We start from the raw sequence: 504605 nt of genomic DNA, 5'->3' as shown, positions 1-504605 counted from the left end.
TGTCATTCTTTTTTTGTTATACGATGTGCGCATACATTTATCTCGAATGAACGAAGCTAGACGCAGGTGTTGCCAGATTTTGATACGCCGTTGCAGTTGCCATTGTCGGCATATTTTGAAGATTCCTTGCCGGCTTTAAATTGAGCGTGGCCGAGAGCGGCGGGCATTTTGTTCAACGTCGACAGGCGAGCACGCGTGTTGCTGTAGCCACCACCGAGTGGTGCAGTTCTTAGCAGGTGCAAGTTAGCCTAATAAAGTGTTTTTTTCAGGAACCTGTCTCTGCGTTCGTGACTTCTGTTCTACCGTGACCACAACATGACAATATGCGTGCGTATCTATACATTTACAATCTGTTGCGTTACAACCACTTCCAGCATTTGACCCTTTCGTACTGTATGAAAGCTGCACTAATCAGGGGACAATAAGGTACTTCCTTACTGAAATTAACTATGTATCATTTGTTTCTGACAAAATATGGTAAAATATAAAATGATTATTTTGGTGAAATCGCAGAAAAACAAGATAACAGAAAACAGAAAATAACACAAAGAATATGTTATAAAAACTGCCGTACTTCTTTCAGTTCTAAATGCGAAGGATTTGTTTGCGAACATTTGCCTTTGCGAGTGTGTATCTAGCCTCCTACGTCTTTTGATGATCTCATGGTCGTTTTGTGAACTTGGTATGCACCGAAATAGGTATAGTGCGACAAGTGTGTATGACGAACATAAATCATAGGTCATGACATGAATATCATGACATGCGTATCGTGCAGGTAATGAAACAGCCGCATCCGTCTTGGCATGTACCAAAAGTGGCATAGTATGACAAGGGTGTATGAAGAACATAAATCATAGGTCATGACATGAATAGCATGACATGCGTATCATGCAGGTAATGAAACAGCCGCATCCGTCTTGGCATGTACCAAAAGTGGCATAATATGACAAGTGTGTATGACGAACATAAATCATAGGTCATGACATGAATAGCATGACATGCGTATCATGCAGGTAATGAAACAGCCGCATCCGTCTTGGCATGTACCAAAAGTGGCATAGTATGACAAGTGTGTATGACGAACATAAATCATAGGTCATGACATGAATAGCATGACATGCGTATCATGGAGGTAATGAAACAGCCGCATCCGTCTTGGCATGTACCGAAAGTGGCATAGTATGACAAGTGTGTATGACGAACATAAATCATAGGTCATGACATGAATAGCATGACATGCGTATCATGCAGGTAATGAAACAGCCGCATCCGTATTGGCATGTTCCAAAATTGGCATTGTATGACAAGTGTGTATGTCGAACATAAATCATAGGTCATGACAGGAATAGCATGACATGCGTATCAAGCAGGTAATAAAACAGCCGCATCCGTCTTAGCATGTACCAAAAGTGGCATAGTATGACAAGAGTGTGTGACGAGCATAAATCATAGGTCATGACATTCATAGCATGACATGTGTATCATGTAGGTAATGAAACAGCCGCATCCGTCTTGGCATGGACCAAAAGTGGCACAGTATGACAAGAGTGTATGACGAACATAAATTGTAGTTCATGACATGAATAGCATGACGTGTGTATCATGAAGGTAATGAAACAGCCGCATCCGTCTTGGCATGTACCAAAAGTGGTATTGTATGACAAGTGTGTATGACGAACGTAAATCATAGATCATGACGTGAATATCATGACATGTGTATCATGTAGGTAATGAAACAGCCGAATTGATCTTGGCATGTATCAAAAGTGGCATTGTAGGACAAGGGTGCATGATGAAAATAAATGGTAAGTCATGATATTCATCATGACCTACATGTAGGTACTGGAAAAGCCGCATACATCTTGCTATGTACCAAAAGTTGCATAGTATGGAAAGAGTGTATGGCGAACATAAATGACCGGTCATGACATGAATATCATGATATGTGTATCATGTAGGTAATGAAGCAGCCGCCAGGAGTAACACATGTCTTCGATTTTCCTACTAAAAGCTGTACAATCAGCAGGATAGTTGTCTGTAAAAAGCGGAACTAATGCCTGAGAATTACGCAAGCAGAACGGGTCTGAAAAAACTAGCGAAGCTAAGCAGTTCGGTCGGTAACTAGGCACAGAGACCTGCCATGTCCCTTTCTCTGACACTATAGCACGGAAAGGAATCTCTTGCTTTTGGGTCATCGCAGAGAAGAACAGTTCCAAGGTGAGCGATTTTGCTTTTTTGACATTAGACCCAATCGTATCTAGATTATGTCTTGGTAGCAGGTCAACCGCACTTTGCTTAACTGCCGAAGGCTTCAGTTTTACTGGCTGAGAATTCTTTTCTATAGGTGATATCAATTTTATTGAAAACATGTCATCTGGCATAATTGCGAAATATCCTTCCTTGTCTGGTGTTACCGGCCTAAGTTCATGCTCCATAAAGTGATTAACCAATGGTGTGACAGGGTAACGCGTCTTAATATGAATAATCGATTGTTTAATACTTGCAATGCACTTTGAAATTCGACGGGAGCGTTCTCCTTTCGGGACAAACATGGTTATTCAGCGCGGTAGGCTTAAAACGTCAACGAATTTTACGTTAGGCCTACAGCAGTGTTTAGGACCTAAAGCAAGGGTTTTTCTATGGCTATCACTTACGATGGCATCTCCGAGAGCCAGTATGTTACTTGACGGTGAATTATTGGAAACGTGTTTCCTTTTACTTTGTTGAAGCTCAGGAAGTCTCATCCTCCACAGAAAGTCTGCCTACTGCACGCCTAACCTGTTCCAGTCGGCGTAAAGGCGGTTGCAATGGCGACCGCCTTTACGCGTCATTTGAACTTCGAATATGACGACACGATTAAGAGTACACCACGGCATAGTTCTAGCGCGGAACATACATATCGCAATTAAGGAAGCTGAAGAAGCAGGTTTGCGCAGATGAGTAGGAGAACAAGGGAAAGGGCTCAGAGGACTAGAAATTAAGCTTAGACAGAAAACTGAGCTAGTTTGTAAGGATTCATAATGCAAAGGGGTAAAGCGTCCAGACACGGGCACAAGAGAAGTGGACAGTACGAACGCCGACTATCAAATGTAGGAAGGGTTAACCACTTTTAACGCGATAGCGTTAAGGAGCTCGTGTCGCAGAAAAGCCGGTGTCGTCGGCGTCGGCGTCGGTGTCGGCGTCGGCGTCCGCGGCGTTGGCCGTGAGCGATAAATCACGGCAGGCACTTCATAAATAAAAAGCAACTTCCAAGATGGCCTGGGTGGGAATCGAACCAGGGTCTCCGGAGTGTGAGACGGAGACGCTACCACTCAGCCACGAGTTCGACGCTTGAAAGCGGTACAAACGCGCTTCTAGTGAACGCGGTGTTGCCTTAAAAACGTGCCGTACAAAGTTATACTGCGGTGTATATCGGTAATTATGAGCATGTAACTTACAGAAGTCGCATTTACACGAGTAGCGAAGTAAGTTTCCGCTACATTTCTTCTGCGCTTACCGCACACGCAGAGCCATCTTGCGGCAAACACAGAAGACCCCCTCCTCTCAATGTACGGCGCTGCCCCGACAGGTGGCGCGCCATGCGCGCATTGGGGCTGTGCGCGGACCGGTGCCAGGCGCGTGGCGGCTTCGACTCCCTCTCCCCTGACGACGCTTCGCCGTGCTCCCACGCGGGTTGCAGAATCAAGCGCCGTTCCTTTCTTTAGATCACTATCTATCTATCTCTCTGCCCATGCCGATCACGACGTTTGGCTGGCGTAGATCGTTTCCCCCTCCGAGACACCGAGTTCTTTGGTTCGTTCCGTTTGCTCAGGCGCACGTTTCGTTGCCGCGCCGAACGCTGCGTTGCTCGACGCTCTCCGTGTGATAGGTGGCCGCAAAGTCCGATGCGGGGCGCCTCGTAAGTGATCCCTGCGCCGTAGCGCATTGTCTTAGACCCCTTGGCGGGTCGATGGGAACGCTGTCGCGTTCCACTCTTGAAGGCGAAGCTTAAGCGTCCTCCAATTTTTTCTTACAGTTAGGATGCTTTTTGAAGTTTGCAAAAGAAACCGTCAGAAAATTTATAATCTTTGTGGTGGATTTTCTTGCGCCAATTTCTTGTGATATCTTGTTTTTCTTTCATACACATATCCAAGGAGAATATTGGATGAAAATAATTTTGCCTCGCAGAAAAAGTAATCGCGATGACATAGCCACGCTCTATGTATCTTTGCTTAGCAGAAATTTTCTAAATGAGGCTATCGGAAATTATTCACACTTGTCGCATAAAACTGACAAGGAAAATTCTGAGCGTGTACTGTGCAAATGTCCTATCATGGGCAGGTCACATAAGACAGATCACGCTAAATTACGAAAGAGCTTGTTACAGAATTAATGAAAAGAACAAGAGCCGAATTCACAAATCTTTCCGTTAGGAAGTGTTTACCAGTAGCCGGCTGCCGCCTTCGATAGTATTACATCTAACACCACAATTGGCTGAAATCTTCTCTCACGAAGAATTAGAGTGTAAGACCTTTTTGTGAAGACGAGCTCAGGATTATTGCAGGATTTCTTGTCAGTCGTAAGGAGAAACGTTTTAAAGCAAAGCTTTCTTTGCCTAGCTGATCATGGTTTCGCGTCCGTCAATACTTTCACCTGGCTGGACTTATATGCGGAAAAACAGAAGTTGATTAAATTGTTAACAGAATATATTGAAATAAGAGAGGTCGACAATTCATGACAGTAACGTCACAAAAGTTACGCAAAATAACGAGTCCTCAAAAGCTGCAAGCAGAACTGGACTTGGAGCAATAGGTCCATACTGCACGCAAACAGAATTTTGAAGGGAAATTCGCGAAGAAAGCAAAAAAAGAAGGTTATATGTGCACCAGATGCAACCTTCATCAAACCGGTTCATATGAGCACGCACGTCGAACTCCAAAGTCGTGCCAGTGAGGGCGTAATCAAACAATAAAACTGGACAAATAACACGTACATATATTCATCTCATAAGTGCCTCAAATGCATTCATACCTCTTACTGGAATACCTTGTGACACTCGACACTTCTTTTGAAACGTTTTGCCATTTGACCCGACTCCATGCTCAGGCCATGCACTGCACACGTGCCACTGTCTCCGTGCTCACTGCAGGCCGATCCCCGAGAATGGGGAAGTGCACATGTGACACAATTGGTACAAGAGCCCTGGGCATACATACATACATATGCGCGTGCACACAAGTAGTATGGCGCATCTCTCCTGCGCACTCTTGCCCCGACGAGGATCACGCGTCGCCTCAGTCCTTGCGACGCCTCTCAGTGCGCACCCACCTGAACTGATGTTTGCATCTCTGTATCAGTTATGACGAGTGTAGTGCATAAACAGTCCATGACGTTATGATCGGGAACTGTGCCCTGCGTAAACAATCAATGAGATTACAGGTTCAACGAGCTGCAAATCAAAACAATTGCACACATCGCGTTTAGTTGCCCACCGCTTATCCACCACTCTACCATGTATTCCCTTCACATATATTCCAATATTCACATTGATTCTGCAGGATTTGTAATTAAGAAATATAGAATAAACAAAAATGGTTTCCTTGGGGCCGCAGGGTTTAATTCACGAATACCCGTACTGAAAAACACCCAGTATTCCCCATAGCTCCCGTATACATCGACATCATATACATATAGGTAATACTGGCTTTTATATCGTATCATACGTTTACATCAAATTATTGCATTCTGAAGTTATGGGGCATATGGCTTCTTCGCAGCAGATGTTTCCATCCATGTGTTGAAAGAATTACGTAAAACAAACGTACAGTACCAAATTACGCTGTGTTTATAAACAATGTTAAAAAGTGACTCGCCATCCCGCCCCTGTGAAAGTTCGCGTCCAGCGAAGCTGTTGAAAACTCCCCATACAACTGCTGAGGGGGGTATGCAATGCTTTATGACTTCAGAGTAAACGTAGTAATACTATTCGAGAGTAATGGCAATGACAGTGACAAGAACTTTATTAGAGTGTCCTGAGGAACTTGATTGGGGGAACCGAAGGGTCCCCAATCAAGTTGGTGGCTCAGCCCATGACCTGACAGGTAGGTTGTGACTCTCTGCGACGTCACGAGCCCTCTGGAAGGCCTGTTATTGGTTCGTGAAATCCGAGCTCTTCAGCAAGGCATCCCACTTGGACTGGTATTGAAGGTCGGAGCCCGCTTTGTACGTGCACAGCCAAAGCATGTAGTCGAAGGAGCAGCATGCGTGACCGCATTTGGAGCAGGACTGCGGGAAGTTGGGGTCTATCCTACTAAGAGCTCTGGGGGTAAGGTAGGATCTCGTCTGTAGGAGCCTGAAAGTAACGGCCTGAGCCGTGTTCAGTTTCGGGCTGGGGGAGGGAATTCCCTCCTGCTGTGTCTGTAATGGGACGTAATTTCGTGAAAGGTGGTAAGATGATCTTTGAAAGGGCAATCCTGTGGGAGAGCCGGACCATTAGCTCGGGTGCGGTTCGTGAATTCACGCGCCAGGCAGTTGACCCGCTCGTTAGGGTTGCAACCCGCTTGGTTAGTGACATCGTTCACGTGGGCCGGGAACCCCGTTATGGTATGACCTCCAGTTTCTTCTCCCGTAGTAATACGAAATGATCTGTTCACGATGCCGCCTGCGTGTTTAGAAACTGGAGCAGACAAGAAAGCCCTGACCGCCGTGCGCGAGTCGGAGAAAATGGTTGCCGGTGCTTTTGCGGCTTGAAGAGCCAAGGCTATCGCGGTTTCCTCCGCCTCGTTCGCGTGTTTAGTGTAGATTGACATGGCCCTGATAAGTGTTCTGCGCGCGTCAACGACCGAGATTGCAAACCTGTCTTCGCTGCCATATTTAGCGGCGTCGACGAAGAATGCACCTGCCCCGTAAGGATCGATTCGTCGAAGGATGGTTCTAGCCCGCGCTCTTCTGTGACCTTCGTTATATATCGGGTGGATGTTCTACGGTACGGGCTCAACCTTTGTACCTTCTCGGGCTAATTTATGCAGGGGGTGTCTGTCGAGCAGTGCCTGTATAGGGAGTAGACCAATTTCATCAAGAATCTTAATTCCCTGCTTAATTGATGAAAGCCTGCAGATCTGTGCAATAAACTGTGCTTCAATGAATTCGTCTGTGGTATTGCGAATTTCGAGGTCAAGTAGTTTTGCCGTGCTAGCTGATTGTGGAATAACGAGTATTCTTTTGACGCCGGACATGATGAGCGTGTCGAGTTTGTTCTTTTCGATTTTGCTCCATTTAAGGTACGGGGCCGTGTATGTAATATGACTGATGAAAAAAATGTTGGAAGACCCTGAGTAGGTTGTCCTCCTTGAGCCTCCCCCTTTTGCTTGCGATTCTAGTGATAAGTCTTAGTATATTTTTCACCTGCGCGCCTAGCTTGTTTAGAGCTTCTGAATTGCAGCCTTTGGCGTTGATTAAAAATTCTAAAATTTTCATGGAGTTCACCCTCGGAAGGGGGTGCCCTTCTCGTGTTGTAATTTCGACTGGCAGCGTTTCCAGAGGCTCGAGGTTCCTAACGCCCTGCTTCGTCTGTCTGTAAACGAGGAGTTCGGATGTGGTCCGTGACAGCTTGAGACCCGTGCATGTAAGAAATTCTTCCGTTAGATCTATGGCCGCCTGGAGAGATTGCTCTAGATCGGCCAGAGATCCTCCCGGGGAGCATATTGTGATATCGCCTGCATAGACTGTGCGACCTATTTTTGGGAGTGCGGCCAGCCTTTCGGAGAGTTTATTCATGGCGATATTAAATAGTAACGGGAATAGGACCGAGCCCGTTCCGCAGTTGCCCAGTTCGTAAGAAACGCCCGAGATCGTGCCCATTCGAACGAACGCATTCTTTTCGAGAGAGTAAAATTAAAGAATTTTCGCCCTAGGTTGAGATAGGAAATTTCTTTCATGGTGTGTTCGTGAGCCACCTTATCAAAGACCTTAGCGAGGTCGAGTGCAATGATGCCTGGTAAGTCACGCGTCTTGTTGTCGAATATGGATCTTCTCACGTGGAGCATTGCGTCCTGTGTGGGGAGTCCCATTGTAAAACCTATTATATTATGCCTAAATAGTTCGTGGTTTTCTACGTGTTCAACGATTCGATTGTGTACCGCATGTTCGGCCACTTTGAAAACGCACGATGTTAGACAGACGGGACGCAGGTTGTTTATGTGCGGAGGTTTCCCTGGTTTGGGGATGAGCACCACCTTGGCGGTGCGACATTCCGAAGGGACCTGCCCCGAGCTCCACACCTTGTTTGTCTCTGCCGTTAGAATTTCGATGGCCTTGTCGTCCAGGTAACGGAGGAGCTTGTTGGTGACCCCGTCTCGCCCCGGGGCCGATCTTCCATTTAAGTTGAAGAGTGCGCGTCTGGCTTCTGAAATTGTAAAACGTTCGTCTAATTTTGGCCTGTCTAGCCCCGTGTAGCCCACTCTCGCGTTTATGCTTCGCGAACCTCTTTCCTAGACGGAAGTGAACGCTAGGTCGTTGATAATTACTTCGTTTGTGAGGCCCGAGGTGAATGAGCCTACCGACGGTGAGATTTAACGCATTCCTGGACTGTTTATCGTTGAGGAAGATTTTAAGCAGATTCCACTTACTACCTCTTCTCATGCGACCGTCTGTCTCGTTGCACGTCTCGTCCCACTGTTGCAGGACCAGTTGTCTGGAATACCACTTTATTTCCTTGTTTAGTGACGTTAGTTTTGCTCGCAATCGGCGATTTAATTTCTGCATTTTCCACCTCTCCCCAAGAGCGCATTTAGCCCCCAGGAGGTGCGCTGACCGCGAGTACAGTTTGGGGACATCAAGAATGTGTTGATTTCCTTGGTCACGTTTTTGACGGCCTGTTTAGGATTGGAAATTAGATCTTTGAAGGATTCGCTTGAGAAGAGCGTCTGGGCTCGAATTTTCCGGAAAAGATCCGAATCGACGTATTCGCATTTGACCGGAGGTTTGGGTTTGACCTGCACCGCGATTTCGAGAACGTAGTGGTCACTACCCAAGTCCTCCTGCAGATTATCCCACGTGCCCTAGATATTTCGGAAGAATGCGAGGTCTGGCCTTGTGTCTCGACTGACAGAATTACCCCTTCTAGTGGGAAACCTGGGATCCGTGACAAGCGCGAGGTTAAAATCGGCTGCACACATGGCTAAGGTTGTGCCCTTCTTGCTGTTAAAGCCTTATCCCCATTCCGTGTTGGGAGCCTTGATATCTCCCGCAATTAAGAGGGGCGCGTTTCTGGCTGCCCTGGTTGCGGAATGGAATAGTGCATTAAAGTCTCTGTTCTTATCTGCAGGCGATCTGTAGACGTTAAGAATAAAGACATTCGCGTTGCTCTATCTACTGGGCACGAGGTCGATAAGTTGTGCTTCTAGTCCGCTCTGATATTTTGGAACAGTGTGCTCCACAATGGAAACGTTAGTTTTAACTAAGGCAGCGATGCCTCTCCCCGTCTCGTCTTTGTACGCTACTGCGCGATACCCCGGCAGAGTGTTCTCCTCCGCGAGCGTCTCCTGCACTAAGACAACTGCAGCTGATAACTGATAACTGATTGTTGCCGCTTGCCACGCCCACTGAAACAGCAGAGTAGACCAGATTGCCGTGAAAAAGGGTATGACGAGTACGCATGGGTTTTTTTTTTCGGCACAAATAAACATAGATATCAGACGACGCGGGTAATGAATGAGACGGACACGAAGAACATCGCTAATGATGATGATGATAGTAATATTACCAGTAAGAAAATGTCACAGTATCACCGGAAAGGCGAAGCATCGATTGCAATAGGGAATTATTAGACAGCTATACGAAGTAAGGATAGCAGTTTTATCAGCCGTATAAACTTGTAAACATACGCTTCCGGACTAAATTAACTAACTAAGCATAAAAGGAAGAGATAAACCTCGATAAACTACTGGGCATGGCAGCTCTGCTGGCACAATGACCTCAAACCTATTGGTTTTTGCCATACAGGTGAGGAAACGTTTGGGGAAATGCCTACGATCCAATGAATTGTGCATCATAGTGCTGCCATGCCCAGGGCTATTTTGAAATTTGTTGTGTGACTTTTGCGTGCATGTTTCTAAATTGCTGCTTATAGCAGGGGATGTCGAAAGTAACCCTGGGTCCAAGCAGCCAAAACAAATTGCAAACTACCTTCATGTTATTAAGGAAGAACGCCTAACATCCATAGACATTAAGCTTGACTGCCTGAGCCATCTCGATACCAAGGTTTCTACATGCATGTAACAAATTACCAGCCTCCAGAAAGCCCTAATATCACTTGAACTTAAAGTGGATGATCTTGAAAATCGTTCCAGAAGATTACATATAATCGTTTACGGTCCTTCCCAGGAAACTAAAAAAAAGCAAGGCTCACTGAAACACAAAGTGCACAAAACATTCTTAAAAGTATCCTGAAAGTTGAAGATGAAACGATTGAAATTATTCAGAAATTGGGCAGGCCAGCAGCTAAAAAAACCAGACCGGTTATTTTGAAGCTCTTGGACAACCACGACAAATCGCAAATCCTAAGCAACCGTTATAAGCTGACGGGAGCAGTTTTTCAATCAGCGCAAATTTGTCATGGCGAGTAAGAAACGTCAGGAAAAAGCTATGGAACTACGCGAAAACCGGGAAAGAATATGGGGACAAGGTATCGCTCTTCTACGACAAACTGCGCATCAATGAGGATTTCTACCAATGGGATGACGAAACAAATGATGTGGCCCTAATCCAACCAAATTATGCTACCTCGAAAAAAAAAGAACATGAAGCGAAAAGGGAAGAAACACGCCCTCGGCGCAACGCACTCCGTCCAAGATTACTTTCTCCAATATTAGTGCGCATAGCATATTAAAGAAAAATTGACTTTTTTGAAGCATTACTTCTTGGTAACGAACCAGATGTTGTTGCTTCAACCGAGACATGGCTAAAAATCGATATCAGGGATGCCGAAATCACGCCGCCAAACTACGTAATCATACGGAAGGACCAATTAACACGTGGTGGTGGCGTAGCCTTATTTATTAAAAAGGAAATCCCTTATATCGGGTTACCTGATGTCACAGGAGTGGAAGGCATTTTTTAAGCTAACATTTTGTACATGCAATATTGTCGTCGGCTGCATTAATCGTAGTCCCTCATGTGAGGTTGAAGTGATGGAAAGACTGTGTCTATATGCGAAAAATAACTCTTTGGGTGCCAGAATAATATTTCTAGGGGATTTTAACCTGGCTGATGTGAAGTGGCAAACATTTGAACACAACTCACCAAGTGCTGATATGCTTTACAGTCTTATGCTTTCATTGAATCTCAGTCAAATCGTCATACGTGTTCAAGGAACTACTTCCAACAGATTTGATTTAGTTTTTCTGAGTCAGCATTTTCCATTAGACAAAACTTATCTCGAATTCATCAATGGCATTTCTTGTCATAAGGCTACTTTATGTGTTGTACCTGCTCAGAATACTACATTTTCTTCCCAACCAGGCATCACTTTCCTGGACTTCAGTTGAGCAGACAATACCAGTATTATTGACTACTTATCTAATGAATTTACCGCATTTGAAGCACTTTCAGTACGTCCAGCCACTAACATCGAAACATTGTGGCACAGTTACAAAAATATAATGTTTCATTTTGCTTCCAAGTACGCACCTTCTAAAGCTGAAAAATCGAGGAAGCACATACCGTGAATCTCGCATGACATCATTCATGCCAAACTCAGTTAACCTTCTGAGAAAATCAATGAAAATAGAAGCTAATACTTCATCTCGAAGTAATCTTACTCTAGCTATCGAAGACATGAAATCTAAAATAAAGGCACTGAAGTCAAAATTTTACTCAAACGCACTTGAAGGATTCCTAAGAAATTCACCGAGCAAATTCTGGAACTACCTTAAACATAAGGCATCTAGTGATCCCCAAGTGTCGCCCGAAACTAACAAACAAAGTGCTAATTCAATTCAGCAATAATTATTTTTGTTCTCTCTTCACAACTGACGATGGGAAACTACCTCGAATAGACATCACTCTTAATAGCAGACTAAGTCTTCTTATCACGGAGGCCGGGCTACTGAACCTTCTCCTCAACCTGGACACGAAAAAAGGGCCAGGCCCGAACAAAATACCCAACGCTTTCTTGAAACGATACGGAGAATGTACGACAAAGTACCTTTGTATAACGTTCAACAAATCATTATCATCATCTGTTCTTCCAAAGGACTGGAAATCCGCAAAAGTTGTCCTAATACATAAATCAGGCTGCAAAGACGACCCGTCCAACTTGCGGCCAAATTCGCTTACGAGTACCATGTGCAAACTTCTTGAACATATCATACTAAAACATATAACCATCTCTATGGAAAAGGAGAGTATCATATCACCATATCAACATAACTCAAGTACTGGAACTAACACACGACAAATCATTTAATATCGACCAACACAGACAAACAGACTTCATCCTATTAGATTTCTCGAAGTCGTTCGATCGGGTATCACACAATAAGCTCATAAGAAAACTTGAGATTACATTAGGTACAGGCCCCATAATTGACTGTATTTGCGACTATCTTACTAACCGTACCCAACTTGTGGAAATGAACGGACAGATTTCCCAGACAGCCCAGGTAACATCGGGAGTCCCCCAAGCAAGTGTTCTGGCTGCGCTTTTATTCCTAATTTTTATTAACGACCTACCAGCAAAAATCGCAGGAAACATTATGCTATATGCAGACGACTGCATTCTTTATCAAAATATTAACTCACGTGATGACCACGTAACATTAAGCTACGACTTGAAAGCTGTGTCTAACTAGTGTGCCGACTGACAGATGACCATCAATATTAAGAAATCTGCTGTTCTTTCAATTACTAGAAAATAATTAAATCGAGCTTTACGCATACCGTTAACGACGTGCCACTAATACGAGTTCATAAAGTCAAGTACATCGGATTAACATTAACACATGACTTCAGAAGGAATTCCCATATAAACAACGTCACAGCGACTGCAATGAAATGCCTTTTCTTTCTTGGAAGACACATCCGACTAGCACAACCCGATATATAACTTCTGGCTTACAAAACTTTCCACAGGTCAAGTCTTTGAGCACGCAAATGTTATCTGGTTTCCACACACTAAGCAACTAATCAGAACACCAGAATGTGTACAAAGGAAAGCTCTGCGGTATATATACAATAAACATAAACTAACAGACTCGCCCACCGAACTACTTAACAAAGCCGGAATCTTAACAGTACAAAATGGAGCAGCACTAGCCCGTTCTCAACTTGTGTACCAGCTCCTACACTACAAGCTTGATATTGATGCCTCTAGATACACTTCCAAAAATGAAACACGGCCAACGCGACATAAACACACACAAACATTCAAGGCCCGTTCACACCGTAGGCCGAGCGGACAAGCGGATCCGGCCAAGCGGCCGCGGATTTTCCGCTTTGCGGAAAATACGCGGCCGCTTGACCGGATTGCGCACGGACCGATTTTTTCCGCGCGGACAAGTTGGCCGCTTTGGCCGCAGCCAATCAGAACCCAACACGGCGGAAGCGCTGGTGAAGGAATGTAAATGAATGTCTTTCTCTGGGCTTTTCGCTTCTGTTCTTGAAAAGCGTCAAAACGGCTAGTTGGGCCACTTGGTTGGGATTTACGGTAAGGTTTGTTACAGCGCCACACAAGACAAGGACAAAAGAAGGTGTAAAACGACGACACGGCGCCGTGTCGTCGCTTTATACCTTCTTTTGTCCTTGTCTTGTGTTGCGCTGTATCAAATCTTGAAAAGCTGCTGTACAAGTGGCGAGAAAAATGCCAGCGATCTCGTCTTCTTCGTCTGAGCTCATCATTTTGCAGAAGTAGATAGCGGACGGGAGCGCGCCAACCAACGACGAAAAAAAAATCTAAAGTGCGCGTACAAACCCAAAGTGCCGCGAGATGGCGGCACGTCCTTGGAATTACTAAAGACATTGCGAGATGCCACACCTTCCCGGCGGCGCGGGCAGCCAGAAAACGCGGCTGGTCTCAACAGGCGCGGGCGCTCGCCGCCTCGCCGCTTTGAAAATCTGCTTGTCCGCTTAGACGCTCCGCTTTCGGTGTGGATGGGCCATCAATGAGTATTCTTTTCATACCTATTGCTTCAAGAATCCATTCTTACCTCTGGCGATAAGAGAGTGTAACAAAGTGAATGAATACATTAGGAACTGCTCCTCATTACATACTTTTGCTAATTCAATGGAAAAACATCACCTCGCCTTACAGCTCTGATTTACTTACTCCGGTTTGTTACCTTTCTTCATAGCCTAAGACTTTCATCTATAAGTGTTCTTTTTCGAGGGTGCATTATATGCTTGATTGCCTCCTGTTTATCATTTTCATGAGGTGTTTTATATCTCGTGGGTTTTCAGGTGTTTTTTTTCTTAATTAGTTTCTTCTTTTCGCAGATTATTCTTGGTTATAGTATATTATACCCATTTATGGAATTTGTGATGATGTACTTAATTCTTTTGTTTATCAAAGCGAAAACCTTTGCAATAACACAATCGTGATTATATAATGTATTTATATTCTTTGTTCGCAAATACTACCATTTACACTTGCCCTTCCTGTTATAAGTCAATGAGGGTTTGACAGTATGTAATATAAATAAACAGACATGGTGTATCCAGCGCGCAGGCACACATGAACACAACTCAATGAACACACATGGACATACCCCATGAACGCACCGCTGTCCTACCGCGAGGTATGACCGCGGACACGCTGTGAGAATGCTGGCGTGAGGAACCGCGGGAGCAGCAGTGAGCCAATTGACATTCGTGCTGCCTCTCGCTTCAGCGCGAAACAAGTGGCAAGAGCTCAGCACACACGAAGTTTTCGGCATGGACAAAAAAAGAAAAAATCGACAAGAGCGGGCCCTCTCATATGAGTCCAGCTGCATAATCGACTTTAGCGCACCAAACGGCCGATGTGAACGACTGAACCACACTGGAGGTTTCCGTTAAAGGCGCGCGCTGTTTGAACGCGGCCTAGAACGTGTTAAGCCTGCTGCGCTGAACAGCGCGTCATTTATTTTTGCTTCTACTTCGCAATCACACGCTTCTTTCGATCGAAATTGTGTTTATTTCTATTTCATTAAAATTTAAGATTTCGAGCTATCCTTACAAGCCTTTGTTGAAGCTGTACTCTGTTCAAAGGGCGATCTTATAAAGTAGGCGTAAGACGCCTTGTAAAATGAGAAAACCTTAACTTTCGCTATAAAAATTCTGGGTTCTGGCTTGTGGCGCGTTCTTTCATTGAAGTTTCATCACGTAAGCAGCACTAGTTCCCGTACGAAACTCCGCCGGACGGAAGCAGCTGAGAGAAAAGTAAATTCCAAACAAGTGTTATTTTGGTATTTAAACCTTCCACGAAAACTGCACGTAGAGGCGAAACGTGCGGGTAGTGAACAGGCGACATTACCAACAAAGCCGATTCGATTTTACAAACATGACGTCGAAAACGAAGGATGCATCCCAAATAATGCCATACATGAAATTTAACGAAGACGTGATTTCCCAACGTTACCCTCTTCCCGGACCTTATTTCTCGCTCTTGGAAAGCACACATACACGAGCGACAGCGCGTTTTCCAAACAGTTTGACCTCAACCTACGCGATGGTGGGCCACATATCCAGCGATGGCCACGACACAGGCTCCCAGCCAGACGCTTGTTGAATGCTTCCTAGGCGCACTCAAGATAAAAACGTGGGTGCGAAGAATATTCTAATTCGTAGAAAAGAAGAAATTTTAGAGGCGCAAGTTACTGATTTTTGTGGTCCTTGGCATTATCTTTCGGACCTTTTATTTATTTGAACCATGGGGCTTGCTGAATGAGTTTGCTGGAAACCTCAACGCAAAAGTCTAGACGATAGTTTGATCAAAACATTTGCTCCTGCAGAGTATAGGACATTGCTAATTCCTTTAAAGATGCCTTTGAGCTACTATTAGCAAAATTAAAACGGTAGTCTTCTTGAACTCTGAGTTTAAACTACACAGGTCATATGATCCCAAACTCTGCTATTCTACCATCCAATAATGTAAGTGACCTATGAGAGCTCATCAACGCAATTCCACTCAACAAGCCGGCAGGTTATGACCGCATAAGAGCGTGAGATGTAACGTACACTGTCTTTCATCTGGAAAACGTAATTTTGTTCATCTTCAGTGGTTGTTTCGAAACATGCATAATCCCGCAAGGACCAGTAGACTAGATAAAAATAATTATAGACTAATTGCGATAATGAACATGTTAACGCATATTGTCACGTGGTCGTGACGTCAAAGAACACCGTAGCAATACTGTGAAAGGCAAAACTAGCTTTTATTGGGCGAACCTGTGCCCACAAAACAGGCTACACTTATAGCACAACGACAGCGGCGAACACGGTCGGCAATCGTCGAAAATCGGATCAGCGGGTCAAGCGCGTCGGCTTTTATACAGCAGTCGTAGAATTTTCCAGACTAATCGTTGGGACCCGCGTGCCTTCCACAAAGTTCTATACCATTCGCGTCACGCGAGGAAATCAGGTAACATAAGGTTCGGCGACAACAGACAGCCGGGTAGAAGCATCGATAACTTTCCAGAAACTTCGGATATATGCAGGCGCGTCCCGCGCTGTGCGATTACATTTGTTGGGCGGCGAAACGTGGTCGCCCGATAAAGATAAGCACACGTGTCAATATAATAAATTCCTTGACACTTGCGTGATATTCGTTTGCAATAAATTTGATATTCGAAGTACTTCGCAATACGGTTTTAGACGTAGTCTAAGTACTATTGACCTGCTCGAAGAATGCAATCGTTTTATATGTAAAGGTATTGATCAAAATAATATTGTGCTTGGCCTTTTCATAGATTTGACGAGAGATTTTGAAACCGTAGAATACATAAACATCTTGTTATACAAACTAGAATGTATTGGTTTCTGAGGTCTTTATTCGAAATTTTTTTCGAATTACTTTTCAAACCCTTTGTCTGTTGTTTCTATATAAAATAGGTATAGTGATTTTACATCCATTATGTGCGGTGTACCTCAGGGGTTGTTTCTGGGACCTGTTTTATTTGACATTTACGGGAATGATATAGTCAACCTACAACTGAATGCTGCAATATTTTAATATGACACTGCACTACTTATATCACACGAATCGTATTCAAAGGCCGTAAAACTGCTTCAAAAGGACACAATACGGGTGGTTGATTGGTTCAATGCTAACCAAAAATATTTAAATAAATAAAAAATACCATGATATGTTTTAGAAATCCTCATAAGGTTATCAACCTAGACCAGTCCATTCAATTACATGGTTGTCAGTGTTCATGTTGTTCTTGCGTTTTTCTACCGTTGTCCCCTCCTGTTAAGTACCTCGAAATTTATTTTGATGACCGTATGTTGTGGCATGTTCACATTGACTACGTAATGAAACGTTTACGAACGGTAGCAGTACAGTTATACTCACTTGAATTTGTTACCGCTCTTAAGTTGCGAAAGTTGGTTTCTTACCCAGGAATTAGGGACACTTCGTTCAGTTTCCTTTTCGCCACCGCATGGCCGTATCAACCTTAGATATTTTGAAATTCGTGCCATGACGTATGCCATGACGTACAATTAAAGAAAACACAATAAAAAGAAGCAAACACACACACACACACACACACACACGCGCGCCCGCGCGCGCGCAATGAGACTGTCGCTTCCCCTCGGCACACAACGAGTGCACTTACGTATCAGCGTTATTTCTAAGACGGCCAACTGCGTGCTCTACTAGCAATGAATCGACGATTTTGCTGGACACGTGGCCATACAGAGAGATGTCTGGCCGAGATAACGGCTCCCGCGACGCTTCCGTTGAATATGTTTTTTCTTCAGCGGTCATTTTTTTTTTAATTGCTGCAACACATTGGCCACGGGCTTGCGGGTATGTCAGGCTCTTCTTTCATGGGTTTCCTATAGAACATGCGTGACCCATTGTTTAAGAAGCTTTAGCTCGGGCCTAGGAGCGTCCGACGCCGGCTTCTCAAATACATATAAACGGCCGGAATGCTTTTATGAGAAGACCGCCGAACCGATCTGTATCGAATTTGTTTCATTAAAGAGAAAAAGTTAAATTGCATTAACTGCAGCAAATATAATTTTGATTTAGACAATGGAACGTTTTACAACAATTGCAGACAATCGGTAAAACTGGAAAAAAATAATAGAAACATGAAGTTTACAAATCGGCAACTGAGCCACTCGAAATAAGTACGCATTTTTATAAACTGCAACTGCTCGAGCATCAAAAGTGAACAAATTTTACGCGAGAAGTTAGACATTATGTGAATTCGTTACAATATTTGCAAGGGTGTTGCTAGTGCAGCATTCCTAGATTAATTAGTGGTATATTTCAGGGTGGCGTATGATATATGACTGCTGTACGGTTTAGATGTATCATTAAGCGCAGTTTGCAGAGTTACGGTATCTTATTAAGTTGCTGCGATAAAGTTCTACACGTCAAGTTTTGTTTCTAGAAGTTTTGTTATTTTTTAAAGTTTATTTAAAGAAAGTAGACAGTTTGAATAATATGTCGCGTTCGGAAATCACTACGTTTCAACATTCCCTTTATATTCAACATAATTAGTTAGATTTATGGCAATGGTTGCTATGAAAACCCATCGCCGATTTCGCATGTATTTAGATAGGAGCCCTCGGGCTAAAACGGTAAAGGACATCAAAATTCCTTCGGTACGCCACATCCGCAGGTAGTGGACTTCGAGCGACAATTGTTATCAAAAATAAGACTTAAAAATGTTACTGCAGAAATCATCTCACGATGACTGTCGATAGTAATGCTTAGCATTCGAGTGCGTAGTAAAGCGCCATATTTCTGAAGTCGCGTTTCTTTAACATCTGTAGTTGTCATTCGGAGGCTTCCGTTGGTTTGGTTATGTGTGGCCTAATCCGGTATCCTCCCTTGCTGCTATATCATTCACTTGCCATAGTACGGCTTCAACATGGCGGCGTGACGAAGACAGTTTGAACACCCTAACGACTGTAGAATCAGAGAAGGAATGACGTCGATGGAATGACAAAGGCGGTATGACGACAACGGGATGATTACAATCACATGAGCATTGGTAAATGATGATATTGGTATAACCACGGCAGCGTGACGACTCGAACATGAGGACAGTTGGATGGCGATGAGTGTATGACGACGATGGCGGGACGACAAACGGATGGCGAAGATGGCATGACGAGAACGGCAAGATAGTGACTGGGCGAACCCGGCGCCACGACAACGATGGCACGACAGCACCGGCATTATCCCGATTTAATGACGACAGCATGTGATTACGATAGAATAACGAGGACGAATTGGCGCCGATCGAACGACGAAAGCAGCACGATGACGACAATATGACGACAATAGGATGACGTTGCTGAAGTGATTCCAATGGTAAAACGACAGCATGAAGACGACGGTATGACTACAATTCTATGACAACGACTGTGTGACAATGCAGCTTGACGATAGTTGGATGACGTTGTTAGAACGAAGACGATAGAACAACCGCGACGGCAGCACGACCACCGTACGAGGACGAATGCATGAAGACGACTGTATGACGACAGCAAAACGACGACGGTGGCATGAAAAGCTATGAGGAAAATTGGATGACCACGAATGTATGACAATAGAGTAATGGTCACTGTATCGCGAAGCCTGTATGACGACGATGGCCTGACGAGGGTGGCATGACGGGAGGCGGTTCACGAAGCTGGAATGGCGATGTTGCATGGACCACGACGGCATCACCACCACGAGTACATAGCATACATAGTGGCCCAAGCTTTTAGATAACTTGGCCTACTGGGTGGGCGCAAGAGGCATGTTGATGGCGGGATGATGATACTCAGATAACAAAGCTTCAATGACGATGATTGAACGACCATGAGCGCTTCACGACCATGACCTAATGACCCAAGCTGCTAGACAACTTGGGCCATTTTTTTTCGGCGAAAGAGTCTGCACAGGTAGATGAGATATAGAGATAGGCTAGATGAGATATGGCTAGATGGGCTAGATGAGATATATATATAGAGATTGATGATAGTCGCATTAAAAGATTAGTAGTGCAAAGGTACGTCCTAAGTTGATGTTTCTTACGCAAGGAAGCAAATGCGGGGCTTCGGAATTTAGAACACCGCACAGCTGCCCTGCTTACTGTCTGTTGCCTACAAAGTATTTACTAAGGTAATTGCAAATAGAATCAGGAACACCTTAGACTTCTGTCAACCAAAGGATCAGGCAGGATTCCGTAAAGGCTACTCAACAATAGACCATATTCACACTATCAATCAATTGATAGAGAAATGTGCAGAATATAAGCAACCGTTATATATAGCTTTCATTGATTATGAGAAAGCGTTTGATTCAGTCGAAACCTCAGCAGTCATGGAGGCATTACGGAATCAGGGTGTAGATGAGCCATATGTAAAAATACTGGAAGATATCTATAGCGGCTCCACAGCCACCGTAGTCCTCCATAAAGCAAGCAACAAAATCCCAATAAAGAAAGGCGTCAGGCAGGGAGATACGATATCTCCAATGCTATTCACAGCGTGTTTACAGGAGGTATTCAGAGACGTGGATTGGGAAGAATTGGGGATAAAAGTTAATGGAGAATACCTTAGTAACTTGCGATTCGCTGATGATATTGCCTTGCTTAGTAACTCAGGGGACCAATTGCAATGCATGCTCACTGACTTGGAGAGGCAAAGCAGAAGAGTGGGTCTAAAAATTAATATGCAGAAAACAAAAGTAATGCTTAACAGTCTCGGGAGAGAACAGGAATTTACAATAGGCAGCGAGGCACTGGAAGTCGTAAGGGAATACATCTACTTAGGGCAGGTAGTGACGGCGGATCCGGATCATGAGACGGAAATAATCAGAAGAATAAGAATGGGCTGGAGTGCGTTTGGCAGGCATTCCCAAATCATGAACAGCAGGTTGCCGTTATCCCTCAAGAGAAAAGTATATAATAGCTGTGTCTTACCAGTACTCACCTACGGGGCAGAAACCTGGAGGCTTACGAAAAGGGTTCTACTCAAATTGAGGACGACACAACGAGCTATGGAAAGAAGAATGATAGGTGTAACGTTAAGGGATAAGAAAAGAGCAGATTGGGTGAGGGAACAAACGCGAGTTAATGACATCTTAGTTGAAATCAAGAAAAAGAAGTGGGCATGGGCAGGACATGTAATGAGGAGGGAAGATAACCGATGGTCATTAAGGGTTACGGACTGGATCCCAAGGGAAGGGAAGCGTAGCAGGGGGCGGCAGAAAGTTAGGTGGGCGGATGAGATTAAGAAGTTTGCAGGGACGGCATGGCCACAATTAGTACGTGACCGGGGTTGTTGGAGAAATATGGGAGAGGCCTTTGCCCTGCAGTGGGCGTAACCAGGCTGATGATGATGATGATGATGATGACAGCTGCCCTACCACCATCTCATAGAGTCCGAGAAGAAGCAGGCCGACACACTTTTGAGGATGGCTTTGAAGACCGCTCTCCGCCTGCCGTTAAGTACATCGACTGAAAAATTATTGGTGCTAGGGTTTTACAACACCCTCAGTGAACTGACAGAAGCCCTTTACGTCTCGTAACAACAGAAACTTGCGCGGACTCGCACGGGCGGGCAGGTCCTACAAACCTTGGGGTTCCAAGCTATAACAACACGAACCCAAGAAACCTGCTTGGTACCTCGTCGCGTCCAGGACAGCTTCCACGTTGCCCCGATACCACGCAACATGGACCCTAACCTACACTCCGGCAGGCGGAGAGCAAAGGCCCAGTACATGGAGAACGCGTTCAGGCTCAATACCACGGCCCGTTTTACAGACGCCGCCATGTGTTGGACGAACAACGAGGGCGCAGTGGCAGTGGAATGCGACCACCGAAACCACGTTACCTCTGCTGCATCGACCCGCCCCTGCACGATTACGGAAGCCGAAAAGCTGGCCATTGCATTAGCCATCCGCGAGGGCCTACACGCAAACCAACGACTGACGATGTTCACGGATTCCCAGCAGGCCTGCCACAACTTCCCACAGGGAAGAATTGGAAGACCTGCTGCACAAGCCCTAGCCCAAATACTCAAGGAGGACCCTGAGGACTTCCGCATCCAAACCATCATCTGGATACCGGGCCACACTGGCATCACGGGCAACCTGCAGGCCGACAGAGCAGCTCGAGGATTCGTACAAAACCACGCCGGCTGCAGAAAACCCGGACCCTGTCGACCTCGAGTAGTAAGCCATCGTGAACTACCACAGATGGTGTCGCTTGCGATATCCACTACCCCATCGAAATCTAGACACAGGATGCCGCTGCCTGGCGTAGGCTCCAGACCAGTGGCGTGGGCCCCGGGTGCAAGGGGCCTGTGGAGGGGGCGGGTGTCATATACGTCTGAAGACAACCCTCTTTCCGCCGGCTACACCTGGGGGGTGACAGAAGACCTATGGGCCTCGGTTGCCAGACGACCTAGCTACGCCACTGCTCCAGACAGGCGCTTACACGAACTTACAAATATTACAACGCATACAACCCACAGCCTACAGGGACGAATCAATAAGGGAAAATCAATAATCAATAAGGAAAACCCGTTCGTAGCAATTGCTACAAAGGAAATCCATAGAACATAGAAGACCCCGACACGAACACCTCGAGGGAGCAATGGGAGGCACTGCTTTCCTGCTCGGCCTTCGACGACGAGCTCAACCTGATACAGACAGCTGAGAAGATGGCAAGAGCCAGCGGAGCCCTGGACTGGGGGCCCCGGTCATTAGTGGTGTTTCTTATTATTCTTTTAAATAAGTTTACCTCGCTATCTATCTTGGGCTGGCCTGAAAACCCGGCACATCCCGGCCCGTGGTCGGGCTAGGTCCGGGTAAACAATTGCTTACTCGTGCCCAGCCTGGGCCCGGACCTAGGAACTTAGGGCTCGGGTAGGGTTCGCGTCGGGCCCGTTACGCCCGGTATTGCTATTTGCAACTCTAAAAAACTAGACTGTAAAAACTGCACGCTTAAGACTGAAGACTATAAGAACTTTACGCTGCATAGACTAGTGCTCATTAGCGGCGCTCTTCAGCCACGGAGAAAGCGGTAGCATTGATCGATCGCGCCCACTGCCACCATTTTTTAATGCGATCGGCATTCTTTGCCAACTTCAGACAATCTATCTATCTATCTATCTATCTATCTATCTATCTATCTATCTATCTATCTATCTATCTATCTATCTATCTATCTATCTATCTATCTATCTATCTATCTATCTATCTATCTATCTATCTATCTATCTATCGTACGCCATTTGTTTTCTACTAGCTTGAGACACTACTCCTGTCGCTGGGGTCACAGCAGTTTCATCATCGTCATAAGTCATTATGATCTTGTTTAGCGCCCGTCCTGCCGTCTTTCTTGTGCGTGTCAATCCAACGGTATGACTTCAATTAGTGCAACGAAGCAACTAGCCCAAAAATCTGCACTCGGTGATGATCCCGTTTTAGTCATGTAGTTCTCATAACGTTGTCCTACCATCGTCATCATTTCAGAAAACTAATCAAACTGTCGTCATGCCCTCATCGTCATACCACTTTCGCAGTTCCATCGACATCACTACACAGTAATCATCCTGTCGTTATTCAATCGTGATTATGTCGCAGTTGTCATGAAATCGTCGTCATTGCATTGCCGCCATACAGTCATCGTCGTGAATTTGTTGTAATACTGCAGTCGCAATACCGCCGCGGTCCTTGCATCGTCGTCATTAGGGCTTCGTGATCTGATTATCATTATATTGTCACGTAGTCGTGACGTCAAAGAGCACAGCAGCAATGCTGTGAAAGGCAAAACTAGTTTTTATTGGGCGAACCTGTGCCCACAAATTAGGCTACACTTAACGAGAACAGCGAACACAGTCGGTGATCGTCGAAAATCTGATCAACGGGTCAAGCGCGTTGGCTTTTATACATCAATCCTCGAATGTTCCAGACTAATCGCTGGGACCTGCGTGTTTTCCACAAAGTTCTACATAATTCGCGTCGCGCACACATGCAATCAGTTTACACAAGGTTCGGTCACAGACAGCGGATGGAACCATCGATAACATTCCAGAAACTTCCGATACATGCAGGCGCCCCATGCACTGTGCGATATCATTTGTTAGGCGGTGAAACGTGTCGCCCGATAAAGACAAGTACACCTGTCAATGCCCCCACTTGAAAAGCATCGACACAATGCTGCAAACAAACGAAAGTAATAAAGAAAAGCACTCGTAGCAAGCAAACCAAAAATAAGGAAGTTCGTCAACGCGCGTAAAAGGGCTTCAGATGCACAACGTGGACCACTTCAGATCGTGCCCGGCGCCGCTGTGACTGCGAAATGCCGTCTGGCACGGCCTCAAAAAACGTCGCAATAGTTTCTCTCAGAGTCCTCGTCGACGTATTGGGGTCCAAACCAAAACACGGTCACCGCGCTAGTACTCGACGAAGCGTCGTCGGTGGTTGTAGTGTCGGCAGTCGGTACGCTGCTGGTTCTTGATCCGTAGGCGGGCGAGCTGTCGGGCTTCTTCGGTGCGCTGGGGATAGGTAGCGACGTCAAGATTCTCCTCCTCAGTGACGTGCGGCAGCATTGCGTCGAGCGTCGTCGTCGGGTTCCTGCCATAAACCAGCTTAAACGGGTTGTTCTGTGTTGTTTCTTGCACCGCCTTGTTGTAAGCGAAGGTTACTTATGGCAGGACGGCATCCCAGGTCTTGTGTTCGATGTCGACGTACATTGCTAGCATGTCGGCGAGGGTTTTATTCAGGCGCTCCGTAAGACCATTCGTCTGTGGGTGGGAGGCAGTTGTCCTGTGCCTTGTCTGACTGTACTGAAGAATTACTTGGGTGAGCTCTGCTGTAAAGGCCGTTACTCTATCGGTGATGAGGACTTCTGGGGCGCCATGTCGCAGCAGAAAGCTTTCGGCAAAAATTTTGCCACTTCGGCTACGCTGCCTTTCGGCAGAGCTTAGGTTTCAGCGAAGCGGGTGAGGTAGTCCGTCGCCACGATGATCGACTTATTTCCGGACTTTGACGTAGGAAACGGCCCCAACAAGTCCATCTCGATCTGCTGAAAAGATCGGCAAGGAGGCTTGATCGGCTGTAGTAACCCGGCTGGCCTTGTGGGTAGCGTCTTGCGTCGCTGACAGTCTCGGCATCCCCGCAGGGGCGTCTGCGTCAGCAGGCGTTTGGTGTGTTGCGACACCACGTACCCGATCACACGAGGGCTGGCCCCTCTCTCGTGTAGCCGTGCGCGGCTTAGCCGTGTCCGGGGAAAAGAGGATCCTGGGGGTTCAGCCAACGCCGGGTGTTTGGACCTTAACGGCCCCCCGGTGGCGGCAACACACCTCTTTGGCCTCGGCTTCACGTAGACGGCACACCCGGACTGCCCCACCCGGGGGAAATCGGTAGTTGCCTTTTCCTGTCTCTCTCTCCCTCCAGCCTTCGTCTTTCTCTGACTTTTCATCTTTCCTGTCTTCTCCTAGCTTCCGTTTACTTCCACTTTTTCCAAGCAGCAAGGGTTAACCTTGTGTGAATAACCAACCTAGGTTGTCTCATATTTGCTTATAGCGATAACGTAAAGCTGGCGTTTGCAGGACCTGTTTTTACAGTCCCTGTAACGTCCCCTTGTAGGGCTCCACGGTGGGTGGTTGGCGTTATTGCCGAAAATTACATTATTCTATGGCTAGTTCCTTCCCTCCCCTCCCAGATCGCCCTCAGAAAAGAAGGCGCACCGAAGATGTATTTCAGTTTTTTGGACGACAAAGACCCAACTTCCCACAATTTCACGTCATTCATTCGGAAAAGCCAGATAAACAAGTACGCACGATCTCTCCATTACTAGTTTCGAAGTCTTTAAATGAGGCTCTTGGTCCAGGTTACAAGGCATCAAGGATGGCAAGTGGAGATCTCCTTTTGGAGCACCGTGACCTGAAATAATACGAAAAGCTACTCAATCTGGTGTCTTTTGGAGACTTTCAAGTGACCGTGACTCCGCCCCGCACTATGAACACTACACGCGGCGTTGTCTCAGATGATGACCTGCTTCAGCTGACAGAGGCAGAGCTCCTAGAGGGCTTCAATGAGCAAAATGTTGTTAATATGAAAAGAATAAAGATGAGGCGCGATGGTAAAGAAATTGCGACTAAAGACCTAATTCTCACCTTCAATTCAAGTGTACTGCCAGAATCAATCGAGGCCGGGTACATAAAGCTCCGTGTCAGGCCTTACGTGCCCAATCCACTCCGATGTTTCATATGCCAGCGCTTCGGCCACAGCTCGCAGAGCTGCCGCGGCCGCCAAACTTGTGCTAAATGCAGTGCCAAAGAACACACCACTGAAACTTGTGAGAACGCTCTCCACTGTGTAAACTGTGACGGAGAGCACGCCGCGTACTCGCAGTCGTGCCCATCCTGGAAGAAAGAAAAAGAAATAGTAACGATCAAAGTGAAAGAAAATATCTCATTCAAGGAGGCACGCAGGCGGGTAGCATACCTGCCAAAGAAAAGCTTTGCCGAAGTGGCGCATCAGGGGGCAGCGTCACAACGGCCTCCGGCGGCTGTCCGACCTACAAGCAGTGAGTCGGCAGCTACGCCATCTGCCCCCGCGGCGGTCACAGCTAGCGCTGCTCCCCCAGCCCAGAATGAGGGATCATCGACCCCGAAGATTGGCGCAGCCGAGGCTGCCCCGGCCTCCCCGGCCCCTTCCTGCGCTGGCAACAGCCGGCGCAGCCAAATCCCTCAGGGAGCCCGATCGACCTCCGGGCTGGTGGGCGCAGGAGTCTTGCCCTCCAAGGCGGGACTCCCTCGGGTAACCTCTCGTCCGCAAGAGCACGTGTCCGGCGCCTCGCAAGAGGCAATGGACACAACACCTATCCTCAAGGCGCACCAAGCACCTATGGAGCGGCGAGGCTCCCACGAATGCTCCAGAAAGGGGAAAACTCCCGTTACAGGGCCTCGAAAGGGCTCTGTAATTTAAACTCTGTAATTACCATAATCACTGCTTCTGTTTCTGTACACACAGCACCTATTGACTTCCAATATGGATACACAAATAATTCAATGGAACGTCAGAGGTCTTCTTAGGAACCTTCATGATGTGCAAGAGCTTATCCAAAAACACAATTCAAAAGTGCTGTGTCTACAGGAAACACACCTAAAACCACAACATACAAACTTTCTCCGACTGTATATAACTTTTCGGAAAGATCGCGATGATGCTGTCGCATCATCGGGCGGTGTCGCCATTGCTATCCATAAGAGCATTGCGTGTCAACTTTCACAGCTACAAACGCCTCTCGAAGCAGTGGCGGTTCGAGCTGTTCTCCTAAACAAACTCATCACCATTAGCTCTCTTTACATACCCCCATATTACAAATTAACGAAACATGAATTCCAATCCTTTATAGATCAATTGCCAGAACCTTATGTTGTTCTTGGCGATTTCAATGCGCACAGCTCCCTGTGGGGCGACTCTCGTATAGATGCGCGAGGTCGTCTTGTTGAAGAGTTCCTTTTTTCTTCTGGTGCATGCCTTTTGAATAAGAAGGAACCCACATATTACTCTCTAGCAAACAGAACCTTTTCTTCAATCGATCTCAGCATAGTTTCTCCTATTATTCTGCCTGAACTTGAATGGGAAGTTACCAGCAATCCTTACGGGAGCGACCACTTCCCCATACTGCTAAGAACATCAAAAGAAAGCGAATACCCACCACAGGCTCCTAGGTGGAAGGTTGATACAGCCGACTGGGAGAAATTTCGAAATCTCACTAGTATCTCATGGGATGAAATGTCTTCTTTAGGAATTGATGCTGCTGTGCAGTATTTTACAGCCTCCATTATAGATGCCGCATCTAAATGCATAACTGAAGTAAGCGGCTTGGCATGCAGACGACGTGTCCCGTGGTGGAACGACGAATGTAGGATCGCCCGTAAGAAACAGAGCAAAGCGTGGGGGTTGCTACGCGCTTCTCCCACTGCACAGAATTTTATCAACTTTAAAAAAGTCAAGTCCCAAGGCAGGCGAACCCACCGACAGGCCAGAAGAGAAAGCTGGCAGAAGTTTTTATCCAGCATCAACTCGTAGACAGATGAGGCCAAAGTATGGAACAGGGTTATTAGGATAAGAGGGCGACCAGCACAATCACTCCCTCTGGTAAACACACAAGGCGATACCCTGCAAGATCAGGCAGACTCACTTGGGGAGCACTTTGAGAGCGTGTCGAGCTCAACCCATTATTGTCAGTCCTTTCTCAAATATAAACAAATAGAAGAATGCAAGCCAATAATTAGAAAATCCAGACAGTATGAACCCTATAACCGGCCTTTCAGTATTGCCGAGTTCAGAGCTGCCTTTGACACACGCAAAAGCACTGCCCCGGGACCTGACAGAGTCATGTATGATATGATCAGAAACTTACATACTGACACACAAGTTACTCTCCTCATACTTTACAACACTATTTGGGCTGCGGGATACCTCCCATCTACATGGAAAGAGGCGATTGTGGTTCCTGTCCTGAAGCAGGGAAAAGACCCCTCCTTGGCAGCAAGTTATCGTCCGATAGCTCTTACGAATTGTCTGTGTAAGCTCTTTGAAAAAATGATTAATCACAGACTCATACACTTCCTTGAACTCAACAATATACTCGATCCCTATCAGTGCGGCTTCAGACAAGGGCGGTCAACAACAGATCATCTTGTGCGCATTGAAGGATATATTCGTGATGCCTTTGTACACAAACAGTATTTCCTCTCCATATTCCTCGATAGGGAGAAGGCATATGATACAACATGGCGTTACGGGATCTTGCGAGACTTGTCGGGAATGGGCATGTGTGGAAATATGTTGAAAATAATTGAAAGCTATTTGTCCAATCGTACCTTCCGTGTAAAAGTCGGCAATGCACTGTCACGTCCCTTCACGCAGGAAACTGCTGTACCCCAGGGAGGCGTGCTCAGCTGCACTTCTTTATCGTTAAGATGAACGCACTACGTGCTTCACTACCACCTGCCACGGCGGCCGCATTTCGATGGGGGCGAAATGCGAAAACACCCGTGTGCTTAGATTTAGGTGCACGTTAAAGAACCCCAGGTGGTCAAAATTTCCGGAGTCCTCTACTACGGCGTGCCTCATAATCAGAAAGTGGTTTTGGCACGTAAAACCCCAAATATTATTATTATTATTACCACCTGCCATTTTTTTTATTCCGTATACGTAGAAGATATACAAATAAGCTTCAAATCCTGCAACCTCACAGTATGCGAAAGACAGGTACAGCAGGGCTTAAACAAAGTATCCAAATGGGCAGACCAAAACGGATTTAAGGTCAACCCCCACAAAAGTTCTTGTGTTCTCTTCACAAGAAAGAGAGGCCTGGTCCCAGATCCTTGTGTAGAACTGGGCGGACAACAAATTCCTGTCAACAAAGAACACATATTTCTAGGTGTTATTCTTGACTCCAGGCTCACTTTCATTCCTCACATAAAACATCATAACGAAAAATGTCTTAGAACAATGAACTTACTTAAAATCCTATCCCACACAACGTGGGGTAGTGACAGACAGTGTTTATTGAATATTTACAAGAGCCTAGTTCGATCACGGTTAGATCATGGCGCCGTAGTATATCGCTCTGCCGCACCGAGCGCGCTTAAGAGGTTAGACCCCGTTCACCATCTGGGTATCCGTCTGGCCACTGGCGGATTTAGGACAAGCCCTGTGGAAAGTCTATATGTAGAGTCAGATGAGTGGCCACTCCATCTTCAGAGAACAAACATCAGCTTAACGTATTTTGTCAAGGTTCGCTCTAATAAGGAACATCCGTGTTTTACAACCGCTAACGACTTGACGTGTGAAACACTTTTTCATAACAGACCCTCTATGAGACTTCCTTTCTTACTGCGTGCAAGAGAACTTAGCGCGGAAATGGATGTCCCAGTTCTCGAACAACGCCTAATGCCTCCAGCTAAGCTAGTACCGCCTTGGGAGTGGCAGCTGATAGAGTGCGACACATCCTTTGTAGAGGTAACTAAACATGCGCCAGAGACACATATCAAAATGCATTTCTTGGAGCTCCAGTACAAGTACTCGTGCAGTGCAGATAGAGTGCGACACATCCTTTGTAGAAGTAACTAAACATGCGCCAGAGACACATATCAAAGTGCATTTCTTGGAGCTCCAGTACAAGTACTAGTGCAGAGTTTTACACAGACGCTTCTAAGTCGCATGCCGGGGTGTACTACGCAGCCATTGGCCCATCCTTCTCGGAATCCAGTGTACTGCATCCTGAAACAAGTATATTTACGGCTGAGGCCCATGCACTATTGTCGGCTGTGAAGCATATCAGAAAATTAAATCTTCAAAAAACAATTTTATTTACAGACTCCTTAAGCGTCGTAAAAGCCTTGAAGTCACACTATAAACACAGAAACTCCGTAATTACTGAGCTCTATTCCGTTCTCTGTAGAGCGTATATGTCTAACCAGCATGTCATTATATGCTGGGTGCCTGGACATAGGGGCATCGAGGGTAAGGTTCTAGTAGACCAAATGGCCACATCAACTTCATTGCACACAGTTAATCCTACTGCTTCGGTCCCTGTCTCAGACCTGAAGCCTTTTATAAAGAAGGAAACTGCGAAACCACTGGCAACGTAAGTGGGACGCAGACGTAAATAACAAACTACACGTGATAAAGCCACAGTTAGGTTCTTGGCCCTTCGTAACAAAATCAAGGCGAACAGATTTCCTATTCTGTCGCCTCAGAATAGGACACACATTTGGGACCCATCATTTTCTACTTACTGGAAGTGAACCTCCAACCTGTGGCAGATGCGGTGAGAGGCTGACCGTTCTCCATGTCCTCTTGGAGTGTCGGAAAGCTGAACCTGAAAGAAAGAAACATTTTCCGCTAGCATACCGTTATTACATCCCTCTGCACCCGGCTATGTTTCTTGGTAATGAACCGTTTTTTAACACCAAGGCAGTCCTCGACTTCTTAAAGGATGTAGTTCTACACGTTACAAGCCCATTAAATTCGTAGAGTATCCTCGCTCCAGAGGATGCCGCTGCGATAATTATTTTGAATAGCACATGCCTCCAGACCCTTGTGTTTCAAGGGCTATAAGGAGGCAGTAGTGCTCTAGCATATCTTAAATAATGTGATATATTTTTGGACATCATATCATTCTTTTTAAATGCGTCTTATTGTTCATAGAACACGTCATAAGTCATCGCCATAATCTTATTATACAGATTTTACGCACTTTAGCGCGATCATTTTTAAGGCCCCTCTACAGCCATGTCACACCAACTTCATAGAACTCATGATTTCACTGCAAACTCATTAACACGGACATGGCGCTCTTTGGCCATAATTGGCCCTTGCGCCATAAAACATCACACATTCATTCATTCATACAGTCTCGGCATGTCTTGACGTAACGCGTAACGGTGGCGGTTATGCGCGGCCAGTAATACCTTTCTTGTATCCTCGTTAGCGTCCGGGAGAAGCCCAGGTGCCCGGTGGTCGGATCGTCATGTAGGGCGCGCAGTACTTCTGGACGCAGCGCAGACGAAATAACAAGAAGGGAGTTGGCGCGGACTGGTGAGAAGTACTTCTTCACGAGTACATTGTTTTGAAGCATGAAGGAAGATAAACCTCGCTTAAATGCCCTGGGGACAACGTCGGTGTGCCCTTCCAAATATTCGTCAAGGCCTTTTAGCTCCGGGTCTGCCCGTTGCTGTTCAGCGAAGTCTTCCGCGCTTATCATTCCAAAGAAGGCGTCGTCATTCTCGTCATCTTGCGGCGGCGGGTCAATAGGAGCGCTTGATAGGCAATCGGCATCGGAGTGTTTTCGTCCGGACTTCTAGGTTACAGTGATGACGTATTCTTGTAGTCTGAGGCTCCATAGCGCCAGTTGTCCAGAAGGATCCTTTATATTCGCTAGCCAAGACAACGCGTGATGGTTGCTGACGACTTTGAATCGCCTGCCGTAAAGATAAGGGCGAAATTTAGCTGTAGCCCAAACGATGGCGAGGCATTCTTTTTCGGTCGTAGAATAGTTGTCCTCCGCTTTTGACAGCGACCGGCTACCGTAAGCTATCACCTGTTCGACTCCGTTTCTCCTCTGGACTAGAACGGCACCGAGGCCTAGGCTACTGGCGTCAGTATGGATTTCTGTATCGGCGTACTCGTCGAAGCTCGGAAGTACCGGCGGCGACTGCATGCGTCGTTTGAGTTCTTGAAATGCGTCGGCCTGCGGCGTTGCCCACTTGAACTCAACATTACATTTAGTTAGACATGTCAACGGCTTAGCGATGCGTGAAAGCTCCTTGACAAAGCGCCTGTTGTAGGCACACATGCCAAGGAGTCTACGCACTGCCTTCTTGTCGATGGGTTGCGGGAACTGTGCGACCGCAGCTGTCTTTTGCGGGTCTGGACGGGCACCAGATTTGCTGATTACATGGCCTAGGAACAGAAGCTCATCGTAAGCGAAGCGGCATTTTTCCCGCTTTAGAGTAAGCCCTGGTGACTTGATGACCTCTAGTACTGTCGCAAGCCGCGTGAGGTGATCGTCAAAATTTCCGGCAAAGGCGACGACGTAATCCAAGTAAACGAGACAGGTCTGCCACTTCAATCCTGCTAAAACCGTGTCCATAACGCGCTGGAACGTTGCAGGCGCCGAGCACAGTCCAAATGGCATAACCTTGAACTCGTAGAGGCCTCTGGGGTGATGAAGGCGGTCTTTTCGAGATCTCTTTCGTCGACTTCTATTTGCCAATAGCCAGACTGTAGGTTCGTCGACGAGAAGTATTTAGCGTTGCAGAGCCGATCCAATGCGTCGTCTATTCGTGGGAGGGGGTATACGTCCTTGTTCGGTGATCTTGTTCAGACGACGATAATCGACGCAGAAACGTAGGATTCCGTCTTTTTCCTTCACCAAGACTACAGGAGAAGCCCACGGGCTTTTGGACGGCCGGATGATGTCGCGCAGCATTTCGTTGACTTGGTGCCTGATAGCCTCACGTTCTCGTGTAGAACCTCGATAAGGGCTCTGGTGGTGTGGTCGAGAAAACTCTTCGGTTATTATGCGATGCTTTGCGACTGGCGTTTGTCGAATCCTTGAGGACGTCGAAAAGCACGCTTTGTATCGTCGAAGTAAGCGCCTCAGATATTGTTGCTTGATCATGATGAGACTTGGATTTATGTCGAAGTCTGGTTCGGGAACTACAGTCGTCGGGGTACATGCGGCAGAATCCGAGAGGACAAACACATTGCTGGTTTCCAGAAGTTCCTCGATGTATGCGATCGTCGTCACCTTGTTGATGTGCTTGAACTCCTGGCTGAAGTTTGTCAGCAACACTTTCGTGTTTCCTCCATGCAGTCGAGCGATTCCTCTAGCGACGCGAATTTCACGGTCAAGCAGTAGACGTTGGTCGCCTTCGACGACGCCTTCTACGTCAGCGGGCATTTTGGGGCCGACCGAAATAACAATGCTCGAGCGAGGCGGGATGCTCACTTGATCTTCGAGCACACTCAAGGCGTGGTGACTACGAGAGCTCTCCGGTGGTATCGCTTGATCTTCCGACAGCGTTATCGATTTCGACTACAGGTCTATGATTGCGCCATGTTGGTTCAGGAAGTCCATGCCGAGAATGACGTCTCGTGAACACTGTTGGAGGATAATGAAGGTGGCATGGTAAGTCCGGTCATGAACGGTAATTCTTGCCGTGCAGATTCCAGTCGGCGTAATCAGGTGTCCTCCAGCGGTCCGAATTTGATGGCCTTCCCATGTAGATTTAAATTTCTTCAACTGGGCGGCGATGTGTCGACTCATTACGGAGTAATCTACCCCTGTGTCCACTAAGGAGGTAACTGCGTGTCCGTCGAGAAGCAGGCCGAGGTCGGTGGTTCTTTGTCTGGAGTTGCAGTTAGGTCTCGGCGTCGGATCACAGCTGCGTCGTGTTGAACTGAATCTGGAACGTCGCGTTGTCAAGTCGTCTTTGGTCGTCGTATTCTTTGCTTCCAGACATCATCGGGACGGCGGCGTGTCGTTGTGGCGTCAAGATTGTTTCATCGGTGTCTTCGTCGGCGGCGGAGGATCTTCGTCAGTTCGACGAACAGCAACCGCACCTCCATCGGTTGCTGCTTTTAGTTTTCCGGATATGGGCTCGCTGACCGGCCCCTGCTGGGCCAGTGTATGGTCGGCGCTGCGGCGACAGGTAGCGGCCTGGTGATGGCGCACGCGACGGTCGTCGAGAGCTCCACTGAGTAGCGGCGATATCGCGAGGGTGTTCACCTTTTGCGGGCGCGGAGCGTTGACGGCGAATCCTCGCAGTCCCATCTCCCGATATGGGCATCGTCGGTAGACGTGACCCGCTTCTCCGCAGTGGTAGCAGAGTGGGTGGTGGTCAGGAGCGCGCCAAACGTCCGTCTTCCTCGGGTAGCTGCGCTGGGCGACGGGTGGGCGTGGTGGCGTTGGTGGTCGACGGAATTGCGGCGTTACGGGGCCCTGGCGTGGTCATAGAGGGGGACCTTGACGGCGGGCGACGGCGGCGTAGTTCATCGCTTGCGGCTGAGGCTGCGGCAATTCAGGGGCTACTTCGAGTTGTTGGAGCTGCTCACGTACGGCATCGGCAATCGAAGCCACTTGAGGCTGTGATGATGGGAACAGCTTCTGTAGCTCCTCCCGCACGACCGCTCGGAGAGTCTCACGTAGGTCGCCTGTGGCCAGTGACTGAACTCCGGCGTAGTTTGTCGAGTTCGTGCGGAGGTCGAATTGCCGGTTTCGCATCTCGAATGTCTTCTCGATGCTGGTCGACGGTCTTCGGTGTGCTCCGTACCATTCTGGCAAAAAGTTCCTCCTTCACGCCAAGCATGAGTAGGCGGACTTTCTTCTCCTCGGGCATTTCAGGGTCGGCATGGCGGAATAGAAGGCCCATTTCCACCGTAAAGATTGCGGTTGTCTCATTAGGTAGCTGCACCCGGGTCTCTAATAGCGATTGGGCTCGTTCTCGGCGCACGATTCTTGCGAATGTCTGCAGGAAGCCGCTTCGGAACAGTTCGGACCCAGGTCGTTAAGGTGGCTTCTTGGTCATCGATCCACGTCCTGGCCGCGTCTTCCAATGAGAGGAAGACATGTCGCAGTTTGTCGTCGTTGTTCCAGTTGTTAAATGTAGCGACTGTCTCATACGTCTCAAGCCAGCTTTCCGGGTCCTCGAACAATGGACCACGGAATGTCGGAGGCTGCCTGGGCTGCTGAAGCACGACAGGGGACGCGGGGGTTGCCATTGGGGTGAACTTGGTGGCGATCTTCCTGGTCGTCTCAGGCAAAAGTCCGTGCTCCGGGGGCAGTCCTTCCAGCCTGCGGCTACGTCGCTGGTTCTTGGCGACGTTGATGTTGTCTTCCGCGTGCGAGCTTGGGTCACGGCTTTGTGGGGGCGTCCGGTACATGAATGCAAAGCACTTCCACGAGATGGCGCCTGGTCGTGACGTCAAAAAACACAGTAGCAATACTGTGAAAGGCAAAACTAGCTTTTATTGGGCGAACCTGTGCCCACAAAACAAGCTACACCTAAAGCACAACGAGAGCGGCGAACACAGTCGGCGATCGTGAAAAATCTGATCAACGGGTCAAGCGCGTTGGCTTTTATACATCAAACGTCGAACGTTCCAGACTAAAGGCACATTCACACCGAAAGCGGAGCGCCTAAGCGGACAAGCGGATTCTCAAAGCGGCGAGGTGGCGAGCGCCCGCGCCTGTTCAGACCGGCCGCATTGTCTGGCTATCCGCGCCGCGGGGAAGGCGGGGCATCTCGCAATTTCTTTAGCAATTTCAGGGACGTGCCGCCATCTCGCGGCACTTTGGGTTTGTGCGCGCACTTTCGATATTTTTTTCTTCGTGGGTCGGCGCGCTCCTGTCCTCTATCTACTTCTGCAAAATGATGAGCTCAGACGAAGAAGATGAGATCGTTCGCATTTTACTCGCCACTTGTCTAGTCGATTTTCAAGATTTGTTACAGCGCAACACAAGACAAGGACAAAAGATGGTATAAAGCGACGACACAGCGCCGTATCGTCGTTTTATACCTTCTTTTGTCCTTGTCTTGTGTTGCGCTGTAACAAACCTTACTATGAATCCCAACCAACTGGCCCAACTTGCTGTTTTGACGCTTTTGAATCACAGAAGCGAAAAGCCCAGAGAAAGACTTTCGTTTACATTCCTTCACCAGCGCTTCCGCAGTGTCGGGTTCTGATTGGCTGCGGCCAAAGCGGCCAACTTATCCGCGCGGAAAAAATCGGTCCGGGCGTGATCCGGCCAAGCGGCCGCGTATTTTCCGCAAAGCGGAAAATCCGCGGCCGCTTGGCCGGATCCGCTTGTTCGCTCCGCCTTCGGTGTGAACGTGCCTTAATCGCTGGGACCCGCGTGTTTTCCACAAAGTTCTACATTATTCGCATCACGCACACACGAAATCAGTCTACACAAGGTTTGGTCACAAACAGCGGATGGAACCATCGATAACATTCCAGAAACTTCCGATACCTGCAGGCGCGCCATGCGCTGTGCGATAAAATTTGTTAGGCGGTGAAACGTGTCGCCCGATAAAGACAAGTACACGTGTCCATATTGTCGTAGTAGTTCTGCGGAAGCCCGCAAGGTGGAGAGAAGTAATTATAAAGGGAAAATCAGACATCCACCCGTTCGTAGCAATTCCTACAAGGGAACCCATCGGTTTCCTCGAAATAAGAGCCTCAAAGTTGAAGAAAAATTCGCCCTGGTCCGGGACTCGAACCCGGGACCACCGCCTTTTCGGGGCAGCCACTCTACCATCTGAGCTAACCAGGCGGCTACCAGATGGCGGGCAAAGTCAAATTTAACGACAACACACGATGCAAAGACACTTGCCTTTGCTTCGTGTGTTGTCGACAAATTTGACTTCGCCTTGCTACGTACGGGTGGATGTCTGATTTTCCCTTTATATTTACTTCTCTCCACCTTGCGGGCTTCCGCAGAACTTCTATGTCAAACATTTGCCTTTGCTTCGTGTGTTGTTGACAAATTCCACTTCGCCCTACCATCTGCTAGCCGCCTAGTTAGCTCAGATGGTAGAGCGGCTGTCCCGGGAAGGCGGTGGTCCCGGGTTTGAGTCCCGGACCAGGACGAATTTTTCTTCAACTCTGAGGCTTTTCTTTCGCGCAAACCGTGTGGGTGTCCTTTGTAGAAATTGCTATGAACGGGTGGATGTCTGATTTTCCCTTGATAATTACTTCTCTCCACCTTACGGGCTTCCACACTACTACGTCAAACACTTGCCTTTGCTTCGTGTGTTTTCGACAAATTCTAGGGTGCCTCGATCCGCGACACTCCGTACAGGGTGGTGACACGTGCGGCAGCGCCGCCATATTGTGTCGGAGCACGCAGCGGTGCTATGGCAGGCACCGCAAATTTAGGATCTAGGTTTGCTGATTCTAATAAAGTTAGTTTCTTTTACGCGTGTGTGTATCAATATATTTACATCTTCATTCAAAACCAGAGGTGAATTGAACCTTTGTAATAAAGCAAGTGCTAGAGTAAGCTTCGAGCCTCGAAGACCGCGAATTGTTTTCAGTGAGTCTTCGCTTATTTTACGAAATGTTTCGAAATAATGTTCGCCCTTGTAGCCCAAACCGAATGTTTATGGAGCTACCATGCAAAATACAGGCGCAGAAGGACGTAATCACCGCAAGGCATTTTCAACTACGTTGTAGATCAGACAAGTCGGGAATTGCAAGATCAGCAAACAAGGCAAACAAAGACACGGCAGCATTAGCGATAACTGATTTCTTTCCTTTTTTTTTGTGTGTGTGGAGGGAGACATCGCGCGTGCGAAATGTACCAACGCAAAAGAGCATGTGCGCTATAAATGCAAGGTGTGGTGTACTTTTTTACGCACTGAAAAATGAATATCAATGCAGCCATCTAGGTTAATTCTTGGGTCTCTTGAACCGACTCAGGCGCTCGGTTTGTGATTAGTTCCTGCGCGAACGCTAAGCAGTGCAGAATGTTTTGCTCGAAAGCACACTAAATTCTGTTATGACACTCCAAAATGAACAAGAGCAACACTGACATATATTTCAAAAAAGAAAGGAAAGGTTTATTACCAATGCATAATTGCACAAAACCACAGGAAGACAGCCAGAGAATACATAAAATGACATCCTATATACAGCTCACCAAAGCTTTCATCTGCCTGAAGCCTCACCAGCCAGATGCATACAAACGTTGGGTGCATAGACTCAACAGGAGTAAGTTTATGTGCTGCATAAGAGATGAAATAACTTAAGTTCAAGTTAACACCTGTAACTGTCTTGCTGCCATACCCATCCTCCTCATTGCTATTTGGTTGGCTCAGCCAGTGCAAATAAATGCGGAGCCTCAACGTCACAAAACTCTCCAGGAACTTTTTCATGACATTTGGATGTTCAGCGCTTACAAGCGATGGTGATAAAACGTGCTCCAGCAGGCTTCTTAATGTCTTGATTGGCCGTGTTAGACGGCAAATGTTTTTTTCTTCGGAAAATTTTTTGAACACAGCGTCACATGAAGACACAAAGTTTAGTACAACATGGCTTACGTATATACAAGGTTCTTGCTATCTTTCACGCATTCTTTCATGCTAACAAGAGCATGCTCCTCGGAAATGTCATCAGTTGTGAGGATTTCCACACACGAATGGCAAGCCTTTGGTGTCTTTACATAATGACGAACCAAAAAGCCTGCCAAGTGGGCCACGATGTCGCTTTCAGCTTCACTCAAAGGTTTTATTTCACGAATTTCATGGCTCGCTACTCAGTCTGCTATTTCGCTTTGTACCACCTTGATTTCTTTAGCAAAGAAGCCTACCAAGTAGCTGCTATCGTCAATTTCATAGCTTGAATTATGTGAAACCTTCAGAAACTGGCTGACCGACACAATTTTTAGAGCATTTTTCAACTCGTATGCACTTGGCACAGGCGAAACCATTCTTACGACTTAAAATAAGTGTTCTAGGCAGTGCTGTGTCAACCTCCCGGTCAAAAAAAAAGCACTTGTAGCCACATTCAAGCAGTATGACAGAGTGTGGTTTCAGCACCACTGTTGTTGCCATTATTAAGCCTGCTTGACATGACTTCCACACATTCTTGACCCCAATTCCCAATTCTTCCATTACTCTTACTGTGAGTCGATGTGTTTCAATGGCTTCTTCATATTTACTCTTATTTGTAAAACTCAACCCGGCAACTGGGTGGCGAGATGTCATCAGAGCGTACCATTTAAATATGAGCTCGAAAAACCAAGCAGTAGTTTCTGCTTCCAATGGTAGCTTTCCAGTCTCGATAAAATATCTTATGGCTGGTGGGGCTCCTCGAAAAAACTGCACTGCGATTCCTACTTTCATTTTTGTGAAATGTCCCTTCGACAGACGCGCACTGTTCAGATTTGGAACCACTCGCAGCTGTTCCGTGTACAACTTCAAAACAGTTTCTAAATTATCTATGGTGACCTCGCTACTGGGCAAACAGAATTCTGTAATGATTTGTTCACTCACATGCATAACATCATTGCGCACAATGTGGACCCTGATGTCCTTAAGAACATGGGATGGGTCTGGCGTAAAAAACAGTGACTTGCTGCTGTTCTGCGGATGAGGCATACTGCATACTGTGACAGAATGACGAGAAGATGACAAGTTCAGACTCCTCCACATTGCACGATTAGAGCTGCCCATATCACAAGTGACACAAAGCACACGCAAGGAAATGTCCGCACAAAGCTTCAGTAAATGAAGAACAAAGTCTTTAAGCTTGTCTCCATTGACAAATGAGCCAGTATAATGGTATGCAATCGCCTGCTTCCAACGCGAATTGATGCCACCAACCATAAAAACGAGTGCATGGTTGGCAGGCTGACCATACTCAGGGAGGGTTATCTTGCCAAGGAAGGAGTCACAGCCGCGGTCAAGCTCCACACCTTTTCTAATTTCCATCTCATCCATGAAAAGAACGCAGTCCTTTTCAATGTCGCGGTCATTGCTGACAGTTTGGTCTCCATGACACTAAGGATTTCAGTGAGGACGCCAGACTTGAAAGAAAAATGCTGTAGTCGTCTGCACAGCATTCGTCATGAAGGTAATGGGTTGCCTTGTTCCAACAGCAAGTCATACCCAGTTGAACCACATGCAGACTTTTGTTGCAGTGCCTTCTTTATGGTCTCAGTGTTCCAGACACAACCTTTCCTGTTAGTTTTTTGCAAAGCAGCTTTCTGATCATCATTAAGAAATTTAAGGTTCGCATCTTCCTCGCTTTTTTTTGAACTCGCCTTCAACTTCCTACTCGCCTGTGTCAGGCTTTCTTTCAGTTCGCTGTTTTTTTTCTTTCAGCGTCTTGAAGTGCTTTACGCAGTTCACTTGCGGACATAAAGCAGATATTTTTTCCAAAGCTGCAGAGCACGTGCATATTTTCTTGGGAGGGCCACTATTCTTAGCTGCTCTCCGTAGAAAACATCTGAGCATCTGGTTCTCCTGTTGAGTGAACTGGTTACGTGGTTTCATTCCCTTGAATTTTAACACCAGCCAAGGGAAGTCGAGTTGCTGGCTTCTTTCTCTGCGTGTGTGCCGCTGTGCACGACCAAAAAACAGACTGTCAGATGCTAGACGCGACAGATTAAACCTCATACAAAAAAGATGGCCTCTGGCGCTATCGCACTTACGCCTGAAGTCGAAGAGTGTAGGCAGAGCGCTTGATTTAAGAAGCCGACGACCATCTTGCCGCCTCCCCTCGAACTGGTCGTCATCAAAGTGACGCTAAAAGAAAAAAAAGTGTTTTGAATGTTTTAATCATGAGACTGTAGGTGCGGAAGGATTGCACTGAGGATACGAGAGGCAAACTGCAACCCATTTTTATCCCGCTTAGGTTGTCAAGTTGCCTAACTTCAGGATAAAATTAAATGTAAGCGTGGAGGCCGCTTAAAGCGCGGATCCAATACATAAATAGAAAGCAAGACACTTACCTCGCAAATTCTTGAATTTTCCGTGGCTTTCCAACAGTCACGTTTCACTTGAATTTCCCACTTTTTTTCTGCGTTCCGAGTCACGGGGAAACCGAACGCACCTATTACGCTTCTCTGTTGCGCTGGTGCACAAAGGTATGCAGCAGCCTGGCATGGTAGAGTTTGCTGGCTATTATCTGTGACACTCGCTTCACTGCACCTACCGAACCTCCCAAGTCACCCCAGCAAATATGACCGCGACCTCGTGGAAACTGCAAACACTACACAACGCGACAACACAAGGTGCGCACACGTGCGTCCGTGTCAACCCCTCCGACACAATATGCGGCGGCGTGGCGCGGGCCTGGTCAAAAGGTGTCACCACCCTGTACGGCGGGAGGCGGCGCTGACATCGAGGCACCCTAACAAATTCGGCTTCGGCCTGCCATCTGCTAGCCACCTGGTTAGCTCAGATGGTAGAGCGGCTGCCCCAGAAAGGCGGTGGTCCCGGGTTCGAGTCCCAGACCAGGACGAATTTTTCTTCAACTCTGAGGCTTTTCTTTCGAGGAACCCGTATGGGTTTCCTTTGTAGCAATTCCTACGAATTGGTGGTTGTCTGATGTTCCTTTTATAGCCTGTCAATATTGTGGGCGTCCCACCATTTTCGTCATACAGTCGTCGTGAGACTGTCATCGTCGTACACTTGTCATTTCATTGTTGCCAGGCCAACGTCGTCACGCTGTTGTCGCACCATTGCCGTGATTACAGAAATGTCATACAATTATTCCCATGCCATCGTCGTCCGACCAGCTTCGTCTTTCTATTGGCGCAATTTCTCGTTCACCTCGTGATAATTCTGCAATCTTCAATCAATCAGGAATGCGGCACCATCGTCATGGCATTGTAACTGCGTCGTGGTTATTTATCGTCGTCTTTTCTAATTCGTCCCATCGTCGCCATGCCGTCGTCCTCATAATGCCGTCCTCGTTATATTGACGCCATTACTTTTTCGTAATTCCATCGTCGTTACTGCATGCGCCGTCGGCGTGCGGTCCTCGTCCTACGGTCCTGAGATAACCTTGGCGAGCGATGGCCAGAACGAAGCGGGACAATAACGGTCTATTTCGCATATAGCCGAATCCATTGAAATATTAGGGCTAGAAACCTCTATCAGAAACCAATGTATAACTACATACAGAAAATGGTGTCAATATACCGAGTCAACGTGATCAAGGTACTAGGCTTTTTCATTAATGCCGTCGGTGGAAACCATACGGAAGTCAAGAAAATCACCCTTAAAACGGATAACGCGTACAGGATGATCAGACGCCTGGCAGGAAGACACAAGGGCATGAAAGAAGATAACCTCATCAGGTTAATCAACTCTTTCGTACTCTGTCATATCTCATACGCCGCTGCCATGTACAACTGGACGCAGGTTCAACTCAAGAAGCTTGACGCAGCGATCAAAAAGGTTGTGAAAAGCGCATTGGGGCTCCCAATTCGAACCAGCACTGAAAAATTGCTCAAGTTAGGAATACACAACACGACCATGGAGATCGCGGAGGCCCAAGAAACATCACAAATAGCGAGATTATCTACTACCAGCACGGGAAGATCAATCCTGGACAAGATCATGATCAACCCCATTACGGATCCAGAAAATTACACTAAAGTTCATCAAGATTTCGCAGACAACATAATTGTCGCACCGCTACCCAGGAATATGCACCCAAAACATAACATCAGCAGGAGAGTTGCACGAGCCAGGGCGTTAATCAAGAAAATGGATAAAGGGGGCTGAGGAGCCTGTTTTGTGGATTCGGCTGCCTACAAGGATCGAACAAAGTTCACGGCGGCGGTAGTGGATCATCAGGGCAAATGCACCAACTGCGCCACGGTCTACACTAGCAAACCTGAAGTCGCTGAACAACTTGCCATTGCATTGGCACTAACAGACGATAGATTCACAGAAATATACAGTGACTCGAAAACAGCTATTATAGCTTTCAATAGGGGAAAGATTGCCCCACAGGCTGCTAGAATAATTAACCAAATGCAAACAAATGTTACACGTTACATTTATTGGTTCCCGGCACACCTTGGTTCACTTGAGGACATTCCTGTCAATCCAAATGAATCGGCCAACAGCGTCGCCCGCGATCTTACAGACGGGGCCGCTTTTACATATGGTTTTGATTCTGCTGTATTGGAGAACCTACAGAGAGATACGCTCATTACATACAATGAAATTACAAAACATTACTACATGGAAAGGAGGGAGTTTCCACCCCTCACTATAGGCTAAACAGAGGACAAGCAGTTACACTTAGGCAATTACAAACACAGTCTTATTATTCACCTGCAAAAATAAAGGAATGGTATGACATTATAGGCATGAATATTTTATGCAAAGCATGCGAAAAGGAGATATGCACGCTTGAACATCTGCTCTGGGAGTGTGGGTCGCTCGGCCCTGGCATTTCCCGGAATCGGTTTTTAGGAATGATCAGATCTTCAGATCATATCCCTCAAGTCCTGGCTGTCCAGTACGCCCGTGATAGGGCTAGGAGGCTTGACCTTCCGGTCCCGACATGGGACTAGCCAGGCAGGTGGCAACATCTTGTACAGGACCAGAATAAAGTTTTTTCCTCCTCCTCCTCCTCCATCAATGCAGATTCTAAATAAACGTATCTTAGTCAATACGGTGAGTCACTGCGGCGTCGCTACATCGCGTGAATGCTGGTGGCGTGAACTTCGACAGTAATATTAAGATGGGTTCTGCCTGAATTGTTTTGTCTTCGCGACATAAAAAAGCTCCAGTCAACATTGTTCCTAGGTTAAGACCTCAAATTCCTAGAGGCGATCACGCCCAGGGGTTAAACGGATAACTCCACGTTGGATGGATGTAGCGCTGTGAGGTTGAAAGCAGTCCTGCCTGTCAAGAAGGGGAAGCGCCACGGGGTGATTTGGATTGGCGGCGAACGGAATTCAAGAGTTGCTAGACATCACCGAGTCGAATCACCCTTGGCAGCAGTGGCAGCGTAGTGGTCGAAGCATCTGACGCATCTACATTTGCCTATTTTACAGCTCGTTTCCCGCTGCCATCTTCAGCTAGCAACATACTGCAAGGCTTCAGGAGACCGACCGGGAAATTTTGCCGCTGCTCTCGGTTCCGCTGATTCATCTCAGCGCATAAGGACGACTGCCGCTTCTGCGCATTGCGAGCGTCTGGACGCGTGTAGTTCACTGGTGTTTCTGGCGGTCCGGTGACTGGTTTAAGCGGTCCGGTGATCCCGACAGTGCCGAAGGCACTGTCGGGATCACCGGACCGCTTAAAAGGAGCTATCCAGCGAGCGTGCATTTCCTTGCCAGGAGTAGCAGCGTAGTGGTCAAAGCATCTCACGCATCTGCATTTGCCTATTTTACAGGTTGGTGTTTTCTGCACAAGTGCCATTTTTGGTCCTGGTTGTTCCTCAGTACTCAGTAGCTGTCACTGCTGCCCTTACTTAGTTTTTACTTCGCACCTTTCTTTTGAGTGTGTTTTGGTGTTTGTTGATACTGTCTTGAGTCATGCAGAATTCAATCAATGATTTAAGAGATGAACTACGGCAGGAGCTAAAGACAGTCAGTGGGGCTGTAGAGAGGGAGTTCCGCGCGCAGGTGAAAGCACTGCGAACAGAACTTCATGAAGATGTTCGCAGTATGGATCACAAGAATGGCGTCTTCAAAGACATTCGACAGAATTACGACGCCATCAAGGCAGAAAACGCTGAGCTGAAGGATGAAAACAGCAAGCTACTTGCTGAAATCGATGGAATCAAGAAACGCCTTGCAGACGCGGAGTCTCGTTTACAACACTCCGAACTATATTCGAGGAACAAAAATAAGAAATTGAAGGTATCGCGGAAAGCCCCAATGAGGACGTAATGGCTGTTGTTCGCAAACTTGGTCAGCTTTCCGGAGTGAGCGTTACACCAGATGACATTGAGGCTTGTCACCGTGTTCATGCTAGAAATAAGCCAGGCTGCATTATTGTACAGTTCTCGCGATGAAAGAAGCGGCATGCCCTGCTTGAGAAGGCAAGAAAACTGCGTCATAAGAACAGCGACTTTGGCAATGAATCAGCGTCGCCTTTCTACGTGAATAAACACTTATGTCCAACACTAAAACGTCTCCTGGGAATTGATTCGTCCAAAAAGCGCGAAAATGGGTGGAAATACGTATGGGGCCGTAATGGGAAGATCTTTTGGAAAAAGTCGGACGGATCAGAGACACTTGCCATGAGGCAGGAGTATGATCTGGAAAAGATCCAGTGAACAGCTCCGCATGCTTATCGAGTACACTTTAAAATGGAGCAATAAGAAGACAACGGATTACGGCGCCACATTAGTAACAAAACCAAGGTTATAACAGAAACTGCTGAAACCAGTCAAGGCAGTACTAATGCAAACACGAAGGCGCAGACCGAGACGTAAACCTCGTAATATTTTTATATTTACTTTTGTTGAAACATTCTCTAATAGATATGAAATCGGCACTTGCCAACAACTGTTATCCTGGATGTATTCAAACATGAGGACAGTTTCACAAGCTGTCATGTTGTTGATACCGAGTACAATCAACGAAATGAGAGGGTCAGTACACTGTGAAGTCATAGATTCGGTGTTCTTTAGCGTTTTGGTGACGAAAATGCAGATAACTTTTTTCATTAATTGGCAGACATGGCGTGGTCGCTCATGCGCGTTAATAGGGGCCGGGACGTTCTGCTCATTATGTGTTTTCATTGAGCAAATGCTAGACTGAAAGTGTTGTTATTCTCGTCCGTGATGGCTTCGTCGACAAATGAAACTGCAAAACTGATGCGGCTAAGTGACTTAACGGTGACTGAATTTCAGCAATGCTGCAACTGTGTCCATTTCAACTTGAGATCCGGTCGCAACAAGTGCGATGACACTGAATGTTTCTTTAGCGAGTTTAAATTAGCTTTGATATTGTGATGTTTACGGAAACGTGGTTTACTTGCGAAGAGGATGTGTTTGAAATGCAGGGATATAAGTCTTACTTTTTAAACCGCTTTCAGGAGCGTGGTGGAGGCGTGCCCATTTTGGCCTCAAATGAAGTGCATTGCGAATTAGTATCTAAATATTGACGCAAGATGATTTCAAATTACGCGCGCCAGCCGCTTCCTGCGTCCGTCCAGCTGTTAACTGCTACCTGGGAAAGATAGCCGCAGAGAAGCTGGCAACACGGGCTCGCAAGGCACGCGCAATCGGAGCAACGTGCCATCAGCGCAGGACACGAGGAATGAAGAAGAGGTGCGGGTCTCTTGAGAAAAGACTGGACGTTCTACCGAGGCTCTCATTTAGCTGTTTGTCGGGCACAAGTGCGCCCATGGTAAATTGATTAAAGCACCGTCACTCAAGTGTGCGTTACAAATCTGGTGGAGGTGCGGGGTATGATTTCAAGCCCTTCTCAAGTCAGAGAAAGGAGCCCGGACTCACGGCGACTTGGACCCATCGAGTTGACTCCTGTTCACCAACGCAGCAGTCGTCGCCTACCTGGCGAGCCCCCCGAGTTTTCCCCTTTGCCGGTTTCTATCGGAGCGTCAGCATCTGCTAGCGAAAACGCTATCGAGATGACGACTCAAACCACGCCAACTCACATCGTAGTCAACTCGCCAATGACGCCAGAGCCTTTCCTCGGCGACACATTTGAAGAGGCAGGACTGGCTGGAACGCTTTGAGCGCGTCGCTGAGTTAAATGGATGGAACGGAGAGCGCAAGCTATTAAACGTTTAATTCGCTTTAGAGGACAGCGCTCGAACGTGGTTTGAACACCACGAAGTGACGTTTGTGTCGTGGGATACTTTCCGACGGGAGTTCCTGGCAACTTACCCGAGTACCGACCACAGGGAGATGGCCGAAGCTGCCCTGCGAGCTAGAAACCAGCGTAACAACGAAAGCGTGGCCATGTATGTAGAAGACATGTCCCGCCTATTCCGCCGAGCGGATCCGAACATGAGCGAGCATAAGAAACTGCGCCATCTAACGCGGGGCGTAAAACAGGAACTGTTTGCAGGGTTGGTTCGGAGCCCGCCGCGCACCGTCGCTGAGTTTCGTTCAGAGGCGACAACAATGGAAAGCATTTGCAACAGCGATCAAGGATGTACAACCAGGAGATGAACATCGCCTCTGTAGACGCAGTTCCAGCCGTCTTTGGAAATAGCGTGGAGATCATACGATTGCTCGTGCGATCTGTAGTGCGAGAAGAGCTCCAGCGGCTACGGCTTGACCAGAACGCTCCAACGCCGCCTTCGCTGGCAGACCTGGTTCGTGAAGAGGTCAGACAGGTGGTCTGGGAACCACAGCTCAGTGCGCAGCCCCAAGCACCACGACTGCGCCAACCGAGCGTCTCGTATGCCGATGTGCTGCGGCAAATTCCCGCACGTGCTGACGTCGCCGCCGCTTCCTCTGTCAATAGCTCGATGCCTCAAACTACGCTGCCGCCACCCGAGCGAAGATTCAGGAAGGCTGATGTAAGGCGCCCTCCTGACCGAATGCCCCTCTGCTACAACTGTGCGGAGGCTGGCCACCTGTACAGAATGTGCTACTATCGCCAGGCAGGGCTTCGTGGATTTCCGGTGAACGCACCTTGCCCCCGAAATGGTGAGCGTCCATCGGAAATTGAAGAGTACCTGTCCACTCGTCAGAGCTCCCCATACACCTACCAGCAACGCCAACCTCGATCAGCAGCGCCGTTTAGGCATCGGTCACCGAGCCCCCGCCCGTCTTCAAGCTCCCCAAGACGTCGTTCACAGAGCCCGCATCGGGAAAACTATAGTCAGCGACCTCAGGAGGTAAAGGTTGCTGCCGACGCGAAAAGACAAGAACCTCCATCGATGACTCCGAGCGACAACGAGGGACTCAGAAACCAGCGCCGTAAGAGCGACGTTGCCTCCGATTTACGTGTGTTTGTTGACGGCTACGAAGTGAACGCGTTAGTGGATGCAGGTGCAGATTACTCACTAATAAGTAGTGAGCTTACCAGGAAACTGAAGAAAGTGCTGACTCCTTGGAAAGGGCCACAAGTTCCACCGCAGGAGGACACCCCATCGACCCCACTGGCAAGTGCACGGATAGAATAGGAATACGAGGCTTCACGTACGTCGTTAGCTTTATTGTCCTTCCCGAGTGCTCAAGAGACTTGATTATTGGCATGGACTTCTTGCAGGATAACGGCGCTGTAATCAACTTGCGGGAATCATGTGTTTCCTTTTCAACAAAGCACGCTGTCGCAGCATTCAACACTGAAGAAAAATTCGACTCCCTTTACATTGCCGATGACAACGTGATGCTTCCTCCTAGATCGAGCGTAGCTGTCGCAGTAAGAAGCGACGCGTTCTGTGACTACGAAGGAATTGCAGAGAGCAACACCAGTCTCCTACTCGAAAGAGGGACCTGCATGGCAAGAGGGCTTGTTCAGCTGCGTGGTGGATGTGCCAACGTTTTCCTCACTAATTTTGCAAGTGAGGTGCAACATGTCGCGAAGGGAACCGTTGTTGCGAGCCTTAATAACCTCGTCCAAGTTACAGACCTGAACATTCCAGAGATTTCAACATCGAAATTCCAAGATGTGGATTCTGTCCTTGCAGCCATCAACATCGAACCAGGTCTGTCGCCCAGACAGAAGGAGCAAATAGAGGCCCTCGTAAGGGAATTTGCCGAATGTTTTTCAATGTCATCCAAAGTCCGGCGGACATCTATTGCCAAACATCGGATAATTGTCGACGAATCAGTGAGGCCTATTTGCCAGCATCTACACCGAGTGTCACCAAAAGAGAGAGAAGCTATTGGAAGTCAAGTTAAAGAAATGATGGAAGATGATGTAATTCGGCCGTCGGCAAGTCCTTGGGCGTCGCCTGTGGTACTTGTAAAGAAAAAGGACCAGACCTTGCGCTTCTGCATTGATTATTCAAAGCTGAACGCCGTTACAAAGCGGGATGCGCACTCACTTCCAAGAATCGATGACACTCTAGATAGAATCATCATCATCATCATCATCATCAGCCTAGTTACGCCCACTGCAGGGCAAAGGCCTCTCCCATACTTCTCCAACTACCCCGGTCATGTACTAATTGTGGCCATGTTGTCCCTGCAAACGTCTTAATGTCATCCGCCCACCTAACTTTCTGCCGCCCCCTGCTACGCATCCCTTCCCTTGGAATCCAGTCCGTAACCCTTAGTGACCATCGGTTATCTTCCCTCCTCATTACATGTCCGGCCCATGCCCATTTCTTTTTCTTGGTTTCAACTAAGATGTCGTTTAGCCGCGTTTGTTGCCTCACCCAATCTGCTCTTTTCTTATCCCTTAACGTCACACCCATCATTCTTCTTTCCATAGCTCGTTGCGTCGTCCTCAATTTCAGCAGAACCCTTTTCGTAAGTCTCCAGGTTTCTGCCCCATATGTGAGTACTGGTAACACACAGCTGTTATACACTTTCCTTTTGAGGGATAGTGGCAACCTGCTGTTCATGGTTTGAGAATGCCTCCCAAACGCACCCCAGCCCATTCTTATTCTTCTGGTTATTTCAGTCTCATGATCCGGATCCGTGGTCACTACCTGCCCTAAGTAGATGTAGTCCCTTACTCCTTCCAGTGCTTCGCTACCTATCGTAAACTGCTGTTCTCTTCCGAGCCTGTTAAACATTACTTTAGTTTTCTGCAGATTAATTTTCAGACCCACCCTTCTGCTTTGCCTCTCCAGGTCAGTGAGCATGCATTGCAATTGGTCTCCTGAGTTACTAAGCAAGGCAATATCATCAGCGAATCGCAAGTTGCTAAGGTATTCTCCATCAACTTTTATCCCCAATTCTTCCCACTCCAGGCCTCTGAATACCTCCTGTAAACATGCTGTGAATAACATTGGAGATATCGTATCTCCCTGTCTGACGCCTTTCTTTATAGGGATTTTGTTGCTTTCTTTGTGGAGGACTACGGTGGCTGTGGAGCCGCTATAGATATCTCCCAGTATCTTTACATATGGCTCATCTACACCCTGATTCCGTAATGCCTCCATGACTGCTGAGGTTCCGACTGAATCAAACGCTTTCTCGTAATCAATGAAAGCTATATATAAGGGTTGGTTATATTCTGCACATTTCTCTATCACTTGATTGATAGTGTGAATATGGTCTATTGTTGAGTAGCCTTTACGGAATCCTGCCTGGTCCTTTGGTTGACAGAAGTCTAAGGTGTTCCTGATTCTATTTGCGATTACCTTAGTAAATACTTTGTAGGCAACGGACAGTAAGCTGATCGGTCTATAATTTTTCAAGTCTTTGGCGTCCCCTTTCTTATGGATTAGGATTATGTTAGCGTTCTTCCAAGATTCCGGTACGCTCGAGGTTATGAGGCATTGCGTATACAGGGTGGCCAGTTTCTCTAGAACAATCTGACCACCATCCTTCAACAAATCTGCTGTTACCTGATCCTCCCCGGCTGCCTTCCCCCTTTGCATAGCTCCTAAGGCTTTCTTTACTTCTTCTGGCGTTACCTGTGGGATTTCGAATTCCTCTAGGCTATTCTCTCTTCCACTATCGTCGTGGGTGCCACTGGTACTGTATAAATCTCTATAGAACTCCTCAGCCACTTGAACTATCTCATCCATATTAGTAACGATATTGCCGGCTTTGTCTCTTAACGCACACATCTGATTCTTGCCTATTCCTAGTTTCTTCTTCACTGTTTTTAGGCTTCCTCCGTTCCTGAGAGCCTGTTCAATTCTATCCATATTATAGTTCCTGATGTCCGCTGTCTTACGCTTGTTGATTAACTTAGAAAGTTCTGCCAGTTCTATTCTAGCTGTAGGGTTAGAGGCTTTCATACATTGGCGTTTCTTGATCAGATCTTTCGTCTCCTGCGATAGCTTACTGGTTTCCTGTCTAACGGAGTTACCACCGACTTCTATTGCGCACTCCTTAATGGTTCCCATGAGATAGTCGTTCATTGCTTCAACACTAAGGTCCTCTTCCTGAGTTAAAGCCGAATACCTGTTCTGTAGCTTGATCCGGAATTCCTCTAGTTTCCCTCTTACCGCTAATTCATTGATTGGCTTCTTGTGTACCAGTTTCTTCCGTTCCCTCCTCAAGTCTAGGCTAATTCGAGTTCTTACCATCCTATGGTCACTGCAGCGTACCTTGCCGAGTACGTCTACATCTTGTATGATGCCAGGGTTCGCGCAGAGTATGAAGTCGATTTCATTTCTAGTCTCACCATTCGGGCTCCTCCACGTCCACTTTCGACTAACCCGCTTGCGGAAAAAGGTGTTCATTATCCGCATATTATTCTGTTCTGCAAACTCTACTAATAATTCTCCTCTGCTATTCCTAGAGCCTATGCCATATTCCCCCACTGACTTGTCTCCAGCCTGCTTCTTGCCTACCCTGGCATTGAAGTCGCCCATCAGTATAGCGTATATTGTTTTGACTTTACCCATCGCCGATTCCACGTCTTCATAAAAGCTTTCGACTTCCTGGTCATCATGACTGCATGTAGGGGCATAGACTTGTACCACCTTCAATTTGTACCTCTTATTAAGTTTCACAACAAGACCTGCCACCCTCTCGTTAATGCTATAGAATTCCTGTATGTTACCAGCTATTTCCTTATTAATCAGGAATCCGACTCCTAGTTCTCGCCTCTCCGCTAAGCCCCGGTAACACAGTACGTGCCCGCTTTTTAGCACTGTATATGCTTCTTTTGTCCTCCTAACCTCACTGAGCCCTATTATATCCCATTTACTACCCTCTAATTCCTCCAATAATACTGCTAGACTCGCCTCACTAGATAGCGTTCTAACGTTAAACGTTGCCAGGTTCAGATTCCAATGGCGGCCTGTCCGGAGCCAGGTATTCTTAGCACCCTCTGCAGCGTTACAGATCTGACCGCCGCCGTGGTCAGTTGCTTCGCGGCTGCTGGGGACTGAGGGCCGGGGTTTGATTGTTGTATTCATATAGGAGGTTGTGGCCAAGTACTGCACCAGGGTGGCCAATCCTGCTCTGGTGAGAGAGTGCGTTACCGGTTCTGGTCACCGGGATCAGGCCGCACTTCAGGCCTGTTTGTGCAATTTCTCAACACACGGTTTCTCTTTTCTTTTTTTTTTTGTATTTCCCGGAGGAGAATTGCGCGGCACCGGGATTTGAATCACGGTCCCCTTGCACTGGAGACGGATACTCTACCGTCCCCGCTGGAGTTAAATTAAAATTTGAATTATGGTGTTTTGCGTGACAAAAACCACTTTCTGATTATGCACGCCGTAGTGGAGGTCTCCGAAAATTTCGACCACCTGGGGTTCTTTAACGTGCACTTAATTCTAAGTACACGGGTGTTTTCGCATTTCGCCCTCATCGAAATGCGGCCGCCGTGGCCGGGGTCCGATCCCGCGACCTCGTGCTCAGCAGTCTAACACCATGACCACTGAGCAACCACGGCGGGTCCCGCAGGAGTTGTACGCCTCATTTAACCTACAGTGGCGCCCTATTTGATCAGTCAAGGTGGACCAATCTGAGCTCGGTTATACCGCATGGATGGCACTCGGCTAGAGAACCTGGTATTTATGACCTGCACATGTGTGGCCACACATAATTGAGGATATAGACTTTTTTTTTTAGGAGGGTTTCCGTACTGTGATAAAAGGAAGGCAAATACCTTTAAAAAAAAAGGAACATAACATGTGATTTGAACTCGTGATCCTTCAATGTTGCCCGGAAAGGTAGCTCAGTCGGTTGGTTCGTCAAGCCAGCGGTTACTTTCAAGCGCTATAGCTCCTGCTCCGAGCCTCATACTTATGTGGAAAGGGGCTGGTGGAAGGCATAATTTCTTGGAAAAATGGCCGCCAGAGGAGCAGCGTGAACTCGAGCGGCTTTAGAGACTAGGAAAACTGCCTTAAGGTATTTAGAATTGAGGGGTAGTTTCGTTAACAAACTATAACACGGCAATCAGCACTTGAATATAATTATAACCCTAATAATAATTGTAAATATTCATCTCATCTATAGTATCTAAAGCGCGCGTTGTTTCTTGCCTCTGCGTGTAGTAGTTAAGAGAGCCAGTTTAAGGGCAGAGAAGAGGGAAGGAAAAGAAAGCAAACTTGCAGCGCCGTGGTTTTAAGGCGCAACCGTGGTAGAGAAACGGAAAGGCGATATAAGCATGAGCACTCGAATACGACGAGAGAAATAATTGAGACGTGGAAAATTCCCTTGAAATAAATCTGGTTTGCGAGACAAATGCTTGTATGTATTGAATCTCTTAAAAGATGAGGGGGAAATATGCGCTCACCGAGAGGGCATCGTCCGCATGAGACCACCGCCAGGCTCCTTACGGGGATGTGGAGAGCTTCGCGGCCGGAACGAAGCCCCCCCTCTCCGCCGGCCAGGCGTGGAAAACGCGCTTTCCGATCGCTCAAGGTTGCGTAGGAATGGTATAGTTCTAGCGTCTAGGAAAAGTTTTAACAGGTGCGAGGACGGCACGCATAGCGTGGGAAGCTAGCCGCCGGAATAGCTATCTTCGAGAGCTATTCTATATTATATTATATTATACTTCGAGAGCTATGACTGATGCTTTTCTATATATATGTATTCATCTCATCTCTGCGATCGTATGCGCGTGCTGTTTCTTTGTCTCTGCGTGTAGTAGTTAAGAGAGTCAGTTTAAGGGCGGAGAAGAGGGAAGGAAAGGAAAGCAAACTTGCAGCGCCGTGGTTTTAAAGCGCAACCGTGGTAGAGAAACGGAAAGGCGATATAAGCATGAGCACTCGAATACGACGAGAGAAATAATTGAGACGTGCAAAATTCCCTTGAAATAAATCTGGTTTGCGAGACAAATGCTTGTATGTATTGAATCTCTTAAAAGATGAGGGGGGAAATATGCGCTCACCGAGAGGGCATCGTCCGCACGAGACCACCGCCAGGCTCCTTACGGGGATGTGGAGAGCTTCGCGGCCGGAACGAAGCCCCCCCTCTCCGCCGGCCAGGCGTGGAAAACGCGCTTTCCGATCGCTCAAGGTTGCGTAGGAATGGTATAGTTCTAGCGTCTAGGAAAAGTTTTAACAGGTGCGAGGACGGCACGCATAGCGTGGGAAGCTAGCCGCCGGAATAGCTATCTTCGAGAGCTATTCTATATTATATTATATTATACTTCGAGAGCTATGACTGATGCTTTTCTATATATATGTATTCATCTCATCTATGCGATCGCATGCGCGTGCTGTTTGTTTGTCTCTGCGTGTAGTAGTTAAGAGAGTCAGTTTAAGGGCGGAGAAGAGGGAAGGAAAGGAAAGCAAACTTGCAGCGCCGTGGTTTTAAAGCGCAACCGTGGTAGAGAAACGGAAAGGCGATATAAGCATGCGTGGCCATGATACGCACACGACAAACTGCCTTAAGGTATTTAGAATTGAGGGGCAGTTTCGTTAACAAACTATAACACGGCAATCAGCACTTGAATATAATTATAACCCTAATAATAATTGTAAATATTCATCTCATCTATAGTATCTAAAGCGCGCGTTGTTTCTTGCCTCTGCGTGTAGTAGTTAAGAGAGCCAGTTTAAGGGCGGAGAAGAGGGAAGGAAAAGAAAGCAAACTTGCAGCGCCGTGGTTTTAAGGCGCAACCGTGGTAGAGAAACGGAAAGGCGATATAAGCATGCGTGGCCATGATACGCACACGACAAACTGCCTTACAATATTTAGACTTGAGGGGAAGCTTCGTTAACAAACTATAACACGGCAATGAGCACTCGAATACGACGAGAGAAATAATTGAGACGTGGAAAATTCCCTTGAAATAAATCTGGTTTGCGAGACAAATGCTTGTATGTATTGAATCTCTTAAAAGATGAGGGGGGAAATATGCGCTCACCGAGAGGGCATCGTCCGCACGAGACCACCGCCAGGCTCCTTACGGGGATGTGGAGAGCTTCGCGGCCGGAACGAAGCCCCCCCTCTCCGCCGGCCAGGCGTGGAAAACGCGCTTTCCGATCGCTCAAGGTTGCGTAGGAATGGTATAGTTCTAGCGTCTAGGAAAAGTTTTAACAGGTGCGAGGACGGCACGCATAGCGTGGGAAGCTAGCCGCCGGAATAGCTATCTTCGAGAGCTATTCTATATTATATTATATTATACTTCGAGAGCTATGACTGATGCGTTTCTATATATATGTATTCATCTCATCTATGCGATCGCATGCGCGTGCTGTTTCTTTGTCTCTGCGTGTAGTAGTTAAGAGAGTGAGTTTAAGGGCGGAGAAGAGGGAAGGAAAGGAAAGCAAACTTGCAGCGCCGTGGTTTTAAAGCGCAACCGTGGTAGAGAAACGGAAAGGCGATATAAGCATGCGTGGCCATGATACGCACACGACAAACTGCCTTAAGGTATTTAAAATTGAGGGGTAGTTTCGTTAACAAACTATAACACGGCAATCAGCACTTGAATATAATTATAACCCTAATAATAATTGTAAATATTCATCTCATCTATAGTATCTAAAGCGCGCGTTGTTTCTTGCCTCTGCGTGTAGTAGTTAAGAGAGCCAGTTTAAGGGCGGAGAAGAGGGAAGGAAAAGAAAGCAAACTTGCAGCTCCGTGGTTTTAAGGCGCAACCGTGGTAGAGAAACGGAAAGGCGATATAAGCATGCGTGGCCATGATACGCACACGACAAACTGCCTTACAATATTTAGACTTGAGGGGAAGCTTCGTTAACAAACTATAACACGGCAATGAGCACTCGAATACGACGAGAGAAATAATTGAGACGTGGAAAATTCCCTTGAAATAAATCTGGTTTGCGAGACAAATGCTTGTATGTATTGAATCTCTTAAAAGATGAGGGGGGAAATATGCGCTCACCGAGAGGGCATCGTCCGCACGAGAACACCGCCAGGCTCCTTACGGGGATGTGGAGAGCTTCGCGGCCGGAACGAAGCCCCCCCTCTCCGCCGGCCAGGCGTAAAAAACGCGCTTTCCGATCGCTCAAGGTTGCGTAGGAATGGTATAGTTCTAGCGTCTAGGAAAAGTTTTAACAGGTGCGAGGACGGCACGCATAGCGTGGGAAGCTAGCCGCCGGAATAGCTATCTTCGAGAGCTATTCTATATTATATTATATTATACTTCGAGAGCTATGACTGATGCTTTTCTATATATATGTATTCATCTCATCTATATATGCGATCGCATGCGCGTGCTGTTTCTTTGTCTCTGCGTGTAGTAGTTAAGAGAGTCAGTTTAAGGGCGGAGAAGAGCGAAGGAAAGGAAAGCAAACTTGCAGCGCCGTGGTTTTAAAGCGCAACCGTGGTAGAGAAACGGAAAGGCGATATAAGCATGCGTGGCCATGATAGGCACACGACAAACTGCCTTAAGGTATTTAGAATTGAGGGGTAGTTTCGTTAACAAACTATAACACGGCAATCAGCACTTGAATATAATTATAACCCTAATAATAATTGTAAATATTCATCTCATCTATAGTATCTAAAGCGCGCGTTGTTTCTTGCCTCTGCGTGTAGTAGTTAAGAGAGCCAGTTTAAGGGCGGAGAAGAGGGAAGGAAAAGAAAGCAAACTTGCAGCGCCGTGGTTTTAAGGCGCAACCGTGGTAGAGAAACGGAAAGGCGATATAAACATGCGTGGCCATGATACGCACACGACAAACTGCCTTACAATATTTAGACTTGAGGGGAAGCTTCGTTAACAAACTATAACACGGCAATGAGCACTCGAATACGACGAGAGAAATAATTGAGACGTGGAAAATTCCCTTGAAATAAATCTGGTTTGCGAGACAAATGCTTGTATGTATTGAATCTCTTAAAAGATGAGGGGGGAAATATGCGCTCACCGAGAGGGCATCGTCCGCACGAGACCACCGCCAGGCTCCTTACGGGGATGTGGAGAGCTTCGCGGCCGGAACGAAGCCCCCCCTCTCCGCCGGCCAGGCGTGGAAAACGCGCTTTCCGATCGCTCAAGGTTGCGTAGGAATGGTATAGTTCTAGCGTCTAGGAAAAGTTTTAACAGGTGCGAGGACGGCACGCATAGCGTGGGAAGCTAGCCGCCGGAATAGCTATCTTCGAGAGCTATTCTATATTATATTATATTATACTTCGAGAGCTATGACTGATGCTTTTCTATATATATGTATTCATCTCATCTATATATGCGATCGCATGCGCGTACTGTTTCTTTGTCTCTGCGTAGTAGTTAAGAGAGTCAGTTTAAGGGCGGAGAAGAGGGAAGCAAAGGAAAGCAAACTTGCAGCGCCGTGGTTTTAAAGCGCAACCGTGGTAGAGAAACGGAAAGGCGATATAAGCATGCGTGGCCATGATACGCACACGACAAACTGCCTTAAGGTATTTAGAATTGAGGGGTAGTTTCGTTAACATACTATAACACGGCAATCAGCACTTGAATATAATTATAACCCTAATAATAATTGTAAATATTCATCTCATCTATAGTATCTAAAGCGCGCGTTGTTTCTTGCCTCTGCGTGTAGTAGTTAAGAGAGCCAGTTTAAGGGCGGAGAAGAGGGAAGGAAAAGAAAGCAAACTTGCAGCGCCGTGGTTTTAAGGCGCAACCGTGGTAGAGAAACGGAAAGGCGATATAAGCATGCGTGGCCATGATACGCACACGACAAACTGCCTTACAATATTTAGACTTGAGGGGAAGCTTCGTTAACAAACTATAACACGGCAATGAGCACTCGAATACGACGAGAGAAATAATTGAGACGTGGAAAATTCCCTTGAAATAAATCTGGTTTGCGAGACAAATGCTTGTATGTATTGAATCTCTTAAAAGATGAGGGGGGAAATATGCGCTCACCGAGAGGGCATCGTCCGCACGAGACCACCGCCAGGCTCCTTACGGGGATGTGGAGAGCTTCGCGACCGGAACGAAGCCCCCCCTCTCCGCCGGCCAGGCGTGGAAAACGCGCTTTCCGATCGCTCAAGGTTGCGTAGGAATGGTATAGTTCTAGCGTCTAGGAAAAGTTTTATCAGGTGCGAGGACGGCACGCATAGCGTGGGAAGCTAGCCGCCGGAATAGCTATCTTCGAGAGCTATTCTATATTATATTATATTATACTTCGAGAGCTATGACTGATGCTTTTCTATATATATGTATTCATCTCATCTATATATGCGATCGCATGCGCGTGCTGTTTCTTTGTCTCTGCGTGTAGTAGTTAAGAGAGTCAGTTTAAGGGCGGAGAAGAGGGAAGGAAAGGAAAGCAAACTTGCAGCGCCGTGGTTTTAAAGCGCAACCGTGGTAGAGAAACGGAAAGGCGATATAAGCATGCGTGGCCATGATAGGCACACGACAAACTGCCTTAAGGTATTTAGAATTGAGGGGTAGTTTCGTTAACAAACTATAACACGGCAATCAGCACTTGAATATAATTATAACCCTAATAATAATTGTAAATATTCATCTCATCTATAGTATCTAAAGCGCGCGTTGTTTCTTGCCTCTGCGTGTAGTAGATAAGAGAGCCAGTTTAAGGGCGGAGAAGAGGGAAGGAAAAGAAAGCAAACTTGCAGCGCCGTGGTTTTAAGGCGCAACCGTGGTAGAGAAACGGTAAGGCGATATAAGCATGCGTGGCCATGATACGCACACGACAAACTTCCTTACAATATTTAGACTTGAGGGGAAGCTTCGTTAACAAACTATAACACGGCAATGAGCACTCGAATACGACGAGAGAAATAATTGAGACGTGGAAAATTCCCTTGAAATAAATCTGGTTTGCGAGACAAATGCTTGTATGTATTGAATCTCTTAAAAGATGAGGGGGGAAATATGCGCTCACCGAGAGGGCATCGTCCGCACGAGACCACCGCCAGGCTCCTTACGGGGATGTGGAGAGCTTCGCGGCCGGAACGAAGCCCCCCCTCTCCGCCGGCCAGGCGTGGAAAACGCGCTTTCCGATCGCTCAAGGTTGCGTAGGAATGGTATAGTTCTAGCGTCTAGGAAAAGTTTTAACAGGTGCGAGGACGGCACGCATAGCGTGGGAAGCTAGCCGCCGGAATAGCTATCTTCGAGAGCTATTCTATATTATATTATATTATACTTCGAGAGCTATGACTGATGCTTTTCTATATACATGTATTCATCTCATCTATATATGCGATCGCATGCGCGTACTGTTTCTTTGTCTCTGCGTGTAGTAGTTAAGAGAGTCAGTTTAAGGGCGGAGAAGAGGGAAGGAAAGGAAAGCAAACTTGCAGCGCCGTGGTTTTAAAGCGCAACCGTGGTAGAGAAACGGAAAGGCGATATAAGCATGCGTGGCCATGATACGCACACGACAAACTGCCTTAAGGTATTTAGAATTGAGGGGTAGTTTCGTTAACAAACTATAACACGGCAATCAGCACTTGAATATAATTATAACCCTAATAATAATTGTAAATATTCATCTCATCTATAGTATCTAAAGCGCGCGTTGTTTCTTGCCTCTGCGGGTAGTAGTTAAGAGAGCCAGTTTAAGGGCGGAGAAGAGGGAAGGAAAAGAAAGCAAACTTGCAGCGCCGTGGTTTTAAGGCGCAACCGTGGTAGAGAAACGGAAAGGCGATATAAGCATGCGTGGCCATGATACGCACACGACAAACTGCCTTACAATATTTAGACTTGAGGGGAAGCTTCGTTAACAAACTATAACACGGCAATGAGCACTCGAATACGACGAGAGAAATAATTGAGACGTGGAAAATTCCCTTGAAATAAATCTGGTTTGCGAGACAAATGCTTGTATGTATTGAATCTCTTAAAAGATGAGGGGGAAATATGCGCTCACCGAGAGGGCATCGTCCGCACGAGACCACCGCCAGGCTCCTTACGGGGATGTGGAGAGCTTCGCGGCCGGAACGAAGCCCCCCCTCTCCGCCGGCCAGGCGTGGAAAACGCGCTTTCCGATCGCTCAAGGTTGCGTAGGAATGGTATAGTTCTAGCGTCTAGGAAAAGTTTTAACAGGTGCGAGGACGGCACGCATAGCGTGGGAAGCTAGCCGCCGGAATAGCTATCTTCGAGAGCTATTCTATATTATATTATATTATACTTCGAGAGCTATGACTGATGCGTTTCTATATATATGTATTCATCTCATCTATGCGAACGCATGCGCGTGCTGTTTCTTTGTCTCTGCGTGTAGTAGTTAAGAGAGTCAGTTTAAGGGCGGAGAAGAGGGAAGGAAAGGAAAGCAAACTTGCAGCGCCGTGGTTTTAAAGCGCAACCGTGGTAGAGAAACGGAAAGGCGATATAAGCATGCGTGGCCATGATACGCACACGACAAACTGCCTTAAGGTATTTAGAATTGAGGGGTAGTTTCGTTAACAAACTATAACACGGCAATCAGCACTTGAATATAATTATAACCCTAATAATAATTGTAAATATTCATCTCATCTATAGTATCTAAAGCGCGCGTTGTTTCTTGCCTCTGCGTGTAGTAGTTAAGAGAGCCAGTTTAAGGGCGGAGAAGAGGGAAGGAAAAGAAAGCAAACTTGCAGCGCCGTGGTTTTAAGGCGCAACCGTGGTAGAGAAACGGAAAGGCGATATAAGCATGCGTGGCCATGATACGCACACGACAAACTGCCTTACAATATTTAGACTTGAGGGGAAGCTTCGTTAACAAACTATAACACGGCAATGAGCACTCGAATACGACGAGAGAAATAATTGAGACGTGGAAAATTCCCTTGAAATAAATCTGGTTTGCGAGACAAATGCTTGTATGTATTGAATCTCTTAAAAGATGAGGGGGGAAATATGCGCTCACCGAGAGGGCATCGTCCGCACGAGACCACCGCCAGGCTCCTTACGGGGATGTGGAGAGCTTCGCGGCCGGAACGAAGCCCCCCCTCTCCGCCGGCCAGGCGTGGAAAACGCGCTTTCCGATCGCTCAAGGTTGCGTAGGAATGGTATAGTTCTAGCGTCTAGGAAAAGTTTTAACAGGTGCGAGGACGGCACGCATAGCGTGGGAAGCTAGCCGCCGGAATAGCTATCTTCGAGAGCTATTCTATATTATATTATATTATACTTCGAAAGCTATGACTGATGCGTTTCTATATATATGTATTCATCTCATCTATGCGATCGCATGCGCGTGCTGTTTCTTTGTCTCTGCGTGTAGTAGTTAAGAGAGTCAGTTTAAGGGCGGAGAAGAGGGAAGGAAAGGAAAGCAAACTTGCAGCGCCGTGGTTTTAAAGCGCAACCGTGGTAGAGAAACGGAAAGGCGATATAAGCATGCGTGGCCATGATACGCACACGACAAACTGCCTTAAGGTATTTAGAATTGAGGGGTAGTTTCGTTAACAAACTATAACACGGCAATCAGCACTTGAATATAATTATAACCCTAATAATAATTGTAAATATTCATCTCATCTATAGTATCTAAAGCGCGCGTTGTTTCTTGCCTCTGCGGGTAGTAGTTAAGAGAGCCAGTTTAAGGGCGGAGAAGAGGGAAGGAAAAGAAAGCAAACTTGCAGCGCCGTGGTTTTAAGGCGCAACCGTGGTAGAGAAACGGAAAGGCGATATAAGCATGCGTGGCCATGATACGCACACGACAAACTGCCTTACAATATTTAGACTTGAGGGGAAGCTTCGTTAACAAACTATAACACGGCAATGAGCACTCGAATACGACGAGAGAAATAATTGAGACGTGGAAAATTCCCTTGAAATAAATCTGGTTTGCGAGACAAATGCTTGTATGTATTGAATCTCTTAAAAGATGAGGGGGAAATATGCGCTCACCGAGAGGGCATCGTCCGCACGAGACCACCGCCAGGCTCCTTACGGGGATGTGGAGAGCTTCGCGGCCGGAACGAAGCCCCCCCTCTCCGCCGGCCAGGCGTGGAAAACGCGCTTTCCGATCGCTCAAGGTTGCGTAGGAATGGTATAGTTCTAGCGTCTAGGAAAAGTTTTAACAGGTGCGAGGACGGCACGCATAGCGTGGGAAGCTAGCCGCCGGAATAGCTATCTTCGAGAGCTATTCTATATTATATTATATTATACTTCGAGAGCTATGACTGATGCGTTTCTATATATATGTATTCATCTCATCTATGCGAACGCATGCGCGTGCTGTTTCTTTGTCTCTGCGTGTAGTAGTTAAGAGAGTCAGTTTAAGGGCGGAGAAGAGGGAAGGAAAGGAAAGCAAACTTGCAGCGCCGTGGTTTTAAAGCGCAACCGTGGTAGAGAAACGGAAAGGCGATATAAGCATGCGTGGCCATGATACGCACACGACAAACTGCCTTAAGGTATTTAGAATTGAGGGGTAGTTTCGTTAACAAACTATAACACGGCAATCAGCACTTGAATATAATTATAACCCTAATAATAATTGTAAATATTCATCTCATCTATAGTATCTAAAGCGCGCGTTGTTTCTTGCCTCTGCGTGTAGTAGTTAAGAGAGCCAGTTTAAGGGCGGAGAAGAGGGAAGGAAAAGAAAGCAAACTTGCAGCGCCGTGGTTTTAAGGCGCAACCGTGGTAGAGAAACGGAAAGGCGATATAAGCATGCGTGGCCATGATACGCACACGACAAACTGCCTTACAATATTTAGACTTGAGGGGAAGCTTCGTTAACAAACTATAACACGGCAATGAGCACTCGAATACGACGAGAGAAATAATTGAGACGTGGAAAATTCCCTTGAAATAAATCTGGTTTGCGAGACAAATGCTTGTATGTATTGAATCTCTTAAAAGATGAGGGGGGAAATATGCGCTCACCGAGAGGGCATCGTCCGCACGAGACCACCGCCAGGCTCCTTACGGGGATGTGGAGAGCTTCGCGGCCGGAACGAAGCCCCCCCTCTCCGCCGGCCAGGCGTGGAAAACGCGCTTTCCGATCGCTCAAGGTTGCGTAGGAATGGTATAGTTCTAGCGTCTAGGAAAAGTTTTAACAGGTGCGAGGACGGCACGCATAGCGTGGGAAGCTAGCCGCCGGAATAGCTATCTTCGAGAGCTATTCTATATTATATTATATTATACTTCGAAAGCTATGACTGATGCGTTTCTATATATATGTATTCATCTCATCTATGCGATCGCATGCGCGTGCTGTTTCTTTGTCTCTGCGTGTAGTAGTTAAGAGAGTCAGTTTAAGGGCGGAGAAGAGGGAAGGAAAGGAAAGCAAACTTGCAGCGCCGTGGTTTTAAAGCGCAACCGTGGTAGAGAAACGGAAAGGCGATATAAGCATGCGTGGCCATGATACGCACACGACAAACTGCCTTAAGGTATTTAGAATTGAGGGGTAGTTTCGTTAACAAACTATAACACGGCAATCAGCACTTGAATATAATTATAACCCTAATAATAATTGTAAATATTCATCTCATCTATAGTATCTAAAGCGCGCGTTGTTTCTTGCCTCTGCGTGTAGTAGTTAAGAGAGCCAGTTTAAGGGCGGAGAAGAGGGAAGGAAAAGAAAGCAAACTTGCAGCGCCGTGGTTTTAAGGCGCAACCGTGGTAGAGAAACGGAAAGGCGATATAAGCATGCGTGGCCATGATACGCACACGACAAACTGCCTTACAATATTTAGACTTGAGGGGAAGCTTCGTTAACAAACTATAACACGGCAATGAGCACTCGAATACGACGAGAGAAATAATTGAGACGTGGAAAATTCCCTTGAAATAAATCTGGTTTGCGAGACAAATGCTTGTATGTATTGAATCTCTTAAAAGATGAGGGGGGAAATATGCGCTCACCGAGAGGGCATCGTCCGCACGAGACCACCGCCAGGCTCCTTACGGGGATGTGGAGAGCTTCGCGGCCGGAACGAAGCCCCCCCTCTCCGCCGGCCAGGCGTGGAAAACGCGCTTTCCGATCGCTCAAGGTTGCGTAGGAATGGTATAGTTCTAGCGTCTAGGAAAAGTTTTAACAGGTGCGAGGACGGCACGCATAGCGTGGGAAGCTAGCCGCCGGAATAGCTATCTTCGAGAGCTATTCTATATTATATTATATTATACTTCGAGAGCTATGACTGATGCTTTTCTATATATATGTATTCATCTCATCTATGCGATCGCATGCGCGTGCTGTTTCTTTGTCTCTGCGTGTAGTAGTTAAGAGAGTCAGTTTAAGGGCGGAGAAGAGGGAAGGAAAGGAAAGCAAACTTGCAGCGCCGTGGTTTTAAAGCGCAACCGTGGTAGAGAAACGGAAAGGCGATATAAGCATGCGTGGCCATGATACGCACACGACAAACTGCCTTAAGGTATTTAGAATTGAGGGGTAGTTTCGTTAACAAACTATAACACGGCAATCAGCACTTGAATATAATTATAACCCTAATAATAATTGTAAATATTCATCTCATCTATAGTATCTAAAGCGCGCGTTGTTTCTTGCCTCTGCGTGTAGTAGTTAAGAGAGCCAGTTTAAGGGCGGAGAAGAGGGAAGGAAAAGAAAGCAAACTTGCAGCGCCGTGGTTTTAAGGCGCAACCGTGGTAGAGAAACGGAAAGGCGATATAAGCATGCGTGGCCATGATACGCACACGACAAACTGCCTTACAATATTTAGACTTGAGGGGAAGCTTCGTTAACAAACTATAACACGGCAATGAGCACTCGAATACGACGAGAGAAATAATTGAGATGTGGAAAATTCCCTTGAAATAAATCTGGTTTGCGAGACAAATGCTTGTATGTATTGAATCTCTTAAAAGATGAGGGGGGAAATATGCGCTCACCGAGAGGGCATCGTCCGGACGAGACCACCGCCAGGCTCCTTACGGGGATGTGGAGAGCTTCGCGGCCGGAACGAAGCCCCCCCTCTCCGCCGGCCAGGCGTGGAAAACGCGCTTTCCGATCGCTCAAGGTTGCGTAGGAATGGTATAGTTCTAGCGTCTAGGAAAAGTTTTAACAGGTGCGAGGACGGCACGCATAGCGTGGGAAGCTAGCCGCCGGAATAGCTATCTTCGAGAGCTATTCTATATTATATTATATTATACTTCGAGAGCTATGACTGATGCTTTTCTATATATATGTATTCATGTCATCTATGCGATCGCATGCGCGTGCTGTTTCTTTGTCTCTGCGTGTAGTAGTTAAGAGAGTCAGTTTAAGGGCGGAGAAGAGGGAAGGAAAGGAAAGCAAACTTGCAGCGCCGTGGTTTTAAAGCGCAACCGTGGTAGAGAAACGGAAAGGCGATATAAGCATGCGTGGCCATGATAGGCACACGACAAACTGCCTTAAGGTATTTAGAATTGAGGGGTAGTTTCGTTAACAAACAATAACACGGCAATCAGCACTTGAATATAATTATAACCCTAATAATAATTGTAAATATTCATCTCATCTATAGTATCTAAAGCGCGCGTTGTTTCTTGCCTCTGCGTGTAGTAGTTAAGAGAGCCAGTTTAAGGGCGGAGAAGAGGGAAGGAAAAGAAAGCAAACTTGCAGCGCCGTGGTTTTAAGGCGCAACCGTGGTAGAGAAACGGAAAGGCGATATAAGCATGCGTGGCCATGATACGCACACGACAAACTGCCTTACAATATTTAGACTTGAGGGGAAGCTTCGTTAACAAACTATAACACGGCAATGAGCACTCGAATACGACGAGAGAAATAATTGAGACGTGGAAAATTCCCTTGAAATAAATCTGGTTTGCGAGACAAATGCTTGTATGTATTGAATCTCTTAAAAGATGAGGGGGGAAATATGCGCTCACCGAGAGGGCATCGTCCGCACGAGACCACTGCCAGGCTCCTTACGGGGATGTGGAGAGCTTCGCGGCCGGAACGAAGCCCCCCCTCTCCGCCGGCCAGGCGTGGAAAACGCGCTTTCCGATCGCTCAAGGTTGCGTAGGAATGGTATAGTTCTAGCGTCTAGGAAAAGTTTTAACAGGTGCGAGGACGGCACGCATAGCGTGGGAAGCTAGCCGCCGGAATAGCTATCTTCGAGAGCTATTCTATATTATATTATATTATACTTCGAGAGCTATGACTGATGCTTTTCTATATATATGTATTCATCTCATCTATGCGATCGCATGCGCGTGCTGTTTCTTTGTCTCTGCGTGTAGTAGTTAAGAGAGTCAGTTTAAGGGCGGAGAAGAGGGAAGGAAAGGAAAGCAAACTTGCAGCGCCGTGGTTTTAAAGCGCAACCGTGGTAGAGAAACGGAAAGGCGATATAAGCATGCGTGGCCATGATACGCACACGACAAACTGCCTTAAGGTATTTAGAATTGAGGGGTAGTTTCGTTAACAAACTATAACACGGCAATCAGCACTTGAATATAATTATAACCCTAATAATAATTGTAAATATTCATCTCATCTACAGTATCTAAAGCGCGCGTTGTTTCTTGCCTCTGCGTGTAGTAGTTAAGAGAGCCAGTTTAAGGGCGGAGAAGAGGGAAGGAAAAGAAAGCAAACTTGCAGCGCCGTGGTTTTAAGGCGCAACCGTGGTAGAGGAATGGAAAGGCGATATAAGCATGCGTGGCCATGATACGCACACGACAAACTGCCTTACAATATTTAGACTTGAGGGGAAGCTTCGTTAACAAACTATAACACGGCAATGAGCACTCGAATACGACGAGAGAAATAATTGATACGTGGAAAATTCCCTTGAAATAAATCTGGTTTGCGAGACAAATGCTTGTATCTATTGAATCTCTTAAAAGAGGAGGGGGGAAATATGCGCTCACCGAGAGGGCATCGTCCGCACGAGACCACCGCCAGGCTGCTTTCGGGGATGTGGAGAGCTTCGCGGCCGGAACGAAGCCCCCCCTCTCCGCCGGCCAGGCGTGGAAAACGCGCTTTCCGATCGCTCAAGGTTGCGTAGGAATGGTATAGTTCTAGCGTCTAGGAAAAGTTTTAACAGGTGCGAGGACGGCACGCATAGCGTGGGAAGCTAGCCGCCGGAATAGCTATCTTCGAGAGCTATTCTATATTATATTATATTATACTTCGAGAGCTATGACTGATGCTTTTCTATATATATGTATTCATCTCATCTATGCGATCGCATGCGCGTGCTGTTTCTTTGTCTCTGCGTGTAGTAGTTAAGAGAGTCAGTTTAAGGGCGGAGAAGAGGGAAGGAAAGGAAAGCAAACTTGCAGCGCCGTGGTTTTAAAGCGCAACCGTGGTAGTGAAACGGAAAGGCTATATAAGCATGCGTGGCCATGATACGCACACGACAAACTGCCTTAAGGTATTTAGAATTGAGGGGTAGTTTCGTTAACAAACTATACCCTTATGAAAATGGGTTTAGAGTTCCTTTAGAACTCCTAATGAGTTCCTATGGAGTCAAAAGGGACTCTATAGGAACTCGCGATCTATAGAGTCGTCTGTATAGAATCTCTATAAGAAGTCTATAGAAACCTGTCTATAGAAACAAGTCATTTCACACACAATACATGTGCAATAGAGGGTGTATTGACGTCCTATGTACTGAATTCTATAAAGTAATTTTTATAGAATGTCTTTAAAACTTCTAACGCGACCTGTCTACAGAATGGCTCTCCATTCGCTCTCTATAAATGTTCTATAGAGAGTGTATTGATATCATATGCACTAAATTCTATAAAATTGTGTTTATAGAAAATGTTTAACACTTCTAATGCGGCTTGTCTATAGACTGACTCTCCATTCACCCTCTATAAGTGGTCTATAGAGGGTTTATTGTCATCATATGTACAATATTCTATAAAATGATGTCTGTAGAAAGTTTTTAACACTTCTAATGCGGCTTGTCTATAGATTGACTCTCCATTCACCCTCCATGAATGTTCTATAGAGGTCGTATTGACATCTTATGTACCAAATTCTATAGAAAAATGTTTATAGAACGTTTTCAGAACTTCTAATGCGGCCTGTCTATGGAATGGCTCTACATCCACCCTCCATAAAAGTTCTATAGAGGTCGTATTGACATCTTATGTACCAAATTCTATAGAAAAATGTTTATAGAACGTTTTCAGAACTTCTAATGCGGCCTGTCTATGGAATGGCTCTACATCCACCCTCCATAAAAGTTCTATAGAGGTCGTATTGACATCTTATGTACCAAATTCTATAGAAAAATGTTTATAGAACGTTTTCAGAACTTCTAATGCGGCCTGTCTATGGAATGGCTCTACATCCACCCTCCATAAAAGTTCTATAGAGGTCGTATTGACATCTTATGTACCAAATTCTATAGAAAAATGTTTATAGAACGTTTTCAGAACTTCTAATGCGGCCTGTCTCTAGACTGGCTTTCCATTCCCGTTCTAAAAATGTGCCATCATATGACATATGTACTGAGTTCTATAAAGGAACTTTTATAGGACATTAAACAAGCTAAAGTGCGGCCTGTTTAAGAACGGCTCTATATTTTCACTCTATAAACAGTACCCAGTGCATCGCCGGATTATGGGCACAGTGCCGCGCGCTGGATGAATGGGGCGCTGGGCAGGCGCGTCGTACTGGGAGGCACTGGCTACTGGTGCAAAAAACAGCTCTAGCGCGTTAAATACGCGGTGCCTGGACACCGTATATATTTTTTTTGAATACAGAAAGCAACAGAGAGCGTTTCAGTACAATAAAAAAAAACGTAAATATAAACACGCTCTGACCAGGATTCGATCGTTGCAACTACAGATCCCAAGCCCGGCTCATTACCGCTACGCCACGCCCGCGGTTTAATTCGAACGAATTATTTAACATGCCAAAATCGAGAAGTAATTTTAGTTTCACAGAGAAGTCTCGCACAGACATGATAGATGCGCTATCGCCCAGAAACCACAACTCACGCCTGTACCACAAACAAAAATCTCCTGTCCGTATTCAATAGTGTGCTCGGAAGTGCCTTAACATCGATTTTCACTTGCGATTGGTATTTTAACTTCGAAAAAAGTCCTAAATGAACCGCCGACCCCGGACGCTGTATGGGCTGTTACTGCCGATTTCGATAGCAGTTTCTTGTTCTTCACGTGAGGGATATGCTAGGTTTTCTTAGTTCGTGATGCCTTTCAGTCTACACTTCTGTCTAGTCATATATATCTTCGTCAGAGAAGCGCAGGATAGTGCTGGGAGCCTTCGGCGACAGCACATACACCTGCGTTTATGACGCGTCACATCGGCGCTCCTTCTTGTGCTGGCACTGTAGACATGAAAAAATGGTTTATTTAAAAACACCGATGCTATATCTGAAATATAGAGTGATTTATCCTTGTTAGACTTCTTGATTCCTGGACCTAGACGCGCCGATAGCGTGCAGACGGACTCGGTGGATATGCTATGCCTAAGCTTCGGTGGGGATCGATCTCGGCGCGGGTAGCTGGCGAAAGCTAAAATGTGTGTATTTGAGCCTCAGAACTCTATTTAGTACAATAGGGAAAGCGGAAGCGCACGAATTGCCTCAGCTTTGCTATCGGTGAGATAATATCAATCCGCGGTAGGCTTCGAATTCGGGGTCCGTTCGAGCGCGTCTGAACGACTTCTGGATTTCATGCCCTCTCCACAACACTGCGACAACGGCGACAACTCCCAGTCATATGTTACGTGCGAACTACTAAAAAACGCGGCGTCCTCTGCGTTTGCGTGGTTTCGTCCAAGAATATAGTTATCCGCCCAGTCAAAAGGAAAAAAAAACGAAAGTGATCTTCAGTGTCAAATGTCCATGAATAAACAGGGCAGCTCGCGCACCTTTATTCCATGCTGCGACACGAAATAGTTTTATGACCCCAAGATATAGCGTTATTTAGGACAAGAGACTGGTATCAAGCGATGAAATTGTATGAAGCATTTAATACTCAGCAGCGCTCGTCCTTGCGTACTGGAACCAGCGCGGCACCCACACAACCAGCGCAGTTTCCAGTGCGAACCAGTGCCTGCACAGCACAAACCAGTGCGCCCCAGCGTCATGGAAATGAAACCAGCGTCTCTTCCAGTGTGACCCAGCTCTTATCCTGCGTTCTCACTGCTGTCCCAGTGAGTCCCAGCGAGCGCCAGCGTACCCAGTGCGATCCAGTGCCAAAAAACGCGCTGGTTTCACACTGGAAGGCACTGGAAGACGCTGGTTTTTGCAATAGAGTACTTTAGGCAGAATTAGACTTATTAAAAATAAATTTTATTGCATGCACATTTCTGCAATTTGCACCGTCCCCATCGTTCAACACCTATAAACATTTTCTCAATATGACAATTTATTTACAGCAATAATTGGTGCACAATGCGTAAAGTAGTAGAAGCCCAAGTTTGGAAATGCTAAAAAGCTCGCGAGTTAATTGGCAGATATATGAAGCTGCTTAAAGGCTACATCTGTACACCTCACATCTGCGTTCAGTCATTTTCATGCGTCTTCTGTCCCCCCCCCCCCCCCCATATACTCGCATCCAGCTTCCTTTTAACTTACTCCACCTCGAAGTAGTGCACGCACTCTGCCTCTGGGAAAAGCAAGTGCGTTGGTATTTATCGATGAACGATTAATTGAACAAAAATATCCCACGAAACGATTAATCTTCATCAATGTCCACCTTTCATTTAATGGACTTCAATCAACTGAACGTGTTCGATTAATCGTTTTCTAGAGTTTGACAGGAGTGCCATCAAAATGTTGAAATCGTAGAATGGCGGAGCACGAGCATTGACTGTGCGGCTGTGATAGAATGACTGTCGATTGTTTTTGCGAGTCCCAAATGATGTCGAGCAGACTGCTTCCCTCTTCCCTCACACACCACCACAGCGCCCGAAGCCGGAAAGCTTGAAATGTCCTCACAATTCAAGGCATACTATAGCAAGCCATGTTGTTGATCGTGGTGCCACATACTCTCAGTCCACTACAGACATGGCACAGCATTCGCATCGGCTTGGAGTGTGTATTTAACATAGCGATGGAGTTCATGTCGATTCCAGCAAATCTATAGCTTCGGATTGAGCGTCTATTCTCGCATGCTGATTGCGTGGCCATTTAAAGAAGCCGTCGGTTTCACCTGAACAACCCAGCCAATTGACGATTCTTCATTCTGTAGAAAAGAGCATGTGGCTTAAAATCCTAAACCAATAATTTTCTTTTCCCCTGTGTATATTGCAGTTTCTTGCATATTTTAGTTGGACTTCACCTTTCACTTTTGCCATTTTTCCTATTTCTTGTTTAACTGTAACATACAAGGATTCACTTGTGCCATGTATATCATTTAATTCTGTTCCAAGTTCCATTTTATAACACATATTGTTTATCTTTTCAAAAGCCACTAGTGCAAATTCTATTTAGCCTTTATTGAATTAAAGATTATTCTTTATCAAATTTTATGCACTAGTATATATAACTAGGTTCCATCTCTCAAACTAACTGTTTTTCAGCCTTCTTAAGTGCCCAGAAAAAATTTATATTAATAAATTAATTGATGAAAACCCTGCATCAAAAGCGATTCACCGGTTAAAAGCTAAAATGATGAATGATTAAGCATTAATCAACCATTCCTAGAGTGGAGGTACCCCTCCTGAAAGATGCAGGGCAGTCTGAATGTGACAGTTCAATCCCAAAGACAATTAAATGCTTTGGTCTACGCAACACTTTTCGTGCTTTTAATAGTCAGGAGAACCAGTTATCGATAAAAGTAGTGCATTGTTCATAGAAATCTACTTCAATTCTAATTAATGAAGCATTAAATTTTATTACCATAAGCAATTCGTGCAGAAATTTCAGTAAGACCTCTGTATGGTGCACAATTGTTTGCAAGTTTATAGCACAAATGTATAGCGTTCAAAATATTGTACTAAAGACTGATTCTTGCATACAAACAGTATACAGTTAAACAACACTCGGTAGCTTTAGTGATAGCACAGTCAAACAAAAGATTTCACTGAAGCCAACATTTCAAAAAAGGGACTTGTCTCTGTCAGGGACAAGTCTCCTTGTCGAAACAATGGCTTCAGCAACATTCCTTGTTTAACTACTGCTCTTCACTTCCAAGTTTACATCTTCCTTTGAAATTGTCGTTTTTAGTGGCTTTAGAGTGCATATTAGTTTTACTTGCCAGAACTAATGCTTTTTAGGTACAGTTCAATACATCTGTAAAAATTTTTGCACCTAAAGAACAACACTTTAGTCTTGAGCTTATTAGTGTCATTTAAATTCAATAATTGCAATGCCACATATTTTAGCAAACATGATATCTAAAGGCATGGGGTAGAGATCAGGACAGTCATGTTTTCTACAGTACCTTATGTGCAGCACTTCAGCCTATCAGCAAATGCCAGATGTTTCTCTACAACCTTATTTAAGCATGAATGTGTGCAGTAGTGCACTATTAGGAAGCACTACTATCCGGGAAAACATTTCTTATGCACAATTTGCATTCACATTGCATTATGATTGCAATGTGAATAGATGCCAGAAATGAACGAGAAACACATAAAAGCAGATGCCCACAGGGCTTTATTCATTGTTGCTGTGAATTGCCATCGCAGTGACAGGAGGAGTACTGATGTTTTACAGCGAAGCTGCATATGGCTAGCATCCCAGCCATATGATTCTTTCGGGTTCACCGACAAAAACTATCATCATCAATGGCTCAAGCAAACAAAAAATGCAATGGCTCATAGCCCCATAAGGCAAAGGTACAAGCACTCAGCAAAGTGAAGCAAACAGTGGTTACATTCTTTGGAATTACACATACAACATATAAAATAGCGTGCTGAAAACTCATTATCAATGGCTCATACCCCCATAAGGCAGCAGAGCTACAAGCACTCGGCAAAGTGCAGCGAACAGTGCATACATTATTTGGAATCACACATACAGAACAGGATACGTTTCAATACACAACAAGCTCAAAAAAAAAGGCATCTGAACCACATAATTGATGATAACACTCGTGATAGCAGTGCAAAGCAAGTAGCGATCCCTGCATACATTTCCCTGTAAAGATTACTGTTGCGCAAGCTGCCGTGGCGACGCCAGCTTGCGACTCAAGGTGTAACGTCCGTAGCTTTTCATATATAAAATAACCAGCCTAGCAACTGATTTTAATGTTGTTGCAGCACTGCTACGGGCAGCAGTGTGCTGCCAAAATTATGATTACTCACATTCCTACCATTACTCTAAAATAGCACTGCTACCATTACTCTAAAGCCCTGAAGCAATGCATACCTTCCTATGCACTTGTAGCGGTAGCTTTCAACAGCTTCGCTGCTGGATGTCCTCTTTCGGAGCGCCAGGATGACGAGTTTCTTTGTTAGTCGGCTAGAGCAGTAGCATCATATTTCATGACACCCACCAAAGTTAATTGGGAGGCAGCACTTTACGAATGCTTGCAATGCAATCAAATATGGCAAAGCCTTTAACAAATTGCCCAGTGAAACCTCTGCACGACTTCAAAGTCTGTTCATTTGACACGTCTGCATGACACCACCAATTAGTGTAACAAATGGAGAATGAAACAAGGCAACTAAGTGCAAACGGATGAAAATTTCTCGTAAACGTTCTACTAACACTTGTAAGTATAGCATAAATGATTTCCATCTCGAAGAAGTGACTACTAGCAAATACTTAAGGGTCCACATTAATTCTAACTTGTCTTGGCAACCACACATTAATTGTACTGTCAATAATGCTGACTGTATGCTTGGGTACCTGCGCTGTAGTTCTTCAATGGCCCCTTCTTTATAAGCCTTTAGTTCGTTCCAAACTAGAATATACATCCGCTGTGTGGGATCCATTTACTGAAAGTCTTATAAGTCACCTTGCAGCAGTAAAAAACTGTAGCGCACGCTTTATTTTTTCTAATTGCTCCCATCTATCCAGTGTTTTATCTATGAAAACAGCGTTATGGCTTTCGTCCCTTTCCTTATGCAGGAAAATAGCATTTCTCTCCTTATCTCAGAAGATTTACTACCATAACCTTTGTCTTAAGCAAGAATTACTTTCCCATCCTTCATTCATATCCTCTCGTATCGACCATAGTCATAAAGTGTTTGTTCCTCGTTGTCACACTAACCAACACTTCCATTCCTCAAACTTGTAATGATTGGAACCACTTGCCCACCTCCACTGTATCTATTATGGACCCAGGTGACATTAGAAATGTGCTTGAATATGTTACTTGATATTTGCCGTTTTTTTAATTGTTTATTTTTACCACTCCCTTTTACAATGCCTTATGGGCCCTGAAGGTATTGAAATAAATGAACCACCTGGCTCAAGGTTGCCATTAAGAAAGAGGAAAAGGGGGTTTTATATTCAGACTTCAGACATCATTAACTAGCGCGAAAAGGACAACGGATGAGAGCAAGGAGCACACAGGCCAGAATGCTAACAAAAAATCTGCTTAGCGAAAATCCTGTGAGCACCAGGTGGCCTGTAGCGTGCAACGCCAGGCTAGTCGACTGCGTAGTGCCAGGTTCACTGGAGACACAACAATGCCAGTGGTTCAGAACCTCATTATTAGGTCCAGCAACACCGACAGTCCCCTAGGCTATGTGAACAACCTGGTGCCGGTGCCATACATGGACACCGCACCGCCTCAAGAAAGTAGCAGGGAAGTGCAGTGTTCCAGTCGTTTCCTTAGCACCACAAAAGGTATCGAGATTGTGCCACATGGTGAATGAAGGTCAATGTACTAATGCCTGCTTGAAAAAGCATGCCACATGCTTTGTTGACTGCCATGTGGCCATTGTTTACATAATTGCCCTATCCTGCGGCAAATGCTATGTTGGCCAAACGGGTTGGTGTTTAAACGACCGCTCGAGGGAACATAGGGTAGCTGTCAGTGCCTTAGCGGCTGGTGGCCATCTGGCTGATCATTGCTGTAGGCGCTCGTGCACCGCAAAGTTTCAAAGCACTCATGTGCTCAGGTGGCTTCAGAGGCAAGTCGACAGGGAACTATTAGTACTAGCATTTTGTCCTATGTGCTAGTCACTGTCATTCATTGTCCTTTTCACATTAGTTAATGATGTCTGAAGTCTGTAATAAGCACCAACTAGCCCAACTGTCTTCTCTGACTGTGCTTTATATTTGTGTCGAGAGCCCAAATATAACACGAGGCACATTCTTATACCAAACATGTTTGGGGAAAACATTACATTCGAGCAAATATGGTGGTCTGAGAAACTTGGAATGGAACCACATATCTAGCTGTAAAAACATTGTAGAGGTTTCTAAAAACTAAGTTCACTAAAAAATTATTTAAACTGTCACCTTCAAAAGAATAATAGCAATATAGAGGTAAACAGGAAAAAGAACCTCCTACATACACATAACAGCAAGTATACGCCTTGTCAAAGCTAAAAGATAACCTTTTTTTAGCACTATGGAACAAAGGCACGCGTAACATTTTAAAACAAAGGAGCACACATGCATAACACACAGCGCAATATCATTACAAAGAAACGCATCAGCAGATAATATAACTATACAAGAATTTTCATTAGGAACATGAAAATTCAATACAGCATTGAAGAAGACACTGTGAAGGGTTACACAATAATTTCACTTGGCAATTAATGAATCACTCCCTCAACATGTGCTTCTTGTGAAAATGGCACAGAAAAGTCACCTGATGCATGCAACCATTTAAAATCACGGTTACAACTACAGGTACACGCAGGTTGTGTACCAGCTAGTGTAACTGCTGGTTGACACACACATTAAAACATGCAGAGTTCAATTTTGAATAACAGATGTACAAAGTGCAGCAAAATGAACAATGCAATAACAGTAAATGAAAGGGTGCACACAACATAACACACATTAATGCCCATTTGATAGGTATGCCACTAAAAAGTTATCTGCAGAGACCATCACCTGATCATATTCATAACAGCTTAATTACAGCTTTATTTACCAACTACAAAAAAACTTCAAATTCATGGTAATTAACCAATAATAAATGTGGTTTGTTTCCCCTCAAAATAAATATAACACCAATTGACAATGTAGTGGACAGTACTCACAAAGCCACGTGGTGGAAAAAGAGACTGGACTAGCGTCATCAGGCATACAGGCTCAACAATGGTAACCACGACATCAACGCAGTCCAGCGTACTGCAGTGCAGTCCGCCTTACAGCTTCCTGGGAAATGGTCGGGCCAGTCACTGATGACGGCTAGTGCTACTGGCTCTACATCAAGCCGTCTCTTCTACATCACCGACCCTGTCATGAAAGTTCGCTATCTTGTAGACACTGGTGGAGAAATTTGTGTAATTCCCCCTACTTTTCGAGACAATAGGAGACATCACCATGACAAGTCTTTTCTCACTGCCATCAAGGGTTCCAATATTAAAATGTACGGCCAGAAATCTGTCACTCTTGACCTTGGTCTACGACGCCCTTTTCGATGGCTATTTACCGTTGCTGACGTCTGCAGGCTGATCAGTGCTGATTTTCTGTGGAAGTTTAACCTTATCGTCGACCTTCGCAATTGCCGCCTTCTTGACTCCTCAACAAACCCATCCGTACAAGGTATCACCATGTCTGCACAACCTTTGAGTTGTGTACAAGCACGCACCCAGGTACCAAAACCGTGGTCCACCATCCTGCTGGAATTTCCAGAGCTGTTCAAACCACCCTCGCCAGATCATCCAATAGTGCACAAAGTCACACATCCCATCGTGACTAAAGGACTACCAATATACGCCTGACCTCGCTGCTTAGCACCATACCGTCTGAAAATTTCAAAGCAAGAATTCGAACACATGCTCGAGTTGAGCTTCGTTCATCCTTCCACTAAACTTTGGTCATCTGCTTTACACATGGTGCCCAAGAAGACGGGTGATTGGCGACTGTGTGCGATTCCATGCCTTAAAGAAGTGACAATTTCCTATAGGTACCCTATACCTCACATCCACGATTTCACTGCATCGCTTCATGGGTGCTGCATATTTAGCAGGGGGGATCTAGTAAAAGCCTTCCGACATTCCTAAAAACTGCAATCATTACCCCTTTTGGCAGGTTTGACTATGTGCGCATGCCATTCGGCCTTCGTAATGCCACTTAAACATTTCAGCGGTTCGTCAATCAAGCACTTTGCAGCCTGACTTGTTGCTTTTTCTATTTATACGACATTCTTGTATTCAGTCGCTCTGCTGTGGAACACGAATCTGACCTACGTAATGTGTTTGAACGCCTCCGTCAATATGGCATGGTTGTAAACATTCCGAAGAGTGAGTTTGGCATTGCCTCTCTCGATTTCCTGAGCCACAGAGTAGACGAGCATGGCCTCCATCCATGGTCCCACCGATGTCCAAGCCATTAAGAATTTCCCACGTCCATCTTCCACCAAGTAATTACGGGCTTTTCTGGGCCTCATCAATTACTATCGCCATTTCATTCCTTGTGCTTCAATTTTGCAGCCTCTGCACACCATGAGCTAGCACGCCGCACGCCTATAATGTAGACTAATGCTGCTGAATCTGCTTTTATCTCCGCCAAGAATGCCCTTGCTACCATTACTCTACTGGCACATCTGCAACCATATGCTCCAATGTCTGATCTGCTATGGTAGACGCCTCTGACATAGCTGTTGGCGCCGTGTTTCAACTACTGGTTGGCAAGACATGGCAGCCTATATCTTTCTTTTCAAGGAAGCTGACATTGCAAGAAACCCGCTACAGCACCTTCAATCGCAAATTGCTAGGACTCTACCTCGCAGTCTGCCACTTCAGTCACAATCTCGAAGGGCGTCGGTTCTTTATTCTCACCAACCAGAAACCGCTCCTTTCTGCTATTACCTCCAACAGTTCCTCGCACATTCCCCGTGAAATTCGCCAGCTTGCATATATCTCCGACTCCACTACTGATATTCAGCATATCAGTGGTGCCGATAATCCCGTCGCTGACACTGTCATGGATTCATATAAATGCAGGCCAAGCAAGTCGTTCCGGCACTGACTTTGTCCGCCTTGCTACCCCTCAACGCACAGACCGTGAATTTCAAACACTCCAGAATGCGAAAGATTCTCTGCGCTTCGAAGATATCTAACTGCCTGGCTTCAATGTCACAGTGATATGCGACATGTCTGTGGGTCATCCTGGACCGTACATTCCCCAACAATTTCGGCAGCAAGTTTTTGACGCACTACACTCCTTATCGCACCCTGGAGTATGTGTCTGGTCACTTCCCGCTACCTGTGGCTGCGTATGAACATTGACATCCGATGCTGGGCTCAAGCATGCATACAGTGCCAACACGCCAAGGTCAATCGACACATTATGAGCGCGCCTAGTCATTTTACACCACCAGACGTTCGTTTCGGCCATGTACACATCGATATCGTTGGTCTCCGGTGGAAGAAGAGACTGCACTAATGCCATCAGGCATATACGCTCGACAATGGTAGCTGTGACATCAACGCAGCCACCTGTTGGCAAGGTAATTCTTTGTGCGCCTTCTGTTCCTACAACATGACAAATGAAAGCTGCTTTACTAGGTGTTTACGATGAAATATGCTATGCAAATAATACTTATGCTAGACAGTGGATCTTTGTGTTGATAGTATCTACAGGCAGGGCAAAAAACTATTAAAAAGCATTTAATTTGAAGCAGTAAGCCTGAGAAACAACGGCAGTGCAATAACCACAACCCATGAATTCACTTTGCAAGCCGAAAAAAAAATTCGTTCCCACAGCCAGAACTACACTGAACCATGGAATCTCATTATGCATGCAATGAGCAGCCACTGTCATAACTTTCTGCAATGTTTATGCCAAGTCCACAAAACCCATCAGTGGCCATGTACGTCACCTTGTATTTCGTCCCTTATCATCTTGTGTTGCAAGACATTCATTGTGCTCCGAAAGTGCATGTTGTAATGCCCAAACTGCAGCCTTTAACAGTCATATAGTCTTGCTGTTATTCCTATAAGTGGATGTACTTTCGTTGACGTATTCTTTAGAAAAAAAGAAAAGTTACTCAGCTCACTGCCCATATGTGAGGTCTGCCCCAAAAGCTCATGCAGTGAGTCAACACAAAAGTGGAAGAGGGTGCAGTACCGCCTGCCTCAACTTGCCCTCTCCAATTGAAAACACTGGTTGACCTCTACTACGAATTGGACTGCTGTATGACAAGGCAGACCTTCAAAAAGACGGATGAAACAAAAGATCAAAATAATATTTCTTGTAAAACTGGGCAAGAATGAAACAGAATTAAATCAAATGTTGCAAAAGGCCTATGGATAAGATACCTCAAAGAAAATAGCTGCGTTGTAATGGTCCCAGCATTTTCGGGAAGGCTGCCAAGGTCTCAAGGAAAATACAAGACTGGAATGTCACTCCATCTCATGCAAAGATAAGAACATTGATCGCATGAATTCCGTTGGGCTCAGCCACCAATGAAAGACAGTTACAATAGTAGCATTAATTAAACAGTTTTGTGCCAAGATGGTGCCAAAGCTCCCGACTCCTGAGCAAAGGTTGCAACAAAAAGAATTTTGCGAGTAATGGACAACTTCAGGCGCCAGCAATAAGATCTTGCAAAGGATCATCACTAGTGACCAACTCTGACTTACAAATATGACATCTAGCTGAAGCAGCAGAGGAACGAGTAGAAGAAGAATGAGCCAAGTTAAAAAAAATATCTGTGCATGGTGTGCTATGGATCATAACAGGCGCTGCATTAGAGGATGAGGCTGATGCACGCATCACATAGAAGTTCTTGAGAATGTGGTAGTGCACAATCTTTCATCCCGGTAATACAAATGGCATTGATTACAATAATGAGCTGCTACACAGCACATAACCATAACGGATGATGTGCCAAGAATCAAGTGGTTGGAGGAAGACAAAAACGTGGATGGCGTGTGTGGCTATGACAAGATACTGCCGCCGCCACAAAATTTTTTACATAGTATGTAGCTTACCCCATTTACAGTGGCGAGGTGCCCAATACATTGGTAAGGCAAGTCTACAGAAAAAAATTGTGTGGACATATTGTGCATGTCAAACATGCTTTTAATTCTGTGCACCCACAACCACCATATAACCACTAGATTCTTGACCATTCCTTCTGGTTATTTTGGGTGGGAGAGAATTTCACTGTCACAGTAAAGTCAAGAGTTGAAATAAATAAGGGGACTAAAGGCGCTCAATCCCCTTAAATTTTAATACTTCCTTGAAACCTCATTGTTTGAGCAACTGTGCCTAAATTTCACAATTGCACATACACAAAATAAAGAAAAGCACACATCTAAATGAATGAGGTAGCACTCCAATAATTTGAGCAACCAAAGAAATATTCCTGCAACTTAACAGAAATGGATATGTGACTTATGCAAGTAGGGCCATGATCAAATTGAGGTACTGTATTTGCACAAAAATAATGCGAGCAGAACTATAAGGCAAACAGCAATTTTTAAGCTCTACGAATACATATAACAATTGCAATGCAAAGTGATGCTGCATTTAAACAAAAAAATAGTTTAAGCACTACAGAAAACAGAATTTAAAAAAAAGATACTTCATTACATTCATGTAACTTAACTATAAATGAGTCTGGAAAATTTTTTTAAGGCTTTCTTATATATTTGTGCAAATACGGTAATTTTGCTTGCTGACAATGTGGCTGAATGAACACCAGAGATGCACGTCTATGTGCTAAAATGGGGCATTGAACATACATAGTACCTTAGTATAGCGAAAAATAGTAATGTGAAAAGGCTAGTTCGAGGGTTTAACAGGCGAACTCTAGTATGCGGAGCTCTGGGTGCAAGTTGAAGAGCCTGATGTGGTCCATATTAACCTGCCGGCCACGGCGGCCGCATTTCGATGGGGGCGAAATGCGAAAACACCCGTGTGCTTAGATTTAGGTGCACGTTAAAGAACCCCAGGTGGTCAAAATTTCTGGAGTCCTCCACTACGGCGTGCCTCACAATCATGAAGTGGTTTTGGCATGTAAAACCCCAAATATTATTATTATTATCCATATTAACCTGCAGGCATCCCCTAAAACCCTCATTAAGCACTACAGAAAACAGAAACATTGTTGAGATGTTAAATCCTATCAATAAAGAAGCCTTGCCAATCTGAGTAACTCTTAGATCAATAACAGCGAAGGTTTATAAAAAAGTTCTTGCACCATTCAGGAGTTCTAGGGCTCTGTTTTGGAGCGCGAGGTCGCGGGATCGGATCCCGGCCACGGCGGCCGCATTTCGATGGGGGCGAAATGCGAAAACACCCGTGTACTTAGATTTAGGTGCACGTTAAAGAACCCCAGGTGGTCGAAATTTCCAGAGTCCTCCACTACGGCGTGCCTCATAATCAGAAAGTGGTTTTGGCACGTAAAACCCCATAATTAAATTAGGGCTCTGTTTTGCACTTATATGAACTCTACCCAAGACTTCGAAAATGCTTCACTACATCCAGTGCAATTCAATCACTATTTTTGAGCTGGGGTGCATGTGGCAGGAATTCTCAGATCATGAACAGCAGGTTGCCATTATCCCTCAAGAGAAAAGTGTATAACAGCTTTGTCTTACCAGTACTCACGTACGGGGCAAAAACCTGGAGGCTTACGAAAAGGGTTCTACTTAAATTGAGGACGACGCAACGAGCTATGGCAAGAAGAATGATGGGTGTAACGTTAAGGGGGGGGGGAATAAAAAGAGAGCAGATTGGGCGAGGGAACAAACACGAGTTAAAGGGACACTAAAGCGAAACAATAAATCAGTTTAGAATGATGAAACATTGAGAACCCTGCAGGCAGTCATTTCACAAAAAAAAAATAGTTTGGTTATTAGATGAGAAAATGAAGGTCCAAGTATCAGTATTTGAATTTCGCGCCGAAACCCCAGCGTGACGTCAGGGATACCAAAGTATGTTTCCGCATTTGGGCCGCGTTGGCTGAATAAAGGTTCCCGAAACTTGCCATGTTTAATACTTGGTTCCTTTAGAACACAATGTAGTCAATCTGTACCGCTATATATAATTAGTAGGCCCTAGAAGATGCCATCAAAATACAAGATGTCACAGCCCCCAGGCGCGGGAACTTAGGTAGGCGTCGCCACCCGTATTTCGTTCTTGCGCTTTTTCTGGCTTACCAAACGTCTCATCGTTGTAAGAGTGGTGTTTTTGGTGTTGCAGAACGGTAATTTACTGATGCAGAAGAAATCATTTTTCACTTTCCTTTAATGGCATCTTAGTTGAAACCAAGAAAAAGAAATGGGCATGGGCAGGACATGTAATGAGGAGGGAAGATAACCGATGGTCATTAAGGGTGATTAAGGACTGGATTCTAAGGGAAGGGAAGCGTAGCAGGGGGCGGCAGGAAGTTAGGTGGGCGGATGAGATTAGGAAGTTTGCAGGGAACAATATGGCCACAATTAGCGCATGACCGGGGTAGTTGGAGAAGTATGGGAGAGGCCTTTGCCCTGCAGTGGGTGTAACCAGGCTGATGATGATGATGATGCGCAAGGAAACATATTTTAAAACGATTTATAATTGCATTTCAAAACAAATTCAGACCTCAAATGCAGGCTTCGTTGCTGGCTGTTCTTTGGCATTTGATACTGACCATGTTAGACCGCACACCTGTTTTTCCCAATGTCGGCTTTCACCTTCACTGCATGAAAACCACTATAAACCTCCACTTAACAGCTTCGCCATAATAACCTTACTGCTGACCATGCGAAATTACGCAAGAGCAAGTACACAGTTGAAACACAGCTTACTCTGCCTATAAGCATTCAATGCTTGAAATCACTTGCTGGTACTTCATTATTACAAGGTACTACATGCACATCATTATTAAGTACTCCATTGCTTTGGAATGCCTTAACATTTAAATCATGAAGCTTCCAGTACAATTGTGTCACACAAACTGCACAGGTAAGTAGTTGCATTACATGTAAGAGCCATGCACTTTGTTACTCCAGATGCTTCTACAGTTGCAAGTTTACCAGATGGTTTAACTTGTTCAAATGTTAAGCTGTTGAAGCTGTATCGACCTGCCAAAACAGTTTCTGTAGATTCAAACATTTCAATGTGAAGGCTAACATCTGCTCTGTGGGGTGCGCACACACAACTTTGCTGACCACATTCACAAGGAACAGAGATGTCCAATATTCGACCAAAGAGAGAGCCCGACTTGATAAAAGAATTGCATCTCCTTGACTTGTCTAAATCTGCTGTGCAAAACAAAAAATGACCTGAGCCCATTTTCTTGAAATGGACCCTACCATTGCGTTTTCGTCCCCTGCCATACAAAAATATTCCATCCACATGCACACAGCTCTGCCTTAACCTGTAGCCCTTCAACAAGTCTAGGAAGTGCTTATCAATGGAACTTCCTCTTTTTTCTGCAGATACCTGCTGCCAAAGCATAGGCAGGGAAGAAAGAATGGAGAATTTATGTATTATTTGCAGTTCTGCATATCGTGTGCCAGAAACAAATTTTCCTAATCTTCCATTCATTGCTTCAAAAGGATACAGCGAGTAACCCCAGAGTGGGCCCCATTCTTTAACGCTGTCGACTAAATGAATGAGCAAATGAGCATTGTACGACATGTTCTCTTTGCCATAGAGCAATTCATATTCCTTCAAAAATTTTCGCATCTCATTTTTCAATACGCTGATCATTTCCAAGAAAATTTTGGGAGCAAGCATGCAGTGCATCATCTGTACAAATTTAATCCAATTTTTGAAATTTCTAGAAGGAATGTAACTCGGCAAAATGATGGGGGAATAAAATAAGAGCCAATTTCTCCATTCTGAGGATTTCCATCGCTTTGACTCTGAAAGAGGCCGTGAGAGTCGCGACAGTTCCCATGTTGGCGACATTGCCATCAGTTTAGTGCTGACCTCCTCCAGGCAACGGCGAATTCTGAAGCCTCTGCATTTTTCAGATTCTAGCCAAAGCAGTGTTGTTGCCTTCACAAAACCTGAGCACACGGCATGCATATAATCAACAACAAAGCCAGAACTAAAACTAAAGTAAGCAAGCATGGTCAAGACACTCAATCCCTTGACACCACAACTCACTTGCTTTGGTCTAGTTTTGGCTTTTTGTGCATGCTTTAGGAAAGAGTTATGTGTCCTGAGGCTTTTGGAGGAGGACTTTGAAGGGTATACACGACAGTGTCCTCTACCTTTTTCTACGACCTGTCCAGGATCTTCACACCAAGCACATCCATGCTTCCCATTAAATTGAGTCATAGACATGACCTCGCATCTAGCAACGCTATCAACAGCACATGGCCCAGGAAACACTTTTGATGTTCTTTCAGAACCATGCCCATCTATCCAGGTCATGCCTTCCCTTGACAATTTGTTCATTGTCTGCACAAAAGGGAGCAAGAAGGTGTTCATAGCAGGCTTTTTTTGCCCAAACCACAAGCCAGCAAGCAAAATCTTTGACACACGGTCTTTGTACTTAAGCTCATTTACCTGCAGCAACAAAGGCCACATTCCGTAGCCTGAGCTTTCGTACAAAGGTACCCCATCAGTGTTGAAAGTGACAGTGAGGTCTCCTGGACCGAGTGGGAGCTTCCGATAGCCTGGGCTCTCACTTATGTCACTAATTTCAAAGGATGGCATTGGCTTATCAGGTGTGCTACCTCTTTCTTCCAGTATGTGTTTCAGTTGAGTTTCAAAGTCTAAAGTGTAAAAATAAAAAAAATTCGCCAACAACACACTGACACGGAGCTTGGCTTTGCAATTAGTGCACTCAACTTCCACAGCATTTTCTTCAATCATCCCAACATATGCCATGCACTCATTGCAATAGAAATGTTGGCTCTTTGTTTCCCCATAACTAAAGTTCTTAAAGAAAGCATACTTTGTTGATGGGAATCCTGTACCATTAGGCAAGTGTGCCTCAACAAGCTTTAGCACACTCTCCGTGGCCTCCTTCGATGCCGAATGCCTCAGGCTGTGTGCCATGATTAGCAGAACGCTTTCTGCTTTGCTTAGTCTTGCACCAGGGTACAGCGGATCATCCTGCAAAAATAAATGTAGGCAAAAATTACTACTGCAATATTTGTCAGTTTTGAAAGTGTTTGGGAATTGCAGTAGCAGCTTAAAAACAAGGCATTATTTGATAAGCCTAAAAGAAATTGCCCGTTATAGCAACCAGAAACGGTACCTTGCAGAAAGAAAACGGATTAAGCACAGTAAACGAGTGACCAAAGTGCTGCATATGTGTAAGCAGATTCTTACCATTTTTGTCTGTTCCTGCTGATCTGTCCTTTCATCGTTTCCGCCCGATGAGGTTTCCCCGCTGGACGATTCCGACGAAAACTCGTCATCCGACTCGCCGCTGTTGTCGGTCTCGTCACACGAAAGGCTCAACGCAGAAAGCACACCATCTTGACCAGATGCTGCCGCGTTAGGCGGCTCATGCAACGCGGACTCGTTGCTTTGAGCCTCGAGCACTTCTGCCTCTGCCGACACGCCGCTCTCCGATTGCCGCGGATGGCGATAAAGAGCATTGGCAGCGGAAACTCCATCTTCCTGGTCGTCTTCCCTTTCTGCAGCTTTTTTGAAACGATACTTCGACCGCAGTGGTACTTCGCAACTTGGGTCTTGTAGATACCGACCGTACTTTCTCTTGTATGGCATTTTGGATAGCTAGCACATGGGTCGCGCGACTCGATCGGAACGGATTGGGTGGACTGCCAAACCAGATACAACCAGACAGAACTAACGACTCAACCTTACAGGCACAGAGATTACAACGTTACAACGCAAGAGATAAATGTATGAAGTGTGCTCCTTCTGCTCTTTGAAGCTAGATAACAACCAGCGCCACTAAACAAGCAGCTTTTTATCTTAATTTTTTAGAACTTTAATTATTATTATTATGTTGTACAATGTACGTGGTGGCCACGGTGTATTGTTTGACCGGTTTCATTCGAACAGCAGGCTTAGTCCTATTTGTGTTCAGATCGATCTAGTTGGTATTAAGCCTGTCACTTTGTTTCCTATTGGCATATACATACACTGAAGGGATCACATGTAATATTTTGCTGGGTAATTATTCAGGCCTGCCAGAATGTATTTTAACAATTAGCCTAAATGCCAGATGATTTTAATGTGACATCGGTGTTTCACACAGACGCAGTGCTGTTAAACATCACGAAATGAAAAATAATTGCGCATCTAAGGTCCAACCCTGAAGGAAAACTTATTTGTAGTTTAAATTTGTATGATGAATTTAGCGGCCGTTACACTTAATAAAGTATGCCAGAAGACTACACATTCATTGCTACGCAAATGAGATTGCATTAGTGGGATACAATGTGTTTCAGTTAACGAACGACACAGAATTTAGTCCACTGCACCATGCGGACCCCATTTAGCGAAAATTAAAGGAGTGCAGACACCGAAATCTTGTGTGATAATTCTTTTTTTTTTCTTAATTAATGCGCAGTCTTTTAAGAAGCCTAAAACGGCCGTCATTTTCCCTATCTCGTCTGTAGTATCGAAATACCTACATGCAATGTGGACCGCACACCTCATTCATTCATTCATTCATTCATTCATTCATTCATTCATTAGCGCCAATAAGGCATTAAAGCGGGGGTGATTCGCAATGCAAGGGTGGTGATTGAAAAAGTACATAAGGCAGTACATGTCAAAAGAGTGAAAAAAAGTACTAAAACATTCTCACACACTGATCACGGCAGCAAAAAAAGAAAAAGGCGTCATTAGAAACTGTCATTGTAACATACGGCAGTAACTATTCGAACCTGAAATTGTTCATATTTGATTTTCGTAGCTTTATTGATAATATGATCAACTCGAGAAGAAATGTAGTGTGGGCGGAATATATATATATATATATATATATATATATATATATATATATATATATATATATATATATATATATATATATATGCCCCGTTCTATATGCCTGTTCTGCAATGTAATATTTTATAAAATGTTTCTAATCTCAGTTTTTGTTCCTACGCTTTTCAAGTGCGCCCCATCCGAGGTACGAGGTACCTTGTCACCAAATTTTGAACTCTAACATTTTTTGTCGTTTTGAAGCCATGGGTCCCATCTTGTACGAGCGTACTTAGCATGGACCGTACATATCTGTTTGATATAGAAGCTGTTTGGCTTTCTGTGGGAAATGCTTGGAATTTCGGCACAGGAAAACCAACACTCTGGAGGCTTTTGCTGTGACGTAATGATTATGTATGTACTGTATATAATCCTGATGTTAACAAGATACCTGATATACGTCTGAAGACACCCCGCTTTCCGCCGGCTACACCCGGGGGGTGACAGAAGACCTAGCTACGCCTCTGGTCGTAAGTATTGAATGGAAAGAAAACATTTTTTTTTTCGCTCGCGTAAGAATGACCTTCGTTTTTGCCGTTACTATTATCACGTTATGTTTGTGTGCGGAAGAGGGTGTGCGTTATCAGCAGCACAAGCACGTTGTCTGCGCATGGCGGATTTGTTGGCTTCCTTAGTGCACCACGGCTTGCTTTCACTGCGCCGTGTACACGACATCGCGTATTGTTCACACAGTTCAAATAATTTCGATTTAAATATGTTCCACAACTCTTGCACGTCCTTTGATTCAGTTAGTGTTTCAACACGTCATAGTTTTCATCGAGTGCGAGATATATGTCGCGTGTTTTGGCTTTGTAGTAGTGACACATAAGCCTGGGAACGTTGTTTGGTACTTTTACGTAGTCTATTGGAACTTCGCCTTTACCCTGATCGCTTATCCCGGGCATGACCTGGGTGGACTGCACTACAGCAGGTAGTATATTGTTCCTGCGGGTGGGCTGTGCTACGCATTGATGCAGTGAAAAGGGCGCGAATATGGCAAGCATTTCCTGTTTTGACACATATCCTACCGATTGCTTCGCCATTACGGGACCAATCGAGTCCGGGAAGTTTAAAGTCGCCTCCTAGAAACAAACAATCTGCGTCGACTGTTTCAATGGCGTTCGACAGATGCTAATATTTCGACAGATGCGTTCGACAATTTCAATATTTCTGCCGGCAGGTAAACATTGACGAACATGACGTGCCACCGACGTCACGTATGCCACGTGAAGCACGAAAACGGTGGTGACAGCAAAACGTGCGTTGAATGCCAATCTCTAAGACCACGTATAATGTCAAACCAAAACCGATTTTGAGAACTCAATATACGTCATGACCGCCATGTTTACAACTTAAATCCATAGCCAGCGGTCAATCCAAGTCTGTAATGTTTGGACTTCGCCAGCCGCCAGGCGGGCCATTCGCATGTTCGCATTCCGAACTTTCTAACCCGACACTTTCCAGCACGAGCGAAATGAGCGAAATGAGCCACGTGTTAATTAAGTGGACTGAAGAACAGAAGTGGGACGTATATCCTATAAGCTGCATAACAGACGTGGCCATAGGATATCGTTTATACACAGACGAAAGCGCCATCGAAGAGTTACGCGGCACTGTGCTGATGTGCACATGGGAGAAAGGCCAAGAGGCTGCCCCTGCTGAGCTTTTGGACGTAGGTGAGATGCCAATGTTTCATTTTTTCATAAATGTTTAACGCAACTGCTTCTGCACCACTTAAGCCGTATTATATATTTTGTGCAGGCAAGCCGCGCGCTCTCGAAAAGAAGCGCGCGCGACTCGTCGCAGCCGCCGTAGGCGACATCGCCACCGCCGATGACTGCTGCCTTTTGTCGGACGCATCGGGCACTTTCAGTGTTGATGAGGGAGAATCGGTAATTTTTTTGTTTTGGCTAGCGCGTTGTGGCGTGGTAGAGTGCTAATACCGTATTGCGTCACCTCGGAATTGCGCTTGCACTTTGTTATTGGCAACTGGGTCAATCTAAGAACCGTAAATGCAAGGCTTTGTGCAGTTTTATTCATTGTAGCGATGACGGTACATGTTGTTCCGAATATGCAATTCATGGCAGCGTGACAGTGACATTAGCCTAACCAGAGACTGAGCATGTGATCATTTAACCTGTTGTTTTATCTTTGTTATTCGCTGATTTAACCCGCGGTTTTATGTGAATTTGCTGAATTAAATTTGCAGACCGCTTCACTGTTGACGAATATAGGACGTTTCAGGGTGAACCACGAGTGTGGCTGTGCTGGTAAACACGTGGTCGGGGATTCGATTGCTGAATGTAGCCGCCACACTCCCAGGAGCGGGGAATGGTGAAATAGTCGTGTGCCGAGCTTTGGGTGCACGTTAGGGTACTACAAGGGGTCCAGATATGATGTTCTCCAATGCAGTTACCCTTAATCCACTGTTGCAGGTCAGGGACACCAAACACCACAATTTAACTTCGTTTGAGGATGTTCTGCAGTGTGCCCATTTTTTATAACTTGTGCTTGTGCGAGTTGGTACTACATGCTGGGAAATTAAAATGGCAAAAGATGGAAGACCAGGAAAAGGAGGCAGACACAGCACTGACTCACAAAAAGGTTTATTTGTCCCAATCATGCAATATATACTTGCACAATCTATAGCAAAAAAAGAAAGAAAAAACTATGAAAAACATTGTAAAATGAGTAGTCCATCATACACCATCACTGTAAGCCATATAAATTACTTTAGAAGTACTGACTGTTGGGCATGTTGGTAATCCATACTTGAGGAAGAATGGTGCAGATAAACGGGGACAAAATAAAAAAAACGTGGAAGTTTTTCTATCTTGTTCATGTTTGTTTGTGCCATTTTTCCTTGAATACAGATTGCACGTGCAAACATGCAATGCCAAGAAATTACAAAATAAATTTCTTTGTTAGATAAAGCGATTGAAAGCCTGCTAACACATGTTGCCTCGAGAATTTCGTCTGTCAGCTGGTCCTGGGGATGCTTTAAAACATCACAACGCTGAAAGTCAGGCTTGCAGCTACAGTCTTGGCAGTGACTACCATGGTGGCCAGATGTTGTCAAGAGTATGCTGTAGACTTACTCCCCTAGCCACTCATTGAGACAACAGCCTGTTAGGCCATTTTATCACTTGCTGCATGACAGGGGTAGGATATATACCACAACTTCAGAGCAAGGGACGAAATGATTACAGTGTTTCATCTTACAAGCTCAGTTTTCTTGCGCACTTGTGTTTACGGCCCTGCACAACCTAACGAGCCTTTCAGGTGTAGAAAAAAAAACCATTACATATGGCGGCAATATTTCAGAAGTTGTAGGCCATGCCGTGAAGGCACAAAACAATGACAAGATTTCTTCTGTCTCACACCTTTGTCTAGCTTGAGTGAGCATCCCAGGACTCATTCTGACAGTTTTGAAACTGTTTTTCGCTGCTTGCTTTAATTCATGAAGTTCCTGAGGGTAGGTCCATTAGATTCTTGGATTTAATATTAACATTGCGTCCTATCCACACTCTTTGGGCATATCAGCCTTGTCCTGACAAGCCATTGCTCCCTTTTGGATCTATGCACACAAAGGTTGTAAAGTGGGCCATTGTGAAGACTTGCTACACTAATGCCCTGCAAAAGTCTTGCCATCTCAAAATCTTGTTCAACTTTAAGAAGCAAACTGGAACGCCTCATAAAGGCTGGGTTCTTTTGTTATGTTTTGACATTTGCCAAGTGCCTGCTGAAAGAAACAGAAATGAGTCCTGGGATGCTCACTTGAGCTCGTCAAAGGGGCGAGACAAAAGAAGTTTTGTCATCATTCTGCACATCTACGGCATCGCACACAACCTCAAATGTGTCGCTGGTGGATGTAATGTTTTTTCTGCAGATTAAAGGCTACTTAGGTTGTGTAGGGCCGTAAATCCAAGTGCTAAATAAAACCAAGCTTGCAAGATGAAACACTGCAATTATGTCGTCTCTTGCTTTGAAGCGGTGGTGTAATCCCTGCCCCTGTTTTGCGGCAAGCGGTATATCAGCCAAACAGGCCGTTGTCTCAATAAGCGGTTAAGGGAGCATGCCTGCAGCATATTCTCAGTGACATCTGGTAACCTTTGTATTCACTGCCGAGACTGTGGCTGTGTGCCTGACTTGCGGCATTGACATTGTGATACGTCACTGGGACCAGCTGACCAGAGAAATTCTAAAGGATTTGGAGATGGCTAGGCTAGGCAACGTGGCCTTCCTTCATGTGTGTCAGCAGGCTTTTGATTGCTTTCTCTAACAAAGAAATTGATTTTCTTGTTTCTGGACTTTGCAAGTCTGTGCACAGAATTTGTACGTCTTACAGTGATAGTGTTTGAATGAACTATTCCTTTTATTATCTTTATCATTGTTATTACTTTCATGGTTTTTTCCTTCCTCTGTTATTTACTGTGCAAGTATATATTGCGCGGTTGTGGCAAATAAATCTTCTTAGTCAGGGCCGCATCTGTATCCTTCTTTTACTGGTGTTCCGTACTGATGTTCGTGCTGATTTGAATTCCAATTATTTGTCACTTTAGGTTATTTTGACAGCGCTCAAAAACAGCACATCTGTGCAATCTCTTCGTTGGCATGCATGGAGGTTAGGTAAGTTGAGAACAAATGCCTGCTATGGTTTCCATGTGTGACCTTAGCGGATGGTGGAATCTTCAATCACTCAGTACGTGGATGGTTATACCACAGTCAGGCATGCAAATTTAGTGTCATTTGCAGGCTGTTGCACAGAAAGGTTTAGTGACACACAGTGTAGAATGCTCTTGCCAGTGTGTGCATCTGTCACACTCACTTCGCCCATCAAAGCTGTGTAACCTTGATAGCAGTGCTTCAAAAATACATTACTCTAGTTGCAGGGTCGGCACTTGTTCTGAAAATATTTTTGTATGATTTCAATGTTACATGTATTACCACATTACATTCCATGAGTAGTCATCTGCAATCAAAATTGTCCTTCCTTAGCTTGGCTTCAATAAAGTGTTGTGTTGTATTAGGTTGTAATGATGGATTGTGTTAAGGTATGAGACCATGTTTAGAAAAAAAAAAGCTTTGAATAAGAGTATGAAGGCTGATTATTAGGCTCTCTTACAGAGCACATTCTTCTGGGAAAACTAGTGTTGTATAACCTGTAAAAAATATTTTTTTCTGGTTTGTAAACAAAGTGGCTCACACCAGCACTTGTAACATAAATTTAGCCTGCCATAGTAAAAAATATTTTTGGCAATCGCTTGGGAGAGATATTGACCTGTGCAATGAACCAAAACTAAGAAGTTCTGAAGTCCTGGGAGTGTGATCTTCAAAAAAAAAGGGGGGGGGGGCTCTCTTGATAGATGCGCATTGCTATTAAGATGGACCCATACTGAAGGTTATTGTGCAAATTTTTTTGGGATGTTCATTGCACTTTAATACTTTGCAAAGTGCAACGTATAATTAAAAAATATTAAGTAGAAAACAGTTATGTCTGTTAATGTACGAAAGATCTGCATAAAAAATTTCTTTTGAGAAAAAAAGAAGTTTGAAATAACTGCACTGCTCACAATAAACACTCAGGTAAGCTAAAATTTACCGAAATCTTAGCTTTTCTGCTCATGGTTTTTGTTTTTGTCTACTTTTGCTCTTAGGACACCTTATAATTCTAGTTCATTTCACAGCATCAGTACTGTAATGGAATGCCTTCACATTAAGTGGCTGGGGAATTGTGAGACAAGCTTTTATTGTGTTAATGCCAGGTTCTATTGTAACTGGTTTCCGCATATGAAGTACTTCTCGTGAAATTGCTGAAATGACAGAAAGCGTCAGATTCAGCAAAGTTGAGTCGGAACGCTCAGATAGGTGTCTTTTCTAACTCTTTGCATATTCATACTCCATATTTTAAGGAGTCATTTAAGTCTAGACAGTGTTTCATAAAGTACCAAGGTCTGTTCTATTTTGCTTCCAGTGCAGAACTTGATTTTACAATATCTTGCACCCTCCAAATGTAAAATTCACGCACAAACTCTTCTGGTAGTTGCCTAAGTATGCGTAAGCATTGTGCCACTTGGTCATCTCAACACAGCCTGGTGTCACTGTCAATGTCATGAAACTTGATCTGACCATTATAAACCCTTATCTAACATGATCCGAGCCCTGCAAACTCTTTATCAGTCCTTATTAACATGGATGTCCTGTGAGTAGAAGTAATGTCCCCTGTATTGTCGTTGGTGTCATTGTTTTTTGGCTTCTTATGCTATGATTAACAGAATTAGCCAAGTTACTTTCCATAACTGTATTCCAAAATAATGCCTTCTCATGGTTAACACGAAACTAAAGTGCAGTTTTCGTTTAGTGATGATGCATGAAGCATAGCCAAATATTTCATATTGTTTTTCACGCTTTACATGTTAGTCTATAAAACAGTATGTTTGAATTGTTTGTCAATAAACCACTGTAGGTGTGCACCACATGTGAGCAGCTGAGGGAAGAGTTGGCAGCCCTCAAGCGAAGAAATCAAGAATTGGAGGAACTGCATGGTAGGCTTTCTTACTGTTTTTCACATTATTTGCCATATGGTGAGGCTGCCACCAGAAGCTTTTAGAAAATTTACGCCTTAGTTCTACCTTATTTGAATGAGGCCAAATTATTTTTTTTTTAGAATGCCACAAGATGGTGAAAAAGCTAAAAAAAATGATTGAGGACGATGTCATCGGGGGTAGTGTGAAGCCATGCCCAAAGGTAAGACCTATGTTTAATGTGTGTATAATGTATAATTTTTGTAAATGTGTCTGCCATCTATATAGGGCCCGACATCTGGTCTAACGTCGCAATCAAAAATCCAGTTCCTATGTGTTGTCTGTCCATATAATGATATATGTGAAATTTTACAGATGAACATTATTGCAACAAACTCCCTTAAATTCACGAAATAGTTTGTTGTCAACATTCGCTACATAAAGTTACACTGAAAAACCTAACAGTAGTGCATATGAGTTGGCAGCCAGCATAGAATTCATCAGACATGTGAACGAAAGCAACTGTTCTTTGTGGCAAAAAGGACATAGGCAGCACTGCTTGTTTTTCCACATTAATGGTGCATCATGTTATGCCTTGCTTCACACTTGCAAGGCATTTCATATACTCTAGCCCAGTGCTTTCCATTATGGTAAAATAATGCCACACCGGAGTTAAGGTAGCTGCAGCCTCACAAGAAGTTGGGAGCGTAGGAGTCTTCAAAGTCCACAGTTTCAGCCTTGGAGGGTGCTGATGTGTAACCTTGGCAGCAATTTTCAAATCGGTCAGTCTATCAGCCACGTGTGACGTGCGTAGCATTTTCTTTGCGCACAACAGGGCTCCAGTGTGTGCCCGTGCCCATCCTCTCCAGTTTGGCTGCGCTGCATAGTGCGGACCGACCAGTTTTGCCCTTCACCTGCTTGACCAATGGATAATAGCCACATCAAATTTGCACATTCTGAAGTGTTGTCAATAGCTTGTCTCCCATGGCATCTAGCCAGGAGCAGCCTGGAGGGGGTGTGCGCTGGTAAGGATACATGTGGTCTGACCTTAAATTTTGCCTGCTTCAAAGCTAGTTTTGTTCAAAGCTAATTGAAATTAGCGAGGCTCAGCAGCTACGACACTCATAAGCAGGTGGTCAAAGTTTAATTCTTGCGTGGGCGGTGGCAGCCAAGCATGAGCAGAAGATAGCCAGTTTTCTCTAGAAATGTATGTAATTTTTATCAAAATTCAAAACCAGCTTTTTGCTTACTTGAGCCTGTTTAATAAAGTGCTTCAATAAATACACACTGTAACTGTAGGAAGAAATGGACGGATACACTCTTCTTGATTGGTATCAGCCAATAGCAGACGGCATATTTAAGCTGGTGACAGTTTCAAAGTGGGTGAAAAGGCCTCGTTTGAAAAGAGTTTTTGAAAAGTACTTGACTTCACACTCTACTTGTGAGCTACATGCTCTGCGCACGACTGAAAAATTTGGCTGAGATGTTCACAGTAGCATATGCCATCCATGGACTGCATTCCTTCAATAACCTCGATGGGCAGTTCAGGACCCATTAGGTGGGAGGTGGGTTAAAAAAAAAGATATCTTTGAGATGTGGGGCTGAAAACTTGTAGATATATGTAATGTGACGAGCTTACTTTGAACATGCAGCCTATCTTTGTTTATGTCCTCTGGTTCTAGTTTTATCCGAGCTTCCTTTACATAATTTTTTCAAAGATTTGCAGAATACCAGTTCCTGAAATTTTGCTGAACAGGGTACCAATACCTTCTGTATGATTCAAGAGTGAAATTAGACCAACCTTATTGGTTTGGCTTGCCTAGAACAATAGCTGCAAGACTTCAAAGTTACTCGCCAAAAGAGCACCTTTTCGAGTTTCAGATTAAATTCCATACCTCGCAGTAGCCCCTAATCTTCGCAGGAGATAATTAAGGGAAGCTTGCATAGAACTTGAACAAAGAAGATAGATGAAAATGACCTTATATATTCAAAATAAGCACATAATATTACATATATGTACAAGTTTTCAGCACTATAACTCGCAGAATAACCATTAAAAAATTTTTGTTATGCACTCACATTCCCTTTTAAGAAAGGGATTGTACAGAAAATCCATGTTATGCTTACAGTTGACACCTTCTATGACTACATAGTTGTCTTGGGAGTCTTGTGCAAAATTGCAACACATGGCTTCAACAACTCAGCTTGAACCTGCCGTGGTTGCTCAGTGGCTATGGTGTTAGGCTGCTGAGCACGAGGTCGCGGGATCGAATCCCGGCCACGGTGGCCACATTTCGATGGGGGCGAAATGCCAAAACACCCGTGTACTTAGATTTAGGTGCACGTTAAAGAACCCCGGGTGGTCGAAATTTCCGGAGTCCTCCACTACGGCGTGCCTCATAATCAGAAAGTGGTTTTGGCACGTAAAACCCCATAATTTAATTCAGCTTGATTTCCGATTAAGGCTCTTGGATTTCAGCTTCCATACGGTATATTGGCTCAGTTTAGAAATGTGAGAGGAGAAATGTGAAAACAATTTTTGCTAGAGTTCGGCAATAAAGTTGGATGACAAAGAAAGACCTACACTGACTAAATAAAACTTGAAAGCAAGATGTTGTGGCTTCCAAGCCCCATATTAAGGCTTACACAGATGTTTAATAGAAAGCAGCATTTATATGCCACATTACGTTCCTTATTTCACAAAGACTTGTGAACAAGTTCAGAAGTCCAACAACTTTGTAGTCACGAGTTCGATGAAAGCCTGTCTGGTCAGGATGAAACATGATAAAGAAAGATGTACACTGACCAAAGAAAACTTTAAATGCAAGGCGTTTTGGCTTTCATATGAAAACCTTGGGAAAGCCTTCCTATGAGGCTTGGAAGCCGAAACGTCTTGCTTTAAAGTTTTATTTGGTCAGTGTAAGTCTTTCTTTGTCATGTTTCATCCTGACCAGATGGGCTTCTGTAAAACTTTCGATTACAAAGTTGTTGGACTTCTAAACTTGTTCAGAAGGCTTCGCAAAATAAGGAATGTAATGTGGCATATAACTGCTGTTTTCTATTAACCACCTTGTTAAAAAATGTAAGCTGAATAATTCTTTAAATAGGAATTTGGCAGTTCTTTATGTGCATTGGTGCTGTATTGCCAAAGTTTAATTTTGTGTGCGCTTTGTCACTGTTCGGCATTTTTCGCAGATGGACATCGGAGGCGGAGTTGTCGTAGACAACGCAGTAATTGAAGGACTGCGCCGCAATTGCCCTGGGGCCCCTGCTAAGTTTGCAAGGGGCCTCATGCGGCATCTGTTCACAGCAGAGGAGCTGCGTGGCAAATCACTGTTTGGACGGCGGTCCAATGCGCATCCTTGTGCACCTCAACGGGAATGCCTGGACCCTGTCAAAGTGAATGCCATTATCGGTAAGCCATTTTCCCATTTTACTGTGAGCACGTATGTCAGCAGTATGTATGTAAGTTCATGATTTGGCACAAATTATGTGCTTTTATTTGCAGACCTAATTTTGATCCTTTATGATTCGCGTGAGCAAACAAGCATTGACCGCACTTTATATTAGCGCCTTATAACAGCAGCAAGTGCTGAGATAGGCAGTCATATGTGCACATATGCAATGCATCCTTCGGTGCAACTCTCTGCTATGCTCCCCCCCTTAGGAGGGCACATGCTCTGTATTCATGAGGCTCCATCATCAACACAACTTCCTGACCATACTTTGTGCATGCTGATAAATTCCCATTATTAATTTTATTCATTCCCTAGTGCGTGCATATCTGCAATGCACTTCCAATTTTCCTTTTGCATTACTGCACCAATAAGTACAACATTTATTATCTGGCACAGTTCTCTCACACTCGCCTTTTCAGGTGACCTTAAAGGGGGCATGACATGATCACCTAACATTTTGCAGTTTTCCGCGAGAAATTGTAATGAAGGGTCTGTTATGGCTATACACATTTAAAAACTGGGCGGTAAAAGCACATTTCTGTCCAAAATATGAGCAAGAACTCGCTGGCTCTAAGCGCCGCCCTCTGGCGCCCACCGCCATATTGCCAATCCATGCGTGATGTCATTTGCTGCATAAAACCGAGCGATCGTCTGGTACAAGATCAGCCACTGCACCACGTGAGGGCGGAGCATAGCTGCCGTCTGAACACCAACTTCGCGTGATCAAGCAAGCAATGAATCTGAGCAGCAGAAGCAGTGAAAGCGCTATGCATTTCGACTTCGACCTCATTGCCACCAGCTCAGTGAGGAAACATGGCCTCCGAGGTATGTGCACACCAGCCATGGGCTAAGCTGGCATATGCACATCTTCGAGGTCACGGCCAAAGACAGCCTAGTAAACATAGTCAATGTAAGATGATGACATTGGTACTGAGCGAAATCACTGAGTGAAAGTGCGCTCAGCCAGTGAACTTCTCACAGTGGCCACAGTGTCTATGCTACGTAGCACACTGCAGCTGTAGTGGGTATGTGCAGCATTTGCTTCGTGCACGACAGGGCTTCAGTGTGGGCTTGTGCACATGTGGTCCAGTCCGGCCATGCTACAGACCGGCTTTGCCCGCAGATTGATCAACGGATAGTGGTCAAATCCAACTGGTGCATATTGAAGTGCAAAGTCTGCCAAGGCATCTAACCAGGAGCTGCGACAAGTGACAGTGCGCTGGCAAGCGTGCGTATGTTCTGACCAAGTATTGTGTGGTTCTAGGCTAGTTGAAGGCTCCAAACTAATCGAAATTGGTGAGACCCGACCAAGCTGATGGCCATGACACCAATAAGCAGGGTAGCCAAAGTTTAATTCCCATGCGGGCGGCCGGAGCCATTCATACGTGAGCAGATAATAGTCGGCTTCTTGCAGAAGTGCGTAATTATTATCAAAATTTAAAAGCAGATCTTTGCTTACTCCAGCCCGTTTAAACTTCACCAATAAATTCTCTCAGTAACAAAAGGGAAAAGGGCACTGATCCAAACACGCTTCTTGATTGATGTCAGCTATTAGCCAATAGCAGCCACATTTTCTGGGCACTTTATTACGAAATAAATTGTCCGGAAAAGAGTGACGGGCAGGCTTCTGTTGAAAAGAGAGCATTTGAGAGGACAAAGACTTTGCACTCCGCTTGCGAGCTCCACATGCCGTACCTGAATGCAAAACCTGGCTGAAATGTTCACAGCAGCAAATGCTATCTGAAGACTTTATTTCACCATGCCTGAGTGGTGGTTCAGGACCCCTTTAAAAGAAAACTAAGATGTGTGCAAGCCACTGCGCTGCACTTCTGGTAAATGCTTGTGCATATTCCTTGTACGAGAGCAGCCATAGTTGTGCAACATTTTTGCCTCAAATCATTTGTAGTGTGTCATTCAACCAATGCTCACTGTGCATGGATACTGTAATTAACGTGGAAAGTTGGGCTAGTTGGTGTTGATGCATTTGCTGTGACATAGGTACTAGCGCGAACAAGACTACAGAAAAATGGTGGGACAGGCCGGAGCGCTAGTTTTTGAACTGTTGAAAAAGTAGTGCTCTGTCCTGTCCCACCCTTTTTCCATAGTCTTGTCCACGCTAGCAACTATGTCACAGCACATGGATGCTGTAAACACTGCCAGTCATACAGGTGTCGCTACTGCAGTTGGTAAGCATCTCTTAGCTGATAAAGTCTAAAGAGGAAGAAGGTTTGCCACTTGAGGTAAGGACAGGCAGTAAAGAGAGAAATTATTGCTGACAGCTGCTACATTTCACTACTTAAGGATGCTGAAACTTCACAGTTACGTTGTCTGTTCAAAAAATAACTAACAATCTGTTTACTAATTTCTCTGCAACTTCTAGCAATAATAAATTTGTTGCAACTACCGTAAAAACCCGCCTACAGTATGAACTTGCATATAGTGCGAGGTGAAATTTTTGAGACGCGAAATGGGAAAAGAAATTTTTGTCCACGTATAATACGAGTTAGGAAAATCTGAGGAAAAAATTTATTTAAATTGCACTCCGCACTTCAGTCACTGTCTTCCTCAGCTGCGCTCTCTTCGGATAGTTCCTTGTCGGACATATCTTCCCAGAGGTACTCATCCTCTGTGCCATCGAGCGTGTTCAAGATGCCGCACTTCTTGAATGTGCAACGCACAAGGTCCTCTGGTATGCTGGCCCATGCATCCATAATCCACTTGCGTAGCGTGGCTGGCGAAGCCCGCTTCAGCAGACCCGCTCGGCGTCACTGCAGGCTCACCTGCGCGCATCCAATCTACGTAAAACCGTTTGACTGCTTCCTTGAACGGCTTGTCCCCCAGTCATCTAAAGGCTGCAGCTGCGACATCCCACCTGGGATAATGATGAGTTCAGTGCCGGATTGGCGCAACAGCCTCTTCATTGAGTTGGCCAAATAATGAAATGCGTCCAGCACAAGGATAGACAGGAACAACAACAGTGCGCCGGGCCGCCTACACCAGACGGACTTTATCCAGTCGAACACAAGATTCTCGTTTATCCAGCCTTTCTCATGGCATCTCAAGACCACATTTCTTTGGCAGGACCTCACCTTTAGGCACTGTCTTGCGCTTGAAGACGACATAGGGCAGGAGCTTGTGTCTGACTGCCGTGCACGACAGGACGGTAACTTCGTGTTTTTTCACGGCCAGAGGACCAGACATAAACTTGTTTAGAGCCCTTGTTATGCACGTTGAGGGGTGATGGCATGTCCAGATAAACCGGCGTTTGGTCAGCATTGCTGATTTGTCCTAGCTGGAAGTTCTTGGACATGCGCAGTGAAATAACGTGGTGCTGGAAAGCCACAGCTCTTCGAACGATTCGGGCAGCTTTTGCGAAATCGAAGTTTGGCAACGTAAGGAAAATCCAGCAAGGCACGTGTAGTGATAAATCCAGTGCTTGCTTGCTTTGATGGTGGAGCGCGGTAGCTTTTTTTTCTCTAGCAAGCTCCTTAGCTTCTGCGTGTGTAAGCTCCACACTCACAGCTAAATGCGCGGCTCACTGTTTGCGTATGAACTCCGTCAGGCCTAGTTCGATTTCAGGGAATGTCCCACTTTTCGGGTCGCGAAAGCTTCTTCGCGTTCCCCTGCACGTGAAAAGGGCTTCCTTCTGTCGACGCCATCCGTGAATGCTTCCCTCGACGCCAAACTGCCTTCCGGCCGCACTGTTGTCAATGTCCTGTGCGGCTAAAATAACCTGTCTCTAGAAGGTAGTCGAGTACTGTTTTCTTGGTCTTTTAATGCAGAATTAAAAAGATGCACTTCGCGAAGTGTGGTTTGCACGTGTGCTGCCCAGGTGCACACTCAACAATAAAGAAACGATGCTGTAGTCAGGCAGCAATAACGAAACGAAGCTGTAGCTATGCAGCAATAAGGAAACGAAACCGTAGCCACTCAGCAATAAGGCAGTCAAGCCATAGCCACGCAGCATTAACGGAACCAAAACTTCTAGCCCAAATTTCTGACTGAAATTTTCATTCGGATCCACATATAGTACAAGGCGAAAATTTGGGACGCTAATAGGAAAAAATTATATGCGGGTTTTTACGGTATGTGGTTTCAAGCACCTTATTTCTTCTGCCTGGCCTATAGAACTTCTATGCAATAAACTTTAAAATTTGTGTAATTCCTGAGCGTAATTATTTTTCCATTTTTCACATGCCAAGTAGCAATACGGACCAATTTTAATGATTACCGAATTTAAAATTTTCTGCACTTAAAACTCAGTTCAGGGTACTCCTTAATGTACATGCACTAATCCTAGATTAGAAATTGGTAATTATTTCAAAAACTCAAAAAGCACAAATATACTGTCCCTGTTTATGTGACAGTGACATTGTGACTATGTTCCAAATATGACAAACTGGAAGTTGTCCAACTTATTTTGCAAAAACAATCATAAAGGTCTTATTGGCCCCATGCAATGAATACTTACATGTATGGTTATCATGATTGCTCAAAGTGTGAAGCTCCACAGGAGAAATTAAATACTAGCGTAGTTAAGCACAGTGCATACCAACTATTGCCATCAGTGCAGGGAACAATAATTTTTTTTACCCACTGAACAATAGAAGCCAGTAGGTCATTCCCTTTGTCTTCCAAAAATGCATTTGCTATGCACAGTGTGATATCTGTGTAGCAGTCATAGTTCATGGTTGTTCCTACTTGCTTATGTTATAAGCGGGAAGTGACTGCGTTGCTGTCTTGGGGCCATGTTCAACAATCGCTCTTAGAGATACTTTTAGGTCACTAGCAACGACATGTTAGCACCATGGGCATTGGTTCATTGCTAGTGTCACAAAATCTCTGGAAAGCAAAAGTATATTCAAAAGTGATTGTCTAAGAACTGCCCTTCTTCGCTACAGAGTGGGCAGGGAGGTCTGCTGCTTTATTGTTACAATTTGTACATAATATTTCCTGAAATACTGAAAGGAAACTTAGCATAGTGCCACAACTATATACATATAAATATTTATGGCATGTTTGTGCTGAATGTTCATTGCATCTTCTTAAAAATAATTTCAATTGTATTTTGCAGGCTTCACCGTTGCAGAGTTCCAGGCGGACCCTATGAGGCTGAAAAGTAGCCTGTCGTCGCTGCTTTCGCGGGAAGTAAAGTAGCTCGCATCAGAGCAGCAGCTGAAGCGCTCCGTACAGGTCAGGCTGGTGGTGTAAACTGAAATGCTAAGGCAAAATTTGTTTTTTGTTTGTGTATTTACTTATTTATTTATTTATTTATCATGCATACCTTACAAGCCTCCTGGGAGGAATATTGTTACTTCAAACTAGACATGTCATTCAAAAAGGGAAGAAAAAACATCCAGACAGCTCAGTAACATAATCATATTTTATTAGGCAATACACTTATACAAATAAAAGAAATGGCAAAATTTCAAGAAACGAAGTTGTATTGTTTTTGACCTTTAACTCTTCAATAAAAAACTCGATAACTATTCTATTAGTTGCATCTGATGCCATACTAAGGTTGGCAAAGTTTTTGCAATAAAGGGAGAATTCACCCCTTCATAGCAATTGCTACAAAGGGAACCCATACGGGTTCCACGAAAGAAAAGTCTCGTAGTTGAAGAAAAATTCCAACAGTGGTCCCAGGACTCGAACCCGGGACCACCGCCTTTCCGGGGCAGCCGCTCTACCATCTGAGCTAACCAGGCGGCTAGCGGAGGGCAGGGCGAAGTTGAATTTGTCAATAACTCGAAGCAAAGGCAAGAGTTTGACGTAATAGTTCTGCAGAAACCCGCAAGGTGGAGAGAAGTAATAAAGGGAAAATTAGACATCCACCCATTCGTAGCAATTGCTACAAAGGAAACCCATACAGGTTCAACGAAAGAAAAGCCTCGCAGTTGAAGAAAAATTCGTCCTGGTCCGGGACTCGAGCCCGGGACCACCGCCTTTCCGTGGTCCCGGGTTCAAGTCCCGGATCAGGACAAATTTTTCTTCAACTGCGAGGCTTTTCTTTCGTTGGACCCGTATGGGTTTCCCTTGTAGCAATTGCTACGAACAGGCGGATGTCTGATTTTCCCTTTATTACTTCCTTCTCTCCACCTTCTAGGTTTCCACAAGACTATTACTTCAAAGTTTTTGCTTAGGTATTGCGTGCGTTAGTCTGGTTTGTATTCCCACCCTAATTTTGGAATGTTGTCTGATCTCAATTTATCTTCTTTTAACAAAATACAAGCTTTTAAAACTTTTTTGTCTTCGTCAAGCTTCTTTTTGTCAGGTGTCAACTCTAGTCGAGTCTTGCAATGTTATTTCTTTCTTGTTCCATACTCTAGTACCACCAGCTTGACCTGAGGTGCGCATTGGCAGCTACAGTTTATGTGTGCATGTTTGTGCATCCTAATTTGCTGCAGAAGACATGTCTTGTGCAGTATGGTCTAGTCTTTCAGTGCAATAAATGTTTAAAACAAGTCACTTCGTTGTAGTGCCAATTTTTTTGCGCTCATATACTGTGGTCTCTAAACGCTACAGTGAATTTCTCTAGAACTTTGGTAAAGAGTGAGCAATATACTTATAGACATGGGTTCTACAGACATTTGCCTTATAGGGTCTCAAAAGCAACCGCATAGAATTTTCCATTAAAATTTGCTTTTAGCAAATTTAAAGGAATGCTATAGAGATTTGTCTTTACTGTGCTTAAAGGAACTCTATAGAAATTTGTCTTTAGGATCTCTAAGGGAACTACGTAGGAATGTCCTATAGAAATTTGTCTTTAGGATCTCAAAAGGAACTACGTAGGAATGTTCTATAGAAATTTGCCTTTAGGATCTCTAAAGAAACTATGTAGGAATGTTCTATAGAAATTTGTCTTTAGGATCTCTAAAGGAACTACGTAGGAATGTTCTATAGAAATTTGTCTATAGGATCTTTAAAGCAACTCGATAGAAATGTTCTATAGAAATTTGTCTTTAGGATCTCAAAAGAAACTACGTAGGAATGTTATATAGAAATTTGTCTTTAGGATCTCTAAAGGAACTACGTAGGAATGTTCTATAGAAATTTGTCTTTAGGATCTTTAAAGCAACTCGATAGAAATGTTATATAGAAATTTGTCTTTAGGATCTCTAAAGGAACTTCGTAGGAATGTTCTATAGAAATTTGTCTTTAGGATCTCTAAAGGAACTACGTAGGAATGTTCTATAGAAATTTGTCTTTAGGATCTCTAAAGGAACTACGTAGGAATGTTCTATAGAAATTTGTCTTTAGGATCTCTAAAGGAACTACGTAGGAATGTTCTATAGAAATTTGTCTTTAGCATCTCTAAAGCAACTCGATAGGAATGTTCTATAGAATTGTGTCTTTAGAGTTCTTATAAGAATGCGGTGGCCAAATAACTTTTGGAACTCTATAGGAAAATTCTATAAGAAGTAAAAATAAACACAATACAATTCTATTGAACAAGTTCAAAAGACTTTCTATAAAAACACATTAAAAATTTTTGTAAGGGTAACACGGCAATCAGCCGTAAGGAGCCTGGCGGTGGTCTCGTGCGGACGATGCCCTCTCGGTGAGCGCATATTTCCCCCCTCATCTTTTAAGAGATTCAATACATACAAGCATTTGTCTCGCAAACCAGATTTTTTTCAAGGGAATTTTCCACGTCTCAATTATTTCTCTCGTCGTATTCGAGTGCTCATTGCCGTGTTATAGTTTGTTAACGAAGCTTCCCCTCAAGTCTAAATATTGTAAGGCAGTTTGTCGTGTGCGTATCATGGCCACGCATGCTTATATCGCCTTTCCGTTTCTCTACCACGGTTGCGCCTTAAAACCACGGCGCTGCAAGTTTGCTTTCTTTTCCTTCCCTCTTCTCCGCCCTTAAACTGGCTCTCTTAACTACTACACGCAGAGGCAAGAAACAACGCGCGCTTTAGATACTATAGATGAGATGAATATTTACAATTATTATTAGGGTTATAATTATATTCAAGTGCTGATTGCCGTGTTATAGTTTGTTAACGAAACTACCCCTCAATTCTAAATACCTTAAGGCAGTTTGTCGTGTGCGTATCATGGCCACGCATGCTTATATCGCCTTTCCGTTTCTCTACCACGGTTGCGCTTTAAAACCACGGCGCTGCAAGTTTGCTTTCCTTTCCTTCCCTCTTCTCCGCCCTTAAACTGACTCTCTTAACTACTACACGCAGAGACAAAGAAACAGCACGCGCATGCGATCGCATAGATGAGATGAATACATATATATAGAAAAGCATCAGTCATAGCTCTCGAAGTATAATATAATATAATATAGAATAGCTCTCGAAGATAGCTATTCCGGCGGCTAGCTTCCCACGCTATGCGTGCCGTCCTCGCACCTGTTAAAACTTTTCCTAGACGCTAGAACTATACCATTCCTACGCAACCTTGAGCGATCGGAAAGCGCGTTTTCCACGCCTGGCCGGCGGAGAGGGGGGGCTTCGTTCCGGCCGCGAAGCTCTCCACATCCCCGTAAGGAGCCTGGCGGTGGTCTCGTGCGGACGATGCCCTCTCGGTGAGCGCATATTTCCCCCCTCATCTTTTAAGAGATTCAATACATACAAGCATTTGTCTCGCAAACCAGATTTATTTCAAGGGAATTTTCCACGTCTCAATTATTTCTCTCGTCGTATTCGAGTGCTCATTGCCGTGTTATAGTTTGTTAACGAAGCTTCCCCTCAAGTCTAAATATTGTAAGGCAGTTTGTCGTGTGCGTATCATGGCCACGCATGCTTATATCGCCTTTCCGTTTCTCTACCACGGTTGCGCCTTAAAACCACGGCGCTGCAAGTTTGCTTTCTTTTCCTTCCCTCTTCTCCGCCCTTAAACTGGCTCTCTTAACTACTACACGCAGAGGCAAGAAACAACGCGCGCTTTAGATACTATAGATGAGATGAATATTTACAATTATTATTAGGGTTATAATTATATTCAAGTGCTGATTGCCGTGTTATAGTTTGTTAACGAAACTACCCCTCAATTCTAAATACCTTAAGGCAGTTTGTCGTGTGCGTATCATGGCCACGCATGCTTATATCGCCTTTCCGTTTCTCTACCACGGTTGCCCTTTAAAACCACGGCGCTGCAAGTTTGCTTTCCTTTCCTTCCCTCTTCTCCGCCCTTAAACTGACTCTCTTAACTACTACACGCAGAGACAAAGAAACAGCACGCGCATGCGATCGCATAAGAGAGAATACGAGATGCGAAATACTTTTCCTCCCTGGACCTCAAAAGCGGCTTCTGGCAGATAGAAGTGGACGAACCAGATCGTGAAAAGGCGGCATTTGCGACGCCAGACGGACTATATGAGTTCAAAGTGCTTCCATTCGGCCTTTGTCCCGCACCTGCCACATTTCAGCGGATGACGGACACTGTGCTCACCGGTCTGAAATGGCAAACCTGTCTCGTTTATCTAGACGATGTCGTGGTTTTTTCTACCACCTTCGAGCAGCATGTAGAACGACTGCGGGCTGTGATGGAAGCTATTAGATCAGCAGGTCTGACGATAAAACCGCAGAAATGTCATTTCGGCTTTCGCGAGCTTCTTTTCCTTGGTCATGTCGTCAGTTCAGAAGGCATTCGCCCGGACCCTGAGAAGACTGCGGCAGTGGAGAAATTTCCAAAACCAACCGACAAAAAGGCGGTTAGGCGATTCTTAGGACTTTTCGCTTACTACAGACGCTTCGTCAAAAATTTTTTGAGGGTCGCCGAACCAATAACGCTGCTAACAAAGGAAGACGCGCCTTCTGTCTGGTTGAATGAGCAGTACAATGCTTTCAACGAGCTCCGAAAGCGTATTCAGAACCACCCAGTTCTTGCTCATTTCGACGAGGAAGCCGAAACTGATATTCACACAAACGAAAGCAATTTAGACCTTGGTGCCGTCCTCGTTCAGTGGCAAAACGGAGAGGAACGAGTCATTGCGTATGCTAGTCGAACACTTTCGAAGGCTGAGTTGAACTACTCAGCGACAGAAAAAGAATGCCTCGCGGTGATATGGGCCATCAGCAAGTTTAGACCGTACTTATATGGCCAACCATTCCGAGCTATCAGCGACCATCATTCGTTGTGCTTGCTGGCAAATCTCAAAGATCCATCTGGACGGCTGGCAAGATGGAGTCTACGGTTGCAGGAATACGATATAATGGTCGTATACAAGTCCGGTCACAAGCACAGTGATGCTGATTGCTTGTCACGTGCACCGATTGAATACACGGAATCTACGCTTAGGGAAAATGAGCAGGATTGTCCGTTCCTAGGAGCTGTGACATCAGAAATGGCTCAGCATCAGCGATCCGACGCGGAGTTAAGCCTGCTCGTTGATTAGCTAGAAGGACATCTTGTCGACATTCCACGAACTTTTGTCCGCAGCTTGCCGTCGTTCGACCTGAGAAATAATGTCCTGTGCAAAAGAAATTTTGAACAAAGTGCGGAGACATTTCTGCTTGTCGTACCTTCAAGGTTACGACTCGAGATATTGGAAGCATGCCACGACGACCCATCAGCAGGACTTTAGGAGTGAGCAGAACATTCGCTCGCATCCGCATGAAGTATTATTGGCCAAAGTTATTGAATTCTGTGCAACACCACGTAAGAACCGGCCGGGACTGCCAAAGACGTAAAATACCACCACTCAAGCCAGCAGGTCTCCTACAACCGATACAGCCACCGGAAACTCCATTCACGCAAGTGTGAATGGACTTACTTGGCGCCTTTCCCACATCGTCATCAGGAAAGCGTTGGATCGTAGTTGCAACTGACTACCTAACTCGATATGCCGAGACAGGGTGTCTTGCCAAGGGAACGGCCAGTGAAGTAGCTGATTTTTTTCGTCACTAACATAGTACTACGGCATGGCGCTCCTAAAGTTCTCATCATGGACAGAGGAACCATATTTACTGTCCATTTGACACAGGCCATTATGAAATTAACGCACACCAGTCACCGAAAAAACATCGCATATCATCCGCAGAGAAATGCGCTGACTGAACGACTGAACAGAACGCTGTCTGATATGTTGTCAATATACGTGGACATGGAGCACCGAACGTGGGACAGGATACTACCGTACGCAACGTTCGCGTACAATACCGCCGTGCAAGAGACGACTCAAATGACACCTTTCCAACTCGTTTTTATGCGAAGCATATTAACGCCCAGGTAGCACAAAAGAGATACGTAACGTTTTCGTAGCGTTTATCCAAGACGATAAAAACGGGTTAAAGAAGACACGAATGAGAGAACTTCGGCGGGAAAACGTCGGATATTTCTGCTAATGTCCGGCTTAATTACTTTCTTGAGACGATCTAGAACAGGTCTGCAAGACGTATTCGAAAAGCTGGTCTAGAAGTAGGATTGGGAAAGACACAAGTAATCCCTTTGCCAAAACTATTCGTAACCAATTTCTAAACGTTTTTAGGACGTTATCAAAAAGCTGGTCTAGAAGCGGTCTTGAAAGGTTTACGATCATCTGAAGCTAATTTTCGCGGGTGACGGGAGCGATCAGACATCGTTGTTCAAAACACGCGTTTAGTTTCGCCTCACGCGACTGGCCTATGCCGCGCAGACGTCGTCAGCCGCATCCGTTGGCACGGCCTAGGCCGATCGCGTGAGGTGAAACTGATCGGGCGTTTCGAACAACGATCTCCAATCGCGCCCCAGATGAGTAGAAGCGTCGGTGTTGACTGTAAGAGCCATGGCGCAGTGCCAAGCACTGTTCCCCGCATGGCCGGCGCATCGTCTACCAAGTCGCACGAAAATGAGCCTGTTAGGAATAATAAATCCTCAATACCGCCTTTAGTAAGCTACGATGCTTACAACCACAATGGGAATGACATCCTGCAAAGAACAAATGCCCACGTTTTGGCAGGTGGCCAGACCAAGCCCTTCATGCCAAGAGCGCATGAAATGAGAACATTGTGACAAAGCAAGAACACTTTATTAAAATGTAATGCTTATGCAAGTTCGAACAAACTGTGTGAGAAATGCAAATAGAAATAAAAGTACATCAACAATGACAAAAGTCGCAGAAAGGATTCGTAATGAACTCGAAAGTGAACATTCACTAGCACATAAACAAAATTCCAAGTACACATACAAAAATGAACAGAAAAACCTGGAGTGTACTAAAGTGTCTAATTTATCATAGTAAAGTGCGCGTGCTATTAGATGGACTAGAGTTATGCAGAAGTGACATCGGAGCGAATGGAAGAAGTAGACTGAAAAATGCAAGAGTATGAATTGGATGGTAACTGCCTCCAAGCAATGTTACCAATCATCTGGAAGCTTGAAAAGAGCACAAAAAGAAATACCACCGCATACCATCATAAAACAATCCTGTGACAGAAATAAAAAAAATGAGAACAATGCAAAATTGGAAATATTGCCTTTAGGATATATCAAAGAAGGTAATGGCGAGAAAAATGACCATACAACAAAAAAACAATAAAGTGAAATTAGTACAGAATACTTAAACGGGGGATTCAGTGTAACAAGTGAACACTACTGTAGTACAGCGAACGATGAGACAGTAATGCTGCATCTTGCCACTCCAGAACGTGAGAAATGAATATGCAAGCCTCATATTAGAAACTTACATAAACATGGAAATAAAATGGAATGCACTGGAAGCTGCATTTGTGTAACAAAGGAAGCAATGGTCATGATAAATAGTAAGTGTTTTATCTAAAAAGCCCTTTACAAGAGGCAAAGTTGTACCTCCCTGGCAAAAATAAAGTTGCAACGAATAATTTGTGCAAACCAGCAAATACATTAATTAGCACACTGACATGTCACACTTTGCGCACATCTCCAGTCTCCTAAAGTAAAAAAAAGCACTCTGAATGAGAAAAACGTTTAACACATGTAGCCCAGAGCAAATTTTTTGCCAGTTCACTCACACTTTTACATCCAAAAACATTTGCCACAAAGTCCAGGCACAGTTCCACTGATGTTTACCAATTCACACCCACTTTCACGTCCAAAAATATTTGGCACACAGTCCAGGCAGAGCTTCATAGATAAACAGCTTGAGAGCACCCTACTGATTATTGTGCAGTCCCGCTGCTGGAAATAGAACTGCCGCACATGCTGGTAGTGGTTTCAATCTAGACACACTTGCTGCCCTGGACAGGTATGTTCAGATATCTGCACTGGTGCTCTATTTTGTCGAAGTAGACACATTGATGCACTACGCTGGTAATTGAAATGTTTTGAATGCACAAGTATTGGCTTCACCAGAGAGACTTGCCTACATACCACCACTGGCATATATATGCACTTGCTCTTCACTCAGTAGCATTGAACTTAAAGTGTTCCCTATGTGGGAGCCATGTGTGAAACCGGTGTCACACGACCACTCTCGATCGCGATCAAGCCCGATCCGGATCGAAATTATCGATGCGACTGGCTCACTCTCGTAGCTTGCGCAGAGGAGCCATCACGACCGAGAAATTCGATTTGTAACGGACTGGATAGCGGCTAAAAGAGCCCCGTTTGAAACCGGTATCAAATAATGCACAGACGTACGCTAGGAAAATGTGTTGCACAAGGACAAAGAACTGCGACATGCCCTGTTGTGCGAAGCGCGCGAACAGAACACATGTATATATATATTAAAAAAAAACTGCGAGAGCGCTTCGCGAACTCCATGCGCACACATGGCACCCGCACGAACTCGGCAGGCCGCCGTAAAGCGCGAAGGGCGCACAGCGTACATTCCGACACATGTCCCAAACTGCAAACAATCGTACTACCTAAAGCATACAAGTCATTTTATACCAAGGGCATACTCGACTCACGTATGCAGTATGCACAAGCTAGTTATGCAGCGTACATGCTGTATCCATTCGCCAAATAGTAAAATTGATAACAAGCACAAAGCTACAAGGGACTCAATACATTACTACCATTTGAGGCGTCAAATAAAATCGAATTTGGCCGTTTCATATATTGGACAGAATATATGGACACATGTGGTACCCGGTAAGACCATGAAATACCCATCACGTGGGTAAAGGGGGCGAAAACACAATCGAGAACCTGAAGCGCAAACGATAAAAGCACGGTATGGTGCACGCAAAATTCTGTCAGTGCGCTGTAGCGCGAGGGAAGAAAATAGGGCGAGCACTTGACCTCACCTTTTGGGATACCGCACTAGTAGTGAATCATTTAAAAAAAGCCTGTTTGAACCAGTTCCCTTGTCTGCAACACTCTTGCTAAACGGGAGACTAAAATACCACGATGATGGCTCTATTGCGGAGATTGGCAAGGTGCGCACAGACAGAAATTTTGCCGCCTTTCTTCGCATTCTGCAAAATGCTTTCTTGTTAGGATCACGCATAGCGGCCGACCCCGACGCTAGGGACACACAGGCACGATTTCGTCCCTCTAACTTTCGTCCTTATACTGCCCTTAACGCCTTAATTACAGCGTCAGTGAAAAGGCGCCTCACATAACATGACAATGAACTTGAAGAGCTGATCAGTGCCCTCCACTCCGCGCCCTCCAATTGAAAACACTACTGATTTCCAAATTAAACTACACAAACAGATCGCACAACCCAAACTAATCACAGAACGTCGTTTTCTTGACAGCAAAGCACTGCAACACTTACATGACAAAGGGCAGCGGCAGCACATTCAGAACAGTCGCAAACAGTCCATAGTGCCATGCGAGTGCGATAACGTAACTATGCCCGGCTTCACGAATAACGTGGCCGCCTTGATCACATAACAATTGAAAACACTACTGATTTCCAAATTAAAACCACACAAACATATCGCACAACCCAAACTGATCACAGAATATCGTTTTCTTGACAGCAAAACACTGCAACACTTACATAGCAAAGGGCAGCGGCAGCACGTTCAGAACAGCCGCAAACACACCACAGCGCAATGCGAGTGCGGTGACGCGACGACGCCATGACGACGCGACTATGCCCCGGCTCGCCCGGCTGCCCGGCATCACGAATCACGTGGCCACCTTGGTCACATGATGTGACGACGGTATCGCCGCCTTGCGCAAGGATGGATCGCGTTGATGGGTTGTTGAATATTGTAGAAGCCGCTAAAGAGGCTGACGTGCCGTGGCGTGGCGGTGGCGTTTTGAGTCGTTTGCAAAACGTATTCACCCCTCGTTTTTAAGCTGTCTGGCTTCCAACGTTATCAAAACGTATTCACCCCTCGTTTTTAAGCTATCTTGTTTGGAACGTCTTTGATGCGTCGATTTTGGTCAAAAATCCGTTTCAGGCGTTGAATCCCTTAATACGACGTTTTCAAGACTTTGTGTGCTACCTGGGCGTAGGTTTCGGGCCTTCGCGCGACGCCCGGCGGTGGCCACCATTGACCCTGAAGTGGGGTCACGTGACATGACGTCACGTGATGACGTCACACAGGCTGAAGATGGGGCCTCATATCGCGCCGTCGGTCGCCTCCCGGCGGTGGCCACCATTGACCTTCAAGCGACCTTCAAGTAGGTCACGTGACATGACGTCACGTGATGACGTCACACCGGCTGCAGATGGGGCCTCATATCGCGCCGTCGGTCGCCTCCCGGCGGCGGCCACCATTGACCCTGAAGTGAGATCACATGATGTGACGTCACGTGATGACGTCACACCGGCTGCAGATGGGGCCTCATATCGCGCCGTCGGACGTCGCCCGGCGGAGGCCTCCACGCTTCGGTTCGCGCCGTCGCGCGCGACGCGGCGGCGGCGCCACCATCGCTGCATCACGTGATATGTGACGTCACGCCAGGGATGAAGCGGCGCGCGCCCGCCGTCGCGTCAGTCTCTGTGCCCGCAACCGCGCCAGCATCTTTGCGCCGGGCGTGTATGCGGTCAAGATGCCTCCAAACGCTAAGGATACGCTAAGGTTAAGCCTCCAATTTTTGGCTGGACCGTCACCACAACCTTACATGCAATGCTACCAGTAGATGAGACCTTCGAAAATGACAATGACGTCAGCGACTTCACACAAAAGGCCGAAGAAGCACGGCAGCTGGCGCGACACCGCATTCAGCAGCAGCAGCAAACCGATGCGGACCGATACAACTTACGACGAAGAGATGTCCAGTATGCACCTGGAGACAAAGTATGGGCGTGGACTCCCGTACGGATGCGCGGCCTATCCGAGAAGCTTCTTCTTCGTTATTTGGGCCCGTATAGGATAATTTGCCGAATTAGTCCATTGAACTACGAAGTTGCTCCAGAAGGTCAAGTAACCTCATCACGACGGCGGCATCGAACAGAAATCATCCATGTCGTCCGAATGAAACCATACTAGGACAGGCAATAACTGCTTCCGCCTGCAAACATTGCCAGTTCATGCGAGTCTAGAAACCACCGCCTTCTGTATGAGCACCGGGACAATGCACTCTTGAATGGGGGACAATGACGCAAGATGATTTCAAATTACGCGCGCCAGCCGCTTCCTGCGTCCGTCCAGCTGTTTACTGCTACGTGCGAAAGATAGCGGCACTGAAGTGGGCAACACGGGCTCGCAAGGCACGCGCAATCGGAGCAACGTGCCATCAGCGCGGGACACGAGGAAACGAGAAGAGGTGTGGGTCTCTTGAGAAAAGACTGTGGACGTTCTAGCGAGGCTCTCGTTTAGCTGTTTGTCGGGCACAAGTTCGCCCAAGGTAAATTGATTAAAGCACCGTCACTCAACTGTGCGTTACAATATTGTTGTTATACTCCTCATTATGAAACACTTGTTCTCAAATCACGGAAATTTTTATTTGTGTCTGCTATCGACCGTCTCGCGATGACGTTTCCTCCTTTTTTAGCTTTTCAGATTCACTCCTGGAATTTGTTAACAATTATAAATATCAAATAATTTTAGGCGGTGATTTTAGTATTAATTTACTTGCAGGTAACCATAATAAAGCTGCGTTTGAGTCTCTCAGATATACACAATTGCCAAAATCTAATAACTTCACCAACGAGGCTGACAACAACAAGAGAAACTCTTCTTGATCTCTTCATTACAAATGTAATTTGCACTGTATGCACTCTGGTATTTTAAACTACTGCCTCAGCGACCATCTTCCAATATTTATTTCTGTAAATGAATCTTCTAAAATTATTCACCACTCTACGCCAGTAGCACACTTTTCTTACAGATCAATGAACCCTCTCACATTAACGTGCATCTATCGTGAACATTTCGTGAATCTATAGCCCATGTAAGCTGGGATGATGGGTAGGCTGGGTAAATGCATTCCAGAAATCGCCTACGACAGGTTCTTAGAAAAGTTTACATCTATGTACAATTCATGCTTTCCACAAAAGAAAACATTCACCCGACCAAAGAAAGCACGTAACCCAAGCATAACTAATCACATTTTGCACCTAATAAGAAAACGAGAGCAGCTATATATAAGATTCATTCAAACTAGATGTCCTCATATGCTCAATGCTTTCAAGAAACACAGAAATTATGTCATTAAAGAATTTCATGCTGCTAAAAGCAGGTACCATTATAACCGCTTAATTTCTCCGAGCCAACGCTCTGGGGAGATGTGGCGCAAACTGAATGCGATATTGGGAAAAAGTACTGAACTTATTACGAAGATACTGAACGACAACGTGCACATTTGTGGAGCAAAACCACCAAACGCATTTAATGATTCCTTTCTGTCTAATCTCCCATCATCATCTGGAGGTGCAGCCTGTCTTACGTGCACTCACGCTGCTAGCACACAATCTTTCTGCGGCCAGTATCTGAATCGGAACTTATTGCAACATGCACGAGTTTAAAAAACAGCACACTTAAGAAGAAGAGGTCTGGACACCGACCAAAAATGGTTTAACAGAGTTATTTACGTTTCGGCTCCCCCACGGGAGCCTTGTTCACAATGAAAGTAGCGGTAGAGCTGGCGCCCCTTTTTATGTGCGTCTCAAAACATGATTAAGGCACCTGGCATACATAGGCGGCAGATTGCCTTCGTTGCAATTAAGAGTGTGCGCCGTGGTTTGGATGATTAGGGACTCAAGAAAAAGACGCGAAGAATGATTTCGCTCCTTGGCAATCACACGAGATTTCTCCCACTTAATCTTATGTGATGTGGCTGCGCAGTGTTCGGCCAAGGCATTCGATGCAACGTGTCGTTTCTGGACGTCATTCATGTGTTGCTTAAGTCTTGTTTTGAAGTTGCCGGTTTCACCGACGTAGACATACCGACAGTCCGCACACGGAATGACATACACCACGCCTGGGAACTTGTCCTTTTCCAAAGTGTCTTTCACGTGCAAGAGCTCGTGTCTAAGTTTCCGGGAGGGCACGTGCGCAGCCTGCACGTCATATGACCGCAGGACGCGTGCAAGAGTCTCGCTTATGCCCGGGACGTACGGAATCGAAACCCGTCTTTTGGGGGGTCCAGGCTGGGTGGGTGCTGTGTGAGCCAGCTGGCGCCCTACTGAGTCAATGACGTACTCAGGCTATCCACAAGCCATTACACCCTTGGACACTCTGGACACCCTTGTGCAGCGAGATGGGCCAAACCTGTTATTCAAGGTGTTTAGGAATCACACTCACACGGGCCGCTACCTAAACTACAAATCGGTGCACCTTGCTTCGCAAAAGAGGTCTGTTGTCGGGTCTCTTCTTCGTCGGGCAAAAAACGTGTGCACAACAGCGGAAGACCACATGGCGGACAATGCACTTGTGCGGAGAGAATTAATGGCTTGTGGATACCCTGAGTACGTCATTGACTCAGTAGGACGCCAGCTGGCTCGCACAGCACCCACCCAGCCTGGACCCCCCAAAAGACGGGCTTCGATTCCGTACGTCCCCGGCATAAGCGAGACTCTTGCACGCGTCCTGTGGTCATATGACGTGCAGCCTGCGCACGTGCCCTCCTGGAAACTTAGACACGAGCTCTTGCACGTGAAAGACACTTTGGAAAAGGACAAGTTCCCAGGCGTGGTGTATGTCATTCCGTGTGCGGACTGTCGGTATGTCTACGTCGGTGAAACCGACAACTTCAAAACAAGACTTAAGCAATACATGAATGACGTCCAGAAACGACACGTCGCATCAGATGCCTTGGCCGAACACTGCGCAGCCACATCACATAAGGTTAACTGGGAGAAATCTCGTGTGATTGCCAAGGAGCGAAATCATTCTTCGCGTCTTTATCTTGAGTCCCTAATCATCCAAACCACGGCGCACACTCTTAATCGCAACGAAGGCAATGTGCCGCCTATGTATGCCAGGTGCCTTAATCATGTTTTGAGACGCACATAAAAAGGGGCGCGAGCTCTGCAGCTACTTTCACTGTGAACAAGGCTCCCGTGGGGGAGCCGAAACGTAAATAACTCTTTTAAACCATTTTTGGTCGGTGTCCAGACCTCTTCTTTTTAAGTATGCATCATCCCGACCAGACGGGCTTCCGTCATACTCTCAACTTCAAAAAACAGCACAGTCACAGATATGATGTATCTGCAGATAAAACCGGTAACATTCGTTACTGACCTGATCGCACATTGCTTAACGCGTATAATCAACCATTTTCTTTCATGTGCGGTATTTCCTCGTAAAATTCAATACGCAAAAATTACAGGAATCTACAAAATAGGTGATAGGAGTAATCTTGCAAACTGCCGTCCAATCTCTATTTTACCGCTTTTTTCAAAAGGCCTTGAAAAATTATTTTAACGCGTTTAATTTCATTTACTGATCGGTACAACATGCTAAATGGCTCACAGTACGGCTTCGGGAAAGATAACTCTACAGAGCTGGCGTTGCTCATGCCAAAAGAAATAATACTTGAAATGTTTGAAAGTCAGAACTTGGTCCTTGGTATCTTTCTAGATTTCACAAAAGCATTCGATCATATTGATCACTACATACTTGGCATTCGAGGAAGACCTCTGTCACTCATTTCATCATACCTACAGAATCGGTCACAGTTTGTCATGATTAGTGGTCACTCTTCTTTAGTCAAACCAGTTAATTTAGGTGTTCCACCAGGAAGCATTCTGGGTCCTTTTCTCTTTGTTCTTCACATTAACGATATTGTTAACATTGATCATATCGCCAAGTTTATATTATAAGCCGATGATACTACCCTATTTATTACCGGCTCGGATGTGGCATGTCTATCTTTTCGTGCAAATGAAACAATTCATCGCATTCACTTGTGGGCTACAAATAATGAATTCAAGCTAAAGATTAGGAAAACCAAAGCTGTTTTGTTTCATTCACGAAACAAATTTTGCGAAATCCCACGACTACTGCTAAACGATTTCGAAATAGAAGTTGTAGAAAGTTTCAAGACCCTTGGCGTGATTTTCTCCAATAATTTGTCCTGGCATGCTCACATCAATTACCGAACGAAAAAACTGCCCAAAGTAATCGGCCTCATGCCTCGACATTGCTTTACGTTCCCTCTTTCTATTAACAATATTTTATACAGTGCTGTATTTTCTTCTACGCTAAACAATGGTGCGTTAGTTTGGGGCACAACAACTAAAGAAAATATAAAGAAACTTCTTTCACTTCAGAAGCGTGAAATACGCCTTGTTTTTAAAGCTCCTTACCTAAGTCACGCACAGGACATGTTTAACAAGCTTAAGCTTGTAAACATACAATCTCCATACAATTTCGGACCACTCTGACAACATAAACTGGAAACAAAAGAAAAACAACCTTCTGAAATCACTGGCGAAGTTGCAAAAATATTCCCCTGCATACAACACACGCTATACCGTAACATGGAAAGTTGATAGATGCCACGCGAGCTACGGTAAGCAACTGTTAAAGTACACATTACCGACCTTGTTAAATGAGTTGGCCGAAAATGGCACGGATATAGAATTGATCTCTTTCAATCAACTACGCAACATATATGTATAACTCTCCATTGTTCCATTTTTTTTTTGTTGAAACGCTACTTGTATTTTCTGTACTTTTTTTACCTCGTTCCTGATTCAGTGAATTTCCCACGATGTTTCTGTATATTCGTGGATTTTGTTTATGCACATATTTACCTGTTGTTTGCATTGTTTTTGTATTTTCTGTAGTTTGTGCATTTCCTGCAAGTTGATTTTCTCCTGTGCTTTTTGCATAGAATTGATGCCACTGTATGCCATGCTATGGTGCACGGACCCTGTCAAGCCTTTTCAGGCTTTTTATCCGTGCTCCAAACATCTGACAGATGTTGAATAAAGCTGAATTGAATAAAAATGGCGAATTGTTAGAAATATATTTAAATATCAATCACGCTAAAGAGAGTGGGAAATATTTGATTGGTGCAAGACTCACTGCGACAAAATTCAGACAGTCTTCAGGTATCCAAACTATCCTTCATATAGTTTCGGAACAGGTGGTTGCAGACCTGCCTAGAGGTAGAGGGGTTTGGTTGTCTCGCGCGCGCGCACGCACGCACGCACGCACGCACCCACGCACGCGCAAACACACACACACACACACACACACACACACACACACACACACACACACACACACACACACACACACACACACACACATACACACACAAAACGCAACACATTACTCTCCTGTAACAAGTAAACGCGAAAGCCTGCATCACGCTTAGTAATGTGCCGACTCGCATCGTCGCGTTGCTACTTTCGAAGTCTGTGGCTTCGTGCGCTCGTATAGCGGCGTCAGACTCGCGCTAACGACGTTTCTATTCGACTTTGCATTGCATGTTCTCAGCAGGTGACAGAAACGCATGCTGTTCTGTGTATTATATGGGTGATTGCAATGAATGTATGCACTGTTCCCTTCACATTGCTGAACGCTTCCAGCCTCAGCCTTAGCGGACTATGAACCATAGCATTTGCTGTTTGCTTACGGGCATATGAGCTATGGAGAAGGTCACGAGTTTTTTTTAGAGCGCAGCTCTTTGGCGTCCGTTCCTGGGTTTCGCGTCGTCGTCGGCGTTGTCGTCGGCCTCGTAACCAGCTCCGCCCCCCTTTCATCCCCCCAGCGCTAGCAGCGACCGACTGATACCGCTGGATGCCGCTGACGCCGCTAGAGAGTCAAGATAACGTGACTGCATAGAACACCGTCGCCGCCATGCAGAAAGAGGAGGAAAGGGTCCCCCCCCCCCTGTTCTTGTGTGGCGGATAGGGTGCTCTTCAGTTGCCGACGCGCCGGTTATTTCACGTAGGCCCCGGCACGTCGACGAATACGTGACCACCTTCCCACGGCTAGACCTGGTTCTTAGCGCTGCGGAAGCGAGGGTATCATATTGTTTGTGTCGGCATCGGCGGCGTTGTCCCTGAAACCAACTCCGCAGCTGGGGTTGACTCACTATCGGCGTCAGCGGCATCAGTCAGTCGCTGCTATCTCTTCCCTCCTCCCTTTATCGTGTTGTCCGCTTGCTGCGCGCGCTTCTGCCCCCATCGTTTGCCGCTGGGTGTACACGCCGCCCCCCTCCCCCCTCTTCCTGCGAGTCTCCGGTTGTCAAAGCGCCGGCTCGAACTTAATTCCTTTCTTCGCTCCTCCTCCAATGCAACCCCTGTGCGGTGGCAATCAGAGAGCCAGATCGGTGGCGGCGGATCTGTATATGTGCACCGCCCGAGCCGACATTGCCGCTGCCGTTCGCCCTGTGCGGTGGCAATCAGAGAGCCAGATCGGTGGCGGCTTGACATAAAGACAAACAGCAATTTCCTAACACTTATGCGGGAGAACATCCCGTTCCTCTCGCTCGTAACGCGTCCCACGGCTGTGACAACCTCGCGAGGCACTTGTATAGATCTCGTCTTTGAGAATCAAGCATTGGTGTACCAAGTCGAACATATATCAGTCTATTTCTCCGACCACAAAGCTTCCTTCATGACTGTCAAGAACTGTTAGTGCAGTCTTTGTTAAAGAATACGTGTGAAAAATAAAAAAAAATTCTGTGATAGCGCATACATGTGTTGCTCGATTTCTTTGCCTCAATCTATCGAAAAGGTGAAACAGCTTATTTGCTGCGCTCAAATTTCGCATTAGGAAGTAACGTAATCGTCGGTAATTTTTTCTTGTACCACTCGACTACATGCCGCGTTTCTGTACGTTGTATGCGTAATTACTTAAATGCATGCACTTTACGCTTAAGTTTGGTGAGTGCCTGTCGCCTCTACATTACGAGAAGGTTGAACCATTATTTTTTTTTGCTTGCTTGGGGGGGGGGGAAGTATTCCCATTGCTGCTGCTGATAATTTTTGTACCATTGGATCAGACGACGCCTGTTTTTCTCACTGCCACGTGATGTGCAGCGGTCACAGATGTGATGGTCTGCACTGCCTGCGCGTGATCACTTTAATGGAAAAAAAATAAAATAAATTTTCAACAAGTTCTTTGAGTACTTAAGTGAAGCTGTAGCAAATAAATTCTGGAAAGTTCATTTACGACATCTTTCGTGTCTTAGGCATAGGGCAACGCCCTACACGTTTCCATTATTCTTCTTGATTATGTTTCAAGCGAGTTGAGTATTCTGCCATAGTTTATCGCCCAATTATTTCAAGAAATTCAATTTAGACTTTAAAATGTCCCTTGTTTTTAAATAAATACATCAAGTCTAACCGGATGCGGCAAACTTCCTCAACATTCGTGAGAGGATGTGAAAAAGAATATAGAACGAAGGAAATTAACTGCCTCAGTGACATTTTTAATGCTATTTTCACGCGTTAAGTGGCTCAACCTTCGAGTTCGCCGCCTTTATATGCTTTTTTACTACTGGCTTGGTTCCTAGCGAATTTACATGAACGAACAAGCAGATCATATTCTAGCCGGACGGGGAAAAACATACGTTGCCTACGTTGTAAATGAACGTTACTAAAACACAAGTAGACACAGACCAAATTTGCAAATATTTCGAAATAAGGATGCCTTAATTGTCAACTCAAAACAGACATCTTTATAATGAAGCGGAATACAGTAATAAAAATGGCATGTTCGGTGTGGAAATATGATCGCACATGAGCGTTAGCCTTACACATCCCCAATTTCTCTTTAATGAAAGCAGCTTTTACTGACAGTGTATTATGGTATTCCTGAAAGCCAATAAAGCAGCGTATTTAAATTACATTCGCACCAAATTTATTGCCTGGAGTTGAATCACTGTACAACCCAATAATTACGTGAGATTCAATAAAGTGAGGTGGGCTGGCTGGCGGCATGTACAGGAGTGTTCACCTTTGCCTTCGCTATAGTATATTGCCGCAAAATTAAAAAAAAATTGTACTAAGGCCGTTTTTATCACACTTTAAAGCATGAGCAAGGCGATCAACGGATGTTCGTTTTTATATCTTTCTCCCTAAATGTAATAAGGCGTTGTGTCACTCCAGGTGGGTGTTGCCAGCCTGATCCCTCCTATTTTACTGTCTGTTGTATATGTGTGTTTTCATACCACGCATTACCATAACAATTTGTCCGTGTCCGACTAGTAATGAAACGTTGTTCTTTTTACACGCATAGCTAAAATTGCCAGAAAGGGTGGACGCAGGTGAAAATGCTGCTTTGATGTAGCTTGAATACATGCCTGCACCCGTTATCACTTGAGAGTATCTTCACAGTAACCGAGAAGCCGACCTAGCTTCGTATAGGCTCAAAGGCTAATGGCGAACAAAACCGGGCCGGGCCGGGTGGAGCCGGGCAGCAATCTTTTGGGCCCAGGTCTAGCCCGGGCCAAGTTTAAAGGCAGCGGCCCGGATTCGGGCGCGCCAACGCATTGTACTTTTGGGATCGGGCAGGGCCCGGGCCTGAAAAACCGGCTCGTGCAGTGCTCCACTTTGGATGGTCTGATGAGCAGAGTCTCAAATGATCATGAAAGATGAAGTAAAACAGCTTAAGGCATAGCGTGCATCATTGTTTGTTCAAGCAAAAGAATCCCGTCAAGTTCTGTTTACAGCGAAGTTGTATATGGCTAGCCGATTCATCGTTCCGTCCGTCCGTCCATGGGCCGCCTGTACGCCGAAATGTCTGTAGCGGCAGCAGCATCCGAATCTCATGAGAATTCCATAGGCGCGCGCGTCTACACATGGCACGAGCGGTTGGCACGCTCCGGCACGGACTAGCGCTCCGAAAGAAGATTATTAAAGAAATAATGCTACGCTAAGAGAGGGAGTGTCGGTTTTTAATCCCCTGCGAGAGCCCGAGATTTTACCGGTCTACGTGGTCGCTCGTCGCCACAGTTTGGTGACCGTAGACGTGATACTGTCATACGCTCCTGTGGTAGAGACGACCATGGACCGGACCAACGCTATGAGAGCTCAAGGCCCGAACCCTTCCGAGGAGCACGGTGAGCCCTCCTGTTCGGCCGTCGCTGTCCGCCTCCCACAGTGCTGGGACCAGTATCCTTCAGCGTGGTTTCGTCAGGCTGAATCGAAATTTCAAGCCGCTGGTACCCGCTCTCGAGCGTCAAAGTTTCATTACTCCGTCGCAGCGCTCTCACCCGCCGTCATTGACGAGGTAGCAGATTTGTGGAACTCCCCATTGTCTACCACCGCTTATGACCATCTCAACGCCGCCCTTCAGCTTCACAGCATTCTCGCAACCAGCAGCTTCTGTCCGCTGAAGAACTCGGCGACCGACACCCTAGTCAACTTCTTCGCCGACTGAGGCAGCGGCTCGGAAACAACGCGAGATCCATCGACGACGCGCTGTTGCGCGAATTGTTTTTGCGACGACTCGCGGCTAACGCGCAGATGGTCCTGGTGACAACCTCTGCCATGGACCTCACCGGACTTGCCGCTTTGGCCGACAAGGTCATGGAAGTAGCCGCCCCAACCAACGCAGCCACGGCATCGTCTCCGGGTGACAATACAACCGCCCTGCAAGCCCTTCCCTGCTCTTTCGCAGCGCAGTCTTCGCTCGACTCCTTGTGTGAGCGCCTAGAACGCATCATCTGTGGAGCGGAACATTGCCGCACATCATCTCGTCGCCCATGCAGCCGTATTTCCCGCAAATCAAGACGCACGGGTGCCCGCAGTGACACAACTGCAACGTCTGGCGTTTGCTACTACCACCGCCGTTTTGGAAACGACGCTCGTCACTGTCGGCGTCCCTGCGCTTGGAAGGGAAACAGGCCGGCCGACCTCTAACGGCGACGAATGGTCCGGCCCAACACACAAGTCGCCTTTCTTACGTGGCGGACAGAGTTACGGAACAACGGTTCTTAGCCGACACAGGAGCTGATGTCAGCATTCTCCTCACCCACCACTCCGATCGAAAGGCGACACCTGTGTCGTTTTTGCAAGCCGTCAGCGGCACCAGGATTCCAGTTTTGTCGTCATGCTCCGTCATGCTAAACCTTGGCCTTCGACGAGCGTTCCACTGGATTTTTTCTGGTTGTCGACGTCCGTCGTGCAGTCATTGGCGGATACTTTTTTGCACAACTACGGACTCCTTGTCGACGTCCAACGACGCCGTCTCATCGACTTCGTGACCCAGCTATCGGTCCCCGGCGTCCCATCATCATGCACATCGCCCATAGCGCCCATTTCTGCCATGTTGGACGAACCTTTCGCCGCGCTCCTACGCGAGTTTCCCACTTTGACGCGCCTGCCGGACTGGACGCAACCGGTGCAACATGACGTGTGGCATCACATCGTCACCTCCGGCCTACCGGTCTATTTCCGACCCCGGCGATTGTCCCCGGAGAAACTCAAGATCGCTCGCGCGGAGTTCGAACACATGCTGCAACTTGGCATCATCCGCGCTTCCTCCAGTAATTGGGCATCACCACTTCACATGGTGCCTAAGAAGACTGGAGACTGGCGCCCATGCGGCAAATACCGGGCACTAAACAACGTTAGAGTTCCTGATCGCTACTCTCTACCGAACGTTCAGGACTGTACGGTAGCGTTGCACGGTGCGACGGTCTTTTCTAAGATCGATCTTGTTCGCGTCTATCATCAACAACCGGTCGCTGAAGAAGACATTCCCAAGACCGCCGTCGCCACACCCTTCGGTCTTATTGAGTTTCTCCGCAGGCCTGTCAACTTACGGAATGCGGGGCAATCCTCTCAGCGTTTCATCGATTGTCTCCCGAGGCTTGCCTTTCGTTTTTTCATACATTGATGACATTCTCGTTGCAAGCTCTTCCGCAGAAGAACATATTCACCACTTGCGGTTGTTGTTTTCGCTCCTTGCCAGTAGAGGAATTGTCATCAACGCCGCCAAGAGCAAATTCGGTCAACCTGAACTCAATTTCCTCGGTCATATCGTCGACGCTAACGGCATTAGACCACTGCCGTCCAAGGTTCGTGTCATAGAAAACCTTCCCCGACCGACCCCACTCAAGAAGCTTCGGCAATTTCTCGGAAGTCTATTTCTACCGCCAATTCATTCCCGATTGCGCACGACTTATAGCTCCGCTAGACGCCCTCATGGTAAACAAACGCAAGCAAGTGCTTCAGTGGACTGAAGAGGACACCGACGCTTTCACAAGAGTCAAGTCTGCCCTCGCCGACGCAACGCTGCTTAGACACCCAAAGCCAGACGCGCCCACTGCCATCATGAACGATGCTTCAAGAACCGCCGTTGGTGCCGTTCTGCAGCAATTCATCGACAATGCGTGGCATCCACTCGCCTTTTTCTCGAAGAATCTGAAGCCTGCGTAGTCCTGTTACAGCGTGTTCGCCGTTTACCTGGCTATGAGCCATTTTCGCTATTTCCTAAAAGGCCGTGTATTCACTGTCTTGACGACCGCAAGGCCCCTGTGCACGCAACGAATCGTTCGGCCTCATCTTACTCGCCCCGCGAGATTCGACACCTTTCCTACATCTCAGAGTTCACAGCGTTCCGCCACATCAAGGGCACCGACAACGTTCCAGCCGACGTTCTGAGTCGCGTCAACGCCGTTTCCACATTGACGTCAGAACCTTTCATCATCGAGATGGACTTAATCATCAGTCAACAGCGTTACGACGCCGAACTTCGTACACTCCGGAATTCGTCAACGTCCCTAAAATTGGAGGACGTCTTTTTGACCCCACGTAGTACGTTCGTCGTCTGCGGCACTTCTTCGGACACACCTAGACCAAACATTCCGGCATCTCTTCACAGACGTCTTATCGAAACCGTGCACAACCTGTCACACCCTGGCATACGCGCGACAGAGAAGCTTCTTTCCAGTCGTTTCGTTTGCCCTCGCCTAAACGCGCAAGTTCGCGGTTGGGTTCGCTGCTGTTTGTCGCGTCACTGCTCTAAGATCCAGCGTCACCGTATTCCGCCTGCCAAGTCCCTTATTTGTCTGTGCATGACGGTTTTGCGTTGTCATTATTGGAATGACAATGAGTTCTTGAAACTTTTATGGCAGTTACGCGTTATCTCCAAAAACAAACTGCTTATGTATTTCTGGACTCACGTGCAAAAGTATAATAAAGAAAAACGTGCGATGTTTTATAAATGGAGTGCATGAAATGTACTGCGAAAAGAGAAATTCGTGCAATATATTTGAGATTTTCGTTTCGTGCGTATAATCAAGAAGTATATGCCAACAAATGATTCGGTATAATGACATTCTGAAGCGCCTATGGCAATTTCCCTTCATGTCGAGAAGCGCGTTTAGCTTTGAATTGATTCACAATTCGACTTAGGTTTCCACCATATATATGATGGAGAAATATGTGCATGACCAATAGCAGCACATGTTGAACAAAATTCTTAAGGATTTTTGCAAAATTTAGATGTGTTTAACACCTGAACAGCAGATTTATACCCTCGAACGGATAAGAAATTGGAATAAACCACATGAATCGAAGTTTGCCTTGCGAGTGTTATGATGCACACTTTCACTTTTCTTTCTTGTAATTAATGGTATATAACAGCTAATGTGACTATGACTTCAATTTCCTGTTTTACGTATAGGCTACTGACACTGTACAAACAATTTATTTTGTTCATAATACTCAAAACAGGCAGCAGAGTTCGTCGCATCAACTCATCGGGACAATTAGGAGCAATTTGTCCATCAGTTTCTCGCCATAGGAAAGTAGCCCATTTCGCGTAAATATGTATTTGGTTCAGAACATGTGTGTTAAAAGTGGACTGGTTCTCCGCGCTTTTTGCACAGCCACCGAAGTGACTGTGAAAAACTTTACCTGTTTAAAGACTTAAGTTTTCGATGACATGCGCGCGAAATATACGCAAAGAATGCGCTCATCAGGCACTCGAGTGGTCGCAAGCCTCATGTCAAAGTTCGAAATACCTTCTACGGCTTAGTCGCGTCATTGAGAAAAAAAAACCGGGGAACGACAAGTCTCTGTTGAACAATGTGCTGCTGCTCTTATCGTTATCACAGATGACGAGTCGTGCCAACGTAACGGGCTTTTTCGTGAACCGATGATGCTTCATTTTTTTAGAAACGGTATTCATGTTTATCCGCGACACGAGTTACGCCATCGGAGCAGATTTAAAAATATAAAGCTCATGAGTCAGGCGGTGGTAATCAGGCGAAATGAAGTATGCCCGAGAAAGATAACTTATACAGTCGTGTTCTTTTGGAAGCGACTATAACATTGCCATTTAACACAGAACACAACTTCGTAAACAGTGCTTTTCCAAATAGCCTAACAGAAGGCTAGTATGTCCTAATATTATGAAACATAATCTTTTGTCGAAGACACTCTCAGATGACCTTAATATTTACATTAAGGAGCTGCATAATTTCGACCGTGACTTAACACAGGTACCTTGACGTAGTTCATGTTATAATCTCAGTCAGCCTACTCACACGTAGAGCATTAAAAATTACATCTACCATAGCATTGGCTACATTCTAAGAAGCAGCGGCCTACGTTGGTAGGCCTAGTACAAATAGGCGTAAGACAGGCGAAAATTCGAATAGGAATGCACAGTACCGAATTAGTATGGAACTTTCAGCGATATAGAACCTATGCAGTACACACGAGTCTTCCAGAACAGGACGGTAAGATTCCTTTACCCTGACCATTGATTCATCATCAGTGTTACTAAACAAAAAGCATGCTGAGCTTCTATCGCTAGATTTGCGTCGTGAAGTCGCCTGACCTTGCAGAACTTCTACGATTCTACCCTCGAATATTTCATCACCAAGAGCTCGGCACTTGTGATCATCATCATCATCATTATCAGCCTGGTTATGCCCACTGCAGGGCAAAGGCCTCTCCCATACTTCTCCAACTACCCCGGTCATGTACTAATTGTGGCCATGTTGTCCCTGCAAACTTCCTAATCTCATCCGCCCTCCTTACTTTCTGCCGCCCTCTGTTACGCTTCCCTTCCCTTGGGATCCATTCCGTAACTCTTAATGACCATCAGTTATCTTCCCTCCTCATTACGTGTCCTGCCCATGCCCATTTATTTTTCTTGATTTCGACTAAGATATCATTAACTCGCGTTTGTTCCCTCACCCAATCTGCTCTTTTCTTATCCCTTAACGTTACACCTATCATTCTTCTTTCCATAGCTCGTTGCGTCGTCCTCAATTTAAGTAGAACCCTTTTCGTCAGCCTCCAGGTTTCTGCCCCGTAGGTGAGTACTGGTAAGACACAGCTATTATATACTTTTCTCTTGAGGGATAATGGCAACCTGCTGTTCATGATAAAAAAGCAGCCCGCCTTGCGAATGTATAGCCGTCGTCAAAAGCTTACGGAGAGCGCAATCTGAAAAAAAAAAAAGAAACGGTCTATATTTCTGCTGTCTAGGCACGCAGCTTGGAATTTTCCGCATGCACTGGTCTAGGCTGACGGACCGTTCTGCAGAATTTTACTGGCAGCGGGCCTAGGTGCGTTGAAAATGAACTTATTAGCAGAATCCTCGGCCGCGTAAACGTTTGATGGCGACTGTGCCTTTGAGCACCAGTATTTTGTTTGTTATGCACACAGTTTTTTAAGTGAACGGCCTTTTAGCCAACTTGTTACAATGCTTAGACATGGCTAATTTTCATGAGAGCCAGTGCAAACATGATCTATTAAATATAGAAACTCAACTCACACGTATTACATAATTGTTAGCAGAAATTAGGCGAAATATATATGTAAACAAATGAGGAATAATAATATTGTCCATGAAATTTAACTAAAATATCAGGACTACTTCAAAACTTTACCTATCGTCTCATGTACCCCCCCAAGCTTTCTAGCAAACAAGGGCGAAATTCAGGGGCGTCATGGACCTGTCTTGCCGGGCCTTGGCAGAAGAGGGAAGGTGCCGGCATATTGGGACCATATGTAAGGCTCAGCTGCCATTGTGCAACTGAAGCACAACGATCGACACTTTTAGATTTCATTTACAGACAGTAGAGCAAATGATTAATGGTGCTCAGTGGGCGCTAGCATGATCATTAGAAAATCACCTTTCCGATGTGGGTCGTAAATGATTCTACTAAGGGAAGATTTCTAGCAAATCCTCAATGCTCTCTTATGTTATTTCAATTGTTCAACGAGAAGAAAGGGGGTTAACCGAGGGGCCCGATTTTTATTAGTCATATCATAAGCCAACAAACACTGACACCAAGGACAACATAGGTGAAATTACTTGTGCTAATAAAAGAAGTGATAAATTAATGGAAATTAACGTGGATGAAAAAACAACTTGCCGCAGGTGGGAACCGAACCCACAACTTCGCATTTCGCGTGCGACGCTCTACCAATACAGCTACCGTGGCCCTGTTTTTCCATCCACGTTCTGGGGTATTTATGCGTCCTAGTAAAACCCTCGGAGTGTTAGCCAGCGTCGCCACTCACAGAGCTTGGCGGCGGACGATAAATTATTTTCCATTAATTTATCGTTTCATTAATTCATTTATTAGCACGAGTAATTTACCCCTATGTTGTCCTTGGTGTCTGTGTTTGTTGGCTTCTTATGATATGACTAATAAAAATCGGGCCCCTCGGTTAACCCCATTTCTTCTCGTTGATTACATAACGAGGGTCCCGAATCCGGCAAGATTGATGCCTTTAGGTAGCATATGTGTGTTTATTGACCAGTTGCCCTCACCCAAAAAAGACCACGTTCTCGTGACGCCTGCGGCATGAAGGACGTTCCTCGTCCGCCGCCAAGGTCTGTGAGTGGCGGCGCTGGCAAACACTCCCAGGGTTCTACTAGGACACATAAATACCCAAGAAAGTGGATGGAAAAACAGCGCCGCGGTAGCTCGATTGGTAGAGCATCGCACGCGAAACGCGAAGGTTCTGGGTTCGGTTCCCACCTGCGGCAAGTTGTTTTTTTCATCCACTTTAATTTCCCCTATATTGTCCTTGGTGTCAGTGTTTGTTAGCTCATTATGATTCAATTGTTCAAGTATGTTAAATTTATGGTAGAAGAATATGTTCACAGAATAAGGGAAGAATTCCACTAGTAACTATATCACGGTGCTATGACCTGACTCAGGAATAGATTGAGTTCAGAACTTAACAGCAGAATGCTACAGCATCTGTGATGATTGTAATCAAGGACAAGGTCTTCTTGCACAACTTTGTGGGCATAACGCAAAAATGGTCTACAACTGGAATCGTTCTCTCTCTTTACACGGCAGGCTACACTAGCACGTCCCTATGTGTGCTCGCATAAAATTTCAGAAGCTCCTCTCTCTGCATCGTGGTACAAAGATATTGTCACGTGGTGGTGACGTTAAGAACACAGTAGCAATACTGTGAAAGACAAAACTAACTTTTATTGGGCGAACCTGTGCCCACAAAAACAGGCTACACTTATAGCACAACGATAGCGGTGAACACGGACGGCGATCGTCGAAAATCTGATCAGCGGGTCAAGCGCGTCGGCTTTTTAGACCAGTCGTCGAATGTTCAAGATTAACCGCTCGGACCCGCGTGTCTTCCACAAAGTTCTACACTATTCGCGTCGCGCATACATGCAATCAGATTACACAAGTTGCGGTGAAAGACAGTGGACGGAACCATCGATAACATTCCAGAAACTTCTTTTACGTGCAGACGCGTCCTGCGCTGTGCGATAACATTTGTTAGGCGGCGAAACCTGGTAGCCCGATAAAGATAAATACACGCGTCAATATGAAGAATTTTAGTATTTCTGAAATTTCGTGAAGCTATATGGGAGTGGTTCAAATGACAAGACACGTGTGCTGCTCGTTGAGGATGTAATTTTTAGGTTTCTTGGTACCGGTTTGCACTCGGCGAACAAACATGTGCAATAATTCAGACAGGCCTCATACGCGCATAAGATAAGGTGCGCGAAAATCCTGCTTTGGTATAATGCGAATGCCCTCCGTCATATCGCTTCAACTACCTTCCTTTGTGCGAATACTACGTCTGCGGCTCCTGGCGATTTTGCAACTTTTGTGTCTTTGATTTGCGCACACTGGACGCTAATTCCTTTTTCTGGTACGTTTCAGCAGCACAAGAGTCGCACAAACACGCCTTTCTCATGGCACAGTTGCAGAAGCAAAAATACTTAGTAATATCTTCATAAATGCTCGCCTTGAGAGAGATATGAACTTTCAAAACACGTTATCGAGATTTGTTGTCAAAAATACGTTATGTTTAATATACAAAGGAGGTTTGGAAGCACGTTCACTTGTTCATGAAAGCAGCCAGCTATTTTTTGTAGAAAAATGTGTAGATAGAAAAAGCAGAGCAAGAACCATAACTAAACGGCCGGCATTTTGTAATACTTCACCCCGCGGAAAACTGCCAGGCTAATTAGCCACGAAGTGATAAAAAAGAGTATGAAGCAGCTGGCTTTGAAAATGCTAACTCGTGCTCGGGGTATCAGTGATTTTGATCTGCTGTTGTTTAGATTGTTCGGCTATCACGTCGACCGGCTGCCGAAGGCTAAAACCAGGTTCATATATCTACTACAATAAATTCCGTCACCTTCTGAAAATGGCGATGTTGGAGCGACTTTTTTGCCATTTCGAGAGCTGCTGCAGACACCAGCTGAAAGCTGAGTCATCGAAGTTGATAAATCACCAGGATTATACCAATCGATGCAGTGGCTTCATCGCAAATCTCTTTTACTAGCCAGAAAACGCCTCCAAAATTTGAACGTTTCCATACACTCCCACACATCAAACTTCGCCCGCAATTTGGAACCACTTTTTGGCCCTAAGTAACGGTACCGCTTGCAGGAGATGTCGGGCTAGGCGCGTAGAGCCTATTTCTATTGGAATATTTCGAAAGAGGGCTTCTTTGATTGGCTATTCGCGAAAAACTACGATCTCCCATAGAAAATGCGCATGTTTCTAGGCAGGGCTGCGAGATGCGCTGTTCGGCGATTTTTTAACTTAGGTTGAATATTAGGTAGTATAATAGCAAGAGCTTGGTCGCGTAATCCCCCCCCCCCCGTTCCAACAAGGACACTCATAAGATCCATCCATCCATCCATTCATCCACCAATCCATCAATCCTAATTCCTGGTTTGTTAGTGCTCTCAGCCAGTCTGTGCTCAGATATGGTATCTGAGTTTATGGTTACTCTGCACAAGCGGAAGACCATCGAGTGGATAAGCTATTAGATGGTATATCTGCGAGCATATTTTATGATACTGCTTATAATTTCGGATTTGCTTTTGCATGAGCTGCTCTTGTGCAATATTTCCTAGAATGATCATAATATAATAATGAGTAAACCTAAAAAGCGAAGAATAACATGCCCTTATAAGTTACCGCGCATATATACGAACTATAGTAATAGGTGTCCAGAATATTACGTTCCTTTTTATTTTAACCATTTGCCCAAAGAAATAATTGGACAACATTCCCAAAACGAAGCAAAACAACACATAAAAGCATGGTTGCTTTCTCGCTAAAATATTTGTTGGTATTGTTGTTCTAATAAAGTGTTGCTATCATCGTTTTAACTCTTGTCTTCCAAACAGTGAAAAGATTGTGTTCATTTTAACTATCTTCCTTTCTTTCAATTTCTTTACCAGTTTCCCGAAGTAATAACGGGACAGCATTCAAGCGAAAAGCTGACCCAATTGTTTTCTTTACTCGCTATTAACTCTGTATAACATATATGTATCGTAATCTTTTGAAGCTGATTGCTATATGTACAATATATGTCGCAATGACGATTTAAAAATCGATCTCGCCGAAAGAACTTGCTGCTGCGTGGCTCCACTGCAACACCTGATGAAACCCATGGTCTTCTGGTGTACAAAATTTCCGCGTGGTTCAAAGAAAAACTTCAAATTGATTGCACGAGGGTTTAAAGGTGCGACAGGATTGGTTGAAAGCATGCCGATCGTCCACGCCCCACTACCATGAAACTGCTCGACTATCTCGAAAAGACAAACGTCCTTAAAAACTGTCACAAACTTAAAGTTTCTGAATTCCGTATTTTCGAGGTTTTTTAGTGCGTATACAATCAATCAAAAAAAGAAAAAAAAGATATGTGAAGTCGTTTCGGATATATGCGAAGTCGTTTCCATCATTCACTTAACCTTTGACCACGCATTTATTGCTAAAGTTAGGTACAATTGGGACGATCACACTAGCACTCTCACTAACGTTCTCTCGCGTATCAATAGCTATTTCAAACGTCTCCACTATTACCCCCTGACGCCTGAGTAACCAACCACACGAACCCCTACGTATCTTAAATGTTCATGCCAGAAGATTAAGTAAGAAGTTTTCAAAATTTATTTCACTGATATCCGCCCATTCGCCGCATATTGCTGGTGTAGCAGAAACATGGCTGAATAACATATACGACTGCGAAATAACACCTCCAGGTTTTACAGATGTTAGAACTGATCGATGTCACGGAAGAGGAGGTGGCGTTGCGTTATTTTTTGCGGTCTGACCTTAAATTTTCATTAGTCCCTAGCCCACCTGATACTGGATTAGTTTGGTGTAACGTCTTTTTCGGAAACATTCTTATAGTGTTTGGCGGTATCTACCACCCGCCGTCATCGAGCATAGCTCAGCTGCACGCTTTGACTACATTCATGCACGAGCTTATTTTATCTTCTAGACTGATCTGTCTTGGTGATTTTAACGCCCCCGGTATTTTATGGCCATCTTTATCGCTCACGGGCTACAATGTGGAAATTAGCAAAGCGCTGTTAGATTTTTCATTGCATTTTGGTTTAAAGGAAATTGTTCAATCGAACACAAGAGACGCTCCAGCTTTATACTTAGCTTTTTTTTGTTAGTCACCGCCATTTAGATAATGGTTTCGAAAGTGAAGTTACAAGATGGTATTTGAGACACATAGGCAAAGTCTGCCCGACTCTTGGCCAATCCCCGCGAGTGGGTAAGCGCCAAACTCATCAAGTACATCATCATCATCATCATCATCATCATCATCATCATCATCATCATCATCATCATCATCATCAGACTGCAAGGCCGCTTTCGTATCCACTTCGCTTCCGGTTTGTAACACTGCTTTTGTTTATTCTACTTTCCGTGATTTTTCACATGCCGACAATGCATCTATTATTGATCGTTTACGTAATGCGTTTGATTATTTCGAACGTCTCAGCCAATCCAATGATGTCAACATCTTGGTGGCTTATTTTGTAAAGAATGTGACAAGCTGCATTGACGCTACTTCCCTATGAAAACAAAAAAGAAAAATCCTAATCATCCCTGCACTTCGCGTGAGGTACTTCGCCTGTCGCGCCGCGTTGCTATGTTAAGGCGATTAAAGCAAAACGATGATCACCTTAAAATAGCCGAATTTACCGTAGCCAAGGCGGAACTTCGCCTCAAAATTAATTCATCAAAGGACTTCTATTTCAGGGTTATATTACAAGGTCTAATGAAATGCAACCAAAACCAATTTTGGGCTTCAATCTTTCCCAGCTTAGCCTCCACAAATATAGTTGTTATAAATAATGTCCCTTCCAACGATACAATAACTACCGCTAGCTCATTCAATGCATATTTTCAATCGGTATTCACTACTGATAACTTCGACTTACCTACATTCAGTCGTGCCTCACATTATTCAATTGGCGACATTACCGTGTCTATCTAAGATGTTTTCAATTTAATGTTGCGCTTCGAATAGAGATAGAGAAAAAAACATTTATTCGGACCATCGATGTAGTCGCTCTTGAGGTCGAGTTGGTGGTGCCCTCATTCCAGGACTCAACTGGCCATGGCTGCTCGACGTACTTGCTGGACGAGAGCTTCTTGTCCCGCCCGGGTTTCGCCGGTCAGCTGTACCTCCCACCGCTCCAATGACGTGCTAGACGTCTTTGAGTGTAGGGCGTGTATCGCCGCACCAGGGGCAGATGCCGCGATATGTATGTGGGAAAATTTTACTGTATCTGCGTAGGTTTGGAAATGTGTTGGTCTGAATAAGTCGGAGAGCTACGGCATCTTCAGGTCTGAGCTTTCTGTGAGGCGGAGGGTAAATTCTGCGGTTGAGTCGCTGGATGTCGAGTCGGTCGCAGTAGTTCGACGGCATGAAGGTGGGGATTGATGAGACGATTGGTCTTGCCCCGCTCGGTTGATTAGCGCTCGAGCTAGGGCGTTCGCCCTTTCGTTCCTCTCCAGACCCGCGTGGCCCGGCGTCCACGTGATTTGATGGTATTCTTGCAGCCTGGGGCCTAGAATTTGAGCCGCTAGCAGCGGTGTTCGTCCGTTGGTAAAGTTACGGCAGGCCTCTTGCGAGTCGGTAACGACATGGACTTCCCTGCCTACCCTGTCTTCTTGCTTTATTACCAGCGCCGCGGCTATGGTCTCAGCCGCAGCCGGGGTCTCTGCCCTTACGGAGGCCGTGAGGGTCAAGGAGTTGTCTCTCCCTTTCACGGCGGCTACCGCGAACAGGCCCTCTACTGGGTACGCCGCCATGTCCACGTACGTTACGTATGGGTCACCCTTGCATTGGCGGCGCCGTCTGCCGGTCGACGCGAGCCTTGCGTCGTCCTTCATGGAGCTCATGACTCATGTGCTTCGGTATCCGGTTCGCCTTGATCTTGCCTCTGACCTCAGGCGGGAGTGATCGTCGCCCATCGAGGGCATGGAGCTCCGTTGCCGTTCCGGTCCAGTGGAGGATGGCTCTGCCCGCCGCCGTGTTCTGTAGTCTGGCCTAGTCTAGCTTAGAAACTAAAAAATCCTGTGGCCCTGATGGCAATAACAACGCATTTCTTGTTAGATATTGTGATTGGAGTAGTCGATATTTAGCTGTAATTTTTCAAAAGTCTTTGTCTACTTGGACAGTCCCTTTGGTTTGGAAATTGGCAAAAATTCTTCCCTTGTATAAATCCGGCAACAAACAGTCACCATTAAACTATCGTCCGATTTCATTAACATCTCAATCATGTAAACTTCTTGAACATATAATATTTAGGCATATTATGCTACTTCTTGAAAATAATAACCTTGTGAGTGATTCCCAGCATGGTTTTCGTCTCGGGTTTAGTACAATAACTCAGCTCGTAAAATTCGAGCATGACATTTCACGCGCACTCCACACTGGAAATCAAATAGATGCAATTTTCATAGATTTTTCCAAGGCATTCGACACTTTTACACACTCAAAGCTACTTCACGAGCTTAGCGCTATACTTAATAACTCTTCCTTAGTTGACTGGATTTTTACAGAACCGTTCCCAGTATGTTTCGTTTAATTCCTCGAACTCGTCTGTAGTAAATGTGATGTTCGGAGTTCGCCAGGGTTCAGTGCTGGGACAACTTTTCTTCTTATTGTATATCAATGATTTGCCGAATCATATGTCCGCAAATATCCGCCTTTATGCTGACGACTGTGTGCTGTATAACGTAATTAACACGAACGTTGACCACCTTTCACTTAACGGTTATTCTACAGAATTTTGCAGGCGGCGCGACAAATGGCAGATGAATATAAACTTTGTAAAAACAGGCGCTTTATCATTTGGTAAGCGCACTTTCGTTTCTTTGTTTAACTATCTGTTTAATGGCTCTTCACTTGAACGGGTGCGTGAATACATTAGCCTCATCTTCACACCTAATATTTCATGGTCTAGGCATATTTAATACAAATGCAATAAAGTACTAATGAAAATAGGCTATCTAGTTCGTATAGCGAAAAGCTCCGCGTGAAACAAAATTCCATTCTCGAGTATGGTTGCTGCATCTGGAACCCTTATAAAGTATCTGACATTAACACCCTCGAATCAGTTCAAAACAAAGCAATCTGTTTCATATACCGCCGTTATGACTGGGACTTCTCATCCTCATTTCACCTTGTTAGGTCTACAACCTCTGTCTGAGCGGCGCGATCGGGAATACCTTAAATTGTTGCATAAGCTCATTAACACCCCACGCTACTCGTTAAAGAGCAACTATCGGCCTCCTGATAAATTGAAACTTACTAGGAATAGCCGCAAACTTAACCCTGCACTATTTCAACCGCTTACTAACCTATTTAGGTTTAGCATCTTTCCTCGTACAATAGAAAAATGGAACTTACTGCCAGGTGAAATTAGGTCATCGCCTTTAGAGGAATATTCGTATAAGTTAACTTGATTCATGCAGTGTTTACTATTACTTGTTGTATTGTTTGCTTTAAGGTTATGATTCCTACGGTGTCGAAGTTGATTGGTGCAGAAGAATGTTTTGTTTCATGCATGTACAAACCCACTCCTGCGATAGCCCAATCGGGCTGCAGTATGTGTAAATAAATAAATAAATAAATAAATAAATCGCAGTTCTGTTTTGTAAGCAACAACGAGCTAACACCTCCTGTCTGCCGTCACCAGCCTACAAGCGACTTGCGTTACGCGGGCACGAAATGTGTAACATGTTGCGAGCTGTTTAAATAAAGATGTATGTATGTATGTATGTATGTATGTATGTATGTATGTATGTATGTATGTATGTATGTATGTATGTATGTATGTATGTATGTATGTATGTATGTATGTATGTATGTATGTATGTATGTATGTATGTATGTATGTATGTATGTATGTATGTATGTATGTATGTATGTATGTAGGTATGTATGTATGTATGTCAATATACAGGAGGCCAGCACCTTGGCCCTAGCAGGAGTGGCATACAGAAATAGAGCGTACAAGCAAGCGAATGAAAGTACAAGCAACCCGCAATACAAACCGAGGCAACGTAAATGCAAAAAAGATGCCTCTATACATCTAGATCACGAAAAGCAAAAAAAGCTAAAACCAAGGTATGCCGCCATCAACAATAAATAGATACTGATGCGGTGCCTGGTCGAAGTTTGATGATGTAACAAATTTCTGGAAGGCAATTCCAGTCAGAAATTTTCCTGCGATAAAAACTGTGAATAAAATATTTCGTTCCTTCAAGGACGGGCTGAACAGAATGGTTGCGGGTCTACCGTGTTCGTCTAGTGCAGGATCGTTTTACACACAGCGGAGGGCTGAGGTGTAGTTGGTAGCATAAAATTTTATATTGGAATAGTATGCGAGTCATCTTCCTTTGAGTTTCCAAAGGTGGAATGTTGTTGGCAGTAATAAGGTTAGTAGGAGAGTCTGTTCTTATCAGAAACTATATCAGTGACGCCTTTCAAACGCCATGCAAGGACACTCCGCAGGGCTCAGTAATCTCGCCAGTACTCTTCAACATAGCAATGGTCAACCTTACCAAGAAACTTAGCAAGATCCAAGGAATCAGTCACGCAATGTACGCGGACGACATAACGATCTGGACTACTCAAGGCTCACTAGGGGATAAACAAGAGGCACTACAAGAAGCTGCCGCCTGCATCGAAGAATACACAAAGCAAAGAGGCCTCAAATGCTCCACGGAGAAATCTGAACTCCTCAGGGTGGGCAGACACCCCACTGATGCCCCGCTCGAAGTAAGGCTAGAAGGACAGAACATCCCGGAACAAAAGATGATTAGAGTCCTCGACATGTGGCTGCAAGGAAGCCGGAAATGCAGCCACACAATCTGCCTACTAAACAAAGCAGCAGGACAGCTGGGCCGAATGATTAGCAGAGTGGCACACAAGAGATATGGCATGAAAGAGAAGGACACACTCAGGTTGGTCAACAGCCTAATAGTCAGCCGGGTCACATACTCACTGCCGTACCATGCAATCACAAAAACCGAAAAAGAGCAAGTGGAGACCATCATCCGGAAAGCGTATAAAACAGCTATCGACCTCCCAAGGAACACATCCAACGACAAACTCATGCAACTTGGAATCAGCAACACTTTTGAAGAACTAAGGGAATGCCAGCTCAAGGCACAAGTACGAAGACTCAGCAATACAACAACGTGAAGGGCGCTCCTGACAAAGCTAGGTCGGGAAGTAGAAAAACCACAAAGTAGCAGGGCCACAATACCAGACCCACTAAGAAACTACGCATACAACCTATCCCTCGCAACATGGACCCAAACCTCCATGCGAGTAGGAGACAGGCTAGGGCAGAGTATTGCGAAAAGATGGGACATCGGGACAATACAGTCTATACCGATGCGTCCCTATACTCACAAGCACACAAAAACAACGCGGCAGTGGTAGTAGTAAATAATGAAGGAGAGTTAATCGCAGGATTCACGGCCGAGGTGGCTAACATAACCGAGGCAGAGGAAATTGCTGTCGCACTGGCAGCGGAAGAACGTTATAGAACAGGAATATCCCTCAATATTCTTACAGATAAACAAGAGGCGTGTCGGAGCTATATAAGAGGCAGAATTAGTAACACGGCGCTCAAGATCCTCAGCAGAGTTCCAATCGCTGAGGGATAACCCACACATAACATTATCTGGATACCAAGCCACGCAGGGATCAGAGGCAACGAAGGGGCAGACAGCATAGCTCGAGGGATGACCAGCCGAGCAGGAACGTCAACTGCCCCAGAGGGGCCACAGATCAACTGCGGGAACAGCTATTCAGAGCTATTAAACCTCTATAAGGGGCTAAGATATGAATATCCCCCACCACATAAAGCATTAACAAAGGAGGAGGCCGCAGGATGGCGGAGACTGCAAACGGGCTCCTTCCCAAACTTACACATACTAAGTAGGATGTTCCCCACGCAGTATAGCGCAACCTGTCCGTGGTGTGGAGCTAAAGCAACATTATACCACATTACATGGGAGTGTACAAGAAACCAGGCATTCCATAAACACAAAACACCAAGTGCGGAGCAATGGGAGAGCTGGCTCACCAGCCGCGAGCTAGAGGCTCAATGAGCTCTAATAGCGCACGCGTGCGAGGCGGCCCTGCTCAGTGGAGCCCTGGACTAGGGGCCCATCCATAGCTGAAGAGGACCCAAGCTTCAAGAATGAGGACTGCGGCCTCGACCCGCTAAAACCTTTAAAAAGTCAATAAAGTTTTCCATTCCATTCCATTCCAATTCATATTTAAACAACGATGTGGGGCTTCCGCACCGCGGCATGGCGCGCGCAAAGGTCGATGCCATGAAAGACGATGAAGCGCGTTGGCTTCACGCTCTCTTCTGGCCCGCCATTAAAGACAGAGCGTCTATTTTTTACAACCTCAGTCTTGAACCTACGTTACATTTAAACGCGATAGCATTAAGGAGCCCGTGTCGCCGAAAATCCTGCGTCGACTCCGGCGTCACGCCTCGGCGTCAGGCGTTGGACGTTGTTCTGACAAAAGATATTTTCCAACGACCCATACTCAGGCCATCTCTGTGTCGTAAGAAATTTACTGAACTAAATGAATTTGTCAAGCTAAAATGCGTGGAAAAATCGTAAACTACGACATGCACATCTTACAAACATGGTAGCTCTCGGACTGTAATTTGACTATACGAGAAAACATCATTGTGTTACACTAAACCTCAAAGACACCCTTCTCCGGCGCTTCCACAATTCGCAGACCCACCGCGGCGTCCGCCATTTGCGCACGCCGGCACGTCGGTGTGGCGCACTCGTTTCCCTGGAATACCTCCAGCTGGCGCTCGCCTTCACCGCATCGCGGCTCACGCAAGAGGCCGTGTTTCCACCGAAAAGCCCGCCTGCGTGCATAGTGTTCGCAGCAAGCGTTTCTCGGTAAACATTATGGTCACATATGCTCTAGTTGCCGGGAAGCGTGAGAAGCAGTCAGGGATCTTTTAATGCTATCGCATTCCATTCTTAAAGGCGAAGCTTAAGCATCCCCCAATTTCTTTTCTGGTGGAGCTGCTGGGTGCCTACTACCGCTCCCAGATTTACCCTCGTCTACAAGCCCATTACGAAGTCCGGTCGAGCTGACTCCTGTTCACGTATCGACAAGCCGTCGACCGCAAGGGCTACCACCTGAGCGTGAACATTTAGATAACCGTTTCAAAAGGATTAGTATACCAGTTCCCTCTTCCTCAACCGCACCAACTGAAGTTGTCCTAAACAAGCCCCAAATCGCCAAATCATTCCATGCGAGGAGAGGAGGAGAAGGAGAGGCCAGGCGAACAAGAGTACCGCTTCGTGTAGTTTCATTCGGCAAATTTAGGGACATGTTCAACTGGGTAGTGCATCGGGCTAGGAAACCAGGTACAAAACCAAGTGTCGCACCAACTTGAGTCACTGAGTCTCTAACACTTAATATGAGCCCCCCTTCAATGAACATTTTTCAAACCAACTTGGGTCACTGGGCATGCAACAATGTCTGTGTGCGGTTCTTCAATAACTATATTTTATGCCAAATTGGGTCTCAGGATATGTGCCTACGAGTATATGCCGTGCTTCGATCAGCATGTTTCATACTAGAAGGACGTTCCGAAACTAAGTTTCCTAATTTTCACTCGTCGGTTCAACCACGCCGGCCCCAACATGCGCCAGAAGAGAAAAAAGTTCGCTTCTTGATGAGGGGTGTCAAGCAAGAGCTCTTCACCGGATTGATACGCAACCCGCCCAAGAGAGTTTCTTAATTTGCTTCTGAGGTCACAACCATCGACAAAACGCTCTAAATCAGGAACAGGCAGTTCAACCGACGCACGCTCCCAACGAACTACGCCGAAGTCCAACCATTGGGCATCGACGACCTACGCGAGACTATGAGGCCGGTCGTGCAAGAGGAGCTTCAGAGAATGTTCCCAAGATCGCAGCCTCAGGTTTCCTCGATTGCTGATGTGCGAGGAGAAATCCATTGGTCATGATGATTTCCCGAAGGCAGCCGGCATCGCCAAAGGCCCAGCCTGAAACGATGACCTACACCACCGTAGCACGCCGTCAACGTGTTCCTCCGGGTCCGCGCCACGGCGCCGTAACGACGCAGTTCCGTCATCCGCCGCCACCTCCAGCTCGCCCAACCGTCGTCCACTGCAACTACCCAAAGAGAACAGACATCTGGCACACTGTTGACCATCACCCATTCTGCTACCACTGCGGAAAAGGGGGTCACGTCTACCGCCGGCACCCATACCACGAAATGGGGATTACGTGCATTCGCCGTCAACGCACCGTGCCCGCAACTTGGTAAACTGCCACGTGACATCACAGACTACATTGCCGCCGCTCAGTGGAGCCCTCGACGACCGTCCCGTGGAAAAGAAACCTGACATGAGTAACTACTTAAGAGGAAAAAAAAAACGAAATCAGAAAGAAACCATTTATGATAACTCAAAGGGAAGCTCTACTTTTCGAAGCGAGAACGGGATGCCTTAGAACACGCACCTATAAAGCGAGATATAAGAAGGAAGAAGCATGTGCTTGCTGCGGTAAAGCAAGGGAAACTACGGAGCATGTTTTATTAGAATGTGAAGACGTCTACCGAGCGGTCGATTTAGGCACCACTGGCCTCCTTGAAGCCCTTGGGTTCAGGGGGAGCAGTGGTAAAGCAAACATGTCCGCAATAGACATTAGTAAGAGGCGACTGGAGGATTGGTGAAAGAAAAGTAGGGAAACGACAAAAGGCGGAGACGTACAAAAGCACAGTTCGCAATAGGGGATCAGAAAATTTGGGCGTGGTAGCTCATAGTGTTTTTTTTTCTTTTTTCGTTGTTTAACCTAGGTAGGATATCAGGCAGTATAGTAGCAAGAGCTTGGCGGCGCAACCCACCGCCCCGTTCCAAAGGGGACGCTCATAATATCCATCCATCCATCCATCCATCCGTTTGCTTTCACACAGCCGCGACCTGTCGCTCCTGTGCCTACCATACACTAGCCCATCCCGGTGCCGGTCTGTCAGCCAATATCCGGAAAACTAAAAGCAGCCACTGATGGAGGAGCGGTTGCAGTTCGTCGAACTGACGAATATCCTCCTTCGCCGCCGACGAAGACGTCGAAAAGGCTACCTCGACGACATATCAAAGAGACGCCGCCACCTCGATGAGGCCTAGACGCAAAGAATACGCCGACAAAAGATCTGGCGACGCGACGTTCTAGCCACAGGTCAACGCGGCGCAGCCGTGATCCGATGTCAAGACCAAACTGCAACGCACGACGAAGAACCACCGACATCGGTGCGCTTCTCGAAGGCCACGCAGTCACAGGAGCCGACTACTCCGTCATGACTGCACCCATCGCCGCCCAGTAGAAGAAAGTTAAGACTTCATGGGAAGGCCATGAAGTTCGGACAGCTGCATGGCACTTAAGAAAGCCGAATGGAATCTACACAGCAAGAATTACCGTCCATGACCGTACTTACCATGCCACCTTCGTTATCCTCCAACAGTGTTCACGAGACGTCATTCTCGGCATGTACTTCCTGAACCAACACGGCGCAATTATCAACATAAAGTCGAAGTCGATAACGGTATATGAAGATCATGCGATAACGCCGGAAAACCTACCTAGTCACTACGCCTTTAGTCTGCTAGGTCAATTGAGCATCTCCCTCGCTCCAGCATTGCCATTTCCGTCGGCGCCGAAACACCCGCAGACGTAGAAGGCCTCATCCAAGCCGATCAATGTCTATTACCCGACCGTGAAATTTGCATCGCAAGAGGAATCGCTCGGCTGCAAGGAGGAAAAACCAGTGTTGCTGATAAACTTCAACCAGGAGTTCAAGCACGTCAACAACGGCACGACGATCGCGTACATCGAGAAAATTGAAGAGACAAGTAATGCATTTGTCCTCTCAGCTTCTGCGGCATTTACCCCGACGACCACCGTTTCCGAACCAGACTTTGACATAAATTCATGTCCCCCCCTGAGTAAGCAGGAACAGCTCAGAAGTCTTCGACGATACAACGACTGCTTTTCGACGTCATCGAGGATTCGACAAACGCCAGTAGCAAAGCATCACATAATAACCGAAGAGTGTGCTCGACCACTCCGCCAGAGCCCTTACCGAGTTTCGACGCGAGAACGTTAAGCTATGAGGCAACTAGTCGACGAAATGCTGCGCGACACCATCCAGCCGTCGAAAAACCTCTCGACATCACCTGTAGAGGGTGAAGACAAAAGAACGGAACCCTACGTTTCTGCGTCGATTATAGTCGACTGAAGAACATTACGAAAAAGGAAGTATACCCCCTCCCGCGGATAGACGATGCATTGTATCGGCTCTGCAACGCAAAACACTTGTGGTCAATGAATCTCAATCAGCAAGTCTGGGGCCTGCCCCGACTTTCAAACGACAGCTACCATCGCGAAATTCCCGCAGACTATCGACAAGAAGGCAGTGCATAGATTCCTTGGCATGTGTGCCTACTCAAGACGCTTTGTCAAGGACTTTTCACGCAACGCTGAGCCGCAGACGCGTATAACCAAATATGAGGTCGAGTTCGAGTGGGAAACGCTGCAGGCCGACGCATTTCAAGAACTCAAACGAACGACGCATGCAGTCGTGCACTTCAACGAGGACGGCGATACAGAAATCCACACAGACGCCGGCAGCCTAGGCCTCGGTGCCGTCCTAGTCCAGAGGAAAGACAGACTTGAACGGTTTATACACAGTAAAAAAAATTTGCCTTACTTTACAGAAAATTTGCTGGTAATTTGAGACCGAACACTCTTCCGTAAATTAAGAATGGTCATTTCCATAGAACGGACAACTGTAAAAGAGAGACCGTAATACAAGATACGAGTGCTTCTTTATCTAGAAAATGGAAGACTCTGTATTCTGAATCTGTGCTATAACCGTTAAAGTACGGTGCTTCTCATATTCAGAAAACGGAACACACTGTATGCTGAATTTGTACTATAACCGTTAAAATACAGGTGCTTGCCGTATTCAGAAAACGAAAGACTCCGCATGCTAAATCTGTACTATATCCGTTAAAGTACAGGTGCTTCCCGTATTTCCTCTTGCAGAGCATAGGCTATTGTTCGGAGAATGTGCCATCGGGGACAAAATTGCCCAGGACGTGCGAGAGTCGACCGAATTTTATGGTGCACTATTTGCTGGGATCAGCCGTGCTACCATCTGCGTTCGGAATGTGCATACGTGACCCACTGTTTTCAGCGGTCTTGAACAGAAATGCAAATTGGTCAACTCTCGCACTTCCAGGGTACTTTTGTCCACGATAGTACATCTCCTTTAATGCAAATGTCATGATGGCAGCTCATTCCCAAAGCAGCAGGTCACCATTGAGAAAATTGTCTTGCCAACACACTGACATGGCTGCAGAGATAAAACACTTTGCACTTTGTGATATGAATGCACTGCATAGCATATATACAAAAAGGTGCAACATTTCAGTCCTCAATTTCTTGGATCACAGAAGCAACTTTATTTTCTTCAATCACTCGTATTGCACTTCTTCCTGGTGAAAGTTGTTCTTCACCCCAAACACTTGCAAGGACAAACTTGCTGCTGTTAGGAGAAACGAATAGTATTCGTGAATATCCATCCTAAAGAAAGCGGCAAAAAGTATAATCACAGAACACGACAAAGCAGTAACTTCCGTGTTGGAAAAACATGTAAGTAGACCAACATTGTTGGAACAAGGAATGTTGCTGTAGCCAACATTTCGACATAGGTGCTTGTCATTAGGGTAGCGAATGTTTTCCTTGGCTGTGTTGTTTTGGATTGTGCATAGCTCACTGGCCTTTAGCCTCATTGGGGGAGAAGAAACTGGTGCATATAATAGGTCAAGAGAAGCCAAAGTGTTAAAATAAAGGAAGGAAGGGTGTGCTTAACATGGTGATTGTGATGGAGCGGGTATGAGCACTGCTGTCAGTACTTGCTAAGAGTAGGGGTGACCAAAACAGAAAACGATGTACACATGTGAGCAGTCATTAATCCAGTCAACCTAGTCTTCCCAGAAGACAAAATAGGTATCAAGGTAAACAGTTTGCACTTTTGGAAAAGGAAAACGAAGAATTAAGGAAAATAAATTTTGTATCAAGATGCGTCTGATTAAGATCACTGTAAATGGTAAATGAAGGCACATTACGAATATATATTTTGTTGAAAGCAAATGAAGAAAAGATATATTAACCAAATATCAAAAAATAGGGACATTAAAATTAAACTGGGTATGACCATAAAACAGTAAAGAACAGCCTGTGGAAAAAAATGGGATGGACAATATGATAACCAGGTGCAAGATTGCAAAACGTCGAGCGCTGTTTATATTCATGCTGCTGTTGACGGCTTCAAGTTTCTCTCTTCCTGTGGAACCTTTGTCTTACTTGAACACAGAAATGGGTCATTTTTTTTAAACAAGTCAGTTCAAATGCAGTTCAAAGCTTCAGCATTATTATAATGAAAGAAAATATTATGGTCAGTTCTCCTGGGTGTGCTTTAATTCAACAGTTATTTCCACCGGTGTAAGCTCAAAATTTAATGGGCTAAATGGAGCTTAGCTCCTGGCAAACCATTAGCTGGTCTTTTTTTTTTCAAGTGTTTGGGATCGGACCGCTGGTACGATCTGATGGGAACTCGGCGCTGACGCCCGTGGTTGTACCTGGGTCGCAAGCCCCAAGGGTAGCGTTGGCCTGGCGGCCTGGGGTACAACTCGAAGCATCCGAAGGTCCCGGCAAAGCATGAGTCGACTGGTAACAACGAAACAACTTGTTTATTTTAACATCGCAAAGAGTTGGCGGTCAGGTTTGACCGAAGTAGAGAGACGGGAGAGCACTTCACTCAACAGAAGAAATCGGAGCCCTCCCTTTTGGCGTCCGGGGGCAGCTGTTTTTATACTCTCGCAGTTGAGGGCAAGAAGGAACCCCTCAAAAGACGAGCACGTGAATGTACAATGGGCTAATGGTGACGCACACTGTCGTGGCGCTGCGCACGATCACGTAGCACCCCGTCGTGGCGCTGCGCACGATCTCGTAGCACCCTGTCGTGGCGCTGCCGGTCGGACACAATGACTGTAACGAGAAGATGGTCCCTGCTTTGGCATCGCCTGTTTCGGGCACAATGACTGGAACGAGATCCCTGCTTTGGCATCGCCTGTTTCGGGCCCAATAACTGGAATGAGATCCCTGCTTTGGCATCGCCTGTTTCGGGCACAATGACTGGAACGAGATCCCTAGGCGGTCGCATCGCCGCAGACGCGCCTGGAAACACCTGGCGATGAGTGTTGCGGCGACGACGATCGGGCCAAAATGTCTGCCGCCCCGCCGCAGTCGCGCCGGCAAAACCACGTGTCGCAGGCGAAACGCAACAGACCGCCCCGCCGGGGGAAGGAGATCCCGATGGACAGGGGACTGCATCCGCTGTCCGGAGGGATGTCGCTCGATGATGCTCATAACCGAAGTCGGGCGTCCCTCGACGTTTCTTGAGCGCAGCGCACAGAGAAAGCCTCGTTCTCTTGTTCAGGTTCGCACGGGGCACTGCAAAGTGACTTCGGGAGAGTTCACATTTTTGTTCTCGTTCCCGGCAAGCGTTAGAACTACGCTGAAAACTCAACCGCTCAGTCAGCAAGCACGGCACAACCCTCACTAAGCCCTGCCAGGCTCTTTCCCCTTTTTATACCACTGCCTAGTTCCTTACAGTAGTCTAGCATCACTCAGAACGCGTCCACAAATTGAAAAATTGCACTAGAAAGCATATCATCACTTTGAAACACTAAACAAAAGCAATATGTTAAAAAAAAAATCCTGCCTCAGGAAGAAAAACATCAGTAACAAACAATTTTGAGGCTGATTCCTACGTTAGGGGCTTCGACTTAAGCCATCGGCGTTACCGTTGAGACTCCCCTTTTTGTAACGCACCTCAAAGGAATATTGTTGTAAAGCGAGGCTCCAGCGCAGGAGGCGGCCATTTTTGGGAGAGATGGTCTGCAGCCATTGGAGAGGGCAGTGATCCGTCTCAATGATAAACCTCGAGCCGGCTAGATAGCATGACAATTTCTGAACGGCCCACACGAGACATGCACACTCTTTCTCGGTGGCGCTATACGCCTGCTCACGACTGGTCAGCTTACGACTAGCATACAGGACGGGGTGTTCTACTTCTCCATTTTCCCGTTGGCACAGTACAACGCCCATGCCTCGCTCACTAGCATCGCACTGAACAATGAACCCTTTTGTATAGTCTGGCGATCGTAGCACAGGCTGGCTTGTTAGGGCACTCTTTAGGGCGCTAAAAGCTCTTTCCTTGGTCTCGTCCCAGACGACTGTTTGAGGCTCTGTCTTTCTTAGAGCATCCGTCAGGGGAGCCGCGATATCAGAGTACCTAGGGATGTACCTCTGATAGTAGCCGGCGACACCCAAGAACGACCGAATATCGGTCTTGGTGCGCGGTTGCGGAAAGTCTCGCACAGCGGCCACTTTTATTTCAGAGGGGCGGCGACGACCCTGACCAATCACGTGACCGAGGTAGACAACCTCGGCCTGTGCTATCTGGCACTTAGGAGCCTTGACTGTCAAGCCCGCTTCGCGCAGGCGGGTTAGCACTGCCCGCAAGTGTGCCATATGCTCAGACCAGGATGCGGAGAATATCGCTACGTCGTCTAGATACGGTAAAGCGAATTCTTGCTGTCCCCGCAACACTTTATCCATGAGGCTTGAAAAACAGTATGGCGCGTTCTTCAAACCAAAACTCAACACTTTAGGACGGAATGTTCCCATTGGTGAAATGAACGCCGCATACCTACTAGCCTCTTCTGTAAGTGGAACCTGCCAATAACCCCTGACAAGATCTAGGGTGGAAATAAACTGAGCGCTACTAACTTTCTCAAGGCGCTCCTCGATGTTAGGGATCGGATAAATTTGATCCTTAGTGATGGAATTAAGCCTGCGGTAGTCGACGCAAGGACGAGGTTCCTTGCCCGGTACCTCAACTAAAATCAAAGGGGAGGTATAATCACTCTCACCTGCCTCAATAACACCGAGCTGTAGCATTTTCTTTACCTCAGCCTCCATAATATCGCTCTGGCGGGGTGACACCCGATACGCCTTGGATCGTACTGGCTCTGGGGAGGTAAGTTCTATATCATGAGTAAGTACCGAAGTCCTACCAGGCCTCTCAGAGAACAGACCTTGAAACTCTTGTAATAGCTGGTGTAGTTCGGTTTTCTGCTCAGGCGACAGCGGCGCTTTACTGATAAGGTCACTAATGACTTGACCGGTGTCTTCCCTGTTCGTCACTGAGCCCAGTCCCGGAAGCTCGACCGGAAGCTCTTCAGGAACGTTTACCATCATGCACACCACTGCTTCCCTTTGTCTATAAGGTTTGAGCAGATTACAGTGGTAAACTTGCTGTGCTTTCCGCTTTCCTGGCAGACTTACCACGTAGTTAACGTCCGACAGTTTCTGAACAATTCGTGCTGGGCCCTCCCACTGCACGTCTAGTTTGTTGTTTAGCGATGTGCGCAATATCATGACCTCATCGCCAACCTCAAAACGACGGGCCCTGGCTGTCCGATCATAATAAACCTTGGCCCTCTGCTGGGCCTTTGTCATTGCTTCACCTGACAACTCCTGTGCCCTTCTTAAGCGTTCGAGGAGCTTAAGCACGTACTCCACCACGACTGGGTCGTCGCCCCTACCTTCCCATGATTCTCGAAGCATGCGAAGCGGAGACCGAAGCGACCGACCGTACACCAGTTCAGCTGGCGAAAACCCCGTAGCCGCATGCGGCGCGGTCCTTAAAGCAAACATCACCCCAGGCAGACACAGCTCCCAGTCAGTTTGATGTTCAAAACACAAGGCTCTCAACACGCGCTTCATGACGGAGTGGAGCTTCTCAACGGAATTCGACTGTGGGTGGTACACTGAGCTGTGTAACAGCTTTACCCCACACCTTTCGAGAAAAGTTGTCGTCAAAGCGCTAGTAAACACTGTGCCCTGATCTGATTGGATTTCCGCAGGAAAACCAACTCGCGCAAATATGGACAGTAGTGCATTAACTATCTCAACTGAGCTGAGTTCTTTAAGCGGCACTGCTTCAGGGAACTTTGTCGCTGGGCAGATCACAGTCAAAATGTGTCTGTACCCCGTGGCTGTTACCGGCAGAGGTCCCACTGTATCAATAACGAGCCGTCTAAAAGGCTCCGTAATGATAGGTACCAATTTCAACGGCGCTCTCGATTTGTCCCCTGGTTTGCCCACCCGCTGACAAGTGTCACATGTCCTCACGAAATGGTCTGCGTCCCGAAAACACCCTGGCCAATAGTACTCTTGCAAGAGACGGTCCTTAGTTTTCTTAACTCCTAGGTGTCCGGACCACGAACCCCCATGTGACAAGCGCAACAGATCCTGACGATAGCATTGAGGCACGACCAGCTGATCGAACTCCACTCCTCTTCGGTCTAGATACTTCCGGTACAGGACTCCACCTCTTTCCACAAAACGCGCAGTTTTCCTGGCGATACCTTCTTTGACATTGCAGCGCACGTTTTCCAGACTGCCATCCTTTTTTTGCTCGGCTATCAAAGCCGACCGGCTGACTTTTAGCAACCTATCAAGTCCGTCTGACGTAGGCGCGATGAGCAAATCGGTAGATAGCTCTTCTAACTTTCCCGAATCGGGATTTTCCTCTCCAGTATCTGGCGCCTTCAACGCTACAGACTCAATTTTATTCAGTTCGGGCGTGCTCTGAATATCAGCTTGCTGCGCCTCTGACCCTTTTTCGTTGTTTGATAACGTCGGCCCCGCAACTACCGCCTTTGCAGCGAGCTCCCGAACCTTCGATCTGGTTAAGGCCTGAACACTAGCTTCACCAAACAAAAGCCCCTTCTCGCGCAGGAGGTGATCCGACCTGTTTGAAAATAGGTACGGGTACTGGGGTGGCAGCATAGATGACACTGCCGCCTCTGTCTCAAGCGCTCCGAAAGGTCCTTCAATAAGCACCTTTGCTACTGGCAGACACACGCTATGAGCTTCCACGGCTTGCTTGATCCACGCGCACTCGCCCGTGAACATATGGGGTTCTACGTAAGATGGGTGAACTACATCCATCGTAGCTGCGGAATCGCGAAGCACTCGGCACTCTTTCCCGTTCACGAGGAGGTCTCGCATGTAAGGCTCGAGAAGCTTCATGTTCTCGTCCGTGCTGCCTATTGAAAAAAACACAACTTTTGGTGTTGTTTCCGGACACTGCGCCGAAAAGTGACCCGGCTTCTGGCACGTATAACAAACGCCCGCTCGCCTCATCTCGAACCGCTTTCTGCGTTCGGCTTCGGCTGCCGCCGTCTCCTTAGGTTCGGTCGCACTGCTTCCACTCGCATCCGCACTACGCGTGTTCCCCTTTGCTCTCATGGGTGTGAACTTCGGCCTCTCAAACTTCGAGCCAAATTCACCGTTTTGACCGTCCTTAGCTCCGCGAGCTCGACGCGTCACAAACTCCTCGGCTAGCTCAGCGGCTCTAGCCACCGTACTCCCGTCTGGCCTATCCAAGACCCAGTATCGCACGTTCTCCGGTAACCGACTATAAAACTGTTCTAGCCCGAAGCACTGCAGAACTTTATCGTGGTCACCGAACGCTTTCTCTTCTTTGAGCCACTCCTGCATGTTTGACATAAGTTTGTAGGCAAATTCTGTATATGACTCACTCTTGCCTTTCTCACTCTCCCGAAACTTCCGACGGAACGCCTCCGCAGACAGCCGGTACTTTTTTAGCAGACTCGATTTTACTTTGTCGAAATCCTCTGCCTCCTCTCTATCCAAGCGAGCGACTACGTCGGCCGCCTCGCCGGGTAACAAAGTGAGCAAGCGCTGTGGCCACGTTTCCCGAGAGAACCCCTGCTTCTCGCACGTTCGCTCAAAGTTAACCAGGAACAAACCAATGTCCTCTCCAAGCTTAAACGGCCGCATCAGGTCAGTCATTTTGAACAATACGCGTTCTCCTGCACCGTGTGCCTGACTTCCATTACGAGCGCGTTCCATTTCTACCTCAAGACGCTTCATTTCCAAAGCGTGTTGACGGTCACGCTCTTGTTGCTCTCGCTCTTTCTGTTCTTTAAGTTCGCGCTCCTGTTTCTCTTTTTGCTCTTTAAGTTCGCGCTCATATTTCTCTTTTTGCTCTTTAAGTTCGCGCTCCTGTCTTTTTGACCTCTCCTCAATAGTCTCAAGGCATTCCGACAGCTCGTCATCCTCAGCCTCTAACTCAAGAATAGCCGTTAGCAGTTCTGGTTTTCTGAGTTTGTCTGAGACATCCAGACCCAACTCTCTTGCAAGCTCCAACAATTTCGGTTTGCGCAACGACTTCAAATCCATGGCTGCTCTGAATGCTGCTTTCTCTACTGCTTACTATTGTCTTGCCGCAAACTAACCCGGCAGCAACGACAACCACAATTACCAGCTCTGTTTCTGACACTAACAAAAGCCTGGCAAAGCTCAGAAGAAGAAAGTCCCGCACTCACCAAACCTCGCAGGCAGGAATTCCGCGCAGTCGTTCCGCTGCAGGCAACCAGTCGTCACACAGGGCTCGTTGCACTGCTCCCGGATCGTCGTTGAGCTGCTCAGCATACAGTCAACTGCATCTCTTCGCTGCTGGCCTCCGTTGTCGCGATCTCACCGCTGGCAGACAGTTGTTTGAAGTCGTAGGCGATCTCACCGCTGCCAACCAGATGTTTGGATCTGACTGCTGGTACGATCTGATGGGAACTCGGCGCTGACGCCCGTGGTTGTACCTGGGTCGCAAGCCCCAAGGGTAGCGTTGGCCTGGCGGCCTGGGGTACAACTCGAAGCATCCGAAGGTCCCGGCAAAGCATGAGTCGACTGGTAACAACGAAACAACTTGTTTATTTTAACATCGCAAAGAGTTGGCGGTCAGGTTTGACCGAAGTAGAGAGACGGGAGAGCACTTCACTCAACAGAAGAAATCGGAGCCCTCCCTTTTGGCGTCCGGGGGCAGCTGTTTTTATACTCTCGCAGTTGAGGGCAAGAAGGAACCCCTCAAAAGACGAGCACGTGAATGTACAATGGGCTAATGGTGACGCACACTGTCGTGGCGCTGCGCACGATCACGTAGCACCCCGTCGTGGCGCTGCGCACGATCTCGTAGCACCCTGTCGTGGCGCTGCCGGTCGGACACAATGACTGTAACGAGAAGATGGTCCCTGCTTTGGCATCGCCTGTTTCGGGCACAATGACTGGAACGAGATCCCTGCTTTGGCATCGCCTGTTTCGGGCCCAATAACTGGAATGAGATCCCTGCTTTGGCATCGCCTGTTTCGGGCACAATGACTGGAACGAGATCCCTAGGCGGTCGCATCGCCGCAGACGCGCCTGGAAACACCTGGCGATGAGTGTTGCGGCGACGACGATCGGGCCAAAATGTCTGCCGCCCCGCCGCAGTCGCGCCGGCAAAACCACGTGTCGCAGGCGAAACGCAACACAAGACACATGCCTGGACATTATATGTGTAGGCAGGAGTGCTAGCAAACTACATTATACTGCTTGCCAAAACCAAAGTGAAACTTGGTAACAGTGATTGAAAAAAAAACAGCATTCCACAATATTTATTCAAGTCGTCTGGAAAAGTTGCTTAAGTTAATGTACACCCCCCACCCCACCAGATACAATTATACACCACACTGACTCTCATGGTGTCAACCATGCTATTATAACACTAGGCATCAAGTAGGAGAATTAGGGGATAAGAGGGCACAATGCTTTTTGTTAGAACATCAAATGTGTTTTACATAAATGCTACATTCCAACTAACAAAGGAGCAGCCGATAGTGACCAATGCATACGAAAGCTACTGACATTCTGTGCAGCAGAATGTTGACGATGAGGTGTTATGCGCACAAGTGCACTCTTTCAGACAAAGTGACATCCTGCAGTCAAACCTTGTGCCAACATTAGTTTGAAAAACACCACAGTGGAAAGCAAAGAGTGCTAAATTTGTTGAAAATTACTAAAATTATTCGATTATTCATCATCTTCATTGTTCGTTAAAGATTCACAGATTGTTCCCTACGGGTGCTGTAAACAGGCACCCTGCTTTTACAGTCGTAGCAACAACGATCTGTGGCACAGACAAGAATAAATGCTCATGAAGTTTATGCAAGAGTATACCCTACAAATTACACCCCATTTCACATTCCAATGTGGTAGAAGAGGAAGACGAAAAAAAACAACTTTCTGGTGGAGGATGTATACCCCAGAATAGAAGAAACAAGTGTACACTAACCATTGCTGCTGCCGATGCCTGTGCACTAGCAGTTACATACAATATGGCAGTTACAATTGTTTTTCCACAAGCACTGCAAGCTGCTGCCAGTTTACCAGTACACAGCTGTAATAAATTTAGGGCAAGTTAATGCTCTCTAATGGATTTATATCATATGACACAATTGGAATGCAATATTCTGCAAATAAGTGAACAGCGATGTGCCATCCCATACAATAAAACACCTTTGAAGAATCTGAATCACCACCTGCACTCTTAGGCAGTTACACCCTTTGGAGTGCCCCTTCTGCCACACAACAATAATCGTTATCTGCCTTGATGCGTTTCCTTTCTTGAAAACGCCACGCCCGCTACTTTTCTGTCGGGAATGCTATCATGCTGATAACGCGCATGCCGTTCGTTACTGGAAAGTGCAGGGCTCGCAGCTTTAAAGGAAGAAAACGCATCAAGGCAGATGACAATTATCGTTGTGTGGCAGAAGGGGCACTCCAAAGGGTGTAACTTTGCCTAAGAGTGTGGGCAGTGACGAGGTAAAAGAGTGTGTTCTGTGTAAAGTAGTGCACCTGTATAACCTAAAGCTGTGGAGAATGTATTTAGTATCAGCTATGAAGGTTTCTAATTTTAATTGTACACAGTAAAAACCTCCATGCAGTTTTGCAAAATGCAAACCCCCTACCTTTTTGTTGTTCAAAGGTAATGACAAGTAGGGCCATAACGTGTACATTATGGGTTTCGTTCCCAAACAATCAAAGTGAATAACACCACCCTAAGTGTTATGTGCCTTCTGTCTCACATTTTCTGTCAAAAATTGTTAGTGTCAAATGCTGCGATCGGCAGAGAAACGAATTTCTGGAGCAATATAAAGTATTAAGTACTTTATATTGTGGTCTCAGTTATTTCACTGCTGTTTAAGCATTATCGGGTCTTAAAGTAAAAAAAAACTGAGGAATAAATACATGCATATTTTACGTCACAACCCTCATGAGGTATTTAGTAGTCTGGATTAAAAAGGATTCCAGATTTACAACGCAGGATAGATTTTATTCCACTGAAAGAATGGCATCATGCCAATGATTCTGCATTTGGTGCTATATTTATTAGTTCAGTTGGAATGTGTGTGTATTGTCAGCGATATCGCTTGACATGTTTTAGATTGACTGTTTTCTAAATTTAGGCTAATTCGTATTCGCAAATAACCTTGTATGACACCAAGAACTTGCTTAGCAGGAGTATTTCTAACATTTGCAAGATATGAGGCTCTTGAATGCATATCTAAGCCTGGGGTGCACGCCACCCCCTAATCTCATCAGCAAGTTTCTGGAACTCATCTACGAGGTTTCTTATGACGAATGTAAAGTTGCTTGAACGGGAGAAATAGGGAATTTAAACAGGTGAATTATGCAGCATAAGAATGTCAGCAAGAAGCAAGCATCAAGAAGCACTGTCACTCAATGTCCATAGACTATCCAATGCAAGAATTATTTGGGATTATTTAAAATTATGGCATTGGAACGAACTGTCTTTTAATCTATAGATAAACTGATTATTCACTCTACTACCACTACCTTCACCAGAAACATTCATAATCATTATCCTATCTGTGCCACATCATCCTAGCTAATATTCAAGCCTTCATGAGCTGCTTCTTTTACTGCTAATTCTCTGTGGGAAAGAGGTGTCCGTATGAAGGCCATATCATATACTTATTACCCGTTTTTTGATAAATGATAAGGGAAAAACTTCACACCAAAAATGCATTGAGCTTGAGCAAGTTCTACGTTTGAAGCTGTTGATTCTTTTTTCCCTTTGCCATCATTGACCCACCTGGTTAGCTAAGTAGACAGCTGCAGGAGAAAACTAGGGGTGCCAAATTAGGCTTCTGCCCCAGGGGACCTTTTCACGGTCACTGCAGGAACTGCCTGTGGCCTCGGCATCTTCCTTGAGGGCTATGGCCATGTCAAAGAAACCTTGTCTCCACAGGCTGCATAAAGAAGGATAATTTTCTGAGCTAAGTCTTTTTCTTAAAAGAACCCATTTAAGTTGTATTCATGGCTTTGCACCACAAAACTGACACATGACTGGCCACTCAAGACACTTTATGTGTATTCGCAGGCTTATTCCTTGGAAAAACACTTTTATGTAGCACACAATGAGTAACAGTAACAAAAAAGTGTATCAGGAGGCTTTCATATTGCTCTACAACTTTTCATTGACACATTTCATTTAATTATTTGAGATATTTATTAACTAATTAAGAATTATGTAATTAGGCAGAATGCAAAAAATAATCAGAGTATCTCCAAGCGATGGCAAACAACATTACCTTCATTTTGTCTAGTTACATCGCATTTACATATTTCTAAATCTTGGTGCACGATAGTTAGGACACCCTGTAGATCAAAAAACAATATTACAATTTTCATAATCATCTCTTGCTTGTTATTGGTGGCTATGGCTGCTTCAAGTTATTATTTCAGTACGGTACAAGCAGTTTTGAAGTGAAATTGTTTTGCATCGAGGTTGTGTAATCTAGAAAATCAAGCAATGGGTCAAGTTGTGCTCACTATTCAGATGCTTAACTAAGAAGCTGCAGGAAAAGGAAACAGGACACAACACCTAATAAACAATGCATAATTAGAAAATTTAAACAGAACAAGAAACCAGTTTTTGAAAACACAGAAAAAAGCCAGCAGCATACGTCGAATACACCCTTGCTATGTACTGCAAGTGAAGTTGTTACCGCAATGCTTGGGCACCATATGAACTTACAATCAACAACTTTGAGCAGTATATTAACACCACTAAATGAACTGGCCTTTGAAGATTCTTGATCTGAAATCCTCAACTTGTTCTGGCGTTTAATTTGTCGTGCTCAATCTGTATTCTCAAAAGCTAGCTCTCGACCATTTCTCTAAACGCAACATCAGCTTAAATCTCAAGGTAGGGTTGACCTGTAAATAAAGTGGATAATGCATGGCAAACATCATGAACACTCTTACATGTTAACCAGAGGGTTCACTCATGCAGCCATGAAATTATGTGATGCAGACACGTGATATATTGAAGCTGGTTCTGTGAAGTGTTTCATGCTTCCAAGGCTTCTCCAGTTGTGAAAGCTGTCTCCACTAGCTAAATAAGCAATGAGAATAAAAAAAGAACTTCAATATGCTCACAATACGTTGGCCATTTGCAAGTAACCAGCAGTCTTTTTGGGCTCCTAGGTTGCCTGGTGCAAATCTACTATGCCACATTACTTGCGTTACCCAGTACCAGCCACATTAAAATGCAATGTGTTCAGAGCCCTTTCCCTGTTTTTCTGCTTTGGAAACAGTTTACCATGTGTTCAGTAGGCGTCGAGAAAGGGGCAGAAAACACTGTGCACCACTGATTTCTAATATGTTTTGCTGGATGCAGCACACTGCACCGGATGCAGGTGAAGCCAGTGGAAATGCGGTGTCATGCAGGCGCTTGTCCTGGAAGCAGGGCATATGGTGGACTAACTAGTGCATACGATTAGATAATATTGCTACCGAAAAACTTTTCTTTGTGGTTTTTCACATTTCAGGAGGTCTCTACATGTCTGGTAAGCGCTTTTATGACAATCTGAACCCGTATATGATGGTGTTCTCTTAATCAAATTTTTTCTCATTTACCAGTGTTTCGATTGCACGCCACTTATGTTAGCGACACTGTAGACACTGCAATGGAAAAATTCTGGGCACCTCAAAACACTGCTTGGGTAGTTTATGGCACATCAGGCAGGCATGTTAGGGGAAGAAGTGCCACACACCCGTGCAGACAAAGTGCTGCCGCAAAGTTGTGAAGCACCAACTTCCGGGACAAGGTTGGCTTCAGTCGAGGGTGCTCGATGTGCTGTTCATCCCCTGTAGTAGAGATCAGTGGTGTGGACCTTTTTATACTGGCTGTGTTTCTGGTCGGAACCTGGCAACAGCTTCCACCATACTTTTTTGAACCTGCAACATGTGCAGAGAAAGTCAAATCACTGTGCATTGATTGTATGGCTTTATTGTTCTACACATTTTATCAAATCATAAAAAAATACAGTTCGCAAATTTTTACTACTCTATATAGACAGTCTAGTTGCTAGACACACGAAACATTACCATCCCTCTGACAGAATGCAATAATAGAAGCGTACACTGTAAAGCTACACTAAATTTTAAATTGATGTGACACCGTATGAGCATACAGTATGCTTACTGTATGCTCTAGCCCTGTGTCAAGTAAAAGTTAATTGTCAATCATTTATGGTGTATTTCTACTTATTCTGGGTCATCAAACTGTATAATCATTGTTTCAAGTTTACACATTGTTGGCTTTTGATTGCCTATGTGATCCGTTTCCTACTTACGCATGCAGTAATCCCACTGTAATAAGGAAAAAGTGTTAGAAAAAGAAATGCCGTGATAACCTTCCCCATTTGCTGAGGGCAGGAGCAATGGCCAATAGCATGTGGTTGAAGCCACATAAATACTCAGTTTTCACACAGCTTAATTGTTCTTGTCATTTATAACCAGTGTTGTATATTTATAAGTTTTCTTTGATGAATCCCCCCCTATGTAATGCTCGCATTGGGCCTTTAGGGTATTGAAATAAATAAATAAATAAATAAATAAATGCTGTGCACCTCTGCATGACCAATAAAATCTGAGTACTTGACTGCACTAAGGCTGCTGCTTGGTGCTGTTCGGCAGTTCGGCTTTGCTTTCCTGATATACAGAACTGTTTAGGTACCAGTAGGTTACTTTGCGATAAAATGTTGCTTGGAGCAGTGGTCATTTGCACATAAATAATGCGACAGCAAATATAACACAAGGATAGGAATATGGGTCTCTTGGAAAAAGTACATACACATTATGATTATAATGTGATGTGATGCCACAATGAAACAGAAAGCAACGCATAGAAGTGGACGGGACTTCCATAACACCAAAGTTATTGGACAGACAGTACTTCAGAAGTGCCCGCAACACAATGTGTTGCGGGCTAGTTGGTGTGAATCCATAAATACTTTGTTCAGCGCAAAACAATGGACACAAGACGACCCCCCAGCACAAGGCGCTACTCTCAACTGACATCACTTCATTGCGTCACTCCTTTATAGATAGTAGAGTCTAGAAGAACATGCGCAGTGAGCACCACGTGCAGGAACCACCAACAACCGATCACAAGAGCGCACTCGTGACGGGATCCAAAAAACCATACTGAGCACTGCACAAGGTTAAAGAAGGCACACTAATGCACTGTGACCCCAATGACTGTATGAAGAAAGCTTCCGATAACTCTCGGGCGGTGGTATCACAGTACTTTTTCAAAATCGTAGTATCACGAAACATGGCTTTGCACCTCCATATTTTACAATGTTGAGCCAAATGGGAATCTGTGCCTGTTGGTATGGATCGTTTATGTTCGCAATGTTTCGTGATACTACGATTTTGAAAAAGAGCCGCGATACCACCGCCAGAGCTTTATCGGACGCTTTCTTCATGCAGTCATTAGGGTCACAGTGCATTAGTGTGCTTTCTTTAACCTTGTACAGTGCTCAATATGGTTTTTTTGGATTCTGTCGCATGAGTGTGCTCTTGTGATCAGATAGATGTTGGTGGTTCCTGCACATGGTGTTCACAGCGCATGTTCTTCTAGACTTTGCTGTCTACAAAGGAGGGACGCAATAAAGTGATGTCAGTTGAGAGTAGCGCCTTCTTCTGGTCATCTTTCTTGTGTCCGTTGTTTTGCGCTAAAAAAGCAATTATGTATTCCTTGTGTGTGTTTGAAGACAGCTCCTCACGCAGTAGCGATTCCAGTATTGCTGCCCAGTGGTTTAGCTCGCCACAGTTTGAAGTGCCACAAAATATAAGGAGAGAAACCTGCATTATAGTCTTGTTGCAAACAAGAATATAACATGAAGTGCATTCTGAGGCCAGAAACTATAAAAAAATTTCATGATGCACCACTGTGCAAGGTTTTATAGGAAAGTCAAATACATTTAGTGTAAATATCACACTATGATGGTACACAATGGTGGTAATCTGTAATAATATAAAAGGTGCCTTAATGTTACAACAAAAGTTCACACTACTTAATAAGAGCCCTGTAAAATTTAGCATGCAGGGGCACCACTCGGTTAAACAATAGTGATGTAATGTCTATGTACACAAGTATTACCCATGCATTTCTGCCATTGTCCAAATGGCATAAATGAATGGGTATTACTTGTATACATAGATATTACATCTCTATTGTTTAACCAAGTAGGTAAACTATGTCTGCCTCATACAAGATTAGAATTACACCATAAATTATATAGTCACCGTAACAGTAACACCTCATTTCAACTTCACAGTAAGTAGACGCCTGTTGATGCCAGCCTCCCCCAATGCTAAACTGTGCTGCATACTTTACAGAGAAATTATAGTGGTATCACTCAACTCTGGAGCTATTCAGGACTGCAGCATTGTAGAAGATATCTACAAATGTCCCATTTCATGTATAACAGCCTGAATTGCTTGCACATCTTACCAAGTGCAAATTAAAATTACTTCTTGTTTAGCATTTTTGCCTGCTAGACCACAGTCCAATGTCATCAATATATTAACATATTAACCTCAAAGAACCTAATTTGGCTTATAGATTAACACCTTCGCATACTGCCACAGCTGCACTCCGTCATATGCGTTGCAATCATAAAGCAGTGCTTGTCCACCAGCACTCCTATGTCACTAACAGTGATCACCTACACAACTAAGTAGATGGTCATGATTCAGGTGGCAAATAGCTAAGAGAAAAAAAATCCACTCACTTTGAGAGCTACAATACTGCAATAACTTGAGAGAGATGGACCCATTGCAGGCAGCACACCTCTTCTCAGCTCCAGCACAACAGCAACTTGCCTTTCAGTAAAAGAAAAAGATTGATTAGTAATGATAAGTTACCTTGTTTTTGCTGAGTATCAATACAATCTGACTTTCATGCATATCCACTCTCCGCTTTAGTAATACAACTGAATTATTTGTAAAATAAAAGAGTCTATGATGATACCATTCGCTTCTCTTGTATGTCCAATTTTTTTCGCACTGATACCCCGTTTACTGCTTGCTTACTGACACGAATGCCTTGACTGCCCAGACATCATTCGAAGCAACACGTCTTGCTGCACCGCAGAAAGTTGCACCAAGCAAACACAGCAGAGCAGCCAGAGCAAAGAACTTTTTTTTCTGGTCACAATTAAAACGCGCACCCAAGCAAGAAAGTAACGATCACAGGTAGTGAGCGACTGCTATTGCCTCGAACGTTTATTTCCGTATTCTAACAGAAGTTCTTGTATCGGATACAGTATGCTCTCAAGCCAATACAAGCGTCAATACAAGTGCGCAACTGAACGCAGTTTTATTCTACGTTTTTAACGCGAGTGAGCAAAAGGTTAGAAGTACCTCACGGAAATTGCGATCCAGCCGATCGCGCTACGACTGGAAGCGATCTGAAAAGATAGAGTGATCCCTTTCCACATTCATGCGTCATTTTTGCCCTAAGACGATGCACAGTGGTCGTTTGAAACAATATTTCTGTTCGCGACACCGGCTTACCCCACATCATTTTAACACCTACGTTATGCAAACCAAATAAGATTAAAATGGGCTTACCTCATGAGCAAGTTACGAGCGCGCGTAGACTGTTGAACACCCGTTGAGAGCAAACAGGCTATCCGTGTCCAAGCGCATACGTGCACCCAAACACAGGACAACTTCTTCGATGCCGCAGCGTGCAGAGTTTTGTACACGAAGTGAAAGACATCCAGCGCAAATATCTCCGCGCCATGACGGCAAATGACGAGCGCACAAGCGTACACAACACAGCGACAAATTCGGAACTTTACCAATTCGAACGTGCCGAGACCCAAGCAGCGTAACCATCCATCGTTTCTGTTCTTCGCTCCCGATGCGTCAATCTCTCTTCCTTGGGGTCTTGCTCCACTCTTGAGTACAAATCAAGAGATATTTACGGCAAATTAACAACTTTTACAACACGACACGAAAAATTCCGGCTGACTACACATGTGCAGCGTCCGTCTGCCACTCCTAACGGATGGATGGATGGATGGATGATTGTGGCTCAAACCTTTGAATCGGGCGGCGGCGGCGCGCGCCACCTAGCCTTTAATGGTTCTATATGCATGCATACCTATGTATTTACTCCTTTACTTTTGCGTTGATATTGTCCACCAATCAGATAGCCTCCGTTTAGTTATTTCTACCTGTTCAAAGTCTATTTTACTCTCACTGTCTTTAAAACCCAAGGCTTTGAATAGTTCCCCGTTAGATTCAATTGCAGGGTGAAGTTGTTTACAAGCAAGTATCAGGTGTTCCGCCGTTTCCTCCTCCTCTCTACACGCCTCGCACACCAAATCTATCTCCTGGTATCTGGCTCGGTACGTTTTAGTCCTCAGTACACCTGTCCTGGCTTCGAACAACAATGAGCTTCCCTTAGAGTTATCGTAAATATTTTCTTTGGCTATTTCTTGCTTAAACGTCCTGTATGTCTCCAATGCCGATTTGGTTTGCATCTCTGTACTCCACATACCCCTCTCTGCCTCCTTAACCTTTTTCTTGACAGATGATTCCTTAATTGTTCCCCCGCTACTGCCCAAGTATTTGCTTGTCAATTTTCTAGTTCGCTTCCTCCACCTCGTGTCAACATTCTTCGTGTATAAGTAACTGAAAACCTTCCTAGCCCACCGAATTTCCCCCATTTTTCTCAATCGCTCCTCAAATGCTATCTTGCTACTAGCCTCTCTGCCCTCGAAAGAAGACCATCCCAGATCCCCCTGCACTCCAAGATTTGGTGTCTTGCCATGTGCTCCCAGAGCGAGCCTACCCACACCACGTTGCCTAATTTCCAACTGTTGCCGGGTCTCTGTTCTAATACATAGAACTGCATTGGCAAAAGTCAGGCCTGGTACCATTACCCCCTTCCATATCCCTCGAACTACCTCGTACGGACGCGCAGCGCTCGCTGCCCCCTGGTGCCGCACTCTGTGAGCGCAGAGAACAGAACAGAATCGGTTTCGTTTTCGCATTTGTGCTCTAGCTACTGGAACTGCAATATAATTGCTTGAAAATTAATTGAATTCTAAAAGAGGAGAACGCTTTCTCTCCCACAAGTTAGTGCGTTTGATACAAAGGGAGAGAGAATGCAAGAAGTAGAAAGGCAGGGAGGTCAACCAAAGCGTTCGCTACTGGGGATAGCAAACCCCTGTGCTGCAATGAAGTGCAAAGCAATGCAGTGCGATGCGTCCATAAGCTCTAGTATAGTGATATAGTGATTTGGGCTGGTTGGTGCATGTAATGACCGGGTAAATAATGAGTTGTGTCATAACATTGCCCATATATAAAGCACATGGAACTAATGGTGTTGCATTCTAGGTCAAAAAGAAATAAAGCTTGAATCGTTACATCTCGGCACTGGGCATTCTTTCTCTCCGTATTATTTTTTTTTCTTCTTTTTGACAGTACACACAGTACTAGCACGGTAATAGGTCCTTCATCTTCAGTCACGTTCCAGTAGTTTACGCACATGTCGGTGCATGTTCGCTTTCTTTATTCTACCGTACAAGAACGAGCGCGCTTACCGGTCTTGTTTCAAGATGAAGCGCCAAATGTTTGCGATTACATCTCATCGCAAGAATTAACACACGAACAGTGAAGATTATGCGTAATCGATTTGTCTCAAAGAATGGGCAGTTATTGTCAGAGACGAGATATTTTGTAAATATTATGGGAATGAGTTAAACCAACTACATTGCAGTTCAGCAATGCCCTTTGACACTTGGGTTAATTGCTTGCCGCATTCGAAAATTTCATCCGACCGTTGTACTTGGATCTATAGGCTGCCAGTCCCCTTCGAGACCATTTGTTGCAAAATGTAAACGCAGTTATACGGTCATTATAACACTCCCTGCGTTTCGGTACTGATTTAGAGTGCGCACAATTTTTGGCGTATAGAGAACCAATGTCATTCCCAGTGCACCAGCACCTGAATGCTGCAAGCTTGTTTACGTATGCACGTATGCCCACGACTCTTCATTCACTTAAATATATATGCTGTGTTATTAAGTACAAAGCGCTTAATTTGAGAACATTGCGAGAACACGCATATATTTGCGCATATGATCAGCGTTACAAGGCCCATATGCGCGGCAAACTACGACCGCAATTTATATAGAAGATGCGTATATATATTTATACGATCTGTCATTGCAGCTTTTGGTAGAAGGCTAGCTCTCACATTTTGTACGCATCTTCATAATGCGTACAGTTTGCGCGTTCAATAAAATATTGTTAGCTGAAACTTAATGAGTACGAGCGCTAATTCAGACAGCTTAAATTTTCTCACAATAATACGAATGTTCGCATAACAAGAATACGGAATTTTGTCTGTTTCGTCCAAAACAGTGTATAGCCGTTATATGATTACAGTGAAAATGTCCGTAAAGCTTAAAACGGACAGCACTTTCCGTATATTAACGGCAGATTCTGCCGTATTTTTGAGATATGACATAGTTTCCGTATTTTTACCTGCAGATCTCCGTATAATGACAGAAATCCTCCGTATAATGACGGAAATTTTTTACAGTGAGCTTACGCTAGCCGGTCGCTGTTAGAGCGGAAGGCAATTCTTCTACGACCGAGAAGGAATGCCTCGCCATCATTTGGGCTACAGCGAGAGAGAGAGAGAGAAACTTTCAAACTTTCAAACTTTATTTCGCATTTTCCTTTGCACAGAAAAAGAAAATGCAAGGGCAGGAACAAAAAGCTGCACAATCGCAGCTTGACGAGGTTCCTGTCCCATGTCTTTGACGAACAGTTGCAGAATATTCACAAAGAAAATCGGTTACATATGTGCAAAAACAATTTCATGTTATACAAATATTGATATTCACAGCAGCACATTTATTACATCTGTATACATATATTCACATGCGCATCTACACCAACCCAGCATCTATACATATTTGCATCTGTACATGTAGGCATACCTCTGTATACAGAAAAAAGTGGAGTGAAAAAAAAAGATCATGTACAAATGACAAGGAACACCTGAACAAAAACGCTTTAAAATACCAAAAATTCAACTCAATGTAACGGCAATGTTCAGCGGAACAAAATAAAAATGGGGAACGATGGAAAAGCGAGGTTTGGAACATGCTAAAAAATAAAATGAATAAAAAAATTTTAAAAAATGGCATATGTTATTTATAAAATTTGACCATTATTAATTAGATTAAATTTCAGTGCCTTTCTCGTAATAGCATTTAGTTCGGTATGGGAACCCTGTATCACATTTAATATTCTCGGCACCTGGTACTGCAATCGCCGGAAACCATGATTTGTTCTTGTGAAAGGTAACGCCCACTGGCTATGTTTTCGGAAATCATATAACGCTTCCCTTGATTTGACTAAGTTGCACAAGTTTGTGAAAACGTTGTTGTTACAGCGAAAATATTTTTTAATTTTTAAGACTAGGTTATAATCATAGAAATATTCAATAGGGAGCACATTAAGAGCACGAAATATCTCGAATGTATGTGCATCAAACGGTGCGTTAACAACATGTCGGACAGTTTTCTTTTGTAATGTTTTTAAGCTTCGTATGTTTGCTTGCGATGTCGTACCCCACACTAAGTTGCAATAGCTAATATGTGAAAGGAAGAGACTGTTATATAACATTAGTTTTACCTTAGAGGGCAGTATGTGTCGTAATCGACAGATTATTCCACATGCTCTCGCCAAAGTGGACATAATACGCTCAACGTGTGCATCCCAAACTAAATGTTTGTGAAAAATTACACCTAACGTTTTGACAGTATCAACTATTTCTATCCTTTCTGTACCGAGGTAAAGAACAGTATTGCAGTTTACTTGTTTTTGTGGTGGCGTAAACAACACAGCCTTAGTTTTATTTGCATTAATTGCTAATGAGTTTAGATTGCTCCACTTTTGTAATAAGTTTAAAGTTTTATTTGCCATATTTGTAAGTTGCACAATATCGAGTGACCTGAAAAAAAGGCTAGTATCATCCGCATAGACTAAGAACTGTGCATGTTGACTAATATTCGTTATGTCATTAATATAAATGTTAAATAAAATCGGTCCAAGTACACTTCCTTGTGGAACGCCTTGTGTTAATTCTCTTGCTGAAGAAAGTTTTGATCCTATTGCGACGCACTGCCTTCTGTGCTCAAGATATGATTTCAAAAGTTTAAGGGGAGTCCCGCGAAAGCCATAATGGTTTAATTTTGAAGTTAGAGTAATATAGTTAAACGAATCGAAAGCCTTGGAAAAGTCAACGGATACACCTAGAGTTAACATTTTGTTCTCAAAGTTGTTTAAAATTATTTCTTTTTGCGTCAGCAAGGCAAGCTCTGTAGACATTCCCTGCCGGAAACCGAACTGCATATCTGTTAGTATGCTATGTTTATCACAAAATGATATAATTCTTGCGCAAATGATCTTTTCGAGACCCTTCGAAATTACAGGAAGTATAGATATTGGTCTATAATTTGTTAGCTGGTTTTTGTTTCCGGACTTAAATATAACAATCACTTTGGCATGTTGCATTTTCTCAGGGAAGACGCCGTTTAATAAGGAAATGTTAAAAATGTGAGTAAGCACATGTAACAAAAGATCAAGCACAAATTTAATGGGTTTAATCTGCAATCCATCTATATCGCGCGATGTACTATATTTTAAGGACATAAAGGTCGCGTATACTTCTTCTGGTGTAGCAGGTTCAAAAAAAGCTGTGTAAGCATTGGGACTACCCAGAAAGGAAGTTGCATTTATGTTATGCGTGCTTGGGGTTAAAGACGTAAAGTGTTCGTTAAATTTGTTAGCTAATTCTTCAGCACTAATTGCTTTGTTATCAATTGTCAGCTCAAATTCCTGCTTATTATGCGATTCCGGCCGTAGAAGTTTATTTACTTCACGCCAAACGACATCACTTGTAGTTCCCGCTCTATTAAAAACGTTTTCAAAATGCCTGTTCTTGGCATTTCTCAAGAATTTATTTAAACTGTTTCTGTATTTTTTAAAGGAAGTGAAGTCCGCAGGATCCCGAGTCTTAAAAAACTTTGCATACAAAGAATTTTTTTCTCGGATCATTCTGAGGCATTCATCAGTAAGCCACGGTTTCCTAATCTTTCTCGATTTTTTAGGTTTTTTGTACGGGAAAGAAACTTCGTAAACTTTTAAAAGTGTATGGATAAATATATCATACGCTTCATTTGCGTCTGTGCAGTCAAGTACAGAGCTGAAATTATTTTTTTTTTATTTCCGTTCTAAAAGTTTCTAGAGTTTTCTATTAATTGCTTGAATCTGAAGTGGCTCAGAACGATGATACTTCCAAAATGCGCGATTAACCTTATATCTCATGTACACGGGCGAGTGATCTCCTATGTTTCCTTCAATTACACCAGACTGTACATAGCCTTCCGAGCTATTTGTGATGAACAAATCAAGCAAGCTTTCGGAATTGGTAAAAATTCGTGTGGGTGCCGTAATTACGTTTCTGCAGCAGAAAGAATCAAGAATAATCTGCAATCTTCGAGACTTCGGCGTATTTACTAGAATATTAATATTATAATCCACGCCAATGACAAGTTGCAGGTGATTTGTGCTGATGTAGCACAACAATCTTTCAAGAAACACAAAAAATTGTCAATGTCGCCGCTAGGGGGACGATACAGTGAAAACACACTTGTGTGATTCTAGACTTAACACTTCGTAATCTGTTGTCGATGCAGAGTAAGCTGGAAGCACGCTACATGAAATTTGATCAGATACTAGCTGTAATACACCCCCCGCCACACATATCTGAACGGTTCAGATGAAAGGTTTGGAAACCATGCATTCGAAACACTTCTTCCTCTGATCTATACCATGTTTCCGTTATCATTACATTGTCAAATTGAAACGGGAAGTCACCGAGAAGCGCGATCAACTCGTCATGCTTGTGCCTAGCTGATTGTGCGTTACAGTGAAGAAATGAAAGGCAATCGCGCGAATTCGGCTTTATGACGTCTCTTGGTAAAACTGTTCCCATGGTGCAAACAAGATATGAAACAGATCAATGAAATCTATGTAGGCGCGTCTACTCGCACATCTTTTGCACATCTGCCTCGCTGCCAATTCGAATAACATTAGATGTTTCCGTTTTCCGAGCTAAAATTTTACCGCCCTTCACCCAAAAAAATCGCCAGTTCAGTTCCCGTTTCTTAGCGGTGGCCATGCCCAGAAGCTTCTTTAGCTGCGGACAAAGATGCTCGTTTACATATATTGCTTGCCGCTTGTCAAATCCTAGGTCACAGGAATTAATTCTAGCCTTCCGTGCTTTCTCAAGCACTTTTTCACACTTTGCACGGCGGTTGAAAACAACCACAATGCTCTGCTCCATGTCCGCCCTTCGTGACGCGACTCGATGACAAATGTCAATGTCTTCCTTCTTAATTGGTTCACCCACTGCGTCGCCTACTTTGCCTAGCACATTAAGTAGATTTTCAGCTTTCTCATACGGAATTCCCTTAATTTCGATGTTCTTGTTCCGAGAGTATTGGTCTTGAACAGTGACCTTGAGCGATGTTTCATGCAATTGTTTTCTTAGTCCCTCGACTTCCTGCGTGAGTGCTAGTTGCGATGTTTTCAGAGCTACATTTTCCGCTTTCACTTTTGCGCAGTCCTGCTTGAGTGTTTCGAACTCTTTGTTGATAAACTCAAGACTATTTTTAAGCTCCCTTATATCCTTGCGCAGTTCCCGCGCTAAATTTGACACTTCGGTTGACATCATGAAAAGCAGTCAAAGACGACAGTGGTTTGGCAACAGAGGCAGCAAGCTAACAAACAAATAAGTTTCACTATATGGTAAAAGTCTCAAACCTGGGAAATCAAACAGGGAAATGTGAGACGTCCTTCCTTCGCACTGCCTCTGTTGCCAAATGTTGCTTCTTCGATGCGAGCGTGCTTTTATCCCAGGCTCCGGTGACGACAAGCTCCACGTGATCCAGCAGGTTCAGCAGGATCAGCTGATACCGGGCGGTCTGGCCGCACCCACTTGAGCAGTAGCCACGCTGCGCTTGTCTAGTATTCTTCTGTGTCGGTTTGCTCTCGATACACCTGGGAAATCAAACAGGGAAATGTGAGGATGCATAGAAAGGCAGGGAGGTTAACCAGAGGCAATTCCGGCTGGCTACAGCGAAATTCCGACCTTAACTATATGGCAGGCTATTCGAAGTCATCAGTGACCATCACGCGTTGTGTTGGCAAGGGAACTTAAAGGACCCTTCAGGACGCCTAGCGCGGTGGAGCCTCAGACTGCACGAATATGACATCACTGTAATCTACAAGTGTGAACAAGAACTCTTTGATGCCGACTGCCTATAGCGCACCCCATTGACCCTCCACCGCAACATCACGAGCATAACGACGCGTTACTTAGAATAATAAGCGCGGAAAACTTCGCTGAACAGCATCGAGCAGACCCAAAGATAAAAGGCCTCGTCGAGTATTTGGAAGGGAACAGCGACGTATTCCCTAAGGAGCTTAGGCGACCATTGTCTTCGTTTTCGCTTCAAAACAACCCGCTCGTAAAGAAAACCTTCTCACCCGCCCGCGTCAACTACGTCTTTGTACTTCCCTCAGCACTCCGTCAAGAAGCGCTCTACGCCCTGCATGACGATCCGACTGCCGGGCACCTCTGATTCTCTCGGATGCTGCTGAGCATACAGGAAAGGTATTACTGGCCGCGAATGACTGCCGACGTCGCCCGTTACGTCAAGACATGCCGAGACTGTAAGCGACGCAATACACCACCGACAAGGCCAGCAAGATTAGTAAAGCCGATCGAGCCTCCTTGCCGACCTATTGAGCAGATTGGGATGAATTTGTTGGGACCCTTTCGGACGTGAACATCCGGAAATAATTGGATCATCGTGGTGACTGACTACCTCACCCGCTTCGCTGAGACTAGAGCTCTGCCCAAAGGTAGCGCCCGCCGAAGTAGCGAAATTCTTCGTCGAGAACATCCTGTTGCAACACGGCGCCCTAGAAGTCCTCATTACCGACAGAGGAACGGCCTTTACAGCAGAGCTCACCAAGCCATTTTGCAATACAGCTAAACAAGCCACAGGAGGACAACTTCCTACCACCCGCAGACGAATGGTCTTACGGAGAGTCCGAACAAGACCCTCTCCGACATGCTTGCAATGTACGTGGACGTCGAGCCTAAGAAGTGGGATGCGGTCCTGCCATACATGCGTAAGTTTTGCTGAAACAACACACATCACGCCGTTCAAGCTGGTTTACAGCACGAACCCTACGACGACCCTCGACGCCATGCTGCCGCACGTCACTGACGAAGAGAACATTGACGTCGCCACCTATCTCCAGTGCGCCAAAGACGCCCGACAGCTTGCCAGCTTCGGATCAAGAATCAGCAGAGGACCGACAGCCGACACTACAATTTTCGACGACGCTGCGTCGAGTACCAGCCCGGCGACCGTGTTTGGGTTTGGACCCGGACACGCCGACGAGGACTCAGCGAGAAGCTTTTGCGCCGCTATGTTTGACCCTACAAAACCAACCGACGGATTGGCGCTCTCGACTATGAGGTCGTGCCAGACGGCATTTTGCCATCACAGCGGCGACGCTCCCGACCTGAAATCATCCATGTTATGCGACTTAAGATGTTTTAACAGCGCTAACGAACTTTAGGAATTTGCATAGATGAATTTTGGACTTTTTTTGAGGGGGGGGGCGGTCTGTGTTACTTTGGACTTTGCCTTTTATGTGTTTTGTTACTTTTGTTTAATAAGTTTCATTTTCTGTTTCGCTGTCCTGTTATGTTTGTAACATCGGGACGATGCTTCTTGAGAGGGGGGCATTGATAGGTAGCGTTGTTTATCTTGTACGGGTGAGCACTTTTCACCTTCTGAGAAATGTTATGGCTCACTGCGGGACGTGCCCTATGTCTCGGACGTTTCTCGAATGTTATCGATGTTTCTGTTGTCACTGAAGCTTGTGTAGTCTGATTGCATCTGTGACGCTAATTGTGTAGAACTTTCTGGAGGACACTCGGGTACCCTCGATTATTGTGGAACCTTCGATGACTCGTGTAAGAAGCCGATGAGCTTGACCGGCAGATGAGATTTTCGACGATCGCTGGCTGTGTTCGCCGCTATCGTTGTGCTTTGAGTGTCGCCTGTTTTTGAGGGCACATGTTCACCCAATAAAGCAGTAGTTTCGCCAGTCACAGTTTTGCTGCTTTCTTCACCGTCACTATCACGTGACACTATTATCCGGTATGAATAACTGTTCCATTGCATTGAAAGCTACACTCTCGGGACGTCACTTCCAGAACAATTCTCAGGTGGAGCAGGCTGTATAACAATTCCTTGCATCGCAGGGCCCTAATTTTCACCTGAGTGTTTTTTTTTTCAAACTGATTACACGCTATGACAAATGTCCCAATGTCGGTGATGACAATGTTGAAAAATAGTGCAAGTTGTATAGCTCATGATGCCATTGTGTATATCTGTGCAATAAACTTTATTTGTGAAAGCAAGTGACAAAACTTACTTTTTGAACGTCCCTCGTTACTTGGGCCACTGGGTACGCGCCACTATTCAACAAAACTCTTTGACGTCATCTTGGCGTCTTGCTTTGTGCCACTTGTTATATTAATCATCATATAAAACATCACTAGCTCCGTACCGATCATAAGGTAAATTGTTACTAGCAATAATGTCACCTCAGGACTCCACATGAACTAATGTCACGTTTCTCCAAAAGATGAACGGGCCGCCATTTCTTGCTTTGCCTTTGGTCAAAGGCCATTGACATAAAAGCCACCGGAGGCTTACTTTGATCAATACTAGGCCTTCCACGGTCCGCCAAATGATACGCTTTTTCCGTAAATGTATTCTTCATCCTCTGTGCACCATACAGCACCTTACAGTGATGACGTCTGTTTATGAATTACTGAGGCCACAGCAGGCTCCACTCCAGCGAACAAAAGCGACATTATGGACATCACGACACGTCCTGTGAGATCAGGCAACGCGGGCTCGCGCAGTGTGACCTCGAAGGCCATGATCGGGAAGTGGTTATTCTTTAAGAGATAACAGCGTTCGGTGTGAGGGGCTGCTGCTGTCTACGAAAGCGCATAGTCAAATGAATCGTTCAGGTCTGCAGGTTTTTATTTATCATTAAAAAAGTACAAATCTTTTAGCATCAATCATCATGCAATCAACCAAACGAAAATATACAGATTCTACGATGGCAGCCTGATGGCGTTCACAGGAGGGAGGGTGACTCGCTGCTGTTCAGTGTCACGTGATCAGGCCACTCTTTAAGCGCAGGCGGAAAGTTCCAATTGTCCGGCTGTCCAACATGCGGCACAGACGCGAACGGTGACGAGCTCCAGGAGAAGGCTTGTTTCTCGTACCAGGTTGGGCCACACTGGGTCCACAGGCTGTGGCGAGCCATCATCGTGGAATTCACTACCTGCGCAAGGACAGTCTCGCCATGAAGAATTTCACAGACGAAAATTATAACATACTTCCTTCCAAAATTGATGTCTTGTTAAAAATAAATGCCTAGATATCAGTTAAATTGTGAGTAAAGTGAGTCTATTTACATTCTCGCGGAGCTGCGCCTCCAATGCAGTATTAGACTTGCAAGGAACCGCTTCTCGCTGCCAACGACGATTCTACAGGCACAAAGGCATGAGGTAGCAGCAGAGCGACATAGTTTTGTCGCGCTTATGGATTCATTTTGGGAAGCGACAAAGCAGCCATTGTCTTAGGATTGTGCAAGGCAATAGGACTTACGAGACATTTTGTCCCACTTCCCTTCATCATTCTCGTGTGCAAACGCCTCTGTGAGCTGTGAACCCGAAAACTCGAATAGAGAAGAACTGACGAAGAGCGCACATGACCGAGACGCAGTGTTGACTAGATGGTGCTATACATTACGTATTTGACACTTAGGATTCCTCCCCCCCCCCAAAAAAAATAGCACCAACCAGCCCAGTTCAGCACAATCCTGCAGACCTCATTCTGTGAACCGTAGGAAAAGTTACCGTGCGATGGGACCTGTGCAGCATGCACTTAACGGAATTACGTGGTGATATTGTAAACAGATGTAGTGCGTGTGAGCTTTCGCACTTGTCATGTTCCTAATTTGAGCCTGTAAAGATATTTATTTTATTTTTGTTTCAATTGAACGGCGAAAATTCATCCGATATCCCGATCAGCGGGAGGCCATTCTGCCATGGTCTCACATAAAGGCCTCACAGCTGTATGCTGTGCGCTTTGCTGCGTATTTCACTCTCTATTGGCGCATGAAAGTGTCGACATTTTTTTTCCTGCGAGCGTCTTAACAATACACGATAGTGTATTTTATTTTCTTAAAAGAAACGGTTAACAAATTTTCGACGTTAAATAAAGCAAGGTCTACGGACAAGGTGGTTGAAATGATTCGATGCCGGAGACTCTGCATTCTACGATGCACTGTGGTGTACATTTTCGACTATATTGGCCCTAAGAATGACCGTACCGTTATCTGCCCTTCCACTAGCAGGAAAGAAGGCGAGCAAGTTTTATGTGGTGTACGTCCGAGTGTTTCAAAGAACTGGTTTGTTTTCGAACAAGAAATTTGTGCATGCAATCGTTGCCTAATGGTAGGGAACCAGGCTGCTGTAGTCGACTGCAAATGGTCGATTCACATATTATTTTGTACTTAGTAAATCGAGGCAAGACAGGACCCTACCTAGAGGTACCGCAAAGTGACACGAATGAAGGAAAACACTATTCTTATTAAGAACGGCTCCGTGGACTTTATTGCAGTGACCGCGCACAGAGACCGTGCGTTCTACTTTGTGAAGAAACGGCGGCTGTGATCTGTTGCTTGCAGTTTTACCAGGGCCAGTCATTTGGCAGTTACCAACTTCACGCGCATTAAAGGGCCCTCACAGACATGCCCAGAAGGGCACCCATGCGCGGTGCTTCGTTTGAGCGCCAGCAGCCTAATGTGACGAGCGCGCAGTGCTATCCCTCGTACCACATGAGGGGCAGGAGGCGCCACCGTATGTCCTCGCGCACTATTGGGGAGAGCTCCACCACTGGAAAAGCTGGCGCCACCATCAGCGTGACATCGCATGAGGGATCACGCGGACACAGCGGCCACGTAGGCTGCTTCGGAAGCGCCGAAGCGAGCTGAAAACGAAAGTTTAAAATCCTACTTGCGCAGTGATTCTGATTAAGTGGGGAGGCTTTCCTGCTTTGGGTGTCTGCTTGATAGCATTTGAAAGCACTATAATAGGTAATGGCTGCCTTTGGAGCCGTGCAGCATGGTTGGCTACTGCTCGGTGCCGCATTGGCGGACGTACGCAACGGAGCCCGGTGTCAGCCTTATTCACACGTAGCCACAGGACAAGAAGCTGCGTGAAGCTTGGCTCGCGAAAGTTAGAGCCGGCAAACAGCCATCGGCTACAACTCGGGTACGCAGCAAGCATAGACGCGAGGAAGATTTATGCTACGGCACCGGGACTGCTATGTTCGGTGAATTGCACTAAACGCGCACTTCGGCGCTCGCCCGCGGCCGTTGCCCGGCTTATGTAATGCAGGATTGGTCTATTAAATTGTTGATGCTAGATACTGGCCAGTTCACTGGAAGGGAAAGGGAGCGGTAAGAAGCACATTAAAAAATCTCAGTGCTCTTTCGCTCTGTGAAGAAGGATGACCAGCGAAACTGTGTATGTGGGCCCCTTAATGGCGAACTGCACTTTAGCCACGGGTCGGGCCGGTATTGCACTATTTTCGGGATCGGCTAATGTATGGGGTGCGCTTAACGCCTGCTTCACCTCCGCCGCGGGTCTCCCCAGCATTTCACAATCTCCGAGATCGGCCCACGTACGTATGGGGAGTTTTTCGCTTGCCACGCCAACGGCACGAAAATTTCCTTGGACGATAGAGGTATACAGCTTTGCTGTAAAAAGACGTGCAATATGGTCATGTTTGTGTTATGAATTAATACACTAGATTACGAAACAGAAGCGGTAAATCGCACGTTTAGAAGACCGATAAACATACAGTGCGACGCAACCTGAGAGTTAATGTTGAAAGGTCCAACAATTTAGAAGAAACAAAAAAAAAAAAAGATTGCATCGTCGTGACGGCACATCACAGTCGCCGTAGGCGTCGGAGTCTATAAAGAAATTATTCTTTAACAGCTCTGATAGCGTCCACGCAACAATGGTTTCTTGTGCACCTTCATATGATCATATTCCGTGGCCTAAAGCTCACGGCGCGGTGCGAAAACGCGCACGCAGCGAACGCGAAACATTGCGTGCGGACATGCATGCAAAGGCGCAGTCGGTCCCTGCGAACTCGTGCGATCGTTGCCTTGAAGCTTCACGAGGGTTGCAATGTGTGCTTGTTGGTAATGCGTCTTCAAGGGGAGTATGGTAGCGCGATTCAAAGATGGGACAAGGACCTTTGTGTCTTCTCTTGTCCCGTCTTTGAATCGCGCTACCATACTCCCCTTGAGGCTTCATTCTGTCCATTTGATTATACAGACAGCCCACTGTAAGAGCATATTTCACATAGCTTGCTGTCTGCGTTCGCCTACTTTTCACGTAAGGAGCCGATTCAGGAGACTCCATCGCGGCGACAGCGCGCAGTGGCGTTCACTGTAAGTATTCGGTGAAGAGATAGCGTGTGTAAACTATGCTTTGCTTTCAGTTTGTGCAAGATTATTATTTCGACAGTAAAAAGCTTCCATCGTTTTGAGAGTACTTACAGAAATGTCCAGGAGGACTGCCACGCGGTGTTATTGAGTCATAAGCCAAGCCTGTGAGGAGCGCGCCGCGTGATCCCTAATACTATGCAAGGGAGGCGCATCCGACAGATGGCTATTCCGTAAGTCCTCGCCCTCAGTACTAAGACGGGAATAACGATGGGGAGAGCAGCTGTGAGTTAATCGAACTAGGAGTAATCGATTCAGTTCTGGTACTTTTCTACTTTATTCAATTTGGTCAAGAAAAAAATCATTCGCCCACTGCATTTCCAAAAGTATTGTGTGCCTTATTCCTTCCTTTCTGTTTCGCGTGCCTACTTTGCCTCTTGAGAAAACATGCCATAACGTGCAGAACACAGTTAGCTATTATCTTATTTATTTCGGCCACGTTGCACAGGCTACCAAAAATGGCATTGGACGGCGGACGTGTGATCTTTTCTTCACCTTCGCATCAGTTCCTCCGTGCGGCCGCAGGCCCATCTCGAAGAACGGGTACCGGCCCACCGATGGGTTCAGATCACTCCGTGCAGACAGGGCATTCTCGGCATTGTACTTGGGATTGCACGCGGCACACACGGCCAGCGGATCGTTCTCGTAGTTGTTGTACCTGCGTCGGAAAGAACGATAACCTCGCATGTGGGGTAAAATGAACGAACTCTCCTCGTAATGCTACCAATGAAGTGGGGCTGTACTATCGCTCGCTATAACCGTATGGTGAATGTAAGTGTCAAGAACATAGTTTTCATCAGCATTGTCCCGCAACTCGCAAGAAATTATTCAATGTTTGCGTTTTACTAAAAAAACTAGCCAAGAACGTAGCACCGTTAACTCTTGAGAAAGAGAAAGAAACAGAAGAGAGGAAAGACACAAAGGTTAACCACACGCTATTTCGGATTGGTACCCTTCGATGTATGAGTTAAAACGTACATGCGAATTCCTACACTCGAATTTATTAAGGTGACGTTTTTATATACTTCGTATTTCTTTGAACTTGCGATTTTATGCATACTGTGACGTGCTCGCGTACGCTAAAGACACCTGCAGCTTCCTCTTGAATGCCGCCTAAGTGGGTGAAATCCACCTATGTTGCTATATAGAAAAGCGTGACTAATGAAGCAGTTGAACCCTGTCTTTCATGTTTTAACCATCGGTACACAATCGCACCTGGTCACAGCCATATATTGCTGAAGCTGTCACAGGTACCTTGGCCACTGCACAATTATCTGAAGGTTTGGAGCATGCTTGCCTTCAGCGGTCACAGACACAAAAATGCATTGTATCAGATGACCCGTATCAAAAGTAAACAGAGGATTTGTGTGGGCATGCTTCAGCTGTCCCACACGAACACAAATTCATCCTAATCGTTCGCTTGCATCAGACAGCGTCGGTGGAAGGTACCAGATCTAGGCAGAGCGTGGCTGTTCTTCCGTGGCACCAGGAACAAATACTTCTGAATACCATAGGCCTCTTGGCGACTGAACAATTTATTAAAGCTTGGTGGCTCCAGCGGTCACAGACATTTCCACTGCAGTTCACAGCTAGCAAGAAATTTAGTGGGGCATTTCTGTGGACTTGTTTCATTAGTCACAAAGCCAGAAACTTATCTCAAGTTCATCGGTCTATAAGTAAGTTACCTTTTTGTGGGTGCAGCCTTTCATGCAAGGTGGCAGATACAGAAGAGATCACCAAGGCTGATTCTTGGGCTAGTCGGTAGAGTTTACTCATAATGGCAAAGCCTTTAGCGCAATTCAAAAAGACAGGGACGTGACAGAGACACAAGACACAGCTGTCCTGTGTCTCTGCGACGTCCCTGTCTTTCTGAGTTGCGCTAAAGGCTTTGCCATTATGAGAAGAGCTCACGGGTAGGTTGGCGACTGCAGAATTCACTAGTCATCCTGTAGGATGATGCATTGTTAAGATCAGAGGGTCTAAGAAAGTTAGTGAGAGAGTTCTGTGGGCTTGTTTCTGTACTTATCAGCAACGAAGAATGATTTCGACCCAAACTGACACCAGGCTGATGGCAGCCACGCAGTGTGGCTGTAAAGTATGCAAGAAAACGTGCTAGAAATATGTACGAAAATTACTACCCACCATGTGCATGTTAATAACCTGCATTTTCAACAGCAATCTTTTCGTTCTCAAAGCAACTTTGCTTCCTTGTGTCTTTATGCAAACATGCTGAGTTAACAGTCACCAAAAGAGAAATAATAAATCCAGCTCTGCACGAAGATAAAATGAAATCTCCTAGAATTTACTTCAGCATAGCTTTGTCAAACGGGCTGATATCATTAAAAAACGTCGCAGTTTCACCTGAAAAGCGGAGCACTGATTCCGACAGCGAATTACCAGACAGCTGCAATAAGTAAATTAAGCAGCTGTACGTGTTATCGCCACTGTAGATTACAGTAAAACTTCGCTTCATTGTTAAATTGACGAACTTGGTGTCGTGCACAAAGCCAAGTATGAACACGTCTCACTCGATGGCAGTAAACTCGATGTAAGAACGCTGGCGTGAAGCGAGGCACCAGCGACAAGCGATCGCTTCTTGTTGCTTCTAGCTACAATGCATTTCCAGAGCATAGTTTACGCGGCCTTCGACGCTATCCGCTGGTACGCTGATTAAGTGTGCTGGTAGTACTAACGTCACCACGAGGCCCGGAGCAGCTTTCGCTTGTGTTCTAACAAGGGCTACCAATGTGCAAACATGGGGCTGATGCGCTGGAGTTTTGAACGCACCTAAAACCCCTTAAACTTCGTAAAGTAGCGACACTCTCCTCCTCCGCCTTCACTCCTCCTCGTTTCTCTTCTCTTTCACGCTCCTGCTCGACCGTGTCACCGCCTGTACCGCTAGAGCGTAGCAAACGACCTTTCGCAGAGCAAATGCACACATTGCAAGGCGTCGCACTTTAAGCGTGCACGTTGGCTTTCTAACTCCGAGTAACTTTGTCTACAGCATAGAATTTCTATACGGACGGTTATACTAATTAAGTGATGACAGCATTCTTATTTCTTGTTTTCATAACCATTTTTTAATAGCATCTGAACGAGCACCAACGCTGTGCCATGACGACTCCGAATGTATCGCGTGCCCTACAATTAGGTAAGCAACATTTGTCAAGTGCATGTCACAAGATGTTCTTCCGAATGGTTGTAAATAAAACATGTACGATGGAATGCCAACATCCTGACCTCCAGCAAGCCCTCAGTAGCCTAAATAATCCGAGCCGTCCTTACAATGTGAATTCGCAGAGCGTATGACGCACAAAGGCCAACAGAGGGCACGAAGGAACGCTGGTCTTAAGGTTCGCAAGAGTATTACAAGCTACACTGCCGCCAACGTGCGTGCTTGCCAATCTTCTAAGCACGCGCAAAGGCTCAGAGGTGAGCGATGGTGCTATTATGTTTCTCGTGCCTCAACGTCGACAAATAAAAAAAAAAACAGCAGCCGATCATCGAGTCGGGATTCTGCGTATATAGAAAATGAAATCAGTTTTTTAGTATTTGTTCGCGAAGCGGGAATGCGGTAACAGCGCTTGATTCCGGCTCAAACAATTGCATTACTTTTTTGAAGTTTTTGACTCATCACGAATAACATTTCATCGTGTGCTAGCTCGTCCGTTTACGAAGTGGCTTACTTGTCGCTAACCGAGTTGCACTACGGTGAATGCATTGAGGACTGTTGCGTTCGCTCCGAAATAATATTTGCGAGATATGACTTCAGTGAAATGTCCACGCAAAGAATGGCCACACTATGACGCGCGGCCTAAATTTCGGTAAGTGAAATGACGCAGTCGTGCATATTGAGGCACCATTTGTTGTCTCATTACGTGTATCTCAGAGACATAGCGGTCGAACGAGCAAATAGGCGAACGAACGAGTAAGCCAACGACTAAACAAACGAGCAGACGCCGACTAAACAAGCCAGTGAACGAGCGGGCGACCGCACCTTTTCTTTTCGGGTTCCCAAGGCCACATCTTAAACAACACACATTTTAAAGCTGACACGAATTAACACGTACGTCTCAAAGACTTATGATGCTGCCGTTCGGCGACGAACGTGGTTTCGGGAGAGCACGCACACTTTTGCTTGTTATCGCAAATTCAGCGTTTCACCGCCAATCAAAAACATGAACAATAAAGGCACAGAAAGCTATTCGCTCTAAAGAAGGCTAGGTAGTAACCACAAAATGCAGTGAGTTGCTTTCCTAAGATTAGTTTTCAATGTCGAGCCTCAAATTTTGTCAAAAGGAATGCGCAGAATCCTAAAGGTTTTGTAATCACGTTTCCGCACGCAGCCTCGCGTGCATGCGAATTCAAGCCTGTCGGCGTACATTACGACGAAGCGACATTACGACAACGTACTGCTTATATAAACCAAGCACACGTCACGTAGGAATCCTGTGAAAGCGTGCGGCCAAGTGGCAACTTCATCAGTGAACTGTGCGATATCTACTACTTTATGGGTCCCAACAAATTACGGCAACTAGCACATACTATGTTGAGACTCGCTACTACCTCGTATAGTCATGTGGAGAATGTTGTTCTGAAGTTCTTCCTCCCGATTCGTTGAATCCACGTCTTTCTTCTTAGCCCGTAGCGCTTACCGCACGATATCGAGAAGAGCTTCTTGTCTTTGCTGAAACTATTTTGGCATATGAAGTCGCAGCAGATTATAGCGACAGAAAATGTCATGAAGCGATGTCACATTCGCCACAAAACTTAGTTCAAGGCGTTCGCAAACCGAAACAACACAGAAAAGCAACGGCACTAATATGCGCTCCTCGCCACACCGTAGAGGCTTGTCAAGCGAAAATGGCGTTGAAGCGCAAGTATAAACAAACGAAGCCGACGCGAGGGCCCACGTGATGTCATTAGGCCAACGGAGGCGAGGTGTCCGTGTCGCCCAGAGCGCGCGAGGAGGGGACGGCATTCTTCAAAGCGTGGCGCTACTTTCCGAAGTTAAAGAGGCTTTAAACGCACCATGGCGCGACCTGGCGGCGGTCAACGAAGTTGGCTGGGTAGTATGGAAAATACGCCGTCCCGTACAGTAACACGATTCTCGCTCGTTTTGTACATTGCTTTAAGTTTTGTGCGTATATCTCGCACTCCAATAGTGTTCGACACGTACGTTGGGCATTTTGCGCTACCGAATGCAGCACAGGTCATGGAGTGCGGGCGCTTTTCGTCCGACACACCATGCTGAAGGCGGGCGCACCCAGCGACTCCAGACTGCGCTGAGCAGTGCGCTGTCCCCAAGCATCGTCACCACCGCCATTGATGCGTGGTGAATTGTGAAGAGGGTCGTGGGGGCCTCACACGCTGGAATTTTCGACACACTGTGCGACGACTTCATGGCAAGTGATAATTGGCTCGGTAGTATAAAGGTCGCAGCTCTCCGCGTTATGTTATGCTGTCAGCGGGCTCTATACATTGTCGCGCTTGAATTGTTTGTGTGCTCAGCTTAGGAGGAAAGTTCGCATTTTTCCGGGGGCAGGAAGGGAGGCTGGGGCCCGGGCAGCTTTCCGAAGTGCAATGAATATATATATATATATATATATATATATATATATATATATATATATATATATATATATATATATATATATATATACATTGTAACGCGGTTTGTTGCGCACTCAGAAACGTGACCGTCTCAGTCGAGCGTCAGACACCGAGAGCGCGAGCCCCTCTATGTTAGCGGGCCGATGATGATAGTGCGTCCATAGGGCACGCCAGTCTTCTTCGCTACAACTGCCCCCTGGAGAAGAAGGAGCCATCCTGGCGACTCAAGGAGAAGCGAGGAAAGGGGGTCGAATAGGGTTTTAGCATCTGGACGTGCACTCTCTCGTGTCCGCGACTCCTCAAGTCAGTAGATGGCGTTAGCGGCTGGGCGACGTAGTTGACTGGCGTCGTCTGTTGTACGACGCGGTAGGGACTGTGCTATTGAGCGAGGATTTTGGCTTCTAGCGCGAAGTGAAACAGGGACACAGAAAGGAGCAGACAGGACGAGCGCTCGTCCTGTCTGCTACTTTCTGTGTCCCTGTTTCACTTCGCGCTAGAAGCCAAAATCATGTTACCGTACCAACTAGCCCAACTGTCTATCCTTTTGCATTGAGCGAGGAGTTTAGAGGATAGACCAGCGGTGCTTGAACGTATCCACCGCCAGACTAGTGAGTGCGGATGGTAGGTGCAAGGAGGTCGGTCTTCATCACGACGGAATTTTTGGAGACTCTGGTCTTCTGACGGAACGAATGGGCCAGCTGACGGCATTCTTAGGCATACTTGGAGGCTTCAGACAGAGGCGTGCCATCTGATGGGTCAGGCCGGCAGGGGAGAATGGTGTCGAGCGTACAGGTAGGTGCACGGTCATATACGAGAAACAATGGCGAAAATCCCGTTTTGGCCTGTGAAGCGGTGTTATAGGCGTATGTAACTTATGGAAAAACAAGGTCCCAGTTGATATGATCCGATGTAATGTACATGGATAGCATGTCCCTTAAAGTACGATTGAACCGTTCTATTATGCCGTTCGTTTACGGATGATAAGCAGTAGTGGTGCGATGAACGGTATGGCACGCGGTCAAGAGGGCGTTAAGAACTTCGGAAATAAACGCACGCCCTACGTCACTTAGAAGTTCCCGCGGTGCCCCATGACGCAGTATGAAGTGACGCAGGAGGAAGACGCAATGTCGTGGGCTGCCGCTGTTTGCAGTGCCGCAGTTTCTGCATAGCGGGTGAGGTGGTCGACAGCGACAATAGCTGATGTGCAAGGAAGAGGACCGTAGAGATCGATACCGACGCGGTCGAATGGTCGGGACGGACAAAGGCTGCAAAGGACCAGAAGGTCGAGGGGCAGGAAGCTTGCGTCGTTAGCACGCTGTGCACGAGCGAAGGTACTTTCGCACAAAAGTATACGTGCCAAGCCAATAAAAGCAGGAGCGAAACCTGGCGTTGAAGAGGCCGGTATGGGCTCATTGCGGGTCTGAATGGAGAGAGGAGCATACATCTGTGCGCATATGGTGAGGGACGACTAATAACCATTTGCGGCCATCGGAAGCGTAATTTCGACGATAGAGAACACCATCGCGCAATTCAAAATGAGAAGCCTGGCAGCGGATAGCGCCCGAAGGGCGTGTTGTTGAAGTGTCAGAAATGCAATCCATAAGTGCCGCAATCCAGGGATCTTTGCGTTGCTCCACAGCCCTGTTGACGTGGATAGGTGACGAAAACGCCAATTCGATGACTGAAATGCAAGTCATGTCACTTGGTGTGGGCGACCGAGAGAGGGCATCCGCGTTGGTGTGTTTCCGGCCATACCGGTAAATGACGCGTATGTCGAAGTCTTGTAACCGTAGAGCCCATCGCGCAAGACGGTCAGACGGATCTTTTAAAGTTGGTAACCAACATAGAGCATGGTGGTCTGTAACGACGTCGAAGAGGCGGCCGTACAAGTAGGATCGGAATTTTCGAAGGGCCTAGACGATATTCAGGCACTCCTTTTCGGTGACGGAGTAGTTTGATTCCGCTTTCGTTAGTGTTCGGCTTACGTAGGCTACTACGTATTCATCAAGCCCACTTTTTAGCTGTGCAAGCACGGCACCAAGCCCTACGCCGCTGGCATCGGTGTGGACTTCCGTGAGGGCCGTAGGTTTGAAATGGCGCAGTACGGGAGGCGAAGTGAGCAAACGCCGCGTTGTTTTAAAAGCATCGTCGCAAGCTGTGGTCTAAGTAGAAAGTCGTGTGTCGCCGTGAAGCAGCCGTGAAGCAGCTGAGTCATCAAGGGAACAATGATAGAAGCGAAATTCCGGCTAAAAAGACGAAAGTAGGAGCCCGATAAAGCTCTGAAGTTCTTTCAGGGACGTGGGCTTCGGGAATTCGGCGACGGCGCGAAGTTTGGAAGCATCATGTAGTATGCCATCTTTCGATACGACGTGTCCGAGTATGGCAAGCTGCTTGGCTCCAAAGCGACATTTCTTCAAGTTGGGCTGGAGGCCTGCCTCGGTGATGCACTGCAGGACTTGTTCGAGAAGGTACAGATGTGTGGGAAAATCTGGAAAAAAGACGACGACATCGTCAAGGTAACATAGGCATGTCTTTCATTTTAGTCCACGAAGGAGATTGTCCATCATTCGTTCGAATGTAGCAGGGGCGCTGCAAAGCCCAAACGACATAACGTTGAATTCATATAGGCCGTCTGGGGTCACGAAGGCTGTCTTCGGGCGATCGGCAGGATTAATAGGCACTTGCCAATAGCCTGAGCGTAAATCGAGCGAAGAAAAATACTTTGCGCCGTGCAAACAATCCAGAGCATCGTCGATGCATGGTATAGGGTAGACGTCTTTGCGAGTTATCTTATTAAGACGGCGGTAGTCGACGCAAAATCGATTGAGCCGTCATTTTTCTTAACCAAGACTACAGGTGACGCCCAGGGAATACTAGAAGGTTGAACCACTCCACGGTCAAGCATATCGCTTGCTTGGTTTTCAATAACACAACGCTCTGCAGGTGATACACAATAAGGCCTCTGGTGCAGTGGTGCAGTGGTGCAGTGGTGATATTTCCGTAGAAGGCTGAGAAGCTGGGAACGCTGCGTAGGGCTCAGAAGGGAATCTACTGAACTATGGAAGCCGTCTTGTGTAGGTTTGGAACAAGGCACGCTATAATTCAACGAGTTCACGTCTGAACAGGTGTTGTCAAGAGGGTTGTCAAAGATGGTTACTGAAACGGCAGGCGGAAGACATCCAAGGCACTCGCCACGACGTAAGACGAGGGGCGTGGCCTTAGCGTTGGAAACGAGCAGTCGCGTGCAGCCACCGCTGACGGTTAGGACAGCGAAGGGAAGAAAATGTCCGATGGGGCAAACAGGGCAGTTGTGTCAGTGGCGAAAGTAGGGCAGGCATTCGCAATCACAGGAGAGTGCGGAGGGATCGTGATGTCTTCTGTAACGGCCAGTTTGTCACAAAAATCGTCAAGGTTATGTAAACGGGTATCGGGAAGCGGAGAAAATTCATCTTCGGCGCTAGAGCAATCAATGATGGCCTGATGATCGGAAAGGAGGTCCCACCCCAAGATGACGACGTATAAACAGGATGAGAGGACGACGAAATCAAGTGTATACGTGTATCCTTGAATGACGATGCGGGCGGTACATGCGGCAACAGGGGCAATGCACTGGAAACTTGCTGTCCTGAGTGACAGCGCAGATAAGGGCGTTATTACTTTTCTAAGCTTGCGGCAAAGTTCTTCCGTAACTACTGAAACGGCGGCGCCTGTGTCCACTAATGCCAGTGTGACGACTCCTTCTACAGATACTTCGATTACGTTCGTCGGAAGAGAGCAAGGCTTTGTGTGGTTCGACTAGAACGCAGTTCTCGCCTCTTGAACTGCGGTAGCTGGTTTTCCTTATCCGATGGGGCCGGACGCCACCGCAGGGGGGAAAATGGGCGGCGACAAGGGGATGGCGAGCGACGACCATGCGCAGAACGAACGACGTTGCTCATAGACGGAAAGTGCGAGTCATTTGGTGGCGTGAAGGACGAAGCTGGCGAAACGTATGAGCGCACAGGTTGGTCATTACCTTGAAGCCATAAGTGACGGCGAGAGTACCGTGCCACGTCACCTGGGATTCTACAGAAGAAGCTCACGGGGCGATTGTCGGGTGTACGCCAGGGTCCCGTGCTAGCTGGTGATCCGGTTGTGTACGCTGGAGGGATTGGACGTGGCAGTGCAGCAAACGGTGGTGCTGAAAAAGTCGACGGAGGTGGTCGTGCTGCAAACTCGGCGTAGCTTAGAGGTAGGCAATGGTGGCGCTGCATGAGGGGACTGAACAGCTTCGGACACTTGTTCCTGGAGCACCTGACCAAGGACGGCGTAGGAGCCAAGGACGGCGTAGGAGCCAAGGACGGCGTAGGCCGTGGGACGGCGGTGAGTGGGGATAGCTGGCGGGTGACTTCGGAGCGTTTAAATTCCTTGATTTCGCCAAACAGGTGGTCGTTGTTAGTCACAGCGGCTAAACATGCAATGGAAGTATTGGGGATTGAAGAAGGTGGAGTGAGTAGACGTTGCCTCCTAAGTTCATCGTAGCTTTGACGAAGTTCAGCGACGTCGACCATGGTCCGCGGGCTTTTCGAGAGGAGCATTTGGAATGCGTCGTCTTCGATGCCCTTCTTTACGTGACGGATCTTGTCAGACTCAGTCATCGATAGATCGACGCGCTTGCAAAGGTCCACAACACCTTCTGTGTACTTGGTAATGTTTTCACTGGGTTTCTGGGAACCGCTGCGCAAGTGCTATTCGGTATGGAGCTTCCGCACCTCAGGGCGACCGAAGACTTGCGTAATGCGCGTATTGAAATCTGGCCAGGTGCTGAGGTCGGATTCGTGGTTGTGGTACCACAGACTAACGACACCCGTGAAATAGAAGTTCACGTAACTGAGCTTCGCAGCATCGTCCCATTTATTGTGGGCACTCACCCGCTCATATATCGAGAGCCAATCTTCTACGTCTTATTCGTTGGAACCGCTGAAGATGGGAGGATCGCGCTGACGCACTGAGCCAGGACAAATCAATGTCGGCGATGCCGGAGGTGTTTGGCTGGCGTCGTCAGGCATGATGGCCGGCAGTGTCCGATTACGTAGCTCCAGGGTGGTTGGGGAAGTGCTACCCCGCCCCTCCACCAACTATGTAACGCGGTTTATTAAGCACTCAGAAGCACTTCGCCACAGCCGCCGTCAAGCCGGTCTCTCACCGACAACAGTTATCATGCCACAGAACGGAGGACCAGCCCAGGAGCCAGCTGCAACCACGCAAAGGTCAACGCCAGCTGCTGCCGCACGCCATTACATGAAACCACGCTCGTTCGCGGGAAGAGCGGGACAAGACGTGGGCGAGTGGCTTACGCAATACAAATGGGTGAGCCGATGTAACCACTGGAACTCGGTCACGAAGCTTGACAACGTCGTCTTATTTTTTACAGAAACCGCCGTGATATGGTTCGAGAATCACTAGAGTAATTCGCAACATGGGAACTCTTTGTTGAAGAAATATGAAAATGGTTTGGTTACTTTGATGCCCGAAAGAAATGTGCGGAGAGAACACTTGCCCAAAGAGCTCAAACTTCGACAGAGTCAATCACTGCATGAAGAGAAGTACTCAAGTTGTGCAAGATAATAAACTCGCGGATGACTGAGGAAGACCGAGTCGGGCATCTTCAGAAAGGCATCGCAGAAGACGTCTACAATTTTCTGACAGGTAGAGAACACCTCACGTCCATCTCAGATATCTTCCCTCACTGCCGTACGTTGAGACGTGGAAGACATGTCGTATTGCGCCCAAATTTAGACGACTGGCAAACGTGACAACTGTCGCCTGCGTCGACGCGAGTCCATCCACTGACCTTGCCTCTACTGTTCGGGAAATAGTACGCAAAGAGCTGCGTCGACACAATGAAATAGTGTGCAACACAGTTCAACCGCCGGCTACGTTCCCACTGTATCACTCAGCTCCCTCAGCACCATGCGCTACTTTGCCACCGTCTGTGTGTGCCATGGACGTCAATGTGGCTGGAACGACGAGGCCCCATCCGGAGACTTATCCGTCAGAACAGCGATATAGGCAACGTTTTCGCACCAGTCGTGATGCACAGAGGCGGATGGCTGCTGTTTAACGTACTGAGGGGCCGTACCCAGTTCCACGACCTCTGCCGGCTAAGCGCTTTGAGCGGCATTTCTTAGAGCGTCCTCTGCCCTTGTGCTACAACTATGGTATCGAGGGCCAAATCGCCAGGTACTGCAACAAGGCCCCACAACGATGCCAGCAGCCCAGGTATGACCGATCAACAATATCTGGCCAGCAACACGTTGACCGTGCGTACACATATCCACGCGGTATGTCCAACGAGACCCTGGGAACATTGCGAAACCATTCACCGGCCGCCGATCGGAGCTTGACACCGCCGCCTGCCTTTCGCGTGAGCCAGTCACCGTCTTCCTGGCGCTGCTGCCCGTCGCCTTCTCCGCAAAACTAGTCAGCTCTGCCGTTGGAGGTAAAGCCGCTGGGCAGTCTTCGATTATGACAGAAATACCTCCGCCAATTTGCATGTTTAAAAATAACATTTGTGTACGTGTAGACGGCGTATGAAAAATGCCCTTAGTAGACACTGGAGCGATCGTTTCCGTAATGAGTTACGCATTCAAATGCCTGCTAGGACGAAATGTGCTGTTTTCATGGGACCATGCCGATATGTTTCGTGAAGTGAGTGGCGAACTATTGTACCTTTTATGTGCGTGCAGTGCAGCAGTTAGCTAGGGTTCTGAACAGTGGCGTAGCTAAGTCGTCTGGCACCCGGGGCCGATAGCTCTTCTGTCAACCCCGCCCCCTCACCCGGGTGTAGTCGAGGAAAGCGGGGATATCGACAATTTTCGGGTGTCTTCAGATGTATCTGACACCCCCCCCCCCTACTGGCCCCGTGCACCAAGGCCCCCCCCCCCCCCCCATTGCTACGCCTGAAACGTTTAACGCGGAGCTCGTAGTTTTACCTCTTGCTACGCACGACGTAATTCTGCGCCTCGATTTTCTGAAGCTGTGTGGTATCAATGATGGTTGCCGAACAAGGAGAAGTTACTGTAGATTCAAGCCTTCCGGCCCTATTTGTAGAACACGCGCCGTGTTACGAAAGCGTCTTTTGTGTGTCCGCAGACACCGTCATGCTGCCGTCGTCTGCCAGATGTGTCCCGGTCGCCTGCTCTGCTGCAACCGAAAGAACATTTGACGCTACCGCAGAACCAGTTCACTTTAGTTGCATTAAGGACAATGTTCTAGTGCCCTATTCTACGCTGTCGGTTATCGATGGGCGCACTGTCTTATGGACGATAAATTGCTCCAATGAATCCACAATACTACCGGAGGGTCTGAAACTTGCGGCTATTCGTGAAGATCAAATATTGGCAGTGGCCATCCTTGCAGAAGCCCCCGATGCCAGGGATGAGTCCCGTTCGGATGCATGTGCCACGGACCCTTCCATGATGGCTATGATAAACAAATCGCTCAGAACTAACCAACGTCAGGAACTGGCAAATATTCTACGAGAACACTTCGCAGTATTCGACGTTTCTCAGCAAGAGGCGCCGCTATCCTTTTCCCTTCTCATGTAGAGCATCGCATAGACACGGGATCTCACCAGCCTCTGCGACAAAAGCCATACCGGACGTCACCTTCGGAGCGCAAGGTGATCATTGACCAAGCCCATGACATGCTAAAGAAAAACATTATCCAAGAGTCGGGTAGTCCGTGGGCAGCCCCAGTAATTCTACTCAAAAAGAAAGATGGCACATGGCGATTTCGAATTGATTACCGCCGCCTCAACGTCTTTACCAAGAAAGACGGTATACTATTCGCCAAGGATTGATGATGCTCTAGATTTCCTTCCTTCAGCCTCATACTTTCATGCTTTTCGAGTATGGACTTGCGGTCCCGATACTGGCAGATTCCGATGCACAAGGCCGACAAGGAAAAAAACGGCATTCGTAATACGAGACAGATTTTTCGAATTTAACGTGAAGCCGTTCGGGCAGTGTAACGCGCCTGCAACTTTTGAGCACTTCATGGACAAAATTCTGCATGGTTTGAGCTGGGAAGTCTGCATCTGTTATCTGCACGATGTCGTGATTTTCGGACGCACGTTTAGTGAACACAAGGCTCGCCTCAGTCTTGTACTAGAGCGCCTAAAGAAAGCACGCTTGGTACTAAACTCCAAGAAATGTCGCGTTGAAGAACGCCAAACACTTGTTCTAGGCCACCTAGTGGACAAAGAGGGCATAAGACGTGATCCAGCGAAATGGCTGCTGTCAATGCCTTTCAGCAACCAATCTCGGTAAAAGAGCTATGAAGCTTCTTTGGCTCGTACTTCTGTCGGTTTACTCCCGGATTCACTCGCATCACGCATCCGCTGACGTGTCTGCTTCAGAAACGCGTTCACTTTGACTGGACCCCGGAATGTGCCTCTGCTCTTCGTGAATTGAAGTTCTGTTTGATGTCCCATACAGTTCTCGAACACTTCGACCCCTTGGCTCCCACAGAATCGCACGCGGATGCTAGCGGTATTGGTGTCGGCGCTGTTCTTATTCAACGCTTCGACACCAAAGAACACGTCGTAGCGCACGCGAGTCGCTCTCTAAGCAAGCCCGAGCGCAATTACACCGTCACAGAACAGGAATGTCTCATGGTTATTTTCGCAGTACAACGCTTTCGGTCATACCTGTAGGACGTCCGTTCACCATCATCACAGACAATCACTCTGTGTGCTCACTCGTCAATTAGCGTTATCCATCTCGTAGGCTTGCATGTTGGACGCTCCGTCTACAGGAGCACGAGTTCACCGTTTACTATAAAAGCGATCAACGGCACGCCGACTGCCTGTCGCGGCTGCCGCTTCCCACGACGGACGGTGACGCGGACAACTTTGTGCACTACATTGTATCCTTGGAGCCCGCATTTCATAATCTCAATACCTTTAAGACTGAGCAGGAAAACGACGACACTTTAAAACAATTGCTTGCTGCCAAACAAAAATCAACAGCCAATCGTTTTTGCACACTACTTAATGTGCATCTATACAACAACAATTCTACCACAGGTTCACGATATCTCCTGATGCTCCCGAAATGCCTACGCACATCCATCTTGGGGGCTATGCATGGCGTACCAAACTGCGGTCATTTGGGGGCAGCTAGAACGCTTTGCCGACTTCAAGAAAGATTTTACTGGCATAAGACGTGATCCAGCGAAATGGCTGCTGTCAATGCCTTTCAGCAACCTAGCTCGGTAAAAGAGCTATGAAGCTTCGTTGGCTTGTACTTCTGTCGGTTTACAGACAAGGCGGACGTACGTGTCTAGCTGCAACGAATGTCAACGTCGCAAACGTTCCACAAGTACTCCTCCTGGTAGACTTCACCCTGTGCCACCACCAAGGACTCCATTCGAGCTAGTCGGCATGGACCTTCTGGGCCCCTTTCCACGGTCTTCTAATGGAAATGGTTGGCTCGTAGTGTGCGCTGACTACGTGACATGCTACTGTGAGACGGCTGCAATACTATCGGCTACTGCAGCCGACGTGTACCTTTTCTTGCTACGTTTTATCATTTTCCAACACAAGCCTCCTAAAAGCACTTCTTGTTGGGCTATTTGGTAGCTATTCATTATAAAATATGAAGACGCCAAATAAACAGACACACACAAGAGAAGGCGCCCTGTCCCGTTTTCTTCTCTTGTGTGTGTCGGTTTATTTGGTGTCTTCATATTTTATAATGAACAGGCCTCCTAAAGTCGTTGTTTGTGATCGTGGGCGACAGTTTACTGCAGATGTGGTTGAAGACATGCTTCATCTATTTTGTTCAACTTTTCTACACTCTACGCCGTACTATCCACAAAAAAGGGCCTTACGGAACGCACCAACAGAGCTCTGACGAACATATTGTCCACTTACGTCTCGACGGACCACAAGAACTAGGACAGCGTTCTACCTTTCGTTACTTATGCATTTAACACCGCCCAGCACAAAACTACCGGCAACAACCCCTAGTTTCTGCTTTACGCTCGCCCGCCACGTTTTACCTTTCATACGATCGTCCCATTTATGAACCACAATAATTCCTGCATATCTGAGACCATCTGTCGTGCAGAAGAAGCCCGCCTCTTGCTTCACAAGATCGCTCGAAAGCACTTTACGACCGCCGACACCGACACGTCACATATGATCCTGGTGACTTAGCATGGCTGTGGACGCCTACCAGAAAACGTGGGTTGCGCGAAAAACTACTGGTGCACTATGTTGGACCTTACGTTGTGTGAGACCGTATAAGCGAATTGACGTGTCGCATAGCGTGTCTCCTTTCGAATGGTCGACGCTCTTCAAAGACTTAGGTGACTCATGTTGCCCGCTTGAAGCCCTGCACCACTCGATGTGTCGTTTGACTTGCCCGGTCGGTTTCGTCTGCGCGGGGGATGCGTTGCAAGCGCGAAAGTCTTGTATCATTTGAGTATGTACCGACAGCAGCAGTGGGACACAGGGTAAGAGACGGGAAGAGAAGACCTTCGCCGAGTGATAACGGAACCTCGGCTGGCACGCAGGACTGTCGGTTGCGTCCCAATAAACTCTCTACACAGACAGTAGCCCGTAACTATATATATATATATATATATATATATATATATAAATGCGAAGAACGGGGGTTAGCCGAGGGGCCCGATGTTTATTAGTCATATCATAAGAAGCCCACAAACACTGACACCAAGGACAATATAGGGGAAATTGTGCTTAATAAATGAAATAAAGAAAGGATAAATCGATGGAAATTAAAGTGGATGAAAAAACAACTTTTCGCAGGTGGGAACCGAGCCCACAACCTTCGCATAGATATTGTCATGCACGAAGGAGACCGTTTATCACCCTTACGGATGAAGGGGACCGTTTACTTTAGGTCGCGAAGGTGAGCGCAAGAGCGGCCAGCTGGTTGATCAACTCAGCGTCGTTCTGTTCTTTCTTCGCCCACTCGGGACCGCAACCACGTTCACCGGTCTTCGTTTTATTTATGCGGAACATTCCTCTCGTCGCAGACGAAGCCCGCCGGGCGAGTCAATCCATTTGTGTTGACGTGAACAATTTCAAGCGGGCGACATGGACCACTTGTGTCTTGACAGCTCTTCTACCACTCGCCGTGAGGCGAGCTGTGTTATAGGCGACTTCCGTGAGTCTGTTAATAATATCTGAAGCAGCAGAAGCTTGATGTGGGCGAGTTGGTTTTGCATACTTGATGAAAAGAGCGCTACGAAGACGTGGACTAAAAGAACAACATGTACGACGGACAAGGCGCTACTTCCAACTAAATGTTTTTTGAAGAAACAGGACTTTAAATAGATGCAACCAAGAATGGCCCATCGTGACATCATGACCTCCCTATCTCATTAGAAAGGCTATCTCTTTTTCGGTAAGCGTCACTGAAGGGCAACTAATGCATGTGCCCTCGGCCTTTGCAATGTAAAAAAGCTTCTAATATCTCCCGTTCTAGTCTATCTCTAGACCGAGCCAGAAACCTGGTGTCGCGAAGATACGGACGGCAATTGTGACGTTTACAGTGTTCTGCCAGATGCCCCCCCCCCCCGCATTGTTATTTACGGCCGAATTGTGCTCACGCGCCCTTTCGTTAAAACACCTTCCGGTTTGACCGATATAAACCTGTTAACAACTTAGGGGTATCTCATATACGACATTACTTTTGCAAGCAGTGTACTGCGCGGCATGTTTCTTAGAGCATGGTTCGGGTTTTGCTTTTGTCATCATAGGGCATATCTTGGCCAGCTTACATGGTGCACTGAAGAGCAGATTGATACTGTGCCTTTGTGCCACCTTCTTGAGGTTGTGGGACACCCTGTGCCAATAAGGAATCACATGTAATCTCTTCATATCAAATGGCATTTTGTGTTAGTGCCCTCTCTTGCCTGTTTGATCTTTTTAAGAAGCTTATCGCAAACGCTAGCGATCAAGGGTGAAGGGAAGCCGGCTGTTTCTTCAAAAAAAAAAAAAACATTTAGTTGGAAGTAGGCGCTTCAAGTCCTGTTTCTTCAAAAAAACATTTAGTTGGAAGTAGCGCCTTGTACGTCGTACATGTTGTTATTTTAGTCCACGTCTTCGTAGCGCTCTTTTCATCTAGTCTGTTAATAATAACAAACGGTCCATCGTATGTGGCCAAAAGCTTTTGGCATAACCCGCGTTTCTGTACTGGAGTTCACAGCCTTACTAAATCACCAGGGCGATAGGCTACCGGACGGTGGCAAATGTCGTAGCGTGCTTTTGATTTGTCCTGCGATGCCAAAGTGCGCAAACGAGCAATACGACGAGCTTCTGCGGCAAGGCAGAGAGTCTCGGTGACAGTGGGATTTTCGTGACTACAGAAAGGGAAAACGGTGTCGATTGTGTACTGGGGTGGCCGTGCGTACAGCAGGAAGAAATGGCTATAGCCGTCTCGGTAGTCTCGTGCTTGGCGTTGTTGAACGCGTACGTGATAAAAGGCAGTACGTCACCCCAGTTCTTGTGATCTGATGAAACATACATATATAGCATGTGTATAATTGTTCGGTTGGTGCGATCCGTAAGCCCATTCGTTTGTGGATGGTATGATGTCGAGTGACGCATGTGGGATTCACACAAACGAAGCAGCTCCTCTACGAGGTCCGCTGTGAATTGTCGTCCACGGTCGCTGATGATCACGTGAGGCGGACCATGGCGCAAGATGACATATTGCAGCAGGAATGTTGAAACGTCAGTGGCAGTTGCGGAGGGCACGGCCACCGTTTCGCAGTAGCGTGTGAGGTGGTTGACGCAAACAATTATCCAAAGGTTTCCCTTGGCTGATTTTGAAAAAGGGCCTAGGAAGTCAATGCCCACTTGTTGGAAAGGCGTGCTTGGAGGCGGGATCGGGTGCAGGAGACCAGCTGGAGCAGTAGATGGCCGTTTGTGGCGCTGACACCGCATGCAGCTGGCTACATACGTCTCAACAGACTTTCGCATTCCAGGCCAATAAAAGCGTTCCAGAATCCGGAAGAGCGTCCTCGCCGAAGCTAAATGACCAGACGTAGGGTCGTCGTGCATAGCATTCAGAATCGCTGTGCGAAGGCTCTCCTGTACCACTAGGAGAAAACGTGCGCCAGTGCTGGAAAAGTTCTTCTTATACAGGAGTCCATCGCGTACACAGAAATGGTTTGCTGTCGTCGAGACGGTCGTAGCGGTGAAGAGCGGTGTTAATTTATCGTCTTTTCGCTGTTCGGCTTTGAAGCAGTCGACGTCTGTAAAACGCGGCGACACAGAAGGCACGAGGTGGTCGAAGTCGTCGGAGTCAGAGTCCGTAGTGCTAAGTGGCATACTCGAGAGACAGTCCGCATCAGCGTGTTGTCGACCGCTCTTATAAGAGAGGGTGAAGCTGTATTCTTGCAGTAGGAGCGCCCAGCGCGCAAGGCGGCCACAAGCGTCACGAAGATTCACAAGCCAACACAATGAGTGGTGGTCGGTGACCACTGTAAAGGGGCTTCCATACAGGTAAGAACAAAACCGCTGAACTGCATATATTACCGCGAAGCATTCTTGTTCCGTGACAGTGTAATTCTGCTCGGGCCTACTTAATGAGCGGCTTGCATATGCAATCATGTGTTCGCGGTCACTGTAGCGTTGAACTAGGACGGCACCAATGCCTATACCACTGGCATCCGTAATGAGTTCCATCGGAGCTGAAGGACTGAAGTGTTGAAGAACCGGTTGTGACGTCAGCAGAAACTTCAACAGACCAAAAGCGGAGCCGCACTCCGAAGTCCACTCAAAGGGGGTGTCCTTTCGTAGCAGGCATGTCAGCGGATAATCGACATCGGCGAATTTAGGAATAAAGCGGTGGAAATAGGTACAAAGCCCGAAAAAACTACGGAGCACTTTGACAGAGCGCGGTGCACTGAACGCTTCAACGGCTGCTGTTTTCTGAGGATCAGGGCGAATGCCATCCTTGTCGACGAGGTGCTCAAGCACAAGGGTTTGGCGGTCTCCGAAGTGGCATTTCTTAGAGTTTAAAACTAGACCAGCGTTTCTGATACAGTTCAGGACAATATCCAGACGCGAGTTGTGTTCGCTGAAGGTGCGGCCAAAGATGACAACGTCGTCGAGGTAGCACATACAGATGTTCCACTTCAAGCCGCGCAGAACAGTGTCCATAAAGCTCTCGCAAGTTGCCGGAGCTTCGCGCAACCCAAATGACATCACATTAAATTCGAAGAGCCCGTCAGGAGTTGCAAAGGCAGTCTTCTCCTTGTCGTCAGGATGCATCGGAATTAGCCAATAGCCGGATCGTAATTCTTCTGAGGAAAAGTAAGAGGCAGAATGAAGGCAGTCTATTGCGTCACCAATACGTGGGAGTGGGTACACCTCCTTTTTTGTTACAGCATTCAAACGGCGTCGACGCAAAATCTCCAAGATCCATCTTTTTTTTAACAAGAATCGCTGGAGCTGCCCACGGACTCGCTGACTCTTGTACGACTCCCTTTTCCATAATTTCATGCACTTGTTCGTTGATAATCTGGCGCTCCTATGGTGAAACATGGTATGGCTTTTGTCTAATCGGATTTGCCGATCCCGTGTTGACGGTATGGCGCGTTCGAGACACAGGGGTTGCAGGTATTTTGTCCTTCTGCGCAAAGTCTAATACCGAAACCTGCTTCGAAAGCACACCCACTAACGTTCGGCGTGCACTCGTGCTGAGCGATTTATTTACCATCGACAAAAAGGCCGTTTACGATCTGTGGCCATCAGGTTCTTCCGGCACATCTGTAAGTTCAGCCACTGATAAGGACGCGTGTTCCCTGGCGAAGGCTAATTTCATGCCATCTGGTAGTATAACGGGCTCCTTAGAACAGTTTACGTTCCATGAGGCAGTGCGTTTGCCTTTGATCGGCACCACACAATATAGCACCAACACATTCTTCTTCACAACTTTAAAGTGCATCGATTCAACGGTAGCTTTGAAGCTGTCGGAATAGGCTCCTCAACAGACAACGGGAACGTAAACGGCAGATAATGCAGGTATGACCATATCACCTCAAGCACACAGTGTAGTTTCGCGATCTACAGGGTTCTCCAGGAGTCCTGATGCAATCCTACCACTTATGACTACCTTCCCTGTGCGGCGGTCGACAGTAGCACCACACTCCCGCAAGAAGTCCATGCCGAGAATTACATCATTGGTCGACCGAGGAATAATTACAAACTCTGTCGTAATAACATGGCCTCCCGGAAACAGGTCAGCACGACACACCCCAATAGGTCGCAACGGATCGCCACTCACTCCACAGAACTTTGAATCTTTGTCCCATTTAAAGAAAACCTTTCGCCCTAACACGTGTTTAAAGAGACACTCATGACCGAAATTGTTGCGCCTGTGTCCACCAGAGCAATCACAGGGACATAATCTACAAGAACGCGCACTTTGTTTTTCAGCATCAACACAGGAGGTATTTCTGTCAGGAGCACGGCTCCAGCGACCTCACCTCCATCGGCCGCGCTAGCTAGTTTTCTGGTGACGAAGGGGACGTGATGCGACGCAGCGGTGAGGGAGAACGGGGAGCACGACGTTGCGGTGGGAGTGTCAAACTCCTTTCAGATGCCAGGGAGCTATGCCGGGAGCTGCACGGCCAATACTCGTCGCCAGATGATACGTGTGCTGGCCACGGGGCACCGTGTGGCCGTTCGGAGGGCCGAGAAAACTCTGAGGGCTGGCCATACCACGTGGTCATACGCTGGTTGCAAAACCGCGATATATGACCCGTGGCAACGCAGGAATAACACACCGGGAGAGGTCGAAACCTTGGTTGTTCGTCGAAGAAGCGGATATTATCATTTTCCCGCGTGTAGTGGGTTGGTTCGTGGCGTGTGTCACGACGATACATCGGGTGTCGAGAAGGCGTGCGCTGAGCGCGTTTGTCATAGCGCAGAGTCGGAGAGCGTGTTGTCATCTTCGACTGTGGGGCTGCGCTGTACCCCACGGCCGCTGCGGTAACCATCGGTTGCCAAGGGGCCGAATGTGACGCCGTCATAGCCTCACGTGACGTGTACACGCCATGGTGGTCAGCAGTTGAATGCAACAACTCTTCGAGGCGGGAAAGTTCCTCGCAGACAATCTGTCGGATGGTCGAAGGAAGGTCGAGGCAAGGCCTTGTGTCCACACTGGCAACCGTTGTAATGTTTGCCAACCGATCAAACTTTGGCGCAATCCGACGCATCTTGAGCGTTTCAAATGTTCTGCAGTGCCGAACGACGTCGGACACAGAACTGAGGCTCTCCTTTCTAATTAGAAAATTGTACACATCCTCAGCTACTCCTTTCAGCAAATGGCCAACTTTATCTTCTTCCGACATGCGAGCACTGACCACCTCGCACAGCTTTAACACATCTTCGATATATGTTGTGCATGTCTCACCTGGCAGCTGCGCTCGTTGCGAGAGTGCCTGCTACGCACGCTTCTTTTTGGCGACTGAGTCCCGAAAACACGCCTTTAACTCGCCAACAAAATGTTCCCACGTCGTAAGCGCGTCCTCGTGGTTCTCGTACCACACGACGGCGGTATCGGCCAGGGAGAACAGCACATTGGTAAGCTGAGTGGTTGCATCCCACCCGTTGGATTTGCTCACTCGTTTCTAGTGGACGAGCCACTCGTCGGCATCTTCGCCCGCTTTGCCTCCGAAGGTGGGTGGAACTCGGTAGTATGGCAGTGGACTACTAGGCTCTGCCCTCGGAGCGGCTCCTTCTTCTCGCATGTCGAAGACGGTCGCGGCTGATGGCGGGAGGCCGGCAAGTCCATGGCTTCGACGAAGCTGCGGCAGTAACGGTTCCGTTGTAGTAAGCGGTACCCCGCACCTCCACCACTTTGTTACGCATGAATGAGACCGTTTATCACCCTTACGGATCAAGGGCACCGTTGACTTTAGGTCGCGAAGGTGATCGCAAGAGCGGCCGGCTGATTGATCAACTCAGCGTCGTTCTCTTCTTCCTCCCCCCCCCCTCAGGACCGCAAGCACGTTCATCGGTCTTCGTTTGCTTCATGCCTAACAATATATATATATTACGATATTATCGAGCGATGCTCAAAAGACGGGCCGCCGCGAACGCGACGAAGTTGGTCGCTGCCCTTAGCGCGGGCGAGGGTCGGTCTGGCTCCAGCGTAAATAGCCTGTAAATAGCCTCTTCCGTCTGTGTCTTTTCACACATAACATTCTGGTGGAGGTTAGCGATCCCCGTCCTTGCCACGGAACTGCGAAGTGGTCAGCACATCGAGCTTGTCACCATGCCTCCCGGTGACGACCCTCCCTCTGCAACGACCCTCCGACTGCTCCAATCGTCACGGTTGCCCCGCATCGCGACCCTGGTGTGTTCTCTGGCATGGAGAGACACGACGTTGACGAATGGGTCAAGCTTGATGAACATGCCAGTGATAATAACAGGTGGGACCCAACGATCATGCTCTCCAATGTCATCTTTTATATCGGCGGCACCCCACGCGTGTGGCAACAAACGCATGAAGACGAGATCACCAGTTGTGACAGTTTCAAAGAAAAGCTACGGGAGCTGTTCGGCGACCCCTTTGGGCGCAAGGTTGCCGCGAGAATGGCTCTTGCGTCTCGTGTTCAGTCATCGACAGAGCCGTGCGCTTCAAACATCCTCGACGTCTTGGCTCTATGCCTGAAAGCTGACGATCATATGTCCGAAGCAGATAAAGTGGCACATGTGCTAAAAGGCATCGCCGACGACGCTTTCAATTTGCTTGTTTTCGACAACGTCTCGACTATCGACGCCATCATAAAGGAATGCCGTCGGCTTGAAGAAGCTAAGAGCAGCCGTATCACACACCACATCACGCGGCTACCCAACACTGCTGCTGCATCGACATGTGAGGGTCGACCACATCAGACTACCACCTGTGAAGACATAACCCGTATTGTTCGCCGCGAACTCGAGGCCGCCTGTTCGCCAGCTTTCTCCGCGACGCCTCCCGATCCGCCAGCAACCACCATTGCGATGATTCAGGCCGTCGTCAGACAAGAATTTGAGAACATGGGTCTGAACACCGTGTGTTTCACGTTTCAGCCCAGCGTTCCCCAGTTCTGTGGCGGCCCTCCTCGTCCCCGACAGTCCTTTTCTCCCACATCTCGCCGCAACCCGTCCGAATGGCGTACCCCTGATGACAGACCAATTGCTTCCACTGCTGTCGCATCGGCCACGTCACTCGTCACTGCCACAACCGATGGCCACCACATCCTCGGACATACGCCGCCGCTTATTCCCGCACTTTTGGACCTTCTCTTCCCCATAATACCCGCGATGAACGTACTGCCGCTGATGCTCCTGCGCCGGACATTCGCTGCAGCCACTCGCTCTCACCTCGACGCCATCAGTCTCGTTCGCCGCAACCCCGTCGCTTCTCTTCGCCGCCTATCGTCTCCCGGATCCAGCCGGAAAACTAAGCACTGCAGCTTGTTCTCATCGAGAACGAAGAATATGGGTTTATTTAGAGTATCTACATAAGGACGGTGCAGTTCATCAGTCTAGCATGATTGCGAGAGAAAGCACACTGAGGAGCCACGCAACAGCTCCTTAAATACACTCTGTCCTTGCTAGATCCCTAGGTGAGGGAAAACGTTCGACCAGAGTCATCGTAGCCGAGCCGTCTTTGAGGGGGAGGGCTTACACACACATTTCCGCACAGGTTTCACTGCCCCCACCGAGGCGAGACGATATTCGCAGAACCGGGTCTTGCGTCTTGAAAGGCGCGTGAGACGGTGCCGCCAAATACATTCCCTCAGGAACTCCCCCGCTCCCTACAGATGAGGTCGGTGATGGCGAGTTCACTAAGAAAGCCTGCTTCGCCGACCTCGTCCCGGTATTCCGGCGACGAAGAGTTGCTGACTCTGCGTATTGTCCTCCTCACACAATCATTCGCCGCAGCACACATCCTGACGCCAAGACGCTGCGGCATGACGTCTTGTCGTCCTTTCAAAGCAAGTCTCCACAGTAGACCTAGTGGCGCCGTTCGGCTGGAGACTGACGGTTGGTAACTAGAAACCGCCAACCCCACGGCTGCAGCTGGCTCGGAAAACTTTTAATGTTGGCCCTTCTGCAGGCCGTTCCTAACAGCTCCTCCTTGGCCCGGAAAATCTCGACGGTCCAGAGCTGACAACCGCTTGGCAGGAAGAAAACCGTTGGTGGCAAGGGGGTGATGCCTTGGCTTGCAGCGACCACTTTTGTAATGCTGTCAACACCCCAAAACATGCAAACACAGGCAACTGCAGGCAACTGCAAAACGAACCCCACAACACGGCTCTGCGCCGAGATGATGTATCACGGATGTCACTTTAGACCCGCTAGGCTTCAAAGAAAACATAAGGGCAGAAACAAGAAATACTGTATTTCGCTGTGCCAATTTTCTTCTTTTTTTGAAGGAATTTCATGCTGAAAAAATTGAGCAATCATAGAGGGAATCCTGCTATGATTGAATGAGAGGGGATCTTCTTGGCTTAACCAAATTAAGAATAACAACCCCAAAATTTAGGCGGGATCCCTAAACGCAGAATTCTACTTAGCCTCCTCAAATTCCATCCGCATTGTTATGCAACTTTCCTTTCTTATATCTAACGGAGTTGTCCTCTTGGAGAGTGAGGCTCCATCGGAGCAAGCGGCCATTTTTGTGTTATATTTGATTGAGCCATGTCAGAGGACAGGGATCGGTCTCGAAGGTGAACCTCGCTCCGTACAAGCAACACTACAACTTCTGGGCTGCCCAAACCAAACAAGCACATTCCTTCTCTGAAGCGCTGTAAGCTTCCTATCTTACAGTTAGTTTACGACTGGCATAGAGGATATGATGTTTCTCATTATCGTCGCCGACCTCACTAAGTAACACGCCCATACCTCTGTCGCTTGCGTCGCTCTGAACTGTGAATTCCTTTGTGTAGCCTGGCCCGCGAAGCACAGGACGAGAAACCAATAGCCTTTTCAAACTTTGGAAAACCCGCCGTGGTTGCTCAGTGGCTATGGTGTTGGGCTGCTGAGCACGAGGTCGCGGGATCGAATCCCGGCCACGGCGGCCGCATTTCGATGGGGGCGAAATGCGAAAACACCCGTGTGCTTAGATTTAGGTGCACGTTAAAGAACCCCAGGTGGTCAAAATTTCCGGAGTCCTCCACTACGGCGTGCCTCATAATCAGAAAGTGGTTTTGGCACGTAAAACCCCAAATATTATTATTAACTTTGGAAAGCGCTCGCTTTGACCTTTTCCCAGCGCACGCTATTCGGTGCTCCTTTTCGGAGGGCGTCCGCTAAAGGACTTGGTATTTGCGAGTAATTCGGAATGTACTGTTGATAATACCCGATAAGTCCTAAAAAATGAACGAATGTCTGTTTTCGTGCACGCCTGCGAAAAGTGTCCAATAGTAGCTGTTTTCTGCTCGGCCGGCCGTTCCCGTGCCCTGGCCGACAACATGACCCAGATAAGTAACCTGCGAACAGCCATATCTAAACTTTTGCGCTTTCGTCTTTAAGCCTGCTTCCATCAACCGTGAGACCACCTGTTTTAGGTGCGATACGTGCTGTTCGCAGCTGTCCGAAAAAATTGCTACAGCATCAAGATATGGCAAGGCGAACTCCTGCAAGTCTTTTAGGACAATATCCATTAATTTAGAGAAGCTAAACGGCGCGTTCTTCGGCCCGAAGCTGAGTGCGAGAGGGCGAAAAGTGCCTACAGGTGAGATAAATGTGGTATAGCGGCTGCCACTTTCTGAAAGGTGAACTTCCCAGTGTCCCCGCACGAGATCTGTAGTTGAAGTATATTAAGCAGCGTTAACTCTTTCAATTTGTTCCTCAATGTTGGGTATCGGGTACAGCTGATTCCTAGTGATTGCATTTAACTTCCTGTAATCAACACATGGACGAGGTTCCTTGTTAGGGGTTTCTACAAGTATTAGCGGTGACGTATAATCACTCTCAGCGGGCTCAATAACTCCCAACTCTAGCATGCGCTGTATCTCTGCCTCCATAATTTCTCTGTCGCGGAGACACCCTGCAAGGCTTCGATCTTGCGGGTTCGGTTGATGTCAGCTCTATTTCCTGCGTTATTAGTTCGGCTTTACCTGGCCGATCGCTGAATCTGTTGAGATATTTCCCTAACAGCCCTCTTTAGCTCATCTACCTGCTCGGGTCTAAGAGAGTGCGAGCTTACCGAATGTTTGACCACTTCTTTCAGGCAGATTTCAGAGTTGGAAGTTGCCTTACACCCATTAAACTCGGTTCTGGTGTCATCCTGCGCCTTGATGGCAGAGTTAACGACTCCGCTCCGCTCTCCGCACGGCTTCATCAAATCGCAGTGGTATATCCTTACCTCCTTCCTGCGACCTGCTTTACCCGAACGCTGGCAGGCGTCGCATGATCTTAGAAAGTTTCCTACGTCTTTGCAACAGCCAGGCCAGTAGTATTCCATAAGCAATGTTTCTTTTGATTTGTTTATGCCTAGGTGGCTAGACCACCCATTTCCATGACAGAGACCCAAAAGGTCCTCCTTGTACTTAGTAGGTGCGGCTAACTGATCTAGAATCCTGCCCTTTCAGTCTCTGTAGTGCCGATACAGCAATTCTCCTCTCCCTTGTACCGTCACGTTGACCTAGCAATGCCTTCTTTAGCTGTGTAGTTAAGCTGTCCTCATTCTTTTGCTCAGCTGCCAGTGACTCTCTGTCCACACGTAAGAGCTGATCGAAGGTCTTGGGGGCTGGTGATAGTAACGACCCTGTCTCGCTTGCGATTGCGTCAGCTGGCTCTTCCTGCAGGCGTGAACTTTGACGCCCTAGTGATACGCTCTTATTGAGCAGGTCAGCTGGCAGGCTTTCCTCAACCGATTTCTTTGTCCCTCGAGCCTAGCTCGGATTCGGTTAGTGAACTTACCTCTTTTGCTACTTCCGCTGGAGCAGCTTGTGCAATTGCAGCCGAAGGTGACGCGATTTTACTAGCTTGGCCTGTACTACGCCCTACCCCAGTTTAAGCCCTTTGTCACGCAGTAACTGATCCCACCGATTCGAAAAAACGTGAGGGTACTCCAGCGACAAAAATTTGGAAACTGCAGCTTCGGTCACGAGCTCCACGAATGGTCCACTGATTTTGACTTTGGCCATGGGCAGACACAGGCTGTGTTCTTCTACAACCTGTTTAATTCATGCTACTTCTCCAGTGAAGTCATCTACCGTCACATAAGCCGCATGGCCAGTGTCCATAGTGGCGGCACTGTCTCGCAGCGCGCGGCATGGTTTGCCATTAACTTGCAGGAAGTGAAGATATGGGCTTAATAGTTCCATATTCTCGTCTTTTTTATCCACGTAGGAGAAAACTGCGCTAGGCTTCCCGCAGTTTAGCGCGATATGTCCTAGTTTATGGCACTTGTAGGAGCGAATCGGTCTGAAAGATTCAAATTTTCCTTTCTGCTCTTTTTGTACAGTCTCCCCGTTTGATTTCTCCTCGCTGTTTTCTGAGGGCTTTTCCTCCACGTCTACAGGCGCCGGTCGTTTATTCTACGAACCCTCTTTGAACGGAAATGGTTTCCGTGGTTCATTTCGACCGTCCCAATTTCCGTCCTCGGCGTTCAGCTTTCTAGGCGTTGCGCACTCTTCAGCTAATTCAGCCGCCTTTCCTCAGGGTTTACATTCCCTCTGTCTTGCACCCGCAGTTTCACAGCTTCGGGGATGCTTATTTAAAACTGCTCTAGACACATGCATTCAATGATCATGTCTCTGCTGTCGTGCGCTTTTGTGCTTTTCAGCCACTCGATTAAGTTTGCCTTTAAGCTATGTGCAAACTCCGGATATCGCTCGCTATCGTTTTGCCTGTGCTTCTAAACCTCTGCCGAAAAACTTCGGCTGAAAGGCGGTACTTTTTCAAAAGATTACCTTTAAGCTTTTCATCATCATATGCATCCTGCGCACCGAGTCTGGCGATTACTTCCTCAGCCTCACACGGCAACATAGACAGCAACCACTGTGGCCATGTACTCGGAATGAAGTTCACCTTCTCGCAAGTCCTTTCAAAATTTCCTAGGAACAAGCCTATGTCGTTCCCGAACTTCTACGGCTTTAACAGCCTGTCCATGCGATATGATTCTGCCTCACTTGATCATCCCCGAGCCCCTTCACTTCCCTTGAGACTACTCCAAACGTTTACTTTCAAGTTGCATTTTTCTTAACTCGCGATCTTTCTTGCGTTCCTCTCTCTCTGTCCCGTTCTTCTGTCTCTCTGTCCCGTTTCTCTCTTTTTTAAGAAGTTCCAACTCCATATCAATGTCTTCCTCAGTGGCCTGTTCGGAAATTAGCTGCAATAATACCGATTTTAGCATTTCCTTGCGTACCTCTAGGCCCAGTTCCTCACCAACAATTAAATATTCGTCTCTCAGCAGTGTCCTTAACTCCATGATTGCTGCTTTACTGCCTTCGTCCTGCTCGCTAATCCTACCTAGGAAAACACAACCTAGCTAGTAATCAATAATCTAGCTTTCCGACTGTTCTAAACAGAACAGCCCCAAAATGAAGACTAGAGAGTCAAAACAAGAACCAAGCACTTAGCAGACACAGCACTACGTCGCAAAGTCCGTCCCACTGCTGCCACCAGTTGTAAAGTTTGGAGTCGGGCATGAATTAGATGGTAACTGGCCCATGCCGTCGTCCAACTCATCCACGCTGAGGACGTCGTTGAAGTGACAGACTTGTTCTCATTGAGAGGGAAGAATATGGGTTTATTTAGAGTATCAACATAAGCACATTGCAGTTCATCAGTCTAGCATAACTGCGAGAGAGAGGGCACTGAGGAACCGCGCAAAGCTCCTTAAATACACTCTGTCCTCCATAGATCGCTAGGTGAGGGAATACGCTCGACCAGAGTCATCGTAGCCAAGACGCCTTTTAGGGGGAAGGCTTACACACACACTTTCGCACAGCTTTCACTGCCCCCACCGAGGCGAGACGGCCTTCACAGAACTGGGTCTTGCGTCTTGAAAGGCGCGTGGGACGGTTCCGCCAAATACATTCCCTCAGGAACTCCCCCGCTCCCGACTGACCAGGTCGGTGATGGCGAGTTCACTAGCAAAGCCTTGTTCGCCGACCTCGTCCCTGCATTCTGGCAACGAAGAGTTACTGACTCAGCGTATTGTCCTCCTCACAGAGTCAGTCGCCGCAGCAGACATCGTGAAGCCAAGAGGCTACGGAATGACGCCTTGTCGTACTTTCAAAGCAAGTCTCCACGGTAGCTTAGTGGCCCCGTTCGGCTGTAGACTGACGGTCGGTTCCTAGAAAACGCCAACGCTGCGGCTGCAGCTGACTCGGAAAACTTTGCATGTCGGCACCTCTGCAGGCCTTTCCTAGCAAGGCAAGGACTGAAGGATGGAGTCTTTCACCGCTGTTTCTTGAAGCTGCCGTTTCTCAGGTTTTCATTTTTTCTGGTGATAGTCAACGCGTTTGGCTTACCACCGCACTACCATGACTTATATATTTGCGGCCTCCCCCTTGTTGTCATTTGCAGCTCCCAAGGCAAGGATCATTGTGCTCATTAGAGAAAGACATGGCGACTTGGACGAAACAAAATGCAGCTTTTAACTTTGCACTGACGTTGTCAATTCGCTTTTGTGGTGATAGCTTTTGTAGCGAAAAAAAAGGAGGAACCATCCGAGCACTTTATCTACGCTAAGACAACAGCTATCACAGCTTGTTTCCAACACCAAATCCGACGTGTTACTTCGGCCGAGCCGCGGCAGATCATGCACTAGCTCGACCACGATGTTTTACAGCGAAGCTGTATATTGGTAACCGATTCGTCCGCCTGTCGCCTGTACGCCGAAAATACCTCCAGCGCAACCCCATGCGAATACACGAAAAAAAGTGGAAGAGAGGTGCGCGATTGGCAGCAACAGTAGTGACGTCGTCGCTTTCTGTCGCAGCCTAGCGGGTGCGCAGCAGTTTGCCTCTGGCTGTGAAATGAGTAGACGACGCATCATACGCACTCCTCCGGAGCAGGCAGCTTTCAATCAGTAACGCCGCGAGCTGAACCATAAACGAGCTCGTCCACGCCATCCCGATGAAAAATGATGAAGAAAAGCTCGTGTAGCCGAGCGCAAGCAGCAACTGCGCACCCAGGATGCGCAGCCTACCAAGACATCCTTTAATGAATCGTCGACGTTAACCCAGCAACCGGGGCAGCACCTTTCAGCTTCTCTAGTTAACCATCTGTACAGAGTGTTTGGGCGGTGATGTTTTTCTTTATTTCCTTCATTTCATTCTGGCTAACTCAGAAGGAGCCTGTTCGAGGGCGCCGTCTTATTATGCGGGTGGGAGCGCGGTCACGTGGTATCCGCCATATTTCGCTGGGTTTCTTTATCGGTCGGGAAAAATTAGTACGCAATTAGTACGTCGCTGAAAATACCGACGTTAGACATTCCTTGGCTGTGCCTACAGACGCCTCATTGACACTATCATAATTAGGAAAGCACGTCTCCAGTGAAATAATTAACAACTACCTAATTAAAACTCAGTAAAAAATATTTACTTGCGGCTGCTACACTGTACTGGAAACAATATGCACTAGGTTTTCTTCACATAACGCCTTGTTGTTCTTTTAAATCTTGGTGCATGATAGTTAATTGGGACACCGTGTATTTATTTATAGCCTTTGCACGCTGGTGACAATATTTCCATTCCTAATAAATGTTGCAAATAATTAGAAGTGTTTTTCCCATGAGTGCTTAGTATTGCTGACTGGAAAGAGAAACAATAGGGAGACATATATTACAAGGTAAATATACCTGGTAGCGAAGCTTCCATAGGAGCCCATACTGGCAAGTGTACTTGTTTGTCGATATCGGGCGACACGTTTCACCGCCTAACAAATGTTATCGCACAGCGCAGGACGCGCCTGCATCGTGCGTCGTGCGCAAGGAAAGGGCGGAAGCTATGCTGGACGCCCGAGTGTAGCTACCTAACGAGAACGTTGCCATCTTTACGGAAGAAATGAACCGTCTGTTTCGCCATGCCGACCCGGACATGTCCGAGGAGAAGAAAGTCCGCCTACTAATGCGTGGTGTAAAGGAGCAATTATTCGCCGGAATGGTACGAAGCCCACCGAAGACTGTCGACGAGTTTCTTCGCGAGGCCACTAGCATCGAGAAGACACTGCAAATGCAGAACCGGCAACTCAAGCGCCGCAAGAACTCGACGAGCTACGCCGGAGTTAAGTCACAAGCCACCGACGACCTGCGGGAGACTATCCGAGCGGTCGTGCGGGAGGAGATATAGAAGCTGTTCCCGTCATCACAGCCTCAAGTGGCTTCGATTGCCGACGCCGTACGTGATGAGCTCCTACAGCAACTCGGAGTAGCCCCTGAATCGCCATTGCCTCAGCCGCAACTGATGACGTACGCCACAGTAGCCCACCGTCACGTTCCCCCTCCGCGCCCACGGCAGGGCCTAGTGACGACACAGTTCCGTCGTCCACCACCACCCCCGCCGCCAGCACGCCAACCCGTCACCCCACGCGGCATAACAAGGAAGACTGAGGTTTGGCGTGCCCCCGACCACCGTCCGCTTTGCTATCACTGCGGAAAAGCCCGGCACAACTACCGCCGATGTCCATACCGGGAGATGGGACTCCGAGGATTCGCTGTTAACGCGTCGCGACCAGAGGTTGGCGAACGACCTCGCGATATCGCCGACTACGTCGCCGCCACACATTGGAACCCTCGACGACCGTCCCGTTCGCCGTAACCAGGCTGCTACCTGTCGCCGCAGCGCCGACCATACACCGGCCCAGCCCGGGGCCGCTCTGCAAGCCCATATCCGGAAAACTAAAAGCAGCAACCGATGGAGGTTCGGTTGCTGTTCATCGAACTGACGAAGATCCCCCGCCGCCGACGAAGACACCGAAGAAACTACCTCGACGACATAACGACCCGCCGCAGTCCCGACGAAGCCTGGAAGCAAAGAATACGACGACGAAAGACGACCTGACGACGTTACATACCAGCAACAGGTCAACGCGACGCAGCTGCGATCCGACGCCAAGACCGAACTGTCATCATCATCATCAGCCTAGTTACACCCACTGCAGGGCAAAAGCCTCTCCCATACTTCTCCAACTACCCCGGTCATGTACTAATTGTGGCCATGTTGTCCCTGCAAACGTCTTAATGTCATCCGCCCACCTAACGTTCTGCCGCCCCCTGTTACGCATCCCTTCCCTTGGAATCCAGTCCGTAACCCTTAGTGACCATCGGTTATCTTCCCTCCTCATTACATGTCCGGCCCATGCCCATTTCTTTTTCTTGATTTCAACTAAGATGTCGTTTACCCGCGTTTGTTCCCTCACCCAATCTGCTCTTTTCTTATCCCTTAACGTTACACCTATCATTCTTCTTTCCATAGCTCGTTGCGTCGTCCTCAATTTCAGCAGAACCCTTTTCGTAAGCCTCCAGGTTTCTGCCCCATATGTGAGTACTGGTAACACACAGCTATTATACACTTTCCTTTTGAGGGATAGTGGCAACCTGCTGTTCATGATTTGAGAGTGCCTGCCAAACGCACCCCAGCCCATTCTTATTCTTCTGGTTATTTCAGTCTCATGATCCGGATCCGTGGTCACTACCTGCCCTAAGTAGATATATTCGCTTACCCCTTCCAGTGCTTCGCTACCTATCGTAAACTGCTGTTCTCTTCCGAGCCTGTTAAACAATACTTTAGTTTTCTGCAGATTAATTTTCAGACCCACCCTTCTGCTTTGCCTCTCCAGGTCAGTGAGCATACATTGCAATTGGTCTCCTGAGTTACTAAGCAAGGCAATATCATCAACGAATCGCAAGTTGCTAAGGTATTCTCCATCAACTTTTATCCGCAATCCTTCCCACTCCAGGCCTCTGAATACCTCCTATAAACATGCTGTGAATAGCATTGGAGATATCGTATCTTCCTGTCTGACGCCTTTCTTTATAGGGATTTTGTTGCTTTCTTTGTGGAGGACTACGGTGGCTGTGGAGCCGCTATAGATATCTTCCAGTATCTTTACATATGGCTCATCTACACCCTGATTCCGTAATGCCTCCATGACTGCTGAGGTTTCGACTGAATCAAACGCTTTCTCGTAATCAATGAAAGCTATATATAAGGGTTGGTTATATTCTGCACATTTCTCTATCACTTGATTTATAGTGTGAATATGGTCTATTGTTGAGTAGCCTTTACGGAATCCTGCCTGGTCCTTTGGTTGACAGAAGTCTAAGGTGTTCCTGATTCTATTTGCGATTACCTTAGTAAATACTTTGTGGGCAACGGACAGTAAGCTGATCGGTCTATAATTTTTCAAGTCTTTGGCGTCTCCTTTCTTATGGATTAGGATTATGTTAGCGTTCTTCCAAGATTCCGGTACGCTCGAGGTTATGAGGCATTGCGTATACAGGGTGGCCAGTTTCTCTAGAACAATCTGACCACCATCCTTCAACAAATCTGCTGTTACCTGATCCTCCCCAGCTGCCTACCACCTTTGCATAGCTCCTAAGGCTTTCTTTACTTCTTCTGGCGTTACCTGTGGGATTTCGAATTCCTCTAGGCTATTTTCTCTTCCACTATCGTCGTGGGTGCCATTGGTACTGTATAAATCTCTATAGAACTCCTCAGCCACTTGAACTATCTCATCCATATTAGTAACGATATTGCCGGCTTTGTCTCTTAACGCACACATCTGATTCTTGCCTATTCCTAGTTTCTTCTTCACTGTTTTTAGGCTTCCTCCGTTCCGGAGAGCCTGTTCAATTCTATCCATATTATAGTTCCTGATGTCCGCTGTCTTACGCTTGTTGATTAACTTAGAAAGTTCTGCCAGTTCTATTCTAGCTGTAGGGTTAGATGCGTTCATACATTGGCGTTTCTTGATCAGATCTTTCGTCTCCTGCGATAGCTTACTGGTTTCCTGTCTCACGGCGCTACCACCGACTTCTATTGCGCACTCCTTAATGGTGCCCATGAGATAGTCGTTCATTGCTTCAACACTAAGGTCCTCTTCCTGAGTTAAAGCCGAATACCTGTTCTGTAGCTTGATCCGGAATTCCTCTAGTTTCCCTCTTACCGCTAACTCATTGATTGGCTTCTTGTGTACCAGTTTCTTCCGTTCCCTCCTCAAGTCTAGGCTAATTCGAGTTCTTACCATCCTATGGTCACTGCAGCGTACCTTGCCGAGCACGTCTACATCTTGTATGATGCCAGGGTTCGCGCAGAGTATGAAGTCGATTTCATTTCTAGTCTCACCATTCGGGCTGCTCCACGTCCACTTTCGACTAACCCGCTTGCGGAAAAAGGTGTTCATTATCCGCATATTATTCTGTTCTGCAAACTCTACTAATAATTCTCCTCTGCTATTCCTAGAGCCTATGCCATATTCCCCCACTGACTTGTCTCCAGCCTGCTTCTTGCCTACCCTGGCATTGAAGTCGCCCATCAGTATAGTGTATTTTGTTTTGACTTTACCCATCGCCGATTCCACGTCTTCATAAAAGCTTTCGACTTCCTGGTCATCAGGACTGCATGTAGGGGCATAAACTTGTACCACCTTCAATTTGTACCTCTTATTAAGTTTCACAACAAGACCTGCCACCCTCTCGTTAATGCTATAGAATTCCTGTATGTTACCAGCTATTTCCTTATTAATCAGGAATCCGACTCCTAGTTCTCGTCTCTCCGCTAAGCCCCAGTAACACAGTACATGCCCGCTTTTTAGCACTGTATATGCTTCTTTTGTCCTCCTAACATCACTGAGCCCTATTATATCCCATTTACTACCCTCTAATTCCTCCAATAACACTGCTAGACTCGCCTCACTAGATAGCGTTCTAACGTTAAACGTTGCCAGGTTCAGATTCCAATGGCGGGCTGTCCGGAGCCAGGTATTCTTAGCACCCTCTACAGCGTCACAGATCTGACCGCCGCCGTGGTCAGTTGCTTCGCGGCTGCTGGGGACTGAGGGCCGGGGTTTGATTGTTGTATTCATATAGGAGGTTGTGGCCAAGTACTGCACCAGGGTGGCCAATCCTGCTCTGGTGAGAGAGTGCGTTACCGGTTCTGGTCACCGGGATCAGGCCGCACTCCAGGCCTGTTTGTGCAATTTTCTCAACACACGGTTTTTTTTTGTATTTTCCGGTGGAGAATTGCGCGGCACCGGGATTTGAATCGCGGTCCTCTTGCACTGGAGACGAATACTCTACCGTCCCCGCAGGAGTTAAATTAAAAATTGAATTATGGTGTTGAACTGTCATCATCATCATCATCATCAGCCTAGTTACGCCCACTGCAGGGCAAAAGCCTCTCCCATACTTCTCCAACTACCCCGGCCATGTACTAATTGTGGCCATGTTGTCCCTGCAAACATCTTAATTTCATCCGCCCACCTAACTTTCTGCCGCCCCCTGCTACGCTTCCCTTCCCTTGGAATCCAGTCCGTAACCCTTAATGACCATCGGTTATCTTCCCTCCTGATTACATGTCCTGCCCATGCCCATTTCTTTTTCTTGATTTCAACTAAGATGTCGTTTACCCGCGTTTGTTGCCTCACCCAATCTGCTCTTTTCTTATCCCTTAACGTTACACCCATCATTCTTCTTTCCATAGCTCGTTGCGTCGTCCTCAATTTCAGCAGAACCCTTTTCGTAAGCCTCCAGGTTTCTGCCCCATATGTGAGTACTGGTAACACACAGCTGTTATACACTTTCCTTTTGAGGGATAGTGGCAACCTGCTGTTCATGATTTGAGAATGCCTGCCAAACGCACCCCAGCCCACTCTTATTCTTCTGGTTATTTCAGTCTCATGATCCGGATCCGTGGTCACTACCTGCCCTAAGTAGATGTATTCCCTTACCACTTCCAGTGCTTTGCTACCTATCGTAAACTGCTGTTCTCTTCCGAGACTGTTAAACAATACTTTAGTTTTCTGCAAATTAATTTTCAGACCCAGCCTTCTGCTTTGCCTCTCCAGGTCAGTGAGCATGCATTGCAATTGGTCTCCTGAGTTACTAAGCAAGGCAATATCATCAGCGAATCGCAAGTTGCTAAGGTATTCTCCATCAACTTTTATCCCCAATTCTTCCCACTCCAGGCCTCTGAATACCTCCTGTAAGCATGCTGTGAATAGCATTGGAGATATCGTATCTCCCTGTCTGACGCCTTTCTTTATAGGGATTTTGTTACTTTCTTTGTGGAGGAATGCAACACAAAGAACCACCAACCTCAACGTGCTTCTCGACGGCCCCGCAGTCATCGCCTTAGTCGATACAGGGGCCGATTACTCCGTCATGAGTGGACACATCGCAGCACAGTTGAAGAAATTTAAGACTGCATGGCAAGGCCCCCAAATTCGGAGCAGTGGAGGACATCTTATTACGCCGACTTTAATCTGCACGGCAAGAATTACCGTTCATGACCGGACTTACCCTGCCACCTCCGTTATCCTCCGACAGTGTTCACGAGACGTCATGCTCCGCATGGTCTTCATGAACCAACACGGCGCAATCATAGACCTGAAGTCAAAATCGATAGCGCTGTCGGAAGATCAAGTGATACCGCCGGAGAGCTCTCGTAGTCACGGCGCCTTGAGTGTGCTCGAAGATTAAGTGAGCATCCCGCCGCACTCCAGCATTATTATTTCCGTCGGCACCGAAACACCCGCTGACGTAGAAGGAGTCATCGAGGACGACCAACATCTACTGCTCGACCGTGAAATTTACGTCGCAAGAGGGATCGCTCGACCACGGAGGGAAAGCGGAAGTGATGCTAACCAACTTCAGCCCAGAGCTCAAGCACATCAACAAGGGCACGACAATCGCGTACGAGGAAATTGTGGAAACCAGCAATGCCTTTATCCTCTCGGATTCTGCCGCATCTCCCCCGGTGAGCATAGTCCCCGAACCAGACTTTGACGTGAATCCAAGTCTTCCTGTGAGTTAGCAGCAACAGATCAGCAGCTTTCTCCAACGATACAGCGACTGCTTTTCGACGTCATCGAGGATTCGACAAACACCAGTTGCAAAGCATCACATAATAACCGAAGAGTGCACCCGACCACTCCGCCAGACCCCTTACCGAGTTTCGACGTGAGAAGGTGAAGCTATTAGGCAACAAGTCGACGAAATGCTGCGTGACGACATCATCGAGCCGTCGAAAAGCCCGGGGGCATCTCCTGTAGTCCTGGTGAAGAAAAAGGACGAAACCGTACGCGTCTGCGTCGATTATCGTCGACCGAACAAGATCACGAAGAAGGACGTGTATTCCCTTCCACGGATAGACGACGCATTGGATTGGCTATGCAACGCTAAATACTTGTTGTCGATGGACCTAAAGTCTGGCTACGGGCCAATAGAAGTCGACGAGAGAAATCGAGAAAAGACCGCCTTCATCACGCCAGACGGCCTCTACGAGCTCAAGGTCATGCCATTCGGACTGTGCTCGGCGCCTGCAACGTTTCAGCGCGTCATGGACACGGTGTTACCAGGATTGAAGTGGCAGACCTGTCATGTTTACTTAGATGACGTCGTTGTCTTCACCGGAAATTTCGACGATCCCCTTAGGCGGCTTGCAATAGTACTCGAAGCCATCTAGTCATCAGGGCTCTCTCTGAAACCAGAAAAGTGCCGCTTCGCTTACGATGAGCTTCTGTTTCTAGGCGACGTCATCGGCAAATCTGCAGTACGTTCCGACCCGCAGAAGACAGCTGTCATCGCAAAGTTCCAGAAGCCAATGGACAAGAAGGCAGTCCGCAGATTCCTTGGCAAGTGTGCCTACTATAGGCGCTTTGTCAAGGAATTTTCACGCATCGCGGAGCCGCTAATACATCTAACCAAATGTGATGTCGAGTTCAAGTGGGAAACGCCGCAGGCCGACGCATTTCAAGAACTCAAACGACGCATGCAGCCGCCGCCGCTGCTTGCACACTTCGACGAGGAGGCCTATACCGAAATCCACACTGGCGCCTGTAGCCTAGGACTCGGCGCCGTCCTAGTCCAGAGGAAAGACGGACTTGAACGGGTGATATCTTGTGCTAGCCGGTCGCTGTCAAAAGCTTAAGGCAATTATTCTACGACTGAAAAGGAATGCCTCGCCATCATTTGCGCTACAGCAATATTCAGCCCTTACCTCTGTGGCAGGCCATTCAAAGTCGTCAGTGACCATCATGCGTTGTGCTGGCTAGCTAACTTAAAAGACCCTTCAGGACGGCTGGCGCGGTGGAGCCTCAGACTGCAAAAATATGACGTCACTGTAATATACGAGTCCGGAAGAAAACCGTCCGACGCCGACTGCTTATCACGCGCCCCCATCGATCCCCCGCCGCAAGACGACGAGCACGACGACGCTTTCCTTGGAATAATAAGCGCGGAAGACTTCACCTTAACAGCAACGAGCAAACCCGCAGCTAAAAGGCCTCCTCCAGTATTTGGAAGGGAACACCGACGTTGTCCCTAGGGTATTTAAGCGCGGGTTGTCTTCGTTCAAGCTACAAAACAACCTGCTCGTGAAGAAGAACTTCTACCAGTCCGCGCCAGCTACCTTTTTGTTGTACCGTCAGCGCTGCGTCCAGAAGTACTGCACACCCTACACGACGATCCAACCGCTGGGCACTTTGCATTCTCGCGGACGCTGTTGAGGATACAGGAAAGGTATTACTGGCCGTGTCTGACCGCTGATGTCACCCGTTACGTCAAGACATGCCGAGGCTGTCAGCGACGCAAAACACCACCGACAAGGCCAGCAGGATTGCTACAGCCGATCGAACCTCCTCGCCGACCATTCCAGCAGATCGGAATGGATTTGTTGGGGCCGTTTCCGACGTCAACAACCGGGAATAAGTGGATCGTCTTACCGACGGACTATCTCACCCGCTTCGCTGAAACTAAAGCTCTACCAAAAGGCAGCGCAGCCGAAGTGGCAAAATTTTTCGTCGAGAACATGCTGCTGCGACATGGTGCTCCAGAAGTCCTCATCACCGACAGAGGAACGGCTTTTACAGCAGAGCTCACCCAAGCCATTCTGCAATACAGTCAGACAAGCGACAGGAGGACAACTGCCTATCACCCGCAAACGAAGGGTCTCACGGTGCGCCTGAACAAGACCCTCGCCGACATGCTAGCAATGTACGTCGACGTCGAGCGCAAGACGTGAGACGCGGTCCTGCCGTATGTAACCTTCACTTAAATCATGGCGGTGCAAGAAACAACACAGATCAAGCCGTTAAAGTTGGTTTACGGCAGGAACCCGACGACGACTCTCGACGCCATGCTGCCGCACGCCACTGAGAAGGAGAATCTTGACGTCGCTACCTATCTCCAGCGCGCCGAGGAACCCGACAGCTCGCCCGCCTACGGATCAAGAACCAGCAGCGTACCGACAGCCGACACGACAGCCTCTGACGACGCTACGTCGAGTACCAGCCCGGTGACCGTGTTTGGGTTTGGACCCCGATACGCCGACGAGGACTCAGTGAGAAACTATTGCGATGCTATTTCGCACCCTACAAGGTCATCCGACGTATTGGCGTACAAGACTATGAGGTCGTGCCAGACGGCATTCCGCATTCACAGAGGCACCACGCACGATCTGAAGTGGGGCACGTGGTGCTTCTTAAGCCCTTTTACGCACGCTGACGAACTTCCTAAGGTTGTTGTTTCTTTGCTAGGAGTATTATGTTTATTACTTTCGTTTGTTTGCAGCATCGGGTCGATGCATTCTTTAAAAGGGGGGCATGACACGTGTTTTTATTTGTCTTTATCGGTCGACAGGTTTCACCGCCTAACAAATGTTATCGCAGGACGCGCCTGCGTGTATCGGAAGTTTCTGGAATGTTATCGCTGCTTCCATCCGCTGTCTGTGATCGAACCTTTTGTAATCTGATCGCGCGTGTGCGCGACGCGAATGATGTAGAACTTTGTGGAAGGCACGCAGGTCCCAGCGATTACTCTGGAACGTTCGACGACTTGTGTATAAAAGCCGGCACGCTTGACCCGCTGATCAAATTTTCGACGATCGCCGACCGTGTTCGCCGCTATCGTTGTGCTATAAGTGTAGGCTGTTTTTGTGGGCACAGTCGCCCAATAAAAGTTCCTTTTGTCCTTCACAGTATTGCTACTGTGTTTTTCAACGTCACCACCACGTGAAAATACGTTCAAAACATGGTGATTCATCGTCTCTTCATGGGGCTTAGCGCTATGTGTATGTGGAGGGAACAGTTCCTGCGGAAGAAAAATAATGTGAGGTCATATCCGCTAAAAAGAAAAATGACGTCATTTTGTTTTCGAAGGCGCAAAATTGGTTTTCTTGGCCTGCTTTTATACATTTATATGCTTTTATATATATTCAAATGCCCCGACATTCGACTTGATGGGCGTTTCGAGCTTCCTGCGCGGAAAGCTATGCAGGAAAAGGCCGCCCGTACGGTTGTCCAGATTTCACCGCTGCATAGAACCTACTTTTTTTGGAGGCCGACGAAAGCTTTAGGTGTAGAGTGCTGATCCTAGCGTCGAATGCCAAGCCCGTCGCCCAGCGCAGTCGTACGAAAACAACTACACAATTATCTGACTGTCGTAACTCACTACTTTTGACTGCCAGGTTAAGGAGCGATGAAGCTAGCCGCGTCACTAAATTCAGACAAACTGCGACAAGCAAAAAGGCACAACGCGTGAGGGGGGCGTATTTCAAGGGGTGAACTTTACGAGCGCGCCTTTCTGCACATTTCAAGAGGCGCATTGCATTGCGAGTGATAGCGGCGTCAACGCCCCCTGTTGCGATGGGCGCTGAAAAGAAATATATTTGTTAATAATAATACAATTACATAAACTTGTGTTTTCTTAACTCGTCACAAATATATAAAGTTGACTAGGAATTTGATTTTCGTAGAATGAATCTGTGTCCAGCTATAATTAAAAAAACGCTTTTTTCTTTCACAATGTTTGTTCCCTCCATACCTAGTCGCACTCCAATCGCTGCTCCCATAACCACCCTTGCTGATGTCAGTGACAATTTGTGGTGAACCACTTTTCGCCCGAAGCGTCGCGACCCACTTAGATCGTCCTTGTATATTATTCACGTGCATTTCCCACACCGTTGATAAGAGTCTGCCGAAGGGGTCACTGACGTCTATGGGTTTTTTTCAGAGTCGAAAAAGCATGCAAAGCAGTTTGAAGCGAGATGAAGATACATATCCATTCTGTAGACCTGGCCATCCATACCTTTAGAAATAATTGTTAAGTGACTTGGTCCTTCTCTTTCGAAAATATCATAAACATTGTCCTGAGTATATACTTAAATACATTGTGTATTTGCATGGATGTTCACAGTGGAAATTTAAAACAATATAGAATTGAGAAAAAACGCATGAGGCAGGCGCCGCTGTTACTTCTAATGCCCTTGTGCTCCAATTGACAGAAGTGAAATAAAGCGAAAGCATTAATTAAAATCCGTGCAGTCCACGCCAACAACCATGAAGTAAGCCACAGTAAAATTTGAAGTGAGAAGGTCGAGGCAAGGGAAAGAAAACCTCAATGAAATAGGTGACAAAATTCTGGTAATGACAATTTAGGTGAGGGGCGAGCAAGTATCAGCATCGGCGGGTGAGCAGAGCCCCCCCCCCCCCCTTCACCGGAAAATTCGGGTGAAGGCGCGCGCCCCAGAGCGAGGGTGGTTGTCCTCCTTTCAGAGTAGTTGTTCGCTTATTTTGTTTTTTTCGAAATAAATTGTTAGTTGCGTGTAGCGCCCGTGTTTGTTATTTCACTCTTTCACATCTATGTTTTTTCGTGCACTTTTTCCTTAAGATGGAATGCAGGACTTGTCAGATTGCTTTCACGCGCCGCTGCTGCCACGTGAATATCACGTGTTTTAGTGATGGCAAACAGTAGGGAAAGCGAAGTACGAAAGACTAGTGACTGCAGCGAAGCAGTAGCTTGACATTCCTGCAACCCAGGTGGCAAGCGAAAGGCTTTTCTCAGCCTGCTGTAACACAGTTACTGGCCGGAGGGAGTCACTGACTTGAAGAGGTGTTAAGAACTAATGTTCTTGCACGGGAACTCACGTTATTGTCCTAAAGCACTCTAAGGATCCGAGTGGCTTGTTTGTGATGTTTTAACATTTAACCACAAGAGTTGGTACCGAGTAAGCTTAGCATGGAACAGTCTTGAAATTTACTGATGCTGTTTGTGATAAATTCACAAGTAGCCGTTGCTATTGCTCTCACAAGATATTAGTGAAGCGTGTACTTTTTCTTTTCTCGGATACTGCATTTCACCCTCTAAGAACTTGGTTATCGCTCAGCGAAAGACGCGCCTGCATGATTGGAACTTAGTGGAACGTGACCGCTCGCTGTATGCGTTTTCTGTTGTCACCTAAGCTTCTGTAATCTGATTGTATGCGTGACGCGATTTGTGTGGTACTTTCTGGACGACATGAGGGCACAAGCGATGACTCTGGAAGATTCGATGACTCATTATAAAAGGCCATGCTCTTGACCGGCAGATTAGATTTTTGACGATCGCCGACTGTGTTCGGCGCTGTCATTGTGCTTTGAGTGCATTCTGTAATTCTGGGCACAGGTTTTCCCAATAAAGTGTGAGTTTCACCAGTCACAGTTTTGCTACTGTGTGCTTGACCGTCCCTACCACGTGACAATAGTTTGCATTATGCAGTTAGTACATTTCTATTTGTTTGCTTTCTATTTTCGTGGAAAATAGGCACTTGCGTGTTGTTTCCTGTAATCTTATGTTTCTCTTCCTGCATCGCATCAGTCAGTTCCTACATTCACCTTTTTAACTGAAGGTGAGGACTACGGCTGCGTAAACTCCAGAAGTGCACTTTTAAAGCGAAGCTTTCTTTGTCTGCCGAAATAGGACTGCAGAAAAGCGATATAAAGCCCGGAATACATGGAGCGTTTATGAGGCGATTTTCGCATCACGGCGCCGATTTGACGCCCGGCGTCGAGAAAAACGCCCGCCGCCGCCGATCAGGACCAGCTAGATTTTGACGCGGCGCGCACGCGTCTGACGCTACCGGAAGTGCCTGTCGGAGTCACTTCCGTCTGTTTTCGGCGGTAGCGGCCAGCCGTCTCACCGTTCCTTGCCGTCCCTTGAACACTTCGCGCGCGTGCGCTGAAACTCTGCGCAATCCGCACACCCATTTCGGTCGAACAAGGTCGCCAGACGAAACATTTCCGGCCAACTCTCTCCGCTGAACATCCACAAAAATATCGATACAATACTAAACATACCTGGTAATGTGTATAGACATATTAGTGGGGTATTTATTGCATAATTTATTAATTATAACACAAGCAAACAACACATAAGCATTGTTCGTTCATTTAGTGGTAGCCAAAAAATTTTTGCCTTGTCTGGCCACACTGCGGCGGCGTTCGCCGCTCGTACGCTTCATGTAGCCTGGCCGGCGTCCCGCCAGCGCGTTTCTTTTTTTTTTTTTTTTTGCGCGCGATAATCGCAGGAGAAAAACGCCCCATGTAGCCCCCGCTTTCCACTTCTGCGTAGAACAGTACCTTTTACATTCGCAGTACCAAGACCAAGACATCAATTTTTTTTTTCTGTGGCAAACTTTGGGAAAGATAACCAGCGAAAAACAATGTGCACAAGTAGACGACGACAGGACGTGCATGGATCTAGCCTAGTCTCGTCGTCTTTTGCGTGCGCTGTATTTTTCGCTGGCTTTTCTTCTTCAAATGTCTTTTTTTCTATTTGTATGTTACTGGGCAGCTGCTGAATGGAATCTGGTTATTTGCAGCACGTTATGGCCGCAACAGCGACACGCCCCCTCGTAATGGCAAGAGGGCGACGGTGACGAAGCAAGCAAGCAAGGACACAATTGGGCACCTGAGAAAGTCCAAAACTCGTTCTGTGTCTCTCGGGTCTTTGAAGCCTCTCTTGAACATCAGCGCTCGTGGGCACCTGTCGTAGGTGAACCAGTCGCCGTACTCAGCGGCCAGCCTTGCCATACCACTTGCGTTGAAGATGGTGGGGAAGAATCTGCGCACATTCAAGTTGCGTGCACTGCGTATTGTAGGCCGCTAAACAATGCGATTGTACTCGCACACAATCGCACAAATATTAGCAGTCAAGCGGATCGCGGACATTGAGTACTATTGGTAGGCAGTTATACAGTATACAGGGTGATAACAATTTAGCTTTACACAGTTCTTAGAAATAAAACTAAATGTAAAACACAAGTTATTCGCCGAGGGCTGAGGGCGGGGTTAGAAAATGTCAAATAATGTTAAATGCAATTATATAACATACAGGGTAGGAGTAGTGGTAGCAGTAAACAACTTTATTGGGGTCCTGAGGAGCTGGCCGGGGGCTTGCTAGGTAGGTCCGTACCCAGCCGTTGGCTATTCCCATGTCGGAACAGAGAGGCCATGCCTCTCCGCTCGTTCACGGGCCCTCTGTACAGCCACGAGCTGGACATCTTGGCTGGGTTCTGTGATGGCCTCCGTCCAGTCTTCCTCTTAGTGAAAATTATGTAACACAGGGCACTGCCAGAGCATGTGACTTAATCAGCTAAATTCAGTGCCGCAATCTGGGCAGAGTGGATCAATGTCCGGGTGGAGCATGTTCAGAAAGCCCCTAGAGGGGTAGGACCCCGTCTGGAGCTTGCGGAGAGTGCTAGCTTTCGATCTGTTGAGCTTATGATGGGGGAAGTGAAAACTATGCCTATTCGCTCTGTAATGAGATGTGATTTCGTGAAAAGTAACTAGAGGATCACTGTGGACAAGCTCTCCCGAACTCAACCGAGACACCGTCCCATCGCGCCATAAGAAACCTCGTGCACGGTCCTGGGCCATCTCACTGGGGTTCAGGTGTACCGGTAATGCGTCTGGTCCCATGTGAGCTGGGAATCAGACTATGTGATGAATATTGCCAGAGGGAGGTATGTCGTTCAGAATCCTAGCTGCCTCTTTGGCTATCAATCCCGAGGAGAACGCTCTAACGGCCGCTCGGGAGTCCGTGTACACCGTAGCGCGTCTTGCGTCAAGTTATGCGAGAGGTATGGGACCCTGTTCCGCCACGTCGACAAAGGAGGTTTTCAGCGAAACTACCGAGAGGATTTGTCCCCTGTCATTGACTCTTGCTTTGCCCTGAGGGTAAAATAAATAAATAAATAAATAAATTAATTAATTAATAAAATTGGTACAGAGAACTTGTTGGAACAGGCGTGTCGTGCCGCGTCAACAAAGGTCGCCGTTCCAGATATGTTCTTTGTGTACATACAGGGTGATAAAAATTAAGCTGTACAGATTTCTTAGTAAGAAAACTAAATGGAAAACATAAGTTATGTAGGAAGGTGAGAATATGTTAAATGTTAAACAAATAAATGTTAAATGCAGTTATATAATATACTGGCTGATAACAATGAAGCTTCACAAATTTATGAGAAAGAAAACTAAATATAAAACTAAACACAAGTATTGCGGCCAGGAAGGGGGGGGGGGGTCAGTTACGCAGTCCGGGTGTAGCGCCACAGCGGCGTCACACTGAGGAAGAACATAGAGCCGCTCCTCAGGGTCTTGCTTGTGTAAGACAGACGAAGTAATATGAAAATTTTCAGGTGGCTTTCTAGGAAAAGGGGCGTAATAGACGAAGTTTACCAAGTGGTAGTGTGTGGGAATACTACTGCCTCTAAGTTTCCGATACACACATTCCCGTTTATTATAGACACTTAAGTTTTCATTATTCTAATTTAATTATTGGGGGAGTAGGGCTGATGGTGACAATTATCAACTCATTTTTACCCCCTGGCCCAATATCTTGTGCGCAGATTTGAATTTCACGTACTTCTCGGCGCCCTATTTTCGTAAATTTGCAAAGCTTAATTTGGATCAAATTATCCAATGCGGGCAAATACGTACACCAATTAAATGTGATACAAACGTGTATCGACGAGGCAGAGCAAATAAAGAAGAAACAAATATACTAGAGCAATCATGGTGTAAATAGACAGAAACGTCAACAGAAAAAAATTAACAGCGGACTTGTGCAACCTTGCACAATCAAATCCAGATTGTTCGCTGAGGCTGTTCATTTCGAGCAGTTTCAGTAAGATTCCTTTGACTATAGGTTAATCACATACTTGAAAACTCTGTACATAAACATACTGTTTGAAGTTTTACCAGGATATAACGCTTTACAGCACATGTTAAGGCCAGAATACATGGAGCGAACTTTCACGACGAAGTTCGGGCGGCAGAAAATCTGCCGCGGCGCGATGCCGTATGTTCGTCGGGCTGCGCTACATGGAGCGAAGGCACGGAGGCCGCCGCCGGCGAGTCGCTGCGTTGTTATCAGTGTGGCTAGACGAGGCAGATGCGCTGTAGTGAAACACATGACACAAAAAAAAAACTTTAACGACAATTATTATTGCTTTTGAATTACGGAACACTCTAAAACGCGTAAAATCTTGTTTGGAAATGATTTCTAGTCTTTTTTATGTGTTTGAGACATTCATGTGCCGATGTAGTTTAAAGAAAGCGGCGATGCTATGCGTTGTGGCAACACTGGGCGGGTAAACAACTTTTGGCTCCTTTAACTCCGCGGCTCTGTTCTGTGGCTCAATGCGCGCGCGGCCGACGCGCCGCCGAAGCAAGCAGACCCGAAAGTAGCGCACGTGAGCTTGTCTAACCATGGCTGTTATTAACTTGTTAAATTCCAGCCGCGCCGCTTTGGATGCCATGAATACGAAAAGCGGGAGACCGGCGTGAACGATAGAGCGGGATCGGGATACACGGACAAGCGGGGAAGCCTAGACGGAAGTCGGGGCGGATAGTGAGACCTGATTGGCTCGCTTTGGGGCGCCGCTCGTTTGCCGCTTCCGGTATCGTCGCCGCCCGACGAACTTTTCTGCGCCAGCTGGATCGGCGGCGAACGACGTTTTCTCCGCCGCCGCGCGTCGCGCGTACGCCGCCGGGCGTCGAACGCCGACTATTCGTCGCATATTCGCTCCATGTATTCTGGCCTTTAAGGAGATTTCACAATGACAGTTTTCATTCAAGCGCAACTTACTTTGCCAGAACAGAAGAACCTTTATAAGTGTGGTTTGGACAGCGTCAGCAGCATTATCTATAAGGTTGCAGAAAATTACAGCGTGCTCCATAGTGACCTTCGCAGCCCTTTTGTGTCCCTCGCACCGGGCCTGTCAGCGGATAATCATGCATTGGTTACATGTGGCTTCAACCACCTGCAGAGTTGCCCCTGTGGCGCATGTGCGCCAGCAGTTCGCGCGCAGACGCCTGTCTCCATAAAATAGGAAACCTTGTGTCTTTAATGTGTACTCAGTGTAGCGTTAACACCGGCCACTCGTATGTGCTGCGGGTCGCTACAGTACCCCGACGAGATAAAAATCATTCATAGGTTCACCCAAACGGCGGGGCTTTATTAGCGATAGCAAAGTATTACACAACTACACATAGTACAGTTCTTAGTTGTATCCGGCGGAAAAATTGCAGTAAACATTTGGTTGCTAATTAAATTATTAAGTTTGGTGTCATGCGAGCACGCGCAAGAATGAATAGATCTCACTTGATGACCGCGAACACTCACTTCCACAAAGCTGGCGTGATGAAGAGTGCAGCGAGGATCTAGCGCTTCTGCTGCTTTCAGCTTCAAGGCGTAGCCAAAACTTGAAATTCCGCGACCTTAGACAATAGGCGTGCGCGAAGGCAGCGTAGCCACGTTGGCTCGCCCAATCTGGCCTCCGCCAGAGATAAGGTCCATGCACGATAGGGCCGCGCACAGCTGGGCTAGTGGATGAGACGTGCACTCCCCTGCTACTCCCTCTGCCCCGCCACCAGCGCGCGCTTTATCTCGCTACCTCCTACACTGGGCGCCAAGCCACCATCCTCGGCTGACCCTCGCACACTACTTTTCGCATCCACATCATACGATGTGAAGGGCGCGATAGGATTTTACCGCACCTGAACATTATACGGAACCTCACGAGCGACGCCGAAGGTAAAGATTTGCAGGGAGTGTTCATATTGTTACGAAGAGGAAGCCCGATGCACAAATGTACTTACAGCTGCTTACATAGGAAAAAAGGGGTAAGGGCGCAGGCTGGTCACAGCTCCAGGAAACAGCCTGCCACTTCCTCTTCCCCTTGCACGCACCGTCCTGTCCAAATACACTGTCCTATAACCCCCGGGGGCTGGGGCGCTGTCCCTGCGCTTCCTATAATGATATAGAACTAGCTGAACAGTACGGTTTATATGGGTCATGTCGACGCGTCAGTTCGTAGCTGAGGCAAGGACGGCGTGTCTTCAACAGGGGCGATTTCGTAATTCAGTTGGCCTAATTGTCTCAATAACCGGTAGGGCCCGGTATAGCGTGACATAAGTTTTTCGGATAGGCCTTCATGGCGACTTGGAGTCCACAGCAGAACAAGATTTCCGGGAGTGAAATCAAGGTTCTGGATGCGACTGTCGTAGCGAGTCTTTTCAGACGCCTGAACTGCTGTAAGACGATTACATGCAATCTGGCGAGCCATACGAGACCGATAAACAGCATCATGGGCGCATTCCATGATATGTCGCAACACCGAAGGTAGCAGGGTATCAAAAAGGCAGAGTGGGATGGAGATAAACAGGAGGTAGAAAGGCGAGAAGCCCGTAGTATCATGACGTGACCGATAGTACGCAAATTTCGCGCGGGGCAAAGTGCTGCCCAATCGCGATGGTCTGCTGAAACGTACATAGACAACATCTGTGTAAGGGTACGATTCAGTCCTTCAGTCAGTCTGTTCGTTCGTGGGTGATATGCATTTGCGAGCTTGTGTTCAGTGGAGAAGGAATGAGGTATATCTCAGACAACTTGGGAGAGGAAGTAGCGGCCACAACCTGTAAGCATCTGCCTTGGCGGGCCATGGTGTAGAATCAAGTCTTGAAGTAAAAAGTCTGCTTCACGGAATCGCAAATTTGGGATGCCTTACAAGGCCTCAACGGACGCTCCGCGACGGGCCCTGACGGAGTCTCGAGCAAACTGTTGAGAAACCTAGACGGAAAGTCGGTCGAGAAGCTCACCGAATAAATCAACAGAGCGTGGGAAACGGGACGAGTACCAGAGGTCTGGAAAGAGGCCTCGGTCGTACTAATACCGAAACCCGGTAAACCACTTGCGGCGGAGAACATGCGGGCAATATCGCTAACCTCGTGCGTAGGCCAGACGGCGGGACATGCCATACATAAACGAGTATCGCGGTACATAGAGAGAGAGGGCCCCTTCCCACATAACATGGTGGGCTTCAGACCGGGCTTCTCCACACAGGACGTAATGTCACTACTCAAAAAGCATATAATCGACGACATGACCAGAGACGCCAGGGGCATACTGGCCCTGGACCTAACGAAAGCGTTCGACACGATCAAACACAGATTTCCAATGGAAACAATTTCGGTGATGGGGCTCGGCCGAAAATTCCACTCTTCCATAGGATCCTTCCTCGGAGGCAGGTAAGCCACAATCAAAATAGGACAGGCCACGTCCGATTGGTAAACACTGAGTGCGAGGGGCACCCCACAAGGGGCGGTGCTCTCCCAACTATTATTCAATCTAGCAATGAAAGGGCTCTCGGACTGGCTGACGAGCGTGACCAACGTCAATCACGCCCTGTACGCTGACGACATTATGGTGTGGTGCCTGGGAGGGTCCGACGCAGAAGTCGAGCGGGCTCTTCAAGAGGCGCTGGACACAACGGAAGAGTACCTGAAGGAAACGGGACTCCGTCTGTCATCCAGCAAATCAGAACTGTTGCTGTACAGGCCCTCGAAACAAGGCATGAGAAATTTGACGCCGATCGGTCAAATACCGATCAAATTACACACGAGTGCCGGCCAGCTGATCCCCCTAGTTGACACCATAAGAACCCTGGGGCTGCTAATTGAGGCTAAAGGCGGTAACACGCAAACGGTCATGAAACTCACGTCCAAAACGCAGAACATGCTCCGGCTGATCCTCAGGGTGACGAACCGCAGGGGCGGACTCAGCGAGAGCAATCTCTTCAGACTTTGCCACGCCTTCCTCATGAGTCATGTAAATTACGTAGCTTCGGCGCTAAAATGGACCAAGGAAGACGCGGCCAAGATAGAGACACTGATGCGCAAGAGCATCAAAACGGTGCTTGGTCTTCCGATCATTACAAGCACGGAGCGGCTCTATCGGTTAGGGGTCCACAATTCACTAGCAGAAATCATCGAAGCACAGACCAAGGCACAGATCGTGCGGCTGTCGGCCACCAGGGCCGGCAGACTCATCCGAGCAGAAGCAAGGATAAATGCAGAAGCAGAGTGCAAAGCACGCAAGATCGCGCTCAGCGCGGTGGTCAGGGGCACTTTCAAGGTACAACCGCTTCCGAGAAACGTCCACCCGCAATTCAACAAGGGGCGCCGAAAGGCGAGGGCCCGAGCACTGCTGAAATCGACCGCCAGCTGCCCGGGACTGGCGGCATTTGTAGACGCGGCCCAGTACGGGCGCAGCGACCGGTACGCGGCCATCTCGATACGCTGGGATGGTACGATCATTAACGCAGAATCGGCCAAGGTGGTAACGTCCGAGGTGGCCGAACAGGTCCATGGCAATGAGGGACCCCGAGCGTCCTTAAGCCTGTTTCACATCTAAACTTAAGAAAGCCAAAATAATACCTGTATTTAAAGAAGGTGATAGAGCGTTGGTTTCTAACTATCGCCCTATTGCTATATTATCCGTGTTCAGCAAAATTATAGAGAAATGTTTTGAAAAGCGTCTAACTAAGTATATAACAAAATTTGACATTCTTTGCACCACGCAGTTTGGCTTTCGAGCAGGTTACTCTACTAATCTTGCACTTCTTTCATTCACTGATCGAATTAAGCACCACATTGACGAAGGTAAATATGCAGGAGCAGTGTTTATTGACCTCACCAAAGCGTTTGATTCAATTCTCCATAACATTTTAATTACTAAATTAAACGCAATCGGCGTTGTAGGACCGGCGCTGGCTTTTGTTCGCGTTTATTTAACTAATAGACAACAGGCTGTTAGTATTTCTAATCACCTTTCTAACTTCAAATTAATTGATAGGGGAGTTCCTCAGGGGTCTATACTAGGTCCATTACTCTTCACTATCTACATTAATGACTTAACTGCCCATCTTTCGCATTGTGATCGTTATCTCTATGCGGACGACACTACGATTCTAACTGCTGACACCTATATTAATAGCCTCACTTCTAAGCTCAATACCGATTTGGAAAACATTATTCCCTGGTGTCGTTGCAACTCTTTAGAAATTAACCCTAGTAAAACAGTCTTCATGCTATTTCACCCCACTCAAAAGAAAATAATAAAAATTCCAACCATAGCTATCGATAATTACCCCATCAAACCTTCTAGTCACTGTCGTTTTTTGGGGGTTGTCCTCGATTCCAATTTAAAGTACACTACCCATATTTCACATCTAAAGCAAAAAATAGGATACGGTATCCGGATTCTTATAAAAGCACGTCCACACTTTAGACTACCAACCTTGCTATCTCTTTATCATGCATTTATTCACAGTCACTTCAATTACTGCATTGCGACTTGGGGCAACACATATAGCTCTCATCTTGTTCCTTTACAATACGTCCAGAACCAGGCCATCCGCATTATTACTTTCCAGTCATCTCGATGTAGTGCATCTGCTCTTTTGCAAGAGCATCGCATTCTCACAATTCATAAACTATTTCAATTAAACATGGCAATCCTTGTCTATAATTCCCTTCACTTAAACATTCCCCAAATAATCTTTAACACTGAACAACTTGCTAATCATAATAATACTCGATTTGCATTAGCTAACAACTTCTTATTACCCAAAATCAGAACTAATTTTGGCAAATTCACTTCTTCTTTCACAGCGATGTCTTACTGGAACTGTATTCCAACGGACATAAAGCTATCTCCCAGCATAGGCAGCTTTAAAAAGCATTTATTCTCATATTTACTTAATTTGTAAATGCTGTAATGTAATTTAACATGTTCTGTTTGCTTCATTATGGGTAAAACATTATATCTCTTTCACATTTCACATTTCACCATTTCACCAACATTTCATCATATCTGTCCACTTGTTTCCTTGTGTCAGTTATTGTTAGAACACTGCCTCATAGGCTACATTTCACTTCCCATGTTTTGTGTTGTTTTCAATTCAGTACATGATGTAATTCTATACAGTGTTATGCCATGTTTTCAGTTTACTTGTTTTCTTGCATTAATACATGTTAACAATTCTACCTCTTTGCTATATTTGCATTAACCTGAATTGTTTTGTTGCTTTTATTTGTTCATAACGCCATTCTTTGTACTATCATATGTTTTGGTTCCTTTGCTGTCATGTGTAATTATTTGTAGACAACTTTAAAGCTTTGCTGCGTTTGCAATAACCTAACTTGTTTTGATCTTTCTAATTAGAACAGGAGGTCCCCCTACAGCCTTGTGCTTTGGGACCTCCTTCTGTATATCTTGTTACTGTGATTTTATTTTCTTGAGTGAATAAATAAAATTCTTCTTCTTCTTCTTCACATGCAAGCGAAAATGCTCGCGAATCCTGGCGCTGCGCCGCAGAAATCTGTTTCGAGCGTCGGCGGCGGCACTAGCGACGGGAGTGGCGAGGTTCGGGCAAGTTGGAATTTCATCGCAGCGGCAGAGCGGCAGCACCGCTTCCGAACGGCCCGCCTCGACACGTGACCATTGGAGGACTAGTGCGGGAAAGCCTGCGCATAGAACGACGTTTATTTACTTGCTACACATGGTACGGGCAACATGCCAGGAGAGCTTTTCAACGAATTGCTAATTGCTAAGCGCACCGATATGTATCTATAAAATAAAAATTTGAGAGGCAGGGACAACGCAATGCTTATGTTGGTAGTCGCAAACTACCGAAACTGCCTGAAAGTCCCGTGTTTTTTGCCAGCAACATTGCTATTCGCAGCGGCGGAAAACGCGCGGCGGCAGTGCATGTGAAACGAAACCTCGCGAAAAGCTTCGCAGCGCCGGGCCGCTGTTCGCTCCATCCGCTCAATCACTTGCATGTGAAACAGGCTTTACGTGTACACAGATTCGCGATTGTCGGCCAGAGCATTCGCCTCGGGATCAATATCGCGGGAAGCAGCGGCCGTCCTCGTCAGCGAGAGAGCCACGGGTCATGACATCGTCAAATGATTTCCAGCCCACATGGGTTCGACGTGCACCCCAACTTACCCAACGCCAACGAGCTGGTGCACGGACGCGCTCGAGGACTCACGCACTGCAGCGATCGTGGCGAGCGAAGTAACGGGGAGGGAGACGAGCACTGAGACCCGCTGCTCACCTTCAACGAAATAACAATGCACTATCAGCTGTCGAGGAGGACCTTCCCGCTCCCCTACGCTAAACTCACTATACCACAGTCATCTATATTCAGAATGCTTCAGACAGGGTCGTTCCCCTCGAGAGGCAGACTGAGCCTTTATTCACCAGAGGTAGGCCGCAATGTCCGGATTATAGCGAATCGTACTGCTCGCTAGCGCACATGCTCTGGCAATGCTCCGCGTTAAGCGGCACCGTATTCAGTAAAGAAGACTGGGTGGACGCCCTGTGAATCGACGACCACCAGACCCAGCTCCGGGCCGTCCAGAGGGCCCACGAAAGGGCGGAGCATCACGCGCTTCCCATCCCAACGTGAGTGCGGCCCGTGACCCCTGCCGACCACTAAACAAAGAGTAGGTGGGGAGGGGTCCCTCAGGACTCAATAAAGTTATTTCCTGCTCCTCTGCAGCACAGCTGGTGGGCAGGGCGCTCGCGGTCGCATGGCACGGCGCATAGTCTTTGGCAACGGCCACTCATTTGTTTCCTTTTATGCATGTGGGGAAGGGGCCAAGAAGGCCCATGCCGACACGGAAGAAAGGCTCCGTGGGAACGTCGATTGGATGAAGGTGGCCAGCATGTTGCGCACATGGCCTCTTTCAACGTTGGCAGGGGTCGCAAACCGCAACGTAACGTCGCACAGAGCGGTAAAGGCCTGGCCAGAACAAGCGACGCCGAACTCTTTCTTAAGTGCGGGAGGTGCCAAGGTGTCCGGCAGTAGGCGCGTCGTAGGGCTCAGCAGGTACAGTAGAATGGAGATGACGAGGCACAACTAGCAGTAAATCTGGTCCATCACAGCTGATGGTGCGTCGATAAAGAATGTTGTCATGTAGCACAAACATTCTGGTAGAACGATCTGATTGTCCTGAGGTCAAGCGTTCAATGATCGACAGAAGAGAGTCATCCTTTCGCTGCTCAGTAACGATGTCGTGAAAGTCAGAAATGGCCAGAAGGCAAGTGTCGGCATCCTGTTAGTCGTTTTCAGGATTGACGGGATGGCGAGAGAAGCAGTCGGCGTCCAGATGTAAGCGGTCAGACTTGTACATCACAATGAAAAAAATACTCATGAAGTATGAGTGCCCAGCGACCAAAGCGACCAGTCGGGTCTTGCAGTGACGATAGCCGCCACAGAACATGGTGGTCCGTGATGACAGAAAATGGGCGGCCAAACATGTAAGGGCGAAATTCAGCCACTGCCCACACCAGAGCGAAGCACTCGCGCTCAGTAAAGAAGAAATTGCGCTCTGCTCACGTTCACGCTCATCTACACTCACCCACATTCACACTCACCTGCACTCATACTCACGTTCATACTCACTTCCACTCACTCACAAACATCAGGTTCACACTCATTTCCACTCACACTCACAAAACTCGCTCACGTTCACACTCACCTGCACTTGCACTCACAGGCACTCACTCACCTTCACACTCATAAGCACTCAACACGTCACCCTGACTTCCACTCAACAAGCACTCACTCTCGATCACACTCACCTCCACTCACACTCATTCATGTTTACGCTCACCTACACTCGCGCTCACAGGCACTCACTCACGTTCACACTAATCTCCACTCGCTCACCTCCACTCACTCACAAGCACTTACGACGATCACGCTCCCTTCCACTCACACTCACAGTACTCAGTCACGTTCACACTTACCTCCACGCACACTCATTATACTCAGTCATGTTCACACACACCTCAACTCACACTCACTGGCCCTCGCTCGCATTCACCTCCACCCAGACTCACTGGCACTCATCGCGATCACGCCTTTGAAATGAGAGCGAGTGCGAGTGAGTGCCACTGCGTGTAAGCGGAGGGGAGTGCGAGTGTGAGTCAGTGCGCCGGCCTATGACCTGTGCCCTCAAAAGCAGGCTACACTCAAAGAACAACGATACTGGCGAACACAGTCGGCGGTCCTGAAAAATCTGATCAGCGGATAAGCAAGTACACGGTTCAATATATATATATATATATATATATATATATATATTGTTACGTTGAGTCACGTGTGAAGAACACAGAAGCAATACTGGCAATACTGTGAAAGACAAAACTAACTTTTATTGGGCGAACCTGCGCCCACAAAAACAGGCTACACTTATAGCACAACGATAGCGGCGACCACGGTCGGCGATCGTCGAAAATCTGATCAGCGGGTCCAGCGCGTCGGCTTTTATACAGCAGTTATCCAATGTTCTAGACTAATCGTTGGGACCCGCGTGCCTTCCACAAAGTTCTACACCATTCGCGTCACGCGATGAAATCAGATAACACAAGGTTCGGCGACAACAGACTAATATATATATATATATGTATGTATATATATATATATATATATATATATATATATATATATATATATATATATATATATATTGACACGTGTACGTATCTTTATCGGGCGACCACGTTTCGCCCCTTATAAAAATTTCTAGCAACATTTTTTAGACAGTCTATAGACTTTTGTTACTAGAACCTACCAACAGTCAATTGAAATTCTACCAACTGTCTTTATACATCCTACCAACACTCTAGTAACACCCTAGCAACAATTGGCCACCAACTCCCAATAGAAACATGTTCATAGGATGTCTTTAAACTTCCTACCAATTTCCTATGAACATTTGTCTCTATACACCCTAGTAACATTCTTTCAAAAGAGAAATGTTCATATACTTTCTGTTAACTTCCTACCAATCCCCTATTAACAAGCTTTCTTTATACACCATATTAACATTCTTTCAAAAGAAAAATGTTCATATATTTTCTGTTGACATCCTACCGATCCCCTATTAACAAGCTTTCTTTATACACCATATTAACATTCTTTCAAAAGAAAAATGTTCATATATTTTCTATTGACTTCCTACCGATCCCCTATTAACAAGCTTTCTTTATACACCATGTTAACATTCTTTCAAAAGAAAAATGTTCATATATTTTCTGTTGACTTCCTACCGATCCCCTATTAACAAGCTTTCTTTATACGCCGTAATAACATTCTTCCAATTGAACAATGTTTGTAAACGTTCTGCTAACTTCCTACCAATCACCTATTAACATTTGTCTTTATACACCCTAGTAACATCCTATCAAGAATTGGATCCTATCTAGAATTGGCTACCATACTTCAATTGAAGCATGTTCATAGATGGTCTGTAAACATTATACTAACCGCCAACCAACACAAGTCCTTTGGTTCTTTAGTAACACTCTGGCAATATCTTACTTCCATGTGCTTATGTACTTGCTACTGACGTCTTACTATCCCCCTAGTAACATTTGTCCCACATACGACCTAGTAGCATAGCGTAAATATGTGTCAGTATGCGTGAACATGTTGGTAAAAGGCAGTATGGAACCTAGAAGGTGCATGTACATGGAAAACAAATGCAAGTTTGCACTGAAAGAAGTTTATTCACACAAAAATATTCACACAGAATTGTGAGAGAAGTAGTAGAGAAATTAATAAAAATAATAAATGAATAATGACTTAGTTTATTACGGCATGGCAGCTGTCGCATAATCTCTAGCAAGCATCGATTATAATGTATTCTTTACATTCAGAGCTGATGTCCAGAATGTTTGCAGCATGAACCAACCCTGCACAGAAACAAGATGGTCAGTGTTAACATCATGTTCAGGTTAGCATATCACATACACAGAACAGCTTTTTAACAAGGTTCACATGAATCCTAAAATTGTAACCGTCATCCCTGTTTACTTGCAGAGGAGATGGCAAGGATTGGGAACATTTTGCAATGCATATCCTTTGCTGCGTTTTATTTACTACGCGTTATTAAAATTAGGAAAGTGTCCAATATGTTTTCTCTACCAATTATCTGCATAAATGAGTTACTCACTCAAAAAGTTAATTAAGTGGTTTATTCATGGTGAAACTTGTAGCGCGCACAATAGACACGGACGCAGAGACGGTCGACACGCGAGCGCTTACTCACAGCTGGTTATTTTTGGAAGGACTGAACGTAACAGCGCCAGCTAGCTGCACCGAGCATGTGCAAAACGTGTCATCCATTTTTATATAAACAGATTATAGAGCTTCAAGCAGTATTCAAGAATACAATTGCTTTAATTGTCAGTGATAGCAACCAATGGCTGACTGACGCATGACTGAACGCTTCTGTAATTTGACGTGATCGTTTATTTTTACTCGAAAACAAAATATCAGTGTCGAAAAATACCGGTTCACAATGACATTGGTTGCAATGGTTAAACAAGTGCGAATGATTTTCTTTCACATTCGCACTTGTCTAACCAGTGCAACCTAAGTCATTGTGAACCGGTTCGCTGAAACATATGAACCGTGAAACTATACGCTCAATATTTTACTATCTCTCATCCTGTGCAGCCAGAGTACGAAAGAGCAAAGAATGATTTCATGATCAGACAATATTTAACACACATTAAGTCATTGCGAACGCTGTAAAAACGAAGTATTTGTACGCTTCTTGTTTATAGCAACTTCAAGCGAACCGCATGACGCGGGGCAGCTGACAAATGTAAGACAATCGTTCTTAAAACATTTCACGTCGTTACAGTTCGCGCTATAATAACCTGCCAAAATGCGGCGTAAGAAACGGAAATAAAATAACATCAAAATAAAATGTTCATGAAAAATGATGGGAAAGAACATACCTTTTATTATAGTTTGGAGATAGAGAAAACTTCGGCGCATAGCAGTCTTGAGGAACAGCTGTTCGCTATTTGTGCAGTTTAAAACACGGACAGTGCCAATATTAAATCACTTCACACGACACTGCATCGCAGCTGGCAGAGAAGTTCCAGAAACGCTCACATCACGGAACGAAGAAAGCACCGTGGGCTTCGCAAACACCTTGCTGGTTGGCTTGCATCGATGAATTAGCCACAACACATCATAAGAATAAATAGCAGCAAAAACAGCTAGATTGCTGCTACAATACGCCACGAAACACCTACATCGCTCGACCGTACCGTGCCAGCGTCGCAAAGGAACTGATGGCGATTGCGATAGTCTCCCTCTTTGCCTCGACTCGGCCAACTGTGAAATTTTTGCGCATGCGCGGGAGAGGCATGTGACATTCTTTCCATCCACCTGCTTCGCCTTGACCGCCGCGGAACTGAAGCCTCTTTAAGCCGAAACATGCCCCCCCACCCCTTCCCCACTACCTTACGATGGTTGACTCACACCTAGACATTCGTCGCCTCTCGGTGAAAGTTGTGGCCGGCCTTTTGTACGCACCCCTTTCTGGGAACTGCACGTAGAGGGAGGAATGCACCTCATGGCCGACATTGACAAAAAAAAAAAAACTGACAAGACAGCCGGCTCAATTTTGTTGGGCATTTAGGCGCTGTATAGTTTTATCTTTCTAGACAATTATTGTTCTGAAAACCGACTTTTTTCTCGAAATGTAATAAACATAGAAAAATATCATATTGGGTAAATTATGTGGTTATTCTATTTTGCGCAAGAGCATCCTTTAGCACTTGCTGCTTTCAAAGACAAAGCTTTGCTCCCTGGCGCCCAGCGGTGAAGCACATTGTAGTACTATTTTTATAGTCAAATACATGTCCAAAGCATGGCGGCTATGACGTTAGCAGCTTTCAGACGCCCGAAGCACGGCAAAAGCATGGCCTTTGATATCCTGGCTCTTGGTATACGGAATGCCATTATTACGGATGTCATGATGACCCCTTGTCGGAACTCAAAATTTTGTCGCCGTGTTGTGAAGCAAGATCACTGAATGTTAAGAGTGCATAATTATTTCTTTTCTATCTGTTTTCACACACAGCAAGCTACCATCGCCATAAAGCACATCAGTTGACATAGTTACTTTGCCTTCACTTTGATGCAATGTCCTATTTCCTTTAATGTGCAGAAGCCGTCGGTAGGAGGCAGGGACGAAAGCGTGCGAATGGGAACGCGTAGAAAGCTACATTTTTTTATGCAGTAAGGGCAATTTAATTATTTTTTCACAGAAAGGTGTTACTTGCACAGAGTTCAGCTTTTCTTTCTACTCGAACTGTGCGCTTCTCAGGTCAATACTCGCTCTCACTCGGCAGCAGCTGTATTTTGCAGCCTTTTGGACATTTGAGCGGCAACGTTCCAGCGCCGTGTTACCCTGAGTTTTGGCTCTTTTTATTCTTTTTAACAAATATCTTGACACTACTATGCTGACACGTTCCAGCTTAGGGCGTACTATTTATATCGCAGAATGCACTGACCTGATTATCTCGCTGCAAAGCTAAGTGGTGGCATTGCAATAGCAGTGTGTGGTAAGGGCAAATTTACGCTCGAGCCCCACGCCACACCACCCGCCTGCCCGCACGCGTGTGGTCGGGTGAAAATTTGCACATTTCGTAGACTGGTACACACATTTCGGTTTACACTGCATGTGCGAGTCCAGTGTATGCCAAAATTTGTGAACCAGTGGGCGAAATGTACAGTTTCCTGCACGACCGCACGCGTCACGGCTCAAGCATAAATCGGCCTTTAATTAACCAGCCCCAAGGTCGGGATAAAGCTCTGCAACTGGTGCGCGGCCTGCACAGTAGTCCGCTATCACACCGGTCAGGTGGTGTAGCGCAAGCAAATTTTCTCGGAGTGTGCTGACGTCACCGCACGCTCACGTAGTCCAGTAGAACCTTTAAAAAGATTAGTTCTAACAGTTTACGAACATATTTCTTTAAACATTTTAGTAGCACTACGTCAACAACTGGCTACCGACTTGGATTGGGACTATGATTTAAAACAAAGAGCTTGACTCCTGAGTATTTCATATATAGGCATTAACGTGTGTTAGAAAAATTTATCAAGAGCTCTCAAGTTACTTCCCATTCTAAATATTTTTCGGCAAACGGTACGAGTTGGACGTACTGAGGATACATGTCCTTCAAACAAAAAAAAATATAGTTCGATGATGTATAGTAAAACATTCTTTACACAAAAGTAACGAGCCTTGTGACGCATTACTAAAGTGGTTATAGAGACAAAAGCTAGAAAAATACATGTTGATGGGGACCTTAAAAATTCTATGTGCAAAAGTAAGAAGGAAGTCTTTTACGGTGTATCAAAAATATTCTTTATACAAAAGTAAGAAGGAAGTCTATTAACGGTGTATTTAAAACCTTCTTTATACAAAAGTAAGAAGAAAGTCTGTTAACAGTGTATTGAAAATATTCTTTATACAAAAGTAAGAAGGAAGTCTTTTAACAGTGTATTTAAAACATTCTTTATACAAATGAAAGAAGAAAGTCTGTTGACAGCGTATTGAAAATATTCTTTATACAAAAGTAAGAAGGAAGTCTTTTAACGGTGTATTTAAAACATTCTTTATACAAAAGTAAGAAGAAAGTCTGTTAACAGTGTATTGAAAATATTCTTTATACAAAAGTAAGAAGGAAGTCTTTTGACTGTGTATGAACAAATGTTACTAGAATGTAAATGTAAATAGACTGTCAATAAAGTAAATAGAAAGTTGGTAGAAGTTCTAAAGAATGTTAACGTTCATTTTTATAAGGGGCCGCCTAACAAATGTTATCTCCCTGCGCGGGACGCGCCTGCATGTAACTAGATTGGAGCTTTCATTTGTAAATGTACTCAGTTTGTTTCTGCTAATACTATTGATTCCTTAGTCCGACCAGTAATAACGGGTTTTTATCGGGACCAGTAATATCGGGTGTTTCATTAAGTACTATATATATATATATATATATATATCCGGCGGTGTCATGCGCGCGATAAAAAACAGCTCGCTTCCTGCCCTTGCGCACGGGAGATTGAGCTCACCGTGGCACGCTTTCACTCGCACACAAAGCGTACAGAGGTGGAGAATGATGTTATCACGAGACGAACCCGTTACGTATGCGTCCCAAAGAAAACTTTTAGAAACTGGCAGACCAGTTCAACCCAGCGTGCTTCCACCTACCTACCTTGTGCGCGACAATTCGCCTTCATCCCCACTTCGCTCAACGTTACCTACACCTTCCTCTAGGGGGGGGGAGGGGCGGGTTAACTTGTCGCGCGCTCAGTACGTACTTTCCCCGGCGCACGATTCTATTCACCTCCAGGCGCATTCCTCGCTCGCTCCGAGGCTTTAGACGCCGCCAATTTCACAAGCTGGCCAGCCGGATTAAGGATATGTGGGCCCGCTTGGCCATTGCATAAATGGATTTGAGCCATGTACTTACGGAATATTGTAGGATGCCCAATAGCCCTTGGTCTGCACTAAGGAAGTGACGTCAGCGGACATGGAGTATCCTCTGCTGAAAAAAAAGGAAGAGACGGAACATTTATAGTTTGGTAGAAGTGTGTATTCTTGCTGGAGCAATGTGAAATATTGACTGGACACGTAATACGCAGAATGAAATTTACCGCGATAGTGGTGGATGCTTTATGCGCAGAGGCACAAGAAAGTTGCAAGGAACACTTCGAAACTAAAACGTGGACAGAAAGCAACCTTTTCTTAATAGCTTCCATCAAGCGGTTTTCAAAGCATTTTTCCCAGGCCATCATCAGAATGAAGACAATTTGATTCCTGCTGCATAATAATGCAAAGGAGTAATACAAAACATGTTGTGATATTACTGGCTAATCATCGTGGGTGAACAAGGCGCGTTTATGAGAGTTAAACACGTAATACAATAAGCATGCACGGTTAATATGTAGCAGCTTTCCTCAAGTTCCATCAACACTACAGAGACTATCGAAACATGCGGCGTCTTGTCCTTTGCAGGACTGAGTTATTTTCCGTGATTCGGAAAGGTTACGTTTCCGCAAAGCCTGTGACTGCGTGTTCTCTCTTTTTCCAGGCAGTGCACTGCTTACAACCAGCCACTGCGTATTCTGCGGAGCATATGATCTAGCCAGATGAGCAGGAATGCTTACATTAACATAGCTGCCACAGTTAATCCGCGCACGCTCACTTCACAGTATTCTTACAAGAAAGGCACCGCTCATAAACAATTTGCATTCTGCTATTCCCTCGCTTTCAGAAGACAATGTCTTCCTAGCTGACTTCAGACGGCCTTGGCGTGTATGGGATCTGGGTATCTCGTAACCAATTCAATAATAACAGTGGTAGGTCAGGTCGCTCGCAGACGTGGTATGAACATGAAAATAGTATGAAATGATACTCCGCCATGCCGATATCCCGCCGCAGTAATCAGTTAATTAGGGTATAACTAAGAACGACTGCAATTATCCCTAAGCAAGCTGGGATGCGAGCCTCCGCGTCGCTGCAGCCTTCGGCTACGCCACCACTGAGTGTTGTCTTCACTGCCGCGCTTTCCGCCAGAGAGCGCGGAGTTCGGGCTCTCCGCAAAAATCCGGCGACCACTGAGCACATCATAATGGAATGCGAAGGTATTGACTTGGAACAGGTAACGTACACCTTTTAGAAGCACTTCGGTTTAAAGATGACGCAAACATCAACCGGCCAGCTATCGAGATAAGCAAGAGATGTTAGGGCATTGCTGGGAAAAGAAGTAGTGAACAGATTCGGATCTCTTATAGGATTACGTAGTGGTACTAGGTAGAGAAGTTTTGAAGAAAAGAAAGAAGAGTAATGTATAAAAGATGCTAAAATAAAAGCCACGCATAGCAAACCTGTTAGCTCAAGCAGGCTGAGTGGCTATTTGTTACCGCCCCGTTGAAAAGGGAATGCCATTTAATTTTCATCATGGGGCACTCCACGCAAATCTCTCCGGGCAACTCCACATAGAGTGCCTACACAAATCCAGGCGACTCGCTCGTGACACTTACGAGAACAGACGTGCCAACTCAACTGCCTTCAGTAAATGAACGAGTAACTTAGTGCAATAAAAACCACAGACACAAGAAAGGCGGACAAAGACAATCGCTAAGTTACTCGCTTAGTTTTGGAAAACCAACTAGCCCAACAATTCTTCAAGTGCCTTCTCAGAGCAGCAGGAACAGCACGCCAGTGCGATAAAGTTTCATTAAACTTTTCGCTCATTTAGTAGTGATAATTAATATAAAAATAATATGAAATGATACCTAGTCATGCCAAGATCACGTAGCAATAGTAACAAAGGATATTGTCACGTGGTGGTGACGTTGAAGAACACAGTAGCAATACTGTGAAAGACAAAACTAACTATTATAGGGCGAACCTGTGCCCACAGAAACAGGCTACACTTATAGCACAACGATAGCGACGAACACGGTCGGCGATCATGGAAAATCTCATCAGCGGGTCGAGCGCGTCGGCTTTTATAGATCAGTCGTCGAATGTTCCAGATTAACCACTGGGACCCACGTGTCTTCCACAAAGTTCTACACTATTCGCGTCGCGCATACATGCAATCAGATTACACAAGTTGCGGTGAAAGACAGTGGACGGAACCATCGATAACATTCCAGAAACATCTTTTACATGCAGGCGCGTCCTGCTCTGTGCGATAACATTTGTTAGGCGGCGAAACGTGGTCGCCCGATAAATATAAGTACACGTGTCATTACCCCCTTTTAAAAAGCATCGACCCGATGCTGCAAAGAAACGAAAGTAATAAACAAAAGCACTCGTAGCAAAGAAAACAACAAAATTAAGGAAGTTCGTCAGCGTCCGTAAAAGGGTTAAGGCGCACCACGTGGACCACTTCAGATCGTGCGCGGCGCCGCTGTGAATGCGAAATGCCGTCTGGCACGACCTCATAGTCCAGAGCGCCAATACGTCGGATGACCTTGTAGGGTCCGAAATAGCGTCGGAGTAGTTTCTCACTGAGTCCTCGTCTGCGTATCGAGGTCCTTAACCAAACACGGTCGCCGGACTGGTTCTCGAGGAAGCGTCGTCGGAGGTCGTAGTGTCGGCTGTCGGTCCTCTGCTGGTTCTTGATCCGCAGGCGTGCGAGCTGTCGGGCTTCTTCGGCGCGCTGGAGATAGGTAGCGACGTCAAGATTTTCCTCGTCAGTGACGAGCGGCAGCATGGCGTCGACCGTCGTCGTCGGGTTCCTGCCGTAAACCAGCTTAAATGGCGTGATCTGTGTTGTTTTTTGCACCGCCGTGTTGCAAGCGAATGTTACGTACGGTAGGACCGCATCCCACGTCTTCTGCTCGACGTCGACGGAAATTGCTAGCATGTCGGCGAGGGTCTTGTTCAGGCGCTCCGTGAGACCATTCGTCTGCGGATGGTAGGCAGTTGTCCTCCTGTTACTTGTCTGGCTGTATTGCAGAATGGCTTGCGTGAGCTCTGCTATAAAACCCGTTCCTCTGTCGGTGATGAGGACTTCTGGAGCACCATGTCGCAGCAGCATGTTCTCGACGAAAAATTTCGCCACTTCGGCTGTGCTGCCTTTCGGTAGAGCTTTAGTTTCAGCGAAGCGGGTGAGGTAGTCCGTCACGACGACGATCCACTTATTTCCGGAAGTTGATGTCGGAAATGGTCCCAAAAGGTCCATCCCGATCTGCTGAAAAGGTCGGTAAGGAGGCTTGATCGGCTGTAGTAATCCCGCTGGCCTTGTCGGTGATGTCTTGCGTCGCTTACAGTCTCGGCATGTCCTGAGGTAACAAGGCGATATCGGCGGTTAGGTGCGGCCAGTAATAGTTTTGGTGTATTCTCGACAGCGTGCGGGAGAAACCGAGGTGCCCAGCGGTCGAATCGTCATGTAGGGCGTGCAGTACTTCTGGACGCAGCGCCGACGGAGCAACAAGAAGGTAGTTGGTGCGGACTGCTGAGAAGTTCTTCACGAGTAGGTTTTTTTGAAGCGTGAACGAATACATCATCATCAGCCTAGTTACGCCCACTGCAGGGCAAAGGCCTCTCCCATACTTCTCCAACTACCCCGGTCATGTATTAATTATGGCCATGTTGTCCCTGCCAACGTCTTAATGTCATCTACCCACCTAACTTTCTGCCGCCCCCGGCTACGCTTCCCTTCCCTTGGAATCCAGTCCGTAACCCTTAATGACCTTCGGTTATCTTCCCTCCTCATTACATGTCCGGCCCATGCCCCCATTTCTTTTTCTTTATTTCAACTAAGATGTCATTTACCCGCGTTTGTTCCCTCACCCAATCTGCTCTTTTCTTATCCCTCAACGTTACACCCATCATTCTTCTTTCCATAGCTCGTTGCGTCGTCCTCAATTTCAGCAGAACCCTTTTCGTAAGCCTCCGAGTTTCTGCCCCATACGTGAGTACTGGTAACACACAGCTGTTATACACTTTCCTCTTGAGGGATAGTGGCAACCTGCTGTTCATGATTTGAGAATGCCTGCCAAACGCACCCCAGCCCATTCTTCTGGTTATTTCAGTCTCATGATCCGCATCCGTAGTCACTACCTGCCATAAGTAGATGTATTCCCTTACCACTTCCAGTGCCTCGCTACCTATGGTAAACTGCTGTTCTCTTCCGAGACTGTTAAACATTACTTTAGTTTTCTGCAGATTAATTCAGACCTACCGTTCAGCTTTGCCTCTCCAGGTGAGTGAGCATGCATTGCAATTGGTCTCCTGAATTACTAAGGAAGGCAATATCGTCAGCGAATCGCAAGTTGCTAAGGTATTCTCCATCAACTTTTATCCCCAATTCTTCCCACTCCAGGTCTCTGAATACCTCCTGTCAACATGCTGTGAATAGCATTGGCGAGATCGTATCTCCCTGTCTGACGCCTTTCTTTATTGGGATTTTGTTGCTTTCTTTGCGGAGGACTACGGTGGCTGTGGAGCCGCTATATATATATCTTCCAGTATTTTTACATATGGCTCATCTACACCCTGATTCCGTAATGCCCTCATGACTGCTGAGGTTTCGACTGAATCAAACGCTTTTCCGTAATCAATGAAGGCTATATATAATGGTTGGTTATATTCCGCACATTTCTCTATCGCCTGATTGATAGTGTGAATATGGTCTATTGTTGAGTAGCCTTTACGGAATCCTGCCTGGTGCTTTGGTCCTTAGTAAATACTTTGTAGGCAACGGACAGTAAGCTGATCGGTCTATAATTTTTCAAGTCTTTGGTGTCCCTTTCTCGTGGATTAGGATTATGTTAGCATTCTTCCAAGATTCCGGTACGTTCGAGGTCATGAGGCATTGTGCATATAGGGTGGCCAGTCTTTATAGGACAGTGTTCCCGCCATCCTTCAACAAATCTGCTGTTACCTGATCCTCCCCAGCTGCCTTCCCCCTTTGCATAGCTCCCAAGGCGTTCTTTACCTCTTCCGGCGGTACTTGTGGGATTTCAAGTTCCTCTAGACTATTCTCTCTCACCTTATCGTCGTGGGTGTTACTGGTACTGTATAAATCTCTATAGAACTCCTCAGCCACTTTAGCTATCGCATCCATATTAGTAACGATATTTCCGGCTTTGTCTTTTAATGCACATATCTGATTCTTGCCTATTCCTAGTTTCTTCTTCACTGCTTTTAGACTTCCTCCGTTCCTGAGAGCCTGTTCAATTCTATCCATATTATAGTTCCTTATGTCAGCTGTCTTACGCTTGTTCATTAACTTAGAAAGTTCTGCCAGTTCTATTCTAGCTGTAGGGTTAGAGGCTTTCATACATTGGTGTTTCTTGATCAGATCTTTCGTCTCCTGCGATAGCTTACTTGTTTCCTGTCTAACGGCGTTACCACCGACTTTTATTGCGCACTCCTTAATGATGCCCATAAGATTGTCGTTCATTGCTTCCACACTAAGGTCCTCTTCCCGAGTTAAAGCCGAATACCTGTTCTGCAGCTTGATTCGGAATTCCTCTAGTTTCCCTGTTACCGCTAACTCATTGATTGGCTTCTTATATGCGTTTCTTCCGTTCCCTTCTCAAGTCAAGGCTAATTCGAGTTCTTACCATCCTATAGTCACTGCAGCGCACGTTGCCGAGCACGTCTACATCTTGTATGATGCCAGGGTTCGCGCAGAGTATGAAGTCGATTTCATTTCTAGTCTCACCGTTCGGGCTCCTCACGTCCACTTTCGGCTAACCCGCTTGCAGAAAAAGGTATTCATTATCCGCATATTATTCTGTTCTGCAAACTCCACTAATAACTCTCCTCTGCTATTCCTAGAGCCTATGCCATATTCACCCACTGACTTGTCTCCAGCCTGCGTCTTGCCTACCCTGGCATTGAAGTAGTAGTAGTAGTAGTAGTAGTAGTGATTTTTAAGATGAAAGGAAGAGAAAAGTGCAGTGCCGTAACTGTCTCTCAAGGGAGGGCACCTCAACAGCACTGCACGGGGTAAGGGGAGTGGGGAGAAAAAGATTAGAGAGAGAATGAAAGAGAGCGAAAAAAAAACCAAGAAGGTTAAAGAAGAAGCAATTACAGCCGCGCTCTCAGCTGAGTCTCGTCACAAAAGCCAAGGAGGGCAGCAAGCGCTCTCTTGGCGATGGAGGCGGGGGCTGTGGGAAATAGGAGATCACCCTCCGTGCTGCACGGTAGTCCGACTCAGCGATATGAAGCACAGAGCGCGGTGCGCTGAACGTCGAAGGATGGGCAATGCAGGAGAAGGTGTTCCATTGTCTCATCCTCGCCGCATTCCGCACACGCGGGGCTGCCTGTTCCGTGCAGTCTGTGCAATCGGGCGGCCGTGCTGTAGCAGCCGACGCGCAGCCGCAGGAGAAAGGAGCGATCCTAGCGGGAGAGGCCGGCGAGGGGGAGGAGGCGTCCCCGCAGCAACACGTGAGTCAACTTGATGCGCGCGGAGGGTGCGCAGTATGGCCGTCTTGGCCACGTCGAAGCGAGTGACGGAGATGGCGAGGGGGAAGCGAGCCGCGAGAGCTTGCTTCGCAAGGGCGTCAGCTGCTTCGTTTCCGGGAGGCCAATGTGCGCGGGGACCCACTGCAAAACCAAGTCGCAGCCCTGATTTACGACGTGGCGCAGTTTCAAACCCACGCGCTGCACAAGTGCGACACCGGCATAGTCTTTCCGCAGCATGCACAGAGCCGCGCGCGAGTCACTCAGGATCGCAGCAGACGAGACACTGCACTGGTAAAGAAGGTCAGCCGCAAGGTCGATGGCCGCGAGTTCGGCGACTGTCGATGAGGCAGGGAAACGGAGACGGCACTGCCCGGACGCAGAAATGTCCGGTGCCGTGCACGCAGCAGCAGCGGAGCCGTCACTGGTGACAGAGCCGTCAGTGTAGACTAGGAGGCGGTCGCGTAGGTGTTCGTGAAGCAGTGCAGCCGTCTCCTGCTGCATGGCACATAGTGCTGTTCGGCGCTTGCTCGTGACGCCCGGGACGGGGAAGCGTGCGGCGATGGCGGCAAGGGAAGGAGTTGCGGCAGAGACGCGATGCGGGCGCTGAAGTCGGTGGCATGCTGACCCATGCCCGAGCCCTCGAGGGTGTGGAGGCGGCACACGAGAGACTGGCCCTGTGGCGACCGTTGCAGGCGCTCGATGTGGTGAAGCGCCTGTTTCCTCGCACGAAGTGAGGGCGGCCAGTTTCCCGCTTCGGCGAGAGTTGCCCCCACTTGCGAGAAGCGGGGAAGCGCGTACATCTGGCGAACTGCAGTGCGGTGTTCGACGTCAACGGCCCTCCAGTTGGCTGCACTGGCGTTGGTGAGCGGGAGTGCGTAGAGCGCTCGCGAAGTAGCGCTCGAGTTATAAACTCGGAGCGCAAGATGCGGTGTGCAGCCGCGGCCACGGGCGACTAGGGAGCGTGCGGCGCCTGCAACTTTCCTGGCGTCCCTGCAGAGCTGTGTGGTTGCCGCATTAAAGTTCAGGCGGCGGTCGATGTGAAGGCCCAGGTAGCGAACTTTTCTCTGCCACGGGAGGGGGCTTCCGCGCAGCGAGAGCGTGGGCACTTCGGAGCGAGCACGGCTAGCACGGGGGTGGATCATTAGCGCCTCGGTTTTAGACGCCGAGAGCTGAAGCCCCACGCTGGTGAGGTATTCGTGCACGGCGTTGATAGCAGACTGCAGTGATTGCCGCAAGTGGTAGCCATAGTCCGTGGGCCCGGAAGCGAAAAGAGCGATGTCGTCGGCGTAAATCGCCACGCGGGCTTCGAAGGCTGTCAGCTTCGGGATGAAATCGGGGAGCCTTGCAAGCGCCAAGTTGAATAGAAAGGGGCTAAGAACACTGCCCTGAGGAACACCAGCGGTCACGCTACGGGGGGTGCTGAGCGCGTCGCCAACACGCACTCTGAGTGTTCGGTCGCTAAGAAAGGCCGACACATAGTCCAGTAGGCGGCCGGTGATGCGCAGCTCGCGAAGCGCTTGGATGATGGTGCCGTGCGGGAGGCCGTCAAACGCGCGTTCGACATCGAGCAGCACCAGGTATGCGGCTTCGTGGCGGCTTGCAGCGTGCTCGAGAGTGGCGACAACGTCCGCGATGTAATCAGCTGTCGAGCGGAGTCGGCGGAAGCCACTCTGTTCCGGGGCAAGAGCGTCGAGGGCGGAGGCGATCCATTCGAGTCGGTTCAAAGCCATCGACTCCATCGTTTTGCCGGGTACCAAGGTCAGCGATACTGGGCGATAGGAGCTAATGTTCGAGGCTGGTTTGCCGCGCTTCAGAATGGGAACGACGATCGCCTCTTTCCAGTTGGCGGGGATGATGCCGCTGCGCCAGACGGAGTTGAAAACCTCGAGAAGTGAGGGAAGTTGAGCTGCGTCGATGTTCCTGAGCACTTGATGAGTAACGCCGTCGGAACCGGGAGCGGAGCGGCGTTTGTGCTTGTTCAAGACGATGCGCAACTCGCTGATCGTGAACTCAGCAGAACACAGCACTTCTACAAGCTCCATAATTGCGCTCGTTGGGAAATAGCGCAAAGGAGCGAGGCGTTCAACCATGTTGTGCGGCGGAAGTTCGACGGCGGCTGTGACAGGGCACACAGACGGCGGGGCGAACGTATCCGCGAACAGTTCGGCCAACTGCTCGGCACTCAAGCCCTGAGCCACTGCGATGAAGAGTGCAGGGCGGCGGGGGATCTTGGGACTGAGCAGGGCGGCGAGGATGCGCCAGGGGCGGGCTTTATCGCGAGTGTCCTCCAAGGAGAGGCAGAGACTTTGCCAGCTCTGATTGCGGCGCTGCCTGGCATGACGACGGCACGCGGCGTCAAGGCGGTTGTAAAGAGTCCAGTGCTCCACCTTGTCGCTTTTGATGGCGCGGCGTTCGGCGCGTCGTCGTACCGCGCGTAAGTTCAAAAGTTTCATGTCGGGTGCCGGCGTTCCAGCGGGCACCGTACATGACCTGGTCGCGGCGGCAACGCAGCTTGAGATGTGCGAAAGGAAGTCAGTGTTGACAGGAGGAGGCGTGGCACACAGCGTCCTGAAGAGAGACCAGTCCGTGATGCGGTAGGTGCGGATCCGCTCGCGGCAGAGGCCGAGAGGGTCAAGCGAGATCGGATATTGATCCGATCCTTGCGTGTCAGGGCTGCGTACCCACTCGTAATGGCACCGTTCGCTCACCAGCGATAAGTCTATCACACTCCCGCGCACATTCCGACGCACGAAAGTGGGACTGCCGGTGTTGATGATCAGCAGACCAGAGGAGTTGATCGAGTTCAGCAGGTTCCTGCCGTTAGGCTCACAGCGGCTGCTGCCCCATGCCGTGTGGTGAGAGTTAAAGTCGCCGCACACAACACAGTCACCGTCGATGCGCGCGGTGAGGCTCTCCACGAAAGAGGTATCCCATCGCTGCACGGGCTGGACGTACACGCTGGCGACACAAGTGTCGACCCCCCCAACGCGCACAATCACAGCCACGCACTCCACGGAGGTGGGAACGATGTCGGACAAAGAGACGGCGGCTTGACCAAGGCGCGCACGCACATAAACAGACGCTCGAGAGCGGCCGGGTGGGTGGAGTGGATCGCGGCACGGAACGTCGGCACAAGACTGAAGTTCGCACGTGACGGCACTGTGGTAGGCGACGAAGCCCGGAAGGTTGTACTCCCCGTAGCGTACGTGTGTCTCCTGCAACGCGAGCACATCGTACTCGTGCAGGAGAAGAAGCTGGCAAAGCTCCAGGTGCCGGCGGCGCATCGAGCGGACATTCCACTGCAGTATGCGCGGCCGACGTTTCGCTGCTCGGCTAGCCATGACGAGGCAGGGACTGCTGTGCGGCCAGGGCCGCGGTGCACATCTGTCGCACCGTGTCGTCCATGTGCGGGGTGGTCTCCACGAGCGCCCGCAGAGCTGCGGCGAGCGCCGCGATCAGGGCGTCCCTCGGGTCGCCAACAGGGGCAACTGCGGGAGGCGGCGTGGTTTCCGGCGCGGCGGGATTGACGCTGCGGCCACGTAAAGCATCGCTGAACGACACGCCAGCTTGTACCGTTGCTGAAGGGCGGGGCACGTTCTGCTGATGCTGACGATGCTCAGGTTGCGCGGCGCGAGCTTTGGCCAGCTCGAGCGCCTTCTTCCGAGTCATGGGCTGCTCGGAGGAGGCTAGCAGGATGGCTGCTTTCCTTTCGAGCTGCCAGTCTGGGCAGCGCGGCTCGGTTGCTGCATGGCGGCCTTTGCAGTTTATGCACGCGGGGTGCTGCGCGGCGCAGTCGCTTGTCGCGTGACCACCTCCGCAGCGGAGGTAACGGGCGTCGTAGGAGCAAGTGGCTCCGGCATGGCCGTACACACCGCAGCGGTCGCACTGGAGTGGGCGTGGCAGACGAGGTCGCACGAGCCGTCGTTGCTTGAAGAGAAGTACGTCCGTGGGGACGACGTTGCCGGCAAAGGTGACGCTCACGTTTGCGCCGTTGCGGGAACAGGAGAGAACGGGAACGGGAGCCTCTATGTTGTCCCTCAGTGTGTCGTTGTCAAAGGAGCTGTCAACGCCGAAAAGGACGCCGACGCAAGAGTGCTTGCCGAGAGCTTTCGCCTTCACTGGTATGTCCGCGATGGCCCGTACATCTAGCAAGCGGGACAGGTCCGCACCGGGCACAGAGTCTGCCGCAACCATGTTACGGCGAAAGTTGACGCGCACGCGTCTGACGCCATCAATGCGGCAAAGTTGGGCGGCGATAAGGTCACTAGACAGCTTCAAAAAGTTGTTTTTGCGGCCGATGGGACGGAAGAGCACAGTGTCGGCGGCATTGTCAGGGGAGGCATGTGCGTTTTGCGACGCATCCGTGATGAGCTCGGCAAACTGGCGGAAGCGTCGCTTCCTTTTTGGGCCGGGCTTAGACGGGGCTGAACGCTCAGAGAGCACTTCGGCGGCGTTTTCGTCTGCGGCAGCTGGCGTCTGTGACAGTTGGGGTGCAACGACGGGGAGTGGTGCATTAGAGACGACGGCTGTTATACGGGTGGCAGGGCCGGATGGAAGTTGGAGCTCGGAGACGGCGCAGGGGGGAACGCTCGGCGGCTGCTTGCGTGGCCCGGCAGGTTCGTCATCCTCGCTCTCGCGGGCGCGTTTCCGAGAACTGGTCAAGTCCATTTCTTCGTCGTCCGAGAGGGGAAGCGGCACCTCAGCGTGGGTTTCCTGCACGCAAGGGCCGTTCTCGGATGGCGCCGAAGTTGCCGCTGGGGCTGCCGGTGCGGTCGTAGGCACGGGGGGAACTGCAGGGATCTTCAACGAGGGGGCCCGTACACGTAGCCACTCGCCCAGCATGCGAGTGGCGCGACGCTCGAGGTCCTCCCTTGCCCGGAGCTCATCGAGGGTCGCGGGGCCGAGTGTCACCCGGCTCAAGCTGGCATGGCGTCGATGGCGGACGCGTGGCGGCGGCTCGCTGGGTGGCCGAAACTCCATATTGTGCTGCCGAGGCCTCTTCTCGCGTGCGCGAAGAAAGCCGAAAGCAGCGAAAAGCGCGGCAACGTGCTCCTAAGCGGGCGCAAACATGGGCGACGCCGAAACACGTGGTGGCAATCGAGGCGAAGTCGTCAGAGCGAGGAGCAACGTGGCCTTCTCCGATCGCAGCTCAGACGCGAGTGCATAGAAGTCGCCCATCAGTATAGTGTATTTTGTTTTGACTTTACCCATCGCCGATTCCACGTCTTCATAAAATCTTTCGACTTCCTGGTCGTCATTACGGAATGTAGGGGCGTAGACTTGTACTACCTTCAATTTGTACCTCTTATTAAGTTTCACAACAAGACCTGGCACTGTTGTGCCATTACCACAAGCCCGGATTCCGAATCTGCAAGATGCAGAATTTATCCTGCGAGCGCCCTTTGGACAAACCCGGGGCTGCGCCGAAAGGCACAGCGCCCTAATTCTCCCTTGACAAGTCAAGATGCTGAGCCGTCAGGCAGTGGTGTCCTCCGGAGAAGCATCGGCGGGCAACATGTTCAAACGTGTCGCCAAGTGCCAGACAGCCCGGCGCCGTACCTCCCCTTCCCTGGAGGTCACCGCGCCCGCCAACTTTGAACGGGGTGGCCAGCGTGGTCGCTGGTTGGACCTCTTGGACGACCGTCGAGTGCTCACTTTGTATTGGGCCGTTTGAGTGACAATGGTTTCTGGGGGCTTATAAGCCGCGGCGCGCCGCCTGGAAAACCGGATCCGCCGACCCACCGGGAGCAGAGTGCCGCTCTCGACTGGAGTGAGATGTGTCACGCGTTTTCGCCGGACGTCGCCGTGCGAGAACAGTCGCGTTTGCTGTGAGCTCTCGGCCCCAGTGCCGATCCCTTCATGTCCTGTATAATGACCTGTATATAGTGTATAAAGTCCCTTTTGTTATTCTCGCCGACGTCTGACTCGGAGTCTTCGCTACCAACGCTCTGTCACGAAACGGGTGACGAGCGCTACGGGACCACCTCAAAGTCGTAACAGTGGTGGCAGCGGTGGGATGTCGTAACAGTGGATGGCAGCTACGGGATTGACCGGCATCAGCTACCTCGGCGCGGTGAGTGCCTGAAGTTTACCTCAAACACCAGACTTTCTCTGACACAGGTTATAGTAGCTTAGGGAAGGATTTGGTGTTGCATTGTGATAACCTTGTGTGTTTCAAGCCTAGTAAGAGTGTTTTGAAAACCAGGGGATGCTGAGGGGGTAAACAGGGCAGTGTGTGAAATACTTGCATATGTCTTACTAGTAGCATTATAGTAGCGTACGGCAGGTATATTCAAAAAGGGTAAACAGCAGGAGGACAGTGTGAACGATGGAGAAGTACAAGGTGAAGGAACTTCTCGAAATTTGTGAGGAGTTGGGCATTGAGTTGGGCTCAACCAAAAGAAAGAATGCGATCCTTGAGGTCATGAGGACTGGGGACGTAACGGCTGAGGAAGCCGCAGAAGCCTTGGCGGGTATCAATGAACGTCGGGAAAGGGAGGAGAAGGAACGTTGCGAGCAGCAAAGGAAAGAAAAGGAACGTCGCGAGGAGGAAAGGGAGGAGAGGAGAGAAAAGGAACGTCGCGAGGAGGAAAAGGAGGAAAGGAGAGAGAGAGAACGTCGCGAGCACGAGCTTAAAATGAAAGAGTTGGAGATCCGAAATAACTCGCCCGCGCCTGGTCTCACTTCTAATGTTCCAAGAATACGCGATCAACTTCCACCCTTTGTCGTCGGAGAGGATATGGCCAAATACCTCGTGAAATTTGAGCACGTGTGCGAACGGAATAGCATTGAGCGATCCCTCTGGGCACAGAATCTGTTAGCCTTGCTTCCTGGGGAGGCATCAGACGTAATAATTTGCTTATCGGAAGAGGCGTTTGAGAGCTACAGTGATGTGAAGGAAGCGCTACTGCGGAAGTACAAATTGTCGCCCGAAGCTTTCCGGCAGAGGTTCCGGTATGCAAAAAAGGGCAAGGAGTCGAATGTTGACTTCGCGTTTCGTCTAAAAGCCGGTCTGGTGGAATGGCTGAAGGGCGAAGAGGTTTACGACGACCGCGACAAAATCGTCGAATGCATCGCGTTGGAGCAGTTCTACCGTTGCATTGATGAGGATGTCAGGCTCTGGCTGCAAGATAGGCTAAAAGAGGTTAAGCTAAACAAGGCAGCAGAGTTAGCGGAAGAGTATTACACCCGCCGCAGATTGCGCAGCAAGGCAGTGCGCGTAGAAAAAACAGATAGGAGAGATGGGTTTTCCGGAAAGCCCGAAAAACGGAAATGTTACAATTGCAAAAAGCAAGGACACATCGCTGCGAACTGCCCAGAGAAAGTTGCTTTTGCAACAAAACAGCGAAACGATACGACGCGTTCTTTTGAAAAACGGAAACCGTTAACCTGCTACAATTGCAAAAAGCAAGGGCACATCGCTGCAAGCTGCCCAGAGAGAATTGCTTTTGCAACAATACAGGAAACTCACAAAAACATACGTCTATTGGAGCCCTATGTGCAGGAAATTAAGATAAACGGTAAGAAGTGCCGTGCACTTCGGGACTCTGCAGCAACTATGGACGTTGTTCACCCGTCTTTCGTCTCCTCGAGTGATTTTACGGGAGAGTGTGCTAGGATACGGCAAGTGGCCGAGGAGGAGAGTGTCTGTTTACCGATCGCAACGGTTATCATTGAAGGAGAGTTTGGGAAACTTAACACCGAAGCCGCTGTGTCAGCCGCCCTCCCGGAGCACTTTTCCTACCTCTTCTCAAATAACTCGGAGCAGCTGCTGAAGGATCAGGGCAAATCATTCTTTGCCGACGTGGCGTACATGGCGCTCACGCGATCCAAAGCGCTCCCGCTGTCGAGGGAACTTGACTTTGCGTCGGTGAGCGAAAGGCGGTGCGGCACACGGACTGATCAAGGTAACATGAGTGGCGAGCAGTCACGGGAGAGGCAGAGCTCGGAGGCTGGCATAGGCGAGCGGGTCCTGGAAGTGAGTGGGAGTGACGCGTGCAGTGCTAGCCGCGATATAGACGCGACGCCGCAATTAGGCGACGCGGGCTCCACACTCGCTCCGGTTTCCGCCAGCTGGCAGGAGCAGGCGGCAGTTGAAAGAGAAACTCTGATTCGCGAGCAACAGGAAGACTGTTCACTAGCCGATCTGAGGAAGAGCGTCAAACGGGGAGTGGAAAAAAAGTGGGTTTCATTTGGCAAGGAATCTGGCTTATTGTACCGCCGCTACACGGATAAGCAGGGTCGCAAATATAAGCAGCTTCGGATTCCGCGAAAATATCGCCGGGAAGAATGAATGACCTCATTTGCTTCCTCAGTAGTATGTTTTCGGTCCAAGTGATTTCAAGGGGACCATTCTATTTGTCATTGTTATTGCTGATTATTAATTGTTCCTGATCTTTTGGTGTGTTGTTCATTTGAAAAAGGGTTGTTTGAGCCTTGTATACTAGATCGTACACCTGCCTCTTGTTGCAGCGGGAGCAAAAAGGGGGATAGCAATTCAGTTAGGTTGATTTGGATTATAGCCTTGTCTGGTGTTTGACGGGAGACAGAGGGCACTTGTTCGTGTTGGGTGTTGCCTTTTGCCGGTCGGTTTTGCAAGCTGCAGAACGACCAATCGGGACCAGTGGCGAGAAGCAAGGGCTTAGGAACGACCCGAGCGGAGCTGGTTGAGGTGCCTTGGCGACAACGCGGTGAGCCGAGCTCCTGTCCTGGCGAGTGGGACCTGGGCACGTGAAGTGACCTGGCGTCCCGACGCTGGGCGTAAACTTGGACGAGCCTGACGAACGTGCGCGCCTGGCATCCGAGCCACGTGGAGGCAGCTCGTCTTCCCGGCGCCTTATCGGAGGGCGGGGATGCTGTTGTGCCATTACCACAAGCCCGGATTCCGAATCTGCAAGATGCAGAATTTATCCTGCGAGCGCCCTTTGGACAAACCCGGGGCTGCGCCGAAAGGCACAGCGCCCTAATTCTCCCTTGACAAGTCAAGATGCTGAGCCGTCAGGCAGTGGTGTCCTCCGGAGAAGCATCGGCGGGCAACATGTTCAAACGTGTCGCCAAGTGCCAGACAGCCCGGCGCCGTACCTCCCCTTCCCTGGAGGTCACCGCGCCCGCCAACTTTGAACGGGGTGGCCAGCGTGGTCGCTGGTTGGACCTCTTCGACGACCGTCGAGTGCTCACTTTGTATTGGGCCGTTTGAGTGACAATGGTTTCTGGGGGCTTATAAGCCGCGGCGCGCCGCCTGGAAAACCGGATCCGCCGACCCACCGGGAGCAGAGTGCCGCTCTCGACTGGAGTGAGATGTGTCACGCGTTTTCGCCGGACGTCGCCGTGCGAGAACAGTCGCGTTTGCTGTGAGCTCTCGGCCCCAGTGCCGATCCCTTCGTGTCCTGTATAATGACCTGTATATAGTGTATAAAGTCCCTTTTGTTATTCTCGCCGACGTCTGACTCGGAGTCTTCGCTACCAACGCTCTGTCACGAAACGGGTGACGAGCGCTACGGGACCAGCTCAAAGTCGTAACAGCACCCTCTCGTTAATGCTATAGAATTCCTTTATGTTACCAGTTATTTCCTTATTAATCAGGAACCCTACTTCTAGTTCTCGTCTCTCCGCTAAGCCCCGGTAGCACAGTACGTGCTCGCTTTTAACCACTGTATATGCTTCTTTTGTCCTCCTAACCTCACTGAGCCCTACTATATCCCATTTACTACCCTCTAATTCCTCCAATAACACTGCTAGACTCGCCTCACTAGATAACGTTCTAACGTTAAACGTTGCCAGGTTCAGATGACCTGTCCGGAGCCAGGTATTCTTAGCACCCTCTGCTGCGTCACAGATCTGTCCGCCGCCGTGGTCAGTTGCTTCGCGGCTGCTGGAGACTAAGGGCCGGGGTTTGATTGCGTAAGACGCAAGTACGCGTTCAGAATAGGGACCACAAAGCTAGCGCGATTGTGATTACGTACCTGTGGAGTTGGCCAGACTGTATAGTGGCAACAGTACGTGAGATAAGTAGGCCACTGTGATAGGATAAGAACCGGTTGTTCGCGAAGTTAATTTAATTAATTATGGGGTTTTACGTGCCAAAACCACTTTCTGATTATGAGGCACGCCATAGTGGAGGACTCCGGAAATTTCGACCACCTGGGGTTCTTTAACGTGAACCTAAATCTAAGTACACGGGTGTTTTCGCATTTCCCCCCATCGAAATGCGGCCGCCGAGGCCGGGATTCGATCCCGCGACCTCGTGCTGAACAGCCTAACACCGTAGCCACTGAGCAACCACGGCGGGTGTTCGCGAAGTTCGGCTGCTTAAGTTATGTGTGGGTATTGGTGGTTGAGAAGCCTTCGGTTTAGCTCTACGTAAACCTTTGCTGTTATGCAGTGCGACGGTCAGGTTTGGTCAAACTGAGGGGTAACGTGAACGCTCGCTTTGGCGGCACAAAATGTTGAGGCAAAATTTGGGATTCCCAGTTCAGTGACTTGCATTGAAATTGTAATAGGAGACCTGGTGGATTAACAGCTGATTCTGGGCGTTTGAACGCTGAGCGGTATGGTTTTGCCGGGTCGACTCTTCTGTGCCAGTTGTTGTGAGATGGTTGAAGGCATTCCAAGTGCGCAGGGGTTGCAGAGAGCAAAGCCATCGTCTTGCTCGCCAGCCATTCTCTTCCTGCCCAGCGGTTGCCAGCACTGGCCAGACGAGATTTTCCGGGCCGTGGAGGAGCTGTTAGGAATGGCCGTACTGGGTGACAACGTGCCAGCTATTTCAGTCTGCTGCACGTGTTCCAATCCAACCGGACGGGGCGCACTTCAGAGAACTGCGAATAACCGACAGCCACGTGGCGTGGGGTCAGCTCAGGAATGTGCTACCCGGCGTGCCACCCGGGACGGGGCAGATTTCTACGAAGCCCCTCTGACGTCGGCTCCGGACCTTTACACCTGTGTGTGTGCGCGGCACTGAAACCTGTGCGGCACTGAAACCTGTGCAACACATGTATTTGAGCCCTCCTCCTCCTCCAGAACGGCGGGTCATCTACGGTGACGTCGAACGATGACTAGACGAACGTTTCCGTCCGCTTGGAATCAAGGGGTGACCAAGTCCTTATAAGCAGCGGTTGCTGGCTGCTAGAGTGTGCTCGCTGTGCGCTCGTCGTAGTGAGCTGAGTGCTCGTAAGCTGTATGTTAGTTTTGCGGGCTCCATATGGGAGTCACGCTAGACTGTAGACATATGTCTTGTCTTATATGTAAATAATGTAAATAAATCCTGTTCACCGAGTTCCTCTGTACGACCACCAACTCCTTCACATGGTGGCAGCGGCGAGATCGCAAGACGACTCCTACATCTGGATGACAGCGGTGGGATCGTCCGACAACTCCAACATCTAATCAACTCTCCACACTTAAATGCCCTAGGGACAACGTCGGCGTGCCCTTCCAAATACTCGACTAGGGCTTTTAGCTCCGGGTCCCCTCGTTGTTGTTCGGCGAAGTCTTCCGCGCTTATTATTCCAAGGAAATCGTCGTCATCCTCGTAATCTTGCGGCGGCGGGTAAATGGGGGCGCCGGATAGGCAATCAGCACCTTGAGTGTTTTCGTCCTGACTTGTATGTTACAGTGATGTCGTATTTTTGTAGTCTCAGGCTCCACCTTGCCAGCCGTCCTGAAGTGTCCTTTACGTTAGCTAGCCAACACAACGTGTGATGGTCCACTTTGAATGGCCTGCCATATAGATAAGGGCGAAATTTCGCTGTAGCCCAAACGATGGCCAGGCATTCCTTTTCCGTTGTAGAATAATTGCCTTCCGGTTTTGACAACGACCGGCTAGCATAAGTGTTCATGTCCATCTTTTCTCTGGACTAGGACGGCACCGAGGCCTAGGCTACTGTCGTCAGTGTGCATTTCCGTATCGGAGTGCTCGTCGAAGTGCGCAAGTACGGGCGGCGACTGCGTGCGTCGTTTGAGTTCTTGAAATGCGTCGGCCTGCGGCGTGTCCCACTTGAACTCGACGTCACATTTAGTTAGCTTTGTCAGCGGCTCAGCGACGCGTGAAAAGTCCTTGACAAATCGCCTGTAGTAGGCGCACATGCCAAGAAATCTACGCACTGCCTTCTTGTCGATGGGCTGCGGGAACTTTGCAATGGCAGCTGTCTTCTGCGGGTCGGGGTGGACTCCGCACTTGCTGATGACGTGGCCTAGAAACAGAAGCTCATCGTAAGCGAAGCGGCACTTTTCTGGCTTCAGAGTGAGCCCTGATGACTTGATGGCTTCGAGCACTGTTGCAAGCCGCGTAAGGTGATCATCGAAATTTCCGGCGAACACAACGACGTCATCAAGTAAACGAGACAGGTCTGCCACTTCAATCCTGCTAAAACCGTGTCCATCACGCGCTGGAACGTTGCAGGCGCCGAGCACAGTCCAAATGGCATAACCTTGAACTCGTAGAGGCCTCTGGGATGATGAAGGCGGTCTTTTCGAGATCTCTTTCGTCGACTTCTATTTGCCAATAGCCAGACTTGAGGTCCATCGGCGAGAAATATTTAGCGTTGTAGAGCCGATCCAATGCGTCGTCTATCCGTGGGAGGGGGTATACGTCCTTCTTCGTGATCTTGTTCAGACGACGATAATCGACGCACAAACGTAGGGTTGCGTCCTTTTTCTTTACCAGGACAACAGGGGATGCCCACGGGCTTTTCGACGGCTGGATGATGTCGTCGCGCAGCATTTCGTCGACTTCTTCTCTTATGGCTTCACGTTCTCGCAGCGAAACTCGGTAAGCGCTCTGGCGGAGTGGTCGAGCGCACTCCTCGTTGATTATGCGATGCTTGGCGACTGGTGTTTGTCGAATCCTCGATGACGTCGAAAAGCAGCCATTCTATCGTCGGAGCAGACTTCTCAGCTGCTGTTGCTTAATCACGGGGAGACTTGGATTAATGTCGTAGTCTGGTTCGGGAACCATGGTCGTCGGGGTAGATGCGGCGGAATCCGCGAGGACAAATGCGTTACTGGTTTCCAAAATTTCCTCGATGTAAGCGATCGTCGTGCCCTTGTTGATGTGCTTGAACTCCTGGCTGAAGTTCGTGAGCAACACTAAAGTTTTCCCTATAAGCAGTCGAGCGATCCCTCTTGCGACGCAAATTTCACGGTCTAGCAGTAGACATTGGTCGCCTTCGATGACGCCTTCTACGTCAGCGGGTGTTTCGGTGTTGTACGAAATAACAATGCTGGAGCGAGGCGGGATGCCGACTTGATCTTCGAGCACACTCAAGGCGTGGTGACTACGAGGGCTCTCCGGCGGTACCGCTTTATCTTCCGACAGCATTATTGACTTCGACTTCAGGTCGATGATTGCACCGTGTTGTTTCAGGAAGTCCATACCAAGAATGACGTCTCGTGAACACTGTCGGAGGATAACGAAGGCGGCAGGGTAAGTCTGGTCATGAATGGTTATTCTTGCTATGCAGATTCTAGTCGGCATGATGAGGTGTCGTCCAATGGTCAGAAATTGTGGACCTTCCCATGCGGTATAAACTTTCTTCAACTGGGCGGCGATGTGTCCACTCATTACGGAGTAATCAGCTCTTGTGTCCACTAAGGCGGCAACTGCGTGGCCGTCGAGAAGCACTTCGAGGTCGGTGGTTTTTTGCCTGGCGTTGCGGTTAGGTCTTGGCGCCAGATCACGGCCGCGTCTTGTTGAACTGAAGCTGGAACGTCGCGTCGTCAAGTCGTCTTTCGTCGGTGTAGTCTTGACCTCTTGACTTCGCAGGGAGGGCGGCGTTTCTGTATTATGTCGTCGAGATGGTCTTTTCGTCGTCTTCGTCGGTGGCGGAGGATCTTGGATCACGGCTTGTCGGGGGCGTCCGTTACATGAACAAAAAGCACCTCCACCAGATGTCACGTGGTGGTGACGTTGAAGAACACAGTAGCAATACTGTGAACGACAAAAATAACTTTTTATTGGGCGAATCTGTGCCCACAGAAACAGGCTACACTTATAGCACAACGATAGCGGCGAACACGGTCGGCGATCGTGGAAACTCTGATCAGCGGGTCAAGCGCGTCGGCTTTTATAGATCAGTCATCGAATGTTCCAGATTAACCACTGGGACCCACGTGTCTTCCACAAAGTTCACTAATCGTGTCACGCATTCATGGAATCAGATTACACAAGTTGCGGTGAAAGACAGTGGACGGAACCATCGATAACATTCCAGAAACTTCTTTTACATGCAGGCGCGTCCTGCGCTGTGCGATAACATTTGTTAGGCGGCGAAACGTGGTCGCCCGATAAAGATAAGTACACGTGTCAATATAATCACGAATTCACCGACAATTACTGTACTCCCTGATGCAAAATTTGAGCGCAGGTCTACATGTGCTTTCATTTCACGTGTCAGCATTTTGTATCATGATTATAAAGGAACGCGGTTTATACTAGAAAGAGAACGCTGTGAGTAGCACACTTTGTTTCTGTACAGACGACGCGTGCTACTCTGGCACCATATCGCAGCCAATGTCACCGCACAGCCCGTCTTGCGTGGCACTACGCTTTTCTTACGCTGTCGTTCCATCAGCGACGAGAGCGGCCCTTCGTCGCGGAGAAATCCTGCCACCAATGTCAGCGGCGACAACACCCAAGGGAGCGTCACATTGAGCCTTTACTCGTGGCCGCTCGCTATCCCTCCATGCAGGAGCAGTGATCCCCGTCGCACACACACACTGGTACCACAGACTGACCTCAGCAGCTGATGCCTCGGACGACGGTAGCCCTCCCCAACTCACATTACCCTGCTCCCCCCCCCCCCTCGGAAGCACAGATGAGATCGCCCACGCGGTGGCAGATGCCATGGCCGCCGTCAATCGGAGCATGTGCAGGCTGTTTCCCCTCCGCGCCACCTACACTTTCCGCCTAGTTCTTTCACTGTACCCTTCTCCACCGCTTTCCTCCTCGTGCGCTTTCATTTCATGCTGCGCTGCGTGTTCGCTTTTATCTTTTGCTACGCTCGTTCGCTCGGTTACGCGGCGGAACGCCGCCGACGTTCAACAGAGGAACGCGCGCCTAAGTGCTGCGCTCTGAAATGGCTTTAGTCGCCCCTAAACGAGGTGGGATACAAGTCTGTGTCACGGTCGCCTTCTTCCGCAGCACCGCTAAGTGTCATCATAGTATGTAACGTTAGGTTAAGCGAGCAATCTATATGTATAATTTTTCATGTTTTGCAGTTTCTTTGTGTTTTGGTTAGATATAGTTTGCTAACGAATAGTATTTTCTCTTCATTTTATTAATTCTTTTTTAAGAGGTAGGGTTACTGTGGTAGGACACCTTATTAGTACAAGATAATGATCGGTAGTGGGAGGAATCCAAGCGTACGTTGTTTTGAATGCGAGTGTTCCTACAGGTTGGAAGAAACGAGGTTTGAGTCAGTAAGCGACGCCAACGGGGCAGTTATTTTTTTTAGGATGTGTGTTCTAGGATCGCGTCTAGACCGTCCAGAGCAGGAGAATGATAAATTGGCTAAGCGGGTTGGGAAACTAGAAAAGGAACTCAAGAGTGTGCAGAAGCAGAGGAAGGTGATAAGACAAGCTTGCAAACGCACAAATGAAGCTGAGGCAAGCCATTCCGCAAAGCAATGGTGAAGGCCTGAATGCGCGCACCACGAACGCGGCTGGCAACGAAGTGAGAGTAGGTAAGGAAGCCGAAAGCAGCTCACCGGAAAACAGTGGCCGACAGGGCAGTGATGGGTATGAAGGCGCTACCACTGACGTGTTGGCCGCGGAAGAAGACACCAAAGCGAAGGGCAAAGAATCGACAGGGGCGAGGGCATCGTGGCCTCAGGGGCAGCTTTCAGCGGCGAGGAGAAGGAATAAAAATTGCTACCTCTCCCGTAATCGAGATTGCATGTAAGCATGAAAGGGGCACCGGCAAACCAGAGCGGTTGGAGATGATACTATCCACACTCCTAAAATGTGTGCAGTGCATGTTGGCAACGGCACACCGCACCGCGTCATACTGTGCACTGGTCAATATGGGCGCTGCGTAGCTAGAAGAAGAAAACCGACTGAAGGCGGCACGGCAAGCAGCGAAAGACGCCAGGGAGGCAGAGCGCACTGGTCGGCTAGAAGAAAAGCGTCTGAAAGAGGCGCCACGTAGCCTGGCGCGGTCTCTCGACGTGACGCAAAACCGACGCCGCAGAACTCACGCACCCCTGGCGTTCAAAAGAGCACAGGCAACCCTGTCTCAGTGCTAACAGATGACATTGAAATGTATGGTGCCCTGTATTTGCCTTTTTGAACTCCTCTATTGGAAATGACAAGTAAAACTTGAGCGTACTAGAAGTTACAATTTGAGTGTTATTGTGAACACATATTACGAAGAACTCAGAAGCAATATTTTTGTAACTTGTTTGGGCGGTAACTAGCGTATGTAATGCAGTCCTGTACAATGGGTTGGGGGCCACAGATGGCATTTTCTTCATTTTTGACTAGTTGCCCGCATGACCTCATTTTGTTCTCGCAGCTTGCCCGGATGGTAACGCTTCAGTGCCCAGATGACGGCTCTGGATTTTGGCTGAAGGTCACTTGTCACTTGTCAATCAAGGTCACTTGACGTCGAGTTGTCTTTATCGGGAGAATGAAACATGCGTAAAGTAGAACCGGTGATAATAGAGAGGGTAGAGCAGGCGAGCACATTCGCGCACTTCCGGCGAAACTGGCTAGAAAACCTTTTGTTTGAAGAAGGATATCCAGCGAAGTTGCATAAGGATGAATATACTGTCAACTATATTGATTTATGCGCTTATTGCTATATTGATCGAATAATGGCATAAAAAGGTGAATTCGTGCTTTCTATAGTCTTTTTCTTATTCGTTACCACAGTGACGATAGATTTGTGTTCACTGTGGTACACCGCAATCCGTTGTACTTCTGTGCTGGACACGTTCTTGCCAAAAGTTAACTCTGTACACGACCGGTGACGCGTGGTGGGCACACTGACGACCGTGTAGCATTCAATTTCAAGCCGTTCCAACAGGAAGGATAAAATCCAGTTCCGTTGGGGCGCTCTAGGCTGACGTTAAAGTCGACGATTGGTGGGTACACTAATGCGTTTTATTATATTTTTCGACCCTCCTATGAGAAAGAAGGAGTACCGCCATTCCACGCTTTATCAGTGGCCATGAAGGTCATGCGTCATAACATGGTCAATACGATAACCTTCAGAGTTACCTCCGCGACTGATAACATCAAGCAGAAAGGATAATGAATGAATGATAACATTCAGAGCGACCGCTCCGGCTTGTTATCGGGAACCATATTCGTGTCTGACGATGGCGCGAAAGAGTCAGAGACTTTCGAAGCAGAAACTCAAGAATTTTCATGAGACAGCAATCACGCGACTCGTTATTCGGTGGGACAAACGTCTAAATGCTCATGGAGACTACTTTTATATAAAGTGCCTGGTTTGTCATATATTCGCATTTGTTCATTTTTGTTTGACCTACCCGCGTATATTTTGCAGAACTCCTGCTTTCTTTATGTGTTCTCTGTTGCGACTATAATTTCGGTGCAATTACTCACAATCCATGACCAGTGACAGCTGCTCCTGCGCAATACATTGGAACAAAGGACAGCGTCATTGAGATTTTTCCCTGGTGGTTGCATATGTACGAAAATGTAAACAAGGTTTTTGAAAGACAGTTTCATTAATAAATTTGGCCTCAACTTGTTCATTTCATGGCCTCTATACATTTTTCATATCAACGGCATGCACAGCTTTGCTGGTTTCGAGCTGATGTACTTCTAAAGATCGTAGGAGTTATTTCGCGCACAATTTTTAAGAAAGACTATTATATTCTATCATGAAAAAAATATATATTTTACTTGACAGTGCGTAGCGTTCAAGAGTTCGTTTGCAGCATCTTTGGCAGCGGCAGTGAAGTTATTATTTGCAACTGAACCGGGAGGCACGGCACCAAGGCAACAAGTAGGCAAGCTCTTTCAAGTAACAAAGGACTTAATAAAGAAACGCAAAAAATGAAAGTGTCGAACTCAAGAGATAAGATAGAATTTGCGGAACTGTCAAAACTGATCAACAAGGCGAAAATAAGTGATATTCGAAACTATAACGTGAGAAAGACAGAACAAGCCGTAAAAAATGAACGCAGCATGAAATAAGTGAAAAAGAAACTGGGTATAGAACAAACCATGATGTATGCACTGAAAAATAAGCAGGGTAATATCATCAGCAACCCCGTAGACATGGTAAAAGCAGCGGAAGAATTCTACACTGACTTGTACAGTAACCAGATGAGTCAGGATAGCTCAATTAGAAAGAGTAATGAACAAGATACAGAAACTCCTCTTATAACTAGCGATGAGGTCTGTGGGGTCTCTCACCCGTGCTCTTGGGACAAAGGAACGACAACACAGTAGTGCAAACAATCACAATGGCATTTATTGCACCTTTCATAAATCAATGCCTGCTAGCCGAGTTGCTATCCACAAAACATGCCGATGGGCGCGCGACAAATCTAGAAGTCCGACTCACCGCGACCGGAAAACGAGCGAATATGTTCGCCCCATGCTGGATCCCAACGCCTGGTCGTTCGCGCGTACTGTCACGCCAACGGTGGCGCATTCCAAGGCAGGCCACGCGAGGCGGTCTCGCAGAAGCATGGGTCGCTGCACGCGCGGCACGGCAGGTCCGTGCTGCTTGCTGTCTCGAACTCCCAAGAGAGAGCGAGCGCCTTCCGCTCCCGCACCCAAGTAGCCCCGCCGGTAACAGCGCAACACTCGCGCCATCTCTCGCGCTGCGCTTCAACCACATCGACCGCCGCGGGCGTCACGCAGGCCACACGGCGAAGCGGGATTGCAGGAGATGGGGGAAAGCGTTATCTGGGGACGCGCGTGAGTCGCGCATCCCCACATCCTCCCAACCTTAAATCACTGCATACTACGGCGAAACATGTGACACGGTCTAACATCAAACTGTGCATCGCGAACAAGGTAGAACATTAAACAGTGACTGCGCCGAGGAAATGTCCACACGCTGTCCATAACATGCGAGCCTACATTGTCCTTGGGTACACCGCTGGCGTCCGCCGGTCACAGCAGCAGCTTTGCAGACTCGACGGCACGATTCCAGGCCAGGACTCCGGAAACGGCAACGCAGTAATCGGTACGAGCAAACGTCGCTCGCACCGACGCGCCCTGCTAGCGAGAGCCGCGGTAGCTGTCGGTGATCGCCAGCTCTTTTCTCCGCCGCGGAGGGTTGCGAGCTCGATACAGGCGGCCGCCGAAGTCACTGCGCCGAACTGGCCACAGCATCATCATTGCCCGGGGTGGCTCGATCGTAGTCCGGGGCAGCAGCGCAGACGATGTGCAGGTGACAGCAAGCCAGGGGTGACTCCAATCACGCTGCGTAAACTCAACACAGTCGGCAAACACTAAAGTAGTGCGAGGGAGAGGAATTTTGCATGCGCATCGCCCACGTGGTACGATGTTCAACTCTGCTAGCAAAAGATCGGGCAGCTACTCAGATGCTAAGTTCATGTGAACGAAGCTCGCTTCCTTGAGTCGAACGAGTAATTTCAATTCGTGCGAGGCGAAATAGAATGAGGGAAGCAAATTGCAACACCTCAACGCCACGGTCCACCAGGTTGTGTCCCTCCACGTGCGACAGGCAGCTTCGTAAAGCCTTAGGCCTAAAGCGTCGCTACCCTGACAACAACCGGCATCGAAAAACACCCAAAATGAGCGCAAAACAGGCAGCCGCGAGGACACGTCGGCTCTGTGAGGTGGTCCTACTCCGCTCGGTGCACACAGCATCCGAGTTGACGGCACCCACCGTCCCAGACGGTGTCGGAGCCCCCGGTGCCAGGCCGCAATACCAGTCAGCCCGTAGTGGCACCCGTGGCCCGCGGTGACCCGGCTCCCAGAGCCGCGACTTCATCAGAATCAAAGAGATAGAAGAAGCTATTTACACGAGAAATTCGGACCACCCACGAGGCTTCCGTATTCACTCGCTCCAGGCTTGTAAATGCTCCGCGGGCGCTCAGCCTCGCTCTCCCAGGATGCAGACCACGTGGCTCTCGTACTGACGAATGTCATTAAAAAAACACTTGCGAAATGCTTAGCATGTTGACATGTTCAAACACACTGCAGCCACCATCACCTCGCTCAAGGAAGCACGCCGCCAACGCTAGCGATCAAAATTCACGCTAGGCCTACGCTTCGGTTCAAACCAAGGTCTCGAACGAAGCAAACTGTTAAAACTACCGTCAGATGCCCCAAGAGCCCCACGTTGGGCAGCCAGATGTGGGGTCTCTCACCCGTGCTCTTGGGACAAAGGAACGACAACACAGTAGTGCAAACAATCACAATGGCGTTTATTGCACCTTTCATAAATCAATGCCTGCTAGCCGAGTCGCTATCCACAAAACATGCCGATGTGCGCGCGACAAATCTAGAAGTCCGACTCACCGCGACCGGAAAACGAACGAATATGTTCGCCCCATGCTGGATCCCAACGCCTGGTCGTTCGCGCGTACTGTCACGCCAACGGTGGCGCATTCCAAGGCAGGCCACGCGAGGCGGTTTCGCCGAAGTATGGGTCGCTGCACGCGCGGCACGGCAGGTCCGTGCTGCTTGCTGTCTCGAACCCCCAAGAGAGAGCGAGCGCCTTCCGCTCCCGCACCCAAGTAGCCCCGCCGGCAACAGCGCAACACTCGCGCCATCTCTCGCGCTGCGCGTCAACCACATCGACCGCCGCGGGCGTCACGCAGGCCACAAGGCGAAGCGGGATTGCAGGAGATGGGGGAAAACAAGATATCTGGGGACGCGCGTGAGTGGCGCATCCCCACAGGTCAGAAGGGTCTTGCAAGACATGAAACGAGCAAGAGCGGCAGGAGAAGATGGAATACCAGTTGATTTAATCAAAGATGGAGGAGACATAATTCTTGGAAAACTGGCGCCTCTTTATACGAAGTGTATATCGACTGCAAGGGTCCCAGAAAACTGGGAGAATGCAAATATTATACTAATCCACAAAAATGGCGACGTTAAAGAACTAAAATATTATAGGCCCATTAGCTTACTCCCTGTATTATATGAAATATTTAGGAAAATAATATCCAATAGACTAAGGACAACACTGGACTTTAGTCAACCAAGGGATCAGGCTGGCTTCAGGAAAGGTTACTCTACAATTAATCACATCCATGTCATTAATTAGGTTATCGAGAAATCCGCAGAGTACAATAAGCTTCTCTATGTGCCTTTCATAGATTACGAAAAAGCATTTGATTCAGTAGAGATACCAGCAGAAATAGAGGCATTAAGCAATCAAGGAGTGCAGACCGCTTACGTAAATACCGTGAAAATATCTGCAGAAGTTCTACAGCTACCTTAATTCTACACAAGAAAAGCAGGAACATACCTATAAAGAAAGGGGTCAGGCAGGGATACACAATATCTCCAATGTTATTCACTGCGTGCTTGGAAGAAGTGTTCAAGCTTTCTAACTGAGAGGGCTTAGGAGTAAAGATCGAGGGCCAATAACTCAGCAGCCTTCGGTTTGCCGATGACATTGTTTTATTCAGCAACAATGCAGACGAAGTGCAACAAATGAGTGAAGACCTTAACAGAGAGAGTGTAAGAGTGGCGTTAAAGATTAATATGCAGGAGATAAACATAATGATAAATAGCCGGGCAAAGGAACATGACTTCAAGATCGCCAGTCGACCTCTAGAGTCTATCAAGGAGTTCGTTTAGCTACATCAATTACACGTAGGGAACCCTGATCATGGGAAGGAAATTTACCGAAGAATAAAAATTGGCTTGAGCGCATATGGCAGACATTGTCAGCTCCTGGCTGGAACTTTACCATTATCATTTGAAAGGAAGGTGTACAATCGGTGCATTTTACCGGTGCTGACATATGGGGCAGAAACTAGGAGACTGACAAGGAAGCCAGAGAGCCAGTTAAGGACCCCGCAAAGAGCGGTGGAACGAAGATTAGAACGCTTACAGATAGAACACTTACAGCGTGTACAGCGTGACTAGCGTCCTACTTCCGCCGCTTTGTCCGTGACTTCGCCACCATTGCCGCTCCTCTTCACAAAATCTGACCTTGAGCTCATCTTTTGCGTGGTCGGACGACTGTGAATGCCCCTTCCAGATCCTCAAGCGATGTCTGACGTCGGGGCCAATGCTGCGTCATTTCGTTACAACCACCTCTATCATTTTACACACTGATGCAAGTGGGCATGGAATTGGCGCTGTCATACTGCAGCAGAATCAGAATTCTGCAGAACAAGTCCTGGCTTAGGCGTACTCTTTCTCCTGTTGAGTGCAACTATACCGTCGTAGGACAGGAATGCCTCGTCATTGTGTGGTCAATGCAAAGATGTCGACCCTATGTCTACGACCACCGTTTTGCCGTTGTGGCCGACCACCATGCTCTCGGATGGTTGTCGGATCTAAAAGTTGCCTGTGGTTTAGCTCTGGTTAAGCATAGCTAAATTGCGAAAGCAAGACCTGCATGGCTACGCTTGTGGTGCTAGCTTGTGGTAAAGCGTTGGGTTTAGCTCTATTGTATAGACACGACAAGACACACTGATCAGGTAACGACTAGGCTCTTACGACGCTTCTCGAGTCATGCGGCGCGTTCTTCTGGCATCTCTTGAGCGCGTTGTCTTTTCCTCGCTTCGTTCTGTCGTTGTTGCGTCTCTTTTGCGCTCTCCATAACGACTAAATAGACTGACGAGAAGCGCATATCTAAGTACCCCCGCGAGGCGACACCTCCTCTTCCTCTACCCCAGCGGAGCACTTCTGGTGGAGCGAGCACCGACGGGGGCGCCATCTGTTGGAGCGCGGCTTCGGCGTTGCTAGGCAACGGCGGCTCAAAGTCATTCGTCGGCCACGGCATATGGCTTACGGCTGCCTGCATACGGCATATAGCGCGATGAGCCGCAATGGCTCGCTGGCTGGCGTAGTAAAGCTTTGGCTTTAAAAACTTGTCTGGACGCCCCAGCCGTTGGGTACTAAGCTTGCAGTAATATAACCTCAGCAGTCATGGAGGCATTACGGAATCAGGGTGTAGATGAGCCATATTTAAAAATACTGGAAGATATCTATAGCGGCTCCACAGCCGCCGTAGTCCTCCATAAAGCAAGCAACAAAATCCCAATAAAGAAAGGCGTCAGGCAGGGAGATACGATATCTCCAATGCTATTCACAGCGTGTTTATAGGAGGTATTCAGAGACCTGGATTGGGAAGAATTGGGGATAAAAGTTAATGGAGAATACCTTAGTAACTTGCGATTCGCTGATGATATTGCCTTGCTTAGTAACTCAGGGGACCAATTGCAATGCATGCTCACTGACCTGGAGAGGCAAAGCAGAAGAGTGGGTCTAAAAATTAATCTGCAGAAAACTAAAGTAATGCTTAACAGTCTCGGGAGAGAACAGCAATTTACAATAGGCAGCGAGGCACTGGAATTCGTAAGGGAATACATCTACTTAGGGCAGGTAGTGACGGCGGATCCGGATCATGAGACGGAAATAATCCGAAGAATAAGAATGGGCTGGGGTGCGTTTGGCAGGCATTCCCAAATCATGAACAGCAGGTTGCCATTATCCCTCAAGAGAAAAGTATATAATAGCTGTGTCTTACCAGTACTCACCTACGGGGCAGAAACCTGGAGGCTTACGAAAAGGGTTCCACTCAAATTGAGGACGACACAACGAGCTATGGAAAGAAGAATGATAGGTGTAACGTTAAGGGATAAGAAAAGAGCAGATTGGGTGAGGGAACAAACGTGAGTTAATGACATCTTAGTTGAAATCAAGAAAAAGAAATGGGCATGGGCAGGACATGTAATGAGGAGGGAAGATAACCGATGGTCATTAAGGGTTACGGACTGGATCCCAAGGGAAGGGAAGCGTAGCAGGGGGCGGCGGAAAGTTAGGTGGGCGGATGAGATTAAGAAGTTTGCAGGGACGGCATGGCCACAATTAGTACATGACCGGGGTTGTTGGAGAAGTATGGGAGAGGCCTTTGCCCTGCAGTGGGCGTAACCAGGCTGATGATGATGATGATGAATATGACTTCATTTTCTCGTATAGGTCCGGCAAACAACATCATGATGCCGATGCTTTGTCTCGCTGCCCTCTGTTCCAAACGCCCATGCTTCACCTTCGGTCTGCACGTCACCATCTAGCCAAAGGTTCAAGCACACGGCAAGTAGCCCGGTACAGTCGGTTGCCTCGGTTGACTTTCTTGCGTCTAGTCACCTCGTCTCGCTGCTACGTACTGATCTATACTACGGTGCGCAGGTCGACCCACCCCCTGGCTTAGCGCGGCCCCCCAACAGTCGCTTAAGGCAACTTTCATGTTTTACCCTTCAAGGTGCAACAATATACCTATTTGTTTATTACAATTTCGGTAACCGATGGGTCACAGTAATACCTCGCTCACTTCGACTTCAAGTTTTAGAGGGATGACGCGACGGCTGGCCACTTGAGCTTTCGCAAGACGTACGACCGTATCAACACGCCCCGTTTGTAGCCGGACCTTTCCACCTCTGCCACTTGATACGTTGACTCCTGCGCGTCATGCTAACACAAAAAACGCTCGACGTCTCTTCCAGCCGGTCCTCTGCAGCCTCTATCATGCGCGTCTACCACCTTCAGAGTTGTGGACATAGACTTATACTGACCCCTCCCACTCACGCCCGCTGGTCACCGCTGGATCGTTACCGCAGTGGATCATCTAACGCGCTACGTCGATGCAGTAGTTCTACCCTGTGGTACAGCCTCCGAAGTCGCCGTTTTCGTGCACGGTATCATTTTGCGCCACGGCGCACCTCGTCTCCTCCCGAGTGATTGTGGCGTGTGCTTGGTGTCGTTTTCCACGCATCTGACACTGCCCACAAAACGAAACCAGAGCACCATCCGCAAAAAGAATCGTCTCAAGAGCATTTTCATCAAACTTTGTCCGACATGATGTCTATGTATGTCCGATCCAATAACACAAACTGGGACACCATTCTACCGTTCGTGACGTTCGCTTTTAATACTGCAGTCCAACGCACAACTAATTATAGTCCCTTCTGGCTCATGTACAGTCGTGTACCGTCTTTCATCTGGGACACTGCATTCTTTTCAGCACCTTCTGCTCCATCCCCGTCCCTTCCAGGAGAGTATGCTACTCGCATCGCCCGCTGCAGTGAAGTTGTCCGCGCCAACACCGCTACCATTCAGAACAGAAGGAAAATCCGCTATGATTCGACGGGTCACGTTGCTCCGTTCCGCCCACGCAACGAAGTTGTTTTGCAGGCAGCTAGCTGTTCGCCCACCAGGGCTCTATGAAAAATGTATTCTTAGATATCTCGGCCCATACGCAGTTTTGCAAAGAACTTTGGCCGTTAACTATGACATCACTTTTGTCAGTTGAGCTACTGACCGCCTCCGCCGCCGCACTACAGAAACGTTCAGGTCCCCCGCCTGAAACCATACATTCGCCGTACCTACCCTATCTAGCTCGTGGTCTTGTTGACCGCTTTCGTGCAGGGGGGGGGGATTAGTGTGAGAGCTATGTGTGCATATCGCCGTCGTCAACTGCGCATACGGCATATATATATATATATATATATATATATATATATATATATAAATATATATATATATATATATATATATATATATATATATATTGTGACGCTCTTACATGCATAGTGGGTTCACAACCGTTGCCAGCGTCGATGAGAGCCCGTCCGCCGATCTTTCGTCTTACCCGCAGCACATGGCGCCTGCCGCACCCTGCGCTTCCTGGCGACCGGTATGTGTCACAGACGTCAACCACAGAGGAGCTCCATGGCCACGTGACGGCACATTTACCCCAGAACACCGACCTGCAGAACACCCCAGCCCCAGCAGGTTTGCACGCAGACCGACCATTCCTCCTGTGCAGCAGGCTCAGCCGTTTCACTCTGCTACACGACCTCCCCCGGCTGAACGCTTCGAGGGCACTTCATCCATAGTCGTTTACCTGTGTGTTATAGCTGTGGCGACTTCGGTCACATCGCCATGTACTGCAATTGCCACCAACCACCGAGGTTCGACCGATCGACGATGTCTAGGCGGTACCGCGCTCCTCTGGGCGAAACGTACACGCCCTCGCACACATATTTAGGAAGCTTGCCTCACCAGCCCCCGGAGCCGCTGCGGAACCGTTCTCCAGCATACGATTGCCGCTTGACACCACCACCCGCTCCTCGTGTAAGCCGATCGCCCTCTCCGCGGCGTCGACACCCTTCGCCACCTCCGGAAAACTAGCCAACGCGGCCGTTGGAGGTGAGGTCGCAGGACAATCTTCGATGTCGACAGAGATACCTCCAACCATTTGTATGTTTAAGAATAAGGTCTCTGTATTAATTGACGAGGTTTCATCCATGGCCATAGTGGACACGGGAGCAACCGTTTCAGTGATGAGTCTTGCGTTCAAAAGCCTCCTAGGACGAAAAGTGATGTTTCGCTTGGACCGTGCCGATACGTTTCGCGGAGTGAGTGGGGAGGTTTTGTATCCTGTGGGCGTGTGTAATGTAGACGTTACCTTGGGTGGTCAAATATTTAACGCGGAGTTCGCTTTTCTACCTCATTCTACGCATGACGTAATCCTGGGCCTTGATTTTTTGAAACTGTGTGGTGCCACCATCCACTGCAAAACGGGTGAAATCAGTGTAGGTACGAGCTTTTCTGCTGCATTTATGGAAGGCCCACCGTATCGTGAAAGTGTGCTTTGTGTATCCCTGCATACAGTTGTGCCTCCATTATCCGCAACGTGTGTTTCAGTTGCCTGTTTCCCTACCACCGACGGACGTTTGACGCTACCGTGGAGCCCGTTCATCTGAGTTGCATCAAGAGGAATGTACTGATACCGTATTGCACGCTGTCAGTTGTTCAGGGACACACTAACTTATGGGCCGCAAACTGTTCGAGTGAACCTGCAATACTTCCACAGGGTCTGAAACTTGCCGCCTACCATGACGATCAAGTGCTATCGCTCGCCATTCTTACAGAGGCCCTTGATTCTGCGGATGAGCGCCGTTTCGTTAATGCCTGCCCTGCGGCGCACTCCTCATTTCTGACTGTGGTAAACAAGTCACTCAGCACTAAGCAGCGTCGCGAAGTGGCGAATATTCTGCTAAAACATGCACTACTGTTTGACTTTTTCCAGCAAGAGGGGCCACCATTGTTTCCTCCTTCTCGTATACACCATCGCATAGATACGAGATCTGCCCAACCGTTGCGACAGAAACCATACAGAGTCTCACCATCGGAACGCAAGGTGATCAATGACCAAGTCCACGAAATGCTAAATAAGAATGTAATCCAAGAATCCTTTAGTCCGCGGGCAGCGGCAGTGATTCTGGTTAGAAAGAAAGATGGCACAGGGCGATATTGTGTTGACTACCGCCGCCTCAACACCATCACTAAAGAGGACGTAAATCCTCTTCTGCGTATTGATGATGCTATCGACTGCCTCTCATCACCGTCTTACTTTTCGTCTGTTGACTTGAGGTCGGGGTACTGGCAGATTCCTATGCACAAGGCAGACAAGGAGAAAACGGCGTTTGCAGCACCAGATGGACTTTTTGAATTTAATGTGATGCCGTTCGGGCTCTGTAATGCGCCTGCAAATTTCGAGCGCTTCATGGACAACATCCTGGTTGTTTGAAATGGGAAGTATGCATGTGCTATCTAGACCATGTAGTGATTTTCGGGCGCAAGTTCAATGAGCACCACGCACGTCTCCATCTTGTACTAGACTGCTTGGACAAAGCAGGTTTGGTGCTCAACTTGAAGAAGTGTCATTTTGGAGAGCGCCAAACACTCGTTCTGGGACACCTAGTGGATAAGGACGGTATAAGACCTGATCCAGCGAAGACTGCTACGGTGGAAGCCTTCAAGCAACCTCGCCATGTAAAAGAGCTACGCAGTTTCCTAGGGCTTTGCTCGTACTTCCGCCGGTTTATTCGTGGATTTGCCAAGATCGCGTATGCGCTGACATGGCTCCTCCAGAACGGCATTCCCTTTGAATGGACTCCTGAATGTGAAGCTTGTTTTCGTGAGCTGAAGTCTCGCCTGACGTCCCATCCCATTCTCCGACGCTTCGACCATGTGGCTCCCACAGATGTTCATACGGACGCTAGCGGTATTGGCTTCGGCGCTGTCCTTATTCAACGCGTCGACACCAAAAAACACGTCGTCGCCTATGCGAGTCGTAAGTCCGAGCGTAACTACACCGTTACAGAGCAAGGATGTCTTGCAGTTATTTTCGCAGTACAGCGCTTCCGGTCGTACCTGTGCGGGCGCCCCATCACTGTGGTGACAGACCATCATTCCCTCTGCTGGCTGGTTAATCTCCGTGATCCGTCGGGCCAGCTTGCGCGTTGGGCACTTCGTTTACAGCAATTTAATTTTACCGTTTCTTATAAAAGCGGCCGCCAACACGCCCACGCTGACTGCCTCTCGCGCATGCTGCTTCCAACGACGGACTGCGACGCCGACAACTTCGACTGCTATATCGCATCACTGGAGCCGGGATTTCCTGATATAGATACCTTCAAGGTCGAGCAACAAAAAGAGAGAACTTTAGAACCACTGCTCATTACTGCAAGGCAGTCAGCACCATCCACTCGTTTCTGTGGTCGTGATGGGGTTCTTTACAAAAAGAACTATTCTGCTACAGGCCCACGATATCTTCTGGTGGTCCCGGAGAGTATCCGTGTCTCCGTCTTGCGCGCTATGTATGACGATCCAACATCTGGTCATTTTGGTTCTGCGCGAACTCTCTACCGCCTTCAAGAAAGGTTCTACTGGCCTAAAATGCGCCAGACGACCTCCCAGTATGTGCCCAGCTGCCGCGAGTGTCAACGTTACAAGCGTCCGATGAGTGCTCGTCCTGGTCAACTCCATCCAGTGCCACCCCCCAGCACTCGCTTTGAGCAAGTTGGCATCGACCTCCTCGGTCCTTTCCTGCGTTCATCCGATGGGAATCGCTGGATTATCGTGTGTGCCGATCCCTTGGTACGCTACTGTGAGACAGCTGCAATGCCATCGGCTACTGCAACGGAAGTGTGTATTTTTCTGCTGCGTTTTGTCATTCTCCGACATGGACCTCCCAGAGTCATCAGCGATTGTGAGAGGCAGTTCACTACAGACGTGGTCGAAGATATGCTTCGTCTATGTGCTTCAATGTTTCGACATTGCACCCCGTATCATCCCTAAACAAATCGCCTTACGCAACGCAAGAACAGAACTCTTACTAACATGCTGTCCATGTATGTCGCGTCAGATCATAATAACTGGGACAGCGTGCTACCTTTCATTACGTCACCTCATTACACCTCAAAGCATGAAGTTATGGGCTACACTCCCTTCTTTCTTCTTTACTCTCGTCCGCCCCGTTATACACTAGACACTATCTTCCCGTTTTCCAGCCACGATAATCTTTGTATATCAGAGACAGTCTGTCTTGCTGAAGAAGCCCGACGACTTGCTTCTCACTCTTGTTTCACAAGATCGCTCGAAGGCACGCTGCGACCGCCGACGCCGACACGTGATATATGGCCCTGATGATTTAGTGTTGCTCTGGAAACCAACCTGGAAGCGTGGACTATGTGAAAAACTGCTGGCCCACTATGTTGGACCCTATGTTATTACTGAGCGTATCAGCGAATTAACCTACCGGATAGCACGTCTCAAATCAAATGGCCGACGGTCAGCAAAGACTGAACTTTCGCATGTCACCCATTTAAAGCCCTTTATTTCTCGACAGCCTGTTTGACTTGCCCGACGGGCTTCGCCTGCGCGGAGGGAAATGGGACGCTCTTACGTGCATAGTGGTTTCACGCCTCAACAAACAGTATGCGGGGGCACTGAAGAGTGGTGAACAAAGAAGACGACGGGTGGCTGGCTAGCTGAATCTCGATAGGCGCTCAGCTGATCAAGGCCATCGCATCTAATGCTACCCGGCTTCAAAGTAACGCCTCTTGTGGGCGTAACAATATATATATATATATATATATATATATATATATATATATATATATATATATATATATATATATATATATATATATATATATAATATATATGATTACGTGAAGGAAGACACAGCAGGTAAACGTATTAAAAATATATTTACAAGAAGAGCAAGCACTGACCCATACCGTCGAACGCGCGCGCTAGATCACAAGCGTCTTCTTCGTCGACGCTCCTATAGATGAATATTACCGTAACATGAGCCCCGGTTGCTGAAGCACCGTCTCAGTACATGCTATGATGTAGGTGACATACGTGAACAACGTCTGTAGGCGGTGAAACGGACGAAAAGCACGACTCGAGTGGGTGAACATCGTAAGTAACGACTATTTCACCTCTTAAGACATGGTAGGGTCCGGAGTCCTGGATAAACAATTTTTCATAGAGTCCAACACGCCGAGTCGGAGTCCGCAGAAGCCCAAGGGCACCCGAGGTATAGATAACGTCACGATGACGGCAGCCACAGCGGTGGCTCCAGTGGATTTGCGATATTGTCACGCGATGGCGAACAATCTGACCTTCGTCGTCAGCTTCGGAAATGGCATCGCGAGTGTACTCAGTGCGCAAATGATCGGCAGCGTGGATGATAGTGTCGTAAGGTAACGTTGGGTCGAGGTCAAATAGAAGATATAAGGGTGAAAAACCAGCGGTATCGTGACGGGGGGTAAATGTAACGAAAGACAACGTAGCGTCCCACTCTTGATGGTCAGGAGAGACATACATAGAAAGCATGTCAATTAGCGACCGATTTATACGCTCAATCAAGCCGTTGGTTGGCGGGTAGTAAAGCGTCGTTTGTCACGCAGGAACGAGGCAGGTCATCGATAATGCTGGAGAGGAAGTAGCGGACACGGTCGGTGAGGAGTTGACAAGAGCCTACATGGTGTAAGGTGACATCATGGAGCAGGAAATCAGTGACGTCCGTAGCACAACTGGTAGGCAGAGCATGTGTAACTGTCTATCGGGTTGTGTGGCCCGCAGCAACGGCAATCCATTTGTTGCCAGCAGTAGAGGCAGGGAAAAATCCGAGGAGGTCAAGACCAACTCTGAGGACGGGGTCAGATGCGACGTCAAGGGGCTGAAGGAAGCCAGCAGGAGGCATAAGTTGTTTCTTTCGGCGTTCGCACGGTTCACATGTAGCGGCAAACGGAGCGGTTAAGACTGGGCCAAAGAAGCGACGCCGAACGTGATTGTAGGTCCGGGATGCCACAAGATGATGAACGGTCGGGAAGTCATGGAGCTGGCCGAGAACGCCCAAGAGCAGTTGCGTAGGAAAGACAAGCAGCGATTCGCGTCCATCCGAGGGGACGCTGTGGCGATATAATGTACCATCTTTAGGCTCGAAAAAGCGAAGGACGGATCGGGTGCTGCGGAATCCAGGTTCTGAATAAGCTCACGTAAGATGGGATCACGGCGCTGCTCAAGGATGTAGCTTACAGCCGATAGCGAGAGTACACATGCAGGCGCGTCATCGGAGGCTTCAGGCAGATTCACGAAATTGCGATACAAACAGTAAGCGTCCCGGTGGAATCAGCCAGACTTATAAGAAACAGAGTAGGTGTATTCTTCGAGCCGCAGTGCCCAGCGGCCCAGACGCCCAGTGGAATCAATACGGGACGAAAGCCAGCAAAGCGCGTGCTGATCGGCAGTGACGGTGAAATGCCGGCCATGTAAATAGGGGCGGAATTTGCCCACCACCAAAATGAGATCAAGACACTCCCATTTCGTGATCATCATCATCATCATCAGCCTGGTTACGCCCACTGCAGGGCAAAGGCCTCTCCCATACTTCTCCAACAACCCCGGTCATGTACTAATTGTGGCCATGCCGTCCCTGCAAACTTCTTAATCTCATCCGCCCACCTGACTTTCTGCCGCCCCCTGCTACGCTTCCCTTCCCTTGGGATCCAGTCCGTAACCCTTAATGACCATCGGTTATCTTCCCTCCTCATTACATGTCCTGCCCATGCCCATTTCTTTTTCTTGATTTCAACTAAGATGTCATTAACTCGCGTTTGTTCCCTCACCCAATCTGCTCTTTTCTTATCCCTTAACGTTACACCTATCATTCTTCATTCCATAGCTCGTTGTGTCGTCCTCAATTTCAGCAGAACCCTTTTCGTAAGCCTCCAGGTTTCTGCCCCGTAGGTGAGTACTGGTAAGACACAGCTATTATATACTTTTCTCTTGAGGGATAACGGCAACCTGCTGTTCATGATTTGGGAATGCCTGCCAAACGCACTCCAGCCCATTCTTATTCTTCTGATTATTTCCGTCTCATGATCCGGATCCGCCGTCACTACCTGCCTTAAGTAGATGTATTCCCTTACGACTTCCAGTGCCTCGCTGCCTATTGTAAATTGCTGTTCTCTCCCGAGACTGTTAAGCATTACTTTAGTTTTCTGCATATTAATTTTTAGACCCACCCTTCTGCTTTGCCTCTCCAGGTCAGTGAGCATGCATTGCAATTGGTCCCCTGAGTTACTAAGCAAGGCAATATCATCAGCGAATCGCAAGTTACTAAGGTATTCTCCATTAACTTTTATCCCCAATTCTTCCCAATCCAGGTCTCTGAATACCTCCTGTAAACACGCTGTGAATAGCATTGGAGATATCGTATCTCCCTGCCTGACGCCTTTCTTTATTGGGATTTTGTTGCTTGCTTTATGGAGGAGTACGGTGGCTGTGGAGCCGCTATAGCTATCTTCCAGTATTTTTACATATGGCTCATCTACACCCTGATTCCGTAATGCCTCCATGACTGCTGAGGTTTCGACTGAATCAAACGCTTTCTCGTAATTAATGAAAGCTGTATACAACGGTTGCTTATATTCTGCACATTTCTCTATCACTTGATTGATAGTGTGAATATGGTCTATTGTTGAGTAGCCTTTACGGAATCCTGCCTGGTCCTTTGGTTGACAGAAGTCTAAGGTATTCCTGATTCTATTTACGATTACCTTAGTAAATACTTTGTAGGCAACGGACAGTAAGCTGATCGGTCTATAATTTCTCAAGTCTTTGGTGCCCCTTTCTCATGGATTAGGATTATGTTAGCACTACCCATTCTTCCAAGATTCCGGTACGTTCTAGGTCATGAGGCATTGTGTATATAGGGTGGCCAGTCTTTATAGGACAGTGTTCCCACCATCCTTCAACAAATCTGCTGTTACCTGATCCTCCCCAGCTGCCTTCCCCCTTTGCATATCTCCTAAGGCTTTCTTTACTTCTTCCGGCGTTACCTTCGGTATTTCGAATTCCTCTAGACTATTTTCTCTTCCATTATCGTCGTGCGTGCCACTGGTACTGTATAAATTTCTATAGAACTCCTCAGCCACTTGAACTATCTCATCCATATTATTAATGATATTGCCGGCTTTGTCTCTTAACGCATACATCTGATTCTTGCCAATTCCTAGTTTCTTCTTCACTGTTTTTAGGCTTCCTCCGCTCCTGAGAGCATGTTCAATTCTATCCATATTATACTTCCTTATGTCAGCTGTTTTATGCTTGTTGATTAACTTCGAAAGTTCGGCAATTTCTATTCTAGCTGTAGGGTTAGATGCTTTCATACATTGGCGTTTCTTGATCAGATCTTTCGTCTCCTGCGATAGTTTGCTGGTATCCTGCCTAACGGAGTTACCACCGACTTCCATTGCACACTCCTTAATGATGTCCACAAGATTGTCGTTCATTGCTTCAACACTAAGGTCCTCTTCCTGAGTTAAAGCTGAATACCTGTGCTGTAGCTTGATCTGGAATTCCTCTATTTTCCCTCTTACCGCTAACTCATTTATCGGCTTCTTATGTACCAGTTTCTTCCGTTCCCTCCTCAGGTCTAGGCTAATTCGAGTTCTTACCATCCTGTGGTCACTGCAGCGCACCTTGCCGAGCACGTCCACATCTTGTATGATGCCAGGGTTAGCGCAGAGTATGAAGTCTATTTCATTTCTAGTCTCGCCGTTCGGGGTCCTCCACGTCCACTTTCGGCTATCCCGCTTGCGGAAGAAGGTATTCATTATCCTCATATTATTCTGTTCCGCAAACTCTACTAATAACTCTCCCCTGCTATTCCTAGTGCCTATGCCATATTCCCCCACTGCCTTGTCTCCAGCCTGCTTCTTGCCTACCTTGGCATTAAAGTCGCCCATTAGTACAGTGTATTTAGTTTTCACTCTACCCATCGCCGATTGCACGTCTTCATAGAAGCTTTCGACTTCCTGGTCATCATGACTGGATGTAGGGGCATAGACTTGTACCACCTTCAATTTGTACCTCTTATTAAGTTTCACAACAAGACCTGCCACCCTCTCGTTAATGCTATAGAATTCCTGTATGTTCCTGTGATGTTCCATTTCGTGATGGAGTAGTTCTATTCGGCTGAAGAAAGGCGACCGCTGATGCTGAACCAAAACAGCGCCGTTTCCTTAGCCTTTGGCATCGGTGCCGAGATCTGTTGGAAGGGAGCCATCGAAATTAGCCAGGACAGGTGGTGTAGTAACAGATGTGACGACAGTAGAGAAGGCGGCAGTCTCTGAAGTACCCCATAAAAACGGGACGCCTTTCTTCAGGATTTGCGGGAGAAGATGCGATTTCCGCCAAATTGTTCACAAAACGACGGAAGTAGGAGCACAGTCACAGAAAGCTACGAACTTTCTTTGTGCAATTCTGAACGGGAACTTCTGCACGGCTAGAACTTTGTCATGGTCGGAGCGAAAACTGCTCGAGCCAACGGGATGACTGAGCATTGTAAGTTGCTGGCGTCCGAAGTGGCAGTCGGATGAATTAAGTTGCAGGCCGGCGTTGCGAAACACAGAACGGATAAAGGAAAGTCGGTCGACATGCGTTTCAAATGTCGGTGAAAATGCAATGATGTTATCAAGACAACACAGCAAATGGACCGTATAAACCATGTAAGAGGATGCCGATCATTTCTTTGAAGGTGGCGTAAAGCTGCATAAGCCGAAGTGCGTACTTTAAACTGATGAAGACCGTCAAGGGTAGCAAAAGCGGTCTTCTCACGGTCCATGTTATCAACGGCCATCTGCCAGCATGCTGACCGAAGGTCGACTCAAGAAAAATACCAGGCGCCGTGAAGGCAATACTGGGCCTCGTCGATGCGTGGGAGCGGGTACATGTTTTTTTTTTGTTTGTGATTTCCGGTAGTCCGGTAGTCCACGCAAAATATCCACCTGTCGTCTTTCTTTCTAACTAGAACCACATGAGAAGCCCAAGGGTTACAGGACGGCTCAATTGTATCTTTGGCGAACATCATGTCGACATCCCTTTGACTGACGTGACGGTCAGCTGAAGACACCCGGTATGGCCGAAGCTGAATCGGATGGGCATCGCCATGTTTATGCGGGGCATGGCAGCACAGGTTTGACCCAGAGGACGGGCACAAAGGACAAAGATGTCCCGATAAGAGGAGATGAGGCGAAGGAGATTGTCAGCTTGACGGGGCGAAAGGTCTGGAGGGTTCATTTTGTTCAGGTCGCTAGGAGACAGATCTCGTGAAGAAGACGGGATTCCGTTGAACCTTGAGTTTCACGGAATTCCGGTAACGTAGGATGAAAATCTTCTAAGGTAAATAAGCTGGCCGCGCACACTGAGCTGCCACAGTTATCGGACCAGAATGTATAACTGTTCATCACGTGCCAGCTAAGAAAGACAAAACTCCAGGTGTAATTTGCCAGTTTGCGAAACAAGCTGACCTAGACAAGTGGTTGGTTGGTTGGTTAGTTGAGGTTTAATGGCACAAAGGCAACTAAGGCCATGCTGCGCCACAGACAAGTGGTGGCAGAGTAGAAAGGAACTATAAGGTCTACGTGCAGGAAAATATGACGACAAAACAGGCCCGTGACCTACTTTTCCAGACAGAAAACTGGACCAAACTGAACAACTTTAGGTACACTTGGCACTCAAATGATCGAATCCCAGTCAGGAAGGATGCCGGGGAAACAGCACTTCTTATGTCAAGTCCTCTTGATGTTGAGAACCTCAGTTAAAATTTTACAGTATGGCAAATTCCGATACTGTCACCTACCTACTTCCACAATCCTTCTAAAACTACATAGGAAAACAGTTTCATAAATCTTTTAAATGCTTTCACCTTAATGTGCGATCAATTAACAGAAAGGAATCGGACTCAAGCTTGTTTTTTGACCGAGTTGGGCAACGTTTTGACTTTATCATGTTAACCGAAACGTGGAGCACTGATCAAAGATATGTCTACATACTTCCGACACACGAAACATTCTATCTAAATCGTCGCTCTTGTGAAGGCGGGATACGTATTTTGGTTAGAAAGTACTACGACTGCTAAATAGTTTCAGAATGTTCGCTAATAACAAGTCACTATGAAATCCTGACATTTAAACTACAAAGCACAGCACTTGTGTGCTAACACCCACAAAACAGCTCAACATTGCGCTTTTTTAACTACTTAGATAAACTGTTTACCTGTAGCACTAATAATTACTCGGGCCTCATCTGCAGTGGGGACATTATCGTCGACAACCTTGCAGATGAGATGGATTTATTTACAAAATGATCGAGGGGGCGTAGAGACGAGATCGCAGGTAGTCGTTGTTGTTATTGCCTATCTCGTGTGCGTGGCTCCCACTCAAGATGCGGGATTGGCAAAGAGATGGGTGCATTATTTCAAGTTAATATGGAGCATAAATTTCCGAATATAGCATTGAATAGCGTAGAATTAGCTGCGAAAACAAAATCAGGAAGGTCTTATCAAATGAGTAATAATTAATTTACAAGTAATATATATATATATATATATATATATATATATATATAGCAGCTTCTGTTAAGTCCAGGCCAACTCTCCGAAACGGTATTTCCAACAATCATTTTCTTGCCACCCTAAATTGGCGACCAGATGGAAGGAAGTGATGTATCGTCTCCTCCACATTTAAAAACGAGCAGAGGCGGGAGGGTCCCAAACCTGACCTGTGTAAGCAGAGCTTAGTTTGTTGTAGCGCAAGTTGAACAAGGACAACAAAAAGGCACATCTGACACACACAGTGCATGTGCCTTTCTGGTGTCCTTGTTCAGCTTGCGCTACAACAAAATAAGATATGCCGTACCAACAAGCCCCTATAGCTATCCTCATCGACGTAAGTAGAAATTCAGGGAGGGAATGCGGCAGCGTAATTTGGCGAGAGAGACTTCAAGCATCTTGGTGTTACAGGATTCGCTTTGCCAGAGAAATGCCAGGTGCTTATAATCTGGAGACGCAGACAGAAGTGGGTTTGATAAGGATTTTCCAATTGATCACATCCGAAATCTAGCTGCCATGGTCTGTGCTGTCACTGGTAGAACAAATCTTTATGACCAGGTACCCAAATCAAATGAACACTGGATATCCTGGAGGCTGGATATCCTAGGGTGGTGCTAGTGTCTGTCGCGGAACGCATCTTAAGAGAAACGCGATCCAGCACGCAGAAGTCAGTCGCCGATGCCCCTCCTGGCATACGCCCTAAAGTAAGTGTCATACCATACATGCACGGGATATCCCACAACTTGAAAAAGATTGCCCAAAGGGCGAAAGTAAGAGTTGTTTTTTCTGCTCCCGGCAAGCTCGGCAAGCTTTGTAGGCTGACTGATCCAAATGCCGTCCCTTCCGATAAGTGCAGAAAGCATCACCGAAAAAAGTTTGTCGAGTGTGTACACCGGGTGGTGTACAACCTCCCGCTTTCATGTGGGAAGAAATATATCGGACAAACTGGGCGTTGCCTCAATGATCGGCTCCGCGAACACAGCAACAATGTAAAAAACGGCTCAGGTGGTTTCTTGGCGATCCACTGTCGCGATCATGGGTGCAAGCCTCTTGAGGATCAATGCACGATTGTTTCCCGTGGCAGAACGCAGCTCATCCGTGAGATATCTGAAGCGCAGATGATCGCAAAATTGGGTGATGCGTGTGTTAGCTTCCCGTCTCTTGCTCTCACAGAAAAAGAATTACGTTACTTGGACGCGGCGTCACATGACACGTAACAATGTTACATGAGTTCGCACTTCATTTCCGTGTAAGCGCATGCGCGATCTACGTTGCCTGCCATGTATAAAATGACGCAGTGGCACAATAAACTTAGTTGAAAGTTTGCGCTTGGTGTGTCGTCTTATTTCACGTCCGTGTCGTTTTTATGTCGCGCAATATCATTTAAGCAAATGAACACGTTGCACATGGGAAGGAACTAGCAAGTTGAGCAGTTTTATCATGGTTGAATAATTAGTAGCGGTAAGGGAAGAGCATACAGAAAGGGAGTCAGTAAGAATGCAGATGTTGTAGTCATTTGGTCTAATTTACGTAACGCTAGGACTACTGCTAAAAACTCAGCCAGAAAAATAGGCACAACATCAGACAATCATAAAGGAAAAGACAAGTCGAGTGCAGGACAAAATATTCCAATGTCAGTCTTTTCCTCCCACTGTGACGCATCTGTTGCAGTGATAATGTTTGTTCACGGGGTGCTTAGGTGGTCTTGTGACATGACGATTAAGATGCTCTAAGGAAATAGTTTCGCGTAGTTTGGGTCGGGCCTTTTCTACACCGTGCGCAGTTCTTCCATCTCCTCCTCTTCGGCTCCGCCGCGCAGCTTAACATCTTCCTCCGGCGCAGACGAAGCTGGTCGAACGAGTTAGGGATCCACATAATTGGTAGTTCTTGATTCGGGAACACTATGATGGTAGTGCTTCAGGCGGGCTACATGAACCACTCGAGTCTTCCGCGACCGGCTATTATTGGCGTTCAGCTTTGCGATGACGTAGTTGACGTCACTTAAACGGCTGAGTATCTCGAATGAACCGCTGTACGTTGATATGAACTTGCGATACCAGCCTTTCTTCCGTAGAGGCTTTCCACGGCAGTGTTCTTAAGCGACCGAGCCGATGTGCTTAGTCGGCACGACACAATGTCTGCGGAATGGACGTGTCTTTGTTCAGTGCCAATTGCAAACTTGTGGCCAAGGACGTTAGGGGACTGCGAGCGTACAATAGATAGTAAGGCGCATACCCGGTTACTTCGTGCTGGGCGGTGTTGTACGCGTACGTGACAAAGGGCAGCACGGCATCCCAATTGCTGTGATCAGCTGATACGTATAGCATGTTGGTAAGCGCACGATTCATGCGTTCGGTGAAGCCATTTGTGTGTAGGTGGTGTGGCGTTGAATGGTGATAAGCAGAGCCGCAAAGGCGCAGCAGTTCTTCAACAACGTCTGCGGTGAATTGCCATCCATGGTCACTTATAAGAACACGCGAAGCGCTTGACGTAGTAGTTCTGCGGAAACCCGCAAGGTGGAGAGAAGTAATGAATAAGTAATGAATTCTGTCATCTTGCGTTACGCGAAGCGCTGTAACGGAAGATGACAGAATGAAGCAAAAAGCACAACACATCGGCGGCGGTAGCAGATGTAAGCGCCGCGTCAAGTAGTCGACGCACACAATAATCCAGCGACGGCCGGTAAAGCTCTTCGGAAAGGGCCGAGCAAATCAATGCCAACTTTTTTAACTGGTAAGGTAGATGGTTTCACTGGTTGCAAAAAGCCTGCAGGAGGCGTCGCCGGCTTCTTATGACATTGACAACCTGGACAACTTGCAATGTCAGTCTTGTGCTCTTTCATAGCTTCGGCTAATAAAAGCTCTGGCGTAATAGATGAAGCGTGCGAGCAAAGCCAAGGGGGCCCGATGTGATGTCATCATGCCTGGTCCGAAGAATAGCAGTATGCAGGCGTTCAGGAACGACGAAGAGCAAGGCAGAGTAATTCTTTTTGTAAAGCAGGCCGTCACGCAGCGTGAAGGGCGTTGTCTGACCTGACGTGCGGGCAGCCTCCATTAGGGGTATGAGCGTAGGGTCATGACGTTGTTCACGATTAAAGATGCTTAGGTCAGGAAACTCGGTAATTCTGGCAAGACGTCGAAGTCATCATCGTGAGCGGGGGAGTGTGGCTATGGCAAAAGAGACAAGCAATCAGCATCGGTATGACACCGACCGCACTTGTGGCCGACAGAAAAGGTATTCTCTTGAAGGCGTAACGACCATCGTGCTAGCCGTCCAGAAGGATTCCGCAGTCCAACAAGCCAGCAAACACAATGATGATCCGTCGCTATCTTGAAAGGACGACCATACAAATATGGCCAAAACTTCTGGATGGCGAAGACTACTGCCAGGCATTCCAATTCGGTAACAGTGTAATTTCGCTCCGCTCTCGTCTGTGTCCGACTTGCAAACGCAACGACTTGCTGGCGCCCATGATGAAGTTCAATGGCGATGAAGGACGGCGCCAACGCTCACACCGCTAGCGTCAGTGTGTAGCTAAGTCATGGCCTCGGGTTCGAAATGGCGCAAGATGGGCCCAGAATTTAGTAGATACTTCAGCTGACGGAACGCGTCCTCGCACCCTGCAGTCCATACGTAGGGATTGTCTTTGTGAAGGAAGCACGTGAGCGCGTGGGCAAGTTGGGCGAAGTTTTTAATAAACCGGCGGAAGTACGAACACAGGCCACGGAAACTACGGAGGCCTTCCGCTGTCTTCGGTTGGCTAAAATCACGCACTGTAGCAATATTTTCAGGGCGAAGTCGAATTCCATCTTTGTCGACGAGAAAACTTGGCACGATAGTCTGGCGCTCACCGAAGTGACACTTCTTTGAGTTTAAAACCAGTCCAGAGCTTCGTATGCGGTGCAGTACGACGCCAAGGCGTTGATTCGGCTCCTCAGGCGTTTTACCAAAAATGATTACATCGTCGAGGTAGCACATGCAGATCTGCCATTGCAATCCGCGCAGCACTGTGTCCATAAACCTTTCAAAAGTTGCTGGCGCATTGCACAAACCGAAACACATGACATTAAATTCGATGAAACCGTCTGGCGTCACAAAGGTACTTTTCTCTTTATCTGTCGGGTATTTGCCAGTATCCCGATTTTCTCTTCATCTGTCTTTATTTGTCGGGTATTCGCCAGTATCCCGATCGTAATTCAACGTAGAAGAAGTAGGCGGCTGCATAAAGGCAATCGAGAGCATCGTCGATGCGTGGCAGAGGGTATACGTCCTTCTTTGTGGCTGCGTTAAGTCTTCGATAATCAATACAGAAACTCCAAGAACTGACCTTTTTTCTTAACTATTATCACTGGAGCTGCCCAGGGACTGCAAGGCTCCTGGACAACGCCTTTACGCATCATTTCTCGAACTTGCTCAACGATTACTTTTTGTTCTGCGGGAGAGACGCGGTGCGGCTTCTAGCGAATAGGCGTCGCTTGGCCCGTGTTTATGGGGTGCTGTGTTCGCAAGTCACCAAGCGAAATTGGACGCTCATCTTGCGCGAAATAGAAAACTGGCTCATAGCGGACGAGCACTTCCTGCAATTCCGTCCGCTCTGAAGAGGATAGCTACTTGTTTATCATGCGGTGGAGAGAGAGAGAGAGAGAATGAAGAGGAAAGGCAGGGAGGTTAACCAGATATGAGTCTCCGGTTTGCTAGCCTACACTGGGGATGGGGGATAGGGGTTACAAAGATGACAGAGAGGAAAACGCTAAAAAAAGAAAAAAAAACACGCACACATGGAGGCACACACACAAAAGGCGTTCCAGTTATAGTCGTTCACACAGGCCGGTAGATCGCAAAAAGCGCAATAGCGCTTGCACGGCCTTCTTCTGTGACGGTAGGTCCTTTCGATGTTGTGGAATTCTTTTTCCGGATAGCGCTTGGTCGTCCAGTTGGTCAAGTTCGTGGCGAAGGCATGCCCTTTGTGTACTGTACTGCGCAGGCACACAAAATATGGCCAATTGATTCTTCAAGGCCGCAGTGGTCACAGGTTGAGCTGTCGGTCATCCCTATGCGGAATGCATAGGCTTTAGTAAAGGCAACGCCCAACCAAAGTCGATATAAAAGCGTGGCGTCTCTACGGCGAAGCTGTGATGGCGCTCGAAGACTTAATGTTGGATCAAGTGAGTACAGTCGCGTGTTTCTTAAATGTGGCTCATTCCATTGTGACGCGGTGCACTGCCGAGCAAGTAGGCGGAGCTTCCGTGCTGCGTCAGTCCTAGAATGAGGAATTGGGACGTGGCGCTCCTCAGTATGGGCTGAGCGGGCAGCGTGATCCGCCCGTTCATTGCCGATAATCCCGCAGTGACTTGGAAGCCACTGAAAGGTTATCTCATGGCCTGCATCACTTATATGTTGCAGCGTCTCTGTAATATGGAATAATAGTTGTTCGTGTGGTCCGCGTCGTAACGGTGACAGTAGCGACTGCAGTGCCGCCTTCGAATCGCAGAATATTGTCCACTTATGTGGTGGTTCATCACCAATGTGATGAAGGGCAGTAAAGAGCGCTGCGAGCTCTGCTGCCGTCGATGTTGTCGCGTGGGTCGTCTTAAATTTTATTGTTGTAGCTTTCGCTGGTATGACGACTGCCGCCGCGGAGCTACTCGGAAGGACAGATCCATCAGTGTAAATATGCGTAGAATCACGGTAGTTCTCGTACAAATGTAGTAGCGTGAGCTGTCTAAGGGCTGGCGATGATAGATCAGCTTTTTTCGAGATACCAGGTCTTGTGAGGTTAATTTTTGGCCTAGCGAGGCACCATGGAGGAATCGAAGGTCTCGCAGCCGGGGTGAAACAAGCTGGCAATGATTCATCATATGCGGTTATCGTCCGGCTGAAAGATATGTGTGGTCTGTCCGCTGTTAGGGAGGCCAAGTGGTGACGAGGAGTCCTGGTCAGATGCCTTATATGGGTCCTGAGTACTTCAATTTGAATGTGGGTCCTGACAAGGTGATCTCCAGCGATTGCTATCGTAGCCACTGTTGAAGCACTCTGAGGCAGGCCTAGACAGATCCGGAGCACTTGATCCTGAAGACTTTGTATTGTGCGTAGATTTGTTTTACCTGTATTGTTTATTGATGGCAAGCTGTATCGCAGAAATCCTAGGAAAAGCACCCTGTACAGTTGCAAACATCGCACTTGGTGACATTCTCCAGGTCTTGCCAGCGAAAAACTTGAGGAGGTGACAGATGCCTGTCAACCGTTTTTTCACGTATGATACGTGTGGGCTCCATGACAAGTCCCTGTCGATTATGACACCTAGGAACTTGTACGATCGGACCCGTCGTATTATTCGGCCATTTATTATTTCACTGTGCTTGGCCATGGGTTTGCGCGTAAATGACACTAGTACGCATTTCTCTGAGGAAATTTCCAGGCCTCGATTACGGAGGTAGAGAACAGTTTGTGTGGCGGCTCTCTGAATTCTCGCTCGCAACTGTAGGCGTGTTACTGCAGACGTCCATATGCAGATGTCATCCGCGTACATTGATAGCCTGACTGTAGTTGGCACGTGCTCAAGGAGAGCAATTAGTGTTAGATTAAATACCACAGGGCTAAGTACACCGCCCTGGGGGACGCCGCGGTAGCTATAATGTAGACAAGTATGGCCTTCTTCGGTGCTTACAAAAAAGGATCGCTTGGATAAATAGCTCCGTATCCATTTAAACATCCGACCACCCACTCCTACCTCTGCGAGAGCAGAGAGGATGGCTTCATGCGTAACGTTGTCATACGCCCCTTTAACGTCGAGGAATAAAGAGGCGCAGAGACGCTTACGGTATTTCTCATGTTGAATGTAGGTGACCAGGTCGACGACGTTATCGATCGATGATCGACCACTTCGCAAGCCCGCCAAGGCATCTGGATAGGTGTTGTGGTACTCCAAGTACCACTCCAGGCGTCCTAGGACCATCCTCTCCATTACTTTGCCCACACAGCTCGCCAACGCGATCGGGCGATATGATGAGAGTTCCAACGGCGACTTGCCAGGCTTCAGCAGTGGAACAAGGCGACTTGTCTTCCAGGTTGTTGGTAGTGTGCCATCTCTCCAAGATTCACTGTACACCTCAAGGAGAACTCCTCTCGCTCGCTCCCCCAGGTGACACAGAGCTCGGTAGGAATTTCCGTCAGGTCCTAGCGCTGATGTGCGACTACACAAAGCTAATGCTGCCTTAAGTTCGTGGATTGAGAATGGTAGATCCATCCGGTGATCACGTGGTGGTGGACAGTTACTCGAAGGCGATGGAATGTTGGTAGCTGTGACTTGGCCGGATAATCTGGTGCAGAAATCTTCTGCCACGTCAATCACCGATCTCTTTTGAGAGAGGGCAAGCGCCTTGAATGGGAATCACTGTACGGGGAGTGTCCGGAGACCGCGCACCGTTCTCCATAGTTGCGATAAAGGCTTGCGTGGATCTAGCGACTCACAGAAGGCAGTCCAACGTTGCGATTCGAGCTTGTCTAACCGGCGCTGTATCTTCTTTTGCGTGCGCCTGGCGGTTCGTAAATCGTCCATTGTTTTCGTACGTCGGTATCTTCGTTCAGCACGTCGTCGGATTGCTCGAAGTCGTTCTAGTTCCACATCAAATTCATTCAGTTTCGAAGAGCATGTGAGAGTGCGCATAGTGTCTTGCACCGCGCTCTTTATTGCCTCTTCCAAGTCGAAAGATGGATTGGCATCGCAGTGTTCTTCCATAATAGACTGAAATTTAGGCCAGTCCACTCTTTGGATCGTATCCCGTATTTTGGAACGGGACAATCCTCTGATCTTGATGCACGTGGGGATATGGTCGCTTCCGTGCATCTCTATGTCCGCAAACCACCCTGCACGTCTGACAAGGCTTCGTGAGACGAAAGCCAAGTCAAGACAGCTGCTGTAGGTGGAGCCACGTAAGAAGGTAGGACTTCCATCATTCAGCAGCCAAAGTTCATTACTGGAGGCGAAAGATACCAGAGCTCTGCGTCTTGCGTTGATCATCGGACTTCCCCAGAGTGTATGATGGGCGTTGAAATCTCCAATGATGACCCAGGAATCGGAGCTTGAGGAAAGGATGTCTTTTAGTCTTTTGTAATCAAATCGACTTGACGGAGATAGGTAGGCGCCCACAAAAGTAAAGGCCAAATTCTTTTTCCTTACGTTTAGGCACATATATTGATTATTGTCATTAGGTGGTACAGGCTGATGAGTGTAGGTGAGGTCACGGCGAATACACACCAAAACCTTACTGTTTTCATAAACAGTTGACGACATAAATAATTCATATCCAGAAAGCCTGATTGTGTTCGATAAGTTCGGCTCGCAAATGACGATAATGGGAAACATATTGGCGTACACGAAGCAACGGAAATCTGGAAGGCGCACTCTGAGTCCGCGCGCATTCCACTGAAAAATAGCTGCTTGTCGGACCTCTTCCCTAGAAGAACGTGGCTGTGGAGCCATGATCTACTCAAGGGTTGCAAGCACCGGACTCAGAGCGTCCAGTACTTGAAGCGCACTTCTGGCAGACGGTGTGTGCATGTTGCTTAGCAACACGCGAATGACATTCATTAAAGGCCTAATAAGTGCTATCACTTGCTCATCTGTTTTCCGCGACTCCTCAGATACAGCACCTTGCTGTACTGGGGGCGGCTTCTTCTGCGGCTCTTCTGGCGGTCGTGTACGTGGAAGTGGCGGCCATTCCTTTGTGGAGAGAGATCTGGCGGTGTTCTCCCTTCAAACATCGGTGTTCGGAGGGCTGGAAACTTCCGCTGATGATGCTGCTTGACGAGTTGACTGTTCCTGAAAGCTTGATGTTTTTTTTCGTGAAGACCTTCGACGGTGACGGCGGCGTCGCCGTACTTTCACAGAAGCCTCTTTGTGGGTAGAGTTGTCTCTCACAATTTGTTTAAGAATGGTGATCTCTTTCTTGATCTGGGGACAGTCTTTGGAAGAGGCGCAGTGATCACCCTGACAGGACACTTCAACGTGATTGCGCTGCAGTTGTCTTCTGAGTGGGGTTCGGCACATCGAGGGCACACGGCCGAATTTCTGCAGACACCCTTCACATTGCCAATCTTCTGACAATTGAAGCATTGCATTGGTCTTGGAATAAATGGTCGAACCTGGTGGCGAAAGTGGCCGACCTTCACGTAGGATGGAAGGCAGTCGCCTTTGAACGTTAGTCTCACACAACGTGAGTTGCCGAGGCGACAAACATGCACAATGACGTTGCGTTCACTTGCTGGTTTTATAAGAACTGGGAGGTCTGCATTTCGAATTTCATTGTCAATGTCATAGATGACTCCTGTTATTGTGGCACCATTCGTTGGCATGATGGATCGGACCTTGATGTTTCCCAGCTGCGTTACATGTTGTAGTATGGTCAGCGCGCTCGGGTTCATCACATCGATTGCCAGGATGTTTCGCCTAGTGTTTATCCTGAAATCCTTGATCTCGTTTGGCACAGTCTTTTCGAGATACACGGAGAGTGCTTGCCTGTTGAGGACGCGCAGGTTGTCGGTAGCGTTCTGTGGCACAAACAGGATCGAGTGAGGCCATCGTTGAGGCGCTGTTTTCACAGTGTTCGAGCTGGACGCCGAAGATGAGTTGATAATTCTTCGTTTGGCCTTGTGGTACTGGACAAGTGGAAAGCCGTCTTCCGAGGACTCGTCACCTGATGCGGAGTACAGCTCTGTGTCCTCGCTACCACTCGATGTATTTCCTCTCTTCCTCGAACCGATGTCCGCGGGTGAACGGGAACCGGGAGGATCTTCGGCGTGTTGCACATCCATCACCGCGATGGAGGGGGCGGTAGACCCCACAGGTGCAGTGAGAAGTCCAGAAAAGCACAGAGGTGGGCGAGATGTGTTCCGCAAGAGAAGCACTTCGTCTTCCTTTTCATCATCATGTGGTGGAATTCCATAGAGTAGTCACGATTTGCTGCGATCTCGTCAGTGGAAGCGTCAACGCCGTCAATACCGAGGGTCGCTTCTGAGTCAAAGGTGGGCAGCTTGAGTCCTGTCGGCAGTAAAACTTGCTCCAAGGACGCGTTCACCATCCACATGTGAGCATGACCATCCACACATTCTCTAATGAATGGAAGAACCAGTACATTTTTCTTCAACATAGTATAGTAGTACGGCTCAATTAAACCATGACAACAATGCGAAGGCCAATGCGTGGAAGTCACCGGAACAAATGCCGCAGTCTGAGCCAGTAAAAGGACATCGTGAGACACAGAAACTACACTCTGCTTGTCCGCGCCAGATACTGCTGGTATGTGTGTTATCACGTGGCTCCGAAGAGAAAATTCACCAGCCCCACAATCTAACATTGCGCCGAATTCACCAAGGATGTCAATCCCAAGGATGATGGTGTGAGTGGTGCGTTCCAAAACAACAAATTCAGTTGGAAAATCTTATCCACCCGCACTTACTATAGCAGAGCAAATTCCAATGGGCCGCAGCGGTTCGCCCCAAACTACAGGAAGAGTAGCCTCTTGGTCCCACGCGAGCATCACTTTGTGTCCAAGAGGATTCTTGAACAAAACAGTCATTACAGAAACTGTAGCACCGGTATCGACTAATGCATCAGCATTTAAACCACCAACACAGACACATATTTTGTTTTTGCGCATGGCAACAGGCGAAGGACTACTTGACCGCCCCCGGTTGCACAGTCTAGTTTCCCAGCTGGGATGGTGGTGAAAGTGAGCGACGACGAGGTGATGGCGAACGACGATAGCTGGTCGGAGGAGGAGTAAGGCTGCGGTCGGAAGCTGGAGACTCACGCCGGGATGCACGTTCACGCGGTTGTCGGCGAAGAGCTGCAGCGGTCGGCCACGGCGCGCTGTCTTGGCCTCCAGGTTGACAATCGGGTATGGCCGAAACTTACTGCTGCCGTCGGTGACAATACCTGGCGATATGTCTGTGGATACCGCAGCTATAGGAAATAGGTGGCTCGCGGTACACAGGATATTCATAAAGTGGGGCCTCGGGCTGTCTGTACCGGGGAGCAAGGCGCTGGGGTGGTGTGGTCTGTCGACGTTCGAAGGTACGCGAAGGATGCCGGAACTCCTCCGTATCGAGGTGGACGCGTTCATCAGGCAAAGGCCGAAACTGTTGGTTTGCAGTTGGTGAAACACCGGCTGTTCAGGACAGTCTACGTCAAGCGTGCATTGGGGCTACTCCTGTACTGTGTCGTTTCCTCCACCTTGTGCTTGAAAGTGCACCAATTATTTTTTAACGAGTTGACGCACTAGCAAGACGATGTGGTGGGAGGAGGAGGCGTCCACGCTTGCGGCCGTGGCCACGTTTTCAAGTCCACCAAACTTTGGCAGTACACGACACGTCTTCAGTCCCTCAAATGCACGGCACTGACGTCTTAGATCAGACGGAGTACGCAGGTCTTCTTTTAATAGAAGGCAATCCTAGACATATTCAGGGATAGCCTGCAGAAAATGTCCAACCTTATCTTCATCCGACACGCTGGTGTTCAGAATTCTGCACAGTTTCAATACTTCAATGTTGGCTCTGCATGTTTCTCCGGGCAAGTGTGCTCTACGCGAAAGCGTATGCTCAGCCTTCTTTCTTATTGAAATTGAGTCTCCGAAGCAACACTTGCTTTCCGCAACGAACCTTTCCCTCATTGTCATTGTGCTTTCGTTATTATCGAACCAGAGAAGCGCGGTCCCGGGGAGAAAGAAAGCGACGTTAGCAAGTCGGGCCGTTGCATTCCACCCATTGTGACCGCTTGCCCTTTGATAATGCCAGTCGTCGACGTCCTCATCAGCTATGCCGGAAAAGGTGCGCGGTTCTTTCTGAGGGGTCCAGCAGATGACATGCCTTGGGCGCTCACTGTCAGCTTGCATGCTTGTGTCATGGCTGCCGCCAGCTGTTTGAGCTTGGTTCATGTCCCCGATGTCTTCAGGCGGTAGTCCGAGCAAGCGCCGGCTTCGTTGTCGGGTGTGTCGAAGAAGGTCGTCCAGAGCGTTTACCTAGCACACTCCATCAAAGTTGTTACGGATGAGATGGATTTATTTACAAAATGAGCGAGGGGGCGTGGAGACGAGATCGCAGACAGTCGGGCCTTTTCTTCACCGCGCGCAGTGCCTCCATCTCCTCTTCTCCGAATCCGCCGTGCAGCGTAACAATATGACGAAAAATGATACCACAAAAACCAATTTTAGATCCCGTGAAATATCAATGGACTTGGAAATGTTTTCTTTGTCTCGACAAGAGTAACTTTGAATTCACAATCGCTTATTGACATGTTTCTTACAAATATAAGCCAGGATAAACTTAAGTCGGGGGTATTTTCTTTCGAACTGAGTGACATCTTACCGATATTTCTTTGCACTAAAGGATAGGTGCGCAGTAAGTTGTCAAGACTGACATCGACAGCCCGACATATTACAGAAAAGAACCTTTTGATATTTCGAAAAAAATAGAAGTCTCCTGGAAGAACGTCTTAGGCACTGACGATGTCAATGTAGCTTGTGATATGTTTCTTGAAATACTGGAGCATATACCTGCAACTCGTTTTCCTGAAATATGTGTTAAACAAAATAGAAAGACAAGGAAACCTTGGGGGACAGCTGAAATCAGTGCGAGAATAAATGATAAAACTTACCTTTACGATCTCTTTATGAAAACTAAATATCAGAATAATTAAAAATATTTTAAAGTTTATGAGAATTGTTTGAACAAGGATTTAGCAAAAGCGCGACGTGAATATTTTGCGAATCTCCTGAATTGTGAAACAGGATCCATAGATGTCACATGAAAGAGATTAGCTTCATTACTGAACTATATCATCATCATCATCCTCATTACGCCCACTCCAGGACAAAGGCCTCTCCAATATTTCTCCTACTACCCCGGTTATTTACTAATTGCGGCCATGTTGTCCCTGCAAACTTCTTAATCTCATCCGCCCATCTAACTTTCTGCCGCGCCCTGCTAAGCTGCCCTTCCCTTGGAATCCAGTCCGGAACCCTTAATGACCATCGGTTATCTTCTATCCTCATTACATGTCCTGCCCATGCCCCATTTCTTTTGCTTGACTTCAACTAAGATGTCATTAACTCGCGTTTGTTCCCTCACCCAATGTGCTATTTTCTTATCCCTCAACGTTACACCAATCATTCTTCATTCCAGAGCTCGTTGCGTCGTCCTCAATTTAAGTAGAACCCTTTTCGTAAGCCTCAAGGTTTCTGCCCCGTACGTGAGTACTGGTAAGACACAGCGGTTATACAGTTTTCTCTTGAGGGATAATGGCAACCTGCTGTTCATGATCTGAGAACGCCTGCCAAACGCACCGCAGCCGACTCTCATTCTGCTGATTATTTCAGTCTCATGATCCGGATCCGCACTCACTGCCTGTCCTAAGTAGATGTATTCCCTTACAACTTCCGGGGTCTCGCCACCTATCATAAACTGCTGTTCTCTCCCGAGACTGTTAAATATTACTTTAGTTTTCTGCAGATTAATGCAGTGGTGGCGTAGAGGTAGAACATCCGCCTCGCGTGTAAGAGGACCGTGGTTCGAATCCCGGTGCCGCGCAATTTTCCACCGGATTAAAGAAATCCGCGTGTTGATAAAATTGCATAAACAGGCTTGGAGTGTGGCCTGATTCCGTGACTATAAAACCAGTAATGCACTCCCTCACCAGAGCAGGATGGCGGTGCACAACCTTCTATTTGAACACAACAATCAAACTGAATGATAAGGTTGCCCTAAATGTCATTCCTAAATTTATTATACATGCTACCGAACTAACGGGGACGCCACTAGAAGAGGCGTTTAATAAATATTTCGTCAATTTTAAAGTACAAGATATCGTTCACAGCAATTTGGAAGAACTTCGATGGAATAGAAGAACAATTTTTCTCAACCCGACAAGCGAGGCTGAAGTGTTTACAACAATAACTAGCCTAAATAACAATAATACCAAAGATGCCGATGGTTTTAAAACTAAACACATAAGTATATCGCTGATCTCCGTGCACCAGTTATAAAGCATATTTTTAGTCTAGTCTTAGTGAAGGTGTCTTTCCGCATAAAATGCAGCTTGCACAGGTAACTGTTGCTTATAAAAAGGGAGACAAAAATGACATAAACAATGACAGACCCGTCTCTATTTTACCTACTTTATCAAAATCGTTCCAGAAAGTTATATTAAGCCGCTCTAACAAATTTGAAGCGAAGCACAAGATTAAAACTAACTCTCAGTATGGCTTTCGGCGAGGTCTAAGTACAGAATTTGCCTTTCTAAGGCTAAAGGAAGATATTTTAACGCATTTCGAGCAAGGTACTTTCGTACTTGGATTATTTCTGGACTTTTCCAAGACGTTCGACCTCATCAAACATGAAATATTATTTCGAAAATTTGTGCGGTATGGTTATCGTGGCAATGCAGCTTAATGCAGTCATACTTTGAACACAGGAAACAAATTGTAGCTGACTCTATCTCCGAGCAACTACGGGCTTCTAGCGGCGTACCTCAGGGCAGTACTTTAAGCCCATTCCTGTTTAATATGGATATAAATGATATTACAAACATTTCTCTTGTATCACAATTTATTATATACGCCAACTACACAAGGATTTTTCTAACAGTAAAAGATATTGAAGAATTATTGGACTCCGCAGATTCCACACTGCTTGCTTTAGAAGAATGGACGGTAAAAACCGCCTTACGGTCAATGTGTCCAATATTTAATGCATATTGTTCAGGGCGAAAGGAAGAAATATAACTGCAAATAAAAATATAACCTTACACTCCATACCGATCGAAATTGTTTTTACGCGTAAATCTTAAAGAGTAAATTTTCATCAAACTTTAACTTTACATCATCATATCAACCATCTAGCAACAAAACTCTCTCAAGAAATAAGCCTCACATAGCGCAACCGTTGTATTCTATCATGGAAGGATATGCTGGTCACCTATAACACCCTGTTTTCCTCAAGATTAAACGACTGTCAATTAGCGTCGGGGTCTACAACGAAGGGAAATATACAAAAGCTCCATATGGTGCAAAAAAGGTTTCTTCGTGCAGTAGAATATCTACACAATTGCTTTCAAACACGTCAAATATTTTCAAAATACAGCGTTATGCCTAGTATGAGGATACACGATTACAGGTTAAGTAGGCTATATAAACAGGAAATAAAAAATCGCGGCACATTCTTAAAACAGCGAACCTACACAGCAACGCCCCTAGGCACGTCACCCGTTGCAACGAATGCTGGAATGTAAAAACATACCGCACAACCTATGGTATTCAAGCACTCGAAAACCAGTTGCCGAGATTATTAAATAAACAGAATAGAGAAAATATACAGATGGAAATACATACATTTAAAGAACTCCAAAAATATTACATGTCCCCATGACCATGTCTTGCACTGTCATTGACAATCTGAAATTACGATACTCCTATTTTTTTTATCCTTATTCCGTTATTTTTCTTCTCAACCTACTGCTGTTTCAATTAAGTCCTTTCACCTTATTCCAAGTGACAATGTTTACATTACCCATTTTATTGTACATGTATGGATGTTATTTCCATTTGAGGAGTGAATTGTATTTCTGACTCGTATTTTTGAATTGTATTGTATTTTCAATTGCAGTGAATTGTCCTTTTTCTTACCTCAGTAAGCTGTATCTTCGTATGAATTTTTGTTCTGATTGCTCCAATGTATTTTTTTGGACATTGCATTCTGCCTTATATCACGATAACTTTGTCTCTGTCCATTTTCCGAAAATTGAATCCATTTATCAGGGTGATTAGTGTACTTTACTGTGTACTATGTTTTTCTTTCTTCTTTTATGTAAGCAATGCCGCTATACTGATTTCAAGCGCATGAGAGCCTGCGGCTTTGTCAAGCTGTCACTTATGACAGCTTTCACTGTGTGCCTCCAGTGTCATGTACCCTAGATGTGACACAAATAAAGGCATTATTATTATTATTATTATTAATATTATTATTATTATTACTATTATATCAGCGGGGTGCAAGTTAGCAACATCCGGTGGCGACAAGGCCGAGATGACGTAGTCGTAGGAAGGCACCAGCATAGCAAGGGAAATGCCCTGTAGAGGGACTTGTGAGCACACCGTGGAATTCAGCACAGGAAGGCATGCAAGACTGTCAGAGTTGTAACAGTGTGTGGAATACCAACACCGTGCATCAACGCTACCGCAGTGATGGGAACGAGCACATGGTCACTGTCGGGTTCTCGTTGGTTGGAACACTGCTCACGGCTGGGGCGGCTAACGGACGGGCGCGGCAGAACTCAGCCGACTCTTAGCTGGTTCAGGTTGATCAATTGCACTTGGTAGGTCAAGCTGTACAGTAATAGCGGAAGAATCAACGAGGGTGGAATGGGCGGATAAAAAGTCAAGCCTGAGGATCACGTCATTGAAGCAGCGGGCGAGGTCGGTGAACAAGACAGAAGACACTGAGACGTGCGGTGCCTAGGTCAGCTACGGGAGGCATACCACCGTCGGCCACACGTACATCACGTGATTTGGTAGGGCCCATAACTTCCTTCAACTGCTGACGGAGCTCAGAGCTCACAACAGAAATGTGGGCGCCGGTGTCGATCATATCTGCAACAGGTAGGCCATCCACTTCAACGTCGATCAGGTTCTCATTGGTAGGGAGCGTCAGCAGGGGAATTTAAGGGCAGGTAGTAATAGCAGAGTCACCTCCAGGAACTGCAGCCGTGATTTTCTCGAAGGAAAATGCCGGGTGTAGGACGGGGACAAGGAACAGCTTGGGGAAGGTGAACGTGAAGGTCGGCGTAGTGGTGAGGGCTGGGCTGCGGTCGTAGTGTTATCGGAAGATGTTTTTGGTTCAGTTTGAGTTGGTACCTGGTGATGGCATCGGGGTGGATACCGGGAGCTGAAGAACCTTTTTCTAGAAGGCGCAGGAGGGGGGGGGGGCAAGGACTTGAGCAATACCGTGAGATGTGTCCGACATGGTCATATCGGCAGCAAAGTCCCTCGTCATTAGGCGTATCACGCAGTCGGATCGCGATAATTGGGAGTAGGACAACGGCGTTTGAAAGGGTTGAAGGTGGCCGAAAGGTAATGTCAGGACGGTTCACAGAACAAATATTTTGAATGTCACGTTTGACACTTCTTGACGAACAATGGATTGTGCAAGCGATAAAGTCGGTTGGGGACGAGTGGATCCTTCGCATAAAAAGCACTGGTCACGCAGCTTCGATTTCGCATCGAACGATTCGGGTGAGAGTATAGGACGTTGAGGGCTTCGTCGCTATACGAACGTCCTCACGCGTTGATGCCACTGCCGTGCTCGGAAAGCGGGTGAAGTTGGGTGTAATGCGTGAGCTTTTAGCATCTTCGGAGTGTCGGCTTTTTGTAAGAATCTCGTTGACATTCGAAGGCGTTAAACACGATCAGGTGAAACTCATCGTCCGCGATTCATTTCAGTACGTGCGTGACCTTATTGGCTTATGTCATCTTGGCGTCAACTTTACGGCAAAGGGCCAGCACATCCTGAATGTACACCAGGTACGACTCGGTAAACGTCTGCACACGCGAGGTAAGGTATTCCTTGGAGGCATGCTGGCAGCCTGCATATTGGCCAAACAACTCGCAAGGTTTTGTCTTGCATATGTTTCAGCTTCTGAGCTCCACTTTGTTGTTATCGAACCAGGCCTTCGTCGTTCGCTTTAGCTAAAATATTACCTTCGCCAAGATCAAGGTTGGGTCCCACTCGTAATCTGCGCTTACGTAATCATACAGCCGAATCCAGTCGTCGACATCGTCACTATCAGCGCTGCAAAGGTCCCACGACCACGGGATGGAGCCAGGATGACGGCTGGCATGGCGGCAGCCACTGTCGCAGTTTTACCGCCGGTAGACATGCCTGCAATGGCTGCTCACACAATATATATATATATATATATATATATATATATATATATATATATATATATATATATATATATATATATATAAGCCCTCTGCCCCGCACCCGCGGTCAGAGGAGCTATTCCTGTGTATTGTTAAATTGCACATCTTGCCAGCTGCTCTTTGTCAAAGGGCTGCGACGGCATGCCTGACTGCCTCAAACAGAAGAACTACCACACGGAAGTTGACAATATGACAGAAGTATCCAGAATGGAACCCCTGAGCGGAGCAATCTTTCAGGGACATTACGCACCACCTAACGCGTTGATAACCAGGCCCTCTCACTGTCCCTCTTCATACTAAACAAGAGACTTGTAGTGACTTCGAAATGCCAATTATATGTTTGTTATCGTTCACCATGTGCGAGTGCTTGTTTTATTTTTACTATGTCGATAACGGTCGAACAAACATAACGACAAGCCATTTTAAGTGAACTCACGGTAGCTCTTCGTGATACCACACGAAATCTCGCGGTAATATCTTCACTTTTCGCTTGAATAAGTTGTAGTCGATTACGGTCCATTGGCTGTTCCCACTGAAACGAAAAAAAGAAAACTTAGAAAGATCTACCGCATCTTTTGACATTTATTTGGCATTTATTGACACTCGCACATTGCTTATCTTTTTTTTGGTGGCCGTTTTTTACCAGCTTGTTACGGAACTTTCCTTGCGTTTGCAGAGTTAAAAAAATTGGAGGACGTTTAAGCGTCGCCTTTAATTGTTGAGCGCGATAGCATTCAAAGATCCCTGACTGCTTCTGACGCTTCTCGGCGAATTTATTTATTTATTTATTTATTTTTACCCTCAGGGTTTGCACATTACAGAGGGGAGGGGCGTATTACAGACGAAAATTGGAAAAACAGGTGATAAAATCACAATAAGAAGCATGAACAATCACCAGCTTAATACAAAAATAAACTGAAACAGTCGCATTCAAGATAAAGCAGAGTAATTTGAACATGTAGAACTAAAACAACAATAAGCAAAAAACAGAAGGACAAATTCAATACAAATAATTAAGCAATATTAGGCACGTTATTCAAGAAATCCTTAAAGCGCGTTGTATCCGTGATCGCTGTAGCTGCTCGTGGCAGCTGATTCCATTCGGAGGTGGCTCTAGGTAAAAATGCATGTGAATAGGTTACAGTTCTACAACGAGGAACATCAACTTTTTGGAGGTGGTCAATTCTAGATGAAATGAAAGGAGGGGATTTAATGAACTGATTGCGGAGGTGATTGTTGTGATGGTAAATTTTATGAAAAAGAGCGAGCCGGGCTATTTTACGCCGAATTGTAAGTTCTGGAAGGTTAAGTAGTGTCTTCATTTATAGTAACACTGGCTGTGCGGTCATAACTGGATAACATGAAGCGAACGGAACGATTCTGCACTCTTTCAAGTTCTTTTATCAGTGTAGTACCACCGGGATCCCAGATCGATGATGCGTATTCAAGTGACGGAAGAATGTAAGTTGTGTAGAGAAGCTTTTTAAGTGATGGGGGTGCCATATAGAAGTTTCTTCGAAAGTACCCAAGTGATCGGTTAGCTTTGGTGACGACGTGCCTCACATGATGGTTCCATGATAGGTTACTACAAGTGTTAACACCGAGATATTTGTAAGATGAAACAGACTCAAAAGGCGTATTATCAAGATGATAGTGTGGTGATGCTAATAAGGTGCGCGATACGCGCATTGATTTGCATTTCGAAATGTTCAATTCCATGTTTCACGTTTGACACCAGGAATGTATAGTATTTAAGTCGGTCTGAAGTAAGGCAACATCGTCTTGGTTAGTTATTTTCTGATAAATTACACAGTCATCCGCAAATAGGCAAATCTTTGATGAAATGTTATCGGGTAAGTCATTCATGAAAATTAAAAAAAGGAATGGTCCCAATACAGACCCCTGGGGACCTCCGGATAGCACTGGCTGGACTGGGGAATCAACATTATTTGCGGAAACAAACTGAGTACGGTTAAAAAGGAAAGCTCGAATCCAGTTTAGAACATTGGGATCTAGATTTAACTGGCCGAGCTTAAAAAGTAGTAAATGATGACTAACCTTGTCAAATGCTTTGGAGTAGTCAAAAAAATATAGTCTGTTGTGAATCCAGAATCAAGTAAATGATGCAGGTCGTTAGTAAAGACTAGAAGCTGTGTTTCGCAAGGAAAGTTTTTGCGGAAGCCATGTTGTGAGGGTGTAAAAAACTGGTATGACTCAAGAAAATTGACAAGGTGAGTGAAGATAATGTGTTCAAAAACTTTACATGGAACAGATGTGTGTGAAATTGGACGGAAATTTGATGGATTGTGTGTTAACCCAGACTTGTGAACTGGCACAACCTTACCTATCAGCCAGTCTTCCGGAAGGCTAGACGGAAGGGACTGTAAAATATGCATGCCAATATGATAGAGGAGTATTCAATAGTATTTTTCAAGAATTTTGTACTGATGCTGTCGACGCCACATGATAATGAGTTTTTCAGTTTCTTAATGATTGTACAAATACCCTCAGAAGTAATAAAGATGGCGTCCATGGGCAAGTAATGACGTAATGGCTAGGTATGTTGTGCATTGGTAACTACTGGGTGAGAAAAAGCCTTTACAAATGTATCATTTAATACGGATGCGCATTCTACGTCAGGCACTGGATGTCCTTCCGTTGTTAGCAAAGCTTTTGGAGCGTAGCCGCAAACGCTATGCACGAACGCGGGCTTTCTGGTAGAAACGCGGCCTGTTGCGTGGGCCGCCATGCGACGGAGGTGAGTGCCAGGTGGAGGTATTGCAAGTAACTGGGCGCGCCGCGCCGTGGCCCCCGAGACACCCTCGCGCCTGCGCGCGCATACGGTGGTCGCCGCGGCTGGTTTGTGTATGGTAGAAACGCTGGAAAAAGGGCTTCTTTGGGTTTTCCTGCAACAGAATTATGTTTGCTCGTGTAACCAAATTACAATCGGAGAGCTTTCAGGTCTGTAGGTTCTGTGTAAGTTATAGTTTACGATTTTCCCGTGTATTCTCGCTTGAGAAAGTCAATTATTTTACTAAATTCCTTGCATCACATGGAGGGTGTTAGGCTACTCATCTCTCGAACATGCAGAAGGGGCGGTGTAGGCCTGCATGATTGTTTTTGTATAAACTGTCGCAGTGCCGCGAGTTGCCCATGTGTTTTATGAAGGGGGGGGGGCGTCCACTCCCTAGCGCGTCCGGGCAGCAACCGTTTCTGTTTTTGAGGGGTCAGACGGCCCTCGTGGTGTCGGTTGACGAGCCGCGTCGCGCGCCGGTCGGGGTGGGGGGCGGTGCGGATGCGGCGAACGGAATCGGAGAACGCGGTCTTACGCGCACTGGGCTGGCATTCCGCCGATGGTCATAATAGGTCCACGCAGACAAGCCTCGAGTGGGACGGCTGTACGCGATGTTATGGCGCCGGCTCCCGAGTCATCTGCTGGTTAGACACGCCGCCGATGTTTAGAGGGGCCTCGCAATGTTGACCACATGTTGCGCGTACGGAGCGGGGGTGCACTCCCCTACGCGTTCGGGCGGCAACCACGTGTATCTTATTTTGAGCGCTGAGAAGAGCCCGAGTGGTGTCGAGTGACAGCTTGCAGTGCGCGCCGTAGATAGAGGCGCGGTGCGCATGTGGAAATCGGATTCGGAGAACGCCGTCTTGAGAACACCGAGTCCGGATGCCGCCAATGGTCATTATTTTTCCACGCGGAAAAACCTTGGGTGGGGAACTGCGGTACGCGGTGTTACATTTCGCCTAAGACGCGCGGTATAGCCGGCGCGGATGCAACGGACGCCGGGGCTTCATTCAAAGCGGCGGACATTTTGGCCCGTTCAGCGCTGCCGTAACGCTTCCTGCCAAGCGCGTCCAGGCATGTTTCAATGCCACGTGTCTTCGTGTGTGCGTGTGTGTGTGTGTGTGTGTGTGTGTGTGCATGTTGGTGCCCACGCTTGTCAAAGCGCGGCAGCTGGGGAGAGGAGCTCCCCATCTGTGAGGCGAGGAGGTCTGATCGGCGCCGGCCCGGCGGATGCATCACCTTCTAGTCTCAACGTGCCCGAGCGGCGCCGTCACGTGCGCCTCTATCGAGGCGTTCCTTCTTGCCCTCAAGTCCGAGAGTATAAAAGCAGCTGCCCCCGGACGCCAAGAGAGAGGCTCCGATTTCTTCCGTCGAGTAACGTGCTCTCTCGTCTCTCCACTTCGGTCGACCTGACCGGCCGCTCTTTTGCGATGCTAGAATAAACAAGTTGTTCTGTTAGCAGTCGACTCATGCTTTGCCAGGACCTTCGGATGCTTCCAGTTGTGCCCCAGGCCGCCAGGCCAACGCTACCCTTGAGGCCAGCGACCCATTTGCAACAGCGGTCTAGCTTCCGGCTGGCTAGAAACGCCGCTGAGGTTCGAGATGGCCTGAATAAATCGTGCGTGCCTGGCGTGTTTACTGAGGCCGTCACTGGCCACGTGGAAATAGGAGAGGGAAACGAAGTTGTGGGGAGAAGGAAAACAGGGTTGTTTTCCAATACATTTGCTTTTGAGAGTAAGGCCAACCCTTTGGGTTGTTGCTTAAGCAAACTTTCAACTCTCATTGACAACTGCATCTGTGGGATGGGCTAACGGCCCATCCACAGATGGGCCGTTAGCCCATCATAACGCCATAAAGGGAGGTTAGCCCATCATAACGGATGGGCTAACCTCCCTTTTTCTTTGTCTCTTTCACCTATAACAATCGAGACGAGGTGCTTGTTCCTCAGTCTAGGCTGTAATCACTAAACCTGATAGACCAGTAAGACTCAGTATGATGCAACGCTAGTCTGGGCCGTAACCACTTAGTGGTAGAACAGTGAGACTCGGTTGGTCGTATGTAGTGACAGTTGTCCTAGGCTCTAACTTAAGAAAAGTGGAAGAGTAAGGCACTGTTTACTTGCGTGTTTTGCATCAGTGTTCTTTTGCTAACTCTGCATTTGACTGTGTAAGTATTTTCGTTGCCATATATGTTCAAGTTTTGTTACCTCCAACCTGCCTCCTGCTTCATCAACGCCGATGATCACCTTGAAGAGACTTTAATCGACTTCAAGCAGGAAAGAGCGAACTTGACTGTGGGCATGGGTATTGATGGTTCGTAAATCTTTTCGTCAAAACGACGTGTGACGCAAACGCCGGATTTTCTGCAACACAGGCTCCGTACCGCTTTTGAGACAACTTGTGTAGCTCGGCAGGTGCTTAAGTTGGCCAAAGATAAGGGAGGACTCTGAATTCCCGACCTGGGCATCGTGGCTACTACACTACCCGTCAGGTGCACCCAAGTCGCTCTTAACTCGGATATGCTCCCTACTCGCAGCTTCCTTTTAGTTCCCCACTACATTTGTTGTCGCAAATCACATTTTCCCACTGTGTGCCTCGCTCAAGTAACCCATGTAGAAAACATGTGACGCCCACTCGGGCATAACTTGGTTTGCCCGCCAGGCTCGGTGGCCTGCTAAGCTCGGCGGGCAACATTGGTCACCGCACCGCAATAAGCACCGACGAGCACAGTTGCTGGGCGGTCAGACATCGTTCAGAACCGCCACGCTGCCGAGCGTTCGTCTAACGGAGGGTGCCTCGAGCCCTCTTTTGTTTACGAACCCGAGTGGATCGTGACAATGGCGATGAAGATGGGATACTCGTGACACTGGCGACGAGTACCCACGGATCGCAGACGCCGCCGCGAGCGGCGAAACACCGCCCCCCGTTGCTGCCGCCGTGCCGCTGTACGGAAGGCTCGAGCCGCTCCAAGGAGATGGGTCCCCCTGGCAAATTTACGAGGAGCAAGTCCAAGTGTTCTTTCGGGCAAACAACATACCCAAGGCCAAACAGCGGGACATTTTCCTGGCCAGCTGTGGGACCTGCGTCTTCAGCCTCTTGCTCGACCTTCTCATGTCAGCCACGCCGCACGTTAAGATGCTGGGTGAGCTGCTCACCATACTGCGCTCGCATTTCAACCCAGCACCGCCGACACTAATGGAGCGTTGCCGCTCCAACAACTGGAGCCGCCGGGAAGGAGAGACCCTCGGGCAGTTCGTTGCTGCGCCACGAGGGTTAGCGAGTGCCTGCGCTTTCGGGGAACAGCTGGACTCACTGCTCCGGGACCGTTTTATCTGCGGCATCAACAACCCCGCCATGAAGACACGACTCCTGGAGTTTCCCGACCCCTCGCTGGACTACGCCGTGAAGGCAGCGCTGGCAATGGAAGCTGCCGCCAAGGATGCCGGCGAGATTTCCCGTGCGACTGGCTCACCGTCGGCGGAAGCGGCGGTCAACGAGTTGGCGACAAAGGGCAGTACCTGCGGTCGCTGTGGTGGTGCCCACTCTGCCTCACAGTGCCAGTTCTGTCAAACACAATGCTTTACGTGCAGGAAAACTGGACACCTGGGGCGCTATGCAGGATGCGCCGAGTTTGGCGAAACTCGGAATCTTCACGAGCTCTGGCGACACCCCAAGATGAAAGCACAAATGGTACTGAGACACAGTGTATCTTTCGACAAGCCTCCAGTTTCATTGGTTTATCTAGATTCACTCTGGGCGGATATCATTCCTTGGGCGTTGCCTTCTGGGCGGTCGACAAACGGGGGCTCACGTGATCATACCGTCGGTGCATGGTCGTGCCTTCTTTCACTTGTTTGTCGTTCCGCCGAGTGCATTACATGCACAAGCAAATTATAAAACAAATGCATTTAGTACAATATTATTAGTTACATTAACGCGGTTTAAAAGCATTGTAAGGCTTACAAGATGTACACTGAATGTGTATTAGACAAATATGTAATTTAGTACGCTTCGCATTATACCACGAAGGAACGCTGTGGTGGCGTCATCACATGCATTCACCGGACGAGCATGGCGGCTAAACATCGAAGAGGCCCAGTGTAAACAAACTGCTACAACGAGCTTGCAGTGGGCGACGTAGTGATCCGGCTCGACGATGACCACTATTTCTTCGATAGTTCTGTTCCTCCGTAAGCAATGTTTCCGTGCCCCCCGTAAGACTGCCAATAGCTGTGGCGATTTTAGAGATCGCAACGCGCACCTACTGTTCACGAATGCTGAAGAAACAACTTGTCCGGTGCTGCTTCTGTGAGTGCGCTGAGTTGATCCACTCTGCGTGGATGCGAGCGTCACGAATATTACATAGTGTGCGCAAAAGGAAGACAGCCTATATAGCTACGACGCGACAAGGAGGTGGTGCCGCCGATGGATCTTGCAACCAACAGAGTGAAGGAGACATCGAGAAACTGCAGATAAGTACATTTTTAATGTATCATATTGAGCATGATAATCTAAGGTGTTCCCGATTCTATTTGCAACTACCTTAGTAAATACTTTGTAGGCAACGGACAGTAAGCTGATCGGTCTATAATTTTTCGAGTCTTTGGCGTCCCCTTTCTTATGGATTAGGATTATGTTAGCGTTTTTCCAAGATTCCGGTACGCACGAAGTCATGAGGCATTGTGTATACAGGGTGGCTAGTTCCTCTAGAACAATCTGCCCACCAACCTTCAACAAATCTGCTGTTACCTGATCCTCCCCAGCTGCCTTCCCCCTTTGCTTAGCTCTCAAGGCTTTCTTTAGTTCTTCCGGCGTTACCGGTGAGATTTCGAATTCCTCTAGACTGTTCTCTTCCATTATCGTCGTGGTTGCCACTGGTACTGTATAAATCTCTGTAGAACTCCTCAGCCACTTGAACTATCTCATCCATATTAGTAATGATATTGCCGGCTTTGTCTCTTAACGCATACATCTGGTTCTTGCCAATTCCTAGTTTCTTCTTCACTGCTTTTAGGCTTCCTCCGTTCCTGAGAGCATGTTCAATTCTACCCATATTTTAATTCCTTATGTCAGCTGTCTTACGCTTGTTGATTAACTTTGAAAGTTCTGCCAGTTCTATTCTAGCTGTAGGGTTAGAGGCTTTCATACATTGGCGTTTCTTGATCAGATCTTTCGTCTCCTGCGATAGCTTACTGGTATCCTGTCTAACGGAGTTACCAGCGACTTCTATTGCACACTCCTTAATGATGCCCACAAGATTGTCGTTCATTGCTTCAACACTAAGGTCCTCTTCCTGAGTTAAAGCCGAATACCTGTTCTGTAGCTTGATCCGGAAATGCTCTAGTTTCCCTCTTACCGCTAACTCATTGATTGGCTTCTTACATGCCAGTTTCTTCCGTTCCCTCCTCAAGTCAAGGCTAATTTGAGTTCTTACCATCATATAGTCACTGCAGCGCACCTTGCTGAGCATGTCCACATCTTGTATGATGCCAGGGTTAGCGCGGACTATGAAGTCTATTTGATTTCTAGTCTCGCCGTTCGGGCTCCTCCACGCCCACTTTCGGCTATCCCGCTTGCGGAAGAAGGTATTCATTATCCGCATATTATTCTGTTCCGCAAACTCTACTAATAACTCTCCCCTGCTATTCCTAGTGCCTATGCCATATTCCCCCACTGCCTTGCTCCAGCCTGCTTCTTGCCTACCTTGGCATTGAAGTCGCCCATCAGTATAGTGCATTTTTTTCACTTTACCGATCGCCGATTCCACGTCTTCATAGAAGCTTTCGACTTCCTGGTCATCATGACTGGATGTAGTGGCGTAAACCTGTACATCCTTAATTTTGTACCTCTTATTGAGTTTCACAACAAGACCTGCCACCCTCTCGTTAATGCTATAGAATTCCTGTATGTTACCAGCTATATTTTTATTAATCGGGAATCCGACTCCTAGTTCTCGTCTCTCCGCTAAGCCCCGGTAGCACAGGACGTGCCCGCTTTTTAGCACTCTATATGCTTGTTTTGGCCTCCTAACTTCACTGAGCCCTATTATATCCCATTTACTGCCCTCTAATTCCTCCAATAGCACTGCTAGACTCACCTCACTAGACAACGTTCTAGCGTTAAACCTTGCCAGGTTCATATTCCAATGGCGGCCCTTCCGGAGCCAGGGATTCTTAGCGCCCTCTGCTGCGTCGCAGGTCTGACCGCCGCCGTGGTCAGTTGCTTCGCAGCTGCTGGGGACTGAGGGCCGGGGTTTGATTGTTGTGTTCACATAGGAGGTTGTCGCCAAGTACTGCACGAGAGTGGTCAATCCTGCTCTGGTGAGGGAGTGCGTTGCCGGTTCTGGTCACCGGGATCAGGCCACACTCCAGGCCTGTTTATGCAATTTTATCAACACGCGGATTTTTTTTCTTAAATCCGGTGGAAAATTGCCTCTTGCACGCGAGGCGGGTGTTCTACTTCTACGCCACCGCTGCAAACCCACAGTTTGATGACAACAGAATAAACACGATAGAATGGGGTAGAAGGAATCACGTCACTACTGCGGCGAAGGCAGTAATGCGACAATGTTACTGAAGTGTTGACGATGGTAAAAAATATACAGATCCCACAGACTGTGGGAGTCGTTGTAAGCGGAGCTTTGTCTGCTGCTTGCGCTCATTGACGTTATTTGGCAGTGATATATTGACGGCATGCCACAGTCGTGAGGGGATGTGAAATGTTACCTTGCATGCTCCGCTCGACGCTTTATGTGAGCCTACGTCTCGTCGGCACTAAGTGCACGCTTCGGCGCCGTTCTGGGTTGTAGCGTTGTAGCTCAGAAAACTGCCTCCTCTCTCTCTATTCCTTCGCTAACATTCCCCCCTCCTCCCTCTACTGCCGTTGCTATGCGGGTGAGCACGGAGGCAAGCGCGGCAGCTCCTGCACAGCATTTGCGAGTGGTGACGCCTAGTTACGGCGTTCACAAGGCGTCGTGCACGTGTGACACGGCGAAAATCTTGACACGAGCTTCCCTGGTCGTCTGTCTTTTGTGCCGCACTCCTGCCGTGTACTAACGCGATAACGTTAAGGGCCCCGTGTAGCAGAACATCCGTTGTCGACGCCGTGGGTGTCGCAGTAGTCATTCTGAATTACAACCGCGCAGGCGGTTGTAACCACGTGGGGAATGCACTGTCTTAGATTCTTTACAATTTTTGAGTGACTGCTCATAAGGAAATGTCATGAAACAAAACATCGACAGCGCCGACTTTTTATGTTTTTGTGACATGGCCACTTCTCGACCACATCCCGACGCCGCCGCCGTTAGGGGCGTGCGTCTCAACTACGTCCTGACGTGGCCGGCATTACAGCAGCAGCAGCAGTAACTGTGGGAAAGTCGAAGAAAAAGGCAAAGGACTTCGCTTTAAAACTACATCGTGACGACGACGTGCTGACGCTTGTGTGGCAACGATGGCATGACGAGAGTCGCGTGACGAAGTTATGAAGGTGCTGGCACGACCGCTACGGCATCTCGATAGTCGTATGACAACGAATGCATGAAGACGAGTGTATGACAACCAGTGCATGAGGATGGCGGTATAATAACGGTACGAGGACATTGGAATTATGACGAGTGTGTTATAACAATGGCGAGACTAAGAATGTATCGAGAAGCCTGTATGACGACGATGACGTTACGATGACGGCATGAGGAGAGTCCGATAACAAAGCTGGTGTACGATGAAACAGTCACGACGGCGGTGTGACAAAGAATGCATCACGACTACGTGACGAAGATGGTGTGACGGTGGTGATATGACGAGATTCGGATGGGAAAGCTGTTATGACGGTGCTACAACATTTCCGACGGCATCCCGACCACGAGCACATGCCTACTGACCCAAGCTCATGCCAACGTGGGGCACCGAGTGGACGTAATAAGATTGACGATGACGGCTTGACGAGAGTCAGATGACGAAGCAGAAATTACGACGATGGAACGACCGCGATGATATCACGACCACGAGCGTCTACCTAGAGAAAATGCACTAAAGACAGAGGCGACGCAAAACCGACAACAATACTTCGAAAATGGTTGTCATTCCCTAAGTGCACGGGGTGTCCCATAGATTAAAGAAGGCCGTGGGAAGGGCGGTGTTTCGGTGTTTTTTTCAGCCACCACCAAGCCGAGCGCCTTATGCAGAAGGGTCAACCGAGGCGACACCCCCCAAAAAAAGGTTGCGACAAGCGGCATCAAGCGCCCCTCACCAGCTCTATCAGTAGAGTAGTTTATAATTACACTTGAATTGCAGGCGCTCCTATGTAGGACAAAGGGGGTGTCGCCTCTATGATCACCTCCGGGAGCACGCGAGCAACACAAAACAAAATACAGCATCAATCTTGCTCTGGTTTGCAGGTCGTGTAAATGGGTCCCATGATTTCGAAAAGTCACCGCCCTCCAAAAGCACGCTGACTATCGCACGCGGGAAGTTATCGAGGCCTTTACCATCATACAACGTGGTCATTCACGCATCATTTCAACATCCATGCAGTTTTTAGACAAGGAAATCGCGTATCTGCAAATTTACCACATATCCGCTCCCCTGCAACCTCAAGTCATTCTTCTCATGTTTTTCACGCCATTTGGGTTTTGACTCTTGCTTTTCTGCCTACATATTCCGCGCTCGCGCAATAAACATACTTGTTGGAAGTCAGCGCCAGTGTCGTGTGCCCCCTTTCAGTGTCGTGTTATTTCCGCTGTTTGCTAAAGTATGTGTTCGTACCAATAAACACATTTAGCCAGCATTCTGAAGTTCATCAACTCGTCCTGGGTTATTTTATTCATTCCTCAGCACATCAGAAATGACGTAAATGTTCAAGTTTGCTTGTTGCTGCAAAATGCCGCGCGCGCCTCCTCACCTTCGCATCAACAACTCGTTGTACCGCCTGCAATTGGAAAGTTAACCGCACCGTTCGCACCATCTCCCCAGCATGGAGAGAATATATGTCGGATTCATTGGCAGCAAACGTTTAGGCAAGTTTGACTGCGATACGATTGCCTTCTGTTTTCCTGCACAGAAGCAATTCCAGCTGATCACCATTAGCGGAAGTTCCTTGAACAATTGCGCGGGGTAAGCCAACTAGCAAAATTCTTTTGACTCAGCATCCTTTCTCGTCCTTCCGAGGAGGCCACCCATGGAAAAGGCCAACCAAGAGCTGCACCTCATCGGAGAATCCATCGTGCCGCAAGAAGCACAGGTGGCCCTAAACATAGGTCTTAGGTTCTGCGTGCATCCTAAGCTCGAGAAACCTGAGCTCCTCGCCCTCGTCTGGAAAACCACATCAAAAGCAGAACCACACGAGGCAACCAAGTGCATTCTGGAAGGGCTCGAAGTGTTGCCAGCTCGATCCAAAACAGGTCAACGCGTAAAACCCGTGCAACTGCCTACTACCCTCAGGAAGGCAAAGCCGAGGCTCCTTGTATCCGACAAGGAAAGTGGCTTCGTCATCATGCCTTCGGCGTTTACAACACAAAACATCACAACAACAAACAACACAACACAAAACTGACGCCGCCCATAGAGCCCCTTTCAATGAAATTAAATGGCAGCTTCCATGTCGGGCGGAGAAACAAGCAATGATGATGTGCAAAACAGCTGGACTGGAAAAGCTTGTTGCAGGTATTAAAAAGAAAGGTGGAGAGAACCTTGAAGCCTTTTTCACGCCAAAAACGCAGAAGCCCGACTGCCCGGTCAGAGTGATTGTATGGGAACTAGGTGCTTGGCAGAAGCCACTTGCTAACTTCCTGCAGAAATGCATTGGCCTACTCAAGTTGACCGACCATTTCTTAGTTCACAGCTCAGCAGCTGTGTCTGAGTAATTGAACTCCCGCAGCACAGCCGTGATGTTAGCATTCTCCATCGATGTAAAGGATCCTTATTACTGTTGCCTCAGTCACTTCTCCTTGAAGCAGTAAACTAAGGCATTGAGGCATACGGGGACGTGCGCGTCCAAAGCGTATGCGGTACAAGTGTAGGCAGGTTTCTCGACTTGCTAGTGCTGTGCCTGTGCGCTGATCTACTTTGCAGCGCTGATCTACTCCTCCAAAACTAAGGAGTGTGCGTTGGCTCATGCCTTGCACCTGTACTGAGTGACTTGTTACTAGCGCTCTACGACCGTGACATCGAAAGAAACCTCCCAACGGTCAACGTCAAGGAGGTGCTCATGTACGTCGACGACTATGTCGTCTCCATCGAGGTGCCTGAAGACGATCTCGCTTCAGTGGTACAAGTTGTCTACGAGAGCTTCGTAGATAATATGAATGATCTCGAGATTGGTCTCAAAGATCGCGTGTATAGTAGCGAAACTACCGCACCGGACGCCCTAATGACAAAAATAGGCAGAGTCTGCCGCGAGATTCCAACGTCGTTGCTCGAGGCTGCAACCCCACAAGTGTTGGAAAAAAGCAGGTACTCTCTTGCTTCAGACGATGATCTGTTTGAACACGTGATATAAGTGGCAGGTAAATATAACTGTTCAATATTGGTGTAAAATGTGACTGCTTGACGCACTTTCATGGCGTCATCCTATCCTTACATAACAGAAAGCTTGTGACAAAGGTAGAAATAGGTAAAAAACTGCTTTGTTTAGCCTCTTTTTCGGAGTTCAAGAGACAGGGTAACAGAAAGGGTAAATGACTAAATCAGTTGGACCTTTGGATGTTTCTTTGTGGTTGGCTGAGAGGCGTTACGCACTTCCGGTTTATTTTTTATTGAAATGAACTTCTGAGTAGCTGTTCCGTGTTCTTCCGAGAGCTGGCCTTTTTTTCCTTTTTCGTGCTCTTTCGCGCTGTTTTTTAACATTCTTTGAATTTCTTTTCTAGCTGTTTCATCATACCAGAAGGTCAGAGCTTATGAGCCTCATGATCCAAACACAACGTTCTTGCTTCTGCAGATGCTGACGCTTATCGCACCACGCTTGTTAGGTCGTGAAACCTCTCGAGCCATCCTACATGACGAAGCCTAGTATGAAGCTGCGATTAAAGAATGCAGCCGTATATATTTCAAAAGTTGATTGAAGGCAGTTGAGTAGCGTGAGAACACGCACACAGTAGTTGAGTGGAATATTATTATCTTGTAATTTATATGCCCGACGTGGTGGTTTAGCGGCTATAGTGTTGCAGTACTAAGCACAAGGTGACGGCTTGGATGAATTCTCGGCTGCAGCGGCCGCAATTTAGGTGGAGGTCAAATACACAAATGGCCGTGTACGGTGAAATGGCAGCATTTTGAAGAAACCTAAATGGTCAAAGTTGATCACGTGTGGGGATGCGTGACTCTCACGCGTCCCCTGATATCTTGTTTTCCCGCATAGCTCCTGTCTCCTGCAATGCGGCTTCGCATCATGGCCTGGGCCCCATGGCGGTCGGTGTGGTTGAAGCGCAGTACGAGAGATGGCGCGAGTGTTGCGCTGCTAACGCCGCCTCAGGGCGGGGTTACTTGGACGCGGAAAAGGAAGGCTGTTCCTCTTTGGTTGGAGGACGGCAAGCAGCGCGGACCTTCCGCGCGTGCGCCGATCCATGCTTCTGCGAGACCGTCTAGTGAGGCCTCGTGCGAACGCACCACTGTTCGCGTGACCATACGCGCGAGCGACCAGGCGTTGGGATCCAGCATGGGACGAACATATTCGCTCGCTATCCGGTCGCGGTGAGTCGAACATCCTAGATTTGTCGAGCGCCCATCGGCATGTTTTGGGGATAGCAACTCAGCTGGCAGGCATTGATCTATGAAAGGTGCAATAAATGCCCTTGTGATTGTTTGCACTACTGTGTTGTCGTTCCTTTGTCCCAAGACGATGGGGGTGAGAATCCCACATCTGGGTGCCCAACGTGGGGCCTCTTGGGGCATCGGACGATAGTTTCAACAGTTTTGCTTCGTTCGAGACCTTTGTTTCAACCGAAGCGTAGGGCTAGCGTGGATTTTCAACGCTAGCGTTGGTGGCGTGCTTTCTTGAGCGAGGCGACGGTAGCTGTAGTATCTTTGAACTTGTCAACATGCTAAGCCTTTTCGTTTTTTTAATGACATTTGTCGCTACGAGAGCCACGTGGTCTGCATCCTGGGAGAGCGAGGCTTAGCGCCCGCGGAGCATTTACAAGCCTGGAGCGAGTGAATACGGAAGCCTCATGGGTGGTCCGAATTTCTCGTGTAAATAGCTTCTTCTATCTCTTTGATTCTGATGAAGTCGCGGCTCTGGGAGCCGGGTCACCGCGGGCCACGGGTGCCACTACGGGCTGACTGGTATTGCGGCCTGGCACCGGGGGCTTCGACACCGTCTGGGACGGTGGGTGCCGTCAACTCGGATGCTGTGTGCACCGAGCGGGGTAGGACTGCCTAACAGAGCTGACGTCTCCTCGCGGCTGCCTGTTTTCCTCCCATTTGGGTGTTGTTTTGTGGATGCCGGTTGTTGTCAGGGTAGCGATGCTTTAGGCCTAAGGCTTTACGAAGCCGCCTGTCGCACGTGTAGGGACACAACCTGGTGGACCGTGGCGTTGAGGTGTTGCACTTTGCTTCCCTCGTTCTAGTTAGCCTCGCACGAATTGAAATTACTCGTTGGACTCAAGGAAGCGAGCTTCGTTCACGTGAACTTAGCATCTGAGTTGCTGCCCGATCTTTTGCTAGCCGAGCTGAACATCGTACCACGTGGGCCATGCGCAGCAGAATTCCTCCCCCTTGCACTACTTCAGTGTTTGCCGAGTGTGTTTATTGTACGCAGCGGGAGCGGAGTCACCCCTGGTTTGGCATCACTTGCACATCGTCTGCGCTGCTGCCCCGGACTACGATCGAGCCACCCCGGGCAATGGTGATGCTGTGGCCAGTTCGGCGCAGTGACTTCGGCGGCCGCCTGTATCGAGCTCGCAACCCTCCGCGGCGGAGAAAAGAGCTGGCGATCACCGACAGCTACCGCGGCTGTCGCTAGCAGGGCGCGTCGGTGCGAGCGACGTTTGCTCGTACCGATTACTGCGTTGCCGTTTCCGGAGTCCTGGCCTGGAATCGTGCAGTCCAGTCTGCAAAGCTGCTGCTGTGACCGGCGGACGCCAGCGGTGTACCCAAGGACAATGTCGGCTCGCATGTTATGGACAGCGTGTGGACATTTCCTCGGCGCAGTCACTGTTGCCTTTACTACATTGTTCGCGAAGCATACGTTGATGCTAGACCGTGTGACATATTTTGCCGGTATATGTAGTGATTTAAGGTTGGGGGGATGTGGGGACGCATGACTCTCATGCATCCCCTGATATCTTGTTTTCCCGCATAGCTCCCGTCTCCTGCGGTGGTCGGTGTGTTTGAAGCGCAGTACGTGAGATGGCGTGAGTGTTGCGCTGCTAACGCCCCCTCACGGCGGGGTACTTGGGCGTGGAAAAGGAAGGCTCTTCCTCTTTGGTTGGAGGACGGCTTGCAGCGCGGACCTTCCGCGCGTGCGCCGATCGATGCTTCTGCGAGACCGTCTCGTGAGGCCTCGTGCGAACGCACCAACGTTCGCGTGACCGTACGCGCGAACGACCAGGCGTTGCGATCCAGCATGGGGCGAACATATTCCCTCGCTATCAGGTCGCGGTGAGTCGGACTTCCTAGATTTGTCGAGCGAGAAGGAAAGCGGAAGAGGAGGGTATGGCGAAAGCGTGATAATAAAAGCGTAGTAGCGCAGGGCACGGGTTCTGCATCGACGACCGCTACAAGATGGCGTCAGAGCAGCGCGCCGTCGTCTCAAGCGCCACCCACGCGCTGCCTCTCGCGATTTCCCGATAAATGAAGCAGTCGCGCCACATTTCGCTCCTTTTGTAATATGCCGCACAGGACAGATTGTCCACGCCAGCCAATATATCTCGAAATGCAAACACGTACGGTAATCGTCGATGAATTTTAAAAAATAAATGTATGGATTCACCGTGACATAAAACAACAACATATATAGGCGCAAATTGCTGATATATATTGTTACGCAGATTACGTAAATAACTTTTCTAAAAAGACTATTTTTTGTATTTATATTTGTATATTTGTATAGAATGGAAACGTAGTCGAGGAAGGCAGATGTCTAGGTAGCGTGATGAAATTAGGAAATTCGTGGGCGCTAATTGGAATCGGTTGGCGCAGGAGAGGGGTAATTGGATATCGCAGGGGAGATATCTGCAGTGGGCCCTGTAGATATTGCCCGGCAGTGGGCGTAAATCAGGCGGCGGCGGCGGCGGCGGCTGCTGCTGCTGCTGCTGCTGGTGTTGTTGTTGTTGTTGTTGTTGTTGTTGTTGTTGTTGTTGTTGTTGTTTCCGTTTCACTTTGTTGTAAATACACTTGTTTATGCCGCATTTTGCTTATGAAAAATATTAGATCACGCATTAAATGCCAATAATTCACATTGTTGGTACGTATGTTATATATGTAATTGATACATTTTATAATCCTACTAAGGCCATCGAACGTAGTTATGATCAGAGAAACGAAATCGAAAAGAAATAACTGGTTTTCTTTATGCAAAATATGATATACCGCAAGGTTCAATTACGAAGGACAGCTCGACCCAATGAGATATTCAATTGCAATATTCATTTAGGCGCTTTTCTATAAAAAGAATTGGAGTAAACAGGGGTTTTACGTGCGAACACCATAATTTGATTATGAGGCAGGTCATAGTGGAGGGCTCCGGAATAGTAATGACCACTTGGGTTCCTTCAAAGTGTCCCTAACTCACGGTTCAGCAGCGATGTTCCATTCGGTCTCCATCGTAATGCGGCGGCTGGGACCGAACTCGCAACCTCAAGCTTAGCAGCGCAGCGCCGTAGCACGTACGTACGCTAGTGCACCCACATACCGAAACTGGACTCGAAAGCTGAAGGAGACCACCCACCGCGGCTTTCGTGAATGCCACATGGCGCCTCACATCGAACACCGTGGACAGAAGAGCGCCACTAGTAGAATGCCGTTAGACTTTTGCGCGCACAAAGACAGGACGTCGAACGAAGAAGGGACACACATAACATGCGCAAACTCCAACTGGCTTTTATTGTGACAGCGACTCATATATACGCTTCCACAATCAGAAAAAAAAACAGGATGGCAAGAAAACAAACAAAGCGCGTGCAAAACTGCATAGCCACATGTGCCGGCGAAATTAAACCTTGTCACTGTCATTCCTTTTCACTGTTCAGAAACCTCACTTCCTTATCACTGAATGCTACAGAGGGACCGCTAACACAACTCTGATCATGCCGAATTATTTCTCTGGCCTCAACTATCTCCCTGGTTAGCCAATTTATGTGAGAAAATAATGTCATGCATCTGTTAAAGGTAGGATAACAACCACGGCATGACTAGCAGTGTTCGGTCATGTGACCTTTGATGCCTTGCTTTACCTTCCGGCGATGTTCTGCTAGCCTCTCGTTTACGCATCGGCCGGTTTGGCCGATATAACACCTGCCGCACGACAAGGGGAGCCGATATACTGCACCTTCTTTGCATACAACGAACTTGTTTTGATGCTTAATCATGCATTTTGGCTTCTCATTCTTAATTGGGCAGCTTTTCCTGCAAAGTCTTTCAAGTTTTTGGGGAGCCGAGAACACGACTTCGACGTCAGAGCGAGATCCTATCTTCTTTAGGTGATGTGAAATTTTATGGAAGTATGGAATAAAAACCATGTTTTTTTTTGTTTTGGATTCCGTATTCCTTGATATTGTTGCGGCACATTGTTCTGTTCTCAACCTTGCCTCATCTTTCTTCGTGCGGTACATGCTTTCAGCAAATGCTGCAACAATCTGTTTCGGGAAACCTGCCTATTTCAACCGCAATACTTGTGAATGAAAACTTTCCTTCATTAGGCTATGATATGACTTTTCATGCGCTTTCGACAAACCTAAACGCAGATAAAAAATGGAAGCGTAGGCTTTCTTGTTCTGGGTTGATACGTAGAAAGAGTCAGGTTTCCCGAAACAGGTTGTTATTGTAGGAGTCGCTGTAATCATGTGCCGCAAAAAGAAAAATGAGGCAAGATTGAAAACAGAACAACGCGCCGCAACAATAGCAAAGAAGACAGAAGACAGAAAAAAAGAAAAAAATGGTTGTCCCCCCATTCCATACTGCTATAAAATTTCGCGTCACCTAAAGAAGACAGGATCTCGCTCTGACGTCCAAGTCGTGTTCTCGGCTCCCCCAAATCTTGAAAGACATTCCAGGAAAAGCTGCCCTATTATGAATGAGAAATCAAAATACATGATTAAGCATCAAGACAAGTTCGTTGCATGCAAAGAAGGTGTAGTATATCGGGTTCCCTTGTCGTGCGGCAAGTGTTATATCGGCCAAATCGGCCGATGCGTAAACGAGAGGCTAGCACAACATCGCCTCAAGGTAAAGCAAGGCATCGAAGGTCATCGAAGGATGGCAGAACACTGCAAGTCATGCAATGGTTATCCTATCTTTAACAGATGCACGATATTCTTTTCTCACATAAACCGGCTAACCAGGGGGATAGTTGAGGCCAGAGAAATTATTCGGCATGATCAGAGTTGTGTTAGTGTCTCGTGTGTAGCATTGAGTGATAAAGAAGTGAGGTTGCTGGACGGTGAAAAGCAATGACAGTGACAAGATTTGGTTTCACCGGCACATGTGGCTATGCAGTTTTGCACATGGTTTCTCTGTTTTCTAGCCATCCTGTTCTTTTTTCTGAATTATGGAAGCGTATTTATATGTCACTGTCACAATAAAAGCCAGTCGAAGTTTGCGCATGTTTTGCGTCCTTTCTTCGTTCGACGTCCTGTCATTGTGCGCGCAAAAATCTAATACGAACCATGTACAACCAACTCACCCAAAACGTAACGCTTTTGAGTAGTATCCCGCCTCCCTTTAACTACTTGATAGTGTGGATTCTTAAGTATAAACTCTAGCCTGAAGGATACTGTTGTCCCGTGGATGACACTCTTATCTTTACGGCTGTAAAAAGCCATTACACGTGACAGCGAGCTCAAAGTACCCCTGCGATGAGAAAGAGCCTATTGTGAATAGATTATTAAGGCTGGCCACCTAGTGCGCACAAGAACATCTGACACGATAATTTCACAGCGAAAGCTATGGCATTTATCGCATACACTTTTCATGCCGTCTGTCACAGCTGTTATATTATTTACGTGCTACAATATCTCGCCAAGCAGGCCAAGAACTACAGCTGTTCCCACAGTGATTCGATCTTACCCCTTAAAGGTGAGGGTGTTATCTGTGGAGCAACCAAGCACCCTACCTACACAATTACTATTACTAAACTTTCCAGAAAAGCTTAGACCCTTTGGGGATTATATTCTCTCACAACAATAATTGTCATCTGCCTTGCTTGCGTTTCCTTTCTCGAAAACTCAGCGCTCGCTACTTTCCTGTCGAGAAGGACGTGTCACGCTGATAAGGCGCAAACCGTTCGTGACCTAGAAGTACTGAGCTGTGAAGCGTTAAACTTAGGATATGAGGGTAAGATGGATGACGGTTATTGTTGTGGGACAACATACGACCCAAAGCGTGTAAACTTTTTTATGATTGTACGTATATCGATTAAGTGTTGTCTGTTGTAACGGTGTCATTGGGCGGGACGTACGTTCCTCCGCTGCTTCTGGAGTACGTGTGGATCCACTCCTTGGCGCTCCTCGAGAGTCTAGACGCCGCCAGACTGCGGAAGGCCGAGGGCACGCTGTTGTTGGGAGTAAGCCGGCTCCACAAGTCACTGTTTTGGTTGCGGACGCCTGTGCCTAGCACCACCTGCAACAAATTGCGCTCATGATCCGTTGACAAAAAAAAATAAGTTCATCACGTGCCAGGAATTGACATGGTACACAATTGAGAATGTATGGGAAACATACAGGTATTAAAAACAAAGGAGCCCAAATGGCGGAAGTAGAAGCGCGACACGCGGAGGTCGAAAAGAAACGATCAGCCTTTCTACAAGATGGATGATTTAAGCGCTGCGCGCATGCTGGCCTTGCCGAGGATACTGAGTTTAAACCAAAATGCACCAAGGGCAGAGCGGTGACGACGGCAGAAGCAAACTAGTAAGCAATGAAGGGATTGGAAGATGGGGCCCTATAACGTAAAACTATTCCAACGTGTTTTTATTCCAATCTCCTGACGTCAAATTTGCGTTACCGCCGACGCAAGCATCGGGCGGTCACCCGCAGGCTTGTCTGAACAGACCAATCAAACACTCTCGTCGTTCATAGGAGGTCACTTGTGTTTGCTTGAAAAACAAATTATCTCGCATACACTGAGCGTTTTGTCTTATCTAATTGGCTGGCAAGAGGCGAAGAGCACTCTCAAGTGAAGAAGGATTTCATGGGGCCGAGCCAATGCCCTCAAGATCTATAACCGGATAAAGAGGGTGGTGCCGGCGTCTGCGATTGGTCCGCTTTCCCTTACTTAGCTTGCGCTGGCTGGTCGAAAATCGCGGTTGCGCGCAAGGGAAGTATAAGAATGTCGCTAAAACGAATACTCAACAAAGAAGAGTTGGCAGAGAGAGGTCGTAAACGTTCCGAAAGTGCTTGAAAACGTTACACGTTCACGCAAAAATGTTTATTGTACGCAAATAAACCATGCTCTCCAGCAGGTTCGAGTAGCCAGTGATTGAGCGATCGGTGGCACCCATCTTTTATTCCTTTTGGAACGGGGCAGCCTGCGGGTATTCAGAAACAAAGTCAGTTTTTTTCGGCATATATTAAAGGGGTGGAGACATCAAAATTTTCGTTCATGCGTTTGTTGATTCAAACGTTGCGTCATGCTTCAGGGAGCACGATACATACAGCGGGATTCATGTATATCCGATAAATAATTTAATAATAGCATTATTATACCGAGCGATTTCGGTTTCGGTTTCTGGGCTCCGGGGGATGCTATGACGTCACAGAGGAGGAAACGCAACATGTCACGTGGCCCACAAAAAATAGTGACGTAAAACTATGCTGCGTCATCTGCTCGCGCATACCCGTGCTCTGCCAGCAGAGGTCAACCACTGGCGATTCGAAGTGCATGTCGCGATTATTATAATTATAGCGAAGAGCGACAACAACGGTAAGAAAATATTGCGGCTTGTGAGAGTCGGTGATTCATTCCGAAGCGCCGTAAGCTTTAGCTTTGAAGTGAACCGGAAACGGCCTAGCGACGATATCGGCGGCGCAGAACGATCAGAGGCGGCGAAGCTGCCGTCGATGCCAGAGTGACCACTTCTCGGTCACTGATTGGCCGCTTCGCCGTACGGCTGCCGCACAAATGGGTCCCGGGCCCGTCCTCTCTACGGCAAGGAAATCTCGCCGTTCGCGAGCAAAACCGCCGTCGCACGGGGGCCCGCGAACGGCAAACGGCGTGCGGCGAGTTTCCGTGCCGGTGACGTGGACGGGCCGGTAACGTGGAAAGGCCAAGCGAAGGAGAGTCCGCTCCGAGCTGCCGATCTACGCGACTATGCGAGGAGAGAAGCAGACAACACGAACGCCGCATATCCTGGTCCCTTTCGGAGTCGGCCGGCTAGTGTTACACTCAAACGTGTAAAGGCCCGTCCGCAGGGCAGCTCGCCGCACGCAGTTTGCCGTTCGCGGGCCGGCGTGCGGCGTTGGTGTTGTCCACTTCTCTCCTCTTGTGTCCGTGTCTGCACGCCTTACCCCTTCTTTGCAATAAGAAAGGATTTCTATATGCCTTTAGCTCGGTCGTAGTGGAGGCTATGCTCGATTGCTCGGCTCAGCAGGCTCCGTAATCGGCATTTCATCGCTACTCATCATACGTCACGTTTTTGTGCTGGTGTGCTATGACGTCAATATTTTCGTTCCTCCTCTGTGACGTAGTAACTGCCGCGCTAGCGATGGGTCTCGACTAGGAGAAGGAGTTTTTATTGATTCTTTGCAGCTGAATTAAAATTATTTTGAAATGTTTGCAGCGTCCAATACCTCGTTCTGGGTGTCCTTGCATACGGAAGTAGCCTACAACATGCTTTTTATAGCCTAAAAATTTGGTGTCCCAACCCCTTTAATGCATCTTTAACGCGTACACGTCACTTTGACGCGGTGAGTTTTCGCGGTTTTGTGACGTCGCGTGACAGGCAGGGGAAGTGGGTGAAGCCCGAAAGCTTTTCACCAATAGCCGTGGGCTAATGGGGAAGAGGCGTCGAATCAGAAATAATTATTTTTATTTTGTTGGGTCAAATCATGCTTAATCAGTATATACACGTCATATCAGATGGGGAGCTATCGCGGTTTTCGTGACGTCGCGTGACAGACAGGCGAAGTGGGAGTGGTTCAAAAAAGTGTTTGACCTATCGTAGAGGGCTAGTTGCAGAATTGGAAAAGAAAAGTTTGGAATAGCTTTATCATGGCGCCCTGGTTTACTTGGCACCATTGCAAAAACAAAACAATGCAGCAGATTCAACGAGTAGGAATCTATACACAGCGAAACTTTGTATGAATGCATAAAAAGGCGAAACACGAGTTGTCGTTTATTGAATGTCCGCACAAAGTTATATTAAAGGCTTTATTCAATTACTATAGATAGGCTAATGGATTGCTGCCCATATCCAGCTTTTCCGGACACGTACCTACTAGCGCCCCAAGCGGCCCCGGCACGAAGCTAGCGCGTTTTCAATGGAACGAGCGGGTTTTTCGCGAATAACAATAGCTGCAGGCCGATTATTGAAAAAGGCAGGTGACACACGTGTTCTGGAAGACAATCCACACGAGCCAAAAGCAGTGATCACTCTATGGCACGTAAGAATTTTGTTCCCACAGCGGTTAAACTTTTAGCAATGGAAGCCTATGGAAACGACGAAAATTTGTGCTCCATTTTTGAGGAAAGAACGATGACTATAATAAAGCTATCCCGTCTATCGTAATACGCAATGCAGTGTATGTAGTCCGGAGACTCAGCTTTCGATTGATGCCTATCTCGACTCTCCACATATGGCGTAAGACTGTTCCCGAAAGCGATTTTTGTAACACTGTCGTGAAAATTCACGTGGTATGTATAAAAACATGAGCGTACCGCCTGGCGAAGCCTCGGTAACCGTGGCCGAGTGGTAGAATAGCGAGCACCTTTAGTCCCGCATCACGGTGGCCGCGGTTCGATTTCCGCTTCGCAGTTTTTTTTTTAAACCGCATAGGACCTAGTTTTGTAGTCTCTCACTAGATGGCAGGATCACAAAACTCAAGATTTGCTTTCGGTTCTGGTTTACCAGTGGTGCTCTTGAAATATTATGCTTTCTATTTTTCCTTCATAAAACGTAGCAGTATCGTGTTCATTTGTTAAGTCATCGCTTTTATGAAGGTTTGATTCATTGGACATCATAACTAGAAGCTTGCGCGTGGCTTTGTGTTATGAAAAAAAAAAAGAACTTTCGTGCTTTGTAGCGTGGGACCTGGGAGAACAAAATAGCTATTCTTATTGCGTTCTTCTGGAAGGTCCGTTTTCTTCGACTTTCGGCTGTCCTTAATGGCACACACTCCGAGCGAATCACGTCCACCTGTGCCACTATGCCACCCGGTGGCCAGTGCCATTCCTGTGCAGCATTCGTGTGGAACAAAGGGTCTGCTAGGCTGAGTCGCTGTCCGAACGTTACTTATTTCGAAAGATTCATCCAAATAAGAAATGCACCAACTAGGAGAAGATGTGCAGCGTCTGGATTAATAGCTACTGTTAATGTGTTCCCTACAGCCAAGTGGTATCAATCCGTAGGTGTGGCTGTAAAAAACAATTTGAATAAATGTCCCGTGCTGTGTCTGCCCCGGTCGCTCTACAGAGAAGCTAGCTTGGCTAGCCCTCAGCATTTAGGATCAACATATGGTTTCCTTCGTTCGGTGCATTTGCTTTTAATGCGCAGCATTCTTTGGCGAGTACCCCAGCAGTTTGGTAGCAAAATTGTGCAAAATCGTGTCTGTAACGCCAAAAGCTTGACGCATTTCCCATATAAATATATAGGTCTTCATAAACAGGGTTGGGGTGGCCAACTTGAAATTGGAAGTGGCATCAGCATAAATTTGGGCGTGATACAGAGGTGGGTCAAGCTGAATTTTTTAGTGATATGGGAGTGGCCCTACCTAAATTTGGGGTGAAATGGTAGTGAGCCAAGCTGAATTTGAGGCTGATATGGGGGTGGCCCAACCTAAATTTGAGGTGATATAGGGGGTGGGTAAGCCTAAGTTTGCGGGAATATGGGGGGTGGGCCAGCCTGGATTTGAGGATGATATGGGAGTGGGAGAACCTAAATTTGAAGCTGATATGGGATGTGGGCCACCCTAACCATGGGCGTGACATGGGGCTGGGCCAAGCTGAATCGGGGGGCGGGGTAGGGGGGGCTAACCTAAATTTGGGAGTGATTTGCGGTGGGCCATCCTAAATTTGAGGTGATAGAGGGGTGGGCCAGGCTAAGTTTGGGGCTGATATGGGGGTGGGCCAACCTGGATTTGGGGATGATATGGGGGTGGGCCAACCTAAATTTGAAGATAACATGGGGACGGGCTAACCTAACCATGGGAGTGATGTTTGGCTGGGCCAAGCTGAATTGGGGGTGGGTGATGGGTGGATTAACCTATATTGGGGGATGATTTGCGGTGGACCATCCTAAATTTGAGGTGATCGAGGGGTGGGCCCGCGTTAGTTTGGGGCTGATATGGGGGTGGGTTAACCTCGATTTGCAGGTGGTATTGGAGTGGGCCAGTATAAATTTGGTGGTGTTGTGGAGGCGGGCCAATCTGTATTTGGGGGTGATATGGGGTTGGTCCTACCTAAATGTGGGGGCAATCCCGGGGTCGGCCAATCTGAACTTGGGGGCTATATGGGGGTGGGCCAACCTAAATTTAGGGGTGCGTCAACTGGAAATTTGGGGGACGATTTATGGAATTTCGTGGGTGGACCAACTTGAAAATTAGGGGTGGCCCAAATGAAATTGGGGATTGGGCCAACTCCAAGATTAAGGCTGGGCGAAAAGAAAATCGGGCGTGGCCGACTTTAAATTTGGGGGTGGGCCAATATAAATTTGAGGGGGTGCTAACTTGAAATTTGGGCGTGGGCCTATTTGATGTTGGGGGTGGGCCAATTGAAATTTGGGGGCCTGTTTACGAATAGTTAGACATCACCAGTGGTGTTTCTGCATCTTTTTCATCATCGCAAAGTACGTATATTAATAAGTGTTACTTAATAAGTGTTACTCCTAAAGGTGAGCTACCACTCGAGCCTTCCCAGCCCACTGGGCTAATAATGTCCCAGAAGTACTCTCATCGTGACAACTGCGACGTTCAATGTGGAAATCACAAGAACAAATCTCAGACCGAGCTGACCATTTTCACACCAATGTCATCGCTAACACTACTCGCTCGTGCTAGAGGCAACACTAGCTTACAACGTTCATAATTCAACTTTCACTCGCACGATAGTCGACACGCCCTGAGTGCACAATTTCGCCAATCATTGGATAGAACCTTGCTGAATGTTTTACTGTCATGTTGCGTCGTTTTTCACGAAGGCCGTCTCCTGAAAGGAGAATACATTTTTGAGACTGACGAGGCAAGCTAGTATATAACTCATACGAAGCAAGTGTATAAACGGTTATAGTGATTTTTCAAAAATGAATATAAGTAAATAAGATTTCAGATGGTATTGTTTCGACCGGGCATGACAACAAGTCTTTCCCGCCTGTCACAGTGCTTTGACCAAAAACCTAATCATTTTGCTCAAACGTGTTGCCCCAATACTACATGTGCTAAATGTACAAAAGTGCGGTGCGTGGTCAGAGCTTCAAAGCCAGTCTATCTTGTGTACGGTTGTTGATATTGTAGTACTGTGGAGTTTTCTTCTTTATAAGAGCACAAAAAGAAATATATAACAGATGGTAGCTAAGCGCAAATTACATTGGAAGATCTGAAACCAGCAAGTATTTTTAATTTGAGGGTTGGTCTAATCCGCCGGTAGATCAGTGTCCGATCACTTCAAATAATTTTGTTTGTGTGCAACTGCAGCAAAAACGAAGATACTACCATTTCATTGCCAGAACCTTTATGCCCTCCACACACACAAGGAGGACACCAGATAATTGGCAATATCAGTTTAAAAACTGACATTCTTTTGCTAATTTCAGTGTAGCGTGGTGCCTGCGGACGGAGTATTTTCTTAGTATCAGTCCAGTGTTAGCAGTGCGAAGCAGTTCGGTCTACCATTCCCACGAGGGCATACTAGCCATTGTAGCGCTTTACTGTAGGACAAGTTAAGTGCTAAAACTTGGTGTGCCTTGTCCTTTCCGCCGGTCGCCCATCCATTCTGTTATGGTGGCGATCAACGTTGTGTCCGTCAGGCCTCCTCCTCATTTTTAGCTTCACCATCGCGAGAGTGGACAGAGAAAGGTAGCTTTCTTCACAATCAGCCCCAGCGGGATTCCACCACTCGTAACTTCTGCAATTTGCATTCAGTGGCTGGGCATGCTAACCACATCCTTAGTTTCACAATGACTAGAGTACGCAGAAAAAGAAGACCTTTGGTCGCTATCACTACCACGAACTCATGTCAATGCAGATATAAGTACGTGCAGGGGCTGGGTATGCTAACTTCTCTGCTACCACCTGCTTCCACCACCTTAGATTTTCCAGGCATACCTGCTTCTTGTTTTCATCGCAGGCGCATGCAGGATCAACGCGGATAACTAAAAAATCTCAGTGCCCTTCCACTCTGTGAAGAAACATGACCTGCAAAGCTGTGCATGTGGGCCCCTTCATGGCGAACTGCACCTCCACCGTATGTCGGCCCCGCATTGCATTGTCTTCAGGATCGGCCCACGTATGGGGAGTGCTTAATGCCTGCTTCATCTCCGCCGGGAGCCTCCCCGGCATGGCGTTACATTCGGGATCAGCCCACGTATGGGGAGCGCTTAACACCCGCTTCATCTCCGCCGCGGGTCTCCCCGGCATGGCGTTACATTCGGGATCAGCCCACGTATGGGGAGCGCTAAACGCATGCTTCACCACCACTGCGGGTCGGGCCGGTATTACGCTATCTTCGGGATTTGGCTCTACACGCGGACGCGATAGTGGGGAAAGTAGCCCTTAAGAGGAAGCTTTAGCTGTGGTGGCCCTATCTAAATAAATGTAAAAGGAGAATTCGTTTTTCTCGACAGCCACTGCATATAATTTGACAAGGTTTGTTGCATTTAAAACAAAAACTTAAAATCTAGTGTCTGTTGGTTTCGAATTCTTGATTTAGCTAAATCAAGAATAAACAAATGATGACCTAGGTCATCATTTGTTTATTCAAAATTGTCAAAAATCGCAAATTTTAAGAAAACGAAACTATCAAGTTTACAACTCTCTTTCGGCCATGAAAACTAATATCAAAATTATGTACATTGCATCTAACAGCATATCTAAAGCAGACAAAATTGATATATTACGCATGAATCTCAAAAAATTTAGTAATATGGAAATACAACTTTTCCACAACCCTTGTTCACAACGTAACGACGTCACGTAAGATATATATCGGCATATTGGGTTTGTCCGCTTTGAATCGTCTAATGGATGCTGTTTACAGAACCGCGATCTCAGTTCTTGATATGGAGTTAATAATTTGTAAACTTCGTGCTTGTGTACTTTTCGCACTTTCGAATTTTTGAATATCTTTTGCCTAAATTCAGGCCCTAAATAGAAATTCCGCTTCCGATAGTCACTAGAATTTACCTTTCTCTCCCGAATCCAACAAATTTCATTAATATCGGTGCAGGGGTTATCTAAGAAAAGCGTTTCGGCGTTTCGGCGTTAAGAGGAAGCGTCGGAGCTTCCTCTTAACGACTTCGCTGTAAAAAAAAAGAATTAAAGAATAAAAGAAAAAGAACGCTGCAGCCATCAATATCGCCGCCTGAGATTTCGCCATGATGGGACCGTCACTATCGGCACGGCTCCGTGAGCAGCTACCAAGCTGTTCACTTTGGTTATCTTCCTTCCCTTGGCGGTCGCGCATTGTCTTGATGCCAGCGACGCGTTTAATCTGCGCCATCATTCCGTCCTGCATCGCTTCTGCGACCAAGCAAGCTTTCGGCGGCACACGTACACTGCCGCATCGACACCAAAACTTCAAACTGCTTGCCTTCGAGAAAACAGCCCGAATAAAAATGGAACGCGACTATAAGGCCACGGGGAACATGTTCGCGGGGCCATACTCTTGATGACAGCATCCCAAAAGGCTAGATGTGGTCAGGCTAACTTTACAGGTTTGGAAGGAATGACTGACGGTCTAGTTGCTTCATTATCACATAAAGAACAGCGCTTGAAGTTGTTATCACAGTTTGTGTGTGGGTTCCTCCTTTGTGTCCCGTCGTGAACTGCTGTTCTTTCTGTGGCTTTACATATGTTCCTTTTCTGCGTCAGTTACGCCTTCCAAGAGTGTTTACTTGGAAAATTTTTCTTCGCATGGCTTTTACAGAAGCATGTTTAGTCCAATGTTTTTCGCTTGGCTGCATAATCTCGAGGACGGGCTCCAAATTGCTCATTTTCTTTAGCCACGTAAGAACCATTACTGAAAATTTAATTAATGTAGCTTTGTTAATTACGCAAATAACTTCTCAACTTACTCCGCATCTAGAGATTACCAATCTGAACACTCGAATGATAAAATGATGTTAACATTGTTTGTATCGTTTCAATAGTTTTGTTTCGTGCAGTTAAAAGCAGCCGGCATATTGATGGTGCTGTAGACTTCTTATAAAGTAAGTGTGAAAGCTTGGACAGGTTATCTTGGCACAAATCAACTTCATGAGCTTAAGCACATGTGCCCAACCTTGCACAACTGCCTTTACAACCGATTCTCATACATTATACAAGAAGCACCTCAGCGCTACGGTACATCCCACAAGGTGTGCGAGAACATTGTGCGCGCTCCCGGTTAGGTTTCTGAGCGTTGGTGGCATGAGGCTCTGTTTTCTGGCATCATAATGAATAAAAACAGCTGCCTGGAGGAGAGCATTGGGTACATTTTCAGTACTTTGTAACATATGGATCAGCACGGATATGTACGTTAGAACGAAAAGTACTGAAATATTAAGATGAGGATTTCGCTGGATGTATTTTAGCTGTCTAATGATAAGTCCTAAAGAAAAAATACTGTGATTTTGTGACAATTAATGCTGACATGAAATATGAGCTCCGACACAGTACCCGTGGTGGAACTGGCCCCGGGACTACTGGGCTACATTGAACCACGATACGCTGGTTTGATAAATACCAGTAATTGGAAAGTGGTTCGCGCTTGAATTTCCTGTATGTCGGCACCGCTGTGCAGTGTTGGAGGCCCTTCTTAAACCACAAGCACTATTTTTCAGCTAATATTGAAAGCAACTATATTCTTTTTTTTTAGGGGGGGGGGGGGCTTTCTTTGGCGTCTAACCACAGTTCCAAAGTTATCAGCTCAAGATGCGCCTGCATGTGTTTCTAACATCCAGTATGTTGTCACGGATTCAATAGCGAAAGAGCGTTATCTTATCAGATTGCACGCGTGAAGCGAATACCGGCGTACATTCTCCATCACATTTGAGGACCCGAGATTGCGCTGCAATGTACGAGCATTTCAATCTGACGAACTGACGCCTTGATCCGTAGATCGGAATCAGAGGAAGCACTTTGCGCGCAGCCATCGTTGCGCTTCGAGCGTTTTTTTTTTTCCAGCGCAAGCTCACCTTATAATGAGTTATATTCGTGACTCACTCTTTTGGAAGTGTTTTGTTCTTGACATCCCTGCAATGTGAGAGTATAGAGGCGCTCCATCTTCATTGAGTGAATACTGGGAAACGGACTAGGCCTTTTCTTGCGTCTGCGTTTACACATTTACCGCACCAATTTATTTTTATAACCTAATTTGCAGGCTGTAAAGCACAGCAACCTTTTATTAACATGAGGTTTTAATAACACAGAAAATTTAAATGCTTATTAGTGGGCTTTCACCTCATGGTAAGGAATTTCAATAAAGATATCCTTATGATAATTAAAAGCCTATCCTCTTGACAACGTTTAATCTGAGTTCCTCTTTGCAAGCTGATACAGACTTGCAGGTGGTTCGTATCAGGGGCCCTCGACATATGTCTAACCGTCAAACAAAGAGTTATTCCGAATGTTTCATTTCAGGAAGGCGTGTTTCCCTCCTGTCTTTCATTCCCGTTCGCAAACACGCATAAGACGAAAGTGCTGCATGAAGAGCGTCGTTAGTCGAAACCAACGAGCTACCGTAACTCACCTCGCTTATATCGCTGTCATTTAGGCTTATATATGAAATATATATATTTTAAATCGATGCATCACGAATCCAAAAAGAGCTGTCCGTGACCAGCCCAGCTAGGTTTCTTTCATTTCGTACTTCGTAGTACCGGCTAATAGTAGCTCACAAAGCAGAGCACTGAGTGTGGATATGGCAGAGAAGGTGTTCTATATACTGTCTCGTCACTCACCAAAAATTGCCCGCCGTGCTACTGGCCATTCCTAGAAAATTGTTATGTGACGCCCAGCCATTTGCAACACTGCAACTTTGTTTTGCGATTGGAGAGTCCAGGTGAGAGAAAGAGTGGTTATGGAGATAAAGACACGCTATTTTCCGCAGTAACTTAGGAATGCATGAATGAATGCCTTCATTTATTGAGAAAAAAGAAGAGCAAGCATCAGGGAAGCACGTCTCAGCAGATTGGGAAAGAAGCGGGGGACAAAGAGGAAAAGCTGGAGCCCGGGTGGCAGGCGAAGTCGCAGTTTAGGGGCGAGAGAATATAAGCAAGAGTTGGTGAAACCAGTTGAATTCCAGTGCATATAGATGTGTGATGTGGCGAGTAAATGATTGGAGTCACCGCCCAGCATCCGTCCTCTGCGGTAGTATAAGCAACCGCCGTTCTTGGTTACAAACGTCTACTGAAAACCAATCTTCGCAATTAATTATTCGTCAGCCATACCTCGCCACGTATTTCTTAGTGGCAGGGTCAGTGGATTTCAACTACGCTGTCGCGACAAGTTACGACCATAACGTGACGCTTGCGGTTACGGTTGCCATACTCGTGACTCTTACTATTGCGCGAATACTATAATCATGGGTATACTGCACAAGTTAGTGAACAGACATACTATAACCGCGTTTCTCACCTTACATACGCTCAACGCAAGCACCATTGCAGCATGTTTGAAGTTCGAAGTTTGAAGTTTATTATAATTTTGACAATACAAGATTGTCATGGCGCCGGAGCAGCAAAAGGCGAGACTATACACGCCTGACTAGGCCCCTGGCGCCACGAGCACAGCAGACAACAGTGCAAAAAATATATACATATATACACATAATACACACATATACATACTTATATATACGAGTGATACAATTATACATACAATAAATCAATGCAACACAATAAGTATAAATAATGAAAATGAAGAAATAAAGTACGTACAGAAAGATACATGAAGGCCAAAAGCCAAATGGGAACAAAAAGTCTTGCAACGCATGAAATTGCATATCAGTCGAAAAACAGAAAATAAATTACAAACAAACAGGTGTCAATTGTTGAAAAAATACCAGTTTTGATTTCTTTCTGAATATTGAAATGGTTCAGGAACCTTGCATGATATCAAATAAAGCATGCTCATCATTAAGTAAATTAGGAATCTGCCACTGTAAAAGCTGATTGCCGTAGTTTGTTCTAGTTCTTACCTTAATAAAGTTCCTAGCTCTTAAGGTGTAGTTAGTGGTGGTATTAGTATATATAGAAAAAAAGTTCTCACGATTACTTATAAATTCTAAAAATGACGGTGCGCGTCCCTTCAAGACAGAGACGAAAACAAAAGAACGCGTTAGAAGACAGGGTACCGACTTGGGCCTCGTGCCAAACATATCCAAGCCAACAATATTTATTTTATTTCAGTACCCTAAAGGCCCAATGCGGGCGTTACATAGGGGGGGGATTCATCAAGGAAAACTTAACAATATACTACACAGAATATAAACGGCTGAAGACAGGAATAAACAAGTTAATAAGCCAGGTACAAGTTAATAGGGGAAAAGATGGCTAGAAACAGGCACTGAAAAAATGCACATGTAGCAAATCCCACAAAACAAAACAAAAATCGCACCTTCAGAAGTTACAAAACATGTCATCTAACATTCCACGGAACGTTACGGCTCACACGCACACACTGAAAAAAAAAACTAAAAAAAACGCACATCATTCTACAGTGGAATTCTCTAAGTATGACCAAATAGCTTTTTGAAATGATGATGTTTCAGCGATAGCCGCAATGCTAGAAGGAAGCGAATTCCACTCTTCAATAGCCAGGACCAAAGGTGAGTATTTGTATTGTTCTGTCCGAGCGAAAATGGGTTTAGTCTTCTTCGTGTGATATACACGAGCCCATGTGTGCGGCGCCGGGAGAAGATGTGAACTTGCGAGTGGTGTGTTGCTGTGGTAGAGAGTATTGAAAAAAGATAAACGGCTGAGTTTTCTGCGCATGACCAGAGGCGAGAGATGGAGCGATATTTTCAGTGCTGTTACACTTTGATACCGAGAGTAACGGAAAAGGATGAATTGAGCAGCCTTGTTTTGTATAGATTCCAACATGTTAACAAGATAGGTATAATGAGAGTTTCAGATTACGGACGCGTATTCTATCACAGGCCTGATTAGCATGTTGAATGCGTGTAGTTTTGTGTCCTAGTTTGCTTGGTGTAGTCGGCGTTTAAGAAGGCCAAGTTTTTTTAAGTCTTTGGTAGTAATCAGTTCAATATGAGTGCTCCAGGATAAATACGAGCTAAAATTTACACCGAGGTATTTTACCGACGCTGAAGTTTCAATGATAGTATTATTGACTGTGTAGGCATTAGGAATCGTCTTAGCAGCGGAAGTAAACTTGAGATGTATAGTTGTGTCTGCGTTAATTACCATCTGCCCTGCCGCACCACTGAGTTAGTTCATCGAGATCAGTCTGGAGAGCAATGATGTTAACAATCATGCCGTCGTTCCTATGCAAAGAGGTTATGCATTTAAACTTCTGGAGTGACAGTCCAATCCGCCACATACGGGAGCGCGTGAAGCCGCCGGCGGCCATATTGTTGGCTGCGGTATACGCGCGACGCAACTGTGCTTGCGGTTCTGCGATGAAAAATAAAATAAGACCCCTTTAGAAAGTATATCAGTCCGGCATTGTGTGTCGCTGTTGTCAAAAAAAAATGTCACGGTGGTGAGTGCCTTGTGTTCTGTGTACAATATGTTGCGAGAACTGAAAAACAGTCGTTTCCAGTTTTCTTCGTTCAATAACCTGCCCCGTGCATCGGCACTGTGATGCCCTTTCGTCGATACGTGGTGCCGGGCCGTATTGACAAAACATGACCTTGAAATATAGTATCCTTATGCCAATTGTTAAGGAAAATCACTATTTGTGTAAATGAGCGTTTTTGCTTTAACCCTAGAAAACAAGAAAAATATTCAACGGTAGGTCTCATTTTTGTCCGGCGTTTCAGTTCTAGCTGAAAAGAGTTGGTGAAAGCAAATTTACAATAAAGCTAAGGCGACCCACAGTCTGCGCGAAGCCGCAAGCCTACATGCGCTCCAATGAGGGTGACCTCTCAAAGTTAAAGTCATGCGTCACTGGCGGCTCAAGCAATCTTTACTTTTTTTTCGTTTCTGCATCCGTTCTTCCTGCGTCTGCGGCAAAAACGAGAAGTGAGAATGCAGATAAACAGAAATTGGTGGAGGCAGGTGGTAGCGTAATGGTTAGACTGCCCATCTCCCAAATGCAAGATGCTGCATTTGGGAGATGGGCTCGAATCCCGGTGGTTTGTTTGGGAAGACAGCTTTTTGTGCTCTCTGGTGACTGCGACGCTCAGAATTAGGCGGCAGCCTGACGACAACGGTCGGCGTCAGCGTAACAGAATAAGCGGGCGTGCAAGGTCACACTTAAAGCCGAAAGTACATTCAGAGGAAATACGCTATGCTCTTGTCGACAAAAAAAAAGTGATGAGTAACGAGCGGTGTTGTTGAGCGAAGCCGTAGCCCGATAATGTCACCATAGACAGGACCAGGCTCCAATCCCGGTGCTCAATGGAAGTATACGTCGACAGCATGTCAACTAGCGTGTTATTGATACTTCATTAAGGTCGCTGCGTGTTTGTGTTGTGTCTAGCAGGAGCGAGTAGCATAGGAGATGACATTGGAGAAAAGGCGGTGAGCGAAGTCCGCGAAAAGTAATTGAGGATAGCCATATTGAACGTCGACGCCGTGTTGAAGAAAGCCTGCGACTTCAGTTGCTCAGCCGACAGAAAGGCTTCAGTGGTAGCACACCGCTGGGCGTATTTCGTAACCACAGCGATAGACACACACTTTGCGGAAGTAAACAGAGGAAAGGGACGTAGTGAGTTGGCCGCCCTTTTTGAGCTCTGGTATAGTTTGAAAAATGAATGTGGCGAAGTATAACGCACCAAATAGTATATGCCAACCTAAATGAATCAGCGTGGTCATACTTGCGCGACATGCCATGGTGGCCTGCCACCAGGACATCATGAAGTTGCAGCGATGACAGTTTTCATTGGGTACTTGAGAATAAAAACGAGCACATCAGAGACGTCCGAGGGATGTTTCTACGGTATAAGAGCACATCGCTCCCCCCCCCTCCCTCCCTCCCTGCCCAAATAACTAAATCACGAATATAAGCTTACGAATAGGGGCATCGTAAGATCGAGCACTAGGGCGCTTGTTGATCTTGTTCAGGATGATGTCAGCGTTTCATTCAGCGTTTATTTCTGAGAAAATGAGTTGGAGTTACGTTTACTTGCATCACAATGGCGGGCGTAATCAGGCAAACATTGACAGCATTTCATTAGAGGGTGCCTGACTACTCTGTGAAGATTACGTTTAACAATGACAAAAACCACAGAAAGCTTTGCTTACATCGATTAGCACATACGTGGGATCCGCATAATTTTGTGACTATCAATTTAGATGCTTCAGAATGGCGCTCATTAACGCAATATTTCCATCCACAGTGAGCAAAAGCGGCTGTCGTATCCACAGTAGAATTGATTTAAATGGCTTTAATCCCATGGACATTATATCGTCGCCATCTTCCGTGGGATTGGAGTCGTCAAAATGGGATACAGGTGACAGGGAAATCAGGAGCTTGATGAACAACAAGAAGGCAGAAGCTTGCACAAGACCTCAGGGATATAAAATGACTTTTTGAGCAGCTTGGTCAGGGGGCCACGCAATGGTTTCCACGTCTACTAAAGATCCTCCGAAATATGAACAGAGGCCGACAAAAATGCGGGCATTTTGGGAAAGGTGAAACCGCTGGAAATTTCAGGACCGCATTAGTCTAAATATAAAAGATGACTTAAAAATAAGAAACCATAACGTTGACAGGGTGGCCAAATTTTGGCACAAATAAATTGACTGTTGAAGCAGTTCAGCTGAAACGCAATGGTGCGAAATAAGGCGAGAATGTCGGTAAGAGTTCAACAATGGTCAAGTAGGTCCTGTGGCCGACGCCAGCCCTCGGCAGCTGTCAAGCGACTGCACGTATTAGCCAGATGCCTGGTCGTCAGTAGTTACAGTAGGATTCGGGTTTGAAATATTGGACGCGGACTCCATCACATTGAATACAGTGCAATCTACGGTGTCACTCTTCGACAGCTGGCACCAATTCTCGCGCAATGAGGGTGGGAACAAATTGTCTCACGTGCCGGCTGTCACCTTCCTCGAACTGCCAACTTTCCTCGCCCTCCGTAGTTGCTTAGCTTTTATTGGGTTCGGCTGCTAATCACGAGGTCTCGGGATTGAATCCCAACCACGGCAGTCGTATTTAAGTGGGTGTGAAATGCGAAAACACCCGTATACTTAGGGTTAGGCGCACGTGAAAAAATCGCAAGTGGTCTAAATTATTCTCGAATCCTCAACTACAGCGTGCCTTATAATGAAATCGTGGTTTTGGCAAGTAAAACCTCATAATGTGTCATGTGACATTCGTTAAGGATATCCTGGGCAGTCGCACAACTCCTGAATACAATTAAGTGTCAGGAGTTGGGCGCCAGGTCTTTGAGTATGTGGATAGCCTTTATGGCGTTCGATAGCTGCGAGTCTACGTTGCGGCGGAACGGTAACATGGTAGAGAATGTGGAGAACATACACATCCCGCATATATTACTGCACAATAATTTTAAATAGCGTTCTTGCTTCACGCACGTGGATAACCGTCATTGGAGACTACTCTGGAAACTAACTGCAAGTATTGTATATGTAATACCCAAAGGTGTACCTGGCCTGGTGGCCAGTAAATGTGACGTAATATTGCGAGCAGCTTCGGCCATAGCGTGCTAACGGATGACGACACAGACTGAAGTGACTAGCGCAAGAGTGGACAGGGGACACTAAAGAGGCTAGAAGGACAAGCGCCCAGTTGGAAGTTTGCGCTTATCCTTGTCGCCTCTTTAGTGTCCCGTGTCCACTCTTGCGCTAGTCACTGCAGCATGGAATACCAACTAGCCCGGTCTCACACCCTGCGATGACACAGGGACAGTTTGCTGAATTATTGGGTTGTGACTTTTGTGTCAAGGTGAAAAACCAACATATCCATGTATATGTCTTAATACTTAAGCACATCTAGATGTGCAGCTACGGCGGTAGCCCATGAGTGCGGATGGCAAAGTCCCTAGTGAAATAATTGTGTGCACCTTAACGAATTCGATAGGTGAAAATCAAAATCCGTCCATGACGGCGTCTCTAGTAAACGCTGTGCGATGTTCGGACGTTAACAATGCGTGCCGACTGACGAAAGGCTGCCACGAAGAGCTTCTGACGGTTGGCCTAGCTTCTTTACTACGTAGAATCAAAAGAAAAAGAGAAATAACAAGAAGAAAAAAAAAGAGCCGTATCAAAAGCCCAGAATCAACCATTGCTCGTCGCGACTAAACGCTCTTAGGATGACGAGTAATTTCCAGGCGACGAGCGGCTACGCTTTATCAAGAACACTGATAATTCCGGCGGGACAAGCATTGTGGCGAAGTTCAATGGGCAGGGAAAGCTTTTAATTATTTTATTTTTGTTTTGTTGACGTCATCACGCGTCACCGCGGGAAGTTTGAAAAGCTTAAGGTCAGTACGCCACGTGGTGGCACTCACGCGAACTAAACCCTTGTGTCCAGAAAAGCTGGATACGATCGCTGCCGCGGATAAGCGAAGGCGAGCTTTCTGGTTCTTCGTTATTTTCCCGCACGCCCGCTGCTGCAGGAGATGCCTGGAGGCGAGGGCCATCTGGTGGTGTTGCAAGGAACCCAGCAGCTATGGTGTTCAGCTGTTAAGCCCGAGGTCGCAGTATCATGTCCCATCCTTGGCGGCGCATTTCGATAGGAGCCAAATGCAAAAACACCCGTGTGCTTATATTTTGCTGCACGTTAAAGAACCCTAGGCGGTACAAATTTCCGTGGTCTCCCACTACGGCGTGCGTTACAATTAGATCGTGGTATTGGCACGTAGAACCCCATAAATTAGGAACCCAGCGGCGATGTCGTGCGCGTCCTCCGCTGTGATAGGTTGGCCTATTCGACTAGAGAACAGCCACTCAGCATCCACGATCACGCAAGCCCGGTGAGGTTTGCAAAGCTTCACCTTTAAAAGAAAAGCACATGACAATCTATTACAGGAGACTGTATGCCGCCTTCTACTAAATGTTGAGCCGTGTTCTTTGCGTCAAGTCATTTTATTGTTGCTTGCTAACTGCGGCAACATGGGAACTTTCTTTAACAAAGAGCCTGCAATCACAAAATTGTAGCTAAAGAAAGACGAAACATGAGCAAAATGTAAATTCAAACGCAGAAACCAAACTTTTCACAGCCGTCTAGAAAAAAGACCCACAGTATACCAACTAAGAGCACGAGACTAAGCTCCTAACCAATATACATCATGCGAGGATTCAGTTACCTGGCTAGTTGGTTCATCATCACAGAAAGAACGGCAGCTCAGGACCGCACATGAGGGAGAAACCACTCACACACTGCGCTGGCTGACAACTGCGTGTTTATTATCTTGCTCACTCTTTTATACAGAGCACTAAGGCAGTACCAATAAGACCATGAAAAGAAAGTGCACCTGGACCAAAAGAAAAAGAAGGAAAAAAGGAAGAAATAACTCGTGCCCGCCACATGCTTGTTGTGATGCAGCTTCAAGAAAATCAATTTCTTTCTTGCACAGCTAAAGAGACGGGATGCTGACGCAATGAACATTTATGCGGTTAATCTCAAAAGCCTCTCAGATTTTCCTGGTACATTTATCAGGCTGTTTTTGCAATGCTTCAATATCCTTCAGCCTAGGCTCACGTCCGCAGTGCCAATTCAAGGCAAGGTTTCCACTGATTGTTAGTGTTTTTTTAACATTGTCGTTATGCTCTCTAAGCCTATCGTTGACACAACGTTCTGACTGGCTGAGGTATCCTTTTCCACATTTCAACGGCACCGAGTAGACTAACTCATGCGCACGCTCAACAAAACGGATTTTGTGCTTGGTCATGCACTCGTTTGAATGAGCTCGACGGTGTGGACCTTAGCGTATAGGCCAATTAACTTGCGTGGCGCAGAAAAAAAAAAAAAGAAACGCTGAGGCCTGCAGCCTGACCGATCCCATTGTATGATTGTGTGTGATTTCTTGTCCATGTAATGCAGTACAACCGCTTTTATTTTTCTACCGTCTTGTGTCACCCCGTTTCGGCTGGCGTCATTGCGCTTGCTTTGCAAACACCATGCTACAGAAATTAGCACGTGCCCAGGACATCCTGGTGACACAAGGTAATCGACCTGCCTGCAGAATTTGTCCGGTGCCTTGTGTGCAGAGGATTTGTCGGTTGGATTCAGAAAACAATGTGGCACAATGCTCCTTTTTTCGAGTTTAGTATTCACCGATGTGAACGGGAGGAGTGGCTTGTTGTCTCTAAACTCGTATTACCAACAGACATGCATTTGGCCAAAGAAAAGTGTCAAGTCAAGAAATCTCATTCATTTTCCAGCGTCTCGTGGGTTAAAATCAAGGGTTGTAGGCACTCGGCAGAACAGTAAGAGCCATCTGCACATTCTAATCGTAGTAAACATGTTTACAATCTAAACTAACAATACAATCATCTACATAACGAAAGCTCTTGGCAGCGGATGAACCATTCAGGGAAGAGAGCAGCATTGTGTCATAGTAGGCTAACTACAGGTCACTGAAGAGTGGAGCTATCCAGCAGCCTATATATTTCCATTTGTGTGAATGAAAATATTATCGTCCCAAGTAACAAAAGTCGATTAGAGGTAACATTTCATCAGTTGAAGAAAACTACCTGATTTTGTATATATTGCATTCTGAAAGCGCACAGTTCCGTGTTCGTCAATTGTATTTTCAATGCAGAACATTGAACACCCTAATTTTATGCCACATATATAAGGGTTGCTCTGTACCCATAGCCACTGAGCAATCACGGCGGGTGGTTAGCGGGTAAAACATGGCAACTCGAGAAAGAGAGAAAATGCAAGCTAAGATAATACAGTCTACGCAACGAATCGTATTCGTCCTGCACGACGTGTTGAAATGAGTGATGTTCAAATATTGAAATTTACAAAATGAATCAAAGCAAGAACGACCTGCAAATATCAATTTCTCAAACAATCACCTGATATATGAAGTTCTCAAGGCTCCATTGTAAAAAAAAAGGAAGGAAGAGAAACAGAGAGATGACCATTTCCATTATTTGCTGCATGCACGTAATTCCGTGCGCGGCTCGAAATCTCTTAAACTGCAGTGCCTGTAAATAAAAAAATTCCGTTCTCTTTTATTTGGTGCATTATGACAATGAGAGCAGTGAAATCAGGGAATAACGCGTCGCAATGGTGCATGTAGAGCGCTTTTAAGTGCATTATAAGAATTTCTAACGAAAAAGCACTAAGGAGGAAGGAAGCGGACATAAAGGCGTAGACCAGTGTGTTTCTGTCGACTTGCCGCCTTCCTGAGTGTATTTTCGCTGGAACTTCTTATAATGCATTTTACGCCGAACCAAGTAGCCCAAATTTCAGCTCTAAAGGTAGACTGTTGTGTTTATTGAAGGAGAAAAGTGAGGGGGGGGGGTGATGCTGCAGCGCGGCACTTTGCTTTAAAGTGATGCAAAGATGTCGAGGTAGGCCAAGTAAAAATATCTCTGCCTAAATTTAGACAACAAATTCTTATATACGTGGCATAACATTAAGCTGTTAGCATTGAATCCCTAGAAATTATTGACCAGAAGCTGTTTTCCCCTGGCGTTCGCTCGGGCACCTCGGTAACTCGTGCCTTTGAGCAATAGCAGGGGCTCTCCTGTAGCTGGGTCGTTCAGGAAAAGTCTTAAGTATTTACTCCAGATATGCATTTGCAGAGAGGGGGATGCATGCGAGTCCATATCCATCTACACAGATGCAATTTGCATCAGTCTCTTTCTCTCGCTGCAATAAAAGCTGTTTTATGCGTTTTGCTGGAAGAGAAGAGAATAATATTCAAGAATTTAGAAAAGTGAATTATCGAAACAAATACGAATAACAAAGGCCATTAGATAATTATTCAAAATCTCGAATAATTTCGCACCTTCAATTAAAAAAAACACATAAAATGTAGCGGCTATTTAGAGGTAATAGCGAGAGAAATGCGTTAGCCTTAGAATAGAATAGAAAGTTCATTCCTCTTTCGCGCAGTACAAAGCATTACAGGTAACAGGGGACACTGAGCAAAAGCTGCTAGAGGCAGCTTCAGGGAGCACCTAGTGCCTCAGGTAAACATGAACAGCAATGGGTAAGCATATATAAGATTTACATGCAACATTTCTCAACGGAAAATCAATCTATTGCGCATTCGTAAAGTACACTAAAGAAAAAGGGAAACTCAAAACATAACGTCAACCTAAATATTTTACAATAATGCATGCCTATTTTAAATGTAGCAGGAGTGGTTTCAAAATCCAGAAGCATGGATGACAGCTGATTTCGGGATGTATCTTCTAAACGTCGAGTCATCCAAATCGAAGTGGACAAAATGCTCCGCAAAGGGGTCATCAAGCCATCAGGCAGCCCTTGGGCTTCGCCTGTCGTCCTTGTGAAAAAGAAAGATGGTACCTCGAGTTTTTGCGTCGATTATCGCCCCTTAAACAAGATCACGCGAAAAGACGTCTACCTAACACCACGCATCGATGACGCTTGGACTGCTTGCACGGAGCTAAATACTTCTTGTCCATCGGTGTTCAGTCCGGCTACTGGCAGATTTCAGTTGATGAAATAGACCGCGAGAAGACGGCCTTTATCACACCGGATGGCTTGTATAAGTTCAAACTTTTGCCTATGCAATGCTTCTGCGACATCTGAACGTATGATGGACTCCCCTCTTCGGGGCTAGAAATGGAACACCTGTCTCTGTTACCTTGACATTATTGTTTTTTCTCCCACGTTCGGCAGCCACCTTACCCGACTCGCTGCAATTCTTGCGGTCTTCCGAAAAGCCGGCCTTCAACTGAACTCCCCGACGTGTCAATTCGGGCGCCGTCAGATCACCGTGTTGGAACACCTCGTTGAGGCATCCGGTGTCCGACCAGATCCGGAAAAAGTTCGCGCCGTACGCAGTTTCCCTGTGCCACGTTTTGCCTCTAACGTGCGCTGCTTCATCGGCCTGTATTCTTACTTTCGCCGTTTATTCAAAAATTTCGCTGGCGTTGCTCGGCCTTTGACAGATCTTCTAAAGAGGAACCCTCCATTCTCATGGCGCCTGGAGCAGGCTCACGCGTTCGTCGCTCTCATCGGATTTCTGACCACCCCTTCCATACTTGACCACTTTGATCCTTCTGCACCGACCGAAGTCGACACTAACACAAGTGGTTATGGCATCGGCGCTGTTCTCGCCCAACACCAGAATGGTACCGAGTGCGTGATATTTTACGCCAGCCGCATGCTGTCCGCTGCCGAGAGAAATTACTCCATCAACGAGCGGGAGTGCTTGACTTTAATTAGGGCTGTCTCCATGTTCCCGCCACATTTGTACGGCCGCACGTTTTTGGTCGTCACTGACTACCACGCACTCTGCTGGCTGCCTTCCTTCGGCACCCGACTGGACGACTTGGTCGGTGAATTTTGCGGCTCCAGGAATTTTCATTTAGTGTCCATTACAAGACTGGACGCCACCGCAAGGACGCTGACTGCATCTCGTGTCACCCTGTGGATCCTCGCGATTCTGCTGCGCATGATCGGGTGACCTGTACTATGGCCTTGACTGACATCACCAACATGCGCGCTGAACAACAACGCGACACATTCTTAGAGTCCACCATCGCCGGAGTGCAATCTGGCAGCACCGACGGCACGTGCCAAATGTTCGTGCTGCATGACGGCATCTTCTACCGCCGCAATATCAACGCTGACGGCCTAGAGTTGCTGCTTGTCCTTCCTCGTCATGTGCGACCTATCATTCTCGAACAACTTCACGATGCACCGACGGCGGGACACCTTGGAGTATTGCGCACATACGACCGCGTACGACGCCGGTTCTTCTGGACGGGTCTGTACCGCTCTGTGCGTCGTTATGTCGCAACTAGCGAATTGTGTCAGCGTCGGAAGAAATCTCCCCTGGCACCTGTCGGATGACTCCATCCCACTGAAGTTCCCTATTAACCGTTCTTTTGCGTAGGCCTCGACCTGCTTGGCCCTTTTCCGACAGCGACTAGAGGGAACAAGTGGATCACTGTCGCTATTGATTACGCGACACGCTACGCGATAACAAAGACTTTGCCGACGAGTTGCGCAACTGACGTCGCCGATTTTCTCCTTCACGACGTCATTCTCCACCACGTTGCACCTCGACAGTTACTTACAGACCGCGGCCGCTCATTTTTGTTTCGAGTTGTGGACGTCCTCCATCTCTTGTGCCACTGAGCGCAAGCGTCCACCGCCTACCACCCACAAACGAACGGTCTTACGGAACGTCTCAACCGAACAATCAAAGAGATGCTGTCGATGTACGTCTCCAACGATCACCGCGACTGGAATTCCACGCTGGCTTACGTGACGTCCGCGTATAACTCGTCCCGACATGACATCGCAGCATATTCACCCTTCTATCGCTTGTATGGTCGCGACCCTACAACGCCGTTTGACACCATCCTCCCTTCTGTGCCACGTGTTCCAGCTGAGTACGCTCGTGAAGTCATCGATCGCGCTCGCGTGGCACGTCAAGTCGCCCAATCTCGTTTATTAACCTCACAGCATACACAGAAAGAGCGTTACGAGCGCCGCCATCGCGATTTTAAGTTCGCACAAGGTGCTTGGGTTCCCCTACGGTCCCCATATCGTCGTGGTTGACCTCTCCCAGAAGCTTCTTTTTCGCTACACAGGGTCTTATGAAGACCTACGCCAAATTAACGACGTCAATTACGATATTTCGCCGCTACACCTTCATGCATCCTCAAGTCAGATGCCTGTCGACGTCGTGCACGTTTCGTGGCTGAAGCCATACTTTGCTCGCAATTCTTCTCCTGCTATGCGCCGAGATGGCGCTTCGCTACCCGGGGTTCCTGTTACAGAAGGATGAGAGAAGAGAGAGAAAGAAGAAGATCGGAGATGCTGGCGGTTGCGTTTTGTTGGTGGTCAGCCATCTTAGCTATTCTGGCTCATCCTACATATATATTGTAAATATAGCTTTTATATACTCGTAACGTCCCCGTAACAATTCATTATTTTGAGCAAGTATGTTGAAATAATGCGACACATTGTATGATAAGGACTGTTTGCGATATAAAGTGCGGCAAAGGTAGACGCCAAGGCAAGTGATGTCGTGCATTGTAAGCGGTTGTGTACTGATGGAGGTTTAGCGATCTTAGTATAGGTTCGTTATTTGTTATAATTGCATGTTTGTACGCACACATTAATTTGAATCGATACAAAGCAATAATCCTGAGAATAACTATTTAAAGTGCGGCTCAGTATGGCAATTCCGTTGTAGATTTCCAATTAACGTGATTGCCCGTACTTTGGCAAATACTAGCTTCTGCGTGTTGTGTTTTCTTGTTGTACCCAAACAGTCAGGCAATAATTAATAATCTGAAATACATGCCCGTTATCGATGAGAACCTTTTCCTTTATTGGCAGAGTATATCTATGCTGGCACAGGACACAATTATTAAGATTCATTTTCTTTCTTACATTATCTTTATGTAGGTCCCCAGCTTAGGGTTTCCGTGAACACCAGACCAAGCCATTTGACAGCTGGCACGATTTCCATTCTACTGCTGCGCCAAAATACGTCGAAATTTGTGCGGATGCTTTTATTCCTTAGACGGAAAATTATAGCGTTGCTTTTCTGGGCATTTACTTCTAAACAATTGTTTTCAGTATATTGCAGTATTTCAGTATTTTCAGTATTTCCTTGCATCCATAAACAATGTTCATCTTTACCAGCTATTAGCCTCGTGAAATAGTCGGCGTAAACCATTAAAGTGACAGGCAAGGATGCAAAAAAAAAATGTGAACAATATACATATCGAAAAATAAAGGGCCTAAAACACTACCCTGTGGGACTCCAGGCAAAATACGTTGTAAGCTGGACGACCTGTAATTAATGACTACCATTCGCATAGGGTGTTTCAGATAGGATTCTATTAACGACAGGCATATCCCTCTAATTCTATAATGGTTTAGTTTACGTATGACCAGACTATGGTCGATTATATGAAATGCTTTTGAGAAATCGACATAAATTGCAATCACAATTGGTCTTTCTTTAAAATCATTTAATATTATCTCTTTTTCGTAATGCAGTTTCATTTGACCTGTTTTGCCTGAAGCCATACGGGAAGTCGGACAGTACTGAGTGTTTTACTAAGAATGTATTTATTCTAGCATATATAATTTCCCTAGACCCTTCGACAGCACAAGAATAACCTAAATCAGTCTATAATTGGCTAAATCTGTTGTAGCTCCTCTGTGGATAGCAACAACCTTGGCGATTTTCATTTATTTTGGAAAAATTTTGCACGAAAGAGTTAGGTTGTAGATCCTTGGTAATAGTGGCGTTAGTATATTAATTAAAAACGTGAAATGTTTGATTTGAAACCATATTTGTCCTATGCTTTACTAGTTTACATGTTTGTGAAAACGGTTATTATTTTATATTCTATTACAGGCTGCAAGAACAAGGACTCTGAAACACTTGGGCTCTGAAACATTATGTCGCACCTCTTTGAGATATCATATCAATCATTTAAACAGCGTTCATCAAATTGCAAGGTGTTCTTCAGCAGCTCACTCGACACACGTCCAGCCTCTTCAAAGAGCGCAGTGCAACTGTCGTTGGTCCGGAGCAGACGACCGCCGGTGGCAATATGCAGCGTGTCTTGCTTTTTAGCCGCGCGAAATTTAAATAAATTGCCTGTGGCAGACTGCCCAATTCTAACCATTGATTTAAATTTCTCAATCAGGCAGGTTGTTTAAAGGATAAATACAAACGCTTATTTGAATAACTGTCAAAATTACGCTAGATAAAAGTGTAATCATTACGTCACGGCACATATTTTAATCTACGAACTGCAGCTAGTGTGTTTTCGAGGCGTATCGACTCGGAACGAATTCAGAAGATGGCACCAGTTTCGATGCATGCGCAACCAAACTTGGGGCGGAAATGCCCTGCTCTTCCACTAACGGTCTCAAGTAAATGCGGTTTTGTGCATTGAAAGACAAAATTAACTGGAACGCCAATATATTTCGTAGACACGTTGAAAATTATTATGACGCAGGCCAGAGGACTGGTTGATGCGCCTAGCGAACTCACCGGCTACAATTCATACAATGAAATATGCGCCGTAGTGTAAGTAAGCAATAATATAATTAGTCAACTATGTCAATTATTCAATTATGTATTCTGATTTCTCGCAGGAGTAACAGGCCATCTGATCGAGTAATTTACTTTAACGGTTAGCATTGTGCTTTGTGCCACAGGCAATTTTAAAAATTTTGGTGCGGCTAAAAATACACCCTCCTTATACATGTTTACATACCATGTGACTTCCTTCCCACTATTCACACACATGCACTATTTTCAGCTCTGACATTCCTAACGCTAACGCAAAAAAATCATTCAGGATACCACGCGCTATAACAGTCGGTTGAAGCGACGCCTTCATTTATATTTTCGAAGAACGCGCTTCCTGTTTAACTGCCATTTGCTAGTACAGAACACAGGACCAAGTTGGACACATTTTCATCATTGAGTCCTTACTGAAAATAAGCTTGAGGCGTCTTAAAGAGCGTATACTGCTCATCAAAACGAAGAAATGACAAGGATAGGAAGACGACGAGAGCCGAATGAGAATGAGATGACGAAACGGGAATTAAAACAACGGAAAGGTGAGGGCTGTATGATTATGATAGAATGACCAAGTAGCGATGACTGCTACGGTGGAACGACGCTAATGGTAAATTAAGTAGCAAAAGCATTACCAACGAGGGAACTCGATCGGTCGATGCCCTAGGTTATTGCTACGGTTTGCAAAAACAAGCAAGCAAGAAAAGAAAACCTACCTTCCTAATGTAGTTCATCTTTGCACATGGCTTCTTTTTTTTCTCCATGGAAGTGGTGCGTGCTTGTAAAAACCGTATAATATCGTTTGTTGAAGCAGGAGCTTTTGTGGGTCCACACATATTTTCTGTGCAAATTTTGCAAATAAACAATCTTGCGCACGTGTTATCCGGGTGTATAGCACAAGCGTGTTCAACTAGTATATCACGTGTATTTATGTGCTAGTTAAGCCCTTTTGTTGTGCTAGTTAGTTTTCCATGGCTTGCGAATGGGCCGCACAACGCCAATAGCACAGGCGGCAGCAAGACGATCATAGCAGGGTGCTTAGCATGAGTATTCGAGCAAGAACCCGCTTATTTGGTTTGGACTTGTCTTTGGTCCCCCTCTAAAAAAAGTTTATTTTTGAAGAAGAGAGAAGAAAGGAAGGCACGGAGCTCCATATGAACAAAAATCCTGCTTGCTGCCTCGCACCGGGGGAGGGGAGACGTGAAAAGTAAGTACAGTGAGAGACAGAGTACATCTACAAGATTGCTGCTTGGGCGCAGAACGTTGGACGATCGAGGCGAAGAAGGAAGATGGGACAAGTGCACCGGCTACAACTGAGCCTTTACTTAAAAACAAAACGTACAAAAGAGATACCTATGCTTAGGCTCTGTGACGTGCAAACGGGAACAAACGATTGGGCACGCACAAGCTCTTATTGACTGTGCCCGAATGGGCCTCCCCATCCGTCACTGTGCTTAAGCATTCCTAATTATGTCCTCTCAACAGGGTTAAATATTAACTCTTGTACAATGGAAACATTCTCATGCGCTACCCGGATGTCCTTCGCTCATTTTCTCTACCGTGCACAGCATTCATAAAATGTGGCAAAAACGAAGATGAAGCATCTCAAATCTTCGCCTGGCTAACAGCCGAATTTCGCTGTCACGTAGCACTGCTGCAGCGCTACTGAAACATAAGCTATCTCGTTCGATGTAATAAGCCTTAGCGATTCCACTGGTCCTGCACTCGCGAATACGTCAAACTACTGTATCCTGTTCTCCTTCGCCTTGCCCTTCGTTCAGCGGTCTTTTCAAAAACTAACCAGTCTGAAGTTTGCTAGTGCTCTAGCTCAGGGAAGGGCACAGGAACACAGGCAGGGCATACGAACAGCCCGAAACAGCAATCCAACTTCGTGTGTCTGTGTTCCAACTTGCGCGTTGGTTCCTCATTCTTTGGCAACTAACCAGCGACCACAGCTATATGATTCGAACAGAAAGCTCGCATCCGCAGTTACTATGTGCCCAGCTGAAATGCATAGTGTAATGTGAATACACTATGCATTTCAACTGGGCACATAGTAACTGCGGATGCAAGTTTTCTGCTACGATACTCTGATCATCCGTCACTTGCCAGGTTGGTGCTGGTGAGGAAGAAGTCATCGCCAGAGGACACGCCACCAGGATAGCCCGAGAACGTGACCACGGTGGCGGGAACGGGTTGACCTGCGGAAGGTGGGTACACGTTTCCCCGATTTCTTCGGGACAGCTTTGTGCGTTCCTATTACTGCACAAAGCAATAATGCCCCAGGTAACCAAAATGAAGCGAGATCTTAAGGTCATGATTAGTGTAGACTTGCATGGGCAGGCAAAGAACTCGAAGCTGTCGCCACGAAAATTGGCCTCTCTTTGCAACTACACAGCCGCCAAAGTCGCTTAGACCATCTCCTGTTTTTTTAGGGCTCCGTGTCAAGGCATGGCTCCGAAGAGAAATGAAGACGACGGTGCCTGGGTTGGGGCCGCATCAATCCTAATCTCGCTTTGTTGTCTGCCACGTGACTCGTCTACCGCTTCGAGTTGGTTGCATTGCGGCTGCCATATAACAAAGCGCGAAGTCAAATAGGGCGTATTAGAAGTGCGTTACTCTCAAAAATCACGAATTTAATTAATAAAATTGTACAGCTAGGCATAGTAAAATATAAGCACAACCGCGCCATGTGCTGACACAACATCTAAAGGTATAAACAGATGTAACAAAATTACACAACCCGAGACGCTGAACAAATGCGTTCACGAAATTAGTTTTTTTGTGTCAGTGGGAGAGACAAGTGCAGCTAACTTATTCATCAGCTGTTGCGTTTATGTCATAAGCTAAAATTACTTTCCGCGCAGCTCGCTGCTTGTGCCGAAACAATGTTTTTGTGCCTATAAAAGTTGTGGCGCATGAATATGTCTCACAACAATCAGCAAGGTCGATCCCCCATTTTATGACGTATATCAATTATATGCGCACTCGAGGCAATTCCTGCGTCAGCGTCAGTGTCACCGTGATGTTTTGTATAAATTCGAAGTGCGATAAGATTGTGGCCCCACGCCGGATGCTGCAGGTGCGAGGAAGATCACGTGATAGCTAGCCGGAAAGGATGGTGGCTCGATACGGCTGCCTCTTCTCGCGCGCGCAAACGAGGAAGGCGGGGTCCGCGGGGAGGATGCGCTGCATCTTTTACAGCGCGCAAGCGGCTTGAGCAGGGATATAAGCGCGCTGTGCGACGGAGGGGGAGGTAAGGAAGAGGGGGGGGGGGCAGGGTATCGCGCGTCTCCGCTTCTACTCCGGCCGAGGCTGCACATGGCGCGGGTGAGCGCGTCCTATCCTACAGGCAATAGGCAGGATGTTCGAAAGCTGGCCTACAAAAGGTAGCTTATCAAAGCAAATGAGATTTCATTTGTCAGAAACATCAGGATGAATTACCTGGGCTAAAAGCTGCAATCAACAGCTTGACAAAGGCCCCGGAGCCATGGCCCATGGCAGCAGCAACAAAAGAACGTTACATTTGAAAAACATTCTCCCATACCGTACACACTCGTAAACAAATGAGCAGGATATCTTAACTAAATACTTATACAATGGTTAACCAAGTAACACAATAAGAAATGGAAAATGCAGCACTTGGATTCAGTACTTTCAAAGAAAAAGAACGTCTAACGGTAGAAGACAAAATACGCTCGTTACAAAAGAAAATTACACCCAATGGCTACGTGTGGGCTTTGTTCTCACGCGCTTAGTTTCTGTAGAAGCTAGAGGAATCACGAAGGCGAATTCGCCCGCCGCGACTGCAGCTCATCACAACGCCGGCGTTCTGACAGCGAATGCATGGGATGACCGAGTGAGGTGTCTTCTGTCTTCATATTTGCTTATGAGCACATGGAACCGTGATGGGAAATTTAGATAGTAAGTGAATGTTTACAGTATTTCATACAGCTGATGAAGTACTAAAATTACTGCGGATGTTTGCCTAATAATTGGCTATCACATTCAGGGCTTCTCCTTTCGAGCGAAATGGAGACTTCTTTTAGATTATTGGCTTATTCACTGAAACTGATATTCAGACATATACCGGTCTGTCCCACATTGCGACCACATCAAATGTGCATGGATTAAACAACTAATGATTTACGTTCTACTTACAAGATCTGTCCCAAAATGTCGTGAAGCACGTCTCAAAAACAAATAATTTTACAAAGGGTACGTCAGACAAACCAATGTGGGGAACTTGAGAATATTCTCAATTAGACCAAATACACGGGTTCCACCTCTTTTTTCTCTTACAGGAAACACCCTTGGTAACCTCTTCCGTTAAACACTTCAGCAGAGAGGTGGTTTCCTTATTAATTGTCACAACTACGATATACCACCCCCGGAGCATCAGTATGCATCCGGTAAACACAAAAAAGCCACGCGAGGCTAAACTCGACGAGTGCGGTAGACACAGCGACAGCGATGGAAGTGCGCGCCAAGTACGCGCTGTGAGCGCAGAATGCGGAGAGCCGTGACATGAAGCGCAGAATTGACGTCTCTCTTTCGACCAATTTGGTCCCACCACGCTCATTGCATCACTGAGAGTTTGACCTTTAGGTGCCAATTAGTCGTGTGCAATTTCCTGGCAGTGAAAAAACACGTCCCGCATGAATTTGATTTTTGCTTTCTTCTTACAGCGCTCTTTTTCTACTATTTATTTCTCTTTATTTTGTGGCCTCGGATTAATTTTTTTAGGCTCCTTGCTCCGTGAGCTCAGCTCTGTACATTATTCGCAAATCGAAGCTTTGTCGTTGGCAACCCATTACAAGAACACATCACTCCCATTTGATGTTTTCCAGTCAATGCAACATTGTTTTCCTCGCAACTTTTACTAAGGAGGCCGCAATTTCTGCGCAATCTTCCCGCAGCCTGTTTTGCTTCGAAAATATCAGTCAGTTCGGTGAACGAAAGAATTTCCCAATGTAAGCGTTTTAAATGCGCGAGCATTTCTATGCTTACCGAATGAAGAAACATATCGGTCTACCCTTCCGTCCATCCGTCATGTAAGACGATCGGTTCCAAGATAGCGTCCGAAGCAGCGTGCGAATTGACCTTCGCGCTGCCTCTCGCTTCAGAACGAATGGAGCGGCGAGAACACAGCGCGCACGATGCTATGAGCACTCGGAGCAGTGTGTCCCCGTTGCAGATCGCTTTCAACACAGGACTCGCGCGTCTCGCATCAACGCGAAATAAGAGGCAAGAGTACGGCGCAGACGAAGCTGCCAGCAGCAGGCGCACTGTGTCGCCACCGCAGGCGGCTTTCAAGGTGGCGGCCGCGCGCTCGCGCCATACGGATGCGGTTCACTGTGGACGCGGCGGATGCGCTGCCGCTTGAGAGCGGTAACGGCTTGTACTGATCGGAACGTTATCAGCACACCTGGCGCCGCCGCCTGCAGCAGTTTACTTACGTCATCAATTAACCTTGCGCTGTCGTGCGCAGCAGTTCCTGTCGCCTCAGCTCTGCCGTTTATACTGGTCGGATCAAGTTTCATAACATTCATTACCAACACCTGGCTGCGTGGAGATCATCAAGTAGCACACTGCTTACGCACACTTACGCAACTCCCACAGGAGTGTCAGCTTGAGGTTTTTACGGTATTCTTACGTGATGCGATTTTATGTGATTAGCAAGGTGGGCCCGAAGCGCGCCGTCTTCTGTCGCGCGCGAGGCATGGGTGTGAGGAGAGTTAGGGGGGACGTTCTTCTCCAGCAGCTGCTGCTTACGGTACGGCCGTGCGGGCGCCACATATTGCAAGGGATCTGCGACGTGGCCAAAGTGCGCGCCAGCTCGGGTGTAATCTTCAAAGGGGTCTGCGATGTTTGCAGAGTGCATGTAGTGCCGGTAGCTTCCAATGCGCTGTGCTTTCGACGTTTCGTTCGCATTGAAGCCATAGATGTACGAAGGTCATTCCAGTCATTGCTGCCTTCGCGATTCCTTACTCCAGCATTTTGACAGTGAGTGTGCGCGCTCATCGAGCGATATGTGTTCATGCTTACCTACGTGCGCGTGGCACCATACTTGCTAATTCAGTTAAAACACGTTGGCGGACTAGTTTCAATACATGATAGAATGTGTAAGCGCGAGTGAACGAGGACGTAGAAAGAATCAGACACACAGAGAAGACGCTGTCTGTTTGTGTCTGTTTCTTTCTACGCCCTCGTTCAGTCGTGCTTACACATTATACCACTGGTAGTTCATGAAGTGAATGTTTACACAAGCGACAAAACTACTATACTTCCGTCGTACAACAATCTACTAATTTGCTATCGCAATCAGTGCTTCGCCTTTCGGGCGAAACTGCAGCTTTTTTTACTGACTACCAGCATGAAATTATGGGCCAGACCTTTATGTAGTAGGGAGCATCAAGCGGGGGATCAGCTAAGAGGTGTGGCTTTCCCAGTTATTGTTTTTGGCTATGCAAACCAGCATAACCGGCTGAAGATGGTTTGAACCGTTATGTTTGGTCCGTAGTTTAACCAGAAACGAACCGCTACCGCTGCATTGGAGTGAAATCCGGAAAAAAAAAAGAAAGTTTCAATCGCACACTGCGTGTTTCGCGGCATTCTGGCAAGGCAGGTGGGCTAGCCTGAAGGACAGAAAGTTTGGGAACCTCTATTGTATGCGATACAACTGTCAATATGCCACGATGATATTCTTTTATTGAACGCGTGCATCTGCTAGATTTGCGGCAATGTGATCACTTTTTCATAGCACCCGAAAAGAACAATTCCCACCTGAGCTGGCCAGTAGCTTGTAATTGAAGACGTACTGCTTCAGTAACTTGTTCATAGCACCGTAATGTCCCCAGGAGGTGTGGGCTGCAATCGCTTCGTCATTGTTGCTCGTTGTCTTGAAGAAGGCGACGCCGGGATCCCTAGGTGCCTTTGGTCCGCGCCTCCCCAACGCCCATTCCAGATCACCTATGTCCTTGTACAAGTTTAGAAGCCTGCGTATGGATACCAGAAAGCAGCAAACTAGTGGTGCTGGTCGTATGGCTACTGCATACAGCCAAGTTTTTATACAATAATTAAACTTTGCGTGACGCTACTTAAGGGAGGTCACACTTATACATACGTCTATTTTTATTCGATGGCAATAATGTCCTTATAAGTGTGAAGAAAGAGAGAAAAGGCACGAAATGTGCAAAGGGATTAGTTATACTTGGTCTTCTTTGCCACCTCACACGTCGGGAGGGGATGAAGAAGTGATAGAGAGGTAGAGACAGATGACATAGGAGTTGAGATCAGTCACATGCGTGGCTTATCTTTACAGGGCACTCAAGTATATTGCCATTAGGTACGCTGTAGATGATGTAGTATGGGTTTTTGGCTAAAAGGTAGTTAGGGGATCAGATGTCGGCGTGTCAGCTATCGAGAAATACCCCACTCAGTTGCAGTAGTGGAGGATGGTCGATACCCTACAAAACACGTACAGTGCTCGCAGGGCGCTATGGTCTACCGCTTAAAGAAACACACTCATTGAAGCTGGCCACTTGCCACCGGGGGCTTTGCGTGAAGTCCGCGTATACTAAAAGCGTTGAGGTGCATTACTGTCGGAACGGCTACCGCTTTTCAAGCGGGGCAACTCGTATGTATGCGTTATTATGGGTAGCCGTGCCCTTAATGTCCCGCGAAAGCGCGGCTGACATTCTTGTGGGCCACGAGCCTTAAAGAAACTTTGTAAATGCCTGTATAGCGTGTGTGTGTGTGTGTGTGTGTGTGTGTGTGTGTGTGTGTGTGTGTGTGTGTGTGTGTGTGTGTGCGTGTGTGCGTGTGTGTGTGCGTGTGTGTGTGTGTTTGTGCTGCGAAATGTTTATGACTGTAATATCAGAATCATCACCCAGAATATACCTGTAGTACGATGTCAGACGAACAGCCAGGCTAGCAACTCCGGCGTATCATTAAGCTCTCTTTCCTTCTCCCTCCTCACGGGCCCACCAGTGTGCGAACGCATCAGGTGCAAGTGCAGCAGTGCGTGTTTTGTACACGTGGAATTGGCTTTCGTGCGGCAGGCCTGTAGGCAGTGGATCTTCGTAGGGCGTGTGGTGTCGTCGGCGTTTTTGGAGCTCTCGTCATATTTGTTGTTGCTCCAAGAAGGACGTCTCAGTGTTGCTGTCACTTTGTAAGGCACGAAGGTTGCTTCTGGCTGAGTGGATTGATAATGTGTCGTTAATGGTCAGGTTGCTGCAGCGGCCGGGAATCCACAATACTTGAGGTTATACCCCATTGGTTTGGGGTAAAACGGGGGGGGGGGGAGCATAATACGGGCACCAACACATGGTTGTCAGTTTAAATCCTGACTTGTGTCATATCCAGTGGTTCGTCGTAGCGCCACAATATTTGACCTACGAAATTTGGCCTACGACCCGCCGTGGTTTCTCAGTGGCTATGGTCTTGGACTGCTGAGCACGAGGTCGCGGGATCGAATCCCGGCCACGGCGGCCGCATTTCGATGGGGGCGAAATGCGAAAACACCCGTGTGCTTAGATTTAGGTGCACGTTAAAGAACTCCAGGTAGTCAAAATTTCCGGAGTCCTCCACTACGGCGTGCCTCATAATCAGAAAGTGGTTTTGGCACGTAAAACCCCAAATATTATTATTATTATTATTATTATTATTACGAAATTAGGTATCGGACCTTAAGTTGAACCACCCGTCTTGACCACCCGTCCTGTACGCCAATAATTTTAAGTAGCCTTCGGAGTGCGCAGGGTGACTAGGCGTCCCCGCTAAATGTAAGACCACTTACCACTTCATGTACGCTGGTGCTCCCTATGACCAACAAAGGGAATGTATACGATCTTTTCAGAGGATGGTCGCATACCCGTTCTTTTCGTGAACACTGCTATATCATGACCATAGCAGTCTGAAATACGGCTACTTGATTGGCGATTACTCTTTTCTGCACAACACCTGCCTCGCGTATCGTAGTCGGAGTACACTATAAAGTGGAGTCCGCCCTAGGTTCTCTAGCTGCCACGCGAGGAAAGCCTTGTTGAAGAGCGTCGAAGAAAGGATGGCTCCTTTAGATGAACGTAGTGCATAACCGTGTCTCAATACTCTGGGCGAGAGGACAACAAAAGTATCAAAAAACCGCTGTGAAATTAGATGGACAGACACCGAGCCCAGCTGCTCAAACCGAGTCATTTACAGCTTCGCGGCGTGGCCAGGTAGGACGCTTTCTTCTGGCCAGCCGCCAATAACGGATATGGTTCTACTTCATTCCTGCGGCGTAATATGTGCGTAGTCTTGCGTAAAGCGTGCTAATTGTTATGCGTGCCTTGTAGAAATCCCATCTATGGCTGCTGAAACCATACCGTTGCTGAGGATAACAGCAAAGTCGAGGACAGAAGAGAATCAGAGGTGTGATGAAATTGGGAAATTTGAAGGCATAGCTTGGAATGTACAACCGCAAGGAAGGGGTTATTCGATCCCCGGATTCTTTCCATCCCCAGATGAGGACGAAGTTTTCAAAAGCGAGGCGGCTGTTCTGAGAAAGTCGTATGGGTTTAATTTGTAGCTTCGTGCTACTGTCGTGTGGATCAGTTTTCTCATTTACAAATGTTCCAACTTCTTGAAGATTCCCGCGGAAAGCTTTGCCATGTGGTATGTTTGCTATGGCGTACAGCCTAAATTTGCGGATCTAGAGAAATCAACGCAAGTAACGGGGGACATGACATTCGTGTTACCTTGTGTCGAAAACAGCCATGTGTCATGTTGTTTCCTTTCTTTGCTGTCCGTCAATTTTGGTTGTGCACAGTAGTGTCGTCAGTGTATTTCATTAACTGATCAGATGAAACCATGGTTATGTATTATCTCCTTGCCTTTTCTACCTCTCTCCATCGTAGTATTCGTACATCGTACTCTCCACATTATTTTGTATGTTTGACAAAATTATCTACCTCATTTATGCAAATAGTGCGCCTTCACTAATAAACTCAGTACCAGCTGTAATTGCTATAGTGTCCTACTATGATGACAGCATGGAAACTTGTGGAAATAAATAAAGAGATGGTGGTCTGACAAACGTACTGAACGAGCCATGGCACTAACTGGTGAAAAAATGGACCATAACTCACACGAGTCTCTCGAAGTCGGTGGGCATCTCGTAAGGGTCGTAGGGAATACTTTTAGCTCCGGTCAGTCCCCGCTGCATACCTGATATTTGAAGTACAGCCAACTCCACCTGCAAACGTTAGTAGGCAAATAGTGTATGGTGTAATAGCAGTGTAAAGACAAAGCGTGCTGACTATCAAGGGCACTTGGAATCACCTCGAAACTGCTACTAAACGATTAATATATTTAAAGAGGTCGCAGATTTTCACAAGAAGAAAAGGACCATGCGACCAGACTTTTTTTTGTCAGCATCGCGAACATGTGCTACAGATCTCGTCAAAATGGTATTACTGAGGCAGCCAAAGAAGTCATTTGATTAATTTCGAGCCGCAAGGTTTCAGGTTTCTCCTCCGGCATCTTAAGAGAGCCTCTGCTTCCTACGCATTTATGCGCAGAGTATGCACGATGGATTTAAAGGTGCCTTTTTGCAGAATAGTGCAATTGGCGCTCTCTTATGGTTACGTTGTTAATCAATCCCCAATGTGGACTACCATTTACTATGGCTGACATCTTAATAGCACATATTGACACGTGTACATGGTTTGTATCTTTCTGGTGGCGGCTTTTCATTTGGCAACTATTCGTACAAGGTTATCGCTCGGCATAAGGCGCTCCTTCATGTGCCGGAACCTTGTCGAATATTGCCGCCGATTCCGTAGCGAAAGAGTCTTGTCTAATTTGGTTGCACTTGTCGAATTCGGTTGCGCATGCCAAACAAATACTTGTGCTCATTCTGGAACACACGCGAGCGCCAGGGATTAAGCGGGCATGCCTACGATGACTCGTGAATAAATAGCTGTGCTCACTGTTACTGTTGTGCTTTTAATGTCACTTGTTTTTGTGGGAAGAAGTTCACCCAATAAGATGTTAACTTCGTGACTTACAGCTTTGCAACTGTCTGGTTTTTCACCGTCACTACAACGTGATCAAATGAATTTCATCGCCTTCTATGAGTACACAATCGACCCACAAGACGCGCGAAATGAATGCCTACGGTCCTATTCCGGTCATTCATTTACCGGAAAAAATTAATTCCCCTACTGCATGCCTTCTTGCAAAAAAAAAAAGTCCGCGTTGAGCTCATAGTCAGCACCTAGCACCTCAACTCACTTGGAATTTAGAAGCTACCGGCTTCATTTTACATTGTGAAGAATGAGCACTCTTCTTACGGAATGCAGGCCAGGCCCTAAGGATATGTCTGGGGCAAGCCAGTGGTTGTCATGTTTCCCACGCGCCCTATTTTAGAGGTTGTCTCGGCGATTGCCAAGGTGAGGCGACTCGAAATACCTGGTGACTTCGGATGCACTGCGTGCTCGTGGGTCTCGTGCTGGAAGTAGCGCCATCTTACATTTCGGAGACACTTTGAAGCCAGAGGCAGCACGAAGTTTTCGTTGGCCGCTGCTGCCGCTCTTCACATCATCGTTGTAACCATGAGTGTCCGCGGTCATCGAGCAAAATCTGTTCATTGCGTGCAGGACCCCATGCTTGGTAATTTATTAATATGCCGATCGTTATTCAAATTTACATGGCCAATAAAGGTACTGCCGTAACTTCGTATCACAAGAAGCCAACAATCAAAGATAACAAGGACACGCAACACAGGGGAAGTTACTTGTACTCATTAATTGAAATTAACCAAAAATAATTATTGGAATTGAAAGGGGATGAGAAAACAATTAGCTGCAGGTCACGAACTCGTGACGCCTGCGGCAGAAAGGATGTTCCACATCCGCCGCCAAGGTTTGTGATTATAAGGCGTATAAGTCAGCCTTGTCCTTTCCCACATCTACGTCGACGGCTCGGTTACTGTCGATGGGCGTCCACAACTCCCTTACTGAGCTGACGGAGGCCCATCGCACGGCCCAGCTCCTCCGCCTCTCCCGCACGCGCCCGGGTTGCGCACTTCCCCCTACCCTTAACCTCTCCCCTCTTATTCCTCTTCCCACATCACTGCCCATCCCTGCCCATGTCCCCACCCTCCTAACCGTTAATCCCCTTCCTAAATATATGCATCCAGAACACCACCCCTCCCGTAAAGCAGCGCGAGCCTCCGCGCTCTGGCGTCAGTAAACGAACAGCAGGCCGCCGTGGCATTACGTAGATGCTGCCCCGTACCGCCGCTACCCAGAACATGTCCTTGCCGTCACTGACAATTCTCTCCGACCCACTCTTACTGCCTCAGTCTACACTTCTACCTCTCTCGAGGCCGAGGAGGTAGCTATTGCCCTTGATATCTTTCATCTTTAGCGACTCCAAACCTGCGGTCCACAACTACGCGGTTGGACGGGTGGCACACCCGGCCATCGCAATGTTGTGTTCCGATACCGTTCCCTCTCGCCCCATCCTAATCATCTGGGTGCCCGCTCACGCGACCCATCCTGGTAACGAGGCCGCCAATTCCATTGCTCGAGATTCGACTGACCGAGCAAGGCCGCCCCCGCCGGGAATGGATACGCGCGACGCGCTCCTCACGTACCGCGATATCACGCTGCACAATCGCCTCTCTCGTATCCCCTTCCCCCCTCCGTTCCAATCTCTTTCCCAGCCCGGATGGATGGATGGATGTTATGAGCGTCCCCTTTGGAACGGGGCGGTGGGTTGCCCACCGACACTTGTGGCGTCACCTTCAGGCCCATACCTATCTTACTCCCGCACGTCTTGCCCTCTTCCACCCCGGGACGCACTCGCCAGCTTGCCGCTTATGTGACGACTCCCGCGCCGATTACGCTCACGTCCTATTCTCCTGCCCGGCACACTTGCCCCCCGCCTCTTGGCGCCTAACCAGTCCGCAGTAGTGGGAGGCTGCTTTGTCCAGCACCGAGCCGGATCTACAAATCCGGCTGGTGAACTGGGCGGAGGACGTCACGACTAGACACGGCCTGGACGCCACAACGGCAGCCTGAAGGCCGCCCACAACGCTGCTTTTTAATTCGTTTTTACTTTTGGCGTTCTCATCAATAAAAGTTTTCCACGACCACCACAACAGTGCGCTCGCTTGACATGCCCGTTCCGCCGCTTTTCGCTCGTGGCTCCTGTATCACGCGGGTCCAGAATACCTGTTACGGTTTGCTTATATCGGAAAAGCGAAATGGCGGGCGACAGCTCGCCATTTCGGGTTTGGCCTCAAAGCTGGCGCTTTCAGGAAATTATAAATAGGAAAAGGACAGCAGATGCACGTTTGTTGCGTTTGTAAAGGCAGGAGACTAAATGAATCTGCAAATCCGGTGGCATAGTTATTCATGTTCTTGATTTCTTATATCAACTATGCCACCGGATTTGCAGATTTATTTATTCTCCTACCTTTACAAACGCCACAAACCTGCATTTGCTCTCCTTTTCCTATTTATCATTTTCTTAAAGCGCCAGCTGTGGAGCCAAACCCGAAACGAGCGTGAGCTGTCGCCCGCCATTTGGCTTTGCCGATATTAGCGAACCGCTGCGCGTTTTCTGGACCCGTGTAAGACAGCACCCATGAGCGAAACGTGGCGGAACGGGAATGCAAAGTGAGCGCACTCTCCCCGCCTGTCAGGCACAAGCAAAAGGCAAGACCAGCAGTGAAATCTAGCTGCGCTCCAGCTATGGTAAGCCGCTGCAAACATACCGACATAACACTTCCAGGCGCTGGCGTCAGTCCAAGCTGGTCCTGGCCACGCTGCGGAGCGTTCGTGTTAAGTGGGCTGACGGCTGTACGTGCCATATACGCAGCCGCCGCCGAAGTACGTTCGATCACGGCTCATAACGGTTTGACCCGGATGAGGGAGGGGCTAAAGAGTGACGTGCTCGGAACGTCATAAGCACACCCGGAGCCGCCGTCCGCACCCGTTCGCAGCGCTGTCGCTTGCGCTGGCCGGATCGAGTTTCTTAACACTGATAAGGAAACCGGGCTGCGTGGAGATGAGCAAGTGGACGCATACGAGCTTAGACAACTCCCAGAGGAGTTTCTGTGCTTTTAATTTTTTCATCGCTACTTCTGCAATAACAGTTTATTGTTTGTTCAGCACTGCTGCGTGTCTACACTGTTTCCGTTCGTGTAAAAAAATGCGGTGTTTTTTCTAGCGAGTATCTGTAGCAACTCGCGCAAGTATGAGTTCGCAGGAATGCAAGTCGAAATTGTGAGGCCTTCATACAAAGCTTACATATTTGTCCCCCACGACACTATTTAGCCGCATGCCAGAAGCTGGCTTGTGGAAACGAAGACGGGTAAACCGCGGTTGTTGCGGGAGCTTATTTTCTCTGGCCAGCTTTTTTGCGAGTGATATGTATGCGATATATTTTATACGCTTTCAATTTTAAAGATATTTCGCACGAATGTTTGTTTAACGTATTAACGTATCTTCTCTTCCACAAGTGTAGTATATGTTTTGAAGTTATATAGTGATATCTAACAAAGCCCCCTGTAATGCGTGTTTAAAGATCCCGAAAAGGGAGGTATATTCAGAGATATGCTAAGGAATTGTATTGCGCGGACAGCTCGGGCGTCACCAGCAATTAAGCAACTCGTCGGCGGGTAACGTATCCGCCAATAGTCGCTGCTGCGATGCTATAATTTTGGTGCCAGTAATGATTCGCAAGAACAATGCGTATACAAGACATGCCTGATGCCAGAAAGGGTCTCTGTCGCCGTACTGGATGGCATTTTCTAGCAGCGACCTGAGGTTAGCCCGGTAGAAAGCGAACAGTCGTGAGCAGAAGGCCGGGTCAGTGTCGCAGTAGTGGCCGTACATGTTGGCGTAGTGCTGATCTGCCATACGGCTGGTGGCCGTGCCCTCGGCGTAGCCTGCCGCGTACGCCTGCTGGGAATCCTTGAAGCGGCCGTCCGTCTTCACGTACACCGACGACCACCTGGAGGGGGCGGCAGAACCGGTCAACTGAACGAAAGACTATTATATAAACTATATAATATTGGAGTTGAAAGTGGATAAAAAAGAACTTGCGGCAGGTAGGCAACGATCCAACGCCTTTGCATTACGTATAACATAACACATAGTAAACGATAAGAAAGGGGGTTAACCAAGGCGTTCGAATTGCATGAATCATATCAGGAGAACCGAACAAAGACACCAAGGCCAACACAGGGGAAATTACGTGCACTTACTAAATGAATTTAAAAAATTATAAATTAATGAAAATCAATAGAGTTGAAAAAGCAACTTGCCGCAGGTGCGCAGCCATCCCATGCCTTCACATTACGCGAGCGATGCTCTACCAATTGAGCTACCGCGACGCCGTTTTCCCATCCACTTTCTGGGGTAGTTATGTGTTTCTAGTATAACACACAGTAGTAACACATAAATACCCCCAAATTACTGAGAAGAAAACTTGGCATACGACAAGCCAAGATATATGCACTGAAAGATAAGCAGGATACTTTCGAGGAAAGTGTAGGATTGGGCTTGTTGGTGAAACGTGCTTTAAAATTCGACAACACATAGCGCTCTGTTCTCTCATTTGTCCCCTCTGTTGTCTTTGCGTTGTTATTCAAACTTTAAGGCAGGGTAAAATCATCAACAATTTCGACGATATAGTAAAAGCAGCGGAAGAATTCTATACTGGCCTGTGTAGCACCCAGAGCAACCACAATACCTCCATTCGAAGTAGTAATAAAAAGGTTACAGATGCTCCTTCTATAACAAGCAATGAAGCTAGAAGGGCCTTGCAATATATGAAACGAGGAAAAGCGGCAGGATAAGATAGAATAACCGTGGATTTATTCAAAGATAGGGGATATACCATGCTTGAAAGGATTACGGCCCTTTATACGAAATTTCTCACGATTTCGCGGGTTCCAGGGAACTGCAAAAATGTCAACATTATACTAATCCACAAAAAGGGAGACGTCAAAAAATTCAAAATAATAGGCCCGTTAGCGTACTCCCAGTATTATGTAAAACAGTTACCAAGATAATTTGCAATAAGGGCAGCACTTGACTTCAGTAAACCAAGCTGGCTGGCTTCAGGAAGGAATACTCTACAATGGATAACATATCCATGTTATCAATTACGTAATCAAGAAACCTGCCGAGTACAATCAAGCTCTCTGTGCGCCTTTCATACATAATAAAAAGGCATTTTATTCCTTAGAAACACCAGCAGTCATAGATGCATTGCGTCATCAAGGAGTACAGGAGGCTTACGGGAATATCTTGTCAAATATTGTTACGGAAGGATAAAAGAAGAGAAAGGAACGAGATCGCGGGACGCTGGCTGCTACGTGTTGTCGCTGGTCAGCCATCTTAACCAGATTGACTCTGCTTATATATATATTGCAAATACAGTCTGTGAGTACTCCCAACACCCCGTGACATATTGGAGAAAGGTGCTGGGTATCACGGCTGGAAACGGAGCTCTGATGTGGACGTCGCATCGCCGTCCCGACCATGAATGACGGTGAGCACGCGGGATCAATGTAGTTGCCGCTTCCATCGTCACCGTCGCCAGTATGTCGCTGTCCCTTTCGATTGTGGTTGTGCGACCCTAGGATGCCGGAACTTTCTGTTGGACTGATGGTGCTGACGTTGAAGAGTAGGTGGCTATGTACGCACGCTTGAGTGGAAGCAACAGATGGGACCTCACGCATTTGCTAGCTAACCTGTTGTTCTACCTAAGAGACATGGCAAAGGTGTGGTACGAAAACCAGGAAGAGGAGCTAACCAGCTGGGACCAATGCAAACAGCAGTTAACGGAGTTGTTTCGCAAACCAGCCGGTCATAAAATGGCCGCGAAGCAAGAACTGGCCTCTCGTGCTCAATCCCTAACGGAGTCCTATGTCTCGTACATCCAGGACGTGCTGGCGGTTTGTCGCAAAGCCGATCACGACATGACAGAAGCTGAAAATGTCGGCCAAGAGCTGAACGGAATTGCTGACGACGCCTTTATTCTGCTCTTGTGCAAAAGCTGCTCTACAGTTGATGCTATAATGAAGGAGTGCCCACAATTCGAGCAGGCTAAAAGGCGACGCGTCCTGCAACCATTCACCAGACTTCCCAATACTGGCGCAACGTCGATGTGTGAAGATCAGCCCGCCCAGCTGCATCAGGAGCACAGGCCGTGGTGCGAATCGTTCGACGTGAACTAAGAAATGCAGCCCTCGGAGGTGGTGCTGCATTGCCGACTACCGCAGCAAATCCTGTCTGTGCCCTCAAAGAGAAGTGTAATCGACGTTAAAATAGACAGCGTACCTATCCAAGCACTCGTCGGCACTGGAGCCCTTCTATCTATGATGAGTGATAGCCTATGTAGACGTTTAAACAAGGTCCTCACCGCAGGAGCTGCACAAATGCTTCGTGTGGCCGACGGCGGCGTGCTGGTAGTTCTTTGAATGTACACTGCGCGCTACAGTATAGCCGGCCACCCTACTTCTCTTTCCTTCGGTGTGATCGACAACTGTCCTCACGACGTTATCCTTGGATTAAACTTTTTATCCAATCATTCTGCTCTCATCGACTGCGCAGCCCGCGTTCTTCAATTGGAACTGCCTCAAATCGCCGATTCTCCGAGCACCGCACCCCCGCACTGGTGCTCACTTCAAGATGCGCGTCTGTCACCCGAGGCAGTCACTTACGTTATTTTGTCCGCACAGCCACACGTTCCTTACGGTGAAGATTTGCTTGTCCCCATCGTCGCCGTGCTCTTGAACCGGAGCCTTGGTGCTCCGCATACGCTGGTAACGGTTACTAATAACGACGTCGTTTTTCTGCTTCTGAATTTCAGCGTGCAACCTCAAGTGCTTCCGGCAAGCTAGTTCTTGGACAGCGTTTCTAGTACTTCCAAATTTGAGATCAGGAGTCTGAATGCCGAGACGTTTCCTGCTCGAATCGTACAGCGACATCTTTGATTTCGGCGAGAGGCGTTTAGGCCAAACATCTGCGGTTCACCACCGTATAAACATAGAGACACGAATCCTATTCGTCGGCGTCTCTATTATCTATCGCATGCTGAACGTAAAGTCATGCGATCAGAAGTGGTGAAAATGCGCCGCAAAGAGGTCATCGAACTATCGCGAGCCCTTGGGCTTCGCCTATCGTCCTCGTGAAAAAAAAAAAAAAAAGATGGTGCCTGGCGTTTTTGGGCCGACTATCGTTACTTAAACAAGATCACGCGAAAAGACGTCTACCCACTACCACGCATCGTGAAATTAGTGTCCGACATTCACGTAAAATAATTGCGTCGTAAACAGCCGGGCATTGCATATATCAAAATTAGGCCGTCTGCAGCCAACGCCATGAAGCCGCTTGTACGGTGAAAACGCGGCGCTCAGGCAAGTGTTCCTTATTAATTAGTTTTTTTTTCGCACTTTCTTTTTTGAGCATTTACTGTGGTGGAAATGCTCCACGGCAACTGCACCGACAATAAAAAGCAGGCTGAGGCAAGTGCACATCTCGCCCACCGAGATAGCCATCTTAGTGACGCTACTTAGTTCAGGACACAGGCGAAAACTGTTGCCTATGGAGATGCGCAGTTATCGTTTCAACAAATGTATGTCATTGCCTGCTTCTTTTCTTTACTGAAACAACAAATCCGTATATAAGTTGCGCATCACATAAGTTCGCTTCAGTTTGCAATTGGAGAGTGGGGTAGAGTGAATTACCGAATGTATCCATCCATTTTTAGCGCTAATGCCTGTTCGTTATCAGTGGCCATGACTTAGTCGGTTTACATTCAACATGGCGAACAGCACGCACGACGGGAGAAGTGGTACAGACAGGACAGGTGCGCAGGACGCATGCAGTGCATCTCTCCAGATCGTGACCCGTGTAATGCCGTGCGTGCCTGGGGTAACAGAGGCCTCACCGGCAGCCGAGCACTTACATCCTGGAACTTACCCAAAGTCCAATCGGCTGTCGCTGAACACGCATACGGCAATGATGTCCTTGGCGTTCGTGTCATTGTGAGCGATGAGCCGGTTCTCGCGTGCCTCCCACGACACGGTCACTAGTTGCTGTCGGCTAGCCCCGCTCGCCAGGTACACCAGGGTCAGCGCACTGCAGAGTCGCAGCACCAGGCTCGTTTCCATCGGGGCCGCCTAGAGGGCGATGTCCCGCGCGTGCCTGCACGATGCCCATACAAAAATGCATACTTACTTTCTTTAGACTTTTTTGCAACTTTCTATCAACTTTATTAACATCCTATGTACTTTTACTTCCTATTAACGCTTGTTACAAGAAAGTTGGTAGGATTTGTATTTACTTTAGTTTGAAGAAAGTTTGTTAAAAGAAAGTTTAAAGGAAGTTGGTATGCTTTGTATTTACTTTCGTATGAAGAAAGTTTGTTAAAAGAAAGTTTAAAGGAAGTTGGAAGGCTCTGTTCTTACTTTCGTTTGAAGAAAGTTTGTTGAAAGAAAGTTTTAAAAAAGTTGGTAGGCTGTGTTTTTACTTTTGTGTGAAGAAAGTTTGTTGCAAGAAAGTTTCAGAAAAGTTGGTAGGCTCTGTTCTTACTTTCGTTTAAAGAAAATTATACCAATTGTATTTGCTTAATTCGTTTGTTCATTTAATACTGCGATAAAGAAGCGTAATATGCAAATTGGTAATACAATAATTAGTACGAATGCCAGAGTGTCATAGAGATAATTCCTTCGTGCACTTTGAAATAAAGCAATAATAGGAGACAAAATAATTTTTTGCTGCGTATGGACATATAATCAGCTGAAGCAAAAGTAAAATATATTTGCCTACACCGGCGAAATTGTCTATTTAGGACGTTTCTTCTACTATAAAAAAATACTTTTATACATTTTGAGTCCCTTTATGTCTCCGTGTGAGGCAGACACACTACCTCTGCTCCATCTAAAACAGCGGCATTATTGGACTTCGATCTTGACATATTGTAAGGCTGTTTACTTTTGTTCGCGACGCTTTTTTGCCTTTTTCCCTTTTGACTGGGCGGATAGCTAAATTCGTGAACGAAACCACGCACACGCAGAGGACGCCGCGTTTTTTAGTAGTTCGCAAGCAACATATGACTCGGAGTTGTCGCCGTTGTCGCAGTGTTGTGGAGTGAACATGAAATCCAGAAGTCGTTCAGACGCGCTCGAACGGGCCCCGAGTTCGAAGCCTACCGCTGATTGATATTATCGCACCGATAACAAATCTGAGGCGGCTCGTGCGCTTACACTTTCCCTATTGTACTAAAAAGAGTTCTGAGGCTCAAATAGACACATTTTAGCTTTCGCCAACTATACCCGCGCCGAGATCATTCCCCACCGAAGCTTAGGCACAGCGTATCCTTCCGAGTCCGTCTGCACGCTATCGGCGCGTCAAGGCTCAGGAATAAAGAAGTCTCACAAGGATAAATCACTGTTCTTTTCAGATTTCGCATCGGTGTTTTTAAATAAACCATTTTTTCATATTTACAGTGCCAGCACAAGCGATCAGTGCCGATGCTACGCGTCATAAACACAGGTATATGTGCTGTCGCCGAAGGCTCCCAGCACTAGCCTGCGCTTCTCTGACGAAGAGATATCACTAGGCAGACGGGTCGACTGAAAGGCATGTTGAATACGGACAGCAGATTTGCCTTTGTGGTACAGGCGTGAGTTTTAGTTGCTGGGCGATAGCGCATCTACCGCACTACCATGTCTGTGCGAAACGTATCGCTGAAAAACTAAAACTGCTTCTCAAGTTTAACCAATGTCTTGGTTTAATTTTACAAATTATCCTTGGACTTTAGCTGGCTGGCGTGGCGCAGCGGTAGAGTACCGCACTTCAGATTTCAAGGTCGGAGGGTCTAATCCAGATAAAAGTGTTTTTTATTGTTACGTTTTTTTTGTTTTTTCATTGCATTTAAACGCTCACTGTTGCTTTCTGCGTTCAAAAAATATATGGGATGTCTAGGCACCGCGTATTTAACACGCTAGAGCTGTTTTTCGCGTCAGCGCCTCCCAGTACGCCGCGCTTGCCAACGCCCCAGCATCCAGAGCACGGCACTGGGTCCATAATCCGGCGCTCCACTAGGCTCTGGAAGCGTGTATATGGGCGGTGATCATTTATGTGCGCTCGGTAGGTGTCAAAGAAGCTAGTAGGCCGTCCACCATTGCAAGCAAACGGACCTGAACTGACGGCGCGCTGATAGGCTCGTGTTCGCCAACTAAAGTTCGCTCATGGTTCGGCTTAAGTCCCTGTACATGCTTTATAAATAAGCAAGCTTACCCAGATACTGTAAGCCCACCAAATGGGGCCTAAATGCCTGCCCTCCTCGCAGCTGCGGCTTCCTTTGAGTAACAAAATCTGATCTCGAAGGCGGTGCTTTTGAAAACTGCATGCGCCTAAAGCGGATGGGAATCTTGGAGGCAATATCCACTTCGTTTCTTTTTTTTTCTTATATACATTTCCTTAAACTTCTTATCACAAAGTGCATACTTTTACAAATTACAGACTTTTCGAACCTACCAAATTCGTTAAAAGGTCTCTACCGATTCTTATTAGGAAAAAACACGGAATTCTCTCATTTACGTTACATTTTTCAAAGAACCGCAGTGTGGCGCCACTGCAGTATTTGTTTGGTTCACAGATCACGTTGGTTGTACAAAGTGCTCGTTGCTGTAAGGCGGTAGTATAATTATGTTTTAGAAGTGCCTAGACAAAATGTGCACCTTTTCGTGTGCATTAACCATCGCAAAACCTTCCGGACTCGTGTAACGACATTAGTTCGCCGTGTGTTTCGTGCGAACCACTAGTGTCGACAGTGAGTGTCCTACTGCAGCGCCCACCCGTCCGAGCTACCTTTGTTCTGCCGAGCTGCCCGCCCGCGCTCTCGTGAAAAGTCTGGTACTGGGGCTTCGAATCATAGTGTATGGAAGACTTTGTTGAAGGTGGTGATTTTGCGGAGCTGGAGTTCATCGAAAATTCTACAGTGCTTGCGCCAGAAAAACGTCGGTGCCACGGTACGTGTGAGACGAAGAAGCGTTTGCTGACTACGTCTTGAAAGGTAAGCAAGTTGGGCGCTTGCGGGCATTCTTGAAGCTTATGGTTCATGTAATGAGAGTCCTGTAACTAGCCAGAGCAGAGCGCTTTCTGATCGCAGGTTGCCCATGTTGCTGTGTTCATTTAGCAAGCAATTTGACGAAAGCTTCGTCTGATGTTGCAGCGTACTAGTATTCTTCTGTGAAGTATATGCTACCCGCATTGATTGCTATGACTGAATAGGCGCACAATTAAGAAAACACTGAAAGTTGCTGTTTGCTCGGTAGTTTCCTGGCAAGAAATCCTTCGTTATGTCGGCGTTCCCGCAATTATAGTACATGTGTAATGTATACGTTGATGTGTGATGGGCTTCGCGCTTTGGCACACGATAGCTAAGTTTGATGATTGAGCAGATATAGCCTTGTATGAAGATGTTTGCACGTATGCAGTTGGGTTTGAAGGTCTGCGTCGCGAGAACCTGCCTGTATCGTTCATGTTCTTGAGTGTCTTCGCGAATTTGTCTGTGAACCGGAGCAGATGTCGGCCGATAGTAGAATGACAAGGTTTCTTTTTAATCGAGACATTTCAGTGAGACGCTGGCCTTCTTTATATATAAATAACTGGATGTCCGCTCTTGGCAGTCGTAGGTTAGGGCTAGTGCATAATAAAGTAAGGACTGCGATTTTGTAGCGATGCTTACCGCTCGATTCTATGCCACTCTTGTCGCCCACCGCTAACGGCCGGCTAACAAGGGCCGAGGCGTCGGTCAGACCACTAACGGATAGCGAAAACAATAGCATCGCTACGAAATCGCGGCCTAGCTTTCAGAATGCTTCTCATGTGCTCAATATCTTTTTTCTTAATCCAATGCTCTGTGTTTTACTATATATTAGAGTTTTGTTGATGATCGTCCTAGTTGTCCGTTGTTGCTGCTGATTTCGTTCCTTCCTGAAATTTCACTTGTTACAAAATAGCAGTGTAAACCTCCTGAGATATAACGAAAAGAAATTTGTACAACCAGACATAGATTGATGCAGCTGGCTATGTGAGGCACTCATTGCAATTCCACATGACACTGGTAAATCACAAATTTCCTCCTTCACAGTACAATAAACGATCATTCCTTCCTGTTGAAGGCTATGCAGATTTCGGAGGCATCCCTACACCCCGCAGGAACCTGCTGCACTGCTGAAAGCTGGGAAGCACAACGATAAAGCACCTGATCTGCATGCTTTCACAAAGGTGCGTACAAAACTGTCGCTACGTTGTGAGTTGTAGGATACGTTTGTGCAGTATGCAATCATTTTACTGTATGTGCCATTTTCGGGATTTCTAGTGGCAGATCACTTGAATTTTATCTTTTGGTGATCTGGAATGTCCTCAGTTTAATCAACTTACCAAAGTAGCCTCCTCTGAGTTGCATATAATTGAGGGGGGGGGCTTAAGTAATTATGCATGATATACTCCATACAGGCTCTATAACTATCTAGCCAAATTGCCTTTATAAGAACGTGGTTGAGATGGATGAGGTGTCCAGACGTGTATAATTTTTATCTTTTCATTATGCAGTCTTATGGAGTTAAATTCTCACACTATTGCCTGTGTGCCTATATGTGCCTATATTCTTCCCTCCAATCGGTCACACTTATGTATTGCATGCCATACTTCACCTGCTAAATACATTTGCATAAAATAATGTTTTCTGGCTTTATTATTCATTACAACTTCTTTCTGGGCGAGTTGGTGCATACTTGACATGAAAACTGTTTACAGCGCAAACACATGCAACCACATTTTCCCCGATTGTATCACTCCCTTCCCCCTTCACTTCTGCCTTTCCCCTTATATAAGGCACCCGTCTTCCGTTAATAAAAGTTAGTTGACAGTCAGCGCTTGTGTCCTGTCCCTTATACTTTGTGGTTGCATGTGTTTGCGCTGTAAACAGTTTTCATGGCTTTATTATGTAGCTGCTGAATTCCTAGTCAGTATGATTGTTCAATTCCTCAAACTTATAACAAATCATTAACCTTTTGCTGTTAGAAGCTCACAATGAGTCTCAAGTGCAGGTTCGTTTCAGGCTGGAAGCTGGTCTCCTTTATACATTACAGAAATTTGAGTTGGTAACATGCTATAGGAAACTGCTGAATCATATAACAACCAGCCCAGTGCAGTAGTTCCGAACCATACCATGACAGCACAGCTCAATGCTGACAATTTACTGTTACATTGCCATCATTTTTCTCAATTTCCTTGCCATTTTTCAGTTGACATGCGCTAAAGCTTGTTCTGTGCAATTACTTATGTGTAAAGCGAAGAACTGATTTTACTTTCCCTCGGATTTACCAAGATGTCGCAAGAAGGCTTGCTTTAAGCTCAAGCTGCCCTGCACTTAATTTTTGAACTATTCACTTTTTGTTATAGTGCAATTATTTGTTGCACTTCTTATCAAATTGAGGTTTCATACTGCGAATAATGCACTCTAGAGCACCTAGAAGAATGTGTTCTGCTACCCACATACATGGTTTAGGCAAAAAGTGCCTTAATGCTTCTATCATTAAAAGTTTGATGGAAGCTTGTCTGGTCGCGATGGAACATGACAAAGAATGACATAGGCTAATCAAATAAAACTTTAAAAGCTAGACAGTTTGGCGTCTATTCGAAAGCCTTATTCTCAAAGGGGCACAAAGTAGAAGTGCCTACTTAGTAGGTTTTAGCATGTGACGCATCCATCGCGCATAACACGGAGAGGGTTTCTTCGTTTCGATAAGTGTGTGTCCTGTTGATTGTATCTCTAGGGAACCCACAGGTGCAGGTGTGGCTTCCAGTTTCTTTCCTGGCCAATTGCACTAGAGTTCATGCAGTCATTGTTGTGCTTAATAATTGCTGCATGCTCTGCCAAAGCATTCGATGCCACGAGTTGCCATTTGCTTCAAGCAAAGTGCTTTTCAGTTGCATGTCTGCCAAAGTTCAATCTAGCCGAGAAAATAGAAATTTAGATGCACATTATACTTTTGAGTATAGGGCAAGTAATTGTGGAACATTGCTGTAAATGTACATATAGATTTCTTTCATTATGCATTCTGTGTATTTAATTTTTTCAATCTACAAGCTAGAGGATATAGAATTTGGCAATTACTGTTCTTGAAATTTGATCATAACTCTATTCAATATGGAGAATTTCTTCTAAATACTTGTTCAGCAGTGATCTGTCAAAGAGAACGTAGCATACTCTTTGTAAGACACTATGGTTATGGACATTGATGAGCTGATAAGTATGCAAGGATGGGTTTCTTGCCTCATGTTGGTTTTACGAGCTTAGAGGCAAAAAACTCATTCTTGCATACTCACCTCATTCAAAGCTAGTGAAGTGAGGTATTTTCAATTTGGGCTTCAAAAACTACTTCAATTCCATTACATTGATTGCAGGTGCAGTTAATTCTGCTTCTATAAAAAAAAATTGAGCTACTTCATTTCTGAACCAAGCAGCACGACTTTCAGAAGCTGCTAGCCCACCTCAAGAAACAGACACTAAATGAAACATTAAGACATCTTAGTCATATAAGTTATTCCTTCAAAACTCCTTTCTTCATTTATTTGGTAGCAAAGCTTTGGTTAAAGAAAATTAAACCAAACACACACATGCAAGTTTGGCTGTTGCCAACTACCTGAGTGTGAACTAGCTAGTCTGCACGAGCCTAGAATATTTGTGACGTGATAGTAAGATGCTGCACATGCAGACAGTACACTGATATGTGGATAAAACGCTGTTGGCACTAACCAGTGCAATGCAATATGTTGTTGCAGAGATCTTGTATAGTCCTGAATGATGTTCACTTAGTCAAGTTCAACACCACAATTTTAAAGGCTGTAAGATAGTTTCAGCCTGACACTCCATCTGGCATACCCTTCCGACACCTTGCTCATCAAAGCCACTAGCATGGTGAGCTGCCATTGATGTTGATGCTATAAGGACCAACGTGCAATCTGCTGCAGCAATGCATGATAGGGAGAGCAGAATACGTACGAACAAATGGGCTGGAGCCAGGAGCAGTTCTTATTTTAATGTGTGTGGCTGAAAGAGTTGAAGTGCCCCAAATGAAAAACTGGCTAATTAGGACGAAAGATGGGTTGGTGGCAAAGCTTACATAATTGCTGCAATTCGCTGCTGAGGTGACATAAAATAAAGTCGAAACATGAAACACTTCCCTTCTGAAGAGTGAAATGGGGTAGCAATTGTTGCAAGTTTTACGTGAGCTGGAAAGTCTAGATGCAGCAATATGCCGAATGAAGCCTTCACATTTCTATTGCATCCTGACTCACTGGAAGTGTTTAAGAAACCTATAGATATAAACCACAGCTTTTGTTGCAAAGTCACCTATGTTGTTGTATCATAGAATGACTTCCTACAATAGACCATCTAAGTAAGAAATTATCCTTTCCGAATATTATAGCAAAGGAAAAACAAGTGTTTTAGTTACAAAGCATAAAAACGAGAACTAAGGTTTGCTTTTCGTTTTCAGGTGGACCTTGGGTAAGAAATCCTCCTTGATGAGGCCACACTGGCACGACTGCAGCGAGACGCAAAACCTCAGGCTAAAGATGTGCACGGGGCCTCCTGAAGGTTCTTTTCAGCCCAGAAGAGTTAAGAGAGCACAAATCTCTATTTGGGCGGCATTCCAAAGTCCACAAGGATGTCGCCGAAAAAGAGGCTTTGGACCCAAGGCGTGAGAACGCCAGTCTGAGTATGTGTGACAGCGCAGACAACTAAAACGTTTGCTTTAATTCGTAATTTGAAGTTAAAATCTTGTGGATCACTCCTTTGTGCCGTCCTACCCAGATACACTGAGACATAAGGCTGAACTAACTCTTTACTTTTTCTCTTCCCTTAGGCAACACAGCAAGGCACTTCGACACAGCGGAGATCAAAAACATGTCATTGATGCTTGCACATAGGTTTTGAAATGTGCTAAATAAATGTTAGTTTTCAAAAAGATTGGAGTGTTTTGTTCATAGGCAAGTACATTTATATATACTACCCATGTTGAAGGTTACATTGGAACAGAACCACAATACCAGAGAAATTTGCTTAAATGTCACCAGCACATTTAAAGCATACTAAAATAGTTGCTAGAATGTTTCTAGGGGGAGCAATAGAAAGTTGGTAGAATGTTACTAGGCCGTTTCTAGGTCGAGTTATAGAAAGTTGCTAGGATGTTTCTAGATGAAGCAACAGAAAGTTAGCAGAACGTTACTAAAAAGTTTCTAGACCGAGCAACAGAAAGTTACTAAGATGTTTCTAGATCGAGCGACAGAAAGTTACTAAAATGTTTCTAGATCGAGCAATAGAAAGTTAGTAGAATGTTACTAAAATGTTTCTAAGAAGTATGAAAATGGTCGATAAATCCTGCTTTTAGTGTCTAAAGGATGTTCATTCATTGTCTAAAGAAAGTTTGTAAACAGGGTTTCAATTGAATATCGGTGGCCAATAGTCGATAGGATGTTGGTATGAAGTATATAAGAAGTTTGAAAACGGTCTAAAGAAATTCAATAGACTGTCGGTGGGTTCTAGTAACATTTGTCTAAAGAAAGTTTATTGAAAGTTACTAGAATTTTTTGTAAGGGCATGCTGCGCATACGTGAAATCTATATATACATACATTACAGTAACATAAACTTACGGTCGTTCGTTTTCGCGTTTTATATAGATTGTTTAATTTCATAAGGAGGGGGGGGGTAAAATCTGGTGTGTGTGTGTTAACGCGAAAATTTAGGGAGCAAACGTTTTCGTTTCTTTTCTTTTTTTTGTCTGGCAGCCAAGAGTTTGTAACCATGGTGGTAACTTTCACAAGCGAATGATACGGGTAGTGGTCTTCTTTTGGACACAAGATGAAATTGTTCACAGGAAGATGTAATAAAATGTATACATGCTCGCAAATTATGTGACCAATACATCTGTATATTTCATTCATCTGTACAACCATATGTATTTCGAGCATTTCTGTTACCTTCTTAGACCTGTCGGGCCTTTCATCCTTGTCCCTGGTCCTGTTTTACTTGTTCTCGTCATATTTTCTTGTAACAAAATTACAGGAATACCAACTAGCGGGACAATTCACCCTTCTCTGAACGTAAGATTATTAGGCTTAACGTGCATCAACGACACCACTAGCGTTCGCTATAGAGAGCAACGCCAGCGCTGTGTTCGCTTCTTATCACGTTGCCTCCATCTATATGTCGTGTGGGAAGTGCGATGCAATATGGCACTGTCGTGTCCGTATAAACACGATTACTAAAATAATAAAGAAACTTGCGTACGCTCAAGGCCACGAGGCCATGACTGCATTGTACCTGCCTGTTATTGCTTTATGAGCTAAAAGGTGGCACATACTATGTTCATATATTCATACCATGATTATTGCTATATTTCTTGACGTCTTGCTCACGCAAGATGGCCAGCGTTGATCAGTTTTTGAATACCTGCATTTACTGTTATAGTATACGAAAGGGCCAATTTCGAGGGAAACTCGGGTGTACCCCGTTTTCAGAAAAGCAGTCGAGGCGCCAAAATCATAATTTATCCCGTTTCCCAGAAAATATAGAACCGTACATATATTCTATACTTGTTGCCGGGTTAATTGGTTCATATGTGTTATGGCGTAACAAGACGCGGAACAATGCCAAGTAAACAGCTCACTTTTTATAGGGAAGGTGCCAGTGTGCACAAGCACATTTGCGCAGTGAAACTGAACGACGGACATGAAATTTCGAATGCTTATTCCCAAAATGCAATCAAAGAATTTATGTGTAGCGCGGCGCAGAGCCACGGACGTATTGCTTGCGAGTCGTGCTCTTGTGATTTGGCTCCGCCCAACCAAGCCATCTTCGCTTCTGCCCGATATGCGGACGTTAGAACGACTTAACTCCCACGCAGTCAGAGACCACAGTGCACTGCCCAGGCAAATGTGCACCAACTTAAACAGAAGTTGCATCCGCCCTCGCGACACCACAGTGTTCACCTGTGACCGCACATGAACAACTACTGAAGCATTGCGAGAGCACTAGAGCAATGCGTATGTGTCAGCAAACCATTAGTCATTCTTTCGAAAGCGCAGGCCTAGGTGTACGGTGGAGCTGATCATGTGTGTGTGTGTGTACGAAAACTTTTATTGTTATGAGGTCCGGAGGCTCGACTTCTTCAGCCAAGGTGGGCCGCTCCCACGTTGGCACTATCAGGCCAAGCCTTTCAGCGATATCATGGGCCCTCTGGACTGCCCTTAGTTGGTCTTGAAACAATGGGCTTTGAATCCTTTTCTTTCACTGTGTCCATTCTTCAACGAGGTTGGGGAGAATCGCGGGACCCCCCGCCAGCATATGTCTCATTCCAATGATGTCATTACAATCATTGCAGTCCATCTTTATCCATCTCCCTCTCTGGATATATTTTATTAATGCTGTACGGTGTGGGATATGTACCCGTCTGCAATAAGCGCAGTGAGACTGCCTGAGCCCTGTTCAGTTTTGAATGTGGCAATGGCAATTGTCTGCGTCCTAAATAGTAATGTTTGGTAACGTCATTGTATGTTATTAAATGATCTCTAGATTCCCTGCCTTGATGGTGAAAGGCTCGGTTGTGACTGTCACGGTTAGCAAGTCCTCGTGCCAAGTCATGAGCAACCTCACTGAGATTTACCCGAGTCTCGTCCACTTTCCCCATATGCGCAGGAAACCATCGGATTTCAGTTTTCATAATCCCAATGTTTTCAAAAAGTTTAGCAGCAACTCCGGCTAGGTAGCCTTTATCAAAACACACTACAGCGGATTTCTAATCACTGTAAATGCAGGCCCACTTATTACTCCTGATGGCTAGAGCAATTGCCGCTTGTTCCGCTACCATGGGGTCCTTGGTAAAAATAGTGAGAGCGTCTTGCACCTTCCCTAGATAATTTGATACAATGGCCGTATATCCTTCTTTAACTTTCACCCAGGCAGCATCAACTATAGCTGCCAGTTGGTTCTGCTACTCTATTTCCTGCAAGAGTGCTTTAGCTCTTGCCTTTCTCCTTTCGACATTATATTCCGGATGCATGTTTCTGGGGAGAGGGTTGGTTCTGATCCTGTTCCTAACTTCAGTCCTTAATTCTACTCCAGCTTCTATTGGGCTCCTTGATGTACTCAATTCTGCACTTAGTGCCTGTAATATGTTCCTGCCAGCTCGTGATTTTGTCAATCTTTCGTGTTGCGCTAGCTGTTGGGCCTCCGCGATTTCTTTCATTGTGTTGTGCACTCCTATACTCATGACTTTGTCGGTTGCAGAGTTACTGGGTATCCCTAGGGCTACTTTAACGAGCTTCCTGAGCATCACATTAAGTTTCTTAAGTTCTACCTGCTCCCATGTGAATAATCCAGCCACATATGTGAAGTGACAGAGAGCAAAGGCGTGTATTAGCCTCAAAGCGCGGTCTTCTCCTAAGCCTCTGCGTCTATTGGTAATTCTCCTTAGTATCCTAATCACTTCATCTGTTTTATTCGAGATATGTTGTATTGTTGTATAGTTAGCATTGTTTCCGTCTATGTGATACCCAAGAACGTTGATTTTTTTCAACTAGCCTGATTGCGGATCCTTCATGAGTGTATAAGCACACTCTTGGCTCATGTTCCTGAATGTAACCTCTTGGTTTACGACCTTTTCTGCGATGTTTAATGACTAAGAGTTCTGCTTTGGCTTCCGAGCATTTCAACCCCATGTCTTTCAGTGTGTTCTCTACAACATATAAACTTTCCTGCGATCTGGTCTCTGTCTGTCTTACATTACCCTTGGCACTCCATATGGTCATGCCATCGGCATATATCACAGAATGTATACCATCAATTTTCTCCAGATTTCTTGCAACCTTGGACATTGCTAAATTGAATAGCATGGGTGAGAGCACAGCCCCTTGTGGAGTGGCCCTGTTTCCCAAATTCTTAGCTTCTGATTTAAGGTCACTCAGCATGAGTTGTGCAGTTCTATTTCTGAGAAAGTCCTTAGTCATGTTAAAAGGTCTCTTACCTAAACCCATCTCTGAGAGAACGTCAAGTATTGCCTTATGCTTTATACGATCAAACGCTTTTTCCATATCTATCATCGTCCTTCACAGCTGTCATCAGCAGTGAGAGAAAAATTCGAGGACACTTAAGCACATTTTATGAGTTCTGAATGCGAAAACATTATTGTGCAAGCCAACGCCACTGAGCGGTCCTTCGAGTTTTGCGCTGCGAGCAATGTCACGTAGCAATACGTGGTGCTCGAACGAGCAAGCCGCATCAGCCTGCGGTGCCATCGTCGCATGCCACCGATGTCCAGCGCAACATGAGACCGAGGAACCAGCAGCGGCCACCTCGACCGGCAGGCGTGCGCAGCAGCTGAGCCCAGTGGACGAGAAAGAGATGCCGAACGCGCGTCACCTTCCGTGAGCGAGGCTGACATGGCGTCACGGCGATGCCACCTTCCTTCACGCAAAGCGTGGCGCGTTTGGTTAGCGTCAGGTGTTTCGCCCACGTTGCTCCGCTCGTGAGCTGCCGTCGCAGCCAATGGGAATGTGAATTTAGGTTGCAATTCGCTGCTACAGACGACATGCGCCGACATTTTCACCCAATGCGCCATTTGAAGCTTTCGCATAAAAATACTCAGTTCCCACCAGGATCTAACTCGGGCGTTCTGCGCGGAAGTCAGCAACTCTACTATTGCGCCTATATAGTCAATATAAGCATCTCGAGAGGAAAAGCTGACACGAAAAAGGCGCAACCGATAGGGCATCGCGCTGTTACTACTTGTCAATGTGGCCAGCGCAGTAACTATTGAAAGAGCTGAAAACAAGCACGGGTCACCTTATGCTTTGTCATTTGAAAACGCATGCCTGGTGGCTTTATGGAGGCGATGTGTTAATACTGAGTTTACGATAAGTGCTTGCTAAATGCGTAACTTATGTAAACCACGACGTACGTATTTATCCAAAAAAGCATTGCACGAATTTCGGTTTCGAATGTCTGTGTTTTCTGCACGCACAGTAGTCTCGCACAGTTTAGTTTTGACATGCGATCGCACGACAACATCGGTCGCTACGGCACCTTCCTGCCTTTCGTGCCACACCCAAGCACCGAAGGGCTCTGGCATTTACTTTCACATGTAAGTAAGCGACTGTATCTTCTTGTTCAGAACATCACTCGAGTAGACAGCGCTCGCGATGCATTACAATCGTTTGAGAAGAGTCACAGTAGAGCATTTTTTAGAGCGCAGCTCTTTGGCGTCCGTTCCTGGGTTTCGCGTCGTCGTCGGCGTTGTCGTCGGCCTCGTAACCAGCTCCGCCCCCCTTTCATCCCCCCAGCGCTAGCAGCGACCGACTGATACCGCTGGATGCCGCTGACGCCGCTAGAGAGTCAAGATAACGTGACTGCATAGAACACCGTCGCCGCCATGCTGAAAGAGGAGGAAAGGGTCCCCCCCCCCTGTTCATGTGTGGCGGATAGGGTGCTCTTCAGCTGCCGACGATCCGGTTATTTCACGTAGGCCCAGGCACGTCGACGAATACGTGACCACCTTCCCACGGCTAGACCTGGTTCTTAGCGCTGCGGAAGCGAGGGTATCATATTGTTTGTGTCGGCATCGGCGGCGTTGTCCCTGAAACCAACTCCGCAGCTGGGGCTGACTCACTATCGGCGTCAGCGGCATCAGTCAGTCGCTGCTCTCTCTTCCCTCCTCCCTTTATCGTGTTGTCCGCTTGCTGCGCGCGCTTCTGCCCCCATCGTTTGCCGCTGGGTGTACACGCCGCCCCCCTCCCCCCTCTTCCTGCGAGTCTCCGGTTGTGAAAGCGCCGGCTCGAACTTAATTCCTTTCTTCGCTCCTCCTCCAATGCAACCCCTGTGCGGTGGCAATCAGAGAGCCAGATCGGTGGCGGCGGATCTGTATATGTGCACCGCCCGAGCCGAAATTGCCGCTGCCGTTCGCCCTGTGCGGTGGCAATCAGAGAGCCAGATCGGTGGCGGCGGATCTGTATATGTGCACCGCCCGAGCCGAAATTGCCGCTGCCGTTCGCCACTGCGAAATTATCTGCCAGTTCTTTCTGAGCCATGAGCGAGACGACCGATGGAAGTCCTCCGTCTGCTGCTGCTGCTGCTGCTGCTGCTGCTAAACGAGCTGCCAGAGCAGAGGCCCAGCGCCGTCGCCGTCAGAATCCAGAGGTGCGTGCCGCCGAAGCAGAAGCTTACCTAGTGGAGTCTTTGTTAAAGGAATACGTGTGAAAAATAAAAAAAATTCTGTGATAGCGCATACATGTGTTGCTCGATTTCTTTGCCTCAATCTATCGAAAAGGTGAAACATCTTATTTGCTGCGCTCAAATTTCGCATTAGGAAGTAACGTAATCGTCGGTATTTTTTTTATCTATCGCTCTGGCTGCAAAAAAATAATGAAAGAACACAGTGAACAAGCGGAGCGGAGTGTTTATTTGTAGGTTTCCTTTCAGTAATAGGGAATTGCTGGACAGGTTGATCGGCGCAACCAGAACTGTACTGGATAATCCTAGCGATTATACTGCTGGACGCAGGGACCACATCATCGATCCATCTTGGACCTCATTAGATCCGAAATAGTTTTTCGTTCATTTAATCATTCTTATTCGCCCGCATCCCATACCCCGGGCCTTTATGCCCTGAGGCATCAACCCTCGCATTAAAAAAATACGAGATTCCAATAGCTTCCATTGATAGCTTTCATTGATTACGAGAAAGCGTTTGATTCTGTCGAAACCTATGTAGTCATGGAATCATTACTGAATCAGGGTGTAGACAAGCCGTATGTAAAAATACTGAAAGATATCTATAGCGGCCTCACAGACACCATAGTCCTCCATAAAGAAAGCAACAAAATGCCAATAAAGGACGGCGTCAGGCAGGGAGATACGATCTCTCCAATGCTATTCACAGCGTGTTTACAGGAGATATTCAGAGACCTGGATTGGGAATTATTGGGGATAAGAGTTAATGGAGAATACCTTAGTAACTTGCGATTCGCTGATGATTTTGCCTTGCTTAGTAACTCAGGGGACCAATTGCAATGCATGCTCACTGACCTTGAGAGGCAAAGCAGAAGAGTGGGTCTAAAAATTAATCTGCAGAAAACTAAAGTAATGTTTAACAATCTCGGTAGAGAACAGCAATTTACGATAGGTAGCGAGGCACTGGAAGTTGTGAGGGAATACATCTACTTAGCGCAGGTAGTGACAGCGGATCCGGATCATGAGACGGAAATAATCAGAACTAGAATGGACTGGGGTGCGTTTGGCAGGCATTCTCAGATCATGAACAGCAGGTTGCCATTATCCCTAAGGAGAAAAGTGTATAACAGCTGTGTCTTACCAGTACTCACCTACGGGGCAGAAACCTGGAGGCTTACGAAAAGGGTTCTACTTAAATTGAGGACGACGCAGAGAGCTATGGAAAGAAGAATGGTGGGTGACACGTTAAGGGATAAAAAGAGAGCAGATTGGGTGAGGGGACAAGCGCGAGTTAATGACATGTTAGTTGAAATCAAGAAAAAGAAATCGGCATGGGCAGGACATGTAATGAGGAGGCAAGACAACCGATGGTCATTAAGGGTTACGGACTGGATTCCAAGGGAAGGGAAGCGTAGAAGGGGGCGGCAGAAAGTTAGGTGGGCGGATGTGATTAAAAAGTTTGCAGGGACGACATGGCCACAATTAGTACATGACAGGGGTAGTTCGAGAAGTATGAGAGAGGCCTTTGCCCTGCAGTTGGCGTAACCAGGCTGAGGGTGATGATGATGATGATGACATCCCAGTCGCGTTAATCTTATTGCTTTACTTGAACTAGTACAATATAACTGTGCTCGTTTCATTCTTTCTAGTTATAACCGCACCGCGAGTATAACCTTAATAAGACCAACCAGCACTTATTCCCCTATCTAACCACCATAGTCGCCCGTGTTTCCCTATTTCGTAAAATTTTCCATGATACTATACTTCACGACGGTTTCATACCGTGGCCTATGTACATTTCAAGCCGCATCCATCATCGCAGTAAAGTAGGAATTGCTTCTTACGCGAAGTCTTTCTTTGAATGTTTCATCAACCACCTTCCCTCAAGTATCGTAGCCAGAACTCACTGCTCTTGTTCGTTTGTTTTACCCTACTGCTTTGGTAAACACGGCCCTCTTTAATGACATATGGCCCTGTGGGTACTCTAAATAAAAACTACAGCAATAAAGTGAAGAGGGACTGCCGGAGTTTCAGTCAACATAAAGCATCATTTCCTCAACATTGCAGTGAGCGAATTTGAAGATTTTACCAGTTTTTGCAGTTTCATGTAATAAATTAACGCTGTGAGGGAGCATGTGATACTTGGTGGTAATGTCCGTCAATCTGAATTCCAAATAGCAGATAGCAGAGCTTGTTAATTAGCAAGTAGGAGCTCGCTGCATTGCTTCTATTCTGGTCGTCATGGCTGTAGTCATGGACATGTTACTTATCCGATTGTCATAAAACGCCCTTAGAAGCAAGTAAGCTTTTATATCAACTTTTAGCATTCTCACTCTGTACGAAACAAAACTGTAGACTGCTGCTTTCCTGATAGGGCTCACAGCCCTCTAGCTTGTAAACTTGCAAACATATGAAGGTGAGGCATGTAGTTCAAGAAGACATGTTGTCATTATGGAGACCATAGAGCTTCTTATGGCTTGGCGTGGGCAGCTTGTCAACAAATTATGCCTATTTTGTCCTTCTTCCTGCAAAGAGAAATGATGAAGCCATTACAAATATGGAAGCAAGAAATGGTGAAACAAAAGTTAGTCCAATAACTGAACAAATCACGGTTTTAGTTAAAGTGTTCCGAAACATACCTTACGAAGATTCTGGCTCTGCGGCGACACATTCACTGTTGACTTGTACGCCCACAGATAATAGAGTCAAAATGGGTGAACAAATGTGAGCAGTGTCTTGGAGGCTGGAGGAAAAAGAAGAAAGATCTTCAGTTACTATGGTAGAGGCGTGCGTGAGTTTGTGACTCACGTATGACTAAAATCCGCGCACAAAAAGCTCCATGACCAAAAATGCCACACACACACACGCACACACGCGCGCGCGCACCCACCCACACACACACGCGCAACCCCCCCCCCCCCCCCCCCCACGCACAAACACACACACACAACACTGTTTTGAGTGTGCATTTCTTTCAGTGGTGTCCCTGTGTGGGCTGTGCTTACTGAAGCCTCGATTGGATTAATTGTTTTGCAAGATACTAGGTAATAAACAATAATTTTTTTATGTATCGAATGCTATTTATCCAGCTGTATAACCGGAAGTACATTTGCACTAATGTGCACTAAATTTATCGCAGTGTATCATTCATGCGGACACAGCCAAAACTATTTTTGATGCTGTACGCCGTGTTAGGAATTGTAGCAACATGGCAAAATAACAACAGCCTTGTTTGAATTGCCTTTGAAGAGCAAGAACTTTATTATTATTTACCATGTAAAAAAATGATTGCAAGAATCTGTTTTATTCCCCATACATGCGAAGAAATTCAAAGTTGAAAATGCAAAGTAGTGTTTTTTTTTTACTTACCGGTGCACACACACAAAAGCTGCAAGGTTAATACGCTTTCTTGGGTAGTTTCCCAACAGTCTGTGCTCGGTTCCAGCGACGAGTTTTCACGGTAGCTAGCACATTTTTTCAAGCAACACGTCATTACGCGGTCAGACGCAGTAGATCACAGACGACGGAAGCCTTTATGTAGCCATTATGCCTGTGAAACGCCTCAACTGATAGAATGCACTGTCTTTAAAACGTTCACCTGGTAGCGGCTATGGGATGTTGGATGCATATACTAGCAGAGACAATCATCATCATCATCATCATCATCATCATGGTGACGATAGCTGAAACTTGAGAGTCTGCGGGGCCTGGCGTAGTTCTTGGGCCACAATGGCGGCTTTATTAAGGTTGTGTGCGCTCAGCGCGCTCAGACGTGTTGCTCCGTTCGTTTCGTGCCGCGGCAAAGGCGTCGTATGGGCAGGTTTGCGTTGGTCTGCGTGTTTGGTAGTGCTGTATTATCTTGACCGTGCTCTCCCAGATGGTGCAGTGGCCAGGTGGGACAGGAGGAACTATAATTACAAAATGAACGCGCATGCAAAGTTGTACGCCATGCACCGCGCCACGGCAATGGCAAAAGCCAAATAATATCTGCGCGAAATTTTGCTAACGAAATCATGCTAACGTGTCATCGTAGGCCGAAACCGATGCATCTCAGAGTCTGTACAATGAATGCCTGGCAGATCAGTGATTTCAGCTTTTGACAGCGCATTTGTAGGATGTATAACATGCGTTATTCAACAATGAGTAATCGTGGTTTTAGAACTTGATGTTCAGTAACTACTTGATTTTTGCCTATTAAACCACATGTTGCTCAACTGTTGCTCGTTTCTCACCGTACTCGCGGCAGCACGAACTCTTTTAAGCAGAGCGCATTCAAGGTTCATACACCCTGGAAAGGTGTACCACAATACACATTCTGATAGTGCTTTACACAGAATATGTGCATTTTCTTCCCCTCGGCACCGTGTGCCGGCCAGTGGACGTTTCACTCGGGAAGATGGGAAAGAAGCGGCTGCTCTGACTTATTAATGAAGGATTCCTCCCTACGCCAAGTGTATCTTTGCGCGTGAGAAGCGCAAGGAAGTGAAGGTTAGCGGACTCCCTGCAAGAGTGAGCAAGGCGCCACAGAACGTACGCCTGCGAACACATCGAACTGCTCTTCCATAGTCGCACGTAGGCCAGTTCTATGCGCGTACTGTTCTGCACCGTGCACCGGCTGCCACAAAGCTTTAGTTCCGTGAAGTCTCACTTACTGTGGGAAGAAGGAAGCTCAGGCCGCAGTCAACGAGTCTAAACGCGGAGTCAGGATTGACGCTCTGCCTCCTCGTCGGCGCGCTTTGGTAGTGATGCGCGGCCACTCGAAATTCGTTGCATATATAAAGCACGACGATTCTTCAAGCCACAGCGAAAATACAAGTCTGTGCTCATAAACTCCAGATGGATTACAAATGGATCGGTGTGTCGTACGTGTTTACAGTGCATTCTTGCAGTGAAGTGAAGATGCGTAAATTTTTTCGTATGGCCAGACGTCTAGCTCGCAAATCCGTCTGAGAGCCCCAGGAAGTCCAAGCAGAGAAAAGCAAGTAGAAGGCAGCGATAAAGGTCATCTTTTTTCCAAACCGACGCACGAACCGGGCAGCGTCTGGCACCTGCGCTTGATGAGAACACTTGGCTAGTCAGATAAACAATCTTTATTTTCATAAAAGCCGGTAAAAGCAGCGGATTCGACCTCATGGCCAAATTGCCGATGTTCATTATCAACATCTTTCGACACGACATCGGCAACGGTAATGCGATGAGGCATCGCGATTACATCCTTTGGCTTATGATTGCTGCGGAGCGGGCGCGTCCGAGCAGCCCGATTGCTCGCAGCGTGACGTGGTTTCGCGGGAAGTGTAAACAAGACAGGAGAGCTGGCCCAACATGATGGCGGAGCAACACCAACTTCCGTTTTACTTGGCTTCACAAAGAGTGACGTCAGTGCCTCTCCTCAGTTTTTTCCTTTCTACGCCCTTATGAAAATCAACAATAAGTTTCTGATGAGAATGTTATGTACTCCTAATTTGACATCAGACATTCATCAGAAATTCATTGTCTAACGTTATTTGGCATCACAAGTACATCAGAGACTCAAATGGCGATTTACTTTAAGATTTATGATGAGAGCAGTAGACACCTTTTTGCGGTATTGCTAATGTCAAGCCACATCATATGGCAATGTGTACAACACCAAGCCGAAAGAAATTTTTTAATGCCACAGCATTAAATGGCTCATGAGGCAGAAAATCTGGCACTGTTTGCACACGATGAATGAAAAGGTTACAAACCCTCGACCTTTCAAGGAAGTCGAACCCACTATTATAGTGTAAATAAGAGCTACGAACCCACGATCTTTGGTGTTAATGAAGGCGCAGTTAATGAAGATAAAGTTCATAAAGGCATTGGAACCTACGATCATTGGTGGAAGTCGAACCCTTGACCCTTGACCTTTGGTGTTAATGAAGGCGATGTTAATTAAGGGGCAGATAATTTTGTTACGGGGAGTATTAAATCAACAGTAAACGGCTAGCACTTGGTCAGCAAAGACTGCACAGGGCACAAAGGTTTTAACAGGTCTTTCAGTCCACCAGGAGAGACCCAGCCCCACTACAACGTCATTGTCTCCTCCACTATTCGTGACATTATTCCAGGCCGATAAAGCACCGGTCAAGTGCTGGTTGTGGTCAAAATTGGTCATCACAGTTGTAACGCTTGAGGCGGGAAACATGTAGGATGTCACTTTGTGGTGTGGCAGTCGATGAAGTGGATGCCATTGGAGTTATCTCACAGGTGACAAGAGTCACCTGGCGCAACACGCGGTAGGGCCTGACGTACCGCGACATTAACATTTCAAAGAGGCCGACACCACGAGGTAGGAGTCATAGAAGGACGAGAGCCCGGTGGAAAAGCCGCAGCACGGTGACAACAATCGTAAATGGACTTTTGTACAGTCTGCGATGACGAGAGCCTAGCGCGGGCTACTCTGTGCGCGACGAACACACGAATGATGGCATCTTGTGCATAAGAAGTCGTGGACGTGGACACCGGATCAGAAGGCAGCAAGGTACCGAAGGGTAATAAGGTATAGCGGCCAAAGAGAAGATAGAAGTGCGAGTAGCCGGCGGTGTCATGACGGGATGAGTTGTATTCAAATGTGACAAACAGAAGGGCAACATCCTAATCGTGGTGATCATCAGAAACGTACATGGGAAACATGTCGGTCAATGTACCGTCGAGACATTCGTTGCGGCCATTGGTTTGAGGGTTATCATCACCATCAGCCCGGTTACGCCCGCTGTAGGGCAAAGGCCTCTCCCATACTACTCCAACTACCCCGGTCATGTACTAATTGTGGCCATGTTGCCCCTGAAAAGTTCTTAATCTCAACCGCCCACCTAACTTTCTGCCGCCCCCTGCTACGCTTCCCTTCCGTTGGGATCCAGTCCGCAACCTCTAATGACCATCGGTTATTTTCCTCCTCATTACATGTACTGCCCATGCCCATTTCTTTTTCTTGATTTCAACTAAGATGTCATTAACTCGCGTTTGTTCCGTCACGCAATCTGCTCTTTTCTTATCCCTTAACGTTACACCCATCATTTTTCTTTCCATAGCTCGTTGCGTCGTCCTCAATTTAAGCAGAACCCTTTTCGTAAGCCTTCAGGTTTCTGCCCCATACGTGAGTACTGATAAGACAGAGCTGTTATATACTTTTCTCTTGAAGGATAGTGGCTGTTCATGATCTGAGAATGCCTGCCAAACGCACCCCAGCCCATTGTTATCCTTCTGATTATTTCAGTTTCATGATCCGGATCCGTGGTCACTACCTGCCCTAACACATATACTGCTTAGATCATCTACAAACAAACAACTAAACATCTACCGCGTAGATGTTTTGCCTTACCACTTCCAGTCCCTCGCTGCCTATCGTAAACTGCTGTTCTCTTCCGAGACTGTTAAAGAATAGTTTTCTGCAGATTAATTTTTAGGCCTAACCTTCTGTTTTGCTTCTCCAGGTCAGTGAGCATGCATTGCAAGTGGTCCCCTGAGTTAATAAGCAAGGTAATATCATCAGCGAATCTCAAGTTACTAAGGTATTCTCCATCAACTCTTATCCCCAATTCTTCCCACACCAGGTCTCTGAATACCTCCTGTAGATACGCTGTGAATAGCATTGGAGAGATCGTATCTCTCTACCTGATGCCCTTCTTTATTGGAATGCAGCACATGGGCATAAGTGCCAATAAAACCATACCCATGTGCATCTGCAGTACTTGCAACATGTTCACATGAGAAACCGACTACACCTGCGATTCAGGACCTCTCGAACTTATACGGATGGTGGGATTTCGTTGCTTTCTTTATGGAGGACAACGGTGGCTTTGGAGCCGCTATAGATATCTTTCAGTATTTTTTCGTATGGCTCGTCTACACCCTGATTCCGTAGTGCCTCCATGACTGTTGAGGTTTCGACCGAATCAAACGCTTTTTCGTAATCAATGGAAGCTATACTTAAGGGTTCGTTATATTCAGCACATTTATGTATCACCTGTTTGATAGTGTGAATATGGTCTCTTGTTGAGTAGTCTTTACAGAATCCTGCCTGGTCCTTTGGTTCACAGAAGTATAAGGCGTTCCTGATTCTATTTGCGATTACCTTAGTAAATACTTTGGAGGCAACGGACAGTATGAATGAATGTATGTGGTTTAGTGGCGCAAGGGCCAGATATGGCCAAAGAGCGCCAAGACAGTGTTAGTGATTTCGCGGTGGAATGATAAGATCTGTGACGAAGATGTGACTTGGCTGTAAAGTGGCCTAAAAATAGTCGCTGTAAAGTGCGTAAAATCTATGTGCTATAAAATTATGGCGATGATTAATGACGAGTACTATGAACATTAAAATCCATCGTAGAAGAATGATGCAAAATCAAAAATATGTAGGATGTTAAAATTACTTGGAGCACTGCTGCCTCGCCAGAGCCCTTGAAAGACAAGGGCCTAGAGGCATGTGCTATACTAAAGAGATATCGCAGCGGCATCCTCTGAAGAGAGGACCCGCTACGAACATGTGGGGCTAAAAACATGCAGGACGACATCTTTCAGGAAATTTAGTACTGTGTTGGTGTCAAATAAAGGTTCTGGGCCTAGTAGCATTACGGGATGTAGGGGGATGTGCTGCCGGTATGCTAGGGAAAAATGTTTCCTTCTTTCAGATTCGGCTGCCCGACACTCCAGGAGGACGTGGAGGACGGTCAGCCTCTCCCCGCATCTACCGCAGGTTGGAGGATCATTTTCAGTGAGTAAAAAGTTATGTGTGCCAAATGTGTGTCCTATTCTGAGGCGACAGAATAGGACATCTGTCCGGCGTGATTTTGTTACAGGAGGCCAGAAACCTAATTGTGGCTTTATTAAATGCAACTTATTATTTGTTTCCAGGTCCCACAATCGTTGCCAGTAGTTTCGCAGTTTCCTTCTTAAGAAGGGTTTCAGGTCTGTGACAGGGACTGCAGCAGTAGAATTAACAGTGTGTGATGCAATTGATGTGGCCATCTGGTCCGCTAGAACGTTACCCTGGATGCCCCTATGGCCAGGCACCCAGCATATAACCACATCCTGGTTAGATACATATGCTTTGCATAAGACGGAATAAAGTTCAATTATTATAGGATTTTTGTGCTTACAGAACGACATCAAAGACTTCACAACACTAAGGGAGTCCGTATATATAACTGACATTTTGAGTTTTGATTTCCTTATATGCTTCACGGTCGACAATATTGCGTAGGCCTCAGCCGTGAAGATACTAGTTTCCGGATGTAGTAAATCGGATTCCGAGAAGGATGGACCGACGGCTGCATATGACACCCCCTCGCGTGACTTCGATGCGTCTGTGTAAAACTCCGTGCAGGAGTGTTTGTATTGCAGTTCCTGGAAATGCATCTGGATTTCAATCTCTGGAGCGTGTTTTGTAACCTGCATGAAAGATATGTCGCATTGTATCATCTGCCACTCCCAAGGAGGTAGCAGCTTAGCTGGAGGCATTAGGCGGAACTCGAGGAGTGGGACATGCATTTCATCACTAAGCTCCCTCACACGCAGAGAGAAAGGCTGTCTTACGGAGGGACGATTGCGAAAGAGTGTAGCATATGTCATATCATTAACGGTTTTAAAACAGGGATGTTCAGGATTTGAGCGGACTTTCAGAAAATATGTTTGGCTGATGTACGTTCTCTGGATATGAAGTGACCATTCATTCGATTCTGCATATAAACTTTGTACGGGACTCGTTCTGAAAGCTCCTGTGGCTAAACGGATACCTAGATGGTGAACAGGGTCTAGCATCTTTAGCGCACTTGGAGCGGCAGAATGATAGATCACGGCACCATAATCTAATCGTGAACGGATCAGGCTCTTATAGAGATTAATTAAGCACTTCCTGTCACTACCCCACGATGTATGGGATAGAAGTTTCATTAGGTTCATTGTTTTCAGACATTTTTCTTTAATATGTTTAATGTGGGGGACGAAAGTGAGTCTGTAGTCTAATATAACACCCAGAAATTTGTGCTTTTTGTTTACGGGTATTTGTTGTCCACATAGTTCTAAGCAAGGATCTGGGATCATTCCTCTCTTTCTTGTAAAAAGAACGCAAGAGCTTTTGTTGGGATTGATCTTAAATCCATTATTGTCTGCCCACATTGAGACTTTGTTCAGGCCATGCTGTACCTGCCTCTCGCAGACTGCGAGGTTACAAGATTTGAAAGCTATTTGTATATCGTCCACGTAGACAGAATAAAAGATTGCCGGTGGTAATGAAGCGCGAAGCGTGTTCATCTTCACGATGAAAAGTGTGCAGCTGAGCACGCCTCCTTGGGGTACACCCGTTTCTTGCATAAAAGGTCGTGAAAGTACATTGCCGACTTTTACCCGGAAGGTACGACTGGACAGATAGCTTTCTATTAGGTTAAGCATATTTCCATGGATACCCATTTCTAACAAGTCTCTTAGGATTCCGTAACGCCACGTCGTATCGTACGCCTTCTCCATATCGAGGAATATGGATAAGAAGAATTGTTTGTGTACAAATGCGTCCCGGATATTTGCTTCTACACGTATAAGATGGTCATTTGTGGAGCGCCCTTCTCGGAAGCCGCACTGATAGGGATCAAGGATTTTGCTCTGTTCAAGGAAATGAATGAGTCGCCGGTTAATCATTTTTTCAAACACCTTACAAATGCAACTTGTGAGGGCTATCGGGCGGTAACTTGCCACTGAGGAAGGGTCCTTGCCTTGTTTCAAAACAGGGACCACAATGGCTTCCTTCCATGCGGTTGGAAGGTACCCTGCATCCCAAATGGTGTTCAAAAGTGTGAGTAGTGTAACCTGCGTGTCATTGTGTAAGTTTTTGAGCATTTCATACATGATTCTATCAGATCCTGGTGCGGAGCTGTTGCATGCGCTCAAGGCAGCTCTCAATTCAGCAATACAAAAAGGACGGTTGTAAGGCTCATTCTTTCGACCTTTTCTTATTAATGGCTTACGTTCTTCTGTTTGTTTGTATTTGAGAAAGGATTGTGTATAATTTGTTGGACTTGACACGCTCTCAAAATATTCCCCAAGTGAGTCTGCCTGGTCTTGCAGTGTATCGCCCTGTGTGTTTACCAGGGGGACTGAGTACGTTTGCCGCCCTCTAATCCTATTAACTCTGTTCCAGGCTTTGGCCTCATCCCTAAACGAGTTAATACTCGATAGATACTTTTGCCAGCTTTCTCTTCTGGCCTGTCGGCGGGTTCTCCTACCTTGGGATTTTACTTTCTTAAAGTTGACAAGATTTTCTGCAGTGGGCGAAGCGCGCAGCAACCCCCACGCTTTGTTCTGATTCCTACGTGCGATTCTGCATTCATTGTTCCACCACGGGATATGCCGGACAGTAAGCTGACCGGTCTATAATTTTTCAAGTCTTTAAGTCTTTGGCGTCCCCTTTCTTATGGATTAGGATTATGTTAGCGTTCTTCCAAGAATTCGGTACCATCGAGGTCATGAGGCATTGTGTATACAGGGTGCCCAGTTTTTCTAGAACAATATGCCCCCATCCTTCATCAAATCTGCTGTTACCTGATCCTCCCCCGCTGCCTTCCCCCTTTGCATAGCTCCCAAGGCGTTCTTTACTTCTTCCGGCGTTACTTGTGGGATTTCAAATTGCTCTAGAATATTCTCACTCACATTATCGTCGTCGGTGCTACTGGTACTGTATAAATCTCTCTAGAACTCCTCAGCCACTTCAACTATCTCATCCATATTAGTAATGATATTGCCGGCTTTGTCTCTTAACGCACACATCTGATTCTTGCATATTCCTAGTTTCTTCTTCAGTGCTTTTAGGCTTCCTCCGTTCTTTACAGCATGTTCAATTCTATCCATATTATAGTTCCTTATGTCAGCTGTCTTACGCTTGTTGATTAACTTAGAAAGTTCTGCTAGTTCTATTCTAGCTGTAGGGTTAGATGCTTTCTTACATTGGCGTTTCTTGATCAGATCTTTCGTCTCCTGCCATAGCTTACTGGTATCCTGTCTCACAGAATTACCACCGACTTTTATTGCACACTCCTTAATGATGCCCATAAGATTGTCGTTCATTGTCGTTGTGATGAGTAGCACACGATCGAAGTAGATCGTCAACCACACGAGGCAGGAAGCAGCGACCGCGATCTGTGAGTAGGTGACGTGGAGCACCATGTTGGAGGATGACGTCGTACACTAAGAAGTCCGCTACGCCCATGGCGCAGCTGCTTGGCAACGTTCGAATAAGTGCATATCGTGTGGTATAATCTGTAGCGACTGCAATCCGTTTGTTGTCTTCCGTGGAAATTGGAAAGGGGCCGAGCAAGTCCAGACCCACTCGACAAAACGGCTCGGTTGGAACGTCAATTGGCAGAAGAAAATCAGCAGGTTGCATCGCAGGTTTCTTGCACCATTGACACAAGTCACAAGATGTTACGTAGTGGCGAACGGAAGGATAAATGCTCTTACAGAAGAAACGTCGTCGTATGCGATCATAAGTTCTGGAGTCGCCTGAGTGCCCGGAAGTTGGGGCGTCATGAAACTGGACGAGGACGTCTCTGCGTAGATGACGCGGGACAACTAGCAGGAGTTCTGCGCCGTCGGGGTGCCTGTTGCGGCTGTAAAGAACGTTATCCTGAGACAAGAACATGTTGAGTGAGGAGTCGACGATGCAGGGTTGCAGACGGTCAATAAGAGGGTGCAACCATGGATCTCTACGTTGTTCGTCAGCCACATTGATGATGTCTGTGACTGCTAAGGCGTAGGTGTCGGGGTTCTTTCCAGTGGAGCGGGATGGTTCAATGGGGTGACGGGATAGGCTGCCGGCGCCAGTGTGCAACGTGACAGATTTGTACACAACCTAGAACGTGTACTCTTGTAATCGTAATGCCCAACTGCCGAGCGGGGCATTTATGTGTTGAGATCCAGCAGAGTGCATGATTGTTATGACCACGAAGAGCCGTCCACATAGGTATGGATGGAATTTAGCGACAGCCCAGGGAAGAGCTGAGCAGTCCTGCTCAGTCATGGCGTAATTCTTTTCCGACTGTGACACGAGGCGACTAGCATACGCTATCACACGGTTAGATCCGTTCTGTGTTTGGGCGAAGTTAGCACCTATGCAATGGCCGCTCGCGTCGGTGCGAAGCTCTGTTCTCGCAGCTATAGGTCAAAATGAGCCAGCACAAGTGGTGTGAGGGCAGAAATCAGCGATGCAAAGGAAGTCGCTTGGTCCGCGCCCTAAGAAATGGTCGCATCCCTTTTGAGGAGGTACATGAAGGGCCGAGCAATGACCGCGAAGTTGAGAACAAAGCGGTGAAACTAGGAGGAGAGCCCAAGAAAGCTGCGTACTTCATGCGTGGACTGCGGAACTGGGAACTCGCGGATGGAACGGACTTTGCCAGGCTGTGGTTGGCCACCAGTAGCATCAGCTAGATGTCCAAGTAATTTGATCTGGCGGTGCCCAAAGGTGCACTTAGACCAATTGAACTGGAGGCCAGCCAGGCGAAATATGTCAAGAATGGCTGACAGACTAGGGAGGTGGCTTTCAAAACTGGGCGAGAGAACGCTGACGTCATTTCGCTAACAAAGACAGGTCTATCACTTAAGGCTGCGTAGAAGAGTATCTATCATGCGTTTGAAAATTCCAGGTGCGGTAGACAACTCAAAAGGCATGACCTTAAATTTGTAGAGGCCGTCGTGTGTGATGAAAGCGGTTTTCTCGTGGTCGCGCTCATCGACGGCAATTTGCCAGTGTCCCTAGCGGAGATCTAGTGGCAAGAAATATCTGGCACCATGGAGACAGTCGAGTGCATAATCAATTCGAGGGAGAGCATACACATCCTTCTTCGCTACCCGATTGAGATGGCGATGATCGACGGTAAAGCGCCAGCTGTTGTCCTTTTTCACAACCACCACAGGGGCTGCTCAAGGGCTTGAGGAAGGCTCTATCAAGTCTTTGTCAAGCATTATCTCTACCTCATTTTGGATGACTTGGCGCTCAGGGTGAGTCACTCGGTAGTGTTTGTGAGCCGCAAAATGCCAGTAGAGCAATCGATGAGGGCGGAGTGGGCGGTCAAGAAGTCAATACCAAGAATGACACCACGTGGGCAAGGGTCGAGAACAACAGAAAGAACTGAAGTGTGGTGCTCGGCAACAGTAGCGTGCGCAGTTCACATACGAAGAACCGGTGTTCGGGTGCCGTCAGTTACTCGCACAGTAGGAGAGACGGCAGGTGTCAGCCCTTATTGCAAGCGGCGTCGGAGCGTTGAACTCATAACAGATATGTGGGCGCCACTATTAATGAGAGCAGTGACGAGAATGCCGAGCAAATCGCGCCTTTATGTAGAGGTCAATAGAGGGTTTTCGGCCCTTGTCGTGAATGCAGCCTTACGTCCCGGAGCTTCACTGGCTAGTTCCCCGGTGGTGGCCAGAGTAAGTGGCGGAGGCAGAGCGACGGCGTTGAAGGGAGCGCAACTGGAGACTCTGACGTGACGGCGATTGGCTAGACCAGTGTCCTGTAGCTGCAATATCGGCATACGCAGGTGCATAGCGCGTTGACGGTGAGGTTCACGGGCCGGAAGGTGGTCATCGAGAAGAGATGTGCTAGAAGACGGCCTACGATCTTCGCGGCGGTCACCGGGGAAGCCAGGTCAGTAATACCGACGATTGCGGCAGTGGCGTGAAATGCGGCCGACGCGATAGCAAGAAAAACAGATTGGTCGATCATCTCGTGTGCTCCACTCAAATGGGTTTCTGTAGCGGGGTGTGAACCGGGGAAAGGAAGCGGGAGCAGCAACAATTGAGCTGGTGAAGTGTTCAATGTGAGGACCGTGTTGGGCTGCTGAGCACGTGGTCGCGGAATCGAATTCCGGCCGCGACGGCCGCATTTCGATGGGGCGAAATGCGAAGCCACCCGTGTGCTTAGATTTAGGTGCACGTTAAAGAACTCCAGGTGGTCCAATTTCCGGAGTCCTCCACTACGGCGTGCCTCATAATCAGAAAGTGGTTTTGGCACGTAAAACCCCATAATTTAATGTGAGGACCGGAAGCGCACAAGGGCTGAGGTGCATTACAGATGGCTTGTGGAAAACCCATGATCGCAACCTCTTCACGAACGACGGCATGAATAAGGGATATCGTTGCCAAATGGTCGTGAGCAGGTGCCTGATAAGCGGTGGAAGCCATAGCTTCGAGCTCCTGGCGAACAATCGCGGTTAGGTTGTTTGGCGTCGAGAACGGAGGGGGTGCCACGGGATCTTCGCATGAGGACGTCACAGCCGTCTTCAGAAGTCTGGTAAAGCGGTCTGTGATGCGCCTGCTTTTTGCTAGTTCAAACCGACGGCATTCTCTTATGATGACGTCGACTGTGCTGCAATGCTTACATACGAGTATGTTGAAGGCACCGTCAGGTATGTCTTACAACACGTGGACAACCTTGTCCGCCTCGGGTAGGTCTTTGTCAATTGTGTGGCACAAGGCTAGCACGTCTTGAATATATGCGACGTACGATTGCGTCGATATCTGAGCTCTGGCCGGGAGTTCGTGCCGGGCTCTCATTTGTCGTACGACCGATCTGCCATACAATTCGCGCGTCTTCTCTATGACTACGTCCCGACTCGTCAGTTCTTACTCGTGCGTATTAAACTACACCAGAGCAGTGCCCGCTAGGTAGAAAATGGTGTTCTCGACCACTAGCTTCTCATCCCACCTGTGGTGCTTGCTGACGCGCTCGTACGATAAGAGCCAGTCGTCGACGTCATTGTTGTCCGTACCGCAATATGTGGCGGGATTGAGAGGATGCAAAAGGACGACGGTTGCCGTAGCCGCGGGCCGCTACGACGGCGTCGTGTCCTCAGCCACGGAGGCGGCAGAAACGTGACATCCGCTCCGAAGATCCAGGGCCGGGAGGAATAGAGCCCGCAACCTCGACCAAAAAGATGTTACGGGGAGTATTTATTCAACAGTAAATGGCTACACTTGGCTTGTCAAGAATGCTACAGGGCACACAGGTTTTAGCAGGTCTTTCAGTCCATGAGGCAGACTCTGACCCAGCCCCATTACACCGTCTTTGTCTTCGCCACTGTTCATTAAAATATATGGTGAATTAAGGCACTCGAACCCATGACCTTTGTTGTTAATGAAGGCGATAATATTCAAGGCACAGTTGAGATATAGCTAATTAGGGCAGTCGAACCCACTACCTTGGGTGGGCGTCGAGCCCGCGACCTTTGTTGTTAATGAATGTGTTGTTAATTAATCCACTCGAACCCATGACTATTGGTAGGAGCCGAATCCACGACCCTTGGTGTTTATGAAGGCGATGTTAATTAAGACTCATTCAAGATATCGCTAATTAAGGCACTCGAACCCATGACCTCGGGTGGGAGTCGAACCCAAGACCTTTGTTGTTAATGAAGGTGATTTAAATTACGGTAGAGTAATTAATTGAGGCACTCAACCTCGCGAGCTCTGATGGGAGTCGAACACACGAATTTTGTTGTTAATGAATGTGATGTTAATTCATGTACAGTTAATCAACATATAGTTATTTAAGGCACTCGAACCCCCGAGCTTGTGTGGGAGTTGAACCCGCGACCTTTGTTGTTAATGAAGGCGTTGTTAATTCAGGTACAGTTAATTTAGATATAGGTAATTAATGCACTCGATCCCATGAGCTTGAGTGTCAATGAAGGCGATTTTAATTAAGGCCTTGGGTGGGAATCATGGCCTTGGCCGTTGTTGGGAATGATTTAGATTCATGTTTAGGGGCAGTATAAGAGAAAAAAAGGAAGAAATCGATATAATAGAGCGTGAGACCGGAGTAATGTGTTATTCTGCCTTTGCGCAGTCCCTCCCCATCAATTTATTGCTTAAATAAATAAAGGAGTTGATGCATGCTCTGGAAACGATTCCGATTGATCCGGGCTAGGCATAAAACACCAGCTTGTTTTCTTTCTGTATTTTTTTATATAAAGAGCACTGTGAGTTTGTGCTGCCCCATTATCACTTTTGGCACAGTGCAGACATATAGGTATGCCAGGTTCTGCGCAGTTTTGTTTATTGGCTGTGTTACTTGTCTTTAAGTGGCAACCCACAATTGTGCAGGTTGACATAATCATGAAAAAGAAAACTGCGCGTAAGCGGCAGCACCTATTTACAGGAATGCACTGCATTACTTGGTTGCAAGCACATCGTACGCCGGCGCACATTTCTGGCACGCACCACATAGGACACACGCGCGCTTCAGAGACATGTCGGTTTTTCGCGGAATTTTAGTGGGCCGCACGATCAACACAGAAGGCACGGGCGGCAGGAGTGCCACCCACATACAGGGTCGTTCAAAATATGTGCGAACACGGCGAAGCGTGGCCGCGTAGGGTGCCTCAATGCGCGCGCTCCCCTCCGCCGCCATAGGGCGCGCGCACCGAGGCGCCCTATGGCCGCGCTCCGCGGAGCGTCAGCGCATCCGGCGCGGTCGTGCATCGAAACAATGTGGCGCAGGCGCACAGGAGACTGGAGGCGGTGCTTTGTGTCGTCTGCTACAGCGCGGAAGCGCACCGTGCTTGCTTTGCTGGGAAGCGCACCTAAATGTGTACTGGCAGCGCCCAGACGTGCCGAGATGGCATTGTCGCATTTTACTGACTGCAGCGCGTTGTTGGTTCCGCATACAGCAGCATGTGTTCGCAGTGGAGCATCCTCGGTTAAATGCAGGTGTTGTTTCAAATTTCTCAGCACTAGTCTGGATTGGTTCATGCTGTTAAATGCCCAAAAGTGACTCACGCTATGGTAGAAGTCGACGTAGTAGAGGGATCTGGATCTTTCCGACCGCCGGCGATTCTTACCATCCACGGATATAGCGCAATCAAATGACCGTCTTTCCTTCCGCCTCCATCGAAACAGGGCCACAGTGGCCCAGATCGAACTTGGTTCCCCCGACTCTGAAGTCAGGCGCTCCCCACAGAGCGGGCGCAGCGAGACATTCTCAGCACTTGACCGCACTCTGGAGGCGGCGTGGGGTAACGGAGCACAGCTTTGTTTTCTGTGCGTTCTTCCTAACTCGAATGAGATGTTTTACAAAAAGAGCTGCTAAGCATGTGCACGGAGTTGGCTTCAGCCTTTCTCTTCTTGGTCCATGATCAGCCTAGGGCGAAAGAGCCCGCAGATTGCTTGATAGTACTTGGAATTTTATATAGACAGGGAAGAAATAACCGAACCTTGTGCGACTTTTTCAACTGGTATCAAGGTAAATTTGTACAATCGCGTGACCTTTTCTTTACTCCAGATATCTTTACTTGCACAATTAAGAAAGCTGAAAAACAAAGTATATGGTTGGAAGTCCATGCCATAAGTCAAACGACCCTGATCGTACCACTGAAATGCCTTATTAGAATTGTTTCTTCTCTGTTACCGCGCCACTCACGTGTTTTTCCTGTTTCCGCTGACGCTTTTTGCTGGTATCGCTTTCTTTGAATGTGGTGCACCGTAGCGTAACGCCGATGAAACGGCCGTATGTAACCGCGAGGAAAGGGCCTAATCAGGAACAAATATATATTGCAGGAAGAACGTTTGCTATAGGCCTAATTCCAGTCGAAAAGTCTCAGATGGTGACGGTGGCAATAAATAGAACGCGGTGCTTGGGCTCTATGGTAGTTAACTGCTCTTTGCAGCAGGATATTTTGGGCCAAAGACCTCACAATGGCTCTAGGAATGATGGCGACAGAATGAAGCGTTTGCACCTAGGTTTATTGAAGGCTTTAGCTGGAATCACATTCAATATCGGCCCACAAAATTAATTCACAACAGAAAAATCTGAGACGAAATAATTAGCTTGAAAATTTCAATGCCTCTGCGGTCATTGTTGTTGTCAAACATAAAAAGCTTATTTCATTTACTGTTGTGATTGCATATGGCACGAGGCCCACTGCGATATGCTGTTAGCTGTGTTTTTTTTTTTTTGCACCCTTTCACACTCAAGTTCATCGCGTCGAAAAGAAGTATCTTTTTTATTTCCCAACAACGAAATTGCTTAGTTTGGCGGATCAAAAAACCAGCTGCTAATATTCTGCGGGGATGTGAAAACGTACAAAATGCCGGAACACATAGAATTGGAACTCGCAAATACCAAGAATTATTAAGTAAACGATCGAAAGAGAGAGAAATGAATTGTAATTCCAATGACGCTCATTACGCATCGTATTAAAAAACGATGCTCTCTCTTACTTGGCAGAATATTGCTGCATAAAAAAGTAACCGACGAAAAATCCTACTCACAACCCTACTCTGCATAGCGAACTAGGGCTCCCGCTCAAGCATTGCACCGGTTTCCTTTGACTTTCTGCCACCATCTTTCTTTTTCACTTAGTTTACCCTGAACCCTACACAGTGCGTCCCGAAATATTATTTACTACTTTCGTCATGAGACAGAAAACGCTCCTACGTGCCTAACGCTCCCAGAAAAATGTGCGCATTCAGTTTGTACACAGTTGCGTTAATAGCGAGTCAAAATTTTAGATTGTATCCTGCTATAGACGCCGAGGGTGTCAGTGCTCCTCTACGGACAATTTACACACGGTAGGAATACAGTACGCGTTTAAAAATCGCCAACCTCACGAAACAAGCAACCATCTACCAGAATCTACAACTGGCGGGAAAATTACAAACCCGCCCATACAGGAATTTTTTTATAGACAAAAAAGTTTGACATCAAGATAAAGCATCTAATTGAGAACGCAAAACTGATTGTAGCAAATAAAATTCATTATCCACCCAGTCCGTAGAGGGTTTGCTCAGGCGTGGTGTTTTATTTTCTCGTATGTGCTGCTCTTCAAAGAGTTCCATGACCAAGGACAGTAGCAGGTCGGTTCGCCTCCTGGGTTTATGACGGCTTTCATCCTGTTCTGCTGGACGGACCTGTATAGGGACCTACAATGGCTCACATTGGACCTCAACCGCTCCCACTCCCCTTCAGCAACAATCCATAGCGCCTCCGCTTAGAGGCCGTGCAGCTGTCGGCCGGTCATAACGCTCTTCATGATGCCCCAAACATTCTCAATAACATTTGGTCAGCGGACTGAGCTGGCCATTCCAGCACTGCGATGTCGCGGAGCTTAAGAAATGCAGCAACACTTTTCGATTTTTGATATGGGGGAGTTATCATGCTGCAGAATAAAGTCGCTGTCCGGAAATGGTCCTCCTAGAAGGTACGGGAGGAGCACATTGTCCAGGATTGAGCAGTAGGCCTCTCCATTGAAGCGGCTCTCTGGGCGAACCATGGGGCCCGGGCCTTCGGCGGTCACAGCGGACCGGCCGCTGGGAGCGACTTGCTCCATGTACTCAAGCATATACCTGCAGAAAACGAAAAAAAAAATTGTTAGCATTGGTATAACATGCAGGCGCAACCGGCAAACTAGAAGTAACAAAAATATGAATTAGTATCTTTTAGGATTGTCTAGCGCTCATTACCGGGTCACCTAACACAACCATACAAAAAATTTCGAACGAGGGCATTCTTTTAAGAATTTAATTCTTATGAGAGATCGTCAAATATTCCGAGACTCAGGCAAAGCATGATTCCCACGTATGCCACAGTGTAAAAAATGGCTCTCTATCGGCGCCTATTTCTTGATGAATAAACGAATGAATGAATGAATAAATGAATGAATGAATTTTATTTCCGTAATAATGGGGCCTCACGGTCGAGGCGCAGCAATTAAGAGGGGGTGCCTCCCAGCCGGCTCTCAGCACCGGAGACCGCGGAGACAGTCTTGTAGTAAGCTGCCTCCGCGTGACGGATGATGAGTCTTTGCTGATCCGGGTCGTGGCTCCGGATCAGCTCTTCCCAGGTGGCAAGGTCTGGGATGCTTTGTGAATTAGCCCCAGTGATATTGCGAAGTCATTCTGTGACAGCTACTGCAGAGCTCAGGCTCCCCAGTGTCTTCATCGTGCAGTATAGAGTATGGAAAGAATCTGTGGACCTGAAGCCTCATCCAGGCCTTGCACTCCTTTGAAATGACTGACCTATCCGGAAGTCAGAGTGTTCTCTTATCCAATCTAGGTGTGTCGGTTATTTCTTCATACGGCGTGAGAGGGTTTTATTCCGACTCAGAGGCACTTCCAGAGCAGCCCGGGTGTATAATTCTCGAGCGAGGCTGTGAGGAGCCTCATTCACGGGAATGCCATCATGAGCAGCAACCCATATGAGGGAGACCTCTCTGCTTGAGAGGTATCTTAGTAATTCTGGCGGCTTGCCTTACTCTCAGACAAGATGATCTTGACTTTGGTTACTGACGCAAGCAAGGGCAATAGCAGCCTCCACTGCCCCTAACGTATTCCTAATGTCAATCGATGCTACAGTCACTTTCTCCCCATTGCCATATTTCTTGATGAACAAGATGTTCTGCGGGATTTAAATGCACGCACCAGCTTATTACATTCGATGTTAATAGATTTCAGCTGTAACTCCAGTTATTATGGTTGCAACGTTCGTCACGGATTATAGCTATGCCGTTATTTTAGATAATTTCTTTATTTTTGACGAAGTTTAACATAATATTTTGCTTAATGTACGCGCTTTGCATAACTACAATTGTTAGACCACGGCAAAAATCATTCTTGACACTTCTTAGAACAAGCGTATTAACGTTTAAAGCTTAATAACAGTAAATACTAGCGCCTAAAAGGATCCTTCATTTTAGGATACGATTGCTCAAATGATTATACTTACCGGCAGTTCTCAGGCGGCCAGACTCGCTTACGCTGACTCGTCAGTAAAGACGACCTTGCCCCAGTGCTCCGCTGTCCATGGCTCATGATCTCGGGCAAATGCTAGGTGCTTCTCCTTGTCCTTCTCGCTCACAAGTGGCTTCAGTGCAGCTATTCTTGACTTAAGGCCAACCGCGCGCAGGCGACGCTTCACTGTTGCGTTCGACACACCCAGAAGCCCGACAGTGTTCTTAATTTCAGTCGCACTGGCAGTGGGCTTGTCCACAGCGGCCGCAACGATGTTCATGTCGTCGTCTTCATTGGTGACTTTCGTATGGCATGTCCGCGGATGATCCTTGATTCTTCGCTCCTTTCGGTATGCCCGAAGGATCCGGTTTAATGGCGAAAGTGGCCGATTCGTTAGCATTGATATCCTCCTCCGAGAGCATGCTTGCAGGCATAGCGCTACAATTCGCCATCTTTCGCTCTCCGGAACACGAGACATTGCTTGCTCTCCGAAGGTTCGGCGAAAAATGACATACTCCTCGACTGTCAGACCGCTTTTATTACTGAGGCAGCATAAGAAATAAGCAAGAAATGAAAAAAGTGACACCCCTACTTTTAAAACTGACAGCTTGACGTTTGTCAGCCGATGAACATAAAGAATGTGCTGTGGATCGTGCTTTCACAAATCATCCGAGAATCATGCACTAGTACAGAGCAGTCGCTTAGCTTGGCACTTATTTGCAGCAGCTTATCAGCCGCGCCAGCGGATGAGAGATTGCCGTGCCCAAGCTAACTCCCTCTGCCAGTTGATACCCTTCCATAGGACTGAACAACGCACTGTAGTCAGTAAAATGCGACAATTCCGCCTCGGCGCGTCTGGACGCTGCCAGCACACAGTTAGGTGCGCTTCCCAGCAAAGCAAGCACGGTGCGCTTCCGCGCTGTAGCAGACGACACGAAGCACCGCCTCCATTCTCCTGTGCGTCGGCGCCATACTGTTTCGATGCGGCCACGCTTCGCCACGTTCGCACGTATTATGAACGAACCTGTACATTTAGCATACGGATACGAAAGCAAGATACAGACGACACGGGTGTAACTTGCGCCACACAAGAAGATTCGATGCTTTATGACTGACACTGTTGCAACACGCACTAAAACATCACACACTGCACATGTCTGCCTCGGAGATCGCGTCAACAATGTCTCAGTCTACACAGTTGATGTTAAAGACATCAGGAAGTTATCTAAAATGAAGTGACAGCGCAGGTAGCACGGGGAGGAGTGGGAGACGTAATTCAGTGGCTTTAAGAGGCGTGACCGAAGTACCAATCTTTCGAAGAAAACCACAACGACGGCTTTCTATAGACCGTTTTTTTTTTCATGGACGCCACCATAGGTTAGATGAATGGATGTTATGAGCGTCCCCTTTGGAACGGCGCGGTGCGTTGGGTCATCCAGCTCTAGGTAATATACTGCCTAATGTCCTACCTAGGTTAAAAAAGAAAAAAAGGAAAAAAAAAGAAAGTAAACTGAGCCAAATTTTCTGACCCCTGATTGTGAACTTTGTTTTGTACATGCCCGTTTTTTGTAGTTTCCCTAATTATCTTCCATCAATCTTCCAATCGCCTCTTAATGATCTCTATGGCGAATGTGTACTTCCTTCTGCTTTCGCTGAAACCAAGGGCTTCAAGGAGTCCAGTAGTGCCTACATCAACTGCTGGGCAAATATGTTCACATTCCAATAAAACATGCTCCATCGTTCCCTAGTTTTTCCGCAGCAAGCACATGCTTCTTCTTCCTTCTATCTGGCTTTATAGGTGCGTGTTCTAAGGCATACCGATCTCGCTTCGGAAAGTAATGAGCTTCCCTTTGAGTTATCATAAATTGTTTCATTACCGATTTCGCTTTCTCCTCTTAAGTAGTTACTCATAGCAAGTTTCTTTTTCATTGCCGCCAACCATGAGATCATTTGAGCCCCTCCGACTTTCCGCTTGACGTTCTTTGTTGCTGTGTTGCCCACCCTAGACAGGCCGCCTACTTGCTCGTAAGCATCTTAGTTCTTTTCCTCCTCTGTGGATCAATGCTTTTCCGGTACAAATGCCTGAAAACCCTCCGAGCCCATTTACTTTCTTCTATATTCCTCAATAGATCTTCATAATCAATGTTACTGTGAGCTTCTCTCACTTCAAATCTTGTCCAGCCCATATCACCCTGCACAGCTTCATTTGTAGTCGTCCCGTGAGCGCCTAATGCGAGGCGTCCCACTGACCTTTTGTTGCGATCAAGTCCTGAGTGTACCCCTGATTTCAAGCAAGGAACTACGTTTCCAAAAGTAAGTATTGGAACCATTACACCTTTCCACATGCCCTGGAGCATCTCGTGCCTATTGCATCCCCATAGCGCTCTGTGCTTCATTATATCTGCATTTTCACGTCGATTTTCATATCTCGCCGACAGAAGACATCGCACCTGAAGGCGACGAAGCGACTACTTCAGTTGTTGAAAGAGACGGGCCTGGACAAACGACTGTGACAGTGATGTCACGTAACACGCAAGAGTGACAGACTGTAACTGACGATGTGTGTGCTGTGCTTTGTGCTCTCTGTCTCTCACCTCCCATCTTTCATCCCGCATGCCGCTCGCATGTGTAGGGTAGCAAACCGTTTGTGCTAAACTGGTTAACCTCCTCCATGACATCGACTGGCTAGTCGATGTCATGGATTGCCCGCCCCACTGTATTCATTGTGATGCTTCTTGCTTTAACAATAAGTTTACTCCTCTCACAGAAATGTTCTCTGCTATGCATATTAATGTCCGCAGTATGAAGAACAAACGCGACGGTCTAGATATGTTTCTTGGGTCAATAAACCGCCCATTTGATGTGCTTTTGTTTACCGAAACATGGCTTACAACGCATGATGATCATCTTCCATTCAAAAATTACCAGTATCGTGGCCTCCTTTATTCGAATATGAGAGGCGGTGGTCTTGCCATGTATGTACAAAGTTGTTATCCACAGTGTGTGTTAGACGAAATTTCTGTAACAAATTTCAATGTTGAGTGTTTAGCCGTAACACTGTCCAGTGTCATTGTAGCTGTTGTATACAGACCTCCCGCAGGGAAGAAACTACCTTTTTTTCAAGTTTTTCGAAAGCTTACTCTTGAATATCGCCAATTCTCGGTTGCCTTTTGTAATAATGGGAAATATTAACTTTAATGTCATGCACGATGATCACAGTACGCGCGAATTTAATAGCCTTATAGCATCTTATGGTTCTTTAAATACTATAAACAAGCGTACCAGAATTAGCGTTGCTACAGCTTCCCTGCTGGATGTTTGTGTCACAAATATGGTGTCTCCAGAAACTGAGTCTGGCCTGTTATCGTGTGATATCAGTGACCACATCCCGATTTTTTGTTTTCTTCCTGTGAAACGCATTAAGACAGTATCCAAAATGCCACGAGGGTAACTAGGGTCATTTCCGATGAAAATCTCGCCAAATTCATGACTCTCATTCAGAATATATGTTGGGAGAACGCATACAGCATATCTGAAGTCAACGCGGCGTATACTGCTTTTCTTGCCAAGTTCATGGAATGTTATAATGCTGCATTTCCTGCAGTTCAGGTAAAAAACAACTTCCTCAAATCTAGAAAGCCGTGGGTTGATAAAGTGTTATATAACAGGATACGCATGAAAAATAAAATGTATCATGACTTTTTACGTACTCGCGATGTTGCCCTTTTTAGAGAGTTCAAAAAATTTAGGAATAAACTAAATAAAACCTCAAGTTTGCAAAAACAGCTTACTATACAAAACGGTTCTCCAGAATTTATAATGATCGCAAGAAAGTTTGGAGTTAGATAAACGAACTAATAAACAAACACAAGTGCAGGGACCACTCAGAAATCACTGCATCTAATTCCCAAGCTAGCGGAACTTATTTAGCTAACACCTTAAACCACTTCTTCATTGAAGCTGGCAAGCCTACATTAGATCAAGCTCTTTCTAGTGCTCCCGTATGCAACCTCATTATCACTTTACCTAACTCTATTTCGTTGCTGCCTGTGATCCCACAAGAAGTAGCTACCTACATTGGTAAATTAAAAACAATGTCTCAGCAGGACATGACGAGATCAAAGCGATACCATTGAAGTATGTGTCTGCATTAATATGCGAGGTTCTAGCGTATATTGTCAATTTGATGTTCACAAGTGGTGCGTTCCCAGATGAATTGAAGATTGCTCGCGTTTGTCCTATATATAAAGGAGGAAATAGAAATGAAATCACAAACTATCGTCCCATCTCCGTGTTATCAGTGTTGTTTAGCGTACATATCAAAGTTGTTCAGCGTACATAACATTATTAACCCTTCTCAGTATGGCTTTTTGAAAGATAAATCGTCTGAGCAAGCATTACTAGCTGTTAAAGAAACGATCATTGACAACATTGAATCCAGAGCACACACTCTCGGTCTGTTTTTAGACCTCCGGAAAGCTTTTGACTGCGTACAGCATGAAACTCTTTTGAGTAAACTGAACAGTTACGGGATACGCGGAATAGCTCTAAACCTGCTGAAAAGTTACTTAAATAACAGAATACAATACGTTAAAAGGAATAATTTTGTTTCGGACCGTTTGCGCATTACCCAGGGATCTATATTAGGTCCACTTTTGTTTTTATTGTATATAAATTACATCTGTAACAGACCTGATTCTCCAGATTTGGTTATGTAAGCTGACGATATAAATATTTTTTTCACATTACGTACTCTGCCGAAATTAGAAACTATCGTGAACGCATATTTGGTAAAATTATACGCTTGGATGCAGGCGAATAAGTTTAGTTTAAACTTGTCATAAACCAGGTACATAATTTTCAGATCTATTAATGCCTCTGTTCATTACACACTTAACGTAACATACGCCAACACAAAACTGCAACAGCTAACAACTCAGACATTTCTTGGTGTCTGGTTTAATGAACATTTATCATGGAGCACACATATTTCAAAACTTCTTACGTACCTTAGTAAAACTGTAGGTTGTCTTTACCGGATCAGCGATCTCTTGCCCGTTTCCTTAAAAGTGTCCATATACTACGCAAAATTTTTTTCCAAATTCTCTTATTGGTGCACTGGTCTGGGGCACAACAATAAGTAACTTTCAGAAGTTATTGCTTTTGCAAAAGAAGGCATTGCGGGCTATTGAGGGTTACCATGGTAGGCCCGAAAACCTACAAACATTGCTACTCTATCATAGGCATAATTTACTTAAAGCAAACCATGTTTAGATATATCGCCTGTTACAGTACATCCATCCTAATCGTTTGTATTCCATTGCTCCAAACCGTCCTCCTTCTAAATACCCCCTTCGGCAACCCAAAAACTTGGTCCCCAAAGCGAGGACAAATTACAGCAAACAAAAGCTCGATTACCAGATTCCAGTTGTTCTCAATAACCCATCTTTAAGTGTCATGTTTGATCTCCCTAAGAACAAATTTAAAAAAGACACAAAAAGTTACTAATCAGCATTGACTCAACATAACTTCAGTTTTTTACTTAGCGAAGCATCTCTTGTTTTCGTATGAAGTTGTTTAGGTGTGTGTTTTCTTTAGCGACCTCATGCCATGTTTATACACTGCCTTTCATTTATGGTGCACTGTCTTTGTATCAAAAGTAATATTGTTCACGGTAATACTGTCGTTTGATGAAATGTATTTTGCTCACTATCATACTATGTTAATATTTATTTCTGTGTTGCTCACTGCTGTATCGACTGTTTGGGGGAACTGTGACCTCGTCAGGCTTTACCGCCTTTTGTCGCAGTTCCCTCTTTCATCGTTGAAGGAAAATAAACCTCAACTTCAACCTTCTCTTCTCCACTTTTTCCTTCCTTCCTTCCTTATGGCTGCATTTCGCTTCCCTTTTACTGTTATTGTTTTTTCCTGTGTTTCCACATATCTGTGTTTCCATATATTTTTAGCTAATTATGTATTATGACGGCTTTCCACAATGCTCTACGTTAACTTGGTGCGTCTTTTTGTTCCAAGTCTCATTTTGACGCCGTATTGCGTGTCGTACGTGCATTAAAAGGCCTCAAATATCCAAAGGATGTTAGTGGTGTATAAAGACTGTATTTACAATATATATACAGGATGTGTCAGCGTAGACAAGATGACTGACCACCAACAACACGCAGCAGCCAGCGTCTCCAATCTTCTGCTTTCTCTCTCTCCTCTCATCCTTCTCTAACAGGACCCCTGGGTGGCGAAGCGCCGTCACGGCGCATGGCAGGCGAAGAATTGGGAGCGAAGTATGGCTCCAGCCGCGAAACGTGCACGACGTCAACATGCGTCTTACTTGAGGATGCATCAAAGTGTAGCGGCGAAATCTCGTAGTTTACGTCGTTAGCATAACGGAGGACTTTATAAGGACCCGTGCAGCGAGACAGAAGGTTCTGGAAGAGGCCAACCCGATGACATGGAGACCAAGCACCTGGTGCGAACTTATCATCGCGATGGCAGTGGTCGTAACGCTCTTTTAACGCGACAGCGTTAAGGAGCTCGTGTCGCAGAAAAACCGATGCCATCGGTATCGGCGGGGTTGGCCGTGAGTGAAATATCCCGGAAGGCAATCCATAAATCAATATTTGCAAGATGGGCTGGGTGGGAACCGAACCGGGGTCTCCGGAGTATTAGACGGAGACGCTACCATTTAGCCATGAGTTCGGTGGTTCAAAGTAGGACAAAAGCGCCTCTAGTAAATGCGGTGTTGCCTTAAAAACGTGCCACAGAAAGTTATACTGCGGTGTATATCGGTAATTATGAGCATGTAAATTACAGAAGTCACAGTTAAACGCGTAGCGAAGTATGTTTCTGCTACATTTCTTCTGCGCTTGCCGCACACGCAGAGCCATCTTGCGGCAAACACAGAAGACACCCTCCTCGCGATGTGCGGCGCTACCCCGACAGGTGGCGCGCCACTCGGCCACTTATCGTCTTCGTCTCGTTTGAGCGCATTGGGGCTGTGCGGGGACCGGTGCGAGGCGCGTCGCGGCCCGGCTGTCCGTGCCGATTGCGACGTTTGGCTCGCGTAGATCGTTTGCCCCTCCGAGACACCGAGTTCTTTGGTTCGTTCCGCTTGCTCAGGTGCATGTTTCTTTGCCGCGCCGAACGCTGCGTTGCTCGGCGTTCACCGCGTGATTGGTGGGTGCAAAGTCCGATGCGAGACGCCTCATAAGTGATCGCTGCGCCGTAGCACATTGTCTTACACCCCTTGGCGGGTCGACGAGAGCGCTGTCGCATTCCACTCTTGAAGCGAAGCTTAAGTGTCCTCCAACTTTTTGTATACGCTGCGAGGCTACTAAACGAGATCGGGCGACTTGACGTGCTATGTGAGCGCGATCGATGACTTCACGAGCGTACTCTGTTTCAACACGCGGCACAGAAGGGAGAATGGTGTCAAGTGGCAGTGTGGGGTCACGACCGTACAAGAGATAGAAGGGTGAATAGCCTGCCGTGGTCATGTCGGGACGAGTTATACGCGAACGTCACGTAAGCCAGCGTGGCGTCTAACTCGCGGTGATCGTTGGAGACGTACATCGACAGCATCTCTGTGATTGTTCGGTTGAGACGTTCCGTAAAACCGTTCATTTGTAGTTGGTAGGTGGTGGACAGCTTGTGCTCAGTGACACAAGAGCAGCGGAGGTTGTCGCAACTCGTGATATAAATGAGCGGCCGCGGTCTGTAAGTACCTGTCGAGGTGCACCGTGGTGGAGAATGATGTCGTGGAGAAGAAAATCAGTGACGTCAGTTGCGCAACTAGTCGGCTGCACCTTTGTTATCGCGTAGCGGGACGCGTAATCAGTAGCGACGGCGATCCACTTATTCCCTCTAGTCCTGGTCGGAAAAGGGCCAACCAGGTCAAGGCCTACACGAAAGAGCGGTTCAGAGGGAATTTCAATGGGATGGAGTCGTCCGACAGGTGCCAGGAGAGGATTCTTCAGGCGCTGACACATTTCACAAGTTGCGACAGAACGACGCACAAAGCGGTAGAGACCCGGCCAGAAGAACCGTCGGCGTACGCTGTCGTATGTATGCAAAGCTCTCATGTGTCCCGCCGTTGGTACATCGTGAAGTTGTTCAAAAACGACGGGTTGCAGGTAACGAGGAAGGACAAGGAGCAACTAGGGTCCGTCAGGGTGGATATTGCGGCGGTAGAGGATGCCGTCATGCAGCACGAACATGTGGTACGTGCCATCGGTGCTGCCAGATTGCACTTCGGCGATTATAGACGACCGCACGCCAAGTTTCATCCTAGACGCCAGCGCTCGTTTCTCCCCTGGCGGAACGATTTCATCTCCAACGGGTGTAGGCTTCCGCCGCCGCTTCCCGTCACGGTCGCGCGCGCGTTCAGTTCGCGCTGCGCGCGAAACGTCTCGTGTTCGCGACGGCGCCTCTTCGGATGACCGGAAATTATTATTGTGTTGTTAACTGTCACGACAGCAATGTAAATACGAAAGGGTTCATTCCACCAGTGAAATTCTGCCGATTCACAAGAAAATGGTACAAAAAATGCAGACGACAGACATGGATTACTGCGGTGCGCCGAGCGAAGTAAACAACTGGCAAACGAAGCGACCTCGTTCATTGATCACTCCTGAGTGTATGACGGTTTCTATATGTAACCCACATGAATTTAATAATTACTCGGTACATAATCCTTTTATTCATATAAAAACTAAGTTGTTCGACGAGCGCTTGTCCTGTCTTCTTTCTCGTGTTTCGTTTGTGTGTGCGCTGCCCAAGAATGAAAACCACTTCCGTTGTATGCGCTAGCAGTGGCCGAAGCTCACGCGTCCCGAGAAATTGAATATGGGCACGATGCATTGAACATGACCGGAGTTCGTTCCCGCTTCACCACTGCACCGATCGATCGAGTTACTGGACGATACGCGCCCGCGTCTTGGTCGCGTCGGCATTGGTGAAGCATGAATGATTACTAATACTTTCAACTTCCGTCTCTTGAGCACTGTTAAAAAATGGTCAAGCTGTCTACATTGCTGTCTATATTCCATATTGTAGGGGACGTACTAGTTAAAGTTGTGTGCGCATGTCGTACTTGTGCTATGCAGCGATATATTTTGTTTATTTCCGCACAGTGTCGATGGAAGTCTGTTGTCGCCATCAGAGGCAACACAGATTTGTAGCAAACATATTGTGAGAAACTGCAAAAATGACTTTTTCCGGCGGCACATACGATGTCGTTTCCAATTACCTGCTCAGCGTCACTTACATGGTTAAGCAGACGCTGCCCTTTCGCCGCATTGCAGCCATAAAAATATACGTCAAGCGTACCCATCTTCTTAAAGGCAAATAGAAGCGTGTACAGTCTGTTTCACACTTAAGGGAAAACTCGGAACGTATTGCATCGCGATGCGGCAAGGAATTGAGTCGTGCGGCGGCAGCAGCTCGAGCAGCCGCAGACGCTCGAGAGGCGGAGTCGTGATCTGCGTCGTCTGCTACGGCGGCGCGCGCTGGCCGCATTGTCGGGAAGCGTGCTACTGCCAGGGGCAGTGCACCGATTTCATCGGTACTGCGGGAACTGAGCTGATATTCTTTACTAAACGTTGTGCCTCGCCAAACTCTGAACCTTCATCGGCGATAAAGGAGTTCCACAAACTTCTTTTGACAGCATGCTTCGTTTGTTCTTTCGAATGGCCGGGGTACTGAGCGCGTGCACGTATTTCTTCACTGTGTGTGCTACCGTAATAAGCAGCGACAAGACGCACTAAGATGTGCGCGCAACGTGCTCAGTCTTTGTTTGACTCGAAAGGAAAACAAAGCACTCAACAATGATAATTGTGGGGGTCGAACACGATAAAACAAACGGATACGATTAAAGGAAAGGTTTAGGTTAAGACAATGAGCTGGAAGTGATTTTTCTCGACAATCATTCGCGGCACCAGACAGACCCTGCTCGCCGGCGGTGAATTGGACACGTCACGCTCGGAACTTCAGTTAGTATCTCGTCATGTCCCCAGCGGCAACGATGACAACGCTCATCCTGGAAGGCAGTGAAGTGTAAAATGACTTGATCAGGGATGTGTTCATTCGCAGCACGTCTCAGTCGCTGACGATGGTGGATCGAACCCTATCCGCGGGCGACTGATAGAGGGGATGGTGCGGCAGCGATACTTTCAACGAGCCCCAGACATTTTAAATGATGTTGGCGCCCGGGGATCGAGGCGGCCACTCCAAGAGAGTGAATGCGCGCTGCTCTTCCAGCAGATCTTGCACAACACGAGCAGTGCGGATCGGCCACCTATCGCGTTAGAATATATAGTCGTCTTCCAGAAACGGGCCGTCAAGAATGTATGGAATCAGTACGTCATCTATGACTGCCCTGCAGCGATGAACTTACCTTCGAGGCGTATCAGTGGGCGTCGCACAACGCTTATTAAAACATACTGGCTCATTTCACGCAGTAACGATGAGATCGGCGCCCTGCAACTGACAGTAGAACGCTTCCCGACAAATGCGGCCAGCGCGCGTCGCCGTAGCAGACGACGCCGTTCAAGATCCCGCCCCTCGAGCACCTGCGCGAGCTGCTGCCGCCGCCTGACTCAAGCGCTCGCCGCATCGCGATGCAATGCGCTCCGAGTTTTCCCCTAAATGTAAAACAGACTGTACTACACCCTTCGAATGAAATGTCCACGCGCGCACACGTAGGCACACACAGCGCGCCGCACGAAACGTGCCCAAACACGCGCAGTGCAGGAGGCAATCAAGGCGGTGCGAACGAGAGGTGGGAGAGGGGTACCACCCGCTAATAGAATTTTGCTTCGCATGCGGCGCTCTCAACGCCGGCGCAGCAGCGCCGCTCTCGGTGCCGTTCTTGTCCATGGACTACAAGGGTGCGTCGCGTTGTTGTTCAGCGCGCATGTCGGTCATGTCAGCCAAAGCCATCACGCAGGTCACCGGATCATGCGCAACAGGATCAGGAGGATCTACGGGGTGACGTGAGAGGCAGTCAGCGTCCTTCTGGAGGCGTGCAGTCTTGTAATAGACGCCAAATTCAGATTCCTGGAGCCGCGAAGCCAAGCGACCAAGCCGTCCAGTCGGGCCGCGAAGGGAAGACAGCCAGCACAGTGCGTGATGGTCTGTGACGACGGAAAACATGCGACCGTACAAATATGGCCGGAACTTTGCCACAGCCCAAACTAAAGCCAAGCACTCCCGCTCGGTGATGGAGTAATTTCTCTCGGCAGGTGACAGCAGGCGGCTGGCATAAACGATCGCGCACTCACTACCATTGTGGTGTTGGGCGAGAAAAGCGCCGATGCCGTAACTGCTTGCGCCAGCGTGGACTTCGGTCGATGCAGACCGATCAAAGTGGGCAAGTATGGGAGAGGTGGTCAGAAACCCGATGAGAGCGGCGAATGCGTGAGCCTACTCCGGGCCCCATGAGAATGGCGTGTTCCTCTTTAGAAGATCTGTCAAAGTTCGAGTAACGTCGGCGAAGTTTTTGACAAAGCGGCGAAAGTAAGAACACAGGCCGACGAAGCAGCGCACGTCAGAAGCAGAACGTGGAACAGGGAAACTGCGCACGGCGCAGTTTCCCTGTTCTTCTTTTGCGGATCTGGTTGTACACCGGATTCGTAAACGAGGTGCCCCAACACGGTGATCTGACGGCGCCCAAACTGACACTTCGTGGAGTACAGTTGAAGGTCGGCTTTTCAGAAGACTGCAAGAATTTCAGCGAGTCGGGTAAGGTGGCTGCCGAACGTTGGAGAAAAGACAATAACGTCGTCAAGGTAACAAAGACAGGTGGTCCATTTATAGCCCAGTAGAATAGAGTCCATCATAAGTTCAAATGTCGCAGGTGCATTGCATAGGCCAAAGAGCATGACTTTGAACTGATATAGACCGTCCGGCGCGATGAAGGCTGTCTTCTCGCGGTCCATTTCATCAACGGAAATCTGTCAGTAGCCGGATCGAAGATCGATGGACGAGAAGTATTAAGCTCCGTGCAAGCAGTCCAAGGCGTCATCGATGGGTAGACGTCTTTTCGCGTGATCTTGTTTAAGTGGCGATAATCGACGCCAAAACGCCAGGTACCATCTTTCTTTTTCACAAGACGACAGGCGAATCCGAAGGGCTGGCTGATGCCTCGATGACCCCTTTGCGGAGCATTTTGTCCACTTCTGATTGGATGACTCGACGATCAGCATGCGATACACGATAGGGACGTCGATGAATAGGATTAGTATCTCCCGTGTTTATACGGTGGTGAACAACAGATGTTTGGCCTAAAACCCTGTCGCCGAAATCTAAGATGTCACTGTACGATTCAAGCAGGAGGCGTGTGTCCGTGGCCTGCGCAGAGGTTAGGTCAAGTGCAATCATTTTCGCGAAGTCATCCGTTAAGTCCCCAGTGCTGTCAGCTGCAATTGGCGTTAATAAGCCACTCTCAGCATTCAGACTCTTAATGTCAAATTCGCAATCACTAGAAACGCTGGCCAAGGACATGCCGGTCGGAAGCACTTGAGAGCACAGGCTGAAATTGAGAAGCGGTAGAACGACGTCGTTTTTTGTAACCGTGAGCAACGTATGTGGAATAGCAATGTTCCGGTTTAAAAGCACGTCGATGATTGGGCGGAGCACATATTCACCGTCAGGAACATGTTGCTGAGCGGACAAAAAGACGTAAGTAACTGCCTCGGGTGACAGACGCACATTTTGATGCGAGCACAGGTGCGGTAGGGCGGCGCTCGGAGCATCGGCGAGTTGAGGCAGCTGCAACTGAATAATGCTGGTTGCGCAGTCGATGAGAGCGGAATGAGTGGATAAAAAGTCCAATCCAAAGATAACGTCGTCAGTGTATTTGTCGATCACAGCAAACAGAACAGAAGTAGGGCGGCCGGCTATACTTATGCGCGCAGTACACATTCCAAGTAAAACCAGCACGCCGCCGTCGGCCACACGAACACTCGGACAGCTGTTGTGAGGACTTTCTTTAAACGTCTACGTAGGCTAGCACTAATCACAGATACGTGGGTTCCAGTGTCGACGAGTGCTTGGACAGGTACGCCGTCTATTTTAACGTCGATTAAGCTTCTGCTTGAGGACACAGACACAGGATTTGCTGCAGTAGTCGGCAATGCATCACCACCTCTGAGGGCTGTATGTCCTAATTTTCCGAAGTGGTGCGACCAAAAGCCACAGGGGGCGAAAGGCAACGTGGCTGCGGCGAAAGGGAAGATGGGCAACGCGCTTGCGGTGAACGAGACTGGTGTGCGCGCGGCGATGGTGAGCGGCTGTACAACGTGTTCCGAGCAGAGTTGTCGGCGCTGGTAAACTCGGCGGTGGGCGATATATTGCGGCTATTTCCACCAAGACGGCTCAGGTTCATCGGCGTGCGAGGTGTTGAAGGCCACGAGTTGCCACAGCATCGGGTGACATGGCCAATATGGCGATAGGGGAAACATATCGGCTGGTCGTCCGCCGTTATCCGCTCAGTCGGGTTTCGATAACGTGTAGAAAACGTCGGGATGGAGTGAAAATAGTAGGAGGGTGGTCGTTAGCTCTGGGATTGGCGACAGCACAAACAGACTGTAAACCAATGTTTTCAAGTTCCGGCGTATGTTGGCTTGTACCAGGGGAACTGTAAATGTGGTAGCATCAGGGCCACGCGAACAGAAAACTGCGGGCGCCATCACATCCAGTTCACGTCTAACAATTCGCACCACGTCCTCTGATGGTGACGCATGGTGCTGTGCGTGTTGATCTTCACGCGTCGACGTTGCGGCAGTATTGAGAAGTCTGGCGAACGGTTGTAAGACGCGTAGGCCTTTGGCCTGCTCGAATTGTCGGCACTCTTTAATGATTGCGTCAACTGTAGAGCAACTCTTGCACATGAGCAGATTAAACGCGTCGGCAGCAATGCCCTTGAGCACGTGCCCGACCTTCTTAGCTTCTGGCATGTCGTGATCGGCATTAACACAAAGTGCCAGCACGTCCTGGATGTACGAGAGATAAGACTCTGTAGGGGATTAGGCACGGGAGGCCAGTTCCTGCTTTGCGGAAATTTTACGGCTGGCTGGTTCGCCAAACAACTCTGTCAATTTGTTTTTCCATTGGTCCCAGCTAGTTAACTCCTCTTCGTGGTTTTCGCACCACACCTTTGCCGTGCCTCTTAGGTAGAGCGACAGGTTAGCTAGCATAAGCGTAGGGTCTCATCTGTTGATTCCACTCACGCGTTCGTTCATGGCCACCCACTCTTCAACGTCGGCGCCATCGGTCCCGCAGAAAGTTACAGGATCCTTGGGTTGCGCAACGACAACCGAAGATGACAGCGACGTAGCCGGCGACGGTGACACTGGAGTCGGCAACGACGTTGATCCCGCGTGCTCACTTTCATTCACGGTGGGGACGGTGATGCGACGTCCACTGCGGAGCTCTGTTTCCAGCTGTGGTACCCCGCACTTCCACCAATATGTTACGTGATGTTAGGCGTATATAAAGACTGTACTTACAATATATATACAGAATGAATCAGCGTAGACAAGATGGCTGACCGCCAACAACACGCGTCTCCGATCTTCTTCTTCCTCTCTCTTCCTTCATCCTTCCGTAACAATATTATTCCTTACGAGGCGCAAGTTGCCAAATACTCAGATCCCACGAAGCCTGAATCCATATGAACTCAGCAAAAAAGACTATGTATTAAAAAAAATATCTGCTAGCATGAATAGAAAGAGATGGCGATAAAAATATGGTGGGGAGCTTAGAAATTCCGCAGGTCTGGTGCTCAACGTCAGGTGCTGAGGGACGGTAAACAAGGTCGACATGAAAACTAAGCACAAACACATGCACACTATTCGCAAACGCACTAACACATAAGTTAATTAAAGTTCAATTGAGGTCTCTATCCCGCTGGAGTGCTATAGGCGCTCTAGCGAGGCGCGATTAAGACTGCCGACATTGCCGCGGCCTGTAGCTCCTGTAAACGTCCTGTAGCTGAAGTCAATCCCGTGTCGTGCCTTATCCCTAAATCGTCCTTCTTTCAAAGCGGCCCTCGAGGCTGTAAAGCGACTGCAAATATAAATTAAAAATTAAATTATGTAGTTTTACTATCCTAAATTCAGAATCGGATTATGAGGCACGCTAGTGGAAGATTCTGGATTAATTTTGGCCACGTGGAGTTTTTTTAACGTGCACCTACATCTAAGTACACGGGTGTTTTTTCATTTCTCCCCATCGAAATGCGGCAGCCGTGGCCGGGATTCGATCTCGCTACCTCGTGCTTTAGCAGCGCAACACCATAGCGACTAAGCAACCAATGTGGATCTACAAATAGAAATCAAAATGGAGGTAGCTGAATATTAACTTTCTCCGATATGAATAATAAGTATCGAATCGAATATACAGCCATCACATGCAGACGCGTTATTTCCAGCAACAATACTTATTTGAAGTGTACACTGTAAAATAATTTACACCCTAAAAAGTGAAGAAGGGTGTAAATGTGTCTATAACTCACACCTTAAGGGTGTCCGTCATATAGTTAACCTCCTTAGGGCGTGAGCTATAGACACATTTACACCCTTTTTCACTTTTTAGGGTGTAAATTATTTTACAGTCTAATTGGGTACCACGCCTGCACTGCTAGACGTGTACAAAGACAGCTATCAGGTAAAAAGGACCAGTTTAAAGCACAAGGTCGCCAACTGCCACCCTCCCTGGTAGAGAGGCTGCACTAATGACTTAGTGTTCACGTGTTCGACCAAGGGCACGGCGGCCGCTTTCCCAAGGGGACGGAATACAATAAGGCTCGTGTAAGCCATGCATTGGGTAGTCAAAAATATTTCGGAGTTCCGTATATATATACTACAGCGTGCCTTATGATCACGCAAAACCCCAGAATTTATTTAAATAATTGTATTCAGAGAAAAACAAACCGAACGAATAGCATTTCAGCCAGCCTGATGTCAAATAAGGTTTCAATAAAAACTACCAATAAGCTTTGCCAATAAATAAGTCGGGCTCGGTGGCTGTGCCTCGATGCTGTCATCCAACCCGCTAATTTTCGCCATGCAGGTCCCTCAACCGTACTGCCTTTTTTAGCAAAAAATGTAGCAACAATTGTCTTCTGCAGCTGCCGAGCCCATGGTGTTGCTTTTCTATCGGTGTTGAATGTGCTAATGCCGTTCATTCTCTGTTATTGTTGGGCGTGGACGTTAAGTCAAACCCAGGCTCCGGTAAAGTGCTCGTAGGGCTGCAAACGCTGTTTGCCGGTCAATCGCAGCTAATCAGTGAGGTACATGGTCTCTGACCCCAGTTAACATCGACCGAAAAAACAATTTCCGAGCTCAGCGAGAGACGTTGAAGCGCTCCATCGAGACTTAGTACGCACCGACGTACACACGAGCCAAACAGCCCGTGAGACCTCTGAAATGGAAGCCCGCATAGGTGATACTGAGAATTGTCCACCCCGCAACAATTTCCTTTTCTTATAATCTTAAGGACGAGAATCCATTAGAAAGATATGCCCAATCCGAAGATATAGTCCTCCGCCACTGGTGTGAAAGTTTCAAGTTAACAACCGACCCCAAAGAAAGAGAGCGTGCTCACAGTCTTGGACGGCACTCAATCGGGCACCCTCGCCCAATAATAGTGAAATCCGCCTTCTTTAAAACCAAGGAGTTCATTCTTTCTGAAGCCATTATGCTAAAGGGAACTTATTATATCATTGCGGAGGACTTTTCGCGCTCTGTTCGAGCTGCGCGCAAACAGCTCGTTGCGTTCCTTCGAAGCAAATCAATCACTGCGCCACGAAACATTGTATATTCGTTCGAAGCAGCACACATTCGATGAATAATCACAGGCAGTACAGGATACCTCGTAGCAATCGACTACTCATCATGCAGCTAACCGCAATAGAAATATTCCTCGTGTTCCAGTTCTTTTTTCTTCCGTAATCTTTACAAACACACGCGGTTATCTCCCGAAGCACTAACATATTTCTAATCTTTTTTTTTTCCTCATCCGTAAGCAACATACTCTTACTAAGTAAATCTCGGCTAACTAAAGTCGTCACTGATTCTGAGGTTTTGGCCGACTTATCTCATTTGAACGACTTTCGGAAGGATCGCAAGAACTCCCGAGGTGGAAGCGTTCTTATTGCTACTAATCAGCACTTACCTTCTTCTGTCATGGCCATCAATCCAGAGCTTGAAATATTGTGGGCCAATTGCTATTTCGCACCTCGAATAATCATACTAAGTCTCTGCTTCTTCCCCCCTACAACAACGGAACTCTTGCGCGTAACCTTAATGATTGTTTACACTCTAAAAAGTAAGGGAGTGCCGGGCACTCTCTTTGAGGGAGTAGCTGCTTGTCCCATATTTCACTCTCTTTTCGAGAGTAGATCGACCCTCTTTGAGAGAGAGTAGGTCAACTCCTCCTGACAGAGTTTTGTTACTCCACCGCAAGGGATTGCTAGTACTCTTCCGCAGAGTGATAATACTCTTCCCACAGGGAGTGCTAGTACTCTTCCGCAGAGTGCTAATACTCTCCCCGCAGGGTTGATAGTACACCGCCAGACCGAGTACTTCTACCCCCCAAACAGAGTGCTTGTACTCCTTCAGAACAGAGTGCTAGTACTCTTCCCAATACCCTCTTAGCCAAGCCCTGGTCACGCACGCAGGCAGGAAATCAGATCAAATTAGGGCCGCTGATATACTGTTCCGTAGGCGGCTCCTCAGAGACACTGGCCCGATTCCAAGCGGCCTTCAGAATAGGCGTGGGCAAAGTTATGCAGGATTTTAAAGTCATTTTTTCCTGGCTATTTTCTGCCTACCGTGAGGCGTGACTGCTCTGAAGCGGCCTATGCGTATGCGTCACGAACGCCACTGAGGAGAAAAAAAAGCGAATTAACACTCAATCTGCAAATATCTTCGCAAATTTCACAATCAGGAGTCACACAATCTAATTAGAATACAATTGTCAAGGGAATCACATACTTATCAAGAATCACAATGCTCTATACATCATGTGAATTCGAACCCGCGTACACTCGCATTTGTACAATTCAAAACACACATCATAACCATTACACCACAGCGCCGCTACGCCCAGTCGTGTTCCTTTAGAGGTTATATATATACCAAACGTATTTGATGAATCGGCTGCGGTGGGTGGGGTTTCTCTGCAGTGTGCTGTGCTGTTGTGTACTGGAATACGTGTGCGTTTGCATCATTTCCATTCCTTGCTACGAGTAACGAAGGAAGACAACGTAGACGACAACGTGAGAACTATTCACGACTTGTCGTCACCGCAGGAAAATAACAAATGTGCCGTTCAGCTCATGATCGAGTGCTTCTCCAGTCCATGTTCTCCAAAATACGCGGATACAAAGTATTGCGCCAACCATCCACGTATGTGAATTTAATTCGCGCGTATACTGGTGAGCAACTGCGACGCCAGTACCAGGCATTTCGACGTGCCTCACGCTGCCGTGTAGGCGTTCTTTTCAAGTGCATTAGTTTGGAGTTTGGTTCAGTCCGCTGTGAGCTGTTGTCCTGCATTAGCAGCGGATCGTTAGCGTTTTGAAGCGCATGCATTCCAGCATTTGGAGACTGCTTATGCCGATAGCCGCGTCAAATGCATTGGCATGCATGTTTAAATGACTAATGTGTCCACTTGTTACGCGTGCACTGCTCGTATCCTGTGGCAGTGCTCGTTCTAAAAGCTTCGAAGACCATCTACACTCATGCGTGTGTTCAATTTATATATGCACAGGATGGACTTGCCGGCTAGTTGGTTGAGCATTTTAGAAGAAAAGCGCAACACAAGGACGACGCAAAAACATGCCACACCAGCGCTTCGTGGTGTGGTTGATGCTTTTTTTCGTCCTTGTGTTTGCGCTGTTTCTTCTTCCACGATACACGCACACCACAGGTACGCGAAAGTTTAGGAGCATAAGTGGTTAACTCTGTTTTCCCCGTTTTCTCTCAGTGTCAATGTCACAGTGCGTTGCCCGGAATTGTGCACGCTTACCCCCATATGCAGAAATGCATCATAACTTGAAGCCCATGCTTGACTTGATCTAAACGATGCAAGTCGTGAACGCACCAAAAGAAAGGCAGTGAGCGTCTTCGGGGACGTTCGCACCAGGCGTCGTTTATATCAAGTCAAGCATGAGCTTTGTATTAAGATACATTTCTGAATACGGGGGCTAGACATCTGCTTCTTCCAGAAAATGTCGAAGAAACGCCCGCCAAAACCAGGCACATTCGTAAACTTAACTAGGCATTACGAAGCTCCATAGAAGAAAAGAAGAGTGGTATTAAAAGCTTTCAGTATTTCTCTTTACTCCAATATAGTTGCGCTCTCGTGGCTTCACTGTACAGAGATAGTGCAGCGTTAGCTAGAAAGCATGAATTTCCTAACTCCATGCCAAAATAAGCTTGTAAAATTATTTAGGTGCTAGAATCCAGGGTTTGTAGCGATCCTTGAAAATCCTTTATTTCTAAAATGCCATTTTTTAGGCATTGAAAACCCTTGAATTTTAGAAGTATTGGAAAGTCCTTAAACTTGTACACTTGGCTAGACTTAGCAGACATTGCCAAGCGATTTTTTTCCCTTCTGTGACACTCTTTCGCATGTCACAGAAAATTGTCTCTGGAGGTAATAGAAGGAAAGCGACATCCTTAAAGTTGAAATTACAAAGGAGCTGCAGATACCAGTTTTAAGCACATGGAACCGGCGACAAATGTGCTTGGAGGGGCAGAAGCAGGAAGCTCAACAGTTGAGGCATTCGAAGAGAAGCCGTGAAGAGTAAATTGAGAGCGACAGACACAATAAAAAGAAATTAGAAATGACTATTGCTTATTTGATGGTGAAAAAAGCTGAGGCAACAGATGACATCACATACACTGTCAAACCAAACAGTATTCAAAAACTGCAAATGTTGCAGGTCCAAGTAGTTAATTGTGCTATTGCAGAAAGACTTTGAGCGCTTTCTTGAAATGCTTCCTTGTGTGCGTTTAGTGGTGGGCGGTGAAAGTCAAATTAGCAGTCTTTCAAATGTTTGAAATCACTGAAATGAGATTTGTTTTGTTTTCTTTTGTTTGCATTAAAGTTAACGGTGTTCTTGAACAAGTTATTGCCTGTCCAAACTACTACACACATTGCACGAGGTCCTTGAAGTTACTGTGTCGGGGCCTCGAAAGTCCTTGAAAACCATTGAATTTTTTTCTTCAATATTGCTACGAACCCAGTAGAACAACTGTCATGGAGTAAAAACCTTGGCTGAACAGGGGCTTATATGCAGAGCACAGGAAGACTAGAAATGCAGTAGTAGGCATGGAGGGCCCTGAAAAAAATGTGCCACATCCGCTCGTCTGCCTTATGTTTCTGCACCGACTGTCGCATTTTTAATAGAAGTGCACTTTCTGTTCTACTCCAATAAACGCAACATTACAAACTCCAGTGTGGGGCAGTCCTTCAGCCAGTGCAGAACTTTTTCTGTACATCCGAGTCAGCTCTGTCATTTTTCCAGCATTGTAGTACAAGATTTGTTAAACTGGTTTAGCAGAATATGAGCAGTATACTCTTAAATTAGCTGTTTATCTGTATGCACAAGTTCAGGTCCTCAGTTTGGTTGCATGACAAATTGCCATACCTCAATAGATACAAGAAACAATTTTATTACAGTTCAATAAAATCCAAACAGTAATAATCACAACAATATAATGACATACATTTCTTTTGGTACGTATACAGCCCATGTCTTGGCAGTGTATAAATTCAACTATACACCGCAAGTACTGTGTCCTGACCACTATTATTCACATGTGTAAAACCATCACAGCAATTCAACAAATATCACAGTAATTAGTGACATACACTTTGTAACTGCTTTACATGAGCATAATGTATACAAATGGTCCCTGTGTACCTACACATGACTAGTGCCACCCGAGTACTATTACTCACAGGTGTAAAACCAACAAAGCAGTTCTTTAAAAAATATCACAGCGCTTAGTGACGTACATGCTGTAACTCCCTTGTAGAAACTTAATACAAACACGTGAGGACACAAAAAGCTAGCAGTGGGCATACATGGGAATACCACCGCCTCAATACTAAGTCACAAGTGTAAAACCAACCAAGCAGTTCTTTAAAGAATATCGCAATGCAAAGTGACATACATTTTCTAACTAGCTTATATAAGCTTTACACAAACATGAGAACATACACAAAGCTAGCGGTGCACCCGCATAGAAGTGCGGCGATCTGAACACGATTATTTGCAAGTGTAAGCTCAACAGAACAGTTCGTTATAGTGACGCACATTTTGTAACTGCCTTATACAAGCTTAGTGCAAGCACAAGAATGCAGAAAAATATAAATTTTTTGTGTTGTGTTGTGTTTGTGTTGATCTGTTTATATATATAAATATAAACAGATCAACACAAATGGTAAAAAACGCTTTGAAGACAAATGTGACTGTGGCAAAGCGCAGTGCTGTGCCGGTTGAAATTGCCACCCACAAAAGTATTGAGCAATGCTTAAACCACAGGCAATAAAGTGCTGAAAGACTGCGTCTCTAACGTAACTATTTTAATTCAAATTTCTTGAATATACGGCTCGCTTGCAGATAAGGCATCTGATCCAACTGACCTGATTTTACACCTGCTACATGCATACAATGCACTCAGATATAACTGGTAATAATAATTATAAAAGGCATTTAAAAACTTGATAGTATGATGAAGATGCATGACTAGAAAAGTTCTGTCCCCCTCGTACTTGTTAAAAAGGTGCAAGTACGACATGTTCTTTTTTTCCTCAATTTTTGCATTAATGGACAGCCGGGAATCTCGAACCGACACAAAAGAAAAAAAGATACTGCTATGTTAATAGTGTTATGAATAATTTTTTGTGAAAGCTTTTTTACAGACAAGTTGCAGTCTCGTTTCTGGAGGTTGAGCTGTATCTTGCAAAATAACTTGAAAAGTGGTCACATGGGATCATGACACTATATCATAATGTTAGTTTCAGTTGACTCTCTTGCCCTACAAGTCGCTGCTCACTGTGGCCAGTGATGCAACAGCAGTGTCTGTGTGATTTTCATCACACTTCTGTCCTATGCCATTCTTACCAGAGTTGGCGGCACATAGATACCCAAATTTCGAGTGTTGCTTTCTCAGGTGGTTGCTTTTGATTTGCTCAATATCAGTTGGCACTTCAGCTCCCATCAAACTTCTTTTTTACCTCTTCAACAACAACATCAACAACAATCTTATGACACCTGTGTTGTCCTTCTAGTTGCCTACAAAGACCAGTCAATCTAGCAACAACACTGACAGTCTCTACTATCTTGTAATGGGGGAGAGGTGTGTCCCACCATGTGTTCCACATTGTTGTCACTATGTGGGCTGGCTGGGGAGGCAACAACTGTAATATGTTTGCATTTGCATATATTAAAGTGATGCTTGTACTGTGTTATAACACCTAACTTAGTCTTGTACTTGCTCCACAATAACACTGGCTCACAGTCGTGGTGAAAAGCTTTTGTATGTTGAGCAAATGAGTTGTATCCACTACAAGAAAAGTCAGTGATAGCACACATGTTGCTCTACCAGGCCTGGTGTGGTTCCTTCTGACACTGCTGCTGATGCTGACGCGCTGCTGCTTGCCTCGTACACTGTTGCAGCTGCAGTAGACATGGCAGTCTCTGTATCTATTGCTGCCGTGTCATCTGTCATGGTAACTTCCAAGTGGTATCGGGCTCACTTCTGCAACAGAGATGTTGTTTGCCCCTTGAGGGCTCTCATGATCCGGGCCAATAATTTCGTAGGCATTGTCTCCTGCATCGAAGAACCAATAAGAACAGCATGAATTAATAAACATAGCTCTAAAAAGTACGGACATCAAGACTTAACCACAAGCTTTGCACATAAGTGACCGGGCTTAATGAATAATACTTGCAGGAGGAGTTACACAATTGTTTGTGTATATTACAGTAAAGCCTCATCAGAAGATATTCAAGAGGCACGGGAAACATGTCTCTCGAAACCAAAAATTTTGAGACACTGAGGAGCCAGACTAGATCACTTTATTATGCATCATCACTAAAGTATGTTTTGATATATCTGAAGGAATAAATGCTCAGGGTGGCTTAAAGGGCCCCTAAACCACTTCTCGACATTTTTTGAACATTTCAAGTAAACACGCGTATCGAAATCAGAATGCCGTCACGATCGACGAAGCCAAATGCCAGAGTGCGTAGCACTGCCGGAGCACCACAATATGAAGAAAATGACCCCGTGCGCCTCTCTGGACCTATCCTGCACCCCCCAGTTTGTCCTGACGTCACCAGGCTGTCTCTGATGATGTCACCAGTTTCCGGTGCTGTCGATTGGTCGAACGAAAGTGTACGACTGCCGGCAAGGCCTGCAAGCAAATACACACACTCCTTCTTCCTCGTCGCGTTGCGCGCGATGCTATTGTGGGCAGCCAATGGGGGCAAAGAACAGAAACGCCAACAGAAGGGTCTCCCTATGAGGCTCTTCAACACGAGTCACCATACAGTTCCGTTGTATTAGCGCCACCCCTCGCAGGACGACGGGCCAGCGCGGCAGCAACAGAGCTCGTTGGTGTTGGCCTGTCCCGTAACATTTGGAGGTGTACTAGGCAAGGAAAAGACGATACTGTCCATATGGCGTGTACCAGATGAAAGAGTAAAATGAGTGGGGACTACTTTTCGATAATCAAACACACGTAGCTCCACTATTACTGCACCGTTTCGAAAAATTCTCGTGGCTATCTGTTCATTGCCTTATTGTGTAGAACTGCAACACCGCAACTAAATTTCAACCTCGGTGGTTTAGGGGCCCTTTAAAGAAGACATTCACAGCTTTTTAGTGACTGTAGATTGTGTTAGCTTCCTTCCCAACTTCTGGAATTTAAACGCTTCACTTTGCAAGCCTTGTTGCTCGCAGTACCTTTGAGGTGCTCTTAGACGCTCGTCAGCTTCAACTGCCGACACTTTCTGCCCTGCACTGTCCTCGTTGCCCTCCTTTTCTGGTTCATGCTAAAAGAGACATGCGCGATTGACTTGTGTAAGGATTGCGTGATCTTTACGCCCTTCGGAGCACACAAGGTGCACAAAGTGAATGTGTCTGGGTTGTGTCCCTTTGAAGTAGTGAATACTTAAAAAGTCATCCTTAGTAACAAAGGTGTCTCTTGTATACAGTATTGTTAACGTGGCAAACATTGGAAAACCAACCAAACCATTTTGAGATGTCCCTTACAACCAAGTGCATCTTGTAATGAGATTCTTCTCTACTGAATATTTTTCAACTATGGATCATCTGCATGTACATATAGTCACAAAGACATGTTGTGTGGAATGGCGAATCGGGAAACAGTTCGTACTCTTACTTTTTGTCCCTAACATAAGCAGCTGATAACAATATGATAAAAAAGCAGGCAATGAGGGTAGAATGGAATATAATCCTTCAGCTCTAAACAGTTTTTTGGGCCCACATCATTCCCCCATATGACATAAGGAAACAACATGATTGCAGTAATGGCTGCATGTGATCTGAGTTGATTGAAACAAACTATACGTAAGGTTGTCCTGTATGTAATTTTATCAGAGTGCTTTTTAGATGTCCTGCTGGTGATCCTGGCTGCGCGATGCTTCTCATGCTTTTTGGCACGATTCCTTTTTTTCCACTCCACATTTTTTTTTCAGATTATCTCCCCTTTCCCTTCCCCCTTGTGTAAAATAGCACACTTGAAGTATCAAATCTGTTGAACTAACGTGTGTATCAAACCTGTTAACATGTGTGCTTCTCTGTGGTCTGTGTTGTATTTTTGCGCTGCACAATTCAATTCAAGATGAAAGATGGAACGTCCCTGCCTTTAGTTTAATTGTGTGTGTGTGTGTGTGTGTGTATATATGTCTCTCTCATGTTTTGAAATATATGTACATTCAGGAGTGCCTGCATGCCCTTCTCTCCTGCTCCAGTGACGAAAAGGAGAGCCTGTTTATGTACCATAGTAAAAAATTCAAAGGCTTTCGCTGTGCCCATTACATCCCTTATCATATGGATCTGTCACAATACAGAGGAGCAGTGGTCCATAATACTAGCCCATCCCAACATAATTATAAATTATCACATACCGACATGCTGCGAAACAGCTGTTGCAAAGCCGCTGGTGAAGGCAATTTCCGCAGCACTGCAGTGGTACAGCCGAGTTCCACCTGTATAGTGACAAATCCATATGCGTGTTAGCAACTCAGTAGTTGCTGATGGTTTCATAAGCTTTACACTACACAATAAAGTAATCTAGACAACTTTGTTGGAACAAGTGCACATAATTATGACACCACTTAAACACTAACACGATTAATTGCCCCCAATCTCTCACTCACTAAGGGATAATACTACTGAAACATCGGTGGAGAGCTCAGATTAACACAGCCAATAAAGGACAAGCATTCTTTGAGGAAAACAGCTATAACAGCGGTTAGTTTTCTTGATCATTTTATGTGGTAGCTTTGATTTAAATGTCATGCAGTACTATAAAATACGAAGTGCCGCATTTCTACCAGCAGAAGGCGTCGTCAGGCTCATGGTACAACAGATTTTTGCACCGTTTGTCAGTGAGCCGACACATACAAAGATAACCGAATTCACACATACACATACAGTGTCAAGTACACTTCTCCTTCTGAAAACGCAGCCACCAGTTCCAATGTTGCTGAAAGGAAAGGTTATATAAAATGCGAGACTGCATGGAACTGCCACTTATGACTGTAAATGTATGGTCTGCTGATTGCAGAGGTAGTCACATGCTATTTCTAGTCTCTTTTAGAAACATTACTAAATAAATTAAAATCTATTCATAAGTCACGAATTTCATGCATCCACAGTTTGGCTAAATAACCTGTGAGAAAAAGACATGTTTACCTGGAATAGCAACCTTTTTTCCTGCTGCAAAACTTTCCTTCGAATTAATGAAATAACTTTACAGCGTCATAATGTGTTTCTCGCAACTACTTGCCGGCAGTGGCGAGTTAGTGTTTATATCCGACTCATTGGGCGACAATACTGCCAAACACAAATGCTTCACAAACACGAGAACATGTCCCTCGCAGAGAATAGCAACCATATATGCCTCTGTGAGACATGATCGCACCTTTGTGGTCAAAATGTACATTAGAACGACATCACCATCTCATTAAAAAAAAAAAAGCCTCCGTACAAGGCAGCCGCCAACTGTATAATGTGAAATTGCAACTGATGTCGACTTACTGGTGGCCTGTGTTTCAGTCACTTCTGGCAGTTGACTGGGTGCTGAGAAATGCACATCCTAGGTTGTCCCTGCAAAACATACAGGGTTATGTCAAATGTTGAAAATATATATATGCCGGCATTTCATCAGTCGCAAAACAAACGAGTAAACTAATAAAGAACTGTAATGTAAACAGAGTACACATCATAAGATAGGCTGTCAAGTGTTAATGCATTACGCAAAAAACCTAATGCATAGGAAAGACTATATGTATACACACGAAGCTGACACAATTTAATTCGCTCTAGGTTTTTCCGTGCAGTATATTCAAATTATTATGTCTCGTGGTTAGAGCAAAATTAGTGTAAATTACGAGCTAAATTATCTACCCTGGAAACTTTTCTTCAATATGCACCTGTGCGCGCTTCGAACGAGTAGCGTTGTAAAATTTACGTACATGGCATTTAACATAGTTGCTGAACACGGATTTCCTTTGCCCTGTGTCGTGTACAGTGAGCTACATATATCTGCCCCCCCCCTTTTTGTACTAGCCATACTGCGTGCCACTGCACCTATACGCACGTCAATAAACCTCACGACACAGAAATAAAAAAAAGCACCAATCACCCATGCCTGCATGTTGTAGTGGGCCTAACCTAACCAAGCATGGGCTGTTGCTTTTTATAGTAAACACAGGCATCGTGCTCATTGCAAGTATGTATCATGTCGCTAAGCAAATATGCAATTTCATTGTATCACTATTTTTTTATCACATGGATATATTTGTTGAGAGGCAAGACAAAAAGCAGTCACTTCTCAGAACTAATCAGCTTTCTTAAAACACATTTTTAACTTTTCAATGACACTTGCTGCTATGTGTTTGTCTCCAGAGAGCATACTTGATTTGACTTTCCAATCAGAGACATTACATAAATATACCATGTTAAGATGACTGCCTGGAGCACGTGAGAATTTTCATCTTCGTGTAACATACTGTATCTTGATTTTGTTGACATTTGGTCAAATGGTACACCCGATATACCCACATACTAGTTTTCTTGTCCAAATAACATGCCAATGTATTTTGATTTTTTGGCATTGGCTCCTCTGCACTACGTGAAGTCGCGCTGCACTGGCTCTTTCACATCCTCGTGCACTTGCAGCTGCCTTCTTGCGTTATATAAAGCGGGTGCCTGAAAAATATCGTATGCAAAAGTCAACACAAGGGCATGGTGCAAAACAACATCAAGACAGTCAAGGCCATGGCAATAAAAAGTCTTAGCTCTTAGTCTTCCTAGTGAAATGCATGCAAAACATCCAAATGACTGCAACAGTCAACTGCTAAACTAACTTCTATTTTTAGATTTAAGCAAAAAAACAAATAAACCACAGTTCATCCTTGTTTTTCATGAATGTTAGAATACTCCTGCTAATGAATAGAATATTGGTCATTTTCAGACGTCATAGGTCTGTCATGAGTCTGGTGTATCGCAAACACCCCTTGTGACACATCCTAAGCAAGTGCCCAGTGTGCCCCCCCTCCCCCGCACCATCCCTGGTTGTGCCACTGCTGAAGCCATAATTTGAGGATCATAGCTGCAAACATGATGCTCAGTAGGGATGAAAATATTGTCCTTCAGCTCAATGGATATATGGATGTGCTTATAAAAAAGGGCAACAAGGCTTGTTATGGCAAGCTTACCCACATTTCAATACTAACAAGTTCACTGCGGCCTGCATCTAAGCTTACTAAAAGGCATGAACTTATTTTCATGCATGAGGTGCGCAGTGGAGTTCATTTTTGACAGACCCGACTACTGCTGCAGTTTGAAATCTAGCATTTTAGATTCTTGTAGGCATGTAAAAGTTGCAGTTAAACCGCAGTTATTCGTTTATTACACCAACCTATTGTTCTGTGTACGACAGACTGGTAACACGGAATTAAAGCAACATTTTATTTTGATATTTTATTTCTCTACTAAAAATATTCAAGCGATAAACACATCTTGATCTGCCATGCTATAGCAAAATGCACACATTACACTTGTAACCCCCAGAGGAAGGCTGATTTAGCTGTTCATATGACATAACTCTGACACGCCAACTCATATTAGCAAATGCACAGGCATGTCCAAAACAATAAGCGTCTGCAATGCGCCCCTGCAATTGTAATTCCACACAGCAGCCGTTATATTCGATGCCTATGCGTAACTAGCTGCTTGACAATTCACCGAGTTCGTAGACATAAGCATCCTTTCAGTTTCGCACCGTGCACGAAAACCGCAACAGGAGACAAAACCAGACCTATAATCACACCATTTCAACATGAGCAAAAACAGTTCAGTCTTAGGGATAAACACTGTGAGAGCGATTTAGTGCGCGACGGCGACGAGCGACGGCTTCGAGCGACAAAACGGGCCGTCGCTTGAACAGATGGCTCGGTTCTGGAAATCTAGAAATCGTCGCTCGTCGCCCAGAAGTGCTGTGAGCGACTAGCCAATAGCGCGAAGCCGGAACTGGATGTACATACATCGCTCAAATACTACCGATTGTCGCGCGGAACGAGGAAATGATTCAATTTTTATACGTGCAAGGATAAGAACGTACTGCAAGACCTTCGGAAATATTTTATGCTACTTTTTATAGTAAAATACATCAACGTAAATTACTAAAGCACGCGTCACGCGTGAATGCAGCCCTCATGCCGGCAACACCGGGGAGGCGTCGCTCAAAATCGTCGCTCGCACGGAGTACGACTTGTAGGCGACGAGCGAACGCGACAGCCATCTCCGTCGCGTCGCTTGTAGCTGCCGCGTGCAAGATCGCTTATATGGGCTTTATACTTTTTTCAGCATAAAACATGGATTCCTCATGGATTCCTCAGTTCAAGATAACGCGCCCAACTGACCTCTTGCAGCATGCAGCTGAATGCCTGCGGCAAAGTTTCTAACTAGCACTGGTGCTGCACGTAACTTCAGTGGTCGCAGATTCCCCCTGCGCGAGACACCGTCAAGCGCGCGGTTTATTTATAAAAAAAAAGCATGCTGCCAGCAAAATGACGTTTTCTGTTATGTGATTCCTTAGTTGAACTGCATTCCGTACACAGTAGACTGCCAAATTGAATAAATTCAAACACACAAAACGCACGCTAATCACGCTCCGCATAGGCTCGGAATCACGGGCTGGTGAACCAACCATTTTAAGCGTCTTCTCGCCTGGCGTCTTATTGAACATACCATAGTTCTGGCAGCGTTTGCGATTTTTAAAGCTCTTACGGACAACGGCAAAGTGATAAAATCACATGCAGTTATCGCGACGACTGGCTTTTTAGATTGACATCGAGAGACAGCGCGTACGCCTAGTCCTTTGTCAATCGCGTCGGCTAAGCGCAGCGACGACTTCCTGGCGATAGCATGACATATACGGAGAATGTGCACCTAAGTTAGAATTCACTTACCGTGGAGGATTTGTTGTTATATCCAAGGCATGACGAACGACTGTCGTGTTTTCGTGGCGACGCGAGATGGCTGAAACACGATCTCCCTCGGCTGGCCTTTGCTCGCTGGACGGTTCACCTTTCTCCGCTGCTGTGTTGTTCCGCGATCTTGAGCGTGCGCGCGCGCGGTGGAGCCACTCCGAGTGAAAAAGTAGAGCGCTCGCTACGCGTTCCTTTGAACTGCGGCGGCCTGTTCTCTTAGAAGCAAAACGATGTGTTCTTTGCTCAGCGTGCATGAATGATACATTGCCATGTTCGGGGCCAGCCACCTACAGTTGAAGCAGAAGATTACGCTACGTTTTGTTTTCTATTGCCGCAAGAGTCTCTCTTTTCTATTGTCACAAGAGTCTTTTCACTCTCTAGCTCTGAAGGGGAGAGTGAAAAGCACATTTCACTCTCTCCTTGCTGACAGAGTGAACAATGCATTTCACTCTCCTCGACATTTTGCGAGAGTAAAACGACGCTTTGAAGAGTGAACCGGCAGCTTCACTCCTGCGATACCCTTCCTAGTTTTTCGAGTGTAGAGCAACTGAATACTAAACACTCTAACGCGCACATTCTCTTGTTTGGCGAATGCAACTACCTAAGTATTAATTCGCAGAACATAACGCCAACAAGCAGCGCAGAAACAAAGAATTTTATCGATGTGTGTCTAAATTTTAATCTCACCAAATTAATCACATAACTACCACGCGTCGCACGTGAATATTCTAACATTCTGGACTTCATACTCCCTGATCATCCAGGAAATTCATCATTTGTTACCTATCTCCACCAAATTAGCGATCACATAGTCTTGCGTGTCGCCTTCAGCTTTGTGCTGGAACAACGCCAAACTTGCCAAAAATCTATTCGCCTCTATGACAAAGGTAATTTCGAAGCTATCGATAAAAAAAGCTTCAGGGTGAAACAGGCCTTATAGAGGGATCTGTTCAAGATAACTGGTTAATTTTCAAAACTACAATGACAGGCCTAGACGCCGAACTGATTCCCACAGTAACGTTTAGTGCCAACCATAATAACCAATGGTATTCTAAGACTTTAGAAACACTTGGAAACAAGAAAAGATAACGCCTATTCCGCACAGCAAAATTTAACCCAAGCGTATATGCATGCGACAAATATTATGCGGTTGAAAATATGTATCTGCAATTTGTTTGAAACGCTTAACGCACACATTTTAGAACAGACCTGCCGAGGACATTAACCAACAATCCACAATAATATTGCCAAATACTGAACTCTCAACAGACACGCACTATAACACTTACCGACCCACTTGGACAAGAGGCCAGCGACATTGAATGAGCGAACACACTTAACACCACATTCTCACCCGTCTCCACCAAACAAATTGACACACCAGTACCTGTCATAATTGCTTATCCGATATCAATAATGCAATCAACCACATTGCACATGGAATCGCCTGTATTATTGAAAACATTAAGCTGCCATCCTTGTCGGGGACTCAGAAAATCACTTCCAAGCTCGTAAAAGGTACTTGGCTCACCTCCGCGGCATACTTATCGCTGCTCTTCGCACAATCATTTCCCACAGGTAACATATCCAGCGACTGGGAAAGGTCATTGCAGCCTTGATAATAATGAATCACCTCTTAACTACCGTCCCATTTCCTTAATGCGCCATGCAGAATCATGAAACATGTCATTTATTGTCGTATGCTGAATTTTCTTGACTCGAACCGTTTTTTTTTTCATCCCTCTCAGCACGGGTTTCCTAAGGGCTTGTCCTGCGAAATGCAATTAGCTATTTTTATTCATAATCTGCATATGAATCTTGATTGTAACGTTCAAACTGACGCAGTTTCTAGGCATCGCTAACGATTTTTACAAAGTACCTCACAAACGCTTACTACTGAAAGTTTGCCATTCAAATTTACATCCCGATGTACTGGAATGGATAAAATCATTATTAGCAGAGCGCTCTCAGTTCGTCTGTGTTAATAGCGAAGCTCCCAATTTCCTCCCAGTAACGTCAGGCGCCCGTCAATGGTCTCACATATATATATATATATATATATATATATATATATATATATATATATATATATATATATATATATATATATATATATATAGGTCTAAAAATTAATATGCAGAAAACTAAAGTAATGCTTAACAGTCTCGGGAGAGAACAGCAATTTACAATAGGCAGCGAGGCACTGGAAGTCGTAAGGGAATACATCTACTTAGGGCAGGTAGTGACGGCGGATCGGGATCATGAGACGGAAATAATCAGAAGAATAAGAATGGGCTGGAGTGCGTTTGGCAGGCATTCCCAAATCATGAACAGCACGTTGCCGTTATCCCTCAAGAGAAAAGTATATAATAGCTGTGTCTTACCAGTACTCACCTACGGGGCAGAAACCTGGAGGCTTACGAAAAGGGTTCTACTCAAATTGAGGACAACACAACGAGCTATGGAAAGAAGAATGATAGGTGTAACGTTAAGGGATAAGAAAAGAGCAGATTGGGTGAGGGAACAAACGCGAGTTAATGACATCTTAGTTAAAATCAAGAAAAAGAAATGGGCATGGGCAGGACATGTAATGAGGAGGGAAGATAACCGATGGTCATTAAGGGTTACGGACTGGATCCCAAGGGAAGGGAAGCGTAGCAGGGGGCGGCAGAAAGTTAGGTGGGCGGATGAGATTAAGAAGTTTGCAGGGACGGCATGGCCACAATTAGTACATGACCGGGGTTGTTGGAGAAATATGGGAGAGGCCTTTGCCCTGCAGTGGGCGTAACCAGGCTGATGATGATGATGATGATGATATATATATATATATATATATAAACGACTCACCGACGCATGTTTTCTCTAACATCCACAAGTTCGCCGATGTCTGCCTTGTGTACCACATGGTTACTGACACATCCGATCAGCTAGCTCTCCAAAACGACCTACAGGTGTCCGGTGTACAATAGTGGTGCCGCCAATGGCTTGTGGAACTTAACTCTGCGAGGGGATGGGGGGGGGGTGCGTTTTCAGCGCTCGTTCTGCTCGGACGTGTCTTCGCGTAGCTCCGAATTTTCGCCCCATTTTGCTGCTTTTTCATCGCTACTGGAACCCTGTTGTTTATGGTACTCCTTGGCGGTTCATAATCCCTACCGGCGCCTACTTACAAGGTCTGTCGGCACCTGCTGCGTCATCCAGCCCGAGTTGTTGTGCGGCTTTGCGAGTGTCCCTGCGGCATTCCAAGCCAAGAGCGTCTCCTTCACGAGGACGAGTGCAACGTGTGAAGGCGCTACACTAATGATGAATACCACCAGCATTGTGCACAACAGTCCTGCTGTCCCGGCGCACACCTCGGCCAAGACAACGACGGAAGCTACTGGCCTTCCATCGAATGAAAATGTTGCTCCACCAGCGCCAAAAAGACCTCGCTCACCGCAGGGCCTGCCCGCACGATGGACACATACGTCTCCGGTGTCGCCAAGGACATTGCGGTAGAAAATGTTTATCAAGCCTCGTGCTACATATGAAATCTCCACTCTGCAAAATCATATCATTCAAGCGGCCCTAGACGCCTGCCTCGAGACTTCCCGATTTCAATGTTTCGTTCTACACAAACCTACCATTCAAAAGATGAAGCGCTAACAGTGACAGCCCAATAAGAAGGAACAAAGACAGCACAAGGCGCTTTGTTGGCCTTTGTTCCTTCTTACTGTGCTGTCACTGCTGGCGCTTCATCGTTTGAAAGCTGTGCGCCAACTAGTACCCACAACGTGTGTTATTGCAACAAACCTACCTAGGCGGTCTCAGTATGGGTGTCAACTATGACACAAGTTTACAAGCTCGAAGAACTGCAACAGATAAAAGTCTCAGAATAATGTGTCCTTCCACTCCAGGCGTACCCTGCCATCCCACTTGAAGAAGGCTACATAAATTTCTGTCGCGACTACAGAAATTTCTGTCGTACGACAGAAATTCCTGACGTTTTTATAGCTGCTACAGACATTTGTGACGTTACGAACAGAAATTCTGACGTGGTAACAGAAACGTTCTATCGCGAAGACAAAGGGTTTCGAATTCGAAACGGAAACCTTCTGTCGAGAGAACAAGAGTTCTGAAGTCGCAACGACATTCTATTGTGACAGCGGTTCTGACGTCGCAACAGGAACTCTGTCGCGACGACGGACACTTTCTGTCGTGGCGTTAGAAGTGTGCCACTTTCTATCGCAACGACATAAGTGGTGACGCCGTGACAGAAGCGCTTTTGGTGGCGATGTTTTCAAATTGTATGTCAGTTTGACATCGGCGGTGTACACTATACGTTTCTCTTGAGAGGTATTCAATGGCGCATTCTAGGAATCCGGCAGTGCTGCTAGCACTGACACCGGTAATAAAGTTGACGTGGCCGATTGTTGTAACTGTGCCGTGACGACCAGGCACCAGCAATCAACCTCCCGGCCTCCTCAAAATCGGCCACTGACCAAAATCGTAGCACATGCTGGGATGGCTGCGTATCCATTTTGTTTTATTTAGTAAGATGTGGCACGCAGGCCTATGCACATACATGTGCTATTAAGCTGACACATTAGTTGATTTCACAGAAATGTTGCGTGAGCTTTTTGCCAAGCGGATAAGAAGTTTTGAGTTGTTCCACAAAGTTGCGTAAAAATTTGTCTCGCTCGGGTATCAGTATTCTGGCACAAGCTCTGCCGTGAGAAACCGGTACGCTGTCTAAATAAGCACTGCTCCACCAATTTTTATGTAGCTGTTTTGCACCGAACACACGAATTATATGCGCGCTCAAAAGGGTAATGAACGACGGACAGCTGTCGAAATTAGCACTAACAACCCTAACAGGGTCCCCGGTAACCGTTGTCTAGTTCTGAATTTCTTAATTGATATAAAGATCGTAAAGCAAAATCAACGTTCTAGCACTTCACGAAGTACTTGTCGGTGGTAACAACACTTTTGCCCTGCTAGAGAGGCGCCAGTTGACGTAGCAGAGTGAAGGCGCACGTCGACTTTAACATACACATGTGTCACGGCCAGTGGCGTAGCCAGAAATTTCGTTCGGGGGGGGGGGGGGGGGGATCACTTTGCAGCTCGGCGTCCCCTTATAGAATTATATATATATCTGTCATTCAACAACCTTGTTTACATTTTCGTACATATGTAACGACCAGGGGAAAATCTCAATGACGCTGTCCTTTGTTAGAATGTATTGCGCAGGAGCAGCTGTCACCGGTTGTGTATTGCGAGCAATTGCTGGGAAATTATAGTCGCAACAGAGAGCACATATAAAAAGCAGGAGTTCTGCAAAATATACGAGGGCGAGTCAAATGAAAGTGAGACAATGCGAATATATGACACACGGGGTACTTTATTCAAAAGTAGTCACCATGAATATTTAGACACTTGCCCTACTAACGAGTCGCGTTATTCCCGTCTCATAAAACTCCTTGGATTGCTGCCTCAAAAATCTGTAAATGACTACACGTCATCTTCCGACACGGATCTGCTTCACTTGAGCAGTTTCTTCAAATTTTACCAAATGTGGAAGACGCAAGGCAACAGGTCTGGGCTGCACGAGGGATGTTGCAGCGTTTCCCACTTGAACTTTGCCAGATTTGTATTAACCACATCAGCGACGTGGGAACGGGCAATGTCGTGAAGCAAGATGTTCCCAATGCTCAATTTTCCACCTCGTTTGTTCTTGATTGCGACACGCAGCCGATACGACATTTCACAATATCTGAAACGATTTAGAGTCTCTCCAGGTTTAGAAAATTCGATCAGTAATGGCCCCTAACGATCTAAAAAGAAGTCAACACTTCTCCGGCAGAAATGACGGCCTTTGTTTTCCTTGGGAGTGGTGAATTCAAATGTTTCCACTGTAAGCTTTGCCGTAATGTTTCAGGCTAGTATTAGCGGCACCATGAGCCATCCCCGGTCACAATTGCAGACAAAAAGGCGTCACCCACATCTGGGGTTCTTTGACGTGCACCTAAATCTAAGTACCAAGTGTTTTCGCATTTTGCCTCCATCGAAATGCAGCCGCCGTGAGGGGGATTCGATCCTGCGACCTCGTGCTCAGCAGCCCAACACCATAGCCACTGAGCAACCACGGCCTTTTCAATTGTGTTGGGGGTGGTTGCACGGTGGCTTTGGCCCGGCCATGGATCGTCTTTGTAGCTTTCATGTCCTTTGAACAGTTTGCTACAACGCTTCACAGTGGCCAATCAAACGCAATGTTCAACGCATACGGCAGCCATACGGCGAATAATTTCTTTTTGGGAAACATGTTCATTTATCAAAAACCTCACGACACCAAGCTGTTCAACTTTTGGAGTGTTCATTATGTCACGCAACCATGTTCAACCCAGTGTATGAGAGCATTAAAGAACATTTAACCTCACCTCTGCATGTCACTTGTAAATGAGATGCGTATGTGCTACGCGCATGCCTCGAAAATAATGAACCGAACCATTATTGCGCGGGGCGGGTTGTCTCACTTTCATTTGACTTGCCTTCGTACATTAGAAATGCGAAGATACAATGGAATATACAAATGTGAAGCTAGAGCTTGATACAGGGCAAAAAATTGTCACTGGAAACAAAGTTCACTGCGCATATACACAAAACCTCGCAAGAATATATTTAAATATACGTGTAAGTGTGCAATAAATCTACGTACCTAAGAAAAAGTCACTATATATAATGCGTCAAACAAGGCAAATAAACAGGTTGCGCAACCACAGATTCACAGATCACAGCACCCGCCCCCCTCCTTCCACTCCCAAAATGTATCGCGTGCGACGGAAGGCGGCGCGCTTCCTCCCCGCTTTTCTCCCTTGCGCACACAAGACTCATCGTCGGCTCACCCCCTCCTCCTCCCCCCCCGCCCATGCTTTCATTCGCACATTGAGCATGCCGCGCGCGGTCACGATGTTATCGCCCTTGGCCTTTATTTATACGGAACATGAGGGCAACGGCAGGAATGCGCCTGGAGTCTTCATATAGCTGCTATTGCAATAATATAAAATTATCCGGCAACTGAAGCGTCCCGTGGCCGATTACTTTCCGCAAAAGAAGTAACAAAATCGAACTTTCACCATGCGACAATTCGCAGCGCCGCAACAATGTCTTTCTTTCTTTTGTGGAGCGGGGGCCGGCGAAATAGAATAACGCAAAGGAAAGCATGTTGGCTACAATCGAATGCCTACTTTGGGCACCTAGTGTGGCTACCGAAGGAATATCGAAGAAAACGTGTGACGCTTGGTCCACAGAAAACCATACGCATACTGCTCGGTATCCTACACCGGCAAGACAAAATTTTCCGGAGAGGTTGCGCTCAAGCGAACGCGTTGCAATCCGTCGAGTCCCCGCAGTGCTGGCGGCGAGCGACTATGCATTGTTTCTTTTTCTCGTCTGCTAGCCAGAAAGCGTCCAAAACTCTGCCATGCGAAAATGCAGTCGGCCAGAGAAAAAAATTACCGACGATTACGTTACTTCCTAATGCGAAATTTGAGCACAGCAAATAAGCTGTTTCACCTTTTCGATAGATTGAGGCAAAGAAATCGAGCAACACATGTATGCGCTATCACAGAATTTTTTTTTATTTTTCACACGTATTCCTTTAACAAAGACTCCACTAACAGTTCTTGACAGTCATGAAGGAAGCTTTGTGGTCGGAGAAATAGACTGATATATGTTCGACTTGGTACACCAATGCTTGATTCTCAAAGACGAGATCTATACAAGTGCCTCGCGAGGTTGTCACAGCCGTGGGACGCGTTACGAGCGAGAGGAACGGGATGTTCTCCCGCATAAGTGTTAGGAAATTGCTGTTTGTCTTTATGTCAAGCCGCCACCGATCTGGCTCTCTGATTGCCACCGCACAGGGCGAACGGCAGCGGCAATTTCGGCTCGGGCGGTGCACATATACAGATCCGCCGCCACCGATCTGGCTCTCTGATTGCCACCGCACAGGCGTTGCATTGGAGGAGGAGCGAAGAAAGGAATTAAGTTCGAGCCGGCGCTTTGACAACGGGAGACTCGCAGGAAGAGGGGGGAGGGGGGCGGCGTGTACACCCAGCGGCAAACGATGGGGGCAGAAGCGCGCGCAGCAAGCGGACAACACGATAAAGGGAGGAGGGAAGAGATAGCAGCGACTGACTGATGCAACTGAAGAGCACCCTATCCGCCATACAAGAACAGGGGGGGGGGACCCTTTCCTCCTCTTTCTGCATGGCGGCGACGGTGTTCTATGCAGTCACGTTATCTTGACTCTCTAGCGGCGACAGCGGCATCCAGCGGTATCAGTCGGTCGCTGCTAGCGCTGGGGGGATGAAAGGGGGGCGGAGCTGGTTACGAGGCCGACGACAACGCCGACGACGACGCGAAACCCAGGAACGGACGCCAAAGAGCTGCGCTCTAAAACGAACGCGCATCCAAGTGCGCAGCGCGGTTGTCGATGCAGCAAGAGAAAAACGCATGCGCTCTGGCTGGATCGGCAGCCCGCGGGTTACAAGAACAAAAGAAAAAAAAAAGAAAGAGGCTCAATGTATCCTTGCGAATAAAAGTCTAGGTAGAAAAATAAATAAGAACTTAGTTCCAATGGTGGATTTAGTGTCTTGACATGGATGCTTTGGCGCAGGTGGGAAAAAAAATGTTCATATTCTTTTCTGTGACCTGACAGCACAAATGAACCACCACAACGCTTTGTCTCATCGGACCTCGCTGCGTGTTTTGTCAACTTGTCTGATAGTATGTTGATTTGGCTTCTCTCGTTGTATGGCCTGATGTGCGACTTTAGAAAAGTCGATGCACCTTTGGCGTCAAATGTTTACAACAGCTTTAAACCCACAAAGTTCCGTAATTGAAGATCTAAAGCACGACTTTGTAAATGTCAATGCACCTTTCGCATCAAAATGTTATGAGAACTTTGTACGCACAAAGTTTGAGACTTGAAATCCAAGCGCTTCGTAGATTCCGCGGCCTCCGCAAGATGCCGAGACGAGCCCGCTTGCCATCAAAGCGCCCTTGAAATTTTGTGCTCGGTGGGGCTCCTTGCGTTACGATATGTGACTCCCGAAGCATGGGCGTTGCCACGAAATCCAGCCCGATTTGGCAATGTTCGCGCTAAAATGTATTTTCGAGCGTGAATTAAGGTCATTCTAGACAAAATCGAGCGTGATTTACGGCGCCGGGATTTTTTTGGTCGGCGGCGCATGACAGCACGAAAGAATTTCGGGTGGGGGGGGGCTGAGGTCCCATAAGCCCCCCCCCCCCTGGCTACGCCCCTGGTCACGGCTTGTGACCCGCTCGCCGTCAGCGCGAAGTCGTCGGCTGGGTATACAAGCCGGTTGGTTGTTCTGTACTCAAGCGAACACAGCGAAGGAGTCAGAGTCGGGGGAAAGAGAGAAAATTTATTGACTTACAATGGCACAATGATTAAAAGAAACACAAGAACACTAGCATACATACATTTAATCGAGATCAATACAAAAGAATAGAATCTAGATCAATCACCAACCGTCACCAACATACCCATGCCCTAACACCATATTTTGCGAAAACAAACTTGTTTAAATACTCATACTTTCCGCGCACAATAAACGATTGGAATGCGCTGCCTGAACAGATTGTCTCAAGTGACAGTTTTGAAAGAAATCTTACAAATGAATTTTGATGTGCTGATTGATGTGCAATGTATTTCCTTTGACTTGTTTCGCTCATTTGTGTCATGTATCAAACATTTTGTCTGTGCAATAAATTCATGGCGTTTGTAAATAAGCCTTGTTATCTGCCCTTCCTGCTTGGACCACATGAGGTCTGCAGTATTATGTAAATAAAAAAAATACAAAAGAAATGCATCGAGCAACCAACAGTGGATATAGAAGTTAACGCTACACAAGAATACACTTAACAGTTGTCCACTAAACAGAGCTCAAAGAAATGATGGCATACGCATGGCCGGGTAGCAGCAACAACTCCACAAAGCGTAAATTCGACAGCAGAGCTTTCCCGCAGAACGCTGGCAAGCCGATCTCGTTGCGGTGGATACGACTGCTGGGCTGGGTTTCCCGCGAGTCTAGGTCTGACGTCTTCCCTCGAGTAGGTTCAGCTAACTTGAGGGGAACTACCGTGAGCTTCGTTGCAGACGTTGGTTTGTCGTCTCTTACGCCAACTAGTAACGCGCAGTTCCGACGTGGCTAGGCGGCCCAAGGGATACTGGACGGCACTAGCTCCTTGACCCTTTAAGCAGATTGCAGGCTCAGCTTCTAGACTCTATACTGCCTAACTTGGTTTAAAACCTGCGCTTAAATAACTTCTTTTCCTAGTGCCCTGGGTTGGAGGACGGCAGCTATTGGTGACGATCCAATCAAGTTCCCCCAATTGTACACTGGCTCTTCCCCTGGTCTTGGCCGTGCCCCTGTTAATTAGGGGCGAGGGAACGGGTGCTTCCCCCCTGCTGATAGAGTTCGCGCAGTCGTATTGCACCACATACGCACACCCTTTATTCTGTGCCGGGCCTTCATTGTCCGTTCATAAACATGGGAGAAACTACGGCAGCTGGCCATACGGCGCTGTCGGCACACATACAGTGGGAGCAATTCGTGGACACGGGATTGCACCGAGACACCACATACATGGTCAGCACTTCGCGGATACAGCCTTGCACAGACACAACACATATTTCGGAGTATTCACACCCCCGCCTTCTTAGTAAGCTTCTCAATGCACGCGCGGGGCAGAGAATAGACAGGGGCTCCTACAAAAAGTTGTCAGGGTGTCACGGTCGCGCCGACGACAAAAAGCCAATAATCTCTAAACCTGCTTTCGATCCTTTTCGGCCGCTTGCCTGAGTGGCCGGCAATAACCGCATTGCCCGTCGGCTGCTATGAACAGCCCTTTGGCGCCCGTTGATGGGTGCTTCGCTGAATCGAGTAAGGCCACATTGTGACAACATGTAAGCATCAGTGCAAACAGATTCTTACTGTTCACATGGCCAAAATGTACAGGTACAACCAAGATCAGTGTGGCGCTGTGGATACTCGGTTCAGAATCGCCAAGCCGCAAGTTCCAATCTCCACAGGATAACACTTTCTTTTAGATTAATTTTTTTTACTTTTTTGCACTAACAAACTTACATAGCCCTAAGAAAGTCTCTGGTAATTTATAATTAAATATTGATCAATTACTACAGAACGTTCGACTACAGGACGTCAACCAACAGAACTTCAGAAAGAGAGCCCGAAAATACGACAGACTGATTTAAGGCGCTACGTGGTTAATGGCGTTGAATGTGACGAATAACCCGAAAGGCTGCTGCAGGAACTATCGTGTCCCACGCACAAGGTCATGGCTGCTCGATACCTAGACAGCGGTTGTACATGCCTAATCACGCCACAAGGTCCTAATAACCCGCCTGAACGTACCCTGTATTACGGCTGCGTGCTGCGCCCGCCTCCATTCAAGCCTTCCGTTGTGTACTGCTACTCTTGCTTTAGACAGGGACACATTAGGCCATCCTGCCTTACCCACCAAAGGACGGCACCATGGAGCCTGATCCATGAGCATCGTTTCGATGCGGCCTATGCAAAAAAAACCATCATAACATCACTTCCTGTACGTGCCCTACGAAGCTGAAGGCCACTGAGAAAGCTCGACAACGCCATTCTCGACAGCCAGCAATAACCCCTCAAGATCCATCAATGAAACAAGTCCCCGAGTAAAACTTTTACGTAAAACTTTTAATTGGGAATAAGAGTTAATGGAGAATACCTTAGTAACTTGCGATTCGCTGATGATATTGCCTTCCTTAGTAACTCAGGGGACTAATTGCAATGCATGCTCACTGACCTGGAGAGGCAAAGCAGAAGAGTGGGTCTAAAAATTATTCTGCAGAAAACTAATGTTTAACAGTCTCGGAAGAGAACAGCAATTTACAATAGGTAGCGAGGCACTGGAAGTGGTAAGGGAATACATCTACTTAGGGCATGTAGTGACCGCGGATCCGGATCATGAGACGGAAATAATCAGAAGAATAAGAATGGGCTGGGGTGCGTTTGGCAGGCATTCTAGGATCATGAACAGCAAGTTGTCATTATCTGTCAAGAGAAAAGTGTATAATAGCTGTGCCTTACCAGTACTCACCTACGGGGCAGAAACCTGGAGCCTTACGAAAAGGGCTCTAATTAAATTGAGGACGACGCAACGAGCTATGGAAAGAAGAATGATGTGTGTAACGTTAAGGGATAAGAAAAGAGCAGATTGGGTGAGGGAACAAACGCGAGTTAATGACATCTTAGTTAAAATCAAGAAAAAGAAATGGGCATGGGCAGGACATGTAATGAGGAGGGAAGATAACCGATGGTCATTAAGGCTTACGGACTGGATTCCTAGGGAAGGGAAGCGTAGCAGGGTGCGGTAGAAAATTAGGTGGGCGGATGAGATTAAGAAGTTCGCAGGGACGACATGGCCACAATAAGCAGAGGACCGGGGTTATTGGAGTAGTATGGGAGAGGCCTTTGCCCTGCAGTGGGCGTAACCAGGCTCATGATGATGATGATCTTCGGGCGAAATAGGCCACCTTCGTCGAATATGCCGAGTGGTGGACTGGGATCGATACAGGGCGGTATCAGAAAGCACTGTATCCAATTCCATGAAGGACCCGTCCCATTTTCTTAGTCAGGTATTAGTTGAAGCAACACGTACGTCTTGGGTTGATCAATGGAGAACCGCTCCACAGTTTCAACTGCTGCGTATCCTGGCGTCGCGCCGTTAAGCAGAACCTGCATCACAACGTGACCCTGCATCAAATGTCATTCGGTTAGAGGCCCAACGCTTTACGGCAGAAGCTGCGTGCCAGAACTCCACTTAGAACGTGGCCGCTGGAAGGACTGGTGCTCTTCTCTCAGTCCTTCGTCGTCTATTGCCTGTATTTGGCGCACCTTCCGAGTAAGGGAACGTGGTCGACGCCCTCCAAAACCCGCAGCCTGCGCCCTGTGAGCATTGGGCCCGACACCAGCAGTATTCGCAAAAAATGTCGCCCACAGCTTTTTTCCTACTTTGGACACAGCACCACCTCCTTTCGTTGTTCGAAACTGCCTTCTCGTGGGCGCAGGCAAGTCGCCTACGCTCTCCAACATACATGGTATACAAGCTGTCTTCACTATGGCGGAAATCTTTCGCTGCAATACACCTGTCGAAGCCATGCAAGACACCAGGAACGGACGGAATATCGTATGAACTTTATAAAAACACGGAAGGCAAGGTTCTCTATGTGCTGTTGGGGCAATGAGCGAACCTTGGACTACAGGAGTCATGTCTGATTCTTGGCGGCATGCAGAAATGGTCCCTGTTTGCAAACCCGAAAAGCCCCAAGACAATAAAACTCATATGGGCCCAATAGCGCTAATCTCAACGTTACGCAAGCTGATGGAGCGCATGCTCGCAATGCGTATTACATGGTAGCGGGAGCGATGCTCCTGGCATCATCCTGACCAAATTGGGTTCCGTTCTCATCAGGGCGCAGAGGATGGCCTTGCGTACCTTTGTTCTATGGTTCTCATCAGAGGCCGCTCCCCAAGAATTTGCACCATTTCAGAAAGGGACATTCGTAAAGCGTGTGACCATGTGAGACAAGAAGCAATTGTTGGAATTCTCCATTGGCTTCAGTTCCCTAGCCATGTCCGCACATTCGTCGTAGCCTTCCTGCACGCTCGAGCCTTCTCCATTCACCTAGCCAATCAGGGAGTAGGTCAATTCGTCGTGCATCATGGTGTCGCACAAGGTTCTGTGCTCGCACCGGCCCTTTTGAACATTGCCCATCTTCCACTGGGTTGGGAGCTAGCGACAATACATGACGCACAGTGCATAGTGTATGCAGATGACATCACTGTTTGCTCAGTTCATCCCGAAATCTTCCACCGAGAAGAGGCACTCCAGGAGGCCCTAAACGTGACGCACAACTGGTGTGCTCAGATAGGGCTTGAAATTTCAACGAACAAGACGATGTACATGTCAGCAGCGAACCAGTATGGGCGCCGTCTACTGGTGCTCCGGCGTCTTCAGTTAATTCTCGATCAGCTGCCACTACATGAGGCTTTAACTCTCCGTGTATTCGGCCTTGAAATGGATTCCTCCGGTTCTGTGGGACCATGGGTCAATAATGCAAAGCAACAGGTCGCAGAAACGATTGAGTTGATGAGAGAGAGAGAGAATCAACTTTTGTGCTGAGACCTTAGTGACAGTTGGTGCGCGCTGGCACCAGATGGGGTAGAACCTTCTTCTCAGGTCCCATATGCGTCCAGCAGTTCCTGGCCCCTAGCCGCCAGCGCGAGCTGGGTCGGTAGGTCGGGGCTAGACAACAAGGTCTCTCATCGCTCGGGGGGTTGGGACTGGGGAGGGTGGGGGGTAGGGATGGTGGGGGGTTCCTGAGCTTAGTGCACTCTGCAAGGATGTGTGCTAGAGTGCCTTTTGACCGTCTGCAAAAAGGGCATGAAGTGTCATGCTCTGTTGGGAACATCTTGTGCAAGAGCACGGGATGCGCTAGCGACCCCGCTTGCGTGCGTCGAACGATCGTTTGCTGCATTCGGTTGAGTTGCGGATGCGGACGGGGAAGCCTACATCTGCCGCTTCTGTACATTTGCGTGATTTCTTTGTAGCTTGTCACGGGGTGCGGTAGCTCTGGCTCGTCCTCGGCCCGGATTGAAAGTTCTCGGGCATAGTGGTCGGCGAGTGCGTTGCCTTCCACGTGCGAGTGAGCCGGGACCCACACGAGCTCAACGGCCCGTCCCGGTGATTTGCATTTGGTGAGGATCGCTAGTGCCGCGGGAGAGATGTTCCCCTTGCGGTAGCTTGCGTAGGCGGTCTGGGAGTCTGTGACCACGGTCCTCACTCCCTGTTGTGCGAGTGCGAGGGCCACGGCCACTTCTTCTGCTTCGGCTGTATTCGTCGTCCGTATCGACGCGCCTGTGACCAGTTTATCAATGGTGGTGACGACCGCCGTTGCTCTGGTTCCGTGCTTGGGAAGCGAGGCGTCCGCGTAGAGTACCTCGGGGTCCTCTTCCAGCTGTCGAGCCAGTGCCTTGGCCCGCGCAGAGCGTCTCTCGTTGTTCCTCCCCGGCTGCATGTTCCGGGGGAGGGGCTTGGTTTTAATAATGTCTCTCCACGTTGTGGGGAGCGGCTCCGTTGTCGGTAGCTGTTCAATTTGCCATCCTATCTTGCGTAGGACGGCCCGACCGTGCTCTGTCCGGCTCAGCCTTACTCTCTGCTGGGATAGGTGTGCTTCCACCAGCTCTTCCACCGTGTTGTGGGCACCCATTTCCAGCATCTTCTGCGTTGACGAGTAGACTGGGATGCCCATGGCGAGTTTGACTGCTTTCCTTATCGTCGTGTTCAGCGTCTCGCGGTTCACCTTCGCAAGTTGGAGGTACGGGGCGGAGTACGTTACGCGGGACACGACGAATGCCTGCACCAGGCGCAGTGCGTCTTCTTCTTTGATTCCTCTGTTCCGGTTGGTGACTCTCCGGATCATGCTCAGGACTTGGCTACTTGGCTACTGGACTTGGATACTGGGCCTGCCGTCGCTGCGCAACAGCAGGCCCAGTATCCGGATCTGCTGCGTAGGTTTGATCTCTGTGCCGTCGATGGTGATGATTATGTTCGGCGGCGGCTCTTTCTTTGGTCTTCCGGGCTGTACCATGAGCAGCTCCGATTTCTGTGGAGCGCAGCTCAGGCCACAGGTCCTGGCATACTCGTGGACGGTCGTTGCCGCTCTCTGCAGGGCTTGCTCCGCCCAGGCATCGGATCCCGGGCGGTTCGTCCACACCGTTATATCGTCGGCATAGAACGCGTGGTCCACGCCCTCGATCTGATTGAGTAGTTCGGGCAGGGGCAGGAGCGCTAGGTTGAAAAGCAGAGGCGACAGGACAGACCCCTGTGGGGTACCCCTGTCTCCGAGCTGCACAGGCTCTGGCCGTTCATTTCCTATCCGGATAGTTGCTGTTCTAGTGGTTAGGAAATCTTTAATATAGCCGTAGGTCTTGCGGCCACACCCCGTCTTGCGCAGGTTCTCGAGCACGCTGCCGTGGGACACATTGTCGAAGGCCCCCTTGAGGTCCAAAGCCAGTATACCCCGGGGCGCGTGCCTCGTTGCGTCGGATTGCGAAGAAATCTGGCGGAGCCAGCACCAACATGGTTCGCCTTCTTGTCCGTTCTGCACTGCAACCACGACTCGTCTACAGAGCCCAGTTTCATCATCCCACGAAGGCAGAATGGGCTCGCCTCGAGGCCAATAATCTTGAAGCCATGCGGGCCATAACGGGACTACCCCATCTCACTGCGTTGCCAAGCCTACAGGCTGAGTCCCGACTCAACACTAGCGACCAACTCGTGCACCAAGGTCAATGGGCACGCCCCCTAAAGCTATCAAATTTCTGCTCGGCTGCTTCACTGGCGTGGTACATGGGACATGAAATAGGCAATCCGGCTTCTACGGGACCTGTTGTAGCTCGATCGAACAGGGTGCAATTAAGTGACAATAAGTTTTCTGGTCGTCTGCAAAGCCCGGTTCCTCCCCAGGTGAATGCCGAAGTTTTCCGCCTTCTTCGCGCAGATGATAATCAAGACGATGCGACTCTTGTAGCATACACTGATGCTAGTGTTAATGGCACCATGATTCACAGAGCTCTCGTGTGCCCATTGATACCAGAGGCAGGCCGGACGTGCTCTTATGTTGCCGATCCTGCGCCACCAGCCTATTTGCCGAGCTTGCCGCCATGTGAGACGGCTTGGCCGCGTTGCTCCCTTCTGTTTAAGCTGCTTAATATTCTCAGCTCATCATTCGCACGGACCCGACTCAAGCCATCCAAGACATAAGTAGGGTATCTCGGTCCACTCTACTCTCAGAAGGCATTCACCGTCTTGCTGCAACTATGAATATCATGATATGCGTCCAGTGGGTGCCTCCACCAGCCTTGCCGGCTCTCCTTGAAGCCGATTTAGCAGCCCACCCACAGGTTACAACGTACCCACTCCCGCATTTTCCTGAAGACGCCTGTGGACGACTGATCCGACGTACCACACGAACTCTTATACCTCCGTGTGGGTCAGAGCTTCCTGGAGGGTTAACCCGCCATGAGGAGGTTACATTAAGGAGGCTGCGTGCCGAGGTCGCGCTCACCCCGTCTGTGACCGTTCTGTGGCCACAACAGTACCATAGTCCCTATGGATCATCGTGCCCACTTTGTGACACAAAAATCCCAAATGTGACAATGACGCACCTACTATGTACGTGCTCAGGACTTCATGTAAGCCGTCTCGGTCACCTCCGGGCAACAGGCCTTCGGTACGGCCACCCTCCCGACCTTGAACCTTGGATCCATGGACGATATCATCGTTCACTTCTAGATTCCTTGCATGAGTCAAAGCAGTTCGCGTACTTTTAACATGCTTTGTATTCTGCCTATCGGCAAGCTTTCGAATGAACGAGAAAAAAAGACAACCCTGCAAAACCTAAACACATCATTTAATCGCGAACGCAACTTCTTTTTCTTCCCTTAATTCAAGGCGACGCAGTAGGATTAACCAGTTCTCACAGATACCTAGGCATAACCTTGTGCGAAGACCAAAGCTGAAATACGCATGCCAAAAACATCCTATCATCAGCTAACAGAACCCTTGGTTTTTAAAAGTGTACAAAAAAACTACACTATGCATCCCCCACCTGGAGCGCTGACCAAATCTATCTGATAACGTCTCTAGAATCACTACAGAATGGAGCCACTAGATTCAGTGTTTGGTGCTATTCATAAAATACCAGCATATCATCTTTAAACGCGAAATCAGGTTGAAGAAATGTTGCTTTTTGTCGTCCAATCGCCAGTATGTGCATTTTTCATCAGTTTCTTTTTCTTTTTTCTTTCTTTTCTTTTTTTTGGTTTTTGCAGCTCACTTCCTCTTCCGCCCAACACCAGCCTTCCGGTGCATATTTCCCTTCGCAGTAGTTATCCCCTGCTAGTTGCCCGTTCCCGTGTTCATACTACGTTTGATGCATCGTTCTTTCCTCGCTCAGCCATAGACTGGAATTGCCTTCCACCCGATGTCACTGCAAGCACCAGCCCATCTACATTTTCTGATTGTATAACTGCCATAATTAACCGATTAACGATTACTCATACCTGCACCCACCTCTTATGTAATGTAACCCCCAAATTAAGGATATCTTTAAGGCAATAAGGTGAAAGTGAGAGCTTTCAAAGACAGAACAACTATGTACCACAAGCTTTTTAAAAACGATAAAAATATTGTTATAGAAAATTAAAGAAAAGTTGCTGCATGGATTAGCTGCCGTATGCATATGTAAAAGAGCCCGTCACAAGGAAAGAAATGACAGGTTTTAACGTGAAGAAGAAAACTTGTACATTTATAGGCTGCCAAAAACACTTAATGATAGGTGATGAATATACAAGCGAAGATCCCAGGCTGTTATATTGGCTTCCACCGCGAAACTAAAAACAAAGGTTGCGTTAGCCATTTTGTTCATGCATTTCTCCGAAAATGTTTGTCTTTTCTCACTTGTCATCACTTTCGATGTCTTCGTAAGCAGATGGTAGTTCAGTAGCAACCATTTGTGCAGTTAATAAACAACCAAACTTTAACAATTTGTTGTTGCAACGTATGGGGTTAGTTTGAACTATTACAAAATGCAGAATTCTTCCCTGTAGGATACGAATACACGAGTAGTTTGTATGTAGTGTTAGATTCGTATACAAATCTTCGAATATTCGCCCACCCCTAAAGTTAAGCGACCTGATATCCTCGTCATCGCCGCACTACGCGATCGAAGGTGCCTTCATCGCGCAAAAGCGAATGCAACGAAGGCGCGTTCGATCGCGCTTATCGTAAAACGAGCGGCGCCATAACGAAATACCGCGCAAGCACCTATTTTCGTAAGAATAAAGAGTGTCAGGCGCAGTATGTAAAATACAGTTTATCCAACAGCCTGTAAGAGGTGGTACATGGCAAGGGACTCGTGACCGCTTACCGGAGTTGCAGCCAAGTCTTATGATTCCGAAGCTGGGGCTCCTTGCATGTTACAAATGAGCCCCGCTCGGAGAGGAGATATCTTTGGCTATTGTTGTCACATGCCGGCTGTAAGACCAATCTAGCTAGGAGATTGATTAGAGGAGTTCCGATAGAAGGCTGATAAAGGCTACTCGAAAAAGACAATAGGAAGTTTGCCTGGGAATATATAAGGTGCTTCACGTAACTTCAACCAAGCTGTTGAAAAAAAAATGGTTAGCCGCAACTGAATAAAATTAAAGACATATGCTTTGCCGTCATGTTGCACTCCTTGGGAGTATTTTTATATTCTGCCTAATTATTTAATTAGCTAAGATTAATGATCAAAAATTTTAAATCCACTTTAAGGCCAAGTGCGTTTCGTTGGGTTGTAGAGGAGTTCCAGAAACGAGCAATCCATTTTTTTTGTTGCAACGTGCATGCTGCATGGCGATTTTTTTCAGTGCTTAAAGAAAGCCCGCGGAATGTGAAATAAACCCACGTGACTGCGCCCATGCGCTGTCGTATTGCAGCGCCCTCAAATGTGCATCGTACGAAAAAACCGTGCGCCCGGATCGTGGCGAAGGGAGCGGTCGCGGCTCTAGGTGCGGCAGCGTCTTGGGCGGTGGCACACGCAAAAAACAGGTCGCCTTCTTTGATAGGCGACAGGCTCGATGCACTGTTGTTGTTGTTGTTGTTCTCGTGAGTGACTGTGACGCATACACAAGTGGGGGATTAGCCATGATTGGCCAGGTGGGTAAATTAGGTGTATAAAAACGGCACTTAAGAATTGTAAAGTTGGAACTTAAAAAGTAAAGTTTTTGTGTGTAGCAAAGAAGCAATCAGAAGAAAACCATTCAATAAAAAATCTAATGATAGATAAATAAATAAAAGATAGGTAAATGTAAGCCATGGTTGGGAGGGAGGACGATCAGTCCAACGAGGTAATTGATTGGCTTTAATTAGGTAATTTTGGATTGCCAAGCAACCATTTCCGTGAATGAAACCGATAGTAGAGGCTCGAAAAGATAGGATCACTGGCACTTATAAAATAAGGCCATTCTTGGGAAGCGGGATTTCGAGAAGTCGTTTTCTTATTACAGAAAAACGCCTTCAAGGCAGCGAGAAATAGTCTATTGTTGAGAGCTCTGCTAAACGATAACGCACGAGCGCCGTCACGTGGTTTTATTTCCTATTTCGCGGGCTTTTTTAAACGCCGAAATTATTCGCCTCGCAGCATGTACCTTGCCACAAAAAATTCGACCGGTCGTCTCCGCACCTCCTCCACAAGGTGATGAAACACATTTGGCGCTAAATTGCATATTAAATAATTTGAAATGTACCTTAGGTAACGAACTAATTAGGCAGAATATAAGAAATACTCTAAAGAGCGTCACATGACGGCAAACCATATGTCGTTGGTTTCATCCAGCTGCGGTAAACCACTATTTTAGAACCTTTGGTGGAAGTTACGGGAAACACCCTCTATACACTGGGACAGTATGTATAGGAGAAGCTGCAGAAAGCAGTGTGAGGCCAAACTGAGGGAGACAACGCACAAAGAGCGAACACAACGAAAGAGACGAGAGAAAATGTGCTGACTTAGCCGAAGAATGAAGGAACCGGGCCACAAATAAAAAAAAACTTGTTTTGTGCGACGAGAGTAGCCGGAATCATTTGTCGCTAACATCAGTTTCTGCGGCTGGCGTTGGTCGGAAACGGACATGCACTGAAGAATTAAACTAGAACGTCAGGGTATCATGCGGTTGGGAATGCCCAGTCGACAGAAACAGCTCGAATGGCTGGGTAACGATCTCGGGCGGCATGGCAGGAAAAACATAATGGGCCTTTGCGTATGTACGATATCCTTACAACGGCGGGCTGGTGGTTTCCCTGGGCCAGGCCGAAGTGTGGATAGGAAGGCTAAACCTTGAGCACACGCAGGGTTACCGGGGGAAGCTCAAGCGATGGTTGGTCGATAGGCAGCTCGGGTCGTCGCTCTGGTCCCCGGATTTATTCTCAAAATGTCACCAATTTTGTGGCGTAACGTGCGGCGAATCAACAACTAAAATAACTGAATGGTGGGTCTAATGATGGCGAATGCCTGGCCGCCCTGCGCCTGAAAAAGGGAGCTCGACCACGACGGTACTGCGTCCTCGAAGCGTCCCTCGCCTTCTACTGTGTCGCATGACTCGTGCCGCGCGGTCGCAAGAAGCAGAACGACTTCGTCGTCTTTGTCAGAGGCTGTGTGGTGAGCGACCCCTGCTGCATGTTTCACTCTCGCTACGAGCCCACTACTGGTGCTGTTAGTGCTACTAGTGCCATCAGCATGATAAACGTTTACAGGAAGATTGGGACTTCATGCCACGAGCTTAATACTGTTGCTGTTAGTACTACTCGTGTCATCAGCATGATAAAGGTTTACAGGAACATCGACACTTCACGCTAGAGCCTACTACTGGTGCTGTTAGTGCTGCTAGTGCCATCAGCATGAAAAACGTTTACAGGAAGTAGGGAGAATTCACGCTACGAGCCTACTACTGTTACTTTTAGTGCTACTAGTGCCATCAGCATGATAAGCGTTTACAGAAAGATCGAGACTTCACGCTACGAGCCTATACTACTGGTGCTGTTAGTGCTGCTAGTGCCATCAGCGTGAAAAACGTTTACAGGAAGTAGGGAGAATTCACGCTACGAGCCTACTACTGTTACTTTTAGTGCTACTAGTGCCATCAGCATGATAAGCGTTTACAGAAAGATCGAGACTTCACGCTACGAGCCTATACTGTTGCTGTTAGTGCTACTGGTACCATCAGCATGATAAACATTCACAGAAAGATCGAGAATTGATGCTACGACCTTACTGCTCTTGCTGTTAGTGCTCCTGGTACCATCAGCATGATAAACGTTTACAGGAAGATCGAGACTTGACGCTACTGGCTTACTGCTGCTGCTGTTAGTGCTACTGGTACCATCAGCATGATAACCGTTTACAGGAAGATCGAGAATTGATGCTACGAGCTTAGTGCTGTTAGACCTACTAGTGACATCAGCATGATAAACGTGCACAGGAAGATCGAGAGTGATTAACAGTGCTAGAGACAACAATGTCGCCGACGCTACGACGACGGGACTTCCTTTGGACAGGGCGCTCAAGATGAGAAGTCCTTGCAGAAATCGTGGCGGCAGACATCGCTTGCTCGGCGTAGCTTGTATGGCCAGGTGGCGCAGCATGTGTGCAGAGGGAAGTGCGAAACATGAGACCGGCTGCAGTACACTAACTGGAATATTATTGCTGGGGCACAAATGGGTAAAATGCAACACATTTAGGTGAAAAAAAAATATTTGCAGACTTGAGGCGCAAACGTGCCGCGATGTCGAAAGCGAGACATGAGCAATGCTTGGCCGATCACATTCTTCCTCTACTTCATGGAACCAAAGCGTAACAACATGCAAATTAACTTTAATTACTATATTGGGCCACTTGTACCGACTGCGAAATTGAAGCTGAAGAAAAGTGAAGTCAAGTATGCTTGCTACATCTCAGAAAAATTTAAAACTGTGTCTTGGGTTAATGCTACACTCAATACTCCTTTTTTCCACTACTCTTACCGTACCTCTCAACTTTTATGATTGAATCGTAGTGCTCGTTTATGATTGTCCCATTGACACAAATATTTTAAGATGTCTCATTTGCGTATGCATATTTTAGGGCAAAAACAACTTAAGGAAAAGAAATACAGTCGCTCAGCCATTTTGCGTCCCAATTTCCTCGACCGATTTATTTTATTATCCGCGCTGCAACAGCCTCAGCTGACAGAAGTAATGTATAATGGCAACCGAGCCTTGGACAGCCGTTATGTGAATATTTCATTTCGTAATTATTTCATAATTGAACTTCATAAACATTTATGCTTGTCTGCGACGCAGATTATTCTTCCTAGGAATTTATAGAGCAGAGCGGTGGTTCAGTTCAGCACAAAGCCTGCAAATATTTAATAAACAGCGAACATATTGAATAATGGTAAGGGTTGTAACAGAAGGAATAAAACGACGACACAGCGCTGTGTCGTCGTTTTATTCCTTCTGTTGTCCTTGTCTTGGGTGCGCTGTTACAACCCTTACCATGAATCCCAATCAACTGGCCCAACTTCCTGTTCTGATATTGAGTAATCAAATGATTCTTATTATCTTTCATCAAATACTGTTCCGCTTACACTGTCGTGTTTTTCGAATTCCAAGTTATGGCGGGTATTTCATTATTTTTTTGTTTAGCCACCCCTAACGCCAGCAACCCCTAACGCATGCTTATATCGCCTTCCGTTTCCCTACCACGGTTGCGCTTTAAAACCAACAGCGCGCGCATGCGATCCCATAGATGAGATGAATACATATATATAGAAAAGTATCAGTCATAGCCCTCGTAGTATAGCCTTCTGAGCCGTTTCCCTTTTCTTTTTCTTCTCTTTTTTTTTTCTTTGAAAGAAGTCCTATTAGGGTTATTATAATTACACGAAGGTATTTCGCCCTCGCCAGCAGCAGTACTTGAGATAGCTATTCCGGCGGCTAGCTTCCCACGCTATGCGTGCCGCCCCCGCACCTGTTTAAGCTTTTTCCTAGACGCTAGAGCTATACAATGTCCGCGCAACCTTGAGCGATCGGAAAGCGCGTTTTCCACCCTTGGCCGGCGGAGAGGGGAGACTTCGTTCCGGCCGCGAAGCTCTCTACATCTCAATAAGGTGCCTGGTGGTGGTCTCGTGCTGACGATGCCCTCTCGGTGAGCGCATATTTCCCCCCTCATCTTTTAAGAGATTCAAATACATACAAGCATTTGTCTCGCAAACCAGATTTATTTCAAGGGAATTTTCCACGTCTCAATAATTTCTCTCGTCGTATACGAGTGCTGAGTGCCGTGTTAAAGTTTGTTAACGAAGCTTCCCCTCAAGTCTAAATATTTTAAGGCAGTTTTCCTAGTCTATAAAGCCGCTCGAGTTCACGCTGCTCCTCTGGCGGCCATTTTTCCAAGAAATTATGCCTTCCAACCACTCAGAATGCCAGTGACAACTTCACGTTTGATCAATTCTGGATATTGTAAATGGTAAACAGCTACTTTTGCTTACATGATCGGCCATGACATTGAAACTGCTGATACAACGGAAAGCATTGCACCGGATGCACGTATATAGAGCTGTGTATGTTGAGTGAGATAAGAGCTGCACTATAGGCATCGCAGGCAGTTTTAATTGGAGGCAAACTTGGCAAGTGCGCCTCGAATGATAAATTGTTTTGTCTAAACCGAAACAGCGCGAATTGGTAGGCTGCGTGAAAGAGAGACATTCTTATTGAATGACAGGAAGTTATTCGGCATATATCTGGCGATCACTCAGGAAATGGTTGTTGTGGAACGACGAGTTAGTTCTGATGTACGTCGCTATAAAAACGCGCGAGATAGTGTCGAGCAGCCTATATTGACTTTTGTGTGTGTATATACATATCAATTCTAAATATTGTAAGGCAGTTTGTCGTGTGCGTATCATGGACACGCATGCTTATATTGCCTTCCGTTTCCCTACCACGGTTGCGCTTTAAAACCAACAGCGCGCGCATGCGATCCCATAGATGAGATGAATACATATATATAGAAAAGTATCAGTCATAGCCCTCGTAGTATAGCCTTCTGAGCCGTTTCCCTTTTCTTTTTCTTCTCTTTTTTTTCTTTGAAAGAAGTCCTATTAGGGTTATTATAATTACACGAAGGTATTTCGCCCTCGCCAGCAGCAGTACTTGAGATAGCTATTCCGGCGGCTAGCTTCCCACGCTATGCGTGCCGCCCCCGCACCTGTTTAAGCTTTTTCCTAGACGCTAGAGCTATACAATGTCCGCGCAACCTTGAGCGATCGGAAAGCGCGTTTTCCACCCTTGGCCGGCGGAGAGGGGAGACTTCGTTCCGGCCGCGAAGCTCTCTACATCTCAGTAAGGTGCCTGGTGGTGGTCTCGTGCTGACGATGCCCTCTCGGTGAGCGCATATTTCCCCCCTCAGAATCAGCAAAAATCGACTGCCGCGGACAACATCAGTCCCTTTCCACATAAGTATGAGGCTCGGAGCAGGAGCTTTGGCGCTTGAAAGTAACCGTTGGCTTGACGAACCAACCGACTGAGCTACCTTTCCGGGCAACATTGAAGGATCACGAGTTCAAATCATATGTTATGTTCCTTTTTTTCCCTTTTTTTCTTTCTTTTAATGTATTTTCCTTCCTTTTATCACTGTACGGAAACCCTCCTAAAAAAATTATATATCCTCAATTATGTGTGACCACACATGTGCAGGTCATAAATACCAGGTTCTCTAGCCGAGTGCCATCCATGCGGTATAACCGAGCTCAGATTGGTCCACCTTGACTGATCAAATAGGGCACCACTGTAGGTTAAATGAGGCGTACAACTCCTGCGGGACCCGCCGTGGTTGCTCAGTGGTTATGGTGTTAGACTGCTGAGCACGAGGTCGCGGGATCGGACCCCGGCCACGGCGGCCGCATTTCGATGGGGGCGAAATGCGAAAACACCCGTGTACTTAGAATTAGGTGCACGTTAAAGAACCCCAGGTGGTCGAAATTTTCGGAGTCCTCCACTACGGCGTGCATAATCAGAAAGTGGTTTTTGTCACGCAAAACACCATAATTCAATTTTTAATTTAACTCCTGCGGGGACGGTAGAGTATCCGTCTCCAGTGCAAGAGGACCGTGATTCAAATCCTGGTGCCGCGCAATTCTCCACCGGAAAATACAAAAAAAAACCGTGTCTTGAGAAAATTGCACAAACAGGCCTGGAGTGCGGCCTGATCCCGGTGACCAGAACCGGTAACGCACTCTCTCACCAGAGCAGGATTGGCCACCCTGGTGCAGTACTTGGCCACAACCTCCTATATGAATACAACAATCAAACCCCGGCCCTCAGTCCCCAGCAGCCGCGAAGCAACTGACCACGGCGGCGGTCAGATCTGTGACGCTGCAGAGGGTGCTAAGAATACCTGGCTCCGGAGAGGCCGCCATTGGAATCTGAACCTGGCAACGTTTAACGTTAGAACGCTATCTAGTGAGGCGAGTCTAGCAGTGTTATTGGAGGAATTAGAGGGTAGTAAATGGGATATAATAGGGCTCAGTGAGGTTAGGAGGACAAAAGAAGCATATACAGTGCTAAAAAGCGGGCATGTACTGTGTTACCGGGGCTTAGCGGAGAGACGAGAACTAGGAGTCGGATTCCTGATTAATAAGGAAATAGCTGGTAACATACAGGAATTCTATAGCATTAACGAGAGGGTGGCAGGTCTTGTTGTGAAACTTAATAAGAGGTACAAATTGAAGGTGGTACAAGTCTATGCCCCTACATGCAGTCATGATGTCCAGGAAGTCGAAAGCTTTTATGAAGACGTGGAATCGGCGATGGGTAAAGTCAAAACAAAATACACTATACTGATGGGCGACTTCAATGCCAGGGTAGGCAAGAAGCAGGCTGGAGACAAGTCAGTGGGGGAATATGGCATAGGCTCTAGGAATAGCAGAGGAGAATTATTAGTAGAGTTTGCAGAACAGAATAATATGCGGATAATGAACACCTTTTTCCGCAAGCGGGTTAGTCGAAAGTGGACGTGGAGGAGCCCGAATGGTGAGACTAGAAATGAAATCGACTTCATACTCTGCGCGAACCCTGGCATCATACAAGATGTAGACGTGCTCGGCAAGGTACGCTGCAGTGACCATAGGATGGTAAGAACTCGAATTAGCCTAGACTTGAGGAGGGAACGGAAGAAACTGGTACACAAGAAGCCAATCAATGAGTTAGCGGTAAGAGGGAAACTAGAGGAATTCCGGATCAAGCTACAGAACAGGTATTCGGCGTTAACTCAGGAAGAGGACCTTAGTGTTGAAGCAATGAACGACTATCTCATAGGCACCATTAAGGAGTGCGCAATAGAAGTGGGTGGTAACTCCGTTAGACAGGAAACCAGTAAGCTATCGCAGGAGACGAAAGATCTGATCAAGAAACGCCAATGTATGAAAGCCTCTAACCCTACAGCTAGAATAGAACTGGCAGAACTTTCTAAGTTAATCAACAAGCGTAAGACAGCGGACATCAGGAACTATAATATGGATAGAATTGAACAGGCTCTCAGGAACGGAGGAAGCCTAAAAACAGTGAAGAAGAAACTAGGAATAGGCAAGAATCAGATGTGTGCATTAAGAGACAAAGCCGGCAATATCGTTACTAATATGGATGAGATAGTTCAAGTGGCTGGGGAGTTCTATAGAGATTTATACAGTACCAGTGGCACCCACGACGATAGTGGAAGAGAGAATAGCCTAGAGGAATCCGAAATCCCACAGGTAACGCCAGAAGAAGTAAAGAAAGCCGTAGGAGCTATGCAAAGGGGGAAGGCAGCTGGGGAGGATCAGGTAACAGCAGATTTGTTGAAAGATGGTGGTCAGATTGTTCTAGAGAAACTGGCCACCCTGTATACGCAATGCCTCATAACCTCGAGCGTACCGGAATCTTGGAAGAACGCTAACATAATCCTAATCCATAAGAAAGGGGACGCCAAAGACTTGAAAAATTATAGACCGATCAGCTTACTGTCCGTTGCCTACAAAGTATTTACTAAGGTAATCGCAAATAGAATCAGGAACACCTTAGACTTCTGTCAACCAAAGGACCAGGCAGGATTCCGTAAAGGCTACTCAACAATAGACCATATTCACACTATCAATCAAGTGATAGAGAAGTGTGCAGAATATAACCAACCCTTATATATAGCTTTCATTGATTACGAGAAAGCGTTTGATTCAGTCGAAACCTCAGCAGTCATGGAGGCATTACGGAATCAGGGTGTAGATGAGCCATATGTAAAGATACTGGAAGATATCTATAGCGGCTCCACAGCCACCGTAGTCCTCCACAAAGAAAGCAACAAAATCCCTATAAAGAAAGGCGTCGGACAGGGAGATACGATATCTCCAATGCTATTCGCAGCATGTTTCCAGGAGGTATTCAGAGGCCTGGAGTGGGAAGAATTAGGGATAAAAGTTGATGGAGAATACCTTAGCAACTTGCGATTCGCTGATGAAATTGCCTTGCTTTTGACCAATTCCAATGCATGATCACTGACCTGGAGAGGCAAAGCAGAAGGGTGGGTCTGAAAATTAATCTGCCGAAAACTAAAGTATTGTTTAACAGGCTCGGAAGAGAACAGCAGTTTACGATAGGTAGCGAAGCACTGGAAGGGGTAAGGGAATACATCTACTTAGGGCAGGTAGTGACCACGGATCCGGATCATGAGACTGAAATAACCAGAAGAATAAGAATGGGCTGGGGTGCGTTTGGCAGGCATTCCCAAATCATGAACAGCAGGCTGCCGTTATCCCTCAAGAGAAAAGTATATAATAGCTGTGTCTTACCAGTACTCACCTACGGGGCAGAAACCTGGAGGCTTACGAAAAGGGTTCTGCTGAAATTGAGGACGACGCAACGAGCTATGGAAAGAACAATGATGGGTGTGACGTTAAGGGATAAGAAAAGAGCAGATTGGGTGAGGCAACAAACGCGGGTAAACGACATCTTAGTTGAAATTAAGAAAAAGAAATGGGCATGGGCCGGACATGTAATGAGGAGGGAAGATAACCGATGGTCACTAAGGGTTACGGACTGGATTCCAAGGGAAGGGATGCGTAGCAGAGGGCGGCAGAAAGTTAGGTGGGCGGATGACAATAAGACCTTTGCAGGGACAACATGGCCACAATTAGTACAGGACCGGGGTAGTTGGAGAAGTATGGGAGAGGCGTTTGCCCTGCAGTGGGCGTAACTAGGCTGATGATGATGATGATGATGATGATGAACGCCAGGCACGTAGCCAACGACAACTTTAATTTCCCTACCTACAGAAGCGTATACGGGGAAAGGTTAATTCAGTCCAATGGCGCTGAAATTTGAAACTCCATTTCACTGGAAAAAAAAAACTTCACGCAACGTCGAATTCCTGTACGTTTTAAATCAATCACGTAGCAAATAAATTAGCAACGTGGATACTAAATCAATGCATTTCGTGTGCTGTTTCTAAACGTTACAAATTTTTTTTCATTGGGGCGGTTTGTAGTGTCAAACATACATGTACTTTTTGGTTCCCTCCATGTGCTTAAGATTGTGTAAAAAGTTACACATTTTGTATTTTGTTTAGTATGCATATATCTGTTGATATTGTATGTGTTGTTATTTTTATTTCAATTTGTCTTGATTATGATTTGTATTTTTCGCGTGATTGTAAAGATGCATTCTTGTTGCGTTTACGCACGCTTGCGAATAGTCCATTCATTACAAGTAAGTGCGCTTACCTTGCTTACGTGAACATGTGTATTACCTTGGACAGATTAGTAGCTACATAGAGTAATGGTCCAAATATTTCTGTAAACATTTTCTTATACATTTTACAATTAATTATGATTTGACTTCATTTGGAATCATAAAACTATGACACCACTTTAGAGATAAAGAATTATGGGGTTTTACGTGCCAAAACGACTTTCTGATTATGAGGCAAGCCGTAGTGGAGGACTCCAGAAATTTTCGACCACCTGGAGGTTCTTTCACGCTCGTCTAAACACACGGGTGTGTTCGCATTTCGCCCCCATCGAAATGCGACCGCCGTGGTCGGTATTCGATCCCACGCCCTCTTGCTCAGCAGCCCAACACCGTAGCCATTGAGCAACCACGGCGGGTACCACTTTAGAGTTATCCCACAACAGTACCTGATCCAGAATGCCCCGGCATTCTAGCTAAGATCGCTAAAACCTATTAGACATGGTTTTGGGAATCTGATAACTGGAATGCCCGTGTATTTTGCAGTACTTTTTAATATCGCATTTCTTGAAAATCTTGCGTATCCTTTAATTCTGTCAAGCACACAAGGCTTTGTTCGCTTACTGTTACTCCGCGATTGGAACCTGTGCTTTGCAGCAGTCGTTAAGACGTTGCTTCGTATATTTTAGTAATTTGTGAAATTATCGTTGACCCTTTTCTTGCAGTTATTGCTTGCCTCGATAGGTGGCCTATATCAGCAAAAACATCAATATTACTTTTGTCTAAGTTTGCCGCATAAAAGAAACATTTGATAAATAAATGACTTGTATTACTTGGCAATAAAATCGGAGCCTTTCTTTTCAAAGGATATGTGACGCAGGCATGACGTTGTACAACCATGACGCGCTGCGTGATATTGTCTTAGTACGCACTCTTTTCTCACGTATAAAATCTTGCGTATCGAGAAATAAACGTTGTTGTTGAGCAGAGGCGTTTTTACAGGCCACAGGATGATACTGCTGTTACACTACCATGTGGCACGTATAACGAAGCAGCTACAACATTACAGAACGATATTTGTTAAATATTAGATTAGCTCTAGCTCCTTTATTCAATTCTTTTCTAAGTAAATCCAAAACAAGACTCCCGTGTTTTCGCAGCAACTACAAGACAATCACATAACGTAGGCCTGTTTTTCTGCATTGCACTGGTTGCTCATGTCGTTCGTGTCCGCCAATCAAAATTTCACGAAGTGTAGAATATGTTGGTTTAGGGTGAAGGACTCTTTAGCTGACATTCACTCGTATTAGAGGTAGCAAAGCACTTGTATGTCTTATACACAACTTGTATATTTTATACACAATAGAATCTGAGTAAGTATTGATTAGCAAAACGGTTCATAAGTGCCCGGAAGATTCTGTCAATAGAAATGACATAGGAATTTGCGTCCTTCCGTTACCATATAAGTACACCATGAAGCTTGATCTTTGCGCTGGTTTGGTCTACATTATGGAGGTACACTCTAAAAACTAGGAAGGGTATCGCAGGAGTGAAGCGGCCGGTTCACTCTTCAAAGCGTCGTTTTACTCTCGCAAAATGTCGAGGAGAGTGAAATGCATCGTTCACTCTGTCACCAAGGAGAGAGTGAAATGTGCTTTTCACTCTCCCCTTCAGAGAGAGAGTAGAATGCCCGTTCTACTCTTGCGGCAATAGAGAAAAAAACGTAGCGTAATCTTCTGCTTCAACTGTAGGTGGCTGCCCCGAACATGGCAACGTATCATTCATGCACGCTGAGCAAAGAACACATGGTTTTGCTTCTAAGAGAAGAGGCCGCCGCAGTTCAAAGGAACGCGTAGCGAGCCCTCTACTTTTTCACTCGGAGTTGCTCCACCACGCGCGCGCGCGCTCAAGATCGCGGAACAACACAGCACAGGAGAAAGGTGATCCGTCCAGCGAGCAGCTGCAAAGGCCAGCCAAGGGAGATCGTGTGTCAGCCATCTCGCGTCGCCACGAAAACACGACAGTCGTTCGTCATGCCTTGGATATAATAACAAATCCTCCACGGTAAGTGAATTCTAACTTAGGTGCACATTCTCCGTATATGTCATGCTATCGCGAGGAAGTCGTCGCTGCGCTTAGCCGACGCTATTGACAAAGGACTAGGCATACGCGCTGTCTCTCGATGTCAATCGAAAAAGCCAGTCGTTGCGATAACTGCATGTGATTTTATCACTTTGCCGTTGTCCGTAAGAGCTTTAAAAATCGCAAACGCTGCCAGAACTATATATGGTATGTTCAATAAGACGCCCGGCGAGAGGACGCTTAAAATGGTCCGTTCACCAGCCCGTGATTCCGAGCCTACGCGGAGCGTGATTAGCGTGCGTTTTGTGTGTTTGAATTTATTCAGTTTGGCAGTCTACTGTGTACGGAATGCAGTTCAACTAAGGAATCACATAACAAAAGGCGTCATTATGCTGGCAGCATGCTTTTTTTATAAATAAACCGCGCGCTTGACGGTGCCTCGCGCAGGGGGAATCTGCGACCAGTGAAGTTACGTGCAGCACCAGTGCTAGTTAGAAACTTTGCCGCAGGCATTCAGCTGCATGCTGCAAGGGGTCAGTTGGGCGCGTTATCTTGAACTTACTGAAAACGCATGAGGAATCCATGTTTTATGCTGAAAAAAGTATAAACTCTATATAAGCGATCTTGCGCGCGGCAGCTACAAGCGACGCGATGGAGATGGCTGTCGCGTTCGCTCGTCGCCTACAAGTCGCACTCCGTGCGAGCGACGATTTTGAGCCACGCCGCCCCGGTGTTGCCGCAATGAGGGCTGCAATCACGCGTGACGCGTGCTTTAGTAATTTACGTTGATGTATTTTATTATAAAAAGTAGCATAAAATATTTCCGGAGGTCTTGCAGTAGGTTCTTATCCTTGCACGTATAAAAATTGAATCATTTGCTCGTTTCGCGCGACAATCGGTAGTATTTGAGCAATGCACATCCAGTTCCGGCTTCGCGCTATTGGTTAGTCGCTTAGAGCACTTCCGGGCGACGAGCGACGATTTCTAGATTTCCAGAACCGAGCCATCTGTTCAAGCGACGGCCCGTTTTGTCGCTCGGAGCCGTCGCTCGTCGCCGTCGCGCACTAAATCGCTCTCACAGTGTTTATCCCTAAGGCTGAACTGTTTTTGCTCATGTACTGAAATGGTGTGATTATAGGTAGGTCTGGTTTTGTCTCCTGTTGCGGTTTTCGTGCACGGTGCGAAACTGAAAGGATGCTTATGTCTACGAACTCGGTAAATTGTCGAGCAGCTAGTTATGCATCGGCATCGAATATAACGGCTGCTGTGTGGAATTACAATTGCAGGGGCGCTTTGCATACGCTTATTGTTTTGGACATGCCTGTGCATTTGCTAATATGAGTTGGCGTGTCAGAGTTATGTCATATGAACAGGTAAATCAGCCTTCCTCTGGGGGTTACAAGCGTAATGTGTGCATTTTGCTATTGCATGGCCGATCAAAATGTGTTTATCGCTTGAATATTTTTAGTAGAGAAATAAAATATCAAAATAAAATGTTGCTTTAATTCCGTGTTACCAGTCTGTCGAACACAGAACAATAGGTTGGTGTAATAAACTAATAACTGCAGTTTAACTGCAACTTTTACATGCCTTCAAGAATCTAAAATGCTAGATTTCAAACTGCAGCAGTAGTCGGGTCTGTCAAAAATGAACTCCATTGCGCACCTCATGCATGAAAATAAGTTCATGCCTTTTAGTAAGCTTAGATGCAGGCCGCAGTGAACTTTCTTGTTAGTATTGAAATGTGGGTAAGCTTGCCATAACAAGCCTTGTTGCCCTTTTTTATAGGCACATCCATATATCCATTGAACTGAAGGACAATATTTCCATCCCTACTGAGCATCATGTTTGCAGCTATAATCCTCAAATTACGGCTTCAGCAGTGGCAAAACCAGGGATGGTGCGGGGGGCACACTGGGCACGTGCTTAGGATGTGTCACAAGTGGTGTTTGCGATACACCAGACTCATAACAGACCTATGACGTCTTAAAATGACCAATATTCTATTCATTAGCAGGAGTATTCTAACATTCGTGACAAACAAGGATGAACTCTTGGTTATTTGTCTTTTTGCTTCAATCTAAAACTTGAAGTTAGTTTAGCAGTTGACTGTTGCAGTCATTTGGATGTTTTGCATGCATTTCACTAGGAAGACTAAGAGCTAAGACTTTCTTTTATTGCCATGGCCTTGACTGTCTTGATGCTGTTTTGCACCATGCCCTTGTGTTGACTTTTGCATACGATATTTTTCAGGCACCCGCTTTATATAACGCAAGAAGACAGCTGCAAGGACACGAGGATGTGAAAGAGCCAGTGCAGCGCGACTTCCCATAGTGCAGAGGAGCCGATGCCAAAAAATCAAAACACATTGGCATGCAATTTGGACAAGAAAACTAGTATGTGGGTATATTGGGTGTACCATTTGACCAAATGTCAACAAAATCAAGATACAGTATGTTACAGCAAGATGAAAATTCTCACGTGGTCCAGGCAGTCATCTTAACATGGTATATTTATGTAATGTCTCTGATTGGAAAGTCAAATCAAGTATGCTCTCTGGAGACAAACACATAGCAGCAAGTGTCGTTGAAAAGTTAGTAATGTGTTTTAAAAAAGCTGATTAGTTCTGGAAGTGACTGCTTTTTGTCTTGCCTCTCAACAGATATATCCAAGTGATAAAAAAGTAGTGGTACAATGAAACTGCATATTTGCTTAGGGACATGATACATACTTGCAACGAGCACGGTGCTTGTGTTTACTATAAAAAGCGACAGCCCATGCTTGGTTAGGTTAGGCCCACTAAAACATGCAGGCATGGGTGATTGGCGCTTTTTTATTTCTGTGTCGTGAGGTTTATTGACGTCCGTATAGGTGCAGTGGCACGCAGTATGGCTAGTACGAAAGGGGGGGGGGGCAGATCTATGTAGCTCACTGTACACGACACAGGGCAAAGGAAATCCGTGTTCAGCAACTATGTTAAACGCCATGTACGCAAATTTTACAACGCTACTCATTCGAAGCGCGCACAGGTGCATATTGAAGAAAAGTTTTCCAGGGTACATAATTTAGTGCGTAATTTACACTAATTTTGCTCTCACCACGAGACATAATAATTTGAATATACTGCACGAAAAAATCTAGAGCGAATTAAATTGTGTGTCAGCTTCGTGTGTATACGTATAGTCTTTCCTATGCATTAGGTTTTTCGCGTAATACATTACCAGTTGACAGCCTATCTTATCATGTGTGCTCTGTTTACATTACACTTGTTTATTAGTTTACTCATTTGTTTTGCAACTTATGAAATGCCGGTGTATATATATCTTCAACATTTGACATAACCCTGTATGTTTTGTAGGGACAACCCAGGACGTGCATTTCTCACCAGTCAACTGCCAGAAGTGACTCGAACACAGGCCACCAGTAAGTGGACATCAGTTGCAATTTCACATTATGCAGTTGGCTGCTGCCTTGTACTGAGGCTTTTTTTTAATGAGATGGTGGTGTCGTTCTAATGTACATTTTGACCACAAAGGTGCGATCATGTCTCACAGAGGCATATATGGTTGCTATTCTCTGCGAGGGACGTGTTCTCGTGTTCGTGAAGCATTTGTGTTTGGCAGTATTGTCGCCCAATGAGTCGGATATAAACACTGTAACTCGGCACTGCCGGCAAGTAGTCGCGAGAAACACAATATATTATGACGCTGTAAAGTTATTTCATTATATCGTAGGAAAATTTTGCAGCAGGAAAAAAGGCTGCTATTCCAGGTAAACATGTCTTTTTCTCACAAGTTATTTAACCAAACTGTGGATACGCGAAATTCGTGACTTACGAATATATTTTAATTCATCCTTTAGTAATGCTTCTAAAAGAGACTAGAAATAGCATGTGACTACCTCTCCAATCAGCAGATCATACACTTACAGTCATAAGTGGTAGTTCCATGCAGTCTCGCACTCTATATAACCTGTCCTTTCAGCAGCATTGGAACTGGTGGCTGCGTTTTCAAAAGGAGGAGTGCACTTGGCACTGTATATGTATGTGTGAATTCGGTTTTCTTTGTATGTGTCGGCTCACTGACACAAACAGTGCAAAAATCAGTTGTACCATGACGCTGACGACGCTTTCTGCTGCTAGAAATGCGGCACTTCATATTTTATAGTGCTGCATGACATTTAAATCAAAGCTAGCACATAAAATGATCAAGAAAACTAACCACTGTTATTGCTGTTTTCCTCAAAGAAAGCTTGTCCTTTATGGGCTGTGTTAATCTGAGCTCTCCACGGATGTTTCAGTAGTATTATCCCTTAGTGAGTGAGAGATTGGGGGCAATTAATCGTGTTAGTGTTTAAATGGTGTCCTAATTATGTGTATTTGTTCCAACAAAGTTGTCTAGATTACGTTATTGTCTTGTGTAAAGCTTATGAAACCATCAGGAACTACTGAGTTGCTAACATGCATATGCATTTGTCACTATACCGGTGGCCCTCGGCTGTACCACTCCAGTGCTGCGGAAATTGCCAGCACCAGCGGCTTTGCAACAGCTGTTTCACAGCATGTCGGTATGTGCTAATTTATAGTTATGTTGGGATGGGCTAGTATTATGGACAACTGCTACTCTGTATTGTGACAGATCCATATGATAAGTGATGTAATGGGCACAGCGAAAACCTGTGAATGTTTTACTATGGTACATAAAAAGGCACTCCTTTTCGTCACTGGAGCAGGGGAGAAGAGCATGCAGGCACTCCTGAATGTACATATATTTCAAAACATGAGAGAGACATTATATATATATATATATATATATATAGATACACAATTAAACTAAAGGCAGGGACATTCCATCTTTCATCTTGAATTGACTTGCACAGCGCAAAAATACAACACAGACCACGGAGAAGCCCGCTTGTTAACAGGTATGATACACACAATAATTCAACGGATTTGATACTTCAGGTGTGCTATTTTATGCAGGGGGGGAAGGGAAAGAGGAGAAAACCAGAAAAAAGAGTGGAATGGGAAAGAAAGGAATCATGCCAAAAAGCATGAGAAACATTGTGCAGCCAGGATCGCCAGCAGGACATCTAAAAAGCACTCTGATAAAATTACATATAGGGCAACCTTACGTATTGTTTGTTTTAATCAACTCAGATCACATGCAGCCATTACTGCAATCAAGTTGTTTCCTTATGTCATATGAGGGAATGATGTGGGCCCAAAAAACTGTTTAGAGCTGTAGGATTATGTTCCATGCTAGCCTCATTACTTGCTTTTTATCATATTGTTATCAGCTGCTTATGTTAGGGAAAAAAGTAAGAGTACGAGCTTTTTCCTGATTCGCCATTCCACACAACATGTTTTTGTGACCATATGTACATGCAGATGATCCATAGATGAAAAATATTCAGTACAGTAGAATCTGATTACAAGATACACTTGTTTGTAAGAGACATCTGAAAATGGTTTGGTTGGTTTTCCGATGTTTGCCACGTTAACACTGTACACAAGAGACACCTTTGTTACTAATGACTTTTTAAGTATTCACTACTTCGAAGGGACACAACCCAGACACATTCACTTCATGCACCTTGTGTGCTCCGAAGGGCGTAAAGATCACGCAATCCTCACACAAGTCAATTGCGCATGTCTCTTTAAGCATGAACTAGAAAAGGAGGGCAACGAGGACAGTGCAGGGCAGAAAGTGTCGGCAGTTGAAGCTGACGAGCGTCTAAGAGCACCTCAAAGGTCGTGCGAGCAGCAAGGCTTGCAAAGTGAAGTGTTTAACTTCCAGAAGTTAGGAAGGAAGCTAACACAATCTACAGTCACTAAAAAGCTGTGAATGTCTTCTTTAAAGGGCCCCTAAACCACCGAGGTTGAAATTTAGTTGCGGTGTTGCAGTTGTACATGTTAAGGCAACGAACACGTAACCACGAGAATTTTTCGAAACGGTGCAGTAATAGTGGAGCTACGTGTGTTTGATTATCGAAAGGTAGTCCCCGCTCATTTTACTCTTTCATCTGGTACACGCCATCTGGGCAGTATTGTCTTTTCCTTGCCTAGTACACCTCCAAATGTTACGGTACAGGCCATCACCGACGAGCTCTGTTGCTGCCACGCAGGCCTGTCGTCCTGCGAGGAGTGGCGCTAATGACCTCGCCAATACAATGGAACTGTATGGTGACTCTAGTTGAAGAGCCTCATAGGGAGACCCTTCTGTTGGTGTTTCTGTTCTTTGCCCCCATTGGCTGCCCACAATGGCATCGCGAGCAACGCGACGAGGATGAAAGAGTGTGTATTTGCTTGCAGGCCTTGCCGGCAGTCATACACTTTCGTTCGACCAATCGACAGTACCGGAAACTGGTGACATCATCAGAGACAGCCTGGTGATGCCAGGACAAACTGGGGGGTGCAGGATAGGTCCAGAGAAACGCACGGGGTCGTTTTCTTCATATTGTGGTGATCCCACAGTGCCACACACTGTGGCGTTTGGCATCGTCAGTTGTGACGACATTCTGATTTTGATGCATGTGTTTACTTGAAGTGTTCAAAAAATGTTGAGAAGTGGTTTAGGGGCCCTTTAAGCCACCCTGAGCAATTATTCCTTCAGATATATCTAAACATACTTTAGTCATGATGCATAATAAAGTGGTATAGTCTGGCTACTCAGTGTTCAAAAATTTTTGGTTCCGAGAGACATGCTTCCCGTGCCTCTTGAGTATCTCTTCTAATGAGGCTTAACTGTAATGTACACAAACAATTGTGTAGCTCCTCCTGCAAGTACTATTCATTAAGCCTGGTCACTGATGTGCAAAGCTTGTGGTTAAGTTTTGATGTCCGTACTTTTTAGAGCTATGTGTATTAATTCAGGCTGTTCTTATCGGTTCTTCGATGCAGGAGACAATGCCTACGAAATTATTGGCCCTGATTACGAGAGCCCTCAAGGGGCAAACGACATGTCTGTTGCAGAAGTGAGCCCGATACCACCTGAAGTTACCATGACAGGTGACACGGCAGCAATAGATACAGAGACGGCCATGTCTACTGCAGCTGCAACAGTGTACGAGGCAAACAGCAGTGTGTCAGCATCAGCAGCAGTGTCAGAAGGAACCGCACCAGGCCTGGTAGAGCAACATGTGTGCTATCACTGTGACTTTTTTGTAGTGCATACAACTCATTTGCTCAACATACAAAAGCCTTTCACCACGACTGTGAGCCAGTGTTCTTGTGCAGCAAGTGCAAGACTAAGGTGTGATAACACAGTACAAGCATCACTTTAAGATATGCAAACATATTACAGTTGTTGCCTCCCCAGCCACCCCACATAGCGACAACAATGTGGAACACATGGTGGGACACACCTCTTCCCCATTAGAAGATAGTAGAGACTGTCAGTGTTGTTGCTAGATTAACTGGTCTTTGTAGGCAACTACAAGGACAACACAGGTGTCATAAGATTGTTGTTGATGTTGTTGTTGAAGAGGTAAAAAAGAAGTTTGATGCAGTTGAAGTGCCAACTGATATTGAGCAAATCAAAAAACAACCACCTGAGAAAGCAACACTATCGAAATTTGGGTATCTATGTGCCGCCAACTCTGGTAAGGATGGCATAGGACAGAAGTGTGATGAAAACCACACAGACACTGCTGTTCCATCACTGGTCACAGTGAGCAGTGACTTGTAGGGCAAGAGAGTCAACTGAAATGAACATTATGGCATAGTGTCATGCTCCCATGTCACCACTTTCCATGTTATTTTGCATGATACAGCTCAACCTCCAGAAACGAGACTGCAACTTTTCTGTAAAAAGCTTTCACAAACAATTATTCATAACACTATTAACACAGCAGTATCTTCTTTTTTTTGTGGGTTCGAGGTTCCCGGGTGTCCATTAATGCAAAAATTGCGGAAGAAAAAGAACATGTGTCGTACTTACACCTTTTTAACAAGTGCAAGGGGGACAGAACTTTTCTAGTCATGCATCTTCATCATACTATCAAGTTTTTAAATGCCTTTTATAATTATTATTACCAGTTATATCTGAGTGCATTGTATGCATTTAGCAGGTGTAAAATCAGGTCAGTTGGATCAGATGCCTTATCTGCAAGAGAGCCCTATATTCAAGAAATTTGAATTAAAATAGGTACGTTAGAGACGCAGTCTTTCAGCACTTTATTGCGTGTGGTTTAAGCATTGCTCAATACTTTTGTGGATGGCAGTTTCAACTGGCACAGCACTGCGCTTTGTCACGGTCACGTGTCTTCAAAGCGGTGTTTACCATTTGTGTTGATGTGTGTGTGTATTCATATAGCAAGTTCTTAATTTATTTTTTTCCGCATTCTTGTGCTTTCACTAAGCTTGTATAAGGCAGTTACAAAATGTGCGTCACAATTTAACGAACTGTTCTGTTGAGCTTACACTTGCAAATAATAGTGTTCAGATGGCCGCACTTCTATGTAGGTGCACCGATAGCTTTGTGTATGTTCTCATGTTTGTATAAAGCTTATATAAGCTAGTTACAACACGTATGTCACTAAGCATTGTGATATTCTTTAAAGAACTGCTCGTTGGTTTTACACTTGGGAATTAGTATTGAGGCGGTGGTATTTCCATGTAGGCCCACTGCTAGCTTTCTGTGTGCTCACGTGTTTGTATTAGGCTTTTGCAAGGGAGTTACAGCATGTACGTCACTAAGCGCTGTGATATTTTTAAAGAACTGCTTTGTTGGTTTTGCACCTGTGAGTAATAGTACTCGGGTGGCACTAGTCATGTGTAGGTACACAAGGACCATTTGTATACATTATGCTCATGTAAAGCAGTTACAAAGTGTATGTCACTAATCACTGTGATGTTTGTTTAAGAATTGCTGTGATGGTTTTACACATGTGAATAATAGTGGTCAGGACACAGTACTTGCGATGTATAGTTGAATTTATACAGTGCCAAGGCATGGGCTGTATATGTATCAAAAGAAATGTATGCCATTATATTGTTGTGATTATTGCTGTTTGGATTTTATTAAACTCTAATAAAATTGTTTCTTGTATCTTTTGAGGTATGCCAATTTGTCATGCAACCAAACTTAGGACCTGAACTTGTGCATACAAATAAACAGCTAATTTAAGAGTATACTGCTCATATTCTGCGAAACCAGTTTAACAAATCTTGTACTACAATGCTGGAAAAATGACAGAGCTGACAGGGATGTACAGAAAGAGTTCTGCACTCGCTGAAGGACTGCCCCACTCTGGAGTTGGTATGGTATGGTATGGTATGATGAACTTTATTTAATGTCCTGAAGATCAACCCTCACGTTGACGCAGGCGGCTCCCACGTCGGGACAGTAAGGTTTAACCTTACCGCCGTATCATGGGCCTTCTGGACGGCCTGTACTTGATCGAAAAGACCTCCACTGTGTAGGACTCGCTGCCACCAGTCTCTCTCCTTGTCACAGTCTGTGAAAGTCACAGGACACTGCCAAAGCATGTGATCCAGAGTAATGATGCCATTACACTTCTCGCAATTGATTGGTATCTCTCTTTCAGGATATATCTTGTTAATAAAGTTTGGACTTGGATAAGTTCCTGTTTGCAACAATCTCAGAGTCACCGCTTGAGCTCTATTGAGCTTAGCGTGTGGCACTGGGAATTCCCTTCTGTTGATGTAATAATGCCTCGTGATTTCATTATATGTTAGTAATTGGTCCCTGTTTTCCTCCTGTATATTATTAAGGTCCTGGTCGCGTAGTGCACGGATAGTAAGTCCTCGTGCAGCTGCGTTAGCCATCTCGTTTAAATTCTTCCGAGATGGATCGACAGACCCCATGTGCGCAGGAAACCAGCGGATTTCGATCTCTTGGCTGTCCAACTCACCGATCAGCTGGGCAGCCCTTTTGGTTACAAAGCCATTGGTAAAGTGTCTAATAGCCATCTTAGAGACACTGTAAATCTTCGTCCACTTATTATTCCTTAAAGCCAATGCTATCGCTACTTGTTCCGCGACTGTCGTGTCTTTAGTCATGATTGTAATAGCATCCCGAGTGAGACCATCTGCATCTACTACTACTGCCGTAAAGGCTTTCTTTCCTCTGACCCACGCAGCATCTACAAATGCCGCATGTTCTCTGTCGTGTTCTATCTCTTGCAGGAGAGCTTTGGCCCTTGCCTTTCGTCTTTCCAGGTTGTGCACCGGGTGCATATTTCTGGGGAAAGGAGTCGTCTTGATTACCTTTCTTATGCTATCTTTTAGTTCTACTGTGCCTTCACCTGAAATTTTGGATTCGGTTGGGCACCATCCTACCTCTCCTAGTATTGCTCTACCTGGCCTTGTTCCAGAGAGCCTCTCTCTGTGGGCAATTTGCTGAGCTTCAATTATCTCGGCTATTGTGTTGTGGAGCCCGAGTTTCATTAATTTGTTATCCGGAGTGTTAATCGGTAACCCCACTGTTGTTTTGACTAGCCTTTTAATTAATCTGTTCAACTTGTTTATCTCTGTCTGTGTCCAAGTGAGCACCCCAGCTACATATGAGAAGTGACACAAGGCGAAAGCGTGGACCAGTCTCATGGCGCTCTCCTCTCCCAGCCCTCTGTGTCTGTTAGTGATTCTCCTTAGCAGTCTTATTACCTCCACAGTCTTGCTTGTGATGTGTCGTATTGTTCTTCCATTTGCCCCGTTTGCCTCCAGGAATAACCCTAAGACTCTAATGGATTCTACTTGCTTAATAGATTCGCCTGCCTTCGTGGTCAGTAATAACCTGGGTTCTTCCTCGGGAACGTATCCCCTCGGTTTTCTACCCCTTCTTCTGTTCTTGAGTACAAGGAGTTCAGACTTATTAGCAGAGCATTTGAGTCCCATGCCTTCTAAAATAGACTCTACCTCATAAATGCTCTTCTGAAGTCTGCTTTCCACATGTCCCATACTTCCTTCAGCGGTCCATATAGTCACATCGTCTGCATAAATGGTAAAGTGAATGCCCTCTATCCCTTTTAGTCCCTTTGCCACTTTTGACATGGCCAGGTTGAAAAGCATAGGTGACAAGACCGACCCTTGTGGCGTCCCTCTGTCACCGAGATCCATCTTCTTTGATTTAATATCCCCGAATCTAAGGTGAGCTGAACGATTGCCAAGAAAGGTTTTGACCACTTCGTAGAGTTTTCTCCCCAATCCCAGTTGGGAAATCACTTCAAGTATTGCTCTATGCTTAATTCTGTCAAAAGCTTTTTCGACATCCAACCCCAAGAGAGCTCGAGTGTTTTTTGGTTTAGCTAATAGCAGTTGATGTTTGATTAACAACATGGCATCTTGTGTGGACAAGCCTGATCTGAAACCAATCAGATTGTACGGTAGGATGTCATTGTCCTCCACATATTTCGTTAACCTGTTCAGTATGACATGCTCCATTGTCTTCCCTAGACATGATGTTAACGAAATTGGCCTCAGATTATCCAAGTTGAGTTGCTTGCCCGGCTTTGGTATTAAGATAGTACTGGCCGTCCTCCATTCTTCTGGATATACCCCATTTTTCCATAGGTCATTAATGTATGTGGTCAGATATTTTATTGAATCGTCGTCCAAATTCTTAAGCAATCTGTTAGAGATGCCATCCGGGCCAGCTGCTGACCTACTATTCAGATCATACAGTGCCGTGCGTACCTCACTTTCGGTGAATTCCTGATCCATATATTTGCATTCTACCCCTAAGTAATCGGGATAACTCACATCCTGATCTTCTTTCCTGAGAGGCAAGTATTTAGTAGCCAATCGCTCCATTATGCTCTCTGCGCTTGCAGTCTGACTCTCCTGGTGTACCAGTTTCGCCACTGCCGTACGTCTATTCGATTTAGTGCCTTTTTCGTTGAGCAGATGCCTGTGCAGACTCCAATTGCCTCCACGTTTTATCCTTCCGTCTAGACATTTACACACCTCATCCCATTTTTGTTTCTGCAAATATCGTGCGTGTTCCTCTATACTCTTATTGAGCTGAGCAATTCGTTTTCTAAGTCTCCTGTTTAGGCGTTGTGATTTCCATCTTTGTAAAATCGATTGCTTGGCTTCGATCAAATGCGCCAATCTACTATCAATTTGTTCAACCTCTTCCTCTGTCTCTGTAGCCTTAGTTGCTGCATTCAAGTCGTCCCTAAGCTGACCCACCCACTCTTGTAGTGTGATGCGCCCCTTTCTATCTGTGTCTGCTCTGTCTTTTCTGATTTTTCTAAAGTGCTCCCAGTCTATGTAAGTGAAATGCTTTACCTCCCCCCCTGTCGTTTCGACCATTATGTGTAGTATGTAATGGTCGCTTCCTAGGTCCGTACCAGAGTTGATCCAGTCTGCCCTGGGTAAGTTATAAGTGAAGGATAAGTCCGGGGTAGTGTCCCTACACGTGGAACTGCCACACCTGGTAGGAAAGGCTGGGTCCGTGATAAGAGAAAGGCCTAAATCTGTGGCGAGATGCCAGATTCCTTCCCCTTTTTTACTACTCCAGCGGTAACCCCAAGATTGGTGTGGGGCGTTGAAGTCCCCTCCTATTATAAGTGGCGCAGTTTTGGCTACCCTCATGGCCTTATTAAAAATTGCTCTGAAGCTCTGTCTCATCTCTCTGGGACTGCTATATATGTTGAGGCAGAACAAGCTTTGCGCTTTACCTCTGTGCCTTTTTAGGACCATTTCTATCAATATGTATTCAATTTTACTCGCCCCTAATTTTAGATCGTGCTCTATGTAGGGAATTTTCTTGTCAATTAGGGTGGCAATTCCTCTGCCTGGTTCTTTGCCTTTGCAGACCGAGTTGAAGCCGGACAGCCCGATCTCCTCCGCTAGAGTTTCCTGCAACATTATTAATTTCGGCCTATTTTCAACCGTTTTGATTATCTGTGCTAGTGACGCTCTTTTTTGCTGAAATCCTCTGCAGTTCCACTGCCACACACTAAGTCTATTTCTATTATCCATTATTATTGTCGCTGCCCCCTGACTTGCTACCCCCTGTCACTGTTCGCTTGACTGTACCACCTACCGCTCCTGGGGGTATTCTAGCGCTTTCTGCTTCCAAGGGCAGATATTCTTCATCCTCTCCTTGGGCCTCTAGCCTTTTCAACCTTTTCTCGGCTATTAACTTCCACTTCCATGTTTTATCCACCTTAAGGTTAACGCTGTCTACCGTGTCCTTTAGGTCCCTAATCGCATTCCTAATCTCTGCCAGAACCGAGTACATCGATTCTGCCTCCGGAACTACAGCTCTCTTTTTGGGCGCCGGTGTGTCTTCTTCCTGGCTGTTACTTCTACACACCGGCTTAGCTATTGCCACACTGCCGCTTTCTGTCCTCAACCCTTTTGTCATTTCCTGAATCTGCTGCTTAAGTTCTTCATTTGCTTTCTTTAGTGATATAACCTCTCTGATCAGCTGTTCTACTCTGGCATCATTACTTTGTTCCTGCGAGGCTAGCGCATCTGTGACTTTCACAGTACCTTTGACTTTCTCGGCCCAGGTCGCTCCTGGCTCCTTTTTCTTGTTTGTCTTCAGCTCCTGCTCCTTGAAGCGCACCTGCGCCTCCCGAGACCTGGAACGGTTTCGTCCCCTCGATGTTGAGCGCTGTCTTGATCTTGATGTGCTTCTGGAGCGTGAGCACCTTCCGGCGCCTGGAGGGGTTGCCTTTGTCGGTTGGGCCGATTCCATCTCGGTCTCCACTTTGGAGCGTTGTCTTCTTCTTATTCTTACTACATATGGTATTTGGTACCGCTGCTTGCAAGCCCTGTCACCTGTGGGGTGATCTTCACCGCAGAACTTGCATTTGGGAGAGCAGATATGAGCCTCACCTGGGTCTTGCATACCTCATCCCCTGCACTGCACAGCATCAGGTGTTGGACAAACGTCTGATCTGTGTCCGATTCTTCCACATGCGTAACATACGTCAAATTGCTTCCTGTACAGATAGCACCTCACGAGGGTTGACCCATATTTGATGAAGTTGGGCACCCTGAATCCGTCGAAAAGCACAATAACCGATCCCGTAGCTTTGATACGTTGTGCAGCCAACGCCGTTGGGTTGTATTCATGCACAATCTTTTTCGTGATCACACTCTGACTGTCATTGAGGTTCACTCTTCTAATAACCCCCTTGCACGTAGAGTGGGGGGCTGTTTCATAAGCACTCACTTCATATTCTGCCTCCATGATCGTAATGGACTTGATTCTCACATACCTTTCAGCATGAGAGGAGTCCGGTGTACTAACCACCACAATATTCTGTGTGAAGTTGGGGCAGACGATGTCTTCCTTCGCTTGGTCTGCTGTAAGCCCGGCTGCCTCGACGACCGCTTCTCCGATAGCTGTGCTGACCTTGTTCAGGTTGAGGCCTGCTCGAGGCCTAACGATGATTTTCCTGTGCTCCTCCGGCAGTTGCGGCATTCTTGACGCCTTCACAATCCGGCGTTTGAGCTTGTCGGCCCCGGCAGCACCTTTGTTGGCGATCTCCTTTCCTTGTGATTCTTGGATCAAATTGGCGGCTCCACCAGCTCCCCAGGTCTTTTTCGCAGATCGCGATCTTCGGTTGGTGACCACCTGCCAACCCATTCTTTCCTCGCCGTCTTCCGTCTCCGAGGAGAGTTCGTCGTCCATGCGCATATCGGCCATGCCGGCTTGGCGGGCTCGCTAGACCTACGTGGCGTTAGGCCCAGCGTGGCGCCCACTTGCGATGCACAGAAAAGAGGCTATAGAAGTCCAAAAAATGCTGGCCGACCTTGTCCAAAGGTGTCCACCGATTCGGGTTAACCTCACGAATCCGATGATGAGCTTCAATGCGTGGTCCTGCCAAAAGTGCCGGCAGAATCATTCAAAAAGACGGAGCCGATGCGGGGCACGTCCGCTTTCTTCAGCTTCTACTTCTTCTTCCCCTGGAGTTGGTAATGTTGCGTTTATTAAAGTAGAACATGCAGTGCACTTCTACTAAAAATGTGAAAGTCACTGCAGAAACAGAAGGCAGACGCGCAGATGTGGCACATTTTTTTCAGAGTCCTCCATGCCTACTACTGCATTTCTAGTCTTCCTGTGCTCTTCGTATAAGCCCCTGTTCAGCCAAGGTTTTTACTCCATGACAGTTGTTCTTCTGGGTTTGTAGCAATATTGAAGAAAAAAATCAGTGGTTTTCAAGAACTTTCGAGGCCCCGACACAGTAACTTCAAGGACATCGTGCGATTTTTTTAGTAGTTTGGACAGGCAATAACTTGTTCAACAACATCGTTAACTTTAATGCAAACAAAAGAAAACAAAACAAATCGCATTTCACTGATTTCAAACATTTGAAAGACTGCTAATTTGCCTTTAACTGCCCATCACTAAATGCACACAAGGAAGCATTTCAAGAAAGTGCTCAAAGTTTTTCTGCAATAGCACAATTAACTACTTGGACCTGCAACATTTGCAGTTTTTGAATACTGTTTGGTTTGACAGTGTATGTGATGTCATCTGTTGCCTCAGCTTTTCACCATCAGCTTTTCACCATCAAATAAGCAATAGTCATTTGTAATTTCCTTTTATTGTGTCTGTAGCTCTCGATTTACTCAACACGACTTGTCTTTGAATGCCTCATCTGTTGAGCTTCCTGCTTCTGCTCCTCCAAGTACATTTGTCGCCCGTTCCATGTGCCTAAAACTGGTATCTGCAGCTCCTTTGTAATTTCAACTTTAAGGATGTCGCTTTCCTTCTATTACCTCCACAGACAATTCTCTGTGACATGCGAAGAGTGTCACAGAAGGGAAAAAAACGCTTGGCGATGTCTGCTAAGTCTAGCCAAGTGTACAAATTTAAGGACTTTCCAGTACTTCTAAAAATTCCAGGGTTCTCAATGCCTTGAAAATGGCATTTTAGAAATAAAGGGTTTTCAAGGATCGCTACAAACCCTGGATTCTAGCACCTAAATAATTTTACAAGCTTATTTTGGCATGGAGTTCGGAAATTCATGCTTTTTAGCTAACGCTGCACTATCTCTGTACATTGAAGCCACGAGAGCGCAACCATTTTGGAGTAAATAAAAATACTGAAAGCTTTTAATACCACTCTTCTTCTATGGAGCTTCGTATTGCCTAGTTAAGTTTACGAATGTGCCTGGTTTTGGTGGGCGTTTCTTCGACATTTCCTGTGTGAATTAGATGACTAACCCCCGTATTCAGAAATGTATATTAATACAAAGCTCATGCTTGACTTTATATAAACGACGCCTGGTGCGAACGTCCCCCAGACGCTCACTGCCTTTCTTTTGGTGCGTTCACGACTTGCGTCATTTAGATCAAGCCAAGCATGGGCTTCAAGTTATGATGCATTTCTGAATATGGGGATAAGCGTGCGCAATTCCGGGCAACGCATTGTGCCTTTGACATTGAGAGGAAACGGGCAAAACAAAGTTAACGCCCTATGCTCCTAAACTTTCGCGTACCTGTGGTGTGCGTGTATCGTGCAAGAAGAAACAGCGCAAACACCAGGACGAAAAAAAGCATCAACCACACCAGCGCTTCGTGGTGTGGTCCATGTTTTTGCGTAGTCCTTGTGTCGCACTGTTTCTTCTAAAATGCTCCACCAACTAGCCAGCAAGTCCATCCTCTGCATATATATTGAACACACGTATGAGTGTAGATGGTCTTCGGAGCTTTTAGAAGGAGCACTGCCACAGGATACGAGCAGTGCACGCGTAATAAGTGGACGCATTAGTCCTTTAAACATGCGTGCCAATGCATGTGACGCGGCTATCGGCATAAGCAGTCTCCAAATGCTGGAATGCATGCTCTTCAAAACGCTAACGATCCGCTGCTAATGCAGGACAACAGCTCACAGCGGACTGAACCAAACTCTAAACTAATGCACTTGAAAAGAACGCCTACACGGCAGCGTGAGGAACGTCGAAATGCCTGGTACTGGCGTCGCAGTTGACCACATACGAATGGAACTGGCGGAAAAAATAAACAGAAATGCTCACCAGTATACGCGCGAATTAAATTCACATACGTGGATGGTTGGCATGATACTTTGTATCCGCGTATTTTCGGAGAACATATAATGCATGGACTGGAAAAGCACTCGATTGTGAGCTGAACGGCACATTTGTGATTTTCCTGGGGTGACGACAAGCCATGAATAGTTCTCACGTTGTCGTCTACGTTGTATTCCTTCGTTAGTCGTAGCAAGGAATGGAAATGATGCGAACGCAAACTTATTGCAGTACACAACAGCACAGCACACTGCAGAGAAACTGCACCCACCGCAGCCGATTCCTCAAATACATTTGTTATATATATAATCTCTAAAAGAACGCGGCTGGGCGTGGTGGCTCTGTGGTGTAATGGTTAGGATGTGTGCTTTGAATTGTATAGATGCGAGTTTACGCGGGTTCGAATCCACGTGGCAATGTGGTTCTTCAGGAGTATGTGATTCCCTTGACTATTGTGTTCTAATTAGATTGTGTGACTCCTGATTGTGAAATTTGCGAAAATAATTGCGGATTAAATGTTACTTAGCTTTTTTTTTCTCCGCAGTGGCGTTCTGGACGCATACGCATAGGCCGATTCCGAGCAGTCATGCCTCATGGTAGACAGCAAATAGCCAGGAAAAATGAGTTTAAAATCCTGCATAACTTTGCTCACGCCTATTCTGAAGGCCGTTTGGAATTGGGCCACTGACTCTGAGGAGCCGCCTAGGGTACGGTATTCAGCGGCCCTAATTTGATCTGATTTCCTGCCTTTATGCGTGGCCACGACTTCGCTAAGAGGGTATTGGAAGAGTACTAGCACTCTGTTTGGGGTAGTAGAAGTACTCGGTCTGGTGGAGTGCCATTACCCCTGCGGTGAGAGTATTAGCACTCTGCGGAAGAGTACTAGCGCTCCTTGTGGGAAGAGTACTATCACTCTGCGGAAGAGTACTAGCAATCCCTTGAGGTGGAGTAACAAAACTCTGTCAACAGGAGTTGACCTACTCTCTCTCAAAGAGGGTCGATCTACTCTCGAAAAGAGAGTGAAATATGGGACAAGCCGCTACTCCCTCAAAGAGAGTGCCCGGAACTCTCTTTGTTTTTAGAGTGTATATTTCATCGTGTTAGAAGGGTAAAATAAAGTTGGCACACACAGCGCTGAACCAGCAGCTGAAATTTCTTTTCCTGAGCAGCACCATAAATACACATGGCCAGGAAAAAGCAGAAAGAAGAGAAAGGGTAGGCAAGAAGAGGAGACCAGTCACAGACAACCATATGCATTTGCTACAGTTGTCACCGTAGTTCTTGTTATGCAAGGGGTTTGTGTAAGCGGTGTCGCTATTTGTTACGCTTTGATGATCGATGTTTATGTTTTTCTCAAATATTCCATTAGAGAGGTAGCGTATTTATATGCAACAAGAGCGGCGATATGGGCTTTGCGGTTACTTTTATCGAACGCTTACAAGATATAACTAGAAAAATAAACCAGAAGATGATTTGTCAAGCGCAGATGTTCTGGATCGCCCCCACGTATAGAATTTCTTGCACTGCTATGCCCACAGGCTCCACTAGAAAATGTTTGCTTCGTGTGGTCGTTTCCGTGCTTCTTTATTCATTGTTGTTCATACAGAATCGTACGGTGCACGTGATCTGTCATATGTCTGGCGAAAAATATTTTAGTTCTGCTATATGATGGAAGTGACGTTGACAATAGCCCTGTGTGTGTATCTCTTCGACGGGTCTTCGCGTGTCCTCGTTGTCTCCTTACGATACATACATGCACAAAATGAGCGCCAGTTTTAATGCGCAGGTCCGGCGCCTATTAGACGCAGGTTATCCTAGTGTAGCAGTGGCCACTGTGGCTGAGCGCCTAAAGAAGTTGGTTTCGAGGGGACGGATGTGATTACAGAAAGCAGTAATAGCAAAAAAAGGGTAGTAGCTATTCCGTACATTCATTCAGTGTCGTACACGCTTAAAAAAGTTGCAAGTAGATATGATGCTAATGTTGTTTTCACTGCTCCCAATAAGCTAGGTAAGATATGCGCTGCCGTGCAGAGGAAGAAGGAGCAGGTAAAAGCAAAAAAGAACAGATATTTGTCCAGTGAAGCACAATAACAACAACAGGTTTACTGACTGTCGTATGGGTGTGGTTTATAAGATTCCCCTTAGCTGTGGCCAGTTCTACGTAGGGCAAACGGGGCGGTGTATCAATCAAAGGATAATGGAACATAAAAGGTTGTTAACTGGTGGATCACCTTCTAATCTTTCGCTACATTGCCGAGATCGTAACTGCACGCCAGATTTACATGAATGCGCGTTATCGTACAGGCATAAGAATGAAGATACGTGTCTTATGGTAGAGGCATGGCATATCTGTAACGGTGGAACTGCGTGCGTGAGTCAGCCTTCGATTACCTTACATAAGGAAGAGATTAAGTGCCTTAACAGTTATCTCTAACGTAGACCGGCACGTGTACCCGACTGACACGTGGTGTTACCATTCCTGAGCATGCGCAGGTGAATTTTGTGTCTTCTTTCCTTTTTCGCATCAGTGCTCCCTTCAGTTCGTAGCCGGCGTTCTTGTTGTCCACTACCTCTAGTCTTGTGTCCTGTCTGCACGCCTCACCTCATTTTTGCATAATGGATCCTTACCAACTAGGTCAGCTTTCTGTCGTTCTAAGCGCGGCACAGGAGCGCTTTCTTGCATTCGGCACCCATCGGAGTGCGGCCTCCACAGCCTAGAATCGAACCCGTTGCCTTGTACTCAGCAACATGAGGCCATAGACACTAAACCATCACGGCGGTAACGTTCCATACTGCTCATGCGCTTAACCCATTGAGGGTCGACGCCGTACATATACGGCGCCGCGAACAGGTCCGAAAATGGTCGACGCCGTACTTTTACGGCACCGTCTGTACGTTTAAAACTCGCGGTAATTTCCTAACTTTTTCTTGCCTGGTATGTGGTGCCACTATGTCGGAATACATGGAATTTTTTTCTCGCGTCTCTCTCTTTCAGTTTCCGTTGTATAGTCCTTTTTCTTTTTTTTTGCTCCGGCGTGTCTGCTACCGCTCGCGCATTGGCGCGCTCGCGGGCGCGCGGTGGTTAGTTTCGGTTTTGTTCCGCACGCGGTTTCGGCTTCTTTCGCTCGCAAAACTGATGGCTATCTCGTTCTTGTCACTCAAAGGGTGACCACCTGTTACTCCCTCGGTTGTTGCTCACAGGGGTCCGCATACGAAGGATGCCCCCGTGCATGCGTTTCCTTTTTTGGCAGATTATTCCGAAGTTGCCTCCCACGGCTGCTCAGGGAAACGGTACCCAGAGGAGGTGCCACGTATGCGCCAACACCACTCGGCAGCAAAAACATCGTAATGACACTAGCTACATGTGCGGTGAGTGCAACAAACCGCTCTGCGTGGAGCCATGCTTCAAGAACTACCACACGCTGAAGAAGTATTAGTGCAAGAGGAACATTTGAGACTTGCAAAAAATTTTCGTGTGCGCATTCTTCTTGTGTATTATTCTCGTGTGCACATTGTGTATAACAATGCACCAATTTTTTTTTAATTCTTACAACATTATTTGCTATCTTTTATTGTTTTTCATGAATAAACAGTCCATATATGCCAACGCCAAACATTTTTTTCTCACCTTACGGTCACCCTAGAAAAATTACAGTAATTTTTTTCGAAATAGCTCCCTCTGAAGAATTTAAATGTGCAATAAAAAAAAATCGACCCTGGGTGGTCGCATGTGGCGAAAAACATCGACCCTCAAAGGGTTAAAGGGCAACTGCGGATTTTTTTTTTTTTTTTTACTGTGACCAAGTAGCGGAATATTTAGGCCCCGGGACCTTTCTGTCATGATAGTGGAATCGTTTCGAAAACACAAAAATAATTTTACGTATGCAAGAAAGCGCAAAAACGAAACGGAAGCCTGACCAAGCAGGCGAGCGAACCTCGTTGTATGACGTCACAAGCGGGGAATCCGTGCAAGGCATGCCGGTCTCGCCCGCGGGACGAAGGAAACCGGGGTAGGGCAGGGGCAGCTCATTCGTGACCGCGCTGGACCTTCGGGTCACAATATCAGCTGCGCCAGCTCGTCGGATCTGTCAAACAGTGACAGCCATGATTATGACGAATGGAATAGCCACGAGTTGTTGTTCGTATCTGACCCGCCACCACGAGAGCTAGCGCCTATACTCAACATATCGTGCTGCAACATGAAGAGCAAGGGTTGTCTTAACTACTGATTTTATACGTGCTGAATGTTAGTTTACCGTCCGAAGCACCGCCCGGTGCATTTGTTTACATCGGCAGTTACAGGGTTCCTGTAGCGGTTCGCTCCTGGGTCGAGACATAATGCTAGCGGCTCATCGGTGAAATCAATTAATATCTGAACATATCGTGCATGCAAGTACGGGGAGTTACCCTGAATCACGCTGATATGAGCGACCACATACTTTCGAAAACAGCCAGCGAGAGACGGTAATACTGGAACTTTGTTATGCTGCCTACTTATCGTTCTTCGTATTCTCTTGAACACGATTAATGTGCTCCGTAAAGTAGACACAGATTTAGACTTTCCGCGCATGATCGTTCATTTAGAAAACCCATAGTTTTCTCGTAGAAACGCCCATGCCAGTATTGTTACCGTCGGCAGCTGAACGAGGCGGTTGTTTACGCTGCTGTGACGAAGAGGCCCCCCATTCGGAATACGAGACAAACAGCGCACCTCGGAATCTAAATAATGAGTCAGCATAACAACACGAAGCAATTGACCCATGTAGGCAGTCACATTTAATTTAGGGAAGTACCGGTGAGAGCGACTGGCCGCCTTCGGGATGGGCAACGTACCGACGTTGGTAGCCCGCCGCGTAGTCGCTTTTTGTGCGTGCACTGCACGAAATTAGGAATGGTTTATTTCAAATCCCTATGGTCCAAACTGAACTACAGAAGCAGTTTTCTTCATCCCCATGGCTTAATAATAATATTTGGGGTTTTACGTGCCAAAACCACTCTCTGATTATGAGGCACGCCGTAGTGGAGGACTCCGGAAATTTTGACCACCTGGGGTTCTTTAACGTGCACCTAAATCTAAGCACACGGGTGTTTTCGCATTTCGCCCCCATCGAAATGCGGCCGCCGTGGCCGGGATTCGATCCCGCGACCTCGTGCTCAGCAGCCCAACACCATAGCCACTGAGCAACCACGGCGGGTCCCCATGGCTTAATTAGCTTCAGGTCAGCCGCTCCGAACCGCCAGCGGTAGTCGCACGAACTCGGCGACTCTGATAGGCTCAACCGGATAGCACTAATTCACTGCTTGCTAAGAGTATTGTCACGAAAAAAAAAAGAATTGCAAACTTCCTTTAATTGTTGAGCTTTGTTTGAGTGGTTCGTGTAGCCAACAACGCAACACAACTTGCCTCCCATCACTTGGGCGCCCAAAGGCAACGCAACTTCTCGCAACAGCAAATTCTCACGCCAAGCACTAGCTCACGATCGTCGATTTCTCCACGCTCTCGACAGCGACGATCGTCGCTGTCGTCTGCATGGTCTCGGCATGCTCTGCGTCTAACACTTTCCACGTTACACACAATGTGGCCTGTAAATTAGGAGAAGGTAAGGTAGCGTGTTTGAGGCCCGCAAATTCGTACGTAGCCAGCGAATTTCATTGACTTCCGTTTACATCGAAAAATCACCGGAGTTGTCCTTTAAGCTCTGTCCGTCCGTCCGTCAATCTGTCTGTCTGTCTGTCTGTCTGTCTGTCTGTCTGTCTGTCTGTCTGTCTGTCTGTCTGTCTGTCTGTCTGTCTGTCTGTCTGTCTGTCTGTCTGTCTGTCTGTCTGTCTGTCTGTCTGTCTGTCTGTCTGTCTGTCTGTCTGTCTGTCTGTCTGTCTGTCTGTCTGTCTGTCTGTCTGTCTGTCTGTCTGTCTGTCTGTCTGTCTGTCTGTCTGTCTGTCTGTCTGTCTGTCTGTCTGTCTGTCTGTCTGTCTGTCTGTCTGTCTGTCTGTCTGTCTGTCTGTCTGTCTGTCTGTCTGTCTGTCTGTCTGTCTGTCTGTCTGTCTGTCTGTCTGTCTGTCTGTCTGTCTGTCTGTCTGTCTGTCTGTCTGTCTGTCTGTCTGTCTGTCTGTCTGTCTGTCTGTCTGTCTGTCTGTCTGTCTGTCTGTCTGTCTGTCTGTCTGTCTGTCTGTCTGTCTGTCTGTCTGTCTGTCTGTCTGTCTGTCTGTCTGTCTGTCTGTCTGTCTGTCTGTCTGTCTGTCTGTCTGTCTGTCTGTCTGTCTGTCTGTCTGTCTGTCTGTCTGTCTGTCTGTCTGTCTGTCTGTCTGTCTGTCTGTCTGTCTGTCTGTCTGTCTGTCTGTCTGTCTGTCTGTCTGTCTGTCTGTCTGTCTGTCTGTCTGTCTGTCTGTCTGTCTGTCTGTCTGTCTGTCTGTCTGTCTGTCTGTCTGTCTGTCTGTCTGTCTGTCTGTCTGTCTGTCTGTCTGTCTGTCTGTCTGTCTGTCTGTGGCTTCAACAAGCTTTTAATGTCTCTCAGTAGAGCACACACCGCAATTCGGATAGCCTACAGAGGCGGACGTTACTTGGGCGAGAAATCATAATGCTCAGGCGGCAAAATTTAAAAGATATTTGATATAGCTTCATAATTATTCACTTTAGGAGTCATGTAGTAACTGCGAAATCTAAAATGATGGCATTAGTTTTAGCATTTTGGCAAAGGAGGAATGACTCCGCTATTGGTGGGTTTTTTTTTTAAAGCCCACCTATATTCGAGTCATACCTCCTTAGCCGAAATGCTAAAACTAGTGCCATTATTTTAGATATCTGCCTTCAGAAAATGCTAAATAAATTCATCTGGCCCACAGTTAAGAGGAACCCGAAATACTTGTACGCTTTCGAAAAACTGTAAGCCAGAACACATGTGGGTTTCGTAGTACACATTAACGCAGAATATCGGAAAAATGGTGATCATTGTAGTATTTTTCTGTTAAACATGAATTAATCAATCTTAAAATTTGAACACGTATCCTGAATTAAATAATCGAAAAGTCAATTAGTAAGCCTTTTTTATTTGCTCTTGCACATCACGATTTCTCGGTCGAGTAATGTAATCCGCTCCTTCAAACCAAAAATGAAAAAAACGACAGATAATATCTTTTCTTGTGAGATTACATTTTCAGTTGTTGCAATCGCTTGTGTATCACCTTTTTCGCGAGTGAGTGTTTCCGCTTCTTCTCTTATGAAGCCATGCAAACTCGCTCAGTATTTTATTTCCCGAATGCACGATATTCACCAAGCATGAAATTGAGTGTATGGCTTCTCAGCTTCTAGAATTACCTTAGGGCGCATTGCTCTGGATGCAACGGAAGCACATGATATTACATAGCTACATTGGCCGAGTGCGCCTTCGAGCACTTATTGTTAATTTGAAATAGTTACAAAGCCTACATGAAGTTAATCTGCTATATTTTACCTAAAAGCAACCACATTGAAAAATAAAAGAAGCTACTGAAAGGCATTTATGCTTGTTCGCAGAAAAATCGAGCACTTTTATATCCAAGAAGTTACTTATGTAGCGAATTCTCTCTCTGACGGGTAAAAATTAAGGTTAATTTTTAGAGGAGGTGAAATGTTGATGAGCAGTTAGTACAGCGCTGATTTCAACTCCTAAGCAAAATCCAGTCAGTGAACAATTTTCACAGTGCCCAAAATAACTGTAGGCACAGCGGGTGGACAAACAGGAGCATTAAAGCTCACTTTCCATTTACATGGAGTATTCGGATATTAAACCCACAAGCAGAAAAGAAAACGCCCAGCGCGTGCCGCTGTCGCTGCCAAGTAGCGACACTTTTTCCGCCGGTTGCAGCAAGAGGCGACGTGGGAGGGTTGAAGCCAAGAAGACACATGTGGTAGCTTTCACTGCAGCGCAAAAAGAATAAAAAAAAAATCTTATTTCCCGGAAGGAAAACTCAGAGACGGGCTTCTTTTATATAAGCGCTGCTGTCGAGTCTCAGTGTTGACATCGAGGATTTACGACGTAGTTGGTCTTCGCCTAATTAGGGTAGCTCGCCGTCCGGCTTCGTCCGAACTGAACGTGCGTGCGGGTCGGTTCTCGCCCCCGAGGAGTAATTAATTTCCTCGGAAGGACCTGCATTACGCACACTCGAGGCGCGTTCTCAGCGGCCGTATTTTACGACGCAGCAGCGATGCGCCGTAAGCTGCCCGAGGCCGCTTAAAAACGCGCCCCTCCTTCCACTTTGATGCCACTGGCCCTCACTGCAGAACCAACACTGGGCGCACGGATTCTCTGCGGAAACAACAGTACGTTGGCATTTTCTTGTGTCTGCTTGTTGCCTGATCGCGCTGCGTGGACGCGGCTTTTGTCGTGATTTTTCTGCCTGTTGCGTAAGGCATGTTTGCAGCATCGGTACATTGCTGTGATTCTCGTACTCTGCAGTACGCCGCAGGATTTTGACCACCTTTATCCTCATCGCAGGCAACGTCTGCAAAAGAGGCAGCTATTAGTGGGGGCGTATAGGATATTGGTAAGAAAACTTTTTTTTCTTCTAGCATACATGAATGAATTGGTCCGCGTCTCTGGACACATTGAACCACTTATCAAAACTTTGTTAAAACATCTTGCTTGGCGCAGTTCACAAATTTAAATATACCGCAGAGCTAGAAAGAGGAGAAAATGGGAGGCATCACTGACAACTCATTTATTCAGACTTTGCCGACTTGCTATATAGCAGGGTCTCAACGAAGTACAAAAGCACCAAAGCTGTGAAAAGTTGCCTTACACAAACACGCACAGACACGAAATATGTATACAAATCTACGCTCGTGTTCAAAAACACTCTTACGCTAAATTTGTTCTTAAAATCAAATTATAGCAAGTCCTGATGCTGAACATAATCTCAGCGCAGGCAGTGAGTCAATGGCAAAAAACACGTGTGAACGACCACTATGTGAATTTGACCCCTAGTCATGTCATATGTTGTGCCCTGCAATCCTCTTTTTCTCGCCGAGATACAAAGAAACAGTCGAGTCGCTAGTACAATTAGTCACGCTCTGCTATTGAAAATATGTTTCTGCAACATCTTTTCCCGCAGTTTTGTTACTGCTCGCCATTTTTGTCATCGACAGATTAGGCTCCTGATTCGCGAAATGTTCTGTCGCCTGAAATTTTTTCAAAGGGGATATTTCAGCCGGTCTTGATGCTGGGCGTACCCTTAGCGAAGGCGGTCAGCCAATGGCTAAACATCACTTGCGAACTTGATAAATTTGTCCCCGCTCTCTACGTGGTCATTTACTGACCAAGCACACTGGCATCTGTAATTATTTTGACACGTTCGTGAAATAGTATTAACTCCCTCGGCTTACTTATCACACCTCATTCGGCGAGGACACGACTTCAGCAACAACAATTTCACGCACTGAACTGCAATGCATTTGCACTGTCTTTTAGTGGGCGCACTCTTATCAACCACTGGAGCAGAGAAAATTCCTCTTCTAGGACTTTGCCCTCTCCAATGTGGTAAACAGATGCCATACCAGCTTTTTACATGGAATGTGCGACCCTGATTTCGCATTGTCACACAACCTTCGATATTTTAAAAGCCAGGAAACAAGCATGTTTTAGTACATTTCTTCTGCAGTGTTTTGATACGATTTGCGAGAATTACCTCAAGTAGGGAAGGCGTAGAGACAAAATACACAAAAGTAAATGACTGGAGGCACAATGATGCTTCAAGTATTTCTGCAAGTACATACTGCTCTGAATAACTTCAAACAAATGACGAAAAGATATCAACCGGCCGAGTTCACTGTATCCATGGAACCTGCACGCCTGCAGTGTGTTCCTGCGCTTCGGAGAGCCAACTCATTAAATATGCTCGGCAGCGTGAACAGGCAACAACATCACTTAGGTAACTGTGACATGCTTGCTCTCTGGCGATGCTTCTAATATTTAGAAAAATAATCCGTGGTTCAACTGGCCACGCTGCTTTTCAAGAAAGCATAATTTATTAATTATAAATGCGAAACTCATGCGTTCATCAGTGCACTATCTGCAGTGGGGCTCTGAGTCACGCTTTAATTATTCAACATTACATCAAGGAACGGCAACACTGCAGCAAAAGAATATGCAGAGGCATTTGTAGTATCCGAGCGCACCACTGATTGCATAAGCGAGCCTCAATTTTTTATACACTGCGCACAAATTGTTGCTAGGCACAATGTACGCCGCACGATGGTTTTGGTATGCCTGCATTTCCTTCTGATGGAAGGCTTTTTGTCACAGACTCGGCGCTTACCATCTTTGTGCGCAGCATCTTTGTATGTAAACACAGCTAAGTATGCATGCTATAAGTGCTATATGAAGGGTCAGTAGCGCTTGTCCTGCCTTCTCGGCACTTGCTCTCGCCTTTATAGTTGTGTGCTATTTGTATCGGTTAAATTCTATTTGCCTCCTTGTGCTGCGACAGTTTGCCTTTGCACACCATGGCACGATGTCGTACGTTAACTTTGTTGCGTGAAACAGGCCGAGCTCGCATTACTTGATTTAATTTTCGTACATACATTTACACACAGTAAAAATAAACACCCTCATGCTACATCACACACACCAACAACTGCGTTATAATGGCACATTGCCTCGTTTTGAATATATATACGATGTGATCATTTTTAAGCTTTCCGGAATTTTCAAAAAGTAGGCTGTTGCAGGTAACACAATTCTGGTCCTTGAGCTGGATTATATTCAGCGAGGCAGGCATTACTTGCACAAGGTGTCGAGACACGTGTTCAACTAATTTAACACACTCGATAATAATCTTTTAAGTAATTACACTACGGCACGTATTGTATTTTATGAATTGTAGCCGATGAGTGTACGAGGCATATCCACTTGGAGTGAATTTCCAGAATGACACCAGTTTGTAGACATGCGTCATCCAATTTACCGTAAAAATACTTTGTTCCACTTAATTTTTATCAGGACGCTCTTTTATGCATTGAAGCACAAAAGTGACTGGAACGCTTATTTATTTCGTCCCACACTTTGGGAAATATCTCAAAACTAGTCCCATCCTGGAGATTCATTTCAAGTGGATACCTCTACAAAGTCACTGGCTACAACTTGTAAATTGCATTACGTGCTTGAAGTAATAATTCAGAAGATAATTAGCGAGTTTTGGTTAAACAGCTGAATATAGGTTAAGATTTCTCGGTCTATTAATGTCCCCCTCTCTGACTAGTCCAGCTCAAGGACAAGAATTACACTATTTGCTGGAGCCAACAAACACTGACACCAAGGACAATATAGAGGAAATTACTTGTGCTTAATAAATGAAATAAAGAAAAGATAAATTATGGAAATGAAAGTGGATGAAGAAACAAGTGCATGGCGAAACGGCGCCGCTGTAGCTCAATTGGTAGAGCGTCGCACGCGTAATGCGAAGGTTGTGGGATGGTTCCCCCACCTGCGGCAAGTTGCTTCTTCGTCAACTATCATTTCCATTTATTTATTGTTTCTTTATTTTATTTATTAAGCCCAAGTAATTTCCCCTATGTTGTACTTGACATCAGTGTGTGTTGGGTTCTCATGATATGACTAGTAAAATTCGGGCCCCTCAGTTAACGCCCCTTCTCGTTTACTACATAACGAGGGTCTCGAATCCGGCAACATTGGTGCATTAAGGTAGCATGTGTGGGTTTATTGACAGGTTGCCCTCACCCCCCCCCCAAAAAAAAAAAGCATATCACGTGCTTGGGACGCTAGCGGCAGAAATGATGTTCCACATCCGCCGCCAAAGTTTGTGAGTGGTGGCGCAGGCTAACACTCACAGGGTTCCACTCGGAAACATAAATACCCAAGAAGGTGGATGGGGAAACGGCGCCGCTGTAGCTCAATTGGTACAGCATTGACCGCGTAATGGGAAGGTTGTGCGATCGTTCCCCACCTGCTGCAAGTTGTTTGCTCATCCACTTTCATTTTCATTAATTTACCGTTTCTTTATTTCATTTATTAGGCACCTTTCGCCTATGTTGTCCTTGGTGTCTGTGTTTGTTGGCTTCTTATGATAAGACTAATAAAAATCAGGCCCCTCGGTTTACGCCCTTTCTTCTCCTTTATTACTATTTGCTACAGGCGATCTTTAAAAATTCCGAAAAACTTGAAAATGATCACCCCTATACTTCAGAGGTAACGCTGTATTGCAATAATAGCTGGCAAACTTTGGTTTCTAATGCGATAACTTCGCTAGGCTCACTTTATATCGGTATTTTCGTACAAATACCAGCACTTGTTGAAAAGGGTAATTCTATGAGGAATAGCTGGAGATAGCAGCGACGTTAGTTGAATCACCGGCATCGAAAAAGTGCTCAGTGTAACCGGTAGCCGTTGTACATCACCTCTTTTAACAATAGTCATCATGCATTCTATCTAATAACAATATTACATCGACGTTTCACTCGTACGGACTAGTAATGACGATGTTCAATTTCCGCCATACTTATTTGCTAAAAGGTAATGATGTGATCAAATGGTTGAGAAAAGAGGCATGTGTGCCGTGTCGCTTTATTTGGAGAGAACAACAATATTGGGTGTAGCTCTCATACCATTTCATATTGGTTTGTCAGTTGTCATCCTCACTTTCAGGAGGTTTTGTACCGGCCCCGCAGAATAGCATCCAGTTAATTTTCACTTAAATCATTCGCCATAGAGGTAGGTGGCCTTGTACTTTAACATTTCAACTGAAAAACAAAGCTGTGATAGATTTTTTTAAATATGCGCTCAACAAAAATGCCATTCTCAGGGCGGCACCTGATTGGCCCAGCATCGACATTAAATTCTATACAAGAAGGTATCGGATTTCGAGTGTTCCTTTGAAGTTCCTGCTATTTCTTTCTGGTCATTCACGATACAGTCACGCATCTACTCCGACCTTCTCCGCCTGTAAGTGATTGCGAAATCTTTATGTGACTAAGTGTAACTGATATTGCAAGCTTCTTTCGAATAACAGTTATCTAGCAACAGAGAAATTACTGTGAAGTTTTCAGCAATCTGTTGAAGCTTTCGTATCAGAACATGATTTTCGTCACTTGCCTTCTTCGACAGATAATACGTGTTCTTGCTGCAGCAATCCCTCGTTCTGCCTACAGAATCGTACGACCAACTTTTCTGAAAGCTGTTTTCTCTGAGACACACTACAACGTTCTGAACATTCAGCATGATTTCTGCAGTTATTTAAGTGCGAAAATTATGCTAAAGGTAACTGACCCTGGCAACGTTTAACACCCGAACTGTCTCGAGTGAAGCTAGCCTAGCGCGATTCCTTCAGGAACTATCAGGCATTGTTTGAGGTATCATTGGCCTTAATGAGGTTAGAAGAACTGGTGAGGATTAAACGGTGCTGACAGATGGTCACGTCCACTCCTATAGAGGATTTCCAGATAAGAAGCAGTACGGAGTGGGATTCCTAATCCATAAGGATATAGCCGGCAACATTGACAAACTCTACAGCATTAATGAGAGAAAAGCAGTAGTCGTAATAAAACCCTTTAAGAGGTATAGATTAAAGTAGTACAACCCTACGCTCCAAACTCCAATCATGATGATGATGAAATACGTCACTTTTATGAAGATGTCGAATTAGCGATGAGAAAAGTATAAACTCAGTATACTTAAGTAATGGACGACTTCAATGCAAAAGTGAGGCAAAAGCAGGGTGGTGAACAAGCAAGCGGCAACGATGGCGTCGATTCTAGGACCATTCGAGGAGAGATGTTGGTAGAAATCGCGGAAAGGAATAAGGTGTGAATAAGGAAAACGTTCATCAGAAATGTATTATTAGCGACCGCGTTGTCTCATTTATTGCGCGTAGCCTTGGCACAAAACTCTTTTATTATGTGTTATTATTATAATGTTACCTTATTATTATTATGTCGGATAACAAACTAGCCCTTCAGTTCACTGCTCTAAAGCATAGTTCTTCAGGAGGCGTAGAAATAAAAAGTGCACCTTGTTTCTCGTTTCACCTAATGGTGAAACAAGAAACGAAATTGATTTCATACCTTCTGCCAATTCCAGCATAGCGCTGGATTTAGAAGTTTTAGGTAGTCTAAACTGGTTAGTGATCATAGGTTAGTGAGGGTTAGGATTTAGCTCAATGTTAAGAGAGAAAGAGTAAAATTCGTCAAGAAGAAAGCGGCCAACCCAGAGGCGGAAAGAGTAAAAACAGACCAATTCAGACTGGTATTCGCAAACAAATGCGCAGCCTTAGAACAGAGCTATGAAGATGACACAGAGTTAATGAATGAAATCGTAGCTAGGCTCGCTTCAGAAGCAACAACTTCAGTGGGAGGCAAGTCACTAGGACAAGTAGTACGTAAGCTCTCCCAAGTAACATAGGATCTAATAAATAAAGGACAAAGTATGAAAGTGTCCTACTGAAGATATCAGGTAGAATATTCGGAGCGGTTAAAACTGATCAACAAGGGACAAATGAGGGATATTCGAAATAATAACGTCAGAAATACTCAGGAAGCTGTAAAAAATGGAAGTAGCATGAAGTCAGTGAGAAGGAAACATGGCTTAAGACAAACGAAGATGTAAGCACTGAACGAGAAGCAGGGTAATATCATCAGCAATCTCGAATACATTGTCACGTGGTAGTTACGGTAAAGAACACAGCAGTAATACTGTGAAAGGCGAAACTAACTTTCATTGGCGCGAAACAGGCTACAAAAACAGGCTACACCTAAAGCACAACGATAGCGGCGAACACAGTCGGCGATCGTCGAAAATCTGATCAGCGGATCAAGAGCGTCGGCTTTTATACATCAGTCGTCGAATGTTCCAGAGTCTTCGCTGGGACCCGCGTGTCTTCCCCAAAGTTCTACACTATTCGTGTCGCACCTGCACGCAATCATATTACACAAGGTTCGGACACAGACAGCGGATGGAACCATGGATAACATTCCAGAAACTTCCGATACATGCAGGTGCCTCCTGCGCTGTGCGATAACATTTGTTAGACGGGGACAAGCGGTCAGCCAGAAAAGGCAAAGAAGTACACGTGTCAGTATAGTAAACGCAGTGGAAGAATTCTGTACTGACCTGTACAGTACCGAGAGCAGCCACGACGCCTCCATTTGAAGTAGTAATGAACAGGTTACAGAGGCTCCTTTTATAACTAGCGATGAAGTTAGAAGGGCTTTGCAAAATATAAAACGCGGAAAAGTTTGCTCACACGTCAATTACTCACTTTACTAGGTCAATTACTCACTTTGCCCTACCATTCCCTTCCACATCCTGCACTATGCTGGTATCGTCAAAAAGCTTGAAATCAATTTCATTTCTTGTTTGACCATTAGGGCTTTTCCAGGTCCACTTTTTGTTCCAACGCTTCCTGAAGAAGGTGTTCATTATTCGCACCTTATTCCTTTCCGCGAATTCTACTAACATCTCTCCTCAACTGTCCCTAGAATTCTTACCGTAGTTGCCAATTGCTTAAAGGTAATGATCAATAGCCGGGCACGGGAACAATAGTCCAGGAACGCCAGTCATCCTCTAGAGTCTGTGCAGGAGTACGTTTGCCTAGGTGTGTTACTCACAGGAGACCCTGATCATGAGAACAAAATTTACTGAAGAATATAAATGGGTTGGAGCACATACGTCAGACATTGCCATATCGGGACTGGAAGCCAACCGTTATCATTGAAAAGAAAGGTGTGCAATCAATGCAATGGGTCAGAAACATAACATATGGGACAGAAACATGAAGATTGACAAAGAAGCTCGAAAACAAGTTAAGGACCACGCAAAGAGCGATGGAACGAAGAATTTTAGGCATAACGTTAAGAGACAGGAAGCCCGCGGTGTGGATCAGAAAGTAAACGGTGATAGCCGATATTATAATTGACATTAAGAGAAAAAAAATGGAGCTGGGCACGTCATGGAATGCGTAGGTTATATAGCCGGTGGACTACTAGGTTTAAGGAATGGGTGCCACGGGAAGGCAAGCGCTGTCGGTGACGGCAGAAGACTAGGTGGGGTGTTCAAATTAAGAAATTAGCAGGTGCTAGGTGAAGTCAGTTAGTGCGGGACAGGGGTAATTAGAGTTCGTAGGGAGGGGCCTTGGTCTTGCAGTGCACATAAAATAGACAGATGATGATGAAGTTTCATGTTGCGCATATTTCTAGAGCTCATTCATTCTCTACTTGCCCACCCATTATACACTAGTCAACAAGAAAATGCCTAAGAAAACAATGTCAAGGGAATACAGGCAGCTTTGCCTATTTTCATTTTCATCGTTCGTTTTTATGAACAGTCCAAAGTCGCGTTTTATCAATAAAACATGACTTGGTAATATTGTAAATTATATTAGGACAAACTGAACTTGCAAATACTAACCAATTTCCGTAAGAGACCATAGATTGGGTTGATCTTCAAATAGAAGGAAAGGCCGGGGAGAATAGCGTTCCTTCTCCAGCAGGGAACCATGGACCGTAAAACGTAATATTATTCTATTTGGTCGACTAGTCTGGCTGTTCGGGCGTGTTGTTAAGACCTGACAACTATGTTAGGCGCACAACCAGACGAGGGCGGTAGAAAAAGACGGGTGACATAATTGGAAATTGCTAACTTGCAAATTCTTGCAAGTTAGCGTTCGTGTGTCTGCCATCTTCTGTCACCGTCCTCGTGTGGTTGCACTCATAAAGTTTTTGTTCTGTTATTCCATTTTAATTTTATTCCAATGTTCTGATGTCAAATTGATGCAACTGCGATGCAAGCAAAGTGCTGCGGCAACAAGCGTTGTTTGAACAGACCAATAAAACCCTTGCCTTGTTTATAGGAGGCCACTATTATTTGCTTCGAACGCAAATACTATTGCCTCCTGGGCACGTTTTTCTCATCTAATTGGCTGATAAGAAGCGAAAAGTGCGTAGTAATGCAGAGCGGTTCGATAGGTTTTCCCTAGCGACCGGATGAGGAGCCACCGTCTGGAATTGGTCTGCTGACCCTTGCTAATTGGCAGTGGCTCGTTGAAAATCACGGTGGCGTGAAAGGGAACTTTAAAAATGTCGTCAACACGGACTCTCAGCGACGAGTTGGCAGAGCAATGTCGTGTACGTTTGGAAAGGGCTCGGCGACGTCATTATTTCATGTAAAAATTCTCATTATGCGCAGAGAAATCCATTCTTTCCGGCAGTTCCCAGTAACCAGTAATATATTGACCGGTGGGCAGCCATCTCTTCTTGTCGAGTTGGGCAGCCAACTCGACACTCTCCGCCTAATTAAAAAAAAAAGGCTGCATTGTTTGGCCTTTTTACGCTTTTTTTTTCCATGCGCGTCACATTCACGTGGTGAGCGTTCGTGGTTTTGCGACATCGCTTTACAGACAGGCGAAGTGGGCGCATTCCGATAATGTTTCGCCAGTAGCGGAGGCTAATTGCCAAAAAGGCATAGTATCGGAAATAATTATTTTTATTTTGCTCAGCCATATGATGGCATATAATCAGTGTGATAATGTTGTACGAAAAATTCGCAGTTATTCCCTACGTAATTAAAACTTCACATGGCGTAAGAAATGTGGCAACGCTCTATGGCGTTCGGGTGGAATTTTCTGCACCACACAGGCTTAGTCGCATTTGCTCCATTCTTGACAGAGCCACGTCATTGGGTAATAGAACATGCGTCCAGAAACACATTAGTCGGTTTGTCGATTTTCTGACTCAAGAGCGCTACACGAAATTCTCCTAAGCTGTCATATGTGTACATTGGCCACAGCGTTTGGCCACAGCGATTGGCCACAGCGGGAGGCGACGTTTCAACGTACGCCTCAGAGAGCAAACACAAAGTTATTAAACGGCGCGTCATCCTCTCCGCCTGCCTCACATTTTAAATTGTGTCCGTGTAAACCCATCTTCGAAAACATGATCATTTTGTTCCGTCCCCTTAACCAAATCACAAGAGAAATCTGGGAAGCCTATCATATTGTAACGGTGGGACAACCGGACAATGTTGTCGACGTTGAAGACGACGAAGTGACAACTGTTTCTCGCGATTCTCAGCTGCTGTTTATGTACACCTTATATACTCGTGACAATATCCCCAAAAACGCCGCACTGTGTGTAAGCCAACCATTCTTATTACGACATGACAAAGTATTCAATTTCAGTATTCGTGGTTAACACTTGCCGTAGATGTATGCTTGTTCTGTACTTCATCTTGGCATGCGCGATGCGTCCATTTTCTATAAATGTGTTTTTCCATGCGTGCAATAAACATAAGTTGTTAGTGAGCGCGTGTGGTGTGCGTTTCTTTTTCTGAGTCCTGTGTGTTTATAGCGCTGTAAATCTTTCCAATAATTAAAGTTATCGCTTAGCGCATCACGCCCCTGCATGATTGTAAGTTATCGGAAAGTTATCGGTGGTTCTATACATTGCCTGTTGACAGCTAATTGTATAGTACTTTATGAAAGACACGCGGGCCCCGGCGATTACTCTAGAAACTTCGTCGACACATCTATAAAAGCTGACACACTTGACTGACGGGTCAGATTTTCGATGGTTGCCGACTTTCTTAGCCGCTATAGTCGTGCTTTGAGTGTTCCTTGTTTTTCTGGGTGCAGCTTCGGACATTGAAGAATTAGCTTCGCCATTCACAATGTTTCTTCTGTGTTCTTGATCGTCACTACCACGTGACAACTGATGGAGGTGCATTGCGTTCATATACCGGACACCCCCAACAAGCCATGATCCAAGCCAGGACCGTGAACACAGCAGCAACGTCATCATGGACCATCGAGCACGCCGCAGGCTGCAACGGCTGCCCCCCGTGCACAGACTTCTACCTGAGACTACCAAAAAGATTGTGGCCAGGACAACAACCCTAATGGCAGCCCCAACATGCCTCATCGTTCTGCAACAACCTAGGCAGCCACCGACCTTCAGCGGATCATTGTTTCAAGAAACGGAATACTGGCTGGAAACATCCGAAAGGGTAGCTGCTTTCAACCATTGTAACTCCGCCGACAAGCTCCGGCATGTCTACTTTGCCTTTGAAGAGCCCGCCAGGACGGGGCTTGAGAACCGGAAGTCGGCCCTCACGAGATGGGACTTGTCAGTAACGGATTTCTGCAGACCTGCACAAGCGTCCTGCGAAACGAAAGAGTAGAAGCTCCTCTAGAAACCCAAATGCAGCTCTCGAATGAAAACGTTGCAATCTACACGAAGAAATGACCCGTTTGTTTCGCCACGCAGACCAGAATGTTTCCGAGCAGAAAAAAGTTCGTTTCCTCGTGCGCGAATTAAGCAAGACCGCTTCGCCGGACTAATTCGGAACCCATCACCGACCGTCGCGGAATTTTATTCGGATGCCACTGCCATCGAAAAGACACCGTAGATGCGCAACCAACAATACAACTGCCAAGTGCTTTCGCCCTACAGCGAAATCCAAGCAGGAGGCTCCGCTGAGCTCCGAGAGACCATCAGAGCCGCCATACGTGAAAAACTGCGCAGGATTCAACCTCAAATTGCATGTATTGCTGAAATCGTCCAAGTGGAGATCCAGCAATCGGTGTTCCTGAAGTGCAGCCGGAGTCGGCGAAGCCCCAGCAGGAAGCAATGACCTATGGTGCAGCCACCAGCAGTCAAAGTAAACCTCCGTGTCCACGCCAGGGCCCCGTAACGCCGCAATTCCGTCGTCAACCGCCACCAGCACACCCGTCCGTCGCCCAGCGCAACTACCCCTCGAACGCTGACGTATGGCACGCTCCAGACCACCGCCTGCTCTGCTGTCACTGCGGAGAAGCTGGTCACGTCTACCGCCGGTGCCCATACCGCGACTTGGGACTAGGAGGATTTGCCATGTATGCGCCGCGCCCACGATAAAAACGGACTTCTTAATCAACGCAGCGCAGTTATTGACCTAAAGTCGAAGCCGAGAACGCTGTCCACAGGCCAAGCCATACCACCGGAGAGGACTTCCAGTCAGCGTGCCTTGAGAGTACGTGAAAACCAAGTCAGCATCCCGCCTCGCTCGAGCATTGTTATTTCCGGCGGTGCCGAAACACCCGCAGACGCAATAGGCGTCATCGAGGGCTACCAACGTATACTGCTCGGTCCTGAAATTTGCGTCGCAAGAGGCATCGTTTGACAGCACGCAGTACAAACGGAAGTGATGCTGACAAACTTCAGCCAGGACCTGAAAGGCATCAACGAGGGCCCGACGATCGCATACGTCGGGAAAATTGTGGAAACAAGGGGCCCTATGAAGTAAAACTGTTCCAAAATGTTTTTAACGCGACAGCGTTAAGGAGCTCGTGTCGCAGAAAAGCCGGTGTCGTCGTCGGCGTCGGTGTCGGGTGTCGGCGTTGGCCGTGAGTGATAAATCATGGCAGGCACTTCATAAATAAAAAGCAACTTCTAAGATGGGCTGGGTGGGAATCGAACCAGGGTCTCCGGAGTGTGATACGGAGACGCTACCACTCAGCCACGAGTTCGATGCTTGAAATCGGTACAAACGCGCTTTTAGTGAACGCGGTGTTGCCTTAAAAACGCGCCGTAGAATGTTATACTGCGGTGTATATCGGTAATTATGAGCACGTAACTTACAGAAGTCGCATTTACACGAATGGCGAAGTACGTTTCCGCTACATTTCTTCTGCGCTTACCGCACACGCAGAGCCATCTTGCGGCAAACACAGAAGACCCCTCCTCTCAATTTACGGCGCTGCCCCGACAGGTGGCGCGCCATACGCGCATTGGGGCTGTGCTGTGCGCGGACCGGTGCCAGGCGCGTTGCGGCCCCGACTCCCTCTCCCCTGGCGACGCTTCGCCGTGCTCCCACGCGGGTTGCAGAATCAAGCGCCGTTCCTTTCTTTAGATTACTATCTGTCTATCTCTCTGCCCGTGCCGATCACGACGTTTGGCTGGCCTAGATCGTTTCCCCCTCCGAGACACCGAGTTCTTTGGTTCGTTCCGTTTGCTCAGGCGCACGTTTCGTTTCCGCGCAGAACGCTGCGTTGTTCGACGCTCTCCGTGTGATAGGTGGGCGCAAAGTCCGATGCGGGGCGCCTCGTAAGTGATCCCTGCGCCGTAGCGCTTTGTCTTACACCCCTTGGCGGGTCGATGGGAACGCTGTCGCGTCCCACTCTTGAAGGCGAAGCTTAAGCGTCCTCCAATTTTTTTTTATTCCAATCTCCTGACGTCAAATTTGCGTACCAACCGACGCAAGCATCGGGCGGTCACCCGCAGGGTTGTCTGAACAGACCAATCAAATGCTCTCCTCGTTCATAGGATGTCACTTTTGTTTGCTTCAAAAACGAATAACATTGCCTACGCTGAGCGGCTTGTCTTATCTACGTGGCTGACAAGAGGTGAGGAGCACGCTCAAGTTGAGAGGGATTCTATGGGGCCGAGCCACTGCACTTAATATCGATAACCGGATGAAGGGGGTAGTGCCGGCGTCTGCAACTGGTCCGCTTTCCCTTGTTTAACTCGTGGTGGCTGGTTGAAAATCGCGGCGGCATGCAACGGAAGCTTAAGAATGACGCTAAAATGCATCCTCAGTAAAGGTTCTTTGCTGAGGATCCATTTTAGCGTCATTCCTAAGCCTCGGTTGCATGCCGCCGTGATTTGCAGAGCGACGTCGTAAACGTGCCGAAAATGCTCGAAAACGTTACGCGGCCACGCAAAAAGTTTTGGTATAAGCAAATAAACACATGCTTTCCGGTAGGTGCGAGTAGCCTGTGCCTGGGCGTTCGGTGGCAGCTCTTATATTCTTTTCAGAACGGGGCAGCCTACGGTTATTCAGAAAAAGAACTCAGTTTTTTTCGACATATTTATGCTGTTTAACGCGTACACGTCCCTTTGACGCGGAGAGTTTTTGTGGTTTTGTGACGTCGCGTGACAGGCAGCTGAAGTGGATGCAGCCCGAAAGCCTTTGACCAATAGCTGAGGGCTAATGGCGAAAAGGCGTCGAATCAGAAATAACTATTTCGCTTTTCTTCGGTCAAATCATACATAATCAGTGTGTACATGTCATATCCGATGGGGAGCTATCGCAGTTTTCGTGACGTCCCGTGACAGCCACGCTAAGTGGGGGTGGTGCAAAAATGGTGTTATCCGATCGCGTAGGGCTGATCGCAGAATTGGAAAAGAAAACTTGGGAATAATTTTACGTTATAGCGCCTCAGGGGCCCTATAATGTAAATTTATTCCAATCTGCTTTACTCCAATCTACCGATTTCAAATTTACTGAACGACCAACTACCAACACAAGCAACAAGCAGCAACGCACCGCGTTTTTTGAAAAGCCCAGTCAAACGAACTTTGTCTATGGGAGATCACTTTTTTCTTGCTTCCAAACCGAATATTATTGCCTACATTGAGCAGATGCCCTTATCAAATTGACTTACAAAAGGCGAAGAGCACCCTCAAGTGGAGAGGATTCGATGAATAATAATAATAATAATATTTGGGGTTTTACGTGCCAAAACCACTTTCTGATTATGAGGCACGCCGTAGTGGAGGACTCCGGAAATTTTGACCACCTGGGGTTCTTTAACGTGCACCTAAATCTAAGCACACGGGTGTTTTCGCATTTCGCCCCCATCGAAATGCAGCCGCCGTGGCCGGGATTCGATCCCGCGACCTCGTGCTCAGCAGCCCAACACCATAGCTACTGAGCAACCACGGCGGGTTGGGATTCGATGAGGCCGAGCCGGAACAGTAAAGGTGGATAACTGGCTGAAGAGAGTTTTGTCGGAATTTGTGATTGATTCTCTTGCCCTTACTTGCTGTGAGTGGTCGAAAATCGCAGTGGCGTGCAACAGAACGTTAAAAATGGCACCAGGATGGACCCTAAACAAAGAAGAGTGTGCAAGGTGAGGTCGCATACGTACTAAAACGGCTCGAAAACGTTATGGTGCCTCGGAAAAAATGTTCATTCGGAACAAATAAATCCATTCCCGGCGGCCGTCCTTGTAGCTAGTGCCAGTGCAGTCGGTCGGCACCCATCTTCTATTCTTTTCAGAAGGGGGCAGCTACCAGCTATTGAGAAAAAAATTCAGTTTTGTTCGGCACACTAATGTGTCATTAACGCGTTCACCTTACTATGACGGTATGAGATTTCGCAGTTTTGTGACGTCGCGTGATAGACAGGCGACATGGGCGTAGCACGTAAACGGTTGATCACTGGAAGAGTATTATGCTAAAAAAGGCGTAGAATCAAAAATAATTATTTTTCGTTCGTTCGGTCTAATCATGCATAATCAATGTGTAAACATCATAACAGATGGGGCATTTTCGTGGTTTTCGTGACGTCGCGCGTGAGACAAGCGAAGTGGGGGCGGCATGAAAATATTTTAACCTGTCACGGAGGGCCGATTGCAGAATTGAAATAGAAAAGTTTGGAATAGGGGCGCTATGACGTATAGCTATTCCAAACTTTTCTATTCCGATTCTGCAATCAGCCCTCCGCGATGGGTCAAAAACCTTAGGTCCCCCGTGAGAATCTGAAAATGATAAAACGTAAAAATATCTGCTATCATTCATTCTTGCGCACACGTTCTATGGAAGTGTTAAAAGAATTTAAGAAACTTCGAAATAGAATAAATGCAGAACTTAGGCGTGCTAAAGAAGCCTATTTTAGTCGTCTTTTTCTGAAAATGCTAGCCGACAACGACGTAACGCCACTTGGAAGCTCATCAATAACTTACTGGGGGCGAAAATAAACATGCTCTGCCCGAATTCTTAACACTTGGCGGTCGAGATTTAACGGACGCATCACTCGCAAATCACTTCAACAACCACTTCTTAAACGCAGTAACTCCGTGTAATGAACATGCGGAATTCCTTGCAGGACGCGGTAATATCAAGCAGAGCATCTTTCTTGATCCAACAGATAAAAACGAAGTGCATCACACTTCTATGTGCTTAAACATTACTAAATCACTCAATGCCAAAAATTTGCAGATCTCTCCAATAAAACACGTTGTACACTTCATAAGAAAAGTTCTTCCATATATCTTTACCTTAATTATCGAATCTGAAGATCTTCCAGAAACTATGAAAAGAGCTAGAGTATCAGTCATTTTTAAGGGAGATCGTAACATAGAAACAAATTACAGACCTATTTCTGTCCTTCCTGTCTTCTCTAAGTGCGTCGAAAAAATTATCTTTGTTCGAATTACGCGGTTATTCACTAAATTTAACGTTCTAACAGATGCACAAGTTGGGTTTCGAAGCGGCAGGTCTACTGAAACTGCACTGCTGACATGGAAAGAAGCTATAGTTCATCGCATTGAAAAAAAAAAAAACGAATTCACACTTGGTATTTTTTTCAGATTTCAGCAAGGCCTTGGATTCCCTAGACCGCAGCATTCTTTTGCACAAACTAGAATCAAATGGCATTCCCGGTAATTGCTTATCCTTACTTAAATCTTGCCTTCAAAATAGGTTCCAGAGTGTACCCATCCGTAAATGTAGCCCGTCCTTCTTGCCTATCACTTGCGATGTAACGCAAGGGAGCATTCTGGGTCCCCTGATTTTCAATGTTTGTATCAACGATATCGTGAACATGGGCACACCAGTTTAGTACGTAATATACGCAGATGATCCAAAGATGCTTATTTCTGACATTAACCTGCATCATTTAATATCCAGAGGTAACGACGTGTTTTCGGAGATTTCCTCGAAGTCAAAAATGAATAGACTTAAGATCAATCCAATTAAAACTAAAGCTGTTATATTTCGTGCTAAAAATAATATATTACCTACTCACCAGCCGTTAATTCTTGATTCTCAGCGAATAGATATTTTTGATACGCATAAAATACACGGGGTTTACTTTTAATCGAACTTAAGTTGGGATGCTCACGTTAACTACCTACGTCGGCAAATCTCGTCTCCAACAGGATTCGTGTCTCGCTGCCGCATTCTGCTGCCACTCAGGGCCGAATAGTCGAAGGGGCGAAATTGAGTGCAGTATGTATCAGACGATGCTTTACTTTTATTTAAGCGTGGCATCAGTGCTCAGGATTGGTCTTTTATATTAGGAATAAAAGACGTGAATGTTGCATATTCTATGTTCATTGAAAATTTCAAGCGAATATACGCTATCGATTTTCCTTTTAGAAGTTTCAAATCATCAAAAAGAATAAGAAAACCTTGGGTCACTCCTGCCCACAGGAAAGCTATAAATAAGAAAAATCGATTATTCCACACCTTTTTACGTACAAGAGCACCGTCTGACTTAAAAGATTTTGAATCTTTAAGAAATAAACTGAACGCCGAGCTTAGGTCGGCAAAGTTGCGATATTATCAGCGGTTGTTTTCTGACATAAAGAATCAGCAACCTGACGCCGCATGGAAAGTGCTAAATAGGGTTCTCGGTCGCGAAAGTAAAACGGAAACGTCCTCTTAGTTCACGCACAATAAGCATGACATAGTGGGTCAGGCACTTGTTGATCATTTTAACCAAGCGTTTCTAGAACACGCTCTTCCAGATAGTAACCTACAGGTTATCAGACCGTCAAGCAATTGCCCTGCTGAGAGCTTTGCTCTGCATGGTATAAGTGAAGCTGAAGTTTATCAAACATTTCTAGGTCTAAAGAACAGCAAGGCTTTACATACAGACAACCTACAAACAAAGCCCATAATATATGTTATCGAAGTTATTACACCTGCGCTCGCTCACATATTCAATCTCGCTATCCAATCAGGTCAAATTCCTGACGCACTGAAATGATCCAAGGTGACAGTCATTTAAAAGGGGGGCATTAAAAATGAGACAAAACATTATAGGCCAATATATGTGATACCAATTTTTTGTGAAGGCTTACAAAAATATTGTTTTCTCGACTGACTAACTTCTTCGACAAAATAAATCTTTCCGACGCGCAGTTTTGGTTTTAGAAAAGGACGCTCTACTGAAACAGCTTTATTAACTCTTAAAGAAAGTGTCCTAAAAATTTAAAATAAACATATAACTCTCGGCCTTTTCGTAGATTACAGTAGGGCATTCGATTCACTTAACCATT

At 46.7% G+C, this 504605-nt stretch overlaps 2 protein-coding genes and 2 long non-coding RNA genes across 5 annotated transcripts; 2 read left to right on the top strand and 2 right to left on the bottom strand.

Moving 5' to 3' along the window:
* Nucleotides 1-88756: 88756 nt before the first annotated feature.
* Nucleotides 88757-102369, top strand: LOC142567685 (uncharacterized). Its single transcript, XM_075677855.1, has 5 exons — nucleotides 88757-88812; nucleotides 93387-93465; nucleotides 93588-93667; nucleotides 96640-96859; nucleotides 101977-102369. The coding sequence occupies exons 3-5, from the start codon at nucleotides 93599-93601 to the stop codon at nucleotides 102057-102059; spliced, it is 372 nt and encodes a 123-aa protein (XP_075533970.1). The 5' UTR covers nucleotides 88757-88812; nucleotides 93387-93465; nucleotides 93588-93598; the 3' UTR covers nucleotides 102060-102369.
* Nucleotides 102370-157012: 54643 nt separating this feature from the next.
* LOC142567702 (uncharacterized) lies at nucleotides 157013-161292 on the bottom strand. The gene is made up of 3 exons (XR_012825219.1): nucleotides 160878-161292; nucleotides 160037-160127; nucleotides 157013-157190 (listed from the first exon to the last, which is right to left on the bottom strand). It is a non-coding gene; the product is annotated as an uncharacterized LOC142567702 (long non-coding RNA).
* Nucleotides 161293-171463: 10171 nt separating this feature from the next.
* On the bottom strand, nucleotides 171464-449250 carry LOC142567826 (putative phospholipase B-like 2). Of its 2 annotated transcripts, none has more exons than XM_075677976.1 (12): nucleotides 449161-449250; nucleotides 364277-364501; nucleotides 360050-360296; nucleotides 355418-355524; nucleotides 352074-352285; nucleotides 347397-347488; nucleotides 319039-319199; nucleotides 299075-299170; nucleotides 237308-237382; nucleotides 219572-219724; nucleotides 175527-175689; nucleotides 171464-171788 (listed from the first exon to the last, which is right to left on the bottom strand). In XM_075677976.1, the coding sequence occupies exons 2-12, from the start codon at nucleotides 364465-364467 to the stop codon at nucleotides 171579-171581; spliced, it is 1707 nt and encodes a 568-aa protein (XP_075534091.1). In that variant the 5' UTR covers nucleotides 364468-364501; nucleotides 449161-449250; the 3' UTR covers nucleotides 171464-171578. The 2 variants fall into 2 exon arrangements, with proteins under 2 accessions (XP_075534091.1, XP_075534092.1); XM_075677977.1 differs by having other exon boundaries at nucleotides 237308-237379.
* LOC142567684 (uncharacterized) lies at nucleotides 367270-371934 on the top strand. Its single transcript, XR_012825214.1, has 3 exons — nucleotides 367270-367376; nucleotides 368488-368593; nucleotides 371872-371934. It is a non-coding gene; the product is annotated as an uncharacterized LOC142567684 (long non-coding RNA).
* Nucleotides 449251-504605: the final 55355 nt, after the last annotated feature.

Source organism: Dermacentor variabilis, unplaced genomic scaffold (genome assembly GCF_050947875.1).
Source record: "Dermacentor variabilis isolate Ectoservices unplaced genomic scaffold, ASM5094787v1 scaffold_14, whole genome shotgun sequence".
Classification (NCBI taxonomy): Eukaryota; Metazoa; Arthropoda; class Arachnida; order Ixodida; family Ixodidae; genus Dermacentor; species Dermacentor variabilis.
Note: the sequence above shows the minus strand (reverse complement) of the source record. Positions and strands in the feature narration are given on the sequence as shown.

What these genes read in the sequence shown, in the direction of transcription:
- LOC142567685 (XM_075677855.1), top strand. Translation starts at nt 93,599, where the DNA reads ATGGTGAAAAAGCTAAAAAAAATGATTGAGGACGATGTCATCGGGGGT. An exon ending in GTGTGAAGCCATGCCCAAAG is followed by an intron (nt 93,668 to 96,639) that starts GTAAGACCTATG and finishes CATTTTTCGCAG; the next exon opens with ATGGACATCGGAGGCGGAGT. An exon ending in CAAAGTGAATGCCATTATCG is followed by an intron (nt 96,860 to 101,976) that starts GTAAGCCATTTT and finishes TGTATTTTGCAG; the next exon opens with GCTTCACCGTTGCAGAGTTC.
- LOC142567826 (XM_075677976.1), bottom strand. Translation starts at nt 364,467, where the DNA reads ATGGAAACGAGCCTGGTGCTGCGACTCTGCAGTGCGCTGACCCTGGTG. An exon ending in ACCGACTTCGAGAGACTCGT is followed by an intron (nt 352,286 to 355,417) that starts GTGAGTTATGGT and finishes ATCCATACGCAG; the next exon opens with GCTTCTAAACTTGTACAAGG. An exon ending in TGGTATCACGAAGAGCTACC is followed by an intron (nt 237,383 to 299,074) that starts GTGAGTTCACTT and finishes CTTTTTTTTCAG; the next exon opens with CAGAGGATACTCCATGTCCG.